Source organism: Oreochromis aureus, linkage group 23, assembly GCF_013358895.1.
Source record: "Oreochromis aureus strain Israel breed Guangdong linkage group 23, ZZ_aureus, whole genome shotgun sequence".
NCBI classification, from domain to species: Eukaryota; Metazoa; Chordata; class Actinopteri; order Cichliformes; family Cichlidae; genus Oreochromis; species Oreochromis aureus.
Window position 1 is genome coordinate 44,391,430 of NC_052963.1, and position 542,739 is coordinate 44,934,168.

At 41.9% G+C, this 542,739-nt stretch overlaps 20 protein-coding genes and 2 long non-coding RNA genes across 45 annotated transcripts; 9 read left to right on the top strand and 13 right to left on the bottom strand.

Moving 5' to 3' along the window:
• Positions 1-1,299: 1,299 nt before the first annotated feature.
• abl2 (c-abl oncogene 2, non-receptor tyrosine kinase) lies at positions 1,300-26,933 on the bottom strand. 5 transcript variants are annotated; one of them, XM_031743401.2, is made up of 11 exons: positions 26,190-26,933; positions 13,439-13,567; positions 10,862-11,157; positions 10,468-10,740; positions 10,132-10,216; positions 9,822-9,999; positions 9,470-9,654; positions 9,224-9,376; positions 8,864-8,953; positions 8,332-8,514; positions 1,300-6,283 (listed from the first exon to the last, which is right to left on the bottom strand). In XM_031743401.2, the coding sequence occupies exons 1-11, from the start codon at positions 26,404-26,406 to the stop codon at positions 4,455-4,457; spliced, it is 3,618 nt and encodes a 1,205-aa protein (XP_031599261.1). In that variant the 5' UTR covers positions 26,407-26,933; the 3' UTR covers positions 1,300-4,454. The 5 variants fall into 5 exon arrangements, with proteins under 5 accessions (XP_031599261.1, XP_031599260.1, XP_039462946.1 ...); XM_031743400.2 differs by having other exon boundaries at positions 13,439-13,570; XM_039607012.1 differs by lacking the exon at positions 26,190-26,933 and adding an exon at positions 15,618-16,122 and having other exon boundaries at positions 13,439-13,570.
• Positions 26,934-27,736: 803 nt separating this feature from the next.
• soat1 (sterol O-acyltransferase 1) lies at positions 27,737-35,089 on the bottom strand. The gene is made up of 16 exons (XM_031743444.2): positions 34,946-35,089; positions 34,324-34,475; positions 33,428-33,486; positions 32,567-32,715; positions 32,391-32,450; positions 32,165-32,272; positions 31,764-32,049; positions 31,535-31,613; positions 31,332-31,416; positions 31,147-31,192; positions 30,918-31,047; positions 30,692-30,789; positions 30,503-30,601; positions 29,439-29,574; positions 29,127-29,272; positions 27,737-29,003 (listed from the first exon to the last, which is right to left on the bottom strand). The coding sequence occupies exons 2-16, from the start codon at positions 34,472-34,474 to the stop codon at positions 28,938-28,940; spliced, it is 1,698 nt and encodes a 565-aa protein (XP_031599304.1). The 5' UTR covers position 34,475; positions 34,946-35,089; the 3' UTR covers positions 27,737-28,937.
• A 3,781-nt stretch (positions 35,090-38,870) lies between these two features.
• Positions 38,871-43,703, bottom strand: LOC120436500 (collagen alpha-1(XI) chain-like). The gene is made up of 19 exons (XM_039607563.1): positions 43,603-43,703; positions 43,417-43,470; positions 42,936-42,989; positions 42,781-42,834; positions 42,642-42,695; positions 42,461-42,514; positions 42,257-42,310; positions 42,112-42,165; positions 41,944-41,997; positions 41,801-41,854; positions 41,667-41,720; positions 41,511-41,528; positions 41,353-41,415; positions 41,076-41,201; positions 40,816-40,948; positions 40,637-40,743; positions 40,303-40,371; positions 40,013-40,219; positions 38,871-39,497 (listed from the first exon to the last, which is right to left on the bottom strand). Exons 1-19 carry the CDS (start codon positions 43,693-43,695, stop codon positions 39,366-39,368), a joined length of 1,488 nt encoding a protein of 495 aa, XP_039463497.1. The 5' UTR covers positions 43,696-43,703; the 3' UTR covers positions 38,871-39,365.
• Positions 43,704-44,187: 484 nt separating this feature from the next.
• Positions 44,188-46,815, bottom strand: LOC120436308 (collagen alpha-1(XI) chain-like). Its single transcript, XM_039607081.1, has 10 exons — positions 46,769-46,815; positions 46,573-46,618; positions 46,277-46,330; positions 46,029-46,136; positions 45,829-45,882; positions 45,604-45,711; positions 45,429-45,479; positions 44,519-44,572; positions 44,377-44,430; positions 44,188-44,259 (listed from the first exon to the last, which is right to left on the bottom strand). Exons 1-10 carry the CDS (start codon positions 46,813-46,815, stop codon positions 44,188-44,190), a joined length of 648 nt encoding a protein of 215 aa, XP_039463015.1.
• A 7,745-nt stretch (positions 46,816-54,560) lies between these two features.
• LOC120436234 lies at positions 54,561-54,889 on the bottom strand. Its single transcript, XR_005610260.1, has 3 exons — positions 54,851-54,889; positions 54,711-54,755; positions 54,561-54,612 (listed from the first exon to the last, which is right to left on the bottom strand). It is a non-coding gene; the product is annotated as an uncharacterized LOC120436234 (long non-coding RNA).
• A 14,931-nt stretch (positions 54,890-69,820) lies between these two features.
• LOC116323155 (voltage-dependent R-type calcium channel subunit alpha-1E) lies at positions 69,821-188,649 on the bottom strand. 6 transcript variants are annotated; one of them, XM_039607295.1, is made up of 50 exons: positions 188,518-188,649; positions 188,098-188,191; positions 175,328-175,878; positions 137,763-138,029; positions 129,535-129,640; positions 129,230-129,369; positions 109,855-109,958; positions 108,362-108,520; positions 107,481-107,671; positions 106,316-106,419; positions 105,563-105,678; positions 105,280-105,333; positions 103,452-103,493; positions 102,189-102,284; positions 101,807-102,016; positions 101,202-101,314; positions 100,880-100,992; positions 100,015-100,146; positions 96,644-96,713; positions 96,335-96,452; positions 94,717-94,784; positions 94,451-94,542; positions 91,049-91,945; positions 89,926-90,170; positions 89,311-89,422; positions 87,709-87,838; positions 87,166-87,225; positions 86,727-86,833; positions 86,514-86,525; positions 86,215-86,311; positions 85,435-85,595; positions 85,049-85,186; positions 84,120-84,321; positions 83,673-83,837; positions 82,807-82,917; positions 82,639-82,719; positions 82,328-82,513; positions 82,132-82,223; positions 80,561-80,729; positions 80,299-80,426; positions 77,743-77,839; positions 76,582-76,687; positions 76,369-76,476; positions 76,126-76,226; positions 74,803-74,909; positions 74,513-74,678; positions 74,196-74,324; positions 73,782-73,929; positions 72,696-72,877; positions 69,821-72,553 (listed from the first exon to the last, which is right to left on the bottom strand). In XM_039607295.1, the coding sequence occupies exons 3-50, from the start codon at positions 175,843-175,845 to the stop codon at positions 71,990-71,992; spliced, it is 7,614 nt and encodes a 2,537-aa protein (XP_039463229.1). In that variant the 5' UTR covers positions 175,846-175,878; positions 188,098-188,191; positions 188,518-188,649; the 3' UTR covers positions 69,821-71,989. The 6 variants fall into 6 exon arrangements, with proteins under 6 accessions (XP_039463229.1, XP_031599286.1, XP_039463230.1 ...); XM_031743426.2 differs by lacking the exon at positions 77,743-77,839 and adding an exon at positions 78,611-78,707; XM_039607296.1 differs by having other exon boundaries at positions 188,415-188,636.
• On the top strand, positions 173,660-175,305 carry LOC120436370. The gene is made up of 3 exons (XR_005610360.1): positions 173,660-173,938; positions 174,980-175,041; positions 175,160-175,305. It is a non-coding gene; the product is annotated as an uncharacterized LOC120436370 (long non-coding RNA).
• A 1,320-nt stretch (positions 188,650-189,969) lies between the features above and the next one.
• On the top strand, positions 189,970-223,925 carry cep350 (centrosomal protein 350). 3 transcript variants are annotated; one of them, XM_039606386.1, is made up of 38 exons: positions 189,970-190,288; positions 192,532-192,620; positions 192,758-192,801; positions 192,940-193,045; positions 193,194-193,359; positions 194,463-195,067; positions 195,178-195,291; positions 195,499-195,627; positions 197,578-197,697; positions 199,511-200,235; positions 200,376-200,494; positions 201,073-202,097; positions 202,230-202,383; positions 202,798-202,967; positions 203,127-203,313; positions 205,054-205,196; positions 205,288-205,451; positions 206,049-206,159; positions 206,316-206,456; positions 206,643-206,782; positions 207,125-207,229; positions 207,347-207,567; positions 207,742-207,959; positions 208,123-208,401; positions 208,512-208,661; positions 208,870-209,030; positions 211,527-211,649; positions 213,311-213,567; positions 213,712-213,887; positions 214,185-214,329; positions 214,852-215,012; positions 215,152-215,276; positions 215,358-215,419; positions 215,548-217,457; positions 217,876-218,400; positions 218,587-218,733; positions 219,025-219,147; positions 220,608-223,925. In XM_039606386.1, exons 2-38 carry the CDS (start codon positions 192,545-192,547, stop codon positions 220,773-220,775), a joined length of 9,495 nt encoding a protein of 3,164 aa, XP_039462320.1. In that variant the 5' UTR covers positions 189,970-190,288; positions 192,532-192,544; the 3' UTR covers positions 220,776-223,925. The 3 variants fall into 3 exon arrangements, with proteins under 3 accessions (XP_039462320.1, XP_039462321.1, XP_039462322.1); XM_039606387.1 differs by having other exon boundaries at positions 201,073-202,085; XM_039606388.1 differs by lacking the exon at positions 211,527-211,649.
• A 1,640-nt stretch (positions 223,926-225,565) lies between these two features.
• Positions 225,566-250,090, top strand: qsox1 (quiescin Q6 sulfhydryl oxidase 1). Its single transcript, XM_031743423.2, has 13 exons — positions 225,566-226,020; positions 226,880-226,980; positions 228,778-228,826; positions 229,143-229,245; positions 230,444-230,534; positions 230,713-230,858; positions 233,192-233,326; positions 233,415-233,544; positions 239,718-239,840; positions 241,280-241,415; positions 242,474-242,650; positions 247,059-247,220; positions 247,667-250,090. Exons 1-13 carry the CDS (start codon positions 225,732-225,734, stop codon positions 248,482-248,484), a joined length of 2,460 nt encoding a protein of 819 aa, XP_031599283.1. The 5' UTR covers positions 225,566-225,731; the 3' UTR covers positions 248,485-250,090.
• Positions 250,091-257,883: 7,793 nt separating this feature from the next.
• Positions 257,884-268,632, top strand: lhx4 (LIM homeobox 4). Its single transcript, XM_031743450.2, has 6 exons — positions 257,884-258,265; positions 261,976-262,147; positions 263,486-263,688; positions 264,243-264,397; positions 264,990-265,161; positions 265,970-268,632. The coding sequence occupies exons 1-6, from the start codon at positions 257,932-257,934 to the stop codon at positions 266,350-266,352; spliced, it is 1,419 nt and encodes a 472-aa protein (XP_031599310.2). The 5' UTR covers positions 257,884-257,931; the 3' UTR covers positions 266,353-268,632.
• Positions 268,633-276,170: 7,538 nt separating this feature from the next.
• Positions 276,171-309,246, bottom strand: acbd6 (acyl-CoA binding domain containing 6). Its single transcript, XM_031743449.2, has 8 exons — positions 308,655-309,246; positions 308,389-308,453; positions 307,738-307,834; positions 301,141-301,214; positions 297,430-297,535; positions 294,495-294,584; positions 279,001-279,031; positions 276,171-277,111 (listed from the first exon to the last, which is right to left on the bottom strand). The coding sequence occupies exons 1-8, from the start codon at positions 308,931-308,933 to the stop codon at positions 276,957-276,959; spliced, it is 897 nt and encodes a 298-aa protein (XP_031599309.1). The 5' UTR covers positions 308,934-309,246; the 3' UTR covers positions 276,171-276,956.
• Positions 309,247-311,043: 1,797 nt separating this feature from the next.
• On the top strand, positions 311,044-395,673 carry xpr1a (xenotropic and polytropic retrovirus receptor 1a). 3 transcript variants are annotated; one of them, XM_031743431.2, is made up of 16 exons: positions 311,044-311,203; positions 311,525-312,120; positions 318,197-318,248; positions 361,712-361,813; positions 365,686-365,906; positions 366,053-366,202; positions 366,279-366,362; positions 368,773-368,854; positions 368,935-369,122; positions 369,450-369,629; positions 372,784-372,952; positions 373,513-373,713; positions 389,323-389,489; positions 389,565-389,704; positions 389,794-390,018; positions 390,990-395,673. In XM_031743431.2, the coding sequence occupies exons 2-16, from the start codon at positions 312,052-312,054 to the stop codon at positions 391,045-391,047; spliced, it is 2,088 nt and encodes a 695-aa protein (XP_031599291.1). In that variant the 5' UTR covers positions 311,044-311,203; positions 311,525-312,051; the 3' UTR covers positions 391,048-395,673. The 3 variants fall into 3 exon arrangements, with proteins under 3 accessions (XP_031599291.1, XP_031599293.1, XP_039462660.1); XM_039606726.1 differs by lacking the exon at positions 311,044-311,203 and adding an exon at positions 311,219-311,338; XM_031743433.2 differs by lacking the exons at positions 389,323-389,489; positions 389,565-389,704; positions 389,794-390,018; positions 390,990-395,673 and adding an exon at positions 373,791-379,892.
• A 2,125-nt stretch (positions 395,674-397,798) lies between these two features.
• On the bottom strand, positions 397,799-414,580 carry sin3b (SIN3 transcription regulator family member B). Of its 2 annotated transcripts, none has more exons than XM_031743421.2 (19): positions 414,446-414,580; positions 413,201-413,307; positions 412,421-412,574; positions 411,019-411,381; positions 410,722-410,877; positions 410,264-410,392; positions 409,462-409,551; positions 409,176-409,294; positions 408,691-408,904; positions 406,352-406,468; positions 405,968-406,206; positions 405,351-405,534; positions 403,712-404,567; positions 402,634-402,803; positions 402,367-402,540; positions 400,177-400,269; positions 399,972-400,066; positions 399,251-399,449; positions 397,799-399,087 (listed from the first exon to the last, which is right to left on the bottom strand). In XM_031743421.2, the coding sequence occupies exons 1-19, from the start codon at positions 414,554-414,556 to the stop codon at positions 398,851-398,853; spliced, it is 3,807 nt and encodes a 1,268-aa protein (XP_031599281.1). In that variant the 5' UTR covers positions 414,557-414,580; the 3' UTR covers positions 397,799-398,850. The 2 variants fall into 2 exon arrangements, with proteins under 2 accessions (XP_031599281.1, XP_031599282.1); XM_031743422.2 differs by lacking the exon at positions 414,446-414,580 and adding an exon at positions 413,889-414,238.
• A 727-nt stretch (positions 414,581-415,307) lies between these two features.
• Positions 415,308-422,993, bottom strand: haus5 (HAUS augmin-like complex, subunit 5). The gene is made up of 20 exons (XM_031743408.2): positions 422,867-422,993; positions 422,643-422,772; positions 422,498-422,560; positions 422,268-422,300; positions 422,117-422,141; positions 421,868-421,991; positions 421,208-421,367; positions 421,023-421,116; positions 420,610-420,701; positions 420,472-420,526; positions 420,239-420,366; positions 420,057-420,138; positions 419,304-419,458; positions 418,828-418,990; positions 418,579-418,659; positions 418,300-418,445; positions 418,045-418,141; positions 416,789-416,927; positions 416,499-416,631; positions 415,308-415,598 (listed from the first exon to the last, which is right to left on the bottom strand). The coding sequence occupies exons 2-20, from the start codon at positions 422,738-422,740 to the stop codon at positions 415,496-415,498; spliced, it is 1,971 nt and encodes a 656-aa protein (XP_031599268.1). The 5' UTR covers positions 422,741-422,772; positions 422,867-422,993; the 3' UTR covers positions 415,308-415,495.
• Positions 422,994-424,034: 1,041 nt separating this feature from the next.
• On the bottom strand, positions 424,035-433,042 carry LOC116323156 (fizzy-related protein homolog). 2 transcript variants are annotated; one of them, XM_031743430.2, is made up of 14 exons: positions 432,860-433,042; positions 431,236-431,336; positions 429,107-429,226; positions 428,472-428,535; positions 428,246-428,373; positions 428,056-428,138; positions 427,805-427,988; positions 427,646-427,711; positions 427,460-427,562; positions 427,129-427,313; positions 426,797-427,030; positions 424,958-425,062; positions 424,774-424,866; positions 424,035-424,687 (listed from the first exon to the last, which is right to left on the bottom strand). In XM_031743430.2, exons 2-14 carry the CDS (start codon positions 431,293-431,295, stop codon positions 424,646-424,648), a joined length of 1,467 nt encoding a protein of 488 aa, XP_031599290.1. In that variant the 5' UTR covers positions 431,296-431,336; positions 432,860-433,042; the 3' UTR covers positions 424,035-424,645. The 2 variants fall into 2 exon arrangements, with proteins under 2 accessions (XP_031599290.1, XP_031599289.1); XM_031743429.2 differs by having other exon boundaries at positions 428,246-428,376.
• A 6,337-nt stretch (positions 433,043-439,379) lies between these two features.
• Positions 439,380-449,458, bottom strand: rx1 (retinal homeobox gene 1). The gene is made up of 5 exons (XM_031743451.2): positions 449,379-449,458; positions 445,101-445,379; positions 444,359-444,694; positions 440,863-441,116; positions 439,380-440,587 (listed from the first exon to the last, which is right to left on the bottom strand). Exons 3-5 carry the CDS (start codon positions 444,666-444,668, stop codon positions 440,084-440,086), a joined length of 1,068 nt encoding a protein of 355 aa, XP_031599311.1. The 5' UTR covers positions 444,669-444,694; positions 445,101-445,379; positions 449,379-449,458; the 3' UTR covers positions 439,380-440,083.
• Positions 449,459-454,263: 4,805 nt separating this feature from the next.
• On the bottom strand, positions 454,264-467,427 carry matk (megakaryocyte-associated tyrosine kinase). Its single transcript, XM_031743435.2, has 13 exons — positions 467,224-467,427; positions 466,980-467,079; positions 464,455-464,568; positions 464,237-464,352; positions 463,496-463,715; positions 462,038-462,131; positions 461,819-461,884; positions 461,601-461,700; positions 461,320-461,404; positions 460,346-460,419; positions 459,979-460,174; positions 459,700-459,786; positions 454,264-455,799 (listed from the first exon to the last, which is right to left on the bottom strand). The coding sequence occupies exons 2-13, from the start codon at positions 466,986-466,988 to the stop codon at positions 455,584-455,586; spliced, it is 1,377 nt and encodes a 458-aa protein (XP_031599295.1). The 5' UTR covers positions 466,989-467,079; positions 467,224-467,427; the 3' UTR covers positions 454,264-455,583.
• Positions 467,428-467,527: 100 nt separating this feature from the next.
• zfr2 (zinc finger RNA binding protein 2) lies at positions 467,528-489,791 on the bottom strand. Of its 6 annotated transcripts, none has more exons than XM_039606296.1 (19): positions 489,623-489,791; positions 485,188-485,419; positions 484,854-484,971; positions 483,418-483,645; positions 482,541-482,878; positions 481,829-482,017; positions 481,323-481,581; positions 479,868-480,058; positions 479,449-479,568; positions 478,721-478,866; positions 478,198-478,324; positions 477,903-478,105; positions 477,575-477,743; positions 475,108-475,282; positions 471,900-471,988; positions 470,385-470,480; positions 470,006-470,117; positions 469,777-469,874; positions 467,528-468,885 (listed from the first exon to the last, which is right to left on the bottom strand). In XM_039606296.1, exons 1-19 carry the CDS (start codon positions 489,673-489,675, stop codon positions 468,712-468,714), a joined length of 3,117 nt encoding a protein of 1,038 aa, XP_039462230.1. In that variant the 5' UTR covers positions 489,676-489,791; the 3' UTR covers positions 467,528-468,711. The 6 variants fall into 6 exon arrangements, with proteins under 6 accessions (XP_039462230.1, XP_031599280.1, XP_039462228.1 ...); XM_031743420.2 differs by having other exon boundaries at positions 484,854-484,974; XM_039606294.1 differs by having other exon boundaries at positions 485,173-485,419.
• Positions 489,792-490,846: 1,055 nt separating this feature from the next.
• atcaya (ATCAY kinesin light chain interacting caytaxin a) lies at positions 490,847-503,236 on the top strand. Of its 3 annotated transcripts, XM_039606297.1 has the most exons (14): positions 490,847-490,935; positions 491,553-491,854; positions 493,006-493,105; positions 494,726-494,784; positions 494,882-495,136; positions 495,463-495,636; positions 496,204-496,306; positions 496,411-496,542; positions 496,885-496,971; positions 497,454-497,552; positions 497,776-497,811; positions 498,018-498,086; positions 498,188-498,240; positions 501,274-503,236. In XM_039606297.1, exons 3-13 carry the CDS (start codon positions 493,029-493,031, stop codon positions 498,219-498,221), a joined length of 1,125 nt encoding a protein of 374 aa, XP_039462231.1. In that variant the 5' UTR covers positions 490,847-490,935; positions 491,553-491,854; positions 493,006-493,028; the 3' UTR covers positions 498,222-498,240; positions 501,274-503,236. The 3 variants fall into 3 exon arrangements, with proteins under 3 accessions (XP_039462231.1, XP_031599297.1, XP_031599298.1); XM_031743437.2 differs by lacking the exon at positions 490,847-490,935 and having other exon boundaries at positions 491,156-491,854; XM_031743438.2 differs by lacking the exons at positions 490,847-490,935; positions 491,553-491,854; positions 493,006-493,105 and adding an exon at positions 493,560-493,716.
• Positions 503,237-506,158: 2,922 nt separating this feature from the next.
• On the top strand, positions 506,159-509,684 carry LOC116323164 (muscle-specific beta 1 integrin binding protein). Of its 2 annotated transcripts, XM_031743441.2 has the most exons (8): positions 506,167-506,360; positions 507,124-507,214; positions 507,783-507,831; positions 508,102-508,276; positions 508,714-508,785; positions 508,876-508,982; positions 509,078-509,163; positions 509,384-509,684. In XM_031743441.2, exons 1-7 carry the CDS (start codon positions 506,335-506,337, stop codon positions 509,161-509,163), a joined length of 606 nt encoding a protein of 201 aa, XP_031599301.1. In that variant the 5' UTR covers positions 506,167-506,334; the 3' UTR covers positions 509,384-509,684. The 2 variants fall into 2 exon arrangements, with proteins under 2 accessions (XP_039463442.1, XP_031599301.1); XM_039607508.1 differs by lacking the exon at positions 507,783-507,831 and having other exon boundaries at positions 506,159-506,360.
• Positions 509,685-516,261: 6,577 nt separating this feature from the next.
• loxl5a (lysyl oxidase-like 5a) lies at positions 516,262-520,718 on the top strand. Its single transcript, XM_031743446.2, has 7 exons — positions 516,262-517,348; positions 518,259-518,367; positions 518,954-519,091; positions 519,697-519,853; positions 519,987-520,082; positions 520,174-520,289; positions 520,373-520,718. The coding sequence occupies exons 1-7, from the start codon at positions 516,337-516,339 to the stop codon at positions 520,377-520,379; spliced, it is 1,635 nt and encodes a 544-aa protein (XP_031599306.1). The 5' UTR covers positions 516,262-516,336; the 3' UTR covers positions 520,380-520,718.
• An 8,004-nt stretch (positions 520,719-528,722) lies between these two features.
• mydgf (myeloid-derived growth factor) lies at positions 528,723-538,604 on the top strand. The gene is made up of 6 exons (XM_031743425.2): positions 528,723-529,007; positions 531,159-531,209; positions 531,311-531,372; positions 531,822-531,903; positions 535,419-535,491; positions 537,032-538,604. Exons 1-6 carry the CDS (start codon positions 528,723-528,725, stop codon positions 537,109-537,111), a joined length of 633 nt encoding a protein of 210 aa, XP_031599285.2. The 3' UTR covers positions 537,112-538,604.
• The last annotated feature ends 4,135 nt before the right edge of the window (positions 538,605-542,739 follow it).

Here is a 542,739-nt window from a genome sequence, read left to right on the forward strand (position 1 = left end):
ACATACTATACATTTTTCAAAAACAAAAATTTTAGGCCTAATCTTAAAAGTAGAGAAGATGTCTGTCTCCCGAATCCAAAGCCTTCCATTTTCCCTTAATCCCACAGTCTGAGAGTGACGTGCTCTCAGACTGCGCCTGATTGTTAAAGAATTTGCACGTGAGGAGAGGATTTTAAATTAAATTCTGTACCCAACAAAGAGAAACCAATATGGGAGAAACCGCTAAATACTGCTGCAGCACTCTTGCAGCATTTTGGATGAATTGAATGTTTTTCAGGGACATAAAAGACATGGTCAAAAGAAACTCGAAGATTCCTCTCAGTATTACTGGAGGCCAAGGTGATGCCAGCCGGAGTAAATATTGGGTGAGACAATATGTTTCTATGATTTTTAGGGCAGAGTACAATAACCTCGATTTTATCTGAATTTAGAAGCATGAAATTAGAAGTTATCCAGGTTTTAAGACTAATTGATGTGTATCATTTGGCATCATTGATAGATGAAGCTGGGTATCGTCTGCATAGCAGTGAAAATGTATGCTATGCTTTTGAATCACACTGCCCAAGAGAAGCATGTTTAATGTAAACAGAAGTGGTTCCAGCATGTAACCCTGTGGAACGCCATAATTAACCTCAGTGTGTGAAGAAGAGTCCCAATTTACATGAACAAATTAGAGTCACTACTAACTACTTACTACACACTAAAAAGTAAAATATTCTCTTCTGAATTGATGTGGAGTGGAAGTATAAAGTAGCATTAAATGCAAATAGCTCAAAATTACTCCACCTCTTAGCTCACACATTTTATCATTTTAAAACATGTTTGGGATCTCACACATTTTTTTTTTAAATTTCTGCCATGTGTCTATAAATGGATAAGTCACTTATACACTACTGTGTACAGCGACCTTGAGTGTTTTGAAAGGCGCTTTCAAATAAAATGTATTATTATTATTATTATTATTATTATTATTATCAACTGATTTGCTCATTCTTGAATCAAGACAATACATTAAGTAACATCCTAAAATTTTAATGCTAAGCATTTTATACTGTATGGCTTGGTAAAGAAAATGGATGGTATAACTGGAAAAGATTGGTCTTCTTCACTGAATCCTTTTTTCTGTTTTATACGGTCACGAAACATCTGAATATTTCAACTTGTATTTGATTTATAATAACCAGCAGAGTATTTACTAGGAAAACAATCAGTTAATGCCCTGACAGTGTCAACCTGTGATACTAATATCGTCTGGTCCACTTGAAATTTACTACAAATAAACCATCAACACACAAACCAAACAGTATTCATCAATATCTTTATTATTTACAATAGGCTTAACACTGATAAGCAAAACTTCACAGTAATATAATGTGAGCTTTAAATAAAAAACAAAACAAAACACAAAATATATATTTTGTACAATAAAAAAGTTAATGTTAACATCTGCCATTTTTCATCCCTGTTTAGTTTCACATATTTCATTACGGTGTGTCTGTGTGTTGATTTTACATTACATTGCACTCATACAACTGAAGACGCGGCCTTTGGTATATTGATACGTACACACGTTCTTCAGAGCTGTACTCCACAACAGGGAGACACGAGAAGACAAAATAAACAGATCTACAGGATTAATGCAGTCAAAAAACATAAATAAAGTCAATGTAAAGGACTGAGAATGAGCAGAAAGTTTGTGGTCAGGTTTAAATATTAAACAGCATTGGTCTTGAGATCAGGCTTGTGAGTTGGTACGAAATCAGTTCGCTGACAATCAACGACTGAATGCTTAAAAAATAAAATAAATAAAACTGTTCGGAATTGAAATGCATGATTTCAGGATTTTTTCTTTCACCATCTAAAAAGGCGAATTCACACAGAAAGTAAAGAGAAACTAAGGCCAACCTTTAGAACTGCTTGTCAGTTCTAAAGGTTTTAGACTGAAGTGTGATCAGATCAGACAGATATTTGTGTGACCGCACTAACAGCCACAAATAAACCCGATTAGTTACAGATTTTCCAAATAGAGTCCGACTGACACAACTGTTGATCCAATATTTTTTCTTTCAGACACACAGAACTAAAAACAAAATTCCCTAACGTTTATTGGGGTAATCTGTGTGTGTGTGAATGTGTGGATGACTGGATGTGTAAAGCGCTTTGGGGTCCTTAGGGACTAGTAAAGCGCTATACAAATACAGGCCATTTACCATTTACGCTGTGTTGCCGAAAGTCGCAGAGCACCCTCTGGTGGACAAAATATGGAATATCAACAATCATAATGTGGTTGAAGGGTGTTTCTACCATCTCTTCTTTCTAAATTTTAATGCATTTATTACATATGCTGACACCAACTGGCAAATATCCAATATAGCCAGAAAGCACATGTTGGCATCTGGCTGTTAACCTCCAAATGACAGAAACCGACACTGCAGTGACAGGATTACAATGTCATTGAAACTGAAACATAACGCATGTGAGTTTTAATAAGGGACTTGAACATTCTGTGAGTCCTCGCAGTGACAGTGTAAAAATTGTTTCACAAAAAGGCACCAAGAATTGTGAAGAAAGGTGGCATTTTTCATTTCATATTATTTAAAATGCACAAAAATCAGCTTGTCTAAAAGCATCTTGTTTGGGAAAAAAAGGGAAATTTTACTGACGCACAATAACAAGAAAAATAAAGAATGAAATGCACCACAAAATTTAGAAAAAAACAAAAAACATGCCATTGAAAGGCATTAAAAGTGTTACAGACTTGCAGCAGTGTTTACAATTTTACATGTACAGAGCATGTGTGAATGAACCAATGAGATCGAGGCCGTATCCAGTGTACATAAATATGAGAACCAAAGCAAGTAAACAAACAAAAAGGAAAATAATACAAGTTGTGTATGTGCTGTACACAATTCTGCTTGTGCTCAAAAACAGAGCAAATATCTCTGGACTTATTTAGTGTGATCAAAATAAAGTATGGGCCAGTAAATTAAATGGGAAAAAAAAAAAAAAAAAATGGCACCTTAAGAGATTAAAGAGACACGCAGCTGAACATTCAACCAGGCTGAGAACAGAAGAATACATTCATAAAGCAGATAATCAGATCTGGGTGGATGGGCCTCAGTCTTGAAATACATCTCTTCAGTCAGAAACATTGTTTTTTATGCTGTGACCACAGATAAATCTTTTGATTCCTGGAAATGAAATAAGTCAAATATTTACATAGCTTTTCTTTTAAAATAGGTCTGTGCTTTAAAAAAACCCCCAAACAACAATAATTTAAAATTCAAGTTCATACATAGACATTCTAAAAAGCATTTTTCTGTGAACCAAATAATGTACAAATTGCTCATGTGCTGAAGACATACTGCAGTTTGTTGAGAGCTCAGTACTGTGTGATTAGTGTAAAGTAGGTCTCTGCATTTCGCAGCGTTCTTACATTGAAGAATGAGGCACTGAGGCCATGACAAGGCTACAGGGAATCCAGCACTGTCCACACTCAGAAGGACACTTATAAAAACACTGTCCCAGTTCACCTGCTCATGTGCTACCCTGTGCTCTCTTTCCTCACTCCACGTGTTTCAGCTCCATCGTACAAAACAACGAAGCAGCGTGCGAGAATAACTGGACATGATTAATGAAATGCTTCAAGGGGCTGGGGAGATTCCCCATTTTTGTGGCACTACGTTAAGGTGTGAACATCAGTCACTGAAGCAAAGACAAATTCTGTGAAGTGACGGCCCGTGTTCGTTCATTATGTTTCAGAGCTGCGGGGAATATCTGTCAAATGCACGTTTACTTTTGTAGGCAATCACTGAAACTTTTATTTAAATTAGCTGGACGTGGAAATTTCACGGTAACTATTAAAAAAACCCCAGAAAAGAAACCAGACTTTAACCCCACACAAGGGAAAAACAGGTGTGGGTGTTATTTATAACCTTTTTACACTTGTCCACTGGCCTATGAGAACGCCCCCCCACCACCCCTCGTACCTCGAAGGAGTTCACATGAATGTAGTTTCCAAAATGGCTCACGATCACTCAGTTCTCCAGACACAGAGGAAAACGGTACGCTTACATATTTGTAAAACAATTCTGGAGTTTAACTTGAGGGGAAGCAGAGTGAGCTTTACCTACTCTGCTGGCTGGCTACACACAGCTGACACACGACATTCAGGCAGCAAACACGCCTTTACATCAAGGCCACGTAAAGAAGTTGTGGTGAAACGTTTTATGGTGCGACTTGAATTTAGTTTGGTATATTATTTCTCAATATGTACAGGTTAGAGGAAAATTAGTGTCCACACTGGCATGTTATCAAACTGATTTGTAAACAAAAAAAAAAAGAAGTTATTTTCTGTGGTGATACTGTGAGGTACTGCAGAGATAACAAACATAAAAAGGAATCAAAGCGATCTGTTGGGTAGTTAGAGGTGGCGATTTGTGATGTCACAGTGGCTACCTCTGCACTACGTCACTAATCTCTTTAATACAGCTGTGTAGGTTATCCAGTACAGTGTTGGACCCCACGCCACCCAACCCCCCACCTCCTGACGACGAGGCTCTCAGTTCCTGCAGGCTGAGCTCCAGCTTCCCCACTGCCTCTCGAAAGGCAAATTTGTTCCTCATCTGAGGGATGCAGTCCACATAACCTGAGCAGTAGTCTAGCAGCTGATGGCCAGCGTCCAGAACCTGGCTGCTGGAGGGGCTTTCGGAGCTGGCGTGGAGTGCGCTGCTCAGGCATTCCGCGCACTCCAGCAAGACCTCGCGGTTAACCCGCTCCAAGGGCGCCCTCTCCACTTGCTGCCTAGTTCGCCGCAGTGCCACTTTGGAACCAGCAGACGGTGCTGTGTGCGAGGGGGCAGTGGTGGTGGCCCCATTGGCCATTTTAGTGGGGGTTGTGTTTGTGGTGGCAGAGCAAGAAGAGGAAAAGGAAGCGGAAGAAGCTGGAGGCACTTGTGGTGGTGGCACTGATGGTCTGCCTGTCATCATTCCTCCTGACATTCGCCCTGACCTTTGACCTTTTAATGTGTCCCCATTTACTTCCACAGGCATTCCTCCGACTTGCTCTTCTCCGTCGCCGCTGTAGGAGTGTTGCAGACTGCGCAGAGTAGGGGGAGGAGGCGGCGCACACTTGGGTTTGACGAGGCGTGGCCTGTCTCGGTCTGCTTGGTGCTCAGACAGCAGCTTAAAGCGGTTCCCCTGAGAGTCTAGCCCCACCAGGTGCACGTCACCTGGGCTGTGCTTCAGTGTGGGAGAGATCAGGACTGGGACTTTGTGGTTGTGAGGTGGCCCACCTGCTGCAGCTGATGACATGCTCAAGCCAGAAGACTTGGAAGGAGATGTCCAACTCTGCTGCCTGTCCAGTCCTCCACTCTCCTCTCTACCCTCCCTGACTCGGGACAGGCTGTCCGAATCCCCACCTTCCCCCCCAACCCCTGGTGCCCTCACCCCTACAGCAGTGCCCCGGGGTAGTAGCTTGGCTTTGGGCCTTTCCCTGATCTGTGCAGTCCCCTCATCCATCCTCCTCAGCAGAGTTTCTGATGGCCGTGCAGCCCCGTTCTCTGGCTGAGAGGTTGTTGAGGCAGTCCTCTCCAGAGGCGGTTTAGCACTGCGGTTCCTGGGTAACGTCAGAGCCATGCGCTCCAAATCTGGCAGCCCAGCTGACATTGAGGAGGTAGAATTGGACCTAGGGAAAGGTTTAGGCCCACCAACTATGTTTCCACCCTCGTCTGTGGAGCATGTCTTTCCTGTCCGTAGCCCCAGGGTCTTTTTAATGAGTCTAGGGGTAAAAAAGCCAGCCAGCCCACTCCAACTGCTACCACTTGTCACCTGTGAACCAAAGCCTCCCCCAGAGGGTTTCTGTCCAAAAGCTGCCCCGCAGCAGCGAGACTGTGCCTGGATGGGTTCCCCATGTGAGTGGGAAGGAGACGCAGAAAAGCCCCCTAAACTGTCTGACTGGGGCAGGGGAGGAGGAGCACTGAAATCGGGTGTAGGCTCGTACTTTTTGTGAGGTTGTGTCTCCATCTCCCGGAAGGAACTGCTTCTCTTGGGTGGCATTGGAAGGTTCTGTTGGTGCTGAGAAGACGGTGACGAGGAAGAAGAGGAAGATTTCTTTTTGATAAATGAGCTAAAGAAGCCAGTCTTGCGGTCTCGCGTAAATGTGCCCACATCCTGTGCATCCTCTAAAAGGCTGCTGGGAGATTTATCTCTTGACTGTTGCTTTCTGGGGAGGGCTGGGGAGCTGCCTGATCGGCTGTCCCCTCCGAGCAAAGACGACGCCCAACCTGGAAAGAAAAGAGGAAGAGGAGGAATCACAATCATATCAGACCGACTGAACTCAGGAGCACAAGTATCTTTGTTAAAAGCTTGCTTAATAGCTTAACAGAGACCGATAATGAAAAACTGCTTTTTGTCTCGCTCATCTATGCATCAATGTCACTCATGTCAGGCAGCTGATGCTGCTGTAATAAGATGGGCTGTTCCCTCATTCCATATTTCCTCCTTTGGGATTCACAAGCTGAGAAAAAGCATTCGCAGAAGGTGAACAGACTTGTTTTTGAGCCTGTGCCAGTCAAGGAAATGCACACAGTAATTCACCGATTTACAAGCTGCTGTTTTAAAAGATAATGAACACACTTCAGGGACTGAACAACAACAGAAACTGCACAACTTCTCTAACACAGAAAGCTGCTCTGTCGCTACGCTCAAAGAGGAAGCTGCATTTGTGTTACACTTCTGCTGACCTTTAAATTGGCACAGAACGCTGGGCAGTTTCACCAAACAAGCAGATGAAGTGAAACGAATGAAAGAGGAAGCTGCAAACGCTTTTTCATTACATTTAGAAAACCTGTGTGATGTGAAGCAGCAGATAGGAAAGCAATAAACCTCAGATAGCCCCCACACAGTTCCCTCTCTTTATGAATATTGTATACGTTTAAAAATAAAACAGAGAAAGAGGAAATGCTGAGATTCAGGATGTTCATTCAATGTTTGTGCACCGATTATTTCCTTATAGGCACTTTTAGAGTAACAGTGATGAACCATAATGGGGTTTTAAAGGACTTTAGTTTTGTTGTTTATTGTGCAACAAAAACTCTTTTACACTTTTCTTTTCTTTATTGGTGAATACACAAGTTCATGGACCAAAGCTTAAGGACTTATTATAGAATCATATTTGGCTTTCTTTCAGTTCATTTACATTTAACTTCCAAACTGTGGTTGCTCCACTTAGTTCCTGTATTAGTTAACAAACATAGGTAAACAGAGGCATCAACGCCCTCGCCCACGTGGATATGATTTTTATTTCAGTGAACCAAAATATTTATTCACACCTTGTTTTAGTGAAGTACGACCACATCAGGACAAAACTGACACAGTCACATAAGGAGGTGAAGAAAGGTACACGGAGACGAAGGGTTGACAGACCATTTTACACACCAGACAAACACACAAAAACCCAACATAAAGCAAATAAATAAGTAATAACTTAAAATAACAGACAATGTTATGTACATTTAATATTAGAGTGAGTGAACAGTGAAGTATTGATGTATCATCAAGTATTAATTGCGTTGAAGGAATAATATTAATGGCACAAATAGACCAAGAGAGAAAATAAACAAAAGCTTATGTTAATCAGATGATGACTGTGTCACAGTGAAGATGCAATTGTTTATTTGAACATAAAGACAGGTTACTGTATTAGAGTTTGAGGATCACGTCGTAGTGCTGGTGTCTTTTTACTTGAGGATGCTTAAAACATTTGATTTTAATGCAATTAAAAAAAAATACAGCTGTACAGGAAACTTGAGGCTGTTAAATCTCAGGCAGGACAAAAGTGCTCACAAGAGTCTGAGGATAACAGACAAATGTTCACCAAATCTACTATAAAGGAGATGTTCTCTGCAATCGTGAGAGACGAGAACGTCATTTGTAACCCTCGTGTAAAGAGCGCATTCATGCTGTATTCCTTTTATTATTTCATTGTTGAATATTTATTTGTTTGTGGGTTATTTATGCTTATTTAGTGTCTGCAAGCTTCATGGGTGATTAAAAAAAACAAACATACTTAAACGATCAGGCAGTTAGACATAATTATGCTGACCAATGAATGCATGCAGGCTTTTGCTGCTGGTCGGCCAAATGAATGACAGATGTCAGATGACAATGGTTATCGATCAGCTGTCGGGGAAAATGACAGCCATTCTTTTGAGACGGCGGGCCTGACGTCGCTGCAGCTGACTCTCTGAATCAGTGTCCTCCGGCGTACCTGCAGAATCATAAAGTGAAGCACCCGACTGGTTGGCAGTGACATGGGCACGGCTGGCTGTACCTGAGTGACCGTGCGTGCTGTGATCGGTGCGGCCGTCCAGTCCACCCTCGATGTTTTCCTTGTTTTCTGTGTGCTTGTGGAGTGGGCGAGATTTGGAAGGCAACAGGGGCATATCATGACTGAAAGACTGCAGCGGTCCGCTGTGATCAGAGGATGCTGTCTTACAGAGCTCCTCTGCCACCTCTGCAATGTGCAAAGAAGAAAAAAAGCATTCAACTAAGGGGCAGTTACTACTTTAATCCGACAAACTACGCGCTGCTCGTTTACTGACCAATCAAACCTGAATATAGGAGAGTGAAAAAAAGATTCCACAGACTGTTAAACTCCTGTTTGTACATGTTCACTTGTTCTTTCTCTCCTTTAATTCTTCTACTCTCACATATTTAACTGAATTACCTAAAGCCTTGTTACTAAAGGTCAGTAGGCTAAATAAGACCCAGTTTGCATGATCAGCCAAGTCAGTGCATGTACTTTAGAGTCACAGTGAAGGCAGGTTTAGAGGCTACATGTCATAAGCTGCACGTTCCTGTACCTTCAGAAATGCTCGAGCCATGAAACATCGTTTCGAAGGCTTGGTGGATCTCTGCAAACGAAGGTCGATCCAACGGGCTCCACTGCCAGCCTAACAGCATGACACAAACACAAAGACGGGAAAGGTTTTATTACATGAAAGCAATGAGACAATAACAAGCCATCAATCTTTGTTTACTTTGGTTTATTTATACTCTTTTGTAAAGCGTCCTTGGGTTTCTTGAAAGGCACTATGCAAATTTACACATAATTACTGTTTCACTTCATTCAAACTTGTACAGACAAGCACTCCCTGCGTGTCTCTGAAATGTGGTGCAACAACAGGCAGTTAAAAAAAAAAACAAAAAAAACATGCACTCACATGCCCTCATGAGTTCATAAACTTTGGGCGGGCATCCCTCAGGTTGCTCCATGCGATAGCCTTTCTCCAAGAGATCGTAGACCTGAGACAAATCGATACCCGGGTAGGGAGACATGCCATAAGTGGCAATTTCCCAAAGTAGCACTCCAAAAGCTGTCGGAGAAATGAGTTCAGAGGATCAAAGATGAGCACACTGAAAATTAGTTCAAGACGGCAAAACAAGGCTGGCAAAGCTGCACTGCTCACCCCAGACATCAGACTTGATGGAGAAGGTGTTATAGGCAAGGCTCTCCGGTGCGGTCCATTTGATGGGGAACTTGGCCCCAGCGTGGGCGGTGTAGGTGTCACCGGTCATCAACCGGCTCAGGCCGAAATCGGCAACCTTCACGACATGATTTTCACCGACCAGGCAGTTCCTCGCTGCGAGATCCCTGAGAGGTAAAGAAAACAAGAAAAAGTGGACAATTAGAAAAAGACAAGTCAAATATTAGACAAGTAAAAGAAGCAGCATGAACACACACACACACACACACACACACACACACACACACACACACACACACACACACACACACACACACACACACACTCCCCTTACCTGTGTATAAAGTTCTTTTTCTCCAGATACTCCATGGCAGAGGAGATCTGCGTGGCCATGTATAGCAGCGCAACAGCATTCACCTCATCGCGTTCACACTCTCTCAAGTAGTCCAGTAGGTTGCCATGTGGCATATACTCAGTCACAATGTAGAATGGAGGCTCTAACGTACACACACCTGTGGGGGACAGACTGGTTTAAAATAAATACTGAAGGAAACATGAGCAAGTATGTTTTAAAAAGGCACGGAAAATTATAATTTATATTCAAAATGGAAAAAAGGGGTTTAGCAGTATTCATAAATACTGACCCAGCAGCTGAACAAGGTTTGGGTGTTTAACCTCTTTCATAACTGCCGCCTCTTTCAAAAACTCTTCTACTTCCATAGTGTCTTCCTGTCATTGCACAAATAGAAACAAAAGAAAACCATTTTTGTTAAAACCAGTGGGTTGGACAGAAATGGGAAATGGTGCAGCAACATTAGGCTTAATCACATGTAATACCACTGTCCACCTGCAGGTGGTGATCTGTGATCATTTTTTGGGTCATGCCCCATAATTCACAGCTGCAAATATGAAAATGTGACACTTTACAGCTGCAATCTCTGATAAACAAATAGTCAACATGCATTAATTGCTCTTCGAACCTTTAGTGTTTTGACAGCCACAGTGAGGTTGTACTTTTTCCACACTCCGACATACACCTCCCCATACTGGCCTCCTCCCAGCTTGTGCTTCATGGTGATGTCTGTGCGCTCCATCTCCCACTTATCATGGATGGGTGACACACCGTACACTGTGGGCTTGTTACATTTGGGTGCAGGGTAGTGCAGCGTGGTGACCAGACCATCAGGTACAGTGGAGTGGTGATGGACCAGCTCGGCCAGAGTGGCGAATCGGCTTTCAGATGTTACGTACACCTGATGGGGAGGAAGCATGAAGGTGGATAAGGGGGGAAAAAAAGAAAAAAATAGTCAAGATCATGAAGAGAGCGAGTCTGTCCACAAAGCCTGTTCAATAATTTAAACCCAATCCTTCTACCTTCCCATCCGTGGCTGTGTTGATGCGGTAGTGGTACACTCTGCCCTCATAGCGCAGAGATATGGACAGCTGTCCGGGGCTGCTCTCGCTTTCTCGCACCAGAAAACTGCCATTGATAAGTGATGAGAGCAGATACTCTGCAGCGCTGCGGGAAACGGGCCCGTGGTACCAGCTATGCTTCTCCAGGCTGTTGACCGGTGTGATGTAGTTGGAGGGAACCCATCCCTGACCGTTTTTAGACCTCACTTCACTCCACTCTCCATTCTGGTTGTAGCCCAGCACACGCAGCTTCTCACCTGAACACATGAGTGGGTTGTGCAAACATATTAAAAGGTGCCGATTAAAATGAAGGAGTAGTCAGCTTATCGGTATCTAGACAATCCTGTTTTAATTGATTTGTTGTCTGTTTTGTTACACAACATGAAAGACAACTAGTTCAAATAGTCACTACACTGCTGTAATACTTGGATAACAGGTCAAACAGAAAGAAGAGGTTTCATGGGCATGACTCGCCCCTCAGTGAAATGACATCAAAAGCGATGGAACAAAAAAAGGGTTGGGTGCACATCATATCTGTCACAGAGGGCTAGGCAAAACTAGGCCTGTACTGACTTGGTGTGTTGTCTCTATCTGTCTGCCTCTGACGTCAGCGCGAGAGACATGAGGGAGCGGAGAGGCTGATGTGCTGGATACTTTAACCGGGAGGCACAACAAAATACTGAAAGGAGCGGTGATCAGACTTGCCAGTGGGACAGAGGTTTAGAGGAAAAGAAAATAGCTTAGTGTGGAAAAGAAGAGGGAAGATGTAGGTTAGGTGTGATTGTAGAACAAAATAAAAGGAAGAGGATATTGAGTCTATCCATCTTTTACACTCACCCTCCACTAAAACGCCAAGTTTACTCACTAATCCATTAACCTTTCAGCATCTTTCATCATGACAGACTGTGTTGGTCTTTAGGGGGCATTAAAATAAAGCAAGGGGCTTTGCTGGTGCAATAAAATTGGAAGCAGGAGGTCGGCTGCAGAAGCAGATGAAAGTGGACAGAAGTTTATAAAACTCACAAACAAGATTTTGCAATGCTTATCTTCTATCACAGCATGAAGGATAGAAATACACAGACTGTTCTGACTCTTTGCTTTGGCAAAACAGGAACATTACTGCCAGACGACCACGGTGCCTCCTGCAATGCTACTGTCATTTTTTAAACACAGGCTTAAAGTTGATTTGAACATAGTGTTGGGCTATCATTAGTTAGTTTAAACTTTGAGAAATAGCAGATACAAGGATTGTGTAATAGGCTGTTCATATTAAGCACTACAGTGCAATAAACACTTAACTAAAATAGCTACAGTGAGTGCTGTTAGAGTCATATTAATATTCAACCAACCAGTGCTGCAGGGCTAGCTCATAAAACTAAACACAGTGTACTAGCAATCAGGAGAACTACATTAAACAAAGATGGTTATCCATATCCAGCCCACCAATCCACTGGTCTCCTGTGTGTCTGCCTTGTGTGCCCAAGTTTTGTAGGAGTGGAAACACTGACTGTCTTGCTGCCTCACACTGGGAGCCACATGTGCCTGAAGCAGGGCTTTGGTCTGGCCTAGCCTAGTCAGGTCTGGCACAGAGAAGAGACAATGATTAGCCCCAGACATGGCCTCTTAAGACCCCTTCTGTGACCGGCGTCCGCGTGCTGCGCTCGTCCACCTGTTATTATTACAGTCAAGCCGATTTCATATTAACACAACATTAGAGGCCTGCTGGGTGTTTTCCATGCAACAGAGCAAAGAGTGGGATAGATAGCAAGAGAGAAGTGGAGCCTGGGAGCGCACATGTGCATGCATGTGGGCAGGAATCGCAGATTTACTCCATGAGTCAGGGTCTAAACATCATTTCCATCCCAGGCAGCTGCCATGGAAGTCTTAAAACGATGGATAATTAACGCGCTGCCACATTAAACACATTAGACTGGATGGTGACAGAAGCCTGGATGTCTGAAAAATATTATGAGGATATTTTAAGCTTATTGCCCAGGGGAGAACTGGATGAGTGGTTAAGTGCTGCTGAATGAGAGAAAAGAGGTCTGGACTAAAAGAGTGTGTGCATTAAGAGGCAGAGCAAATAAGAAATCTGTAATTATGGCAAAGCATGAGCATCACTGGTGTTTCAGGTATTATTCAGCGTGGAAACTATAGCATATAAAACTTGAGCTGGTCATGTGTGGGTGTCTGAAGATCAGATAATTGATGATGTCATGAGATAAGCTCTATTGACACAGAACATTCCTTTGGAATAACTGGACGACACCTTTCCAGGTGGTGCTAACTTGATCCCTGCGCTCTGTTGCAACAAGTGCTGTTTAGAAAGGTGTGGGTATAATGATCAGTGATGTGGACAAAAATCTCAAGCACTCTGTTGTAACCAGGCAACAATGTTTAGTGATGATGCACAGAAAGAATGCACTAAAGTTTTTGTGAAACCAGAGGTTGTGGCAGCGAGGGAGTTAGTAAGAAAGTATGAACCACCTAAAGAGCTTATTCAGTTTTTTCCCTTCCCAAATTCAGACTCGGGTTTACCTTTGGTGATGCTGAGTGTGTTGTCTCCACTAGCAACAAAGTCATAAAGTGCAACAAAGAGGTTAGGGTCGCTCTCGGCCGCGCCCAGAAGGTTCTCCTTGGAGCTCCAGCGCACCGCCTCTGTCAGAGCTTCTGGTACGAAAGGACAAGCAAAAGAAAAGACATTACATTACTATGACTATCAGAGAGATTTCATTCACACAGGAGAACAACATGATCACAACTCCACTGCTGGCTGGCACCTACAATGAAAAATACAGTAACAAAACCAAACAAAACATTGCAATTAGGAATTTTGCCAGCTAACAATCCCGTTTGACAGAAACTGAACACAAAAAGCTGCAGAGCAGCACAGCAGCATTTAAAAATCCTAACGTTTTTCCATAATCTTAAGACCCCATCCTGCTGACCGTCTACCTGTCTTTCGAGGTCGAGTCCCCAGTCTGAAACCTGTGCGGAGTTTATGGCCACTCAAAGCAGCCCACTCATCTTCAAAACTGCTGCTTGCTTGCAGGCACCTCAGAAGCATCACTTCACTCGGCCAACTCTCTTTAACTCACTTATCTCTAGCTACACAAACAGGCCTGCTGTGGGCCAGGTACAATCTGAGATGGGAGTGTCTTTGCATTTGTATTTATGAAGGGGAAAAAAAGAGGAGGAGCTATTAAACCAATGGGATGGGAAAGCACATAAAGAGGGGCTGAATGACACACGCACACGAATACATGCGTAGCTAACACGTACAGTGCTCTACAGCTGCTCCCAACATTGCTGCATGTCTGGACAGCTGCTTAAAGAGTGGGAGAGGATTGGGAGTAGAATGAAGGGAAGCAGGATGAAGAAAAGTCACATCAGTACAAGAAACTGAAAGCAAACAGAGAAGCTGCTACATGCATGTTTTTGCCAAAGAGTATGGAAGTCGTGTGCCAAAAGTGATCGAGTAACCCCCTGATTTTTAACTTTTTGGAGCATCTTTAAACATAAAAAATGCGTTTGTTAAATAAGAACAACGCCTAATCCATGTAATATGCTTGTACAATGTTATTTTACAATTTAATTAGCGAGAAAAAACAACCAATTTGGTTTTCACATTGCTTTCTAAAACATAGAGATTGTAACTGAAAGCAATAAATCTCAGTCATATTCAGAGTCAGATGAGTTTATTCTGGAGGCTGTAGTTTCCAAACGTATAGGATTTCAGTTCTGATTTATGTTTATAAACAAAGCAATACAAACCCCAAAATGATGGCAGGAGAATAAATGGAAGTGATATAACGCATGATGTCACCTACATGTACAGGCAAATGTTTAACAAAGGAACTAGCTGATTCATAGCAGATTTCCTCCTCTGGGATCAGCATCACTAAAGTCACTTTGACTGTCAAACCAGACTGTCCTGTTAAACCATCGTTTGGACTTGAACCTGGAACAATTTGGTGTTGGCACTTAAAGGCTGTTTTGAACTATTTACTGAAACAGACCATCCTGCCATGCAACAGCACTGCCACTGAGATCACAGACATGCAGGTTATGTTCAAGATGACACAACACGCACCAACGCACCATCTACCGTCCAATCATCACCATAGCGTCATGATTCCTGGAAGAGCCCAGTCAACCTCATTATACAGGAAGTAATAAAAGGGACTCAAGTTTTTAGAGACCATCTAAATTTTTGTCTGATGCGTCTGATGCAACAATTATAAATTCCTAGGAGCAACAGATTTGGTCTTTATTTCAAATATCAGCAGTCTGCAAAACTAACAAAAACACAACAAATGGGAGAACAATCACAGATGTTCACAATTCTTCTGGTAGACAAGGTTCTGATGAAAAACTATATTTTAATCATTAAGCCTGAGAGATTAAGGAAAACGCTTTATCTAGTTAAACCACATTAAAACACTTAATTTCCCCAGAGCAGTCCAGTCAAATTTAAACACTGAGTGGTAACTATGCTTTAATCACAGACACACAAAGCTGGCAAAAATTCATCAAGAAATTATCTTTTTTCCCCATTCTTAGCCTTCATAATTTGGTACACAGTCTACATGGGAAAAGCTCTCTGCTCTCATAGCAAAAGCTGTAAACACAACCTAAATCTTGTCTCAAACAATGCAGCTGTATATTGTCTACACTTTCCAGTATCTAACAATATCTATATACAACACTTGCCCACCTTTGTTCCGGACCAGCATGCACTGCAACGCAGCACTAGCTGTGACTTGACTCAGCCACAGTTCCCAGTACATCTTCTGCTTTGGCTTGGATGGCAAAAAGACTCAGTATCCACAAAAACGCCGTTTCCCTTCGTTCACTGTGACTCCAAACTGTTTTTAAAAAAAAAAATCCAACTGTGTCTCAGACAATGGAGACTGAGGAGCTCAAGGCAGCCCTCCAAGTCATCGCCTTCACTGTGGAGTATGTAGATTGTACACACAGCAATCGGAGAGCGAGAGAGAGACACAAAGGCATCTCCAGTCAAATTATTTACTGATGTAGTCTTTGACTTAAGCCACCCCGACTTCTGTTATTACCGTAGTGAATACCAGCCTCCTGCTGAAATCTACCCACTAGCTTTGATGTGGCCTAAGGGAGTCAAGATTTCCAAAGTCCATCTGGAGAACACAGACACCCATGACTGATGTTTGGAGTCTGAACCCACTCTGAAAGACGGCAAAAAGCGGCAGAGAGAGAGAGAGAGAGGGAGAGAGCGCAAAAAAGACATGTGGTTGGGGGGCATGCATATACAGAGGTTTGGGGGTAGGGCAGGGTATATGGCAGTGAGGAAGGACGTGTCCATGTGTGCGTGTATGTGTGTTGGGGAGTGTGTGAGAGCTGTGGCCAACAGCAGATGGCCGGTCTTGTTCCTCTGGGGGGGGGGGTCCTTTTGACCCACACTTTTCTTCTGATGCATGTGCATAAACGATCATGGCTGCAACTGCTGTAGTCAGGCTGAGCCAACTGTCAGAGCTGCTCCTCTTACATATCTATGTATCAGATTGCGCTTCCCAGGAATGTCTTAATGAAAAAGGGACACAATGCCATTTGTCAAAAGGTCTCAATCTGAGAAATCTCAATTCCAGTTACAAGAAAAAGAAACCCCATCACTAATTATTCCAAGGCCTCAACCCGATCACATTAAATGATGAAATACTTCAATCATGCTCTTGGCCTCGTGTGCTGAAACGTTTGACTGAGCGAGCAGTTGGCCAGCGCGGGGTATGTCGTGTGCCCGTCCGGGTGCCTCAGTGAGTGTATGTGCTGTGATGTGCAACACATGTGCTCACTGAAGAAACTATGGCTTTGTGTTGAATGCTGCAGAGCGGGTGTTTGTGTCTGTGGGGTATGCCAAGCCTGCACCCCCAAGACAGCTGCGACAGAGGTGACCCTTGTACCAAGAGCACACATACTCACATATCTGTGCATCACATGCACAGATATCAGTGATGACACCATTCCCCTGGCTGTCTCAACAGCTGTTTGAATGTTTGCGCCTACAAGTGTCTATAAAGAGGTCACTTCAAGAGCCAAGCACCTTGTGGGGAGTAGTAAACAACACAGTAATATCTTCTGCACACCCTAATCAAAAACAATGCTGATTGTATCTTAAGCCTGTGACCAGTGAGGTAAGGTGGTATTTTCAGCTGCTGCAAAACAAAACATGGCAGCATGACATCCAGGAATAACTCTGCAAAGCACATAGTGACGACGGTGTGAAGATAAACGACTGGCTGAATGCAGGAAGTGCGAACAAAACCCTTATACAATACTGCGGATGAGACCCGCTTACACAAGACGTTATGCGAGCCTGACAAGCCTGTTCAGATCCTGCACTGTATTCACTCCGTAATCCTGGAAAAGAGAGACCTGGGGGCTGAAATGCATGCTATAACCTGGCACCACCGATTATCCTTTGATATTTAGCGACGATTATCCAGTTCTTAATTCAACCTCATAAATCTCTCAAGAGTTTATGATGTTTTGCAGAATTAGAGGAGACTTTCTAAGACATTCATGGAGAGTTTGAAGTCAAGAAAAAGCCTTTCACAAATGACCTGGACATGTGGCTTTACATTCTGTACAGCACATTACCATGTATACCTTTAAACATCTGGATCAAATAGGAAATCCACAACACGTCTGATGCTGTTTAATTGTACGAGTTTTAAGCAAAGTTAAGAACGCCTTAAGTGTCTCAGATGTGATGCTAAGCTGAATTTTTCTAGACATTACCATTCAGGTGAGAAACTCTGATAATAAACATGTCAGCTCCCTAGTACAGTGTGACTAGATCACTGTCCAGTGGATATACAGTCAGCAGGAGGAAGGCATGTGCCCTACTAGCACTCTTAACCCAAAGGTCTTGCTACACAGCAGAAAGCACGTCTACAGTACTTTGTCTCACCCTACAGTAACTCTATCAAAAACGAGTTCACAATTTAAAACATGGGTTTGTTATTTAGGTTTCGATCGTCTGCTTCTGGTTTTGGACTTCTAACTGACAAAACAAGAAAATGACTGAGGAAACTATTAGTCAATGATTCAATGATATAACAACTACTTGGCACATTTGTAACATGAAGCCAAGGACACGAAACACTGCTCACACTGTGTGTTGGCTACACTATGTAATAAAGTAACAACCTTCAAGTAACATAGTTTTGAATAAAATAACAATTTAGACTTGAAGTGGTTTACAAATAAAAGTGCTGTTTGAAACCCCCCCAATCTGAAAAAAATAAAAGGCAAACATTATGTAAGTAAATGAATCTGTTTTTAAGACATCAACAGCACTATGAGAAATCCATCTACATTTTGTGGAACAGACAACAGAAATCCACAGAAATGGCAGAGAGTCAGTTGTTGTTCATGAGGACTAGACAAAGGACAATAGCCTCATTAATGACATATCACGTGTGTGTGTGTGTGTGTGTGTGTGTGTGTGTGTGTGTGTGTGTGTGTGTGTGTGTGTGTGTGTGTGTGTGTGTGTGTGTGTGTGTGCGCGCGCGCGTTGGCACAGGAATGAATTCCCTGCACTTGAAATTGATAAAATGGAAACATGGAGCTTCTGCTTGCTGAAACAGTTGCTCAGTCCATCAGCTATGGCTCCATTGCTTACATATACACCTAATAATCACATACATGATGCATGTATGCTCTTACGCATACAGCTCATTCTTGTTATTACCGGCAGAGTTACATCACCCTCAACGGTGTTGCAAACCCCTCTGAGTAAATGCTAACACATGCACTTACAGGCCCCTGCTGGAAGCGCCTCTTCTCTATTCATCCATTACATGCCCATGTAGAGCGCCATGGCTACATCAAACACACCAATAAGGGAGTGGAACACCAGGACGGGCCTAAGGAGCAGTTGGATCATCCAGGAATGGAGCCTTAATTGATGCCTCGACCCGTCTCTCCCCTCTCGGAGCTTGTTATGGGTTAATAATGAGTTGTATGAGTGCTTCCCTCTAGGTGTGCTGGCAACAGCACTAATTGCTACTGTAATGTGACAGCAGGGAAGAAGAGGGCCATATGATGCTATAATGCTTCCAAAATGGATTCAGTGACACAAACTGACCAGTCATCACCAATCGATGCTCATTACAATAAAGGAAATACATATTATTACACACAAAATAATAACTCAGACTGCAGGGATTAAAATATTAATTTCTTGCATATGTGGATGATACAAAACTTCAGACCAAGGTGTTTATTTTGACAGCTTCTTACGGGTAAAGAGGTGTGACCACCAGGACAGAACTTTCTAAAGCCTAAGGGTACACTCTCCTCGTTACCGTTGCTGTGTTTGTCTTCAGTTTTTGCAGCGTGTTTACAAAAGGACCCGGTGACTAATCTTCATGTCTGAACAGCTAATCGGTGTATGGTGTGGTTAAGCTGTGCTAGGGTGTGGGTTTAAGCTGCTTTACCCTGAGTCATTTTAAAGAAACAACTGGAGCCAAACGAGGGGGATATCACATTATATGCATAGTCACAATATAGTGGAAATGCCCCTGGCTGCAAAACTGACCCACTGGAGCGGTTACATATAATGTATATGCCCTGTCAGCTTACTGCTTAGTTAGATTGTTTCTCTACTTGGTTTAAACATAATCTAATTATCTATTTTATATTATTTATTGCAGTATAATTATATAAAATTAAGCCTACGATCCTTAACAGATCAAATCTCTGAAAGCAATGTTTAAAAAACCTCTGAACTTCTGAACTCTTAGAGTAATCAAATGTATCACACAGGATATTGGAGTACAGCCGTGCCATGAGGCACACAGATTAAGGATTTCTCATAGGCCGGTCAGCTGGTGGGCAACTATGCGCAAAGAGAAGGACGCACCACATAATCCGCAGTAAGAGCTTCACCACATTACACCTTCACTAGCAGGGATGTAAAGGAAGAAAGAGTGTACGAGCACATAAATACAAGTGTGCAACTGCTTACAGTAAGCATGTGCAAGTGTGTATTTCTAGCCAAGTCTCCAGCCTGCAGCTGAGAAGATAAGATAAGCAGCAACGATAATGCCAGCAGTAGGGAGCTCATTCTAAGAAGAGATGATAATGCTAGCAGCAGAGGACTAAGCGAATCAGCGTTTAAGGGGTTTGGCTCGTAACCCATATCCAGTGCTACACCAGTGCAGTGAAAACTGATTTTACTGGGAGCCACTTCAACAATTTGGTTAGATCTTCCTACAAAGTTTAAAACATTTGGTGTTTTTAAGCTGACAGATGCAAGAGATGACTTTACCATCTGCACTGCCAATCACTCACTGTTCTGATTAATCCTCACCCTTTAATGATAAAAGCCACAGAGAGTTGAGGCCAAGGAATAAAAACTAGGATTGCGGTTTGGGGAACTACAACACCAACTGGTAGCAGATGCAAAGGCTTAAGGCTGCAACTGGGAGTTGAAGAGCGAGCAAACAAAAACTTTGGGAAAAAGGCAGCTCTTTTTTAATCTCTACTTTGTTATTTTTTCAATTTTATCAAATATCATAGCTGACACTCAGTTAACTGAATTCTTTCCTGCGTGGTAACAGTTGTTCATCGTAAAGCACTAACATTTAACGGACATTTAACTCTTCTTAGACCGATTTGGGATCGAGGCCTGTCTCTACATCCAGGAGTCAGCAGAAGTTTGGGCTAGGAGCAAATTATCAGTCTGCTTGACAGAGAGGTTTCAGTCGTTTGCAGTACAGAGCAGCTTTGGCATGAGGAAAGCACAGACCAACATAAATTATTTAACACACAACCATCATGAGAGTGCACAACGGTGCATGTAATCTTCAGGCATAAGTCATATTTATCAGTGTTAAAATTATCTGCACAGAAAGACTTTGCTTCTGTGCAGCACCCGCTGTATCGCACTTAATACAATCAGACTCATCAGTTTTACCCAAATTTCTCACCCAGAGGAGGTGTGGTCATGGCTCCTCCTAGTGGTTAATGGGAGTCATTAGGACTAAGAAGCTTATTTTATCAACATATTATCTTAAATCCAAGATATTATCTCACAAAGGGAATTCAAATCCTCCCCATAGCCACTGAGGTGTGTGAAACAGCCATCTCAGGATACTGCACTGCCTGCTGCAAGACTTATCCTGGTTGTTGGGAGTTTTAGCACATAGAGTCCACAGAAAAGCAGATTTGCCTCTAATCTAATTTCACCCGTGATGCAAATCAGCTTACGTCCTTGAATCCTGGATCCAGAAATCTCACATCTCCTCTGGGCAGATTTACCAGTACTGTATTGTAGATAGAGCTGGCTCCATGTGCATCATCAGTACTGCAGTTTAAAAGAAAAAAAAATCCAATCTACTGATCTGTCCCAGTTTCTCTGATCTGTGTAGAGTAAAAATAGATCAGACTGTTATTTTGTTAAATTTATAAACCTTTCAGAAGGACTGTGGGGTTTCTTTACACGTTTAAATGTAGGTTATCTTGTGTAAAGGTGTTGTGAATGGTGACAAACTGCAGCACAACCTTGAATCAGAAATTCTATTCACAGTTTATCGGCACATTCAACTCTTCTACAAGAGCACAGGACACTCCCCCCACTGCAGTGTATCAGATGAACCCACTGCAGACATGACATCTCTGAACTCCTGACAGTGCTGAAGAGGGAGACCATCAATATGTTGCAGCCACCGATTCACCAATACTGCAACTGAACCAATAACCCTGAGAGGCGACTGTTTGACCAGCTTTCTTTGAATCAGCACAGAGGCAGTCTGCTCCTTGTTTGTCCTCGTTCAGCTTAGCGTTTTTAAAGCCGGCTTGTCTTTCTCCTGGGGTATTATTTGTAGACAATGATGCCACATTAGAATTGAACTGAGGAAACCTTCAGCAGGGGACAAGGGCAGAGTCACCTTTTTTAAATTCGCTAAAGAGAAAGCCTGCCCAAAGCTGCAATTTACAGATGTCTCAGAGCGAAAACAGAGTCCACGAGCCAAGCATATCGACAGCCAATTTACACCAACAGCCCCAGCCTCATTTGTCGCCCTAAAACGACAAATGTGGCATACTGATAAAAACTCTAGAAAGCATGTGCACGTATAATACCCTCTGACACGAGAAAGACAGGCAGCAACACAGAAGCATGAGTTCAGCAGACAAACGTGCATTCCTCATAGACTGGCACCTTTCAATTACATCTCAAGAAGGCATCATTAAACCCAAGAAGTATGCTAGTCTGTTATAAAGTATAATGTTTGTTATGTAGAAGCAGGATTAATGCAACTTGTAGCTTTCAGTGGTGTCAACAGCCATAATCCCGCATATGTGTAACCTGTATGCATACATTTAAAAAACCTTTTTCAATTAGTTAAAAAACAATCTGTATTTTAGGATTTTTAAACAGTTGTGTTTAAGAGGTTTTGTTTTTTCCGGCTGCATACTCTCACGAATGCTGTGATGGAAATACATTTGAAAGCTGATAATTGGGGTTAATGTCAGTGGATACAGGGTCACTGCCTGGTCAAACTTTGTGATGCTTAATTGCCGCTCTGGCACCGTTGGAGTTTTTGTTTTTTTTCCTTTTTTTGTGCGTTAGCAAGCAAATAAGCAGCTGGGAAATCACCAAACGTGTCATTTTAGACATTTTTGAATACTGAAAACATCCTAAACATTTAAGACGTGGCTGAGAGTCTGCATAAGGTTAGTACTGCTAACATTGTGATGTAGACCTTGAACTATGGAGGCTTACATTTATGACATCTGCCCATATCTACTAACAGTGCTAAGCGCTCCTTCAGCTGTTTGACACTTAAATACATATCTCAGGAGTGCAATGACTGCTGACACTCTTAGTGGACGTGCACTGACTGGAACTGATGCTGAGGCTGTTCTGTTGGAGTACAACAGCAAAGCGATGGAGAACAAACTTCAAATGTGGGAATCGAGGGTAAACGCACATTCCTCTGGGGTATATCCAGTATAGATGTTGGCTGTTGGGCTAATGTGTCTGCTGTTAGGCTAATCAGACTACTATAAGGGTGTGTAGGTTAGTCAGTAAACTTTCAGATGCACTCTCTTGTGGTCGCCACACTGTAGGAGATAGCACACCATGTTACTACCCCCCATGAGTCCTGCTGGTGTGACTGGCAAAGCCATACATAAACATTACAGTGCTGTGCAAAAAAATCTCACAACACCTGCCATTTTTATATTTTGCTATGAAAATGGTGTTTACCGAAACCTGCAAATATACATGGAAATGTGATATATGTCACAAACAGAGTTTATACAGTTCCAACAACCTTTAAAGTCAGTATTTCATATGACCAACTTTATTCTTCAACACAGCTTGAACTCTCTTATGCAAGCTTTCCTGTAATTACTTTAAGCAGCTTTCAGGAATAGTTTTACTGGCTTCTTGAAGGATATTCAAACCTATTCTTTGAATGCTGGCTCACTTTTGTTCAGTTCTCTGTAAACATGATCCCACAATGCTTCAGTAATGTTGTGGTCTGCGCTCTGAGGAGGCCAATCCATGACTGATAGTGTTTCCTGATAGTGGGTTTTTCTAACCAGGTGTGCTTTTATTGCACTGGCAGTGTGTTTGAGAACATTGTTATGCTAAATAATGAAGGCCTTACCAGCCAGACGCTTTCTAGATAGGTTTTACACCATGCAGTACTGACTGTAAAAAACCCCCAACACCACATCCACACCATGTTGACATATCCCAACTTTTCAGCTCACAGTTCTTTAGGAATCACCTTGTTGGTGCAAAAATGTAATTTTATTTCTGTCCAACTGTTTTATCATTGACATTTTTCATAGACTTAACTACAGAAATGGGGTTGTTTTCACAACAGTTTTTACAACTGCCAAAAGATACAATTTAAAATTAGTTCTTTGCCAAGTTGTTTGTTATGTGTACCTATGAGTTAGGTACCTCGTATTCCTGAATGTCTCATAGGACAGTGTTAAGTAGCTTTACAAACAAAAACCTCTTTCTCTTAATGCTTAGGACGGTACTGAATATGAGTGACAAGGCAGCCAACTTCCAAAGAAAAGTTCTGAAGGAAAAAACCTTCAGAAGGCCTGGAGCACTATTGCTCAACAACACTTCAAAAAAACATAAATGACAAGAACATCTGGCTGCTTGGAAACGAAATATAAATACATTAAGCCTGACTCAAGTTTTTTGCACATTACTGTACATCAAAGAGCAATTTTGCAAAAAAGCAAAACCTCACCTACTTGGTTGACTCATACAATATATTAACATTTAATTTTGCTGCAATGGAACCAGAATTTTCCCACATAGGATCAATCAAGCACATCTCAACTTTGACGTCCAAATGAACAGATAAGCAATCTCAAACTATATAACTAACTTATAATTTACTTATTTTCCCACAAAATAATGATAAATAATATGAACTTAAGGAGCTTTCATACCTCACAAAACATTATGCAAAAATAACAAGTTGCTTTGTGGCTTTTGGTCATACTAAAACCGCACCAGTGACACATACATTTCAGCTTGTAAAGTGCAAATATATTGGATTTGCTAATGCTATTAACAAACTAGCAATCATTTTTGTTTTAGCCTAAACGGTAAGAGATACTTCCTAATAATCAAAAGGGCTTCCTTTAAAATGTAAGATAATGCTGTATCATTATCGCATGAATAGACTACCAGCAAAAAGGCAGTTTTATATTCAGTGAAAGACAGAGCACAGTTCCAAGCTTCCTCACTTAAGAGTCTTTGTTCTATTATTGTGTGCTTTGAAGAGTAGCAGTCTCTCTGCAGAGTGGCTGTGTGACTGCATCCTGGATGCTATAAAAAGGCTACTCCTGCCCCGACACTGGAGAAAACAGAACAGTGCCGACAGTGAGCGGTGTTGCACTTAGTGGGTCTGCCTGTCTGTGTATGCACTTCAAGCTGAGAACTGTTACTTTTGAGATGTGAGAGCCAGGAACTGAAAATGCTTTCCATTCCCAAAAGGTTGCACCTTCCATGTGTCCTTGCTCACTGCAGTGATGGGAGGGCGTTTGGTCTGGGACATCAGTGGAAAAAACTAGGCGAGTTATGCCAGCAGTTTTACATATATGCGGCATGTGTGACGTAAACATTCATTGTAGGGCACATACGAATGAGAAACCAAGCCAGCAGCATGTACACATCAAACTTTTGACAGAGTTTACGCTCCGAGTGTTCAATCAAGATGTGTGAGCAAACGATTAGGAGAAGCTCTTTGTGAATAAAATACATTATAATGAATATGAGATCATGCAAACCTAATGGATATGCTATAGCCTCCATTACTTATAACCCCAGAAGTCTCATTAAGCAACCAGCTGAGAGGGCTTTGAGGAAGAAGGCGCGCCGACTCTCAATGACTCAAAACAGAAAGATACTGAAGATCTGCAAGCAGATATCAACTTGAATACACTGCTTTGAAGCTGAAACACGGGTAGCACCTCTTCTGTTTTTTGTGGGGCCCAAACCCACATTACTTTTTTTTTTTAATCATGAGTTACCTTATGTATTATCTGATCTTGAGGACAGACATGACAAAAACAGTATAACAAGAAAGGAATAGTCTTAAACCTTGACGTTTCCTCTGTGTCAACATATAATCACAGAAGGTCACTTAAATAATTGACACATTTCCCATTAGATCAATCTGAGCAGTCATCTTGCTGAGCGTGTTGTAACAGTAGACAGAGGATAGAAGCGAGCATGTGAAACCCACTAGGTGCTGTAACGTGAGCCTGAGGTGGTTTCTATTGTGAGTTAATGGAGTGGAATTGTTAGTCAACCACCGGAGGCAAGAATCAGTGTTTCCAAACAGGGTATCACATAGAGGGGTCTTGGAGGAAACAAGTTAACCTCTGGATATGACCCCTTGAATCGAGCACAGAAGACTCTTCCTCTCTTTAGGAACAGTAGACCTCTTTTCGGATCATTTGGTGACATGCATCACATACATACGCCCCAACAAAGTCATGACTTGGCGTGAAATCACGGCAATCTTGTTACCGCTATTCAGTAAATAACTCGCTTCTCTGTGCATACACAAACAATAGAGAAATTAACACACAGTAAAATGGATGAGGCATGGAAAGCTAATGTTGGATGGCATGGCTATTTCCGCTAACGCGTCGTTGTCAAATAGCATGGAGTCGGTTAGCGAATCAGCAGAAAAGAAAAAAAAATCCAAATAAGATTTTACCTCCGCTTGTAGGTTGACAAGTATTTATTTCTCTTTACCTGAATGCTGCGTGAATATATTGATGCCTGGATCGGGCACATTGACTGGAGCTGTCCTGCCTGGTGGTGTCCCGGTGCTACTGCCGGGTTCCCGGGGTCTCCTCCCGACGCCGCTCCCCCGGTTCCCCTTCCCTTGGTGTGGTTGGGGCGCGTGGGGCTGTGGTGGCTGGAGCCCGGTCGATGTACCCTCACCGACTCGGCCAACCTGCTGTCCCATCCCGGTAGTTTGGCGTGAGGACGAAGCAAGCAAACCCCCCTCCGCGCGTCTGGTTCACATTCCCCCAAAGCTGGAGCGGCCTGGCCCGAATACTCTTCCTCAATCCCCTCCTCGCCGTTCTTTCAGTGGGCTAAAGTAAAACTAGCCCGTGTTAGCTCGCCTAGCTAGCCCGTTAGCTAACGTTAGCGGCTATCAGTGAAACCCACCCACCCTGCCTTTAACAATAAAATCCCAACCCCGGCGTGTGACAGCGACTGCCCCTAATTCCTTGCTCCGGGTGGCATCCGAGTAGTAATAAAAGACACCCGGTTGGCTATATTCGGTCAAACTGAAGCTAGTTAGAATCGTTTTGCCGTTATCCGGCCGCTGCGCGCCCCCTCTGACGCCGCCATCTTTACCGCAGAATAGAAGATGTGTGTTGCACAAGGCGGGGGGTTCGCCTGGATCCACGATCCACTGTCAGCGTGATCCTCCACCTCCCCAGCTCCAACCTGGTCCCTACACCCCCACAGGGGACATGTAGAAAACCTAAAAAGTTTAGAATTTCTTCCCCACTTTTAAAAGAATGCGATTAACAAGTTTAATTAACATATGACCAAGATGATATAGTCAATGTACTCATCAATATTAAACGGATATATTTCCTTTATTAAAAAAATACAGCTCAAACATCTGAAGTCAATGCACGTTATAACAGCATACCTTTTCATATATTCTTCAGATTTCAAGAGGTTATTTATACGTAGATACCTGTATTTGAAATTTAAACGTGTGAATCAACACAATAAAGACATTATTTATTTTCCACATGGGCTATTATATACACTTGAATAAAAGGTGTAAATAAAATACTTTCATTTTATTTAAATTCTTCAGTTTGTACATGATGCGCAAAGAATGAATCAGATCTTTGTCTACAATCCAAAAATAGACATGATTCATAAAAATGTCACGTGACACAATACCTATGTCGATTCAATGCCAGAAGACATAACAATGAACACAAACACCACAGTAAGTAGGAAAAGCTCTGGTCCCCCAAAAATATACCTCTTATGCAAATAAACAGGATTTATGCAATTTGGCCTTTCACTATAATAAATTCATTCACAAAATCGTAAAGGCATGAAGCTGGGTGAAAGCTTCCTTAAAAATGTCTGCGTTATCTGTACATATTAATAATAACAACAGTTTTCTTGTGATTATATTTGATTATTTTGGGAAAAAATTCTGGAAATCTCTCACTAAAATGTGCAGAGATTAAAAAACAAACGCTTTAAAACAGTGCCACCTTGTGGTCACCTACTTTTTAGAAGAGCACATCATTCTATTGCTGGTTTAACTTTGTATGGCGGGCCTCATTCATACAAATAAACACAGTCATCATGCATTTAAATGTCTGACGACCGCTGATTCAAAATAATGCAAATGGTGCCCGAAACCCATTCAAAATTAAAAGCAGAAACCAAGTCTGTCTAATCCGAAATGGCTTGAACAAAATGCATAATAGTGCACTTTAAATAACAATGCTGTAGCCCTTGGTGCTGATCAAGTGTCCTTCCAACCTCAGTGTTAAAACATTGTAGCAGCCAGCTGCAAGTTTTACAGAAGTAGACATTTCTGAAATCACTGTGCACCACTTGCAACACGGAACAAAACACATCACTTAGCTATCCTCAGTTACAAACGTATGCTCAAACCTGTTTAACTTAATCATTAATACATCCACCAGTCACACAATATTAATAGATCCATAAAGCTCTGCTTTTACACTTTACATTCGTTGCATGTTCAGAATTTTTAGATTACAACTACAATTTTATGTATAAACACAATTATTGCGTGTCCTGCTTCCAACTTGTGTCTTGATACATGGAAATCAACAGAAAACAGGGAAATGTGGGAGCTTAGGTGCATTTAACTCGGCACAGGTTCCACTTCTTAGTGAGTGAAACGTCACCACTGTTTTCCTCTTTAAAGAAAACCGACTGAAACATCAAGATTTTATACAAAACAGCAAACAGTGGCAGTCTTTTCCAAACTGAGTCTTATTGGCACTGAAATTAGATATAATTGAACAGATCCTTTGACACCGACTGTCCTTCAGTAGAGTAGCAACTGTAAACACTTTGTTAAATATTAGACTTTACTGCATATGTGAATAATGTTTGTATTCAGCTGCCATGTCACTATTGCCACATTCATAATGGCACGAGGAGAGATTTCACAGTTGATTGAGGCAAAGTGGAATATGGAAATGTCAGAAAATTAAAGAATGAATAAAAATAATAAAATCTGTTGTGTGAACGATGATTTTGTTTTGGAGTTGATAACTTAAAACAAATAAGGCATCATTATAACTTTGCTGGCTGTTTTTGGCAGATACTTTTTCCATACATTCAAATAAACTATGAACCTTAAATAAAACAAACAAAAGTCCAGAAGTTATGACAGTAACAGACAGGCTGGTCTAATTTATACTGATCAGCAATAATCCTGGTCCCAGTAGTTCAGCTGTAGGTCACAGCCAATCAGAGTCTGTCATCAGGCCTCTCACAGCTCCAAGAGCGAGGCTTCAGTAGTTCAAAGAAGGAAGGCTGGAACAAAAATAACACAATTAAAAGCTGAATTTGTGTCTACACTTACTCTGAATAACTGAAGTTCACTGCATCTTTGGAAAGAATACACATCATGTGATTTTTATAAGCAGCGCCGTGTACCTCCTTCAGGGGACAGTAGCGCTGAGCATACCACTCCTGAGAGTACAGACAGATAATGACTCCCTGACCCAGGAACAGGGACGTCCACATGATGATGTTCCAGATGGGGCCTTTCCTTTTGTCATGCAAAATGAAGTTGAACATCACTGTGAGACGACAAAAAGAGAAGATAAGAGTGGAAGGATAATCAAAAACTGACATACAGATTTAACTTGACTGGGTTTACATGACCCAGACATGATACCATAATCATCTGATTCAGCACAAATCTCAAGTGATATCATTTTTATTAGAGGCGACGAGGTCTCTTACTTCCAAAGCACATGAAGAGGCAGAAGAGCACAGGATAGAAGAAGCCAAAGCAAATTGCAAGAATGTATTCATGAACCACTGCAGACACTGTAAACACAAACAGCATGGCGGCTGGTCGGCAGCGCTTCTGAGACATCTGGAAAGATCAGAGAGAACAGACACATGAACACAAATGGTAAAAAACAAAATGCACGGTCCACGTTAAGTTTTTTAAAGTACGGTGTGTAAAGTTCCCACTGCTAGATGCCATTGCATTACAGACTGCAGTCTGAGTTTAATATAATCCTAGCTATGACGACTGCTGTTCGACAAACATGTTTTAGTCAGTCACTGGACTTTGTTAATGAATAAACTCATAGAATGTAAGAATTTTAGGACACTTTAGCCCAAGACTACCTGGCATAATGTCAACTTATAAACAGCTGCTTGTTGTTTAGCCAGGATGAATGTATGTCTAATCTGCTGACAACAAGAAATTTCACCAATAAACAAGCATGTTTATGCCTTGTTTTTTGACAATTTACAAATATGCCGGTGGGTGGAGTCTCTTTCCTTCATGCCTTTGTTTCTTTGGTGAAGGGGACTCCACAGATATGATGCTGCATAGCTTGAGTCTGAAGGTGCGTACATGAATTTACATCCATGGCACACAAATGCCTGAGACTTTTATGTATGTGGCCTTTCTCTAGCCACATATGTAAAACACGATTGTTCAGAAGGGAGAGGTCTTTCCCAACCATTGTATTCAAATACTGTGAGGGAACATGGCAGCTTCCACAAACCACAAATCCACCATTATGTATTTTTAATAAATTAATTGACAGTTTATGAGAATGCATCAATTTATTGGAAGACATAATTACACACTGATCTATGTATATTTATGAGTACAATGTCCATTCTATCCCTGCTAAATACCCTCAGTAAATTACTGACTGCGCTTTTAAAACACTAGCATTAATTTATTTATTTTGAACAAGCTGCAAACTTATGAATACTGCTGGTGCATTTTTACAATTGTGTGCTTTTAAAGTCTCTGTTGCATCAACAGAAGAGCCACTTACCCACAGGAAGTCCCGGTACACGTAGTAGTACAGCCAGTCATGGACAACTACATTCCAAGTGCGATAGTAATTGGCAAAAGAGGTCGAATTCCACCAATCCTGTAACGTGTGGTCAAAATCACACGAGTCAAACACTGAGCACAACGAAGAGATTTGGTCCAAATTTTAAAATGTGAGTAAAACAAAGACCTTGTAAAACATTCTGTCGGCAAATCGAAGCATCTCAGCAAAAGCATTGAGCCAACAGTGGAGGAAGGCAAAGAACCCCAGGAAGAGGACCAGCACCCCTGCCAAAAACACATGACAGGTCAACAAACAGCAATAATACATCTCTCGCCTTCAAATATGAGAAAAAAAAAAACATCAAATAAAAATAAAACATGAGGTTTTCACAAAAGTTTGTTTCTAATCTTACCTGGTAAGATGGAGTTAAAGACACAGAGAACCATGGCTCGCAGATCAAACAGCTGCAGACTGATGCTGCGAAACTGAGGTATGCATAGCCGCACAAACACGTAATAGGCATAAAACAGACAGCCAAGTACCTGTGGAGGGGGAGTGGTTAAGAAAGTAAATGTAATTTAAAAGTAATGAGCTGCTTGGGCATTTAAGTAAAGTTGCTATAATGTGTCAGAGGTCGGTACCTGAAGTAATTTTGAGACCACATAGCCCCACCGAATCACTGGATTCCTGTAGTAGGCAAGAAAAAAATAAAATTTTACAATGTTAAAAATAATATTTTACAGCACTACTTAATAGGTTACTGCAACCCCCACCCCCCAAAAAACCCAGTGTTCTATATTCCACGAGAGAGAACAAAACACAGCACCTGGGGTACTTGTCTCTGTAGATGAGTGTGGGTGCAAACAGGAAGTAGAGATACTGAGAAACCTGAGGGACCACTGGACCAGGGCCTGCAGATAACAGTGAAAATATATGAACACAAACAATGAAAAAAAAATATATATAAGTGATCAGGGGGGGAAAAAAAATGAGCACACTGTCTGATAACAAATGTACATGGAAACCTACCATTTTTTTCTTTGCACCATGCGAGGACTCTTGGTACATTCTCCCTGACAAATGAGTGAGCTTTCATCATTAGACGTACCTGAAATAGATAAAAATAAAATAGATAAAAATCAAAGAAGCTACATTTCAAAGGGCAGCCTTATGCATGTCAAGATATATGCAAAGACTCTTCACAAATATGAACTAAGCCATTCTGATCAGAAGAGAACAGACTAGACTATTCGTCTACCTGTTCCAGGATGATGATGAAGCAGGATGCAGGCGGGAAACTGTTGGTCACCACCGTATAGGTGGGCAGGAATCCTAGACCCAGAGCTTGGTAAAGCAGGAATAAAGTGCCAAACAGCAAAGAATACAACCTGAGATGGCTGTGGGAGCCAGAGTGGCTCTGTGCCCACAGGTAGAACAGGGTGTAGGGAATAAACAACACAGACAAAAACATGCAGATCCACGTGCACACCACCAGAGGGAACTGGCCAAAGGCATAGACCAGCAGATCAAACTCCAGCACCAGTCTGAGGCAGAAGGAGATAAAGCAATCGTCAGTAGTCACTCAACAAAAGCAACAGAAATAGACAGTCAAATAACACAGAATCAAAAGAGTCACGATTCATAGCAGGTTTATATTACCTGCCTTCATCAATGAAATCTACCACAAGTGTACTGAGGATAAAAAGAATGAGCAGGGCAATGAACATGTGGTAGATGGTCCTGATGTGGTTCACCTCAAACAGCTCACTGTGAGGAAAAATAAAAGACAAAGTGAGTAACTGTGAAGTCAACAAACGACCTTTCAACAGCAGTGTAGCAAACACGAGTTATAAAGTATCGAGACTGCATCAACGTGGCATCTTACTCTAGGAGGGACCTGCGGTTTACAAACAGCTTTCCCTCACCGTGAGGAGGACGAAAGTGCCTGCAGAAAAACACAGCGATCAGTCTTTTTAACATGAGAGTGGGAAGTAGAAGGGCATTAACATCAGCTGTAACCAGACGCAGCTTTTCATTTGGTAAGATAGGAAGCTGCAGTACTTGAGTTTGCTCCGCTCCTTGTCTGACATTGGAGGTGAAAATACAGCAGGTACCGGTGCAGGCTCCAGGCTGGTCGATTCCTCAATAAGACTGTCCATAAAATCATTGACCTGCGTGTCAAACTGACGCATCAGGTCACTCTTCAAGTGCTGGGCAACAGAAAAGAACACAGAAATTGTTATTCAGTTACAAAATAGATTTAAGTATACAGAAAGTCTGTGCCAATAATTATTTTCTTTCTGTATATGCAAAATTAGTTTCCCACCTTACCGCTACTTTTAACGACTCATTTTACAGATTATAAATATGCTCTAATCAAGAGTCGATTTACTGCACGGTTGACTGCATTTTAAATTCAAACCCGAGTTTGTGCATAAAAGCAACAGCTCTGTGTTATCATTATGACACATTCAGTGCCATTTATCACTGCATTTTAAACACACAGCAAGAGGCGTAGCTTGCCTCTTGCTGTGTTTAGAGGCATAGCTTGCAGTGTTGTCCAATGTCTAAGTGTGTGATGTTCTTATTTAACCTTTAAGAGGTCTGAATTGATCAGAATACTTGCTCAAGCATTTTCAGGAGGGGATCAGATAACTTGATGTCAATCATTCTAGCAAGGATTCACATTTAAATGGTTTAAATTAAGTCTCTTTGAATGTAACAGAAGATATCAAATAAATAACCCAAGCAAGTTTTGGACTGCGGGGATGTGTTGGCCCAGGCTAATGACCATAAATACATCAGCTGCAAGAAATCCATGATTGCTCACATTTCTTTGTTACACTTTTAAGTAAGCAATTAAAAAAAGAAAAGAAAAAAAAAGACATGGATGTTGAGTTATTTCTTTAAAAAACTACTAACCTCTGCTTTCTTTTTCAGTTGTAGTTTTTTGCTGATGACACGTTCCACTTCAATTCTCCCTGAAATTGAATTTGACACACGTGTTTAAAAAAACAAACAAACAAACAAAAAAAACATATGTAAGTGTAATCTTCTTATATTAAAATGTAGTTCTGTTTTTTGGGCACAGCAATTGGCAATAGTGTCAATTACATCATCATACATAGCAGAAGTTACACTATACAAGTCTTCAGTCTCCAATCCAAAGTTGCAAAATCTAAAAGGAGACACACCTATGACAACATGCAACAAGTACAATCACATGTCCTGTGGCTGGAAAGCTAAGCAAATACAATTAATTGTGGTCAAGGTTACTGTAGGTCGTTAGGCTTTACAGCTGTCTGATGATGAATAAGTTTGTTTACTTTAACTGAGGTCAGTCACACAAATGACTTTAAGCACAGTAGCTTTCCACCCATCAAGCAAAATAAGTCAACAATATAGTTGACGTTGTCACAAAGACGTGCATTGTATTATCATGCTTTGTGTTTAGCTCTTTCATAGAAGCATACAAAGGACTAATATAGTCCCGAGGTAAGGTGTCAGACCAGTATTTCACAGTCATTTCTCAGTAAAGGTCAGTCACCTTTACATTTTGTCTTTACTGGATCATCATGACCAACTTGGGCGTCATTTTCCCCGGGTTAGCCACACTACAGTAAGTGAACCAGAGATCACGATGATTGCTTAAGAGGAACTAATCACACATGAAACTTTCAGTTAGTCATACGTTTGACCCAAGAGGGGAAATTTACTGAAACGATGATTTTTGAGCTGTTGAGTCAACAGATTCACTATATCAGAGGTCACTGCCCTCTCGGCTGGCCCCACTAATGAGGGAGTTGAGATTTTCTCACCATTGCTGGTGATGTGGTTGTCTTCACTGCTTTGCTGTCCTTTCCCCGGACTGAGCTCCCCATCCAAAGAGCTTTTCAAGTCAGGGAAGGTGGGCATCGTGGGAATGGCTCGGCTGCGGAGCCGGAGAATAGAGTCATCTTCGCTCTCCATCCTACGGAAGCAGATAGGTTAATGATTAAAACAAGGGAAATAACCGGCGGCAGCTATTGAACAAACGAGCCATGCCCTGAGAACACACAAGGAAGACAAGCTAGCACTTCACTGCTGTGCCGCCTAACATCGATGGGAATGCTGATTCTGACTGACAAAACAAACCCAGTGGGCAAACAGATCACGCTCACATGACACGGACACGCAGCTAACACATTAGTTAGCTCCTGTCCAACTGGCATCAAGCCTCAATGAGACAGGCAGCGGCTAATTCATGGAGCTCGCTGAACTAAATCGCTACCTGGGTTAATATCATATACCGCTCGCGGATATTGTTAGCATACAATAAAAGCTATACTAAAGCTAGTCAAATTAGCCAACTTGACGTTTATCGTCCGCTACTGCGGAACAGGTTGACCGACACTGACAGAAATGTAAAAATGCGGGCAGCACAATTTCCTGAATACCTACTCGTTTCAACCGCCAGGTCCTCTCTTCTCAAGCCTCTCTCTGACGTTAATGGGAGCGAACCCAGATGCGAAACTCCTTTAATCACCACAGTCCGAGACGCTGCTCACCTTCCCCATTCTATAAACACTATAGAAGATGAGCAGCACCCACGATTCTGATTGGTCGAAAGTCTCTCCTCCTTTTGACGTCACCGACGCCAAACTGCTGACCAGCTCGGTCACTCTCAAACGTCACCTGCTTAGTAAGAAATATTATTAAAAAACAAACAAAACAGTTATAATTTTTAATGATTAACAAATATATAAGACATAAATGGAGCGATGTATTCCTGCTGCAAGCTGAAATAATTTGTCTCGCAATTTAATTAGATTCAAAATCAAAATCTTATTATAATAGATTATAATGTGTGTCTTTTCCCTAACTTCTCTTCCAAGCGTTAATCATTCTTAAACTAGTGTTGTGCTACACTGTAAAGTATATAAATACACAGCAAGTATTACCGATACCGATACTTTTAGCCTATAAAGACAGTTTATGTAGGGGAGAACATCGAGTCAGATGAATATTCATTAATATGGGGAATGTTTGAGGTATATTTTTATATATCAAAAAACCAATTCATTTAACACAATTTAGTGTGCTACATCTTAAACTTAAAGGATAGAAACAAAGTATTGGTCCTAATGCACTAGTATCGATACCAATGCCAGCACTGGTATCGTTGTAAATTGACTGATTCCTATTTAGCGTTTTTCTATTCTGCTAGAGCACTCAGAGCGCTTTATACAACATGCCACATTCACCCATTCGTATCTTCTATGCTTTTTCGATGCTTCAAAGCTAACATTAACACACATTTAGTATCTTGCCCAAGGATACTTGGCATGCTGGGGGAGCCAGGAATTGAACCACCAATCAGTAGATAATATCTGGATCCACCCACCTGTAGACAAAACTCATTATATGTATCATATGTATAAACTGCCCAGGGTAGCAGGATTATAAAATTAACCATTGGGATTTATTTTGCTAAAACTCAAATCCTTAAAAAAATATATTATGTGTGGTAGCTGATCTCAAAATAAACTGCGACATTACCTGTACTTGTTGTTTGATTTCAAAATCCTGCTCCTCACATACAAGGTCTTAAATAATCAGGCCCCATCTTATCTTAATGACCTTGTAGTACCATATCACCCTATTAGAGCACTTCGCTCTCGCACTGCAGGCTTACTTGTAGAATGGGAGGCAGAGCCTTCAGTTTTCAGGCCCCTCTTCTGTGGAACCAGCTTCCAGTTTGGATTCAGGAGACAGACACTATCTCTACTTTTACGATTAGGCTTCAAACTTTCCTTTTTGCTAAAGCATATAGTTAGGGCTGGACCAGGTGACCCTGAATCCTCCCTTAGTTATGCTGCAATAGACGTAGGCTGCCGGGGATTCCCATGATGCATTGAGTTTTTCCTTTCCAGTCACCTTTCTCACTCACTATGTGTTAACAGACCTCTCTGCATCGAATCATATCTGTTATTAATCTCTGTCTCTCTTCCACAGCATGTCTTTATCCTGTCTTCCTTCTCTCACCCCAACCGGTTGCAGCAGATGGCCGCCCCTCCCTGAGCCTGGTTCTGCCGGAGGTTTCTTCCTGCTAAAAGGGAGTTTTTCCTTCCCACTGTCACCAAAGTGCTTGCTCATAGGGGGGCATATGATTGTTGGGTTTTTCTCTGTATGTATTATTGTAGGATCTACTGTACAATATAAAGCACCTTGAGGCGACTGTTGTTGTGATTTGGCGCTATATAAATAAAATTGAATTGAATTGAATTGAATTGAATTGAATTGAATTGAATTGAATTGTTTGTAAATACATTTGCTAAACTACTTTTAGTGCAATGTCATTCCCGGGGTCACTGGGATGTGCTGTCATGCATATCTGTAAATAAGTGTTCATCAAACAGTGATGCTAATTGTAGCTCTAACTGATTGTATTGTCTTAAACAACGAATATGTTGCTTGCAAAGAAGAAATATATGTATTTGTTATTTATTTCTTTGGTGTTTCTGAACAGCTGTTCTTGCCGTCTGGCTGTATAGGTCTGAGTTGGTATAATGAACATGAAAAGAACTTAACTAACTTAACAGACATGTTATTGTTTTTTTTTTTTACATGTCAAAGTCAGCAAGTACAACAAGCCTCCAATGATGCCATCCATAAAATGACATTTTTTGATATACTTCAGCCTTTGAAGGTGACCATATCCTAACACACTAGAGGTGTGACAGTCTTTGTGTGGGACAATGCAGGTTAAAGCTTTGGCATTGATCATTTGAAAGTCAAATATGCTGTATTGTATTTGAATGCACTTTTCCTAACTTATAAATACACTAACAAATGAAGAGAAATTGTAAGCTAAAGTTTGTTTTTATTGAATTCTGTACACTAATCTATTCCCTTCGTCCTTCCCTTCCCTTCCCTTTGCCAACAGGCCAAACCTGTAATCACCTATAGGTTTCAATAGTGAAAAAACAATTTTGTGAACTAAAATAAAATATGAATATAGAGAAAACAACTCTTTAACAACTCTAGTTTTAGTATTTATCAATTTGGTAAAAAGTATTGCCCAATGAGGTTTTTGGTGGATGTGTTAATTGAGACTTGGATGTCTACAGGACTGTGAATCACCTGCTTTCAAAAAGTTCTGTTTTTATTGTAATAGCAACTGATTTTCCTAAATCTGGCCTCTAATATTTGCCCTAAATACCATAATACAAAAAAATATTATTAGTAATCCTAAAAGTCTTAAAACGTAAGCTAAAACTGAACGTTTTCAAACAATAAACAATACAATGAAACAAGCAAACCTCTGTTTGTTGAATTAAAAAGAAATTTTAAACAAAATAAAAATAAAAACTATACAAACTCTGACAGTGGATAAAAATGCTGTGCAGTCTAACATAAAGTGAGATGTTTGGTCACTCATCCACCTTTTCAAGTCATGTTTGTTGGTATTTTGTTTTAATGGTACTTCTCTCCAGAAATACGTTACAAAATATCCGCACAGTAAATCCACCACCAAATCAAAACATATTTCTCGGAAGAATTGGCTGTTTTTTAGGAGAAATGTTTACAATCAGACAGAAGGCTTATCGGTATGTTATTTTTTACTATTTTATGCTATACTTTTTTCTTTTTATCACACTCCACATCTTTACACTAATTTCACAAGCCTAAACAAGCAAAGATATGCCAAGTTATAAAAACATTTCATGGGAAATATTCACAAGATTTTGTTTTGTAAATTACTGTCCCATTCATTCAAAACACAGTTTTGGAGCCCATGTGCAAGTTAAACGCATTTTTGATGGAGCGCCTCTAAGTAGAGCGTGACATGTTGTCAAACCTTCATATAACTGGTCTCATGAGCCTACTGTGGCAAAACGGTTAATTTCAAAGAGACAACAAGACATTCACTGTATCAGACATCATAAGGATGGTGCATATAACCATGGATTTTCCTGTGGTCTGTGATGCACATGATTAAGTCTCTCCAAAGGCTCAAGAGTGAATTAGGACACTGAGAATGGAAGAATTTCCCAACAGGCTTGTTATAAAAGACATGTTGTCTCTCTCTATTGTGAACCCAGCCAAATCCAGCTGCCATACTCCAGTCACTCTTTTTTCTCCCAAGAATATTAAAATTTGTTGACATCACCGCACTTGGATGGTTGAGAAGTTGCAAACCTGTCCACAAACCAGTGCTTCCACAATACTGGGAACGTAGGGATGTGGCGCTAGGCCTAGCAAACATCAACACAATTACTTAGGTTTTACTTTGTAACTATTTGAAGATGACCCCTTACTGTGTGATGTGCGCAGGCTCAGTACAAACAAAACACAGGGCTCGGTTTCATTCAGAGCCATCGTTTATTTTGATAGTGCGGGACGGCATTCCCCTGAGCTGAGGACAAAGTAAAAAACGATGACTTTTAGTGTAAATACAAAGTTATAAGTCAAACTCAACTGAACATTTGATGCTACATTTTCATAACAAAAATGTTACGTATGCCAAAAATCTAACAATTTTACAACTGAATAAATATACAACAAAATACAAAACTGAGCACTTTTTTTTATTATCCATTTAAAATACAGATATTTTATATTATTCCAGCTTTCTGGATGATAGAAAGCTGGAATAATAAAGCCTTTTATCACACCTTGGCTCATATGATCAGTACTGGGTTAACAACCACACAGGACACCCACCACTGGGGTTTATTTTCCTGGGAGTCTCCACCAGTTGCTTTAAGAACTGAAGAAGCATACTGGATGAGATGTGAAATGTCTTCACAATCCTAAAGACATCCAGCTGCCTTCTTTCTTGAGCTCTTAAGACTTTCATCACACCCAGACACACCGGTCACAAGAAGCAGATGGGTCCCAATACCACAGAGATCTCGGAGACAAGCTTGGAGACACTGCTCATCTCTACACCCAGATGTCTGACAGGAAGTAATTCCATATCTCCTCGAACCCTCACAAACAGCGCCAGCTGGAGAAGAAGCAGACAAAAAGCAAACACAAGAAGATATGTTCAGTTTGTTCTTCCTGGATTCATAACTAATTCCAGAGACTAGACCCTTGTGCATGTTGAGGGAAATGATTTTTAGCAGCTGTATGGTATTTCTGAGCAATCTCAAGTCTAATATTGTTTTATTAAATCTCCTTTATTCCCGTAACTATAAAATGTGTGCAATTTACTTTGTAAGGCTATTGTACAAAAGCTGAAATTAAAAAGTTCTCATAGTTCAGACAGTGTTTGATTTATTTGTACCAGTCTTATTTATCTTTTGGAGACTGGTGTTTTCTTTCATAAATTTCCATCACAATAAAAGGACTCTGACACAAATGTGATGTATGGTTCCTGAAAATAATCGATTCCACTTCTTTTTCTGAGACACTTTATGCACAACAATGTAAAACTAATGTGTTGTTTGTATTACAGTCACCGTTGAAGAAAGCTGCTGACAAACCCCCAGAAAACGGTCACAAATCTTTTAGTCTTACCTCAGAGTGTTTTCTGGACACTGTGACAAAGTGTGAATCGATTTCTTTGCCAGAGTCTCCCAGTAAGTGGATAATCTGACCGGCTAAATCTGCGGCAGCAGTACTTGTCTGGTTTTCTGTACAGCTGAGAGTGATGTGCTGGAAAGATGAGTGGCTGTGTAACCGCAGAAACTTTAGCTGGACAGCATCCACGCCAGGATAATCAAACTATCAGAAAGAGCATTAATGTCAGAAAGAACATCTAGAAATAATAGTTTCCTTAATCTAGCCACATATTATTTAATACTTACTTTTTGGTGGTGAGTAAATCTTTCCAATGTCCTCAGGTTCTTCATTTCTGGGTCCCTCCATATTTTCATCTAAAGAATGGGATATGATGTATATTTATGAAGCCATTCGTAAAAACACAAGATTTTTGTAGCAGCATTAATCAGAGAAGTAAAAGAAACAATTGCTTTATTCGCAACATACAGGTTACTTTTTCCTTCAATAATCTGACATAAATACAACACAAAGTATCGACAAACATTCTCAAGTTTCATGTTTTGTAGCTGATATTGTGTGATAATGATGAAAAGTTAGTTCTTTGATAACGTTAAGCCTTACAGGTGAAAATGACTGAACCTGTGAGTGAAGAGGTTCTATGCAGGTTGCTCCGCCTCCTGTGAAGTTACAGAAGACCTTCAAGGCATCACAGGGACAGCCTTGGTTCGGGTCCATGTAAAAGTAACCTGAAAAGAAAAAATGAATGGAACATACCGAAATATATAAGGGAAAACGTAATAAGATCATCAGATACTCACCATCATTTAGATGTGGATGTAGGAGTCTCAGCTCATGGCAGGTGGTTCCAGGATCGTCTTTGGTGCCCAGGGGCCAGCTGAAAAACTCCTCTGCTTCATCTTCTTGAGACCATCTCCTTGTCACTCCCCTGGGCTACAGGAAAACAGTGTTCAGCATTCACTCAGTCAGCTTAACATGTTTTACATATAAAGCTAGACTGCAAATGAGGACATTCTGCGACTGTATATAATCTGTACGGAATAAGAAAGCTTGTACCAACTTTTTCTTGCCCTTCGCTTTGCTTCAGGAGCCCGGGGCTTTGCTTTGAACGCTGTACAGTTTGAAGACTATATTTTTTAACAGGTCTTTGCTTAGGCTTCCATTTGCCAGGGGCTCCTGGTTTTCCCTGTGAAAGGCACAGCATGATACAAACTTTCAGGATATTTAGAGAAATAATTCAAGCTTTACATACATCTCAAAACAATCTAACACGTTGCATTTGTGTTCAGCAATCAGGTCCAAAGCTTTTCGTTTATATTGTGTTTGCAAACTCTTACTTGAGGTCCAGGTTTGCCCTTCGTTCCCTTTGGACCTCTCCTGCCTCGGACACCTTTCATCCCCTGTAGTGGCCCAAACACAATTCAGCAATGAACAACATTGAATACAAATTGACTAATGCTAAGACTTTTATAGAAATACAAAGTCAGTCACCCACTTTCATTCCAAGGTGGCCCTGTAACAGAGACGAGTGCATCAAACAAAGTTTTTAGGTTACAACATGACAATTTTTTAAAATATTGTTCAGTAAAACTTCACTAATCAAGATATTTTAGTAAGTCATTACAAAAAACTGAACATCAAAGCAGCTTACAGGGATTCCTGAGAAGCCTTCCTGCCCGGGTGGACCACGAGGACCAGTGTCCCCCTGTAGTAAATGGTTAATTGATTACTTATTGGATACAAATAATTAAAACAATGCAATAATGGGAGCAAAGCGTAACTGACCTGTTTCCCCTTATCACCTTTTTCACCTTTAAATCCCTGCAAACCAGGATTCCCCTGATATACAAGTCAGACATGTGGTAGATTAATCCAAAATCCGGCTTTTTCATTTAAGGCATTTTATATTTAAATTAACTACAATTCACCTTTAATCCAGGTGGACCTATTGGTCCAAGTATCCCTGTATCACCTGGGAGACCCTTTATAAAAGAAAAGAAATGAAAAGGAGTTACAAATTGCTCATATAATGCAGTTATATTTTATATGAGATTCTGGCATATTGAATGAATATATGCACAAAATATGTAACTGACCTTCGTGCCAAGACTTCCAGATTCCCCTTTCTCCCCTCTCAGCCCTGGAAAACCCTGAACCAATAGCAGCAGATGATGCAAATGTTCCCACTAACAGGGGTAAGGTTTTTTTTAGCCATCACATTCTGCTCTCTAATCATTTTACCTTTGGCCCAACTGGTCCAGGAGGCCCATGTGTTCCGTTTAGACCACTTTTACCCTGAGATATTTAATAAGACCTTAGTAAGAAACATTTCAACAATGCATTACATCAAACATAATAAAAAAGTCAATTTTATAAGCACCACCACACTATAATAGTAAACATGTGCTTATAATATCCACCTGAAATGTATAAATGATTTCTTACCCTAACCCCGCCTTCTCCAGCGTTTCCCTTAATCCCAGGAGATCCAGGTTTTCCCTGCAAGGTATGTATGTATTTAATACCACATAATGCAATAAACTGTAAGAAAAGCTTAGCTGCAAAAGACTTATTCCGTTTGTAATTGTGCAGACTTGCATGTCATTCATTTCCATAGTGAAATTACCATCTTGCCAGGCCTGCCTGGTGTTCCAGGAGCTCCTCTGTAACCAACGTCACCCTTTGAAGTTGGCAGGGGGAAAAGAAATTAATGAAAAATGTGTGAAATGTGTTAAAATCAATTTTAGTAAGGCAGACTTTCTTACCGGATCTCCTTCATTACCCTGAACTCCCAGCAGCCCATCCAGACCACTCAGTCCCTGAGAATATGATCACAAAAACGAGAAAAAAAGACGAAAGACGAAATGAGCATTGTTGGTGTTTCGTGTTAAGAATTGCATTTGTTAGCTGGGGTGCTTACAGGTTTTCCAGGTGGTCCAGAAGGTCCTGACCTCCCAGGCAGGCCTTCAGGTCCCTGCAAAAGAGACAAGAAACTTCACTGGATGAAATCAAGGCCCAAACGGCTTAACCTTTACTGTTAACATTAATTGTTTATTATTTAATTCTGAGTGAATCATTAATTAGGCTTTACAGAAGACTGAATAATTAATCTGTGTTTATCAGACACTCAGTGTAAGTAAGTAAGTAAAGTTTTTTTAGATAGTGCTTTTCACTGACATAACAGTCACAGTGTCGAACAACAATTAAGACACCAGATAATCATGTTAAAAAAAAATAGCATCAAATTGGTAAAAGAGCATGATACACACCCAGTGCATGTGGGATTTATACTATCCATATATGTTGAAATAAACTATATTTCACAATAGTCTGTCATAGTAATTAATCTTTGAACTCCAGTCTGAGATGTGAAGGGACACTCGGCTTAAAACAAAACTCACAATTTCCCCAGCAGCTCCTTTTGTCCCTTTACTTCCTGTCTCACCACCTTTTCCCTTGAAAATGAATACAGTGACATGAAAGTTGCATGAGGCAGGTAAAAAACTACCTTCACTATGACAGCTTTATTTAAGGAAATTAAGAAACTGTTTTAGAGTTACATGGTTTGAGCCACGCTTTCTTCTTACCTTTGGCCCCTGGATTCCTTTAGTTCCTGGAGGACCAGGAGGGCCACCAGGTCCAGTTTGACCTTTAGGACCTGGAGAGCCTATGACCCCCATCTTCCCCATTGTACCCTAAAATTACAGTGAAATATACTCAGAAATTTCTAGAATCACACTATAATAGCAACAGCATAGTATAGAAATTTTATTTAATTTATGGAATTGAAATATGTCAGATGATCCGGTAAGATCATTTAGTCATTTATAGCACTTACTATTAACCTCCTAGGACCTGCCGTCCACATATGTGGACATCACATTTTGCGTTATTTAGACCAAAATACTCAATTTTGCTCTACATGGGCCTGATATCCAATTATGAGGACATCATACTGCTACTGTTCTATCAAATTTTTAAACGAATATCCTCATTTGTGGCTCTCATTTTTCTTAAAAACAAAAATAAGGTAAAAAAAAAACAAATCTGGGAATTCTTTGTTTTTAGATTCATTGGGCCCCAATATGCCCAAATATCCAAGAGAAATTGAAAATGCATGTCGTGGAAGAGTTTGGGTCTTAGGAGGTTAAGTATAACTGCAATTTAAATGTTTAAGAATGCTCTCTTACCACTTTCCCTCGTGTTCCAGGCTCGCCTTTTATGCCTTTTATACCTCTGATGCCCTGGGAAACAAAGACAGTTATGCAGACACATTGCATCACTGTGTTTTCACACATGATATTAAATATGGTTGACCGAATTTATTATGCCACAGAGTGAAACAAATAATGAAATCTCACCACGTCTCCCTTAATGCCTGGAAGACCCAGCATACCCTTTTCACCAAGACTGCCCTGAATTATAGAAAAACAAACAGAGACAGTTAAAAACCAGTGAAATCTTTTAGCTGGACAGTTAACATGTGTGAAAGGTACAGTATACCTTTGCTCCAGGGACTCCACTTTTACCTTCAGCACCTCTCGTGCCAGGTAATCCCTAAAAACAGACACATAATGTATAAATAACTTACATATCACTGAAACAACTAAACCTTATTTCACATTCAGGCCTCAATTAAGTTATATATTTTAAATATGCTCCACAATATGTCACTGTTGCCTATCCACGGCACGTTATTAGGTCCACCTGTTCAAATGACATTAACATAGACATCTATTCAGCTAGACACCTGCTGAAGTTCACACTGAGCATCAGAATGATGAACAAAGGTGATTTAAATTACTTTGAGAGCGGCTGGTGACTCAGACTGGGTGATCTGAGTCATGTTCCCTTCAGTCAGGGTCATAGCTCTAGCCCATGACATGGTGCAAGACAGCACTAACTTAAATAATCACTTGTTACAACAAGGTATGCAAAAGAGCATCTCTAAATGCAAATGGGCTACGGTAGCATCAGCTTACAGCAGGTGACACTCCTAGAAGCTAAGAACGGGAAACTGAAGCTACAGTTTGCATGCAATCACCAAAATTGGACAGTAACTGAATTCTTGAGCATGTCTATGAGATCACTGTATTCAAATGAAGAAGAGTCACATCATGGATCTCCAGCCAGCAGATCTGCTATCATGTTAATATCAATATATGTTTCCAGCACCTTGTTGAATCTATGCTACAAACAATTATAGCTGTTCTAAAAACAAAAGGGGGCTCATCCCAGTACTTTAAGTGTATCTAATAATGTGACCAGAGAGTGTATGTGATTTAGTTAACACTTTTAACTCAAATTCAACATAAACACATCGAGGTGATACCACTATCAAACATTTAGTGTACATTTTAGCACATGGTAAGTATAATAATGGAAAGTTAATGCTAGGTAAAGTAAAACGTACAGCTGGTGATGGTCCAGTTGGTCCAGGAGGGCCCATATTACCAGGAGGACCCTGAAAGAAAAACAAATATAATGATGTTTTTGAGCAGCATAAAAATCAAACATGCATGTCCTATAGAGACATATAGACACAGCACATATTGCTTAACATGATTGAATCCCCCTCGGGTACTAACAGCAAGTCCCTGGAGCCCCTTCCGGCCTTTGGTTCCTGCTGCCCCAGTTTTGCCTCCAGCTCCAAATGGCCCAGGAGTGCCTGATAAACCCCTGGTGCCTGCCTCACCCTGTGAACAAATCATCATTATTACTATCAGGTTTTGACTTAGACACTTTGTTTACAGGCAACACCAGTTCTCAGGTTTTCTCCATCGTTTCTACATGTATGAGCTAAACTGACTGACCTTGAGTCCCGGGTGCCCCTGTTGTCCTCTATCTCCAGGTGCACCCCTGTATCCCTGGGAAAAGCACATATAGTAAAGACAAGGCAGAGGTGATACACAGTCTTCCTTATATTTGCTCTTTGTGAATTAATATCCCTGTATGGAAGTCAGTTGTGTTACAGTATTCCAGTAAACTATACTTAGGATTACTTCCTACATACCTGTGTCCCTTGTGGCCCCTTCGGTCCCTGTGAGCCTTGGTTTCCTCTTTCACCCTCAGACCCCTTTGGGCCTCTCTGCCCAGGAGGTCCAGTGTTTCCTTTAACACCCTGAAATGTAAGTGAAACAGTTTTCACAGTTTTATAAGTAAAACAATTTTTCACGAATACTGTAGTAAACTGATAGCAAGATTAACCTTTATTCTTAATTTTGGGATTGAAATTGTAGTTTCCATACAAGTTGTACTCACAGATATGCCCTTTTGGCCGGCTGGCCCTTGAAATCCTTTCTGTCCAGTTGGACCCTAAAGACAAGAACAAAGCTCTTTCAGTTTGTCCTGATTCATGGGCTCATATTCCTGTAGTTACTCTAACAGTTATGATCTTCTAGGTCTTTCATTTTTCTTTGATTTTCTTTCTTTCTCTTGTATTGTCTGTGCTTTCTGTACTCTACGCATCTCTAGTTTTCTTACTTTAGGTTTTATTAATTTTATGTTAAATGGAAACAGTTGAATCCATGACCAAGCTAATCAATCTACCTCCTCACCATCGAGACCAGCAACTCCCTCCTGCCCCACAGGTCCTCTGGATCCCTGAACACAGGACATGTAGAGACAAACAGAAGAAGAAGAACTGTGTCTTAATTTACTTCAAATGACACACCATTATTGATGTGCACTTGCATACAGCTTTTTCTGAATTTAAGTAGGCAATAAGATACTTAGAGAAGCTCAGAGGTTCACCTTATCTCCTTTTGCACCACCTGATCCAGATGGCCCTTGACTTCCATCTTTACCCTGTGTGTTAAGATAATAACAGGGATATAATATAAAGAAACATAGGTCAAAAAAGAAGACAGTTCTGTCTTAGTGAGCTTGTAGTTTGGTATAGCAGGTTTTTTTTACCAAATGTATTTCGAATTTTAATTTCAAGGGATGTATCTGCTTCATGTTCAGTATGCCAAATACTGCATAAATAATTGTTCTATAATTTGATGCACAACAAAGAATAAAGCATAGATTATAATTCAACGTTACTATTGAAATGTCGAAGTGCTCAGGCATCTTCATTAATGCCAAGGCATAATTGTAAAAAGCACTTTTCTGTCAGAGATATCTTGAAAATTAATAATATTAACAATATCTCACAAAAAACGGTGGCAAATTGCCTGGATTTGCCTGAACAACCATAATATACAACCAAAAGTTGTCAAATTATAATGGTGAATGTGTCTTTTTAAAAGAGCAGGGTTAAAACCATGAAAATAGAATAGAATTCAACTTTATTGTCATTGCACATGCACAGGTACAGGGCAACGAAATGCAGTTTGCATCCATCCAGAAGTGCTTTAGCCGTGATATAGATATATTACAATATATATTAGCAATAATATAGATATGTAAGTATATTACAGAAATGGGTCTATTATGGTATGTTATAATGTACACGGTGTGAAGTATGTTATGAATATGCTATAACTATAAGTATGTACAGGCTATGAACAGGATATAAATATGAAAAAACTATACAGAAATATGAGATTTACAGTTATACAGAAATGTGAACTATGCAAGTTATAAACAGTTGTAGGATTAAAAATTATTGTATGTACAGAATGATTATTTACACAGAACTATACAGTAGTGCAGTTAAGATAAGTGAGATATGTGGATCATTTCTACAGAGGCTGTATAAAGTGCTGGTGGTTGTGAGTGGTGGTTCAGTCCAAAATCAATCGTTCATGCGTTGGCTTATCTGAGTTTTCGAATCAGTTCAAATGCAGTATAAATAAACCCGACATCATCATCCTTCCAACAGATCTGGCGACACCGGGCTTGACTTGGTCTGGTGACTGACCCAGAGAAACAAATTATAAACTCATGGCAAACTGGAAAGAAAGAAAGTGTCTGTTCGCTCCCGAGTGTTTCTGCAATTATCACAAGAGGACTGTTGTCATCCTGCAGTTAAGCAAAACTGCAGCGAAATTAGCATGAAAGTTCTGTGACCTTTCACGTGGCTGACAGTTTGACTTGATGAACAAAGTGTGACTAACGACAGGCTGATTCACTGTCATGGTTGAATGACTGGAATGTTGCCACTGTTATCAGAGCCCATGATCCTTTTGTAGCCAAGGCAGTCGGGCTTGATGTAAGCAGCATAGGTGCTAAATGTCTGTGAAGGTTCTCAGTCATCCAGGTCATCGTAGTCGACCTGGATGTTGAGGTTGCCGTTCTCTTCAATGTGCACTGAGATGTGAAGAGAATGGCAACCTCAACATTGAAGTTTACCGGAAGCCCACACACACGGACCAGTACCTCCTCTTTGACTCCCATCACCCTCTGGAACACAAACTTGGAGTAATTAGGACCCTACACCACCGGGCAGAACATGTTCCCTCTAAGCCTGAAGGGAAAAAGAAGGAACACACACATGTAAAGGAAGCACTGAAAACATGCGGTTATCCGAACTGGGCGTTCATAAAGTCAGCAAAGAGGCACAGAAAAGAAGATCAGACACCAGCGAGGGAGGATAAGAAAGACAGACGCAACAACGTTGTCATCCCCTATGTAGCGGTGTATCAGAGAAACTCAGGAGAGTTTTCTCCAAGCACGACATCCCAGTGTACTTCAGACCCAGCAACACACTCAGACACAAACTGGTTCACCCGAAAGACAAAACTCCAAAACACAGACTTAACAACGTGGTGTATGCTGTACAGTGCAGCGAGGAATGCCCAGACCTCTACATTGGAGAGACCAAATAGCCACTTCACAAGCGCATGGCACAACATAGAAGAGCCACCTCCACGGGACAAGACTCAGCAGTCCATCTGCATCTTAAGGATAAAGGTCACTCTTTCGAGGATGCCAATGTTCACATTTTGGACAGAGAGGACAGATGGTTTGAAAGAGGAGTGAAAGAGGCCATCTATGTCCACTGTGAGCGACCATCTTTGAACAGAGGCGGTGGTTTACGACACCATCTGTCTGCCATCTATAATCCAGTTTTGAGTTCCCTCCCCAGACGCCTTAACGCCCACTCACATCCTGGGCCATCTGACCTCAGGAATTCGCATGACAAGGTGGGGCCAGGTTTCACAATGGGCTCACCCGAAACCCTGGCTGATTAGGTCCCACACCCGCTTTCACACCTGGGCGCATGTGATCACCAGGGGGTCCTTTGTCCCTCCTTGGGGGGATACTCCCACTGGGTTTAAATCTGGGACTCTCGGCCATTTGACCTTAGAACTGAAGAAGCTTCTCGGATGAGAGGTGAAACGTCTTCAAGCAACTTAAAGAAGTCCAGACGCTTTTCTTTGCAAACTCCTTTGACCATAGGTGCTAAAGAAAAACATACTCGTCAGTTTGTAAGAATACCTAAATAATCTGCACTTGTTTGAAATATTTTTTCTAGATGCTGGCCTGTGCTTTTGTGTTTTGGACCCAGTGTTCTGAGTCTGGGATTTTGGTTTTTTTTTCTAGTTTTGTATTTTTTTATTATTTTCCTTGTATCCCTGATTATTCATGACTCTCTTATGTTTCCCCGTCTGGCTTCTTCTTCATCTTTGTGTTTATGATTTGTAACTTGTGTCAGTTTAGTCTTGCGTCCTTTTTAGTTGTGGCTCGCTTCGTGCTTTATTTTGGTGACTGTTCTTCTCTGGATCCTTTGTCTTGGTTAACTTCCTCCAGAGTCATTATGTTAGTTAACCCCAGCTGTGTTCCTATCTCCTCATTATGTAAAATACCTGAGTTCTGTATTTTGGCTGCCACACAGCCAACCTTGACAGTTATGTTGGACAGACTTACAGAGCTTCAGTTTATTGGCAGTATCACAAAGGTTTTGTATGAAATAAAACAATTAGGCGCCAAAACTTCTAATTATATTTGAAAACAAAAGCAAAAAAACCTTACAGAGTAACCTGTAACTCCAGGAGGACCAACTGGGCCTTGTGGACCTTGATCGCCTGGAAGACCACGGGGCCCAACTTCACCCCATGGTCCAATGTTGCCATGGATACCCTGTTGGATTAATGTATGTTTAAAAAACAGAGAAAATCAAGTGAGAGGTCCATAGACTAAAAATGTTTCTTGATTTTATACAATCTAATTGAAGTCTGTTAGTTAAATACACAAAGACGTTCACATGCTCAATAGGGACATGGAATGTCACCTCTTTGGTGGGGAAGGAGCCTGAGTTAGTGCGTGAGGTTGAGAGGTACCGGCTAGATATAGTCGGGCTCACCTCTACGCATGGCTTGGGCTCTGGAACCAGTCTCCTAGAGAGGGGCTGGACTCTGTCTCAGTCTGGAGTTGCCCCTGGTGAGGCGGCGGGCTGGGGTGGGTATTCTAATATCCCTCGGCTTGCTGCCGATGCGTGGGGTTTTTTCGGTGGATGAGAGGGTTTGTTCCCTGCGCCTTAGGGTCGGGGAAAGGGTCCTGACTGTCATCTGCGCTTATGCGCCGAGTGGCAGTTCAGAGTACCCAGCCTTCTTAGAGTCCCTCGGGGGGGTGCTGGAAGGTGCCCCATCTGGAGACTCTGTTGTCCTGCTGGGAGACTTCAATGCTCACGTGGGTAACAACAGCGAGACCTGGAGGGGCGTGATTGGGAGGAGCGGCCTCCCTGATCTGAATCTGAAGCGGTGTTTTGTTATTGGACTTCTGTGCAAATCACAGTTTGGCCATAACGAACACCTTGTTCGAACATAAGAGTGTCCATAAGTGCACGTGGCACCAGGGCGCTCTAGGGCCGCAGGTCGATGATCGATTTTGTAATCGTATCACCAGACCTGCGACCATATGTTCTGGACACTCGGGTAAAGAGAGGGGCTGAGCTGTCAACTGATCACCACCTGGTGGTGAGTTGGATCAGGTGGCGGGGAGGACGCTGGACAGACCCGGTGCACCTAAGCGTGTAGTGAGGGTGTGCTGGGAGCGTCTAGCAGAGGCCCCAGTCCGCGAGATCTTCAACGCACACCTCCGGCAGAGCTTCAACAACATTCCGAGGGAGACTGGGGACATTGAGTCCGAATGGACCATGTTCAGCGTCTCCATTGCGAAGCTGCTGCATTGAGCTGCGGCCGCAAGGTGGTTGGTGCCTGCCGTGGTGGTAATCCCCGAACCAAATGGTGGACACCAGAGGTGAAGGGAGCCACCAGGCTGAAGAAGGAGTCCCTATCGGGCTTGGTTAGCCTGTGGGACTCGGAGGCAGCCGACAGGTATCGACAGGCCAAGCGGAATGCGGCTCGGGCAGTGGCTGAAGCAAAAACTTCGGGTGTGGGAGGAGTTCGAGAGGCCATGGAAAAAGACTTTCGGACTGCCTCGAAGAGATTCTGGCAAACCGTCAGGCGTCTCAGGAGGGGAAAGCGGTGCTCTACCTGCACTGTGTATAGTGCTGGTGGAGCGCTACTGACGTCGACTGAGAAAATTGTCAGGCGGTGGAAGGAATACTGAGGACCTCCTTAATCCCACTGACATGTCTTCCGAGGAGGAAGCAGAGTCTGGGGATGACGGGAATGACCCGCCAATTTCCGGGGCGAGGTCACTGAGGCAGTTAAACAACTCCTTGGTGGCAGAGCCCCTGGTGTTGATGAGGTCTGCCCCGAGTTCCTGAAGGCTCTGGATGTTGTAGGGCTGTCCTGGTTGACACGCCTCTACAATGTTGCGTGGAGATCAGGGGCAGTACCCTGGACTGGCAGACCGGGGTGGTGGTCCCCATCTTTAAGAAGGAGACCGGAGGTGTGTTCCAACTACAGGGGATCGCACTCCTCAGCCTCCCTGGGAAAGTCTATGCCAGGGTGCTGGAAAGGAGAGTTCGTCCGTTAGTCGAACCTCGGATACAGGAGGAACAATGCGGTTTTTCGTCCTGGTCGCGGAACACTGGACCAGCTCTTTATCCTCTCAAGGATACTTGAGGGTGCATGGGAGTTTGCCCAACCAGTCTACATGTGTTTTGTGGACTTGGAGAAGGCATTCGACCGTGTCCCTCGGGTGTCCTGTGGGAGGTGTGCGGGGAGTATGGGGTGTCTGGCCCATTGTTACGGGCCATTCGATCCCTATACAACCGTTGCAAAGTTTGGTTCGCATTGCCGGCAATAAGTCGGACTCGTTCGGTGGGTGATGGGCTCCGCCAGGCTGCCCTTTGTCACCGGTTCTGTTCATAATTTTATGGACAGGATTTCTAGGCGCAGCCAAGTGGCGGAGGGCTTTCACTTCGGTGGCCTCAGAATCTCATCTCTGCTTTTTGAGGATGATGTGGTTCTGTTGGCTTCATCAGGTGAAGGCCTCCAGTTCAAGTATCTCGGGGTCTTGTTCGCGAGTGATGGGAGAAGGGAGCCGGAGATCGACAGACGGATTGGTGCTGCGGCTGCAGTGATGCGGACGCTGCACCGGTCCGTCGTGGTGAAGAGGGAGCTGAGTGTAAAAGCGAAGCTCTCAATTTACCGGTCGATCTACGTCCCTACCCTCACCTATGGCCACGAGCTGTGGGTAGTGACCGAAAGAACGAGATCGCGGATACAAGCAGCAGAAATGAGCTTCCTCCGAAGGGTGGCTGGCCTCTCCCTTAGAGATAGGGTGAGAAGTTCGGCCATCCGGGAGGGGCTCAGAGTAGAGCCGCTGCTCCTCCACATTGAAAGGAGCCAGTTGAGGTGGTTCAGGCATCTGACAAGGATGCCTCCTGGGCGCCTCCTGGGTGAGGTGTTCCGGGCATGTCCCACCGGGAGGAGGCCCCGGGGCAGACCCAGGACACGCTGGAGAGATTATATCTCTCGGCTGGCCTGGGAACGCCTTGGTATTCCCCCGGATAAGCTGGAGGAGGTGGCTGGGGAGAGGGAGGTCTGGGCTTCTCTGCTTAGGCTGCTGCCCCCGCGACCTGGCCTCGGATAAAGCGGATGAAGATGGATGGATGGATGGACGTTCACATGCTGTGTGTAGAAAACACACATGACTGCACAGGACTGCAGTCATGTGAAAAACAAAGCCCACGCTTGGAGCTTCCATAGAGTTTAAGAGCAAAAGTAGCAGCAAGCTACTGTTTATCAAATGCACTTGATTACGTGGTCATCATCAAGTGTGACCATCTCTATAGAAGCAGATGTTGGTCTGGAGCGTTCAGGTGTGTGCTAACTTAATGCCACAATTTTTTTTTGAATTTTTTGAATGCAATACAAAGACATTCCAAGAGCTACATATTAGACTCAGTTAGCATGTTGAATATTAAAGTTCATAACAGTCAAATTAGAAAAACAGTGAACAAGTATCGCTTGTTTGGAAGAGTTGTTTTGCAAAGCTGCATGTAGACAAACAATAAGCATTTTAGAACAATGACCAGATGATGTTGGGCCATTATGCACCGCACCACAAAACGCCCATAAACAACGTCAGGCATGGTGGTGGAATGGTGATGATTTGGGCTTGTTTTGCAGCCACAGACCTGAGCAGCTTGCAGTCTTTGAATCATTAACTCCTCTGTACACAAATAAATGTGTACAGAGTCAAATGTGAGGCCATCTGTCGAAAGCTTGGCCAACACTGGGTCCTGTAACAGGACAATAATCACACAACAAGAACCGTGGTGTTATGGTGGAACCATTAGACAGCTGTCCATAAACAAATTGTCACGGTTCTGGGTCATTTTGATCCAGCATTTTCAGTTTCTTGTGTTTGGGTATTAAGGTTTGTTCTGATTCTCCAGTTGTGCTGTTTTGAATATTATTATCCTATGTTTCAGTTATATTCTGGTTAAGAGTTGAGTTCTTAGATTTTGTTCTTGTGCCCTCGTGTTTAATGTAGGTTTAGTTCAGTGTCAAGTCTGTGCCTGTCATGTTTCCTGTTTTACTTTGAAAGTCTGTGTCTCATGTCAGTGTGTCTAGTTTTGCTTCCCCATTCTCGTTAAGTCTGATTTCTCCCAGCTGTGTCTCCCTCGTGTCTCTCATTCCCCTCGTTATGCCTCAGTGTATTTAAGCCCCGTGTTTCTCTTTGTCAGTGTCGCAGTCTCCCTCATACATGTCTGTGTGTTCTGTCTGCCAAGTTTATTTTATATATTCAAGTTTAGTTTTCTCTCGTGTCCAGCAATAAGGCTGCGTTGAGTCTGCATTTTGGGTCCCTTCCTGCCTCCCTGCACACAGACCATGACACAAATGTTACCAAACCTCAATGAATTGAAGCAACCTTAAAATAAAGTTCAAGAGAAGTTGGACAAAATTCCGACATGAGAAACTGAAAATTATACAGAAAACTATTACTTCAAGTTACTACTGCTAAAGGTGGTGGCACTTTATGACAGGACTGCACAGAGTCCAATGAAAAACTTGCTTTTCCACCTACCTGCCTTCATCTAATTCTCTAATTAACTCACAAACCAATGCTGACGTGTAGAAACTCAACCACTGACCTATGAGTCCATCTAACCTCCTGGGCCACAGCATTATCACATATCAAGACATTTACCATTATAAAATCAAAAACATAAGTTGACCAAAAGAATGTGTAAACAAAGGACTGGATGAATGTTTTGTATGGATAAATAATTAAAATGATCTTACAGGATGTCCTCTGTATCCCTGTGGTCCAGGCATGCCCATCTCTCCCTGAAGAATGACAAGAACTTGACTTTAGTAAGAAGTTAGAGAAACACTTATAAATAATGAACAGGCGATAGTAGAAAATAAAGGAATAATTTGCTTACTCGGGGGCCTTGTATTCCTTTTGGTCCCTCCTCTCCTCTTGTACCCTTCACAGCACAAACGTTATCATAGCATATGAGGAGCTAAATAACTGAGTGACTGATAAACCTGTTACTTAGTAATGAAAATGTGAGGCTCATACCTTAAATCCTTTACTTCCTGTTAGTCCACTGGGGCCTTGTTTACCTACAACTCCCTAAAGGAAACATCAGGATTGGATTTTTTGTCTGGCTATAAAGAAAGTGCCACAAATTCCAGATTGTCTACATTCAAATATCATCATTTGGGTTGAATTTTCAAGGCTTCATTATTTTCTTTCAACAAGCGTAGGAGTACTCTCCATACAAGCTGCACAGTAACATACTCTCTTTCCTGGCTTTCCCGATGTCCCCTTCATTCCTCTGCTGCCAGATTCTCCCTGGAAATCGAATGACACAACGCTGTAATCCTAACGTCACATAATTTTCTATGCTGAGGGATCACAGGATGCTGTTATAAAACTTTAAATCCTCATGTGAATAAATAAAATGAATTTATTTATTACAGTCACTCCTATAGTCTCCAAAAAATACTAACCATGTTTCATGAAGCAAGAATTTAAAAATTGCCTTACACTCTTTCCTACAGGGCCTTGGAGTCCAGGAGGTCCTGTTTTTCCAGGCATTCCCTGTGGAAATGAGACCATGAGATGATAACTTGTCCCACTCCAGGATAAGCAAATGCTGCTGTCATATAACAGGACGAGCTCACTTTAAGTCCTGGAAGTCCGACCTCTCCATTTACTCCATTTGCACCAACAGGTCCCTGAGGCAAAGGTCATATTAGTTCATCAAATATCCTTATCCTGGTTACCCTGGTAATATTACTGCTCAGGTATCATTTCTGACAGATTAAATGTTAACTGTTAACCTAAAGAAGAAATGATCAGATTTAACCAAATCCGATTCTGGAACACTTAACCCATTTTGTTCTGTATGAATAACAAACCCATAACAATAAATAAATAAAAAGAAAAATAATTCACATTAATAAGGGAGGCTTCTATTCCAAAAACAGCCCATGGTTAGTCTTACCGAGGCTCCACGGCTGCCGTCCTGCCCCTTGTGGCCCAGATGACCTTTAAATCCCTGAAAAGGGAAAGAAATATCTCCTTTTTTCTATTTGTTTTTTTCTAGTGTGAATAAAAAAAGGAGATAAAATTGACCATATGTTTGAAATCTATATAAATAGTGCCATTATCTGGATACTAGCTTTAGCAGATGTCATGTGTGGAGGATATATCAATTCTGTTTTAAAGTTATAAACATGTGTTTGTCTAATGTTTAAATGTAAAGCATGGTCACCTTCAGGCCTTTTGAACCCGGCGTCCCCGGGACTCCAATCTTCCCCTAAACAGATGGGGTACACACGTCAGGTACAAACACAATGTGAACTCTTTGACATGCCTCTGTTTAATGCAATAGTAAGAGCTTTTTGAAGGCACTGATTGGTCGATGCCTTCAGTCACAGATGTAAAAAAACAAAACAATTAACAGCGCAGTCATGCAAGAACAGAGTAAGAACTTTAACCATATAGGAACCTTAATACCAGGTTCTCCTTGAAGTCCCCTCTCTCCCGATGTCCCCATTTGTCCCTACAATAACAAATAAATAAAAAAATAATACTATAGCTTTAGCACAAACATACATATCTACACTGAACATGTTGTCACTTATACTCACAATAGGACCAGGGATTCCAGAAAATCCCGCTCGACCTTCCCGACCCTTTGACAATAGGAATGACTGTTAATGGTTTGGAAATGTTGCAACACGGCTCCCTTTACAAAACTACATTTCACATATTTTTGGAAATATTAAAAGTAAGAAAAAACTGAAAAACACCTCCTTTGCAATTTTATGTTGACTTTGCTTAGTTTGGCATCTGATCTTTAAGGTCACATTGAGATATGTAACAAATAAAATTTCTGTGCAAATATATGAATGTATTTCAGTGCTGTCAGCGTTAATCTCGTTAAAATGACGTTAACGCCATAACTGCATTAACGTAGCAAACCCGCGCTAATGTGTTGACGCCATGCAGCCCCACGCACGGGGTGATCCGCAGTAACTCTTTAACGGAGATTTGCCGCCTTAATGCGGTTATGGCGTTAACTCATTTTAACGAGATTAACGCTGACAGCGCTAATTTATTTTTATAGATTAGATATGAATTATTCCTTCAGATTCCTTACCTTATTGCCTCGAGGTCCAGGACTTCCTTGAATACCAGCTGGTCCTCGGTTTCCCTAAATCACATCATATTTGCGCAACAAAATTCACTTTTCAGCAAAGAAAAACAGTCAAGATAAACAGATTCAACTATTTTCTCAAATTCACCTTGGAGCCATCTTTTCCCTGCTTCCCTGGCTCTCCCATGATGCCATCAAAGCCCTACAACATTGGATGAAGATATGAAATAAGATCTGATATTACAGAAGCTTTAGCATCATAAGTGAGCATGTTTTATTTAAATATATGTTGATTTTTTAGACTCACAGTGGGTCCAGGAAGTCCTGGTAGCCCTGCATGTCCTCCAAGTCCCTCGTGTCCCATCGGCCCTGCGTGCCCCGTTGATCCCCGTTTACCTGGAGGTCCACGAGGACCCTGAACAAACAAAACAAGCTGATTAACAGATTCACTGATCTGGTCAGTAAACAGATCAACCACAGACTGGACAGATGGACAAGAAGAATCTAAAGTACCTGGTCTCCCTTGAATCCTGGATCCCCCTTCTCACCTCTCCTGGATTTGACACCCTGGTGGTGACAGAAACACATATAAGTAAACAGAAAACAACAGCTCAGAAGACCAAAAGGGAACATCAATTAATGTCATGTGTTATAAAGGTTGTAACCATTTTAGCAAGAGTCAGAAATTAAATTCTTTTAAGTAATCTTACGGGATCACCTGAGGATCCAGGTTTTCCTGGATTCCCATTGGCTCCCTAAAATAAGGGGGAAGAAAAAGACATTACTCAGGTAAACTCACTACATAAACAAACGCTGCACAGCACACTTACTCTTTAGCCTTATTATCTTACGTTTAGTCCAGGTGGTCCAGGTTGACCTATTTCCCCTTCATCTCCTGGATCACCCTGGTGAAATGTAAAAAAAAGAAAATTCAAACGGCAGTGACCCGAACTGGTAACTGCACACAGTTCACAAACCAGTTTTACATTTTCTGTCTTTGAGTATACTCACAGTGCTACCTTTAGGACCTGGAGGTCCATTAGGGCCTGGGTTTCCCTGTAAGGTCATTGATCAAAGTGTGTTTTATTCACAATTAATTTTTCAACATGTGAACTTTTTGTTTTACTCCTAATGTTACTTAGGTCACATTAGGTTTATTTCCATCTTCCTACTGTCATTTTTAAGTAATATTTTCTCATGTTCACCTTCTATCGTGGTTTTCTTTTGTTCACAAACTACACGTGACCACACCAAAAACATGCAACTTGCATTTACCAAACGCTGAATAACGTGTTGGTTGTTTCACACGTGATCATTTCATGCTATACAAAAGCTTTACTAATACCTGAGGGCCACGAACACCAGGAAACCCAACTGTTTCATCCGGACCGGGCTCTCCCTAAAGCAATGCACGTATGTATATTATGGACATTTATTGAGGTAAGTCACAAAGTTATCCTTCTTCAAAGTCTGCTAGAAAGTGAGCATATATAAGTGTTTTCTCACCTGTGACCCAGCTGCTCCTCTGGGGCCCATTTCACCCTGATGACCCTGACAGTTGAAGTAAATGCTCTATAAATGTCTTTTAAAAAAAACACCTTTGAATTAAATGTTGATTAATTTTTTGTTTACTTTACTTACTGGTGGTCCTTTAATTCCTCGGACACCTTTTACTCCTCTGGGACCCATTTTGCCCTGAAAAGAAGGCAGATTAATAGATGCTCATTAATAATATCTCATCTTTAATTAAAAATAATTTTCAGTGTGATGGTTTCGTAGGAGGATATAACTTGCAGGAGGGCCTCTCGGACCACAGAAGCCTAAAGCCCCAGTTTCTCCCTGAAAACAATGAAAGCAACAATGAATGCAAAGTAGAAACAGTAGAATTAGTAGAAAACCAACACGGATCATTTTTTCTATTTATTTGTGTGACACTGACCGAAGGCCCTGATGGTCCTGGGAAACCGGGAGGACCTCTTGCTCCGGACGTGCCCTGTAAACATTGGACTTTTCAGATGTAGCTTTAAAATGTACATACTTAATGACCATCTGTTTTATAAATATTAATTAATAAAAAGCAACTTTTTGAATGTGCCGGCGAATGGAGCTGGTCATCTGAACTCACTATGTAGCCAGGAAGCCCAGCGTGGCCTCTGACTCCTTTATTTCCCTGTAGGCACAAAGAGACACAGATCAGAATCCCGTGCAGCCCTCCTGGAAAACGACAGTACTTCTACAGATGACTCATCTGACCTTGTCTCCTTTCTGTCCTCTGGTTCCCTGTGATCCAGCCTCGCCCTGATAACCCTACAGGCAGAGAAAATGTTTGACTCTTAATATAAATCTTTGAGACTTTAACATATACAGTTATAATAGTATGAGCTAGCTGCACAAATAAGTGGCTGTCGCTGAATGCAAAAGGAAACAGATATACACTCACTGGCCAAATCATTAGGTACATTTCTAGTACCTGGTTGGTTCCTCTTTTGCCTTCAGAACTGCTTTAATTCTTCATGGAAGAGATTCGATACTGTACGTGAAACATTTCTCAGGGATTTGCATTCATACTCAGCATCACACAGTTTATGAAAATGTGTTGAATCCACATGCAAGATGTGAATCTCTCGTTCTACCACATCTCAAAGGTGCTCAGTTGGATATAGATCTTGTGACTGTGAAAGCCATTTGATTACATCGATGTCCAAGAAAACAGTTTGAGGTGATTTGAACTTTGTGATGGCCAGTCAATAAGGGCTGGGCATGGTCAACAACAATACTCAGGCAGGATGTGGCATTCAAACGATGCTCAGTTGGTACTGAGGGGACCAGGAGAGCCAACAACATTATACCATCCTGAACTGTTGATACAAGGCAGGATGGATCCATGCTTTTTACCATCTGATAGGTGAGACTCATCAGATCAGCCAACAGTAATGGCAGCTGGTGTGGTCTTTTTCTGTAGCCCGTCTCTTTCAAGATTCGACTTGTGGATCCAGAGCGGTCTCCTGCGTATCTCAGGTCTAATAAGTTATCTTAGTTACTGTTGCCTTCCTATCAGCTCTGTGTACAGACTAGTGATGGTTGGGAAAACCCCAGAAGATCAGGCGTTTCTGAAATACACAGACCAGCCTCTCTGGCATCAACAACCATGCCATACACTCAATAACCTTTCTTCCTGATCTGAACCTCAGGTTGAACTTCAGCAGGTCATCTTGACCATGTTTACATTCTTAAATACACTGAGTTGCTGCAATGTGATTGGCTAATTAGATATTTGCCTTTAACAGGCAGTTGAACAGGTGTATCTAATAAAGAGACCAGAGAATGTATACTGTCTATGCACATGCATGCTAAAGCCTCCATAGTTATAATCCTGATAACATTATGAGTTTAGGACAATCTTACCCACTCACCCAGCTCCCCTTTGCTGCCCTGCTCTCCTTTGTAGCCTTTGGGACCCTATAAGGACATAAGTAAGTATAAGTAAGGAGTTAATTCCCCAGGCACCAGTATGACTAACTTAAATCCATACATGGAAACTGCATAAAAGTAAAAAAAAAAAACATGTTTTCCAGGAGATTTACCTGCTCTCCAGGTAAACCTGGAGGGCCCGGGTCAGCATTGTGTCCTGGGGTCCCGTCTCTTCCAGGTCGGCCTGGGGGACCCAGGATACCCTGTGGACCAGGACTGCCCTGGAGTACAACGCAACATGTAAAGTAGGTAGAAGAATAATCATAAGACATTACAGAGCAGAATTACAGACAATAGTAGTAATATCTTTCCTCTCCATTCAATACAACTTAGCTTCTCCCCAGAATTCCTGTTATTACTAAAATATATCCAGGAAATATTAAAACCTCTGTCCTGACCAACCACAACAAGCCAGCATTGCACTTAAGCATCATATTAATGTCTTAATCCACCATAATATCACCATAATAATACAAAAGTTTTCACCTTACTGATCAGTCCTAATCGCACTAAAAACCACTTGATATTTACATAGTCAGCTGCTACGACCTAAACATTAATCATCTCATTTTGCAATATGTGCACATAGCATGTTCTTTGCCTTACACTTATTTTTAGGTGTGATGATGAGAGCCTCATGATCCTGCACTCAAATAATCAGATGCAAAAAAAAAAAAAAAAAAAAAAAATCAGGGAAACGTACGATTATTCCTTGAACTCCTTTAGGTCCTTGCTTTCCAGGAATTCCAGGTAGTCCCTGGAGAAAAGTAGCCACTGAAGTCTATTTACAGTCCTTGTTTGTATTGTCATGTAAAAGTTGAAAGTTGAATTTAGCCATAATGTCTTTGTCTACTTACAATTGGTCCATCATCTCCAGGAGGTCCAGGAGGACCCGGAGGCCCTTTAAGTCTCTGAGAAGAAAAACACACAGTGTTACAGCTCAGGCACAACGTGTCTTTATTATAACATAAAAATGAAAATGTATATGTGCAAAGAATAATTTTTTGATTAAGCTAAAAAATAATCTTCTCAGAGTACCAAAGTTCAGCCTTTATCTGACTGTTATAACAAAGGAGTTATTGTAAAAAGTCATTTTAGGTGAATTCGTGTTATAAAACAAATGCCTACCGGCCACGAGGATACCAGCTTTTTGTAAATTTGCTTCTTCTGCAAGAAAACAGTGACGAATGGATTCCTTTTAATCATGATTACTGAGCGTTCACACACAGAAAGAGAAGCTTATTCACACGTACACTGACAAAAACAAACTGTAAAAATAATAACACAGCAGTGGTAATTATAAGCTCTGGAACAATTAACGATTTAAATTATCACAGTTATAAGAACGCATCAGTTAAACCTTTCCACGAGCAGTGAATGTGGACAAACGTGATATAATAAAACACAAGTAGACACTGAAAAATTAAAGATCCACTGACATTAAAACTGTTTTTATATCATAGTCAGTACAAATGAAAAAAGTCAGTCCCTTCTAGATCACACATGAAATGATTCAGTGGATCCAGAAGGATCACGTTTGTGTTTTCCTGTCTCTCAGTTAATCTGATTTCAGTTATTTCAGTTCATTATATATTTGTCAAGCAAAAGTATCTTTTAATGTTAACAAAATTCTAAAAAAATGATACATTCAAGAAATAAATATATTTAAACAATACATTTAATATGAATATTTAATAATAGGTAAATATGCTCAGTCTTGAAAAATGTCTGTTAAAATAGTTTTAATTTCAACAAACACAGCAGCAGCTTACCTTGAAAGCCTCCCACTCTTCTTCAGAAGTTTTAAATACAACAATAGCCGGCATCCCAGCAGGACCAACAGGGCCTCTGTATCCAGTCTGCCCCGTCCTGCCCATCATGCCTTGGTATCCCTTAGAAGACAAAACCCCCCCAAACAAAACCATTTTTGTCTTATGGTTGAGCAAAAACAAGAATTTGGCATTTTATTTAAAGTTTATTAAAGATTCATGAAGACAATTTACCACCAAGAAAAAAACAACAAAATTTGTGCAAACATGTGAATGTGAAAAGAAAAAAAACAAACTCACGCCTCTAAAAAACAAAAAAAGAGGATTAACGCAATTGCAAGCCATGCTACCGAGCTCATTGCAATATCTATTTATGAACAAGTGCTTAAAATTACACCAAGATGAATTTTATTCAGAAATGCTTATTAAGTTTAATTTAACACTCACTTTATCTCCCTTATGTCCCAGTGGTCCCGGTAGACCAGGTAAACCGTGCAATCCCTGAAAAAAAGAGTAGAGCTGAGTCATTAGATCATGTGAATCCCAAAATGATTTTAACTAAGATTACTACAACGTAAACGTGACGGGAAAAACTAAAATTTGTTTTAAATACACACTCATTATGAATGTGATGCCAGGCATGTGGCGTCGCACTAGTTTTTGACTTATCACACATGTTTCTACACGTCTGGAGTGGATGCAGGTATTTTATCTTCTGCATGGGAGCTTTTAATGTGAAGCCATGTTATTTTTATACGATTGGCTTTCTGAGATAAGCAAGACCTTTAATGGAGAGAATGATGTCTGGATGGTTCCTCCTGAGGGTTGTTGTTCAATGCTATTGGGATCTTTGTGCAAACAACCTCTGAAACATGCACTGCAGCAGATCACGGAAGCTGGCTTTGAAACTGCCAACGAGTCAGACGGTCCATCCTCTCAAGCAGCTGGCTTCCATGATTTTCACCAGTATTTGAATTTTTGTGATGCCTCATACCACAGACAGTTTCCCCCGTACTGTTTCTCAAGATTCTCCAAAACTTTACATTATATTATGCATTTTGACATTATATTAAAACCTTTTCCATATTTCCCTCACAAAGACTCTCTACAGTGTTGCCAGTTAACCTAAGTAGTTGCAAGTTATTACTTTCTTTTAGTTTCATTTTTTCTTCTTTTGGGGAAACTGGGTTTTACTGGGGCTACTTGGAAACTGTACTTAAGCGATGACACACTGAACATGAGTGTAACTGTGTGTGTTATGTACAATAAACCAAATGTATATTTGTTGGGGGAAAAGGAAAAAAGGTGTAGTGTAGCTGATGACCTTACAAATACGCCTGAGGGTTACAGTGCCACAGTTTAGCCAGAGGAGGGAGCCAGTGCCTCTCACTGGAGAGACTAACCACCCTCCTCTGCACACTCACCCGGTTTTCTAGGTGCTAGAACTGACACAGATGTATGTTGTCATCGTAATCATCAAATCAGCTTTGTGCAAATTCAATTTCATCCAAGGACACGGCAGTAAATAAGACGAGAATATCAGACAAATGTGATTAAAATTTCCTGTGTGCTTTGTTTATAATTTCATTAAAACTCTGTTCTCTAAATCAACGTGAATGAATCTTTTGTTTATAGTACCAAGACCCACAAAGGTAAAAATAGCTACAGTAGTGAAATCAAGTCTTATTCATACATAGTTACTGCAAAGCATGAACAAATTCCTACCCTTTGACCTCTGATTCCAGGTGTTTGACGTCTGACTGTGTTTGTAGGAGGCTGATTCGCTGCTTTGTCAGTCTGCTGTGGAGGTTCATTCTCTGACTGGATGCTGAAGCCTACGGTGCTAAACTGGGAGATCAAATCAGGCGAGGGCTGACTGTAAAACCTGTCACTGTCTGCATGTCCTTCCTCCACCTCTGGATCTGTTTCCTTTTCATCCGTCTCCGTCCCATTAACTCCATCTCCACCTTGAAACAGGATTGTTTTTCCTGTGGGTGAAACAGTCTCAAACTTGTCTTCCATTTCCTCCTTTTCTATTTTCTCACTGGCTGAAACATTACTCATCACAGTTTCTGTGACCCTGGGACTCAGAGCTTCTCCACTTTGTAGTGTGGGGGTTAAAAGCATAAGGTTTGGGGTGGGGTCAAGCTGAGGTGGAGCAAAGACCTCTGTAGCTGCTCTTTCCAGTGACATGTCTTCCTCTGTTGTTTTGAAGTCTTTAAAGGAGGGAACAGTGACAACTGGGACTGGACTGGTAACCACTGATGACAAAGCCTGTTGTTTAATTTCGCCCGTTTCCACTTTTTCTGATAAAGGGTCCACAGTGGAAGCAACAGAAGCTGATTCTGTGGTGAATCCTGAAGCAGCAATAGATGAAACCGTCTCTGTTTTTGTTTCTGTGTGAGTTCCTGATGAGGCAACTGCAGCTGTGGCGTCCTCGGACTGAGTGTTAGGGCTGGCAATTGTCATCTCGGCAGTTTGGGCTTCTGAGCTCTTTGTCCCAGTTATGTTAAGACGTGACTTGGAAAGCTGCTCAGTTCCAGTCAAAGAGCGAGGCCTTGGTTCAGGATTTGGCTTGTCTGCTTCTCTGTTGGTTGAACTTGTAGTATTTGTATCTAGATCTGCATGGTTGTTCAATACTTTGGCGTTTCCATCATGTACGGGAGGATCAGGATGTGACTTCAAAGGGGAAGCGCTGCTCACTGGATCCAGCCTTGGTGTCACCTCAGTGGGACCAGCCTGCAAAGTCGAGCTTTGAGGGGAATTTTCTGAACTGGATGATACTCTGACTCCAGGCTGAAGGTTTGTCTCAGCTACAGATCCAGCCTGCAGGGAAATCTAACCACAGTGAAATTATTTCACATTTTAGTCCATTTTCAACCATGTTGCAGTTTTCATTTTTCACAACATTTAATGAAACCATGTGATGCCTAAATGACATTCCCAAAGTAAAATGCTTCTCGTGGATTCACACACAAGTCCAAAGCACAGTTAGTGTCCGAAACAAGTCAAATTCAGCTCTCAGACAAACGGCTTCCCCCAGACAGGCCGGTCCAATACAAACAGACAGTACTGTGGAAAAAAGTTATTAAATGTCATAGATTCACACTTATTTGTTAACAGAAAAGCACACAGGGCAGCACAGTGTGGCCTTATGAACCTAAAGCGTGATGTTGTAGGGCTGAGGAGAGATTACTAAAGGGCGTACACACTATCAGATAATTATACTGCGTGGGTGTGCACCAGTTAATCCTAGCAGATATCTTCCGCCTTGTTGTGTAGAGATTACTGACCCTGTAACTTATTCCAGTTTTGAAAGCCTGCGGCTTAGACTGGCATCTAAATCATGTCTGTATAACTGTTAGTAGCTCTTGATTACTTTAAGAAAGTTATGGCATAGAAACCAAATAATGCTATACACCACATAACACAGACATCATAGGGACAAAAAGGAACATATATATTAGGATGAGCAGAACAGCAGTAACAACCGATCTAGTGTGTTTTTTAGACACCTTAAACTCTGATAACAGGAAAAATAAAACAGACACTGTCAGAAATCAAATGAAGTGTTTGTTGACTGTCACAGCGTTTCGTGTCTGTCAGACATGAGCACATGATGCTCTCATCTCCACAGTGATGCTCAGCTGCTGAAGGACCCCCCCCCAGACTAAAATAATCAGCTGGATGGTACCCACAGCCCAAACACACTCTCAATAATATAGCCATCATTTAGAGTCGCTAAGATTTATTTCCCAGAGGTTTGCCCAACTATAACTACTACTTGCTTAATCCTGACCCCAGATTTAACCTTAAACCAAGTCTTTGCCATAAATTCACATCTGGGTGGCTTGTTTTGCTTCCCAGAAGTCGATGCATGATAAACGCATATAAATACCAGAAGAGAAACCTCACTTATAGTTTAAAAAGGTGAATTCTGTTTTTATTATGGTGGACATCATGCTGTGGCGGCCACTAGGGGATGCCAGAATCAGCAATATTAATATCAGACACAAACAGACTTCAGAGGTTTTACTACATTTATATACATTACCATTCAGTGGTGCCTTAGTTTTTACTGTATTTAGCATATTATGACATAATAATAGATAATAACATAACACTTCATCGTCTGACTGTCCTGCAGATCACATAATGCTGCTATTTTGTTGTTGCTCTTTCTGTCTAGAAAAAGCAGACAAAGAAGAAAATCTCTCATAACCAAAGAAAAACTAAACAAAACCAAAATATTATCTGCATGGACGTTAAGTATGTTAGGTAAAAATAACCAATAATCTATTCCTTTGTGAAAACATGCATCCGTCCTTCAGGCAGTTTTTAGCACACTGGCAAACCTCCGGCTCTTCTGTCTGTGACTAATATGAAGGTCAAAACATTTTAAGGGGTGAAATTATTCTTTTGCAGAGAGAATATTTTATTCGCTATGTTGCTACAGTTGAAGTAAAAGTCCTCCACCATTGATGATTGTTTCATTTGCACATATAACAAGAGCCAATTACTTGAAATGTGTTAATAAAACAAAATAATTTAATTGCTACAGTTACTGAGAGAAACAGAAAAGGAGCAAAGGCAGCTGAAAACAGTAAATGTAAGTAAAGTGATTCTTAGTGTAAATTAATGCACTATAAAAATCTACAGCGATCCAGTTTTTCCTTTAAATTTCAGAGCCTTGTACCTTTACTCTTAACCTAAACAGAAATAATTACACTTTGTGCTTCTACTACTAGCTGACAGTCCATTGGAAAAATTAAACAGAAGTATGTCAGCAGTATTTTTACAGATAAAAGCATTTCAATGCAGCCAGACTTACATAGCTCAGTAGCAGCAGCACCACAAAAGAGCCCTGCATGGCTTCTGGTAACGGTAACATCCGGACTCCTCAGTCTGAACTGTGTGCCAGCGCTCCAGTCTGCCTGATAAACACCAGAGGATGCACTTGAACCCCCGGAGGCCTGAGCCAAGCACTGGCCTGGCTGTCCATTTGTTTGAGGCTGGAGGAATGATAAAATAAAGGGACCAAACGAGACAGCTGAAGGCTCAGCATGAGAGAGATGTCTCATTTAAACATTGTGGCAGCACAAAAACACATGAACATATCCATCTGCTGGTTGACGCCAGTGTCTTTGATCTTCAGCAAGCGCCTCAGATCTCACAGTGTGAACAATGACAGACACTCGGGGGTGTTTTCAGCTAAGCTTGCTGCTGCACAGAAGGTGCAAGTCCTTTGTTTCTCATGTGGCAGAGACTGTCTGAGGTGAGACAACACCACTGCACTGAGTTGGACTTGGGATGAAGAATAAGACTACTACCTGGAGAATCACAGATTCACAAGCATGATTAAGACCAGTGTTAAAGATTTACATTTTCTCTGCCATAAAGTTTATTTTTGGACACAAAAAGTAACAAGGACGACTTATCTGTCATGCAATCCACCCCAGTCTGCCTAATTCACCATTGAACTTCACACTGATCCAACACCCCCATTCCCCCCACCTCAGTCTTCTTTGTCCAGGGTCAGAGGGGGAGGACTGTGGCCCAGGTGAGGAATGTGACATAAGGATCAAAAAAGTGAGGGGCTGCTGCCTGAGAAGGGGATTTGTGACCACGGTTTGGGATTACAGTAAAGAGTATGTGGTGACGGAAAGCTCCTCCCAGCAGGATCAAGTTCAAAGTGTTGATCTCAGGTCCCAGACCGTGACACCAGGGTGTGTTCTTTTATAGTCAACAGTCCAAGTACAGCATGAATTTGGGGAGGGACTGGAGCCTATCCAAGCTGCCATAGGACGAGAGGTGGGGTACACCTGGGGCAGATCACCAGTCTGAGTGCCAGCACAGGCAGAAAGACACCCCTCACACTTGCATTCACGCCTACAGCCAATTTATAATCACCAGTCATCTAACCCGTCTAACTGCATGTCTGTGAGAGGAAGCTGGAGCACCCGGAGAGAACCTACACAGACCCATGACCGTGCTCCCCGATCTGTGTGAAATGTGACGTGTTGCATGCATGCAGTCAATGCACACGGACAGTTTCCAGAAGAGTCCACAGATTTTAAGTCCATGGTTGTGGCATCATAGTGAAACTAAACAGTGTCCTCCTCAGAGCTGCTTCACGTGTTGATGTCAAGTATATCACAAAGCTGTCAGATTCACAGGGCATTAGTACTCTGTATGGAAACATTCAAGGTCAAGTTAAACACCACGCCTTTGAGCTAAATCCTTTCAAGCTGCACATCATGGAAAATGAATCCATCCTAGATAAACAAGCCCACTGCAGTCAGGTGTGACCTTGTGAAGTCTCTTCCGAGAACATGCATAATCTGTTTATCTATTGGAGACGACAGTCTCTACTTAGTTTGCATGTTAATTTGTGAGTAGTTTTGTTCCATTAATGGGTTTCTGCCTTAGAGAAAACAAACAGTAGCTTATTACAGCTAAGCCAATTACTTTTCAGACTGATGCTGAATTATTGGATGCAGTAATGCAAACAAGGATTTTGTGCAGCAAAGGTAGTCCCAGTTAGAAGTCTAGTTTAGCTTTAAAAACACCACAAAACTTTATACCTGGAAGAAAATGCGTTTAACAAGTTTCTGTGTTGCATTTCACTGGTAATATTTACAGAAGGCTGAATGCTGCCACTGCTCTTTGATATGTGTGGCAGCATCTCACATCCTCTGATGCTAAAATCCTGTAATAAGTGCTGAGTGCTGGTCCAGGAGCAGCAGTATGTTCACCTCAGCAGAGGCAAGACATGACGGATTATTGATAAGGTGTCTGAATATCCAGCTCCCAGAACATGCGATATTATAGCAGCAAATATGTTTTATACAACTAATATACAGCGAATGACTCACAAACCCACTGTGGATATACAAATCAACCTTGATGAGGCTATAAAGGCTGATTTTTACTGGTGCTGTCAGCGTTAATCTCGTTAAAATGAGGTGGGACAGCACCACTTTTTACCCATTAAAACTGAATGTGATGACTGTGTGAGAGGAGACTGGCTGATGGCTGTTGAGTAGTGGGTCCGAGTCTGCTCACAAAAGAAACTCGACATCTCACCTACGTCACTTAAAAGCCTCAACCTGCTTAATCCTTCACACGTATTTATTTCGGGAATATATGTGAACAACAAAATATAAACACAAAAAACATGTTTCTCTGGAATTTGAGTAAAAACTAAACATAGTTAAATGTTTTGCAAATGAACCACTGACTTGTTCTGGTTTCCTGTTTTATCTACTGTTCAGGCGTGGGTGTTGAAAAATGGGAATTTCAGGCAAAATCTGGATTTTATGAATGCGTTACTTGTGTAGATGATTACCAACAAGACGAGTCAGTCGAGCTTCCAACTCGTGTATATTGTTCACTGCACTTTCATGCTCTCTTACAAGAATTGCAGGTATTTCACCTTCATTTAATAGTGATGGGAAAAAAAGCATAACGAGAAAGTCATGCAACAACGGTCGTACATCCAAACCCAGTGGCCCCAGCTGGCTACTGGATCTGAACCAGCACCTTCTTGCTGTGAGGCAACAGTGCTGATCACTGGCTGATTTGGTTGCATGCAGCCAAATTCTTGGAAGTGATATCACTCAGTGCAGAAAAGTCAGGTGATCGCTTTTTAATTGTCCTTTGAACAGATATGTAAACACGTCCTTTGTTAAGCTCATAGACAGGCATCATGGATAAAATAAAAATGTAAAGATTGCAATAAATTAAACATGAATTTATTTTGTACAGTTTATACTACATATTTACCAGAAAGCTTCTCTATCTAAGAAATCCAGGCTTGACAGGGAACTCTTTGGGTGAGTCTTCCCCAGGCACAGATTAGGCTCTTCTGTACAGACAGACAGTAAGGTGAAGTCCTAGGCTGCACTGTACATGCTAAGCATGGCCTTATAGACTACAGGTAATCTAACTGGTACACTGTATAACTCAAGTCTTGCAGTCAGCACACTTCAAAGGTGGTATTGTTGCTAAATTACACCGTTTCTTCATGGCGGGACTTTAGGTTCAGGTCGTCAGCAGGTGACTTTGACCCCTCAGATAAATCCCGTTTTCACATTTCAAACTCAACATATTATAACAACACAACAACACATGATATAAATATACATCTCATTTAGAGGGAACGACAAATCATCTATAATTTTGGAATGTTGCAGAGGGAATGCCGGGAATAAACATTTCTCTGCTTTGTTTCATAATCACATTGTTGGCAAAATGAATCTCAGTTAACATCATGGGCACACTAAAACAAAAATAATCAGGCGGCTATAGGACACCGCTCTCTCACCCGTCTCTCATTATCGCTGTCACCGTGATCATGCATGTGTAAATTACTAGAACTCTGAAGCATGAAAACACTGAAATGCCTGCTTTTTGTTTGTTTTTTACTGACAGAAAGTGATGCGGTGGGAGTGATGTGGCAGTTAACAGAGAGACTAACCAAACAGTAGCTTTGGTTGGTCTTTTGTTGAAGCATTCATGTTGCATCACATGTATAAAAGACATCAAGTTCCCATCACTTCTGTCATTACACGAAAGAAGAAAACCCGCCCCGAAGAGGACACATCCCCGGCTCTATGTACAGGAGGAACATGGCTTTTGTCACATCTCTAACACATCAGCAGTGGTTATTCAGCACAGACATGTGGAAACTGAACATCCATTTGGCTTCATATAGTAACAACACCCAGGCTATCTGTCCTATGGATGGCTGTCCTCATGCCAAGGATTTTGTGGTCCACAAACGGAGCAGATGGACACGATAGGATCTGTTCAGTTCTTATGTTAGTCATGATCTTACTATGTTGACTGACCCGTAGAGTAAAGAGTCACTTAAAGTCCTTCTGATTTCATTTTAGATCCCGAGCGAGTGTTTTTCTGCAGAGGATTTCAGAATGCAATGGTCCGGTATCCTGAGACAAAACCTCTCTTATTGTGTGATCTGCTCATCATCTTTTTGCACACAACCCTGGACTATACTCCACCTTCATATACACTACTGTTGCTTTGAGATTGTGGCAAAAAAATAACTCTGTTACAGCTGTTCAGTTCACTAAACATCTGGTACTTGATTTTCTGTATTGATTGATTAATGCCCATGAATCTTGTGGATAATCTGCTGTAAACAGGAACTGTTGGGAATGGCTGGCTGCCCGTTATAAACTGACAAAATCTTGCCAAAAAAATCTTTTTGTTTCAATGCACAACAATGCACGGACTAACAGCAACCTCCCCAAACGACCTGAACATGAAACTAAAATACATTCATCTTATTACATGTTTACATGCTACCTCAAGCTTCACTTACAGAAAATGCACTTAAATCAGTGTCTTGGATTCAGCTAGAAGATTTCCACATCTCACCATATTTTGTTCAAATAACACTCAAAACACAAAGTTGCGTGGGAAGGCTTGGCAACATGTGGGTTTGCCCGCAGTGAGCTACTAATGGTATTTTCAGTCTCTGCTGTTTTCGTGATTTGGCAAAAAAAATCTCTATTAAGAGCGCACACACAGAAATCACATCCGTGTCCACACATGTAGTCTCCTCCAGCTACAACAAACGGACACGAGGACACGTGCAGACAGACACCAGCATCCAGATAAACAGCAGTGGGACTGAGTCCTGCTCGTAATGCTACTGGCGCTGAGAACATCGGGTTCTCGGGGCCACTGTGGAGCTAAAGCGTTGTGGTGCCACGTGGGCTGTTCTGAGGTGCCCAGTTCCTCTGTGCATCCTCTTGGTCTTTCTCTCTCATTTTTTTGTTGTTTTTAGCAGCGATCATCCTCGTCTGTGTCACTTAAAAGCTCGCTGGCGCCAGCTGGACTTGTCTGGCCCAAGTGCTTTCGGAAATGCCCATTAGGGACCTGCCAGGAGTGTCTGAGCTGAGGAGCCGAGCTTATGGCATTGGCCCGACCTAGGCTGGTGGCCACGGCAGTCTCAAAGGTAAGCGTGTCCTGCCTCTCGCTTGCTTCGCCACTGCTTAGGTCCTCGTGGAACGGGAGGTAGGGCTCCGATATGTAACGATGAGGAGAGGGGTGGCTCGGTCCTGAAACGTGAACTCCGGATGACCCCTGGACTGCAGATAAAGGCCTGCTCTCCTTGTCAACCCCCAGTGAGGCCTCTGTGGGGCCAGCAGGAGTGTCCTGAGGCTGGCTCTGTCCCTCATTGGAGGCTGCGGCTGCTGCTGTTGTGGAAGAGGTTTGGGTTCGGCAGACGAGAGGAGAGTAGGAGATGTAAGGCCGTGGGCGAGAGGGAGTCTGGGGCAATTGGCGGCGATTACGAGGAGTACCAGACTCTGAGGTTGAGTGGGCAGGGCTGTCTGATGTGTTCACCTGCAAATAAATCAAAAACAATATTGAGTAACAGACTTTGCCAGAGAAGGACTGTTGGTTCTCATCCAGCAGTAGAAAACAGATCCTGATTCTATTATATGACAGATCTGCGCAGTGGCCGGGTCAGGAAAGACTGAAGCACCTGTTTCTGTAAGGTATGTGTACGTCCTTCGCTAGGTGAGCGGGACCTTCTCCTTTCACACGAAGGGTCTCGACTCCGCTCCTCAGAGTTGCAGCGCGACACATCAGGGGACAGCAGGTGGCGGCGCTCCTTGGATCGCCCTCTCTCGTGACTAATTGTTTCTTTGTGGTTGATTCTAGGACCTGAGGGTAAGAGATTAACGTGCCTTTGAGTCTGTGGCACCAAGACTTTGCAACAGTCTCCTCCTACATCCAGCCTATGTACATCTATCATGCCTGCCCACGCCCCCCCACTGTCACTCAGCACCGGATGGCTGCAGGGCTGTGTTCTCAGCCCCCTGCTGTAGACCCTGTACACACATGACTGTACAGCAACACACCCAACCAACGCCATCGTCAAGTGGGCCGATGACACCACCGTGGTTGGTCTCATCTCTGATGGAGATGATGAGACAGGGTACAGGCTTAACAAAGAACTCATAATGGACTTCAGGAGACACAGACAGGTCCTCTAATCGCCATAAATGGAGAATGGGTGTGATCTGTCTCCACCTTCAGGTTTCTGGGCACCCACATCTCTGCTGATCTCACCTGGACCCAGAACACCAACGCCCTGGTAAAGAAGGCCCAACAGCAGCTGCACTTTCATCACCCAGACCGGGAGCTGCTGCTTCCCTTCTACTACTCCTCAGTGCAGAGCAAGCTCTCCAACTGCCTGGGTGTTGGCAGTGTATGTGGCAAATATAGAGATTATATAAATTAGGCATGGAATCAGTATTTTTTCACTGAGTAACTTATTGAAACAAAGATGTAAATAGAAGAAATGTCAGAAATTCTTTTAGCCTCTAACAGGATGTGGCTGTCGTTGAAGAAGGAATTATTTACATATACATTAAATTGCTTTTGTGCTGTAATGCACTACAAATATTTGCTCAAAATTACTTAAAAAAATGAAAGCGAAATATAAAGAATGAGAGGTGGCTCAAGACTTTTGCACAATAGTCTTTTTTTGACCAGTTTCCCCCCAAAACTTTGCTCTGAATCAGAATCAAACCACAGCAGCTGCTTCACGGTTGTAATTAGTGACCTCTGTAGCTCCTCTGTCGGGGCCTGTATGTGGCATCAGGGCTGATCCTCTCCAGAGAGTGCTGTTCCTGCCAGAGGCCGTTCACACACTGGTCTCCAATGGTAGAGAAGGAGCGCTTCATCAGCTTACTGTCTGCAGACATCCCAGGCTATATCCATGCAAAACAACCAGAAGACGCATTATTTAAGTAACCAGGAATGACACCAACGAGCACGCAAATGCTCTCTGGTGTCTGTAATAGTCATTTAAAATGTGCGGGCAAATTGTTTCTATTCACTGCTGTCAAGGAGCAAATTCGAGCATACTAAATGCGCCCTGTGTGGATTTTAATAGTTTATTGATTTTTAAAGCACCTACTAATATAAGATTTGTTACTGAATATAGGTTTGAATAAAGGTTATTACTCTTTATTACCTGAGGATCAGCAGCCAGCCTGGGCATGGACGACGCTCTGATAGATGCTGTACGCTGAGGTGATTTCATTAGCGCTGGGTCCTGCCGGGCCTGCTGCATCACTTGGTTATACTCTACTACCTCTGGGACCTGCATAAATACCACAGAGGAGCAGGCTGAGTAAACCTTATACACTGCTTTTGCTCAGACTCGACATTCAAACATCGAATCAACCGGACTGTCATTCTGCTACGAGACAGTGCTGAAAGCTGAAAATCAACATTTTCTCAACTTTTAATGGAACAGATGATTTGGATTTCATAACAGCAAGTTGTTACCAGTGTGTGTAGATGATGATGGTGGTGGTGAATGCGGTAGGGGTGGTAGGGTGAATGGTAATCATCTTCATCGTCTTCCTCTTTCTCCTCTCTGGGGCGGGACAGCGGTTGCAGGAACATCTCTTGGGGAGAGATGGGGCTGAGTGCCACAAAACCTCCTCTGGTACTAAGTGGATGCAGAAAAATATCATGCAGCCCGTTTGCTTCAACAACCAGAATTTTCAGTCTCTGCCATCATAAATAACTGAAAGCTAGTAACTTTTTGAGGAGATTAAAAGTTTAATATTTACAGAGCAGATCCAGCACTATGCCTTAGGAATGAGAGGGATTTGGCATTGCATAGGATTTCTTGTGGAAGAGAGGAAGCATCCATACGCTGGAACATAGGAGCGTGTTTCTATGAGGAGACAAAGAAACATATGGAAACAGGAACAGGTCACTAGGATAAGTACACTAGGGTAAGGAAAATGAAAATGAAAGGACCCCCTAACAACACTGCTTATGATACATATGTAAACATATTTAAACAGCTGTTTTATGTGTTTTTATGTGGCTCAGTGCTGTTTTTAAAACATTTTTTGAATGTCTGTGTTGGTTCTCGGTCATTCGGGTCATGATAGGTCGTGATAGTCTCAAGAGCTTGAGTTGAGTTGCAACTGAACTTCTTCAAGACATTTTCACCTCTGATCCAAGAGGCTTCATCACTTATAAAAACTGATGAAGAGTCCCAGGCATTTAACCTCTGTAGGGTCGTCATTTTGTCATAATCTTCATTTATCGTGATAAGGTGAAAGTTGTAAAAGGTCCTCGACAGCTGTGAAGAATACGGAAGCTGCAGGTATAAGTGTGGTTCGTCGTGGTTGCTGATCTTGTGGCCGTGTTGGCATGGTTATGTTCTACGGTTCAGATTTTTGTGAAGCTGTATGCAGAGTGCAGTGATGGCACTGGAGTCTTGGCCTTTATGTTTCATTTTAGGCCCTTTGCTGTGAAGCATTTCAGTTTGGGGATGTTACTGGATTTTGGTTTCTGTGTTTAAAAGATCAAATTATCTCAAACTAGTTTCTCAAACACGATAAATTCCCTGTACTCAAACGGTCTCCACAATCACTAGATTTCAGTCCAGTAGAGCACCTTTACTGTGCTGTGGAACAAGAGATTCACACCAACTGTGCAATGCCATCAAGTCAATATGGACCAAAATCTCAGTTTCCAGCATCTGGATCTGAAGTGCAACCCTCTACTGGAAAGATGCACCTAATAATAAAGTGACCAGTGAGTGTGTAATGTCTTTGTTGTAACATGTGTTTGCTCTCTTCCTTTCCTGGTTTCCTGCGAGCGTGTGGATGTGCTGAATGTGGACTTTTATTCTGCCTGCCTCACATCCTGCATTTGGGCCTTTTTCTCTGCAAACCACAGCACATGTAATTATATTTTGTCTCACCCAAGTCTGATTAAGTTAAGTTTTACTTTAATACTGGGCTTGGAGGTGACGCACATTTTAATTTAAAAAGTAATAACACTAAGAGACAGCTCAATTTAATATGTAACTACGACAAATTAACATCGGTGGGTGAACGGTGGTTCAGCAAGATGAGCAATTTAAAAAAAAGCACCTGTTCCTCCAGCTGCTGTCGAAGCTTCTTGGCTTTGCTCTGCTTGTAATAGTCCATGATCATCATGGCAGCATAGATCTTACCTATGGTCATGTCACTGGCTGTAGAGGAGAAGGCAGAAAGCAGTGAGACATTGTCCGTCTCTATCAAACTGAAAACTATTTTACTGAAATAACACCGGTGATGGCTGGTACTGTATTGCAATATATTTTTTTTACTGGTAAGTTATGATGTTGATTTTACCTTTGTGAATTGGAACCAGTAGGTCCAGCGTCTTCTGAGAGAGATGAGGCCAGATCACACTAATCTCCTTCTGCAGATCCAAATCCATCTGATTCCTATCTTCCCCTCCTTCAGATACAAAAATGCCAAAAACACAAAATTAGACATAGAAATTGAGCCACATTTTCACTTAAACATCAGAATAAATGTACTGTGTGTCTGTTTCTGTCTAACCTCTGGCTATCTTGACTTCAAGGGCAGTGCGGATGAGCGCCATCAGGGTGGAGGTGAAGTGGACCGTCATGTCATCGTCCACAGGCATGTTCATCAGGACTAGTCTCTGTTGACATCAGCGAAGGTTTCATAGTCAGTCATAATTCACAATACCAGCGAGCAACGGCACAACATGGCACAGTGCAATATGAAACCTGAGTAATGACGAACAACTGCTTCCATTACCGCTACATGAATTCTGATGCAGGGGTACGTGTACTCAAGCTAATTTTCCAAATACTAATTTAGCAAATGTTAAAATCAAAACATTGCAGAGATGAACAGTTACGAAGGCCAAAACATCACATTCATTATAAAAAACTACTTTTATATCAGTGCTCCTCATTTAGATATCTGAAATGGGGATAATTAACTGGAGCATTTTCATGGAAACCAGTTTCCCTGTAGCTTAGCTTTAATTTTGTTTTAGTTAAATCCAGTTAGAATAAGATTACTGTGATCAATACAGGAGGAGAGAAAAGGCAAGTGGATCATTATTTCTTTAAATGAAGACAACATTTGTATTTAATGTCAAAATAAGAGAGAAATAAGACAGATAGCCTAAAAAAATATTATTTTACTTGCCCTCTCTTGTCCTTCTACACTTGGAGGTTAAAAAATACATACACATGCAATGGAGCATGCTTGCAGCTTCACTCAAACAGCATGCATTAAGCGCACAAAACAACGAGGCAACAAGAGGCTGCGGCAGGAGGCACATGCAGACAGGTAGATGGAAGAAACAAAAGTATGAACGCCATGAGATCATCTGACAACAGACGCCGGCAGATCCAGAATGTCGATGTTTAACAACTTTCTCATTTACGTCTCCTCTCTGGCTAAATAATCAACAGCAGTAACAATCTGTCGTTCATCCGTCTGAGTTCTCTGCCAAGATGCAAAGCAAACAGGCAAATCATTACTGTAGCGCCAACCATGCCCCAGTGGACACATACACAAACTTAAAACTGCTTTAACAAGCAATACTGCATCATATGATCGACACACAAAAAAATGCTTTGCCTTTTTCAGTGTGGGACATACAAAATGATGTTTCACAGAGCTCATCTCTGCTGACTGAAATATGAAGGTGGTGCCTGTTAGTCTTGGTGTTCAGTCTACCTTATATGCCACCTTGGAGGGGCATTTCTTGCCCAGGCCTAGAGGTGGTGACATGTTGGTCAACATCTCATACATGTCAGTGTAATGGATACGACCACTGGGGGCGCCAGGTAGCCATGAAGAATGAGGGAACGACGAAAAGAGAGGAAAGGGAAGGGAAATGAAGTGGACAATGTTGGAGGTGGAGGAGAAATTGAAAGACGATGGAGTTGTAGGGGAAGTGCAGTCCCGAGGGATGGTGGAGGAAAAAGAGCACGGGAGGGGGTGAGGGGTAAAAAAGAGGAAGAAGAATAGAGGAGATACAAGAGAAAGGATTATTCCAAGGCAATCACACACGAGGAGACTGAAGCAGGAGAAATAAAACAGGTTGTTTTCTTTCTATGCTGCCAACGGGGCATAGAAATCTGGGAAAGGAGAAAACCTTGGACAGGATGAGAAAAGGAATGACAGCCTTGCTGGATCTGGTGTAAATATTAAATACTTACGTTGGGTTGTGCTGTGTGGGAGTGGGGAAGAATGACAAACATCTTTAAACCAGATCCAAAAGGTAGAAAGACACAGGACTCCCTCAAATTTGTCAATTATTGAATCAAAATTAGACTCGCAGCCATCACAGAGGAGTTTTAGTGTAATTAAAGTGTATCTACTGATTTACAGCTGTGTGGAAATTGAGGAACGTCATGTGCCTTAGTACCCTAAGACTGAATTATTGTCATTCTTTGACCCGATTAACACGCCCCTAACGATCAAGCGGCGGGGAGGGGGGTCACAGTTGGTGAAGGGAAGGAAAGGCAGGAAAAGAGGAAGTCAGGAAGGATCCAACATCAAAGAGGCAGAGGGGAGGTTTGTTGATATGGGGGAACCAAACCTTGCAAGCCACCCTGTGGGGGCAGTTCTTTCCAAAGCCCAGGGGAGGTGAGATAGTGCGTACAACTTTGTACATCTCCTTATAGTGGATCCTACCACTGGGAAAAACATACAAGTCTTTAGTCATGGTGTAATTACAGACTCATACTTTAGTGCACAATAAGGGCGAATGAGGCGCTGTCCTCTAACTCAGCAGTTTTAGAAATTGCAACAATAAACTCGTAGTGAATAAATCACACACAAATAATGGCAACTGATTCTTAATCGTCTGATTTTTAAACAAAGCAATAATACTTCCAGCAGACACGGGGTCACTCTCACATTCGCCAAGTCCTGAAAAAAGAGAGTTAGTTATTTTTTGCTTTGTTAAACCCACTGTGGTCGCTACGAATCTAACGTAACAGATATCACAGGATGATTATAACAGATATACCAGGATCGATAGGTGGATGGATATTTTGAAAATTTTCCACATTTCTAGATGCAGTTTATTGGAAATGGTTGAACCTCTGTATAATTCTGCCTCTCTAAGATGCCTGTGAAGTCCTCGTAGTCTAAGGAGCTTGGAAAGAAAAGCGTCTGGACTTGTTTAAGTTACGAGAAGCTTCTTCAGTTGTAGGTTCAAATGGTGGAGAGTCCCAGATTTAAACCCTGTGGGAGTGTCACCCCCAAGAGGGACAATGAACCCCCTAAATGATCCTCTACCTAATCACACGAGCCAAGGTGTGAAGACGGGTGTAGGTCACAATCAGCCGAAATTTCGGCTCATGTGATAAAGAAGAAATTAAGAAGTCCAGACACTTTCCTTCCAAGCTCCTTAGACTCTCTAAGATCCCTTTTTAGACCCAATAATGTATTTGACCGGTTACTAACTAACCCAGCAATTAGTTGCTAAACACTTACTTTTCCAGCTGTTTTTGCTCAACGTGTGAGCTCATAATTTTCATTAAATAATGACATTTTATGTGTTTTATTGTAAATAAAATGTAGGTGTATGAGACTGACAAACCCTTGGATTTTGTTATTATTTACATTTCAGGTTTTGGAATTGGGGTTGTGTAATCATAACCTGCTATCTTCTAATCATGGATCCTATCCAGGCATGTTTGAAAAAAAGTCTGGTTTGAATCTTAGAAATGAGACATATCAGACAAAAAATATTGAATCCATTAATATCCAAATATGTTTATTGTTCGCACGTTTAAGGTCTCTCCTGTGTATAAGGCCATTCTGTGCGATTCATGCTTCACATTTCTGCATCATCCTTGTGAAGGTTGTAAGTGTCCTGCTAATTTGGTGGTGAATTTTTCACCATTTTTCACGACTGCAGAGAAACTTTCTTCTCCTATTGTCTAATTAACAGGCATTACTCCTCACAGGGAATATTCATGAGCATTACCAGAGAGCTGATGTTTTGAGGAGGTGGGCAGTTGAAATGAAATCTCACTATTCCCTTAAAGTAAAATATGTGAACGTGCTCTTTTAAAAGTGTCAGAGACCAGTTCATGTATTTAAACAAGTTGGTCTTTGCCTTTAAAAGTTCTGGGTGGTGTAGTGGTGTACCAAAATCGATGACAAGGTCGAGGAAGCTGTATTATTTCACAGGTTTTCACATCATATCATAATCATAATACCAGCAGTAGTTCAACTTTTGTGTGTAAACTGGAGTAAAGACTGAAGGATACTGACCAGGCAGCTCGATCGTACTCCCCCCAGATTCGAACAAACTCATCTAGGTGGTGGGGACCCAGGATGGACGAGTCTCGGGTGAGATACTCAAAATTATCCATGATTACAGCCACAAACAGATTCAGCATCTGAATGGAAGGCAAGACATGGAGAAAGCACAAGCTACATACATGTGCCAAATGTGCTGTGGGAAAAATTATGATTATTCTTGTTGCAAATAAATAAAGGGATTAGCAATGGCCAAGATGTTTTTGTCTCTTACCAGGAAGGAGCTAAAAAAGATGAATGAAACAAAGTAGAAATAGGCAAAGTCGGAACCACAGCCCCCTTCTGGGTCTGTCGAATCTGCTTGGAGCAACGGGTCCGTTTCACACTTCTGTCCTGCCAGACAAGACAACATGATCTCCTGCCACGACTCCCCAGTAGCACTCCTGGATACAAACATTATAGGACACCAGGGGGAGGAGTAGTTGTCAGGACTCACCCTGTCCAGGTCACAGTTTATTCACAGTTATGCCTGCCATCTGGAGCGTGCAACCAGAGGAAGACTTGCAGCTCCATTTCAGAAACAGCTTTTAGATGCAAGATTTAGTAGTTTAGTGGATAATACTGAATACTGCAGCCACACGACGGAAAACACTGGATAGAGAAAATTACTGCGACCCTGTCCAATGAACGTGCACGTTAAACTTCTGGACAACCAGCTGATCACCACAACTATCTGCGGCAAAAAAACTGAGTGCAGTTAGTGGGCAAGCACAGATTTGTCCTTACTATAAAGAGGACGTTGTCCTATTTTTACTGATAATGCTTTATACAGTTGTTTCTTTTGCCCTGTTAATGTTTCTAAGTGTTACACTAAATAAACTAAAACCTTGACATGTTCTGAATGTATGAGTCAATAACCCAGTTTCAGCTTTAAAGGCCCATTTTTCGTTGATGTTTTCTTGTTTGCTCATGTTTCCTTTGGTGTCCTAGTTTCTTGTCCCCAGCTTCTCCTGAGACATTTTTGTGTGTTCTATTGTATATAACATATAGATGAGAGTTTCAAACCATTGCATTATGTTCTTATTTACTTTTTACACAGGATTACAGTTTTTTACCTCGCTGTCTCCCCAGCTGTGTCCCTGTTTAGCTCTGTGAAGCTGGCATGTCTTAGTCCTGGACCCCTGGTGTTTTCTACTTCCTGTTTTATTTTGACAGTCCATTGTCCTGTGTGTTATGTTTTGCTTTCCCTTTAGTCTGTTATTAGTATCAGCTGTGTTCCCACCTGTTGCCTGTCCCTTCATTCACGTGTGTGTATATTGTCTCGGTTTCCTGTCTGCGCCGTGTGGTCCATGGTTCTTAGTTTCTGCTTATTCAGAATTATTTTGTCTACTTCAGTAGTAAAGCTACCTCGGAGTTTTACTTTCTGAGTTTCTCCTGCATTTGGGTCCTACCTTACCTGCCACACAGTGCTTGAGATTTATGACACATGAGAACAATGTTGAACTGCAGCATGAGACATCAACACAACTCAATCACTCAACGCTTTCTTCCAGACATCTGTTTCATTAACGGCGACACTAATCTGTTAAAACTCTCAAAGTGTCTGCCAAGCAATTTGATAACGAGGTAAGTAGTTCAGTGCACTTGACACAGGGTAGCCCCAGGGACACTTGGACAGTAAAGCTCTTTGCTACTGTAATCCTGCAACATAATTCAGACTACAATAGAGAAACTTATTTAGCAGCTAAGCTGGAGTGCTGTTACCTGTGAACCCACATGTTTAGATTACATAGCTTCCAATAGTGCATCTATTTTAATCAGGTTGCAGGTACTGAAGTGTCCTACCTGAATAGCAGCATCAGAGCACCAGAGAAGGATTTAAAGTTGTTGTGCTGGTTAATGTGCGTCTCCTCATTCAGCTTAATGTTCCCAAACACCTGATTGACACACACAAACAGGCAAAAGAGGACAAACTTACTGTTACTCTGCAGGATTTATTTCACCATAAAAAATACACTTAGGATGCAGGGGGACTTCTCACCTGCATGCCAATGATGGCATAGATGAAGAAGAGCATGGCAATGAGCAGGCAGACGTAGGGCAAAGCCTTAAAGGACTGAACAAAGGTCCACAACAGAATACGGATGGTGTAGCCTTGTCTTAGCAGTTTAATCAGACGGGCTGCTCGGAACAGCTTCAAGAAACTCATGTTGATCGTATCAACAAACTGGCAGAGAAACACAAGACGGGAGAAGTTGAATAGTGTGACAGCATATTCCTTTACGAACTCTGCAAAAACATGATTTCGCAATGTTCTGAAACAGAGGAACATTTAATACAGCTTTTTTTTACCTGCAGGTCGACAACAATCTCAGTGATGCTGCCCAAAACGGTGATGAAGTCAAAAATGTTCCACGTGTCTCGAAAGTAGTTCTGTTGAAACAGGAAAGCTGTTCTGAGTCATTTCCAAACACTTGTTGAATTCACTCTAAGGCTTTGCGTGTTTTTGTCTCCTCTCACCAGAAAGCCAAAGGCCAAGATCTTAAGGATGCACTCAACAGAGAAGAGAACAGTGAAAGCCGTGTTCAGGTGCTTCAGCACAGCCTCGTACGCCGGCGGGGCAGAGTAATACTGAAAACACAAAAGCGGCACATGTAAATATAAAGTGATCTTTATTATGAGGAAGCTAAAGAAGTGGATCGTTTTCCAGCCTATTCACTGCGCATCAACCTCCTCTCTGATGTGTGTGAACTTTAGCCCTGCACTCTGTAGATCTACAGGTTGATGGAAGATTCCTCCAGACCCATAAATAGTGCCTCTGTCTCTGCACCTCTCGTCTGTCGCACTATAAAAGGAGTCATTCCTCTAGGGGCGGCGGCCACAGTTAATGAGGTCATGCTAAATAGCAGCGCACGGACATTATAGATCAATATTTAATACAGGCTGAGTCACTGAGCGCCTGTCTGTCTGAACAACCAGCACAGTCCCAGAAGAGGCCAGATCAGAAAATAAATACTGGTAAAACATCAGCAGATCCAAACGCAAACATCACAGCGCATTCAGGCGGCGCCGAGAGACGAGCACATCCTTTATTTTACTGCAGAGTGACGCACCTCGGCTTATTTTAAACCCAAAGTGTTAACAGTCGCACTTTCATCACAGAATATGTTGCTGAGAAGTGATGCAAGGTGTGCTTTCCTATTAACAAACGGATGTGTGGAAAATAACACAGACTAAGTAGTCACTGCAGAGAAAGGAAAGACGTGATGCAGATAATCGCTCTTCTGCTTTCATTTATCACTAATCTAATGTTCTGCTCTCATTAAAAAATGTAAAATTTAATAAGTTCTCTGATTTCTTTCCTGTCGTTTCCTCCTTTTCCTCACCTTCATCATCAGCACGATAGTGTTGAGAGCAATCATGGCCAGGACGGTGTACTCGAATGAAGGCGACACAACGAAATGCCACAAACGGTACTGGAACGTGTGCCGATTCTGCGGCATGTATCGGGTCAGGGGCTTGGCGCTGATGGCAAAGTCTATGCATGCCCTCTGAAATACAGAGAGAACGACAGTTAAAACACGGCAGTAAGCACCAAGAATCAGCTGTCCTGTAACATAAATGTGAGGAAATTCTGATTAGACAAAATCAAAACACTCACTGATTCTAAGAGAACAATTGTGTATTTTTGATTGATGGGGCTTTTCCATGTCTGATCTCTAACATTATTGACTGCCAAGAAGAGCTGCGAGCAGCATCCTAACGAGCATATTACATTTCACTAGATTGTACCGATACTGATTCCTGCATGCCTTCTTGCTGTATGTCATCACCTCATTCTTCTCCAGGCTGCACTCCTCCATCATCTTATCTCCCTGCTCCTGGAAGGTGATGATGATGAGAGCCACAAAAATGTTGACGAAAAAGAACGGGAAGACGACAAAGTAGATGACATAGAAGATCGACATCTCCATCCTGTTGCCGTGGCTCGGACCTCTGTCCTCTTCTGTCACATCCACAGAGTGCTGCAGAACCCTGGGAAAGCAGCGGTGCAATGCTAAACCAATGCTGATATAGATGCTAATCAAACCATGACCAACAAGAAACAAACAGCCTTCATATCGGTCCCCCAAAACCTAAGATGGTGTGTGGAGGGAATTTTGAAGAAGCTCCAGCAACGCCTGTAATGTAAAGAGCGACACGTTTCGTCATCGATGATGCCCCTGATGAAGGCTGCAGACCAAAATGCGCTGCTGGAGCTTCAGCCTTATTCTCCGTGCCTCCTGGAAGTAGGTGAAGTTGTGCCAGAAAGCTCTACTCTGTGCAGGAAATTTTCTCCTTCTGAACTGTTACCCTTTGAGAACATTATTAGATCATGTGTTATAGCAGCTTTTTCTTCTGAAATTGTTTTTAAGAATTTGTTCGCCAGGATGGAGAGCAAATACAATTTCCCAAGTGGCTGAGGAAATCATTTCCAAAGGTTTATTTCCTGCCAACTGCCAATTAAGAAGGGCTGGGACAGTGCAAACCCACGAGCCCCATTTAATCTGTAGCCTCGCTGTAAGATTAAAAAATGGCAACATAGTTCTTGAATGAATCACATCTAGTAAATTTTCTTCATGAAAGGTCATACTGGACCCAGAGGACAAGCCAGATGGTAAATTGTTATAAATGCACATAAAATTAAACAAGGCTCCAATGAAAGAAAGCTGACAAGTAGAAGCTGAATTTGGCGTGAATATTTCTGTCTAACTTAACTCACTGAGGCCATCCCTCTCCAGTGGAAACCGTGAAGAGAGTAAGGAGCGCCCAGATGACGTTGTCGTAGTGAAACTCATGCCTCTTCCACTCTCTTCTCTTCACCTCTTTCTTGTCTTTCCCGTAGTCAATATAGTAACCCCTGAAGGAAAATACAACCAAACAACCATCATGATGAGGTTGTTTTTGTCATTGTCGTCACTGGTCTTGGTTTCCCTTCGCCCCCTGCTTCACCTCCCACCCTCAGCCTCAACTTCAACCACAGCCAACTCAACACACAGACGTTCATACCATCACGCTTACATATTTAGGTTTATTAACCCCATTCTCCTCAAATATTTTCAAGTTATAATTAAATATATAACATTTAGAGATATAAGAGAGCATTACTGGCAGTCTTTCTCTGTGTCCTTCGAACTGTCGGTGCAGTAGAAAAACTTCCCCTTGAAGAGCTGAACAGCGATGACGGCAAAGATGAACATAAAAAGCTTGTAGACGATTAAGATGTTGAAGACGTTCTTTAGAGACGTCACTACGCAGTCAAACACCGCCTGGAAGAGAGGAAAGCCTTACATTCAGATACTGATCAACCATGGCCAGTCTCCGCTTCTTTATTTTTAGCTTCCAGGAAGCCAGAGCACCTTGCTACTTTTACGCTTATCCGGGGCCGGGTCGTGGGGGCAGACCTCCTTCTCCCCGGCCACCTTCTCCAGCTTGTCCGGGGGAACACCAAGGCGTTTCCAGGCCAGCCGAGAGATATAATCTCTCCAGCGTGTCCTGGGTCTGCCCCGGGCCTCCTCCCGGTGGGACATGCCCGGAAGGCGGCGCCCAGGAAGCATCCTTGTCAGATGCCTGAACCACCTCAACCGGCTCCTTTCGATGTGGAGGAGCAGCGGCTCTACTCTGAGCCCCTCCCAAATGGCCGAACTTTTCACCCATCTCTAAGGGAGAGTCTAGCCACTCTTCGGAATGAAGCCCATTTCCGCCGCTTGTATCATGTATATGATTGTCAAATTTTTTACCAAATTTTAATTCTGTCTTTTAAATTTTAATTTAATTTAATTTCTCTTTGGTATAACTTTAAACTCTTAAAATCTTTTTTTTTAATGAACTGCCTCATCAAAACCAACACAGACAAATAAGCCAACTATAGTCAAAAGCATTTGGCACCTTTAGTTTAGGAAGTCTCTTGATGGTCTTCAGTGGTCTGAGGACGCGCAACACCCTCAGAGATTTGATGGTTTTGATATCCCGTCCTTTGTTATTTCTGTACAGAAACACACAGCGTCAACATCTGTTAATGTCCCATTTTTGCCTCTTCTTATTCGAAGAACTGTTTTTTTTTCACCTTTAACCCACTGTCACTACATGTATAACATGTTTTACTAATTTGACATTCTGCAGAAATTTAAATGACTACATTTAAAGTTAGTATTTTTCATAAGAGAGGACTTTTCTTAGTCTTTTACCCCATCACATTGCTGCTGGTCAATCCCACAGAGGCATCATCCACAGACAGTTAAAGCAGGAGAGAGGGACATTTATAACAACAGTTACAAACCCATAAAGGAAATGGATCAGACTGTGATGCAAAAGATAACTTACAGTTGATTTAGAGACACTTTTGTGTTAAGACATATGATTAGCTCATGAGAGTAATAAAAATAAATCACGTGACTGACGTGAGGGCGAAGGCCACCAGCGCTCCCACCACCACGACAAAGTCGAGCATGTTCCACAGGTCTCTGAAGTAGGAGCCATCATGGAGGATCAGACCCTGATCAATCATCTGAAGACAGCACAGAGCCACGCGGTGAGTTAGAGGTGATAATGAGTCAGCGAGGAAAGATTACAACCCTTCAACTTGCTGCAATAAATTCATGTTTGTTACTTCAAGGCTAAAACACAGCAGAGGGTCCTGATTCTAACATAAAAACCGGTTACTTCAACTTCTTTGGTAGTCAGATATGTTTTCATAAGAAACTGTTTTTCTGTGTTTGTTTTGTGATCTGTTACTGGACTCATCCGGCTAAACCACAAGATGTCTTTGAATTTAAATCCATTTGGTACATTTACATGATTCAGCACCATTTCTTTTGACATTTTCACATAATAACTCACCTTTATTATCATTTCAAATGTGAAGACTCCAGTGAACACGTAGTCAAAATAGCGCAGAACCTGTAAAGTCACAGCCAGAGACGCTTCAGAATTATCAGAGATGACACACAAAGGGCGCAGAAAACAATGAGCGAAAACGATTTCACAATGTTTTTTCTTTCATATGCTTCCTGATAGCTGCTTAGCAGGAAAAAGTCCCCTCAAATTACATTAATACAGCACAGGATTAGCCCTGCTCCTCCAGTGAATAACCAGGCTCAGTGTGTTTCAGACCTCATTTGCCACACTCATCAGATATAATTGCCCCCCCATCAAGCGGCCTTTTGCAAAACAGTTTAAGGATTTTTTTCCCTTCTGTTCTTAATGATATTTAATCTGCTTACCTGAGGGGAGCTAAGAAACCCGCAGTGCTGATAAAGCGTGATTGAACTCATATCTCAGGATGAGAGTGATTAAAAAAGCAGAAAGACTGGATCCTCCACTGAGACAATCGTGTAACACCTGCCTCAGACAGGTGATTCATACATTAGTGTGAACACAAACCTTATTCCAGTGCGACGAGGTGGCTACAGGGTCCTCAGCAGCCAGTGCTATGCTACTAGCAGCAATGACCAGAAGGATGGACATCTCAAAGTACCTGAGGTTCACCACATAATGACACGCTCGACGCACACTGGAGAGAGCAGAGTGGAGACCACGTGAGGCACAGATTGATACCCTATTTACAAAGAAGAGGACTATACGTTTAGCCACAGTTTATACACTTATATGCAAGGATTACAAATTCATATGAAAATGGAGAATTAAAAAAATATCAACATTTTGTTTTCTTTTTTGTTCATTTCAAACAAATATCCCATTCGGTTCCAACTTCTCCTTCTGTCACCAGGCTGCGCTGTTTCAGACTGAAAACTACCAGCAACTAAATAAAAGATAAATGAAGAGGATTTAGAGAGTCATGACAAATCCTAGAAACATTTCTGTTGAGTGCCTGATCATCTTTATCAGAACACAAGAGTGAGAGCTGCAGCTTCTTCCTCAATTTGCTGTCTGCGACATCTCATAGTTAGAAAACTTTGCTATGAAAGGCGTCTCTGAAGAAATGTTACTGACTGTCATTTCATGACGATGGATAACATGTCACAGAGCCTTTTAATTTATGAACTCTGAAAATCTGCTGCTGATCTCAGTTAATGCGACAGGTTTGCTTCCTTCAGTGTTTGGAGATTTCCATATGTGGGTATTAAAGGGTGACACACTGCAGAGCGTTGTGTTAGGAACAGTTGCACAGGGATTATTAAATATTGAAGTTAAGTGGCACAGGTAACGAAACAAACAGTGGAAAGTTGATTTAACCCTTTAAAGCCTGAACCATGAAAAAATTTAGAGAAAATGTTAATTTGCATATTTTAAATGTGTATCATATTGTTGGCATTTTTGCAATTTTTAGTTTTGCTTATTTTGCTTTTTGTCCGAAAAAAACAAACAAACCATAATACAGAAATCTCAAAAATGTACTAAAACTCATGAATCAAATACGATACACTTGGCTTTGAAGGGTTGAATCCAAGTGTATCGCTACATTTGACTGGACCAGCAGTTTTTGCAAAGTGTCATGAATTATTCTACACATGTTACACTGACAGCAATCATGTGTTTTTCACATTCACAGCCTGAATACATGAATATTCTGCAGCTGTTAGCTGTTTAATTTAATGATTTGTTTACTTTTAAAGACTGAAACCTCTAAACACAAGCCCCTTGGTCTTCATTTAAGACTGAGAAAATGCCAGATGTATAAAACCACTGACACCTAAAGCCATATTAAACTACTTATTTCTCCATTTAATTATTGGCTTTTGGGTTTACAAGGTGCACTTGAATGCACTGTTAATTTTACAAAGCATTTTGAGAGTTGGCTGCTTGAAATCCAATGGGCTCAAGCCCAGATAATCCAGGCATTGAGGCATTACTTACTGTGAGGTTGTCTGGCAACTAGAGGAGACTCTGAAACACGAGAGTGCAATTGACCTTCTAATCAAACTCTCTCTGCAATCCTACTACTGCTGCTTTACTACTACTGCACTATTATTCCCCTATCACACAGATGTTATAAAATAGTCCAAGTAAGAGACAGCAACTTACGGGTTGTCAGGTTTGAAGATGAACATGCTGTCTGGGATCACAGAGTTGGCCGGCTTCGTCTCTTCTGATTCCTCCTTCTCTGACTTACACTGTTCTGGGTCCTTACTGTTGACTGCAGGAGGTCAGGAGAAGGAGATTCTGTTTTTATCACAGTCTGCCCACTAGGATAGCATTAGCCTCAGAAAGCCAACCTAAAAACTGAAAGCTCAGTTTTCTGTGGGGATTTTTAACCCGAAAAATCCAGCGAGAGGTGATGAAGTCTAGCAGCGGTAAGCTGTGAACTGTGGAGCCTGGCTTAGGTGATGACATGACTCACTGTTTCCTTGAATGCTTTATCTCTGGAGGCTACAATGTAAATTAAGTGTAATAGATATGAGATCAAGTTCGTCCCTATAACTGCATCCTTACTCAGAGCATTACTAGAACATTTCAAAAATGCTTTTTTGAGTTTATAATAGCTGCAGATCATCCACCTGTGAGAATGGAAACCAGTCCCACGTAAACGATCACTGATGAGCTTTCAGACAAAGCTGCAAATACGAGCAGCCTCGTCACAAGTCATTAGAGAAAACAAGAAATTACCTGAAAATCACAAATCTACATTTGGTCCATTACCTTTGATTGTGGAGAGCTCGAGAGATGACTGCACATTGGGCACCTCGATGATCACACTGGAGCTTAGCTGAGATTTATCCTGTTCCTGCTGCATCTCTGTTTCTTCTTTGTTGTCCGCTGGGACAGCAGGCGCAGGCGGCTCTGAAGGCTGAGGAGGTTCTTCTTGCTTCTGGGGACACTGGTCACCAGTGTGGCTCTGGTTATCTGCTGGAGCGCTGTCCCCTTCTGCACTCTTATCACTCAGTCTGGAGATGCAGAGAGGAACACGTTACTGGACAGATGTGAGCAGCGGCTGTCCTGCTGTGACACGCTCGCAGCAGGACAGCTGCGAATCTATCGACTCCAAAGCTGGAGAAGAAATAAAACTTTGAGTATAAAAGACATAAGAAGAGATTAGAGTAGTACTCTTAAAAGACAAGTTCAGTCACTGGTCGCACAAAAGAGAGTTATGATAGCACAATACAAATAAAGACTTAAATGAAACATACTGAGATCAATTAAAACAGCAGTTTAAAGCCAAGTGTGAAATGTTGACCTCGGTCCTTTCAACATCTCTGACGTGGCATGAAATGACCAAAAACCATGACAGATTAGATTGTCTCTTACATCTTGTTTGCCAGATCGTTTGTCAGCTTTGCTGACATGAATGGAGAATAGGGAGATAATTTTATGTACAGGTGCCAATGAATGGTTGACGAAAGGACCTTAAGCTTTGGCATGCTAGTTCAAACAACTGCAAATCCACGCACACTTTGGTCATCCCTCGTCAATAATTCCTTGCAGAAACGTTAATTTATTTTTTGAAAACTAATATTAGATTAAATTAGATTTGAATTTCATTAAAATGGTCAAAGGTGCATGAAAGAAAAAAAGCTACAGATATTAATTTGTTATCTTATTAGAAGTTATGTTTTTTCTCCATTGTATCCACATAACATGTTGCTACATTTTTTCCAAGTCATATAATTAAGTATTGGGATTACAATGTGATCTCCTGGGCTGTATCTAACCTGGGCTCTCTGTTGGGATGGTATTCTCCATTTCCATTTTATCACTCCATCGGCCTTAAACTTTATCTGCCAAATAACCTCAGCTACTAAAAAGACATTTCTGTTGGTCTCACCTGCTCTCCTGATGTTTGGAGACATCTCCCTCCTTGTTTTTAGCATCTTCTGCATGCTCTTCTGCTTTCCCAGGGTTACTCTTCTTGTCCCCGACGACAGAGCAGCTTGCTGCCTGCCCTCCGTTTGCAGGAGAAGACCCCTGACTTCTGGTCTTGGTCTGATGGTCATAGTGATACAAGTCCTTCCTGCCCCTGTTTCCACCACGACCTCCCACGTCTGGAGTCAGTGCCTCCCCATTATCTGGAGGTCTGAACTTCTTTACTGCTCTGTGTTGACGCTCACCATTCAATCTGGGGCTGTGACGCTCACTGACGTGTTTGTGACTCTGATTAACATCCAGGTTTTTGCTCTGAGGGATGAGCACTGATTCAGGCGGATCTGGTATGTTCATGAACACAGAATCGGTGGGATCTGCTGATTCTGGCTCCACTGATTCGGGTATGTCACCAGACAGTGCTGCATCCAGTGGTACATCCACAGATATGGAAGAGCCTGAAGGCTGGGTCTTGGCTGGGGAAGCTAGGGGATCTGTCAGATGCTTTATACTCCCTGACGGTGTTTGCATGGCCTTGCGGTGCAGCGAAAGTGGACGTACATGAGCCTGGCTCGAGGCAGGAGGACCGTCTTTCTCCTCGGTGGGGCTACTGAACAGGATCTCTCGGCTGGACATCTGGCGGTGTCTCCGCAGCTGGCTGGTCCTCTGCTCCCACACTGACATGGTCATCCTCTTCCCTCTCTCTCTCCTGGACATGAAAGAGTTAGAGGGGTTGAGTGGTGGGGGTGGGCGGCCCTCCCTGACACTGCCACGGGCCTCCTCCAGGGAGCAGGCATAGGTAGGCCTGCTGCGGTGAATGGCTCGTTTCCTGTACAGATAGGGCCGCCTCCTGCGGCTTCCCCTGGAAAAAGGAAAATGAGGTACGATGTCAGCATATGTAGACAGAGCGCATTAAGCAGGTTTAAAATAAGGTTTCTGTAAGCTGTTTTTATTTTAGCTGTCTTAATGTATAGATCTAGGTCTGTCATGCGTTTGCTGCATATTTACAAAACAAGTGATTTGATTGAAACTCTTCATTTTTTAATTTTTGATTTATGAAATGTACGTTTGCAGTCAAAACATGTATATCACATTAACATCACAGCACACCGCAAGTGCTTGGGGTTGATGTTCGAGTGATTTACCAGTTACAAAGAGAAACTTCATCCAACATGAAGCAACTTTTTTGTTTTTCGATGAAGATGTTGGGTGAAAAAATAAGCCAGGAATTGTTGTGCGACTTGAAAAACAAAAATGCTAAGATGCAAAATGATGTCAGTGGAATAAGTCTTAGAAAAAAATGTAGCTTCAAATGATGCTGGAGAGTCGGAAGGTACAGGACAGAGCACGGACAGAACACCACACAGGATGAATCTATGAGTGAGAGATTCAGAGAGTTGAACAGACAGCGTTACTTACTGGAGCGTGGACTCTTGTGTGATCCGTGTTATCAATGAGCGATTGGTTGAAAACAAGACATTAGTGCTTTGTAAGCAGAGACAAAACAGGCCAGGAGACACACAGCAAACTGGCGCCTCATACAAAGGCGTTCGTGCCATTTACCAGCTGCTGTGAATTTATTATTCATTGCTGGAGGGAAGAAACTATTTTCTGAATTCTGCACACATAAATAAAATGAAATATTAATGCCACATTTATTTCGACTCTATTGTACACATTGCTTTAAAGAAATATTCTCAATGAGATTAAATGGATTCCAGATGCTTTGGTGTGTGTCTCCGCTGGAGCCAAGCAGCACATTGACAAACAAGATGGTAGCAGTATCAGAAACAATTAAACAACATTAATAAACATTAACAGTAAGCACAACATAGATAAAAAAGACATCTTGAGTAGACTGAAATGTTACACATTCTGAGCTACGGTATGAGGACAGGTAGAAAACACAGAGATGGGCTCCGTCAGCAAACAAAGAGTACATTTTCAGACACCCTTTGAACAAAACCAGCACATTGGGATGCAGCTCTGAACACGACTGCCACTTCAGAGCACTCACAAATTAGCATTCATGCTAGTAGAGCTAACGGGGGAATTCGAGTGCCGAGCTTCTAAATATTAGCTTGAAAATACTCGGAATACTGAGGAGTGTTTGAGAGTGGGATTAAAGACTTCCCGGTGAAAGAAAAACTGAGCACACACCAAAATGTTCCATTCTGGGTGAGTGTGCGTGCATATTTCTGTTTTTCTTCCTTTGATCATGCTGACCAGAAGCATGCGTTTCCCAAGATGAGACAATAATCAACCTCCAACGTGCAGCGTCTTGCACTTTTAACTCAGGAAATGCTGCCATGCAAAAAGTTTCTTCAGGGCTAGCAGGAGCAGACACTGCTACAGTTTCACTGCTGACATCAGAGATGAGACCAGAAACCCTTCAAGTTCAAAGTGTCCTCTGTCAAGTTGACCCTCCCAGTCTTCTCTACGGGCTCTGATAAGAACCTGGACCCTCGTCTGGTTCAAGTGAAGCTAATACTCAGCAATTTTCTTCTGTTTTGTTTTAATCTTTGTTTTCTTCATCAAGAACCTTTAACAAAAAGGGCAAGGTCTCAAGAATGAAAGACAGAGACAGAATAAATAAAGTAAGTAATTTATGTTAATATTCTGTGTTCCCATAGAATCTTCTTCATGCCCATGCAACAAACCGCTTGGTTCTCAATACACAGCGTGCATACAGAGCAGGAGGTCCCCACCTGTGTTCATGCACATGCACTTCCACCAACTATGTCAAAGCAATGTTCAATCAGTTCCCAAGGACAAAAAACAAAAGCATCTATTCTGAAAGCTGGAGACCTGGACACTGAGAAAATAAGGTCACATCACTTTATTAATAACATTTTCCAGTGAAAACATCTGCTTTGCAGAGGCACAGGCGTGTATTACTGTAATGGACACACCACCCTTAATTTGGATCCTAAGTAATCCTGTTTCCATAACAACTATGTCAGCACCTCCCACCCCAGAGTGGAGCCAGTAACCATGGAGACATAGACTTCAATTAGGAGCAAATTACAGAGCAGGGATCAGGCAGAGGATAGATAGCAGACCTTTCAGTGGACACGTACCAATAAGTCTGGAGTGGGACAGCACCTAAAACTGATTCACTCGACAACCTCTAAGTGATGTTTAACTTTTACGAGCCAGCACTGAGAGACACTCGATTTAGTCATCGTCTGTACTGATGGCACATCTAACTGTTCTACATTCTGTAGTTTTATTAGTAATCCCAAATCTATTGCACCACATGGAGGACTAGACACACTTCTTGGCTGAAGAAGGGAACAAGAGGGAGGACGAGAGAGACAGAGGGAGGAGAGAAGGTCAGGCAGGAGAGGCTGCATACAGCACTTACTCTGAGGACATGAAGGAGGACAATGGTCCAACCTCCTTCGCCTTCTGCAGAGCATGCTTCTGGTTGAACGCTGCCTCTGCTTCCTCTTCATCCTGATCAAAAGAAGAGAAGATGAGGAGGAAATTAACAGCTGTAACATCTGTAATTTTAAATAATGGAATAAAATCAAATAGCAAAAAAGAAAGAGGGGAGATTATTAAAACTACTCAGCATTAATAAAGAGAGCTGGATTAAATTACGCTTTTTTGTTATTCATGTTTTATTACCTTTGTTAGCTCTTGTGCATTGGCAAGGTTATCCACAGCAATGGCCAAGAAGACATTAAGCAAAGTGTCTGGTTACACCTGTGTTAAGGACTAACAGATTAGCTCTTTGTTAAGAGACAGATGCACCACAGTACTGCAGACTGAAATCATAAAAACCACGTTGCACCTGTGCAACAGCACTGTGCAAAAATGTCTGACAACAATGACCATCACTGAGGGACGATTGTTGGCGCCAGATGGGTTGGTTGGATGATTTTACAATTTGCTGATCTACTGAGATTTTCCTCCACAAACATCTCTAGGGGTTTACAGAGAACGGTCCAAAAAACTAAAAAACCTGAAAATATGCAGCGAGCGGCAATTATCTGGGAAAAAATGCCTTCTTACAGTAATACCAGTGGGTCAGAGGACAATGGCCAGATTGCTTTGTGCAGTTACTCAAATAAGCACTTGCTCCAACCAAGGTGAGTGCATCTGTGAACACACGACACTGAACACTGAAACAGATGGGTTACAACAGCAAAGACCACACCAGATGCCACTTCTGTCAGTTAAAAGCAGGAAATTGAGGCTACAATTTTGCATGGGCTCCCAAAACTGGACAACAGAAAATTGGAAAAACATTTCCTAGTTTGATGAGTCTTGAATTCTGTTGAGACATTTGGATGGTGGGGACAAAACTCAGCACAAACAACATTAAAGCATGGATGGATCCTTCCTTCTGTTAGTGCCTCAGGAAGGTGATGCAATGGTATGGTGGATATTTTCTTTATTAGTACCAACTGAGCATCATTTAACACATACCTTAGTATTGCTGCTAACCACCTCTTTACACAGTGTACCCATCTACTGGAGGCTGATTCAAGTAGGTTAATGCGCCATGTCACAAAGCTCAAATCATCTCAAACTGGTTTCTTGAACATTAAAATGAGTCCAAATGACCTCCACAGTACTAAGATCTCGATCCTTTTGGGGTATGGTGGGACAGTTTTGCATCATGGATGTGCTACCAATAAATCTGCAACAACTGTGTAGTGCTATCATGTCAGTAAGGGGCAAAATCTCCTGAGGAATGTTTCTATCAACTTGTTGAATCTATGTCACAAATAAGACAAATAAGTTTTGAAGGCAAAAGGGCCAACCCAGCACTCGAAAGGAGTACCTAATGAAAGATCCAGTGAGTGTAGGTTTGGTTGAGACCAAATGATGTATATGGTTCTTAATGTATATAATAGTTCTTTACTTTGACCACTTTCTAGTTAGCTGTAGATAGTTTTTGTCCGTTTGGTAAAAGAGAAATTTCCAAAAATGTAAAACGCTTCCTCCTCCTATAGACAAAGGACAACTAGAAGGAGTTCATGAAGGACATCGAGCAGACGGTCAATATTATTGATCTGTCTGCTTCACATGTCTGTTTGTATACAGTGTCTTCCACTGTCTTAATTAGAATTCAAGAATCTAACACAAATCGATATGTTAAGCTTTACACATGAGATCAAACAGGAGAGTGAACAATGGAAAAAATGGCTACAATTTCAGGTGCAATTAAGAAACATTAGAATAAACCTACGTTACATAATAACAGTAGGCTGTCTGTTATTTTTGGCATGAAGGATACAGTTTCCAAAAAGGGTCAGAACTATAAAGTAGACAGAAGACCACATGCCAGACTTTACTCCACCTTGGGAGCGAATACCATTGTACATCACCTCGTTCCAGTCCTCTCCGGTAAGGATCTGCGAGAACACACCCACAGCAGTACACAACCATGCAGAGCTTTGCTGATGAATCACCTCTAGGTCCACATTTATCAAAATGTATACTTAAAAGTAATTTTCCTATATATTTTGATTAATAGTAATAAAAAAATGTGTAAAAGCTGTGTTGAAAGTAGACAGCACAGAAACTGTCAGGTTCATTTGCAGACCTGAAAGACGGTCATGATAGCTGCAGGGAAAGTGTCAAAGTTTGTCGGAGTGTAGTCTTCAAAGATGAACCTGTAAAAAACAAGTGACATTTATAATCAAGTACTCTGATCCTGATACATTTATCCCCATGTCTGTCCAAATTTTAATTTGGACCTTTGGGATGTTACATTTCTATTAGACCATTGTGTGAAACTGTGTGACAATCAGTGAAAAATTCTTCCACTAAATCAGTGGTTCCCAAACTTTTTTTGCCAGGCCCCCTTTTTACAAGAAAAATGTTCGCGCCCCCCCACCTAACCCCCCCGCACAAACACATCCTCCAAACACACACACCCATATTTTGTTTACAAACTCCATTGCGGTTTATTTCACACCTCAAACATTTAGTAAACAATTAAGCAAATACAAGTAAACGGCAATAAATTACAGGTAGTAATAAAATAAACTACTAACTCTTTTACGCTACGTCCACACCTACACGGGTATTTTTGAAAACGCAGCTGTTTCTATGCGTTTGGGCCTTTCGTCAACACGTAAACGGCGTTGCGATTCACCGAAAACGGAGATTATTTAAACTCCTTTTTGCGTTTACGTGTGGACGAGGATTACAGAGTTCGCCACGCGCAACGTCAAAGGTATGTGCCTCTTTTCACGTCACGCTGTGCGCCACGTTATTGTTTACATGAGATGAATTGCAGAATGGCAGATAGAGACAAAATACTGTTACTGTTAATCTGATTATCTTCAGGTTTTACACGCTTACATTCACACACGCAGTTACTGTCCCTCCATTTACAAAGGCAGAGGCGTCACGGTGTAATTATTTTACGTGTAGTTGTTTTTTTCCTGTGTAATAATATTCAACATTGCTGTCAATACATTTTTCAAAAATGCCTCTCTGTGCAAAATGGGTTTAAACACATAAACAGCTGTGGGATACTGTTTGTCCGTGATTTGAACCGGGGAACAAATTACGGCAGGATCAGCCTGATATTATTTGTATCCCGCTGTAACTTTACTGCATAAAGAGCTAACATCATGTTAGCTCTTGATTTTAGTTCACAAACACTTCTTGTAATAACTAACTACTCCTGACATTTAATGTCGGGAGTAGTTAGTTATTACAAGAAGTGTGAACTAAAAATCAAGAATGTGGGATCCTGTTTGTCCGTGATTTGGAGAGCACAGCGCTGCTCCCGACGCAGGGAAACTAATTTTGCAGGGGAGACCTACCTTGGCACTTGTGCAGGTGAAGCCAAAAGGAAGATATGCTTCACCATATTTTCCTGTCTTTGGCTTGGAAGGAAGTTGGTTTGGAAACATATTTGGCGATGCTTCATCTCCTGCTTTGCGTTTGTGTGGGAGCCCCGTCAAAAACCTGTCCACAGTGTCCAAGCGCTCTTTTTTTTTTTTCTTTTCATACAGCGCCCCCCCTGCAATGGCTCTGCGCCCCCCCTAGGGGGCGGGCCCCACACTTTGGGAACCTCTGCACTAAACCTTCCCTCACCTCGCCCCTCCCTCAGCCTGGTCTGCTGGAGGTTTCTTCCTGTTAAAAGGGAGTTCTTCCCTCCCGCTGTCGCCAAGTGCTTGCTCACAGGGGGTTGTCTCCTTTCTCAGAATTATCATTTACTTTACAATTTAAAGCCCCTTGGAGTGGCTGGTATTATGATTTGGTGCAAAAAAAAAAAAAAAAGGAATTAAACTGTCCTTAATTTTGATAGGATGTTTGTGCCAAATGTTAGATTTGTATTGTTGATTGTCATTTATGCTTAGAAATATCTATTCATATATGTTTAGAGTTTTATAATTAGTCGTAGGGTTTGATCCTTAGTAGTCTGCAGAGACACGTTGTGTGCATTCCAGAGTGTTCTGGCATTCACACCCACATCTTGGGAGCATGTGAGAGGGCATACCTTCTCTTATTGTTTTATGGTAGGATAAATGTATCTATATCTGTTTTAGGCTAAGTGCCTTTTGTTTAGATGAACTGCTGGACTTCCAGACCAGCAGGTTTAGGGAAGTCGTTTATGGGGTCACACTCTGACCCCACACACACACACACACACACACACACACACACTTACACAACGCACAGGCAAGGTACTCTTTGTGTGTATGTAGACGTGTTAATGAACCTATGCATATTCATGTGACCTCAATAAAAGAGCAGTGTTACGGGGGAGCGGACGAGAGCAACTGGGGTCAAGCGAAGGAACGGCGTTTGTCCGGTTCTCTCCTGTGCACGGAAACATGAAGAACTTTGCCTACTCGTGTCTTGCTTTGCTGTGTAATTACATTGTCTTCAACGTTCCAGCGGATAGGTTCAAGCTACAAACCTATCACCAAATTTAAATAAATTTCCACCAGGCACTCCTAAGACAGTGCAATCACAATTATAGTGAAGTCAGATGAATAACTCGAAAACGTGAATGAATCTAGCCATAACGGCTGCCTGTGCAGAGGCATAAAAATCAGTCTACAAATGACAATCCAACGTACGACAGTCTGGCTAACAGACTTTTATGTATTTGTCTTCTCAGTTTTGAATTCTAGAGGTCGGTTTATCACAAGGACATGCTTGTCTACCTCAGCCAGCTTTTATTGAGGAAAAAGCTTGTGGGAAAGGGCCTTTGACTCAGGGGGAAACCAACGAACAATAGCAGTGTGTGTGTGTGTGTGTGTGTGTGTGTGTGTGTGTGTGTGTGTGTGTGTTTGTCAAATGTAGAGTCTTAAATCTCTACTGAGCTCACACAATGTCTTGGTATAATAAAAACAACCGTGAATAGGAGCATCTATTGCATTTATTATCTTCTCAGTTCAGTAAATAAGAATCTACGACACCATGAAGTCTGCTTCATCCTTATCATTATGTTTGTGAATGTGAATTTACTGAGAGGGAAACTTGAATTACAAAATGTGAATTTTACTTAAAGAGATTCTATTATTCTCATTTTCAACTCCATATCTTTGTTCTTGCGCTCTGGCACAGCTGCTTTGCATGATTCACTGCTCAATGACGCAGCCGGTCTGCTGATCCACAGCCTGAAGCAAGCTATTCTAGTTCCTCTCCCTTAAGCCATCTTTCTTCTCATTGGCTGCCCCTCACAAACAAGGTTTCATCAGCAGATGATTGAAATGGCTATGACGTCATAAAGCTCCATGATTGGTAAAAAACAACAGTCCGAAACAGACTGTTTATAGCAGTCTGAAGGTTTATCTTTGGTCTCAGAGGGATTACTGTAAAATAAGCTCGATTTTAGACACTCCTGCCATGTTTAATATATATATGTTTAATAAAGTATATAAATGACAGATCACAAGTTTTATAGATCTACTTTAAACAAATCTATGAATCTATGTGGAGTATTACCTTCCACCAAAGAGCTGCATGCCAAGGAGGGCAAAGACAACAATGAAGAGAAAGAGAAGGAATATGAGGGAGATGATGGACTTCATGGAGTTCATCAGAGAGACGACCAGGTTCCTCAGAGACGCCCAGTACCTTGAAAGCAATCAAACACCACATCAGTGTAAAGGAGATAAAAATGTGCAGGTGTTGGATTCAGGTTTGTGCGGTCTATCACCCCATTAACGAGAACTTAAAGGGAAACATTTAAATCTAAAGAATATGTTTACGGCTGTTGTTGGAGAATGAAAAATAATGTGAAATAAATTATGTGCATATGAGAACAAAGCCTCTCTGTTTCTCCAGAGGAAGCTGCAAAACAAAATTTCATAAATAACTGCAAGTGTCGTCTCTTTTGTCAGTGTTTGAAAAATACCAGTTTGAATGAAAAAAGAAAAAGCATCACACAGTCAGAGCGAAGCGAGTTTAAGAGGCTCCTCATCCCTGCTAGAGGCTCAAAATGCAAAACAAACTCTGAAACAAAGCTTGCTCGAGAGGGGTTGAGTTTATATAGGGTAAGATTGATTAGGAAAGCATGCAGAGATGCATCGTGGGTAATACAGGTGTCACATTTTAACAAGGATGATGATGGAGTGGAGTAAAGAAACTAAACTCGGATTATAAACTGTCTACTGTTAGCTCAGTGTTATTATAGAAATGCAAATCAGTGGCACACTATCAAACATATAGGTACCAGGTGGCTTGCTCTGTAGTTTAATTTACAAATTTACGCATGTTACTAATACTGCTAGGCTTTGGTCAACAGGGAAATGCAAATGATATAAAATCTCAACAGATGGCGAAGAGTGAGGAAACCTGCAGGACTAACTTGGTGATCTTGAAGATCCTCAGCAGACGCAGTGCACGCAGGACGCTGATGCCAAAGGAAGTGCCAGGCCTGAAGAAACCCCACAGCACTTCAAAGATGCTGCCAACAATTACCTAATGAGACATGCAGGCAAGTTACAGCGAGTTTACAAAGAGCAGCATATTGATCAAAAAAGGACAAGTGGACAGATGTTAGGGTCGTGAAGAGGAGAAAAGGAGAGGCAAACACGGTGCAGAGACAGACATGAAGGACGAGAGGACCTGATGCAGCACAATTTAAAAACACAAGCACAAATAGGAAGAGAGGGAGGCGGAGTACTGACGCTGCAGTCAAAGCAGTTGAAGGAGGAGTGGAAATAAAGACGTGGGCCCAAGCTGTACATCTTAAGGAGCATCTCAGTCAGGAACAGAGCGAGGAACAGAAACTCTGCATAGTCTGGAAACATAAATAACAAAGTTATGTCAATCAGTGCCCTCCACCACCGAATGTAATGACTGAGAAGCTTTAATTAATGCCTAGGTTGAATGATTAGGTTATATTTAACTTACACTAATGGCTTCTTTTTCTTGCAATTAAAACAATGAATCGTCGTTTCATGTTTTCTATAACTGTCACTCAAGTGGTGGCTGTGAGTGGAAGTTTGTAGTGAAGAGCTGTCATTTTTATTCAATTCAATTCAATTCAATTTTATTTATATAGCGCCAAATCACAACAACAGTCGCCTCAAGGCGCTGTATATATTTATTAGCTGCAGTCTGTTATTTTCCTCTTTTTTCTTATTTGTAGATTTGTATGTTTTCATTATTCGGAGCAAAGTCAACCTTTGTTTTTAAAACTGGACAGTGAAAGATTTCAAGCTGGACAAATGACTGACTTCCTGAGCATGTCTCATGTTGCAAAATGCTACCACAACGAGTTGTGACTCACAGAGAAAGTTGGAGAGCCATAAGGGTTGGTTATGGTGAACAATGGCTACACACAGCGTGTTGAGAGCCACAAGGCCGAGCACAGTCCAGTAGAAAGTCTGTGTCTTCACCACGCGGCGGATGGAGATGCGCAGGAGACGTTCCTTACGGCGGAAATATGCCGTCGGACCTCGCTTAGTGCTCCGGATACTTGTTCTGGTCATGGGGATGCCTTTGGGGGGGGACAGGGAGACAAACTGTGGTCAAATAGATCTAGTGTAGCATGTTCCCACTCTGAGTCTTAGAAAAATCTGTATTTAAAACTGCAGCAGGGCTCAGCGTGCACCTGCTGGTGTTTGACTTTCTGTGCCCATATGTCTGAGCCTTTGCGCACTCCCACTCACCCACAGAGGAGATGTCACCATATTGTTCCTCCCCTGGTTGCCCTTGACGCACCACATCCATGCCTCTCCTCTTGATGGTGGTGGCTCGCTTCAACACTGCAGACAGAGCAGAAATGTAAAAAAGTCCCAGAACAAGCTGCACATGTCAAATATAAGAAATGACACTGTGAGGGCAGCGACACAAGGCTGATTTTGGGTGAATGTGGCCAGAAAACAGAATTAACTATTTGCTATTGTACTGAATATTTTGAGTAGAGGAATTCTTAACAACACCCCTAAACTGCCTTGTGCATAACCACCCTCATGTTTAAAAAAACAACGTCCATAGTTGGACCAAGTCATTATGCAAGTATGCAATGAAAAGAATGAAAATAAATGATGAGAAGAAATCAAAGTGAGAGTAATATGCATGTCAAGCTACAGTCTGTGAAGTTTCAGCTAAAAGGGCAAATTCAGCTCAATAACGCTGCAGCTAAATGAGACAAAAATGATCATTTAATGTTAGTGCAATGATCCAAAAAGCTGAATGCAAATCTTCGGATGCTTCTTCATCATGGCAAACCATGCTCCGAGGCTGCTTAACAGTCCATGCATTCCTCTTTTTTGAGCCGTTACCGAGTGCTCCTGTACAGCATAAGCACACACACACGCCGTGCAGCGCACACATGCTGGAAGTGGACGTGATGAGCCTGTTTTGACCTTTTTCACTGACGGATGTGTTTATGATTACCTTTCATCTTATCCTACCGCTTCCCACACCTTTCCTCTGTGTTGTGATTTCTGAATCTACTTGTAGTCAATATTTGCTTGGGGACTTTTTAATAAACCACTGATCAAACGTGCACGCACATACGCAGCCTTTTCGCACACAGCAGTGTTTTTAATGGCAGACCAGACTCACACTCAGTCACACATGCATACAAGCACATCCATACGGCTGCATTTTTGAGACTGGTGGTTGCTAAGGCAACTGCTGTGCACCACCTTTCTTTTTAATCAAAGCTATAAGAGCATCTGCATTTATTGTCATCACAGCAGCTGCAGCCACTGTGTGTTTCTGCTACAGGTTTGTGTTGCACAATTAAATGTAACCACTGTGTCTTTGTAGAAGAACATCCTTGAAGGATTTTCTTTCCTTTCTCTAAGTGTTTGTTTCTCTGCTTATTAGTGCCACAGATGTGTGTGTTTGTGATTATGCTTGTGTGTGGTAAAATGGGGTAAGAAGTGGGTTACGCAAAGTGCAGAAGAGAGGACGGTTCTCACCATAGACACCACCTGTACTCCACTCTGGGAGCCTCCTGAGAGCTGCCAATCAATCAACATTTAATAAAAAGCCCTGCTAGTGCAGCGAGTAAAGGTCACAGTAGTGTTGAGAGGGTCAGAGTCAGAGCAGCACTAAGCTATCCGTTGGGCACTGTATCTAATGACAAGTTTCACACTATCAGTGCTCTCTGTGTGGCAATTGTTGAGACAGATGGTATGGTATGAGTAATTTCTACAAATACACGACAGCAGCAACACATCCTGAGCACCTCACATCCTGAACTTCTACACTGTGCTGCTTATTTAGAAGTAGATATAAAGATGGGTTCCCACCTATTTAATGTGAGCCTAAGGCTAAAGTCAGCTCGGTACATTTTCATAATGACATAATAGTATAAAAAGATGTTTTATGGCACATCCTGATCCCCTGATATTCTTCAGGATCTAATAATACATCACAGCATCATTTAAGGCTTTGACAGGAAAGCTCGTTTTCCTCATTTTACTTTGTGCATGCAAACTTACCTATTGATCTTAACAAAGCATTATGTTTACCATGAGCACTAACTTAATTTATTAGTGTTATTATTTTTACAGGTATTTGGTAACCAGCTATTAACTAGAGAAATTTGCATTTTCAGATGCTGATGGTGCTCAAGTCAGGTGATCATCAATTTGAGCATAGACTGCATGTATATAAAAGACGGACACACACTGATTCTTGAAGTCCTGTTTTGAAACCTCAAAATGAGTGTTTTAGCTGCAGCCATCTTTTTATCTTTATAAATCAGATGTGACAGGCAAACGGAGCGCTGCACGCTCCTACAGCAGCGCCTCGTCAGTCAAAAGGTAGCCACCATATTGTTTTCGCTAAGTTTTTAAACTTGCAGTTGAGTCCATATATAACAGGAGGTCATACAGCAAGAATGTAGACTCTGTCTTAAGGATAAAGGATTTACGGCACTGCGTTTGTGTTCGTATTTGCCTAAGTTCAACTTTGTCGACTGATTGCTGTCACCAGCCTGGAGTGTCACAAACCACTGTGAGCTGCCTGTGCTGTCATTGGTTCTTCAGCCAGCTGCAGCGTCGAGCAAAATTACAACATACGAAAAGCTTAAATGAAATAAGTGTAACAAACAATCACCACAGCAGCCACCGTTTGTGCTTTTTGTGCAGTTTTCTAATCCCTGATGTTGTCAGCCAGTCAGCATCGTCCTTGGTGAGCTGCATGCTGTCTTCTTTCTTTCTTTTGTTTTTTCAGGACTGCACGCAAACAACTCTGTGTAGGTAAATACCTACAAACGCACACAAACGCAGTATTGTAAATCCTGCATCATACAATCGGACTACTTTTTGCAATGAGATGAGTTCAAAAAGAATGCACGTCAAAGGTCATTGGTTTTCAGATCTTGGTTTTGGTTTTCTGAGTAAATGCTAACTCAGCATAGTAACAGTTAAGATGTCATTATTTTATTCATAAACTGAAACATATACAAACTGAAACTTTGACTGGATGCTGGTGATGAAAAATCAGAGGATTACTAAAGTTATTAGTTCTTCTACAAGCAAGAATAAAGTCATTATCGGATTTCAATGAACAGTCTGGATCAGCTTGAGCCACAATAGAAGCCAAAAATGAACAAAGACATACATTTCACTATAAAGACTTCTTATTCCTATATCTGAATCTTAAACAGTGTGTGCCAATCTAAAGCCCATCCGCAGTGCAAAAAATAATAGCATACATTTTTTAAAGCATATCTGCCAGCATGAACTAAGATAGCATGTACTGCAATGGCAGGAAAAACAAAGATCCCTGTTGACTTACCATCAAGGGCAGAAGGTCCTGGATTTTTATTCTCCTCTGCAAGCATAACTTCCTCTATAAAAAAAAAGTATGGTCAGAACTGAGCAGCTGATGGTTCACATAAAGGAGCTCTACCGCCATCTGTTGTGATATATTTACAGCATTTTTGTTGCAATATGTAACGCTTATATGTTGCATCGAATACCTCCCATGTCACAACTGACAGGATTATAGAAGATGAAAGAAATTATTATTTTTATTTCTCATTGAGGAAAAGTTGATCTGTGACTGGGACTAAAGCCACCTGCTCTGTCGATCCAGGCCCGATAGCCGTTGAGCTCTCTCTCAATCTGCTGTTGGCGTCTCAGCTTCATGAAGGCTCTGCGATTTTCAACTCTCTCTCTCTCCTTGGCAAATTCTCTGCAGAAACAAACAAAAAAGGCGTACTTTTAAAGGCCACAGGGATACAGTATTCCTCTTGAAGAAAAAGCTATTGTTGTCTTGAACTTAATCTCTTCTCTCTCCCTGTGGAGATAATGACAATGGATCCTGAACTGACCTTTCTGTAAAACTAATTAACTTGCATAGACACCGTCTAGTGAAACGGTTTGATTTGGCAGCAGCTAGTTTGTCAGTAATTCTATTTATCAGTGAACAAAGCAAGTCTAACATCAACAAACAAACCAAGCTGACTGTATGGCTGCAGCCCATCTCAGGGAACGATGAGGCCAACACAGATGTAGAATACCAGAGCCCTAAACCTGTGTCTGTTAGCAAACTACACAGTAACTCTAAACAAATGTAGTGTGTAGACTGACTAAACGCTTACTTGAACCAGGAAGATGTCATTTTAATTTCATTTTCTATTCTAAATCTTTAATTTGGCTGTTTGCTGATGACACCCCTTTCTTCTAGCTCAAAATTATTTGATGGAGGACGAGGAGTGAAAAAGCCAGTGAATTAAAAAAAAAGAAAAGAAAAGAAAAATCCCCTTAAATTTACATCAGTGTTGGAACAGGCTGAACCCACAACAGATTAAAAATGTCAGTGGACCTACCCAGAGAGGACTCCCAACACCAGGTTCAGGACAAAAAAGGAGCCGATGATGATTAGAGGGATGAAGTAAAGCCAGTTCCATCTGGGGCCCAAGGCATCGTCGGTCTGAAATATATATATATATATATATATAAAAATCTTAGCTAGTTGAAGACAGCTTGGAGCATGACCCATGCTGCCACAGGGAAAGACAGCAGAAAGACACAGGTGTAAGGTTCAGGTCTGCAGGCAAGGAACCGATACAGGTATTGTGTCCATAGATCTGTGGGGAAGAGGTTATTCTCTTGGACATCATTAGATAACATGTTGTTTCTTTATTTTATAGCACCAGGACCTAAGCATGACAACATAACTGCTGTTTATTCAAGTGGCTTTAGTTTTTGTGTACACACCACAGGTGCATATTTCTCTTAAACCCTAGTACGCCTTCACTGTCCGCAGATCATTTTCAGCAGCACAGTAGCGCTGATGTCATCCTTTTCTGTCCTCTGTCGGTCCTCACTCATCGGTAAAGCTCATTCACCATCACTTTAGACGACATAATGCAATCAGTCTGGCAAATCGTATGCCTCCATCCATCTCAATAAAAAGTGAAAGAGCAGGCAGCTGACCGCAAATTGCACCCTGGCACAGCAGCGTGCGTTTTGCTTTACTGAGATAAAAGCAAAAGCATACAAGCAAAAATGAACAATTAAAGCCTGTGCATGTCATGCATCCTTTCTTTTAGTGTTCTTCATATTGAAGAAAAACAGTAAAACCTCCACAAACAGTCCTGCTCGCCATTATTTTTATTCAATTACTAACTGAATAAAAATAATGGTAAGCAGAACACATAACAGAGGTTAGAGTCATGAATTCTAGATTAAACTTTTGAGACAACTCACAACACTCACAGGAGGTCCAGAGGTCTTAAAATGGCAGGATCAGAACTAAAGAAAACCATCACCTACTAACATATTCCCCCATATTCTCCATCCGCAGCTAAACTACGTCAGAGGTCGCAAACATCCACTTAGCAGTCAATAACATCCTGCAGCTAAAGCTGCTTTCTGCTCATTGAGGTTAATGGAGTCTGAATTGTAATAAACTACTGCTATGCTTTAATAATTTGCAGCAATCCAGCGAAATACTATGAATGGCAGAGCTGTGCGTGTTAGCTATCTTACATTGTAGAGTACAGTGGTCCATCCTTCCATGGTGATACACTGGAAGACGGTGAGTACAGCAAACAGGATGTTGTCAAACTGCGTGATGCCATCATTGGGCCCGATCCAGGTATCGTTGCAGGTGTATTTGGCGGGACACTTACGCACGCCACACGGAAACTCGACCTCAGATGAGTCCATAGTCTCATTTTCTGAACAGACAGATGAAAAGTGAGAAAAACATACTCACAGTGAAAGTGAAAAACCTGATCTGGTCCACTTCAGGATTTAGCATGAACCGCTTAAACCAATCAATGTCCACTTTCTAGTAATCTGACCATCTATTGACACAAAATACTCGAGTATGTCTGTGTTATCAGACTGTCCATTCAGCTCGTGTGTGACAGGAGCTGCTCAGAGGTTAATGATACCTATGAATGTACAATGAGCCATTGTGCCAACCTGCATTGTTGGGTTTAATTATACAGAAGAGGGTTTGGTTTGATCACATCTCCAGGTGCAGCCTAGTATGGTGTGTGTCTGTGCCCATGTGTGTATGCATTTGTGATTATGAGTGCAGAGCTACTACCTAAAGAGGGGCATAAACATGCATGAGACTGCTGCACACAAACATAACTTATCTATGAGACAATGTTGTCTCTTTGACATTCAAAGATATATAAATGAAATATCTTAATACTTTCAGAAATGAGGTAAAAATGTGCATATACATCCCTATGTTCATGTGTGTACAACTGAGTAACAGACCTATAGTTACTTGGATAGAAAGTGCAATGGCTTCTTAAAGATAATAGCCAAATAGCAAACAGTGAAAGAGATAAGTCACTGCACTAACAGTAACTAACATATGTGAAACAAAGATGAACGCTGAGCGTCTGTACCCAGGATCCCAGGCTTCGGGATGCAGCTGTAGTGGAGTTTGCCGCTGTAAAACTCTAAACCGATGATGGCGAACATGAGGATCGCAAAAAAGAGTAGCAGACCAATCTGTAGCAGAGGAACCATGGCCTTCATTATAGACTTCAAGACTATCTGCAGACCTGGAGGGAGAGCACACACACACACACACACACACACACACACACACACACACACACACACACACACACACACACACACACACACAACAATTTAAATGCATCAGCTGAAGCTTCTCATAAAATCCTTTTGGACTTCTTTCTAGTGAAAAATTGCTACAAAGTGAAAAGTGTTGCAAATCTGTTGAGATGAACGAGGACATGATGTTTGAAAGAAGGAGGCTATGCTTTTGGTATCGTTTGTGTGTGTGCATGTAGTTCTTTGTGTGTGTAAACATTATAGTTTGAACAGTCTTGAATGAGTTCTGATAAAACTTTGTACGGGTGTTGCGTGGGGGTGATGTTAATAACAATTCAAATTTTAGCTGACATCTACTAAACAAGGTCAGCTAAATGATTTATTGGTGGAAAATAAAGAGAAGTTCAAGTATGAATTTTACAAGTGTGGTGTGTGTTGTCAACATGTAGAAAGTATTGTATAGAGATTTAAAATATTATGTCACATTTGACCTTTGACCTCTTCTGCAAGGTCAATAGATTGATCTGAAAGTCAAAGTGATGATAATGTAACATAGAGCGAATTAATGTGACAGCATATATGGATACAGGGACAGGGATAATGTGGTGATTCTAAGTATCATGTTACTTTTGACCTTTGACCTCTTCTTTACGGTCAAAAAGGTCAAAATTTCAAGAAAATGTATTTTATTTTTTAAACCTTGCCTAAAGTGCTGCTGCCTTTGTTTTACTGGCTATATCAGGAAATGACACTTCTATGTGGAGATTCTAAATATCACATGTGACCTCTGACCTCACCTTTGACATTTTACATCTGCCTTTCTTTCAAATTGATCCCAAAATGTGTCATATCGTTAAAGAAAGTTTTGTGAAGAGAACGGATGAGCTGCCTAGTTAGAAATATATTGTAGTTTAATATTATATAATAAGCTCAAGTCATTCACGTCCAGTTATAGCTGTTATCTATTATCTACTCCGACATAATGTTTACATACAAAACACGACACTTTACTATTCCCCTAAAAGTAAGCGAGCTGCTTTGTGGAGGTTTGTGCTCTCTGAGTGCTTCTTGTTTGACTGTTACAATGTTATTGATTAGTTTTCCAGAAGGCTACGAGGCAATACCTTAAATAAAAACAACAGCTGTCCTTATGCTGATACCAAATATCAGTATTTGCCAATAATGGGGTTGTTGTTTTTATTTTGCCACTTGCTTAAGCTTACCCATTAATCCTCTTTATCACGAGCAGCCTGCGCATACATAGATCCAGATGAAAAGGACAACGACAGCATATTGATTTAGTATACGTGAAACTCACTGGGGATGCCCGAGACCAGCTTGAGAGGTCGAAGTACTCGCACAGCTCTCAACGTCCTCAAGTCCACTGAGATGTTCATATGTGCCCCTGCTGCAGCCAGGATCCTTAACGAGCAAACGCGTGTGCATGTGTAAACCCACACAAACAGAAGACAAAGAGAAAGAACAGGACTGTCACTGTTTCGCAGATGCACATTAATACCACAATTTCATGCTCTGTAGGCTGCGCGGAGCCGTGTCAAAAAATAAAAACAGGAGGCCAGCGTGCACAGTGTCGGAGGACGGCTGCAGCGCTTAGATAGCGACTGTGATGACGAGAGGGTCTCCAGCAGGCACACAACACAGAGGAGCAACAACAACAATGATTATTTGGGGGACTTTTGGCTCTTTCCCTCTGTGTGGGAGGACGGCCGTGACAACTGCTATTTAGGGGGAGAACAAAGAAAGCAGCTCCATCAGGAGAAGGCAGGACACCCTCAGGCTGCAGGGACGCGAAGCTCGCGGACAAACACACATGTGGACACGTTACAAACACGCCAGCCTTTTATGCTCTACACAAAGCCCTTCACAGCTTTCATTTTCACTTTGTTTGTCTTGTTTTCTCTCTAAAAAACACCTCTGTGGCCTTCAGTCCTCAAAATGACAAGAAAGAAAAAAAATCGTGTCTGGTGATCTCACCCCTGGTCTCTCATTAGTCTGCCCTCCTGCTTCCCCTTTCTCTGTATCCTCATATCTTGCCCTTCATCCCTAAACCTCTCTCTCCCCCTCTTCTTCTCTACCTGCCATTCAACCACCTTCCCAATTATACTCCACCTCTGATTCATTCTGTTTTTACGTTGTCCACCGACCTGAGCACTCATTTATTCCACTTTCACCTTGATGCCTGCAGAGTGGGAGGCAGAGAAGGATGAAGAAGTGAGGTATAAACAAAAGAAAAGCAGTGCAACGGGATTAGAAGATAGGTTTGCTAAGGGAAGACTGATACAGCATTTTATTTCAGGACCGTACTTATGATCAAAAAGTAAAGACAGACGAGCTAAGCGAACTGATAGGTGGATTATCACAGATGATTTATGGTATCATCTTTATGTGCAGTAATTTGCTCAACAGTAATTGCATACTTGGTTATCACACAGCTAGAAACGCAGCATCACAGACCCAATTACATTCCTGTGATAGAGTGGTGAGAATTAGTTCGGTCTGTACTGTTAGAAGACAAGGAGTGTCATTTGATTTAATTATGAAAAGAAAGAAAAAAGATAAAGAGATGGGGGATGAGGAGGATTAAAATAGCTCCCCGTCATCCACGCAGATATAGAAATAGAACTACATTCACACCTGAAGCCACTCCCTCCTCATCCCAGCCTCAACAGTTCACTAACGCTCTGATTATTCCTGTTTTCTCTCTCGTCTCCTTCCCTCCTTTTAATCCAATCACTCGCTCCGCTCCCTCCTGACACCGCCGTCATTTCATCCTCGACTTCCCTCATCTTTCCATCTTTCTTCAGACCGTCAGTCCTGGCTGCTCTTTAACTGTTATGGCGATGAAGGCTCTAAAAATGACTCATTCAGTCCGCTGATATTCAGAGGACGTCCCAGGCTTCGTTTTGCAGCATCAACCATTTGCAGAAGTTAGATTGTGTTTTGGGACCTTGGTGCAACCGCAGTTAGAAAAGTCAAAAACCATATTTGGGGTAAAAGGTTTTGCTTGTTTGTTAGTTTGTGAGACAACATTTCCAAATAACGTATTATAGCCACACTAAGCATACTGGTAGTTACTGCTAAAGCCTACCAGTACAGAAAATAAATGACTCATAGTATGAAAATGGATTGAGGCCATTAGAGCTAAGACACAGATGTATAGAAGCTTGTTTCCCCTGCTAAAAGATAAAAAAAAATGCCATCTGTAAGTCAATATTTTGGGTAATACATAGCACCAAATTAGCCTATATGTTATTAGATTTATTAGAAAAAAACCTAATGAAATGTTGCAGAAACATGCTTTCACTAACAATTCCCTCTGTCCCACAGCCTGCTTTACTCATTACTGTTACAGACATATTGCACATTACAGCCGTCTGGCCATTGGCACCACCTACGTGATGGACATGAGGAAGGTGAAGGTTGGCCTCAGAAAGTGGCAGATTTAAATCAGCCAAGGGAAGCACAACACATGGCCGATTTGGCTCAAAGAAGGAGTTTGGCACCTCCCAGTAGACTTCCTTCTCGGTAATGCAGGAATATTCATTTTTAGTGGTATTAGTCACCATTGTATTCATGAACACCGTGAAGTGGTCCAGAGTTAAAGGATGAAATAAAACAAACACAAATAAGTGTTGGTTATTCAGCAGTTTCTTTTAATTTTTCAATAGATTTCTGAAAAGAAGATTCAAAATAAAATTAATTCGGGAGCCTTTCACAGGGCTACACCTACAACTGTAGGGGGTCCTATGGCAACAAGGGGGTTTGGGTTTTTGCACCCTTGTAATAAATTTTTAGACAACCTAACTGATCGAGGGGACAGCTCAAAGCTCAAAGGTGACTGGTGTTTCTGAAAATTAATAAAGTCGCTTTTAGTCACTGGTATCTGTCAGACAGAGAAATGTGTCTGTTCACTCTGAACATATCTGCGAGCGTTATGTGAGACGCACTGTAGTGAACTTAGCCGATGCCCTGGTCAGAGTTGTCAGCCATGATAAGTGAGTAACAATGACATACCCTGCAGAGGTGACAGCTCCCTGCTGCGTGACAAATCTGGCGTGACAGCTGTCGTGCCGTGATACTGATAACGTTGTGACTTATGCTCTGTGTCACTGTTGAGCTGTTAACGAATGTGATGTGAGCGCACCTGGATATTGTAATGACATTAATTACCGGTCTGCAGCTTTTGAGTCACAGGGTCAGTTTTGTGTGTTAAAATAAGAATTCTAATTATATTCCAGCAGAAGAAAATCCTCTTTTATTGTTCTTAAATGACTGATTATGTGTTATGGAATAACTTTCAATGTGTACAACACACTGTGACAGGGCGTGGTCTGCGGTGTTGTTGCAGGGAAGGCGGACGCACCTGCACGGCATCCGCAATCACGCCTCTGTGCGGACTGATGTCATGTTGTTGTTGGAGTGTTCGGCTGAGCTGGAAAGCTGCGGCCGTGTGATTGTGTACGGCAACCGTGAGTGTTAATAAAGATTATACTGGAAAGCATGAGCATGTCATCAGGTCTGCCGTGGACTCTGTTACACACACACAGTAATCCATATTGTATTTTGTAACGTGTCATTATTTGACACTGCAACACCTCTAACACTATTCAGAGAGCCATTCCTCACTTACAGCATTTGCCATTTCTCCAAAATGAACCCTTGCAACAGCAAGAGCATGAAAATCAAGGAACATTAATATGATTTTAATGATTTCCTTCCATTAAAACCCCACAGCGCATCCACGCAGGTGTTTTCACTTATGCTGACTGATGAAAGCTCTTTTAAGGACTGTGTGGGCGTCTGCCAGTTGGGCTTGATGGACACGTGAGTTTTGTTGCACCTGTTAGGATAGGTACACTGTTATTATTTTATTAGTGCTTGGCGGTTTTGTTACATTACATTTGTAACACTGTTATATCTGTGAAGGTTCTCAGTCATCCAGGTCATCGTAGTCAAAGGAATTTGCAAAGAAAAGCGTCTGGACTTCTTTAAGTTGCTTGAAGACGTTTCACCTCTCATCCGAGAAGGTGCGACCATGAGCGACCATCTTTGAACAGAGGCGGTGGTTTACGACACCAACTGTCTGCCATCTATAATCCAGTTTTGAGTTCCCTCCCCAGACGCCTTAACGCCCACTCACATCCTGGGCCATCTGACCTCAGGAATTCACATGACAAGGTGGGGCCAGGTTTCACAATGAGCTCACCCGAAACTCTGGCTGATTAGGACCCACACCCACTTTCACACCTTGGCTCATGTGATTAGAGGATCACCAGGGAGTCCTTTGTCCCTCTTTGGGGGGATACTCCCACTGAGTTTAAATCTGGGACTCTCGGCCATTTGACCTTAGAACTGAAGAAGCTTCTCGGATGAGAGGTGAAACGTCTTCAAGCAACTTAAAGAAGTCCAGACGCTTTTCTTTGCAAACTCCTTTGACTAATACTGTTATAGTAAAAAAAAAGCACAAAAAATACAGGTGTAATTAGCATGTTAACTAAAAACACCTGTGTGGGTCCGCGGGGGCCTTAAGTGCCTCAAGCAAGCATGCACAATATGGCACCACAGAGACCGGTTACTCTGTCATTAGCACTGTTATTTACATCTGTATTTATCCTTCTAACTGAAAATATCTACCATTTAAAAGAAGAACGATGGGTCTATGGTTTTATTTGAAATCATTTACTCATAGCTGGCACATTTTTAGAATTTTTGTTTAGAAAGTTAACTATAAATATCACCGTGCTCTGATAAAACGAGTTTTGAGCTTGAAGAACACAAATTTAAACGAGCTGTCTAAATCAGATTTTTATATTAACTGATTAATTCAGGTAAACTACAGTTAATTTTGCATTATTTTCTATGCATTGCCAGAATTTGAGATTATCATCAGTTTCTACCTCAAGTCAGCCAAGATCAGTGACAGTTGCAGAGAATTTTATATGTCGTAAAAATCCTAAACGAGGAGGATGAGTGATGGTGCCATATGAGGATTGGTCTCTGGGAGAAAAGACTAAGAAAATACAGTTCATTTCTTTTCATTCTTTCTAGGCAAAAATCCTTTATAATCAAAGTGTATTTTTCAGTGGCGGTTCTCACTGCAGAAAGAAAGAACAACAACCCTTCAGAGCCAAGTGCCACAAACTAGCTGTGCCCACAAAGGAAGATAGAGATAATCTGACAAAGACTCTAAAGAAGACCAGACTATTTATACACATGAAGGTAATCAGGGAATTGGCTCCAGGAAGGTAATGACACACAGGTCTGAATAATAACCACAAAACTGCTGAGGAAGTAAAACTGAAAACAAGACACCAGAGAGACGTGCTGACCAGAGCAAAGCAGGAAAAAAGAAGAATAACTTGATAACTACTAACTAAGAATAACAGAAACATGATCTAACTGGACAGTGGGGATGTTTTATTTTTTTAATGTTTTATTCTGAAGGTTAGATCTTTGTGTGTCTTTCGTGTTGGTACTTCCTACTCCTATTAGTGTTTGATGTAGTTTACGTGTTCCTTATGACCTTTTCCTCTTTGCACTTCTTGTTTGGCTTTTTGTGCACGTCTGACTCAGTGCAAGTGCAACCTGGGCTTTCTGTTTGGGTTGAAATGTTGATTTATCATCACGGGTAATAAGCAGGAGTTATACTCTTCATGCCAGTGTAGGATGCTCCGTGTCCACTATTCTCCCTTTTTGGACAACACTAAAAAGTAGCAACCTCTAAACAGTCCACTTTATAGTGAGGAGTGACTGATTCTGGACACAGCCAATATCCTAAAGTCAACTGAAGGACCTCTGTAATGTTGAGGGATACAGAAGAGTCGTGATTGCCCTTACTTCCATGGAAGAACCCAATCGCGCGTACGGCACACAGTCATCAATGTTTCATGTGTACAGTTTCCAGTAGATTGCATCAGGAGGAGAGACTCCAGCAGCACTACGCAGGAAACATAGCATGAGGTGAAGCTAAGAAAACTGGATGTTAAACAATAAGAATTAATCAAAGATTCTGATACCGAAGGTGTTTTGTTGCCATTTTGCACTTTGTAGGGGTATTAAACATTACTCAAGAACAAAGAGTTAATAAGGTACACTGGCTACTGGAAATGAGCAGATTTATTGCAACAGATGCTGCGATTTTATTTTATTGTCACAGTTAATTATTGAATTATTTCGTCACTGCTGGTTATGCAGTTGCTATTTTCTAACGCTTCAAGCTGTATAATCACTTTGTTCCAAATCATCTCTCCCATCACCTGGAATGAACCTGGGACTTTGTCAGAAGAGGCTTCAACTAAGTTCACGCAGTACAATACAGTATACACATGTTACTATTCATGAAAGAGAATTCTTGCAAGGAGATAGAAAGTTTTGTCTCAGCAGGAAGACTAACACCATTTTTTGTGCATTACACTAAATGTTGAAAGAATAGCTTAATTAAATCTAGCATCTTAAAGTAAGACCCAACTGCCTTCCCAGCCAATATCCTCCCAGCTGATGTGTCCCTGAGCACGAGTCTTAATCTTTGTGAAAACTCTAACAATAGAGAAACAGTTCCTCAAAGTTTTTCACTTACAGTACAACACAGTCCTACCTGTGGAAGGGAGGAAGGAACAGCTGAGCGTGATTTTTTAAAAATACATCACAGGGTTCCTGTTTAGGGAGATGTAAGATTCTGCAGGACAATCAATTAAAACCGCTGCTCTAGAGGCTCACAGTGTGGTGGGTGGTGTGTGCACAAGAAGGAATTGCATGAAAAAAAACTCCTACAGTGCTGCTCTGGTTGGTTTAGTTGATATAAGCCTCTGTGCCTCCCACAGTGTACTCACTCATTTTTAACTCCCCCCTCATTTGTCCTTTTTATTCTCTCCTCCTCACCGAAAAACAGCAGGAACCCCAAACGCACGCACATAAGAAATACAATTTGTTGTGCAAGATCAGTGGATGGATGGATGGATGGATGGATGGATGGATGGATGGATGGATGGATGGATGGATGGATGGATGGATGGATGGAACCATTCCTTAAATCAACAGCCTGAGATACTGGCCCGGGTTTATCAGCCTGCATATTGGTTTATATGTCAGTTAGCTAAATGTTTGCTCTTTGGCCAGAATGAATAATAAATATGGGTAAATGATTTAGTAGCCATCTGTTAGAAGTCAGAGAAACTGAGAGACTGTGAATGAAGGAGAGATGTTAATTTAGCTTAGTGCAGACATGAGTCAGTACACCAAGACTTTTTACATCACACACACTCACATACACCTGTTATAAATGACTATCATTTAATTCACAATGAAGTCATAAAGGGACAATTTTGAGTATCAGTAGATGCTGGTAAAATTGATTAAAATCACACCATCAATGAAAAGTATTGATGGTGTGATAGTACAAATACTTCTTATGCAGCAAAAAAATTTCTACACTTCTAACAACTTTAATAGGTCCACCTCACTGGTACCCAGTTGAATCCCATCAACAAGGTGCTGGAAACATTAATGTGATTTTGGCCTATTCTGACATAATAACATCACACAGTTCCTCAGATTTGTCGACTGAACATCCGTGATGCGACTGTCCCATTTCACACAGCCCAAATGTGTTCTCCTGGATTGAGATCTGGTGCTCGTGGAGGTGCTCCTTTAACATCAACAGTACATTTTTATCCAGGGAGCTGCACATGTGTGCGCATCTCAGTAAATTATAATATAGGATGTTTTATAAATTATTAATTTTATAATGTATTTATTATAATATTGTAATATGATAATCGGAATTACTGTATTATCATATTACAATTATATAAAGTATAAAAAATATAGTCCCAATAGCAAACTTACAATGACTTTTCAAGTGTTCCTTTTGAGATGGATACAAATATAAAGAAGTAAATACTGTGTTTGGGCTGAAGGTTGCCTTCTGTCTCAAAGCCAGTGCTACATACCGCTTCCTGGCAGTGATACAACTGTGACAGCAATATGGCTTAAGGAGCTCCATTGACACTGACATCATTTTGACAGTGACAAACCAGAGCGCCCTTAAGAAACACCGAGCAGCATCTGAGGTCGAAGTTTATAGCTTTTTACAAACCACAGCGCCACTTACACAGTACACTGAAAGCAATCTTCTAATGCAAATTCACGGTTAATGGTTAGTCAGGTACTTTGACCCCCCCCCTCAGCCAGACTCCAGCAGAGATCAAAGGAGGATTTTCTACAAGTGAAAACCTCCAGAGGTGAGCGTGGTGTCTGTATTCAGGCTCAGGTTAATGTCAGTAGTCTCTCTTGGCAACATAACTGTTGATTCTGACTCCTCTTAGAAGATGTGGTCAAAACAAAGATTCACAGACACAGCAATGATTGCTGTAATCTAAACAGTATGTATTTGGACTGTTACAAATCTTCTCTTCAGCCGCATTTTTCACTTTGAAATATGAGAGGCAATAACAAATCACTAACGGCATATATGTCAGAAAGCTAACGAGCTTCTAGTGTTCCTGTGAATATGCTGCTTAGGTGGGGAGGAAGCATAGAACCTAGAAACCTACAAAATGGCACGCTCCAGTGTGTGTTTCATGTTGTAAAAGGAGTTATAATAAGCCCAAACCACAAAACACCAAAATTACTTTGGATTTAAGACAACAATTCCATGTTGAGTGGATAAATCACTCCATTTTTAATAATAACCTTTTTCTATATTCAGCCATTAAATTCAGCCATATTTGCTGGAATTATTCATAAAGGACCAAAGGTGTGATGTAAATCGCTATACAGCATCTCTCAGATCTAATTGGACACAGAAACCCAGCAAAGATGTGCCCAATAACAATGAACTTTTTTTAATGTAACATCTTTATTGATGTATTAACACATTTATACTGTTCTGCTTTATGACTCATGCACTCGAAATATAAATTCAAATTTAGCCGGTGCATTGTAACGTTGGTAGCATGTGTGTTTCAGTCTCTCTCACTGTATGCTAAGTAAGGTCCTCGGCGCTGACACCGGCTGCACATGCATTTCTGTTTATCTCTGAAAAATGCAATTTCATTCTGAACATCATCTGAGGAGACGTCAGTTGTGACTGTACTCCCTTTGTAGTTTGTCAATCACGTCTTTCACCAGATCTTGTTCAGAGACAAATGTAAGACTGAAAAGGATTTACTGCAAGCAAAAATTAAATTCTTGTAAAAGGCTTGTCTGAGTAAAATTGAGTTTGTGAAGACAAATTGCCAGGTCACAACTGAGAAATGGTCCTGACCCTCCCTCAGTTTGTGTAACTTTAAGTTGCAAATTGAATTTCATTTGACTTCAGTTCCTTCAAAAAGAGGAACCAGTTTGATCTCAGTGTAGCACCTCATCATCTCTGATCAAATACTAGACTGGACTGCACAAAGACCCCTGACACGGTCTTTGTTTCGCAGCCCATTCATCATCTTTATAGTATCAAGAAGGATGAAGGAGGGAGAGAGAAGACAGGGGGCACACAGGGGCAGAGAGAGAACCTGTTAGGCTGTCACCTTCCTCGGCATCATGATCATCATTCACTGCCTCGGGATGAGATCACAGGTAAAACACCACGTCTGCATGAGGATTCAAATGTCACTAACTGCTCTCTTTCTTCATCTTAATCATGTTCCACTTTGTTTATTTTAAAACAAATGCAAAATGAAATGTGAGAGAAGAGCGTTGCCATCACTCACGCACATAAACATACAAAGAAACAGGTGTATCTGCACTTATCTGTCCTTTTCTGACTAACTGTAGCAGCGGGACTGGAGCCAGTGACAGCCTGACCTGGGGCGGGGTTCTCAGTCACCACGGTAACAGCTCAGGGGGACATATCCACCCCTGCTATGTCTGAACTCATCAATCGATCAGACAACAGATGGAAAATAAGACTGGAGAGGACACGTCTGTGTGAATATGTGTGTGTGTGTGTGTGTGTGTGTGTGTGTGTGTGTGTGTGTGTGTGTGTGTGTGTGTGTGTGTGTGTGAGAGACAGTTTGATATAGTCACTTCTAACATGTGCATGAATGCCAAGCAGACATACAGCGTTGGCTAAAAGACATGCAGTAGTGGCACATTTGGTTCATATGCATGAGTAACAGTAATACACACACCAGACAGATTGTGCTCACAGCCTTCAGTGAGTCAGGTACAGTGATGTATGTTCACAACTTATCTGGGATATTAACATCATTTAAAGAGTGAAACTTAAGAAATGTATTAAAAACTGAATAAAATTTAACTAAAGCCAAGAAACAAAAGCAAGTGAAAGAGGGCAGAGATGTGAGGTGAAGAAATACAGTGAAGAGGTGGAGAGAAACAAATAGCATATCCCATGCTGGCTGATATTAAGGGTGTTGGCTTCACTGATGTAAATCAATTTGAAGCTCTCTCTCCCTCCCGGTCGGCAGTAGTAATAGAGTAGGAAATAGTCAGAATAAAGTCTGATGCCTGCAGTATATAACTGCTCTCACAGCAAAAGGAACTGTTTCTGTCAGTTAAAGGTATAAATCTGTCATTTTCTCTTTTCTCCCAAGTTAATGTACAAAACGACGAGATAACATTGCAGAATAATTCAACAGGTTTATAAAGTTCTTGTCCTGGTTTTGGTCTCTTGGTTTAGGCTTTCTGTTCATTGTTACTCTTCTTTTAAGTTTTTATTATTTTGAGGTTTTTTGATTCCTATTTCAATTTAATTATCATCTTGGTAGATCTTGAATGTTAGTTCTTAGCATTTGATTTCTAGTTATGTTTTAGTATTTATGAAGTTTTGCACTCATGGTTTGATTAATTACTCTGGAAGTGAGTTTGGTTTCTTGTGGTATTGTTGATGGCCAATAAGAAGTTTATTTTTTGTTTTGTTTCTTTGCGCCAGTTTGTGATTTCACTTTGTCTTTTTGGATTTTGATTCTCTCTCCACCATCTGGACATTTGATGCTTCAGGTTTATTACTCTTTTCCTCCTGTCGTGTCCAACAGAGTGCAGCAATCAGAATTGTTAGTACAAGTGGGGCATTATGGCATTTATTATAATTGTCCACTTGATAGTCATATTTTATTAGAACTTTATTAGGATTTTTTTATTTTGGATTATTACAACCATAATAGACAGAAAAGAAAAAGGAAGAAAGTGAATTTGGGGAGAAAGCTAGCAGAAAGAGAGGGGGGGATAAAGGAGAAGAAGAGGGATAGAGTGCTCTCTTCTGCTCTTCTCTGAGTGGGGGTCGCGGTTGTCCCTGCGCTGGTCCTACTGGGACAACCTTGACGACTCACCAGCCGCAGCCCGAGTGCCTAAGCAAAGCCAGAATCCCAGCCTGGAGGTGGAGAGCCCCCAGAAGTCCCCCAGCCCGCCCCCAACCCACACAGGAGCAGCACCAAAGCCCCATCCAGATCAGGAACACAGTCCAACCCACCCCTAAGGAACCTCCAGACACCCCAAGTAAATACCCCCCGACTGCAATAGCAACGGTCACAAAACCACGAACCACCACCCCCACTAGGTAATGGAGCCAACAAAGGAGCCCATAGAGATTGATCTGATGTGGTGGATGAGGCTGTCTCAAGACCAATATGGTTGAACAAAAGGTCTCTATATTGATTAATACTAAGATTATTTTTATTTTCCAGTTCATGAAGACAGTCTTCTTAGCAATGCATAAGGTGGTGAGAGTGATGATGTCACTAGGGAATGTCCATCTCCATAGTGACCTACCTGGGTCTTGATGAAGGTTTTAATGTTAACTTCTGCGTCCTCCTCAGCAGAGTCTGGGATGCCTGAAAACACCCGGTTATCTCTCTGCTATGATCCTGGAGATCGTTGACAAGCCCATTTATTTTCTAATTTTCTTTACTGAGCTGAGTCACATTTTCAGTTACAGAATTGACTGAGTCCTGTAGCGCGGCGGTTTCAACTCCTGCTGAAAGATTCTCTTAGGGACTGGAATTCCCGGTGAAGAATTTCGACCAGAAACAACCTGCGGTCGAGGCTGGACAATCGCTAATCGATTGAGTCAGTGATGTTGTTCTGGGGGAGTCTGCCGGGCGACCTCTCTTGGAAGACAGCATCTCGTGCTTGGCTGGGGAAGAGGAACTCTAGTCAATGTACACCAGTCAGTGTAAAGCCCGGAGTGTCCAATTCTCCTCCAGGGTGTTGGAAATGATATGTTTTGTTGTCCATCAATTGTTTGGTGTAACTTAAGTTTCAAAATGTGTTTGTTTCATTTTGAGCCACCATTCGTTTTTCTCCGGCGTCTGACGTCACCTACAGCACTTCTGCTCTTACCCAGCTCCTCAAATTACTCTTAATAAGATGTCTCGCCTTTGTTAATCAGTCTGCTTGTGTCCTGCATTTGAGTCCTAATTACACAAATTGTGACAGATATTTTTGACCACAGATAATTGGGCTTGCCAACAACTTAATTTTCCACATAATGTTGACGACAGCGGCTCTACAGACTACACTCCTCAGACAATTTATTAGATACACCTTGCAAAATGTTGAACCTCCTTTTTTCCTTCAGAACTGTTAAATCTGTTCCAAGAAGAATCGAGACAGAGTCCCTCAAACATTCCTCGGAAATTTTGGTCCATATTGAAATGTTACTGTAGTTTTCTACGATCCATGAAAGCTAATTTCCTGTTTCTCCACATCCTAAAGGTGCTCTACTGGATTGAGAGCTGGAGACTATGGAGACCATTTATAGTCAAGTATATTCAACCCATTTTCATATTCAAGAAACCAGTTGGAGATGATTTGAGCTTTGTTACATGGAGCACAAAGCTAAAAGCAGCCATCAGAAGATGGATGCACTGCGGTCAGAAAGGGAAGGACACGGATACTCAGGTAGACTGTTGCATTTAAATAATGTAACTGTAACGTCTGCATGCGTGTCCATCCCATGTTTTGGAGAAGCAGAGTGTGAAGTGAACACTGTGGACCAGTGTGTCTATTACAGGTTTTGCTGTGATACTGGGTTGTCCACTCAGCCCAAAGCAGTCTGCCTATTCTTCTCTGACCTCTGGCATTTCATCCAGATAACTGCTCCTCACTGGATATTTTCTCTTTTTCTTTTTTTCCTTATTCTCTTTTCACCCCGGAGATGATTGGTGGGAAAATGCCGGCTGAAGTACTTTGGTACCAACAACCATGCCACATTTAAAGTCACTTAGACCACCATTCTCCCCCATTCTGATGCTCAGTTTGAACTTCAGCAGGTCTTCTTGATCCTGTCTACATCTCTAAATATCTTGAGTTGCTGCCAGATCATTGGCTGATTAGATAATCGTGTTGGTGTATCCAACAAGTGGCAAATGAGTCTATATAATGGTAAGTGAGCGATAAACATTACATTCACTTTTGTTACTTGTGATTGTTTCACTAGAATAAAATTACATTACAGGATTTCTATGTAACTAAACCTGAATAATCAAAGTACGACTTGTGTTCTTCTTTTGACTGAGAGTTAGGAAGCATTTTCTTTGACTGCCCTAAAAATATTTTATTAAGGAATTTAGAGTTGAAATATATTTCAGCATCTGCAGTGCAACATTTTAAATGATTTATCATTTACAGACAAGCGTCGCATTAACAAGATAACTAGCTGCCGTTTTGAAATTTTGCTTTGGCAGACAGATTTCTCAAAGTCTTGAAAACACAATATTTTAAAGTGTTTGCTACATCAGAGCCATATTACACCATTTATTTTCCCGAGTATCTTTTCCCTTCCTCTGTGCTTCAGATATTTTCCTATTACAGGCTTTCTAAACAGCCCTTCCTCTCCTCTTTCTACTTGTTGGTGTTCTAAAATTACATTTCAGGTACTTAGCTGGCAGTATCTCTATAGACTGGCTGAGCTTTAGGGCACAGTTAATGGGGATCCAAATGAATAAAAAAAAAGAAGATGTGTTTTCTGAAGTAAAGAGGAAAAGAAAAAATCTTCATAACAAACTTGGCAGCAATGTCTGTCTATAAAAACATTATCTTATATATAAGAGCCACAGAGAAATGCTCATCTCCCAGGTTCCTTATCTTTACACTCATCAGCTCCCTCTGCGCTAACCACCCCCCCTCCTCACCCCCCTGAGGGTCTGGCACACAGTGATGAAACAAACCCGTGGTGGGCGTTGCCTCTGCCAACTTTTGCCACTCTAATGGAGGGCTTACCAGCCAACGAGTCGACCACGATACCAATTAGTATGTGCGATTATGCAAATAGTCTTTCTTCGCATTTCCTCCAGCTCTGTCCATCTCATCCTTCTTCACTTTCTTTTTCATCACTTATTTTCTTTCTCCCATGCTTCTCCTCCTCGCGTCTCTGCCTCACAGCTTGCTTTTTCAGCAGGAGTAACCGGCTGGTGAACCATGTGAGAGGGCCTGAGGAAAACCCTCTATTCCAATTTCCACCACAACAGCCCTCCGTTACATGATAACAGCTTTTGAGGAAACAGTAAGTGCCATCTGGTTTTTCATACCTCCCTCCCACTCGCTCTCTCTGTGTAATACAGGCCATCTTGAAACACCAAGGAAGCTTGCTGAGGTAATCACGGCCTCCAGCGTTGACACTTTTAGCAAATGCTTCCATAATTACACATGTTCACACAAAATGTTGAGTGAGTCAGGGGTACTCACTGAGGAAAGGTTTTGTAGTCTGAGCTAACACTCATGTGTTGTGTTTCCACGGGCGAAGTTTTAAATGAGGGCTCCCGCCTGTGTGATTGAAAGCGTAGTGGATTTACTGCAGGCTTGTTGTAATTGCACTATTTGTGCAGGTAGAACTCATAATCTTGTAAGTCAAGTCCACTTGAAGTTGCCATTTATGAGCGTTTTGGTGACTGCAGGCTTCAACACACATAAACAGAATCTCTCAGAGTCCCACAAGGTAAATAAAAACCAATAATCCCCTCACATGATCATTTTTTCAAAAATGGAGGTCAAACTGTTTATTTCCAACTTTAGCATGTGAGTAAAGCAAAATATGTAATCGTCTTTTCCCCACTTAATATCTTTGGGGCTCATACAGAGCACAGAGCACACTCTTACTTCACTGTTAACTGACTGACTGCACTCTAAGGTCAACATTCACATACTCCTGAAACATTTAGCAGCATCTAATATTGCTTAATGTCTTCTTTGATGCACATTTTTTAAATATGTGATGCTTTATTTGGCTTAAATGTTCACTAGTTTTGTTTCTCCATATGTTAATTTGATTATTGGTACTTTTATCAACATTTATTCTGCCTGTTTATCTTTCTTGAAGTTTCTGGATGGCATCCTTTGAGGACAGAGGGTGTCAGGCCAGTGCTACCCCTCAGCCTCCTCACAAATGTTTCAGAAAACTTGACCTCTAACCTTGACCTTGAAGTAAAGGTCACCAGGATTTGAACTTGTCCCAGACTTTTAGTGAGCACACCCACAGTATCAACTTCAAAATCTTACGTCGCCTCGTTCTCGAGTTATTATATTCATAAACTTGTGTGTCCGCACTGCTCGCTGACCTGCCGGGGTGATGCCAACACCCCATCAACCTTTTTGTGGCCAAGGGATAAAAATCGCTTGACTGGTCACCATTTCAGTCTTTCTTGCTCCTACTTTAGCTCAGCTGTCGCGGCCTCATTGCAGAAAAACTTTCTTTGCAGTGCTACATGAATGAAAGTGTCGCTTTATGACCACAATGAAAATAGAGGGACGCTGCCAAGTGACTGTAATGGAATATGAATACAGTTCAGTGTTTGTATTTGAAAGCATCTATATGCAGAATATTTACAACACACTCTGACTCTTCCTGTCTGTAGAGACCTCCTAATTACTGACTGATAGACAAAACTGGTGGTACATCTCATAATACCAACCAGATCTCATAGCATTTATCTGCTTTCCAATAAAGCTGCAAACCTAGAGTGATAGCCTAGAAGTCTGGAAGTGTTGAACAGGCTCTGAGTGGAAGGAAAAAGGGAGAGAGCGACACGGTGAGAACATTTTCATTAATTTATCTTTGCACGGGCTAAAATCATAATTTAGAGAGGGAACTATCTGCAGCTCACTTCATCATGATGAATATTAATACAGTGAAACCTTAGAGGCTATTTCAGCCAGATCGAGCATGTCTCTGCCCTAAGTCACAACCCACAGCATGCAAAAGTGGAATAAATGCAGCTGCTGTTGTTCACATTTATAAAACTTCCTTTATCTGTTTTTTCCCCCAAATATCTGTTTGGTAAAGATGTAATTCATCTGAAACATCATCACGTGAAAATTACACGCAGATGAATTCATTTACATTTACATGACTGGAGCCCAGCACACTCTGAGCTCTGTACCAGGAAAAAAACTCAGAGGATACAAGCACATCAGGACAGCCTGTATACACAGAGCTCAGGGAAAGACAGTCTCTTCCTCTCTGGTCCCACATGGAATTAGAAAAATAAGCTTCTAATCTTGGTCGCAGCGAATATGGCTTCAGGGTTGAGTGTCCTCACAAGAGTGTGTGACAGTGGTGTCAGCCGATCAACAGGTTTGAGATGGGAACAAAACTCATCTCTCCACGCCGCCCCTCTCCCGTGCCCTCCTCTCCTCCATCTTTCTCCTCAAACTTCACATCCTTCCTCTCTCCAACAGCGAGCGGAGTATCATTAAGAAGCCCGAGCTCATCAATAATTGAACAGCCAGAATCATGTAGAATTCTCTAAGAACCGTGTCTGCCACCCTTTGTACTTCTATCCTGTGACTTGATTAATATTTCATTTGTGTGTGTGTGTGTGTGTGTGTGTGTGTGTGTGTGTGTGTGTGTGTGTGTGTGTGTGTGTGTGTGTGTGTGTGTGTGTGTGTGTGTGTGTGTGTGTGTGTGTGTGTGTGTGTGTGAGAGACGGCGAGTGAGCGAGAGACAGGTGTCGAGGCTAATCTGCTGTCTCATCAAGCTCTTCCTTTGAACCATAAGCATTTCCCTCTCTGCTCTGACAATGAGGCGCCCGTGTCTCCCGAGAATTTAACTGCTGTAAAATGCACTATAATGCAACACCTTCTCCCACCACAGAGCAGGCTGAGCATCCCCAGAGTCTTTAACTCTCATGCAATTGATGCACTGTAAGTACACTCAGCGAGATGCTTTTCAACAGCTGAGTCAGCTTCCAGCACAGTGTTCTGGTCATAGCACACTGAAGTTAAGGGTGTGTGGAAATTCATGGTTGGTCATGTTTACATTCACAGAGCAAAACTGACTGGCTATATCCTTGAGGTCCACACACAAGTGTACTTTCTCCTCATTAAACATTTACAAATCTGTTGCTTTAAGTATTTAACATTCAGGTTTATTCACATTCATGTTTAGCTTCCCTGCCTGTGCTGGCAGAGCGCAGCATCTTACTGCATTATCACAACCTGTTGATCAGACAAGTTGTTTGTTTGCGTAATTTCAGACACTCGAGGACCAGCTGTGCTACAACAGACCAAAACTTGAGCGAGGGAGGTCCTCTTAAGGCCACAATGTTAACATTCATTAGATATTTTTTCTGGTGGGTTTCACAACAACAGATATAGTTAAAACTCTGCAAGAAACCACAAAACATTTGATTGCACTAAAACACCTTTCTGATAGCAGAGTTGATAAAGCACTACAAGCAAATTTGTAACATTTCCATATTAGTTTCACATATCAAAAAAACAGAAGCAGCAGTGAAATGTTAGCTAGAAGCAAATTACAGCCACTTTTGGTAACAGTGATATTAGTAGTTTATACAAAGGTGCTGCTCACCACCGGGCAAGACAGAAACTTGCTTGGGGCTCAGGCCAGTGTGGGGCCCCTGAGGAATGACAAAAGCTAAACTACAGCAGTGGCAAACTTTGCAATGACAGTCACCTGACTCCACTCATTGCTGTTGCAAATGGCATGCATTCTGTTTAAATAAGCATAATGACAACAACACAAGAGAGACGATAAAAGAGGAAGACGGCGGCGAGTAGAGCAGATAACAGATTAAACATAAAGCTAAATAACTAAATGCTGCTTCTCTAGCCTCGACTGTGGGGGAGACTTAAATTATTCATTTATTAAATTAAATGAAATTATTTCATTTATTTTGAAGTTAGAACTAGCACGGCAGCCTGATGTGTCCAGCTCTGCTCTATTAGTGTCAGATTATTTATAACATAATGGTGATGAATGCTGATTGGAGCCCCCCCTGGAGTTTTCGCCTCTGGCGCCAGGAGACTATATACAGTAGTTGCCACCGAGTGTTTGGCTCTCCACAGTTTAGCTCTGGACTCTCCACATCTGTCCCTCTGTGCTCTCACAGTCGAGTATAATCCCAGACTTACAGACTAAATGAGCCCATGTTTAACAAGTGCTGAAGCCTTGCTTTGCATTTTTGCATTATGATATATTTCTGTACGTTTCCTAGAAAATAAAGTTTTGGGATACTTTTTTTTCTAATGTTAATTTAATCAGTTACATAAAAACAGAAGAGTACCTTTATGTTAATACTAAGCACTGCACAACTTATTCAAGCAAATAGCAACTGTTACTCTGCACGTACTGATGGAATGAAAAAACACGATGTAAATGTTCTTTATTCTCCTTCTTTTGAAATTTATGTTTGGATAAAGGTCACTGTTGGCTGTATACACAGGTACATGCCCTATATTATGAATATGAAATATGATATGGCACACTCATCCTCACCTGGTTCTTTCCCAAGCAAGGCACCAATAGCATTATTCATAGTATAATGTGATTAAGTTTAGACAAAAAGAGCAAATAACAGTTGGTTTAGAAGAGGTTTTGTCATGGTCTCCGTGCCTGCCCGGCCAGCCCCACAAGGCTACATGTTCTGTTTTGGTTCTCTCTCTCTCTCTCTCTCCCTCTCTGCCTGGGCGGAGCTCACTGCGGGCTCCCGCCCTTGGCCCACACACCTGTCATCAATCACCAGTCATCACCAGGAGCACTACTTGAGGCTGGGACACAGATCCTCATCGCTGGATGATTGTGCTTAACACGTTAGTGACCCTCTCAGCTCTTGTGACGTTAGCTTGTGTGAGATTAGTGACTTGGTGTAACTTGCCTTTTCCTGTGTGTTAGTTTTCTCCCTGGACCTGTGACCTCCCGCTGTGTGGTTGTGTGTGAGTTGGAGTAGAGGAGGAGACGAGTGCACGAGCGTTTTCCCCTGGATCTTCCCTGGGACCCTTCTCCTACCCGGATTTCCCCCACTGTACATATTCTGCACTTGGTGTTGGAAATAAAACTCTGTGTTGGAACTGACTACCCGCTCTGCGCTTGAGTCCCTGCACCAGTTGTGACAGGTTTACTTTCCCACCGCCCCACTTTGATTATAAGGTACACAAAAGGCTTCCTGTGTGACTTTTATATGGTTCACTGATCAGCTTTAGCAACATAAATTCCACAATAAAAGAAAGATTTTCAGGTTTCAAACATTACCAATGAATAAGCAACAAGTAGGCAAAGCATTTGAAGCCAATGGTGCTAGAAATAACTGCGAGCTCCTTAAAAAAAATCCTTAAACAATTAAGAAGAGGCTAAGAACACTGTGCACTGTATTTTCACACCATAAATCTCATAGAATCACCAGCCTTTTCAATTCAAGATGCTAATCCTGTTTCACAGATCTGTAAATGTACACACATTCACATGCACACACTGCTGGACTCACCCACTAAGGACCACAATGAAGTCCATGACGTTCCACCCATTCCTGAGGTAAGAACCTTTATGAAACACAAAGCCCAGGGCGATGATTTTTATGCCTGCCTCAAAACAGAACATCCCTATGAAGTAGGGCTCTGTCTTCTCCTGTGAGTACAAAGCAAGAGAGAAATTATTAGTTCACACTGAGCTGACAAAGAGCTGCTGCGCATGAAAGTGTCAGGCGTGTGTTTTTGAGCAGTCTAGTCTTATATTTTGATTTGACAGGAGATTATGAGTTGTGACTGTGTTTGTGGATCATGTGCAGCTCACCAGTCGTTTGGACATGGGTGTTTTGTCCTCTCCGGGAAGGTGCTGCTCCAAAGCCAACACGATACAGTTGGCGATGATGGTGGCGAGGATCATGTACTCAAATGGAGTGGAAGGCTAAAGTTAAGGAGCAACTGGCTCAGATAATGTCAACAGTTTGCTTTTCATTATGCAGCATAAAGTTGTGAGATGAAATTGCAAATGTAGTCCCTTCGTGATACTCCAAAAACAGAAACATGGATGGATTGATAATTTTAAAAAACCTATTGACCGGGAGTTTGGCAGTGGATACATAGCTTTTAATATCCTTTTTCTGGATATATCCTAATTTAAAGACTAACACTATCGATTCTATGCTTTTCTTACTGTCAGCAAAACCTCTTTCCCATTTCTTTACATTTTGCTTTGAAAATAGGAAATAGGTGCAATGATTTAAACACATGCTGAAATACAGTCTGCAAGCTAAAAACAGAGTTTGTGCCCTTATAACAAACTTTAAAGCCAATGTTTGGTTTGACCACCTTTCTTCTTCAACACAGCCTGAACTTTCTTGGACAAGACGTTTTGTGATTTCCTTGATTAGTCTCGAGGAATAGTTCTCCAGGTTCCATGAAGGACGTTCAGAGCTCGTCTTTGGATGTTTGCTGCCTTTTTGTTCTGTTCTCTTTTTAGATGATCCCACAATGCTTCAGAATGGCTTCTTGAATGCCACCCCTGCACTGAGACCATTTCTGATTAATTTTCAGCAAACGGCCCATGAATCAGCTGAAGGGCCAAATGCATCTCTCAGGTCCTGTGTCAGGTCTTTTTTTTTATTTCTTAAGAACATGACTTCCAGATCCCGTTCATGTTTTTTTAGGCCTATCACTTCTTCCTTTGTCCTCCAAATGTCCAGTTTCTTAAAGGACACACCATGGCGAGATATGCCAAGTATTTGATGAAAAATGATTTTGTTGGTACAGAAAATATTTTTTTGCCCATCAACCTGTGTTACCTTTGGTATTTTTCATAGATTCAACTAAAGAAATGGGAACAAGCTGTGTTTTGTTATAAGCTGCTATTAACAAAGTGCCTAAAGATACATTTAAATATTGTTTCTTTGTTAAATTGTCTATTTTGTGTAAATACAACACTGATTCATCTCTTGAGTTGGGTACAGTTTTTATGCTTGAATGATTTGAAGGTCAGTTTTTCAACAAACAAAACAAAACAAAAACATTTCACTGAAAATGGTCAGGTATAAGGAACAGACTGAATATGAGTGAAAAAGTACAAATGTACAAAAAAGTTTGGAGAACTGTTTGAACCACTTTTAAAAATTACAGGAAAGTCTTTGGAAGCAAAATATAAAGAGACGAGGGGTAGCTCAAGTAAAGTACTGGTTACTTTGATTTTCCTTTAGAATACTTGTCTGTTATCTTAAAGCTTTCTAAATGCGTCACCATTGCTCCACAGAAAGTAAAGCGTATTGCTCTTGTGGAGTGCAGCAGCAGGTTGATGTATGTCGAGTTCTTTGGCAGGAATTTGCTACATAAGGATTCGACTACACAGACAAGACTTTTCAGTATGAACGATTCATTGCTGACAAAAATTCTTAATTATTTAAGTATTTTAATTAAGTGACACCTGAATTTCCCAGCAAACACAAATGGATGCAGTTAAGTTAATTACAGGGAATCGAACCCAGCAGCAGGGACACTGACATGGTAACACATGCTGTAAGCCCTTTAGTTTTGCTATCTGAGGTCAGCCTGAGCCGACAGGGATACACAGACATGCAGACACACAAACAAACATGCCAGAGTAGCAGAAGGCTTATCAGGTAAGACCTGGGTTGTGATCTTATAAACAGGGTCGCTCTTACTTCAAGCTTCGCTGCCTGTACTGTGAGACCTATATTGGTTGTTGGTTCAACTCCAGCCCCTCTTTGGTTGAACTAAGCCGGCAATGTGCTTTTTATCTAAAGCTCTGCGTGGGCATTCCCCTCTATCCTAGTTATGTGCAGCAGAGGGAGGAAGAAAGGAAGGAAGGGAGCTTAAATCTGCAGAGAGGAGATGGAGAGTTGAAGAAAGGAGGAGGCAGAGACAACAGGGAAGAATCCAACAGGAGAAAGTGACAATTTAAATGAAAGGGGACGAGTGGTGGAGGAGAAGATGATGGTTATATAAAGAGTTAGAAGCTTCCAAAACAGGTTGATGAGGAGGAGTGAATGAGGCTAAATAAGAAACTGGACGGATCGATGTTGTGCTGGCAGCTGTAGCTAGCAGGGTTACTCTGGGACATGTGAGTGATGAGAAGTTAAATAAACAGAGCAAATGCAATCTTACTCCCACTAGCCTGCAGGGGTGCCAGCTTAAACCTAGGCTGAACCACAGATTGACCCAGAAGATTTTGGATAAACAAATCCATAAATGAGCTGGAAAACACAGCCCAAAAGAACATCTCAGCACTACGCTTTATTTGTATTTTAAGTGTATCTTTTGATTCACTTCCCTGCAATAACTAGCATCACCTTAGGCTCACTGAAAGCTCTGAGCAGCAGCCAGCCGCCACACCCCACATTCCCTGAAACACTCGCAGCAAACTGGAGGAGGGGTGAGACAGGATGAAGAGAGAGACTGAGGGGGAGAGAGGAGGATATAAGAGAGGGGGAGAAAATGAAGATAGAAAGAGAAAGAAGAGAGGTATCCACGGCAACAGGCTTCTCTTGCAGACAAGAGTCAATGCTATGAAACGGTTACTGGGCAGCTCAACTATCTGTGAGGTGTTATCACTACAAACACACAAATAAATTAAAGTCTTGACAAAACTTCTTTTGTTTTGATTTTAGGTCAGCGTGAACTTTGTTTTCTGTCCTGTGTGTTTTACTAGTGTGTGATGAAACAATGTTGGCCAGTGTATGGCCTATTGTAAGTACTATTAACTTTCTTTTTATTATAAATATCTATTAAAAAGGATGTCTCCTGGGGACCTCCTGTTGAAGGTTTTCTGGATGTGTACAACTGGAAGGAGACCCAGCTGCAGACCTAGATGCTGCAATAGGCCTAAGCTGCTGGGGCCCTCCCATAATGCACTGAGTTTTCTTCTTCACTCACCTTTTTTCATATTGAAATATGGAAAGCACCTCCAACGAAAAGGACAAATGGAGGAAGTGGCCTTGTTAGATATTACTAATTAGATATTATTAATCTCTGGTTCTCACAGCGTATCCTTGTCCCAATTTCCTCCCCTCACCCCCACCGGTCATGGCAAGATGGCCGCCCCTCCCTGGTTCTACCTGAGGTTTCTTCCTGTTAAAAGGGAGCTTTTCCTTCCCACTGTCGCCAAAGAACTTGGTCATTGGGAGTCACATGATTGTTGGGGTTTTCTCTGTTTTCTCTATATTATCGTAGTGTCTTTACCTTACAATGTAAAGCGATTTGAGGCAACCGCTGTTGTGATTTGGTGCTATATAAATAACATTTAATTGAATTAAACCTTGAACCCAATGGAGAGATGATATATCTCAACTGGTGTATGAATGCTTTCGGATCCCACAGGAGGTACTGGAAAGTGTTTCTAAGGAGGACAGTGCCTGGAGTACCCTGCTTAGCCTGCTACCACCCAACTTCAGATATGTGGACAACAGTGAATGAATTGAATATTATGTCAAACCAGGTAACATTTTAAACATAACGTAGATTTCCTTATTTTGTGCTTAAAAAAAAATTGGTATTGGATGACCATGAGTTTACATCAACAGGGTCATTGATGTGTGAGTGAAGGCTGCTCTTTGAAAATGTAAATGTTTTAGTTTTATAGGTATTTTAACATTTCATACCTACATGTGAAACATTTACTATAGAAGGTAATTTCACCACAACTCTCAAGGGAGGGAGGGGGGGGGGGGGGCGGACGGACGGACGGATGATAGTAAACTCTTATTAGTGTTATTTTGCACAGTCCATGGTTTCTCTCTTGTCTTGTTTCTAATTGTGAATAATTCTGAAAACCTTAATACTGGTTCGAATGTTGCATATATGGGGCTGCATCACATCAGACTGCCCATATTGACCCCGTCCACCATGGAAACCACCTCCTATGAATGGAAGCCTTGTCTGATAAATGACGTATAATTTTACCTCATGTGTGAGGAAGTGCTGGCACCAGGATGCAATATAGGAAGAAGACCAAGCTAGCAGTGTTCTGCTGGGAAACCTTGGATCCATGAGGGATTGATTTGCATTCTCCAAGGAATAGTGAAAAGCTGAATCTCTGGTTCACTTGTAGGGACAAATTTAACAAAAGTCCTTAACCAAACCCATTTCCCCCTCCTTGGTGCTTCTCTGGGTGTCAGCTGATGTGTGACGTCGATCATGATTTGTCTACCAGCTTTTGCAGCAAGATATCTTGTGAGCAATCCCAAGTCACAGTGACACTGGCACAGTGCCTTGATTACTCAAACATGCGTGTAAAAATAGAAATGGAGACAGAGTGTGGTGCCCTGTGCAACTGAGAATACGTTCATGCCCAGATTGGATCCAAGCCCCTGTGATTGTCATTGCATGGAGGTGAAAATCAAAACGAATCACAGGCATCTGAGCCGGCGTTATTGGAAATCTGTAAATTATTTGTGGCATATGTGTATAGGTCCGTGTGTTTGTGACAGAGGCCAGCATTAAATACGCAAACACATAAGAAAGTTACTGGTGTGATCTCCATTTGGAGAGCTCTGTTTAAGCCTGAGAAATAATCTTTATGGAGAACTTAAATTATATATTTATTAAAATGCGCAAAACACTTGAATTATTGTCATAAGGATGGATGTAATGGCATCATAGTCAAATCTCCATTTAATTTCACATCGCCTCTGTACTTCAGTGGCTTGCAGAGCTCGCCAGTCAATCTTGAGAATAAATGCAGACATAATTCAGTCAGTTATGTTTATATGCAGCAGCTTAGCCCTCAAACTGTGAACTCGCAGCTACAGCCCTTCCTTATATACACTATACCACTCTCTTAAGTTATAAACACGCAGATTTACTATAAATTATGATAAAGCACATTGTAGCAGGGTGAGACATATGTCATATTTGCTTTGTATACTGGTTATGTGAACAGCTAGAGACTTTCACTTTAGAAATCTGCTCTCATTCACTAAAAAAGTCTGAATGTAAAAAAATCTGACTTTTGAATTGGACAAAAAAATAGACTAACCGCACAGCATGTAAGTGTAAGTAAAGGTTATTAGGATGCAGTTCAGTTAGATCAGTTAATCATAAGCTGACTCTAGAAGCATTTGTAGCCGAATGCCCCCTTGGTTAAATTAGCGATTGTATTTTAAATCTTAGTTAGATTTCATAGCAAAAACTACAGAATATCTCTAATAAGGAAGGATATTTGCACCGTTTTATACTTAGAAGCTCAAAGTGTGCTAACTAGCTCTCACATGATTATTTCTGTGTGCATCACTGATGAAACAAACCATTAAAACCAACAATCAATTATTTAGAAGTATACCTTCTCAATGGGAAACTTCCCACTGTGGGGGATCCCAGTGGGGATCAGACAGGAGGAGCAGCTGCAAGTCCTCACCAGGCCTGCCACGCTAAACTCTGGACCTGGGCAACTTCATTATAACTGTCTTATCAGACCAGACCTCCATCGGCTTCTATCGACTGCACAAGCACATTGAACCACACCTTCCAAAAAGAGACTGTACTCCATATAAGAAATCATGGATGCAGATAACCATTAAAAGACAATCTGATGTTCTCTAATAAGCCCACACACCATTCTCGCTCCATCCTTACACACCCAGCCACGGAAGCTTCTGGATAATTCCTCAATTGATCATCTGCTGTTAATTGAGCACTCAGAAGAAAAAAAGAAGCTCTTACGGTGAGGTGACAGCTGCAAGTTGTGCTCCAACCATAAGGCTGACCTTTACCAGATGTCCTGCAGAGACTGTGTGCATATATGTGAGTGCATTTGTTTACTTCAACCTCTGAGAGGACCAGTACAAGTTGTAAACCATTGCACCAAGGACATTTGTGAGGTGCTTTGCTTGGTCTATTTAAAGTTTGCAACTTTTGGAATAACAACAAAAACGGTTTCTGGAAAAGATCAAAACCACAACATCTGCAGGTTTCCTGCCAATCTCACAGTGATGACTCGCTCCCAGGAAGTCAGTGTTCTTGGCTAACAAGTAGTTAAGTACATGATAATGTAAAACCATGACTTGAGTGGATTAGAAAAGAGACATATAACACATTAATGGTTGACCTTTTGAGGTGCTGGTACTTGTCCTTGTACAGGGCGAGGCAGTTCTCCAACTCCTTTTCTGTCTAATAGGCTACTCCACTGGTTGACAACCATTTTTTGGCAAGCCTCTGCCCAGAAACAATGTTTTCATCATTAATTATTATAAGTATGAAAGTGTCTAATCCAAATTTTAGTTTAGTCAGCAAGAAAATCTCAGCAAATTCTGTTATTTGTTACCCCACAGTTTGAGAACCAACGGCCTATTAGGCTACTCTTTAATATAAGACCAGTCTAATCTCAAGTCTTTGGAAGAAAGGAAATAAGCGCCAATATCTCCCAAAATGTAAAACCTTTCCTTTGAAAACACTTTGCTCAAACATTTCACTGCACTTTCTGCATTATCTGTGCTTTCTTGTGTATTTGCTGTGCCTGAACCTTCATACTCAGAACAGTGATCAGAACAGGCACATACGATATTGACCAGAACACAGCATCAGTCAGCTCAGCATCACTCTCTTCAAAACAATATTAGAAAACAGTGTAATATAGTATGAGTCAGTGACTAATGACTGGTTGTAATGCACATGACACAACGATCAGACATCATTACATATAATTCCTGTTAATGTCTGTTAATCAGATACAGTAGAGCTCATTATATGTAACTAGACACTCCCTCCACCGCGACACATTAACCTGGAGGTTATTCTGGATCATTGCTTTTTTCTTTTTGGTCACTACAGCGCACGCTTTATTTTTATTTAAAGACAATTCATTCCTTGCTGCAGAACATAAAATGTGTCTCATTGGTGCAGTTATAGTATCAATATTGGTAATAACCCAGCCCCTGCAGGTTCGGAAGCTGTAATATAATAAACGCACACGCTATAATCCTTTTCCTCCCCGAGTGTTGATTGAAATCTCCTTCTAATCAACTCAATAAAGAAGCAAACCCAGAGAAAACAACAATAGACACAATACTCCACAATAGAAGCGGATTCATTCTATTTGCTGGGTTTTTTAAATCAGCAGTAGGCCAGTCAGTCAGTCAGGAAGCTGTTGAATGGAGCAGAACAATAGTCAGTAAAGAGGCCACACCTGGCCAGGACACCTGGTGAGCTGTGCTGCAGCAGCAGAAGCACAAACATGTCACCAATGGACAGTTGTTTTGTGTGTGTCTGTGTGTGCTGTCGCCAGCAGCAACAAGCTGATAACAGTGTTTCTTTCAGAAACAGAGAGGCGTAACAATCAGGTCCTGGGTATCATTTTGCTGTAAAAAGTGACCAAAAACACAAAATGAGTAATGGAAGCACCTCTGAATTGATTTTCTGTGGGTTACCTAATCGTTTAACTGAACCGTCTGCTTGAGTTTGAGTTGAGGCAGTGGATATGATGGAAAAAGCAGGCCGTCATGGCTTATTGTTGACAGAGAAGATTTACAGACATGAACTTTCATGTTCCTCTAATCCACTTTCCATTGACACCCACTATACACCCTCTAGAAGCTGCTTTTGCCATAATCTTTGTCAATCCTATAGAGAACTTCAGTCATTTTGTATTTTTGGTATAATAGCAAAATTAAGCCTGCGAGTCTGAAAAAGAGTCTGGTTTTAACTTGTTGTTTTGTATCCTGCTCTTTTCCTCTTTTTTCCTTACTGCACTCTAAGAACCAGGTGTGGCTGTTTTTGTGGTGAAAAATAATTTCTTACATATTGTCCCATGTGTGCTGTCCATGGTGCTGAAATTTACGGTTGAGTTTCTATTGCACCGAGAAACTGAGGGCAACATACTGAAGGACTTTTGCCCTCTGTGAAATTTGGCACAACTTGTGGAAATATAAGGAGAAAGTATTGAGACTGTAGGGCCACAAATAAACTTGATTTGTTTTAACCAATTGGATAACAGTTTACTCACCGCTGTACTTTATTTACACGAGTCTGTGCAGATACTGGATGAGTGTGCTTTCACCGTGAAGCTGAAAAGGATATGGCCACTCAGTGATTTTCTTGGCGTACTTCCTGACCACGTTGTCCTCGCCGAAGATGAAGAGCGACCTGTTGACGGTGAAGCAGTTCTCCCTGACCGGAATAGGGTTGTACAAGGCCATGGTGCGGGCACGCTGCGCTTTGGTCTGCTTGAAGGCTGGAGATATACCACCTGTAGACACGGCAGCGCCATCGCGGTTCCGGATGCGCTCTGACCCTCCATCCCCTGAACTCAACAAGCCCGGGACGTCGTCTCCGAAACGGGCCATTCTGTTAAAAGCAAACCACACGGGAGGTGGGATGAGAAAGGGGAGAAAATGAGGTTATACTCTCCTAGAAAGCAGGGCGCGGTACCGCGCTCGGCGTGACAGCGGCGGGGTGGCGAGATCCTGATCAGTTTTAGACCATCGTCAGGGTTTTTTGTAACAACACCGCGATCGGTGCTCTTAAAGTTAGAAAAGAAAAATCAAAGAATCGCTCCAGTAAGCAGCCCAGACAAAACCCCAAGTCGATTTCCCTAAATAAGCCGCTTTGCGTAAAAACACACAAGTCCCAAAAAGTAATTCAACTCGTCTTCATTTAACAATCCGTCGCGTCAAATGACACCGAGAAAACGGATTCATTTTTCTCCGTTTTACATCCAAACACTAAAATCTGAAAGAAAAGCTGCAACAGGTCACGTCTTCAGCCATCCTCAGTCCCCTGCGCGAAAAGCAGAAGAGCAGGTTGATCCATGGATTTTTAAATAAACTAGCAACAGTCCACTGACTAATTCAGAGCACATCTCCTGTCTCCTCTTCTCTGCTGACCACCTACCAGCAGAGCAACCTAGAGCGTGCGTTAAGAGCACGAAGGGAAAAGAACTTTGACATTTTCCATGCCAACAAAACAAGCTGACTGTCTCTGAGAGGGGAAAGAAAAATCCGCCTCGTCTGCAGCAGGATAGTAGGTAAAGGAAGCGTCTCGTCTTTCCCCCGCAGTGTGAGAGCAGGAGGAGTGAACTGTGTCTCCTAATGCGACAGGATCAACACTAATAACCTCTGTCCAACCTATGCAGTTTGCGAGGTGTGAATATAGTTAACAAATCGGGTGCTGATAGGAAAGAAAGACAGGGAAAACACGAGTCACGGGTGGAATAAATAATGTCAGCATGTAATGGAAACAGTTATTCGGCGGCATTGCCTCAATCTCCAAGAGATTATGTATAACCATACATCAAGCATTAGGTAAACGCCTGTAAACGACTTATTCCAAAGGCAAATATTTGATACAGCCATAAGTCATAACACACACGGATTAATGGTTTCAGTGAAAATGTGCGCAACAGCCTTTTTAAAACACTAATGTTCACTGTAGGATCACTCCGGCTCTTTATAGGTCGGCTGGTCAGCTTCTATCTGAACAGAGGCCACGCTGTCATATTTGTTTTGACTTTTGTTGTTCACCCTCCTCGGTTCACACCTCAGGGAGAGCAACCCGGATGCTGCTCACGCATCAGATCAGGCGAGGAGTAAACACCTGTTGTTAAATACACTCAGGAGTACAGCAGCGAGCTTCTTTGGCTAATTACAGGGTTCAAAACCCACTATTGCGAGTCACGTAGTGAGGGCGAGTCACGCTGCTGTGTGCTCGCTGGAAATCACCGCATCTACTCCCACAAGGATGATGACACGTTTTCAGAATGAAGGGATAAAATCTTTATATAGTGGCACAAACTTTAATGTGGAACAAGGAATAATGAGAGTCAGCTTATAAAGTTAATCCTGGGATGATTTTGTGTTTATTTTTCGGTCAACAAATCTTGCACAAAACCAGCAATTAATCGATTCAACAAACTAGTTTTGTCTCTTTTGGGCCCATTGTTACTATCTCTCTCTCTCTCTCTCTCTCTCTCTCTCTCTCTCTCCATACATACATATATATATATACAGATAAAAAAACCACCCAGCACGCCCCTACGGGCGGTTTTTATCCTTCAAGCTCGGGTCCTCTACCAGAGGCCTGGGAGCTTGAGGGTCCTGCGCAGTATCTTAGCTGTTCCCAGGACTGCGCTCTTCTGGACAGAGATCTCCGATGTTGTTCCCGGGATCTGCTGGAGCCACTCGCCTAGCTTGGGAGTCACCGCACCTAGTGCTCCGATTACCACGGGGACCACCGTTACCTTCACCCTCCACATCCTCTCGAGCTCTTCTCTGAGCCCTTGGTATTTCTCCAGCTTCTCGTGTTCCTTCTTCCTGATATTGCTGTCATTCGGAACCGCTACATCTATCACTACAGCCGTCTTCTCCTGTTTGTCTACCACCACTATGTCCGGTTGGTTAGCCACCACCATTTTGTCCGTCTGCATCTGGAAGTCCCACAGGATCTTAGCTCGGTCATTCTCCATCACCCTTGGGGGCATCTCCCATTTTGACCTCGGGACTTCCAGGTTATACTCGGCACAGATGTTCCTGTACACTATGCCGGCCACTTGGTTATGGCGTTCCATGTATGCCTTGCCTGCTAGCATCTTGCACCCTGCTGTTATGTGCTGGATTGTCTCTGGGGCATCTTTACACAGCCTGCACCTGGGGTCTTGCCTGGTGTGATAGACCCCAGCCTCTATGGATCTTGTACTCAGAGCTTGTTCTTGTGCTGCCATGATTAGTGCCTCTGTGCTGTCTTTCAGTCCAGCTTTGTCCAGCCACTGGTAGGATTTCTGGATATCAGCCACCTCCTCTATCTGCCGGTGGTACATACCGTGCAGGGGCCTGTCCTTCCATGATGGTTCCTCGCCTTCCTCCTCTTTCTTGGGTTTCTGCTGCCTGAGGTATTCACTGAGCACGCTGTCAGTTGGGGCCGTCTTCGTGATGTATTTGTGGATGTTTCTTGTCTCATCCTGGACTGTGGTGCTGACACTCACCAGTCCCCGGCCCCTTCCTTCCGCTTAGCGTACAACCTCAGGGTGCTGGACTTGGGGTGAAACCCTCCATGCATGGTAAGGAGCTTTCTTGTCTTGATGTCAGTGGCTTCTATCTCCTCCCTTGGCCAGCCTATTACCCCAGCAGGGTACCTGATCACGGGCAGGGCGAGGTGTTGATGGCCCGGATCTTGTTCTTACCGTTCAGCTGACTCCTCAGGACTTGCCTGACCCGCTGCAGGTACTTGGTGGTTGCAGCTTTCCTAGCGGCATCTTCATGGTTCCCATTCGCCATGCGGGATCCCCAGGTACTTGTAACTGTCCTCTATGTCTGCAATGTTGCCTTCTGGTAGTTCAATCCCCTCAGTTCTGACTACCTTCCCTCTCTTTGTTACCATCCGACTACACTTCTCCAGTCCGAATGACATTCCAATGTCATTCGGACATATATATATATATATATATATATATATATATATATATATATATATATATATATATATATATATATATATATATATATATATATATATATATATACACACACACACACAAAAAAAACCACCCAGCACGCCCCTTCAAGCTCGGGTCCTCTATCAGAGGCCTGGGAGCTTGAGGGTCCTGTGCAGTATCTTAGCTGTTCCCAGGACTGCGCTCTTCTGGACAGAGATCTCCGATGTTGTTCCCGGGATCTGCTGGAGCCACTCGCCTAGCTTGGGAGTCACCGCACCTAGTGCTCCGATTACCACCACGGGACCACCGTTACCTTCACCCTCCACATCCTCTCGAGCTCTTCTCTGAGCCCTTGGTATTTCTCCAGCTTCTCGTGTTCCTTCTTCCTGATATTGCTGTCATTTGGAACCGCTACATCGATCACTACGGCCGTCTTCTTCTGTTTGTCTACCACCACTATGTCCGGTTGGTTAGCCACCACCATTTTGTCCGTCTGCATCTGGAAGTCCCACAGGGTCTTAGCTCGGTCATTCTCCATCACCCTTGGGGGCATCTCCCATTTTGACCTCGGGACTTCCAGGTTATACTCGGCACAGATGTTCCTGTACACTATGCCGGCCACTTGGTTATGGCGTTCCATGTATGCCTTGCCTGCTAGCATCTTGCACCCTGCTGTTATGTGCTGGATTGTCTCTGGGGCATCTTTACACAGCCTGCACCTGGGGTCTTGCCTGGTGTGATAGACCCCAGCCTCTATGGATCTTGTACTCAGAGCTTGTTCTTGTGCTGCCATGATTAGTGCCTCTGTGCTGTCTTTCAGTCCAGCTTTGTCCAGCCACTGGTAGGATTTCTGGATACCAGCCACCTCCTCTATCTGCCGGTGGTACATACCGTGCAGGGGCCTGTCCTTCCATGATGGTTCTTCGTCTCCCTCCTCTTTCTTGGGTTTCTGCTGCCTGAGGTATTCACTGAGCACGCTGTCAGTTGGGGCCATCTTCGTGATGTATTCGTGGATGTTTCTTGTCTCATCCTGGACTGTGGTGCTGACACTCACCAGTCCCCGGCCCCCTTCCTTCCGCTTAGCGTACAGCCTCAGGGTGCTGGACTTGGGGTGAAACCCTCCATGCATGGTAAGGAGCTTTCTTGTCTTGATGTCAGTGGCTTCTATCTCCTCCCTTGGCCAGCCTATTACCCCAGCAGGGTACCTGATCCCGGGCAGGGCGTAGGTGTTGATGGCCCGGATCTTGTTCTTACCGTTCAGCTGACTCCTCAGGACTTGCCTGACCCTCTGCAGGTACTTGGTGGTTGCAGCTTTCCTAGCGGCATCTTCATGGTTCCCATTCGCTTGCGGGATCCCCAGGTACTTGTAACTGTCCTCTATGTCTGCAATGTTGCCTTCTGGTACTTCGATCCCCTCAGTTCTGACTACCTTCCCTCTCTTTGTTATCATCCGACTACACTTCTCCAGCCCGAATGACATCCCGATATCATTGCTGTATATCCTGGTAGTGTGGATCAGTGAATCGATGTCTCGTTCACTCTTGGCATACAGCTTGATGTCATCCATGTACAGGAGGTGGCTGACAACCGCTCCGTTCCGTAGTCGGTATCCGTAGCCACTCTTGTTAATGATCTCACTGAGGGGGTTCAGGCCTATGCAGAACAGCAGTGGGGACAGAGCATCTCCTTGGTAGATCGCGCACTTGATGGTGACTTGTGCTATAGGCTTGGAGTTGGCCTCTAGTGTTGTACGCCACATCCCCATTGAGTTCCTGATGAAGGCTCTTAGGGTCCTGTTGATCTTGTACAGTTCTAGGCATTCCAGGATCCAGCTGTGGGGCATTGAGTCATAGGCCTTCTTGTAATCAATCCAGGCAGTGCACAGGTTGGTCAGTCTGGTCTTGCAGTCTCGGCTGACTGTTCTGTCTACCAGTAGCTGGTGTAGATATAGATATATATATATATATATATATATATATATATATATATATATATATATATATATATATATATATATATATATATATATATATATATATCTATACATACATATAGGCCTGGGAGCTTGAGGGTCCTGCGCAGTATCTTAGCTGTTCCCAGGACTGCGCTCATGTACATACATATATATACATACATATATACATACACATGTACACACACAGTCTGTTTCAACTGTTTTGTTGAAGAAATGTGTTTGTGCGATTGTTTTCACCTTTCAGCTACAGGCGCCCTGTTGCATTTCCCTCTACATGCTAATTTTTTCCCCTCCTCTTGTTAAAAAAAACAAACAGATAAATAAATAATGAGCAACTGCACTGGATGACATTTCCATCATCATAAAAAAGCTGGACACTTCTACTTTGCAAATCCTGCATGTATCAGTCTCACACACATCAGCGTGCTTTAAATAGGCTACTCATTATCACACCAAATGTTAATTAATTTACAGCTGAAAATAGCCCCTAACCACTGTCTTAGACTACAGTATGCACTGGATTTAGGAAATTAATAAAAAATGGATATTTGTTGACTGCTTTTTAGAGCTTTAAAATAGCCACAGACAGGCAAGAATGTCAAAGTACCAAGATGAGGATTGACATATTAGTAGTTTGGAGATTTGTAACTATAGGGACAAATGTTCAAATAAAAACAGCCTCGTCTTTGATGGGCTGGTAATGAGACTCTAAACAGCCCCTGCCCAAAAATATATGAACTCATATGTATAACTTCAGCCTTAAAAGGTGTTATCTAACGGTACATTTGAGGGAGTTAACGCAAAAATGAAATCCACCGGCTATCATCACATCATTTTTCTAACTGACACAGAGAGAGAGAGTAAACGGATGATGATGGAAACAGAAGACAAAGAAAAGAGGAACCACAGGGGAGAGTTAACCACGACACCGGCACTGATGGGGCTTTTGTAATGGTGCTATGACGAAGGCAGTGATCAATGGTGTGTGGCTTCCAACTCATTAGTGCTCCAACACATTATAGGCGTTAAAAATAGAACGCACAAGAGGCAAAAATATCTGACATTTAAGCTGAAAAGACGCCTCGAATTTCCCCATAACAGTCCATTGGAGTGATGAGCCAAAACTATTTGGGGAAGAAAAGAAAAAAATGGAGCGTAGCTGTTTTCTTAATTTATTTATTTCTAACAACTAATTGTCTGACACAAATGCTACTTCTGCCACTTCCTCTGTGCACCGCTAAGCGAGTGATACCATTACATTGTTTCTGCCGGAGTGTGCAGCAGCAGCAGCAGTCACAGCTTTCTTAGCTGAGAGGTGAGGGGTGAATTATGGTAATTAGGTGTTAGCGGCAGGGATGATTAGAGGGAAGGGTGACGGCTCCTTCCTGGAAAAGACAGCAAGCAAAAGGTTAGTTTCTTTGTTTAACATGTTGCTTTCAGTTCAGTTTCTCTCTAACGAAAAAACAAACAAACAATAAACTTTTAGCTGTAAACTTACTTTGTTGACTCAAGTCAGATGAAACAGTCCCTTCAGCTCTGATGAGGGCATGACGCAAAACTAAAAGAACTACAGTGAGGACTTGGTGGGGTTCATTTCCTTTTTTTTTGGTCAATGGTGCATGGTGCTGACCTAGGAACAGTAAATCTTCTCTGGACAAAAAACGAACGAGGGTCTTGATTGATTTCATTGATTTTGAGCTGCTGGAAAGCATTCTGACTGGATTTCTAAAAATCCATCTAGCTGGTGTTTATCTTTTCTGTTCAGAAGGAAATGTTAGTATCATTTTAACTGAATTTCTAATCAGCTATCAAGTTGGCAGTTGGGGCTGCTGTAAATCAGAAGGTATATAATCGGACTTTTGGTGGTTCGATGTCCGGATGCTCCAGTCCCCTTGCCAAAGTATCCTTAGGCAAGATACTGAACCCCAAGTAGTCTCCCATACATCCCCTGGAGTGTGAATGTTAATTAATGTGTGTGAATGTTAAGCAGAAAGCACTTAGGCATAGGGAAAAAAGTGCTTGAATGGGTGTGATGGGTGAATGTGGTACAAAGCGCTTTGAGTGCTCAAGTAAAGTAGAAAGCACTATATAAGAACCAGTCCACTTTCCATTTGCAGTCATGAACGTACATTTTATGTAATAAAGGCTGTTTTAATGGTTCTTCGAGCACACAGTTGTCAATTTATATAAATTAACTGCTGGATTATCCATGTTTTTCCAGACTGTGTGAACAGTCCTAGGAGGGATTTTCTGATCATTATTATTTTGTATTGGAGAAGTTAAAAGAGAAATAAACATCATATTGGAGGACATGGTAATTACATCTATCAGTAAAAGGTTTGGGAATAAAAATTAAAACATTGATAATAAAATGTTATTATTTCTAAATATTATTTCAAATGCAGATATAAAGTGTGTGTGGCAATGCTCTGATCAGATGTGCCAGCTCAAAACAAACTCAGTATTAATGTGTCCAAAGATTTTCAAATGTTTTAATGATTTTCATTGCATTTCTTTTGCAGCTACAAATGAGTCTCATAAAAGCTACTTTGGCCGCTCCCTTACTCACAAGCGGTCGCCACAGCAGGCAGCGCCGCATGTTTGAGTTGGCAGATTTTTTACGCCGGATGCCCTTCCTGACGCAACCCCAAAGGGATTTGTGTCTCCTCCCGGGATCAAACCGGGGCTGTTTCACTCATTAGGCAAATGTGTAAACCACTACACAGTCTTAAAGTCGATTTTGGCTTCTCAAATAATTACATAAATCAGTTAATGATCTTTCTTACAGGGACGCCAGAAGCTCATTTAGAAGTTTATGGGAGACCTTAACTAATAATCTGTAAAAGCCAAATTTCCTGCTTCCTGTATTAACAAAAGCAGATTCAAACCTGCCCCCCTACGCTTTACCATGATAACAGTATTACTGAAGGGAAATATTCTAGACAACAGGCATCTACTTTGGCATTGTAGACATGTTGGTAATGTTGGAAAGTCTAAAGGAGTGTAGCTTGCAGAAAATCTACATCAGGAACACGGCCATGACAGCAGGTTGACAGTCTCTGCTCCCGTAATGGGACTTGGTGCCACAGAATGAGTTGTGAACAAAGATTTAGGTTCAAAAATAGAAGTGTGAACGGAGATACCTGGCAGGCATCTATCTGAAACCTGGACATTATTGTTTCTCTTCTCCTAACAGGTTTGTAACTTACCCTACTCACCGAGCACACGCATGAACAAACATGTATTCATGCACACACGTTCATTTGACACTTTTAGTCCGTCATTGCTCAGCAACATATTTCCACAAAGCTCCCATGTGTTGAATTCAGGTTGCTTAACCCACTTTCTGTCATGAACGTGAACTAATTTCATGATACAGTGCTCCATTTAAGCCAGACAGTATCCATCCATACAAACACAGAAATAAACTGAATCTAAAAAAAGGAAAAATGCCCAAAGGATGAACTTTCTACCCTACGACTTTTCCTCAACAAATAATGACAAAGATTGTGGTTTTGATAGATTGATTTTTTTAAAACTCAGTCCAAATGTGACTTGGAGCAGAGCAGTAAGAAGATAACACATTTATGAGGCAGTACTGTCTGTGCTCTGCAAAAATATCTAGGAAGGCTGGGACAGCTTCAGTGCCATGGTGTGCTAAGTCAGCAAGGACATAAAGCTCACACGCGCTCTTCAAAACAGAATTACGAGACAGAAATGAGACATAAATTAATATAGCATAACGTGTAACAAGAAAAAAGGTCCCCAGTGTGGCACAAAAAAGACTTTGGGGCATAAAATGTTCCCGATTCTCAACTCAAAGCTAAAACTTTAACACTAAATAGTATATAGCAGCCACTTTATTAGACACATCTGTTCAACGGGTCATTAACACAAATGTCCAATCAGCCAATCACATGGCAGCAACTCAGTGCATTTAGACATATAGACATGTTTCAGACGAAGCGCTAAAGATCAAACTGAATGAGAAGAAGATCTCACTGAGGAAGAAAGGTAAAAAAGAAAAGTGACTCTGAATGTGGAACGAGTTGTTGTTGGTTGGGTGAAATTTTCAAAACCATCTCCAGGGTTTACAGATCTGAAAACAAGTAAAGATCCAGTTCTCTGGGTGTCTTGTTGATGTTGGAGGAGAATGGACGGACCTGTTAGGTTTATATTGTGGATTGTCATTTGTGCTTAGAAATATATAACCATATATTCTTAGAGGTGTATAATTGATTGCATATTGATAGGATGTGTGATCCTTAACAGTCTGCAAAGACTCTGTGTGCATCCCAGAGCACTCTGGCATACACACACATCCTGGGGTCATGAGAGAGGTCATGCCTTCTTTTTATTGTTTTATGGTATAGTAAACACATCTATGTCTGTTTTAGTATAAGTGCCTCTTGTTTAGATGTCCAGCAGATTTAGGGGAGTCGTTCACAGGGTCACATCTTGACCACACACACACACACACACACACACACACACACACACACACACACACACACACACACACACACACACAGACAAGGTACTCTTTGTTTACATGTATACCTATGTAAGATGTCATTTGTTAATGAACCTATGCATATTCATGTAGCCACAATAAAAGGAGTGCTACAGGGAACCTGGCTGAGAGTCTGACGAAGGTCAAGTGGGCGGAACGACACTCGGCTCCAGTCGGGTCTCCCTCGTGCACGAGTAACACAAAGTACTTTGGTGACTTGCGTCTTGCTTTTGCTGTTGTAGTAGAATTGTCTCGTTCCAGCAGTGGGTCTGTGCTAGACAAACCATCAGACCGCTCTGAGGAAGGCAACAGTAACTTAAATAATCACTCATTACAACCAAGACATGCAGAAGAGAATCTCTGCACGCACAACACATTAAGCCTTAAAGCAGATGGGCCACAGCAGCAAAAGACTCTGTTCAACTGAGAACAGAAAAATGGCCGCTGGTCTGATGAGTCTCGATTTCTGTTGCAACATCCAGATGGTAGGGTCAGAATTTAGCCCAGACAACATGACAGCATGGCTGGACCACCAACGGTCAGCTACGTTCACTCGAGTACATCTACAGAACATCATCAAGGACTCTTCTCATGCACCATCTTTTCAATCTGCTGCCGTCTGGAAGGTGCTGCAGATCAATAAGGGCCCATCCCTGCTCACTACAGAAAAGCTTCCATCCAAATGCCATTAAAACAATGAACTGTATCTCATAATTGTATCTCTATTCTACTCTAATGCTGTGAGCAACACTTTCTTAGAATACTTTGAGCCTCTTAGTACCAACTGAGCATAATTTAAAAGCCACGGCCTATCTGTGTGTTGACGCTGAGCATTTATGACCACAGCATATCGATCTTTGATGACACACCACATCACAAAGCTCAGATCAACTAAAACTGGTTTCTTGAATAGTTACCCGATCTCAATCCATTAGAACACCCCCGTGGGACGTTGTGGAACAAGAGATTTGCATCACGGATGTGCAGCTCACAAATCTGAATTGTCAATATGGACCAAAATCTCTGAGGAATGTCTCCAGCACCTTGTTGAAGAATTAAGACAGTTCTGAAAGCAAAAGGGGATCCGACTCTGTACCAACGTGGTGTAAATAAAAGGTTGCTGCTGAATGCAGGATAGTAGAGTTCCATCATAGAAAGAAAATGTTTAAATAGAGGTTTACTTAAAGCTTTGAGATGCTCCATAGAAAGAATAAAAAAATCCATAAAGACATTTTAAAACAAAAAAATAAACAACAACAAATCAGAAAGGAAATAAACAGGCTAAGATGGGCTAATCAATTCATAAAAGCCTCGCAACAGAAGAATGTTTTAAAATACATTTAAGAGACAGTCAATAAGAGGCTGATTTTAACAGGCAAACCTCCAAAGTTTAGGAGTCTAATGTGAAAGGCCTGGTCCCATTTGTTTACTAGGAATAAGCAGTGGTGTATCCTTCGTAAATTAGACTCCTATAAATGACTTGTATGCACTAGATTTTTATTTAGGTGTCTATTTTTTCATCTTTAGTTACACTTTATTGCAAAACACAGCCCAGTATGTGAACTCTGAGGAAAAAAAGAAACGAAGAATTAATCACTGGCTAAATGAGAAGTATTTTAATTGGAGCGGTGTAAGTGCTGGAAGCTAATGCAGCAGATTACACACATTATTTACTCTGTGTGTGTGTGTGTGTGTGTGTGTGTGTGTGTGTGTGTGTGTGTGTGTGTGTGTGTGTGTGTGTGTGTGTGTGTGCGCGTGCGTGTGCGTGCGTGTGCGTGCGCGTGCGTGTGCATGACAGAGAGAGACAGAAACGTAATTTAAGGAATCCGAGTGTGAGTCAGAGTTGTCAGCACAGTTTCATCAGTGTGGAGAGCGCAGCTGATGACAGCCATGGGAGGGGCTTTATTGTGCAGGTATTAGAGAGCAGATCAAAACACACCCAGGCAATACCATCATAACATGTCACCAGAGTTTCATAATTGTTTTTCTATTTTACTCCATTACTCCACTCCATTATCACACTGCTGGAAGTAGACACTTCACTTTATAAACCTCAGTCCGCAGCATACAGCCAAGTATTTTCAACAGCTTTGATTGAACATAACAGCCTTGGGTCTTTGAGGAGATAAAGTTTTGCCGCTCTAGGCGAACCCCTGTATGATGATGTCACATGCTGCATCGTCCTACATCCTGGGATGCAAACAAAAGTGGCCTTATTCATATCGGCTGGGCCTAATTTGAGAAACATTTAGTTACCACAATAGCACAGCTGTTCTTCCTGCAGTCACACATTAAGGCATCAGCACCATATTACCTCACACATCATCAGCTCGCCTCAGTGCTTTAAATCTTTATAGTAGTCCTGCTGTTTATTACAGAGCATGGAAATGTCACGGGGGCGTGCCATCAACACACACACACACACACACACACACACACACACACACACACACACACACACACACACACACACACACACACACACACACACACACACACACACACACACACACACACACACACACACTACAAAAGATCGAAGAAATATCTCTGTGTGCTTGCAATTTGCTTGAAAATGAAATTTGCAAACTGCCTAACATTATGTGAACTTTTAAATGGATCCAGCTTTTGCTGTAATTAATGATTCAAACTATACACAGAAATACCTTCTGCTGAGCCTTTTTGGGCTGTGCAAGCCTGCAGTCATGTCACTGGGCTTAAGGCATTCCTGCGAAAACTAACTACATCCTATGATTCTTCTTCTTTTTACGATACGACTTTATCTCTTAGATTGTTGTGGAGGAATTTTGGTTATTAGTTTATGCATTTCACGGCCACCGGCTTAGAGGGAGTTTAGATCTAGACTTATGCGTGCTTGTGACCGTTCACCTGTTCCCCAACTTTGCCCAAGCTTTAACTGTTGCACAAATGTCTGCAAATCCTAGAATACGTTTGTATACAGAGGAGTTTATGGTCAACTCAGTGCATGTGAAGTGTCCCAGTCCTGTGAGTCCTGTCATCACCCCACCACCACCATGCTTGACAGGTGGTATGAGGCGTTTGGTTGCTGCACATTATGGCCAAACATCTTTTTGTTCCAAAAGTCTTGTTCTGTTTTTCAAGAACAAATTTAAAAAGCTAAACCACGCTGTCATGTTCTTTACAGAGAGAAGAGGTTTTCATCTCCTTAAGTCTTTTTCTAATCGTACTGTCATGAATTTTAACATTTATCATGTTAATTGAAGGCTGAGTGTGAGATGGAGCTCTTTTTTTATTTTATTTCTTTGAGTATTGAACAGTCTGACCTTGGGGAGAATTTGCTGGGACCTCCTGTGAAGATTGCATCAACATACACCTGAATGCTCCAGACCAGCAAACTGCAAAATCCTCAGCAGCCTCCTTGTAAAAATACAATATGTATTCAACATTACCTGAGTGAGGCAGCACAACATCACATTTAATTTCAAGTTGAGGATTAATGAGCACAGAGCCATGAATCCCTGTCTACTCTTTGTTTGACGCTCTAACACAGTCAGATATTGTCTTCATTTATTTGGAGCTACTGCTCTCTCCTTCTCAGCGTATGTCTCCAAAGAATACTGGCTGATTAAAATTTTCCCCTTTTCCCCACCACAGCCTCCTCTTGTATTGGTGTAAACTTGTTTCTGCACTTTAGAGTAAGAAAACAAACAGAACCAACAATTACAAACCTTTGCATTCCCTTCTTCTAATCACACGATCTCACCTAAAACTCTAACAAACTGGGGGTGCATGCAAGATTTAAGTAAATTAGATGCAACATATTCTGATTAAACTAACGCAAAAAATAGTGAAGTGAGGACATTTGCAGTATCAGTAATGCAAGCAGTGAGTGGATGTGTTTCATCTGTGCTGTGGAAGAGACTAGCATGGACCAGCTTTTATAGCCTGAAGTCTCAGGTGAGCTGAGTTACACGATGAATCTCTCCTTGCAGCCTGTTGGCTTCCAAGAGGATCAATGTTGATACAGTAGAAAACCTACAAACTACTTTACATTATGTACACAGTAGTGTGTTTGCCTGTGGCAACAAAATGCACCAATAAATGATATTAAACATGCGAAAACACGGAGAAAGTTGAGGGTTAGTGTGTTATCACCAGCTGCTTAAACTGTTTCTACATCTTGTGAGTTTGTCTGTGTCATCGTTGCAACATGCAGTCCTGCACACGATGGACCATCACGTATACGAGACCATAACAAAATGATAACACAGAGTTTTGGAATTAACCGCAGAAAACACAAAACATTTCATTCACACAGTCTAACAAGCTAATTAATATAAATATAACTGTACTGCCAAGTATAATTTCTGAGAGTTTTCACAGTTTCACATGCAGCACAGCAGCTGTGTGGGGTTAATGATATAATATTTCTGAGTACAAGACTTTAATGCTAAAAGTGTCAAAAGTGTTCACGTTCAACAGCTTAAATATCAAACACTCCAATCTCCAAGAACCACACGTGAACCAGTGAAGTTTCCCGGGAATAGCAGCTGTGCTGGGTCAGCGTGTTATCGCCCAGAGCCCAGATTTCAACGCGACAAAGAAAAGCTCAGGTCAAACACAGACGAACCAACAGACGACAAAGCCCAACCTATTGATGTGTTGAGATGAAGGGACCAGGGGACTGGACTATATTTAGCTTCATTGAGATGGTAATGGCTGAAACATGAGAGGACTTGTGTGTGAAGCTGGCTGTGTGTTAATCACGAGCAGTAGAGGAACCATCATTTGAACGTCTGGGCTTTACATTGGGAAAAGAGTTTGTTTTTAATCATGGAAACAGGAATAATTACAAGTGGGTTTGGAAGATCAGTAGTCATCCATCTGTAATAACACACAACGGAAATAGCAGCAGTGCTGTTTCTTTCCGGGCCTCGTTCAGCGCCCAGAGGAAATCTGATGAAACACATTTACCCTGTGGCACATTCTTCTTTCTTTCTCTCTTACCAACCTCTATCTCTGCAGCTGTCTTAACCTCTCTCCCCCTCTTTCTCCAGCCAAGATTTCTGCCTTCCACTGTTGTATTCCTCCACTTGTTTCCTAGCAACTGAACTGACATGCCCCCTATTCTCAGCCCAGCAAATCTGTTGTTGCAACCCTAGATTTTATGGAACAGCCCATATAAATCATCATTCCCCACGGGGAGCCGAGTTATGTTCGATGTGTCTCGGAGAACGACTCTGCCTAGGCGTGCTGTTAACCTGGTTTCAACATGTACTGCGAGTTTCGAGTGCTTGAAGCAACAGTTGGGAAGCATGTTTTAGGTGTTTTTAGACATTAGTTGAACCCTGCCGTTTCCAGTAGATGTCTGCTGTCACATGTCACAACCAAAGAAAGTTCAAATAAAAGCCCCGCAATGCAGTGTTTGACACCAGCACTGCCTGAATGATAAATGTATTATTCACATCATACAATATACATTTTTGAAGCCCATCTGGGATTAATCCTTGCATGTCAACACATTTTATAGTAAATTTGAATACAACTATGTATAGTTTTAGCATTAATATGACGCAATGTCGTACAATGTTTGCTCTGATGACAAGGAAAATGTGGAAAACTGTAGAATCTAGATGAATAATTTATTTTTTGGAGGGCATCATTATGCTGCAAACTGGAGAACAAATTGTCCAAGGAAAACTCAATGTCACTGTAGGTTCATCAAACTGTTTCAATCAATAAGTGAAGCCCTCAAATGAAACGCAGGTGAAATTTTAGGCTCATGTCTAATATATCTAATAAAAGACAATATTAAAATCCCTATGCATATGTGTCCTAATATTACCAAGCTGCTCCATGAATGCTAAAATCTGTTGCATGTTGCATAACTTTTCCTTTGGATAAAGTCAAAAGCCCTGTTGGAAAACAAGATAGCTGGGTAGCAACCGCCATCTAGTGGCAAACACGGGTACTACATTATTTAATAGAACAGATAATGACCCTTATAACAAAATCCACAGGTTTTTTTTCTATATCATGTTGTGTATGATATATTTTTATTATATATTTCTTATTTGTTTTTGTATCCCATTTGATACATTGTTGTTAACAAAAAGTTTCCAAAAACGACCAATGTTAATTTTAGACAAAAAAACAGTTTAGTCCATAACATTTTGAAATTATGGCAAGTATTGATCATGCTGATGAGATCGAGGTCTCAGAAACTCATGTATCAAAAATGATACAAAGGGCATTAAATTGAATTTCAATCTGTTTGGATAATTTAAAAAATGGGGCAGGGGGGCTGATTTGCACCACACAGTAAAAATGGACAGAGAAAGTCAGCAGGACAGGGTGACATTTAGGAATAAATGTGCTTGCATGGCTGTGTGGATAACCTGGTCATTATCTTTAACCAAATTTAAGGAGGTTTACTTTGCTGACGAGGCTTTTAGAGTTCAAGATTTCTATTTAAATCATCCCCAGTGCCTTGTACAATATCCAATAAACCAAAAAATGACCTTATATAATTCCTTGTGAAACCAGAACTTTTCCCCTGCATCCCCTTCATTTTGTTATTTGAATGGAGTTGCAGGCAATAGTTGGCAAGAGGGCTTTTTTAATCCAATAATATGCAATGAAAATTGGACAAAGTCTTGTCCTGCCCTCCCAAGGGACATTAAAAAAAGAAATAAAGAAAAAACACGTTATGATCGGCAATGTCTAAAGAGTTTATTTAATCTAAAATAAACTAATTGTTTAATTAACATTTTATTGTATTAAGTCATTATTAATTTACATGTAATTAACTAAACTATCTAAAACTGCTTGTTGGTTATAAAAATGTAAATGCGATTTCCTTTAATCATGCACCGTTAGCAATATGAGCCTTTTCTCTGAAAGCAAAATTATCCAAATGGATACAGAAGCCATGTTTCTTTATGGGAATTGCAGAACAAAACAGAACAAGAACTATAAAATGTCATTTATTCAGAACACATTAGTCTGTTTGTTTTACACAACAAGGCTTTAGAGATATTTCTTGGTGTAAATAAGTAAAAACCCTAAATAAAAAAATCCTGATGGAATTTAGTGAAAAAGAAGCAGATCTTGAACTAATAAAAAAAAATCTATAAATAAAAAATTTGCAGTGACTGTTCAGCGCTGCGACCATTTACTCTTTAAATTAAACCATTAAACATATATCCATATATCCACCAAACGTAAAATTAGAGTAAATGAAAAGAGTGTTTATTATCAAAGCGGCAGCTCCACAGATCAATACTGTCAACAGGCGGCTGTAAATTTACCACAGAGGTGCACAAGAGCTGGCTGGTTATCAGCAGATGGCCTGTAGGCTGGTGGAAGGTGGTGCACCACTGAGGCCCAAGTATAGGTTGGTATGCAATGTGCATGAGTGATGGAGGGAAAGGAAAGGAAAGGAAAGGAAAAGGAAAGGAAAAGCTGCAGTGAAAATTAGGCCATGTGATAACTGTGTTTAAATCACTCTGATTAGACAAACTGGGGGAGCAGCTGCAGAACTCGTAGTCTTGATTTTTTTACTCCACATGAAAGTACATCCCCACATCATTACCTAATCCCTTCTTAAGTGGCAGCTGCTCTGGTCTGGAAAACATACTGTGCAGACAAGCTTGACTGAGGCTGCAGTGAATCACAAAGACCGTGGATCATGAAGGCCCTCTGGTGGGATGCACGACGCTAATTTAACACACAGGATAAATTGAAACTTTGGCTTGAGATGAAAAATATGGAACGATGATTCATCAGTTCTGTGTGTTTGTAGACTCCATCACTGCTCGTCTTCATCAGTGTTTAACTATGCGGAGGGGTTTCAAGGTGTCATATTAAACCTAACAAGAGCTCCAAATGTGTGATCTCTCAGCTTCTTGTTTGCATTTTATCTCCATGTGAAAAATCTATTTTAATTATCGCTCCTCTCTTGTGAATGCCTACAGAATGATTCAGAAACCCCTTTAATGACAAATGTTCACTTCACAGGCAGCACACGATCCATTTGTCTCATGAATGCATGCATGAGTCTGACTGTACAGCGAGCGGTTCTCCAGTTCTCTAGAGCTCCAGTAGGGGTCACAGTCATGACGCTGAAATCACAGTTTGCACCTCAGGTGGATATTGATGATGATTCAGTTTGCTTACCCAGCATCCTTCACCCCATTTGTTAGAACTAGTCCCTCCTGGAGCAACATAAGTCATGCTGCTGCAACAACTGAGCACTCTCTAGTTTTGTGAGGAACTGGATGTGATGAATATCTCTCATATACACACACACAGGTTTGGCCTGATATACTTGCCTCAAACAAAAGCTAATGGCAGAATATTGATGCTGACCACATACTAGCCAGCCCGACACTGAATTGTAATCTCAAAACATGGGCCAAAAAGGCAATTTACAGCCAAGGCTCCTACTAAGCCTATTTGGTTTGAAAGCACCAGCGGCTGAAAGAAATCCCACAGCACTACAAAGGCGTTATTTGCTCCAATAAGCTAACAGCATTGAACTCTCAGAGCACATCACAATCATCTTTGATATTTAAATCTAAAGCTTTGAATGAATGAGCAGGGAGTGAATTCGAGGTCTGTGACAGGGCTCACATTCATCCCCCCTCAGGGTGTTATCACTTTAATGTTCAAAGACACGTGTGACAGCTACAGTGTCAAACACACTGGCGTTCCAATGACGACGACACATTTTTAGTCCTCCATTTGCAAAGACTCAAAAGTAATTGGACAACTGACTGACAGGCAATTTAATGGCTGGACGAGGCCTGCTCCCTTGTTACTTCATGACAAATGAAGCAGATAAAAGAGTTGGACCTGATTCCAGACATCTCAGTGCAAGTGAGGAAGGCCAACATTAGGCTGAAAAAACCCAAAATAAATCCATCAGAGGCATAGCAAAAAGTTTACAAGAATGAATGCACCGGTCAAAAGCTCTGAAAGAGCACATAAGACAACTAACGTGGATGATCGCAGAATTCTTTCCTTAACCTTTAAAACCTGAACCATAAAATAACTGCCAGAAATCTTTAATTTTGTACATTTTATATATATATACACATCTTCTTCCATATGTTAATACTGTCCATATGTATATAGCACTGCAGAACTGTACCCCCCCCCCCCAGCATGTTTACACTGAGTAGGAGATGCTCTGTATCTCATTGTACAACTGTATAGTGACAATAAAGGCATTCTATTCTATTCTATTCTATAATGGAGTATTTGTTGAACCTTTACACAATATATATCAAATTTTAATCTGCATATATAAGGGTTTTAATTTGTATCACATTTGCTACATAAGCCATATTTTTGCATTTTAGTCATTAAAAACGTGTCATGCAATTTACATCATTGTTTGAGGGTAAAGCAAAGTCACGCTGATGATGTAGAAGTCTCAAAAACTCACAAAAACACATCAAATACGATACGCTGGGCTTTAAAGGGTTAATTAAGAAAAAAACGTTCAAAGTATCTAATCAAGTCAAGAAAATGTTCGAGGAGGTCGGTGTTCCACTGTCAAACGCTAACCTCAGGAGATGCCTTCATGAATGGAAACAGGGTTTACGACAAGGTGCCAGTTTGCCAGAAAACGTCTAAAAACAGATGAAACAAAGATGAATTTGTACCAGAATGATGAGAAGAAGAAACTATGGAGACCTTGATGGAGGTAATGTTATGGCATGGAAATGTACGGCAGCCACTGGCATTTACTGCTGATCCAGCCAAATGCTGCAAAACTGATTAGACAGCGTTTCATTCTGCAAATAGATAATGAACCAAAGGACACTGCAAGAGTTTCTCAAGGCAAATGAGTGGGATTTTCTTCAACTGTCATGTCAGTCGCCTGATTTTAACCCAGAAGAGCAGCTTTTCAGTTACTGAGGACAAAAGAGACCCAACAGCAACTGAAAATATCTCAAGGGAGGAAACTTAGTCTTTGGTGATGTCTGTGGCTTCTAGACGTCATGCAGTCATTGGCTGCATTGCCATCCAAGTATTAAAAAATCCTTATTTAATTTTATGGTAGCCTCTGAAAATGTGTTAAACCCCTTAAATTAAAGCTAAACATCTACACTTAATTGACTGACTCAAAATCCACTGTAAAGAGACTTTTTTTTTTTTTAATTGCCTTTGTCCAAAAAGTTATGGATCTAATTGTAGACATAGATAAAATAGAGAAACATGAAGGATCATTCTACCTTATTAAAACAATAAAACCTTTGGAAAAGATGAATTAAAATCTATATTTTGCTGTTTTCTAAACGTGGAGTTCATACAGTTGTGTCTGGAATAAATTATTTAATATGATTTTTTTACAACCCCAAAGTCAACAGGGACGCTCATTCCAACCAAACTTAATTACATAAGCGTGTTTTATTTGTCTCTGTGCAAGTTCATACCCGTTGATAGGTTGATGGAACTGGTTGACAGGTTGCATTGCTTCCTGCACTAAAGGGTTTCAATATCACAGAGCAGTAATACAAGCCCACCAGCTGCTATGAAAAATAAATTCATTCTGGAAATAGGTTTTTAAGCAAGACAAAGAGCCAGTAAATCCACTTAAAATGATAATCTCGCGTCGTTTCATGTAAAGATATTAACAATTCATGGGAGGCACTTTATTTTGACAGAAGCTGATAGCAGTTTATTCTGGATCAATACATCATGCATTCCTTCAATCAATGCTCAGACACTTCTGAGTAACTTGGGATTTAGCTTCATGCTCCTCTGGCAGCTTTCTGTTTTATTTTCCGGAAAAGCAGTCATGACAGATAGAGTGCACTCACGTAACCAGTAAAATTGTGAACTGACAGTAAAACTCCAGCAGCAAAAAGCCTTAAACATCAATTTAAGATATTGCTTCTGGTAAGTTAGTTATCTGCATGCTGGAGATCATTAATTATTAAACAGATAATAAATGTTGAATTTTGAAGGTGCTGGCAAGCCGTCTTTACTTGGACTCCATCATGAAGTTGTTCACCGCGCTGAATCTGAATCAACAGCGCATGGGCGAGCATGCTGATGTCATGTGGCATTGGACAGGAGTACCGGCGGCCATATTTCAAACAAAGTTCCCTTAGGACGTTTAGCTGCAGCAAAGCAGGGCATCGAACATCCATAGCAGCAACTGCAGCACTGAAAAAAAAATGGGAGCACGCAGTGCAGGCAGATTTCTGTGGCAAGCCGAACACCTTCATCTTGGCATTTAATCACAAAACAGGAATATTGTTTTGTTTGTTTTGTTTATGCCCTTCTTTGACTTTTACCTAAACTGAAATATTTGCTAAATAATGTCCCGATCAAAAGTTTAAGACCACTTGAAAAATGGCAAAAAAAAAAACAAAACCAAAAAAAAAATCATATTTTGCATTGTTGGATTTAAACAAAGTTCCAAGTAAATGGCCTGTATTTGTATAGCGCTTTACTCAGTCCCTAAGGACCCCAAAGTGCTTTACGCTACATTCAGTCATCCACACACTGGTGATGGCAGCTACATTGTAGCCACAGCTGCCCTGGGGCGCACTGACAGAGGCGAGGCTGCCGGACACTGGCGGCACCGGGCCCTCTGACCGCCACCAGTAGGCAACGGGTGAAATGTCTTGCCCAAGGACACAACGACCGAGACTGTCCGAGCCGGGGCTCAAACCGGCAACCTTCCGATTACAAGGCAAACTGCCAACTCTTGAGCCACGATCGCCCCAGAACTTCAACATTAAGCAAGAAGAAATGGGAATGAGACAAAGCATTTGTTTGAGCATGCAGTTTATTGAAAACACCACTTAAACTGAAACAAGCTGTTTACAGCTGATCAAAAGTTTAGGACCACATGCCTTGAAAGGGAATGTGCAAAAATCTGTGCAAAAATGTGGATTTATTGTCATTTTCTATCAGGTGTTCTGACGTTCTGATGGCAAAGGCAAAAAACCTTTCCTTTTTGAACGTGGTCGGCTGCATAAGCAGAGTCTCTCGCAGCACGCCATCTTTGCTGAGGTGGGCACCATTTGGAATTTCTTAAATGATCCTGAGGGTTGTGGAACAAAAAAGTCAAGTGGAAGATCCCCAAAAATTTCACCAACACTGAGCTGGTGGATCCAATATGCTGTCCGTCAAGACACTGGACGATCCTCGACCCAAATTAACGCCGTTACTGGTGCCGGCTGCAGCCCCATAACCCTCAGACGGCGTCTGAGGCCGAAGGGCTTAAAAAACAAAAACACGTCTTCAAAGGCCTCGTCTCCTTGAACGCCACAGAAATGACCGTTTGGACTTTGAGCACCAAACATGGGACACTGGAAGGTGGAAGAAAGTTTTATTTTCTGATGAGAAAAACTGTAACCTTGATGGTCCTGATGGTTTCCAACGTTACTGGCATGACAAGCAGATCCCACCTGAGATGTTTTCTATGCTCCACAGTGGAGGGGGCGCTATAATGGTCTGGGGTGCTTTTTCCTTCAGTGGAACAACAGAGCTTCAGGAGGTGCAAGGGCATCAAACGGCTGCTGGTTATGTCCAGATGTTGCAGAGAGCATCCCTCATGACTGAGGGCCGTCGAGTATGAGGTAACCACTGTTTTTTTCAGCAGGACAACGCTACAGCACACAATGCCCACAGGACAGGAGACTTCTTCCAGGAGACTAACATCACTCTTTTGGACCATCCTGCGTGTTCTCCTGATCTAAATCCAACTGAGAACCTTTGGGAATGGAAGCATCAAATATGCCGCAACGAATTGTTGAAGTGATCAACAATAACGGTGGAGCTGCTCATTACTGAGTTCATGTTTGGAACTTTGATTTCTGTTTTGGGGAGTTTATGGGTTTTTTGGAGGTGTGGTCGTAAACTTTTGATCAGCTGTAAAACAGCCTGTCTCTGTTTAAGCGTTGTTTTTAATCATTTGCATGCTCAAAAAAATGTTTTGTCTCACTCCCATTTGTTCTTCTTGTTTAATGTTGAAGCTCTACTTGGAACCTTGTTAAGATCCAAACATGCAAAATATGATTTTTTGCAATTTTTCAAGTGGTCTTAAACTTTGGATCGAGACTGTATTTGAGGCTTGTCCACAAATTTGGTGCAAGTACCAACATTGTCCATATTCATGGAATTTGCTTCATCAGCAGGTCAGATCAGTACTATCACACAGTTGTATTGATATTTGTGATGCCCATCCTTTCACTTCGCCCAGTATTTTGCATAAGCAAGTTTAAACAGATGTCCCCATGAAACTTACCCTGCTGACGACTTAACTTAAGGAAATCCCTATTTATAGATCAACTTTACTGAAGGTGAAGAATCTCTTTTTCTTTCAGCGTTGAGCTGGTTTGTGATTGTTTTTGTTTGTTTTTGTGTGTTGAAGATGTTTTCCATTCCTGTTTTGATTTAATTGCCATTGTGGTAATATTGGGCTTTAGCTCTTGACTTATTTGAGTATCTGAGTTCTGGTTTTTATTGGGCTTCGGTTTTTGTTTTGAGCTAATTATTTGTTCTTGTGCTTTTAATTCTGTTTCCCTCCATTACTCCTGTTTTAAAGGTGGCTGTTCCTCTGTCTCTGTTATTATATCTAGTGTAATGTATTCTGTGTGAGTCTATTTTACATGGACCCGTGTCTGTCTTTAATAAAGTGAAGCTAAGCTAAACTAAACTTGTCTGTGTTTTTGTCTTTTGGTATTTTCTTGTTTTACTTTGTAGGTTATTGTTGTAAGCATTATTTTTCCAGACATCTATGTTCCAGTCCTGGTGAGCACATGTGAACTGCAGCATCAGTTTCCTGCTCTCAGTTGACAGAAGTGGCATCTGGTGTGGTCTTTTGCTGCTGCAGCTCATTTGCTACAAGGATTGACGTGTTGCGTATTAAGAAATGCTTGTCTGCATACGTTGACTGTAATGCGTGGTTATTTGAGTTATTGTTGCCTTCCTATGAGCTCAAAGCAGTCTGGCCATTCTCTTATGACCTGTTAGACCCCTACAGATGGTTGTGAGGGAAAATCCCAGTAGATCAAGAGGCCAAAATGACAATTGAAATTATTTTGTTCAATACTGAAATCACAATTATTCACTGATTTTAGTGACAAAAATTGGGCTCAGCCTTAGGAATAGTTTGAGGAGCTCAGTCATCCAGGAGGAGCTTGCAGTAGAGCTGCTACTCCTTCACATCAAAAGGACCTATTTGAACTGGTTCAGTCATCTATACAGGACGCCTCCTGGGGGCCTCCTAGGTGAGGTGTTTTGGGCATGTCCCACCGGCAGGAGCCCTCAGGGCAGACCTAGGACACACTGGCTGGCTTAGTAATGCTTAAGACAGATAGATAAGGCAGATTGATGGATTTTTCAAGATTTAAATGAGGTATCATCTGATAAAATGTGCTAAATTGCATAAATGGTGAAGTGACAAAGTTTGGTGAAATACACAACTAAATGTGACATTTTCTGCGAGTCTAAAAGAAGTTTTACTTTTGATCGCGGGTCTTATCAGCACCATCATACCTGGTAAACATCACCATGTTTAAACTGTAACTATGAGCATTTATGACATGAAAACACCAATTGTGTAAGTGTAGTTTTGCTTTTGTAGATTATTTTGAAATGTTTTATAGTGATATTAGAGACTGAAAATGGGAATGGGTGGGCGGTTGGTAAAACATTTGTCCAGGCTTATAAAAGCAAAGGAATGTTGTAAGATTGCCTTTCATTTACTGAAGAAAAGAAAATGATTACCACAGTAATCAGAGAAATAGATTTCTGTTATGTAAGGTAACAGTCTTATTGTGTATATGCAGACCATTCAGCTGTACTCGTCCCTCTGACACTCATTTTGAGCAGGGAACAGCTTTCAAGACAATGGTGCATCAAATTTAATCAGAAAAGTTCAAACCACTTTCGTACCTTTCTGTCCTTGATTCACTCACAAGGTTTCCTATCACTCTTTCCTTATTTTGCACCCCACAGCAACATTTCGTCAAACTCCTAAACCATCATCCACTGACAGGTCACACATCGCTCAAACTCAAGTCCTCTTTCCATCTCTCTGATGGTCATCATCAATGTCAGCTTTCAGTATTTTGTAAACCAAACAGAGCGAACCGAGAGAGAGAGAATTAATGAAACAGTTCATCATTTTTTCACTAAATGAGAAGCTCTCCATCCTAAACGCAGCACAGACAAATATTTCTTGTAGTAAAAGCAAACAAGCCAGCCTGAATGAAAACACTGCTGTACCGTGTGAAAGAGAAACCATTCGTATGGATTTCCCGGGAATCACGTTCTATTTTAATAACACTTCCTCCTCCATTCTGAATGTGGTTTGACAGGCGCATGGTTTTGTGGCAAAGAAAATAGCTTTTCAGCATGTCATCATTAATAATTCACTTATGACAAACAGCTCTGACATTTAAACTGCACTGGGTGTCTGCCTGACACTGACAGGGAGACAATTATGAAGGAAAAGGAGTCCAACACAGGGAGAGACAGATTCTCTCTCAGCTGTGAGCTGATGCAATTAGAAAGGTTCAGGCCTAATATAGTGTCGAACCTTTACTCGTAAAACACTGATGGAAGAAGCTGTGATGACCTTTACAGAACTCAACCGCTGACCTAAAATGGAGCCAAAGAAGAGTTTCATTCACTCTAAGGACAAAAACAGGAAGCTAAACAGAAAGTGTTCAATGTGGCGGTAAAATCACCAAAGCAAGCAGCGTTTCATGACTTTTAGATTTTGGGGATTTGTGTCCAGTTTTGAGTTGTATTCACACATCTCCTGAGCTTATGAGAGACAAATGTGGGCAAAGAATGTGTAAATGAGCTGCAGAACAACTTATTTCCTCCCAGGCTGCAAATGCACTGATGTGTGAGAGCCTCTGAGGGCCCCACAGTGCAGAGTGCTCTTCCTGTGGTATTGCTTTGTGTGCAAACATTAGGAGAAAATCTAATGATTCAACTTTGAATTCATGGATTAATTTACTGTCATGAAGAGTCTGATTACTGTCAAACCTTTTTCTGCACCTTTTTCCCTTTTCTACACTTTGCTTTGCTTTCATTTTGATCCATTAATCTCGTCTTTTTAGAGGCTACGATTCCTCCCTTGTGTGTTTCCCTCCTCTCCGATTACCTGCTGTGCCCTGATTTGTATCACCTGCGTTTTATGATCTCTCCCTCTCTTGTGTATTGGTTCTCCCTTCTGTGCCACTTTGTCACAATATAGCCTTTTCCTTGTGTCTTTTCTCTTGGTAAAATCTAAACTCTGATTGTTTTTTTAAATTCTTAAAATTAAATGACAACAATACTGACTAACTGGCCAACTAATAGGTTATTAAAAATATAAAGTTGCAGCTGATTTATGTAAAGCTTTATAAATGGTTAATAAATACCTTGCAGGGAGGACACTGGTCTGGGACTGGTTTCACTCACTGTTTACTTCTGTTATTACTTGTTTCGATTTTGCTAGCTGATTTTTTGTGTTTATTTTAAGAAACACAGCTACTTTTTGTCTTAAAAACATTATGATCCAGGTTAAAATTGAGGTATGTTAAATCACACAAAAATTGGACTGAAAATCAGTCGAATCAGGTTTTATTCAGTGAACAAAATTTGAAATTTTTGATTCATAGAGTGTCTACAACCATCTGTAAGAAGTCAGTACAGGCTCTGTCATGGTCTGGCATTTCAAATAGTGGTGTTGAGAATCTAAATTGATTGAGTTATGAATGCAGAAAAGTAGCTTTAGAATTTGATGCACCATGCAGCAACATCTGGCAAGTGTCTAAAGTGCATTGGACATCTTGATAGAACACACTATAACACACCATGGAACACTGTCTTTGACTGGCCTCCCCAGATCCCACACGTTAACATTACTAAAGCGACGTGGGATCATCTTGACAGAGAACAGAACAAAAGGCAGCCTATAGAAAGAAGAGTTTTAAAGGGCCTTCAAGAAATCTGGAGAATTATTCCTGAAGACTACTTAAAGGAATAACAAGAAAGCTTGCCTAAGAAAGTTCACGCTGTGTTGAACAATTAAGGCGGTCATATCAAATACTGACTTTCCGCAATGCAGGCATGATGAGCTCTCCTCCTTCCCCCAGATCTTTAAATTGCTTTGGGTTGGCAAGAGATCAGCCATGGTCGGTAGTCTGATCAGCTTGCCTTGGTTGATGCTCCAGAGCTCCTTCCAGGATATTGGTCAATCAAGTGATTGGGTCTATTGCATCCAAAGGCCCTGGGATCCATCGCTTTCACTCGACAGTCTTCTGCTGCTGCCTCCTGGACACTCTGCATCACACCAGCTCTCTCCTGCCTTCAGTATTGCACTTGGTCCACCTCTCTGTGCCATAGTTTTCAAGGACCAAGCAACCTTGGAAGACCTTCCAGTGTACTTCTGCCTCCAATACTGCTTCTTTTGGCCTCAGCTTCCTGCCTCATCCAATGGATTTATTGGCATGGACCTGTGTCTTGACAGGAGCAGTGTACTGACTGCTCTTGCCTTGGTAGCATTGAATTCTCTCACCGCTGATAAAACTGGTAAGCAGAGCTTTGAGTCTTGCTGTACAGGCTTACCGAGCTAAACGAAGGAAAAACATCCAACCATTTTCACAAAAACTGCTGTGCAGCCTCTCTATTATTTCATCAAATTACGACATAATTAATTATCAGTAAATATCATAAATTCAGATTTAATTGTTAAATATAATTACTCACTGAAGTATAACTTTTATCATTTATTAATAACTTTTACAGTTTCATTCTTGACTCTAACATGGCTGGTAAAAGTCATGCTATACTTGCTCTTTGCACAGTGGTGCATTAAGATTAAAAGGAAATTAAACTAGAGCTGATGTTGATTTCATTTGTTTTGTTGATCTGGGTTATAGACCAAATTATTATATTGTATTACAAATTTTTACCTGATGATGACTGGATGAAAATGAAAGACCCACCAAAGCAATTACAGTTCATCCTGAGGATCACATAAATGTCTGAGCCAAATTTCATGGCAATCCATCAAAGATTTACCGAGGCATTTAACTCCAGCCCAGAAATGTGAACCTTCTGTTAATGCAACAGGCAAACAGACTAAGGAGTCAGGCAGACTTTGCAGTGATGAATGGTAGAAAATTATATGCATATCCATGTCAACAGGCTGAGATATTTCACTTCTGACAAATCAACACTGTTACCCCAAGAGCTATTCCAAGTAGCATGGCTAAAATTGATGAAATATGGTCTTACACTCTACAATTAAAAAACTCAACCACAAGACCTAATAAGCTCTTTCTTCTTAAAGCGGCTGTATAAATAATTAAGTTGTGCCCAGTGTGTGAAGAACCAGACATTGACACTTCTGTAAACAGGCAATTTTTCACCTTCATCTGTGGGGGATGGAATTACATGCTCGCTTAATGGATGGTGTGCTCTAATCAGAGTGTAATCATAGGAAATAAATATCACACAATTTATCCAATCTTGTAAACATTTCTGCCAGGAATACTAACAACAGGTACAAGAAACACAGGCCTGTGCAGAAAACCACATGCGCTCACACACAAATGCAAAGCGCCAATGATGCACTTGTGTCCTCGTCTGCTATGACCACTGCTGGATGTGAAGTGCTGTGAAGTATTGCATGAACTCTTGACTTGACGTCCCTCGATATGTCTTCAGGGTGCTGATTTTTTAATGCGTGTGGTCAGCAGAAAAACAAGGAATCACATTACAGAGACAGTAACTTGTGTCATGAAAACATTTGTGATAAGTCTGCAAGTGTTTCCTCACTACTAAATATTCCAGTCAATGGTTAGTGGTATTATGATAATAAAGTGGAAGCGACTGGGAATGACTCAGGCACAAAGTGGTAGGCCACGTAAAATCACAGAGCAGGCTCGGTGGGGCGTATAGACATCCAAACTTCATGTGGCCTTCAGATTAGCTCAAGAACAGGGCATAGAGAGCTTAATGAAATGGGTTTCCGCAGCTGTGCAGCTACATCCAAGCCTTACATCACCAAGAGCAATGCAAAGCTTCAGTGCATTGCAGTGGTGTAAGCAACGCTGCCACTGGACTCTAGAGCCACGATGTGTTCTCTGGAGTGACGAGTCACGCTTCTCCGTCTGGAAATCTGAAGGACGAGTCTGGGTTTGACAGTTGCCAGGAGAGCGTTACTTGTCTGACTGCTTTGTGCCAAGTGTAAAGTTTGGTGGAGGGGGGGGATTATGGTGTGGGGCTGTTTCTTAAGAACTGCACTTGGCCTCTTAGGTCCAGTAAAAGGAACTCTTAATGCTTCAGCAGACCAAGATACTTTGGATGATTTCATACTCCCAAAGTCGTGGGATCAGTTTCAGGATGGCCCCTTTCTGTTCCAACATGACTGACTGGACAAGTGTGGTGTCGAAAAACTCGACTGGCCTGCACAGAGTCCTGACCTGAACCCCACAGAACACCACCGGGATGAATTCGAGTGGAGACTGCGAGCCGGGCCTTTTCATCCAACATCAGTGTCTGACCTCACAAATTCACTTGGGGAAGGACAGTGAAACATTCCCCTAAATACACTCCGATACTCAGCTACAAACGGTGGGCCGATATAAAATTAAACCTAATGTATTAAGAATGGGATGCCACTCAGGTTCATATGTGTGTGAAGGCAGATCAGTACATAGTTTGGGCGGTATAGTGTATGACTGATTCAACTCCGTAACTGTTGCAATACATTCTCTGAAAAGCAAAAGTGAAAATCTCATGTGAAACAGAGCTGATCAACCAGAGGAGTACGCTGTGCCTTCTGCTTTCTCTGGTAGGACTCAATGTTTTTTGAGTTTTATTGCTAATGATTTTTTTGGAAAGGTTCCATTTTGAAAATGTTTTAATGAATGCCCTGTGGCTTGTTCCAATTCACAACATGAACTCTGTGCCAAGTCAGTAAATAAAACAGTGCAGTTTCTCAACACGCCTCCTTCTTTAACCAGTGGTTTTTAGGAAAACATTGACACAAGAACTTGATCACTTATATTGACTCTATGTGCTCAGTTTTGCATCTGTGAAGGGGAGAAAATAAACATGCAATTAACCCATTTTTGAAATCTCCATCACCGTGATGAAGCTTCGGTATTTACTGGTGTACTGAACACTCCTCTTGTATCCTCACTGCACTCAGCCACTTAATTCTCATTAATCCTGCATCCATTTACCATAAATATGGGTTGGCAGAACTTAGGAGGGTCTAAGGACCCTTAGACAAAAGAGTTCAGAGCAGAAGAAACATATCAAACCCAGATCCAGGTGTGATACCGGAACCAGAAAACTGGAAATCAAAGCAATTTTTAAAGTCACCATTAGGGTTACACCTGGAATCCACACACAATAAACATTTCAAAGATAACTACCCAGACTTCCAAGAATATGCTAAAGGCGTAAAGCCTAATTTCAGTGTTGTCACTTGTATACTGAGTTTGTGCTTACGGTAGATCTTCATGCCATTCTTTCAGAAGCCTGTTCAGCCTCCATTTCCAAGTTCAGCTTAATGAGTCATGGATTCAACATATGCTGCCATTAGTTTAACAGCTCTAACTGACTTGAATCTGTGGCTTGCAGCATTTAAATTAACCACCATTCCCACTCAGCCAGCAGCTCTTCTTTTACTGTTTCTCTCTTCACTTCAATAAGATTGCTCTGGAAATTAGGATTTTGTCTGCAGCACCTAATGCCGCTGCTTTCTGCTAATAAGCTTTTGTCTTGATCAGTGCTGGAAAACAACAAAGAACATTTTTTCCACACTTGCTGGATTTCATGGTATAATTTTGTACTTTTATTCAAATACATTTATCTAACAGTTGTAATTCCTTAGCAAATGTGCAATTTTACATCCATGGAAATTATATATTTAAGAATAGAAGGGCTGAATACTTAAACAAGTGCTTTCCAACTTTATGCCGTAATCCTCCCAGTTTTTAGGCCTATAAACCTCTCTTCTTCTAGAAAGAATTGCCTAATTTTGAAAGGAATATAATCACAAGCCCTTTAAAAAAAGCCATGAGTATATCCTGGGACCTCGGCAGAGGGCATCTAAATGCCATCGTCAAAACATGGCCAACTTTTAAACTGTGCAATGACACTGAATACTGTAATGGTGCACTCGTGCTTTTGTAAAATGTGTGAAAAATAGACAAAAATTAAAACAACCAGTTAATGCCCTGCCACAGGAGTAAACATCATAATATCCACCTGACTTAAGCGACAATCACTGGAGGAGAAAAACAAAGCCAACATGGCAGCTCCAAAAGTGTTGCTCCTCTAATGGCCACTTGAGGACTGGAAGTCAATTCTCATGGAATAAAAATGGAGCTGTTCACAGAGCTTTTTGGTAGGCCTGTAGGAACAAAACAAAAACAAAAAACTAGTAGTCGAGCAGTAGAAAAGTTAAAAGAGTGTAACACGAACCTGAAATGTTCGCTGTGAAAGTAAAAGCTAGGACTCAGCTACAGTAGCTCCGTCCACCTTTTATACTGTTTGTGAATTGCTAATGTTACAGTGTTTATGTGGTATTATTCCACTTGCCACAAATGTCAGTGTAATGGGGAAACAGCGACACCCCCCCCCGCCTCGGTGTGGCCAGTTAGGTGAGGCTTGCTGCAGTAATCGCTGCCAGTCTGGCGTAGCCATACGACAGGTGAGTTGTATTGTTCCGTACACAATGTAGTCCAAGTAGTACAGACACATAAAACTTGTTTGATCAACTGATGGGCACCTAACTGCTTAGTGGACACATTCTCTTCATTTGTTTAATACTGTGTAAAACTGTATGCTAAAGCGGAATGCTAATGGGATGTTCTGCCGTAGTGTGCTGTGCGGAGTGGTGTGTGGTGAGCCCTTTGCACTGATACAACACCGTTGTTTCCATTCAGGAAATAAAGTGGCGACAATCAATCAGAGACTCCTTGTCTTCTTAAAAACACAACACAGAGTCGAGGAGTCTGTTTGGGCCGACCTGTTGCAGCGGGGTGAAGCAGAAACTGGTTACACTAACCTGCTACCATTAGTTGAATACTGCACCCTCATGTTCAAATATGGAAACACGTGCATATTTTGTATAGAGTCACTGATCTTACAATTTCACCCATTACTCATTTCATTCACACACACTCAGACACAAATCAACATGAAGATCAAGCAGGGCCAGAAACACATTTGGTGCTTTCCTCTGTGTGTGACCAGCCTCTGCTCCTAATGGTAGACTGATTCTGGCTGATCACTGTCATCAGCATCAAGTTAATGCCGACTCCAAACACTGCTATTTCATTAAGCGCTTCCGAACGGATGTTAATATCCTAACCGCTACGTTTGAAATGCAACACACACATGCACCTGCAAAGACACACACAAACACACAAACACAGTCCACTCCTGATTAAAAGATGTGTTACTAGTCTTGGATGCTTAATTGCTTCCTGTACAAAGCATGGTATCAAGTGTTTGTTGTTTCAACCTGTCTTTCAACTAAGCTGTGTGACAAGCTAATATTTCATAGGTTTCCCACAGGAATTACATAAAAATGCCAAAAGACAAAATCAGTAGCTCATTATTTTTCACAGAACAAAGTGTTCAGAGGAAACCGTCCAGTGACTATTTTTGTTTAGAGCCAAACAACCTGCTGGTCTACACTATAGAGTTTCTTTCCCCCTGTGGAGCATAAACATGCCCGTCAAATGAATCACAATAGAGTCAATAAAGTCTACTGTGGACTACAAACGTCCACAGTAGACTTAATGGCATTGGTTTTTCCCTTTTTGAAATGTTAGCATTAACTGAACGTATGGATTCAAGTTGACACCACAGAAATGTTTCAGCTTGTCCATCCTACACTTTATGTTTTATGGAAGCTTTTTAGGCCATTAAAAAAAATTCATCTTTGATGTCTCAGATTTTTACCTCACAAATTTAAACAACATTTCTAGATATTAAAGGTTATTAAAGCAAAAACATGTTTTTGTCAGTGGGGAAATAAGATTCCACATAAACTAATTTGAAATAAAAGTAGAAAGTACAACAAAAAATACTTGCCTCATTAACTATAACGACTTAAAGATATTTTAGAGTTTTCAAATTTGGTTAAATTCATACAGCATGGCACTAATGATGAATTTAGCTTTTTTTCATGAGATGCGGCTGCAGCTTGGTCTGAAATCAGACTAAACTGCTTTGAAAAACAAAAGCAGGTGTGCAGGTTGGCTCAGGTGCATCATCTCATTTTCCATCCTCCGTGTCAGGTTTGCTGCTAAGTGGCTCTGAGAGGTGGATGTTTATGGTTGTAATGATTCCTGACTCACTCTAGTCATTGTCCCCTCAGCAGCACAACTATAGATCTGTCATGTAGTGTTGTAATAATTATACTAGGCAGGGCAGTGAATAGTAATCTAGTCCATGGCCGAGCATCTCCACAGGCCTGGTTTGAACGGTTATCACCCACTTCCACACTACTGTCACATGGATTTACATATCAAATGCAAATTAAAGCAGGAAAAGTTCTCAATGAAAACCGCTCCTCTAACCAATTCACATTAGTCTCTTTCCCACTCACACTTTTCCTGCATTCAATGTACGTCATCTCTGTTCCATCTGTCCTCCCACTTTGTGCTGTCATTCTCCACAGTCCTTCATCTCTTTAACTATAGATATACAGTAGCTCAGGTTAAGACGTGGCATCCTGTACCCGTGGTGAAGAGGATATGAGGGGAGGCACAGAGGGTGCCTCCCCTCATAGAGGTGAAGCCTCAGCTTCAGCAGAGAAACCGAGGGGGGCATCACTGCTATAATCAGCTACAAATTCCACAGCGCTGCAGGGCAGGAAACCATTAAATATATACACACACACGCACGTGGTACGAACATGTGAATAAATACACACATATTCGCAGACATGACACAGTCAACATACAGTGGCTTGCAAAAGTATTCGGTCCCCTTGAACTTTCCCACATTTTGTCACATTACAGCCACAAACATGAATCAATGTTATTGGAATTCCAGGTGAAAGACCAATACAAAGTGGTGTACACGTGAGAAGTGGAACGAAAATCATACATGATTCCAAACATTTTTTACAAATAAATAACTGCAAAGTGGGGTGTGTGTAATTATTCAGCCCCCTGAGTCAATACTTTGTAGAACCACCTTTTGCTGCAGTTACAGCTGCCAGTCTTTTAGGGTATGTCTCTACCAGCTTTGCACATCTACAGACTGAAATCCTTGCCCATTCTTCTTTGCAAAACAGCTCCAGCTCAGTCAGATTAGATGGACAGCGTTTGTGAACAGCAGTTTTCAGATCTTGCCACAGATTCTGGATTGGATTTAGATCTGGACTTTGACTGGGCCATTCTAACACATGGATATGTTTTGTTTTAAACCATTCCATTGTTGCTCTGGCTTTATGTTTAGGGTGGTTGTCCTGCTGGAAGGTGAACCTCCGCCCCAGTCTCAAGTCTTTTGGAGACTCCAAGAGGTTTTCTTCCAAGATTGCCCTGTATTTGGCTCCATCCATCTTCCCATCAACTCTGACCAGCTTCCTGTCCCTGCTGAAGAGAAGCACCCCCCAGAGCATGATGCTGCCACCACCATATGTGACAGTGGGGATGGTGTGTTCAGAGTGATGTGCAGTGTTAGTTTTCCGCCACACATAGCGTTTTGCATTTTGGCCAAAAGTTCCATTTTGGTCTCATCTGACCAGAGCACCTTCTTCCACATGTTTGCTGTGTCCCCCACATGGCTTGTGGCAAACTGCAAACGGGACTTCTTATGGTTTTCTGTTAACAATGGCTTTCTTCTTGCCACTCTTCCATAAAGGCCAACTTTGTGCAGTGCACGACTAATAGTTGTCCTATGGACAGATTCCCCACCTGAGCTGTAGATCTCTGCAGCTCGTCCAGAGTCACCATGGGCCTCTTGGCTGCATTTCTGATCAGCGCTCTCCTTGTTCGGCCTGTGAGTTTAGGTGGACGGCCTTGTCTTGGTAGGTTTACAGTTGTGCCATACTCCTTCCATTTCTGAATGATCACTTGAACAGTGCTCCGTGGGATGTTCAAGGCTTGGGAAATCTTTTTGTAGCCTAAGCCTGCTTTAAATTTCTCAATAACTTTATCCCTGACTTGTCTGGTGTGTTCTTTGGACTTCATGGTGTTGTTGCTCCCAATATTCTCTTAGACAACCTCTGAGGCCGTCACAGAGCAGCTGTATTTGTACTGACATTAGATTACACACAGGTGCACTCTATTTAGTCATTAGCACTCATCAGGCAATGTCTATGGGCAACTGACTGCACTCAGACCAAAGGGGCTGAATAATTACGCACACCCACTTTGCAGTTATTTATTTGTAAAAATGTTTGGAATCATGTATGATTTTCGTTCCACTTCTCACGTGTACACCACTTTGTATTGGTCTTTCACCTGGAATTCCAATCAAACTGATTCATGTTTGTGGCTGTAATGTGACAAAATGTGGGAAAGTGCAAGGGGGCCGAATACTTTTGCAAGCCACTGTAGTCTATTGGATTGTTCACTGAGTAAGCATTAGATGGTGTTTTTAACACGTTTTCAGTGTTAAAAATGTGGTTTGAATGAAAAGTATTTACTAGACCTTCACATATGAAAGACTCGCTTTAACTAAAACAGGAAACAATCACAAGATGTGCAAAAGTGACATAAAATGATTTGCTAGATGAGACTGAATCTATTCTTGTGATACATTTACACACATGGGTATTTTTTTATATACAAAAATATTTCTGTCACCAACAAAATGTAAAAAAAAACAATTATGTGAAAATTATGTCAAAAACATGCCAAAGCAACCCTAAATGTGTGAAACAGTTGGTTAATCAAAAGCCAACAAAAGACCACGGAGCACAAAGAGGGTAAAAAGAAAAAAAGGCCCCGAACTCATGTAAACAAGGAAACTATTCACCCTCAAAAAGAGCATTGATGCTGGACAAAAGGCCAAAGTGTGACTTTTAACAAAATAGTCATGCATACGTGGGCAGGGCCTGGGTTGTGTATGCTCCGTACAAAGTCATTGCCATTAGCTAGTTAGCTTAGCTAGTTGCTAAGCTAGCTAGCTTAGCAAAATGTTAACTGCTGAGTGGCCCAAGTGATGTCAGTATCACCATCAGACAGTGACGATCTGTGCGGATGTTTTTCTTTAACCACAGGAGAATTTACATTACAGTGCAGCGACTATGGATCCGCCCCAGACCTCAGAGAAGTATAACAGGAACTCGACCATCAGGTCTCCAGCTGTCCATGTCTGTGACCACAATGGAGCACGATCGAGCTGTAAATGTGGCACCAATTTTGTTGCTTTATGCAGATTTAATTTAATTTAATTTAATTTAATTTAATTTATTTATTTAGGGCAGTGCATGTTAATGAACATAAATGTAAAAAAAAATTACATGAATGTAAACATACCAGATTATAGCCAAGGGCTAATTTCCATCTGTTTTCTTAAACATAAAAAAATAGACATAATAATTCATAAAAATTCATCATTCATTCATAATAAAAACTCCATCACCAAACTTACACATACACACCATTTTGTTCCCAAATAAAACATTAGAACTATACAACTTATACATGATCACACACTTGATTTGTCCATAACCAGTTTTTAACCTGTGCCTTAAACAAATTGAATGTAGAGCATTCTCTAATGGGTTGAGGAAGACTGTTCCACAGATGGCCACCCTTGACAGAAAGGACGTTCTGCCCAAATGCTGTCCGTCTGTGGGGTATAAACAAGTCTCCTCGGATTGTAGCTCGAGTGGTCCTGTCTGAGCTTCCCAGTCCTAATATTAAGCTAAGTGACTGTTGTCCGTATAAAAACATGAAACTCTCGTATAAGTGCAAGAGTATTTTTTTTCTAAAATATTTCTTGACTGATTTGCAAGTGTGTGTTTGATGTTATGAATGAAAACAAATGTTCTTCAGTGAGTCTTCCCTCACATGACAGATTCACTAGTTGTGAATATTCTTTTGCTGAGACTGATGTGAGCTTTAATCCTCAGGCTCTGTAACATGTACTGTATATTTGTTTTATACATTTAAATAGGAGACGTGGTTTCACACTCCCGACCTGTTTCTAATAACAAACAAAAATAAATAGCGGCCCCAACAAAGCTGAACACTGAATTGGTTTTACTAGTATTGCTGCAGACTTGCCCCCTCTGTCAGAATAAAATTTGGTCCCCGGAGGACTGACATTTCTGTTTACAGAATGATAAATAGACACCTGGTGTGCCACAGAGGCAAGTCTACAAAACAAAGACGAGAAACTGCAATTTACAGTACACTAAATCTGTTTCTGCTTTATAGCTTCTCTGACTTTTGAAACCTAGCCACTAATCTTCTGGGGATTGGATTTTGTCACAACAAAGGTAAGTAAACCAGCTGGAACACCACAACATAGTAATGGTACTATAAAATTTCAAAACTTGTGTGTAGCTATTTTTTAATGGTGTTTTTAAAAAAGTGTTGTGGTCTTTTTCTTTATAGGAACTGCAGGCAGATACGAGTGCTGGATTTTAGAGCATTGGATTTCTGAAGAACAGTATTGGGGGAAAAAACCCTTAAAATTTGGATTTTAAGTTCAACTTCATGGTAATTTAGCAGGTAAGATAAAGGGATCTAAGATTGTGTATTTATCATCAGCCTTATACTTACTCCCACTCCTTGCGTCGCGCCTGAGGTGTGCTCTGAATCTTATGAGCTTGGTGGGCTTTAACAATGTCTCTCTGCTCAATCAGTCCGCCCCGCCGTCTCTTGATCACATTAGGACTGACTGCCATATCTCCATCCACCCCAAGCATCCCGACTCCAACATCAAAAGTGGAAACCACATCAAGGGTGAGACCGAGACGGTTTGGGTGTAAAGGAGGAGCGTGGCCAGACACGTGTGAGAGGTAGAGGGTGTCATAGCTGGCTGAGAGGCTTTCGGGCTCCAGGAGGGAGTGGGATTCAGAATACAGCTTTGACCCTCCAGCCAGTCCTGTGCGATGCTTCTGCCAGCTCTCGCAGTCTGATGGGGATGGGCGGATGATGTGGTGCCGGGGGGTGCTGCTACCACACATTGCCCCCACAGCCAAACCACCCACTGGACAGTCAGGCCCTCCTGGGCTTCTAGCATTGTGGTTCCCTGTCAGAGACTGAGAGCTAACCGAACAGGAGCCCATTTCCAGCATGGTGGGGAAGCGCCTCTGGATCTCAGCATAGTGCTGCAACAGAGAGGAGAAGGAATGCAGTGAAAGGAGAAGTTAGAGACGTAGAAAATGAATACAGTCATCACTGATATCAAAGACACCATCAAACAGATACTTTGTCTGGATCTGATATTCAGCTGAAATAGCAGTGGAAACACTAATTACAGATGAAAGCAAATACAAACGTGATTAAAAAGTTTCATTTTTGAATATCTATCCTTATGAGGCTTCTTGGGATATATGAGGACATGACTTGAATGTAGAAAGGAAACCTGTAAGCTGAGGTTTGGGAGCTCTTTCCAGTATCAGTAGTATGGCTACTCAGTATTCTCATACTGTTAACGTCTTCTATTTCCAATATTCATTCACAGCTAGATCATAAACAGTATGTGTTCTGAATAAAACTGTATTTCTAAAGCTAACTCTATCACACAATATGAACATTTTTTGTAAAACAAAGACACAAAGGGAGGCTTTGTTTATGCTCTTGAAACAGACTTTGTGCATCTACCTTCTATCCACTGGAAACACAGACACTCGCTGTTTGGGTGGGTGGCAATACAAGTAAAAAAGCCTGAAGACATCCGGCTACTGTATAACTATGCATTTGTTAAGCTAACCTCCTGAGGCAATTTGCCAGTGTCCCAATAGCTCTCAGTGTCCTTAGCCGACTTAAAATATCAGCAATCCTCCAAGTGTCAGAACCAATTAGCTAAGCTGTAATAATACAGACTTCAAAACAAATGGTAATATAATGCTGCCAGGGCTGTGTTTAATTGTGCAATTAAGAAGAGGAAAGACTGAGAGGGAGAGAATTTTTATCAACCCATCCTCTCCTGTATCTGGTAGGATTATTGTGGTTATGATAAATATTAGGATAATTAGTCTGGTTTTTAGTACGCGCCAAGCAAGACATGCACATGCTGCACATCTCACTTGTACATCACGCAGCCTCTATGTTTCTGCATCACGCTGGAGCCCTCACCATTTCAGTTTGGCAAATGCTCGATCGCTGGTTTTACAGCCCCTCTGAGAGGAAAGCTTCTAAATAACTGTGTGTGGTGAAGCTGCTGCTCAGTAAAACGAGCATAGTTAGCTGATAAGAGGGAAGAGGAACTATACTGTGTTCAGCCTGCTTCAGTATTCTTACTCATTCATTAGTCTGAGGTCAACACCTGAACATTGCTAGGCCGGCTTGATTTGATGACGACTGGAATCTACACCTCCTTAAGAGGTCCCCACAAACGCCTCCACATATGAAAACTTGTCACAAACTGAATGAAAATATAGTTTCATGAAGTACTTTTTCACCTGTGGAGAATAAAGTCTCTGAAATAGAGGTTTGAAGCTGAGAAGGAGCACAACAAAAAGCTGATTTTATGACATGATAAATAAGATTTTGCAATCTGTTTACATATTAAATTCATGAGGCAGAAAGTCAGAGATTTTATTACAAAACAAATCAAATGTGTCAAACATACAACAATTTAAGTATTCAACTTTCATCTTTTCCTGAGGCAAGGATGACTGTCTCCACTCAGCAAGAGATAATGGAAGTGGGTCATCTGGTGTTTGTGTTTGTACAAATGCTGTTTAGCTGCACTGTTACAAAGTCTCACAATATACTCTCTCTCACCATCTTTTAGCTCATTTTATTTTATTTTACATCCCACTTTACTGCCCCCCTATTTGTGTTTTGAGCAAAGAGCTCTGAGTAAACCCAGTGTACACTTGCTGCTGAGCACCAAATAGCACACAGCCACAGCCAGAAGTTAGCAAGTATGTGATGAACATGGAGGGAAATTTTTAAAAAGTAAGAGCCAGATGTTTCCCTCCGGAGGAAATTTGTCAGATACTGTCTGCTGTAGCTTGTACGTCATTATTCCACTTTTAGCTTTAAAAGGAAATAAAGTACTGATGTTTAAAACTCTACTTGCTGTCCCAAAATTGGAAAATATTAAATTAATCAACCAAAGTGAATGAATCATTAAAAGAAAAACTTGGTTTACGTCTTTCTTTTACAAAAGAATCCAGGTGTGGAGTCTTTGGGACCAAACATTATATATTATAATGATGGAATTTTTATCTAAAATAGTTTTTTTCTTTATTTTGGGGGGAACTTTCTAACAGAGAGGCAACTTCTATATGCTAAACAATTGTTTAGTGATGTTTTTTAGAGTAAAACCATTAAATAACAGAAATTGTGTGTGTGTGTGTGTGTGTGTGTGTGTGTGTGTGTGGGGGGGGGTAGTGTGTTTCATGTGTAGTGCGAACCAAAAGTAACCAGCACTGCAAAACACCCACTAGAGAAATGAGAAACTCTGGTAAAACAATGTGGGCTTAATCTATAGTTGTGCTGTGTGCATCTAAATATAATGAGCTATGCCTGACATGAGTAATGGCAGGTGCTGCGTGTACCAAATGTAAATCAAATGGCATGACACACCTTATATTATACTGTGCAAAAGTCTTAAGTCTCCTCTCTTTTCTTTACATTTTGCTTGGAAAGTTGTGACTAGGAGCAGCGATTTATATTAATGTGCAAACATACATGGAAATACAGTAAATAAGGAAAATAAAAAACAGAGTTTAAACAATTCTAAGGAGCTTGAAAGTCAGTGTTTGGTATGACCACCTTTCTTCTTCAGCATTGCATGAACTCTATGAAAGCAGCCTTCTTGTCTTCAGGAACAGTTCCCCAGACTTCCTGAAGGACATTCAAAGCTCTTCTTTGAACATTGGCTACCTTTTAAAAATGATCCCATACTGCTTCAGTAATGTTGAGATCCATGTGCTCTAGAGAGGCCAATCCATGTCTCATAGTGTTCCATTGTGTGTTTTCCTATCCAGGTTTGCTATTACTGCATTGACAGTGTGTTTGGGATCACTGTCATGCTAAAAACAAACAAACAAACAAAAAAAACACTGCCAGCAGATACTTTCCAGGTGAGTCAAGACTTTTGCACAGCACTGTATTTTGGTGTGGCGGCAGACCACAAGCCAACACTGTCTGCCGAGGTCAAATGTGGACAAAAGGAAAAAAGCAGGTGTGACCCACATTTTGGTTAAACAGTCATTGCTCTCTGTGTGTTGTGGCTTCAGCTAGACCAGGGGTGCCCAAGTCATCTGTGGCAGGGAGTTTATTAATGTTGCCAAGCAAAGTGAAGAGGCACTTGAACTCTTCTGTGGAAAACTTGGGCTTCAACAGAGCGGTGGATCTGAACTGAGACTATTTGTTGAACAGCAGGAAATCTAGTGCAACTTATTGCAACGCAAAACACAACGAGTCCCGATGATCAAAAGTGCTTTGATCTGGCAACACAATCAAAAGAAGAGCTGATGACGTCCCGTCAAATGTCACGTTACAGTTATAACTACGTAGAATCGGTAACAATGTTCAGTTCTTACGCTAACTGTCACATGCCAGAGCATCTTTAAACCACAATGCTGCTGCTCATCCTTCTCTCTCAGTCTCTCAGTAAAAACACACACAACACAAAGGAAGTGCTGTTTTGGAATCAAATCAAATTCCTGCAGGTCTTTATTGATTGGCAAGACCTATCAATTATCAATCAATCCCTTTAGCTCACGTTAACAGCTTTTCTTTTTAAAGCACACAGTCAGGCGTTTTTTTATAGTTTCTGACTCACAGTGCTTGTAACATCTAACATCTTCAATTTTCTGCTCCTTGTGGAGTTAATGATGTATAATAACAAAGCTGGAGCTCTGAAACAGTGAAACTGATGGGAACAAAGGTAAAGTGCTTAATAAATATAAACTGAGCCTTTGACACAGAAAGAAAGAAAACAGAAAGAAAACAGCTAGTGCAAAGTCATCCCATCTTAGCAAAATTACATGATATATATACACAAATATATGAAGTTGCTTATGAATACTATTGTCCATTGTGTAGTTCCTGGTAGGCAGAGGTCTGCCTTAGATATGGCAGGAGAACTGTCATTGATCTGCGGGTTACAGAATCCATTTAGCAAATTATGTTTTCAAACTGGCTGAACAGGATTGCCCACACAGCAAGATCATTTATGCAGATGCTCACACTGAGACAATTAGAACTGAGCATGATACTCTACGAAGTTTCACAGCAATATTAATAAGAAAATGCAACAAAACAAAGACTTGCACTCAGAAAGGCACTGTTTTTGTGGTCGGTCATAATAAAATAAAACACTTAGATGACATCAAAAAAGATTTTTTTTAAAGATAAATATAGTTTATACTAGAGTGCAAAATAGCAGCTCCCAAAAGGTGAGAGCTATAATTTCACACAGAAATTGATGTTGGTAAGAAATATATGACAATAAACATTGACTTTACATTTCCAAAGCACAAAGCTACTTTAACCTCCTAAGACCCAAACTCTTCCACAGCATGCATTTTTAATTTCTCTTTGATATTTGGGCTGATTGGGACCTGATGAATGTAAAAACAAAGAATTACCAGATTTTTTTTTTTACCTATTTTTTTGTTTCTAAGAAAAATGAGAGCCACTAATGAGGATATTCGTTTAAAATTTCAATAGAACAGTAGCAGTATGATGTCCTCGTAAGTGGATATCAGGCCCTTGTAGAGCAAAATTGAGTATTTTGGTCTAAATAACCCAAAATGTGATGTCCACATATGTGGACGCCAGGTCCTAGGACAGGGGTCTGCAACCTTTTACACCCAAAGAGCCATTTGGACCCGGTTTCCACGCAAAAGAAAACACTGGGAGCCGCAAATACTTTTTGACATCTAAAATGAAGATAACACTGTATATATTGTTTTTTTATCTTTATGCTTTGTGTGAACAACTAAGGTGTGCTGCTTATGAAATCCATGAAGTGCTACAGAGAAAATTAAATTATATTTATGTAATCAACACATTTTGAACTCTTAAAGAAATATAACAAAAGCAAAGACACCCAGCTGAACTAAAATGATCCATGTAGCAAACAAAAACTGTTGTCAGCCGCCACCCTTATATCGCCTTTGGGCTTTTGGAGCCTTGACCTGACTCTTAAAAAATAATTGGAAAAAAGCACTATGCTGCTGAAAAATGAAAAATAGATATTTGCAAAATTCTGCCTAAATATGTATTTTACCTGGTTAATGCGTGCGGCGGGGCGTGGTTTGCAGCGCCGCTGCAGGGGAGGCGGACGCACCTGAGCGACACCCGCAATCACGCCTCGCTGCCTTTACGTCTGCGCTATCTGTGCTGTGTTGGTGGTGTATGTCGGGCTGTGAGCTGAAAAGCTACAGCCGGCTGTATGCGTACAGCAACCGTGTGTGAAAAGTGCTCAATAAAGAGATTCTCAAAAGCATGCTCATGGAAACATCGTCGGGTCTGCCGTGATTTGTTTACAATGGGACTTCTGCTCCTGAACCTCTGTGCACAGAGTCCGCAAATCGGGGCTATACGAAGTCAGTTTACGCAGGACTGTAAGCTGTCATCTGTCAGGCGTGAGCGGTGTTTGTCTTTAACATAGTTCACGGTGGAGAACAGCTGCTGACATAATGTGGATCCGAAGATCCATAATTGGCCTACCTGGGGTTGAAAGTCTCGATAAATGCACGGCGTTTCGGCGGGTACACCGGCTTCCGCGAGTGTGACGCTTATTTTGAGCGATGAAAAAATAATAGAATATAATTTTATTTTTATATTTCAATATCACAATAATCTTCCAATTTAGAACTACGAGTTAAAAAGAACTAACATAAATAAAATACGCTTCAGCTAAATACTTCTAATTTATTTTCCCAAACCAGGCGGAGCCGCAGTATAAGGACTAAAGAGCCGCATGCGGCTCCGGAGCCGCAGGTTGCCGACCCCTGTCCTAGGAGGTTAAGTCAATTCAGGCCTTATCAGCAAACAGTGAGTGCCTATCTACTGCTCAGTGAGGGAAAGGCCATTTTCACCATATTGGTCTATAGATCTGGTTTTGGAGCTACAGGTTATTCAGTTCTAAAGTGACTTTTTTATGGGCGCCGACCATCTGCTATTTAAGATACAATACAGATACAATAAGATTTTAAAACATGAATAAAAAAAATACAGATATGAGTAGGATACCCTAAATAATCCCCTTAGTGACATTGCACTCCTCTAAAATAGTTTGAGTTGGATTTAAATGTACAAAAACTGGAAAAATAAGTCTTATACTGTGAAGAGTTACATGAACAGGCTGATATCACGTTGTATCTATTTTAAAGGTATATTTTGATATGAGTGTATACTTTTAATCAATACCCATCAGTGCCTTATTAGGCAGTTAATGGGCATTTTTTTAAAAAAAGAAACACAAGTAAACTTCCAGGTATCTGCACAGCAGCCATTCACAAATTCAGGATTCTGAAGACTCGGAGTAGATCCCACGTAAAAAACTAAAAATCCCATGGGGCCCACACGATCTGAAATGTTTACTCTAATCAAAAAAGATGAAAAAGAGAACAAAAAAATCTAAATGTTTGTTAAAAAAAAAAACATCAACAACACAGGCTGTTGGCTGTAAATTGTTAATATACCCAGTCATATAAGGGAAGTGTGTGACCCACCTGCCACTTCAACACAAACTTCAAAACAATAGCAGTAATCACAAATTAACAACCTCCTATTACTAGTTTGAACTTATTTTTTATATGAATAAATACATAAATACATTCAATTTAAACTGAATTTATGTTATTACTGAGGTCTGTCTGCAGTACCTTCACAACCCACCAGGGGGAAATGGCTACCCTGGGCTTTCTAAGGTACACAAGTTATTCCACTTTGATTAATTAATTGATTATTAATTAATGTTTTCCCGTTGGTGCTTACAGATATTCATAGGAAGAGACTTTGTGATGTTTGGATAGTTAGCTTAGCAACTTGAATCCCGTTTTATGTTAATCTAAGCTAATGGGGTGCTCGAGGTAGAGCCAAATGGTTCCTAAAATGTCACCCCTGCCATTTAAACCCGTCATAAAAAAAAGTCAGAATGAAGATTGATGACAGGAATAAGAATAAGAGGGAGTCATTTGTTTCCATCCATCCATTTTGTCCCTGCTTTTATATCATTAGGGGGAAACAAAAAACAGGCTGGACTTCTAAGAAACATTTATGTAAGCCAGCTCTCTAATATAACCATTATCAGGACCATTATTACACAAAAATGCCACCAACCCAAAGACAGGCACTGACCACAAAGCTTTAGAAAACACCTACACTGCAATTCATGCTTAAACATCAAGGCTCCACTGCACTGTGGCTCCCCCTCACAATTATCAAAACCTTACAGCCAGGAAAGTTGACTGTGTGCTCATATAATTCTTCAAATTAGCTTTTAAAAGGTGGTCGTCGACTGGCTGTACTTTCACTCCCATAATCAGAATTTTTCAATGAACAGCTAATGTGTTGTTCACAGCCTTTGACGACTTCTCAGTCACTTAGCGTCAGATTTTTAAAAAAGAAAAGAAAAGAAAAGAAAAAAAATTGCTAGTTTTCACTAAAACGGAATGAAATTGTTACAGGGGCCAAACAGTTTTTACGGTCTTTGCTGGAAAGCCAGGTGTTTCCAGGTTCATAATGAGGAGTGAAGGAGAGGCTGAGGCAGGCGAGAAGCCTTCTCACACCTGCTGCCCCCATTAGCCGACACAACTGCCTCATTGCACCTCATATTTCACCATATCCTTCCACCCAGCCGGAGTGTCAGCCTGGTAAGCGGCCAAACCAAACATGCTTCAGGAAGCGTTATGTCATCTGAAACTAATGGGCAGTATGTTTGAGGGAAAAATCAGTGGCAACACTTCAGCCAGCTGAAAATAACCATCTTGTTGGTAGTTGAGGTTCAGGAGATTCAGCGTCAGTGTTGAGAAAGCTTAAGGGAAGCATTAAGAGTACAAGAGGGGAATGAGATTAAATAAAAGGACAACACCTGAGGAAAACTCCACAAGGAGATAAAAGCCACCAGCAGCGGCCTCAGTTGGCAATAATATTTCACGTGCATTTATCAGAAACAAGATGACAGAATAAAACAAAAAACATTTTATTCGATTTACACAAGAAGAAGAATGAAAACCAGCTGAAATTTGCCAAGACGGACAAATTCTGACACTTATAAATACTGTATGAGCTGGAGAAAAGTGTACAGTGTGAAAGTACTGCGTCAGAAGTCTAATTTCCTCAATCTCAGCTAGCCCCTGACTTTCAACAGCTGCTCTATCTGAAATACAGTAACTGCATATTATTGCACTAAATTATACTGAGTGCATTCGGCAGTGCCAACATTTACATAATAGATTTACAGCTTTCGGTAACACACTGTGGTACAGTTTAGTGAGCCCTTAGAAGCAGCAAAACATGCAAATGTTAACTGTGACAGGCAGAATATCGTCCGCCTTTTAAAACTTATGAAACTAATGCACAGTTTCCAGCTGAGGCCACAATAACAGAGGAGGCCAGATAATATGTAAACGAGATAAACTTTTTCCACTGTGCCTTGCCAACTCAACTCACACCCACAGAAATGTCCCTCTGCCTCTATTGTTGTCTCTGCATCATTAATTCAGCTCCTCTGTATTTGGGAAAAAAATGAAAGGTATGTAATGATGGGGTTTTTTCTTTTTTGTTTTTCTCACGCAGCGCCTTCTGTGGACTTATTGCAAATAAAATCCATTACCTTCTGGTCTTTTCTCATCTTTTTTGCTCTCATGTTGACTAAGTCCTATATGTATTCCCTTTTGTTTCCTCCTTCATGTGCTGTCTGCGCCGTTATGTTTGTCATTCAGCATGCAGCTTGCACACTTTCCATTCAGATGCCTCTATTTAATATTTACTACTCCGAGTCTGCACGGTGCTCTACTTGCCATTTATTTCATGCATCCATTGAGTTTAATTGTATTTTTATTCCACGTTTCTTTGCTTCATTCTACCAATGTGATGTGTTATTCTGCAATAGTAACGGCCTGGTTTTCCTGCAGGGTTCATTAAAGTTTCATGTTTTCATTCTGTAAGTATTGGGCCATAAACACTGAATGACCTCGGTTAGAATAGATCAAATTGTGGGAAACCAGAGTCAGGGACATTTGACAGCACCCAGGGTAACTCTATTTGTGGATCAGTTTCAGTATTGTTCTTTAGATTAGACTTTTGATATGCACACAGACTCTAAAAGTAAATAATATTCTTTTAGATCATTTTTTATGTCTTTTACTGAAGCCACATATTCCACAGCACAGAGCCATTAGAAGATGAAAAGATGCTTCTCAGAGGGATCCTATTGCTATCATGACCTTCTAGCAAAGCCCATTATGCAATAGTGACCCTTTAGATCAGTAATGATCACTAATAGGAACACTTCACACTTATGCTCTAATCACCTGAAGGTGAAGAGGCTTCAGGGGACCAGAGCAAAGGCTGGAATATTAGAATCTAAAAAACCTGCAAACTTTATTTAATAATGTATTTATGAATTAATGAAGCAACAAACAATCACAAGAGGAAATATCCATCTTTCATGATGTTTCGATGCTGGGTGAACAGAGAGGTCAAGAAAGATTACACTCTTCTTTGTCATCTATGTCTGTGCGGGACCACCGTGAGAAAACCCAGAGCCCCAGGCCTTATAAAATCACTGAAAGCTATAAACATAGCGGCTCACCATTACAGGTAAATCATATTTTACAGCTTGCAGCAGGCAGCGTAAGGAGCGAAAGAAGCCGCTGCTTTTGGTATAAACAAATGAATCTGCAGTGTCACTGGTTTACAGTTGCACACTAGATAAAAAGCTTTGATGGAATTTACTCCGAAATGTTTTGCAAATCATTTTAAAGGTTTGCATCCCATAATCCGCCCTTTTATTAGGAACAGTCTGCTGCACAATATCGCTGTGCGCACAATTGTCCACAAAGAGCATATGGCACTAACATTTAGCCTCTGCAAATTGTATCCACAAGAAGAAGACATGCAGCCATTCTAAACAAAAATATAAACTAAACGTGGAAAAATGTGCTCGATTCACTTGGATTCATAGTCAAGCTGCAACACTCTGTACATTGGGATGAAATTAAATCAATAGCAGTTTATGGATTTATTGCCAGACACACTCATTTCTCTCTGCTGGACATAATGGGACTACTGGAAACTGGTCACATTTTGGCATATGTGAATGAAAAGTACATCGGCTTTATGTTAGTGCTCTGCCACATCGGTTTATCAGAGTGAATAACCACATTAGTGTATGTACTACAAACAGGACCCAAAGAAAGTGCACGAGTGGTTCAAAGTACAAACACAAAGCGAGCAGTGTCTGAAAAAACGAACCAATTTTGAGTCGCCAGCCTCCAGACCAGGGACAGTCTGAAGAGACAGCCTCAAATCACAGTTTTATATTTCCTGTTTCGAGCTGTTCTTTTCTCCAAGGTGAACTGATGTTTTATCAGGCAGTATCTTAGCTTTAATTCCAACCAATCATTCCTTGCTCACAATTTTATAGCTGACTAAGAGTCTTGTTCTTTTTTTCCCAGTACACTCGATCAGGGACTTGTGTATGTATTTGCCATTCGTTTTCATTTCCCTGTATTTAAAGAGGTAAAAGTCTAGTCTAGAGATTAAAAATTCATTACCGTTAGAGACCCGCCTACGAGGGCAGGATTAACAGCAACCTTTCTCTGGTTACGCTGTTCTTTAAAATAATAATTAACAAAAAAAATACTTAAGATGAATCACAGGAAATGTGAAGCAGGTGGTACAATACACATACAGCTCGTCTTGCAAAATGGGTTCAAGAGGTTTCATTAGGTTCAGTTTTGTGCTGATCACAGGCACTAATTTATACACCAAGAAAACCAATTTACACCCGCTAGGAGAGGGGTGTTATTCAATCAGGACAATCAGAGCTGTTGACAAGAAAGGATTAACATAGTCCAGTTAAAGGAAATTGACAAGTGTCGTGATGAAACAATTTAGGAAGACAGTTGAGAGAATTGATTTAAGCAATGGCTTGTGTGAATAAAATAATTTGATCAGTTCTAATTAAAGGTTATGACCTTGCCTGCTGAAGTACTGGGCAGCAATGGGAGAAATAACTGGCACTGGCTCACGACAAAGACATCTTTGAAGTGAAGGAGACGACACAGTGTTAGGCACCAGCAGCTTGTGATTTAAAATACACCCATTGATTATTCAGTTGCCTCTTCCTCCACTGTCAAACTCCAGTTACATTAGAAAACAGACTGATGGGTTTTCCTGTGGGACTAGTTTATCTGACTGTACTGCAACAGGTCTCAACACGGGTTCTTCTTTCAAGAAGATAATGACAAACTTACATCCCCAAAGTCTCAAGTCAAAGAAACATATGGCAGTGAAAGGAGTGATTGATGAAAGTAAATTACATTTTAGAAGGTAAAACCTCCGGAACAACATGCCAGGCACACTTTCTTCCTATTCACTGCAGCAAATGTGTTCTCGATTTTCTCTACTTTAATTAATTCCTCCTCCTTGAGGTAATGATGGCTGTTTTCCACAGCCTCTGAGACTGAGCGAGAGAGAGTCTCTTTCCTACATTAGAATTTTTTTATCATTATCTGGTATAGGTCCACTAAATATTAGCAGGACCTGGCTAAAGCCTGCTTCCACATGGTCCTAATACTGACACCTACTCTGGCACTCTGAATTTATCTTGTTGCATCCCTGTGACTCCAATGACTCACTCCACTGTCCTGTCAATCTGTTACACTGGTAAAAGCCACAGTGAAGAGTGATTGGCGCTCTGTAATGGTCTTAGCACGCTGCTAATTGGATAATGTTGGTTGAATGATATGTATGCAAACATGACAAAGGGAGTGGACTTGAAAAACAGCTTCCTGCCAAAAAAGAAACAAAGAAAAGAAAAAGACATACAGCATATCACGTTCATATAGTATATATAACACACACAAAATATTTTTAAAGTTCATTTATGTTGAATTGTAGTACATACTTTAATTAGTCTAGATCCATTCAGCAAACGAATTCTACTTTCAAGTCACATCGCATAACACCTTCACAATCCACGATTTATCTGCCATTAATCAGCATCAATGAATACTGATAAGATACTCCGCATTTAGGAATTCTGCACCCTTTCTTTTTGGTTTTCACAAACATAACATCTGCCAACAAAAGGTTTAGGCTACAAGCTGAATGCAGTCGCGAAACTGCCTTTTTTTTCTCCTCACCTAACACCTGTTTGACGTGAAAAACGCCGGATTCCTTACCTACAAAGAAACAACTCCTTTCCATTTCGTTCACCTTTCCAGAGAAAATGAAAATGTAGCAGCAGACACGACCACGTCCGACGTACTATCCTGCCTGCCCGGAGAAAGAGAGAGGGAGAGAGAGAGAGAGAGAGAAAGAGAGAGAGACTGTGTCAGGTTATTTGCCAAGAGGGTATCCGGGGAACTGGAGCAGCTGCCAGCTGCAAATCTTTACTGAAAATACTAAATATCCCATATGTTAATTAAAGCCATTTGACAATTTGTTTACTTCAATAAGAAAATGTACTCGTAATCTGTTATTAAGCACGGCTACTTACTTGTTGCTTTCTGTTTTGTCTAACGAGCAGCCATAACCTGGAAACCTGAATCTCTACCTTCATGGCAATCTCTGCTGTACAGTTTTTTATATTTATGACTCACCTGTTAACACTGGGAACAGATCATCAAACTATTCTGCCCAGTTTTCTCTGCGCACTCCATTTGTTGTCATAGAGACCAATCGCCAAGTCTGAGTGGCCAACAATAAAAATCAATCGAGGGGGGGAAAGGGGGGAAAGTGAATTAAATGAGCTGAACGTAAGATAAGTGGGCTGAGGTAACTTCTTGAATGAGTGGAGCATTCAGGGTGACGCCATGCAAGGAGCAGTTTATGTCTGTGTGCAATACACAATCGAGCCGCAAGGGGGCAGTAATCGCACATATGTTGAGCGTTATTCTTCTTGCCGTGCTGTGTGGCTTGACTAGCTGTTCAGGAAGCGTTGAAATATTCATGGGTGTAGCCTATATGCCAAGATTGAAGCCTCAGGGAGTACCTGGTCTTTTCAATACATCTATTGTCACACTTGTGCAAACAGGCGAATCAACACAGTAAAACTGGTTGCTTGAGGTTAGTTTGGCAGGGTGTAATCCGATGTAAATTAAAAAGACTTTCAAAGACTTTTTCTCTTATTTTGTCTGGCAATGAGTAAAAAGTGGTTAACCCAACTTCACTGAAGAGATTTCTGCCCATCCTGCTACAGTAATGCACACAATATTTTACTGCGTTTCAACAAATAGCTAGTTTAAATTTAATCAAAATAAATAAAAACTTTATTTGGCGTGTTGATGTAATGTACATATTAAAAGCAGGAAATAAAGAAAAATACACACATATACCCTCGAAATGTGTTGCCAGCATGCTTTCACTCTGATTAAATTATTAGGTACACATCTTGCCATTTTGGGTACACCTTTGAAAACTTCATGTAGATCTGTGTAGCTACCTGAAACAGTCGCTGGCCCTTTTATTGTGTGCGCAATCTGTCTGATCTATATAAACACATTTTGCTTCATCTGCCTCCCACAGTCTGTCTCCATTCTCTCCAGCTGTCCATTTTGATCACATAATTCTGGAACAAATTAAAAAAAAAAATCTTTTCTTTTATATGTTGGTGAAGTTCATTGAACTTTTCTTGACGCAATGTCGTCCAGCTCCACATAGGCAAAAATAACTTGAGTTCAGAAGTCTTTTCTGGTTTTAAAGCCCTTCAATTCTCAGATATGTTTTTATTTCATTTTTTAAAGCACTTTTAGAAAATGCATTTCAGATTTCAGTTTTTGTTCGTTATTCTGTGAAATATTCTGGGTTTTTTGTACTGCTGCTTTTTAGACTTTATGATTTAATATAATCAAACTGGTTCAATAAATTAAGTTTCAGATACTTCAAGTATATCAGGTATGTTTCTAATCATTATTTATATAATTAAAATTATTACTGCTGCCATGGGAGCGGAGGTGGGCTTTTACCGGTGTTTCTCGTGTTTGAATTCTCGCGAGATTTCGGTGTCTCGGTTACCTACACGTCCTGGATACTCCAGTTTCACTGTTGAGAAACATCATCATAGTAACCCGGGAAAGGCGACCTCGGAGGCGGGTGGCGACATTTCTTTGAAGGAATCTCACAGCGAAACACGGGAGACGTTGTTCTCTGGACTAACTCTGAGGCGATGGGTGAATGTAGAAAAAAGTTGCTGGATTAGTTGGCAAAACTGCTAACTGACACTGGTTTTCCACATCGTTAGCTGATGCTAACGTTAGCAAACATACAGCTGAACGAAACTGAAGAAGTCGCCCGGAGAACTTTGGATTTTCTTATCATGAGGATATCGACATAAATGCGGACATCTAGACGCACCGGATCGTTTCACTGAAGGTACATATTATTACTCTCCTAAAACTGGAATAGCCAAGTACATTCATGATTTTCTATTCAGCTAGCGTTATTATTCACTCTTTCGAGTTGGCGGCTCCGACTATTCACTGGACCGAAGACATTACGCGGTACCTCATCTTTAAGTCAGACGGTATAATGAGTTACAAACATGATTTTTGAGCGCACGCAGAGTATATTGGACGACTTAACTTAGTTATTGTGAAAAACAATAATTATGAAAAATCCGTAATACCCTGGTTCTAAGTTAACACCCAATACGAGATATAAGATTAGTTTTGTTGTCCCGTTGCTCGAGCGAATAATTCCTGGATACTGTTAGCTATATTCTTTGAGTTTAAAGGCTTTTGAGTTTACTATTACTTCCTGTTTCGCATAGTTATTGTTTAACAGAATCGATAATAACAGGGCTGCTGTTAATACTGACTACAGATAGCGTTTGGATATCTCCTGATGCGCTCAGTCTGAATTCGTGTATTTCGGGCACTCGGCATTTTACAACAAGATGATATTTTTATTTGAAGGTAAGGTAAACTTATTGGCGCCGTATTCGGCGGCATAAATGCAACTCCAGGTGGCTCTAAAGCGACTATAAACACAACTAAGATCGAGTCCTGATGATTTACGCGTAAGTCAATACAGCTCATGTAAAGTTGAAGATGGCCAATTATTTCCTCCTTGCTGAACGACTGAGGTGCTGTTAAGTAACCTTTTGTACACTAGTGACACATGTGGCGTGAAGCTGCATTGCAGCAGTCAATGTCCCTGTGTCAGTGTTTTTGTAATATAGGTTCTTCCCGTGTGCGGCAGCACCGAGCCGCTGCTGCTGAAAGCTGCGTCAATCGGTTAACGAGAAGAAGTTATGCGCCATCTTGGATTTTACACGGCATTAGTGGTGAAAACACCTCCACTCTATCGGTGAAAGTGTTTTTGTCATTAAATTCTCACAGAGTATCCTCCTTTACTCCGTTGATATGTTGCCAAAGAGTTTGATTTCTCTGTTGGAAGTTTGGGGTCTCAATATATTTTCGTTTTCAAACTTTAGAAGGCCCAAATGTCTAAAAGCAGTGTGTTCACTTATACAGGAATACAGGATCATTCCGTTATACAGTAGTATTTTAAACCTGCCCTCTGTAGACTGTCTGGGTTTTACATTTACATTTAATCGGCAGAATAAGTTCACTTTGGTTGAAATCCCCCTGTTCTTTGGGTTAAATAAACTTGTGAAAGAAAAAGAGTGTGTTTCAAAAATGCTGGGGTGTGCAGTTTTTCTAAACTTAGCCAACGTCAGCATATTTCCGTAGTGAATGTGACAGCCCAGCAAAACGACATTTCCTTGTGAATTTGCTAACTTTACAAAAAGTTTAATGTTTCAGAGTTTAGCTGCTCTTTGTGTGGCGTTTTGGATTCGCACAACAGCAAATACAGCGGTCTGTGGTAGAAAGCAGTCTTTTAATAACTTTATAGAGTCGAGTGTATACTATCAGTAATTTGTTTATGGCTCAGAAAACAGAACAGGGAGGGCCACTGAAAAAGAGTGGATTTAGTTTTCTTCTTCTTCTTCTTCTTCTTTTTTCCAATCTCGCCCCCAGGGCTGTGTCACGTGATTGTTATGAGGCAAAGGCATGACTTCTCAAGAATTCCTCATGACTCAACAAGTGTTAAATGTTAGTACAAAACACCCTTAAGTGTCTCACTGACTAGACTTGACTCTCGCAGATCTGTGCTGTAATTATCTGAATACATTGGCAATCGTTAATGCTGTAGTGGAAGACTTTTTCCTACTCAGGACAAAACAGCTAACAGACTTGATATATGCAGTGCCTACCATTAAAGCAGACATGTGACTAGCATTACAGGTGTTTTGAGTAAACATCACATTTTTGAGTTGTGCTTACCTTTTAGGAATGTGAGGCTGTAGAACCCGTTTTAAATGGCAGGGTAGCAGTGTTATGCTGTTGCTGTGTGACAAATTGCATACCTTTGCCAAGCCATGACTACTTTGCATTTAAACTTGTTAATATGTTGGGTATGAACTGTAGTGCCTCGTGTTTTTAAATTATTATTTGTTTGTCACTGACTTGTTTCAGTGTTGTGTTTGGTACTTTGTTCCTCGTTTTGGTTTCAGTTAACGTTTTTGGTTTGGTTTTTGTGGGGATCTCACTTACAGTTTGTCACTTTTTTGGTTCTTTCAGTAATATATTTAGTAATTTGTTTAACTGCAGGTGAGTGGGAGAGATGAGGAGCAGCAGGAGGACTGAGGCATCTCTTAAAAGTTCTGCTCAGCACCTTTCTGATCATAATGTTGGCACAGGTGTGTAGAAGAATTTCCTTTTTAATTTTGGTGTTTTTGTTTTTTTGAAATATTAAATTAATTTGACCTTTTGTAAGCTAAATGGGTGATACAGGTTTTGGAATTTACATTTTATGTTCACTGTTACACTTTAACAGAGCTGACAGCTGCATGGAAAAGTTTGGCTCAGTCCAAAGTTGCTGTAAGTACAACTGAAATGGTTTTCTGTTGAAACTGTGTTTTTTGTAAGCTCTTCCTAAATCATTGTCTTTTTTGTAGAAGCAGTTTAATCGAATTTGCAGTATGCGCACAGTCTGACAATTGTATTTCCTCTTTGTAGTTGCGGCACATAGAAAATCGTATAGAAGCAGCTCCAGGAACAGGAGTTATCCTGGACTCTGTCATTGACTCTAACAAGAAGAAATCTTCTAGGGCCCACCACAGAGGTGGGTTATTCTAAGATAGAAAACTTGTCCTTTGTAAATTGTTTTATGGCTAATTGGCTTTTCCTTTTATTGTGGTATACTACAGTCTGAATACAAGGTCACTTGTGAGTTCTGTAATGATCTTTAATGAGATTGCTCTCTATGATAGATGGACGACAAGTTGATGACATCAGAGGGTCTTCAAAGCCCAGAGGTCGAAGTCAGCAGAGCCCAGAAAAGAGCAGCTCACGTAGCCCCTTGAGGAATACCACCCAGGACAGAAATGTCAGAAGAAACAACAGCGTGGAATTCAGGGAACCGCTGGCCTCATACAGGTACTAATAATTAACTAAAATGCATTCATGAAACATCGATTACCCTTTACAAAGCCGCCTGGCTGCTTTTGGCTATAAAATTATAAAATAACTCATCTTTCAGGAACCATTTGAATTTTCTCTCTAGACCAAAGTGGTTGAGGAGTTTTGACATATTGTGAGATGCACATGGTGTCTTGTTAATGCTTTCTGCTACTGCGTGTGTGTATGTGCGCGCGCATACTATACAGCGCATAAGTTACTCATATGTTACTAGTGTGAGAAACGGCGTAGCATAGAAGATGCTAACAGCAAAGAGTGAACTGCGGGACCAGCAGCTTTTTCTTTGTACGTTTGCAATAATTTTCTACGTCACTGCAGAGTGGGGTCAGGTGACTTAACACTTCCCACAATGATGTTTCCTACTCACCTTTTCTGTTTATGTACAATGTAACAGTTACTGGGAATCTTCTGTAGTAACTTATGGTAACATAACCTGTCGTCAACTCAGTTAGTGTGCGTGCGTGCGTGCGTGTGTGGCGTGCGTGGCGTACACATGTACTCTCAGTGCAAGCAGAAAAAGGAGAAATTAGCATTATGCAGTCTGATGTTACTCTAACACTGAACTGAAGTCAGACCAGTTTCTTCTGGATGTAATTATCCTTTACATTTTATTTTACAGTGTTAGGAAAGCATTGACTAAATCAAGCCTGACGCTGGTCCTTCAACATCTGTAATGATTAATTCATTAATTCATTAAATATTAACACTGACTGGGAGGTATCAATATTGTATGGGAAGTGGAAGAAGTTGGATCAGACTTGTTTTTGTTTTGGTATGTACTTAATGGTCCATGATATGTAGAAAGCATCACATACGATCTCATTGTGCACTGCGGGCAGTGTTAAGATTTATTACTAAAAATTAATATATCCAAATCATTATTTCAGTGTTGTCACAGGTTTTCAGTTTTTCTCATTAAACATTTTGGTGGAGTCCATTTTTCCAGCCTTCTATAAACCATAGTCGCCAGTAAGTATGTTCTTCTGTAAACTCAGTGAGCAATGAATTAAAAGTAAATCTTGATCCTCTTCTTGATCCCATGTAATCTGATTTCTGTCCAGAGAGGCCACCCCACCACCGCATCCTTCCTCTCAGCCAGAGGCCTACAGTCAGAAGTTGGTGCCAGGGTCTTTGTACCCATCCTCTCCTCCCCGCTTGGATTCTCTGCCCAGCCAGCTGGTCTACCAGAAACACACCATAGACAAGGAGGCTGACAAGGACCTAGACAGCACACGCTCCTCAGGTCGGGAGAGCACTGAGGTGCGCTACCTCAATGACCAGCCAGCCCTGGATAGCATAAGGACTAAGGAAAGCAGCCCCAAAGCACAAGTTGGCATGGATAGCCAACAGTCAAGCCCATGTATTGCTTCCACCCCAGGCTCTTTTCGACAAGGGGACAGCACGCCATCCACCAGCCCTGGTTCAGCTTCCCAGCGGTTGGAAAACCTAAGACGACATCAACCCGACGACAAGCTGGAGAAACTCAAAGAGCGTATTCGAAGGCAGAGACAACATCTGGAGGAGGCTGCAGAGAGGGAGAAGCTGATGGGGAATCTGGAACAGCCTTTAGCCACATTTGTTGAGACTAATGATGCTGGTAAAAGCAACAAGCCGACAGCCAAAATACGCAAAGTAGCAGCTGGACCACCTGCTCCTATATACAAAGGTATCTCCACTGTAGGATAGGTTCGTCATATTCAACCTTTCTGACAGATTTGAGTTGTATGGCAGGGAACAGGATGCTGTGTTTTATTTAAACCATCATTTTATTCACAGGTTTCAACAGTACAGAGACAAAGATCCGGACTCCTGATGGGAAGGTTTGGAAGGAAGAGGACTTCCATAACCTCAGCAGAGAATTTTACAGAGACCTGTCGGAGCAGTTTGCTGGTAAACACAAAACACACTTTTCATGTCATGATGTTTTTATCTGAGCTTTGAAACACAACCGATTTTTGTATTTAAGTGTTTTGGATTCTGCATAAATCTAGATTTATGCATAGCCTTTGGTTTACAATATCCCATATGTTTAAATATTAGAATTTGCCATCTGTTTGGCTGTATAGCTTATACTCTGTATGTGTTTTATGTCTTCAGAGAGCACCAGACATAGGCACCAACAGCAGAGGGAACAGAGAGCAGACAGGTCCAAAGAGAGGAGGCCTCCCAAAACCATTAGGAAGGTCCACAGAGCTGCCCCTGCCTCTGACCTAAATCCAAAACCAGGTATAATAATCCTCTTTTATGTGTGGGCCCTCTGATCTATTTTTAATTAGTGACAGTGGGAAAGCTAAGCAAGTGGAACAGTCTGGTAGGATTTTGGCACGGGTCAGTGAACTTGCTGCCAACCAAGAGCCTCAAATGTTGAACCATCTCTGTGGTACTTTCTTCTCCCCTAGCTTTGCTCATTTCCTGTCTGCACTCTAGGTATATACAGCGTTTATTATGTACCTTTATTCCCTTTTATATGTATTCATAGATGTTGTTGTTGCTTTACCCCGCACACTTGAGTTTTAGTTGAGTAGCGATTTCGAAGCTTTCACATTGTAAACTTTTGGCACAATCAGAGTAATGTTACGTTTTTTTAATCGGTGTTGTTTACATGCAGGCAGCCTGCCCAAACATCCTGCAAGTGTTTGTGCTTTAGTATTTAGTGTGTTCTTTTGATCTTTGTAGTTGTCTCTAACAGGTCTGTGTGTGTGTCTGTGGCAGTGTATTGCTGGCTGCTGGTGCAGTGTTAAGACTCGAACCTCTCAAGAAATGTCCAGCATGTGTGACATGCAGTTTGTGGCCAGCTAGTAGCATACAGACACCAGCATAGTAGAATTGTGCCCACACACTGGTGAAACCTGATCATAGCAGGGCTTCACCCCCTCAACAAGTTGCCATCAAAGTACATATTTAATGTGTCTGATTGCTATCCATCTTCAATAATTAGAAAGTAATGTTAAGGTCTGCCTGACCAAAGTGTCGCATTACTACTCAAAGAGTGCTAAATGATTATTTTTCTAGTGACAAAGGATGTGCCACTTTGTTTTTTTTAAAGTTATCATGGTAAAATCTTCCGGTGGTATTCTCAGCTGCTGTAATGAATCAAGAATGTAAAAGCAGCTACATTTTTAAAGAACTGGTTTGGAAGGAAGTTTTCTTTCGTCAGCACGAAACTGAAAGGGTGGGACAGACAAGTTTGTCTCAGTTGTCACATATGTCTCTGTCTGCTGTTCATTATGTCTCTCTTTATAATAGACTCCTGTGTACATGTTTGGATTTTGTGTGATTTCTTGTTTTAAGAGATCTGATTGGTCACCATTTGAGCTTAATCTATCTTCATTAAAAGTGTTCTACATTAAGATATGGATAACCCACTAATCTTGCTTTGAGGTATAGGCCCTTTGATTTGTCAGCTATTGGTGCAGAATTAGCTTACTAAAGGTTAAGACACCAACTTCAGCTTTTTGACTCTAACTGGCATCCTGTTTCATGTAGTTCCTCTTTTTTTCCACGGCAAAAATGAAAACAAATAATGATGTTGAAAAAAACAGAGTCAAGCTACCCTAAAAGCTGTAAAAGATCTTTATCTTGTGTTCTAGCTCTCTTTGGTCTTGTGGTTTCTTCTCTTTCCTTCACAACTCTATAAATAGCCCTCTTAGATCTGTGGCCAGGTTCAGTGTGCTCTTTCACCCTGCACAAACAGCTGCTGGGTGAGCAGAAGTACAGCTTCATTACCGAGAACTGCTCTTCACGAGAATACAGAGTGGAGAGTACTCTAGAGATTTCAGATAGAGGGACATTGCTTTTGTGCTGAGAGTGTTGTACCTGCTGTGTACTCACTAAAGGCAAGGAGGAGAATATCCGTTTTGCAAAATCAGTATTCTGCACTCATTGTTCCTTTGGTGCATCAACTCTTCCACACAGCAACTTAAGTGATTTGAAAAATAGACTTAGAGAAACTGACTACTTTTTAACTTTTTTTTAATTGTAATAGTATTTGATTGAATAATCATTTAAATCCCACTAAAGGAAAGTCAGACTGCTGCTTGTCTTTCATTCTCTTAGCTGTGTGTCTATTCTGGTGGTGGATCTATAGATGCTTATGTTTCATGAGGCCAAGGGCGACAATACTCAGTTGCTCTTCAGCAGCACACAGTCTCACGTGTGAACTTTGTTACTTTGCAGCGATCAGCCCTGCGTCATGGCGAGAGGGCCAGAAGCTGGTGAAGATGGTACTAGGTCCACTTCCTAAGCTGCCCAGAGAGGAGGACAGTCTACATGCAGCTGACTTATTGAGCCGAACAGGTGAGCACAGCAACCTAAGCTCTTACCTAACAGTAAAGAAGTTAAATTGAATAGCATAGAGACAGAAAAGATCATTAGAAGTCTATTAAACATTAAAGACTCACCCACAGCGTGTCAGTGTGACTCCACTCAGTTACGTGTAGAATCACTGAAGTGTAAACTAGGTTGTACCCCAGATTTTTAACCCTCTCGCACCTCATTTAAAAAAAAAAATCTACTGTTTTCAGTTTGCTTAAATCTGCCTGTGTTAACTATGTCACTTTAAGCCTTTTAACTCCTGAAATACATAGACATTTCTCGATGCTATTATCTGTGATGAAGTAGTTTGAAAATATTATAAGGAAATTCAAAGACATGTAGTTTCATTTGTCTGGAACATCTGACAGCAATGCAGAAAACAGAGCCTACCAAAGGAATATCATTAAATAAAGTCCATAGCTTCTGCTGCACACTTACATACAGCCACACCTCACTCTGTCTTTGCTCGCTGTGTCTGTACTGGCCACCACTGACCGGAAGGAATAGAAATTGACTGGCTTTTCTGGTTGGATGCACAAGACATGACCTGATTTCCAGAGGCTGACCCAAGTGCATGCAGCATGTACCATGGGGATGTCAGGGGAGTCTTAACAAAAAAAAAGTCTGGATTAGATACGACATGGGAATCTTCGATTTGGCCCAGATTAGAGTTGCCATAGCACGCCTTCCCCTAAGCCTCATTTATTGTGCATATGCATATGTCTGATTCTTCAGCTTAGGAATTTTTTAATCAGCTGCAGACACATGTTGGAGGATCTCTCATTTTTCAAGCTGAGATGAACCTGTTTTTATTGATATTTATCATAAAATATTTCATTTTATTGGCATAAATGTCACGGTCCTGGGTCTTATGACCCAGTGTTTTGAGTTTAGTTTATTTGGATGTTTATATGATTAAGCTCATGAGTTTTTCTAGTTCTTTGTTATTAGATTCCCCCTGTCTTCCAACCCCTGTTAAGTCTCCCCTGCTCTTCATGTGTTTCATGTCTGTGTCTTACGTTGTCAAGTTCTGGTTGTCATGTCTGCGTCTCATTATGTTTCCTATTTTATTTTGAAGAGATCTTGTGTTTGTATATTATGGTTTATGTTTTGAGTCCTTGTTGTACTGTCTTTGTTGTTCCCTAGGTTTCAATTAGGGTTATCAAAAGTTTAGTTCTTAAGTTCTGTCATATGGCTTCCCTGTGTGTTCCATGTTGCCTCTGTGCCTTTCTGTACCATGTTTCAGGTTCTTATGTTCTGTCTCCCCAGTTGCTGTTAAGTTACATGTCTAGAGTTCAGTCAGTGTTTCCTGTTTTACTTTGAAGGTCCGTGTCTCATGTCAGTGTTTCTAGTTTTGCTTCCCTTGTCTCGTCCAGCCCGATTACTCCCAGCTGTGCTCTCCTTCTGTGTCTAATTCCCTCGTTATCCCTCTGTGTATTTAAGCCCTGTGTTTTCTCTTTGTCAGTGTCGTAGTCTCCCTCATGGCTGTGTTTTCCTGTGTGTTAGTGATCCATGTCCCAGTTTAGTTTTGTTATATTTTTTTGTGCTAGCCTGCAATAAAGCAGTGTTTTGAGTTCACTTTTGTCTCGGTGAGCTTTGCGTTTGGGTCCCTCTCCTGCCTGCACACAGCCGAAACATGACAATAAAAGGTCAAGTTGATATTACACTTATTATTAAACAGGAGTCTTTCTTGGTTGAAGTCATTTAACAACACAACACATTGTTTTAGTGTGCGTCATTGTTTACATTGTGAATGAATTACTGATATATCTGCTTTTCTGGAAATATTCACCAGATTCCCGCCACCGCTCAGATCTACGCTCAGAATCAAAGCGACGATCACGCCCAAACAGCACAGAGCGGCCGTGCAGTGGATTTCAGGGACAGTCACAAAGCCACCTCACACCAACATCTATCCCTCAGGACAAGGTTCCAGGAGGATTAAGCTCAGACCTGTTGTCAGCAGACATCCAGGGAATACTGGATGACCTTCAGCTGGAGTGCAAAGCAGCTGAGAAGGACGAGAGGGCCCGAAAAAGGTCCCGGGGTAGCAGCAGTGGTAGGAGAGGGAGAGGGGGCTCAGGGTCACGAACAAGGACGCCCGTCTCTACTTGGGGAACTACTGCGGCAGCATATGGCTCATCGAGAGTTTGTCGCAGTGCCAGCCCCACTACACATCATCCAGAAACTACCAACATAATTGACGCAAAGCACAAGAAAAGGCACTATGATGCAGATACAGTACGCCAGTACATTGCCCGGCAACAAGAAGAGAGAAAAAGGCGTCAGGCGGACGAGAAGAAGGCGATGAGGGAGGAATCGGAGAGGAGACACCAGAGACTGCAGGAGCTCTACAGGAAGCAAAGAGAGGTTGCTAGAACTGTGACAATCCCCACTGAGACTCCTGTGGCCCCTGTACAAAAGCGACTACAAGAGACCTACAACAAACTGCTGATGGAGGAGGCCCAGCTGGGCGAAGGGGCCATGCAGACACTCCCTGCAGTTCCTTCTACTCAGCTGGTAAGTATAGTCACAGATACATGGTAATGTCATTTATAAAACCATGGAAACTGCTTTGGATCAAAAAAAACAAAGGCGTGATCACTTGTGTACTGGAAAAATAAAACGAAAATAAGTGTTGTTGATATATTCTTTTACAGAGACCAATGTACCAGCCCTCAGGAGAGTCGGACAAAGAGAACAAACGACTAGAGGCACCCCAGAGCCCATCAAGCAGTGATAGGTCTTTGAATGATCATCCACCACCTCCATTAACTAGGTACTTTCATGCTCATACCCAAGTACAAAACTGTGTTTACCTCTGTCACAAGTAACAAGCTCACTACATTGAACACAAATAGACAACAACAACCTGCCAGTACACGCAGTCCTCCGTCTTCTTGAAATGATCTTTGTTTGATAACTAGGAAATCATCTGGCTGTTGAAAAAAAACAAAAAAAAAGTTTGTTGTCAGATGTTTGGTTTTATGAGCATCGCATGCAATAACCCACGGGTGTTTTATTACAGGAACAAACAAAAATAGTGCACGATAAAAAACATCTGCAATAAGTGACTGGAAACAAATAGCCTCATAGCCTGCTATCAGTTTTTTACCATCTATTACCACCAAAGTACAGGATGATTATTTTGAATGGCTGCATTCACATGCATTAAAAACATGAAGTGGAGGACTCTCTGAAATGCTTCTATAGAAGCTTTTGAAACTAATTCTAAACCATAACTACTGTCTGTGGAAGTTTTGCCGTTTGCTTACCTTACCTACCATGATTGTTGCGCTTAAATATGTTTAGTCTTCTTTTGTCTTCTTACATTTTAATAAAAGTTTTTTGTCACAGGGTTGATCTTGATCTTGGAGTTGCCCCTTTGCCTCATCACGAACGTTTGTACCCACCTGTTAGACCTTTGACTGGACCCAGCGGCACTGCTCAAGGATCTGATGATGACCGTCTCTTCTCTCAACTCTTAAGAATAGAGGCAGAAGTGGCTGCTAGTAACAGCATGAAAACCCTGCGACCAGCCACAGCCCCTTCCGGCAGGTCCCGGTCCAAAATGTCCCGCATCGAAGCCATCAGGGCCACAGCTGCATCCCTCTCTAACCGCATAGAAAGTGAGGCACGGAAGCTTGCTGGGGAAGGCATCAACTACGGTAATGCAACATCAATGGATATGGATACTGTTTTAGCGCCTAGGCCCTCTGTTCTTGTTGATGGATGGGCAGGAACGGCAGCACGTGACACAGAAAAAGATAACATGGCTCTGAGGATCCAGAAGATTTTGACTACCACAAATTATAGTTCATACAATGGCACAGCTCTGCCAGGAGCAGGCAGTCTGCATTCCTTCAGGGAGCAGAAGCTGAAGAATGGTAAACAGACTTCTGTTGATGTAATCGATCCCATCTTTAACAGTTACACACAAGAAAGGGGGAAGCTAGTCAATGGCTTGGAGAAGGAAGCAAGAATGAATAAAATATCAGAAAGGAAACAAATCATGGACGAGGGGGAGAACAGGACAGATCTCCATGATTCGAGTGGTGGATCTATTAGTGAGGGTCCTCTTCTGAGTGAAGGGAGTTTTTCTGAGGATGAGCAAAGTCCTCCTCACCCCTCTAGATATAATTATGTACCTAGACCAGCAGATCGCCTGGAAGCGGCGGACTACTGTGCACGTCAAAGAAAGGATTACCAGCGACTGATGGATTTCCAGCGGGAAGCAGAGAAATGCTCAGGCCTTAGCTTATCCTTTGCACAGCAGGACCGGGACAAAGCAGTTTGGGAAGAGCTGAACAAAGGAAGCCCTCTGAGCGTAATCAACATCTTCACTAAAAACCATCACAGCCACGTTAAAGGTGAGTTCACATGTGAGTATGCATAAAATAGCTTCCCATGATGCCTTTAATATGAAAACCATAATGGTCATATAAATGTATGCAAAACACTAGCAGTCAGTTTAGATAAGGTCATGTGTGTTCTGTCTCCAACTTGTTCTTTAGTGAGTGATAGAAATGTGGAGAGGAATTCTCCCTCCGCCCATTCTGTGGCCTCTGGAAATGGACCTGGAGACGCAGCAGTCTATGAAGATGACTTTGTATCATCACATAGCAGCAAAGCCAGTGGGCAAATAAAGAGAAGCTCCAATTCCCCCAGGTAACTGAGGACATCTTCAAAGTCACCACTGGGTGGCATTCATGTCACACGGATGGTTTCTCCAGCCCTCTCAGATACAAACATTTGTCCTCCTCAGCTTTTTAGAGTAAAGACCAACTTTCAGGATCACTTTTGTTTCCTTGCTTTATTTTTGTATGTGTCGTATCAAAGACCTTGAAACTGATTAAAAACTGATCCGTGTGTCCTCACAAAGGTTTGACTTGATAAATAGAATCCTTATTATTGAAGTCATGTTATCCATATTTCCATGTATTATAGTAGAAGACAACATATTACTGCTATTTGTGTTCAACCAATGTATTTCTGTAAATTTTGAGTGAACAGAACTCAGAATGGAGATATGCTCTTGATAGAAGTCCAATACTCACGATTTCTTTCTGCACTCTTTGTTAGTGTGAATAATCACTTTGAAGAACTGATGAGGAGGTCACCTTATGAAAAAAGTACAGATTGCAGTCACTCCCACCATTCATCCTTTCAGTCATCCAATCACTCACAGCACCTTTCCTCTGGTTCAACACCTGTTTCCTCGCCCCTCTCCAGGCACGCTGCCAGAAAAAGAGGCAAGTTTTTTGTTTTTTAATTTTTGTAATGATTATTTTCCGACATGACCAGGTTGTAAACTTTTTTTAATTAATAAATTTAAGCTTATTAACTGAATTTCAGTTAAATTGTCTTTGGAGTCATAAGTGGCAAAAGAACAAAGCTTTGTCTCTTTGCAGGAACAGTATCAGATCAGAGTGACACCACTCTTGTAGAGGAGCAGAGGAGCTCTTGCTCTCCACCCTCGGAAGCACTATCGTCTGAATCCAGAAAGGGAGGCTCAGACAAAAACTCTTCCCATACCCAGGCCAAGAGTGTCCACTCTAATGACACACTAGGGGAAGCTTCAGGCTATTCTCACCAACAGTAAGCTTATTTCAGTGCTATAAAGGCTGCAAATATGTCACCTGATATGTTAATCTGCAGATTTTTCTGTTAAGATCGTTTCCAAGATATCCAACTGAAGTATGTACAGAACTGTTTGAGGGCAGGATGTGAATGGTGCGTACTGTTCATACAAATTAAAGTTGCCCTCACATTCAGTTATCTCTGGTATTTCCTTCCTCCCTGGTTTTCAGTAAGCTTTAATGCCACACTGCTTTTGTGTCATGGTGGCTCTTCTGGCTTACACTGACGTATATATTTGCTGTCTGAATGTGGTAGGTTATAGATGTATTTATATATATATTTTTCATTTAGGATCACAGCATGAATATATTTCTTTATTTCTGGATGCAGCCCAGCTCCATAAACTAAAACATTTAATTTTATTTTTTTTCCTGGATGCAGGTCAAGTATGAAGTAAAATTTACATTAACCTAGGAAGCCACACACCAGCTACACTGTTTGCTTCCCAGAGTATTTCCAAACTAACCTAAAATTCTCTTAAAAATGTGCACTCAGGAATAATTTGGATATTTTCTGAACTAGGCAACCTCAGTTGTTGCTGTTCCAACCACTCTGAAAATTCCACTTGGCGCATATACTGTTATTTATTAACCAAAAGTAAATGTATTTAAGCATGACTGATTACTAAACTACACTTTGAGGGGCCTCAGTTGAGGCTGCCAGTCTAAGCAGTCTTGTGGTTTGCTGTTCTCTTGAGGGCCTGAGGGTTTAAGCAGCCGCATAGTGCCCAGCAACAGGACCGCACTGTAGTTCAACCCAAGACAGAAAACACTGCTTATTTTGTTTTGGAGGCCCACAGGGTTGTTGATCGGGTCATTCAGCTTCACCACCGCTTGGGCCTGCTCCCAGAGAGAAGGAAAGAGACTTTTTTCCCTTCTAATCCCACTGTGAAGCAGTGATATTTGAGCCCCCTAATGGTACTCCAAAGCCCAGGTGGCAGATTCTTGGGATTCTGCACGGTCTGTGTGTCTTCCACAATAAAGGAAGAAACTTATGAGAGAATTATAAACTTTTTATTATTGATAATGCACTTTTCTTTTCTTTTTTCTTTAACTCGGTGAGACAAAAACAGTTAAAAATGTTCTTAAGGGAAGTCACCCTCTGTAGTATTTTGACTTTTCACAAGTTGGTTTCATGTCATTATCCATGCATATGACAGCTGTTTTAATATTGACGTTGTTTATAATTTATGATATATTACGGTAATTTGTGCAGATTTTGATCAAAGGAAAAAAAAGTGCCACTGTCTTCTTTTTTTGTACAGATTTAGAAAGTATTATTATTTTTTAGGCGCCCCTTCTTTCTGAAAAAACTATTCATATTTCACAACCCTGACCTCTCACAGCCGGAAAGAGATATTTTGTAACCTTTGCAGGACCCAGGCTGTTTCGCTCTTTATCATTTTGCCATTCTGCTCCTGTTCTTCAGAACAGGCAACCATTTTTGTAAAGCATGCTCAAGTGAATATTAGAAACCCTTATTTAATTATCTATACATATCTTGTATATGTAATGCCAGTTTCATAATGTCAGTTTTGCAACAATTTGTGAAATATCAGATGCCTGCTTTTCCCACTTCCCCTTCTGTTCTCAGTATTAAATAATGTATTAAAACATGTTGCTAACTCTGACATTTACATCTGATTTCAGCTCACCAAACCCTATATACTGATGATGTTTCATCGCTTTGTTATTGCAGGTCCAGATTGGTTTCCTCTACTAGTTCTCCAATCCCCCGGTCTCCTCCAACAGCAGAATCTCCCAATGAGCTTTTGAGAAATGCGTCCAACCAGAACACGGGCACTTTAGCTCCTGGTGGTAGAGCAGAGACCAAGTCCACTGGTAAAAATAAAGTTCTTTTGCTTATTTATTTTTATTTGTATATCTATTTTTATGTATGTCTCACTCCCTTTGTCTCATTCCTTTCTCCCAGGTGAACTACAGTATTCACCTGGTGTCCTGCAGCAACGTATGACAGCAGAACTCCATTATTTGGACTCAATTGAGGAGTCATTCAGACAGTTGGGGGATGTGGAAAGGTTAATGGGTGTGTCCATGGCACAGCAGGAGAGTGCATCGTTGGCCCAAATGCTCAAGGTAAAGCAGGAGATGTTTCCTATGAAATACTAATGTGATGATATATTCAGTTCAATTCAGTTTTATTTATACTGCGCCAAATCACAACAACAGTCGCCTCAAGCCGCTTCAAATTGTAAGGTAGACCCTACAATAATACATACAGAAGAAAACCCAACAATCATATGACCCCCTATGAGCAAGCACTTTGGCGACAGTGGGAAGGAAAAACTTCCTTTTAACAGGAAGAAACCTCCGGCAGAACCAGGCTCAGGGAGGGGCGGGGCAATCTGCTGCGACCGGTTGGGGTGAGAGAAGGAAGAGAGGATAAAGACATGCTGTGGAAGAGAGCCGGAGATATATATTAGCTGTGACATTAATCCTTACCTATCACAAGTTTCAGAGGATTACAAATTTTCTCTAATCTTTCTGACTCATGAAATATGATTTAATGTTTTGAACGTAGGTCAGTATTTAAATATATTTTTCTCCAAGTTTTCTTTTTATTTCCAAATATTGTATTAGTTGCAGCACCAGCTGTGGTGTAACCAAGAATATTACCTGCTGTTTTACTGTATTTCACTTTATTGACCTACTCTGTGAACTTTGCCCCTGCAGGCCAAGCAGCAGCGCCATGAACGTGAGCTCTACGAGCTGAAGATCAAGGCCGAACGAGAAGCTCTTGAGACAAAACTACAGCTGGAAGAAAACCGGCAGAGAGTGGCCAGGGTACTGCACACAATCAGCTCGCAAGAATCAACAAAATGTTTATGTATTTGTGGATAATAGATTCAACGTTTGCTTTATAACCTTTTAATTTCCAATGTATGAGTACTTTGCTTTTCTGTTTGTGTAATGTATATGTATGTATATGGTTTTGTCCAGGCTCATATAGAACTGCAGGAAACCTTGGCAGCATCTCAAAAAGAGACTTTGGAAGGCCTCCAGGAATCAACTACTAAGATGATGACTCAACAGGCTGAGGCAGCGCAGTACACAGCCGATGCTGCCCGACACATCAAAGAGGTTAGCAATCAGTTCCCTTCTCCCTGCCTGGAAAAAGCCTCTGTCCTAATTGTACAGCAAAAGCTGATTGATTGTTGAATAACAGTAAAGGAAAAAATAAGTGGAAGAAGAGAAAAAGCATAACATCCAGCCTAAGAGTCACAAGGTCATACATTTTGATCGCCTCATTGTGTTTTACTTCATCAGATGACAGAACTAGTCCGCTCGCAGATGTCAGGAAGTGTGATTGTCCCTCCTGTTGCCACTGATTCCTCCACAGTGGAGCAAAGAAAAGAAAATGACACTTTCTCGATGGAGCATCGACAGGATAACGTAGACTCTGACAGGTACACTCCAAACGATCCCTGTCAGTTTCTGATTTTTATATCCTTCGTAACAGCGATGGGCATGCAAAGCAAAAATGCTTTTGCAGGGAACCGCTTGACGAATTAAAGATTACCCTTCACCTCATGTTATCACATGACTGTGCAAAGCTGTGGCTGACTTTTGACATGCTAGCCTTAACTGGTGGAGTTTTCACTATTGGACACACCTTTGAACTGTTCAAATATTCACTATTCTCTAATAATAATAAACAACTAGTTGGACATGCATTAGGGTTAACAACCCAAGTGTTGTCAGCCCTTTTACCCATGAAGGCTTAAATTTATAATCTTGTTCTCTTACAGCTTTCAGAGTGAACCATCAAACAGAAGGACCAGGTCAGAGGAGCCCCTCTCTTCACTGAGCGCGAGTCCTTCTGACTCACTATCATTCAGGAAACCGAATCTCAGGTACCAGTCAGTCTCTTTATGCAGTGCCATGTCTGCAGGTTTTTGTTTTTTTCATTATATTTGTGGAATACGAATTGAAACAAACCCATTCAATATGCCTTTTTTCCCTTCCCTCAGTGGATCTGCCTCAAGCAGCCAACACAGCCCATCACATCACTTATCAAACCATGAGGAGCAGATGAAAAAAGAGGCCATAGAGGGGAAATGGAGGAATAGTGGACTTGAGAAAAGGCCAAAACAGGAAGCAGCCAGCAGCTCCATAGAAGAGGAAGTTCCAGCAGCAGCAGCAAATGACTCCATCTGCAGTGACAGTATTCCATCTGTACTGGATGAAAAAGGTAAAAGTTAAAAACTCGACATGCACTTAAGTTTTTTCTTTCCCCCTTATCAACAGCTAGATGCTGATATCACCACTGTCAGAGGAAAATATAAAAACATCATGCCCACCTTTGATTTTTATGTCAGAAAACAAAACTTGACCCCGAGTTTTTTTTTGGTCTCTCCCCCTTCAGGAGACAGTACATCAGTGGCCACAGAGTACTCGCTCAAGTTTGACGAGTCCATGACAGAAGACGAGATAGAAGAGCGTTCCTTCCGCTCTCTTCTGCCATCTGAGGCACATCGCCGGGGAACTATGGAGAAAAAATCCCGCCACCACGAGGAGTCGGAGGATGATGGAGCCAATCACAGCACATTGGTTTCAGGACCAGGGCTGCACAATTCTTTTAAGGTGAGAGTCCAAACACTGGCCAGCACAATCACTTGATGCAGCTATATAACTGAAATCACTTTTTACTTGTTCTTTACCTGTTCCTTACTGAACTTATGGTTTCTCTTCCTTCTTTGTCCCTTCTTATATCTCACTGTCTTCTCATTTTCACGTTCCCCTGCAGTCACAGGACTCAAATATAGCCTTCTCTGGTGGACAGGACAGCTTTTCCCAGTTCACCATGGACATGGTTCGCCAGTACATGAAAGATGAGGAGGTAAGACTGCAGCACCAGAGCTCTCTGCTGCGTCTTCGCCAGAAAGCACTCAAGGAGAAGACCAGAACAGAGCTGGCCTGGCTAGAGCACCTGAAAAAGAAGCTGAGAGATAAGGGAGAGGATGACAAAATGCCACCAATCAGGAAGAAGCAGAGAGGCCTTCTCTTAAAGCTACAGCAGGAGCAGGTACTGGGGATGGCAAAAACACAGTTACATTGAGGGAGCTTCACTGAATGCTGTGATGTTAACCATTTCTTACTAAGCAGTGTTCTCTCTCGCTGTGCTCATTTTCTCAGGCTGAGATCAGGCGACTTCAGGAGGCCAACAAAGCTGCGAGGAAGGAAAGGCAGCTGTTGCTGAAACAGCAGGAGGAGATTGAACGGATGAGAAACTCAACACTCAGGCTGAAGGAACGTCTCAAGTGTGCTGGGATTGAAGCGCCTCCTGTAAGTAGCTCGGTCATTTATCAGCTCCTGTAGAAGAACAAGCGAATTAAGGAGATTTCAGTTCAGTTCGTCGTTTGTTTGTGACAGGTAGTCTTGAATAAATACAGGAAGAAAGCGTACATTTAACCAGACATGTCGGTGTGCTCATTTCTTTTCTTTTTTCCCTTATTAATTCTCAATCTTTCTGCGCATGTCGATCATCCTCTAGGAGACCCCGGTGTCAGAAACCCCAGGGTCTGAGCCAGCTTCCCCAGATATGAGGCATGCTGATGATAACCGCAGCCCCTCTCCCTCACTCTCTGTCTCTGGAAGTGAGACTAGCAGCATCATGCAGAAGCTCAAGAAGATGCGCTCTCACATGGATGAAAAGTAAGGACTTTAATTTAATCTTCATGGATTAACTGGGCTTGGCTGTCTCCTTATTGACAAGCCCCCCCACTGAATGATAAGAATTCATGTATTAATTTATTTTTCAACATAACTTTAGTTTTACTTTGATTTAAATCTGAATTGCTTTTAGTATGTGCCTGTAAAGACATCCCTCCATTAGTGCTATATTCTTGGATAGCATAGCTTCATTAAAAAGAAAAGGTATCGTAGTTTATGAATGTCTTCTTTTTAATATTAGTTTGACAGGATACAAGACAGAGATGTAGGGATGCAACGATACCAATTTTTTCAAACCGATCCGATACCGATACTTGGATCTGAGTACTTGCCGATACCGAGTACAAAACCGATACTTCTACCACACACAAGTTAAACTTAACCAGTAGTAAAAAACGACCCCAGACAACTCTTTAACACAAAGCGAAAGCGTTTACTGAACGTAAGGGCAGAGACAAATACTGTACAACACATCCCTTTTTAAACTCAAATGATATTCCAATTCCTTAACCAAATGAAATACACTGTATAAATGAAATAATTCCCTTTCAAATTATATTAAACAACCCAACTTATGTTATCACCTTTTGGTAAGTGACTCACTAATATACACTCCAAAACACGTTATATAAATCCACTAAACATACAATATTCACACATGGGCCCCACACACACTCACATTCACACTTGTTGCAGGCCTGTTTGCTGCTCACGCCGGACGATGGAGAAAAATCCTCTTCTCCCCAGTAAGAGCACAAAAGTCTGACTTACAGTTCCGTTGCTCGGTAGGTCGCCGTTCACCAGTCCCACACTAAATCCACTCCCTGCGGACCCGATGCTGTCTCTGCTACAGCGCGTTAGCCAGTCACTGTCCAGCTCTCCGACAGTCCTGCCTCCGTGGCGCAACCAAGCAGTCCGGGCTAGCCTTTAGCCTCGGCGGTCATGGCTGGAAACACAGTTTTCCACGGTGGTGCGACCGTTGAAACAAAAAGTCCCTTCACCCACACTCTGTTGCGAAGCTCTCACACGGTTAGCTTTCTAGTCACACACTCTTTTGTGCTAGTTAACCTCAGTAAAACTAGCCGAGTCTCTCACTTTGGTTCAGCTAACCTCGTGCATCTCTCCATGCCGTTCTCTTCTGTGAACTGTGAACACCTTATGTGGCGTTCAAGTCCATGGGAATTATGAGTATCTACTCCCAAATTCCCATCCGGGCTACATTAGTATCGGTTCATGGTATCGGTTGACTTTTACGAGTACAAGTACGCACACATTTTACAGTATCGGCCCCGATACCAGTATCGGGATCGGTGCATCCCTACAGAGATGTACATTTATTGTGGGAGACCTTATCTAGCACTAATTGAAACAGTGTGGCATCTTTCTCTCGCTGCTCGGCGTGCTTCTCTTGCTGTTTTAAAGTGTTGTGGATTTGAAAATAAGCGTGCTCTCTGTAGCTTAGACGAGCAGCCACACACTCCCTCAGTACATCTTTGAGTTTCGATTTATATAAGCTACTTTGTAAAAAGCTCTCTTACTGATATGTTTGAAAGAAAGAACATCAGACAATAATCAAACACCCTAAATAATTACAGTACCATTTAACCTTAGCACTGCAACATTCAGTTATACGTAAGCCTTGTATTCCATAAACTTTATTACACCCACTGACTCTCATATTGGCCATGGGCTTGCAGTAGCTGTAGGTCACCTAAAGCTTTAAAGTTGGTCACCAGCTTTGGTCAGCTGACTTTGAGCCTCTCAAATCTAGATGGTGCAAACAAGTGTGAATTGTTCTGGGATTTATAATTTGCGTATAAGTGACAGACCAGCCTTCCATCACCCCTTTTCAGCAATTTTTAGGGCTTCAATTCTTCAAATACACGCTTACAACAAAAAATACCTGAGCGGTTTTACTGTGGTTTTGTTTTATTATGTTTTAGGCTTCAGGTAGGTAATATATAACATATATATATAATATAATCAGATCATTTAGACGACCTTTTCCCTGTTGTTCCCCAAATCTGCTGTTTTGTTAACAATGGCAAAAGCAATTACACCTTTACAGCCCCAAAATACCCAGTAACAACTTCACCTAACGGTGTCAACTGACACTAATTTGTTTGACAGTCATAGTTATAGAGTAGTTTGTCATTTAACTGCCTCAGTAAGCAGAGTAGCCAGCAATGAGATCCCGACAAACCCCCAAGGTTACCTTTACACACACACTGAGTCAAATGTTGATAAAAGGACTGTTACATGAGAAGAAGTGCTTTAAACGTAACAGCTTGACACCTCGGGTGCGATAAAACTACATTTTCTCATATCACTCTCTCCCTTTCTCTCTGCTTGTCTCTTTCCTCTGCGTCTTGTTCTGTTTTCTTTACATTACGTACGTGTGTCTGCGTGTGTGCTGTAAATGTATCCTCGTTTGTGTGGCTCTTTTGACTTTGTCCGTTGCGTGCTTGTGTGTTGTAGACACTGTTCTCCTGTCCACTACTTCTTCTCTGTGTTCACGGCCCATCACTGGGCCTCCCTCAGTGTCTGTCTTCCCAACCTTCACCCTAAATTCCAGCTCTTTATCTACAACCAGTTGGTCAGGTACTGTACAGTGTTCTCTACCTATGCACCTAGCCCTGCCCTGCCCTGCCTCAAATCCACCCCCACCCCATGGAACATGCTTGTGTTCGTCCACTGGCACTGGGACCTTGGTGGGGTGGGATGGTGAATGATGTGTGCTGATATGTCTGAGGTTCTTTGTTGGGATATTTCAAGGTTTGTAACTTTCAGGATGGGGTTTTGTGTGGGGGCAGAGTTTGAATGAAAGCTTAAAGTGCCCAAGGAAAGCTGCTTTACTGAAATAAGCTAACCTTAAACAGGTTTTTTTTTTCTAGTCCTTGATATTTGTGGCATCAGCAAGACAAAAAAATCCAGTGTTACCAGACAAGGTATTAAAGCACACTGGTCGAGTGTAAAACAATAAACATGAGGGAAAATTGGGAAATAGAAACCTTTTGATTTGCGATGGTCAAAGGTTATGTTATTTAGTAGGAGCCTTCCTTGCCGGATGAGAATCTCAGACTTAAAACTGGGATTTCACTAATTTGTGTCATGTTTAATTTACAACTATTTCCCTCCCTCCTTCTTGCCTCTTGGAATGAAGTAGCGAAATTTGCAGTGGAAATTATTCTTTACATTGTGGCTTCTAGCTGAGAGCTGCAGCCTAGTTATCAAAATAAAATGTTTAGAAATGAAACCGCACAGTGACATTGAAGTAAAGGAGTTTTCAGAGAAAAGACCAGAGATGGAGTGGTTTATCTCTTTAATGAGCCCAGTAAATCTTAACTAGCGCTTTTATTATGTAACTGTTGCATAGGATGGGATAATAAGTACAGATGGTCATTGGCTCTAATAGAGTTTGGGAAGGCACTAAAGAATCTCCCCAGTCTTGGTCTTTAGTATCTGGGCTGTCATCAGTATAAATTAGGTCAAGAGAAAGGCTTCTAAATTAGATCAAGGCTAAATAATACTGCACTGTAATGGCACCCATAGCTGTGGGAGACCATATTACAAAACAGCTATACCTGACTGCACTTTATTTTGACAGATATTTGTATGTGTTAGTGTCCTTGATATACACTGAACTGAAGAATTAAACAGTCTTCTCACTTTGCGAGACAACAAAACTATTCTTTGAGTTGTTAATCTGATATATAAGGAGGTGCAGTAATTGCAGACAGGCACACAAAGGAACACTCAGAGACTGAAGAGTCTGTTCTTAGAACTAGAAAAAATCATATTTAAACTGCTTGATGTGTTTGAGGTGTGTGTGAGTGAGACTTTGCTTATTGCTCCCTGGGTTTGAATCTGATGCATGAATCTGACATCTTCACTATTATTTTCCTTCTCCTCTTTTCTCCTAAGTGACATTTCATCACTTATTGTATATAATGGGTACTTGTACATATCTGCATTTGGATGATTATTCTGGGCATGTGTTGGATGTGTGTTTTAAGTCTGTGTGCGCTGGAAAAACGTTTGAGGTGAGTTTGCAGTAATAACTGAATGTCAAGGTGATTCTGGGTTTTCGTGCTTCTGCCAGGTCATATTTAACCTTTTCTAATGCTCAGTGTATTTGTACTGCTTCTCTTCAACTCTCTTACTTCATCTTCTTCCTCTCTTTGTTTTGTTTTAACTGTTCTTCCACTTTCTCTTCATCACTTTATTCTTTCCCATTTCTTCCTTCGCATCCACCTCTGTAGGTTCCTGACCAAACGAGAACAACAGCTGATGCAAAGGCGTCACCATGCTGAAGAGCTGCTACAGTGGAAGCAGCGACTGGACAAAGAGGAGGCAGAGGTCCGAAGGATGGAGAAAGAGGCCCTGGCTGCATGGGACCAGAAAACACTTCGGGACAATCATCTTGACATGTCAGAGGGACAGGAAAAGGACATCTCTGATATAAGCTCCCAACCCAGTCACCGCCGAAGCTCAGAGCCCAGAACTGACAGCGAGAAAGGTGAAGCTGCCGAATTTTCTTATTTTCAAGTGTACAACATGGTTTAACCTGAAAATAACAACGTAATGGAATTTAAAAAACACACAGCATGGTGTGGGAGTAAGAGTAAAATACATAACAATGTTGATTTGTTTCATTTTTCAGAGGATGTTAGCGAGGGCGACTGTTCGTCAGTGACACCCGAGTCCAGTATACACACAGAGGGACCGGCTCCCCCTGCCTCAGTCTCTGAAATAACTTTGGCCTCCGTCCAGGGCAGCCCTGCAAATTACACCCAGGACTTCACTTCAGCATCACAGTCACCTACAAGTCAACTACGTGTAATGGATTTTGTATTTTTAACTTTTTGTATTTTATTGTTTCAACTCATTGCTTTGATACTCACTGTAGTTTTTTGGGTTTTACCTGTTTCAAAATGAACACACATCTGTGTACAGGAGAAAGAACCTTACAGCTGCGTTTTTTCCTCTGCTATACTTCTTGAGGATTAGGAAAAGGGTTCACTAAGCCTTACTTAATTTACTGTGACTGTAAAATATTAATGTAAGCATACCATCTGTTGACTGTGATGTCATGTGTCATGTCCTGAAGGAGTGTTCCTCTGTCTTCCCATCTAGTCTAATGCTCCTGAAGGGAGCCACAGCCCTGCTGCATCTCCTTCAGAGGGCAGCAGTAAAACAAAGATGCAGCTCCGCTCCACCTCCCGGACACCTATCCGCCCCTGCACTCAGCCCACCGACCCTCCAATGGCCACACAATCTGGTGAGTTACTCGTGTGCAAAACCCACGCTGAGATTGTAACATTTTTGGAGTGTAAAATTCCTCCCGACAGTTCTTAGAGACGAAAGGATGGGTAAAGCAGACAGCTGACATAATGCAGCTATATTGCTGGCGCTGTGTAGGCAGGAAGAATGTGATGATGCCAGAAATGCATTATGCAACCACTTCCCTGCTCCCTAACAAGCTTAACTGTGTGATAGGAGACGGGAACTCTTTGCATTGCACTTTATCGTACCAGTGAAAACTGTTGTGCTGGCCTCGTGTTGTAGCTGAAAGTGCTTTATTCATTTCCAGGTCACTTTTTAAATGTTTTCAATACTCTTTTTGTTCATTGTGTTTATGAAAATGAACTTTACACATTCCTGATAAAGAAAATGTACAGTAATCCCTGAAAAAATGGGTTAGTGTTTGAGTGGGCTAAAGGTTGGATTACCCATTGCTAATCAGAGGTCTGGCACCATTTTCACATTGTAGCTGTGATTTGTCATGTACATTTTTCTGTAGAAACCATTTCAGACCAGAGTGACATAGAGAGCCGTATCAAGGCGCTCAAGGAAGAACTCAAAAAACGTAAGTTAATGGCCTACCAGCTAAAGAAGGAGCAGAAGAAGCGACATAAGGAGCGGCTGAAGGCAGAGGAGGCGAGTCTGTTGAAACAGCTGGAGGTAAACATGATGCGTAAACTACATTTAAACATCCAGTTAGATTTGAATCCTTTTTTTTATTCTGTGGATGTTTAACAGATTCTCATTCTTATCTCTGCTATCATTCCTGTGTTGTTGTTTTTTTATTTTTATTTTACAGAACTATAACAACTTCATTGAGAAAACTAAGGCAGAACTTAACAAGGAGCCAGACTCAACACTTGATACCAACTCCCAGATCAACGAGTCCAACTCTGTTTTAGAGCATCTTCCATCTTCACACAGGTATAGAGAATAATAATGATATTTTTCTTCATAATTTTCAAATGAATGGTGTGCAGTTAAAAATAAATGCTTCTTTCTCAGGTCTGAACTCATCAAAATCTCAGGGTCTGAAAGGACACAAATTGATGCATCATTAGATCATCGTGAGTGTTTTAAAGTCATCATAATAAATACTTTATTATAATAAATAGATTACGTGGAGTGTTTATTCAAAATGTGTTTTCACAAATATTTTCCGGTAATAATGTGGCTCTCCCCACTCTTATGACAGATGCCTTTCCTAAGCTACATCTAAGTAGATCCACTTCATTGCCTGGAGACGTGTCTGTTGAGGCGCCTCAAAGGGTCACTCCGGGTGTGGCAATATCCGGCAGCCCAGAAAGTCCAACCTCAGGACAGAGGAATCATCAGTCTACAGAAGATCTTATTAGGCAGCACTCCACAGAAGACAAGTCAGAATATGCAGACGAGAATATTGTGTCTGATTATAGATCTGATATTCAGGAAGAGCTGGAGGTGGAAATAAGCTCCAGAGTCGAGGATGAACAAACTCAGCATCTTCTAAAACTGGAAAATGAAGACAGACTTGACTCTCAGGAGAGGTTGCCTACATCTAAACGTGTTTCCTCTTCTGTGGATGAAGAACAACAACATTCATCAACTGTTAGCCTTGAACAGGGAAATCAGATGAAGCAGAGTGAAGTATCTGATGTAGAGGAACCTTTACAGCCAGACGTTATTGCCTCTAGTCAGCCACATTCAGCGGTAGCGGACCTCAAAACCTCACCGCATCAAACCTACAATTCTGCATCTATTGACCAGTCCCAGTCCCCAGACTCAGATGCTTTTGGTTCAATGAAGGAGGCTTCCATAAAAGATACTGAGGCTTCTCCAGTAGCAGATGGTTATCACGATGACTTTGAGTCATCAGTGGATTCTTCATCCAAGGAAGAACATCATAGTTCCAAGGCTGAGTCTCAAACCTCCCACGTTTTCTCCCACGAAATCAAGGGTTCAAGAAAAGACACATCTAGCAGGGGCCTGGCATTTGACAGCCCGGATGAAATTGTAGAGGAAGAAATAGCTGAAGATCTGAGTCACCATTCTGGCATCAGTGTGCCTAGCCATAAATCTGGAAGACTGCTGGATCTCAATAAGCAGGCAGTAGATTTTAAACGGGACAATGAGAGCATTAATTCCAGACACTCACAAACCATCTATTCTCTGCAGGTCCCCCTCTCTCCTGTTATAGATGAAATGCCGGATTTTTACATTGGAGACCGAGTTCTTGTTGGTGGTGTTCAGCCCGGCACTTTGCGATTCAAAGGTCCAACCAGTTTCGCCAATGGTTTCTGGGCAGGTGTGGAGCTGGACAAGTCTGAAGGGAGCAACAATGGCACTTACGATGGAGTAGTATACTTTGAGTGTGAAGAGCGCCATGGTATATTCGCTCCACCCGACAAAATCACACACCTCCCGGACAAGTTTGAGCTCTACACTGATACCACAGAAGATGAGGACTCATTCTTTGATGACTTGTCAGGTAAAGATAGAAATGAACCTAAAACTGAGGACGGCAATTTCCGAATGCAAGAAAATCTCAACAGGGAAAATGAACAGACCTCTCACAAAGAGACTGGGTCAAATGATAAGAAGGAAATGGATGGCTGTATTCTCAAGAGCCAGGATCCACATTGGGAGAGACCCCAGCTCAATTCACAACATCACAAAGAATCTAAGCATCAATTTTCTGATGAGAACATTAAGGACATGATGTTGAATTTTGAAGATGCATCGCACACTCTCATCATCTCTGACTTGGATAAAACAGGTCAGGTGATGGAGAGTGAAAAGGAGATTACAGCCCTTGTTGAAAAAGAAGACATAGAGTCACATGATGATAAGAGGAAAGAAAAGAGCAAGGATTTGCTGGACACAGTTGCAGACAGGCTTGTCAACAACTTTGTGAAAGACGCTCTTAAACAGTGTGCTGAAATTAAAAGGGCAAAAGAGCAGAAGATTGAAGCTGCCAACCAGATGAATGGAGACCTGTTTGGTGAAAATGCTGAAGAAGAAGAAGAAAAAGAATGGAAATCTACAGTGGATCAAAAAGATGATCTACCCTTCTTTCTCCCAGTTGAAAAGGAGGAACTGTCCTCTCCAGAACTGTGTAACCGACCGGTGAGTCTGTTTCTAACAGTTTAATAGCAGATTATTTCTTTTTTTTTTTAAATGAGTTCTGGGTAAAAATAATAATAAGATCAAAGTGGTCAGCTAAACTGTAATAAGGAACGACTGGCAGTGATGACATCAAGATAGTGACTTGTTTATTTGAGCCTGTTCTCTGGATTTGTTCAGCCAAAGTCCAACTTTATATTGACAGACTTCATTGAATTTGGTGGTCTGTGCTGAAAGCCTTTGTGTCTGAAACATTTGTAAGGAAAATAACTCTTTGACACTAAAATGCAAAACCGAAACTTATTGTAGGTCTCGTGGTGTGATGTTGCAATTAGATGTTAATATTTATCAGAGGTGTGCAAATTGAATGTCAGCATGATGTTGATGTTTTATTTTTTTTATTTTTACTTTTTCAACACAGGAGAGTCCAGTGTTGGGAGCCAGTGGTCAAGAAGAGCTCGCTAAGCGTCTAGCAGAGCTGGAACTGAGCCGTGAACTTCTCGATGACCTCGGTGATGATCAGGACTGGTTTGATGAAGACTTTGGCCTTAGCTCCCGCAGGAAACAGCAGAAACTCAAAGAAGAAGAGGCACGGCTGGGAGCGGGATTTGGGAGATCTAGCTCATCAGCTGGCCCAGCTACGGGGGAAATGGGTTCGTCATCAGGTGGAGAACCCCAGGTAAAGACGCCACCTAGACCGGAGCTGCCTCTCCCCTTGCCTCCTAAACTACCTGAGCAGCCTGCCATGGTGGTACCCCACTCAGCTGTAGAGGTGGAGAAGATGGTCCATGCTGCCACACAGGAGCTCTGGGACAGCTTTGACCTCGGGAACAAGGGAACGCTGATTCATGGACAACTGCCAAGTCCACAACCTTCACAAGAATACCTTGGTAAAGAGGACAGCACCCAGAACCAGGAGTCACTGTCCATTCGCAGCTACAGAAAGGTAAAAATAAGAAGTGTGGACCCATGAAAATGTCAGTCATGTGTGAGTTTTCACTGTGTGTAGTTTTAAAGTTCCAAAGCTGGCTTTGGGCTAAACCACCTAAATTGAGGTTATTCTACTTGAGAAGCTTTATTTATGGTACATTTCATACAGTACTTTATATTTTTACCTCTGCTCTTTTCTCAGGCTGTGTATGACTTAACGTGGGAGATCCTTCAGGAGATCTATGCTGAAGACCCCAATACTAATCAGCCTCAGTGGGTCAAACCGCGTAGAGTCAAGTCCTCTTCATTTCACAATGTCAGGACACCAGGAGACATCAAGAAGATCCAGGTAAAAGACCGATGGCAGCAACACTGAGAGAAACTGTTACAGTGTTGAACAGTGACAATAAAGATGCTGTAGTGATGTTGACTGTTGATATTTTTTACTATAAAATAATTACATTTTTGTGAAATTGTTTCATTGTTGACCTATGTTCTATAATCATTTTCATGAGCATTATTTTTATGTCACAGTGGCCTTTGACCACCAAATCAAAAAATCTTAATAAAGATTTTGCAGTCGCTCAAATCCAGCATTGTGCCTAACATGTTATTCTTTCCCCCTTACGCTGTTTCTCAGGAATTCATCACAGAAGAAGTACTGAAGCTTTATGGTCTGACAAAAGACCAGAACCAGAAGAACGACTGGCAGAAGATGCTCAAGTTTGGAAGAAAGAAGCGGGACAGAGTCGATCACATACTGGTAGGCCCCCGAATTCCATTTGCATTTCTCTGTGGCCAAAACGGAGCATTTCCGTCATCTGTTGCCTTTATCATTTTTAGAAGTAAACACAAATTGCAAATTTTGAACTATGAGAAATTATTTTATTTCCACTAAATAACAGCAACAGCTTTAAAGAGGTAATAGGATTACTTAGAGTTAAGAAAACATGCATTGCAGATTAGAGTCTTTAATGATTTATTAAAATTACAGGAAGTTGAACATAATCTGCCTGAAAAGCCTCGTGCTGTGATGGTTTATTTAAGAGGAGCAGTTTTTAGCAGGAGAAGTGATCCAAAGTGATCCAAACAGGCCATTTTCCACAACAGGAACTGTCAGATGGTTTTTGGAAAGCCCAAACCATTTTCCCACCGGATTAATTCCCTCATTTATAACTGCAAAATGAATATGCGAGAAAGTTCTACTTTCAGGGCCCCTGAAACACATAACACATAACCATAAAAAAGCAGGAAACTATCTGAAACCAGATAGAATAAACAGAAAAGAGATGTTAACATGTTAAAATGGATTGGTGAGGAATTTTTGTGGCACAGATTTAAATGTAGAGAGATTTTTGCTTTAGTGGTTGAGTCAGCCAAACAATGGTGTTAATAAAGACATTGTGACTCGCTGATTGTTTTACAGTAGCCATGGTCCAGTTCTCTGTGGGGAGCTGCAGCTTGTTACCACAGGGCAGGTTATAAGCAGCGAGTCCACTGTTGCTGCTTTGTGTTTGTTTGTGTACGGGCCGTCACACAGACATGTGCGTTTGAAGAGAATGGGGGGAAGTAGTAAGACTGATTGCTAAGTTTTTATAAGGAGAGAATGTGAAAGAGAGTTTGCTTTCCATGGTGCTGTGTGGAACAGCTGTGTCAGCAAGCTGACTTGATAATAATCTTTATGAGCCTTCACCAAAGTGGAAACACAAACAGTGGAACCTTTTAGCTCCATGGAAATGACTCCTGAGAGGAAAAGTCCAGATGGATAGATGTGCTCGGACGAAAGTTTTGGGCAGATATTTAAAACAAACAGTTGTTTTATTTGTTTTTAATTTATTTATTCCCTCTTTGTGCCAAGAAAGCAAAGAAATTATTGTAAAGTCTTTCAGCTCTTTATCATGCTATGTTTTAATGTTTAGCCAGGATAACAGATAAACTACTGTCATCTATAAATATCTTGTATGTAAGAATGAGTCAAGAAGGCCAGTCAGTGTTACAGTAACAGCACACGGGTGATTTTTACATAAACACAGAACATTAACTTCTTATCTTTGCTCCATTAAATGTCTCTGATGTTATTTCTGTGGTGCCAATCACAGTGTTTGTCACCTCAGACTACTTTACATAGTAGTAAGATTACCACATTACTATATATTCTTAATTCTTTGTAATAGCTGTCAGTCACTGTGCTTCTGTAGTAAAACCAGTTTTTCTGTCTCTCAGGTTCAGGAACTCCACGAGGAGGAGGCCCAGTGGGTCAACTATGACGAGGACGAGCTGTTTGTCAAAATGCAGCTAGCAGACAGCATCTTCGATTCTTTACTTAAGGACACAGTGAATGTGCTCACACTAATTTCTGACAAGAGGGCCAACAGAGACACCCTCTCCTGATGGCTTTCTGCTCGGATTTAAACTACAACTTCTAGCTCAATCCCGTTCTTTCCCCACCACGGTGAACTCCAGCCAACCTGTCGCTGCTCGGGCTTCCACCAGCTGATGTGCCAACAGCAACCCTCTGATGCCTTCAGTCCCAGTATTACCTCGCAGCTAAACAAATTGTCCTTAGTTCTCCGACATTCATTGGCTGAATTGCATCAGCTGACTGTAATAGCGACAACGGTCGCGCTCAAAACGCCTGTTGAGCAATCCCGCCTTCTAAAACCTTAACACAACGAGTCTGAGCTCTCACCTGGACCGTTTTGCAGACTGCTCAGTTGGAGAATGGGTAGATGTGGTGATGCGATGTACTGTGCCATTTGCAAGCATGCGAAAGTCCATGAATGCTGCTAAGTTGATCGTTCTGTCGTGGACTTTGGAATAACATCCACTCACAACAGTAGTAGATAATTCTTTTGAATTGTTAAATCTTTAGGTAAATATATATATATATGTGGATTCAAAAATTGTAATAGAATAACAAATGAGCAATATAAAGTGCAGTCTGATTTGACAGTGATACATTATAGCCTTGGCTTTGTAATGCAGCACATTGAAACTAAACAGGTTAAAGTACCAACTCTAAGCTTTAATTTGAAGGTTTCGCATCCATACCCAGTGATCTGGGGGGTAATTGTAGCTCTTTTTATTCACAGTCCTCTTTGCAGGGTTCATGTTTGTGCTTGTTTACGGGGACTTTTAGATCGCTTTCTGGTCTTTGGCAAATACAGCACCTGCTTAGTTGGACTCGGGTCAAGTGATTTGTCTACCAGTAATGGTAAAATTCAACTCTTTGGCTCACAAAGCTCATGGTTTGCTTTGACCGCAAGTTTACTAAAGGCTTGCTCCACGTTCTGTCTATGAAAAATTATTTCAGCCATTACGGTTTAAAGACCATCAAACACCTTTAAAGCAGAGAGTTGGACCTTTAAATAGTCAGTGCTGTATTACAAATCTGGAGTTGCAACACTTTGTCTCTGATCAGATCTGGACAGACTTTGCTGTGTTGGACCGCTGAGTTCAAATAGTCTATGAAACATGTTTGCCTCCTTAATTATTTATTGCGTGAAAATGTTTAATAGAGGCACAAAAAACATTCAGAATTGTAAATGATCTTGTAAGTAAACATACAGAGAAGAGCTCCTTTAAACTTTGTATAAAGAAAGTCTAACATTATTGTAAAAGCACAAATAAAAAATGTGAATATGGCAATACATTAGGGAGGAGAATCCAGGCAAAGAAGATGGAGAAATGTGTTTTAAATATTTAAAGGCGTACTCTTAATAATCGATTGAATCTGTTTGACTAAACTGTGTGACTTTTTGTTGTGGCCACAGCTGTCCAGTTGGTCAACACAGTCAGTGCGTTCCTCCTCCGTGCTGTATGCTAATTTTAGGAAGCATGTTCACATCGTAGCACAGTGTTGACCACATAGAGAAACCTTATCAACTGGTTTCTCTATGTGGTAGGTGTGAACCCAACCGACACTTTAGTATGTAGCATGAAAGCGGAAGAGAAACAACTGCAGTAGGCTGATGTTTTTACACTTACATTATGGGACAGTACTGAAATGCTGGATTTGAACCTTAGCTATCCTACGGTCCATTTACTTTGTCTTATCTGAGAAAACACCCGTGGTTCTCTTGATTCTTTATTATTTACTCTCTGAAAGGTTTGTTTGCATAACATTTGCCCTAAAATAAACACCCTGTCATGTAAAACCACGGCCGCTGCAAGACATCGACAAGTTCAAACGAGGCATCACGATGTCGCCAGAAGTAGTCTTACTCCATATTCAGTTCAAGTGCCTTTTTCAAGTTGAGTTGTTTGTTTCGAACTGACTTTCTTGATCTCTCTGCATCATTTGGACCTATTTTCTTCGAATGTCTCCCTTAAACTGCTGTATACTACCGTTTTATAAAGGATCCTACGAAGGCTGCTCTTCTTCTGACCAGTTAACCAGTGCTTCAGTTTCTGCCTTATAGATATTTCTGTGTAGTAGAGACAGTTTTTTAAATCTCCTCTTGCTTCTGTGCCTCAGCCTGAGGAAATGTTTGCGTCTAACCTGCTTCTTATCAGGCCAGCCCATGTGTCTGTGCATATAGACACTGTTGAGTCATGTTATTGATGTACTGTATCAGGAACAAGTGGCTCAAGCTGACAGGCTGCACAGTGTGAGTCATTGAGCTGATGTGGTTCAGCACGTAGGACTGTATCTAAGGGCTTTTTTTTTTTTTTAGTCCCACTGTCAGTGTGGCTTTGATCCAACAAACTGTAGAGACTCATTGTGGCATGTATGAGAGAGCTTGTTAATTCTCACTGACTGTTTGGAGCTAAAGTGACCTTAAACTGAGTCTTTTTCTTTTCTTTTTCCCCTTACTGATGGTGTTTTAATACGTGTTAAGGTGTATGTTCAAACTGTACATAATGTAGGAAAAGACCAAAAATGTTTGATACCAGTCTCTCCTTGCTATATATGACATTTAAGTCTGGTCTGTAATGGTGACATGATTAGTATCTTAGAAACGTTTTCTGCAAGGCTTTATTGCAGCTCCTCCGTCTTTGTCCTCTTCAATTGATTGTATGTTGGTGGAAGCTAAGTTCCCCTCTGTAACTATGCAGTACTTGGTTGTACTTATTGTTTTGTGTGTCTGGACCAAACAGTTTAAGACCTCAGCTGTAGTCTGTAGATTAACTAAGCCTTCAAGTAGCTTGAAGCTGTTTGGTGTAGCGGTGTCGTTCCTATCGTCTGGTCCGAGGTCTTCACAGGGAGGCGGAGCACCTGCCGTTTGATCTCTGTAACTAAATGAAAAAGTAGGCACAAGATGTTTGAGTATCATATTGACAAGTCTGATTAGATTTCCCTGAATATTTATAATAATGTGCTGTGAGTGTGCTGCAAGTGCACTTGAAAATTAGTACAATTCTTTTATGGGTGTAAATATACTGTTTGTCCAATCTGACCCACACTTACCGTAACCTTAACGATTGTTGTATAAAAAGGAAAAAAAACACTGTTTACTTTGCAAATATGTACATAGTATATATTTGTTTACTAAATGAAATTTGAAACTGTAAATAAAGCTTTCATTGTTTCTAAAGGAATGTGTTGTGATGTGTTTTCGTTTTTAATTCAGGGTGTGCAGACGTAGCTCCCACATGTTGCTGTTACAGTGCTGACGGCAGGATAACAAATCTCTCTGTAATGTTTAGCTGTGCGACCAAACAAAGATGTGGAGGTTTGTTTGCTGGTTTCTCCGTCTGAATGCTTTCACGATGGTCGTGTCACATTGTTTTAGGGCGCAGTCGTGAGGCTATTATTGTAGCAAAGCTATCTGCAAATTAGCAGAAGAGTTGGAGAACCATCTCACTGCATCAGTGACTCGTTTTCATTTAAAAGAGAAAAAAACCCATTCAACATAAAATCAACCAAGTTTGGGAAAATGAAGATTGTGTTTTTAAATAACTTTACCATATTTACTGAAGCTCCATGCCTAAAGTTACGGGCCTTCAAAATTCGCAGGGCTGTGTTGAAGATTGTGGCCTTTGTTTTTCCAGCATAATGAGCACTCCTAACTTTAGTTTCAGGGCTGAAAAACACATTTAAGCTTAGTCTAAAAACTGCAAACTAATCAACTTTATATCAACCCAAGTGACACTAGCACGAGATTTTGTTTTTTCCTAACTGCTGAGTATCAGTTTCATTGGATTTATCACAGTTTCAGTAAAACTACACTTTTTTTCCCCCTAAAATAGAGTCGCAACAAAACAAAACAAAACTGATATCATTGATGTTTTATCCGTTTTCTTAAATTCACTGAAAACAACTCACAAAGTGTGTCCTGGGTAACTTTTCAAGGGTCATTTCACCTTATAGGATACGAGTCTGGTCAAAACAAGCATACGACAGGGTCTCCTTTTTTTTTCTTTTTTTTAACATACAGTTTGATTCTTAGCTGTGTTTCTTTCTATGTCAAAGTAAGTTTCTAATGAAGTCATATCTGAACACTCAAATGCAGCTTCACATTCATTTCTCCAAGGGGCCACATGAGAAGGTGGGACTGTTGTGGAGGGCCGCATCAGCAAGCTGAACTCAGTTCAGCTCAAAATAATCGAATTGTTTTGCACAGACCTGTAAAATGTGTCCACGCTCCCCCTACATGGAAGCATGTGTCTGTTTTCTGTTAGGGGTGCGTTTTGCACAGGTTTCCTTCTATTTCTGCTCCTATTCAGTGTTGATTTATTAACTTTCTAGTCTTTGTGAGTCTATGAAGGCCGCCCCTCCCTGAGCCTGGTTCTGCTTGGTTTCTTCCTGTTAAAAGGGAGTTTTTCCTTCCCACCGTTGCCAAACGCTTGCTCAAAGACTGTTTTGTTTTTATTGTTAGGGTCTTTCTTCATTACTGTAGTGTGTTTACGTTATACATAAAAAGCTGGAAACAAACTGAATATTGTGTGTCTCTGTGGCTGTTTTGTTGAAGGACACCCGCCCTCAAAATGCAAAACTATCTCGTCACAAAATTTTATCTTCTGCAGAAAACCACAAACAAAACACGTAAAACTAAACGTGTGCTCGGACGCACATTACTTCGCAGTTAAAGTCTGTACAGCCATTAAATGACATTTCCTGTATAGAGTCGTGTCCTGCACGTGACTTTAAATCGTCATGAATTAATAGTTTCATCTTATTTCAGCGTGCGTTTAAAGCGACGACAAATGGGCGACCGTGCGGAGTTGCGGTGTTCGTATGGCACTTTGGGTTTGCACGGCAGGGGGAGGACCCACGAAGCCCGTGGCCATAAAAAGGCAGAGGCAGCAAAAGTTGTGACAAGTTTTGTGACAGCGGAGTGAGTGTGTGCGCTCAGAGAGACGACTCGGAGCTCAGCAGCAGCAGCAGCAGCTCGGAGGGGGAAGATGGCGCGGCGCTTCGGCCGTGCCACGTCTCGGTGTGAAGAAATACAAACACATCCCAGAAAGATGGCAACATCTGCGGTTTGGTTGTGCTTGTGTCTCCTTTTTCCGTCTGTCGCGGAGGCCGGACTGTACACGGCTTCGGACCAGATCGTGTTGTTAACTCAGGAAAATGTGAAGTCTGTTTTGATCAACTCCACAGCTGCTATGGTCGTGGAGTTTTACGCTTCGTGGTGCGGACACTGTATCGCCTTTTCTCCGACGTACAAAGAACTGGCCAGCGACATTAAAGGTGTGTACTGAGCAGCAGCAACATTTTAAAGCTTTCAGTAATTCTGACTCTCGATGTGTCCACTTCCAGCTTTGCACAGCTGGCCTTGTTCGATGTCTAAAAAAGAGTTTCTGCTAAACATTTTAAGAATAAAAAAATCTATAATTTAGTCTCTTTAAATATTTCCCGAGCTTCTTCTCTGCGCGGAAACGATGAGAACACCAAGCTGCACTTTCCATCTGTTAATTAAAGCTTGTGATCTAATGAAAGTGTTTTTATTTTGCTCGCTGCTCTCACATCCTCTCCAACTCAGAGTTGCTCCTGCAGCCGCTGCCAACGAAAATCTCACAGAACCATCCGAGCAAATATAATTAGGATGATGGTTAAGGGCAAAGTTTCTGATGATGGCAGGGGTCCAACACAGTCACAGGGTATTTCAGTCCAGTGTTTTCACTCACAGTCCACAGTGGCATCCATGACTTGGCATGCTATCAAACGGCCTGCCTTGGAGGCAAAATAATTTCACAGGAGGATTTGTGGCGGGATTAGGAATGCTCGCAATGTAATGATTTTACACTGAGAGCAGCGCCGGATGAGCCTTGGACCTCTGTCGGGTGTGTGGACTGCCACAATCCTGTTTGTGAAGCAAAGAAATGGTTTCTAAAATGAATATCAAAGGAAAATCCTGCTCACCTGTAGCAGCTGACAGGTTGCTTATAGCATAGAGGTTTTTATCCTAAAAAGCCTCGTGCCCTCTATATTGATTCATATGGCTCGAGACTAATTCGTGGCCCCATCCAGTGCTGATGGACTGTACACAGCAAAGTAGACTGTAAATAAATATTTACTGTGGGTCTGTCTCTGTTTGATGTCTGTTCAGAGTGGAAGCCGGCTGTGGATCTGGCAGCTATAGACTGCGCTGATCAGGAGAACACAGCGCTCTGCAAATCCTACAAAGTAGAAGGGTACCCCACAATAAAGGTTGTATGCTATATATGAACTGTCTGCATGGCCGTTTCTTCCTTTATGATGGCTGTTGTGTGGAAATTCACCCTTTCCACTAAAGCTGCTGATTATATGACGAATTATATGAAAAAGAGGCTGAATTAGGCATCTAAAAACAGTGGCTCACTGTCTTGTCACAGCAGGAAAGTCTCATGGTCGAACCCCCTCAGTGGCAGGATGTTTCTGTGTGGTTCGCTTGTTTTTACCCCCCTTTGCTCTGGCAGGTTTTCTCAGGAGAAACTAACTCCCACAGTTCCCTTGAACTTAGAGCTGTAGTTGGTCTGCAGGTGCTGCACCACAGCACGCTCACTATGAGTTAAAGGTAGAGTTAAAATCCCTACAGTGATCCACAAAGGATAACATAAAGAAAGTTTTTTTGGTCACTTGTTAAAATAAGAAAGTTGAAAAGAAATTGAAAAGGCAGTTTGTTGTTAACTCCTCAGTTTCACATGGTTCAGCATTGATATGCCTTTTATGTAACAGTTTGCATGTAGGGTGACCAAAGCCCCCCCTTTAGAATTGAGCACGCAGCATTTCTATCCCCCCCACCCCCACACCCTGTCCCACATACTGAGGCGATGTCCCACATCTTGATTTTGTTCTAGTTTTCAAAAGTAAACACAGTCAAGTAGACACTTTACCAAGTCTGGCTTTTATTCAGTGGCTACAAAGAAAGCACGAGAGACGGCCATCACAGACTGTCACTGTTTCGCTGCTTGTGCTGAAGTCACAGGTGTCCACATTTCACTAGAAGAGGCTGGAAACTTTCACAGAGGAAAAAGACATGTTATTAACATAAAGGCTGACACAACCTACAACTATTACTCAATGTTTTTGTCTTTTTTCCCCCCCTCTCTATTCAATTTTCAGTTTTGCACTGGGGAAATGATGACGTGTCACAGTGTACGAGCGTACAAAAACCAGATGATTATCAGACAGACAGGGAAAAAAAAAAAAGTAGCACATGACTGTTAGAAAACTATCAGAGAAACTGCAAATTGTGTTATACAAACATACTCATTGTCCTACATTTAGCTTGTTGGGATCTGCTCGCCCTATTTGCATTAAAGAATCCTGTTTAGAAATGAGTCCAGCACATTTCCCCATGCAGGGGTGGCACATGGAGATGGATCCCATGAAGTTCCATGCTTTTCCTTCTCAGCTCTTCCAACAGTGATGCCTAGATTTTATCATATTCTGCAGCTGTTGGTTAAACCTTTGCATGAGCAACAGTCCGTGTTCTAGATTTTAATACTGTTGTAATTATGCATATTTTTTTAAGGCAGTATGAAAATTGTGTATATATAAAAACAAACAATATTTTGTGTAGTTTGTCTTTTAGTAGTCTCAACATCAAGGAGTCATTTTGAAAACGGGGCAATTATTCTTGTATTAGCAACAGTATCTCGTCAGTCTGCCACATGCTGTGCAACAGCTCAACGTTTGCATGATCAGCAGCCACATCGCAGAAATTCAAACATTGCATTCATACTTGATTAGTCAGCAGAGTGTGTTCAAGCCTCAGCTCTTGCTCACGCATCAAAAGCCAATAAAACAAAGAGCTCCTTCTGTTTTGAACTTGCACTGGAGCTTTAACATCTGCTTCTCATTTTAACCAGGAAGAGGTCAAGAGGAGGGCTGGGCCCCCCCATCAGATATTACAGAACATGACTTTGCTTCACTCAGAGTTGTGAGGCCCGTCTGATCAGATCTCACTTCTCTCTCTCGTCTTCTTTCTTAACTGAGACCTCCCTCTTTGTTTTCACTTTTCAGTTCTTCCATGCCTACTCCAAGCCTGATTATGAAGGACTGCCTTTTGGAGGTATTGCTACACACAGAGAGGACACTCAGCGAGCCTTCAGCTTGTTTTCTTGCAAACTCCACCATAAATTGTCTTGTGCAGTCATGGTGTTATTTCAATATGCTTAACCATCCCCCTTTTTTTTGTTTCTAATTATTTTGTCTTGGGTTAACTCAAACATGTACTGTATGCACTATGCATCGTTTACTTCATAAACCTAAGAGTACAGTTACCTTTTTTAGACTCGTTTATATTGATGTTTTGGTAAATACAGATTTATGTCAGTTTATGGTTATCTGTAATAAGATGTATGCATTTTTGATTGATTTATTTTTAGACGTTAGCCGTAATGTTCAAGACCTCCGTCACAAGATCTTAGACAACCTGGAAACCCATGGTGAACCCTGGCCCCCTGCCTGCCCCCCACTGGAGCCCACCAGGTAAACACCCAAGCAGAAACTCTAGTTTCTGTAAATTTATTTTTATCAGCAGTTTTACAGTTACAGTCTTATCATCTGTTCATCCCTCACGACTGAACCCAGCTGATGTATCTGTAGTAACTCCTATGCAGTTAGGGGTTCAGCAGCCCAGCTTGGCACACAGGTGCATCTTAGGCCCCCGAGGGTTCTCATCTAATATGATATTATGTCTCTGTGTTGCCTAGCAACCACCTACCAAGGGGCTTAAATGACCAGCTGAAGGAATTAATGTGCATATAGCAACTTATCAAAGATTCTTATAACCTTAATTTTAAAACAATGACATCCACAAAATGTATTTCCACAACATGTCCCATACTTACAAGCATACAGAACATATATTTCAACAAAACAAGTTCTATTTTTCTTTTGCAGTTCCTGTTACCCTGCTTTCATTAATATCACTCGTGTTGAATTAGTTTTTGTCCCATTACTCTACTGTATATACACCTTTGTTTGTCTGTAGTCAGTAAAATTGGCCTTTCCAGTATCTGTCATGTTCCCAGTGTATTTTTCTTTTGTTGAACTTCATATCTTCAACTTTCTGTGGACTTTAGTTCATTAGTGGAAGAATTGTTCTTATAAGCCCAAAAATGAACTGTTCACTTTAAATTTAAATAAAAGGTTAAAATAGTTGATTTCTAAAGTTTATGACAAATTCAGTTTGACTCAGAAGACTCTTCATTAGGTCATTATTACTACATGGCCACCCTGGTGCCTACGTAGTGGCACACACGCATACAGTATACAGACACATGAACTAAAGTACACATAGTTCAGCAGGGGAATGCCCAGGAAGTCTTCTCTTCATGTTTAAAGTGAAAGCGTCATGTTAGAGCAGAAATTCAGAAATGCAGTTGTTTTTTTTGGTTTTTTTGCCAGTGGAGAAGATTTTGTTGTAAAGTTTTAGTATTTTAGGTGGAGGCAGAGAAATGAAAGAAAGGTGGTGTTTTTGTTTGTGTTTTTCACTTGGTTTATATTTCTTTTGAAAAAATAAACTATTATAAATTCTTGAAAAGTATTTAACACAATCATACCATCCTGCACCCTAAATGCTTTCTTTTAAGACCTTCTAGACACATAATGATGCACTTTTTATTTTATCATTTTTATTTATTTATCTTTGTTGATTTTTATGGTATTTCTGTCCCCCCGCCAGCCAAATGGAGGTCGACGTCTTCTTTGAGACCAACGATGTCAAACACCTGGCACTCATCTTTGAAGATGCCACGTCGTACGTTGGCCGAGAGGTAACACGTCACAGATGTGACCATGTGAAACGCTTGCAGTGTTTGTTGTCAAATGGCGGGGTAATAACATCCAATAGGTCAGTGTTATGAAACATGGCGAGGTAAAGTGTGTGTGTGTGTGTGTGTGTGTGTGTGTGTGTGTGTGTGTGTGTGTGTGTGTGTGTGTTTTGTACATTAGGTGACTCTGGACCTGTTACAGTTTGAGGGCATTGCGGTGCGCAGGGTCCTGAACACTGAGGAAAGCCTGGTGACCACGCTGGGCGTCACTGAGTTTCCATCCTGTTACCTTTATTATCCTGGAGGCAACTTCACCAGACTCAGAGTGTGAGAGTCTTTACAGTATCTACTGCATATCAAACTGCTTTTCCTTTAAGAAAAAGTGACAAAATCAAGTTTATAAAACACATTTTTCTAGTATGAGGAAAATGAAAGGGCAGTCAGCATACTCTGTAATAATACTGATGATCTTATGGAAAAACAAAATATTTGAAACAACCCACACACTCCTTATCTAATGTTTTTACTCAGTTTGTCTAATGAACCTTGTTATTCAGGGGCGTCCTTGATTTTTCTGACTGTTATTTGTTATTGTTCATTATTTGGTGACCTTGTTGTTTCCGTATAAACTTTTGGACTTCATGAGAATTGGTCTAATCAATGACAAACTGCAAACATCTCTGTGGGTGGGCAGAACTTTGGACTGTACAGCACAAACATAAAAGGGCAGTTACAGGTCTTTGTACGACGTGTCCTTCAGACGCTTTGGCCTCGCTGTACAGTTACTACAGGGGAGAAAAGAGGGTAGCAGTGAGCACCAGTGCAGACTCACGGGCGCAGTTTCCACTAGCACTCCACCAGTTTAGCACCACTATAAAACTGACCACACTATGTAAACATATAAATGGAGGCAGCCAGCTAAAATGTGATAGTAACCTTGGCTAAGCTCTAACAAGAAGGTAAGAAAGGCTAAGGCTCGAGCAGAAATGTCTGTTTCTCAGAACAACAGTTTTTAAACACAGTTGTTCATTGCCCAAAGTAATCAAACGCAAAACAGGCGCACAAAACTTAAAGATCAGATTCTCTGCATTATTTTAATGAAAACCTCTGACGGAGGCCATTTTCCTTCTTTCTTGGAGGGATTATTTAACGTGAATGGCTGAGCTGAGGCAGTGAGCCCGACAGCAGCACACAGTAATAGTTGTAAAGGGACAACTCACTCCAACATCAGTGTTTCTCCTCGGGCCTGAGGTGCGTTGTTGTTTTTGGACTGCTGGCTGTAGAAACATCTGCCACCTCGTGAATATTGTGGAACTAAAGGTCCGTGCCCTGCATGGATCTCTTACCTGTTTTCTTTCCTTTCAAACTGGGTCAGAGTTGCACAAACACCAAGTTTATTCCCCTTTGGCTGTCATTGTCATTGCGCCGCTCTCTTCCGAAAAGCTTGGTAGTGTTCTCATTATCTGAACGCTATTCATGAGAATATTTTTAAACATCTGGCCTCTTAATGGGATCAGAGCATCAAAATCACTCCATTATTCACCATCATAAAGCGGCGCTGATCATTCCTCACCCTGCAAATTCATCTGCTGTTTATGCCTCTTTGTTTGGCTGTTTCAATAACTTGGCATGCAAAGAGGACTCTTTAGTTGACAAATGCAAAAAGGAAATGATTTATTGCTGTTTTATTTATTCACCCTCCATCTCTCCCCTTTCCAGCCCCCCTCATCTCCATCACTGTACAGAAGGGAGGTTTTTTAATTTCTTGCATGAAAACAATGCCATTGCTTTTCTGGCTTCACCTGCCAAACAAGCCCCAGCCACACACGGCGACAGATGGCCTCCCATCATCGCTGAATGTCTGATTGATCCTGGGAGAGCACAGTGCGTGTGCCTGTGTTTGCGTGTCTGCGCGCGAGCATGCGGGTGGCGTCTCACATCCGTCATGCATGTAATGTGTGCTGCTCCCAGGTGAATGCATTCCCTCTCAGTTCACCCTGATGCGTGCCTGCTGGCCCTGGGGATCGCTGGATGAATGGCTTTCCCTCCACATCTGTACACTCCCACACACACGCAGGTGTAATTGGGTCCCAGGCTGGTGTGAGTGAGCGTTGGCCCCGAGTATCCATCCTCCTTATTACCATCCTGTTCAAGTTTTACGATGTTCTCGCTCGCTCTTTCTCCCTCTCCCTCCCTCTCTCTCCGTCCGTGACAAGGAGAGAAGGAAAATGAGGGGAGGATGTGAGGGATGGAGGGTGGTGAGCGCATTAATGGTTGTGGTTCCAGTTGCAGGGTTATCACATGCCTAAATGATCAGCCATACCTCTCTCTCCTACTTACCCTGGCACCGTCTGCCTAGTATTTAAAATGCATTCCCGTAAGTGTGTAAAATATATGGCCGTGAAAAATACAGGTCGTAAAATGGGTTTTATGGCGTTGGACTGCTGAGACAAAAGATTGAAACTGAAATAAAAACACTAAACAGAAAACTGCTTTTTGAGGTTCGCTGCAGATTTGGACACCTTAATGGTACTCAGGTGTGATTGTTGCATTTCTCAGTGTGCACAGATGCACTTTCACACTGAAGACTCCACTAAGAATCTAAACATCCTATATTAACCTGTGTAAGTGATGGCCTCACTTATCCCTTTCTCCCATAGTGACATTGAGGCTCGCACCTTCTACTCTTATGCCCTCCAGAGGCTACCGGGGGTGGTGCGGTCAGGGAAGCCTCCACCAGTCTCCACCGAACTCCTTAAAAACAACACAGAGGATCCCTGGAGACCGTTCGACAAGTACGAATGAGACACGACATCCACAAACATCTTTACTGACGCTTTGTCATATTTGGCCTTGATGTGATTGTTTGCTTTTTGCACTCAGGTTCAGGGTGTATATGGCAGATCTGGAGTCAACGCTGCACTACTCCCTGCGTGTTGAGCTGGGCACGCAGTCTGTTTTCCAAGGGCAGGCACTGACTTCTCTCAAGGCTTACATCTCTGTCTTGGCAAAGGTACAGTTAGCAGAATTTTCAGACACAGCAAGTACAAAAAACAGCAGGTTGTTTTTTTTGTTTTTTTTTTGGTAAAGCAGTTTGCTCCTCAGTGTCTGGCTGAAATTGTTATCTTGACGTATAGTGACTACTGAAAATTGATGTGGTCAGAAAAGATGACATCAGAATCCTGAAGAAGCGTTTTAAATGCATTCAAAAACTGTTTGTTTCCAGATATTGATAAAAATAAACTAAAAATAATCAATTTTAGCAAATCTGCTGAACATGAACTTGCTACATCAGGCAATGTTGTAGCTCAAGTCCTGCAGTTACAGCAGGTCACCACTAGGTGGCGATTGAGACAGCAGAATGTTGTTTCACGCTGCAGATTTGAGTTTGGCTTTTGTTTTCCTTCTCGTACCTTATTAACTTTGGTCTCCGTTACTTTGTTACAGTTGTATCCTGTTGTGTGTACTGTTGTTTGTATGCACACTCATAAACACACAAAAACATGTCAAAGCCGGAGTGAATGGCACTGACTAGAACAGAAGTCCAAAGACTCTCGTGGGCATTGTCGACCCCCTTGACGGTGCCTCTCAGGGGAATTGAAGCGTGGCTGCCACCAGCTTGCTGCCCACAGGCTTTAAACACAGGCCTGATTAACCCCCCCCCCCTATTCCTGCTAGTGGTTTCACACAAGCATTTCTGTAAATATTTGTGATCGTGATAGTCTTTTGGGTGCATGTCAATGTTATGTCTCTCACTATCATTTATTACCCTTTTCTCCTTTTTTTTTTTTTTTTTTTTTTTTTTTTCCCCCAAAACACCAGTGTCTCCACTTTTCTTTACCACCTTTGGCTGCATTCTTACACCTCTGTTTGTTAAATCCTTTCTGTGTGAAGTGTGCCAGCCAGGCAAACATGTTGTGATGATGAGGCCTGACCTGCTATCCCTGTTCCTGTTGGCTACAGACCAGCCTGTTTCACTGCCCTAGTCCGCCACCAATCTCTCTGATTATATCTCGCTCTCTAGGGAGGCATCGTAGAGAGCCGTGTGTGTGTGTGTGTGTGTGTGTGTGTGTGTGTGTGTGTGTGTGTGTGTGTGTGTGTGTGTGTGTGTGTGTGTGTGTGTGTGTGTGTGTGTGTGTGTGTGTGTGTGTGTGTGTGTGTGTGTGTGTGTGTGTGTGTGTGTGGCAGAGCACTGTGGCCTCCTATTAGCTCCAGTTTGTTTAGTGAATAGCAGCAGGTCCCAGTGGTATTTTTAGCATGCCCCCACCCCTTACCAGAATGGAGCGGCAGCTCAGCGGGGCTTTGTGTAGCTGAGGAGGGCGTCGTTGTTACAGCCGACCGCCACTCGACGGCCCTTATTGACATTTGACTGAGAGGTCTCGCTGCATGGTGAGAATGCTTTAAGCCAGACTCCGTGTTAGGAGTTGTGGTTCGTGAGACCGGGTTGGACACGAGCAGAGAAAATGCCTGCAGGTCATGTTTACAGCACAGCCAGCTGGATAATCTTTGACTCGCTTTTTTGGTTCGTCTAAAATTTTGATTTGTTAATAAAGATGACCTCATTTTCAACCTGTTCTCGCCACCTGATTACTAAAGCGCTACGTTTAAAACGAAACACAAAAACACACAACACCTGAGCGCCACGTGTGAGTCATGTGATTAGATTAGAGTGAAATGGTAAATGGCCTGCATTTGTATAGCGCTTTACTCAGTCCCTAAGGACCCCAAAGCGCTTTACACTACATTCAGTCATTCACCCATTCACTCACACATTCACACACTGGCAATGGCAAGCTATATTGTAGCCACAGCTGCCCTGGGGTGCACTGACAGAGGCGAGGCTGCCGGACACTGGCGCCACCGGGCAAACATGGGGTTAGTATCTTGCCCAAGGATATTTGGCATGCAGCCAGGAGGCAGCCTGGGATCGAACCACCGACCTTCTGATTAGTGGCTGACCTGCTCTGCCACCATCAGCCACAGCCACCCATCGTGAAAGTGACTCACGATGGCCTGACCTTTGTGAGTGTTATTTCACTCTGCTGTCATGCTCCTTAATCATGACTCTTTAATGTGAACTGAACCACACAGTGAGTGGAAAGCTCCATGCACAGCCTCGTGTGTGTGTGTGTGTGTGTGTGTGTGTGTGTGTGTGTGTGTGTGTGTGTGTGTGTGTGTGTGTGTGTGTGTGTGTGTGTGTGTGTGTGTGTGTGTGTGTGTGTGTGTGTGTGTGTGTGTGTGTGTGTGTGAGAGCAAGCCTACAAGTAATACTTTCAGTATTAATTTAATCAACATATTCATTTGTCATTCTCTTTTGCGTATCCAGTTAATTAATTTGTCTAAAAAGTCTGAAAATTATAGTTTTAAGGGATTCTAATGATTGTTCAATTTTTGATCAACTAAGACAGTAAAACCATTAAATATATAAAATTGACTCTTATTATACAAGTAACTGTGTGTCCTGTGCCTCCTGAGCATCTTCTTTCATGGATTCATTTTTTTAATTAGTCTGCTTTGTCAAAGAATCACACTTCCATCTCTGTGCCACATGTTGTAGATGGCAACCGTGACATCTTTTCTTCCTCACTCTTTTCTTTTTTCGTTTTTGCACCCAGTTATAATATTACTAGATTTACTATCTTGTCAGGCTGGAGCCGGATTTATGAATCCTCTACATGTATATGAGGATTAAAAAAGTGGATCTTGGGAAGCATGAGAGCATTACAGCGAGGTTTTCAAGGATTACACCTCTATCCTGCTTTTCTCGAAAGAAGCCCTTCAGCCCAGAGGGGACAAAGGGGCTGAGGAATAAAACAAAGAATTAAGAGGAGGGGTTTCGTTTAAAGCAACACAGACTTCTGCCTTCTCACGCCACGGCCCAGGACATAATGTATAAAAGCGCCTCTGCTGCCAAGATTGCCTTGGCTTTTCTTAAAATTAGCTGTCCAGATAATTATGAATCATATTACAGATTTAATGAGCATTCCCTCAGAATTTGTCAATTCGCTTTGATGTATTTTGTGTGTGTGTGTGTGTGTGTGTCTGTGTGTGTGTGTGTGTGTGTGTGTGTGTGTGAGGATGAGGTTGCTGTTTTCTGGTTTCTGCTCGGGCACGTGTCTGCAGTAGATTATCGAGGGCCTTCACCCCTGGCTTCCACCCGCGGCCCGGCCTGGTCTCCCCTGTTAGAGCCAACAGATGCCTCCCTCTCAGGACCCTCACCACAAGGAGCTTGCGGTTTCTCAAGTGCTGCTGATACTAATCGGATCAGGAATGACATATTGCCAGGGTGAATGGGATTGTCATGGTCCAACTGGGATGGGTGCAGGAGGGGGTGCAGGGTGGAAGGAGGTGAAGTGTTTGTGCACGTTGTGCAGATACAGCGGACAGATACAGATGAAGATCTCTGGAGCAGAGAGATGCAGAGATCATAAAAGTAGTAGCAAAAGAAAATCAATAATCAGCAGGGGGCCCTCATTCAGAATTTCATCCACAAATGAATCATTTTAATCGTCCTGTCAGCTGACTGGTTTTATTTTGTTAATATATTGCCAGTATAATTTCTCCTGATGCCAAACTACTGTTGCTGATAATATTTATGAAGTGAAAAAGAAAAAGCACACAATGACATTTTAGTTTAATAATTAACTTTTTTTTTAAATAAGGACACTTGTCAAATGCTGCAGTGTTGCCTGCGTTATTTTAAGCAGCTGTTGGTGAAAACTGACTGATTGTGAACCAGGCCAGGCCGACAGGAAGGATGAAGCTTTATTTACATCAATGCGAGCAAACTGAAAGCATCTGAGTCGGGGTTTTTTGTTTTTTTTTTTCCTTTTTATATTTTCCTTTCACCCGATTACCAAACCTACAGAGCTCATGAATAGGGCTGCTTGGTGATGCCGACCTAAACCCATTAGTGGAAAACATCTGCGTTTTCTCCTCTGGTTAAATTCATATGGCTGTTTAATGAGCTTTTCCAACCAGTTGGCATTCAGACCTTGGATCCACACCTAAACCTATTATCACTGTGCCAGCAGAGCAGCAAACGTCACAAACCTTTGTGCTGCTCTTCACATCCCAACTTTCCAACTTTGTGTATGTGTGTATGGAGGCGGGGCTTGGTGAGTCAGAGTCGGTCCACTCAAAGCTGTCAGGCTACAGGATTATGTGTGCTCTCATCTGGTTTCTTTATTTGTAATTATATAATTATTTATAAGGCAGTCAAAGATTTTGACTAACAGTGATCTTGTCTCCAAATAATTACTTAACAAGTAACTCTGAAACAGCAGAAAACCCTCAGTTTCACCGTGTATACTCAGTCATACACTTGTCTATTAATGAATTACAAAAAAAGTATAGTGAAAGGTTGTGCTCAGTTATTAGTGCTTTGCTATAAGTGACAGATGTTTGACAGCAGGTCAGATAAAGTGGGAGTAACGCGCAGATCGCGGTGGAGTGTGGGGAATAGCAGGCCGAGCCTTATACTGCGCGCTGCTATGTGTGTTTGTATGCGGGCGTGTTCACATGAACAGACATCCTCCCCTGCTTTGTTGTTCTTGCCTCGTATTGCTGCCACAGGCCCAGTGCGTTCGTAAAAACGGTAGACGTGGTACGTTTTGGAAAAAGCTTTATCCCATTGCTGTGTCTGTTTCTGAGAAACGAGACGTTATCATAACCTATTCCAGAGAGAGGCTTAATGTAAGAATAGGAAGCACATTAAGCCAAAGTTTATTAAAGCGGTCTTGTCTCTCTGACAGTCAGACAGCCCCAGGCCTCAGCTGTTTCTATTGTCAGTATCGCTTGTGTGAAGACGTGTTTTCTGTGTGTGTCTTAAGGCTGTCATCACTGGTCTCAGACACCCATCAGCTGGATTTCCTCTCCCTCTTCGTTTACCCACTTTGCTAGTTACAGTGTCACGTTTCTTTACAGCTGTGGCTGTTGCCAAGGTGACGTGAGGAGTAAATGTACAACAGGAGAAAGCCCGAGTGAGGAACACCTAAGTGGTTGTTAGTGGCTTAGGAAATGGATCTTAATGAATGAAGAGGCTTAAGCTTGGCTTTTGTCACATTTACTGAATTTCTTTAAAGGTGCTGAGCAGGAACAAACCTTAAACCACAATCTTTTGTAAAGCTTGTGAAATATTAGGGAAAAAAAGTTCTGCCCGGGTGAAGACGTGTGCATTTCAGAGAAGCCTTAAGACCCGTGTTGTCACATGGCTTGTTTTTATCATTATATTATTCTTTCTTTCCACAGCATCTTTCTAAACCAGAACTACAGGGTGTTTTTTAAAAGTAAAAATGTAATAATTAAAGATGGTGTAAAGATGTTATCTTTAAAAAAAGCCAAACTTCTTTTATTTATTTTGTTAAACAGAGATATAAGTGGTTTGCTCTAAAAGTAAATATAATCACTGAGGTTAAAACCACGACTGCATGCTCCCCCTTTGTTTTAAGGCTGGACATGTAGCAGTTCTCTGAGGGGTCTGGGGGCAGTACGGGGTGTCTGGAGATTTCAAAGTAATCAGCAAAAAACTACATTTGAAGTAAATGGGAAGCCCATGGTGTTTTCCATCAAACTGCATCATTTAGGCACGCATACAATCAGTTCCAATAATCCGAATAATCTGGAGGTATTATTCAGAACCTTTGCAGTATTTCTGCTGCTGGTTGAAACTGAGATGTTGATTTGAAAACGTGTTTTAGCTGGTGAGTGGCACTGTAAGAAACGTGTTCAGGACTTGGGTTTTAATGAATCAGCCTGAATTGGATGTAATGGATACAAACAGATGTTTCATTTAAGATGGATTATTTTGGCTCTAGTTTAAGTTGCATGTTTAGCTCAACAATATGAATTAAATTAGTTGTAGAAACTTTGCATGTTATTGGAAGTGGATAACACCACAAAGCATTTAAATTTCAGCTGGATTCATTATTGCATTAATGTAATCTATACTGCAGTCTAACAACACAAATGTAATTAGAGTGAGTGACATGCATGAAATGAGATTTCTGGTTCTCAAACTACGTATGCAGTGACAGCCTGAGTGATAAGTCTCTTATTCCAGTAATGAATCGACGGATTCAAACCTGCAACTATTCCCAAAAATGCCTTCATTTTCTAGTCTGTTTACTGGAACTCATTAGAGTTTTTTTCCTTGTATGTATTGTGCTTTTGTTCTCCCGTATGCAGTACTTCCCAGGCCGTCCTATAGTGACGAACCTGCTGAAGGATTTAAACTCCTGGCTACAGAAGCAGACTGGAGATCGCATTTCCTACGAAGCATTTAAAGAAAAACTGGAAAATGATGCACAGGTAAGCTCTGACAGGGACAACCGATTACATTCATTATTATTAAAATGAATTTGATGCATCCGAATTATTTGTAGTAACGTTGTTTATGTCTGTAGCATTCACTGGTTTCAAAAATAGTTTGTAATTTGCAGATTACATTTAGAAAGTACATAAATGCAAACGGAGAACAGGTTTTTTGTTAGCCAAAGCAGCCAATGAAAGGAAGGGAGAGGAGAGAGTACCAGACAGATGAGCAGCTGCAGGGAGAACAGAGGGCAGGTCATCACAAAATACTCCCAGACTGATGTCCGAGCGTCTGGCTGGGAGTAGCCTCGTCGTTCTGCTTAGCCACAAGGTCACTTGTCAGTCTGGACACTTAATCAGTTCAGAGGCAGCACAATAATTTGTCAAAGAAATGCCAAAATGGGCATAAAAAATACATCTTAAAAAACCCCTGCTGTACAAGTTTAGGGGTAGAAAAATATTCCTAAAGATGAGCATCCAGATGTTGCCGTATCTACTTTGCGCTCGTCTCTGTGCCAGCGCATGCAGCTGGAAATCTACGTGCTGTCTTTGGAATGAAGCCGCGTGCCTCCGGTGTACAGCCGCCCACAAATTGAAAGACTCACTTACTTACATCATTAGCTTTTAGCAGGCAAATCAATGGATCAATGAATCAATGGGAAGGTATGAATAGACTCCGCCTCAGAGGAAATGGACTCTGCACCAAATCTTTACTATTGACATCTGAGTAACCCTGTCAATCAAGCCAGTGATGGCAACGAGTGCAACGACTTTATGTCAGAGAAAATATGTTGTTGAATTCAACTGTGGCTCGTGGTTAGAGATGCGGATAGCTTCTGTTCATTAGTGGAGGGCTGAGCCATTAACCTGAGATTGACTTCTCATTGATCAGGAAACTCCACGCAACAGCTTTCATTAAGTTGAACGGATCTGGAGATACTGGAGAGACTCTTTACTTTTAGAGGACCTTTTTGAGTTTTGTCTCATTTAGAGGAAAAGCCTGGTGATACTTTCCAGCTTCTCTGAACACTAAGACAGTTTCTTTCCTTTGAAAAATCATAAAATGGGTCTCCCTTTTGTTGAAAACCCCACATTTCCTAAAAAGCTGAATAGCATTTGCCAAGAAGCTCTAGTGACCACACGAGGTTAAGTAATCCATTTGTTCAGGTTTTCATCTGCAGAGTCGAGCCTGTCCAGAGGTGTTTGCAGGGGTTCGTGCAGAGATGCAGCAGATCTCATGTTCACTGGAATAAGAGATCAGCGTGCAGGTTTATAATAAATTAGGCCTCCTGCTTCGGTTCAACAGAACTTTATTTTAAGACGACGGGAAAGAAAATGTGATTTCTTTTACTTAGCTTGTTTGTTTGTTTCCTGTCCTTACTTCACATTTATCTGTAATTTGATTTTTCTTCTGTTTTTCTTTTTGTTTCTCTCAGTCTCCAAATTCGACGCTGCCAGACGGCGTGAGGTGGGTGGGCTGTCAGGGTTCAGAGCCCCACTTCAGACGTTATCCCTGTGGGGTGTGGACTCTCTTCCATGTTCTTACTGTTCAAGCTAACAGCAAAGGCTCAGGTACACACACAGTTTGTGTTGCAATGAATTAAAAGGTCATTGAGAGGTCAAAAATGCAGTGCAAGACTGAGGATGAGAGAGCTTTGTAAACACATGAACTCTGGAGGGTCTTTTTCCTTCCCAACAGTGAGCTGATCTGACAGAGATGAGTTAGTTTATATTTTCATTTTTAACAGTTCAAATTGAGCCTAATTGTTTGTGTGAAAAGGGATTATTTCAGATTAGTGGAATGTGAGTGGTTAATAAAAATAAGAGGCAGATGACCAGAGGCTCCGCTCCTGGCAGGGACGTTAATCTCCCTTCAGTGCACACAGAGACATGCACACTCATATACGTCCACACCAAGGTTAATCCCCAGGTTTACAGACCATTATGTGACCTGCAGATGGACTGGCCAAAAATGGGGTCCATCTGGCCCACCGCAGACCACCACGGCTTAAAGGGCGCATGCATACACACTAACACACACTTCTGACTATCAGAGAAAATATAATTTATTCATATCTGCATACAACCATACAGTATCAAAGGTGTCTTCCACAGGCCTATGGTTATTTTCAGAAAAGGCACAAAGCTCCTGTCCATGCTCTCACCAGCTGATGGGTGAACATCTAAAGGATCTGCTAAGCTGAGAACAAAAGCAAACGGCTGAAGGGAAATATGTTTGTGGGCTGCTGAAGTCCTGAGACAACAGCCGGGCCACTATTCACATAGAGCGTTAACGGCCTTTAATCTCCAGATTGCATTATCCCATTCATCTCAATATGGGGGTTAACCCAGCTCTGTGTGACTCCCACGTAATCGTGGGAATCCAGCGGGTGCTGGATCCTCGCTGCCACTGGCAAACCTTCAGGAGGTGCATGCTCAGGTGCGTTTTTGTAGTTGTGACCGCATTTAGACGTGCCTGTGATTGAGAATGACTTTGGAGGAAACGACAGATTTAATAAATGCTACAGTAAAGTTGTATTTAAACTTATTGTAGTGTTTTAAAGCATTGTGCACTGTATTTAAAGAAAAAACGAGCAACAGTTTGTTCCTCGTCTGCTTTTCCCCTTCAGATCCTCAGGAGGTGCTGCGTGCGATGAGAAGCTACGTCCACAACTTCTTTGGCTGCAGGGAGTGTGCGGCACACTTTGAGAACATGGCGGCAGAGAGTCTGGAGGAGGTGGACTCACTGCCCACAGCAGTATTGTGGTTGTGGTCCAGACACAACGTGGTCAACAACAGACTGGCAGGTAGGAGCTGGCTCGGTCATCTGTCGCCTCCTTCTTTTCCCTCTTTCAGTTACAGCAAATGTGTCTGACCTTCTATCCTGGGACTGATTTCTCATTTAAAACAAACTATCATACAGTAACACTGCTTTAAATATAAGTGTGAGTCGCCCCAAAGTGAGCATGGTTTAACAAATATTACACAAACTTACAGACAGCCAAGTTGTACGTGGTGGAAACCCACAATTAAAAAAAGATGAGAAATGCAGTCCAAGCCACTGGTGTTTAAACTGGTGATGTAATGTTTAATGGACTGAATGATGCTGAAGAGAACTGTTTGAAAAACTGAAAAACCATGTAACCTAAAACCAGTTTATTTGCTTAAATTTGGAGATGATAAAGTGAAACGTTCAGGTGGTTTATCTGACAAACAAGCACATTAAAGATGCTGCACTTGTTACATTATATTGGCATTTTTCACTACTGGACCACATGGATTAATCACTGATTAATCACTGATTAATCCATGTGCGATAATGTACGTTAGATCAAAGTAAGTCTCAACTTTACTTTACTCCCTCCCACTTTTCCCATCACATACTTCCCTCTTTCTTCGTTACTCTGCCTCCGTTCATCCACATCAATGGGATCATGGCTATCGCCTTTCTGTGTGCGCGCGCGTGTCCGTGTGTCCAGCTTCCCCTCGTGGTCACTTAGTCTTCGTAATACGACTAAAAGAGGCTGAGGGGAGGAAGGATGGATCCTCAGATCAGACACCAGCTGTCACTACGTCTTAGCCCTCCAAGTATCATCTGCTTCCACCTCGCCCATTTTCTCCTGACCCCCCTCTGCCACCTCCCATTCTCTCACACCCAGTGTACCCCCACTGTTGTCTGAATGGCCATTCCTTATTTATAATCCATGCCAGATTATTGTTTTATATTCTGCCTAATCAAGTAATATCTTTTACTGCTGCCTACAAAATAAAATCCATATCTAATGTTGAACATAACTTTCTCTGTATTTCCAGGTTTGTCCGTCCTTCTCGATTTCTAAATGCAATCTTTCAGTTTCTGCTTTTCACATCAGGCACGAGTGCTAAACAGCTCCGGCAGGTCTCTCCTCCCTTTTCTGTGTTCATGATTTTATTAGGCGTGGCGCTGTCATTAACAGCCTACTTTGTTAAATCACTGCCTTTTGTTTGTGTTTCTTTGACTGCCCCCCTCTTCTATCTAAGGGGCAGCTTGTGTCCTCAGCAGCAGAGGCCAGCAGTACGCCCGTCCCCGCAGCTCCTCAGACAGTTAAACACCATCTAACCTCCTCCTTCATGCATCCATCTTTCCTCTATTCCTGTAGCTTACACTCTTTCCACTCACCCCATCCCCTGGGACTCATATCCTCTGCTTGACAAGTAATAGTGCAGCATCCTCACAGGATGTGTCCCCCAGGAGCCGGCCCGCTTTGTGTACAATTCCCAGGGTGATGTGTGACAGCAGGTGGCAAACACCCTGACACAAGCCACACACACTTCCTTTTTTTTTTCTTCTTCCCTTTTTCCTCCGTATGGGTCAAGTTGTCGCAAATCAGAAGGGGAGAGCGAGGGAGGAGCCGAGAGTTTGGCAGCGTTTGTTGCAGTGAGGAAAGCGCCCTCCATCCACTCAACCCCTCCCCTCCCCTTTGCCTAAAGTGGAGCTCTTTAGCAGGCCTCCCCGCCCCTCCTTTCAGAAGTAGCCATGCATGAAAGAGCAGCTATTTGTAAAGCAGCCCAACAATTAATTTAGCTGGCAACAAAGAGGCCCCAGGGCCCTCGGCCTTCTTGCACTGGCAGAATTAAGACTGGTGGCAGCTCAGTCCTGTTGCTGCTTGTCAACAGCTGAGGCTGATTCACATTTCTACAGATGGAATAGCGTTGCTGCTGCAGCGGGTCCAGCTGCCTCCTGGACCGTGTGCTTTGGGATGTTTTTGTTGGCTGTGGATGATTCCCCTAAAATAATATCACACTTGTGTAATATTTTTTTAACAGTAAGTTAAAATGAAGAAAAAAGCAAACAACAAATGATACATAAAAATGTTCCTTATTTATTAAAATCATCACTATTGCTGCTGATCTGTTTTTGTTAAAGCGTCATTACCCGGACATTGTGCGAGCACAGCTACGTGCCTTTATTTGAAACGTTGGCAGTTTTCTTGTTTGCCCACACAGTCTATTCAAGATACATGAATACTACTGAGCTTTGCTGTAAATCTGACCCTTTAAACAAAATCACAAGTGCATGTCAAATCAGAATTGGCTTGTTGTGCACGTCCCAGTAAATGTAAACATAACGCGCACACACAGGACGACAGCTTGGTTAAATAGCATAAACTCGAACGTGCAGCTATTGCAAACAAATAAAAAGTTTAACATTACATTTTTATTTATCATTTGCTTAAGCAACATTTTTTTTTTTTTTTTTTTTTTTTTGCCCAAAAATATTTGTCCAATAAAATCTTTCCAGGTAATGAGAGAATTTCATAATACAAAGTATGCTAAATGAAGTGATCTAAAATGAGCAAAAATCAGAAAGTAGTTCCATAAAGAGCTCGTGTAACCAGAATGAATCTGGCTAGATGTTCACACATTTCAATTAAAACAAGAAATATTGATATTCATTACCCAACCCCAGCAGAATTCTGATATACAATAAACAATCCCTAAATGAGTTTTTCCTCTCCAATTATTTAAATAAGCACGAAATCTTGACTATTAGCCCCCTCCACCCACACCCCTGGACCTGAAGCTATGCTGGTGGCATACACTGTTGGTGTGGTTGCGGGATTATTGCTGAAGAAGCTAGTTTGACGTGCTGAACAATACATATTTATACCTGATGAATATGTATGCCTGGCAGTGATGACATCTCTGTGACGGGCTATTGTGGCAATCTGGATATGGCTACTATGGCTAAAGTCACCCTGGCTGCAAACGTGGCGAGCTGATTAGACTAAGGAAGGAGATGCAAGGCATACTGGATGTGTGTGCACGTGTGCCCTCACCTGCTGAAATGTTTAAAAGCCCCCCTTCACTCTCACTCTCTCACACACACACACAGCCACCCATTCAGCACACAGTAAAAGTGATGTATCCTTTATGTAAAGTACTGTATGCAGAGTACAAACACACATGCATATGACTGAGATTAATCTTGAGCGGTGGAGAGAAGGGGGAGTAGAGGTGGTGGTGGAGGAGGATGTAAATTGACAGTCCTGTAAAGTGACAGACCTGCTGCTCTGCACCCCCCCGCCCTTCTTTTCTCCAACACAAACCAACACACACACTCGGACACACAATGGCCTGATGGTGACAACAGGCAATTCATTACTAGATGCTGCCCTGTGTGTGGGTGTACGAGTCTTCTGCCAGTGTGTTTGCAAGCATACAAAGGCCGAGTGATGTGTGAGTGATGAGCGGCGTTGGTGGGCAGCAGCTACATAAAAGAAAACATGTTAAAGGAGAAAGTTTCTAATTCATTAGAAGAGCAGCTCCCCGCTGAGGCTTCTCTTGGTCTCATGTTCAATTTGGAGATTGGACTTTGCTTTCAAAGGGGTGTAAAGGGACAAGACAGGTGGTTCAGAGCACCAAGGTCTGCTGCCTGAAAACTGTGCGTGTGCGTGTGCGTGTGTGTGTGCGGGGAAGCTGTCCACTTTGGCCACATCTATTATCTCACCATCCCTCCCACTGGGACATCCCAGAAGCCCATTGATCATTGTTAGACCCTGTCATACGAGCGCGCACACAAAAATATCAATCCATAGATTACATGCACACAAACCCAGACAGATGATTTACATATACACTCTTAAATGCATACATACACATATGCATATAGGCACTTAGTTTTTACGAGCACTGTGACAAGATCAAATGGGTTCAGCGCAGATTGCATCCAGTCCTCAAAGCACTTACATCCTGCTGTCAGTGTGCACCAACAATAGGAGAAGCATCTGACTGGAAGTTGCTTCATGTGCTACAGACAGTCTTTGAGTTTGTTAGTGTGACTCTGAGGCTGTGAAAGAAGCCATTGAGACTGTCTGCGTTTAGAAAAAATAAAAAAAATCTCTTGAATACTTGAGTTCTGTCAGCAGTGTGAATACAGAAAAAAGGCTATTTTTATGTTAAAATTGTAACATTAATTGTAAGATTTCTCTCTTTGTTGTGGGGATAAAAAAGGATATAAATAATAAAGTTTAGTACATCTTTCTGAATGAAATGGTCATAAATGTTGAAGGGAGATGTGAGGTTTAATTCTGAGGCCTCTGACAGTGCAGTGCATGTAACTTGCAGTGATAGTTGATCCTTATTTCCTGTCTGTTGTTGCATGTTTGATATTCTCCCAGTAACAAAGTGCTTAAGGCTCCACTGTACGATCTGCTCACCCTGGTTCTTTTGCAGGTGCTTTGAGTGAAGATCCTCAATTTCCAAAGATCCAGTGGCCTCCACCCGACATGTGTTCAGCCTGCCATGCAGTAAAGGTCAACAGGGAGCACATGTGGAACCAGACGGAGGTTCTCAAGTTCCTGTTGACCTACTTCTCCTCCGACAGAATCCTCACAGGTTTGACTGAAAACGTTTTATGCTGAGAACTTCAAGAACTTTACCAAACTGGGAGGTCAGAAACTAGAGTGATCCAAAAAAGTAAAAACTTAAAAAAAAAAACTTACTTATTCAAAAACCTATTCCAAAAAATGTCATTGGGCAGTTTGTATACCTGTTCATCAACACCTGGATCCCTGTGACACATGTATAAAGCAGTGTTGTTTACTAATTGAATTTGTAATGCATTTAATGACTGACTGCTAAATTTTAAGAGAGATCTAAATCATACTAAATTTCTAAGTGTGAACTAGTAACTATGTATCTTAAGTTAAGAGATCAAATGTTCCTTCATATCAGCTGAGAAGAGTTGGTCATAGATTCATGGACTGTGATTTTTAGAAAGTTGGTGAAGGGAGAACCGCATAGGTTTTATTTGTGTTTTGTTTTTTTCCTTTTCTCATCAGACTACCTGGAGAGTGAAAGCCAGATTTTGGAAAAACAGAGGGAGAAACATGCCAGCCAGCAGGTAGTTCACATAGCTGAGAGAAGAGCCAGGGAGGCCTTGGACTTCAGAAAACATCCTCTGGAAACAGAACCCACTGTGCAGGAGGAGGAAGAAGAAGAAAAAGGTGGGGAGGTGGAGGAAGAGGAAGAAGGCCCACAGGATGAAACGGCAGCAGAGGAAGAAGAGGAAGACGAAGAGGATGGACTAGCAGGTGACATGGTAGGAAGATCATCTGAGCCAACGCCTTGGGCCAAGCCTGAAATGGAGCTGGGTCATGGCCGACGGCAGGCTCGGAAGAGACCGAGCTTTGTGCGAATGAGGAGAGACCCACAGGAGGACATTGTGGATCTCGACTCGTTTGTCAACCAGCACTACAAGGCCAAGGCGCTGCAGATGGCTTCCTCCACCCGAGTTAAACGACGCAGCCTGCAGAGAAAGGAAGAGCAGGAGCCCGGGCCTGTGTTTGGGCTCGGCATGGAGCTGGGCGCAGGGTTGGGGATGGTGGGTCTGGAACCAATGGATGCAGGTTTTGATCTGGATTTTGCACGGCCAAGGAAGCGGCTGCAGAAGCGGGACGTGGCGGGCCAGTACTTTGATCGGGAGGCTGAGCTGAGCCACAAGGGACGCTTGATATCCGTGTTGAGCATTGGCTTCTCGAAAGTGGACATCAGCCTGTGTGTCTTCCTTTATTTCCTGTCCTCCCTGTGTCTTCTAGTCATGTACCTTTTCTTCAAAAACCGCCTCAGACGACGGCGGCCTAAAATCTCCCTCCCCTGAGCCAAAATGTGTGCTAGTTTCACCTGAGTCATAACAAAGACTAACATTCATTTGGTCAGCATCTCCTAAGTTTGAGCACATTGTACACAAATAAAAAATGCTGCCCTCCATAACTGTCCACTATATGTTACCTGCAGTGACACATTTTACTGTGAATTTCACTATTTTCTGTCCAACTAGAGAGGAGGAGAAGTTTCTTTCAAAAAAATCAGGACAGTCATGATTTTATTTTCCATGCAGCCTGCAGGGAATTTGAGGCGCCACACTGACTGTGGGGAAAAATGTGCGTATAGATGTATATTTACATTAAATAAAGGAAAATCAGTTTTTGTCACCACTCTAAACCCCAGTATGAGCTGAAATGATTTCTGATATAGATACAGTGCTTAAATTTATTCGATCACATGTCGTTAAAAACAAGAAAACACAAATATGTTAGACATCTATCGAAAAGCTTGTTTATAGCTAACAACTGTTATTTATTAGGCAAAATAAACTAAATTCACGTTTTTAATCCCAAATTTGAGCGGGCACAGTGGACTTCAGAGAGGAGTCAGAAATGAATCGAGTAAAACATTAAACCCCCAAAACATTTTTTTTTTTTCTGCAGGAATGCAAGTAAATACATCTTGATCAAAAAATGATGTGCTTTACTATCTTATTATTATTATTATTATTGTATTTTTTTTTGTAAAACGGTAAATCTGAAAATTCATATGACAACGATTTTATTTTCAGTTCATTTTTATTTATATAGCACCAAATCACAAGTCACTTCAAGGTGCTTTATATTATAAAAGTAAAGACTCTACAATAATACAGAGAGAACCCCACCAATCAGATGAACCCCCTCTGAGCAGGCACCTGGGTGACAGTGGGAAGGAAACAGGAAGAAACCTCGGGCAGAGCCGGGCTGAGAGAGCGGGCGGCCATGGCGACTGACTGGGGGTGATGGGAGGAAGACTGGCCCAATATCGTTTTGATTTAAGAGCTTGCACAAACTGTCAGATTAACAGAAACACAGATGATTTTGGAAATTACCAATACTGTTAGTTATGGCATAAACTTGTACTGGGTGGTCTAATAAATTTCAGCTGTGTTTGGTTTTCTTTCACTTTTGGTGGATTTTTAAATTTACTGCTTTTGTTTCCTGTCAGATTCCCTCCTTAATGGTGTCGTGTGGCTGGGAATTTAGTCACATTTGTTTTGGTTGCTTTTTTTTTTTTTTCATTTCAGTCACAATGTTGTGAATTCACGCACTAACGGTTAAATGAACTTTGAGTGATTCAGAGCAGTCGTGTTGAATCTTAAATTATTGCTGAAAACTGTGACTCGACCAGAGAGAAGCAGATGAGCTGCGTTGGTCCAAATTACACTTGAGCTTGACATAATGTCTGTGAATATTACATCACACTGAGTCCACGTAATAGCCACTCTGGTTCTTGAAGTGAAGTGAGGAATATGTTGACACTGGACGAGGATTTGGATTAATCAGGATTGTTTTGTTTTTGTTTTCTTGGCTGGGGTCATGAATGATGAAGCGCTGCTCTTCTTCGATGTTTCCATTTGCTTTGGTCGGAATCAATAAAATTATTTTTGATAAGGATTTTCGTCTTTTGTTTCCTTGTTCTGAAGTGCCGGTCATGTTAAACATGTGATCGTAAATGCCGTCTGTGTTGTCTTTAATGTCGAAATATGTTTTTGTTACAGGTTTGAAAATGACTTCCTGTTGTTCTAGGTCAAAACAAAAAACAATCAGGACATGGCAAGAAGGATGTAGAAATGTAGAAATGGGGGTTAAACCATGCAAGGTTGAAGGAAAAAGCCTGTTGCCATCTGCTGTGCAGCGCAAGCTAAATCCTAACAATTTCATTGGGATTATAGCAAGTGAGTAATCCAGCTTTCCTTTAGGACTAGAGAGGAGAGATTACCCTTGAGGATTAGCTCCCAGCAGATAATAAACTTTATTAAAATGCAATCGGCTTTTGTGAGGCTTCTTCCATCCTCACACACACACACTTAGAGGTGGGCTCTGCTGGGGAAGGGCAACGGCGGACCCTCAGGGGCGGTAACATGATGGGATGAGGGGTGGATGAAAGGAGTACTGTGTGTGTGTGTGGGGGGGGGGGGGGGATAAATGGATGGATGGATGGAGGATGAGGGTTTGATGTTGAGATCACAACCAGCACAGCTGAAGGACAACCAAAGCTTGATCTTGAGCTTTGTGTTTCCTGGAACGCCAGCTTGAATTCCCTCGACTCCTGCCCCTTACCTCCACCTTCCAACCTGTCACCAACGCATACGTGGATAAACCCTCTGATCTTATCCTATAGCCCGCTCTATCCCGTCATCCAAACCATGTGTTCAGCCTTTGCAGTTTTGATGATGACATAGGTGAGTTGAGGCAGTCAATTTCTCTCCCTCCCTCACTCACACACACACACACACACACACACACACACACACACACACACACAATAGGGTGATTAATAGCCCCACATTAAAGCAGAGGAGCATCACAGCTGAGCAGCTGTGGTTGTGTGACTTAATCAAACTCTCAGGTACTTTCAATTAGATCCTCAATGACACATTATGATTGCCAGACTGGATCGAGAAAAGCAGTTCATCACAAGAAATCTTCCTTAAGGTATTTATTTATGCCTTTTATCCAGTGCATCATGACACTTTTTTTAAATATCGGCTGGGATGGAAGACCATCAGAGTGAAGCAGGAATTCTGTATCCTTAAACTTTTTGCACATCATGAAAATCTTGGAAACATTGTTTTTCTTAAGCACTTTTCTCCCGCACATGCGATCAGTTAATCTGTTTAAACGTTTACCTGTGTTTGTTAGAGGATTGGCGTCAGCCATGCTTTGTGCTGCTCACGCTACAGAAGCCCTTTATCAGGTGTCTTGAGCTTCAGTGAGCTGCAAGTGTTATGCTGGTTCAGACTAATGATGGTTAATGAGGAAGTTGGCAGCAGTGTAATATCTGTCTGCAGCTTCGCCAAGGCTGAGGTGAGCAGTTCACACTGAGGACAGAGGCTTCAAATCTAAATTAGGACACATTCGAAGCTGTTTGCACTCTTTACACCGTTTAATCGAGTTCACACACACCACAAAATGTCAGTTATGTGATAGTATGAATATAGTTAGTGTGTGTAGAGTGTGTGTTGGGCCAGTGCTTTGCCCTCATGACCTGTGTAGGTGCTTATGCATAAAGGTAAACACAGTCCACACTGCTACTGTAATGGAGTCAACTAAGCCACAGATTAACAACCAACAAGCAGCTTTAATTAAAAAAAAGTATGTTTTTATTAAAGCTGGGCACAAATCTCGCAAAATAAGGGTTATCACCATGAGCCTGTCTTATCGGCGTCTTATTTTATCACTTTGTGGAAATTAAACAAGACATAACTAATTAGTGAGTGTTAGTTATGGTTATTGAAAACCATCCATATGGTAGCTGCAGTTTAATATAAAGCTGTACACGGGTGGATTCATATGTGATGGACAGACATGATAGTAGTTTGGCCTCATCAGTGAATTACTCCAACTGTTAGTGTTTGTTCATGTGTTGTTGCCTGTCCTTTCATATTTAACGCTGAAAAGAGTAAATCGCATTAAAAGAAGGCTCAGAAATAATCATTTCTTTCGCACGCAGACTGGAAGGAAACATAAATCCCTGTACAGATTAATCTGCAGTTGTTGTGTTTTCACTCATCTACATGTTTTTCTTTGACTTGTGTGACAGGAAGCTTTCTGCAGTCCACCAACATCTGAAAACCTCAGTTTGTTCAGTTTGCATTGTTGCCGATTGACCTTGTTACAAATCTGTTTGTGTTTTCAAGGTCAAAGACAACAAATGCTTGTAAAAGCAACCATACAAACTGCAAAAACAGCCAGCAAATGGAGCTTAAGGTGAGACCGTCATGGCGTAGCTTTGCCTGCATACCTTGCCACCGTATATCTTCTTGGAGTAATACGAGCTGATTACTTTCTTCTAAACTTTTTTGTGTGTTTTGTCTAAAACTGATGTTTTGAACTGAGACAAAGTTGCGTTATGAAACCACTGACTGAAGGGTAAAAACCTCACCTTCCTGCCCTGTTGCTGTCTTCCATAAATTAGACAATGCAGAGTTTTATAGTCACTCGTCTCCTGTACGCTCTCTGCCTCGATGTTTATTACCCCGCCGGTATTGATATTAAAATGCAGGAGGGGCTTGATGCATTTTTCTGTCATCTCTCTTTCTGACTTTAATAATACTATAAAGCTTCCTGCTGTGGATAGAGGGAGAATGCGGGTGTGGGGGTGGAGTGGGGTGGGTTGGGTTGGGGTGAATAAATTATGAAAAAGAGGTTAATATATGGTATTGGTATACATTGCATCCTAACTAAGCCAGATCCCCTTTCGGGTTTTAAACATGCAGCCTTTTAAACGCAGGAGTCACGCAGGGTCAGACCCATCTCATTTCTCTGCTGCAGTCCCTCCCCCTTTCATGTGGACGCTCATCTGCCCAGATCCCCAAACATCTCAGTGAGTGTTCATGCAGCCTGTAACAAGGTTTATGCAATAACATACTTCTGTCAGTTCACTCAAATTAAAGGCTGATGAATGAGCACAGATTATGAGTTTTTGTTTTGGAAATTGCTCCCAAAGACCCCGTACCAGTACAACCAGCATAACCAGCACAACCAGCATAACCAGCACAACCAGCATAACCAGTACAACCAGCATAACCAGCACAACCAGCATAACCAGCACAACCAGCATAACCAGCACAACACCAGAGTTACACCAGATGAAACTGTGAAATACACCCAGGTCGATGCGTTTGTCTTAGTCGAATGAATTTGTGATTCATTCCACATTAATAAATGTTCTGCAGCCATGGGTTTTATATCATTTTAAGTAACTATTTTTAAACTCCTCCAATATAATCACTTTCACTGCGTCATGCTTGTTTAATCTCATAATTTAACTTTCAGGACTTAAACTTGTGAGTTCACGTCACTGCATCATTTGCATGACAACACAACCCTGACCTTCACTTCTGCTGATCTGGGCTCAGTTTCCCAAAAACATCGTTAAGTCTGGATCATCTCAGTCCCATTGTACTTCTTTACAATGACACTACCTTATAGATGATTTTGGGAAACGGGGCTCTGCTCCTGTCTTCCCCCCACCCCTTCCCCTCCAGAGTTAGCATATAGCTTACAGGAAGTGCTTGGATAATGAAGTTGGAGAGGAGCCAACACTTGTCAGTCACACCGCTTTCACTCACTCAGCCAACACTGCTCCTTTCACCGAGCATCAAAGATGCAACACTGGCTTTCTGTGGAAATCTTTAGGTTGTGGATGCGGGCCTTCACACATTTTTATTGAGTATAATTTGTTATGATCAGTCATCTGCAGTAAAATAATCAGATTTTGATAGTTATCTCAAATAGAAATATCAAAATACAACACTGGAGTTTATGCATTTTATTTTGTTTTGGGTTTTATTTGCTGAAATTTAAAAAAAAAAAAGTTTAATTCAATAATTTTGGTCAAAACCAGTCTGGTATTTTAAATGATATGCATTAGCTGTGTGTGCTTCATAAACGGTGAAAATGCGAACTAATTCAGAATGCCTATTTTCAATCTAAGGATGCAGAGAAAACAACAGGAGCTGTTTTTCTTCTCTGGGAGGAACTGCAGAGGAACTGTAATCTTGTAGGAGCTGTAATGTGTTTTTGCAGGTCTGTGGACTTCTGCTAATCACACATTAACATCATTTTTGCATCTGGAGGTTTCACCTGAATCCAGATTATTTTTTGCACTCTGGTTTGCAAGAGCAGCTTAAGTTTCAGGTCTCAGCTTTCATTCATCCTTATATCCATTTGCTTTCCACGCTTATCTAATGAAGTTCATGAGGGTCGGGAGTCTATCCCAGCACCTTGGGCGGGTGCCAGTGCATCACAGGACTTATAATTGAAACTGGATGATTTAACTAAAAATGGCTTTCAGTTAAAGAGAGATCCTGCTGAATGTTCCTGTTTGTGTGTCTTTATCTTGTCATAAATAAATAACCCCATATCAATAGTATTTCAGTTAAAACCGTAAACCTCATCAGTGTGTCGTGAAAATAAAGCAAAATCCAATCCTTCTGCGGGCAGGCTTGGCTTAAACTGTTGTAGTTATTCGAGTCAAATGAGCCTATTACCGCCTCGTCTTAGCACGACAGGGTCAGGTTCAATCAGGGAATTGGAAAATATCATTTCTGACGGGAATAGATTTCGTTTGTTCAACCAATCTCTTCTACTAATTACCCAAATGGACAGGAGCTGTCAGGAGACAATAACTATTCCCTAATAGAATTTGCCCCCCAAGTGCAATTTAATTTTCTCCTCCGAGCTCTCTCCTAAGGTTTCCCCCTCGCTTTCTGCCTCTCTCCCTCTCTCTGTTCCTTTCCTGCTTTCGGACCAAATGCGTGGGGACACGGTGCCACTGCTACCTAATGTTGTTTTGTGGGTGGACGCCGGAGAAAGTGTGGACTGACTGCTGCAGTTTCCCTGCGAGCTCTGGCTCACCCCGCTGAAACGAGCTTCGGCGGTATGGAGGAGGAGAAGAAGAAGGCGAGGAGGAGGAGGGAGCGCGGAGAGGAGACAGACTGCCAGGTAGGTCTGCACGATGCGCTGGGCTGTAATTCGTCTTGGAAGTCGAGAATACATTTACGCACTTCTAAAGTATAAGTGTTGCATGAAGGCAAGTCACTGGAACATAACGCATTTGTCTCTGCGATGAATTTTATCTGAATTTGTGCTCTGAACCGTGTTATCATCATTGCGAGGTAAATTTGCTAATGTGCTCAGCTGACATCCGCTTTGGTTTGTGTGACTAACATTCAAATAATACATTTAAATGCGCAAAACTAATAAACACTCAAATGAATCTTTTTCTGCTGTGGCTCGTTATGAGCCAGGCCTGCTGCAGGGTTTGATCCCACAAATGAATCACGCTCCATGAAAGCCTGATCACATAAGATAGGTGTGCTTCTGTATTCTGACTCCCTGCTCTCACTAAGATGGATCTATGAATCGCAGATTTGCGCTTTGGTGACAATGAACTCATCCACTGAAATATTAGATCTAATTAGAGGTGCTTGGGTCAACGGCGGTGGCAAAGGAGTCGCCCTCTGTTTGAGTTATTGTCCGAGAGCTGCCTGCTCTCAAGATTATATTCATTTAGATAAATAACCTCCTTCGAAATATGTATCATAAAAATAGAAAAATCAAAAACATCTTTACTGATTTGTGTTAAAAATGTTTACGAATTAAACTTCATTTGACTGTCCGGGCAAATTTAACAGAGCGGAAGCCGTTTTAGTCCCCTTGGATAATAAAATTAAATATGTCTTCTCTGTAATTTCACACTTCAATTACTATTATTTTTTAACCGTTGTGTGCAGCATAAATATATTTGTAAAATGCAAAACAATCACCCCCCAAATGTGGATTGTTTTGCACATCATTCAGTCGACTAATAGCCACGTTGCCTTGCCATCTCATTTAAAGATGAAAAACGCACCTCATCATTTACTGTCCCACTAAACCAGATGTGCACGCTCGTATCTTCTCTCTCGCTGCATTTGCATCCGTCAATTATTCTAATTGTGTTGCCCTTTGCTGACAGTTTAAGAGCATTTTATCTGCATTGTTTTCTAGGACAGCTAAAGGGCCTCGATTCCAACAATCAGAGTAATTGAATAGTCGAATAAATTGAATGATCTTGAGGGGAAAAGTGTATAATGAAAATAAAGTGAGACCATATGATCCCCTAGCCACACGTGCACGTTACTGATGGATGGATGGATGGATAAAATTCCTGTAATATCACAGCCTGCCTTTTAATCATCCTGATGTCCGTTTTCATTTTACTAAATTATATCTGGAAACGTCACGCATACAGGCGAAGGGGATTGTGGGTCCAAACACCATAGGGGGGCTATAAAAAATTAAATAAATAAATAAATAATAAACAGAGATAGAAGCAGTTTTGGGGCAAAAAAGGGGAAAAATACGCATAATATGACAACTTAAATTTACTTTGCCAGAGCTTGTTCTCCTTTTTTCTGATATTTGCAAAGCCAAATAAAATAGTCCGCTAGATTTGATCTATTACTAGTGCAAAATATTGTGTCACATCATAGAATATCTAAAATATGTGTTGGATATTAAAGAGTATAATTGGGTCGAATTGATACACCACTTGAACTAAAACCTCACCTAAAATAGCCAAGTGGTAAATAAACTAAAAGGAAATGCATTCATTTATTGTTTGTTTTTGGAATAAAGAAAAATTACTGGCTTTGTTGTAGTTGAACATTGTGTGTGTGTGTGTGTGAGCTGCAAACAATCACCTGGGACCCTCAGACGGACTTGGAGTTGATGGAAACAACCTGCGCTGGTTTGGAGGCGGACCGCGGCGGCAAAGCGCCACTGTGTGCTTTTCTTTCCACGCTTGAAGTAAATTGGAAGCGAAGATTGAGTTCATCTAGCCTGAACTAGCGGCCCTCCGGAGGGAATATCTTATCCGGGAGAGCAGTCTCAGACGATGGGGTTTGAAACGAGCAGTGTCAGGAGGACTGCGCCCAGACTCCTAATCCTACCTGTCACTGAGAGAGCAGCTGCACGGGAGCTGCCACTGCCGGGGAAAAGGGCTACAGGTGACGGTGCTGTGAATGTGACTCAGACGTGTCCAATAATATTCCTTCTGTGGTGTGGCTTCATTTATTATTTTCCCCTTTTTTTTGCTCCCTTAGTTTAAGTAAAAGCTCAGATTACATCTTCTTTTTAAAGACATGGATGCTTTTCATGGTACCTACATGCATCTTTATAGGGCCAATCAATCCCATCACCAAATAATAAAAATGAAGAAAAATGCGTTTACTTCCATTAAATTGACTGATGTCGCCATCCCACCTGCTGATATTCTATAAAAGTTAATTTTTGCATTGCATTTGGTCACAGACGTGGGTGCTGAAGAAACAACACTGCAGTCTGGACCATCCATAGGGAAATCTGCGTGGACAGCAGACACGCTTTCTTTTTTATTGCTTCATGGATTATTTCTAAAGTAAAATGTCATGTAGCTGAACTCTAATTTTCCTGGCTACACGGGTCCCTTCTCCTCCTCTCCTAAAGGAGCCCTGCTTGCCCGGGGACCCTCCGGAAGCCACTGCAGTGAGCTATTTATGGTCTCCACGGGAGCGAGGCCCCGCCTCTCCAGAGACTTTGTCATATAGCATGTAAGACTCCCCTGCTCCTCTCCTTTCTCCTTCTTCCTTGTACACCTACTGAGGATGCTTTCCGCCTTCGGGGGGCCTCCTCTTCCTGCTCTCCTATTGGCTCCCGGTCAGCCTCTGCCGCGGTGACGTCAGGCCCCGCCGCCCCTGCAGCGCTGAATGGACCAAGCAGCCTGTCTGATCCACTCCAAAACAGCTCAACACGGCACGGCACAGCACGGACACCATCCCGGGAAAAGGGAAATAACAGGAATAGAGGCTAGACGGGACAGCGACAGAGATCAGCCTCCAAACCGCAGAAAGGCCCAACAACATCAGCATCATTGTTTGTTTTCTCCACGAGACAGGACGGGGGAGTGCGCCCACCGTTTTGCGGGTGTATGTGCGTGCGCTTGTCTCCCGGTTTGGATCACGATGATGCAAAGTGCGGCGGTCCTACCGACAGAGAGTCCTGTGAAGAGTTTACCGGAGATTCTCGGAGTGCCACTGCAGCGTAAGACATTTTTTTTCTCCTGTTCTTCTTCTTCTGTCCAAGATCGGTCTGGAAACTGGTTGGCGAGCGCAACCGGTGCTGCGGGGATTTGGCTGTAGGGAGAGGGGCTTAGTTCCAGCAACCCGAGCGAGATTGGGGAGTCTTAGTTTGTCACGTACACCACTAATGTGCCATGCTTAGTCTTTATTTCACGGTGCAAAAGCGCCTCATAGACGATTCTGCTTCGGCCTCACAGCCACCCCGCATGTCCAATTAATCTTCGCAGCCTCACACAGCGAAGACGTATTCTCGGTTATGCTGCGAGTAGAAACGCAAACTGTGATATTTTTCACTCATCCTGGGTGAAAAATGATTTCTCGTGAAAGGCAACATTTATGTTTCCCTAGTTTGGCCTTTAACTTCCCCCGTCAGGTTGCTGGGCTCACACTGAGCCTCCCAGCTGTTAATTTGTAAAAGAGCCTGCATGGTCAAGAGATCAGACGCAGTTGTCATCACCCATCAGACAAACACACTGACTTTGACTGACACTCATCACTGGGTCGAATTAAATAGCTTCAAACACTTTTATTTATTACAATTTAAGCACTAATAAAATGAAATTATTATTATTATTATTATTATTATTATTATTATTATTATTATTATCATTGAGGATAAGGGCAGATATTTAGTAGTTAATTATCGATGTCTCAATGTATTTTCTACCTTCCAGCATCAAAGGAGAGAAATGCTTTACATCTGTTCTCCTGTTAATCTGTGCCAAGCCTTTTTTTTCCTTTTTTTTTTTGCAATCTGTTCGCGCAATCAAGATCGAAGTGCAACTGGATACATTTCTGCTCTGACCTAATTATTTAATATGCCAGTTAGTAACAATGTACAGATGGACCGGGTCTAATAGGGTAACGTCAAAAATAATCCACAACAGAACGGGATAACGCCGAGCGAAATTACTGGACTGCTCTCTGTTTTCAAAATACTCATGATGCACATTTAAAGACGCACATTCAAGGTTTGAAATTTGTTAACAAATAGCTAAAACTATAGAACAAAATTGAGGGTAATCTTTCACGTTTTTCACATTGCTCCTATCCAACTAAAAAACCGTAAACAACGGTGAAATATGATGTGACAAGGGTCATCTAAGACTTCCAGCCTGTTCAGTGAAGTATTTAAAGCTCACCAATTGGGGGGGAAGCCTCTATATGGTGGGCTTATGCTCTTTAATTTTATAAATCGAGACAGATTAAAAGTTTGGATAAAGATCCTGCCACTCAGCCCCCTGCAGAGCAAGCAGGCATCCTGGATTTAAACCTGGATTATTTCAGGAATAAAAGCAAAGCAGAATATATCTGAGCATTTTATATCACACACAGAGTGCTCTGCTGACTCAGGGCAATTACACCTACACCTTAACCTGCAGGCTATTAGTCGTTGATATAGAGTGTTTACTTCACGTTTAATTAACACAAATCACTTGACAACCGAAGGCTGCCAGAGTGCACTTCTTCCTCCTCCTCCTCCTCCTCCTTTCGTTTCTTCTTCTGAACAACATCCCTGCTAAAAGAGTCTGAAAGTGTGTTTCACCCGCTGTGTGAAATGACCAAAGCGATGAGACTGCACGTGGTGAAGAGTGGAGAGTGGTGGCAACAGATAATAAGATATGAAGAAGACCTCCTGAATACACGAGGTTTACTCTCTCTCTCTCTCTCTCTCTCTCTCTCTCTCTCACACACACACACACACACACACACACACACACACACACACACACACACACACACACACACACACAGAAGCTGGATGGCGAACGCCCTGTCGTTGCCAAGAATCGTGCTGCTTTCCTTTCAGCACCACTTCTCTCTCCAAAGCCATCCCGCTCGGCTTCACCCACCCACCACTTATCTCTGGATATTTAAAATGCTTTCCCATTTAAAAGTCCGAGACACAGGCCATTCTTTCATAATAATTTCACTGCCTTCTTCTATCCTTTCTATGTGAATTACCTCGCCACCGAGGAGACACAAAGCCAGTCCAAGCTGTGTCTGTGCCGGAATGTTCCTCTGTGTGGAACAGTGTGCGCTCTGGGTTTTTTAAGCTTCTGCTATAAGAACCGAATATTTCCATGAGGTTATCTGTTCTTACTCTTCTCAAAATAAATGAATGAATACTGAAAATAAAATTATTATTTTTTTAAATCTCATTTTCACTGAGTTACAGTTATTTCTCCTCCTTGAAATGTAAATTAAAATCACAGAAATGCCAAATTTGCGCAAAGGTACTAAGAGAAGCACATTTAAAAAAAAACCTCTAAAATGTGCGTGTTCTCGCCTCCACGGTGCAGAGGCAGTATTGTGTGTTGGGATTAAGCATGAGGCACCCGGCGCTTTACACGGTTATTATAAGATGATTTCACGGCCGATATGTTTTCTCTTCACAGCAAAAAGATTATGATATGTGGGTGTCTTAGCTTCATGGTGGTTTTCGGCCCCGGTCACTTGTTTTTTTTTCTCAGTATTGATTTGTGATATCATGTAACATCATGCAGATGTGTGACAAAGAGAGGCCGAGAATAAAAACAGTCTATAGGTCTTTAAAGAAAAATGCTGACGTGATGTTAGTTTATGGAGCATTCCAGGTGGATTTTACAATCTTTTATTTAATAGAAGAAGTAGGATTTACTGTAATAATAAAAATGTTACAAATACAAATATTAAAATATAAAAAATACTCCAAAATATGCTGTTTGATCTCTATAAATGTGCTACTTTGACAGAAAATCGGTTTTTGTTTTGAAAGAAATTATGTTTTGATTTTATTTCGCTTTCTAAGATGTCTTGAAATGTGCAGCTTACCTGTAGTATATCATCGATGCCAAATTTAATTGCTAATATCAACCATTCTGCCTCTGAATGGGCACGTGTGCTGTGCCAAGACACTTTTTCCCCTCTTTTTTTTTTACATTTACAAAAATTAAATTTAATCTCCCCTTGACCCTGATTTACATCCAGAAACCGCCTCACCTTCTAACACTGGTTGCCACCACGCTTCCCATAAAATCATTAGGAGATTAATTAGGGTCAAACTAGATCTGGCTAACGAAATTAAGAGAAACAAAAATCAATATTTTGTCAGAAAATTATTTTCGCCCTACAAGCGAACAGCTCTGAGTTCAGCACCTTGGACAGAGACGGACATTTTGACAAAGCACACAAATACGCGCAATTTATATATTTTTTGTCCCGTTTAACTGTGATAGCAACATCAGAATAAGTCGTAATTAAATAAAATAAAAATATAAACAGAAGCAAAATAAATAGCCGTTTAAAAACAAATGAAACCGATATGATATGACATCACAGTGTTTGTTACAATGACGGGCCTTTAGAAAATAAACATCCGTGCACATAATCTTATACCTCCAGATTTCATTGTTATTATATCTACACGGAAATATGAGTGAATCCCGAGTTTATTGAGCTCTTCGGGTTTTAAAACTAAACTACAGGCTTGCAGATTTAGGGGAAACCCCGAAGACTTGTTTTAGTGTGCGAAAACATTTTCTATAACCATGAATGTAATTTACCTTTTCTTTTTTTTTGTAATGGTAAAACTAAACGAACGCCCCTTTCGTTCGCGTAAAGCGCTTATTTCTCTTTACCTCTCTTTGCTTCTCTGTTAACTGTGTGTCACTGCTCTTGTTTCCGTCACAGAGATCCCTCAGTGTGCAGGCTGTAGTCAGCACATCCTGGACAAGTTCATCCTGAAGGTGCTGGACAGACACTGGCACTCCAAGTGCCTCAAGTGCGCCGACTGCCAGACACCGCTGGCGGACAAATGTTTCTCCCGGGCAGGAAGCGTCTACTGCAAGGAGGACTTCTTCAAGTAAGTGCGCTGCTTCCTTTGGTTTCGCTTTAATGCTGCTCCTCTTACCATCCGCGTGGATTGTTTTCCCGAGTGGCGCCTGCAGAGAGAGCGCTATCACTATTTTCCTTGACAAAAATCCGAACAAATCCAACTGTGACCTGTAATAGTTCCGGTGTATCTAGTATTGCAACCAACTAGTTTCCGTTTGCTAACACGGTTAAAATGCTAGCAACATAACATTGTACCATACATGCATATTAGGCTTTACCTTTAATTATTTAATTATTATTTTATAATACATATTCACCACTTTCCCCTAATTTATGAAGAACAACAGAAACACACCTTGCAGGTGTTTTTGCGTGGGTTGGACGCTGATGGTCGCACGCTGCACTGTATTTTCCTCTTTGTTCTGACTGAACATGTGTGGCGCTGGTTGCCCTCATAATGTGCACAGTTTGCCTGATTCCCAGTGTAGTGGCAGCTCCGTCACACTGTAGGCAAGATTAAAAATCCCTTTATTTCACAGTCTAGTTGCCATTTATTCTTTCAACAATTGGATGTTTGAGGCATTGCAGGAGAAAATTGAGTTTGACTTTTATCCATAACACGATCGGCATATTGGGGCTTTTTACTAAATCATGTTTGAAAGGTTTTAATGCTCAAAGCTTGAAAGAGACCTAAAGAGCTCCGGAGTCTCACTGGGAGCTAACTGTGTTAGGTGACCCAGGGGGCAGTGCTGGTGCTGGTGGGGGCTGTAGCATGTTCAAACACACACACAGACACACATACTAAATAATACATACACATAGCTTTGCTGGTGTTTGCTTCCCAGAGGTGATTTGGAGGCCTCACCTTGCTCTTTTTATTTTTGTGTGTCTGTGCTGTGATTTAAAGCCTCTCCTGAGTCAGTGTTTTATTGGTTCTCCTCGGGGTGCCTTTACTGTGAGCACCCCTCCTCCTCCTTCTCCTCCTCTTTCTCTTCCTCTTGTTCTCTTTTTACTCTTCCTCTTCCTCATCTAGAGCTGTCAGTAGTTCATCTGCAAACACATAAACATGCAAACATGCAGATGCACACTCAAACCCACACAGTGCACTGATCCTGTCCATCTATCAGTCTGCTGGCAGATCTACCGTTAACAGAAACACATTCCAGGGATGATTTTTCCCTCCTCAGCAGCTGGAGTTCCTATTAATACAGACACTGTGCCATCATTCTTGGCTGCAGATGAAGAAATAGTCATGTAGTGTGTGAAATTTTAATCTCAGCTGCTCGCACTCTTTCTATCAATCCACCCTGCAGACGTTTTACAAATTTTTTAATGGCGTCTCTCTCTCCTTCATTTTTTCCTGCAGACGTTTTGGAACAAAATGTGCATCATGTCAGCAGGGCATCCCGCCGACACAGGTTGTGCGGAAGGCGCAGGACTTTGTTTATCACCTGCACTGCTTCGCCTGCATCATGTGCAGCAGACAGCTGGCCACCGGGGACGAGTTTTACCTCATGGAAGACGGGAGGCTGGTGTGCAAGGTGGATTACGAGGCCGCCAAACAAAATGGTAGGTGTGCAGGAGTATTCAATGTTAGGCTACAACGAGTGTTGTGTGAGCCTCTGTTTCCTTACAAAATAAGGAAAAAGATATGTTTCAATAACTCTTACCAGTTTTTATCCACCTGGTTTAGTGCTGATGACTTCACTTAACTACACCAGAATCACAACACTATGAATCATGGATAAAGTTGTATTCACCGTGCAAAGCAGTAATACGACTCCTGCTGGTGGATCTATGTTGTTTGTTTGTGGGTGTGTGCTGCTTCTGTCCCTCCCTCTCTCCTGAGATGTCCATGCATCTCTGATTGATTATGCAAAGTGAAGCAATGCTCTTATATGGTGCTGTTCCAATCACTCCATTCCTCCGGCAGTGAATAGATTTATGTCCTCTGCTGTGGGAGTGGGACAGATGCACAAGGACAATTATACACTTCTATACATGACCATTCACTTCACTGAACACAGACATGCTCAGTGTGAAGGCCTGAGGGCAGTGCCTGTTAAGGCAACATGACAAATCTAGGAAGAAGTCACTCACGCTCGTGTGTGTGGTGTTTTCAGATGATTCAGAGGCAGGGACCAAGAGACCAAGGACCACCATCACCGCCAAACAGCTGGAGACCCTCAAAAGTGCCTACAAAAACTCGCCGAAGCCTGCACGCCATGTCAGAGAGCAGCTGTCATCGGAGACGGGGTTAGACATGAGAGTGGTGCAGGTAGAGTATTTTGGCTATGTCCTGCAGGTCCCCACATCCCTGAGAAAGCTGACTCACTGGGGATCGAGACATCTTCAGACCAGATGCAGTTTTTGTAGTGAAGCAAGTTACTTTGGAATCACTGAATCCAGGCCTCTCAAGTGCTGATAAAAATGTTAAAAAGCAAATACATATTTGGAAACAACATAATTCTCATCCATTTTACTTGAATTTTAAATTTAAATGAGTATATTTAGTATTGTAGAGTGTTTCAGAGCTAAAAAGATCAGATGTTATTGAGAATCCACGTGCAAAGCTTTAATTTTTTTCACATACTCACTTTAGTGTCATGCGTTTGTTTTTCCTACCTAAAATTTCTGGTATCGACTGTTGTGAGATAATTAAAATTTGATGAGTTTATTTGTTAATTTAAAAGCTCAGGTTGCAAATAAACACATTTTTAAAGAGTCACGCTACATTATGTTAAACAAAGACCGAGGCTGAAGTCAGACTGAGAACGTATCGTTCCTGTTGTCATTTATTATTAGTTGGAGATGTCTTCCAGTGTTTCATAATTTCATTTGCACTTAACGATAAATACCATGTTCAACAGGTTTGGTTTCAAAACCGGCGAGCGAAGGAAAAGCGTCTGAAGAAAGACGCAGGGCGGCATCGCTGGACTCAGTTTTATAAAAGTGTCAAACGCAGCCGAGGAGGAACCAAAGTGGAGAAGGAGAGCTCAGCTGACGACGCAGGACTCAGCGACAGCGAGCTGAGCTTCAGAGGTATGCAACTTTTATTGCTTGAAAGTGAGATCCCCGAAGGGAATTGTCAGTCATGCCGCTGTGCTAATGGGATCAAGGGAGCCTAGAAGCTGCTAAATGACACGAGCGCCACGGCAATTGGAAGTGTCTTTGTGGCGTTTCATTTGTTTTCTAGCATTCATCAACGCGTGGCGTCGCAGTCGGGCAAATCCAAAATGGCATTCTCATTTCACATTCGCGTCACACACCCCTGTGGCTGCTGACGCATCCTCCTGCCTCTGTTTGTCACCATGATGGAGCTTATTGGAAAAGAGAGAGGGTCCTTAGTGGGATGCAAACGGCGTTTTAGACATCCCATGTTATTTAATGTTTGCACACCCCGTTTTTGGTAGTCATAAAAGTCCTCAAGCCAAAGAAGGCTATTTTTATGAGAAATGAAAACATGGTGACAGAAACTCTATAAAGCATGTGAGGCTTTTAGTCAATTAGAGAGAAAGCGCTCTGGGGCGTTGTTGTTATTGAAGCCACCCAGGGGAGGGACGAGATGGAAACAAATATTTTGTGCTGCAGTAATTGCTCGGTTAGAGATGAAGCAGAAAGAGCATCCTTTCTCACTTTCTCGCTAAGAGAACCGAAAAGTGTTTCAAAGACTTCAGTGGCTCATCCATTTACTGTACCTCCATGAAATGTGCCACAATAAATCTGACTCGTAAAAGCACTTAACTGTATTGAAATATAACAACTGTATAATGCTCGCACAGGTGACGGCGCTGTTGATGTTTCAAAGTTTTTACACTCCTCATGCTAAGTGACGGTTTCTCCTCTACAGACGACCAGGTCCTGTCAGATCTCGGCCACACCAACGGGCTTTATGGGAGCGTCGGCGATGTGACCAACACGCTGAATGGGGGCTTCTCCGTCGACGCGGCAGGACAGCCCTACCACGACATCCGAGCGGGAAGCCCTTACGGTCTCCCCCAGTCGCCCTCCTCCATCGCCTCTCTGCCCGGCCACACTCCTCTCCTCAACAACCTGAGCTTCAACATGGACAGCCTGGTGGCACAGGGGGGGCCGGGTGGTGTGGGACAGGCTCTGAGGGCCATGGCAGGAGGCCCGACCTCAGATCTCTCCACAGGGAGCAGTACGGGATACCCTGACTTCCCCACTAGCCCCGCCTCATGGCTGGACGAGATGGACCATTCCCAGTTTTGAGTCTCAGACATGGTAAAAAAAAAAAAGTACTGTGGGGATACATCAAAGTGGACTCAGAAGGCTTTTTACATTTCTTTCTATCGCTCTCCACGGTCCACAGCTGGTATGTTTCGGGTGCGATGTTGGGCGAAGAGGAGAAGGGAGAGTCCCGCAGCAGTCGTAGTTGGTGAGGTAGCCATCGGGTTGAGATATGTAGTCTGAGCAGAAGCAGCGAAGAACGCCTCCACACTGAATGCTCAGAGTCAACACTGTATCATACGATCTTTTGTTACACTTTATTTTGTTCGTTCACTCTCTGAAAGTGAGACCGGATCTCAAATATATCGGTGGAGTGATGCTCACAGGGGAGATCGGGAAACGTCTCATCCCTTGAAATAAACACACAACATTAGGGCTACACAATCCAGATCCCTACGAAACCCAGGAGTCACCTGCATGCTTCTCATTCATACTGAGTAGGACTGCCGTACGGCCACATCACATTGGCAATGCACTTTACTCTCCTCGTCTCTCTCACGTATGGACAGGAATGTGGGGAGAGAAGGAGAGAAAAGGAGGAGAGACGTATGCACAAGGCAAAAAACAGTGTTTCATTGGGAGAGAAATTTACAAAAAAAGAGTGGCACAAGTGTTAATTTTGAACCACGCTGATGCTTTTTTTGTTTTTAACATAGTGCTCAAACTTACAAATTATTAGGAAATAGATGACTGTTGGTCTGCCCGTCCTTTCCTCTGTCCGTCTGTCTGTTCTTTAGAAGTTTATGTCTCCCCTCTTTGAATGAGGGCGATCACTGTTTGCTACAAAGCAGATCTCTCTTCTATATTTATAGGTGCTTGACTTGTTCTCATCTGTGTAAAAGCTGGTCTGGAAGCAGACGTCCGTCAGTATTAAATTATCTCAGACACAGACTCACCAGGAATAAAAAGCTTATATGTTTAAGGCAAAGTCAGGACATGTATAGGGTTTGGAAATATTCAGTTCTAACCGCTACACACGCCCCGCATCTTATCCATTTGTATGCACATGCAGATTCTTTTGCAGACGTTGAAAAGCAAACATAAATTTGACACTAAAAATGCTAACAAGCAGGAACACAGATAAAAACTCTCTTGAGTTTCTTCAGTCTGATCCAGGCTCCTCTTGGTAATCTACTCAGTGCAGCTTTGCCTGCTATCAACCTACTTACTGACCCCAGATGTGTCGTCAGCCTGTTCTCCCACCGCCTGGCCTGCATGTCAGAGGGATTACCGATAGTCCCCCACATTCAGGGCTGATGCTTTAGCGTCAGTGCTGGCATGACTGCTGGGCCGATGCGTTTCCCACAGCTGCATCTTTAAAGCCCCACAACAACTGAAACAGTGGAACGATTCGGTGTTTCTGATTCTTGACCTGTTGAGCATGCAGGAACCATCATTCAGATTTGATCTCTGCTTCTGTTTCTCCTCAAAAGAGAAATCAAGTTTTATTCATGTGGGTACTTCTTTTGTTAAAAAAAAAAAAAACAAGGAAAAGAGAGGAAAAAAAACAAGTGTTAACCCTTTTTTTTAATACCAGAAAGCAAATAAAGAAATACAAAGTGACACCATTCAGAGAAACTTTAGATTACAGCTCTAAAATTACAGCGTAATTATTTGGTTGATAAAACTAAAACTATATAAAATGTAACACAGGGGTAACATTTAGATGTATTAAAGTTAATTAAATTCCAATACAACGAAGAATAAATTTATTGCAGAAAAAACAAACAAATTTAGGAAGATCAGGGTAAAAGTGCTCATATTTGATTATTTCTGTTATCACTTAAAAATGACAGTTGGAAGCAACGTGGACAAAGTTTTGAAAGAAGAATTATGTACTGGAGATCAAAACATTAGTTTTACTGAGCTACTGTAAAAGATTACAATTGTTCATTATGTGACAGTCAAAAAAAGGGATGCAGTCTATAATTCATGTCTCCATCAACCATGAGTAAAAATCTTTTACCCCCAGGATCAGTGCACCATAATTACAGTGTAATGTTTGAGCTTTTATCCAAGTTTTACGGTAAAATGAAATAACAAACATATTACCACGACAGTTTCATTCAGTCTGTGTTGCCTCCGAACTTTGCATCTTAATTGCTGTAAATTTTGTACAGTTTGAAAACGTGTTGATCGTCTTGTTTCATGAGCGCTATTTATTATTGCCATGTGTCTTTGAAAAAGATGTAAAAGAGAGCACTGAATTTATTCATTTATGCCTTCTGTGTAATGGTATGAACTGTGTACAGTCAAATCTATATGAGGAAAATAAAGCTGAATTGTGTTTGGGTTACCCTCGGCTGCTTTCTTTTCGTACTCCGGGCCTGCAGTGATGAATGTGAGACTTAAGATTTTCAGCTGGACTTTGTTTTTAATATATCAAAAGAAAAATATGTGCTGTAGGTGTTTTTATTATTTTGCCTTATTGAAACGCTCTTAGAGCGAGTTAACCCGCAAATTCATTTACCCATTGAGAGCATTTACCACACACTTAGGCCTCTATTCAATTGTGGGGATCCATTTAGTACCACCAACAGACAGTGGTCAGTCAGTTAACAGTGATTGATACTGCTTTCCGCTCTCGCTCTCCGGATGGGTGGGGGGGTGGGGGTGACAAGAAAGATGCATGAAGAGATTAAGGAAAGAAAGCCGGGAGAGAGAGAAATAAAACAAGTGCAGAAACAGATGCTCGCTGGCTATTTCTCTGATCCTCTCAGTGCTAAAGAGACACAACAGCAGATTGCAGCACTGCACTGTCAAATCTACCCTTAATCCCTGAGCTGTTAACTAATTGTGAAATATAGGCAAATGTGCTTTGTAGTCAGGCAAAGCGGGAATATGGTCCACATGCAGGCAGCGTGCTTGCACATGTCGAGCTGGTAAATAAACTATTCGCTGAGAGGCCTTTAAAAAAATACCCCAACATGACCGTAATACTACAAAAAAATTATTTAGTTATTAAATTAAATTTTACCTGCAGTAATTATTACCTAAAAGGCCTCCTCTGCAAATTTTCATCTGTACTTAATGTGAAAACAGAAAATAACAGTGAGTCCCAGCAGGAGTCTGCAATGGAAACGTGAGGGTGAGCAGGTTGAGTTTAGCATATAAGCATCCTAATACGTGCACAACATAAAGTAAAGCTGAAGCTGCTTCATAGACACTGATTTCAAAATTGTTAAAATTCACACATTTCAACCAAAACAGCAGACAGAATGATCGGCGCTGTCACCCCTGAGACGCTACCACGAAATAACATAAAACAGTCATGTGTCAGCTCCGTGTCAGCGCAGCAGACATGAACCCAGCGTCGTTAGTTGTAACTGGCACTCACCATACACACATGCAGTTCCTTCTGCATTGATAAAAGCTCACGAGTTACAATGGATTTACTCCCTGTGACTATGGTGTTGGCTAAGCACAGCATGTATAGAATTATAATGAAATTACACCACAGTGTACATCCGTATGAAACTAATTTCTATGCAGCAACGTGCAGCATTTGTTTGAGAGCAGGCCAACATAACCCAAACGTAAGTGATATCGATTCCTTTGTGTTTTAGCTATTCCTGTAGCATTATAAAAACAAAAAGCAAAGAGTCAGCCTGGTTGGAGTTTGCACGTTTGCATAAAATGCTACAAATTGAGCTGATTTTTATTTAAGCATTGATTGGCTGGGTTATGGGCATTAATGGATAGGGTCTAATAGTACTGGCTTACAAAGATAAAGAGCCACACAGACAGTTAGGATAATTTACACGCCACTTACAGCACTAGTATACAAATAAATCTGTGGAAACTCCACCACTGTTGCTTTTGCGAAGATGACAAACACAAGCACAAATGCCATTATCATCGATCGCAAGGCTTTTATTACAAACTTCCTCAAGGAAACTGTTTTTTTTTTCTTCTCAAGCAAAAGGGAATAAATTAACATGCAAAATAGATAGGATTTGTTTTCAGACCGAAAGTCAATCTTGCAGCGTTGAGACAGGGCATTTTTCTCCCCAAACAACTTCATCCAGCCTGCAGTGAACAATGATCCGCAGGATGACGGAGTGAGTCTTAAAGAGGAGCTGGAGTCAAACGGAGGCCTCTCAATGACACCCTCAAGGTTGTGAGCTCAATGCTGTTTAATGTGAAACTGCGACTTTTCCACTCCACAGTCACTGTTACAGAAATCCGATAGGTTACAGGTAGCCAAATGTGTATCAGGTAGATGATAATGTGTAGCTGTACTGAAGAAAACTCTCTAATGTAACACAGAACCAAGCCTCTGTTTGCTGCCTTAAGTCTTAAACATCAACTTTTTGGTAGTTAGTGGTAACACTTCTTCATCAACACAAACTACACATAGGCATCAGAGCGGAGCACACACAAACCTACACAAACTCACATGAGCACAGTCCAAGCCACCACTAAACCAATCTGGTATTAGTGGAGAGTGTTTCAGCAGCAGGGGGATTTTTGCTTACTGCTGGGTTCCTAACCACACTGCTGCTGAGAGTGGGTGTGGGGGGTGTGCTGCAGCATAAAGAAAAGATGGAGGAAGGGCTGTGGAGAGGTAGGGGCTTGCATTAAGAGTGGGCCAAAGCAAGAACATGGTATGGCTTTTACAGGAGAGAGAAAGTAAAGGAGAGGCAGTGTGCAGAATGGCGCTATAATTCCTCAACATCCCAGCTTTTCTTTGCTGACTAATTCTGTGCACTTATTAGCCAAGGAACAAGAAGTTTGGGTTTCTGTTTATAGTCGGGTTTAAGGAGGCTTTGGTTGCATGCAGGTGTTAGTAATGCTGACAATAATGCTTGTTAACATGTTATATTCACAAGCGCATTCATAACTGAAATCCTGGCCCAAATACCTGCTGGCTCACCCTGAAACTGAAAAATCGCCCCAGAATCTGCCTCTGAAGACTGGGCAGTAGTTTCCCACAGTCAGGAATAGCGAGGTTTTGTTTTCCCTGTGAGAATCCATTTGGATTTTATTTTCTCCACGTGATCACCAAATTAGTTAAAGATGGGTCTGGGCCGGCGTGACAGGTGGGTGCCAACTCGGCCACTAGCTGTATGCTAGGCCTCGCCTCAGGTACATGCAAAGCTACACTGCTATCATGTTTGTGGGTTTAGTGTCTTTATAAATAACATTTTACAAATTATATGGTTTGCTATGTGACTAATTGTACTCACTAGTTTTGCAGCCCTCTCCACGTGTTAGCTTCTTGAGGAAGACGCTGAATCTCACAAGTGTGAATTACTTTGCTGTCAAATTAAAGTTGCCCTAAAAGCTTACTGAAATATAACTGTGCAAAGTTAGTTTTGTCTTTTATGTTTTGTTGTTGACGCCTGCTTGCATGTAATGTTGTTATATTATGCATCTTACTGCAATTTTAAATAACTGCTGTTGAATAAGAAAGTAGTCCTGGCACTTTAAAAATGTACTGAAGTTCCTAAATGAACGGCCGTGCAGCACTGGGCCTTGGGGGGTATGAGTCTGCGGTTTGAGGAGGGAGGGAGCTGCCGTGTCAGAAGTGAAAAGCTCAGAGGAAAATTGAAGCCCCATAATGGAAGCATAATGGGCTTAGTGTCAGAGTCTCGCAGACGAGCCGGGAGGGAAGCACGACTGCCGTCATTCTCTCTTACCTCAAGCAAGTATAACGGGGTTTAGGAAGCAACGGGGAGACAACGCTGAGACCCAAACAGGCTTTAGAGATACACCAACAGCCTAATGGCTGGATGTGGATAGAATTCATAACGACGAGATGGTCAGCGGTTGTCTCTTTGTGGGATTGTAGAGCATCATGTCTCGGACTCATGTTGAATACTCAAAAGGCTCCGTCTTAGCTTATGCAGGGTTCCTCCTCAAAATTCATGAGCTGAGATGGACAAAATTTCATTGAGGAAGATTCTTTGGCCGGAGTCTAGAAAAGTGGAAGATGAAATAAAAACTCGGAGGCCTCTTCCCCGTTGAGACTTGTGAAAGCAGGGCTGAACGAGACACGGATGCAGATTTCGAAATCATGTGGAGGGATCTTAATTCAACTCGTGTACAGCACACCTCACTTGCATCTGAATTTACTGCCAGCACTGTACAACACCTGTCAAGACGAAAAATCGAATTTGAACTGCTACCCCCCTAAGCGATGACTACTGATCCTCACCAGACCATGTAAAGCTGTCACAGATCTGCGAGTGACTGACATGTTGAGACAGTTATCTAACGCCTTGTGTGTTAGAGCAGATTTCCAGTGCAACACAGTGGGGCTTTAAGTGCAGGAGGGTGGGGGAAGCAAAGCTGTGTGTTTGAGAGTAAAGGATTAAGCTTTGTCCCCAAAACGTGCACGGCGTCTTCATGAATCTGTAGTTAAGCAGGATCCAGACTTAGTGCATTGTCATCTGCTGCACTCTGTGTGTGTGTGTGTGTGTGTGTGTGTGTGTGTGTGTGTGTGTGTGTGTGTGTGTGTGTGTGTGTGTGTGTGTGTGTGTGTGTGTGTCATAGAGCTGAGGACCAGTAAAGCTGATTTGGACTCTGACCATGTGTTGGTTATTTTTGGAGAACATCCAGATTCCTCCTTATATGACATAATCATGCGCAGGCTGCTCTCTATATACAATATGTTGTGTTTATGCTCTGTGGACTACATGTCTCTGCAGGTCATGTGGGGACGTGGTTTAAATGTTTGAATTAAAACAATCGTGTCCATCAGGCAACCAAAACCTAAGGTACTGAACCGAACATGTTGTTGGAGGTTAGAAAAGAACAAATACTTTGTGCATGTGTTTAAGTTGAAGTTTAAGCTCCAGCAAACGTCGTCTTACTAATTATTAATATATAAAACTTTTCCCCCAGATTTGGTTTTGATTATTGATCAAGTTTATTGTAATGAGGCCTGCTTCTACCGTAAAGTCAATATTCAGGTCAGTAACGTGGAATGCTGTTAACGATCAGGCGTTTTGTATGTGCAGCTGCACGTGCACTTAATCACAGCCAGTGTTGGGAAGGTTACTTTTAAAATGTATTCCACTACAGATTACAGATTACATGCCCCAAAATGTATCCAAAGTATTCAGAATACCTTACAAAATGTATTTTGTAAGGTATTCTGAATACTTTGGATTACTTAATATATTATCAAGCTTTTTACAACTACATGAATGTACTATTGCTGTGTGATTTATTACTATTACTGAAGGTTACTCGCCATACCAATACCAACTACATGTTTAAATCTTAATATAAATGAGTAACAGTAGGTGGACATTAGGTAAGGCTGCACTTTTTGCAGTGATCTTGTATAGAAAACTATTCCGCGCGTATATAAAACAGGTCCGCGGCTCCAAACCGTAGTAAAGGGACCTCTGGCTAATACGTCGGGTTCATGTCGGGCTCGGAGCCGAAAACTAGCTTTACTTTGTTGTCTGGGTCAACTTTGCTTGCGACAGACAGAGAGAGGCGTTGAAAGGCTGCTCCAACAGAACTTATTGTTTCGGAGGAAAACACGAACACAGTGTACAGTCGAGCTTACTTACAACTGGGCTCGTCAGGCACTCTGTTTGGCTGCAGTGGTTATTATTATGTTTACATGCTTCCAGCTCCCGTTTCTGCTCGGTGACAGCTCGGACTTTTCCTTTTTCTCCCTCCCTCGCTCACAGACACATCACGGGTATGGCAGTCCATTCTCCCTGCAGCACGGACTACACTGCCCATCAGGCTGCATTCTTTAGGGCCATGCCTGTAACACTCTGCCTATTGCCTTCACGTCATTATAGAGGTGACATGGCGGTGAGATTGAGACACAGGCATTAGAGCCTCTAAATGTGTGTTTTGTTTGGGTTTCCTCCAGCGTGGAATTACTAAAAATAGAGAGGGCGATCGTGGCTCAAGAGTTGGGAGTTCGCCTTGTAATCGGAAGGTTGCCGGTTCGAGCCCCAGCTTGGACAGTCTCGGTCGTTGTGTCCTTGGGCAAGACACTTCACCCGTTGCCTACTGGTGGTGGTCAGAGGGCCCGGTGGCGCCAGTGTCCGGCAGCCTCGCCTCTGTCAGTGCGTCCCAGGTTGGCTGTGGCTACAATGTAGCTGCCATCACCTGTGTGTGAATGTGTGAAAAAGGCAGCACGGTGGTTAGCACTGTTGCCGCACAGCAAGAAGGTCCTGAGTTCAATTCCACCATCAGGCCGGGGTCTTTCTGTGTGGAGTTTGCATGTTCTCCCCGTGTTTGCGTGGGTTCCCTCTGGGTACTCCGGCTTCCTCCCACCGTCCAAAGACATGCAGCTTGATGACAGCTGGGCAGTGTTGGTCAAGTTACTTGAAAAAAGTAATCAGTTACTAATTACTGATTACCTCCCCCCAAAAGTAATCCCGTTACTTTACTGATTACTTTTTAAAAACATAATTTACAACCTGAATAGGTGATAAAGCGATAGATCTTTCAGCCCAATTCTACTTTTTCTGCATAATCCATCATACAAAATGTAATCAAATGGAAACGTCTCTTTTTAAAACGTTAAATCTTTTAACTTTATGCATCAAGCAAAAACTTAATTATATGCAACATTCTCTGACTGGAAGAAATTTGTTTAACATTTAAACCTATTTTCTGCACATTCCAGCACATAAAATAAAATATTTTTTTGTGTTTACACTCACTCTTTCAAATAGATGCAAGTGAAACACAGCAGAAAATAAATAAAATCAAAGACTCAGCGGTCCTGTTGCTCTATTTTCACCTGTAAAGCAGGACCGGGGTAGGCGGAGGTTTACCCTGCTGCAGGTGTGCCGCGGCGGTCAGTGGAAGAATCCGCGAGTTTCTCTGTGAATTTCCCATTACGTCATAGTACACTCGCTGCTTGCTTGGAAGTTTAGGGGTTTTTTTCGCTGTAAAAATAAGTTTTCTTCCCACGCACAACGGACACTAATGTTTTTGTCACTTTTTATGGAATCAAACTCAAAGTAAGGTCAGTACTTCCACGCTTTAAACGCTGCATGCTCATACTCTCTCCCGCACTCGATATATTATCCATTGTTGATCTGTGAACAGCTGTTGTCACGAACGTCGCACTCGCTTACGTCACTGTCATGAGACATTCTCGCAAAAAATCACGGTTTTAGTAACGCAGTAACGCAGCGTTCCTACGGGAAAGTAACGGTAATCTAATTACCGTTTTTGCAATGGTAATCCCTTACATTACTCGTTACTTGAAAAAGTAATCAGATTACAGTAACGCGTTGCCCATCTCTGCAGCTGGGAGAGGCTCCAGCGCCCCCCGCGACCCTGAAAAGGATAAGCGGAAGCGGATGCATGGATATTCTGAATATCACCTTCTTAAACGGTAACTGTAATGGAATACAGTTACTCATTTTGTATTTTAAATACGTAACGCCGGTACATGTATTCCGTTACTCCCCAACACTGACCATAGCAATGCGCCCTCCCTGGATTCAAGCAGATCATCAATGCTGTATTTACAGACTTGTTGTGAGCATTCTTGATTTCCAAAATTGATTTATCCAAAAATATGAATCTAGGAGCGCCCGTAAAACGACAAACATGACCATGAGAACAATCTGAATCAGGTGACCATGTGCAGGTTTCACTAAAATCCGACCCAACATTTTAGGAGTAACGACACCTGTGAAGGAGGCACAGGCAGACGCCTCACCATTGCACAGGCTCATTGGTCCATATGTAAACATGTACGTGGAGAAAGACGCCCAAGTGGAATCGGGTTACATCGCTCACATGGGGAACTCTATAACAGTGCTTATGCTTTCTTTTTGAACAGATAACAGGAAGTCAAGGACGCAGATTTGCCGAACACTTTAATGAAACATGAGGAAAGCATTCCTTGGTACCAAACAGAATCATGAACAAACCACCAGAACAGACTAAACTGATTAAAAGGCCTGGCTGGTTGCAGTAGGAGTGGGTGATATGTATGGGATTCTCTGATGGATCTGGACGTTACACCATGTTGTGGTGATGATGATACATATTGTGATATCTTATAGCGTTTATAGATAAGTGAATGGGAATGTCGGTTTTTGCTTGATCTGGTGATGCCTGATAAATACAGATGCTTTAACACACAGATGCACACAATGTCATTTATATATTGCCAATATGCTGTCCAGCTCATTTAATTGCACCATTTCCAGTAAAAGTCTTGTAGCTATACCTTATCAGTCCATAAATCTGTCTTACAGTAACCGTCATATCACCCAACCCTACTGTGCAGACAGTCAATACAGTATATAGAAGACTGAAAATACATGCAGTGCCCTTGTGTATTAAATTGAATGACTAATGTTTACAACCGTAGCTCAAAAAGAGCTAAACCAATGAAATCAAAGTCACCTCAACAATTTGGGTGGGGGAGAGGAAAAAAAAAAAAAAAAAAAAAGACAAAATGGAAAACAAACAAACAAAACCCTTCTGCAGTCCAGGTCTACAGACTGTTAGGGCTAAAAGGGGGGGAAAGAAGTCTCTGCAGGGATGAATGAGGGATTATGGGAAGGCTGGGCAAAAGAGGGGAGCAGGGATGAGACTAGGAGATTGGAAGTAACAGGGTGGTGGGACGCAAGGCCGATTCAGCCTTTCGAAGTAGTGTACCCACGCAGGAGAAGGGAGATCGCACGGGATTCAGTGACCTCCTCAGGAAGACAACCTTCCTGGTCTGTGATAGTTGGGTCAGCTCCAGATTTCAGCAGCAGATCCACAATTTCAACAAATTCACACGCCGAGGCTACAAAAACAAAACAAAGTCACATAGTCACATCGGAAATAGAAAGAACAACATGAAATGTAGGATATTTTAAATATTTCGTCTCCCGAGAACAAATGCATAGAACTCCAATTATCCATCCCATCAGTGGTGAGTATCCTTGAGTTTTTATCCCCATGAGGTTCTCATGTGTGTTTAGTGAAAGGTCTCAGCTGTTGGATGGATTGCCAAGATGGGCGTTACAGAAACTCGAGTCCTCGTATGAAACGATGAATAAACTAAACACTTTGACAACACGGAGGTAAACAGTTTCATTTGTCCAGTTTTATCAACTCGAATCACTGAGACTGCAGCTTTAGCAATATTTTATTAATGAATGAGTTTTAACCAAACAGAGTTAATGCGGTTCCGTTTCATTTAGTTTTAACTGGTTAATGAAATACTGAACTACTGTTATGATGTACTGGGTTAGAGTGAATTTGCCTTATTCCTTCTTCATACTGTGGTTTAATACAGTATGTAAAGTGCTGCAGTTAATGAAAAGCTAATCTGCAGGCCCAGCACTGACACTGGCTTGGACCCGAGCTTCCCTCAAACACTTCATTTCTGCCCCATTGGCAATTTGTACCCCACTAAAAGGGTCTTTCCCCTCCCAGTGTAGAGTGGAGAGGGGCGGGGGGGCAGCGTGCACTTTCTTAACCCAGTTAGAGGGTTCCTTCATTCCCGATCTACCTCTTGCCCCTCTGACACACTCCCTCCCGGCGTCTATCGCTCGCTGCTTTTAAAGAGCAGACTCTGCTGTGCCATGTTCGCTGATGTCAGCAGCCGCAGTGATTGACAGCAAGGCCTTTTAACCTCCAGCTCAGAGGTGGCCGGTGGGAGTGTGCACGCACGGGATGCGATGTTACTTCGGAATGCATGCGAGTGTGAGAGCAAGCCTGTGTGCATGCTCAAGCTGCAGCTATGAATGAATGTATGAGGTGTGTAAGTGTGCAAAGCCACAAGAATCACTAATCTTCCAGCTAAAACCGAGTAAGAAAAGCTTGACTGTTTCTCCCCCCCAGCCACACTTGCAGCCCTCCTCTTGTTACTCTAAACAGTATTTTACTGAGCCAGCCTTGTGTGTGTGCGTGCGGCGCGTCTCTCGCCTGGGCCTTGAGCTGTAAAAAGTGGCTGGCCCTCGGGGGAGCCGTAGAGGAGGAGAACAATTTATGGTGAGCAGTAAACCCTCAATTAATCACTTGCCAGCCAGTGTGGCCCTGTGCAAAGAGAGGTGGGAATGAATTTTCATTCTCTGCTATTTGTCTCTTGGAGTTCATCGCTTATGTTTATTAGTCATCTTTTTATGCCCCATCCTCAGGGCTTCTTCTGGTGAGTGTGGGTGTGTGTGTGTAGATCTCCAGTGGGTAATCCAGCATGCCCACTCCAATGCCACCAAGCACATGGACAGATGGTGCAGCCACATGCACACACAGAGGCTCAGAGGACATGGGAAACGCCCCTCAGGGACATGTGTGTTGGGGCACGAGGGGGTCAGGGGAGTCTAAGGACCACTGCTGATTTCCTCTGGGAGGTCTAGTGATTATTACACACAGACCAACACACACAAACACACACATGCAGGAGCAAAAAGGAAGGAATGACAAACTTCGTGGAAAAACAGCAGAAAATAAGTGAGGAATAGAAAGGATAGAGCGGGAGGAGCAGGACTTAAAGATGATCAATTTTAAACAAAATATAGTCAAAGAAGGCGTGCGCACAAAAAACAAGCTGCTGTAAATAAAGTGAGAGTGTGCACGCAGACAACATAATGATGTCTGTGCAGAATAAATGTGGAATGAGATGAGCCAATTTGAAAAATAGGCACAAAAAGCTTTACAGCAAGGAAAGTGTTCACGATGCTTTCTTACCATAATGTAACGCCGTCTGTCCTTCATCGTCCTGCAAAAAGCCAAAAACAAGTGTTTAATTCAAAGGACCTGTGACAGAGCAAAAACAAAATACTTCACTGAGTGCACATTCAAACAATATCCACTTAACACAGAAATACTGCCAACATTTGGTGTGAGCTGTAAGCTGTCACTTTGTCCAAACTTCAAGAGGGAAACTCGCACCTGATAGAATACAAATTAAATATTTTTTGTGGACAAAGGGTGCTGTGTTTATGTTTGCTTGGACCAAAGGGGAATTATAAGACGATGAGATATTGACTTGAGAAACGTGTGACCTGAAAAATCTAAACTTTCAGCTTGCAGGTTTTTTCCAGCTCTGGTTAATCTGAAACCTAAAACTCAGATTAAAAGCGGAGCCATCCCTCCTTCAGTCATAGCTGCCCATCCAGCATCAACCCGAATCTAAACCGATTACCGAAAGATTGATTCCGTTCATCTGGATGTTTTCAGTGGGCGTCTCAGCTGACAGCAGGTTTCCAACCTTAGTTGTAATGTTTATATGACCATTACGAAACCGGATGAAAAAACGATGCATTGATACTGTATTTATGGAGTTTGAGTGGAAGAAAGGGAACATTTCTCACTCAAGTTTATGCTGATTTGGAAATTATTTTTTATTTATTTTATTTTTTATAATTAGACTATTGTATGGCTTGTTCGAAGTCTTAATTAATAAGTCAAAGCTCATACAAATCAAACTATATGGACAATGAGCAGGCCGGATCCTTTAACGTTGGCGTTCAGGTGTTCTCCGTCATTTTGCCACACAAACACAAAAAGCAACTCACCGGGCAGCCTGCCTTTAAACATTTGGTTTATTCTAAAGAGCTCACTAAATTTAAGTGTAGCACTTTTTTCCCCCCACCATCAAGTTAGTTTGAGGAATATCTAGGAGGTACGAAATGTCACAACCAACTAACTGCATTTAGGAACCACAGCAGCTCAGACACAAAGTGCATGCAATTAAAACAAAAAGAACTCAAATGCTGCACAAAAACTATTTGCTAGGAGCTCCGTGACATGTTTCCACACCAAAGCAGCTCCTGTAGGTATAATGTGTAGATGTCCCAGCACCTTTATCCATATTATGGATTTTAAATAGGTCAAGTTCTATTAACACTGGACTTTGGCTATATTTACATACATTGCATTAGTCTTCACATTTCACCCCTTTCATGGCTACTTTGTTACTCAGCCCCAACCAAATAAATCTTTAAAAGATGAGCCAGAAACATGCATATAAAAAACCAAAAATATCTGTAAGTAACCATGTTTATCCCTATAACATCAAGTGCATCATATCTGATACACGAGTTTGTGACCTCGACATTGTGTCTATGCTCTTTGAACAGATGATACTTGTGGTCAAAGGGTCAGCGGCAGCGATATAAATTCTTGTGTGAAGTGTTAGACTGAGGACAGCGATGGGGAAAATGCGCCCATGCGTGTCTGTAGATATAAAAGACAATTCTGACAGGCACTATCAACAGGAGATTCAGTTTTTTAAAATCACTGCTCCAGCCTGCATTTGCACCTCAGTGGTAATAAATGATCAAACTGTTGCCTCTGGCCTTAGAACAGGAGCAGTAGTTGAACCAAATTGAATCATTTCAAATAAGAGATTAAAATTAAGGAGGCTCTTGTAGCTCACATGTCACTGCAGTCAAAAAAAGATCCAAACTATTGTAAAATTATTCATTAGTCTTTCCTGTTTTGTTACTTCCTGTTACACCAAGCCACACCTCCTTCATCTCATTTCCTTATTTCACCCATCATCCTCGCCTCGTCCCCGTTCGTTCCTTGTCTCTTCTTCATACTTAATCCCTCTCCTCTACAATCCCTCATTTCCCTTCCTTCCCTTTCCTGTCTGCCTTCTCCTGCTGAAACCAGTGCAGAGTGATCCTATTGTTGTGTTTCTCTCCATCTCTCAGGGGCAGCACTTCAGGGACCTGCTGATTGGATTAGAGCTTTCTATTCCCTCTGGGTGGATCACAGAGAACAGATGCAAATCGCCACCAGCGTGGAAAGCGTGCAGCGGTTAACCCAAGACAACAATGCTGTCTGACTGCGAGTCAAATCACAACCTGTGATGTACTGCAGAAAACGTGTCAGTCTGAGAGTCTGGAGAAGAGCAGGCAGACCTGTAGCAAAATAGCTGCATTTATATATGTGTACATACATCTAACAACAAGAGGGTCATGTTTTAATCTTCTCAGCATTTTGTGTAAATAAGATAATGCTGCAGTGTATTAAACTCAACCAATTTTCCCTTTAGTTCACAACACAGACAAAGACTGAGCACAGTGGGAGGGTGGCAGATGTTTACAGCCAGGGCCAAGTGAAAGACCACGACGCACAGAAATACAGTTATAATTAAAGTGTAACGGCTTTAAGCTCTAATCTGCCTCCAGCGCTAATCTGCAGTTTGTTGTTCAGCAGCATAAAAGGACGCGTGTGTGCTCGTAAATGAAAATATGTGACTGATAAAACACTGGCCAAAAAAAACCAAAAACCTAACAATACACAGATGAGCATGCCAGCGCACGTGTGCAGCCTACATGCCTCTTGCATGTTCATGTGAGGGGGTCAGCGGCCTGTCCTCTCAGTGTTCCCTAATGCCCCCGGATCCAGGACGGAGGCTTGATGGAATCACAGGAAATTGGATTGTCTTCCATTTGCTTTGGAAGCAGCCAGGAAGAGACACTCTTTCCCCCCCCACAATACCTGCAGCTAGCATGCCCCCCTCCCACCTCACTCGTGCACCCAAGTTCCCATCCCATTATGGAGGCATGTTGCACCAAACCTCTGCTTTTACATGTCATCCAAAGTTTCCCCTTGCGATGCAGAAACGCTGGGCTGTATGTCAGCAGAGTGCTCAATAAAGCAGCTGCTTGCACAATGGCAGCAGGAGAGATCCAGCACTGTGTAGTGTATCACCCTAATGGGGTGGAGCAATACGTTTAGGAGCCGCATGGATAGGGATTGATCTATCAGTACACTTGCAATTTTGGTGAATTTAAGTCACACCAATCTATCATTTCTAACACACAAATGATGTGAAGCAAGATTGATGAGAGGAGGAGTGAATTAAGGAAATACAGAGATGCAGCATGTAGTCGTACTTTTAAAAAGATCAAACATAGTGTAACTAGTCCACAAGTGCTCAAAAGTGGGGAAAAAAGAAGAAAAAGAAAAAAAATCGGATGTAGATATATTTTATTCTTTCATGTCTATCATAAAGTACCAGCCCCTCCTAAAAATATCAGCACAGGATTGTCAAAACCTCAAAAGTCAAAAAGGGAACAAATAAAAGAGTCTGTAGCTCCGTTTATCTGCAGAGGAGAAGGGGACAGTCAAATATGTTGAGTTCATTCCTGTAAAGCAGTTTAGACTTGTTTTCTTCAATGGATACTCCAAAACATTCAACCAAAGCTCAACTTCACTCCAGGATTAAGAGGAGAGGATCTAGGACATATCAGAGGTGGAAACTCAGCTCAGCTAGGGAAACGAATGGAACAAAGGTCTGCTGAGTCCCTGGGCCATTTATCTTATATTTAAAAAAAACAAAATAAAACAGCATCTCTAAAACACTGATGCATATTATTAGCACACAATGCCTTTAGTCACTTCCATAAATCCTCATGAAGACAAAACAAAACACCATTTAGCACTCTATCAGAGTTTGGCTCTTTTAATGTGAGCAGAGTTACAGTTTTTAAGATTCAAACTGCTGCTTAAAAATGCCCGATAGGGAAAACGGCTAGTCTCTCTGAAGTGGAAACAACAGCTTAAATTCTTGAGCCAATGCCGACATGTCAGGCTGCTGCTCTTTTAAAGGCCAGAGGACTCAATATGCCAGTGGAGAGATTGGAGACCATTTCTCCTTCAGCTCTCTGTTCTAATCTCATTTTTCTGCGTCTCAGTAAACTTTCTTTGGGCTTTTCTTCCTCCGTTTCTCCGCCTCCTCCTTTTCTCCCCCTACTGTCCCTGACAGCAACATTAAACAAGTAGGGAAAAATGAAGAAGCAATTATGATTTATGATCAATGCATGCAGCAGCAGCTGCTGACTTTTATAATGACAGTGGTTGGGGAGGGAGATGGAGTGGATGAATGTGTGCGCGTGGGTGTGTGTGTGTGTATTGGTCTCCAGGGTGTGTGTGGGGTAGATGAGGGGTGAATCGATAGGCGGCTGGGATCATTGGTATGCAGATTCCAGCAGATAGCATTATGATGAGCAGGTGCCATCAATCAGAAAGAAGAGCCCAGACTGAGAAGCTGATCCTCCTTCAGTGGGTTCCTTCTAAAACTAGAGCAGCTACTGTGTCCCAAAACCTTGGACTTCTTGGACAACTTAAATGCACAATATATCAATCATATCAACCAGCAGAAAGCCATTTACCAAAACACATATGCAATCAGCACTCAGTGTCCTGGGCACTGTGTATCGCTTCTACCCTTCAAGCCAAATCTATTCAAAGACACTGATTCTTTACACAATAAAGGGATTGACGTGCAAAACCTCTGATAAGTAGACTGCTCCAAAAACATGATGGAAAAGCAAAAATGCAGTACAAAGTTACGCAGATTAAAGGCTAAATATATGTATGCTGATATTTATACTTTGATTTATGACCAGTTCATGTTCCATCCAAATGAAATTTAACAGATTTGTGACGAATAATGAGCGACAAAAACAGACGAACAGCAGAAACTAAAACCTAAAACATGCTTTAAAGCAATATAAATATGAGCATCACTGGATCCCTTAAATGTTTTGGTGTCTTTATCTTACATTAAAATATCCATAAATTAAGTGAAACTGAAGACGTCACACAGCTGTGTGGCTGCCTTTGTTTGCTGCTGATGCTTCTGTGGACGTTTATCCTGACATGTGCACTGGGAAGGCCCCCAGTTAAAAGGATCTGCAGACCGGGCCCAGCCTTAATTGAATCTGGGTCTCCTCTCTGAGCTGAGAGAGGTAACCTTGCCATTCAGTGTGTGAGCACTGCCGCCCACGGTCAAATTAGCCCCAACACCAAACTCCCTGCCCTTCACACCTTCTGCGAGTGTCCTTCAGCTTCCTGGGTTTTCCCCATCTCTGTCACTCCTATATCTGCTATCACACCAAGCAGCTAAGCCTAAAGACATAAAAAAGTGACTGTTGATATTAAATGAGTTAAAGAGGGTTACAGTGTGTCTGCAGATCTATGTGCAGTTTCCGCGTTAAAGAACTTTAACAGTCATTTTCCTTCCTCTCTGCTACAGAGAAAGGCAAAAAGTCTTTTCACTAAATCTCCATCTCTTCATCCACGTCTTCCCCTCCACACGTCTCGCCCCTCTTATGTCGCAAAGCTTGCTTGTTCCCATGGGACACCTTAGCCTCCATTAAAGCCATCAGAGAAGGAAGATGGGGTTGAGGCTGAGAATTAACATCGCCAGAGGCCCTCCTGCGGCTCATCGATGATGTTTAAAAAGAAATATATGAAATAAATAAATACATAAAAGAGTGTAATATGAAAATCAATGGGCAAGCAGTGGGGGCTCTGGCTGAGGCATTTGGAGTGAGGGACTCATAAAGCTGAGTACTGCAGGAGACTGATGGAAGGCAAAACACTTACTTTGTTTATTCTCTCTCCTCACCCCATCCCCTCCCCTCGCTGTCTCTATCCAGCTACCACTCTCTCACTCTCCTCTCCCCCTCTGTCTGCAACAGTCGAGGACAGCTTTAATGCTCCTGACAATTTATGTGGACGGTTAAGAACGATGGAAATCAAATAGTTGAGTGTAGGCAAGGCCCAGTGAGTGGCCAATAAGAAAGAAACAACAGCTGATGATGGCAAAGAGGACCGTTACCTGCTGGAATGGCTCTTTAGGCTGGACCATTACTGTCAAGTAGCTGGCTCTTTTCTGAGTGCTCATATTATAGATTCATAACTGTATCGGTGTCTGATAGGCCCTTTTTAACAGCGCACTGCAACAGCTTTTATTTCATCGAGTCCGGCTAATGTGCAGCAAGTACTAAATATGTATCCTATAACAGCAGCTTACTGCGTGACTGCTAAGATGACAAGTGCTGTGTGACGTGGAAACGATCCCCTGTGTGTATCCTTTACAGAGACGTGCTCCGATTCAGGCTGGCTTGAAAATGGCTAACATGTACGAGTTTAGTTAATTATGGTAAAAGGACATCATCGTGGATTTAAATGACTTTATGCACAAAAAGACAACACTTGAGTAACATCTTCAAGTCGTCTTTATATCTTCATAATCAGGTCTATAGGCAAAAAACAAAAAAAACAAAACCAAACCTGCAGTAATGCATCCATTCATCCAGGGTCAGGTTGTGGGGCAGCAGCCTAAGCAGCCCAGACCTTCCTTTCCCCAGCCACCTCCCCCAGCTCATTTGGGAGGGGGAAAACACAGAGGCGTTCCCAGGACAGCCGAGAGATTTAATCTCAGAGTGTGTCCCGGGTTTACCTTGAGTCCTCCTCCCTGTGTTATGTGCCTGGAACACCTCGCCAACTAGTCACCCTACTCAGACTCTCCGCCCTCTCTCTAAGACAGAGGCCACAGGCGAGTGTGGGGATGTAGACAGACCAGTAAAGTCAACAGCTCTGCTTTTACACTCAGCTTTCTTCACTACAGCTGACCAGTACAACGCCCATATTGCAGATGCAGCCCCAGTCTGCCCCATCAGATTTGTGAAAAAAAGATCCCGAGATATTTTAACTCCTCCCCTTGGGGCAACAACTTGTCCCTGACCTGGAGTTGGGCAACCCACCCTTTTCCAGCCGAGAACCATGGCAAAAGTGGAAGTCTTTAGCAGATCTGATAAACCTGGGTGCTGGTGTCCCATTAAGGGTCAAGTTCAGTGCATCCATTCTAAACATACCATCATCGTGCTGCAACCCAAACCCACGAACAAGCAGATTTACTCTCATTCTGTCTTAAATCTACCTTCTTGCCTTTTCCTTACTACCCTTCATGGCCCATTGGCTCTTGTATAGTAATAAAAAACCTAAGCATTTCCATTTTGTCTTATCCAGCAATGCAAATACTTGGAAGTTCTGCTACATTGGAAATACTGTATAGTAATGCCATCGAGCAATCATGCTGACTGAACTGCGACTTTGCCAAAAACAGCCCAATACACTCAGTAATGTGAAAGACAAATATTGGCAGTATGGCAAACCCTGAGGTCAGGTCAGTGTTGCATCACATTATCAGACCTCACTAGTGTCCATCTCACATCGTTGTTTACTCTGCCCACCTTCTGCCTTCACCTTATTGTGTTATCCATTTTCATTCCATTGATTTTTCCCTCCTTACCTTTCCCACCTTGGTGCATTTTCTTAATTATCCTATACATTCTGGAGGATCGGTTGCACAATTATATGCACAGAAACGCATGCACATGCGCGCACACACAATTATGACAAATATTGCTGGATATTTGTTATGACTGGGCTGACTGAGCCATTAGTTATAGGCGGCAGTGCTGGGAAAGGGGAGGGACACAAACGTGTAATAATACCTCCACCATAGAATTTCAATCAGCCCGCCATGGTGTGTGTGAGCGCATTTGCCACTTTGATCACACGAGCAGCCGACACCACAGCAGAGGACACCGATGAGAAGACTGTGCTGCTTCACTGCAAAACGCTCAGCTACTGTAGAGCTGCACCAGATCCACGAGGAGGTTTATGTTTTTGCTAATTCAGTGGGAGATTTAATATTGATACAGGTTTAATGTGCTTTAGTGAAAAATGTGCACAGATTGTTCGGTTTGATTAAAATGAAATGTTTTTCAGATGTGCCACTTGATTTGTGAAGCAGGGAATTGGCACAAACCAAAAATATTTCTATTGTGAAAAAAGGCAGTCATGCACTTCTCAGTAAGCACTGTAATTTTTATTTATGCTCCATTTTGACCTTTTATATTTTTAAATTAATTAAACATGCAGTGCATCCACAGCAAGTCTGGATTATTAAACCAAGAAGCAAAATGACCGTTTCCTGGATTTTGTAGATCTTTGTCGCTAAGGCCAATTTTCTTGGGTCCGCCTCCTCAAAAGTAAGACTTTGCAGGTTTTGTAAAATGCATTCTCTCTTTAAATTCAAAACGGTTTAGATCAGGGACCGGGCAGAGACTCAAATCCAGGCAAGTGGACGGCTTTGGAAAATTATGTTAGAGAATTTATGAAGGAAAAATTATGAACACTAAAAGATGAGTGATAAATGCAGTACGTTTTGGGAGGTACAGGGGAGAAAAGAAATAACTGGAATAATCTGGTAATGAACACATCAGTTGCAACTAGTTTTGAAGCCTTCAACCTGTGGATTTACTCCAACGCAGTGCCAACATTTGGCAGTGTGTGTGTGTGTATAAATAAATAACTGACACATTTCCCTTGCATTATAATTTTTGATTTGAGTTAGAACGTCTTGAATTTTTGACAAATCTTTAGGTTACTGTCATAACTTAGGATCTCTGAAGCATGAGTGAATATTTGGCTACAGGCTATGTATCAGGGCCCTTCACCTGTATGTTAAGACAAGATTGATTGTGTATAGTACACAATCAATCACAACTACAAGATGTAGTTAAAAGCAAGTTGAGGTCTGACTGCAGGCTTATTAAAGCTGGGTGTGTGGATTAGTTAGATTACACTGGTTTAACAAAAATGCATGACATAACTAACATTTGGTTTTTCCAGTTGGGGCATTTATGAACTGACAGGAAATGAGTAGTGTAGCATGCACCTCTTTGCTGGTGAATGAATGGTTTAAGATGAGAAGCCAACATATTCTATAAGCTAATGTCTACATGCTAATAGCTTTAGATTAGAACAAATGCACAAAGTGCTAATGTGGAAAATCTTCAAAGATTATTTAAAGTTCTTTCCTGATCTATGCAGACATTCAGCAAAGTCGAGGTGTCCCATGGAGACAAATTCACTGTTTGGCCTCAATGAATAAATCAACATCCACCTCAGTTTAAGTCCACCCACTCCACTCACTACAATATCAAATCAATGCATCCTTGGAGAGACCGTGTCATTACAAATCAGCTATACAGACTTGAAGCCACAGTGTGCCCTTTCCAGTTTTACACAAGTGGCGTGCTCTGCCCAGTTCTTGGAATAAAAACGTTTAAAAAAAGGTAAATAAAGTAAAACATCTCAAAGGCCAAACTTCTCTCACACAAGACATCTGCAGGTCCCACGTGCAGGCTGTGTGTATGCGACTTGTGTGCACTCCAACCACCAATTGTAGGCCACCCAGTCAGATATTTATTACTATTGATCTCGCTGGTCCTGGCTGAAGACTTTTGTTCTGCTGGCTCAAGGCTCTGACCTCAATTAAGTTATGAATTTCTATCTGATAGACTGATAGACTGGGAGTGCTTGGGCCCTGCCGTGGCCACGCTACCACGCTGGTTTAATTAGAATTAGCGGTGCTGTGAGTCGCCCTCGCTGCCTCATGGATCATGTTGTTTTAATATAAAGTAGAGGCGGAGGCAGAGAGGGATGGAGTGAAGGGGATGGTGGCATTGGCTGGGTGGGAGGGGAGAGTGATGAGGAGAGGGGAAAAGAGAGGCAGAGGGACAGGCAAAAAGCAAGTGAAAGAATGCGAGACGCGGCCGTGGTGCTTAAAACTTTGGCTGCATTTTTCCTCCCATCACCTACCCTTAATGCTCACTTCATGTTGCGCATTGAGAGCCTGTTGGGTTCACCTGCATGTCACCTGTCTGTCCTCTTTGTTAAACTAATCCTCCCTCTGTCACCTACGCTCTTAGTAATCCCAGTCTAAGGCCGACATTGTGAAAGTCTACCCCGACCATTCCTGCTAGTCTGGACCTAAGCCGTACCTTCTTAACTCCTCCACTACTGAGTATACCCTTTTTATAAATGTGTTTCCGTAGCAACCCAAAGATTAAAGTGTTTGGGATTTCCACCTGAAAAGCAAAAGTTGTCTGTGTGTGGGCAATGAGGCTTAGCCGGGGGTTTGAGATTACAGCATCTGGACAGCGAATGACCACGTGGGGCCGTGTGGGACATACTCCTAAGCTTCAAGGTGAACAAAAAGAAAAATATCAAAAGTCTTGATTGGGAACAATGTAACTGAATATCTGAAACTTGTCTTGCTTTGATTTATTTTTTTCCAGGTGAAAACTGAAGGAACCAAACTGAATCAATGAGGTAATATTGAGAGAACAGTGTTGTGGTAAAACAGAGTGAATGGTTAGTGATGATTTCTGTTGAACTTGTTAAAATACAGACAACAAGGCGGGCTGACTGAAATGGTAAACCAGCCTGTGCTCAGAATGCGTTTCCCTCTGAAGATTTATTTTGACAAAACTTGTGCGTTTGTGTTTAAACGTGTATTCATACGCAGCAGCCGTAAAAGAACTTTGCTAGCTGCCTTTTATTTAGCAAAGTGCGTTATGAATGTCGTCAAAAGAAAGACTATTTTAACAGCTACAACTGGCAAGTATCAATTTTACAACCAAGATCACGTAGGACCATTTTTCCTTTCCATGGAGCAAGAAAGTCAAATCAGTTGGCATATAATCAAATCTGCAAATGAAATAAAATATTTTAGCAACGGACAAGATTTTTGACTATGGAGACTTGCTGGTATTCACGTATAGACAGAGTTCTTTGACTAATCTCCTTTGAGCAGACTTTGGTTGACCAAAAGAGAGAACTGCAATCCCAGAACTCATGGCTACCGTTTGCTTTTTATTTATCTTACATTTAGAGACCAATGCACCGGGCAGGACGTCTCTGAACAACTAATCCACAAAGACTCGGCACTAGCTTTCCAGATTGGTAATATGTTCTTTAAGTAGTTGCCAAAAAATGATTCCAGTTTTTATCAAAGCATAATTCAGGTATTTGTAATACTAATTATATTTAACCTCCTAGGACCTGGCGTCCACATGTGGACATCACATTTTGGGTTGTCTACACCAAAATACTAAATTTTTCTCTACAAGGGCCTGATATCCACTTACGAGGAGGTTCTACTGCCACTGTTCTATCGAAATTTAAAGCTAATGTCCTCATATGGCTCTCATTTTTCTCCGAAACAAAAATCAGGTTAAAAACAACAACAAAAACACCCCCCCCCAAAAAAAAAAAAAACCCCACATGTAATTCTTTGTTTTTACATTCATCAGGTCCCAATCAGCCCAAATGCAAAGAGAAATTAAAAATGCATGCCATGAAAGAGTTCGGGTCTTAGGACGTTAAACAAATTTACAATGAATTTTCTCCTGTTTGGATCAATTTCTCCCAGTGTTGGGATGTAATGAAAGTCCTAAACTGCAACTTGCTAAATACTTTAATATAAATACTAAGGTGGTATTTATATTAAAGTCTTAATTTCTCCTATTAAAATGCATTTGTCTTGCTTGCCCCACTTGCTCTGGGTGTATTAGTCGAGGGAGCAGCGCTGCAGTGGAGGAGCAGCAGGTTTTACTGCACCATACCCAGAGCCTGATCTACAGTTGGCAGATCCGTGTATTCAAACACAGACAGCTACCTATTGTGGTCCCTTCCCTGCCTTGATCCTGGATTAACTATCAAACGAGCCCTTAATGCAGGTTACCAGGGTTTGGGAACAATTCACTAAAACAATCAGTTGATTAATTTCAAACGATTTTCCCTCTTCTGCCAAGCAAATGATAATACTTTTGTTTTTAACTCCAAGCCCCCCTCCCCTTTTTTAATCAACAAATTAAGCATAAATCATGTTTGATCTTTATTTACTGGTTGCTCGGCAGTTGGTAGAGGTCGAGAGAGATTACTGGGCGCACTAATAGGCTACAAACAACCCAAACATGCCTCCGTTTCCCCTCGTGAACAACCTCTCACATTTCCTTTGTATTAAAAACCCCCAAAACAAAACAAATATGAACCATTAAAACTACCCGTTACATTTTTCATATTACCTCAGTGCAACAAAAATAATTCCCTTACTTTCTCCACTCCTGAGTGAACCCCACGACCAACCAACAAAAGGACGTTCCAGCATGTTCTAATGGGAGGCATATTGTTCTCAGGGTTCGTACGCTTTTTTCAGGGTCAAATTCAAGCACTTTTTAAGCACTTTCAAGATCCGTTTTTAAGCTTTTTTTCCAGCACCCTCCCCCTCCCCCCCGCCCCCAAAAGAATGCATGTTTCAATTCGCATCACCTCAGTAAGACCATGTGAAAAGACACCTTAGCTCCCCTTTTGTTCAGACATAGAAAAACGCACCACACAAAAATAATGCAAAAGGATTTCACTTAAAAATTAAGATGTGCAAATGTTAACAAATCAACTTGTTAGAGATATTCTTCTCCTGTTGAAAAAAAAAACGAAAAATAAAGAAGTAAGTTAGATAAGATATTGATGCTTCTTTCCTGTGTGCCAAAAAAATAGGAGACAGATGTTTGTTTGTTTTTTAAGTTATTTCCCAATAAAACTGTTTTATTGCTAACTACATTGCTGTGTGTATTATTGCTGAAGTCCTAAATGATCACCTTTAAAGTGTTTGTGCTAATAACATCAAGTCAGACAGGCATGGAGAACAGCACTGACTGTTTAAGTAGTTTAATGTGTCGGTGGCGATAAACACATTTTGAATGAAAGCCGGGGAACTTCTTCTATTCTTTGTGACCATATGGATCACTCATATTACCATTATTTTCGTTTAAACGTCATTGATTGCGTTTACACTGCAATCTGCCTTTGGTGGCTTTTTTGCAGCAACTGTAACGTTCACTAGTAGAACTGACACACAAAACACAAAACGACTACACTACACACTAACTACACAAGACAACACACTAACTTGAGACTCCAAACACGATAAACGTCACAAATCTCTCACGTATCAAAACTCTCTCTCTCTTTATCGCTCTCTCTCTTCCCTCTCTTCCCAACAACCAAATGCCACATGTTGCCGTATCATTTTTTGACTGGTCGACATGGTACATTTTCCCACCAATAGGGAAGGAGTGTTTTTCTTTTTTCACTCACAAGCAAAGCGTGTTTGCTAGCGCTCTCCTTAGAAAACAGTTTTTACCGTTTCTTCCCGGAGTAAACGCCACTGTTGTATTCAGACCCCCCCCCCCCCCAAAAAAACAAAAAAAACATCGGTTTTACGTGGCCTATCAACACAATTTAAAAACTGGTATACAGTTTGAAGTCCGCACGTTCGACCCAAGTTGAAATGGAGACTCTGGGTCCGTCGACCCCAGAGGGTTAATCAGAAAGCCTTAAGTTAGCTAGTTATGTATCGGGCTAATGTTTAAAGCTTTCACTTGAGTAAATTACTCATATTACTGCTAAGTAATGTTAGCTAAGTTCACAGCATATTCCGTAATAGCGCTGCCATACTGCATCACACTCAGTGCATTTCAATCATTTCTCCAGCGAGTTTGATAGCTAGCAAAATAATAATCTTTTTTTTTTTTAAAAAATAGCATGTGTAACGTACGCGTCGCGTACTGGAAAATTATTTACTAGGACTCACCTATCAGGCGACCAGAGAGCGCAAACTCCACCATTGTTGTTTTCCATCATTAAAAACATTAAAAGCATTAAAACAGCAACCTACAGGTATGTTAGCGCACTCATCCCCAACGTCCGAGGGAGGGGCGGGGTCACATATTAAAACAGACATAAAGGCAGCCCAGGCGGGAAATTTTGCTTTTGCTTTTTGTGACTCATTTTATTTCTCTATCTGATAAGAAAACAATTCAATCAGATAGCTATTTATTGTGAATGAAATACAGTTACATTTTCAAGCACTTTTAAGCACCACATCTGAAATTCAAGCACTTTCCCAACCTTGAAAAGAGGACATTAGAATTCAAGCACTTTCCAGGATTTCAAGCACCCGTACGAACCCTGTGTTCTGTAAGCTTTACAAAGTGAGATAATTTGGCATTGCAACAGAGTGGCATGATTTAGCCGACTATATTTTTCTCTGAGCCACCTCTTTGCCACCTCATAAATTTGCTTCCAGCAGCTCTGACACTGAGGTCCAGTTTCTTAATATTCAGCCTCCTGCACAGACTGTCGGCCGTGCTGCAGTACCTGAGAGACGAGCAGGTGGAACATTCCCGGTGGCCTGAATACATGAATTCAGGAGAGTTTGCGATTGTGCCCAGATACAAAAATCCTGACTCTGAAATGTGTGTTTGTTTCTATACCCATGTTTCCACAAAAAAGATTTGAAAGACTGAATGTGATCAGTTTGAGTCATTCACTAATGCCATCTTCATTCTGTTTGATTCAGGAGGAAGAAGGAAATAAGTAAACAAAACATGAAATAAATTCAGTGTGCCCAAATTTAGCCGATCCATTATCCAATATCACGACCTGGGCAGAGACTGAGGTTTCCCCATTTTGACTGCTGAAGCGTCTTCTCACTTAGATGTATTATTTTAAAGATCGATACATGACTGTAAATGAGTTACATTTACAAAAAACAAAAAGGACAAGCTTCCATCTATACATCAATCCTCTCCTGCTGTCATTATCCTGATATGCAGTAAATCATCAGTGAAGTGTTTTGCAGTTATCCTGCTGTTAAGTCTTTTATGAGCCATTTGACACAAATCTACCACCTCCCTGCGAGCATTCGAAACAAAAGAGCCACGCATGACCACAAAAGAGAAAGTCATTTGTGAAATGTCCTGATTATGTGGGTTGTGCAACGTAAAACAATTTGCCTGATTACTTCCAATTGATTCGTCCTTACAGTTAAAACCTCAGCGCGGGCTGTTGCACTGCACTGTGTCATGCCGCCGTGCAGGGGAACAGGAGTAATTTCTCCGATGTGCAGCTGAGCCAGCTTACCAAAGCTAAAGCCTCCTGGATGCTACTAAACCTCAGGGAGCCTAAACACTAGGTTAGCTACCAGCTAACTCAGTCGGCTAAAACCCTGAGGGATTTGTCTGTGGCACAAAGTGAATTAAAGGTGACCTTCTGAAAAGCATGGAGAGAAAAAGAAAGAGGGGAGTGGTGATGCAGGAGATGTCACCATTTTCTTTTAGTTTACCTGTCCATGTACAAACGAGCAGCCTTGTCCACATATGTGGACCTGCCGTCCACATATGTGGACATCACATTTTGGGGTTTTAGACCAAAATACTCAATTTTGCTCTACAAGGGCCTGATATCCACCTACGAGGACGTTAAACTGCCACTGTTCTATCAAAATTTAAAGCGAGTGTCCTCATATGTGGCTCTCATTTTTCTCAGAAACAAACAAAAAACAAAACCTGGTAATTCTTTGTTTTTACATTCATCAGGCCCCAATCAGCCCAAATAGCAAAGAGAAATTAAAAATGTATACCATGAAGAAGTTCGGGTCTTAGGAGGTTAAAGGACATTTTTACTATCAAAACACTTTCTTTAGAATATATAAAATAAGGAAAAGTGTTCCTCACCTGAATGTTGATGTCTGCTTTGTGCTGTAGTAATAAAGACACCATCTCCTTGTGGCCTCTGTCACAGGCCCAGTGCAGGAGAGCCCGGCCCTGCAAAAATAAAAAAATAACGGGTGTACTATAACATCACAAACACATGCAGGGATGACCGAACTTCCAAAGGCAAGGATGCGTTTAAAGTAGCGTGATGCTCTCAGTGTCATGTCTGGTCAGACCAAATCAAGCAGGCTTGATACAAAGACACCTCCTCACCTCTTTTCTTTCTCTACCTCAAAGAAAAAGAATTTAGCCAATCAAGCTTTAAAACATGTTATGAACGCCCATTCAGAAATCAGAGCCTTTGGACCGGTCCATAATGAGCTGCGTATAGAGACGTGGACTTTGTGCATACAAGTGTTTGTATGAGGCCAAACTTGTACGCGGTTGAAGCAAAGTCCAAAGTCTTCAAGGCGAATTGCAGAATGCTGCAAAGGTTGATTGATGCGATGCTGTGCACAAAACATGAGTAGCCTCCCTTCTCTCTCTCCCTCCCTCAAACTCATGCACCATCCTCTCCTTAGGTCCAAGATCCTGCTCTAATAAAACCACACAACCTCATTTTTCAGCGAGGCCAATTAGGTAAAGCTAACTCTCCAAGTCCAATTCTGTTGCTTAAATTATATTGATCACCATGGCTGCATGTTAAAATGGATACTTATAAGCTGGGCTGGAATACCAATAAGTTGGCCTCCCTCTCCCAGGTGTGCTTCTGCTGACTGTTGCCCACATTTTCACTGAAGACCAAAGTGTGCAGGTTCCAGTGGGACATTAGACAAACTGTGGAACTCCAAGTTCAGATGCAGTTTGTCACTTTTTTTAATCAAGAACCATGTTGTGAAACTGAAGGACTTTAACAGCACACAATATTTGTTCCAAACTGGATGTGAAATCGCCATAAGAGTATTTTTGCAGATCATCATGGCAGCACTGGATATTTGTGGATATTTAAGTTCTGTCATAATCAGATTTTTAATATTTAAATTAAAATGTGGCCAAAAATGTTTGAAGTCAAAGTTACCATCAACAAAAAAAAAAAAAAAAAAAAATAGTGAAATTAAAAATTTCATTACTCTTTTTCCCCAGAAACCTTAAAGCAGTACCTCTGATCACGGCTAATATACTGCTATTGAAGAAGGTAACCCACGTTTGTGCTGGCACTCTGCTCTGATAGGTCAAAGTGAAAACTTCTTTGTTGTAATCAAAATGGGTTAATTTCCTGACCAGTGTGGAGACTGCAAGTGCACCTCTGCAAAAAGTTGAAGACATTAGCAAAGGAAGAAAAGAGACAAAAAAACATGCATATATTTGCTTATGTCCTCCATCTCATCCTCTTTTATACACTCAGTCCCAATAAACACTTTGAGCACACAAACCCACAGTATCCAAAACATTTACCCCACCGTCCCAGCAGCTAACACAACCGAGCTACATAAGATATTGAGATTCAGCTGCAGAGATTGTGAAGGAGCCTTTAGTGTTTCCTAGAATACAAATATGCTGTACGCTCAAACATGCTCTGAAGCATGCTCACACTACAACTAATCTCCAAATGTAACACCACCACTTAATGTGCTGAAAATCCAACTATGAATTACATTCTCAGTTCACTGTTGCCACATAAAAAGTTCTCCAATTCCTGACACGCTGACTCAGAGTGACTCAACTTTAATTTAGATGAATACTGCTGGATTTTTAAAGACAAACCAGATTTATATAAACACGACTGTAATAAGTTCACAGATGATGCTTTTAAATATGGAGCTTTTTAAAAAAAATATAATCAAAACAGTTCTGAATGTGGTCTGATCTACATGTACAGATATTATGGATCAGAACTGAAGCAAAAACACTACATGTGATCTGTTTGGGTTATCACCATTTATCATCCAAACTGTGTAAATAGTTGTCAGTTGGTTTGGTTCAATTATAATCTGAACGCGTTACATAAATAAAAATGAGGGGGGCATTTTTCTATCTAGTGATAGATTTTCACTGAATTTTATCAGAAAGGGAGAACGTTCACATCCCAAAATCTTCTGACAGGATGAGCTCGCCTCACACATTCTGATGCATTTTTAAATTTCTCTGCCTTAGAGTCTGAGCTCTAAGGCAGAGCTTTTGTTTGTTGGTTACTACTAGAAATGTGTAACACAGGTGGGTATTTGATCACTGTCCCAAACAGTGAATGCTGGGAAGACAGCCTTTCTGTCTCTGAGCCACAGATGCAAATAATCGCTTCTTGCCAATAGAAAACTTCACTACTGCCCTCTCCTGTCCAGCAAGCTGAATTACAGCTACGAGGCCAACAATGGCTGGGGACACAAAGCATTGTCACTGAGGTCCTTCAGCCATCTGGCCTTTGACTGTGAACTCACCAGCCGACTGCCTGTTTATCTGAATAGCGGCTGTGATGAAAGAGGCTGGGAGTGAGCCATTTGGCCTGGCTGCTAACCAATCAAGGACAGATGAATGGAGTTCAGGGTCAATCCAGAAAACACCTCCTGATGCTAATAGCCGCTCATACAATTTACGCATTTCAGTCAGAGCAGCGATTCCTGCGTGTGGCCACAGATCACTGAAACCATTATGTAACGACGGCTGCGTGAGCTGCATGAGCTGTTCCCCCAGTGACCTGTATTTTTCATGATACGGGTCTGATCGTTTTTACCTTCCCCTCCCACACAAGGGGTCAGAGCCCTGCAGCTGTTACAGATTCAGCACAGACACGTTAGCCATACAATGAAGTTCTTCCTGACTCTGATTTGAATTTGCTACTATAGGTCTGTTCTCCTGCATTATGTATGAAAACTACAGTACTGTCATGGCAATCTATTCAAGTAACACTTTGTCAAGTCAATCATGCAACCAGTGGAGTGTGACTGAGCTTTGCAGATACCTCTTCATCCCTTATATTGACGTCCACATTCTGGGAGGTGATGGCGTTGGTGATGTATTCGATGTTATTGTCTCTGCAGTAGTCAAAGATGTTCTTATCCTCTTCCCTGAGAACATGGGGGGAAAATGAACAAGGGTCAGTTACAGTAATATTTATGATTATTAATATGGTTCTCCTTAAACTGGGATTTCAGCAGGTTAGGGTTTGTTGTGCATTCACAAAGCAGTTTAAGCAAACTACTTTCAACAGGTTTCTGGAAACAAATGTTGCCCCTTTCTTTAGCACCACAACCCAAAATCCATTCAATGTTTTGGTCATGATATGGGAATCTTTTCATTAGCAGTTTGTGTAGCTCGTCATGTGGTCCTTCAAAATGCTTAATATGGAAAGTACGGGTACACCACACAAGCAACATGTTGTCACATATGGTAGCAACTAGCATAGTGAAGCAAACAGAAATAACAGATAACATCTCTCATAGAAAAGCAGCAGCCACGCGTCCCAGATCCCTCGGGAGCACTGGCATATGACACATGCACACAGAGAGCCATCCCACCTCTAATTATCTCTCTGTGTCTCTAATCACCTCTTGGCATTGGGGACAGGAGTGCATGCTGGGAGAGAAGAGGGTGCAGTGGTGGAGGAGAGATGTTGGGTGAGGGGGAGAGAAGGGGCAAAATCTCATTTAGAGCTTTACGCCTTCCCTTTCCTCTGCCCATGGTGGCCATTCAGATTAATTCAATTTAGTGCTCTATTGTTCGACAGGAAACCCTGCATACCTGCCGCTTTACCGCTCCCACACAGCCAGTCATCCCCAAGGCAAATCCCCCAGTTCCTGTCTCCGACGCCAGCTTGCTCTGCTGCACTGGGCCTCAAAAGTCCCAGAGCGAGCACACGCACGCACGCACGCACACACGGCATTTTGGGGCATTTCCCCCCATGAAGAATAAGGGTGGTGTTTACCTTAGAATGTGGCTGCAGTGCTTTCACGATTAAATGGACCGGTACATATATAGAGCTTTTTGTAAAATAAATAAATAAAAATCATATTGATCACTCAGAGCACTCACATTCATACAAATAAAGCTTGAGGATTTTGCATTTGGCCAAAAAACACAGACAGGTGGACCAAGGGAACGAGTCAGACCACAATCAGCTGAACACCTGCTGTACCTCCTGACCTACAGCTGCGTCTGAGTTACACCCAGTGAGGTATAATCTTATACAACCAAAGCAGTCTACTGTTAGAAATGTGAAGCAGATTTGGTTGAAGTAATTCAAGCACAAAAGCAACTTGGGTTTCAGAAACGATTTTTACGTTCTAAGTTGTCCTCTTTCACATTTGGCACAGAGGAGATGACGAGCTCAGCGTTTTAAAGAATGAGGCAGCTGCCTGGACCGACCACACAGGATGCAGGAAACAGGACAACCCCTAGCAAACAATAAAGGCGGCAGAATATAAGTCTGAGTCTCGTCACCATCGCACAGGTTTCACACTTTTTACCATGAAACCGGGCAGCTAAACAGTTTACCATCCAATCAGACTGATTCTGACATTTGTGCTCTCTCCTGTGTGGTGTCCTAAAATTTCAGACTGCAGTTAATGTATGAAAACAGCCACAGTATCACAATCTTGATACCAGAGATCAAGTATACACTAAAGTTCCTGCACAGCAAACATCCAGGGAGATAAATCTGACTTTCCATCAACACAATCTATGCTTCGAGCTTGTTCCCAATCCGACACAGCAAAATACAAAGGAAGTTGTATCTGCAGTTTGCTCTTTAATGCTCCTCTGCACTTCCTTTTCTTCCTCCCTTTCTCATCCCCTTGCCTCCCATCACCTCCCTCTTCTCATCAGCCTTTGGTGAATTATGAATAACTCATTACACTTTTATCACAGACAGGTTATGTATGAGCACATTCATTTGCATAGTCCTGATTACCACTGCTATGTTTATTCATGAGGCACCAAGCTGGGCCCCACCTACTTCCTTGTCTGATGGCCACGCTGACCCCAAATGTCCCTGATGTGTGGCCGCCATCCGTCTCCCCCGGCAACTAATCAATAGGCCGACTCATCAGTCTTTCGTCGATGGTCGACGGGGCTTGCTTGACATATATAAAGCACAAGCGAACCCTGCATGTGCGCATGCAGACCGCTAAAGGGTTAGATTGAGGTTATTAAAAATGTAAATAAAAAGGCTCACGAAGGAAGGAAAGCACAAAATTTTTCGTTTTGATCCTTTCCATTAACACTGAACACACACACACACACACACACACACACACACACACACACACACACACACAGTAAACAAACTAATGATTAATGTGGGTCCTATAAACGACATGACATCAACAGCGCCGCAAAGCATGCTGGGAAGGTCACAGGCTACTCTGTCATCACTGGGGTACCAATGGTTTTGTGTTTGTGTGTGAGCACGTAACGCTCTCACATGTGTGTGTCCAGTCTGGTGTACTGGCAGATATGTCCTTCATCCATCAGGCTAAACTGGTCACAGTGGTGGAGAACACTCATCTACCTGGCTTGAGCTTCACTGATCAACACCATGGCCACACCATTCATCAAACAAACACACACATACACCTACACAATCTGTCATCACATTCCCTGTAGGGCCCTGGTCGATCCTCTCAACGAGGCCGAGTTCCACAGAAGTATGAGAAACTCGAATAACTCAGCTTCAGCTTCCAGCAGAGTGTTGGGACAACAAAGCTTCCATTGTTTATCCCAATCCTTTTTCAGGGTGGGGGAGAGAATTACAAGTGTAGCATTCAAAGGCTCCTCAATCACACAGTGATCAGCTCAGTAGTCCAGGGATATCGCTAATCAATCCTGCTTTTGTCGATGCACGCTCCACACACGTATACAAACACACACACGCTCCGAAGTCGAGATGAGCAGCGAGCAATGCAATTAACTGTCTGGTTAACAGGTGCTTAGCTGTTTAATATGGAGAGGATCCGCGTGCGTTTCTGTGCGAGTACGAGGAAATTGAAATGCAGCAGAGCGGTGAGTGTGATAGTTCTGGCAGGTTGTGCAAGGATCTGGATGAAAACCCGTAGCGACGTATAGTGAAAAGTGTATGTTTATGCGTGCACAAGTGTGCAGATTTTTGCCTTCCTGGTTCCCGTGGGGGCATCGTTGCTATTGGATATCACCAAGAGGAGCGCTGTTCTGGGAAACCTGCTTCACCCTCCTCGCTCTGCTGTACCCGGGTCGTCTTCATCACCCCCACCCCGGCCCAAAAAATGAAAAAAATAAATCCATAATTAAAAAGGGGAGCCCGCCTCTTCCCAAGACTGTGCATACTAATCACATACAGCCATTTATGATGAAAACCTGCAGGAATCACACATCTCATTTTCATCTCCAATAGAGCTCTTTTTCATTGAAATGAGGATGAGGTTTTTAAGCTTGAGTAGGTCTGCCAGGCAAGAGTAAATGGAGAATGTGTTTCATTAACATAAATCATAACTGGATGACGTCTCTGGGCCTGAACTGCAGTTATGGTCTGTTGAATATAATCAAATACTGCATCAACAATGCCAGACTTAGACCGACTTGACCTGAGCATTAAATAAGCGGTGATTCACAATTGGAGGAAAAAGATGAGTCTGTTCAAGCTTCTGAAACCGTCTGTGTTAAGATGTCAGTGGGTTTGATTTCTGATATATGCAGATACCTGATCATCTCTTCTTGGTATAGGGAACTGACTGCTGCTCCGAAGCCTGTTCTCCTTTCCGCTCCCCGTCTTTCCTGTAACAACACCACAACAATGAGAAACGATGACATCAACGGTGAAGGTCACACGTGTTGGCTGTGGCTGAAGCCACACAACAATAAATGCAGTAAACCCAAAGCATGCATATTTGAGTACTCTTGCTTTTGGTGCGCATACACAAACACATATTTAACCACCTACATCACACTCATTTATTTGGTATTTGTTGAAGAACATTAGTTGTATTTGTAGACTGTACATTTAGTTATCATTGGTGTGTTTACATATTTACAACAACTCTTAATTTACTTTTTTTTTTTTTGCTTGTTTTACCAGTGATGGTGGTCTGTTCAGCTGCAGAGATCTGCTGGTACCAAATACACTCACAGCTGCCAGGAAAGGTAGCCAATTAAATACAGGTGATTTGGAACATGCTGATTGGGACATACCAAGTGTTGCCACATGATGGGGGGGGGGTGACTGGAGGCATTAACCTTAAATATACAGTTTATTTTCTTTGTTTCCTGAGATAAGTATTTAGGGTTTGTTTTCGTCTTTTTCTTTTTTGATGTGATTTCTGTTCATTTAAACTATTAAACTATTTGTTGTGCTTTTTTGATATTAGATAGTTTGTCAGAGTTTGTTCTCCCCACGTGTCTAAATCAGCCAGTATCTCAGCTGCTGTTTCTCAGCTCAATGTTTGGTTTTGTTTGTTGTCTGTTGAGTCTGATTATTAAAGCCCAACCCTTAACCAGCTCAGTTCCTCATTAATCGTAGCAGTGGTGGGATCAGTCACCTCAGGACACAGTCCTTTTTCAACAAACCAGTTTTTCCCTTTTTAATTTTGACTCCCCTCCTGTGCTTTTGAGACATGCACTGTGGAGATAATAGAGACTAGAATAGGTGAAAAGCATGTGGAGACCTGAGCTGCTAATACGGCTGATGAAGGAACTGGCTGGGATCTTGCAAACCTTCATGTGACAGCATGTAGCAGTAACAGTGAAATGCAGACTTGCACGTCTCCTCTCACTGAGCACACGTCGACAGATTCAGACCCACTGGAAGCTCCTGATGACGGAGATCTCCATCACAGGTCCAGCTACATCCCCACCAGAAGTTAACTTCAGAGTCAGGTCAGTAACTCTCCTGAGCCAATATTACAAACATAAACTGAAGATGATATTGAGCATTTCCTTGTTACCTTTGAGAGAACTGCAGCTGCCTGGACGTGATCACCTTCAGACTGGTTCTTCTGTCTCATTCGTCTACCTATAATGTTAAGGCCCCAATGTGTCTCTGTTCATATGAATGTTTATTAACTTTCAGTTTCCTTCATATTTATCCTGATTACAGCCCCAGGGAGCATTCTGGGAGGGTAAAGGGGTTGTGTGGGGAAATGGATTCAGCCTAAAAGTGAAACAGTGCAGGAAACTGGTGAAGTAATTATGGAACAATAGTTAGGAATGTTCTCCCTGAGCTCCAGGCTTCAGGCTCGGATGGAGCATATTCCTAAAACTGCCGCTGAAGCTGCCGTGCTTTCCTGACGTTTTTGTGGAAACCCAAAGAAAGGAACAGCCACTGAGTAAGACTTTTGATAAGTATGTCTGAGGCCAGTATCATCACACCATCACATTGGATGCGTCGGAGACTTGGGGCAACTTGGGGTTCTGTATCTTGCCCAAGGATACTTTGGCATGCACACCGGAGCATCCAGGAATCTCACCATCAACCTTCCAACTGATGGATGAGCTCCTCTGCCTCCTGAGCTACAGACACCCTGATAGGAATACCAATAAGTTACTTTTGTTGCCATAAGGTCACAATAAGTCCAACAAAACTGACCCAAATGTGTTTTTAATACAACAGAAATGTTGTTTGGGGGGCAATAAACCTCCGAAAAAACATCTTTCCAAGTCGTTGAACACCCACAATACAAATTGTTAAACGTAAAATTCAGAGGAATGATGGGTGACTGTACAAACCTGTTGTGCAGTCAGAGCTTTTGTCAAGCACCCAGCCTTCTTTAGCTTAGTTTACCAGCCTTGGTTTTCTTCTCCAGTGACAGAGGTATGGACCCAATACAAAAGTTTCGGGCCCATCGATTCTCTATAAAGCAGGCTCCTACCTCTAGTCTTTGAGAATCTAAAGCTGGCAAAGAGTTCAGAAGGTGTAACTCTGAAACGACTCTTCGGGGGCTTCAGATATGACCTCACTGGTAATAAATGGCCAACAAAATACGCAACAGTTTTAAATGCATCATGTCTTAATTTTGTGACTATTGTTAATCTTCTGTGTTTTCATGTGATCCCACATTACATTCAGCTCAGCCAAGACTTTATTACCCAGACTATTCTTTGTGGGCCAACCTTGACTCACAAAAGAGCCCACACAAATCTGATTTCAGAAAATAGGCAGAGTGGGGAGAACATGACAAGCGAAGCAAAACAGTGCGTGCACTTTTGGGACAACCTAATTCACTTCAGAAACTCAGAATATTCGCTGATGCACTGGCCCTGCTCCTCTGCAGTATAATGCAATATAAAGGCAGTGTCTGCTCAACAATTGAGACGGGAACAGAGGTCAAACTGTGGCTATTATTCTCTCCCCTGCTTCTCTGTCTATGCACTCCTACTTACACCATTTAACTGTGCTTCCAAAAGAATAGCTGCTGCCATGCTATGGCGCTTTGTTAACACTAATAGAATCAGGTTCTTTACAGGCAGGGTAGCGGTGCTTTTGCTGGGCCCACCTCTGGTATTGTGTGGCTTAGGGCAGAGTCAGCGAGTATTGCCCCACAGCTTGGTGGAAGAGAAATGTGTCAGGATGGGATATGTGGTTGACAGTGATGCTATTTGGGAGACAGAAATGACGGTGGGGGTGGGGGGGGGGGCAGCAAAGTGAATGGAAGACTGGGAGGGGGTTAATGGGAAAAAGAGCAAGTTGCACAGACTGCCTTTAAAAATGAATGTTTCAGTGTTCCTTTGCAGCCAAGCATAGCTGTGCATATGTGACTGTGTGCCCATCCCTCTGTTTAAAGAGTGCACCCTTTCTCATGTTCACATGTGCTCTTTGTATCACGAACACAGCAAACCATTCATCTCAAAGAAAGACACGATTTATGAAAATGACACCCCAGTTCCACGAGAGTCGTGATGCGAATCAATGATCTGCAAGTCTCAAACATATATTTTAGTCACAATCCAATACAGAAAACACTGAAATGCTTAAACCGAGACATTCGACTATTTTGTGTAAAATATGAGCTCGTTTTGAATCTGATGGCAGTGACATGTCTCAGAGTTGGAGGAGTAAAAGTGAGTAGTAGTTAAAAGAAAGAGCTGGAGGAAGATTTTGCAAAGTTAGGTTAACTTGCAACAGGTCAGCAGCATCACTGGGCATAAAAGAGCATCTTGGAGAGACACAAGTAAAGATGTGCATCAATTTGTACAAAACTGCATCTACGAAGAACAATTTCAGCGCGATGATCCTCAGCTTCAAATTGTGAAGACTTTAAATATTTTATCATCTACAGGACACAACATCCTTAAAAGGTTCTATGAGCCCGAAGAAATCTGTGATCTTCAGGTGCATGACTGTCATTAAAGTCACTGCAGGGCTCAGGAACAGTTACAGAAATAAAATGTTCACCATGTCATCCACAAACGCAGGTCAGAGCTCTATCATACGAAGAACATGTGAACATGATCCAGCCATCTTCTCCGGGCCAAAGGTCATTTAAAATTGTCTGAAACAAAGTGTAAAACTGTTTTGTGGTGAGATTAATCAAAACTTGCAATTATTTATGGAAAACATGAACACAGTGTCCTCTGGACTCAAGATGAGCAGGTCCAAAATCCTGCATCTGTGATTGTAACGAGCGCATTTGTGCCACTGGAACATGATGGTTTCAGGATTTCAGTACTGATGGGTGCTTTGCACATCTGGAAAGGCTGAAAGGTGTGTATGTAGGTTTTATAGCAACACATGCTCCCATCCAGATGAGCTTCTTTCAGGGACGGCCGTGCATATTTCTGGAAGACGATGATGATCTAAGAAGAGTCCAGATGCTGAAGAGGCCTGCCTTTAGTCAAGATGTTTCCCAAACTGAAAACATTTGGAGCTTCATGAGATGAAGAATATGACAAAGACCCAGGACCGCTGAGCAGCTAGAATCTTATATCAGACAAGAGTGAGACAAAGTGCACCAGCTGAGCAGACGCCCTTCAGCCCGGGTTCAAGTAAAACCTGGGACCCTTTGCTGAGTGTCTTCCCCTGCTCGCTCTCCCCCTTCTTTCTAGTCTACTCTTCACTGCTGAACCGTTTAAAAAAAAAAAAAAAAAAAAAAAAAAGCCAAAAAACCAAACAAACAAACAGAATGAAAGAACGGGACGCCATCCTCTCCCTACAGTCCAGCAGCCGGTCTCCTCAGTTTGCAGATGTTTACACACTGTTGTTAACAGAAGAGGGGATTCTGCACTGTGGTAAACATGGATCTGTCCCAATTTATTTATTTTTTTAATATGTGCCGTCAAATTTTAAATAAGCTTTTTCTTAAAATGGTTCATTTTCTCGGTTTAAACATTTGACATGTTTTGTGTTTCATTGTGAACATTTGAGTTTTGGAATATAAAATATCATCAGCTTTGTCCTATTAAAGATTTGTGTTACATTTAGTCCTCGTTACTACACGAATTGTATATGAATGAAAATATGAATCGAGTCAAATGTGTTTTGAGAGGTCACAGTAACCTTGACCACTAAACTAATCACTTCAGTCCAAGTGGAGGTTTGTGCCAAACATGAAGAAAGCATTCCTGTGATATCAGGTTCCCAAACGGACAAAAGAAGGATGGAAGAACAGACGAGCCATAAACAGAATTCCTCGGGCCAAAGCTATTATCAGCAAAGGCAGCATAAGATACCCAATATCTAACAGTGACTTTAATAGATTATCGGAGAGTGTAAACACTAAACTGTGACACTGGTGCTCACTCACTGCTGCAACAAACTTTATCATTCCAAGTTTCAGATCATCTATAAAACAAAGTATAAAAATGAGTGTTTTATCAGTATGAAGAGCATACTCCATTACTGCAAACCATCCAAGGTTGGTGTTGAAACCTAATGTTGTCCCAAAGAACAACATGTTTAAGGCAACTCTCCTGACACAGACGAATAAGAGTGTAGAGATGTAAACAGTCACTATACAAATTACCACATCCCAACAGCCTTAATATTAACATTTCTTAAATAATTACTATTCCAAAATATCAGCCACTGAGCAAAACTGCACAAAGTGCTTATTTTTCTTTGTAATGTGCAGAAAATGAGCTGCAACACGGTTTCAACAAAATGACAATGTGACAGTGACACCTGCTGGTAAACACCCGGTACTTCACCTTAAGGGCACACCAATGACACGGATGGTTCTGTTGTATATCCGTCATCCTTTTTATCCTAATTTCAGACATCTTACCTTTAAAGGTTTGTTTTAGTTCATGCACATTTCCAGATTTTGTTATCAGGTATATAAAGTATTAGTCAGAAATAAATAACAACCAGGAAGAAACAGAATGACACTGTTGTTCCTTATGTGGTAAGTAACTCAGAATTTTCTCTACGCATAAACATCACAGTGCACTTCTGATCCAGCAACACCCTCAGACAAAAACTAGTTCACCCCCGAACACAAGCTCAACAGCGTAGTGTACCATGTGAGGAGTGCTCGGACCTTTACGTAAGAGAAACAAGACTCCACAGACGCATGGCACAACAAGAAAGTCACATCAGTCAAGACTCAGCTGTACACCTTCTCTTAAAGGGGAAAGGACACTCTTCAATGATGCCAATGTTCAGATTTTTCACAGATTATTTGAGAAAGGAGTACAGGAGCCCATCTATGTCCACTGTGAATGACCCCTGGTGACAATGACCCACGCCTTTTTTCAGGCCTGGGCTCATATGAAGACCCACAGGATCACTACCACCTCCAAGAGGACAGCCTCTTCTAGGGGTCAGATACCTGAAACTCTCAATCTCTTGTTTTAGAACAGCAGAAGCCTCTTGGATGGGAGGTGAAACATCTTCAAGAAGCAAAAGGTTTAGTTGCCTTCTTTTCAAACACTTCAGACGACCACATAACCAGAAAATGTATAAAGTGACGAGCACCAGAAACTCTTTCTACATATATTCAAAACCAAGACCATAAAAGTCATAAGGAGCATGATGAATGGCAATACTAACATTGACATTCAACAATTACCATTCTCTACAAAAGGATCGTCATCCATAAAATCAGATTATTACCACAAAGAAAACTGCTGCAGTAAAGGCTGAGCTGAAAGCAAATGAACTGTTATAAATGTATAATTAATGTTTTATAATCTATGTTATCATAAGATCCACTGCAATAAAAAGGTTAATTTGATCTCTTTATAAACTTACTGGTGACCCTCCACAACAGTCCCAGTTTCTCGTATGGCCCCTTAGGAACATTAACCCACCTCTGCTTCAGTTTGGAATCAAAATGAGGATTAAAAATAAATTCTCAGGAATTACCTTTGTGCTGCCTTCAGGGTCTAAGATGTTGACACAGGAAATATACTCTTGCATTGCTTGTTCCTGATCCATGTCTCCAAGCTGCTTCCAGGCTTGCCTGTTATGATATCACAATTACAAAAGTAATGACCGTTAAAGATTTTCACACCCCGTGAACTAAAACATGAAAATAGAACTATTAGATTCACTGACTTGCGTGGAACCATTTTAATACTTTGCAAGAGGACAGGTTGTTTGTGAATAGTGGTTTATTTTAAGTAGCAGAAACATTTTTCTTCATCAAGCATCTGAACATGGATCCCATCATGGGTGCTATCTGTTGCCCTCACAGACACACTTGAATTAGAATCTAAAATAGAAACACATTACTGGTTTCCCTTACAGCATATGGCTGCCCCTCCCTGAGCCTGGTTCTGCCAGACGTTTCTTCCTGTTTAAAAGGGAGTTTTTCCTTCCCACTGTTGCCAAGTGCTTGCTCGTAGGGAGTCGTCTGATTGTTGGAGTTTTCTTTTTATTATTGAAGGTTCTTTACCTTACAATGAGGCGTCTGCTGTTGTGATTTGGTGCCATTTAAGTAAAAGTGAACTGAATTGACTTACTTGACCTATAAGGCTTTAAAAATATGTGCAAAGTGAAATCTGGGCTACTTACCATTTTCTTTGTCCTTCAAAGTCAAAGAAACCAGGTTTTGGTGTATTGCACTTCCCCACTTTGACCTATAGATACAAAATCACATTACATATCTGATTTAATGTCACCTGCAGCTGTGAGCCTGACTCGATTAAATACCAGAGGAGTCACATAAATGCTGAGATTCATGGCATGTGGGGGTGTCCCGTCTAAAGCTGCGTGGTGCAACTACTTGAAGGCTCGAGTGTGGCCGACACACACACAGTGACATTTAACCGTACAATCACCTGTTTGTAGCGAGCGTACAGGTACAGCAGCTGGTCCCTGCTGGCCGTCTGTATCAAGTCTTTTACGCGGTCGGCGGCAGACTCGAACTCGCGCTCCAGCTCTTCTCCCTCCAGCCGGTCCCCCACCTCCATGGCGCTGCAGTCAAATTTACTCAAACCCAAGTCCGAATCCGAGTCCGAGCCTGCTCCACCGAGGGGCTCTCCTGTGTCGGGCCGGGCTGGATCCGTACCTGAGCCCGTCGCGGTGTCCGGAGAGGACGACGGCGAACCAGAAGCCATTGTTATTATTGTTTATAGCGTCTCAAACGACGGGAGCCGCGGATCTCCGTGAGAAACGCTGAGAAGCGCACGGAGAGCAGCTGCCTGTTATTTATATTATGTCTGCAAAGTGTTTCAGCAAAGACTTGGATTTTAATCCGTTATCGTAGCAAATCCGTGACAGTCGGATCTGTTTCTGCCGTTGGTCCGTGTCTGGTACTGTCAATTTAAAAGCGCCGGTAAAAAATCGCTGTTAGTAAGAAAGGTTCCGACTCCGGTACAAGTAAACACGCGAACACGCGCTTTTCTGTATATTTGTTATGAATGATTAAACAAAAACTAAATATTTTCTAAATGAAAATAAAGTATTTAAGTTAGCCAGATAATATATATTATTATTTGACCTACGATAACGTGACATAGCAACCTACACAGCAACCAGGAAAAACTCGAGCGCTAAAGTAGCTTGCGGTGGGTTTGTTGATACTTTGGGTGGAAAAATGTTTATTGAAATCTCCTCAAATAATAATAATTTAAAAAACTACGTAAAGTACTGTATTTCGAGACAGCCATTAACCCATTTCTTTATATTTTGCTGGAAAATTGGAATTGGGTACAGCAACTGATTAAAGAAATCTGCGAAGATAAATCAAAATAAAGCTTATAAGGCAAAATCAAAGTCTGTTCCATTCTAATGACTTTGAAAGTCAATATTTGTTTTGAACACAGTTATTCCTCATAGCCCGAAATCCCTGTAGTAAGCTTTCTCGTCATTTCTGTAAGTACTCTTCAGCAATAGTTCTCCCGGCTTTGGAGGACATTCAAAGCTCTTCTTTGGATGTTGGCTGCCTGTTGTTCTGTTCTCTGTCGCGCTAAGGCAAGGGGGATCAAAATGGGATGGTACTTTTTTGTTTTCGCAGTTTCATTTGACAAGAGTCGAGTCTATTTCCTAGTTCTTAAGTAATAATAAGGCACACCTCAGCCTTTCCTCGGTGTCTTTTTGGCAGCCGCTATTATACAGAGATCATTTCTAATGGTCCTTCAGCTGCAGGGCCAAATGTTTCTATCAGGTCCCGTGTCAGGTCTTTCCTGGACTTTTTTCCCTTCTTGCTACTTATTGTCCTATATTTGTCCGGGTTTTCTCCGTTTTCCTCCGTTTTTTCTTCCTCCTTACAAAACAAAACAAAACAAAACAAAACAAAACAAAACAAAACAAAACAAAACAAAACAAAACAAAACAAACATGCTGCTCACCATGCTGAGATATGCAACGTTTTTAGGAATCACCTTGTTGGTACCTAGTCGAGATATCCGTCAAACTGTGTTAGCTTCGACATTTTTCACAAAATAGAACAAATTGTGTTTTTGTGACAGACTGTTAGTAACACAGTGCCTAAAAATGAGGGTCTGGAAACTTGGAAGAAAAATGTAGGGAATGAACAATCCGTCCATTCTTTATCCATTCTCGAGACTTTTGCGCAGTACTGTATATTCATCACAGACATTTCCTGGTAGAACATTTTTGTGTGTGAAGTCTGCATGCGATGGGTTCTATTTTATAGGGACTCTTATTATCCTAACATTAGGATAACTACAGACAAGAAGGTAATAGCCTAATTTTAAGACTCAAGACTCAAGAAGTTTATCGTCATTTGGGATGGTGTCACCCAGCCTGAAACGAAATACTGTTTCTCAACAGCCTCTCCAGTGCAATAAGCAATACAGTTCAAAAATAATAAATACAGTTTAAAAAGAATAATTTTTAAAAAGAGCAGTAATGAATTGCAACAATAGTTATGGATAAATAAATAGCATAAAATCAAAGTTCTAAAGCAAACTCCGGTCACATTCGTTCGGGTACAAAAATCCTTAAAGGGCCTCAATTTAAAACTTTTTAACGACGTTTTTCTGTCCACCAGATTTTTTTAAAATAAATGTTTAAATTCTACTTGGATTCTACTGCAGCACATATTAATCAACCTGAATGTTTGCGACACCTGCCACAGCACTCTTTGTGACAACAATGTATTAGCACATCGTGTCCAGCAGATGGTGCTATTAACACAAAGATGTTTTATTTTTGCGTCTGGCACTTTTTATCCCAAGTACATGATCTCGCTCACCACGTTCACCCGGACGAAAATGGATTCAGCTGAGAAATAATCGAGTAGCCTGAGCTTAAATCGATGACGTTTTTATTAAATTAAACGTTTTTTTCTCTTTGAGAAAAAGCTCAACTTCCAAATTATTTCTGCTTCGTATCTTTCTGTTTCTGTTCTACTTCATATGCGGTAAACACGGGGAACTTCCCAGTATATTAACAGTATTAATGAATATCGTTTTACGAAGCTAGTGGTAGCCTGTTATCGTGTTCTTGTAAACCTGTTTTTAGACCGAAAGCTACAAGCAGCTTACATTAAGCATCAGTGCGTATAATTTGTTGTCTACGTGACTTTCTGCCATATTGTCTACTTTTTCTTCACACGACAGAGAGATAAGCCTCACAGACACGTATTAGTTAAAGAAATAACTGTATATTTTTTAAACGAGTTATTACTGTTGGTTGATCAGTTTAAATATATATTTAACTTTATTCCTTCTTCTTTTTGTAGACACGCACAGCTGACAGCTGGCTTTCTAACTACTGTACAAAACCCCAAAGGAAACAAAGTGAAGCGAAGACGGTGAGGGGGTCCTAGGGTGCACCACTAACAGTTTTCACGAGGTCCCAACAGTGTCCGAGTTACACTGCGCGCTCTGCTGACGCAACCACGTCACAGTGGTTCATAGCGATGGCGGACCGCAGTGTCCCCAGACTTGCCCAGGGAGGGACCGAGCAAAGTCACTGAGCCACTTTCACCGGCTCCAGTAACCTGTCGCCCGACCACCTGTTAAACGGAGGCCACTGTTGTTGTTCTCGTTGTCCCTCCCATGAAATAGTATGTGGGACGGGATCTGCTGGGAGTGCGCAGACCGGGACGAGCCAGAAGTGGAGTGAGCAGGAGCGCAGTGTGCCGGGCTGACGCGCCGCATGTTGAGCCAGCAAGTTGACTGATATAATAAAAGTCGCGTCGACGGGGAAGGGGACAGCCGCGCTCGGATTTAACAGAGCTTTGAGGGGGACACTTGTTCCGGCAAAATGAAATTCGCGGAGCATCTTTCGTCCCATATCACTCCAGAGTGGAGGAAACAGTATCTTCAGTATGAGGTACAGCAGAATTTATGTTTATTTAAAATGAATTTGAGGTGGAAACGGACGTTGACCAAAACGGAGCTGCTTTCATAGTGCATAAGGAAACTGGAAGAAAAGAGTCGCGATTAACTAAGGGAAAAATGTAAAGTGTTTTAAGTTTGATTTATTTTTCCCAGTTTCAGTAAAGCCTGCTCCTGAGGGCAATAAACGACGGGAAAGATAAGGGATGCCTATTGTTTATGGAGGGGAAATTGACTGCGGTTGTTAAGAGCCATGGGGAGCATTCAGCGTTTGTTATTGCTGTTTGTTGATTTTAACACATATGAAAATTAACATAAATAACTGTTTGATTAAAAAAACAACAACAACAAAAAAACACGTTTTTTCATACTGTGAAAAATAAGTAAAATTATTTTTTTTTCTTTATTTCAACAAATTTAAATAAAAATATTATGGAGAGCTTTATACAAAACTAAAAATTGAAGATTGTCTTTGTGTTTATTTTTCACATTTCTTTGCAAAACAACTCAATTTTCAACATTTCTTTTTGTTTTGTCACATTTTTTATCATCATGTTAACTGATGGTGCATTGTTAAAAAATAATAATAAAAGACGCTCTTTGTCCAATGACACCCCCCCCCCCCTCCCCCCAAAAATCACCTCCTTAAATTATTAACATTTATTTTCATTACTCTAACTAAAGACAAAGGTAATATCTCTTCCACCAACTGAGTACAATTTGTTGCAAAATTTCACATTTCTAATCATTCTTTGTTTTTGCTAGCCTTTTGAATAAAAAAGCATATTTTTTTTGCAAGACTTTGAGACTAAAACGATGTTTATTATCATTTTCTCAGTCAACCAGGAATAGCTGTCTGTGAATCAACCTGCAGGGCTTCGTCTGACCTGTCTGGTTTTGATATCTGTTGATTTAGAGCAACATCTTTGTGTGCACACATGCTTTTTTGTTGTTGAGTCTTGTACACTACTTGAGGAGTATTTTAATTTCACACCCCACTTCTTGCTGGCTCTACAGTGAGAGCTTTAGTGCAGACATGCATTGACAGGACAGACTGCTCACTTCCATTTGACTCTATGAATTATAGACAAAGACCCCGTTCTCTTCACCCTCAGCAGCCCAGACTCAACAGAAGCTCAGTGCGCTGGTTTTATTTTGGTATCCTGCTCTGAATGATGATGTTAAGCTGGTCTGTTGGTACAGCAGACATTTGGATCTCTTGCTCTTGACAACATGATATGCTGTCATTGTTGTGTAATGAAAACACCTTTGGACACTATAATTAAAAGGGAAGACAAAATGAATAGGCATACCTGGTAAACCTGGGAAAATGTATTTAAAAATTAAAAAATGGTGATTAACATGCATGCGAGTGCAGTATGTTGTCTTTGTATGTACAGACTGAAGCTCACTGAAGCCCAGGGACAGATGCATGGCCATACCAGCCATTTTACACCTCCAGTATTCAGTGCAGCACTCGCTGACCTGAGATGGATGATATATTTTCTCTGTGATTAGTGTTGGTTTTATGGTTGCTCTTTTCTGGGACATAATCTTGAATTTGACATTTAAGTTGATAATATTAAGGAAGAACTATTATTAAAGCCAGCTGAGTTCTATAATATGTCCTTTTTTCTTTATTGTATTCAGTGATTGACTCTTATCGTCTCTGCATGTGATCCAGAAATTAGACATGAGAACTGAAAGGCGAATAATAAATCCTTTAAAACACAGCTGTGATTGATCATTGATGCTGACTCATGTAGCCGGGAGTTAGTATTTACATTTTTTAACCATTAAAAAAAAAATCAGTCTTTACAAACATGTTCTCGTCACACATGTAAGTTCCTATTTTTAAATGATGTGGGAGAGTTGCTCTCCTGTGTCTGCACTTTATAGTCTTGCTCCAATCTGAATTATATATAGTGTGTTGACCGAGAATGTGTTTGTGTATTTATGTCATTGTGGGAGTCTTCAGTCTTTGTGCGAGCCCTGTGAACACACACTGAGTGGGCGGGGTGGGAGAGGACTCACACCTATAGATGATGGACACTTCATTAGAAGAACTGGATTTTCCTCTGAAACAAGTCGGCAGATAGGGCCAAACATGAAGCTAAACTGAACTCGGTTGACTTCACAGAAGTGAGTCACTTAGATGAAGCAGAAATTAATTTTTTATTCTGGGAGATGCAAAAGCTTTGATATGCTGCTGTGATGCAACCCAAGCTGCATCACTTCGTGGGCTCTTATTTTGGTGAAGCCGTCGCACACAGATGCGACTGTTGCATTGTAATAATGACACACTGACATAATTCCTGCAGCACGGGTCATTTTCATGGTTAATCCATGTAGAAGCCGCGACACTTCTGCTCATTCTGTCACTTATGCTGCATTAGAGTCAGTCTCATCCAACCTGACGGTGGTTTGAAGTTATGTTCTTGGCTTTGTGTGCTGGTTGAATTCATTAACCTGCTGCGCAGTTTTCACACTTTATTTTTTTTTTTTTTTTTGTTAGATCGCACTTTTGTGTGGAAAACTGTGGCGCCCGTTCAGATTGGTCAACCGGTTTCTATGCAGATGAAAAGGATGCAGCAAAGTGGCTGTTCCAGCATATAGAGGCTCTAGTTAGTAAGGCACCTCATTCAAATGTGGAAGCATTGACAAGCCAATTGAGTGATTGGGCAATTAGGTGTTTGCTTTATCCTGTAGGACTGCAGTTATAAACCTGTATGCTAAACAGCTGTTTGATATGGAAGTGTGTATGTCCTGCCAACCACAGATTTATGCCAAACTGCAGCCTGATAAGATTTTTCCCTTTAAATGTAATGCAACAAATCTGGAAATCTTAGCAACAACAGGTACAATTTAGTGAGTTTTTCAAACCTGAATATATTAGCGCAGGTAAGATGTAGACAGTAAGTAACAATTGTGTTTGGCAGCTGTATTGAGCAGCACAGTTATAAGAACAAATGAAGGATAGTGATTCAGGTGTGTGCGTGTATGTGTGTGGGCGAGAGAACAAGGACACTTTTGCATTTAGCTCTGCAGCCTAATCACTCATGTAAGCTTAGATGTGGAGGAGGAGGAGAGTGCATGCAGAGACTCACATTTACAATTCAAACGATCAAAGTAAAGTGTTGCAGAATAACAGGGACATGTGTGATTTCAGTGACTGTTCAAAGGTCAAGTCTTGTCTTTCTGTAATTAATCTGAGTGATTTAAAGGTCTAAACAAGCGCAGCGAGCTTTGTGTCGTTGTAGCCATTACAGAAATGTAACTGTACCCTGTTCAGTGAAAGTATGATTTATCAGCACTGCGCAACAATATGAACATTATGTATACAACAAGCATGGCATGGCAACTGCTGAGAGGCCCCATCTCTATACCTCCCTCCTTCCTTGCATCCTCACCTCATCGTTCCTCCCCCACTGGGAGGACATCTGGTCCCCAACCAGACCTGCCCTCTGCTCCCCTCCTCCCCTCCCTTTATCCTCTCCTCCCATCTTCGCTTTACATGCAGGCATCCACTCAGACGCTGAGCTGCAGATTGAAGCGATCCATAGATCCCTTCAGACTAATGATGTACGCTCCGCACTTCCTCGAGCACGATCTCAAGCATCGTAGAGCAATGATTTGGCCTAATATTTTGGCTAGTGTCCTCTCAACATGATTCAGCATTTAAAGGATTAAAGTCCACACACAGCATTCAGTAACATGGATACGCTGCTATAGAGGTCTAGTTTGAATAGTGACATAAATCTGGTGCGGGCCATCCATCCATCCATCCATCCATCCATCCATCCATCCATCCATCCATCCATCCATCCATCCATCCTCTTCCATCCATTCATGAATCTGTTGATCCTCTTCCACTTATCCAGTGCAGGGTCATGGGGGTGGGCGGCTGTGAGTATGCCACATCGTCATGTTAATGTTTAGTAATTCTAACTGATGACCCTGAAAGCTTTGGCTTAGTTATTGTTACAGGTTTCACCAATGATTACTGCAAATTTATCTCCATTCCCCAAAGAGACACCCTGCCCCCCTTTCCCGTCACAGCCATCGCCATGGCAATGCCCCCCCCCCCCCCCCCCATCTGAATCTGTATTTCTACTTCCCACATATCACTCGACCGTATCAGCTGCTAACTGTTAGTTATTAACTGGACATCAGCGAGCTGTGTGTGAGTGCGTCCACAGTTGGTCCCTTTGTGATTTTAATCAGACAAAATTTGGAGAATGCTGCATAAAGAAATGTTTACCTCCAGGATTAGGCTCCAGAGCTGCAGTCTCACTGCATATAATTCACAGAGGAACTTAGTATCAAGTATCAACAGTCCAGGCTTCTGCTAATGCACTGGATTTCTGAGTGGTTTCCACCCACACACACACACACTCAGGAGTCCTCACAGTCCTCGCTGTCTCTCCCATGTTGAACCCAGACAGATGATAATGACAGCACAGTATATTGGCACCTGTGTTTTACCTGAAGCATGAAATTTGGTGCAAAGCTTAGATTTTACTTCACAATAAATTAACTTTTTTTTTTAAAGAAAAGTCCAAAATTGTAATTTCCTTTTTTCCTCTTATTCTGGAGCAGTTTGGTTACAAAGATGTCCTTATTGTGAAAAAAGTTATGAGGAAATGTCCAAATGAGCCAGCATGCAGTCGTCTGTTTCCATTATCTTCAAGATCAGTCTCACTGAAAAGGAGCGACCCCATTTAACCACAGCTGCTGTCTCTGCTTTGTATCTGCCAGTTTGTCTCTCAGCTTTTGTCAATCTGCTATTCCATTAATTATTTATTTCATAAATTGTCACATTATAATATAGTCATAGGGCAATTATATTTTATACTACCACTGTCTCTCTGTGAATTGCCTCTTTGTTGTCTATGGGATTTGCTTGATGATCCCAGTATCTGTAGTCGGGGCTAATTTGCTCCAAATTGGGTCTTGGGCCCAGCTTCTGCCCTCCGGTGGGCTCACTACCTGCAGAAGGGGCCATAGCTTTTAGTGCTATGTGGATCAGGTGGCAGTCAGGGGCAGAGGTCCTGGCATCCAATTCCCAGTTGACAAGTTTGGCCACAGGGACGTGGAATGTCACCTCTCTGGTTGGAAATAAGCCCAAGTTAGTGGGTGAGGCTCAGATATACTGACTAGATTTCTAGTTAGGCTCACCTAAGAGCACTGCTTTCATTCTGTAATGAGTCTCTTTGATGGGCTAAAGGGAGATCAGTATATGTGCTAGTGAAAATAAACGTCAGTAAGTCTTGTTGAATGCAGCGAGGGCTTCAGAAAGGGTAAATGTGAAAGGCTACGTATGATTTGAATGTTTTTGTGCAGTTTTTGCATGTTCAGAAGAGAGCAGTGCTATATGGTGGTCACAGGATGCACAGACCTCTGTGATAGTGCCTGAGTTTCTTCTGAACCGTTGGATAAAAGGTGCTACCTGTGCTCTGTCCACTGAGTCATTCTTTCGCTGAAAAATTCTGTCTCTGGAAAAAACCTTTCCTGGAGCGGGGCTGGACTTTGTGAGAGGTAGTGGGCAGGGTTGGGTATACTCATATCCCTCTGGTTCGGGGTTTGTATGTGTTTTTATGTTTTAATGTATAATCACATGATTTCACAGTGCTCAGTGTAACAAACACAACAACATAGCAACAAGCGGGCGTTTTAAAATGAAGCTTATGCTGTGCAGACTTTGTCTATTATGTTAACAGCTGTCGGGTCTTTACTGTAATTTCCCAGAGAATAAATATTTGCTTAATAGCTCTTAGGGTCCTTTTTAAGGTCCTTCTCCTCTGTATGCAGATGTTTCCAACAATTTTGCGGCACCTTACGGTTTACTCTAATCACCTCATTTATCTACTGTAAACACGCCTTTACAATTGATGGGATTTTAGATAATGAGGTAATTCAAGCAATTAGCAAACCAGAGTCACTTCGCACATGTGCAGCCATCTCCGTGAAATCACGGGCTCTGTGAAATTGTGAATGTCTTTTGCTCAAAGCAGCTTTTTGTTTTTGTTGTTTGCAGACACTCATATTTGTTTTCTCTCCTTCCTCATCAGGCATTCAAGGATATGCTATATGCTGCCCAGGACCAAGCTCCATCTATAGAAGGTAAGGAAGCTCGCTATGTGGATAAAGAAATCCAGACACACAGACAGAAGAAAACACACTCCCAGACACACACTTATGTACCCCCTTTTTGGGCATCCCCAGAATAACAGCCCTGCTAAAAATAGGTGTAAATCACAGCTAACACGTTGCCACTCACTTCAGTCTGTGACTTAACAAGGTCTTGGCTAACCTGCTTAAAGTAATAAACACATGCAAGGGCTGAGGAGTAAATTAAGCATTTAGTCAAAGTTTTTTTTACTGTTTATTTCATATTCATATAATGTAAACAGAGAGCGTTAAAAATCCTAAGCATCGATGGTTAACAAGGAAGACCAGAACTGAGAAGGCCAGCAGCACTCAGTGCACCAAACAGCAGGAAGGCTGCCAGCTATAATTACTCTTTGGCCTCGGAGTGTGTGTGTAGTGTGGGAAAGAATGTAAACCATTTGTTTTTATTTTAGACACCAGTTTGTGGTGTAAACAACTTTCTTCAGTTGCAGGGTTTGGGTGTACTTAATGATGTGACATGAAACACATGTGAGAGCTGTGGTTATTAAACTGTGGGGCGAGCCCCACTGGTGGATCGCTGAGCCAATTCAGGTGGGACAACAAGGTGAAAAACATGGAAGGAAAACTCTGATTTTTATTTGGGGAACATCCGAGTTTTATGATGCGGCTGAAGTAGATTCAGCATTTGGCTGCAGCTCGCGCGCTCGGGATCAAACGCGAGCCTGTGTAGGGATTTTTTCTTTTTCAGTGTTTTGCTGTGTTCCTGCTGAGTGGGGTTGGTGTGGATGTGAGTTTGACTATCTGTGAATGACAAAGATGTAACAGGTGCTGAGACTGCAGTGATTAGAGCGCTCCATCTCTGTCAGCTTCAGACTCAAAAATCAATCTGACATATTTGTTGACTTTATTTTTGACTAATTTCTGGACATTTTATTATTTATAACACTAATAAGAATTCTACTTTAAAACTACATAAAGTAGTTCCTGTGTTAGTGTCAATATTCTTGACTTTAGTGATATTCCCTGCTTGTTAGTAGTCGAGCTCGGACTCTCCCTTTAAGAGCGTCTCCTTGCTAGCTCGCCTTGCAGCCTCGATGTGGATGATGAATTACTTCCTGTCTCAGGCCTGAGCTGCACTCATGGGTCACTGCGCTCTGCCTCTGTCAACTTGACACAAGATAGGTGAGCATGTCTTATGAAAAGCGACGGGCTCGATCGATCCGTTCAAAATCATATTCTGCCATCCATGTGATATCATTGTGACAGAGTTTCCTGCTCGATCAAAGTGATTTGTCTTCTCCTCGCTCATTTTTGCAGCAAGCACGTGCAAAGAAAGGAGTGTGATGTGTGCGAGAGTCAAAGTCTGTGGCAGAGTTGTGTTTGGTGGGAAAGCGCATAAGAGCCATAATGAAAATGGCGGCGGAGACAAATAGCATTATTGAGCCGTGAAAAGCACGCTCTCCTGTGGCCGTTGACTTTTCATAACAGAAATGATATTAGGATGTGTTATAAAATAAAAGCTTACTGTAGCACTTTTTCATCATCTGCTGAACCGAAAACTTTCAAATGTGATTTAATTCAGACTGGGGCCTAATGCCATCACAAAAAATAGACCAACTGGACTTTTATAGCTTTTTTTAGTGCTTTAATATAAAAACATTATAAGGCTATGGTGGCTTTAACACCAGGACCAGATTTCAGTCTTGTAGGTCGCTCCTGAAGACTTTTTCCACGTGCACACGAGGAGCGAGAAATGAGCCCACCATCTGCTTTCTTACTGTCACGTCCATGATGGCAGCGTCACATGTGTGCAGCTCACAGACCAGCTGATAGAGACAGTTTGGTTGCTATCACATTATAAATCATCAGAAAACTGAAAATGAGCAGAATATATTTAGCAAGGCCAAATTAGGTATTCGTTGCATTTTTAACATGAAATAAAGTCTTAATGTGCATGAAACTTGATGCCCAGATACAATTACACCACTTATTGTAAGTTAAAGTGTAGTGTCACGTGCTGATGTAGTGCAAGAAAAGTACTGTAATTTAACTTTATGTTGTATATATTGGAAATATTTTAAGATTCTCTTTAGTGGTGCAAAAAATAAGAGACAGTATTTTTAGATTGAAGCAGATGTTGTGCTTCTGGTGACTTGGCTCCATATTTTAAACGCTGATTAAATAGCCTCGGTACACTTTGCTATAGTTATAACATTACTGTGTTATCATTAGCCCTAGCTGCTACCATAATAATAATAGAAGGCTAATATTACTGCCTGGTAGTTGCCAAGTGTTAAACTCCTAACATTAACTTGTGTGGGGTTAATTTTTATAATAAGTGTTTAAAACTTCACTCTTCGCTCTACTGACCTCCGGAAATTCCTCAAAGTCTTCATCAGTGTTTCGAGACTTTAGCTGATACTAATATTTACTGTTGCTTAATATCTGAGCAGCACATTTGTTGACATTCCTTGTGTAGAGTAGCTAACAATGAATTGCAGTCATTGTAATGTCAAGCCCAACATTAAACCTTCATCATTTTAATGTTGGAGGAGGATTTTCCATTCCCTGACAGCAGAAAAGTTGGTTTTAATTTGGGACTTATAACTGATCTATAAAGGCCGAGTTAATTAATGATGTTAAATGTAATTACAGCATATAAACTATTTTTAGATGGAGCCTCATCAGAAAGTGTTCCAATAAGCTGAAAGGGAAATATTAGGATTTGATTTCCTGATGTGCTTCTCTCTGCTTTTCTCTCTGTCTCGCGCCTGCCTCAGTCTTTATAAAAAGCAGCTTTTTGGTATTCGGCAGATGAATCCTCGCCTGAGGGAACCAGTTTACTGGGTTATGACTACTTGCTCACCCGCTCTGCTTTCTCACTAGACGCCCTGCTGTACCTGATAGAGCTGTGTAACATAGACATCACACTGAACAGACAATTTGAAGCTTCTGTCACAGCCTTTGCATCACTTATCAGATTCTGTGACAGCACATCACCAGCAAATACGGGGAGTGCTACAGTTTGATGCAGGATCTCGTAGGCTGTGTCACGTGTGGTTAATTTTATTTATTTATTAAAAAACATTCCCTCACTCAGCACTCCTGCTGCAGATCGCCACCGAAGGAATGTGCCACAGAATAATGCACTTTCATTTTCACTCGGTTATCATTGAGTTCAGCAGGACGGATGTACACTAATTAAAGGATCTTGTTGCAAAACGGCATGCACCAACACATGCGCGTTAATGTGTCTCTGATGCTGTGACCCTTCACCCCTTGTTAGGGCTTTTGTTCTCGTTCCTTTCATCTCTCATTGGTCCTGGAATAATTGTAATTAAAACAAGTCTGCTCCTGTGCGGGGAGACAGGAAAAGGAGAACAGCTGGCTGGCTCTCTGGTTCTCCCTGTTCCAGCCATCACAGTGAGTCGTGCCATGATCTAATTCAGTTAGCCTGCTGGTTCTTAACAATGGGCCCAGATACTAAACACACAGCTTTTCTTTATTAATGCATCATCATCATCATCATCATGTTCCTGGCCATGATCACATGCCATGGATGCCTGTAATTTATAACGTGTTACGTTTTCTGCTCCTTACAGTCATTCACTTGTGTTTCATTCACTCACTCATTCATTCACTTACTCCTCCTTTGTGTCCTTCCTCCTGCTCTCTCTTAATGGGCAGTCTATTAGTGTGATGGTATCTGTGCAGGGCTCGACTACAGGGGGGCTGGATAAACACTGAGAATCTGGCGGGCACCCTTTTACCATCACGAGCACACGTGGGGTCTGATAAAAGGAATGGGGTTGCACATTATTGACTTCATAACTCAGGGGAGCAGATTTTTCCTGAACTACAATTTCTGAATGAAGAAATGAGACCAAAGACAAGTCAGCTAATTGTTTCTTGTGTTACACTGCATCTGAAACCATTAACCGCCTTCTGCACTTAAGGTTTCACTTCAGATTTGTTGCTCTGCTGTGGTATTCAAACTTTAGGACGTTCCATGTTTTATCCAATGAAATAAAGAGTGTTGTGTGCGCAGCCTTGTGAAAAGGTCTGCACTGTTTCTTTGTGGTGAAATGAACTTTACCTTCATTATGAAAAAAAAATGTAAAGAAGCCTTCATGTAACCTCTGAAAGGTGCTTATTTGTGCTGAAATACCACGAGTGAACACTAAAACTTCTCATGTTGTATATGTGATATTCAAACCATAGTCTGTCCTCGATCGCTGATGAGGAAATGCAGCCATGGCTCGTTCAATCCACAGCTGAAAGGAAGACAGTCAGAGGTTCTTCATGATGAATCTCTTGCTGAGATGCTATCGTGCTGCTTGTCATTTCCTCAGAGAGCTGTATGAAACTACTCTCAGGCCTCATTTCATACTTTCATAGCTTCGCTTCAAAGACAAAGACTAAGATATAACCGAACATAAACTACACTACAGATACAGATATATGAATCATGTTTAATCTTTCAGTCACTCATTAGCTTGGCTCTCATTCTTCCAGCCCTGATACCTCTACCACAGCGTCACAGCTTCCCTCTCACCTCTCCAGCGTGTCAGCTTCTGTTGGATGATCATTTTCTTCAATTCTTTTTAGTTTCATATACTGATGAAAAGATGGGACAGTTCACCAACTCATTGCTCTTCACATCTGTCAGCAGCCCTCATGGCTCCAAACACTTTCTAATGATCACTTTTGTGTAGCTGTTGGTGTTTCATGCTTTCATAAAAGCAGCGCCACTAATCACAGCTACATCTCCACCATACCTTTGTTGCCTAAGCTGTTTGCTTGCGCGCCATTTTGCCTGCTGTTGTCGACGACCATGATGAGAGGTTAGTCAGAAAGCTGCTAGCCTGCGCTGATTGTTATTCTGCTTGCGTATGCGATGGAGCAGCAGCTGTTATTACTGTTGTTGTTCCCCGCTGAAGTCTTTTCTCGCCCCCTGCCTCGAATGACTTTCTAATTTGTGCAATTTTCTTGCCTTAGCATGTAGTTGTAACGTTTGCTTCCAAACATGTTTCTGTGCTTTAAAAATGATGTTTTGCCTTTGTTTTATTCACCTCAGCAGTGGTGCGTTACTTTTGCAAGACACTGGACCAAAACCTGACCCACTTTGGTCCAGTTTGTCATGCAAATCCTTTTTATGATTTAACTGTAAAATATCATAATAATAATACGGCCCAGCACTAAAGTTCTTGCCTGTCTCAACCATCGTTAGTCTGGGATTACACAAAGAGTCTGTGACGCACTCTACTCACATGGCATGTTTGGCAAGTACCTTAAAAACGACATCTTTAAAAGAGCACCATTTTTTTGAGCACATAACAGTTGTTGATCAGTAGTTTTAAAAACAACAACACTGCAACTCAGGGATGCATGCCCAAAACACATAACAGACAAACGGTGCCTAGTGAAAAAGGCAAAACAGGTGCTGGCAGGACGGCAGGAGGTGATAGAAGCAGTCGAAAGGAAGAGACCCAGATGGACATGCAGACAGACAGGTAGACGGGCAGGAGGGTTCATCAGGACAGTGGTCTCCCAGCCAGGGTCTCCCACCCACCTGCATTATTGATGGGCTCTTTGACAAGCTGCTCCTTGTGCTCGCTTCCAAACACTAATTGCTGGGATTTTGTGGGGGTTGGGGTTTTATTTATTTATTTAAGTCCTTAATCTGGGCGCCACCTGAGCAGATATGTGAAGTCAAATAAAAGTAAATGGGGCAACAGTGAGATGTGCAACTGTGAATAAATTGAACAAACCTAGTGAGATCTTTTAGATCTGCGGTGCAGACAAATTTTACTGCCTGTAACGTGTCGATGTCTGTTCTCCTCCAACATCCACATGGTATTTATAGGAAATGAGCCATGCAGACTCTGTCATGACTATTAGTCCACATACAGGACGCTGCATTGTTATCAAGATGTTTTGAGCACCCATGGAAGGTTTGGCTTCATGGGTGTTTAAACTATCGCTGAGCTTACAAAGCAATGAAATGTGGACATAGCAGTGAATTCATAGATTGGTCCTTTGATGGGGTTTCTGAGGGTATTAGAGGGGAGGAAGGAGGAGGATCGGGGTCAATATAAAGCTGGGATTGCTATACCAAGGTCAGGGACGAATCGAAGTGAGGTAACGAATGATGAAAAAACTGATGGGTAATTGGAGGAAGAAAGGGATAAGAAAGGATCGTCAGCGCTCCACTCTTATGTTTGCTGTCGTTATTACGAAACAATAATGAAAATTAAAGATTTAGGAAAATTACAATATACATCAGGATTGTCGCAGACCAGTCTGGAAGAGTATAATATTGAGAAATCGTGTGTGAGAGAGATCCTTCAGGCAGCAGACAGACAAACAGACTGAGTGGGAGGTCCCTGGGCTCATCTCCAATGCATGTTGCCCTGCATTAGCACTATAGCCTTCCCACAAGATAAAGACAGCGAGAGAAAGAGAAGCATGGTGGATGAAAGTCTCCTATCCATCCATCCATTATTCATCAGTGAATTAGATCTCGCCTGAATAAAGTGGAGGCGAAGAGGAGAAGAAAAGGTATGGGCTGATTTAGAGGACCAAGTGTTGTGATGTTTGAAAAGGGTGAGGAGTTCAGAGGCAGCAGCTCCAACTGAGATAGTATTTTTAGATTTTAGGTGTTTGAGGGGAGTCTGGGAGGTTTTTTCAAATGGTGCAGAAGCAGTGTGCCGGAGAAAAACTGGCAAAGAAAGGCAGAAATAGCAGGAACAGGGGGGATTGATCAGGGACAGGGGTGAAGGAGAGGTGAGCAGCACTCAGAGGAGACAAGGTCATCCTGGAAACCCTCTCACCTCTGAAATGCAGTTAGGAGGGTTTCTACTAATGCCTATAATGGCTTCATCCAGCATGCATATCTATCCTTATACATACATATGTGTTTACACTTAAACGAGGACGAACATGATGTGAGCCTTTCAGAAACACCAACCCAGAGATGGACACTAAACACATGAATGAGATGCAGCTTCTTTCCCCAATGAGAATGCAATCATGTAAAGGTTAAATAAGCATAACGCATCCATCATATGATCTGGCTGCTTGCCATGTGAACAACTGCACATCATATACAACGAGCTGCAAGAGTGATCGCAACAATCTCAAGCATGGGAAGCACGTCATTGTAATGAGATCTGTCTCTCTTGATTAGAAAAGATCCCTCGACGTCTCAGGGGTCCACTATATCTGTTGGGCATTAGCAGGGGCTTCCACGCTATAATCTAACCTTTGTTATAGGCGAGTTATTTTTTAAATCAGTGATGAAATGTTTAATTGACAGCTTTGGCTGGCAGCCAGCAGATCAGCCAGGCTTTGCTGAGCGTAGCAAATCAGGAATAGCTGACTCCGTATCATTTATCTAGCCCAGATTCACACAAATGTTTTTAAAGGATTAAAAGGAATCATTTTTTTAATCAATTGCATTGCTTGGCAGAATTTCTCAATTTCAATTTGCATATTTGCACGCCCAAATAGCATCTGTCCTGCATTCAACGATTAAAGCTCAGCAGTCTGAGTGATAGAAATGCAACAAGAACACAAAGCTGGCTGCTGATGACGGACAGAAGAATAGAGACGTGCGACCTTGTGTTTGCTGTGCGCCGTGATGTTTTTATCCTCTCATGCCGTCTCTGCTGCACTCACATACAACTGTTTGCAGAGGGTTTCACACTTGTGCATATTTGCATGCAGAGATGCACGCATACACACACACGCATAAGGAGCTGCATGCTACAAGCATGTGGGTGTGATTGTGAGCTATAGGTGATGACAGCAGGGCCATATGCTGCTGTATTTCTGTGTTTTAGTCCTTAATTAGAATACAGCCAATAAAATCATTACACAGTGTCCACTCTAATCTGCTTTTATTTATTTATTTATTTATTTATTTATAATTTTATGAATATACTTGCCCATCTGTGAGGTTTTTTCCTTTTTCCCCCCTCTGAGATAGATTTTGCAAACATGCTTCTGTCTCAGTTTATTTAAAAATGTTTTGCCGGCTGCAGATTCAGAATGAGAAGTTTTCATTTCCAACATTTGCTTAAACTGGGTTTGTGTGGTTTCTAAAGTAATTTGACATCGTGGGCCACGTCCAGCCCTGGACCAGTGAAACTATGAGTATTTATTTGATATTTCATTGTCCAGACTTATATCATATAAATTATTTATATTATATAATTTTTGTTAATTCACAGAAAATATCTCTTTTTTTCAAATGTGAAATCAGTATAAATCAAAAACAAAAGCCCAGACGTTTCTGTAGTAGATGGTGAAAAAACTGGCCTCTTTTTGTCATTAATGATCTTTCACTTAATTATTTTGGTGCCCTCATTGGCAGAGAGGGCTCTTTATTAACAGGAAAAGCATCTTTTCCGGGACAATTCTTGTTTGACACCCGTACTCTTTTAATTTTGCTTTTTGATTCGGCTTTTAAGTAATTTTCTCCACATTATAGAGGTTTTAGTGAGCATTTTACTGGTACTACAGCCAGCTTGATGGGAGGTGTGGGTGGGTTTGTACAGTATGTGGGCCTTGCAGAGGACACAGTGTCCTTTACTAGATGAGTATATTGCATCGTTTCTCTGGAGAGATAACTGGAACCTGGCACAGATTGGCTTAGAGCACAAATTCACGATGATGATATACCGATCAGTCTCCTTTTCTTAGCTCTTACTGCGATGACTTTTGGCTGATTGTCACCCTAAACCTGGAAACGGAGACACCAATTTGAAAACTAGATCATAATGAAAAAGTGTGAAGTACATGTGAGGAAGGGATTCTGTGCAAAATCAGTCCTTGAATAATTAAGTAGACTCTTATTGCTTCCATGGGAATTAACGGGGTAGGTGTTAAAATGCTCTGGGCTGATCATCACCTGTCAAGTGCGGTGGGAACCACAGGACCTGGGCACCGTTCAGTCAATGAGTAGACCATGAACTCTTCTGCATACCAAAGTATTTTAGGTTCATTTGTCCAACAGCTACAGCTTGTCCCAAACTGGGTCAAGCAGCAGGACAGCGACAACAGAATGGGTGAAAAAGAAAAGAATCAACATGGAGTTAAAGTCCAGACCTTAACCCGACTGAATGCTACCGCGGGACCTCCTGAGTCATCTTTCCACGAACCTCAATGTACTGAAGCAACATTGTAAGAGGTATAAGAGGCCAATAAAGTCATACACATATTTATTTTTTTCCCAGGAATCCATACAGCCCTATAGAAACTTTCTTTTTCACGTCACTGTAAATAGAAACTGGCCCCGTGGGCGTCAGCACACCTGTGCATGATTGCATTTTTGTGTATAGGTTACAAAGGTGGCATATATGCACTTCCTGTGGTCCTGATAGATTTATTTTCGGTCTTCCCATGGGCAGAGCGACATGCAGAAGGAAGTGGTAGCCACGATTGTATGACAGATAAAAAGAGTGAAAAAAGAAAGGGAGGTGACATTGGTGGTAATTGGAGGAAAGGAAGCTAAAGCCTCGGGGAGCCTCGTCTCCCAAACGTTACAATTACTCCAATGAAAGATGTGTGAAAATAAAAGAACTGGAGGCAGAAAAGACACGAGAGCTCAAACTCTTTCATTTGCTTCTTCACTGACTTTGGATTTGCTTCACATTTTAACTGCATCCCAAAAATGGCAGCAATAACTCGCAATTTAGGTTTAATACATTTTAGGTCATTTCAGAGGGCAAAAAATATTGCTCCAGATATAATTTATCCCCTTATTTACACTATATCCTCTTATAATCCGGAGACAACAGGAGAGAGATCAATAATTCACAGCTATTGTTCCCTCCCGGACAGCCCGTCTGTTTTTATATTAAATGTTGAATTATTAACTCAGTGAGAGATTGGAAATGTGGTGAATCTTTCCCCTGATGCCCGTGTGTCTTCAAAAACTGCCCTGTCACTCACTGGCAGACACAAGGGCACCAGAGCAACTTCAAGCATCAGTCAGAACTGAATTAGCACACGAGTACTTCAGACATTTAGGGGATATTAGAGGGAGATGGAGAGAGTAGACAATGCAAAGCAACCATACTGTGTGCACGCACTCACGTGCTCAGTCACTGTCTCAGGCTCTCCTGTCAGGGTTGTTGATGTTCATCATTCTTGCTCCTCCTAACCATCCCTGCTACCACTGGACTGAGGGAATATGCATATTTCATATCCTCTTCAACATGTGATTGATGTATTCATGCCTCGTGTCAATATTATCCAGCGCGTAAGGTTGACCGACTGTGAGGGTCGTGGCCTGTCTGTGTGTTACATTTCTGACTACACGTCTCAGTGTTGCACCATGATGGTGTTTGATTTGACTTCTGTAAAAGTGTCCTCTTGACTTCTAACTAGCTGTAAAAGGAAGACGCTCCCGAATGCCGTTCAGTAGAAACAACAGTTTGTGTCTGTTTTGCATTTCATCCTCAGGCAAACTGCATGGTTTCTCTTCTTGACAAGTGCCATCTGATAATTAGGTCTCATAATCACCCTATTAGTATGCAGCTCAATTGAGCAGAGAGCAGCTTATTGTTCCCCTGGCATGTGCAGAAGCCATTTGTAAGAGGATTATTGTAGATTTCATGTTAGAGTTTTTATGAGACTCACATGTGTAATGAGTTAAACTGTTGCATTGCTATTCTCAGAAGTACTTGTTTTTTTTTTTCAAATTGGAGCCAACATGTTGTGTAGCAGAACTATATCATTGTGATAAATCCTCTGTTATGATTCTAGTTATGTTTTTTAAAAGCATGAAGACACCAGGGTGGAGGGAGTGCCACTGTTTCAGCTTCGGTTTCATTGCAGTGTTGCACATTAAGCTGTGTTGAACTTTCTCCATCACAGTTACCATGACGCCAAAGAAAGAGGCCACAATAATTCAGGCCTTTTTTGTTCCTGTGACATTCAGGACCCAAACACAATAAACCTAGAACAGGCAGAACTAAGGATGCGAGCATTCGCTGGAATTATAATGTTTGCTTCTGAAAGCATTCTGATACTCGTTAACAGCACAACACATACAGAGGTACCAAAACAGGTATAGGGTGGCACGGTGGCAGCAAGAGGCTCCTGAGTTCAATTCCAATCCAATCTGTTCAATTTGGGGATCTGTGTGGAGTTTGCATCTTCTCTCTGTGTTTGCGTGGGTTCTCTCCTCCCACTGTTCAAAGACATGCAGTTAGTGGGGAAAGGTTAACTGGATACTCTAAATGGCCCATAGGTGGGAATGTGTTAGCCCTGCCTCTCACCCTAAGACAGCTGGGATAGGTTCCAGCCTGATAAGGTTGGAAGGAAAACAGGTATAGGTGATGAGGATGAGATAGATGACCCTAGTAAGGCTTTAACGGGATTTGAGTGTAGTGTTTGTGTTCGTTTTTTTAATAGTTGCTTCGAATACGCTTCGTACAATCTTTTTGTGTCTTTGTTGCTGATTTCCAGCAGTGGACTCTATTTGAGTAGCTCTGCAGGATTTATTGAGCCTTTGTGCAGCCCCTCAATTTGTCCTAAAATGAGACTTTTGTCTCACTCACTTCTCCCTTTATGCTGATTAGTTGCCCCTTTTTAAACAGGTTTGAACAGCAGGTTCAAACCTGAGATGACCACATTATGAATATCTGCTCTCACTGACATCACACAGATCCAAGAGTAGAAAAAAAACTGTAAAGCCATGCACAGAGCACTCTGGGGTTTTGCAGTCACATGGCTTTGACCACATGACAAAATAGATTACTCTATTAGATTACTAGTAATCCTTAGATTACTCCAAAGGAATATAATATCCAGAAACTATCATTTTGACATTTAAATGGTCAACGACAATGCTTTCTGTTCATGTACTGTAGGCATGCTGAATAGCATGTTGTTGCTTTAACACCTCCAGTGTCTGTTGCATTTAATGTGATGACTTCATTTGGTGATGATTTTCATTTTTAGCTGTTGTTGCTCCTCAGCCTGAAAGGCTTAGACCGTTGTTGTTACCCCGCCGGCGAGGTGGGCAGGTGTCAGGTGACGTGGAAATCCAATTTTGTGAACATGATAACTTGAGAACGAGGCAACGTAGGATTTTCACATTGGTACCGTTGGTGTCTGCTAAGGTTAAGGTCAGAAGTCAAGTTTACAGGAAATCTTGTGAATGCAGTAGCTTGAGAGGGAGGTCCCTTTAAAAACCATGACACAGGTGTATTTTCTGAGGAAGGATATCATACAGGAAATATATCATTCATGCATTTTTTAAATCTGCTGGTTTTTCAATGGCACAGTCTAAATGTAGCTATAGCAGCAGCACTGTTTCAGTCTTTTGACAAAATGACATTCAGAGCTTTTTCCCAGTTTGCTTTTAGGGAATTTTCATCATATAAAACTCTTCTGCTGTCAGATGCTGTAACCGTGCAGATATTCAGACCACAGCACGATGATAGAATGATATGATTGATGGGAGTGTTAAAGATGTTCCACAATTATTGAGTCACCATGAAACAAGGAATGTGGAGCATCTTTTAACCTGGTGAAAAATGACCTGGTGTGTTCCCGAACTTGTACTTTTTGCCACCGGAAGCTTCTACCAACAGGAAGCTCAGGTGTGGTGCTGGTGGCTGGCACTATCTTTAATCTCTGGTCATCTATAAGTTAAATATGCACTGTGTGGAAAACCTATATGAAAGTGCCATTGGATCAACTCGACATTTTCACCTAGACAAAATGTTTTTGTTGTTGTTCGTTTAAAAAATTCACCAAAGTAAAAATGCTAAAATACAGATTTTCAATGATGGTTCTGAATTTTCTGACTTGGCTAAACTTACATCCAGACTGTAGAGATGTTTATGGTTCATCAGCTCGAGCCAATCGCAGGTTAACAAGGAGCAAGTCAGATTTTCAAGGGTCATTTTATCTGCACTGAAAAATATCAGCCAGATGCTGTTTGCTGCAGGGCTCAGTCAGTAAGACACACACACACACACACACACACACACACACACACACACACACACACACACACACAGAGTGAGAGAAACCTTAGACTCTGATTTGGTGTTCTGTTTGTACTGAGGCCACATGAAGGGGATGAATGAGAGTTCAGAGGCTCTGTGTTTGCTGGTGGTTGACAGTCAGTTTCTGTCTCTCCTCTGCACGCTGCTCTTTAAACTCTGCTGCTCAAACGCACACGTACCCCCTTGCACATCACAAATACTCCTCAAAACGTTCACACTTCAGTTCATTCAGTTTCTGTGCCATCCATGCATATTTTACACAGAATGCTCACAAACACCCCTGTGTACCATATGAAAGTTACTCAGTTTATGCCTGCTCATCTTCACTGACATCTGCAGCATGAACATCCATCCATCCACCTTCCTCCATGTATCCAATTCAGGGTTGCTGGGGGGGCGGAGCCTACCCCAGCTGCCATAGGACAAGAGGCCCGGCAGGGGCGCCAGTCTGTCACAAGACTAACACAGAGAGATACACGACCATTTACCTTCACAGCTATGGCTAATTTAGAATCACTGATTAGTCTAACCCCACTCACTGTCTTTGGACTGTGGGAGGAAGCCCGAGTACCCGGAGAGAAGCCACACAGACACGGGGAGAACATGCAAACTCCAGGGAGGAGTGAAAAAGTGTGTGCAGGCACATGAAAATGATCTTGTTTGACAGGATTTAGTATGAAACTGCAGGAACTTTAATCCCTGCTTTTAAGCCGTTTGTGTATCTCAAGGTGTGATTTTATCTCCTTTGTTGTTCTAACGTGATGACCTTGCATGTCTGCACTGATGCAAACGTCACATTTCTGCCTCTCTAACATCAACAATATAAACCCGTCGTGTGCTTCAGTCTGTATCTGGCTCAGATAATTTGGCAAGATAAAAAATGAATTTCAGTGGCCAAGGTCGAGCGATTGAGTCACCTCCGACGGGGATATTTTCTCAACTTCCTGACTCTTCTCTGATTTTGTAATGTTTTGCTCATTTTATTTTGTGAGCATCACAAAGACAACATTATCAAATAGACGGTCTACATAAATTTCCCCTTTCTGGAAAATCCATCTTGTTGTTTACGAAAGTAGTCGATCCACCGGCGAGGCTACATCTCCAACATCGGCACATTTATTGATTTTATTTATAGATTTAATTTCAACCGAGATCAGGCATAAAAAAACAGTCATTTGATAGTATTTTAATGGAAAACCACAAATAGTACATTAAGCAGGAGAAAATGAAGTTCCCCTTCTCTTTTTACAGACACATTGGTGACAGATGAGGTGTTTTATATTGTTTTAATGTAGGTGAACGAAAAGAAAAACAGGGTCCTTCTTGTGCATGTAAATCATGTTAATGATACAACACTGAAGCACCCCAAGGTCAGTGTGCTCCTAATCAGATTGAGTCAGGAAATTGCTCCTAATCTAATAACATTAAGTATTGGACTCCTTCCTCCCTGCCAGGATGGCAAAGGTGGAATGAGCAGGACGATCGCTCATTCATAAGTTAGAGTTACAGGACTGCGATGAGAAAATGGAAACAGATTTTTCCAGTGGGAAAGCTGACCTCCAGAACTGCATCATCATAATCAGGCTGAGTAAACAAACTGGTAATACTGCCAACTGTGTACTAATTACTTCGTCCACTATGCCTAATGTTCTGGCAGTACTGATGTTGGAGGTACAGTGTGCTACATGAGTGAACAGGCTACACTCACATTTGTGTGGCTTTGCATTGCTCTGGTAAGACGTATTTAGACATTCACGAGCTCTTCTGATCTGTTTGTATACTCACGTTTCTCCTTTATTGCGCCGTATTTTGATTCTGTTTCATCTTTAATCTCCAAGACTCTTTGAAGCCCAAACACCTTTACTTTCTCTCCTTTTGTGGTTGTTTTTTCCCCTCTTCACGCTTCCCTCTCACTTTTCATTCCCTCTGTGATCCACCTGATCCTCCCTCTGCCTTCGCTTATTTACCTTCTCCTCTTTTTGACCCGGGGTTAACCTGGAGTATCACTGTGACTTTTGACATAATACTGGCCTGTGCGGCTCCGGAGCCGGCAGCAGTGCCAGCTCTGCCTGACTAAGGATTTTTCAGGAACGGTGCACAACATGTTCCTGTTCTCAGAGGGGAAAATGCCTTGTTTCATGCTTGCTAATCTGCGAGCTTCCATCTTACAGACATAAATGAACACCAAATCAGAGTCTAAGGTTTCTCTCACTGTGTGTGTGTGTGTGTGTGTGTGTGTGTGTGTGTGTGTGTGTGTGTGTGTGTGTGTGTGTTGGTGTGCTTTTCTAAATGTTTTTCTCCTAACATTTCAGTTCTCAAAGTGAAGCCGTTTAGTGTGAGTCTTATCGAGAGGCTGCAGCTGGTGTTGTGAGAATGCCACGGCAGCCTGGAGGGACATCTTCACACACACACACAAACACACACACACACACCTTGGCTCACTGTCCTCAAGCTGACTAGGCATACAGCCCTAAACAAGTATGAATAATAGCATGTTGTTATATTTACCTGCAACATGATAGACCTGCGAGACTCTTTTCAGAATAAAAGACCGCTCATTTAGCTGTCCACTAATTAAGTTGCAGACCGATACTGTGAACACAGAGTATCCATACAATTTTCCCACTAATCATGTCAGTTTGAGTTTGTCCTTCTAGCAGGCAGTGTATATATGTGTGTTCCAGTCAGAACTGACAATAGATCAAGTGCAGCAGAACGTTAAAATCAATAGTGTTTATGCAGGACTTTACACGGGTGTACCACTGCCATTACTGTCGCTGCCTATTTTTGATGCTGCCTCTGAAATTGAGAAGAGGAGCCGATGCTGCAAAACAAATAGCATGCAAAGCAGCGATACTGCACAGCTCTGAGGATATATAATGGCCCGTCACATTTAGTCTTATGGGTGATGATGAATTTGAATCTACAGCAACATCCTTGCTGTTTGTGTGCTGGCTGTAACGTTACCTCTCTGCCCCCTCTGTTAATGACATAGCCATCGTGCAGTTTAATGGATACTGAATTTCATCCACCTCTACAGAGCCGGCCTCGCTGCTTCTGCCATGGTTACAGTAGAGGAGCCTGAGCTCTTGTTCTGTTAGATTAATGGCTTCAGTTTTTACTATTGACACAACACTTATCTTGTTTTTATGAGTCCAGTGGCTTCTATCTATAAACCCGAGGCACATGCATGCAGCCGCACTCACACACGAACACACTCGACACACACACACACACACACACACACACGCCTACAGCGGTGTACGGCGTTGACTCTTTATAACTCAGTTGATGTTTCCTGCCTGACCCAAATGGCTTTAAGCTCAAGATTAAGAGAATAGCTGAGCTGGCGTTTTACACAGTTCACCCGCCCAACTTATCTAGCTCCCCGTGACATGACTGCACGTTTCTCTGGTTGTAATTTTTAACAAATCTAATAGGATGAAATCATGATCAGGTAAATCTAAAAAATATGTTTTTCTGGTTTCATCAGATCAGATCTTTGGATTATGTCGAAGTGTTTATTGTGAGTCCAGACAAAAACAGCTTCACAGAGGCATGTCACCTCGAGCTGGTCATTTGAGTCTCTCTCTGTGGTCGCTCCTGGACTGTATACGTGTCCAGTTTTAGTTGTCACTTTTGCAAATGATTTAGCTGCTGAACGTTTGCGAGCTGTTGTCTCAGCTACATTTTTTAGTTGCATCTCATCTCAGGTCACACTTGTTCTTGGAGACAGATGCAGGTGCTGTTAAGGTGAATCCTTTTGGCTTCCAGTTCCATTTGCACCACCGCTTTACTGTAAACTAAACTTTGTTTTATAAACTTAGTTTTTAGCGTTATGTGGTGGTAGTCTGGTTCAAGGCGCAACACCAGAAGGGAAAGCAGCTCGCCTAGTGTGTGGCGACTATAATGCTCTCTCCCTGATAGTAGTGGCAGGGCTAGGTGAGTGGTTGCTTGGCAGTGGACACCTGGGACCAGTGGAAGAAGCTGGGCTTGCCTGGAAAGACAGCAGCGCTCCAGCTGGGCAAAGTGTCACAGCTGATTTTAGTGTAAATAAAGTGCAGTGTGTTATCTGCCATCAATAAGGAGAACCGACGGGTAGAGTAAAGCAACACTGTACAAGTTCTCAGAGCGCGGCTGTAGAACTGAAAACCTCGACGAGCAGTCCTTTCAAATACCAGAATTAAACATATGTAGAGAAAGACGGCAGCTTGTTGATTACAGCTACACAGAAGGTACGCCTACCTCTGTGTTTTGGTGCTGTTTGTATTGTTATGCAGCATCACAGCAGATCAGAGAGGAAGCCAATGAGACTAGGCAGACGAGGTGTCCCTGTAGGCTCCGCTTCCTCTGTACCTGCAAGATCAAACAAAGAGAGTGAACCAGACATCACAGAAACCGTCAGCCACGTTTAGGCTAACAGATTGCTTTGCCCGGACTTACGTCTGTCAGACTGAGTTGGGTGATTTGCATGTGAGAGACGCGAGGACGGGAATCTGTGAGATAAACGATATTTCACCTTCACCACATGAAAACATTGTCGGGCTCCGCAGAGGTGCTTCTGTCAGCAGGTGTGTGCTGACACACACCAAATCTGACCTGCGCCCATCCTCAATAATAATACAGTCTAAGAGAATAGTTTTTTGTTTTGTTGTCATCTCCCGTGCGGGTTTGTGATCGTCAGAGCTCCACGAAACCGAGTGGAAATCTCATTTTGTTGTATATGTGAACATATTCTGTCGTGTCAGCGTTGAGACCACACTCTGTAACACTGGGTTAGGTTTGAAAGTTTTCTAGATACTTTGATGCAGAAAAAAAAGTCTGCACTGGATACTGAAGCAGAAATAATTGAACTGCAGAGAAGCGGTGTGTGTTTGCAATGGAGTTTGTACTGGTGGCTCATAAAAACAAATCATAAAAGCATAGATTAGTGGTCAGAATGATTGGCGCAGAGCTTTACTGTATAACTGCAGTATTAATTTCTATTAATATATTTTTCCACAGCCCCTCAGTTCGTCTGGATTGATACAGTGTGCTGGTTGTGTTGTAAACTCACAGAGCTACCTATACATTTGGGCGTATACTGAGCAGGTTGGCCATGATAATGGCTCTTTCACAGCAGCTGCAAGACATCAGTCATGATTGGCTAAGGTGGAAATTGATGCTTGTGATTGGTTGATGGTGGTTAGATACAGACTGCTGATGCTTGCCGCCCAGTTGCCTGGATACAGCCATCCCTCAGTGTGTTAGTGGCCTTGGCAAAGTGACGGACAGCATAAATGTTCTGCAGAGGAATTTGTCAGTCTGTTGATTCTGTCGGGGATTTCTTTATCTGCCCGTGTAATGGATCTCTATCATTATTTGTATCATGACATCTCTTAATCCTGCTTGTTCTCAGCCTTTTATTCACTGCATGCATTTGTCATTTCACCGATCCATCCTACTGAATAGGATTTACAATGAAGCAGCGATCAACTTTCTTAAATTCTTGTAACAATAATGATTTCTCTGATCCATCATTTTTGTCAGGAAGACATTCGTGTGCTCCAGGACACGATTCCTGGGACTGTTGAAGTTTGGGATGACTTTACTGTGGGAAGAGCTGCAAGCTTGGAGAGGAGCTGACTAGAAGCTGTAGTGAACTGGGCATTTGGGCAACCGGGGTAAAGCGAGTGTGGAGCTGCTGGATGGAAAGAAGCTGATTAGGGTGGTGCTGGGCTGGAGCGTGCTTCCAGTCAGAGATGGGAAGCGATTCTAACATATGTGGGGGAACAGATGTGGATCAGAGCAAAGAGTTCCAATACACATGAGACAAAAGTCTGAATATAACTAATGAACTGGCAAAGAACTGGTGAGAAGCCAGTAGTAAATATAGCGCATGTAATGCAGAAATATACGAATCAGTAGATGAGCAAGTTGACTGACTCTGGAATAATCCAGACACACACAGGCAAAGACAGGGTGCAAGAAAAGTCCAGAAAGGTTTGTTGTAAATCCACGATGTATAAAATCTCCTACGTTGCCATTTTGTTTGCATGTTACGACCTAAAGCAGAAAACGATGCACAGTACTCTGATCGGCTCTGAGGCCTCTGGCTGAAGCATTCCTCCTTTAGTGCTGCACGCTGGCTGATCTCCAGCCTCCGAGTCTCGCAGACCACCTACTAACGTGTTTCTCCTGCTGGACAAACAGAGGACTGCTCCTGCACACTTGTGGTCTGTTTGTGTAGTTCTCTGTAGTCAGTGTTTATTTGTGTGAGGCCTATGCGGTAGTCAGAGTGTTTTTGTGTTTCTCTGGGAACTCTGCCACACATCGCTGCCTTTCTGAGAGTGTTTTCTGATTCTGATTCATATTAAAGTCATGAATAATTAGTGGATATTTATAAAAATACAGACATGCAAACCTTAAATAACCTATTGCTTTCAGACACGTCCTTCACTGGGAGAAAGGTCGAGGGGCAAGAGGAAAGAGCAGAGAGAGGCCGACAGATTTATGCGAGTGCTCTGCAGCTATTTATGTGTGAACACACAAAGTAAATTAACTCATTAAACTTAATGTGCTCAGTGGTCAGTGGAGCGTTAGCAGACCTACAGATGCTTCTCCACAGCTGGACTGTAGTTAAATGGCCCCATTACAGCGTGTGTTAGCCTGCTTTATCGCCTGCTGTGACTGGGAGGTGAGTACCTCACAGCTCAAGGACTGACAACCATATTGTTTTATTTTCACTTGGAAAACGACCTGAGCAAACATACCTGGACTGCAGTGTGGAGCCCAAAGAAAGAAACTCGATGACTTCTCTCGCCAGCTTTGACATCGCCTCAGCTACCTCAGCCACTCCCTCCCTGATTGTCTCTCAAGGCCGGTGACATGCTCTCGTTGAACCCTTGCCTCAGTTGCCTTGACAACTGTTCTTTCACTGGGTGGGGTACCGCTTACTTTCTCAGTGATGGTGTGATAAGTGCTACAATTATGTAAATTCTGTCCAACCAAAGTGTTTTTGTAGATTAAACATAGCTAGCTGAAAAGCTCCCAGCCTGACGCTCTGCAGCAGTCCGTCCTGCATTGTTGTAGTCCTGCGAGCCTCTGATCCTCCCATTCATGTCTATTACATGTGATTTTTGTAGAACTGAGTTCAACAGAGAGATAAACAATTTCATGAAATGTACTTAAGATACAGGGATTTGTGTGAAATATTTAAATAAAGGTCAGTGCACTGCCTAAAATCACTTCATTGTTTATTCATGTAGTTTTTCCAGAACTCGGTTGTGTCTATTTTTACATTTGCATCACATTTAATAAAAAATGGGGTTATTTCCTTATTCATTTTTTGTTAATTGGTTTATAAAAACCTTGCACTATATTAATTTTTCTGTATTGTCATTGTGCAGATACTCACCTGTTTTTAGATGCTTGCAGTAAGTAATATGATATCTAATAATTTGAATCACATTTAGAAGCTTCAGATTGCAAAAACCTCAGTATTTAATTTTATTTGGCTGATGATGTGAAAGTTATTTTGCTGTTATGTGTCTTACATCTCTTTGTGTAATTTATTTTTTTGTCCAAAGAAAGAACTGAACTTGCTGCTAAAAGAAATTTGTGTTTGTGGCTGTTTTGTACCTCAAAGCTTATATTTGTCGATTCTCTCGAGTCACACAAAAATTATTTTAATATATTGTTCAAGAAACAAATTCCCTCTAATTTCTTGAGTATTTTCTTTATGCTCAGCCATCCTTTGCTCTTTAATATCAGCTGCACTTTCATTTTCTCCATAATCCTGTTTGCATTGCTTTGGTTAAAGCTGCCTGATCGTGCACGTCTGTGCATTTTCTGAGAACTTGTTTTCGCTCTGTCTCTAAGAGACAGACTCTCAGGGGCTGACACTATTACACCAACAGAGCGCTGCAGCTGAGTTTGGCTGAGGCTTTTCATTATTAGTGGTCACAGGTCCTAAAATGTTTCCTTGGAGAGCTAAAGCTTGGATCCTGACATTCTCCTCTTTGTGCAGCACTGCCGCCTTCTGAATCAAAAACAAACTGAACTATAACGTGTTTCTAACAGAGATAAACTGAATATTATTCTGTGTTTAAAACTCTGATCTTTGAAGAGAAAAGAGAAAATACATCAGCACATGGTGAATCAGGCGTAGTTCGAAGGTTTTCTGAGAGAGACGGTCCCTGCGTACGAGTCTACCCACAGAAGCAGATGTTGCTCGTGCAGATTAAATGAACTGGGAAATGTACATTGGAGATGGTTGTTGTCCACAGGGAGCTGGTTGTGTACCTAAGACCACAAAGCTGATGCCACCTGCAGAGCTCACAGTGAGGAAGGTATTTATTTGACTCAGCAGTTTTCCAGCAAATGTGTCCGAAGGTCCGTTACTAGTTTTATCTGGTTGTTATTGTTGCCATGTCAGTGGATATCTTATCATATATTTCATATATAATAATTAGTGAGAGCATTTCCATAAAATAGTTCAAAGGCCCAAAACAGTTGGTTTATTTAATCTCAAAAAGTCTTTTTTCTGCTCAGTCTCTAATTTTATTTTATAATGATTGCTGTGAAATTGTAGCTTCATATATCAAACATTTTTATAAATGAAAAAAAAAACACATTGCAAAAGACAATTAGCAGCAGTTTCATTATTACATGGCAACGTGTAGAATATTTTTTAAACGTGACAGTTTTCATCCCCCCCCAAAAAAAACTGTGTCACAGAAACACGCACGTTAGTCGATCGTCCAACAGAAACAGAACAAAATGTTTTCACTTCATTTTTATCTGTTAAATATATGCACGTTTGTCATATTTAGGATCCAGTTTGTTGACATTCACATTCACAAGTTCTTCGATATTTATATTTCAGTGATTCACAGGTTTCAAAATATGTGAAAGAAAAACAAACATGCTGGAAATGAGTAGATGGGCCATTTATTAAAAATTATATATATATAAAAAACAAGTATTTGATATATAAAGCTATAAATTCACGGTAATTATTATATTTATCCAAACTTTGGGCCCTAAAGCGAATCAGAAGGAACGAGCCAATTATCTGTTGAAAGAATACTTTGAAGTCGTCTCCTCAGACATGCTGAGGATGTTTGTTTTGTCTCTTGGTGTGTTGTTGAGTAAATTAAGAGCCTGTGTGAGCGTGGCCACTGTGACAGTGTTACAGAGGATGCTACAGTGCTCTGTGTGTAAATACAGTTTCAGCAGCAGATAAAGTGACTTCATGTTTGTTTGGCGTATGCACACTGTATGTACGCTTGCTCTGGTAGACACTCTGTTGAAAAGGCTCTTTTGAACTTTGCTGGTCTTTTGTTGTCTGTCTGTCTGTCGCCCACGCTCTCTACACCCCCTCTCACTCTCCCAGCATCCACCCATCCCCGTCCTCCTTCTCTCCCATCCTCCAACCGCAGCTACAGGCTCTTTCATCTACCCTCTGCTGGATGAGGGATGGACTATGTGTGTGTTTGTGTTCCCCGCAGCAGCCAAAAGAGGAACATTTGACCTTTCACCTTGTGTGTTGTTGTCATTCGTTGGTCTCTCTTGTTCACATTAGGGGTCTGAACATGTGAAATGACTGCTGCTTCTGCTGCTTGTAAATGTAAGATGTATATATACATGAACTCATCCTTGCTGTGACATGTGTACAAGGAGTAAAGCAAGCTCAGTCTGGGCCCTGGAGTCCTTCTAAATGGCATCAGAATGATATTACAATACTAATGACTCGAATATCATTTGCTCGGGTCCCAGATGAGAGAGATGCAGGAGCTCGAACAGTCACACAAAGCTGGAATACATCTGATGTCTTCCTGCAACCTTCTAGCTTAAATATACATATATATATATTATTTGTGCTAGGACATCATGTTTTGATGTTTTAGTTACAATCTTAAGATCTGGTAAATGAGTGAAAGGAATGCCCTTCCCCCCCATTATGTTGTCATGTGTGTAATGGCACGTGAAATAGGCCCAAAGACTTCCTTGTTAAGGATTTTTCAAAAGGACAGTGGAGCGTAATAGAATTCCTGAGCTTGACATCCAGCTGTATCCACGGCAGTAAAACGAGACACGCGATGCTGGACCATTCAGTTATGTACGCACAAACAAAACAAAACACATGGCACACACACACACACACACACACACACACACACACACACACACACACACACACACACACACACACACACACACAGCACCTCATCAGGAGTCGCAGAAAGGAGGAAGAGGAGCTAAGCTCTCCTCTTTCATGAGCTGCACAGTAAAATTAGACGAGAGGTGGATGTAAACAGGAGGAGAGCGTGTATCTTCAAAAACAACGCGCTGTGGTGATTTGCTGCATTTACACATGAAAGCGATGGTTTTCCTGGTGAATGCATGTGAGAGAAATGCTTTTTTTATAGCTGATAATTCATTCTTTTATAGACGTTAATAGAAGTTAATTTTTTTAGGTTCATGATAAATTGTCTTGAGTCTCCAGCTGCTTTTTCCCTCTCTCAGCAGAAGCCTTGTTTGTCACTATTTTCTGGCCCTTGTCCATCTTCTGCTCGCCCTGAGGCCAAAGTCCACTCAGCTGTAATCACTCCTCTTTAGCCCGCCAGCCCACACAGGACCTTTGCACTGTCACTGCTACTTTTTATACTGAGGGAAGAGCTGAAGCAGTTTGAGCTCCCTCGCAGGAGCAACAGCAGACTAAACAGACAGCTAGAGGAAGCGTTACTGTATGTAAGAAATGTCTGGTAAGGAGACTAATATAATTCAGGCTGAACCTTCTCACAGATACAGTTACAAATGCTTATTGCCTGAAGTCTGCTGTTGCCTGAAGCACCATACAGGCAAATACATGGATGACTGTTTCCCTTAAAGCTTTCTGGCTGTGTCAGTGCAGCTGAGTGTGTGAACTTTTTATAGGGAATAATCATGGTGCATGTATGCACCTTTGTTTTCACAGCAGGTGTTTACATGTCTGTGGACTACAGAGAAGCAGCTTTGAATACAATTTTCAGAAAAAGGTTTGAATTTATGACTCGATTACTTGAAATGTGGTCTGTGCTTCATCTAAGCACCAGACAAACACTGTTTAACTAAACCAATAACACACAGAAGCTGCGTTTTTCATGTCTTTGAACACAGTGAACACAATTATTTATCGTGCAGGCTGGAAAAAGTAAGCGTGCACTTATATATTTGGTTATTTCTCAGCAACCACTTCCATCAGACATGTCCTGTAGCTGCTGATGAGACTGAATTTTAGGGCTGATTTGCTGATTCACTCTGCAACTACAAGGTGCACAGGCACTGATGAAGCGCCCAAACTATAATGGTTTCTCCACAGTTTCTCCCAAACCCCCTCCCCACAGCTACAGACAGATCAGTTGTTTCATTTGTGGTGATTTCTGCAGGTGTTCTGCTCGTACACTGAGGTTTTTGTTCACCTCTTTCAGGATTACACATCATGCAGAGAGTAGGCTAACACTCCTCATTTTCCTTCCCATGTAGACAGTTGCTGATCGATGAACAGCCAGGTCCTAAGAAATGCTTTAATGTTTTGTGGATCTCTTTACTTCTTCCTGTGTGAAAGTCGTGACTGGGGAACAGCTCACATCAACCAGCCTCAGTGCATTTATGGGATGGATTCTTCTACAACATCGTCATTTAGTTGTTGTCTTACTTTTACAAACCGAGTCATCACCCCGACTACAAACCTGAACTCAGAGTGAAGACTCAGTTTGTTGAATCATGGAAACTTTACTGTTGTTTACAGACAAAGCTGCGACGCGAGCAGCGTGTGCACACTCACACATGAAGCACAGGCAGTGACCCGGTCACCTCAGTGGAGCAAGCTTGTCTTTGTAAAATATTAACAGGTGTTTTCCTCGAAGCAGACTACAGTATTAACAACCTCTGCCCCCCATCCATCTCCCCAAGAAAAAGGAGAAGAACCTCAGATCCAAGTACAAGCTGCTTGCTACGGCGCACTCTGAACTCGTACAAATTTATTTTATTCTGTTGCTGAATTTCAGTTTTTTTCAGCAAATCTAAACATTAAATAAAAATATATGATACATTTAATGATATCAGACATGATATTGTGAGATATATTTGCTTTAAACCAGAAGCTTAAAAAGAATATTAAAGATTTGCTCTTTAAACGAAAGTGCAAACTGAAAGAGGGCCCTCAGTTTGTGATTTAGTCCAGTGTCACTTTAACATTATATTGTTAGAGTAATAGTACTAACACTGACTTAAATACGCTGTGTCATTTAAATATTTTTATTATCACCTCTACCTTTCTATATTCAGGTAAGCAGTCTGTGATCCTGTTGCACAGCCAGCAGCAGGGTGGATACCTGTAGGTGCTCGCGGGCTCATGCCGTCACATCCATCACAATAAAGGTTGTTTGTGTTGAGCACAGCTTTGCTCTGTGGCATTTAAGGGTCCTTAAAGGACAGTTGAAGCCTGCTGTAATGAATAACCCATCAGCTATGCCGGGGCCCGATCTGTCACATCGATCATCTGCCGCGGGGGCCACACAGCACAAAGGGAGTGGCGCCCAGCCAGAGGAGGGGGACATATAGGAGTGTGTCCAAAAAAGGGGGAGTGGTTTGTATGACAGTCTTAGGTCATGCTTGCATGGTTAGTGGCACTAAGAGATGTGTAACAATTGGGAGGGGGGGAGTTTTGAACTATATGTTCTTAAAAGCTGCTCACGAGCAACAACTGAAGGAAATGGGAGGTGGGGGAGAAGAGGGGGGGTAGGAATAGAAAATGGGGGTGGAAAGATGGCAATGTAGGGGTGAGAGGAGGAGGTTGTCCTGGTCCAGAGGGATTTGAGAGACACAAAGAGCTGCAACTCCCAGAGGACCTTCCTCCATCAGCCCGCTCTGCTTACATTACCGGCCTGATTAAACTCGTGCACCAGCGAGTAATGTAGCTATAATATATGATCACTCTCCCACACACACGCTTCTCACTGGTATTCTTAGTTCCCTATAGGCACACCCCAGTGATTTGTCACATGAGTGGCTTCCATGGTAACAGGGAAAAAGACTTATTAGCATAATTTATAAGCACTTTATGTTTGTCTCCATTTATCCATTTCTGCGGTGAACAAATGTATTTTAAATTGGGGAATTTTTAACTGTCTAATCTGATACAAAAACAGTTAATATGATCAAAAATACAAAAATAAATCAGTATTTATAGACATCGTGTACTCAGAAATACAACAGTACACCTGAGTCTGATGAAACAATTATTAGAATAGAATTCAACTTTATTGTCATTGCACACGTCACAAGTACAAGGCAACGAAATGCAGTTTGCATCCATCCAGAAAGTGCTTTAGCAATACTATAGATATATCACAGAATATGGATCTATTATAGGTATGTTATAATGTACACGGTATGAAGGTATGTTATGAATATACTATAACTATAAGTATGTACAGGCTATGAACAGGTTATACATATGAAAACTATACAGATTGTAGATATACAACTGCGAGTATTAATAAACAGTTGCAAACAGTTGTAAAACTATAATTATTGTATTATAGTTGTATTATTATTGTACAGTATGATTGTCTATACAGCATTTACAGTAGTGCAGTTGAGATCAGTGAGCTATATGGATAATTTATATAGTAGTTATATAAAGTGCTATAGAAAGTAGTTATATTGCTTCACCTTTATCTGAATTCTGTTTGTTGAATAGTTACACAATTACAAAATGACAATGAAATTTACATGAAGGTGATGGAAACAAAAAATTGACAGATTTTCTTCGGCCTTCGGTATAAAAGGATTTTCATGTCACTGTGCCAAAAAGTGCTCGGGGTATTGAGTCTGTTATGCAAAGTGTCTGTGTCAACCTGAAGGTTAGAAGGTGGCTTGCAGAGGAAAGAAATTGCTCCAAAGCAAAGAGCTATGAAAGTACGCAGCTTGGTTATGAAGACATGTTGAACATATGTTATTGTACTCGTGAAAAAAAACAGCAGCAACAATCGTGCATTTGCTGACTTTCCTTATTAGAAGCTGGGCTTTGAGCCGGAAATCTGCAGCTGAATCGCTCTCCTCTTCTGCCTTTTAGGAACATACATTCAGCTTAATTTGTGTTCTGGGAAACGTGGCCTGCAATATGCCATCTATCATGCACTGCTGCTTTTTCCGTCTAATTTCACAGTCAGTTGGTGTATACTGCTCTTTTCCCTCTGCTCAGTGAGATGTGCATCGCGGCCTAATCAGAGATCACAGTATTGATTCCCGGGCGCACACAGAAAGGGCTGTTGCTTGCCACGCAATACAAAGGTACTGAGTAGGACTAATCAGGACTTATTGATTATCTTATGCTGACTGCTTTCTTCTGCTGTGCAGTTTTCTGCTCAGCACGACTGGTTTGAATATGTGCATGTTTTGTTGTTTCTGTTGTTCTCTCGCTGCGGAGCTAAAGCGGTCTGGAACATTTGTCTTGACACAAAATAAATTGGGAATAAATGAGTAACAGTGAGACTGCATTTTATCAAATAATCTAGCCAGACACATTCAATCATGGAGCTATCTTAGAGCCATATCCAACATGCGTGCACACACATGGATGCACACACACACACAAATGAGGAAGGAACACCTGCTCATTCGCATTCATGCACACAGTTACACAGTGATGTGAAAGCAATTGGCTGCAACAGAGGAGAGGCCAACTCCCGGAGTCGGTTGCTAATGGCTACAGGATCCAGGGGAGCAGGCAGAGATGTCGATAATGACAATGTCACTCCCAACCAACCAGCGCTCAAAAATGGGGCAGGACACACACACGCACACACACACACACACACACACACACACATGCTAAAACTCATGCAAGTCTGCTGGAGCATTTCTAGTTCACACACATGCATGCACACACACACACACACATGCACGCACATGCACGCACACGCACACACCCCTAGATGCTGAAATGGAAGAGCAATTTTCCTCCTTCCAGGTGACCGTGTTATTATAGTTGTCAAAAGCAGCTCTGCTGTCGAGGGTCATTTCGGCTCCAGTTCTAATGTTTGAATAAAGGATTTCTCTTTCCCATCTTACCTTACATGTACTGTAATCAACATATGATTTTTTTTAAGTATCCATTGAAATTGCAAGACCAGCCAGCACTAAATGTCCCTGATTATTCTTTGGTTTTTGCCACTAAATGCTTTTGTCTTTTTCTGGTTTCGTTTCACTGTATTAAATAAGAAAATCGGCCCTTTTCATTAAGCCTGCTCTGGTTCTCCAGTGAATAAGAAGTGCTTGAAACATGGCAGTTCATTTCCTCTTTCCATCCATCAAAGGTGGCAACTGTTTCCCATGTGCACAATGCACAATTTCCATAACAATTTTAATTTGTTTTCTTCATGATCTCGCCTCGTTTCTAATCTTCAGCTGCATCACTTTTCACGTATTGTTGCGGTGATATATTTAGCTTATTTCATCAGTCAGCTTGACCGGAGAAGTTCTCTGTCTTACGACACCGCGCACGCTTCCAATGTAAGAAAGGACCGAGCAGATTACAGTGGAGCGCGTGCAGATGATGTAAGGTTATGCAAAATCTACAGGACAGCTGCTCTGTTCCCCTGTCGTGTGGTTTTTCACACAGCCTGTAATATTGATTAAAAAGTGTTACCACGTGCAAAGATGGACAAAGTGCGATAAAGAGACATATTAATTTTGTAGCGTGTTTGAAAGCGTCTGTTATGTGTATTTACTTTGGGGATGGCTGTGCTGTTGCTCTTTTGTCTTTGTCAGGTGCTGAAAAGTAAATCAGCGCACATGCACAGAAAAAATTACACTCTCAGTATTGTTTCTCTCAGTTGAATAACCGATCAGCCCATCTTACTGCTACCATATTTTAGTACAGCTGCAAACTGGACCCTGACGACTTCCTCCTTGGCTCCTGTGTGCTCCTCATTTTCCGTATGAATGCAGTGAGTCTAGGATGCCACACTCAGTCCTTCCACTTGGCTGCATGTAGATCAGAAGAATAAGTTCAGTGGTGAGGAAAGACGGGCACAGGAGAAACAGCGAAGGAGGGAGATGAGAGAGGAAATAAACATCTATTTTTCCTCAAGCTGAAGAAGACCTGATGAAGATACAGCCAAGGAGACAGAAATGAAAAGAGAGCCGCTGAAGCAACACGTTAGAGGTTCCAGTCCTCCGTGCCTCTCCAGCAGAGCGGCAAAATGAGACATTAGCAGCACAATCGAGCATTTCCGACGCTCTCTTTTCTCCACAGACCAGATGATTAATATCAGTCACGTTTGTGTGATGCTCAACGTAAACCTTATTGTTATCTTAATGAGCCGTGACCATGTAAACCAGCCCTGACTAATGGTGTTAAGCTGTCAGCTGGTGAGATTTTTGCACTGAGTCTAGTCATCATGCAGGAGATAAGTGTTTAGTGAAAAAGCTTTGGAGCAGGACAAAAGGTTTTATAGTGTTACTGGGTCAGTTAGAATAGAATAGAATAGAATAGAATAGAATAGAATAGAATAGAATAATCCTTTAATTGGTTGTAACAGCAGCCAGAAAGACACATATACAAACAAACAGTACACAGGACACAGAACAGAAACATACACCATTTTTCTTACATATTTACATTAAGGACAATGGTTACTATAAACAGAGTACTGTAATAAACAGAGTACTGTAATAAACAGAGTACTGTAACAGTTCTCACATTTGTGTTTACTCAACATCTTTGCTTCCAGATAGCAGCTCAGAAATAGTGTTTTGGTACAGAGAAAGAGAGAAAGAGACACTTGAACACATTTACACAGACACACAAAGGAATTCCCCTCCAGCTGTGGATCTGTGCAGTTAGTTCAGACTATGTTGATGATACCTACTGCCCTGCACCCTGCTGTCCCCCACACTCTCCCCCCTCGTCCCTCTGCCACATCTCTTCTAATTTTTTAATTAGGTGTTACTCAAAATATACTTCATTTTTCCAGCTCAGTGAATCATGGAGCAGTTTTCCAAGAGCGCCCTTGTATTTTGTATCCTGAAGCTCTGTGCTGCCATATTTCTGCTCACAGTCACTGCCGGCTCATGCATAAGTGTTCTATAGTGTGGTGTAATCCTGCTTTAGTGGTTCAAAATTTACACTATTGAGAAGTGCAATCTTCACTCACTTCTGAAGACTGTGGGAAAGGTTTTTGCTTTTATCATTTTGAGTTGAAAGCGATCGGTTTATCCTTTCTGTGCAGAGTGATGTGAGTGTCCACTAACCTCATCCATTTACCTTTGCAGCCCCACTTTGAACCACATAACTGCAAACAGTGCAAAACTGTAAAACTGTGAGATAATATAAAGCAAAAACAAGCGACTGTAACTGTGAAATACCGGAGGTGTATTTACATAACAGACATGTGTTTCATGTTTCATTCATGCTAAATGCTATTGGCAAATATTAGCATGCAGAGACCAGATGTTGCAAGTGAGATGGCGATCAGTGTGACAACATCCTTTAATCCACAGAGCAACAGATGTGTAGTGCACTAATTAGATGCTGGCTCCCTAATGGTTGATAATGGAGAAAGTCCCACTAAAAACCTGAGACCAGTAAAAAAAGAGGTTTTTATTTTCAGAATAACCTCCAAGGCTACGTATTCAAGCTTTAGGCTATACTCGCCTCATGTGCTGTATTCACTTTTCTTTGTACCAGTTAAAAGGATAGAAGTTTAGTATCAGTGCTTTGGACCATTTGTGATTAAAAGAAAATTGTGTTACAAGTAATAAAAATTCAGCACATTTTCACTGGGAACAAGTTCATTCAGATAAATAGATGTAATGTAGCTGAAATATTTGCATTTATTGTAAACAGCTGCAAAGACTTCAGTTCAGTCCTGCAGAAACTTTAGTTTTTTGGATGCTGTGTGTGTAACGTGGTCTTTCCAACAATGGAGAGAAAACTATAGAGTGATAATGGTGCCTACAAAATCGTGATTTTAGTGAAATCGACATGCATTTAAGAGGAAATCTTTAATAAACATTATAATAATAACTCTCTGAGACTCTCAGAGCAGTCGTTACCTTAGAGACTGACTCTGCAGCGACTGGTTCCATGAAATCAGATCTGATGTGAGATTAGATTTGCTTCAGTTTTGTGTGACTGATCTGTGCGCTGCGTGACTTTGCTTACTAAGACACTGATACTAATTCCTGCTTCCTTTATTGAACTACGAACTGCTGCCAGGAATAAAATCTGCATTTTCCAAGCTGTGGGAGAATGTGTAAAGAAATATGATATTAATAACAACTATTGCATTAAAAAGCAAGCACGGGCTTAAGAAATGACTCCGACAGCAGAATGATATTACTGATCAAAACAGAGATCTGGTGTATGCTTCATTTTAGTCTACAGTCTCCTGAGAGCAGATTTTACACACAGGCAGTTTTTTCTTATATTCTGGATCTCAAAGGCTGTCTGAGAGCGACTGAAGCTGGAAAGTCCAGTCGAGCATTTCGCCCAATGAGATAAATCAGACAGCTTCATTTGTGCTGCTATCAGTTTGCCTTTTCCCTCTCTATCTACCTGTAGGTAGATGCAGGGAGGCAGGGAAACTCTCAGAGAAACTAACCTGATCTTCAAGGCCCTGCGCGATGCTGGGAGGGGAGAGGGAGAGGTCTGAGCCAAACTTTGTGTCACTCTGACTGTCAGCGATAACACTTCACAGCAGCGGCTTAGTAAAATAAGGGAGGCTGGGAGGGAGGGAGAGAGGAGAAGAAAGGCAAGCGATAAAGACGTTTGCTCAGACTGACGCACACACGCTGACTTTTCTTTTGCTTTGCTTTTTTAGTTTATTTACTGCCCTCTAACAAAGTAGGACAGGCATTAATTAACTTTCCCATCAGCCCCCTGGTCGTCACCCTGCTTTCTGTGTGGACTGTATTTTTTCCTATTTCTTCTCTCTCTGTCCCGTCATGCCTCATGTTGCTTCCTTATTCCCAGTTAACCTCCTCTGTGCTTTCAGCCATGCCTGTTTCCTCCTTAACTGACCTACAGCGAGATGTTTCTTCATTGTTCTGCCCCACATTTATACTTTTTCCTCTGCAGTCAACTGAAGTGTGTACACCTGAGTTTACAGTGGATATGAGAAGGCCTTAAGACAAATGTAGTGAAAAAAACAAGGGTCTATTTCATGCATTAGGAGTTTAGTTGCATTGTTTCTTGTTAGTCCTCTTTTTATGTATGTAGGACAAATTATGGACAAAACTCAGCCTGTAAAACAAATGTGACCCAGTTCATGTCGTTCTCAGAAACTTTGCCTATTAGCGTGCGTCCATCAGCCTGTTGTATCGTTTTTGTCTTGTTTAGGGACTCACTGGGGTCATTGCTTCACAGCCAAAACTTTTCTGCATCTTTTGTGTTCTCCTAATTACACAGTTTGATTGACAAGTAAAAGTTTCTCTGTCTTGAACCTTCCACTTTGTCTGTTTTGTTGTCTGCGACAGGCTTGTTTGTTTGTTTTTTAACAGGAGGCATTTTGAGCTCATTTCGTCTCCAGCATCAGTACCTTGGACAGATCCAACACACACTGTGCTAGCCCTACACGCTTTGTACTTTGGCCCAAGGCGCCAGACTTTGCTGTCATTTTTTAAAGTGGTCTTGAGCACGAGTTCTTCAGGACTTTATGAAAGTCTTTCAGTTTTTTCCTGTGAACATTGGCTAATATTTTTGGCTCACTTTTTCAGTCCAGTCTGTTTCCCCGACCACCAGTCAGATGCTTTTGTTGTTTGTTAAGACACTTAACAATAACCCAGTGATGAACCAGTGCTGTATCTACACATAGATAATTACAAAAGAACACATTTTTAAATTGTTTATTTAGGCACTTTACGACTATCCTGCTTTTCTTTAGCTGAATCTAAGGAAAAATGGTAAGTGAACACCATTTGACAGGCATAAAACTGTGTTTTTGCAACAACAAGGTGATTCCCAAAGAGCTATTAGCCAAACCTTTGGCATATCTCAGCATGTGGAGTGTGTCCTTAAAACATTTTGAGGAAACTGGACAAGTGGAAGACAGAAGAAGAAGCAGGCTTAAAAAAAACTACCTACGGCAGATGAACAGTATCTGAAAGTCATCCCCTTGAGAAGTAGAAAAAAGTAAAGCAAAGACCTGACACAGGACCTGAGAGATACATCTGATGCTTTAGTCCAGGGGTGTCCAACTCCAGGTCTCGAGGGCCGGTGTCCTGCAGGTTTAAGATGTGTCCTTGATCCATCACAGCTGATTTAAAGGCTAAATGACCTCCTCAACATGTCCTGAAGTTCTCCAGAGGCCTGGGAATGAACTCATCATTTGATTCAGGTCTGTTGACACAGGGTGAGACCTAAAACATTGATTATGAGCACATTTAAAAACAGCAGGTTGACCAAAGTGCTGCACATAGTAACAAAAGCAAAAAGTAGAACAAACACACACAGTGAATAAAACAAATTCAGTCACAATTAAAAGCTAGAGAGTAAAAATGTTTTTTCAGACGGGTTTTAAAAATGTCGAGTGTTGGAGAGATCCTAGTATGAAGAGGCAGACGGTTCCAAAGTTTGGGCGCAGCAATCGCAAAGGCCCGGTCTGGTTTTTAGCCTGGGGACAACTCGAAGCAACTTATCAGCTGACCTGAGAGATCTGTTTGGAGTATTTTTAGTTAACAGATCAGAGAGGTATGATGGAGCTAATCCATTTAGAGACTTAAGAAAAAAGCAATAACATCAATTCATCTTAAAATCAATTCTACAACGTACTGGAAACCAGTGTAAACGAGCCAAGACTGGAGAAATATGGTCATGTTTACGAGTCGGGCTGCTGCATTCAGAACTAGCTGAAGCAGAGCAGCAGAGCCCGGCTGATACCAAAATAAAGACTATTACAGTCGTCAGGCCTGGATGAAATAAAGGGACAATGATCATGGACACACTACCGTTGCAATAAAAACTATCATGGCTAGAAAAACACACACAGTGGAACGCTATCAGTCATGGATTGGCCTCGCCAGATCCTCAACATCACTGAAGCAGTGTGTGATCATCCTGACAGGGAACAGAACAAAAGGCAGCAAACATCCAAAGAAGAGCTCTGACTTTCAAGCTTGTTAGAATCGTACAAAACTCAACTCTAATAATTCGAATGATTGCTGCTGCTTTCTTCATAAAGTGGTTATAGTTGATATTTGATTCAAGCCTGTGTAATCTGATTAAATGCAGAGTTTATCCATCGTGTGTGTCTCTCTCTTCCAGCTTCCACCCTGAAGATATAAAACTCTGCATACACACTTAGAAGAACCTTAAAAATAGATTCAAATTTTAAACCTACCTTCTTTAAAATCCTGCCTTTAGAGTTCATTCACACCCGTGTTTCTCCCCCTCTTGGCCTGTCTCTCCTCGTCTCCCCAGTATAATTTTCTCATCATTTTCCAGTGTGCCTGGATGTTTTGTCTTCTCTCTCTGGGTCCAAAGATCATCTCGCACCCCATCTGTCCTCCTGCTTGCACTCTTTCCCTCTCGTCGAGTATTCACTTGGCTGCTGGTAATTTACTCATCACATGTGCCTCATGGTTTTTCTCAATCTTTCATTTTGTTTCTCTATCTGTCGCACACCGAGACAAAGATATGAACACTTTGCAGAATGTGTTTCTCTCTGTAGCATCGTTTTCACTACTGTACATGAGTCTATTTTATTTTTTTAGGGAGCTGCTTAGCTTGCAGTCTGGCAGTATAAATAGTACACAATAAACTCTGAGCTGCTGCAGTTCCTCACCCTTCCTCCGGTCCTCCCTAGCTGGCAGTCTAGCCCGGTGAGTGTGCATTCTTAATGCTCCCCTGGCCTCGATGAGAGAGATGATTGGTAGAATTAATTGTGGCTGCAGGGCTGAATGGGAATAAGTGAGAAAAAAAGGCGCGATGGGGGAAGGGAGGTGGAGGGGTGGGGGTTTCTGGCTGGTTTTACTGTTGTGCTTCCTCCTTACAGCCTGGCACTAGAGGATGTTGACGTTGTTTATGTGAACCCACTCTTTTTGTCTCTCTAGATTAATATCAGATCTGAGTTAAGTCGAGCCTCTTCTCTTTTATAGCTCAGTTTGTCTTTCTCTTTGTTTGGGATTTACACCTGTGCGCTTGCAGGGAAGAGATAAGTGAAGCTAATACAGCGGCAATCATAATGTAATGGCCTTTTCAGCTCCCCTGGCAGTAATGCTATCAGAATGTAGTGTATATTGCACAGCGAGGTGTCGTTAAATGGGATAAATGGACCTTAAAAAGAAGGACATAGAATTGGCGTGTGGAGAGGCTCGTGTGTGTTTGCTTTGGGGGAGTTATGGAGACAGTGAGAGATGATGTCCTCCTGACACAACCTGAACATCGATCAGTCGTCTACATGAAGCATGCGACAGCGTAAAGGAAAATAAAAATTGTCTAAATCAACAAATATATAAAGAGTTGAGGTAGGGAGATGTACGGGTATATTCCAGCTCTTGTCTCCAAATCTTCCTCATGGTCGGCGAGTTAGAGGGTCTCCATGAAGGATTTATATGCTGGTGGTACGGAGTCCCGTCATAGAACGCCTCTATGGGAATATAAGAGGTTGGGGGTGGGGAGTGTGTGCGTGTATGTGTGTGTATGCATGTGTGAAGTGTTTCAGGGGTGAGTGTGGTAGGGTTGTGGGGAAGCTGTCTCATCATTTATTTATACAATCTACAGAAGAAGGGGTTAGCGGCCGGGGGGGGGCTGCCTTCTGTACACCGCCCGGGGAATACTGCAGGTCAAGAGTTGTTTTTCTAGCTACCAGCACAATTCTTTGTCTGGAAGCGTGAAGCCAGTGAATCAACACAACATGCTGGACTGGATCTCCTGCTCTAATGACATGTTGTATCAAAGTGTGTCTCATTCTGTCGAACACAGAAAATCTCAGTAGTGTGACGTTCCTCTGGCTGCTTCCTGGTAAAGCTGTTGACACTGGCTGAGACAGTACAGCAACACAAAATGTGCTTGGGTTGCTTCATTTTCTCTGATTAGAAATTGATTATATATACATGTAATTGTATTTTTCTTTTTTTAAACTAGAGACTGGGAAAATATTTAAAATCAAGACCTTTGGCTCTGAAAACTTGGGAACAGTTTATACAAACTGCATGTTTTTTAGGCTTTGCTGTGTTTTTTTTTTAAAGAAACTGTTTATTAGTTGACTTAAAGAAGTCCAAAATAAGGACAAACAAAGCCACTGTGTTTTTAAAACTCCCTTCTTACATTGTACAATCAACCGACTCTAATTTCTTGAAAATGGGAAGTATGTGCAGCGATTTATTGAAATGTGCAAACATACGTGGAAATACAGTGTACAGGCCAAAAACAGCTTGAAAGCCAAATTTTCATATGACCACCTTTATTCTTCAACACAGCCTGAACTCTGTTAGGGAAGCTTTCTCCAGGCTTCATAAAGGACATTCAAAGCTCTTCTTTGGATGTTCGCTGCCTTTTGTTCCCACACCGCTTCAGTAATGTTGAGGTTTGGGCTCTGTGGAGACCAGTCCCTGACTGGGAGTGTTTAAGTTTGTGTTTCCTGTGCAGGTTTGCTTTTACTGCACTTACGTTGTGTTCGGGATCATTGTCATGGTGATGGTCGTGCATGGTGCAGTTTTCTATGTTCATAATCCCATCAGTTTGGAAAAGATCCCCAAACCGTGACACAGGCTCCGCTGTGTTTTACAAACACTCACTGTTGGACCTTTCTCCTGACAGTTGCCACTGATTTTCAAATTGTGTTTTTTGACAGATTGTTACTTTAAAAAGTCTCTAAAGATACAATTTAAAATTGGTTCTTTGCTAAGTTGTCTGTCAGTTGCTACGCAGGTTTGTATCCTAAAGAAATAAATATTCCTTAGAAAACGGTCAGGTACAGGACTGAAAACTATCAGTGCTCGGCTGAAAATAAGAGAAAAAGGAGCCAATATGTCCAAACTAGAACTCTGGACTGCCTTTAGAAAGCCTTTTAAAAAAGTCTGACTCCTTGGGTGCAAAATATAGTAAAAAACATGGTGGTTGGCTCAAGACTTTTGCACAGCACTGTATGTTGTTGAGGTTTTTTGTTTGTTTTCTGTGCATTTTCACTCAAGGTTGAGGAAAATAAATTTGGGCCTCATCGCTGCTGAGAGCACCGAGTCAGCGCTCGTGTTTTACAGCTGTTAAATGTTCGTAAATCTAATCAAACCATATATTGATTTTTCTCCAGCTTTAGATAAATTACAGCCTAGAAAAATAGTCGTCATGTAGCCGTGAGCAAAATGAGAAGCACGGCTGCTGTAAATTTTCTGTGGTGATTGGTCGGGTATATAAACGTCTTAATTACTGACTGAATGTCCTCACAAATCCTCTAAAGGTCCCGTTCAGTTCTACACAAACAGAGGACGGTGGTGTTTATTGCTGGGACCTGAGGTGTTTGGACAGAAGTAATGCACACAGTGCTCAGTGGGACACAAACACAAGCACATTCATGCAAGAAACAAATAACCAGGACATTCAGGATTACAGTGGACATTGTGGCGCCAGCTGAAAGACGGAGAGGGGTGCACCTGTCCTGCAGGTGAGTCACACAGGGCCAATGGCATCGCCGCAAAAACAGGAAATTATAAAACAGGCAGTCTAATAAGGCAGAATAATGCTTAACTGATGAATACATGCATATTATCGGAGCACAACTTACCTAAAGATGTTTGATAATACTTTTTATTTTTATTTTACTTACTTTAAACCTTCGTGAAGCTTCTTACTCGTGTAGTGTAGTGAAAGCTTGTGAAGCCATCTCAGCTATGAACCATCCAGACTTGAGATAATGAGAGAACCCACACTGTGTCGCTGACAGAGACACCGTCATTAACATGAACACTGACACCACTGATTAAATCAAAGATGTGCAACGCGCTGCAGTCGTTGTATGACTTTCAAATGTTCCTATAATTAGGTTTCATTGCATTTCTTCAGCAGTGACACGTGAAGCACGTGAAATGTAACTGTGAGGTGTAAACAATACTCATGTATGCTAATAAAGCTGGAGTGTGGGTTTGAGAGGAGCTAGGTGCCAGGATCCCTGCAGCAGCAGCAGCAGAGAGCCTGTTAGTGAAGCCACAGCTGTGAGGACGCAATCAAAGATGAACTCTGCTGTTGCCTTTGTTCGTACACATCACAACACCTCACACAAAATGCATCAGCATAAAGAGAGTCTCTGTGTGCTAGGTTAGCAGTAAGCAAAGGTCATTTCATAGCCCATCTCCTACCTGAGAGCTGCCCTCACATCTACACTTTCATCCAGCACAGCTCCTCTCCCACTACCACACTCGCTCTGTTAGTCAGAATCCAGCGTGGAGAACATTTCACAGTATCTGTGGGCTTAATTCACCCAAAATGTCTCTGAACATGTGATTTAGTGCTCGACAAGCTGATTAAAGAAACACAAATGTTATTCTTTCATTCATCAGAATCACAGGTAATGTTCCTGACATTTACCTGCCCTTTACTGAGCACCACAGGAAGCTCAACATCAAATGTATTCGTTTTTGTTTTTGTTTTTTTAAAAACACGGCAAAATATTTTGTCTCTGATTAAGTGACCCCAGTTTGGAGTTTTGCAGATTCTCAAGTCTTCTGTACAAACTGGTGGTTTAAAAAAAAATAGTCTTGTTGGAGAAAAGAAAAGGTTTTGAATGTTTCATGATTGAATGGTTTTTTGTATATTTGGTTATTTTATACCTAATGCTGAATGATTCACAGGTCACTAACTGCTTTACTGCGTCTCTATCCTTTAGTGCTCTTCCATGCAAAGTGCTCATTAGCAGGCCAACCTTTTACTTTGAATTACATTACAGCTCAGTTCGCTGCTCGCCTGCAGGTCTAAGTGAAGGAGTGAGTTGGATCGTTAGTCATTGTGCCATAGCATGCTGGCCAGCCAGGTACTCAGTCATTCAGCTAAGATGCTAATACTAGCCAGCCGATTGGTCAGCAGTTCAGGCACCCATCCATCCAGTCAGTGACCCCATCAGCCTGCAGGTGCTGAGGTAGCTGAGAGTTGAAAGAGCTGCAACTGGACCTGAGAAACCATCTGCTTCTTTTTAAGTCACTCTTCTTCTGTGTCCACATTTCATTTGTTCTTTAGTAGATTTAGTCGATGTTTTCTATTCTTTTGGTCTCCACTGTTCATACTTAACTTCCTCTGTAACATAAATATTGTCTTATTTTGCAATTATACTAACTGTAACTCAGTCTGCACCACCATCTGCTACTACAGCACTACTGGTCACTTTCTCCTCCTCTGCAAACTACAGTGCATGAAATCTGCATATTCATTCATAAATAAACCGGATGCAGTTCTTTGTTCACTTGTTGCCTTTGTTATGATGATCTGGTTTGTAGATTTTTAGTTAGAACTTCTTTTACATGCTACGTTTTTGCTAACATGGACGCTATTTTGTCAGCAGTTTTCTGTACTGCAGGAAATGTTTCTGTCTTGTGCTTCAGACGATTTGTAATTTTACAGCTATTCATATTTTCACCTGTCGAATAACCTTTTAATTAACTTGTTCATCGATTGTCTTTGTGTGTGGGGCTGTGCAGTTTTTCCATTTATTTTTCTTGTTGGACTTTAAAACTGCTGTTGAAGATTGTTTCACCTTCACAGTCTCATACACTGCTGTGCTACGTGTGTGTGTGTGTGTGTGTGTGTGTGTGTGTGTGTGTGTGTGTGTGTGTGTGTGTGTGTGAGTGTGTGACAGGCTGCTGCCCGCGGCTTTCTTTGTTATTACTGTAGCCAATAGAAAGCCTCTCCACCTGCCACCAGCAGCCTAGGCTTACTTTCTATATTAGCTTGTGTTTACAGTGTTGTATAACCAGTGGATCTGACAGAAGAGCTGCTTTTTCCAGCAAACCTACATTTCTCTTTGTTCCACTTGAAATGACCTTTTTCATTTTGCTGTTTTGAACATGACAGTCCAGAGAATTGAGATCAACGACTCTCTGGACTCTGAATGTATCCGATCTTTTAGGAAACTTGTTTATTATCATTATTATTATTATTGTCACACTGAGGAGCTCCATAGTGTCCTGGTTGACTCCTGGGAGAGATAATAATTCCTTTGGGGTCATGTCAGCAGGGCTGGACTGGGACAAAAAATCGGCCCGGGCATTTTGACTAGAGACCGGCCCACCAGGTATTATGGTAAAAACCATAAAGCCTTTGAATGAAAACAAACGTCGTTGTGACAGTGATCTACACTGTCTTGTTGGTATATATGTATCAATCTAGAACTTAACTTAAACCTACACCATCCTCCCTATTCTGGTATTCTAAACAGTACTTAGCCGAAACCCAAAGACTGCTTAGTTAACCTCCTGAACTATCTACAACACATGGTGGAAACCTGAAATTAAGACAGAGAAGACTAGAGGTGAGACATGATCATTACTGAATATTAAAAATAATAAATGACAGATTTAGTGATATTTTCATAAACTATTTATTTACCACATCAATAAACAGCATGGCAGGGCAAAATATTTTTTTCTAACATGGCAACCTTTAAAAAGTGAAAGGAGACAGAAAGAAAGGTGAGAAAGAATAAAACTTCCTCACTCAAAACTTGCCATCAAAACTTAATTTTGATGGTATTTTACACACAGTACTGGTACAGTATCTAGAAAATGTGGGAAAATACTGGCATCATATACAGTACTGACTTCTGAAGAAATTATGTTGGGACCCTGAAAAAAATTACTATGTACAATAATGGATTTCTTTCTTATCTCTGATAACAACGAGACGGCCTACTTGAAGGAGGTTAGGAATCTGGAGACCTGGTGCCAGAGGAACAACCTCCTTCTAAACGTCAGTAAAACAAAGGAGTTGATAGTGGACTTCAGTACTAAGCAGGAGAGGAACTACCAGACCCCTGTCATCAACGAGTGCCCAGTGGAGAGAGTGGACAGCTTCAAATACCTCGGAGTTCACATCACGCAGGACCTGTCATGGTCCTGTCACATCAACACCATAGTGAAAAAGGCCCGACAGCGTCTCTACCACCTCAGACGCTTGAGAGACTTCCGACTGCCCTCCAAGGTGCTCAGGAACTTTTACACGTGCACCATAGAGAGCATCCTGACGGGAAACATCTTAACCTGGTTCGGGAACAGCACCATGCAGGACAGACGAGCTCTACAGAGGGTTGTGCGATCAGCTGAGTGCACCATCCGCTCCGAGCTCCCCTGACCTGCACTCAATCTACAGCAGGCGGTGCTGGACCAAGGCCAGGAAGATCGTGAAGGACCTCAGCCATCCCAACAACGGACTGTTCTCTCTGTTGAGGTCAGGAAAGCGATTCCGCTCCCTGAAGACCAACACAGAGAGACTGAGGAGGAGCTTCTTCCCGCAGGCGATACGGTCTCTCAATCATCACACCACCACATAGAACGGACCCACATATATGGTTCTTACACACACACACTGGACAGTCTGGACTTTGTTTACACTTAATCACTTTAAGCATATTTGCACTGCACAAGACACCTACAATGTGGTTTGCACAACACTGGACATTATATTTCTCCATTTCCATTTAATACTTGTAAAATGCTGCTGTTATTGTATATATATTTATATTTCTTCATACATTCTTATATATTTCTATACTGTGTATTGTGTATTTTGCTGTACAGTTATTTTATTTTAAACTTTAATTCATATATATTTTATCTTATTCCTTCCCAGCTAAATTTACCCTTCATTCTAATTTGTGTTGTACAGTTATTTTATTTTCAACAAATTCATATATATATTTTATTTTATTCCTTCCTAGTTAAATTTACCCTTTTTAATTTTCATATTTATTTCCTGTCTTATTCATAGCCCTTTCTTTTTTCCTTAGGTCACGAGCAGTTGTGTAAGCATTTCACTGCATATTGTACTGTGTATGACTGTGTATGTGACAAATAAAAATTTGAATTTGAATTTGAATTTACATTTGACATCAGATGAATACTTTGGTTGTATGATTCAGATAATTATTTGTTAAAAGCTAGAAATTTTAAATGAGAATAAGAAAGAAACGTATTTTTTGTCCCCCCCTTTCCCTGTTAATGCCCTACCTGCCCCCCTGGCATAACTTTGCTAGACCCGCCCCTGCACAGTTACCAGCTGTCAGCTACTTAGAAAAGGATCCTGGTGTTATTTGTCTCTCAGAAACAGTTCATAACTTCCCTTCAACCCTTCATCCCTCCAGCAAACATCAGCTGATACTAGAAATGAATATTAAATAAATTCTAACAACAGCTCATCAAGTTTAAAGGTGCTTCTGTTGTTTAGCGCGACCTCCGCTAGTTTGCTCTTTCTGACGCAGAGAGAAAAGCCGATCAGCTGATCGGGACAAATCGCGTTGCTTTTCACCTCAACTTTAAAGTTCGACCTCCTCGGCTGTAATTGGTCCTGCCCAGAGTCGATCATGACCAACTGGCCAATACACCACTATTCATTTATACCGTTGAAAAAAATAAAAGAAATAAAACCCCATCGGCCCATAAAAACGAAAAATCACGAGCGGCCCACCGGGCAAATGCCCGGTATGCCCGATGGCCAGTCCAGCTATGCATGTCAGGAAGGGCATCTGGCATAAAAACAGCTGTCAAATCAAACATGCAGTGCTTCCCGCTGAGGTGACCCCCGCTGAATAAAGGCTGTCTCAGGATTTAAACATAATTTCAGTAAAGACCTGATGATGAATTTAAAGCAGTGATTAGAACATGCACTGCAGATGTGAGTGCACGTGTGTGTGTGTGTGTGTGTGTGTGTGTGTGTGTGTGTGTATGTATACAGTAACTGGCCTTCGGCTACATTTTAAGCTCTGTCAGGTGTTGGGTAGCCTGCTGTGAATGAGGCAGAGGATCATTTGAGACGGAGCATCAATGCTGATTGAATTGGCTGGTCCTGAAAAAGACATGCAGGGTTTTATCAGACAGTGGAGAGACAGGAGGAAGCTGTTGATCTAATTGTAACTCTGAATGGACGTCTGTTTGCCTCGTCGCTGATGAACCCTTAAAGGATACGTGGTGTTTTTGGAGGATTAGCCTGTTGGCTAAATCACCCAGTCACTGATAGGCATAGATGGCAGCTATTGCATGTCCCTTCAGTCCACTGTAGTAACACTGAAACAAACAAAACACCTCACAAAGTTGTTACTTTTTTTATATTTTTGCTCTAATTGCTTTGGCGGCTGTGGATTTGTGTACATGAGTGGAGTGGGAGTCCCACAAATGATAACCTGCTAATTTAGCTGTATGCTGCAGTAAACACACTCACCACTGCTAATAACCATCGTTTTGTCCTTCTTTTAACAGTCACAGATGAAGACACAGTGAAGAGATACTACGCTAAGTTTGAGGAGAGGTTTTTCCAGACCTGTGAGAAGGAGCTTCTGAAAATCAATACTTTCTATTCAGGTATTTATTTACTTCAGTTACTCTTGAGACAATAATTGGTGGAGATTATATTAAATCAAGTCGATTACAAGAGGCCGTTTCAGAAGAATAACTGAAGAAGTTTCACAGTTACTATTCAGCTGGCAAATTTAGAAAAATCAATGTTAAGCAATATCACCTTAACGTAATTTAAAAACAATACTTCCATCTTTGAACGAGCTCTGGAACTAATCACAAATCAATGCTTTAACCTGTCTTCTATAATCACATACTGCATGTAAATGATATAAAGACTCCTATCAACTGTATCCTCATTTACTTCTTAGCATTTTTGCATAATTTACACTGTTTATTTACTCGCTGCTGAGTTCAGACAAGGCCAGCGGTAGTCGCGTTTCAGAGCAGGCCTGCCTGTGTGTATTTCAGGGAGTGAAGCGGGGAATGTGTGTACTGTGTAACATGAGATGGAAGCCATAATATATTCTGGTATTCTGGTACCAGAAGGTCCTGAGCTCCAGCTCTGAGTGAAGTGATGTTATCTAACAGCAGACCGTGCTTCCCCTGGAGGCCGTTAATGAAACTGCAGACTTGCTGGGTCAACGGCCGGCCAAGGTTTGTCCCAGCTCATAATGATGGGGTGTTTCTGGCAGACTGATGGCGAGAGCAGCAAACAAACGTGGTATAAATCACTTTGGACCGCGTTACCATGAAGCTGAACCAATTTTGAATCTCTTGATTTTTCTCAGAGCATTGCTGTTACCAACGCTCTTACTTTATAAAGGCAGCTTATGTAGAGGAGACCGCTGTGTCACGGTTTGATGAGATAAATCATCATCAATTTGATCAATTCTGACACATTTAAATGACCACCAACCATCGTGATTTTTACTTTCTACAATAATTAGAAAACACTACAAATTTTGAAACTTAAACTGCCTTTTGGGTTCAGTTCTGTTGTTTAAATGTGATGTAACCTATAAATAAAAGAGACATTTTTCATAGTGCAAGTCTGAGGTCTTTTTTTCTCATTAAACAAGAAAAGAAGAATTATTTAATAAAACTGAGTGGGCTGCGAAACTTAGAGGATAGAAAGTATCGATCCCATCACGCTAATGTGCCCATTTACTAATACCAGCGTTGGTATTGATACTATCAATATTTAGATCAATCTGCCTACCTCTGCTTTATAATTAGCAGGTTAGCGCCGGTTGATAGAACTCAGTAGTGCCTTTTAAAAAAACAAAAATTGCATGTTATTGTCTGTCAGTGAAGGACTATGAATAAAGGATAACAGAAGAAAACAGTCATTTCGGTGTTGTTCCTAATCGTCTCAGTGTGACATGAGTCACATCAGGGTTACAATAAGTGAGTCAGTGTGTCCTCAGCAGCCTGCAGCTCTGAGGTTGGTTAATGTTGTGCATGAAAACATCAACATCTCCTGTTTATCTTCCACACACAGGAGGAGGAAGCAAGAAATTGCAGAGCAGAGCTTTATGTGTGTGTGTGTGTGTGTGTGTGTGTGTGTGTGTGTGTGTGTGTGTGTGTGTTTAAAGCAGAGATGGAGATAAATTGTGTGCTGACTTTACATAAGACACTTGCCTCGACTGAGCTCTTTCTCTCTCCATCTCCCTCTGAAAGGGGTCCCTGACCTCTCACAGCCATCCTGCTGCAAAGCGCTAGAATCCAACAACACTTTCATCATCCTGGATTAAATACACAACAAAAAGAAATGAAGACGTGCTGTTTTAGGCTGATAGGATTTCACCCTGTCACTTTCTGGAAGCTGAGAAAGAACAAAAGGTGTTTGAAACACAGCTGAAACCTAAACCAACCAACACCTGTCTCTTTCAGCTTCATTAGCCCCACACAGATGAACTGTCCAGCCACATCTTCTGATGTGACACTGCACTCTTCACCTCGAGGCAGTCTGACTTTCTCACGAGCATTAAATCGAGCATTGGTTCGTATGCTTCTGTGCCTGTTGAGGGATTACTGTGAGTTTGGATGTCAAAGCAAGGTTTTCGCTTTCCCATGAGGCATCGATGTGACATCGAATAGCATAAAGAGGAAAAATCTTTGTTGGGTGGGTTCCACTCTGACTTGTGTAGAAAAAGAAATACTCCGGGTTGTAGTAATATACCCTGTAAACATTGTTTATGTCAACAAAGAAACTGTGTCATTCTACTGTTGGAATGACGAGCATGAGGATGTAATGGAAACCAGGCCTCTAAGCTGCCATCTACGTCCAAACAATGATAAATAGATGTTAGCTTTACTTCTATTTTCAACAGAGTTTGAAAAAGAGTTTTATTCAAATAAATTGAATCAAATGAAGAAAACAGGAAGGTAAATGAGAAGAAACAGGCTTCATTTATAAATGATTAGTTATTCTTTTTTTTGACAACTTTATTTATAATTTTCCAGTTTAACAAAAATACAGAAAAATATAACCTGAGTTGCGATTACAGACATTGCTGTTGTGAAACAGGTTGTTCCACAAATCAGCCGGATGCAGGAAAATGTATAATGTTTGCACACAAACAAGAAATACTACCATGTGAACAAAGCAGGAAACAGCAAAACAAGGGAAAAAGAGGGGGCTTGCTGCAGAGAGTAGGTGGCTTTGAAAAGAAAACACAAATAAAAGCAGTATTACATCATACTTCAGTAAATGATAACTTCTCCACATATCCAATAAAGGGTGACCAGGTTTTGTAGTATTTACTTTGAGACCCTCTCAGACTGTATCTCAGATCTCCAAGCACTTCATCACCTCTCACCCACTGAACAAACAACCTGAATCCTTCCATTTAAGAAGAATTAGCCTGCGTGCCAGGAGAGATGAAGCCACTGCATTCAGTTGATAAGAAGTTACACCTTGTTGGCGTGGGAGGACACCAAACACTGCTGTCATTGGATTAAAATCAGTTGTTTTCCCGCACACATATGACGAAGCTTTAAAAACTAATTCCCAGAACCGGTTCACATCAGAACAGGATCAAATGATTTGTTATTCTGATCTGTTTCGGGTGGCTGTGGTTCAGCATACAGAGCAGGTCATTTGCTAATCAGAAGGCTGGTGGTTCCCTGGGTAGTCCGGTCTGCATCCCAAGTGTCCTTGAGCAAGTTGCTGAACCCCGAGTTGCTCAGATGCGTTTGATGTACTGTGAACATGAGACAGAAAGCAGATAGACAAAGCGCCGTATAAGAACCGGTCCCATTCACCATTTAAACAAACAGCAGGAGGAAAATGAGAGCTGCTTGTTGGAAAAGTGAGTTGAACTGCAGGAGAAGTTAATGAAATGCAGGTTGCTGTCCAAGCAGCGTGTGATTACCCCTCCTCTCTCATTCTGTCTCTCTGGCTGTATTAACCCATCTCTGACCCAGATAATGGTCCCTCGGTCAGCAGCATTCACAGGTCAGCCTAAGAGTCTCCATGCTTCTGCTTCCTGGAACTGGCAGAAAGAAAGAATGCATAATCATCTTTATTGTCATGTGCTGCAGCAGTTTTTTGCATTTTAACAAGGGAGAGGTAAAGAAGCAAATGACCATAGTAAAGGCTCTCATTTTACCCAAATGCAGGAATAATATTAAGATTTTCAAAATAAAAGTCCAAGCAAACCAACAACCTGTTTTTTAACAGCTGCGCTGGGCTTATTAGTACTTTTACTATTTTTGTATTACTCTAAACATCCTCTAAAATGTATAATATTCATTATAATATGTGCAAATACACAGTGGATATAACCTCTGAATAATAACAATAAACATGCTTAACAGTAGATAAAACTGGACGTTGTGCTGTGCAAGTGTAAACATGTGTAAACAAGTGTTGTGTGTCCACAGCACAGTATGTGAGATGTATGTGATATCCTGTCATTGTCCTTCTGCAGAAAAGCTTGCCGAGGCCCAGAGACGATTTGCGACGCTGCAGAATGAGCTGCAGTCTTCACTGGACGCTCAGCGAGAGAGCAATGCTTCGCCCGGTCTGCGGAAACGCAAGACCAGGTTCCACCTGTCGCAGGAGGAGCGCTGCAAACACCACAACATCAAAGACCTGAAGCTAGCCTTCAGCGAGTTCTACCTCAGCCTCATCCTGCTTCAGAACTACCAGGTTTTTAGTGCATCTACATACTCAGGTCACGAGAGGTTGATCACTTTATGTTGCCTGCAGTCGCTTGATCAGACTACATATCTTTTCCAGTCTCTTTCCAGTCTGGTGTGGATCTGTAGCTGCTGGTTTCTTGTTGTCTCCCACAGAACCTGAACTTCACTGGTTTCCGTAAGATCCTGAAGAAACATGACAAGATCCTGGATACTTCTCGCGGGGCGGACTGGCGTGTGGCTCATGTGGAGGTGGCACCTTTCTACACCTGCAAGAAGATCACACAGCTCATTACTGAGACGGAGGTGCCTGCCTGCCACACGTGGATTTTACTGTATGTCAGACATGTGTAGAAAAAACTAACATTGTTTTTGTATCCAGACCCTGGTGACCACAGAGCTGGAGGGAGGCGATCGTCAAAGGGCCATGAAGAGGCTGAGAGTTCCTCCTCTGGGGGCAGCTCAGGTCAGAATCACAGCTGCTTACACTGGAAACACACAGGGGTATTCAGACTCGCCGACCACTTTAATAGGTACACCTGTTCAGCGGCTCATATGTAATCAGCTGATGGGGAACAAAGGTGAATGAAGTCACTCTGAACATGGCAATCTGGGACTCTCCACCATTTGACCCTAGAACTGAAGAAGGTTCTCGGATTGAAATGTCTTCAAGCAACTTAAAGAAGATCAGACGCTTTTCTTTCCAAGCTCCTTAGACCACAGTTGTTGGTTGTTTGTACAGTACAGGCTGAGTATTTCCAGAATGGCTGATCTGCTGGGATTGATTTTCCTGCACAGCCATGTGTAGAGTTTACAGAGAATGATCTGATATACTACAGATAATATCTGGCTTAAAATGCTTTGTTGATGTTAGAAGTCGGAGGAGAATAGCCAGACTGCTTTGAGCTGACAGGCTGAAGGCAACAATAACACAACCAAGGTATGCAGAAGAGCATCTCTGAGCACACATGCCAAACCTCGAAGCAGATGGTTACAGCACAAGACCACAACAGCTGCTGAAAGGATGGATCCATGCTTGTATCCACAGTTCAGGCTGGTGCTGGTGGTGTAATAGTGTGGGGGATACTATCTTTGTCACGGTTTGCGGGTGCAAGCCGTGTGGAAATTAAGTAGGACCAGGCAGCGGCAGCTCAAGTGCAGGTGAGAATTTATTAACAGTGATACAAATAAACAGAAATGGCGGGTGACACTAACAGGTAAACCTAAACTGGGAAAACTAACAAAGCAAACCAGAAACGAAGATGCAGGGAGGTCCGGGGAAATATACATGGAGAGACGCAGGGAGACCGAGGGGAAACAACACAGACGAACCAGCAACGAGGACGAGGTAACACACACTATAAATACACACGCCAGGAATCAGGGGAAGGGAAACAGGTGGGGAACACACCTGGAAGACATCACAACTGACGAGGCGGGGGAAAACGTAAACAGAACACACTAACATAAGACACAGACCTTCACAATAAAACAGGAACTACACATACAAGGACACACACGGGCCGAACAGAGTAAACACTAAACGGAGGAAGAACAGAACCAAAAATCACACTAAATAGAAAAACACAAAACGCTGGGTCAAACGGACCCAGGATCATGACAATCTTGGCTTTCTGTAGCACCAAGTGACCATCATGGTAGCTCCAGCCTGCCTGAGTATTCTTGCAGGCCATGTCCATCCCTTTATGACCGCAGTGTCCTCATCTTCATGGCCTCCACAGTCACTAGATCTCAGTCCAACAGAGCACCTTTGGAGTGTGATAGAACTGGATATAGACGACAAATATGCATCAACTGTCAATATAGACCAAGATCCCTGAGGAATGTTTCCAGCACCTAGTTGAGTCTAGTCTTAAATAATTAAGGCAGTTCAATCGTTTGGAAGAACTGAACATTATTTATTGACTTAAGGAATTTGATTGGGAAGCTCTTTGGTGATTAGACTCCAATGAACCATCATAGCAGAGTCCCAGCAACAATAGTGATTAGAACAGGATCCCCAGAGTGTAGATGCTGAAGGTGAAGTTGGAGGTTAGGACAGGTGGAAGAGGGTAGCATGAATCATTGATATTTACAGAACAGAGACTGAAGATGGGGCAAGAAAATAATCAAACTAGAGGAATAATGTCAGTGTTGAGTTTGTGGATGTGAAGAATAGACTAACAGCCTGAATTTCAAGGAAAGCAGGTCAATCAGTGATTATAGATCATTACTTAAGTCAAAAGGGTCCAACTTAATACTAGCAAGGAGTGCCTAATAAAGTGGCTAGTGAATGTGCTTCTTATACTTAAACCTCCCCTGTTCTGTAATTGTACTGTTGCAGATGTCACCTCTTGGAGAACAAATGTTGAAATGTGTGCTGAAGAATATCCCAGCATGCATCATTTTTGCATTTATCTAACTATAAAAAAAAATACAATTAAAAGCAAAACAGTGAAGTTTTTAAAAGAAAGAGAAATAAAGCCAGCGGGGTGAAAAAGAGTGAGAGAAAGACAAAGGAAACCATCAGAGCCTTCAGTATTGATTTTATAAGTGCCTCGACTCTGTTGAACACACAGGATATCATTCAGGAAAAAAACAAGGCTCTCCAATGCATCTTTTGCTGTTGCATTAATTACTGTCATGTCTGGCTTAAAGTGTGTAATATGTGAGCTCTCCGTGTCTCCTGTATGCATGTGTGTAATAAATATATTTATGCTTACAAGCAGGTAAAAGGAATGAAATTGGTTTAGAGTCTGTGACTCACTGCTGCATGACGTTTTGTCTAAATGACACCACATGAATGCACAGCGTCTTTGGACGTGTTAGTGTGAGTCCTCACATTAATCCGGTTTATTCCTGTCTGCCTGGTTCAGCCTGCTTTGGCCTGGACGACCTTTCGCGTGGGTCTCTACTGTGGCTTCTTCATCATTCTTGCCATCTGCTTCGTTCTCACTGGTAAGTCTAAGTTATTGTTTTCAGTCACCGGCGTCATAGTTCATCTTTATAAAGCAGTAAACACGCTGTGGTTTGTTTAGGTGCCGTGTTCTTCCGCTCTGAGAACGTCTGGCCTATGGTGCGGATCTATCGGGGCGGTTTCCTGTTGATCCAGTTCCTCTTCTTGTTGGGCATCAACACCTATGGATGGAGACAGGCTGGAGTCAACCACGTCCTCATCTTTGAGATCAATCCACGAAACAACCTCTCACACCAGCACCTGTTTGAGGTGAGAAAAAAGATGTCTCCTCTTATAGAAGATCCTGGAAAATTGCTCAAATCTCTGATTGGCAATCATGGATTTATAAACTGTTTCACGTGAGTAAACACGGTTGTTTAGCTACATGGGTAATTATGATTCAAGGAATAGATTATCATGTAAAATGAGATTCAATTCAGTAGAAACACTACCTTTAGATGCCCACAGGGTTTTGTTGGTAACCCAGAACTGAAAAGCAGAACTTCGTTTTCACTCGTTGTTCTGATTTTTGGGTTAATGGTGATCATGTGTCAGAGGAGATTTCTTTTAATGCCATTTTTCCTTCCTGTGCTGCAGATTGCTGGTTTCCTGGGCGTGTTGTGGTGTCTCAGCATCCTCTCCTGTCTCTACTCGCAGTACACTTACATCCCCATGCAGGCCAACCCTCTCATCCTTTATGGCTTCATGGTGCTCTTCCTCATCAACCCCTTCAAGACCTGCTACTACAAATCACGTTTCTGGCTCCTCAAATTGCTGGTCGGTTAACTCGTTTACTGGAAATGCTCCTTTGATGTATAGTAAATAGTCCCATGCTACAGTATTGCAAACTGATATGCTTAATCACAATGAGAAAAGTAAACAAAATAGGGGTGATAGATGACATTTATATGCCTGAAAGGGTCATTTTAGACCGTTGCTAGGTGGTTTCTAGGCAGGTATAATTCAAATTTTGTGGAAATAAATGAGATGCTATTGTTAGGAAATTAAAACGATAGGCTGCTTTCATAAGGTGTTGTAGGCTTAGAAAGGCAAAAAACAGCTCCAGGTTGCTAAGTGGTTGCCAGGGTCCGTGATGACATCACTATATACACCTCAAAAAAAAAGCTAAAGAATAAATCAGAGTTTAGCATCAAGTCAATTAAACCTGTGGGCATTGATCTATTCAGTTAAGTGGGGTTGTTAATAAGAGGGGCAACAATGAGACAGCCCCCTACACCTGAACGCTTTCACAGGTGGAGGCCTCTGACAGTTTTTCCTCCTCATCCTTTCTGACTGTTTTGCTGTAGTTTTGCCTTTAGCTGGGGTGAGTGTCACTGCTGCTAGCATTAGGCTCATGGACTGCTGTTTGGTATCAGGATGAAATCCTTGGAGCCACTGTCAGACCCTGCGCTGGTGCAGTGGCTCCTGGGTTCCTCCTGGGGCACAACATCCAGGCAGTTCCTGGAGAATGAAGGAACTGATACCATTGACTGGCCCCACGCTCTCTCGACTTAAATCCAATAGATCACCTCAGGGACAGTGTGTTTCCATCCATCCAACGCTCCCAGCTCAGACTGTCCAGGATCTCAGTGATCAGGACACCATCATGCCCTGACATTGTCAGACATGCATAAAAGCACACGGGGGCTGAAATTTAACCAAACTCTACAAACCCGCCTCGCCAGTTTCACTTTGATTTTTGGGTTGTCTTGAGTTCAGCCCACAGTAGATTGGTCATTTTCATTACCATCAGATAATGTGGCTTCCTTCCATTCCTAACACATTGCCAATTCCATTTTTTCCAATTTTTCTCAGTGTTTGGTTGCTTAACTCCTGATTGTGTAGGAGGAGTTTGCAGACAAAGAAACAGATACACAGGCAGACAGAGATTTGGTGTATTATAGTAAGATACCACCTACCATACTTGCTAAAAACGTTTGGAGTTGTGTCTTGACTCACTGGGTATTTTGCTAAAAAGACTGTAATTTAAACTGGATGCATGATCCCAACAGTCAGGGTTCCTGCAAGTACAATAACAGATATTTACAGCTGTGACACAGCAGCTGATAAGGACTGCTTTAACAACATGAACCCAGTGCACACACCATGAGATGGTGTAAGATCCCTGCTCTGTGTGTGTGCTGAGGAATGAACGGTGTCACTTTGCAGTGTTGGAGAGAAAGAAACAACCGTGGCAAACAGAAGGTTTATTACGCAGACGTTTTCAGTCCGAAAAAGAAAAAATATTCTCAAAAATGGTTAAATCATACTTTCAATAAATCCCATAAACACCAGTGAGCAGAGACTCAGTCATAGTTGGCTTAGATTCAGAGAACATACAGTAGCAAGCTCTTGGCGACGGGGTGTAATTTATTTTTTTCCTGTCTTATTTTACGCAACAAAGATTTAAAGTAAAAACAAAGGAAAATCAATTAGAAATTAGTTTCTGAGCTGCGTCTGCTTTTCTATTTTATTCACCTGCAATTTAAATGTATCTGCGCATGTGTGTGCATGCGTCTCTATCTCACACAGTGAATGCAGGTACAATTCAGATATCCATCTCAAATCTCATGTTTACAAAGCCCTCCTGTGTTACTCTGTCCTTTGTCTAAGCTGTGATAGGGGCCTTCAGGAGAGAGGGTGGGGTGTGTGTGTGTGTGTGTGTAGGGGTGTAGTGAGACAGAGGGCAGGGGGTGAGGGATAATAGAATGCAGCTTGTCTCTGGGGAGGTGGAGGCTGTGACTGTGCAATCATTACAGGCATAGATCTATCAGTATGTTGATGCCCGGAGCTCCTCCTTTCCCTCCTCCTCTTCTTCCACATCTCCTTCAGCCCCTCATCCTCCCTCCTTCTCCCCACCTGTCCCCCAGCATCAGCAGAAGACCCCCTGCTCGTATTCCTGTCCCTTCTTTCGCAGCTTCCCGCAGTCCTCAGCCCTGCTCCTCTGATTTGGCTTCACAGTCTCACTCTTGATTGGTCCTGCACACTCATAATGGCTAGCATAGAATTAGAAGAGATATGAAGTGTTGGATTATTGTTTCATTGGAGTAAACAGTGTGTTTTCTTACTAGTAATGAGATCAAATGTATCCATGTCAGGTGTGCGTGTTGCCTCTGATGACAAACACCAGTATAAGATTTCATTACAGGACAAATTGCAGAGCTAGCAGCTGAATTACAAGTGTTTGCTCAAGAAATGAAGACGTTACCATGAGTGCAGCAGGCTTAGCCTTTAGACAACAACACATGGAGTGGATATGAGTGAGATGGCCACTCGATCAATACTGACTTTGACTGACGGGTTAAAAGAAATCAGCTAATACCTGCAAAAACAAAAAATATCAATACTGTGTGACATTTGTAGTGAATAAAGAGTATGTGGGGTTTGGGAGGGTGCGTGCAGTCGCTCCTGAATGTCAGATGTAGCCGCGGGTGGGGTTAAATGGAAAAAGTCGAGCAGGGTTGTATCGTTTTACAAAGCGTGGTCAATAACTGAACCCCTGCCAAAGTCATATCCCAAATAACACGCCCGTAGAAGCAGGCTGCAGAGCACAGCCAGCTTCTTTCATGTGTTTGTGTTGTTCACCAATAATTAGCGGCACGCAAATACACAAATTCATGTGCACAAAAGCGTGACTCATTAGAGCGTCCTGTGGCGTGCTGATAAGGTAGACTGGAGGCTTCCCATTGCGTTAGGTGTCTCCCTCGGCTTTGCACTTCCCTCGTAAAGTACTGCAGGATTTGCACACGAATAATTTGTTGGCTAATTCAGTCTCAGTGATGAACTGCGGACTCGGGTAATTTCAGCATGACATCCCAGGTAAAGTTTGTTGCAGTGAGGTCAGCTGGGGCGTTTTCTGAAATGCAAGAAGCATTTTTCAGGTTTTTGTTCCACATTTTCTCTTTTCACCATCCGTCTTTTCATTCTTCAGTTTCGTGTTTTCACCGCGCCGTTTCACCGGGTGGAGTTTGCAGACTTCTGGCTGGCTGATCAGCTCAACTCTCTGGTGTTTATTCTCATGGACCTGGAGTATCTCTTCTGCTTCTACATCTTCGAGCTGCAGTGGAGCAACAGCAAGGGCCTGTTACCCAACTTTGGAGGTGAGGCGTTACGCTCTGCCTTTTGTCTACTGGAAAAGCATGCACAGTAGAAACACTGAAAAAGCTTCTGTATGTTTAAGCCCTTTGGTTGCACAGGGACAAACGTAGTGTAGCTAATGGACAGATCAGGGTTATCATACTATTTGTTCTGCGTCTAATGTGACAGACTGTTGAGATTTCCTGTGAGAAAATATGACATTTTAATCGCCATCTACTCGAGTGACACCTTGGCCTCCATGTGCCAATTAACATAGAGCTAATGGAAAGTAAGTGTTTGGTCACACAGGGGGCATCATGTGACTCTCATAATGATGAGTGCTTAGTGCAAAGGGTAACATGGAGAGGAAAGTGTTGTAGAGTGAAAGAAGAGAGCATCTTCGCATCAGCCGTGACACCACCAAGTTCACACCCTTGGAGACTTTTGTGACTGCATTTTGCACGACTGTGACATCATCACGCCGGCAGAATGTGTCCACAGAGGAATTTCTGCACCAGGACTTCATTTTTCCCTGATCACACACACACTGGAGTGAACAGTGCTCTGTTTTATATTGTTCTAGATTCCCGAGACTTCGTATGCCACAGCTACTCCTACGGTCTCCGTGCCATCATCCAGTGTCTGCCTGCTTGGCTGCGTTTCATCCAGTGCTTGAGGCGTTACCGTGACACAAAGAGGGCCTTCCCACACCTGGTGAACGCTGGGAAATATTCTACCACCTTCTTTGTTGTCACCTTTGCCGCCCTCTACGCCACACACGAAGGTAGGAGGCGGGACTGATAAACATATGCTGAGGTATCAGCTGGGCAGACGTTATATAACAGCTTATGTCATTTGCAGTGCTTTGAATCAAAGAGGAACCCAACGCAGACACGTTCAGTCTCAAGCTGAAAAATCAACAGTTTCGGTGTGTTTCCTGTATTACAGGAACATGTCAGCTGTGGAGCTGTGTGTACTCAAAGAGCAGAGGTGACCTTGAGCGCAAATGCTAGAAGCTGGCCTTGGTTTCCATGTCAGTGCCTGGAGCTTTATAAAGAAAGTGGGAGAGGTCTGTCAAACACAGCTGTATATAAACAAGACTCTGCTCTCAGTTCAGGAGGTCAGACAGAGAAGAGGCAGCAGATTGGTGAAAGTCGTGGATTTAAAAAGAAAAAGCAGAGATTTGAAATTACGAGCAGGTTGGAAGGAGACAGAGGATGTAAAAAGAGAACGTTAGCATTAATAGTCGAGTCACTCGCTCCGTAACAGCTTCATAATTACCCTGAAATTATTAAAATGATTCTGATTCAGAAGCCATATCACAAAGGAATTCATGTTCAGAGACGCTCGGGCAGTAAAAGCATCTCTTTAGCATGCAGCTTTGCATTTCTCGTCTCCATCGCAGATATTTGTTCACACGTCTCCTTTCAAAGCTGCTTTTCTATTTAAACCCTTGCTGGCGTTTTGCTGGCCGATATATTTATTTTCCAGCAAAATGCCAGCTATGAAACTTCATCTGCAACCTTTTAAATCACTAAATGCTATTTCTCGGTTTGGCTTTTTTCTCTTTCGATATAAATTTAAATCAATGCTTTTGCTTCCTAAGCTGACCATCAGTGATATTGGATGAACCAGAAGGAGAGACAGACAGACCTCGTTTTCTTTTTTTTCTTCCATCTCAGTAGGAAAGGCGTCCATTAAACCATATCCTCCTTCCTCCTCTGGTCTGAAGCCTGTGTACCCTTAGACTAATGGCCTCCCTTCATGTGTTATTCTGTATGAAGCTGTCTTTCATCCAGCGTGATAATGGAGGCCAAGCCTGATCGCTGGTTAAGTGAAGGAGGAGGGTGGGAGGACGGTTCCACAGACACACACAGACACGACGTAGAATAAACGGTTGAGGAAACTGCCTGTTGAGGAGATCTTTTGAGTGTTTCCTACATAAATAATGCTTCTGTGTATTTTAAAGGCCTTGATGACTGAATGCGGTTGCCAATATCAGAATAACCTGAATCCAAATATGGTAAAGAAGCATAAAGAGCCTCAGACACACTAAAAATACAGAGTCGAGGTATGAAGGAGCCGTTAGCGCTGATATTCACTGGAGCCTTACTGCGGACAGGACGGTGCCAAGTCTGCCTGCATTGCCCAGCAGACCTGACAGAAAAGACAGCAGGTTGGTATCATGTTCACACCACTCGGTCCAGCTGTAAAAGCTGTCTGGAGTGTCAGTCGGTATCTGGCAAAGGTCCCAGCGCCTGCGAGTGGATGTGTCACCTTCATCGCTAACGCTTTCATTGTGACCTCACTGCCACATCACCTCGCCGGTTCCTGGAACTGCCCACACAGAACTCCGGGAAGCAAAATGAAGGAAATAAATCACAGGATTCTCTATAGAGGGCTGAGTGGTGTTCATTGGCCTGTGCTTCCATTTGCTGATCTAAATCTGCAAAATTAAGAGGCACAGTCTCCTCTGTGGTCTATATGGGCCAAAGTGGAATGTGGCATTGGAAATTAAATAAGTAATCTGTGTGTGTTGGATCATATTTTTTAATGTGATTCAGCAAAGCTGAGCAGATTCCTCCCCTCAGAGGAAACAGCTCACTGCTGTGAGCAGCTGATTGGACACTGTCATGAAACTGTAATCTCAGCAGAGGCTCTGAGGCCTGTAACCTGAGAGATGCTGGAGGATTTCCTGGTGTGGGCAGAGTTCCCAAACTGTAGCTGCACTGAGGCCTGACAGTAAAGCAGCTGCTTTTCTCGGGATCAATACGGGATCTGCTTTATGTACAGCAGCTTGAGACTTATCACTGTTTGAGATGCAGAGGAGTTGCAGGCCTAATGCTAATTTAAATTCTTGGGATTTATCCAAAGGGAAGGCAAAGGCAGAAGAAAACGATGTTTCACGGTCAGAACGAGAAACGCAGCCCTGTGCTAGCCAGGGAAATGTTGTTTGGAGACGGGAAAATGTGATGTTAAAGGTAAACCACAAAGTGCAGTGTAGAGTCATTGCAGGCATGGTTTTAAAGAGATCCCTCCATCTGTAACACCAAATCCTGTAAAACATCTAAAATAACCCTGAGGAACACGACTCCTGTGGGTCTGTGTGTGAGGTTAACTGTGGTGGTGACGGGTGGACACGGACTGAGACGGCTGCAGAGAAGAATCCGTAAATTTAGAAGCGAGAAGCTGAGAGGAAAGTAAAATGTGAAATATGATGGGAAGAGGTTGGAGAGAAAGCAAGGGTGCAGCAGGGGCAAGTGAGGACACGAAAGGGAGGAGATACTAAGATTTAAAAGATATCAAAACGGAAATAATGGAGGAGAGGAGAGGAGAGGAGAGGAGAGTGTAATTACCAGCCCCGGGCTGAACGCATGCCTGCCGGACTCTGCTGGAATAGAGATGAGGCCTGAACTGACAGCTTTTATAACTTAATTTCAGGTACTGACCCCTCGTTCATTATCAGGAGAGGAATTGCAGCACACACACCGACACAGCGCTTGTCAAACACACACTCACGTTTACCGAAAACAGATAAAAGCTCTGCTTTGGGTCAAACCCTCTCTCTCTCTCGCCATCTGTTTGAACTCCGATTCACCCCTGCTAAGCCCAAAAAGCAGACTCTTGTTATTATCAGTAAAGCACATCTCGATTCAGATACAAGGTGGAAATCTGATAAAGTGCATCTTCTGTGCACATGTTGAGATGGAGCTAACAGGTAAAATAATTAAAATAAAGCTGTAAGTAACATATTAGGTTGGAAGAAGTCTGAGCTGGAGTTGAATAAGCACTCAGATCCTTGATTTATCTGAAAGCACGGAGACAACACTAAAAATGGCATTTTAAACCCTGCTCTGAACACAAAGGTATTATCTGAAAATCTCTATAAAATATTCAAACTAAAAGCACCTAAAACTGACCGCTGGGACTGTATTTGTTATCATATAATACTACAGTAGTATTAGGTTGTTTGTACTTATGCATTAATACTTGAAAAGCATTGTGCTGTTGTATCTGATCGAATTATGTTTTACATGGTTTATTCATAGAGTGAGGCTGTAAGTTTCTCTCCAGCAGGGCACAAGATACATCAGATCATTAATGACGTATTAAAGAAAAAAATATCATTGTTGGTCTTTTCTCTCATTTTAAATATCGTGTTATCTCTTTGGACCAGTACTTTTGGGCCTCTAGACTTCTTTTTAAGCTTCCTACTGGTGATGCTGGATAAGTGAGGCCTAGAATAAATGACAGAGGCTCTTAATAGTAAAACCAAAGGGGAAATCGGCCCTACTGAAAACACATGTAAGGTGATAACCAGCCAATGTAGTTAACTGTCTCCAACAATTTAAACGCTCATGATACACTGTTTGAAAAGTTATTTGCTTTCACCTTTATTATGAAATAAATGTATTACCTGTATAATAATGATGCCGTGGACTTTTAGATCAGCTCCTCTGTTTCACTGTGCAGTCCTGTCAGACACCAGATGTTACTCTGGGTGTTGGAAGAACCAGAGGGAGGTGAGGACACGACAGAGAGACATGATTCTAAGATTTAAATGTTGAAACGCTTTTATCAAAGAAAAAGAAATAGTTGAACAGGCTGAGTGACACATGAGGACGGTGGGATAGGACTGAGGAGGAGGGCTCTGGAGAAAGTTCAAAAGTTCTAATCACCCCAATACAGTCGGAGGGACGGTGGATTTATCAGGCAGGAGGAAAAGAGAAGGTCACACAGAAGATTCATGGAGGATTGGTGTGCATCCTCACAACGGATGGGGTGAGATGGAAGCTCCAAAAGGGAATAACCAAAAGATGAAGAATTAGTTGGTGTTTCAATATCTAAGGTTATCTGGCCTTTGTGACTGCACCATGGGAGGGGAAGTGTGGGGGGAGCTGTCTATTTCCACATTAACCTTCTGCCTACCTTCATGTTTCACGCCTTCATAGTTTGCTCAGTGTGGAATCCTTGGCCTGCATCTGTCTGTGTTTTTAACTGCTAACTAAACCAAAAACATGTGACACAAGGTGAAAAAGAACTAAAACGCTCAGATGAGCAAGAATCGAAAACAAACCACGCTGTGAGGACGAGTGCTGGACTCTTAACAGTGAAAAGGAAAAGCTGAAAAATAATTCAGCAGCAGCCATTGTTGTTGTTTGCAAGTCGTTTCCCTCTTTTGGAACTTGACCTCTGCAAAAGATGTGCTCTGTCTTTATCAGCACGACTGGCCATGACAACAACAGTGTGTGTGTTTGAAAGGTAAATAGAGATTGAGTGTGTGTGACAGGAGCCAGTAACCACCGTTAGCCCATCCTGACCAATTCAATCAATGCCCATCCCACCATGGTTGACCTCTTAATGGTCCAACAGCGACCCATCCTTGTGGAAAAACAGCATCAGGGAGTGGACGGTTAAATACCTCAGTACGTTAAAGCTAAAGGAAATCACATCGGTGGATATTCTCCAGTGAAAAGAGTCTATTGTCCGGGACTAAGTTTAATCTACAGCTGGGAGACCTCGGTGTGGCCGTAGGGACCGGTTCCATCCCGTCGCTCAGCTGATGCAGCAAACAGCACAATGGAGGCAGCAGTTAACAAAACAGCGCAGCAGTAATTCTCCGTTGTCCCGGCTCTGATCCCTGGCGTCTCGTAGGCTGGCGGCACGTAGAACAGTGACTATGACAAATGAGAGCGAGCCCGATCTCTGCCTGGTGGCTGCCGTCTGTGTCTGTGCGAGTCGATGTGAAAGGCCATCGGGTGCTGATTTATACATCGGCGCCCACTGAGGAACAAGAAAATCACATCCGCACGGCTCCCACAGAGACACGCGGGCGCTGCTGAGCGCCGCTATAAAAACACTGTGACATTATGCAGCACATCAAACAGCTGTAAACTAACTGCAGATTGTTGTACAGCCCACAGCTGAGAGCACTTTAACAAATAAGAATTATCACGATTAATCCTTCATTCATGTCTCAGGAGGCAGAGAGAGTGGGGGTTTTTTAGGACTTACAACTTTTGTTTTTTAGAGAAAAAAATCTACTGTCATAACATCAGGTCCTGTTTTATTTAGCATCATCACCTTACAGCAAGGAGGTCTTGGCTTCCTTTACTAAGAAGTCAGTGGTTCAACCTTGGCTCCTCCAACCTACATGGGGAAGTATCCTTGGGTAGGATACTGCATCCCATAAGTGCTCTTTGCTGTATCCATCGGAGTGTGAGTGTGTGAAGGTTAAAAGTGCCGTGTGTTTGCCTGAGTTCTCACAGCCCAAAGACCTCTATGGGTCTGTCTCTGACAGACTGGAGACCTGTGTATCATATATAACCACTCCTATGCTCTTTTGCTGTTTTACTCTTTGAAGATTCCCCCTTGATCCTGCAAAGACCGGTGGGTGCCCGTCTCTGCAGGAACCTGGGCAAATGTTGGTCCTTTATTTATCCAGGTGAAAAAACTCATTGAGATTAAAAATCTCATTTCCAAGAGAGACCTGGCATCATGGCAGCGAAAGTCAAAACTACATGTACCACATAAGTACATTTAAACACAGTTTTCACGGCTCCCCTTGACCTTTGACACAACTGCCCCATAAAAAGTGCAAACTGACATGCTATGTACATTTTCAAGAGTCCCTAAAACCACTCTTTAAACCACATTTACATTTTGCAGGTGGCGCTATAGAGCCATTTTCCCACACCCACGGAAAAAACCAATAAAACATGACAGCCTTCATCGCGTTTGAGGCGTGGGCCAAATTTCATGACTTTAGAAGCTTTCCTAGCTCCTCATCGGCAGCTTACCAGTTCATGGCGAATCACCATGCCAACAGGGCGTGGTCTTAAATAAAAACTCACAATTTTCACAGTAAGGCATCATCGGGGTCGAAGTTAATGCAGATGACCTTTGGGGTGCATGTAATGAACCTGTGAAGAGGACAAAAGTTGATCTTTCCTGTTCCCACTAGGTGGCGCTCTAACTGGCGCTTATTATTATGTGTGCCTATGCCAAGAGGCACACATATTACTATTCGTCGGATTTATTATTATGTGTGCCTATGGAAAGAGGCACACATATTACTATTCGTCGGATTTATTATTATTATTATTCTCCAGTTTCCGCCTGAAATTTTGCAGCGAATCTCGCCTCGCAGTTTTGAGACAAGCTTCATATATGTTACCTCATTTTGTGCGGCCGGATCTGGAATGGTGTGCTATGACTTTTGGTGTTTATGAATTTTATAGTTTTTTAAATATTAATATTTTAGTGAAAATTTTCCCGCGCTCCTCTGCCAAACAGTTTTGACATTAGGGTTACATATGTTAGATCATTTTGTGCGGCTGGAGCTGGACTATTATGTTATGACTTTTGGTGTTTATAACTTTTATAGTTTTTTAAATATTAATATTTTAGTGCAAATTTAGGCCAATTCATCTTTTGGCGCCAAATAAACAGACTTCATTTGTGGTGTCTTGGCTCTCTCTAGTGGTATACCGGGAGTAGTACAGCCGAAAAGATTTATCCTTGTGTTGAAAACTCCATATCCCACAATTCATAGCACGCCTCTACAGAGTGAACAATGGCGCCACCACTTCGTTTTATATGTCTTTTATTCGTGTTTCTAGGTCACAAAATAAGCTTTTAAGATATTTTCAGGCGAGAATGTAGGTGTGTAAACTTCAAATATCTGCTTGTTTTATCAAGACATCCCATATTTAGCGACAGTGCTCTGACTACGTCGGTCCTGTCTGACAGCTAGCCGGCTACCTAGCTAGCTGCCGCACTTGGCTGCAAATGGATAGCGAGGGGACTCTCTCTGTCGTTTCACCTCCCCGGTCTCTCGCAAATGCTCGCATAGAATCGGAGTTACAGCTGGATGTGGAAAAAATAACTGAGTTGTTTGGTGGTGCTATAACGCGGAGCTACAACAGTGGGCAGCTATCCACCGGTGTATGACAGAAAGGATATGCCGCGAATGAGACATACGAGGCAGGCGACCGGTGTTTGCTAACGCGGAGGTCAATCGTGGATCAGGGAAAGCGAAGGCAGGAGCGTGAGGTGAACTGAATTTCAGGTAAGAAGTTATGACCTGCACTGTATTTGGGTCAGATATAAACCGAGTTTAGGTGTAGTTTATTTAGCAACAGTTCTCTTACGTGTTGCTGATAGCCGGCTGGCTAGCTAGCTAGCGCCGCTAGCTTAGCTAGCTAAGCGCGGCTAGCGACCCTTCGTGAAAACCACCCAGGCTTGGCTGATAGTGAGGTGGCTAAAATTTGTTTAATCGCCCGATCGCTCGGCAAGGGTCTGTGTCTTAGCTGGACTTATTTTTCGTTTATATGGGCCGATGATGCTTGTCGATGTGGAAAAAATAACTGAGTTGTTTGGTGGTGGAGCTACAACAGAGGGCAGCTATCCACCGGTGTGTGACAGAAAGGACATGCCGCCAACGAGACATACGAGGCCGGGCAGGCGATTGCTAACGCGGTGGTCAATCATGGATCAGGGAAAGCGAAGGCAGGGCGTGAGGTGAACTGAATTTCAGGTAAGAAGTTATGAACTGCACTCTATTTCGGTCAGATATAAACCGAGTTTAGGTGTAGTTTATTTTCGTTGTGCTGACTTTTTCAGTCACTTACAATAACTCGTATCTGCGTTCTAGCTAGCACGACGGAGTTTCTATACAGCTGTGTGCGCATGTTGAACTTTATGACAGCCTCCCTGTCATTCTCTCGCCTGTTGAAACTTCAGTCATGAAACTGATCAATGATCGGCGTTTCTCTCTTGTTTGTTTATCGCGCAAAACAACAGCAGCACGTTTAAGCTTGATCAGCTGTTGTTAGAATTCATTTGCTTTTAATTTCTGGTATCAGCTGATGTTTGCTGGAGCTACAGCTGTAAAAACGGAGATGTCCTTACTGAATCATCAGAGCTGAACTGGTGATGGAGAAACAGGTTTACTCTTTAGGTGACATGAATAAGTTGAAGGAAGTTATGAACTATTTTTGACAGACAAATACAGGGAGTGCAGAATTATTAGGCAAGTTGTATTTTTGAGGAATAATTTTATTATTGAACAACAACCATGTTCTAAATGAACCCAAAAAACTCATTAATATCAAAGCTGAAAGTTTTTGGAAGTAGTTTTTAGTTTTAGCTATTTTAGGGGGATATCTGTGTGTGCAGGTGACTATTACTGTGCATAATTATTAGGCAACTTAACAAAAACAAATATATACCCATTTCAATTATTTATTTTACCAGTGAAACCAATATAACATCTCCACATTCACAAATATACATTTCTGACATTCAAAAACAAAACCAAAGCAAATCAGCGACCAATATAGCCACCTTTCTTTGCAAGGACACTCAAAAGCCTGCCATCCATGGATTCTGTCAGTGTTTTGATCTGTTCACCATCAACATTGCGTGCAGCAGCAACCACAGCCTCCCAGACACTGTTCAGAGAGGTGTATTGTTTTCCCTCCTTGTAAATCTCACATTTGATGATGGACCACAGGTTCTCAATGGGTTCAGATCAGGTGAACAAAGGAGGCCATGTCATTAGTTTTTCTTCTTTTATACCCTTTCTTGCCAGCCACGCTGTGGAGTACTTGGACGCGTGTGATGGAGCATTGTCCTGCATGAAAATCATGTTTTTTCTTGAAGGATGCAGACTTCTTCCTGTACCACTGCTTGAAGAAGGTGTCTTCCAGAAACTGGCAGTAGCACTGTGAGTTGAGCTTGACTCCATCCTCAACCCGAAAAGGCCCCACAAGCTCATCTTTGATGATACCAGCCCAAACCAGTACTCCACCTCCACCTTGCTGGCGTCTGAGTGGGACTGGAGCTCTCTGCCCTTTACCAATCCAGCCACGGGCCCATCCATCTGGCCCATCAAGACTCACTCTCATTTCATCAGTCCATAAAACCTTAGAAAAATCAGTCTTGACATATTTCTTGGCCCAGTCTTGACGTTTCAGCTTGTGTGTCTTGTTCAGTGGTGGTCGTCTTTCAGCCTTTCTTACCTTGGCCATGTCTCTGAGTATTGCACACCTTGTGCTTTTGGGCACTCCAGTGATGTTGCAGCTCTGAAATATGGCCAAACTGGTGGCAAGTGGCATCTTGGCAGCTGCACGCTTGACTTTTCTCAGTTCATGGGCAGTTATTTTGCGCCTTGGTTTTTCCACACGCTTCTTGCGACCCTGTTGACTATTTTGAATGAAACGCTTGATTGTTCGATGATCACGCTTCAGAAGCTTTGCAATTTTAAGACTGCTGCATCCCTCTGCAAGATATCTCACTATTTTTGACTTTTCTGAGCCTGTCAAGTCCTTCTTTTGACCCATTTTGCCAAAGGAAAGGAAGTTGCCTAATAATTATGCACACCTGATATAGGGTGTTGATGTCATTAGACCACACCCCTTCTCATTACAGAGATGCACATCACCTAATATGCTTAATTGGTAGTAGGCTTTCGAGCCTATACAGCTTGGAGTAAGACAACATGCATGAAGAGGATGATGTGGACAAAATACTCATTTGCCTAATAATTCTGCACTCCCTGTAAACACCAAGCTCCTTTTTTGTGTAGCTGACAGCTGGTAACTGTGCAGGGGCGGATCTAGCAAAGCTTTTGCCAGGGGCCAGGTAGGGGCATTAACAGGAAAGGTGGACACAAAGATATACTTTTCTTTCTTACTCTCATATAAAATATTTAGCTTTTATTAAATAGTTATCTGAATCTTACAACCAAAGTTTGTATAATAATACACAAGATTGGCTGTAGACCATTGTTCATCATTCAGAACACTGTGTAAAAATAACAAAAAACAAAAAGTGAATGCGAAAGTGCATACATATTTATTTTATGTGTTTGATGTGTGTGTCGGGGCATGGTCTGCAGTGCCGCTGCAGGGGAGGTGGACCCACGGGTGTAAAGTCTGTGCTCTCTTGGCTGTTTTTTGGGTGTGTGTTGGGCTATGAGTTGAAAAGCTACGGCTGCCTGTGTGGGTACACCAACCATGTGTGAAAAGTGGTCCATAACGTAATGCTTCAAAGCATGTTCATGCAAACATTGTCGGGGTCTGCCGTGATACAATGGGACTTCTGCTCATGAACCTCTGTGCACAGCGTCTGCAAATCGGGGCTGTACGAAGTCACCTCATCTTTACCCAAAACTGTAAGCTGTCATCTGTGAGGCGCGAGCGGTGTTTGTTTTTATCATAATTCATGGTGGAGAATGGCTGCTCTGCTGAGTTTTGCTCTCTGTAGCCGTATGAATGGCAAACTACACTGATTACCAGCGGCATAGGCACACATAAAATTTCTTCTGAAATTTTCGCTTTCTAGTTCTTATCATTATTATTATTATTATTTTCCTTTTTCCGCCTGAAATTTTGCGGTGTATCTCGACCCGCAGTTTTTGGACAAGCTTCATATATGTTACCTCATTTTGTGCGGCTGGATCTGGAATGGTGTGCTATGACTTTTGGTGTTTATGAATATTATAGTTTTTAAATATTAATATTTTAGTGAAAATTTTCCGCTCCTCTGCCAAACAGTTTTGACAATAGGGGTACATATGTTACATCATTTTGTGCGGCTGGAGCTGGGCTAGTATGGTGTGACTTTTGGTGTTTATAACTTTTATAGTTTTTGAAATATTTAGATTTTAGTGCAAATTTAGGCCAATTTCTAGGCTCCTGAGAAAGATTCTGCTTTTGGCACCATAGAAACAGACTTCATTTGTGGTGTCTTGGCTCTCTCTAGTGGTATACCGGGAGTAGTACAGCCGAAAAGATTTTATCCTTGTGTTGAAAACTCCATATCCCACAATTCATAGCACGCCTCTACAGAGTGAACAATGGCGTGCCACCACTTGCGTTTTATATGTCTTTTATTCGTGTTTCTAGGTCACAAAATAAACTTTTAAGATATTTTCAGGCGAGAATGTAGGTGTGTAAACTTCAAATATCTGCTTGTTTTATCAAGACATCCCATATTTAGCGACAGTGCTCTGACAACGTCGGTCCTGCCTGACAGCTAGCCGGCTACCTAGCTAGCTGCCGCACTTGGCTGCAAATGGATAGCGAGGGACTCTCTCTGTCGTTTCACCTCCCGGTCTCTCGCAAATGCTCGCATAGAATCGGAGTTACAGTTGGATGTGGAAAAATAACTGAGTTGTTTGGTGGTGCTATAACGCGGAGCTACAACAGTGGGCAGCTATCCACCGGTGTATGACAGAAAGGACATGCCGCGACCGCCGATCGACCGGTGTTTGCTAACGCGGAGGTCAATCGTGGATCAGGAAAGCGAAGGCAGGGGCGTGAGGTGAACTGAATTTCAGGTAAGAAGTTATGACCTGCACTCTATTTGGGTCAGATATAAACAGAGTTTAGGTGTAGTTTATTTAGCAGCAGTTCTCTTATGTGTTGCTGATAGTCGGCTAGCTAGCTAGCGCCGCTAGCATAGTTAGCTAGCACCGCTAGCGACCCTTCGTGAAAAAGCACCCAGGCTTGGCTTATATTGAGGCGGGTGAAACTCGTGTCAGCACCCGGTCGCTTCGCCGACAGTATGTGTTTTAGCTGGACTTATTTTTCGTTTATATGGACCGATGATTTATTTATTTATTCATTTTAGTAACGGTATAAACAGTGAAAGGTGGTGGATTGGCCAGATGTAAACTTCAAATATCTGCTCGTGTTACCAAGACATCCCATATTAGCTCTGATGTTTTCGGTGCCTGCAAAGAGCTAGACAGGTAGCTAGCTAACCCGAGCTGGCTGTCTTTTGACTCAGGGTCATAGCTGGACTTATTTTTCGTTTTTATGAGCCGATGAGGGTTTTTTTTTTTTAGTAACGGTACAAACAGTGAAAGGCGGTGGATTGTCCAGATGCTGGTCGATGTGGAAAAAATAACTGAGTTGTTTGGTAGTCGCTGACGCCGGAGCTACAACCGAGGGCAGCTATCCACGGTGTGTGTCAGAAAGAACATGCGGGAACAGGCGGCGAGGCGACCGCCGATCGACCGGTGGTAGATCGTGGATCAGGAAAACCGAAGGCAGGAGAAGCAGGCGGCTGCGGTCGGAGCGTGAGGTGAACTGAATTTCAGGTAAGAAGTTATGACCTGCACTCTATTTGGGTCAGATATAAACCGAGTTTAGGTGTAGTTTATTTTCGTTGTGCTGACTTTTTACAATCAGTTATAATAACTCGTACTGCGTGGTAGCTAGCACGATGGAGTTTCTATACAGCTGTGTGCCCGCTAAGTTACTGATGTTGAACTTTATGACAGCCTCCCTGTCATTCTCTCGCCTGTTCAAACTTCAGTCATGAAACTGATCAATGATCGGCTTTTTCTCTTGTTTGTTTATCGCGCTAAACAACAGCAGCACGTTTAAGCTTGATCAGCTGTTGTTAGAATTCATTTGATTTTAATTTCTAGTATCAGCTGATGTTTGCTGGAGCCACAGCTGTAGAAGCGGCTGGTCAAAACCAGGAGATGACCTTACTGAATCATCAGAGCTGAACTGGTGATGGAGAAACAGGTTTACCTTTTTTTTAGGTGACATGAATGAGTTGAAGGGAAGTTATGAACTGTTTCTGAGAGAAATAAACACCAAGCTCCTTTTTTATTTAGCTGACAGCTGGTAACTGTGCAGGGGCGGATCTAGCAAAGCTTTTGCCAGGGGCCAGGTAGGGCATTAACAGAGAAAGGTGGACACAAAGATATACTTTTCTTTCTTACTCTCATACAGGAGTGCAGAATTATTAGGCAAGTTGTATTTTTGAGGAATAATTTTATTATTGAACAACAACCATGTTCTCAATGAACCCAAAAACACATTAATATCAAAGCTGAATGTTTTCGGAAGTAGTTTTTAGTTTGTGTTTAGTTTTAGCTATTTTAGGGGATATCTGTGTGTGCAGGTGACTATTACTGTGCATAATTATTAGGCAACTTAACAAAAACAAATATATACCCATTTCAATTATTTATTTTTACCAGTGAAACCAATATAACATCTCCACATTCACAAATATACATTTCTGACATTCAAAAACAAAACAAAAACAAATCAGCGACCAATATAGCCACCTTTCTTTGCAAGGACACTCAAAAGCCTGCCATCCATGGATTCTGTCAGTGTTTTGATCTGTTCACCATCAACATTGCGTGCAGCAGCAACCACAGCCTCCCAGACACTGTTCAGAGAGGTGTACTGTTTTCCCTCCTTGTAAATCTCACATTTGATGATGGACCACAGGTTCTCAATGGGGTTCAGATCAGGTGAACAAGGAGGCCATGTCATTAGTTTTTCTTCTTTTATACCCTTTCTTGCCAGCCACGCTGTGGAGTACTTGGACGCGTGTGATGGAGCATTGTCCTGCATGAAAATCATGTTTTTCTTGAAGGATGCAGACTTCTTCCTGTACCACTGCTTGAAGAAGGTGTCTTCCAGAAACTGGCAGTAGGACTGGGAGTTGAGCTTGACTCCATCCTCAACCCGAAAAGGCCCCACAAGCTCATCTTTGATGATACCAGCCCAAACCAGTACTCCACCTCCACCTTGCTGGCGTCTGAGTCGGACTGGAGCTCTCTGCCCTTTACCAGTCCAGCCACGGGCCCATCCATCTGGCCCATCAAGACTCACTCTCATTTCATCAGTCCATAAAACCTTAGAAAAATCAGTCTTGAGATATTTCTTGGCCCAGTCTTGACGTTTCAGCTTGTGTGTCTTGTTCAGTGGTGGTCGTCTTTCAGCCTTTCTTACCTTGGCCATGTCTCTGAGTATTGCACACCTTGTGCTTTTGGGCACTCCAGTGATGTTGCAGCTCTGAAATATGGCCAAACTGGTGGCAAGTGGCATCTTGGCAGCTGCACGCTTGACTTTTCTCAGTTCATGGGCAGTTATTTTGCGCCTTGGTTTTTCCACACGCTTCTTGCGACCCTGTTGACTATTTTGAATGAAACGCTTGATTGTTCGATGATCACGCTTCAGAAGCTTTGCAATTTTAAGACTGCTGCATCCCTCTGCAAGATATCTCACTATTTTTGACTTTTCTGAGCCTGTCAAGTCCTTCTTTTGACCCATTTTGCCAAAGGAAAGGAGGTTGCCTAATAATTATGCACACCTGATATAGGGTGTTGATGTCATTAGACCACACCCCTTCTCATTACAGAGATGCACATCACCTAATATGCTTAATTGGTAGTAGGCTTTCGAGCCTATACAGCTTGGAGTAAGACAACATGCATGAAGAGGATGATGTGGACAAAATACTCATTTGCCTAATAATTTTGCACTCCCTGTATAAAATATTTAGCTTTTATTAAATAGTTATCTGAATCTTACAACCAAAGTTTGTATAATAATACACAAGATTGGCTGTAGACCATTGTTCATCATTCAGAACACTGTGTAAAAATAACAAAAACAAAAAGTGAATGCAAAAGTGCATAAATATTTATTTTACGTGTTTGATATGTGTGGCGGGGCGTGGTCTGCAGTGCCGCTGCAGGGGAGGTGGACCCACCTGAGGGGCATCTGCAATCACACCTCTCGGGCGTAGTCTGTGCTCTCTCGGCTGTTTTTTGGGTGTGTGTCGGGCTGTGAGTTGAAAAGCTACAGCTGGCTGGGAGGGTACACCAACCATGTGTGAAAAGTGGTCCATAACGTACTGGTTCAAAGTGTGTTCGTGCAAACATTGTCGGGGTCTGCCGTGGTACAGAGGGACTTCTGCTTATGAACCTGTGTGCACAGCGTCTGCAAATCCGGGCTGTACAAAGTGACCTCATCTTTACCCAAAACTGTAAGCTGTCATCTGTGAGGCGCGAGCGGTGTTTGTTTTTACCATAATTCATGGTGGAGAATGGCTGCTCTTCTGAGTTTTGCTGTCTGTAGCCGTATGAATGGAAAACTACACAGATTAGCAGCGGCATAGGCACACATAAAATTTCTTCTGAAATTTTCGCTTTCTAGTTGGCATATGTAACTGTTCAGATTAAAGAAAATGAAAAACAAACTGTTTGTTTTAGATGTCCATTTAGTTTTGGTGATTCGCCCAAACAGCGTGGTTACTTTACCAAGCCTTAACACCTTTTCACTCTTTTTTATGCTGTGGGCTGCAAGTGTGTAGATTTTAGTGCAGGCATAATGAAAAGTGAACATTGAAGTGTTATAGCTCTCTAAGGGTCTCTGCTTAATCAATCAATGCTGCTCTACTCGTGGCAGAAGGGCTCCCTCTAGTGGTAAAAGTGCTAATAGAAAAGTTGCGACCCTGCTCTGAGTGGTGATGCTGCAAGTTTCATTTCTCTTCACTGCAGCTAAAACCGGAGGAGTTCTTGAATACAAACCTCTGACACAAGTTGTGTTTGTGTGTTTTCTTTCAGAGCAAAGTCACGCAGATGCCAACACCTTCTTCTACCTGCTGATTGTGTCCTCAATCATCAGCTCCCTGTACACACTGATCTGGGATCTGCGTATGGACTGGGGTCTGTTTGATCGTGGAGCTGGCGAAAACATCTTCCTCAGAGAAGAAATCGTTTATCCACATAAGGTAGCGACTGGTTTAATCCCCGTGCCCATGGCGTCACACCCAAACAGCCACTAACCCCGTCTGCTCTGTGTCCAGGCCTACTACTACTGTGCTATTGTGGAAGACGTGATCCTGCGTTTTGCTTGGACGATCCAGATTTCTCTGATCACAATGACCAAGATCAACTCTGTGGGCGACATCTTGGCCACCGTGCTGGCTCCTCTTGAGGTCTTCAGGTGGGTCTGAACAAAGTTTGTTCCTTACGACGAGCTTCGCAGAGCACCCACGGTGACTCGTGTCGTCCTCCTCACCTTCCTCACTGCAGGCGTTTTGTGTGGAACTTCTTCCGTCTGGAGAACGAGCACCTGAACAACTGCGGTGAGTTTCGTGCGGTTCGGGATATCTCTGTGGCGCCACTCAACGCTGACGACCAGACGCTGCTGGAACAGATGATGGACCAGGAGGACGGAGTCCGGAACCGCTCGGGCAAGAAGACCTGGAAGAGGTCCCACAGCCTGTCGCTCCGACGCCCCCTGCTGTCCACCTCACAGTAAGAAACCATATGTGTGCCCGACATGGTGCACTTTTATTTCACTTTGAAGAAGAGTGCAGAGCTGGTATTACTGTAGCTGAAAAAAGTTATGCTTCTATTAAACATGAGACATGTAAGGATCACACATTCCTCTTCCTCGTCGTTGCTCCTGGAGATTATAAAACTGTCACACTGAACATTTTTTCATTAATTAAATGTGTTAAAAGATACTACACCCAAATGAAATAAAAAAAAATAGTTGTTCCTTCAGTAGAGGAAGTATTCAGATGTTATGTTGCATTACCAGGCTGTACAGCTGAGGTCCCTTATGTTCTGTTTCTATGGGCGTAATCAAGGAAACCCAGGATATGAACTCACCTTTTCCCACATCCTGGTGTTTGAGCTATGAAGAGATACCAAAAATCCAATTGTATGTGCAAAAATTATACTTTTTAATGCTAAAATATAATTATTGCTGTTTTACAAAAAACTTTTTTTATGAATATGTAAAATTACACTGATTTACTTTCATTCCTGAACACAAAAGTAGTTTTAGTGGCTGAGTGTCATTCTTGATTAATTTCCAGCTTCTCAGAGAAGTCAAATTGGTAATAAATGTAGGATTTAAAAAATATTACTGTGACATGTGTTTTCTTGTTTGTTAAATGCTGTATATGCCTTTGTCTGAATTCAAGTCACAAAGTGTTACAGAGTTACTGCAGAGCTCCAAACCTCCATTAACATCAGCACAGTAACTGTGCACCAGGAGCTTCATGGCATGGGTTTCAGTGGTCGAGCAGCTCCTGCAGGTGGCCCGGTGCTTTTGTGTATGGACCTGTGTGAAGACAATACTGACAACTGAGTGCATGAAAAAGCAGTCCATGCAGTTTTTTAAATAGTTAGTAATGTATAAGTAACGCAACGTGAAATGAAGTCTCGGTTTTGTCAGATATCGTCTGATTTTCTTCTTTTAATCGTCTTTATTTCAGATCGAAGAAGGACACCAAGGTGCTAATTGAAGATACTGACGATGAGGCCTTCAGCTGAGTCCACAGCATCGGCACACACACACACACACAAACACACACTTTACGACACTGTACTTATAAAGACCTCGTTCGCTAACACCTGACCTCAAAGCTCCTCCCTCGTAGTGTTAATGCGTAGGCCTACCCTTCAGTCTAGAAACCTTTAAGTGAGGACCGTCAGTCACTGTCCTCAGCTCTGGGAAACTTACCTCATCTTTACGTCCTTGTAAGTACAGTTGGTCTTTATAAGTATGGAAACAACACACACACACCTATAATGTAGAAACACACACAGAGATAGACCCGCTGAAGCACAAGTATAGTATAATATCGCTGCAGGTGAGGAGAGCCAATGCCACCCAGACAAACAGCCACACAGTCAGACAGATGGACAGACATCAAGGGAAACCTTCTGCACATAACCGGCGAGATAAGACCGCACTGCCCGGGGATTATCCTCTGCTTTTTTTTAAACTGACTTTTTTTAATATCTGTCTTTTACTTTTCTGTAGATTCTTCTTTTATTTCCTGAATTTGTTTAGAAGACGCTGCATAAAATAGGCTACCGACGACTGTTTGCACACCTACACTAGGATCAGCGGGGAGAAGTCAAAGCCAATCAAAAGACTAACAAACACAAACCGGAGGAAGGACTCTACACGCATATCACAGCATATCAGAACAAATCAACTGGTTTCAGCTTGTTGATTCTTTTTATACACCATCTCTCTCTCTCCTTGTTTTTTTTAATTTTTAATATTTTTTAGTTGTAATAACATCAGTGTGCAATCACAACCCTGGAGGCACTTGCAGGAAAAGTGCATTTATTACACAAAATCTTGTACTTGTACACAAAAAGGGAAATTTTGATTCAAACATTTCTAAGTCTGTGAAGTTCCTTTGTAATATTTGATGTGCATTATTACTCTGTTGTAGTTGTTAAGTCCTTTTACATTGTTGTTTATACTAGTCAGACTAGTTGGAGCATCCTCACGATGATTGTTAATGTGTTTTATAATGTTTGGAATGTTTTTCATGGTTGAACTTGTGCCACATTTTTAATGAGCTCAGAGTTAGGACCCTCGTTTATCCCCGACCTCTAATTAGTGCGTGAACGTGCCCTGTTAACTGCAGCAAATGTACATGCGTTACTTTTCTTTACATTAATTACCAAAGTTTTCTTTTTTATGAATGTGGCTGTGGCTGGGGTAGCTTCCTTTAACAAGCCTGCCAACTGATATGAAAACCAAACGTTTAATAGCAGATTGAAGTTTGCTCGCAGGCTGGAGATCACAGTGACATAAGCAGAGGTACAGCCAATCAGCTCGGTCCTGTTCCAGAAAGCAGGTTCAACAAATTCTAGGTTTTCGGGTCCAGAACAAGCAGATCGGAGTTGCTTCAAATCAACTCTGAGTGTGAGGAAACTAAGCCGTGATCAGTGCAGCGCTCATCAGCCAATAATGGGTTTGACTGTGGGCTACGACGTTTAGCATAAAAGTAAATGAAAAACAAATAGGGGGTCAAAGTCAGCAGTGTCCACTCAGTCATTCTTTACTTAAACTGAATCCAACCAAACTATATCTGAGTTTGGCACAATTACAGTGGAAAATAAATTATTTGTAGACGTCTATTCAATTCAGTTCAGTTTTATTGAACAGTCTATTTAACAGTTTCATTTCCAAAGGTGAACATATTTCAGAATGAAATGGAATCAGGACACATCCAGATACTCCAGATGTGTCAAACTTATTTTAAAATGCTTTCAGAACCTGAAAGTCGCTGAAGATGCTGAAATCTTCCTGTCATCTCCGATGTGAAAGCTAATGTGATTACTACAGTAATGCACACTGTCAGGTATCAGTGCACGGCATCTCATGGACAACCTGACAGATTCCCGACTGCCCACAGAGCTAGAAGGATCCTATCGAGCAGAGCCGGTAATAAATCCGTGGTCGCTGACTCTGCTGTTACACTGATGACAGATTTATTATGAAAGCAGCCACGTTAACAATAAACAACAAGCTAACATATAAATGGGATTGGACTGTTTGTAAGGACCAGCTTCTGTTCCACTTGGTGCTTTAAGACTGACTGCACGAATGAGAAAACCTCAAAAGTTGTTTAAAGAAAATCTGTCAGTGAGCAGTTTAATTATAGAGAGTCTGTTGCCCCGGTAACTGACCCAATGTTTAGATTAATCACGTCTCTAAAACATCAAATCCACAGTTTCTCACTCAAGTTTTCATTAAATCTGTTCCCTGGAACGTGGCCCAGGTAAAGCACTTTTAGATTTCACTGAGCTCAGTGAGTCCTGTCAGTTTTAAAACCGATGTGCCGGATCATGTTTTTGCATCTTGTCTTAATATGAACTCATTTGGTTCTCCTTCTATTGCATTGGTTCTCCGGACCATGGTAGTCCTGAGTAATGGTTGTTTCGCCTCCCATCCAAAATAACAGAATTCCCATGATTACTGACGGCGGCGCTGCAGTGTTGCCAGATTTGGTGGTTTTCCATCCAGCTGCAGGTAAACGGTCGTTTCGTTCGGGTAATACAATCCATAATGATTAATAACAAAACAAAACTGGGCTACCTCTAAGACCATCAGGGGACTTGGCAGTGGTCAAACACTTAATAAGCTCGTTCTCAGCTCTTTAACAATAAAGCTTTCGGCTGTGGCTTTATTTCCCGAGAGACCGCCGCAGCGGATGGATCTGCATGCTTGATTTGGTGCAGATTTTACACCGGATGCTCTTTCTGATGCAATCGCTCTTGCTTGGGATGATACTAGAAGCCCTCTGTGATCCCGCTCTCTTCCCGGTCTTAAACCCGAGCCCTTCACATCTAAAGCTGTAACAATAGTAACCATTATCCACGATCTGTGACAATTTTGAGCCACGAGAACAGTCAGGTGTCTTTGCTTCTGTAACACACACTTGAGCTTAAACGTTGCTTCACTAATTTTAAAATGTAGTCAGTAACAGCTGAGATGAATGCGCTGCGTGTCTGGCCAATGCTATTACCAGCCACTGGTTTAAGTTTCAAGCTTCTTCTCCTGTTAAAGGCCCCCTGGCTGTCAGAGAAACGATGGCGACGCTTTAACGCTGGCGTCTACGTGTGCGTGTTTGACCCTCTCGCTCTGCTGTTCCTCCCTGTGGCTACACTGTGTCACCACCCACCAGGGAGCTACAAGACCGATTTATTACAGAAATCTCTCCTGTTTCTGATTCTTCTCTTTTTTCTCCTCCTCATAGTGGCTGAAAAGCCTCCGAGTGCAATGAGCTTAATGTGAACTTGAAAAAGCTGGAAAGTAAAACTGTGCCGTATCTGTTTAAAGTTTAGAAGGTGGATGGAGTGTCTGTCCGTTTAAACACACAGCATGACTTTATACACACATTAAACATGACACACACACACGCACACGCATTGCCTCTCTCTTGTGTCAGAGAGCACAAACACTACAGCAGATAGTTTTGTAAAAAGGCTCCGTTGTCTTGCCTGCATGCTGCTTTTTGTTTTACATTGTACATAGATGTTAATTTATTTGACATAATGTGTATATTAGTAATCATTGTAGCCACTGACAATGATTGATTTCATACGTTGCCATTTCTGCTCCAGAGCAAACAGTATTTTGGAGGCGACGAGGAGATTTTTGATCGTTCACAATCCCGCACTCTATTTTTCCCCTCCATGTGTAAATCTGTTGAAACGTGTTTGTATAAAAATAGAAGAAAAAAAACGAATCCACAAAGATGGAGAACGTGATCAGTCGTACCTTGTTGGTGATTCCTTCGTATTTAGATATAAATGGGGCTCGAGGAGAAGGACGAGGTGGGGGGACGGACTCCAGCGTCCTCAAGCTGAAGCTGTTCATACATTTGTGAATGTGCATGAAAATATTGTGGACATCATATCTATTGTTGTTAGTCGCCCTGCAGAGTACTGTGGGAGGGCACAGGACGAGACCCCAGTCCGGGGAGGAACCACACCACAACAACAAGATACCGCTAAACTGATCCGCCCGTGTACTTCTTGAATATGAAGGATCTTTATCTGCTCACTGGAAGCATTTCAAGGTGCTTTGATGTGAGAAAAACAGATGTTTTAGTGATTAGTGTCTGTCTGCAGATGTTCAGTGTGTGTAACCCGCTGACAAAAACAAAAAACAGGGTGATTTTGTACAGATGTTAGACGATGATAAGCCCTGACATCCCTCTTTTTTTCCCCTCACGAGTGAAGGTTTTGTTTTCACTGCCTGCTGAAACCTTCACAATGTTAAAGTGCTCGATATCTGTGCATCCCCCCCTCCCTCGATGTTGTTTGTACCCTTTTCTCTAAACTAGCTGAACGTGATAGTACCTGTAGTTTGGTAGATGGATGTTCTACTTTGATAAGACACTTAAAAATTTAAAAAGATGACAGAATAACTACATTGTGGCTAAATGTGACTTAAAGAGACATGAAGGGAAAATGTCTTACATGCTGAACCATCCTCCCCGAGTCCCTTTTACAAAGTAGTTTGTACATGTCGAGTGTATAACACTGTTCTATGATGGTTTTTCTGATGGTATTTGTATTTCTGTATACACTTTGGTGATCCTGTCATATCTGGGTTTTATAAACCACGATTATTTTTAAAGCTCACTTGGCCTCTCGACTCTTCTTTTAACTGCTGCTACATATTCTGTTCTGCAAACCTTTATCTGCGATCTGCGTCTCCACCCTGCAGCAGGGCCCCAATGCAGCTCTGTGAATATAAAAATAAACCTCAACACATATGCATTACGGTTAGTTTTTGCACTTTAACAGTGTTCTTTGGTTTCTTTTGCATTTTATGATTCGTGTTCGTTTCATGTCTGCACTGTATTGTGCGGTTTTGAAGTTGATTCTTCACCCGCTCTTGTGCTTAAGTAGGTCTGTCCAACAGCGCTGGCAGCCTTTGGGGATTTGAGGTCTTTCTCTCTTTTCTTTCTTTTTTTTAATTCCCAGTGGGCAGACAGACGGCGTCACATTCAGCGTGCCAACCAGGAGAAATGAATCATTCTGAGAAGCATGAAAAATCACGCTTGTTGGCAGAGAGAAAGCCCCCACAAAAATCCAAGGAGAACACAGTGAACTTTGTTGAATCATCATGTAAAAAAGCTCTCATAATCCAGCTGAAGCATCACAGCAGTTTTTCTCCCCCTCAGGGAAAAAATGTTTATTCCTAACCTTGGAAGCCACCGCGGCACTGCGTCAGATTTATGGCTCTTCTGGAGCGTTTAGCGTGTCATGTGACCAGTTTACCTAGATACCTCTGAGCATCATTTAATAATGATCTAATTTGTAACAAAATCTGACTACTGGACCCATTATATTTTGTTTTGTTGGAAAAGTGGACAATGATTATTCTTATTTAAATACAGAGTTGTGCAACAGTCTAATTTCTTTCTATTTTGCTCCGAAAATGGGGTCCAGTAATTTATTGATGCTTGTGCAAACAGTGTAAAAGGCAAACAGAGTTTGTGCATTTCTAATGAGCTTAAAGTCAATATTTGGCATGACCACAGTCTGAACTCTGTTGTGCAGCTTTGTTGTAATTCTGCAAGTGTTCAGGAATAGTTCTCCAGGCTCCTTAAAGGACATCCAGAGCTCTTCTTTGGATGTTGGCCGTCTTTGTTCTGTTGAGCTATGCTTTTACTGCACTGTCAGTGTGTTTGGGGTCACTGTCATGCTGAAAAATGAAGCCATTAACAATCAGATGCCTTCCAGATGGTTTTACATGATTACAATCTGGCACTTTGATTTGTTCATCAATCCTTCAAGTTTGACAAGATCCCCAACACCACTGGCTTCAGTCTGCCCCAGATCATGACACAGCCTATAGCCATATTTGGGCATAAAGACAAGGGGTTTTAACCAAAAATGTCAAATTCGGCCTCAACTGCTGATTTTTGCTCCAGTTCTTATGTAATTTGGCATACCTCCGCCTTTTCTTCCTGTTCCCGTCCTTAATAATTGCCTTTTTATATCCATATTTTCTCTGAAGCCATTTCTAACCAAGCTTTGGTGAACAGTAGATGGATCAACTGAAAGGCCAGATGTTCTCTCAGGTCCTGTTTCAGGTCTTTGCTCTGTAGCTTTTTCCCTTTTTCTGACATCAGTCATCTACTGTATGCAGTTTTTTTGTAGACCACTTCTCTTTTTTTTACTCGTCCAGTTTCTTCAATTTTCTAAATGACACAGATTTTTTTGCTAATCACTTAGTTTGTTACTATTCCATGTCTGTCAAACTGTTTCATCTGTGGCATGTTTCATAGATTCAACTAAGAAATAACAACAGATTCGGTTTTGTGACATGAAGTTAGCTACGTGCTAAGATGTCTGTTACAACACTGGTTTTGGTGCATTTTTAATTCTTCAGTTATTCACAGGTACATCACTGGACTCCAACTGTGTAAAATAATGAGCCAGTGTCTACAGAAAAACTCTGAAGGCCTGGAGAACTATTGCTCAAGAGCGTCCATCTCCTTGGAAGTCAGATCTAAATGTGGGCTGTCAAACTTTTGCACATACCTTTTAAAAATAAATGACTCTTTAGTTATCGAAGCAGCTGCAGGTTTGCTACTATTGTCGTTTGAGCTCCAGGTGTTTTTGTCGGTCAGATTATCTCCTCATGTCTTACAGGAACTTTACAGGCTCCATCTGCACACACAGACACTCCTCAACAGTGACTGAGTTGCGTCGGCGAGGCTGTGTTGGTTAAACTCAACGACAAACAAGCTGCTAGTCAACATCTAAGAAGTTCACAACTAGGTTGTTTATTTTATGATAACTGATACAGGATAAATGTTATACATTCTATTTTAACACTGATATTTCGATTTTATTTTCAATGTCAGTATGCAAAAAAAGAACAATGCAAAATTAAACATTTGGTGATGAATATGATACAATTTGATCTTCATTAATATTAAACCAATTAATTTTAAGGACTCCTTGTTGCCCAGTGATAACTTGTTTAGCTACAACACAAAAAAGGGGGAAATACAAAAAAATAAACAACAAACATCAAGAGTTGGCTGACAGCAAACACTGTAGAGAACCACATGTATCGATCAACCTGTGTAGATGCATATATAAAAATACAGGATCCCTGTTGTGTGTATATATGCACATACAGTAATAACGCATTTACTATAGTTGTAGAGCCTGCAGTGGGCCTACAATTAGACAAAAATGAAGAGAGCAGGATACACATACATACACACGTTTACCATAATCTCCCCATATAAACACACAGAAACCAACCAACCGACCCACAGGCAGGCTCTCCGGCTTTAGAGGCTAAAAACTACACTTGACTTAAAAAAAGAAAAGAGAAAGAAAAAAAACAGACATTCACATTTCTCAAACAAATTCCATGATCTCATGAGTCCTCACCTGATCAGCTGACTCTGTCCGTCAGCCTTAAAAACGTTACTGCCACCACAGAAGCTCGAATGATGAAGATGCTAAAGGATGATGAACTCCGTTCGTCCTGGTGCGTTCCTCGTCCCGCCAATCAGGGCCGAGCTGGCTCTCATTGATTACTTCACTGTCTGTTGGCCCTCGTCCCCACATCGTCACTCCTCTCACTCACTGACTCACTGCATTTCTGCCAGTTTCTTCATCCGTGAGTCAGAGTGAATGAGCGAGCACGTCGTGGAGGAACGTGGAGACACGACTGCAGCTGTTTATGTCTGTGTTTAGTGTACGTATGTCCTTTGCGTTCATGCATTTACCTGTGTGTGTGTGTGTGTGTGTGCGCGTGTGCATTACTGTCCATCTCTGTGCAGGCCTCTACGGTGAAGAAGGGGCTTTGCTACCGCTGTAATGAACCTGGTATCTGTTGACCATCTGCCCCTTCACTTCAGTCGAGAGGCAGGTAGTCTTGCAGGGGATGAGATCCTCCTCATCTTCGCCCATTAGCCAGTTCTGTACGGAGCGTTCAGCCGAGGCTGTAACGTGATTGGTCAGCCAGCCCTGGTGCCACTTGTCGAAGCGTTCGTGCTGGTTCGCTGCCACTCTGTGCTGCGACTGTGAAGGAAGAAGACAAACTGTCAGAGACTTGTCACTGAGAGACAAAACCGGATTTAACAAGCAGAAAACTAGCAGGGTTGGATTTCTTTTCTTCAGCAGAGCTCTGACGAGACCCACGCAGAGGACGGATGTCTAAAATTAAACTCAGATGCCAGCCTACCTTCCTGGCCTTGACGAGGGCCCCTCTGCGGTACATGTAGTCCTCAGAGTTCATGACAAACACCATCTTGTGAGTGTTGAGTTTAAATCGACAGTCGAGACTGCCGGCGTTTTCCACGCCCAGCTGGCGGTGCCACTCTCTCCTGCAGCGCATCGCCTCCACCTGTCGCACTTGCCAGCGGCGAAAACGGCGAAGGTTCCTGAAAAAAATCAAGACACGGTGCGGATTACAAAAAACTGCCTTGACATATTCTCAGGGTGCCTGAAAGACATCCGTTATACCCTGTTGATCTTTACAAATGTTATCTGAGATGACAGCAGATCTGTCATCAGATACCTTTGACAGAGCGTTCCCATAATGCTACCAGCTGAGGCACAACGAACCAAACATAAAAACATGAAATCAATCAAAATCAATTTGGGGACACAGTTTTGTAAGTTTTACTTGATTTTCAGTTGAACAAATTCCGTCCAGTCTAATACACATAAAAGAGAAATGCACCATCACAGCACAACGTTTATTAAAAATAAGACACGTAATGCAGAAGGTGTGCAGGAATTCAAAAGCACTTTGGTTTCTCTTTCCAAGTATAATGAAATATAATATATTACAGATCCATTTCCACTGTCACACCTTTATTCTGCTGATATTTATACTGTCACATAAGTAGAAACACAGCCTAAAGCAGTAAGTCTTCGCCATGTTCATTCATCTGTCATACCTGGGCAGAAATACGGGTTTGAAGAAGTAGCCCTCTGCTTGAGAGCACAGACTGGACTCTGTTCCTACAAACTGCTCCATGTAGCTCGACAGGCACTAACAGAGGAAAGAGCAAGTTCCAACGCGTTTAATCAAAGTCAAGTTATTCATTTCCAAGTTTCTGGCGTGTAAACAAGTTTAAAAATTGTTAATAAATAAGTGTTTACCTGAACATCTAGTGGGTCATCAGCCTGGGCCTCCTCAGTGTCCAGCAGCTCGATGGTCATTGTCACTTGACCCTTGTTTTGAATAAACATCACCTGATGACAAAAACAAAAAACCCACATTTGAATGACCTCACTACACCTGAATAAAAACTATGACCCAAACATGTAGTCAGCATAGCACAGAACTATGTGACAAAGGCCTGTGCTTTATTCAAACAATTACTTTACTGTAATTTCCCAAACTAAAGGGCCCCACGTGGCTGTGCAGCGCTCGGCAGACCATAGTCTGAATGTTATAGCTGTGTACGGTCACTGAGGGGCAGTACCAAACATATTTGGAGCAACTAGTCTATAGAAGGCCCTTATGGGTTTTTTTGCTGCTGTTGGTTCACCTTCATTGAACGTCTTTGTCTGTCTGTGATTCTCATTCTGCTGTTTGGATCGGATTATTTTTTTATATTTCTTCCACTCTGAGCTGAGCTCTGGCTCATTTCCAATCAACCTACATCTAACATCATCATCATCACCAGGTTTGTGTTGTTTTGGTAGAATTGCACACAAGCACATCTGCATTGCAATCTTTCAATCTTTTTAGTAAAGTTCCTGCACAAATGAACATAAACAATGAATTCATCTTGAATCAAAGATGGACAGCAGTATGCCAGATATCTGGGAGAGAAATTAAAAACAGTCTGTACCCAACCAAAGAGATGCCAAGAGGGAGAAGTGGCCTCATGTTGTGGCGTTCTTGGTTCTGCCATATCATACCGTCCACAATAATACACTCTCTCTCTCCCCCCCCGCCCTCCTCACAAAAGTGTTATACCGTCCGGTCAGTAGTATATCGTTTATTATCCCTAGCATGCACACAACACAAGCCCAAGCATATCTGAGAGCAAGAGCAACATGTCAGTCTCTGATGACGATTTAGTATCTGAAGGAGAGTTCAGCAACCTCCAACAAAGCGCATGCTGAGCAAAATTTGTAAGAAAGCTAAACATGAAAACAACAACCGTGATGAGGCACAAAAAAAAAAAAAAAAAAAAACCACCACCAGGCCATGACAGCATGCAAGGAGGAGAAACAATCAACCCAAACCTAAACAAATGACTCAACCGAGCGCTGAAGCTAGCTGATCTCCACATGACAGGGAGACCAAACGGTAGATGCAAAGCACTGATGCGGTCACACGGTGGTAAACGAGGGCTTCAAGCAAGGTCAATATCCCAATATTCAACACTGTGCAGCTCCTGAAGAGTTACAAGATTAAAATTCTTAAGTCTCATTGTTAAAAAAAGGTGCTCAGCAGTTATGTTATACTTGTACTTAAAATTTCTAAGGAAACCACTACTTACACTACTTTTGTGCTTAGAGTCACACTTCAAATGAGGTACTCTCTCAATGCCCTTCATGTTTTTTTTTAATGTATAGTCATAAATATCATTATGCATAAAGTTTCTTGAATTAGTGTTTTCTGCTGTGATGCACTTCGGGACCCCTACTGGGCTCACAGGGCTGTACAGCAAGGTGAGAGGTTTGCACATCAACAAATCCTGAAAGATAAAATTTCTCAACACTGTACTGCTTTCTCATTTGAATAATAACATCTATAAAAAAACACAAACAAGCAAGCAAACTGTTTGGATCCCAGAAAAGCATGTCCATTCTTCTACAACCGGTAATCAAGTATTCAACACCTGTTATCAAAGCGTTAGTACCAGAGAAAGGTAGCATCTGATTATATTGAAGTGTAAATGTGTTTATCACGCTGTGGTACAGCTGGCTGTCGTTACATAAAATAATTTCAGGTCCACAAAAATGTAGTTAAATCTCAGTCATTAGTTGGAAGGTGAAATTTCAATCGACTGCACGAAAGGCCTCGAACAGCACGAGAAAAATGTAAAGAATGAATCCTTGGGAAAAAAAACCCTCCAATACTTGGACTGGATGAGTGAGCTGGCTTTTGTTTTCCTACAATCACGATCCCTGTCCGTAAAACATTCCTTTACAAAAACAGCTTAAGTGATGCACTTTCCTTTTATGGGTACATTTAGTCCTCTGAAATTTTTACTGTCCTGTGAAACTGCAGAGCAGCATATTTTTACTGCAGAGAAGGATAATCTGAAATAGTTTCACTACTTCAAACAACAGCTGTGTGTCAGGCCCAAGCGTTTAATCCACTGTGCTCACCTTGAAGCAGTTCTCTTCAGCCATCACTCGCTCAGCTTTCCACTGGTAGCTGGTCTCCCAAGCTGCTCTAACACACTGTGAGGACAGGTTCCCCCCGGCTGCCCCTCGTTTCCTCTCAGCCAGGTAAAGGTCAACCACTTGCAGACACACCTCGTCGCTCACCAGGTGCTGCAACTTTAGTCAAAGAGGTAAATATTAGAATATGCTAGTATTCACATTACAGAGTCACGGGACTTACAGAATTAACCTGTGTGTGAAACTGCATACCTGTCGGATGATGTTGTGGATGACTTTGTCGATGGTGAAGCCGATATAGGCGTGGATGGTGAACATCTCCCTCAGCGTGTCCTCATATTGTGTAGAGTCCAGGTTACCATCAAGCAAACTGCGCACCATATCGAGGAAAGCTGGGTAATACTCCTCTAACTCCACCTCACCTGTGGAAGGGAAAGGACAGCACTTTTGTTAGAGCAGCTGCTCATTAAATCATCCGTGTGGATGTGCAGTGGAGACCCTGTCCCACTGTCCTGGCAACCAAAAGCAGCTATTTACAAAAGGCAGGCCTGATGTGTGTTTGTACTGATCTGAAGAAGGGTTGCAGCAACAGGTCAGTTATTAGAAACTATCGGTTAAAATGACCAAATATTTTAAATTTTCTCAAACAAGAGTTTTTTCTGTGTTTTATATTACAAGGAATGTAATATTGTGGCCTAAGACACTCTACATGTACAGCTTGCAATATGCTGAACAAGAATTTAGTTTGTTTTTAATAACCGGTTAACCTAGTCCTAAACAGACTTTTAGGTCAGGTATGGACCAGTTAAAGTGCCTTTAACTGGTCCATACAGGTCCTGCAAATCTGTTCAGAGCATCAAAAAAAGTCTTTCACCACAGATTTCTTCCCTAAAAAAAACAACAACAATGCTACTACAACACTCAGAGTATGAACAAAGTCAACTAAATAAAGGTTTACAGTACACGTAGCATTAGTAGAATATTCATTTTCCCCCAGTTTATTTTAGTGTTCATAGCCGTGCTGTTTTAAAAACAGAAATGTTTCAACATATCTGGAACATTATTTCCTTTAAATAAGATTAATGTTTGCTAAAGTGTGACTTACACCAATTTAAAAGCACATTCTGATTCAGTGCACATTTATTGAAACCAATTATCTAATCGTCTTGATGAAGTAACTTGTATATTACAGCGTGTGATTATTGCTCAGTGATCTGGAATAAATCCACCCACACTGAGCTTACCTGTCTACATCACAGCTGACCAACCCCACTTAAAAATCAAACACCTGACGACTTAAGATGTAACTGTAAACACAGACTGGACTTACTGGGCTGTTTGAGGCGGAGCTCCATAGCGAGGTCACACGCCTTTTCCCTCCGTCCCTCTGCCATCAGCAGCCTCTCTCTGCTCTGCTCAGCTCGATGCTCCAGCAGCTGCCGTTCTGCTTGTCGGTAAACCCGCAGCAGCCGCGAACACAGAGTCTGGTGCAGCCGCAAAAAGAAATACCAGTTGTTGTTGACAAAAAACAGGTTGTAGACACCATCCAGCTCCTTTTGGTGCTCTGCTTCGGGGTCACGAAGGTCCACCTTCTCCCCGGCTGCACCCGAGCTCATCTCCATAGGTGTAGACCCCGGGGTCGGTGTGGATCCAGCAGGCTGGCTTATGCTGCTTGAGGTGGTCGAGGCTTCGTTTTCTGCAGGTTGGGATGGGCTGCAGCGCCTCCTCCTGGACTCTCCGTTGAGCTGCTGCTGCGGTTGGGACTGGGTCTGGGACTGTGATTGGACAGGTTGGGGCTGAGACTGACAACTGCTGGCTGCTGCTCCTGATGCATTATTACCATTTCCTCCTCCGCCTGCTGCGGTGGTGGCGGTTCCACCTCCTCCTTTATCGCCTCCCTCTTCCGGCTCAGCCTCCTCATCCGTCCATTCTTCAGTATCACTGAGCTCGCCGCGGCGGGAGAAGAACAGGTCGGGGACAAAGTGCTGGATGATGCGTTTGATGTGGTCCTTGTCATCTTTGTGAATGGTTGGCTGTCGTTTAACGTGGTAGATGATGAGTGAGGCAGCATCCTCCAGGATTTGTTTGTCCTCATAAGTAAACACCATGTGAGGTTCACTGGATGAGGCTGAACCATTACGGCTTTGTTGGCCAACACCACCTTCTTCTGTGCTCTGCTCCTGACGCTGAGGTAAAAAGAAGAAAATCAGACAGGCCAAGCAGAAAAGTGGAAACCTTTGAGGTTTCACTGAACTCTGACAAATCCCTTCAACAAAAAAACAACAAGACCTGCACTCAATGTCCTTTACTCTGTTGCTCTGAAGCTTTTGACTGAAACACCATCTTCATTATGAGAGCAAAGCCATTTAAGGAAAACTATATAGCTCCATGTTCTTACTACAAATGCTACTGTAGCTTTGCATGGACTCACAATTCATAGTAATGCTTATTTGTTTCAGTTCAGGCACTCAACTCATCTCCTGTCTGGAAAAACTGTTTTAGCTCCTCCCCCTTTAAGTCCACCCTCCGCATACGTTAGCTGTCCTCTAATTGGCTGTCCATGACAAACAAAAGGTTTGAACAGCAGGAGGCGGGGCTGGTGGTCAGAGCTTTGCCCAGGGATTTTGGCTCATAGGGATTACCCAGAAAGAAAGAAAGAAAGAAACTCAGAATGAGCAGAGCTGCTGTAACAGGCTGCGCCGGAAGTTATAAATATGCAACTTCAGTCAGGTGACGCATGTGGTGCACCTGACTGATGAATTGTAAGCACCAGAATAATCTTTTTAAATTTTAGAAAATGTGAGAGGATAATATTCAGGTTACACTATAATGAACACTTTTATGCCCTCTCATTGAGTCTGACTCTTCTTATGATTATACAAAAGCGATTATGCAGGACTGCTATATCAGGCTTCACACCTCGTTATCTTTTCATCACCATTCAAGGTCGCGGATAGAGGAGTGTTTACCTCGTCGTAGATGCTTTCAATCTCATTAAGAAGACTTTTTGACCGCAGGGCCTTCATATCGTTCTGTTTGAAGTTGACTCCTTGGTGGTCGAGGGACTTCAGGTAGGCCTTCTCGTACTGCTCCCTCCAAATCTTATTGAAACCCTGCTGGGCCTCTCTCCACTCTTCCTCCTTAGCTTTCAACCTGGAGAGGAAAGAAAAGCTTTAAAGTTGATGCCTAAAAAAACATTCATGTACTTTAATCTATTTTGTCACCACAGTGTGTTTGTTTTTTCACATGTTAGACTGGAAGGAAAAAGGCAGTTCTTCAGAAAGCACTATTCGTGTAGCAGGGTGCACAAAGACCTCCATGTTGATACAAGGATCTTGCTCACGCTGTCAGCAGCTGAATATTCCCATCATATTGTCACTTGCTTAAATCTCTCAGCTGGTCATGTAAACAGAAGTATAATCAACAGTTTTCCTACTATAGCCACAGTGATGTAAACATTAGCTGTGTTGGTTCAACATCCTGCTATTTCATATGCATATGAAAGAATATTGTAGCTATAATGCTTAAAGTGTCTGCACATGTCAGATGTCACTGGGGAATTCTGAGATAAAGAGATTGTCCTGACCTCTTCAGCACCACAGGCACAGCAGTAGCAGGACTCCTCTTCAGGCCCTCGATGATCTCAGGGGCTTTGTCGCCATAGATACGATACACAGCACGACGCTGGATGACCTCAGAGGTGCCGCCCAGGCAGTCGTCTAATCTGAATCGGTCCTGGTCCTCTGGTGAGAGGCGAGACAGCTTCTTCTGGACACTCTCTAGGACTCTGATGGTGGCCAAGTTTGTCTCCAGAACAACATCCAACTAAAGAATAAGTGTTAGAGACGGCTTTTAGAGGGCATCTTCTAAAGCTTAGCTACACGCAATATACATGTTTAAGAATAAAACATCCTCGGGGTCACAAAATATATTTTCTACTTGTTAAAAACACTCATTAAGATGCACATACCTCAAATCTTTCATCCTCACAGCGATGCAGCTGCTCCTCATAAGGAGTCTTCTTGGAGCTAACAAAGGTTGAATCTTCTGACCAGGAGGGGAAAGACACCCAGGTGTCATTCAATACCTGTACACATACAGATAAAAACATAAGTTTTCATGCCAACACACTTTTCTGTGGTAACACTTTAAAGATTGCTTTTTATGCTCATTTACACCTTGATATTTTTACTCTAGACTTTAGAAAGTACAATTAAGTTACAATATCATCGCCTGATCAATCTGCTGTAGCACAGATCCCTTTAAGGCATCTTTCTACTGATTGGGTGCCCCTCACACCCAAAATATTTGAAGAGAGGGTACGCGAGGCGGCCATGCTGACAGCATGCTTTATCAAGAAGGCATATTTTAGGGCTATGCTCTCTTTATGACATCAAACAGAGCCAGAAGTAAGAAAAACATGCAGGAAAGATTTAAAGCAGCCTGGAGGCTGAGCCTCAGTGATTACTTGTACATATGCTGCCTTTGTTATTTGAAACTTTTCTATGAGAAAAGGAAAAACATCTTTAAGGTACATACTGTCTCCCTGTCCTTACTGTACTCATCTTATTCTGCATAACCATAATCCACTAACAGCTACTAGGCCATTAATTAGGATTTCTTCCCCTCAACATGCTCCTGATGACTGCTAAGTAACAGACACTTCTGAAATTACAATCGTAATATGGCATTAGGGCCAAAGTTTCTCTTAGGTGGTCACACTATGTGCATACTGCTGAGCAAACAGTACATCTGTGTATACATGTGCTCCTAACTGAATGTGTAACCTTTTGCTATGGTTCAACGTTTTCAAAAGTGAGTTCCTGTTTTTGTGTACTTTGCACTCGAGACAGAAACACATGCACAAGCAACACACTTTTCCCCCGTTGGTTTCCCACCATTTCACTAAAATACAGGTGGCAATAAAGTGTGAGAAAATGTGAGAAGACTGACTCGCAGCTTCATTCAGACACGCCCACAACAGTCGGAAAGAGAGCAATGATGGCTCTCTGGAGCACAAGATATTCACTATATCTGTAAAACGTTACATCAGTGATACATAAAGTGACATATGAGGTCACATATGAGGTCAGAGTCTTGTACATCACTGTGGTTATTCAGAGTTTTGAAAAGGGAATTATTTATACAGTGTTATTTCCTGTTAGATACTGATCAGGGATATGGTTAGATGATCAACTGAAAGATTCCACATCAGGTCTTTGCTGGATTTTATTTTCCCCATTTCTTAAGGACATGACTTTCAGATACTGTTCATCAGCTGTAGAGAATTTTTTAGGTTTGACACTTATTTTGTCTGCCACTTGTCCGGTTTTCCAGTTCCCTCAAATTTTTTAAGGACACACTGCACACCATGCTGAGAAATGACAAGTTTCTGCTAATAGCTTTTTAGGACTCAATCTGCTGGCCTAGAAATATTATTTTATGCCTGTCAAACTGTTACTGTTGGCATTATACTGATTCAAAATGGCATGGTTTTAAAACATAGTGATAGTAAAATTTTTCTAAAAAACAACTGATTAGAAAACTAAATTGATTAGTTGAGTGTTACGTGTAGACAACACCGATTCATCACTTGAGTTAGGAGCCGTTATGCTTGGACGATTCAGTGTTAAGTTGATCAAATTTGTCATTTAATATTCAAGTCAAACAAACTTAAAGAGGGAAAGTCGACACTCAAGAAGTGTGATTTTGTAAAAGCCTGCGCGTTTACCTCAAACGGCTAAAAGCATGCAAGCTGTAACTTATGGACTCTGATGTTTATCAACCAGGGTTGATGATGAAATAAATGTGGGGGAAAAAAACAAAAAAGAAAAAAAACTTGTTAGCCAGATTCAGCCCTGTGTGCATAAGAGCTCACTAACATACACAGCAGCTGTTTTCATAAAGGAAGAGCTTTGAGACATCCTCATATTTGGCAGCCTGAAGGTGTGAGACAGAAACTTCAGGTGGCAACCTCGCCCACCCCCTCATGTTATGTTAGGTTTAGGGAGTCCTCAAAAACAATGACATTCTTAGGTGAGCTGAGCGAGGGACAAAGGCACAAAAGAGGCATGCAAAAATAACAGGAATCATAATATTGTGCGTATCTATACATCAGTTTCTATGCATGCAGTTCAAACTTGTGCTATGTTGAAAGAAAATAAACATTTAAATTCAGACATCAAGCCAACATGTTAAGATGCTGTCAAATATAAAGGAACAGATGAAAGGGGCTAAAATGCACACAGATGACTTTAAGCAATGAAATGATGCAGTGATTTTTGTTTGGTAAAATCTAAGTAGATATACCTCCTTGCATAAGGCCGTGCGCCCACTGCATTTAGGCTGCTGGTAGGTCTTGGGCAGTGCTCTATAGCTGGACCCCAGGCGCTTGCAGGAGGCATAATCCACCTCCCTGCCCCCTCCTCCCTCCATGTAACGATCCGACAGCCCTGACACAGCATGAGAGAGCTCTTTGTCCCCGAGAAATGACTTGAACTGTGTGTACAGTTCAGGAAACTTCCTGCAAGGATATGGACAAAATTATTAATGACAGATAATTGAAGTACATCTGGTATTCTCGGCTAGTATAAAAAGCCATGTGACGACCATTTAGAGATAACTTTCAAATTTGTAAAGTTGACCTGAATGTCCTATCTGAAAACAAAAAAAACAAACAATGTCTTAATATTTGTTGCCCTTTGCTGCACTAACGCTGGATATTAGCATCACAAACCATTTCCACATTAGTTTGTCTCTTTTTATCCATCTCAAAATTCTTTCCATCCACTCACCCCAAGAAAGGAGTAACAAGCTGTAGCAGCTCAGCTCCTGAAACAACTTCTTGGTTAAACAAGGCGATGCAGCGCAGGAAGTTCTCATATACTTCCTGGCTTTTAAACAGGCGACGAACCTAAACGACAGTTGGGTTGACAATAAAATTCGCTCAATCACTTTAAAAAAAGTTTCTGTTTAAAAAAAAAAAAAAAAAAAAGAGGAAACATTATGGGATTAAAAATTTAGTATAAAAAATTAAATAAATAAAATCCAGAATTACAGGCCAGAAGAATAATCCCTCACCTTATCAAAGAAGGAAAATTCTCTTAAGACTCCATGTTTGCCAACCGAAGCAAAGGACTGATCTTTGGTACAGGAATACTTCATTTTTTTCTAAATAAAGAAAAGAATAAAATCTGAACATCACAAACTTTAATTATCAAAGTGTCTGTGACTGCTTTTGGAAAATCCCAAACAGCTGTTGAAACTTTTAAAGAAACAAGTTTGTTTGTGCAACACAAAATTATTTTCTAGCAAATGAGTTGGTGCTGATGAAATGAAGTAAAGGAATGCAAATACTCGGTAATTATGTTACAGGTTTCTGAGACACATTTTGTCCAGTATGTTGCAGGCTGTAGTGTCCATAGTGTCCAGTAAATGGCATACATCATGTTGCTTACATGCAACACATTAACTTATTGAAATGACTCAATAATGTTGCAGATTTAAAAACCTGATACTCAGTAAGTTGTTTTCAATTAAACTGTTACTGTGTTACTTAACACATACTTATTTATCTGTATATGAAAATTTACCAAAGTAAAATAAAATAAAAATAAATAAAAAGTATAAAATAAAATATAAAGTCCACAATGGTAACAGATGTTCTGTAGTGTCTGTAACAAGAATGGTTTCTTTCAAAGCTCCATCTCTCTCTCTCTCTTTAATTAATCGTGAATACGTCAAAATTTTACACCTTATTTCACAAGATGATGAAGTTGCAGAAACAATCATAAAAAATTAGCATATAACAGACCTATTGTTTTTGCTCATAATGCACAGCTTTTGTCTCTTTCACTGACCCGCTGAAGAGCGAAGAACCTACCTTGAGCAGTGGGGACATATGCTGGAGAAGTATGGGCCTCGGTCTCTTTTTGTTCTGTTTGGTTATCATGTCCTCTTCTTCTGTCCTTTTCAGCTGCTCTTTCCCCCCGGTGAGCGAACTGCCTGTGAACTACAGAAGAGGAGGCACATGGACAAAAAAAGCTCAGTTGTACTTCTTGGGACTTTGGGAACCGACTGACAGAAAAACGTTTTTGACAAGTTATATATTCAGCTGTTCAAAAGCGGCACTTCACTGTGAATATGCGAATATTATCATGATGGCGTTTCAGAGCAGTAAATATACAAAATGTCACTGTTGTAAACTGTGTTAAAATAACTGGAAATGAGAAATGTTGCTTTCATGCCCAACTGCAAATTGTTTCTGTTCAAACTGTGCAGATTTTCATCTGCTTCCAAAGTGGAACATCAGAAATATCCATCTACTGCTGCTCAACTCACCAGTGATCTCTTGGCATCGGGCAAGAATTGTCCAAACTCAGCCAGCAGGTCTTCTTGTCCCTTGAAGAGACTGGCAACTTTAGAAAACACCTCATCTTCTGTCATCCCACTGCTGCCTCGACTGCCTCGACTCTCCTTCACCTCCAGCTGTTCCTTCTGAAATGTTGTTGGGGTGGAGAGATAGATATAGGACACACACACACACAAAATAAAAACAAAACTCAGAAACTGCAAATAAAAATCCTACACCTTTTATGCTATGAATATGCAGTATTAATGGCCTTACTTCTACAGTACCTGATATGTGTGAAGAATTTCTAGGAAGGCTCTATAGATCTCTGGATGGTCCAGGAAACGGTTTTTAATCTTGTTGACATAGCTGATGGCGCTATCAAATTCTACGGGGCTCGTCTCTGAGGCAGGCGGGGACACAGATGAGGTGGCTGCTGGATTTTGGCTCTCTCTGCTGGTCAGGGGAAGAGAAAGTCTGCTGGGAGGCTCTGGAGGTCCTGCTGCTGACGAAGACAGGGGCTCTGTTGTGGCCACCTTGACTTCACTGGTCTGGGCAGGTCCCACTTCAGAGTGAGAGGAAGAGGCACTACCCGAGGTCGCAGCAACAGCAGGAGCGACGGGACTCTTCCCCTGTGGGCTTGGGGATACCTGCACACGAGAGATGCATTAAGAAAAAGACCGTTTATTTACTACTTGGGGAGAAATATCTGTTTGTATATGCTGGTGCAGGAGCACCAGCTTTAATGTGCTTTATATTAAACATTCAAACATACGTTGGCTCTGTGGGTTTGTTTTAAATCCCTCCCTTAGCAGTGTATAAACTCTATATAACACAATAACAATTGTAATTGTAGACAAAAGGTACACAGTAAACATAAAACACTAAATATAAAAAAATTATTTAACAGAAAAAGCTTACCTAAACTTGCATAGGTTTTAGAAAAGAAAAGCATGCATCATGCAGACTGTCACTGGATGTTTATATAAATGTGTTTGTAATCTAAATTCAGTATTAAAGGAAAGTAGTTCTGATGCAAATCCCAAGTCACACTAACATTACACCTAAGATTGCCCAAATCCCATTATCTTGCCATCCACTACCTAAGCACGATCCATCTCTCAGAACAAAACATCACTGGAAGTTAGTTCCCAGCTTTTACTTTAAAATAATAAAATTGTACACAGAAACTGAAAGAGCTTAAACATATAAAAGTTTAACTCAATCTGACACGGACCAAATAGGTTTTGAATGCCACCGAGTGAAATCATTACAAATTCCTCAGTGTAGTTATTTTTGTATCAGACCGTAAAATTCTTTTAAAGTCTAACATAGATTCCTAATCTCTGAAATTCTTTTTATATACAACTTGTATATATTTGGCTCTTTGTGATGGGATTTAAGTGCTTGTTTCAGCCAAACATGCACAGGAAGAAGCAGAACTCCAGCTGAAATTTTGTTCAACTACCAGACAGACAAATCTGCTGTCACATTTTGTAGTGAAACCTTCGTGAGGGCTTTTTCAGGCAGATCATTCAGCTGAAGTTCAGGGCAGTAGAAGCACACCTGTTTCCTCCTAAGATGTTCTGTGGTCTTAAACATATAATGCCGTCAGCATACCCTGCTGTACATTGTATTCAGATATCAGTAAAGCAGAAAGCATGTTTTTCTTTAAAAAGAGTATCTTACCTGTGCAGAGAAAGGAGACTGAAGGAAAGCCATCCCATTCTTAGGGACCTCTATCCGATACCCCGGTGGCAAGAAGGCATTGAAGCCCAAGACGAGGTCTGGGTGTCCATGAAACAGTTGTGATACACGGTTTATCACTCCCGGTGTGTCGATGCTATTTCAGAAGACATACGGATACTTTAGAAGTTTGGTTGAGAAACACTGATTAAGTACTTCTCTCAAACACCACAAAGCACAAACAGAAAACAAGTTATTAATAAGCGCTATACAAGTTAGCTTTAAAGAAAAAGAAGCAAAGAGGAAATGCTTTTAGTCCTCGTTTAATTTCAAGATAATAATACCTGTCGCATAATTATAGTAAGAAGCTATGTGCAGTATCATATGCACTGATAAACTCCAGATTGTGAAACAGAACTAGTCAAGGATTAAACTGCACAACGTAATGAAACTCCATACACAAGCAGCACAATCACCATCTAAAGAATATGTATGGGAATGTATGTCATTAAGAATGCATTACTAGAACTCCTATTACTTCTGGTTTTCACCTTAGCAGAGGTACAGCTGCCAGTTGGTCACAAGATTATACAAAAACCATTAAGCTGAATTTCATAACACTTGGTGGCGTATGGGGAAATGAAGATCCCACTGTATTTTAAAGTGGATCTGGACCACCTCCCTTAAAAACTGCACAACAGAAATCAGTGTGTTCCCTGTGTTCCCTGTGTGCCCCTGTATAGTAGTTACTTGTGGTTTGTTTGCATAAATGCCCAATGATACCTCTGCGACTTGAACTCCTTCATGATGTCGAGAAACTTGTTATATATCCCAGGGTCATTCGCAAAACGAATTTTGACTTGGTCCAGATATGACAAGGCATCTTCAACCTAAACATGGAGAAGAAGAAGGAAAAATCAGTACAGAGCAAAGCACAGACAGCCTCAGCTGGATGTATGGAGCAGCATTTTCCCCAGCATCCAGTCATGGTGCTCACGGTAGATAATTTTACAGCTACAAAGCTTGTTTACAGATTTCAAATGCTACGTTTTGCATTTATTAATAAATGCATTTATTTGCGATTTGTACTATGAAATTACAGGTAGCCCCATCGTACAGATTTGTCTCAGTGCTGCATACGTGAAGTTACGTGAATGCTGACCGATTTCTTCACTATCAGCCAAAGTGCAACATCAACAAATCCTCTGGTTAGCAGTACAAGCTGTACAACTAACGCTAAAATAAATAAATAACTGGGCATACACAAGAGACACCAGGCAGCTTTTGTTCATTACTCCACTGCTTTCTTTCGCTACCACAGCTAGGCTAGTTTAGGTTGCGCTAAAGGGGGAAAAAATGTCTTCACACAAGCCATTGTCACAAATAGTCCACATCTTAAAGAGGGTTGTTGTAGCTAACGTTTAGCCAGTCGACTGACGATAATAACTCCACCAACACTTGCAACACCTACCCGCATACAAATTTATACAATATGTTTAGTCACAGCTGGTCCCCGGCCAACAGTGTCGCGTTGGCAAAAACAGTACGACATATTAAAACACTACTATAACAAAGAAACGTGTACTGAAGCTGCTAATGAAGTGAAATAGCCGTTCTTGGCTAGCCTGGCTGACGTCCTCCACTTTGTTCGGGGTGGCTGAAAAAACGAACAAGGAGGAACTTCCCACAAACGAGGTCTGAGTTAACGTTTGCTCACAGAAGCACTTATTGATATGGCAAATGAGAAAGTACCACTAACTGTGCCACTCCACTGTCACTCGCACATACACTAAACGAAACACAGCTTCTAAATCCAACATTAAATGTCAACGTTAGGCTGTTTAGCAATGAATTACTTTTAATAGGCCAGCGAGCTAACTAACGTTAGCCAGCCGTTCCTTTCACTACTCTCGACGACAGTAGAGAGAAAGAGAAAAAAAAAGCCTCAAATCCAATGCAATGATCCGACGAACAAAATGGTTCTGACTCTCAGCCACTTTTCCCTTGTCATGTCCGTTGTCTCCTTACCTTCAGCTTCTGGAAGTGCTGCTGCTGCACTTGCTTTTGTGTTATAACGTAAGGCTTGTCTTGAATTTGGTTTATTTGCTTCGCGGTGCTGTGCGCCTGAATCTTCGCCATTATCCCGGCGACAGGAGGCTCGAGAGCCGCTACCACAACTTGAGGGAAGCTTCGGCGTTACCTCCAGTTGTTGGCTAGCCGACAAACCTTGCTCTCGGTCGGGAAGCCAGCCTGCCAGCAAGCAACCCTACTCTGCCTAGCTGGACAGTCTAGGTACAGAGGCAAAAAAAAAAAAAAAAAAAAAGGACGGGAAATCCAGCAGAATGAAGGTTGATGACAGACAACCTGCTACTCTCGGTGACTTTGATGAAACATCACCATCGAATTAAACGAGCCCAGGCGAGAAGTATCGGAAAATAAGCCCAGAGACAATGGTTACCGTTTTTCGTATTTAAAAAAAACTAAAGCCTGTCTCTTTAAATTCGGCGGCAGCGCTCTGTCTTGGCGTCCGGAAGCCAGAGTAGGAGTGAAAAAAAAAATTAAAAAAATTAAAAAAAGTGAAAAATTGAACTGCGCAGTCGCAGCGATGGGAGGAGCTGAGTTCACAAGAATCAGATTGCTCCACTCCCCCTTCACTGCTACAAAGGAGCAGCGCTACTCCATGCAAAGGATGGTTGCACACTCCACAACGGTGCCCACGAATACGAGCTCGACGGTGGACCGAATGCCGACTGTGAGAAAGATCGATACAGGGCTATTGATAGACACCTACGGCTCATTCAGAGGGCATTCACAATGGATTCAGCTTGGTTTTCCAACGCAGGAGCCAGAGGCAGTTTTAAACAACTTCAATGGATATGAGGACGCAAAGAAGAAAGGAACAAATATTTCGCTTCAAAAGGGTTTATTAGTGACTGATTTACACATGGTAAGACATTAGGAGTAATGATGACAAATGAGAGAAAAAACAAACAAACACCATTTGTGCATTAAATATCTACAACACAGTGTTCATTCTACCACTGAAAGGTGCTGAAAGGAATCCATCATAGTATTCAACTATGGGGACTTTGCTGCTAGTTTCCACCTTTGTAACCACTGCTGAAAAGTCAGTCCTCCTTTACTGACCTCAGGAAGAACATGCTGGGCTGGCCTTTCCCACCTACAACACACAAAACAGGGAAGTTAACCAGAGAATGAGACGCTGGACTACTGAGCAAGGGCATGAATGGAAAATAATTAGAGCCAATAAATTCAGTTAGATATTGGCCTCAGATAGATGTACTGGCATGAATGTTTTGGCAGGGTTAAATTCAAGCCATGAAGTCATTTACAAATGGTGTAATCACCTGTGTGTAGATAGGCAAGTTAACAGTAAGGTTTAAGACTTAGTTTACTACCAATGAATTAAGAAAGCTGGTCTTTTTTCTTTTCTTTTTTTTTAAATAGATTGAGCTGCAAAACTATAATTAGATGAATTAAACCACTATCAGCCAGTTTCTGTACCTGGATTAAGCTTCTACATTTTCTACAAAAAAATCTAAAATCTAGAAGATCACCAGTAAAAAAAGGTTTTAGTCCAAGACTGTATATTCACTCTGGAATAATGAGATGTCAGTCAGTCAGTAATAATCAGAATCACTGACCAGGTGTAATTTATCCATCACATTATGGTAACCAGTTAAAAATGGCAAGTACATTTATCTCTTCATAATGGACTCCAGCAACAAAAGCCTCGTCAGACAATCAATGAAAGATCATTAAAACTGCCTAAATCACTTACATTTGGAAAGAAAAAACACATACAAAAGTGTGCACGAATAATCTTAGTATTGTCTAAAGGTTAAACCAGGAAGTAGTTCTAATGAGTGTTTAAAACATGCTTTTTTAGTGATAACTCATCCATTCACTTGCAGATGTTGTTCAGGTAACTGTGTCACTCTAGGTAATTCCCAGATCTCAATTTGTAAAAATACACCCAGATTAGAAAGGAGAAATCTCGATTAAGCAGCAATTAAAATAATAATAATAACAGGTCATCGATTTAAGAACTGTGTCTCACCAATAAGAGATGGCAGTTTTGACTTGGTCCCCATAAGAAAGGCCCTGTGCACAGCGGTGAGTGAGCCCTCTGACTCTTGGTACCAAAGACTTGAGAAGCTTTTGGTCCTCCTCCATGACTCTGGACAGGAGAGCTAAGAGTGCAGACAGACAGCAGTATGTTACTAAAAATCCACCGAGCATTTTATTTTTTGTGGAAATTTCCTAACATATTAAGTACGTGTACACCAAACACTGCCCTCATTTGTGTTTAAAGCAAACGCTTCTCTCTTGATAAGTTCTCCTGGTTACCTTTTTGATCAGATGCCTCCAGCTGATCCGCTTCCTTCTTTATCTTCTGCAGAGTGGCAGAGTGAAGCTGAAGTAACTGACGGAGAAAACGCAGCTCAAGCTGTTGTGAGCGAGATCGGGAACACAACTCCTCCGGAGCCTGAAGTTGGGTGTGAAAGTCAGAGAAAGTCAAAAAAGTTACTAGTATGCAATATATGAGGAAAAATAAAAAAGTGAAAAAGGACACCTCCCAGCAGCTTTGGTATATGTAACTCTATTTTCCTTCTGCTCAGTGAAACTGGCTTTCAAAGATGCAATTTTTGTCATCTCTGGTTGTGAGGGGTTCAGCATCGATCAATGACAGTCCGTTACAATCACTTAGGGCACATTTAAGAGTTGGCTGCAAACACTGATTTTGTAGAAAATCATTTGAGAAAGATCCACAGGAAAACACAAGTGATGTTAGGATAGTGAGACGGTCACAAAGTCCCTTTAGAAGATTTCTTTGGAGGCCATTACCCAGGCAGCATGACTGAATAAACTGTTTTAGTGACTGAAATTACAAGTTGAATATTTTAAAATAATACAACACAAAAATCATGATGTCACCAGTTCAGAACAATGCTCCACTGACTGACATCTACTTTTACTGAAGCAAATGACTCAGTCACACTAAAGTAAGATCATCATAGTAACCTCCTTTCAGCAAAGGAAGGAAGGAAGAATGAAGTGGTTGCCCGGTGACTGCATTTAATTTTTTTTAGCGTTAAGCAACCGACTCCAGCTGGACGCCCTGAGTTTGAGCATGCAACACTCTCAAACTCTGGCGACCACCTTCAATCACAAGGCGACTGCAAAGGTTGTCTGCAAATAATCAGTCTAATTTACAAACACAGACAGTCTGCCTGAATGATGCAATCATTCGGAGTCAGCTGAAGAGAAGAGCTCGTCTGCAGAGCGTTCATTTGTAAGAGAAGACTCTAACTGCCTGTCGATTTGCAATAAACTGCTGACCTGCAGTAACTACGTCCCCATTTGTGAAAGAATTTGTTTTAAACCTATGAGGTTCTGGCTGGGCTCTTAATGCAAGTAATTAAATGAATTTCTGTGGTATTTAGATGGTAAGGGAGGGACACAGATTTGCAATTTTCGCTAATTAATCACCATATCATTACAAACAGATTGCAACCGTAGCAAAACATGACTGTGAGAGTGAGCAGAATCAAAGAGAAAACAGTAAAACTGCAACACTTTACACACTATATGCCAAAAATCACCTTGTACAGAGGGAATGCCAGACTCTGACACAAGCTGCTGAAGGTCGGGGACTGCAAGCGATGGATGGACAACCATGATGCAGGAATTCGTTGCATACTAAACAAAACAAAATGGAATTATATTTCTGGTCAGTGAATGTCACCCCTGGACAAGGACAACAATTAAATATGTTTTTGTTTTGATTCACTGCAGCTGGGGCCACAGATGTACCACCAATGAGGCAAATATAGGGATACCAAGCAACATGCTCATACCCTTCGATAGTTCTGCGGTCCAGTGAAAGAAGTGAAACTGCTCCCATCTGTCTGGCCTCCTTAGACACAGCGTTCCTTAGACTGTTGGCTGCAGCGGTCACATCTTCAAATTGTGGCATTAGTTTTGCCTGGATGAATTCCTCTAACTGAGACAAAACGCAAAGATTAAAATCCTCAGAGTGCTACAAAAAAACATAAGAATTAAATTTTAGTCACTCTCGTTTTTCACCCCAGACTGAAGCCTCTCATCAAACATATTTCACTGTCATTGATCCTGACCTCTCTGTGAAGATGAATCAGCTGCGTCTTTGCTGTCGAGTTCCCCTTAATCAGACCTCTGATCTGCTCTTGTCTGAGAAGCTGTAAAGACAAGAAAGCAGAACATGATTATTTTTATGATGTAACAAATGCTGACGAAAAGTCAGTCTTCTCACACCTAGCAAACATAAGACATCTAGACCAAAGATCTACAGTATATAATACATGTAGAAAATATTTCATCCAAAAATACTGTCTGTCAACTCTCACCACTAGTTGTCTGAAGTCCAGTATGCTCTGCCACTGGCTGCGAAGGCTTCTTAGCGCCTCCTGTCGACTTTGGGCATGTTGGTCAAGTTGGATGCAGCGGTCTCTGATATAATCCCTGGCAGCTGCCTGCATCACACACTGTAGTTCCACCTCAAGAGCTGATCTAAGAGTTCAGAGCGCAAGGAAAATAAAAAGCACAAGTAGAAGACAAGACAAAATTATTGCCTCTAAAGATATTACCACTAATTAAAATGAACTCACATAGCTGTTTTCAAACAGGATGCAAATACAAAGTTTAAAACTGAGTTGACAACAGAAAAATTGTATCGTTCAGATAAAAACAACAATAACAGTGGCTGTTTGTTGGACCTTTTTTTCCCCCCTCACAGAAACCCAACTCCCAAGTTGCAGTACTGCAAAAAAAAAAAAAAACAAAATGCATGGCAAAGGCAGAGATTGAATTGGAATGAACTTACAGTGCCAAGGAATCATCCTGGAGCTCATCTCTAATACTGGACACCTCGAGCTCAGCGTCCTTCTTACGGGTTTGCAGCTGGTTTTTGAGCTGCTGGACTCTGGAGCGAGTCTGGGCCAGTTCCACCAAGCTCTGCTCCACTTCTTCCCACGCAGCCTGCAGCAACAATCACATGCGGGTCCATGCATAAAAAGTTACCAATCGCAGATTCCAGGAAAAAGAAAGAGATGATCATGGTTTGATCACGATTTTATGTATCAGGACATAATGTGTGAAAAATAAGTCCACCCTTACTGCTTCTGCATATTTCATTAACTGATCATCAGCAAATGTGAGCACCACTATAGAAGCAGAACTTTTGGCACTTTGCGGTTCAAATATGTGCCACCACTGTTGCTACCCATGAGGGTTTATAAGTCCCTTCCCAAACAATTTAAAGTCAATTATCCTACAGTGAGAAAGATTATTCATGATACCCTTGGTATCTACAAGCTTAGTTCTACAAGCTATTGAATCATATGGTGTGTTTAACCTTTGACAGTGTTTCTGCATTTTGGATTCGTTTTTGTTAAATCAACAATGATATGGTTTAATATGCCATGTGCTCTTGTTCGTCTCCGTTTGTATTTACCTCATTTTAAGACCAGGTAGGGACCAGATTATTTTTATTATGTCCTGATATGTAAACTGTTAACAGGGGGTGTGAACATGGTTTCATCTGCGTTTCTGTTGGTATACTGCAATGTGACCGCACCTCTAAGAGGGTTTTAACTGGTGGTAACTCATTTTCCTCTTCTGCTGACATATCCAGAAGGTGGTCGCTTTCATAGCGGAACCTGCATGCCAAAAAACAAATAAATTTTAAAAATGCATTACACTGAAAATCGGAAATCTTGAAGCATGACGTGAAATGAAAGATCCCAATCACTGCCTTACTGCAGAGCTGTTACATCCCGTGTCACGTCCAGAGACGACAGTTTCTCCTCCAATACCTTCTGCTCTCTTGAAGCCAAATACAGCAGCACTGATAGAACATGGTTTGGAGGGTAAGCACCCAACATGTTCTGGTGACACAACAAGCAACAGCATATTAATGCAAAGTCAAAATTAAAGACAATGTTAACACAAATACAAAAATATTTTGTAAAATCAGACACAAACACACCAACCTCAACAGCACTCAGCCAGTACTGGAATACAGCAGTCCTCTGCTCACGGGTCATACTACAGGGAAAACAAACAAACACAAAAATAAATACATTTTAAAAGCTGAATAACTTAAGTCGAGTACAGTCTGTGGTCCTTACTGTGTGGCTGCAGAGTGCTGTGTTTTCGATTCACACTCTTGTAAAGACTGATAGAAGTGGACCCTGTCGTCACACAGCTCTCTCACATCACGCTAAAGAAAGAAAACAAAGGTAATGAATGATTTCATGAAGTCAGCAGCTGATATGCTACAGTTGCCTCGGTAAGCAACTAATTCCAGATTTGTGCGAATGTTAAAATTTCTCCCAGCATACATTAGGTAAGGTTAGGTGAAGTAATGTTGGGTTAACTGGTAACTATAAATTGGCCCCAAGTCTGAATGTCTGTCTGATGGATAGAAAACACACAGAGCGGCTATACACAGAGCCTCCAAAGCGGCTGTATTTGCTATTTCTGTCTGATAAACATTCTAAATTTTAAACTTAAGTAAAACACAGATTCGGGCATGTTTTACCAGAACTTGTGCCTCTGTTGCCACTTTGACATTGAGGTTGTCATTGTCTCTGTTGCAAGAAGATTTATCAAACAGCACTTCAATTTCTGCTTTTCTGCAATAAACACACACACAAAAAGAAAAATGTGTAAAAGGTATTGCGTCTCTTTTTCACTTAAAATGTATTAGTAAATGTTCTGCCTTACCTGGCCATCTGTTCCAGAGCCTGGCAGTGCACACTGATCTGTTGCACATCATCAGAAAGATATTTGCGGCTTGAGATGCAGCGCTGCCTGAAAGCCTGAAGCAGCAGCTCTCTGCGTTGGCCGTCTTCCACCTGGGCCCAGGTTCGACTGATAGAGTTGTCTGTGTAATCACAGCAGAAAATGCAGCTATTAAACGCAAATGGCAAAATAGTAGACAAAAACCTTTTCAGCCCTTTGTGGTATAACTAATATATTTGAGCTGAACTTGTCACCATGTGAAATGTGTGAAAAAGATATTTTTTCAGAACTTCTCTCATTTTAACTTTAATTATTTTATCTTTATATAAGAAAACAATCACAAGGTGCAACTCAGTACATTTTTAAAGAAACCATATACACAACATCAGACATGTTTGCCTCTAATCAAAGTAGTGACAACACATCAAATTCATAGGTGTTTTAAAACAAAACTGTGTTAACACAGTTATTCCCAAATGAGTCCTGCCAAGTCCAAAGACATGCACGGTCTTTGTGTTAGTGTCTAATGTGCACTGCGTGTCACTCAGCAGGATAGGCTCCAGTCCCCTCACAACCCTGACTGGAGGAAAATTATGGAGGGATGGCTGGAAGTCCAGCCCACAGTACATATGTTGGACTAACCTTGTGTGGCCATCTGCTCCTCTGTAACGCTCATCTGAGAGTCCAGGTGACTAATCTCTTCTTTCAGCTGCTCTATCTTCTTCTGGAGATCTTTACGCTTTGCAGCCTCACTCTGGCCCTCAGCCTGACAAGACCGCACACCAGTAAACACAAACATAGCTTTTACAGAAACTCCCCTTTGTGAAGTGCAATCACTAACAATTAAACTAAATTACAACTGCTGGGGAAAAGAAATAAGTTGCAGCCTACCTCTTTGTCTTGAAGCGATTTATACCTAATAACAATGTCAAGGATAACAGAGCAAATAAATAACAAAGAAAGGCAAAGAAAACAAAACAAAGAAAGTCTGTTGGAAAGAAGCTGGAAGCTTTGCAGATCAAGTCAAGACCAAAAAGGATACCACTGAAGATTGCCACGCATGATCCTCACATTCCTAAAAAGACAGAAATCAGTCAGAGATTGCAGTTTATTTTAGAAAACAGGCCATTCATGCAAATGTTTTTTCTTTTGTAATGAACCAGAGTCCTGAGTAAATGTTTGAGGACAGGAAATGAGCCGTGTTCTAGTTATAATTTAGTGATCAAAAGGTTTAAAAACAAAAACAAAAAGCAAGCGAGAACAAAGTCTCACCTTTGCTGGAAAACATGCTGGATGACATATTTCCATATCGACTTCCCCGTCCCAACACAGAGTCTGGAAAACAATCAACATTAGTTCAAGGCTAAAAAGTTAGGTAATAACATTGATGACAGGTAACATAAGTGTAGATACCTACGTTTTAAAATAGCTGTCATTAGGCAGTCTGTCCGGGGACAGCCCAAACTCCTCTGTCGCCCAGCGTTTCAAGTCCTGAACAAGATTTCTGTCTGCCATCCTGACAAATAACAGCTGGTAACGAGCTACAGCTAAAGCGAGAAACAACAACAGGAGACTATTATCATCAGCCAGCGTAGTTAGCTTAATGAGTGCACGTAATTCACAGATGTCCCTCCAACTTACCGTGCTCCCACGAAAGATGCCTCTTTAATTCAATAAAAACAGGTTACGGTGCTCACACGGGAATATTTTTTAACCTAAACCTACTCAAACTTTCAAGTTCCCGCCTGTCAACAGCATTTCCGATTAACGACCACAGAGGAAGAGGAAAAGGAGAAGTACCGCCACCTGCTGGCTTGGAGAGCAATCACAACTACAGCCATTTGCTGTCATCAGCACAGACTGTGCCTTAGCTTTGATTTTACACAAATATCTCACATGATGAAAATCATGTAATGATCCAGAAGCCAATATTCATTTTTTTATTTTTAAATGTGGAGATGATTTAAAAGATGTTGTTTGTCATGTTATTTATTGCACTGTTTAACCCAAGAATCTAATGTGCTAATCACATGGCATCTAATCAGGGATATTTGGCATATATACATGCTCATGACAACCTGCTGAAGTTCAAACCAAGCATCAGAATGGAGATGAAAGGCGATTTAAGTGACTTTGAATTTGCCGTGTTGATGTTAGAGGTCAAGGGAATACAACTCGTTTCACCCAAGGGATGCAGAAGAGCACCTTTGAATGCAGATGAGCTACAGCAGCAGAAGACCATACTATGTGCCCATCAGCCAGGAACAAGAAATTGAGGCTTTAATTCATACTGGCTCATCAAACGTGAACAACAAAAGCTTGGTAAAACTTTGTCCGGTCTGATCAGGCTTAATTTTTGCTTTCACATTCACACGGTAAAGCCAGTTTGATGCAAACAACATGAAAGCATGGCATCACCCTGCCCTGCGCGAGTGGTTCAGGCTGGTTGATGATGGTGTGATGGTGTGAGGAATATCATCTCGGCACACCGGATCCAGAAGTATCAGCTGAGCATCACTTAAATGCGACAGCCTACCTGAGTTCTGCTGCTGACCATATTCCCTTATGACCACAGTGTACTCATCTTCTGATGGTTGCTTCTGGGGAGGATAACGTGCCACATCACAAAACTCGAATGATCTAAAACTGTTTTTTCTTAAACACTGCAACAAGTTTACCAGAATCTCTGAGGAATGTTTCCAGTAGCTTGTTCAATTTATGCCGCAAAGAAATTATAACAATTCTGAATGCATTAGCGGGTTTTCCATCCATGCTGTACAAGTTGTGAAATAAATAAATATACACAAAGTCAGAAAGTGGCTCTTTTATTTGTTTTACTGCAAATAATCAGCAATTCAGCAGACGTCTAAATGCACAGCATTAGACTTTTTGTATTCAGTCACCTCCTCTCAACCACAGTCCAAAGGTCACAATAATCATGGTGCTTGGTTTTTTTGTTTGTTTGTTTTTTTTAAATTTACTCATAGTATAACATGTCATTAAATCACTCCAAACTTCCATCCTATGAGAAATGGTGTAAAAATAAGTCTCTGAATGTCTGTTGTATAATAAGTATGTTAAATAAATTAAAGATGAGGTAAACAAAACACATTTCAGATGATATCAATATTCTTAAGGCTTGTGATTTCTAGTTTTGTATACTGACAAAAGTTTAAATAAAACAAAAAACACCCACTTTTACATTTTTTAAGCATATAATAAAAATAATACATTCACAGCAGGTGCAAAAGAATTTTTCACACAATTTAAAAAAATAAAGCTAGGTGTTGCCGTCATTCCCTTTGTGAAAAGAACACTCACAATAAGCCTCTGATTGTACTGTATGTCTTTAGCACCAGGCGGATGAGCTATCCGCCGATGATGGCAGGATTTTATTTCTTTTTAAAAAGGTGCTTGAAGTCACCGTATCTTCTTAAAGAGATTTAAAACTGATACAGATTCCTGAAACAAAAAAATGAAGAAACTTGGTTAATGTTTTCAGCAGGTATTAAAATGGGCGGGGGGGGTTGTTGTTAATGCGTTCTCACCTTTGTCGAGCGCGTTTTATTGAAAACGTTCCAGAAGCGTAACGTCTCGTCTCCAGCTCCCGTCACAATCGCCTCACCGTCTGGAGACATGGCCTAAAGAGTACAACAAGTCATTAGAATTTTATCTTAATAATGTTCTTATTTATATTATCAATGGAGAAAAAAACAAACAAACCAGACTGACCAGGTAGAGCACTCGGTAGGAGTGTCCTGTAAGCTTGGCCACCTGAGTGAGAGCTGGATATTTCCACACCAAGATTTGATTCTGAGAGTATCCGTGGGTGCTTACCTGAAAAAGAAAAGCATTTGTTTGCTTTTTGTTGCTTTTAACAGTGAACTCGTTTGTGTATGTGTGATGGACCGAGCTGAAAAAGCAGGAGTCACAGGAATGATCAGAAAATGGGTTTTCATTTATTTAACCCAAAAAATTCTATTTACAAACAGTAAATGTTGAGCTCATGAAAGAGTTCAAAGAAACGGTGAACTGTGACCTCAACAAACCAAACAAACATAACAGACCTAAACAGGAAATGACACACATAACAGCTGATCAGATCACTATGACACAACAGGAGTAAGTAAACAAAACACAGTCATAAACCACAAAGACGATGCAGCACAGTCTAGTTTGTTAATAAACTAAACACCAAAGAAGAAAATCAAAACAACTAAACCCTAAACTCAAACATTTAATTACAGAAAACACACATTCTCCCCCTTCAGCAGGAAGTGGTGGTGCGGTCCAATCATCCCCTCTATGCATTTCACTGCTTTTGTTTCCTTTACCTGTTTCTTACCTGCCACGATCTCTGGGAGTGGCCAGACAAAGATTATACAAAAATCAAACCAAGAATCAGAGTGAATTGGTATAAATACATAAGTAAACTAAATGTGTGCGCTTACAAACAAATGTATCCAAACCAAACAATAAACTTACTGCAAACTAAAGTGTGTTATTTTGAATAAAGAAATAAAGAATACATAAGAGTTACCGACTTTTATAATGCAGTCATGGGTTTGGCCATCACAGTATGTAAAGGCGATATAGCTGAACTAACAGAGAGATTAATCTTTGAAAACCTCTTCTTTCTCTCGGGGTCGCCACAGCAGATCATCTGCCTCCATCTCAGCCTATCCCCAGCATCCTCCTCTGTCGCACCAACCCTCTGCATTTCCTCCTTCACTGCATCCACGAACCTTCTCTGTAGTCTTCCACTATCCTTCCCTCTGCACATGTCCAAACCATTATGTTACCGTTTTATGGGGTAACTGTTGAACCCATTCTCCATAACGGAGAACCTTTGTGTCAAACTCGGATCACAAATTCAAAATGTCATTAAGAGGGCTGGAAAGATGATTAGCATGCTCCATCCATCTTCCCCCCAGAAGATATCTGAAGAGTCAGTGATCGAGTGGGGTAGGGGGGGGAAAAATAAATAAATAAAAAAAATCACTAAAGATATAAATCACGTCCTTTATAAAGAGTATGACTGATGAAGAATAAGGTATGAGACTCCTGCCTGACAGAATCTGTCATCCTGCTCATCACTAATACAAAATGATTAATCTCTTTATTTGTGTATTTAAAGTTCACATTAAATCAAACATGACAGTTACCTTATATGACAGTAAGACTCACCTACTTGCCAGTCTTGGGCCCAGCAACAACAAATCAGTAATTTTACAGCTATTCTTAATTCTGAAGTTGGTCATTTTCAATAAAACACACAAAACGGGATTCATTCTGCACTCGTAGGTTTACGCTAATTCTGCATGCAACGAAACAGAGTTTTGAGTTTTAATCTCTCTCACTCATGATCATAGAGCTGAGGTCGATCCATGCAGAAGCCCCTGGAGCTGGCCAATCAGAACAGCTCTGTACATGTATACATGTATTCAATCAACTTCAAAAAGAGCTCTTAACGTATCGCTGCTGACCTACAATTTTAATCAGTGTCTTTACAATTACAAATGGTAATAAATCCACGGACAGCAAATCCACTGTGGATGTGGGGTCTCTTACCAGCTCATTAGCATGTTTGGACCAGGCCAGGTTGCAGACCTGAGAGCCGGTGTCCATACACTGCAGCGGCTGCGATGTCAGGGTATTCCAAAATCGAATGCAGCGGTCGGCGGTGCCGCCGCCCGAGGCAAGCAGGCCGTGCTGATGGGGGGACCAGGCGATGGCTTTAACTGCAGCCAGGTGATCGGTGTACGTCTGCACGGGACTGAGCGACGAGTGGTTCCACACCAACAGCTAAGACCACAAACCGCACACTCATCATCAGTGAGCAAAGCAAATCCATACAGTCGGTGTGCTTGATTAAATATTACAAAAAATTAAAAAACCTCTACCTTGTTGTCATTGCCGCCAGAGGCGAGCAGCTGGTGGTCAGTGCTCCACTTCAAACCGCACACTTCCTGTCTGTGTCCCTGCAGGCGCCTCTCTGACTGGAGCGGAGGCATCCGCACGTCTCGTTGGAGGATCATACGATCTCGGCTTCCCGAAGACAACTGGTCTGCGTTCCAAGCCAGAGCTCCTGTAATCAGAGTAACTTTAACTTAAGCCTCAGCTTGGACACAGTGCTCCGCTTTAATGACCTCCAAGATGTCTCAACTTTATCCAGGCTGATTTTTCAAGTATTCCTTTAGGATCATTTCTGAAGCCACGATCACGCTAACTCACCAACTCTGGCTGTGTGGCCCTCCAAGGCAAAAAGCTTTTTGCCAGCAGCAGCATCCCAGATCTGAACATAGCCTTTGTGAGTTCCCACAGCTACAAGGTTACCCTAAAACAAAGAGCAAAGCATCTTCTTAATAACAAAAAACAACTAACAGGTTTTTTTGACAGTAGTCTGCTACGTGTACTTACCCTTTCAGACCATCCGACTGATGTGACAGAGTCGCCCTCTACTGACAAATCGCACAGCCTGGTCACCTGAGGAAACTTAGCTGGTGAGTCACTGTGGCACAGCACAGCAACGATATAAACAGCAACAACAAACAGAAATATACGCTCCAGTATCGGTACCTGGCTGGTGCATGCGCTCCACAGGTAAACACACGTGCCCAGCCCCACACTGAGCATATTGAGAGCCGACCAGTCCACCAGGTTAAGATAAAAGTCATCCTGCAGCTCTGGAGCGTCCAGGACTTTAAAGGGAATCTTGGAGATCTTGCGAGTTGCCTTCCTTGGTGAACGCAACAACTTCTGACTGCAACAGGAAGTTCAGATATAACGTGACTCCAAAGTGTAGGGATGATCTCAAACAGCGCTCTTACCTTTTATTGCTGACGGGTGATAACGAGTAGGGAGAGATGTTGGTGCCGTCTTCTGATGACAAGCTTTTGGTGTTGAGTGAGTACTGAAAAGCAAACATGCGTCATTAGAGCTAACAGAGGTCTGATTAGAGCACACAAACATGCTGCGCTAACAGTGCAAGATGACCGAGAGAATCTGAGACTTCCATACAGAGAAGAGACTCCTCTTCTCGGGCGGGGACGATTGCAGACGTCTGTCCTCCGTCTGGGGATCTTGGATCTTTTCTATTCCTGCTCCCAACAGCTCATTCTTCAGCAAAGCAGAGTAGGCCAGCCCGTCTGCTACAGAGACGACAGCAGTGATATTTGATTCATGTGCAGATATAAAAGAATAACAAGGAAACAGCAAAACTTTGACAATTTCAAAACATATTCACCTTTGATATTATCAGAAGAGGCATCCTTTGTTTTTTTGTTCACAGTCGGTGACTTCTCATTTTCCTGCGCATAAATCATGAAGGTTATTGATCAATTCATAACATTTACACTGTAAATTATTTTATACAGCAAACCAAGCAATCATCATTCAATTCATTTTGACCATTTTATACATTTGGAAAACAAACATCACAACTTTAGAAAATAGGAAATAGGAAATCTGAGTTTTCCCTCCATAACCCGAACCAGCCGACTTCCACGGCCATTAAATTTCCACTAATTCATGAAGTTGCTGTCAAAGCCCAGAGAGGAGCAAACTCATCAGCAGAAATTCATATTTTCACAAAACACTGGAATCCCAGTTAGGTCATAATTCTTTCCAACTCTGTGGAAATTGAGACAGTTTTCCGACTGTCGGCTATTTTCACTGTTTAAATAAATCACAGAAGTGCTCTGTGTGATGTTCTTTAAGTTTTTCAAAAATTCGTGAAAGTGACAAAACAAAAAAAAACACAATCTGGATGTGCTCAGTGTTTTTCCACAACGTCAAAATTAAAACATGAACCACTGGGTGTGTCCACACAGCTCTCCTACAAAGCTCCTCCAAAAACCTGCACTTAAAACACAGTCTCACGTTGATCCTGTGAAAGTTGATATTCCAGTTTGCTCCCGCTCTGGTCGGTATGAATCGGTCTCCCAGCTTAGTGGGCGAGGACAATGGGGAGCCGGCGGCTGTCCGACTGTTCTGCAGTTTCTGCAACACAAACATTTATCATTAAGTAAGTTAGTTTATGAACACATAGAGGTTTGGTTAGTGATTACGTCATCTAATATCTAACTTAACCTCCTAAGACCCGAACTCTTCCACAACATCCATCCATCCATCCATTCACTTCCGCTTATCCTTTTCAGGGTCGCTGGAGCCTATCCCAGCTGTCATAGGGCGAGAGGCGGGGTACACCCTGGACAGGTCGCCAGTCTGTCGCAGGGCCAACACACAGGGAGAGACAACCATTCACACTCACATTCACACCTAGTGACAATTTCGATTATCCAATTAACCTATCCCCACAAGCTGCATGTCTTTGGACGGTGGGAGGAAGCCGGAGTACCCGGAGGGAACCCACGCAAACACGGGGAGAACATGCAGACTCCACACAGAAAAGACCCCAGCCTGATGACCCCATACTACAGCCAATGTGTTTACTTTATTTCATTTGTAAAACATGTATATACACACTATATACACACTCACACACACACACACACACGTAGAAAAACATATTTAGTATACACATTCAGTAATGTATATACCTTTATATATTGTACATATATTTATTACTTTTTAGATCAGCCATTTTTATATTTTGCTTGTTTTACGTTATTGTATTTTTGCACAACTCTGTTGCTTGTGAAGCTCGCACACAAGAATTTCACTCGCATGTACTGTACCAGTGTACCTGCACATGTGACGTGACAATAAAAGTGATTTGATTTGATTTGATGGTGGAATTGAACTCAGGACCTTCTTGCTGTGCAGCAACAGTGCTAACCACCGTGCCACCGTGCTGCCTCTTCCACAACATGCAATATTTATTTATTTATTTATTAACCTTTATTTAACCAGGAAGATCCCATTGAGATTAAAAACCTCTTTTTCAAGGGAGACCTGGCCAAGATAGGCAGCAGCAGGTGTCTCACAGTTACAGAGATTACTCAAACATAGGCATCAACAACACACATGCAACAATAAGTGAAAGAAAACAAATAAAATAAAATTCAATAAAAAATTTTTTTTAAAAAGGCAGTTAAAATGACAATCAATCTAATTAATATCAAAGAGAAATTAAAAATGCATCTTCCACAACATGCATTTTTAATTTCTCTTTGATATTTGGGCAGCACGGTGGCACGGTGGTTAGCACTGTTGCCGCACAGCAAGAAGGTCCTGAGTTCAATTCCACCATCAGGCCGGGGTCTTTCTGTGTGGAGTTTGCATGTTCTCCCGTGTTTGCGTGGGTTCCCTCCGGTACTCCGGCTTCCTCCCACCGTCCAAAGACATGCAGCTTGTGGGGATAGGTTAATTGGATAATCAAAATTGCCACTAGGTGTGAATGTGCGAGTGAATGTGAGTGCGAATGGTTGTCTGTCCCTGTGTGTTGGCCCTGTGACAGACTGGCGACCTGTCCAGGGTGTACCCCGTCTCTCGCCCTATGACAGCTGGGATAGGCTCCAGCGCCCCCCGCGACCCTGAAAAGGATAAGCGGAAGCGAATGGATGGATATTTGGGCATATTGGGGCCCGATGAATGTAAAAACAAAGAATTTCCAGATTTTTTTTTTTTTTTACCTTATTTTTGTTTTTAAGAAAAATGAGAGCCACAAATGAGGATATTCATTTAAAATTTTGATAGAACAGTAGCAGTATAATGTCCTCATAATTGGATATCAGGCCCATGTAGAGCAAAATTGAGTATTTTGGTCAAAATAACCAAAAATGAAGTGATGTCCATATATGTGGACGGCAGGTCCTAGGAGGTTAATAATGTCACACATTCAGCACTGATGCAAATCTTTATTAAGTTCCCATACTACAGCCAATGTGGTTACAATTTCTAAGTAGATAAAAGAATAATTCTCTACAATGAATAAATTAATAAAGCAAAATTCAAATCAGATGAAGGGATGGAAAAAAAATGACACTTTATCATATTATTAAGGATGAAAACTAGGAAAAGGAGGAGAAACTAAGCGAACGACTCACAAAGTTGTCATTCTCGATGTTAATTTGGCGTAGGAGGCGATGTTCATAGTCGGGATCCATCCTGGACCCTGAACCCTCAACTGCAGTGTGGGAGGACACAGCTGTGCAATACAAACAGGGGAGTTAATAAATAAACAAGCAGTTTAATCGAGATTAGGGCAACAATGTAAAAATCATCTCATTTTGATAACACTTTCTTCTCAACCACAATCTTTGCCTAAAAGTTTTTATGGACCAAATTTTGGATATATAAAATGAACGCTGTGAAATTTTTGTGTTTTAAGATATTTAGATTTTACAATCGTCCGCCCCTACCATAAAAATAAATCAAGATATATAATTTGGAACCGATACATCAAAAAGATCAAAAGTTGAACAAAAAACAGGCAGTCACATAGAGTACCATCTGAAAACTCTAGGATGGTGTTTTATTTGTATCACACTATGTGCTGACATTTTTGTTTTTGTCATATTTACTCATTCCAGCATGAAAGTTAAGTAAAAATATGGAGATTTCGATGAAGAATTTCAAGTTAAAAGTGTTCAACGTGATTTATTTTGCATTACTGTGAAGTATGACTTTATATTGTTTGGAAATGATCACTCTTTTGCAATGTGAATGTATTAGTTTGTGCTCAAACATGGGACTTCACAGGACCGCTTTGACACTTTTAAAGTACCCGTCCCTAATTAGTGGTTAATTTTCATGGTAAGAAAGCCCAAAGGATACGTCAGACTTTTATCTTTAATCGTTTTTGAGCTGTCCAAGTTCAAACATTGCCTGAGATTTCAAAGTGTGAACAAACTTGCTGGAAATCCCATTTTTCTAATATAACTATCTAGAAAAGCATCTGATAAATGAAGCTTTAAACTTCACAGAAATCTGTATATATTACCACAATTTGGAGCATAAAACTTTTAGGTAAATCTGCGATGGTCGAGCAGGAGGACCATGATGGCTTGGGAATTATATTGTGCCCGTTTTTTCTTTCGTTGTTTTGTGGTCACATTTTGGTTGGACGCAGTCAGAAAATTAGAGTAAAGACTGAGTGTTTTTCTGATTTAAGTTTCAAAACTATAAAAGCAAGAAGTTTATTTTTTTTTAACATTGTTAAATCGCTATCTTGATGTTGTAGCAGGCTATTTAAAAGCAGCAGTTTTAGTGCACACCTGCTAACCGTGCACTGCAAAACAATCGATTATAGTGAGTTAACACTCTGTTAACTTTTATGACCCCGTCTTTATATCTTTTTTTTCTTTGTACAAAGGTTGCTAATTGGTAAGAAGTTTATATTTTCTGAATGTATAATATATGGTGCATTTTGTTTGCATGTTGATTTTGCTTAAAAAAAAAAAAAAAAAAAATTACTCAACTTTAAATAACCAGAACATTTAGCCTCAACTACACCAAATCAGTGCTAGTTTCAAAAGCACTGATTACCTCAGGGTAACAGCACAGCTCATTATTAACCAGTTACGAGAATCTAACATGTTTTAGAGATTCATTTGTAGCTAAATGTCTTCAAAGACGCTCATTTGCGATAAATTAGAAGCAGGTAATGATAACTACCGTTAGCTTACTTAGCTAAGGGCTAATCCGGTCATATTTGTCGGGACAGCATACCTAAAACGAGCCAGCTCCGGCAGACCACCTCCGGACAGAAACAGCGGGGACAGCCCGGCGAGCAGACGATCCGGACCGGCTATTTAAAACCATTCAGGCTCAGATGCCGCTTGTTGTTGTTTAGCTGAGGTCTACGTGACTTTGCATTGTGGGAGTTTTGTGTCACTCCGGTGACGTACATCATAACACGGAAGTGTCCATATTTATCGCTGATAGCAGGATGCCGTAAGCTGGGATACTGGAGTCAGCTACCGGGAAAAAGAAGTGTTTTCAAAGTACTGATCGTGGATAAAGACTAACACAGTTAGGATGTTATATTTGTCCCAATATCTGTGCTACAGTTAAAGTCTGGTCATAAATTAGTCTCACCAAATGGTCCAAAATAATAAACTGGAAGCAGTTTAACATCAACAGTCATGCTGGGAACTTCTGATGCAGCTCAAACTTAAATAAAAAACATTAAAAGCGAATACCTACCACTATTGTGTTTCAGCTACTTGTAATACCCAAGTTTCAAGTATAGAGGGAGCACTAGACCTATAGATAGATGTCCACGGCATACATCTTTAGAAGAATAGAATAGAATAGAATAGAATAGAATAGAATAGAATAGAATAGAATAAATAGCCACTTTATTGTCATTCAGCACATACACCAGTTAGTGCACATCAGAATATAATTTTGGTGCTTTTATTCGCCATTGACTGTACAATATAAATAACAAATAAATATAGATCTAGGGTATGAAAAGTACACGTAAGAATATAAGAGAAATCTATATACATTATTGAAAAAAAGAAAAGAATAAAACTTGTACAGTATACTGGGAAAATAAAACTAAAAACATACATTGCAAAGCAATAATAGCAGTATTTAATTTTAATAACTCTAAAAGAACTGCGTGCACAATTTTTATTTTTTTTATTTTTATTTATTTTTTTGGATCCACATATCACAGTAAGCAAATGAAAGTATTTTATGCATTTTTAATGAAAACCGATCACAAACTTCAGTAAAGTCAGTGGTTTCAGCTTCTGAAGATCTACTTTCAAACTGTTTAAAGGAGGGATATTGGATATATTGGACAAAGAATGCTGAATAAGGAGGAAAAGAGGAAGACCACAGAGAAGATCCATGGATGCAGCAAAGGTGGACATGCAGAGGGATCGAGTGAGATGGAGGCAGATGATGTGCTGTGGTGATCCCTAAAGGGAGCTGCTGAAAGAAGAAAGACGGGGTTCAGAGAGAAATCAGGGAATCAATAACAAAGTACGAGTACTCTGCTGGTCCTGCACTGAGAAATTCAGCTGTAGAAATAAAAGCTTCAACTACAATGATCTAACATTATGTTAAGAAGAAATATCCTCTCTGCTTTCATTTTTCCAGCACAAACCTGTAGTGTAATGTCTTAGTGAAGAACACTCAGTAAATCAGATGCTTAATATAAAGTGGTATTGTAGCTTCACTTTCTATTTGGGGCTTATTGTCTGCTGCAAACCCTGCTGAAACAAAGTAAGATCGCAGCTCTTCTGAGTAAAAATTTGCAGATGGAGTGACTCACAATGAAATATTTGATCATCTAATCAAATCTGAAGCCTGGTCTTGTTTTAAGAGAGTCTGGGTGTATTTTTAGACCTGACAGCTTGCGTGTCCCACTGTCCTGCTCTAGATTATATTGTAACAGGATTATAGAGTCATAAAGTGAGTGTGTGTGTGTTTGAATGTTGCATGCTCATCCAAACGCACTGCTGAAAGTACTTTTCTGCCACCGCCTCCCTCCATACAATAAAGTGGCCTCTGAAATGCACAGCTAATGACCATGCAGCAGTAACAAAAGCCTGAGCACTGGGCCTTTAATGCTGCCAATTGTAGTGATGATAATCACACACTGAGCGCAGAGAGGCCCCCCCCCCCGAACTTCACTGTGTGTTTTCTGGTGAGTGGGCCTAAAGAAATTTACCACATCAGACACACAACATAGTCCTGCAAGTGTGAACGAAGCATCACCACACACACGCACGCACGCACACACATACACACACACACACTCTCTCTCTCTCTATCTATTTGTCCCCCTCAGACACACCCACACAGCACTGGCGCCAACAACTAAATCCCCCACCCCTTTTCCTCCCTGCCCCCGTTAGCTGACCTCTAATTATGTCATGCGAAAAAGCTGTGTCCCATTGAAAAGCTCTCTTAATCAAACCCAATTAATTCCGCTTTTTTCCCTTATTATCCTTTGCAAGGAACGCGTCTTTCCAATAAGACTGTTAACTCCAGCCGTGGCGCTTTCAGATCTACTCGGGTGCAGGAGCAAAATAATAGACTGCACAATTAATCAATTAGTCATTAGGGTTTCAGTTGTTCCTAATGAACACAGTTGCTGTGTAGAAGAGGGGCGTTAGAGAGGCCTCAGAGTTCCTCGTCTTTCTGTTTGGAAATGTGTCTACAAGTTGAATTCTTTGACTTTCACCGCTGTCCTGCACAAGAAAACTCAAAAGGGTTCAGATGAAAGAACTTTATGAAGTTTTTATTGTTACACTACTGATCACGTTGGGATGATGTTTCTGATTCCTGTTTCTTTTAGGATCAGGGAGTCTGGACATGACTGACATATTATCAAAAAGAGTTTCTTTTGGTGTATTTTGGTAACTTACGTGATCAAAAGATTGGCTTCAGTCATTTAATTGACTTCCTGATGTGTCACCTGTGTTCCTGGTAATCGGCTGGTAATGCAGAGAGGTTTGCATGATTAGGTCCTGAGACGTTAACTGGGGCACAGAAGAGGTAGAGGACAGTTGGAGGGTGAGTTTATTTCACATTCTTTCAGTATGTAGAGGTGCAGTTTATACATATGGTAAAGCCTTTGTTAGCATAAAGCAGAGGCTTCATTTGCTTTATATTTATTTATTTTATTTTTAATAAATGCCACCTTTTTTTGCACCACTCGTGCCTCAAGACTTCTTCAAACATCCCTTAAATCTTTTTGGTGGCTGATATTAACAGCTGCCCCCTCTTTGGGGTCTTAGTGCGACACACCCCCATTACCACCTCCTTGAAAGGCAGTTTGGGAATACCAGGTGCAGTAAGTTTAGGGGTGGGTGTGGCTCAGGTTGGTGGAGCGATCCTTGACTCCTCCAGTCCGCATGCCGAAGCATCCTTGGGTAAAGTGCAGTTGTCCCTGATGGGTTTGTGTGAGTGTGCATTTTACATATCTTGGTTTTAGGGAACTATGACACTTAAAAAAGACAAAAGATGTAAATGGTAAATGGACTGGTTCTTATATAGCGCTTTTCTACTCATCTGAGCACTCAAAGCGCTTTACACAACTTGTGCATTCACCCATTCGCACAAGCACATCTTTCTAAGTGCTTTAGAGCTAACATTCACACACATTCGGAGAGCAATTTGGGGTTAGTATCTTGCCCAAGGATATTTGGCATGTAGACTAGGGGAAGCCAGGAATCGAACCACCAACCTTCCGATCAGTGGATGACCTGCTCTACCACCTGAGCTACAGCCAGATGTCATTGTTTATGTTTAATCAGCTTCCTTGTTGTGTAATGATCCAGAAGGATTTATTGTTCCAGGTATCAGGGAGGATTAAAGGTTGTGTTCCTGCTTCTTAATGCAACGCCACATTTGGTGATTTATTGTCTGACATCGAGCAATATGTGGACAAGACAGATTTTTCTGTAGTAATCACATGTTCAGATTATATTGGATAATGTTTTGGGTGAGCACATGCTTGTATGTAATACTGTGATATATTTTTAAAAAGTTAATATTTTTAGAAAATAAGACCAGAAATGGTGGTTGAGTAAATGTTAGGAGCACTGGCACAGGAAAACGACCCTCTGTCAGAACCTTTTTCCTGCCGATCTGCTGCTGCTCTTTTTCCCAAGCTTTCCTTTGTGTCACTCACTGTGGCTCAACGCATGCCTACCCCAGCCCCCGGCTGTGACTGTAGCCCCGACCCGGCCCCAGCTGAGCAGTGCCAGCAATCCAGCAGTTAGTTAGTGTCCGCTCAGGCCCAGCTCGGCCTCGCCCGGCCCGGGTACTAATCCCTGGTCTGTCAGAGGACCCCACTCTGAACTCATCCTGCAACACAGGAAAACGCTCTAATTGGGGGATTTTCTACATCATTAACTCTGATGAGCACCCACCCCACCCTCTGTCTCCCCCTCTCCACTCTCCCTCTTTCTGTATGTCTCTCACACCCACACTTTTCTCCAACTTAATCTGGCTTCTTCACATTCTCGGCCTCTTTCATCCTTTTGGCTAAAGCTTTACTTTTTTTTTTTTTTTTTTTTTTTTCCTTTTTCATTCAGGCTGTGTTGTTTGCTTAATTATTCACATATGAGACCCTAACAGTAAGGTAAAAAGTGTGAAAATAGTGAAAGTTTTTCTAGTCTTACCTGTGCACTTGTTACATTCACGAGCTAAAAGCCATTTCCTCAGTCTGAGGTCCTGTATTACTTTCCTTGGGTAATCCTTTAAAGAAAAATCATGATATAAATATGCATATTAAAATGTTGTGTGTGTGTGTATTGCACAGAAAAAAATTAATGCAACTTATTTTTAAAATCAGGATATCTTGCTGAGCTCTGTAACTTGGATCCAATTGTAACACATCTATTTTCATGTTAAGAATTTAAAAAGATCCTGCAAAAACTTCCATGTTTCATCTACTGGCTTATCCATATGGTCCTTGAAGTCTGCTCAGCCCTCCATCTGTCCGGGACAGTGTCTCACATGCTGAGGAGCCCAGCGAGCACGGCGGCACCGGCCCTCTGTGAACATGTGTTGCAGCGGCTGAACCTTGCAGCCTGCCTGCCTGCCTGGGGGCAATTAGGGAGCCGAGCCCTGTGGTCAGAGGCCCCCCTGGGAAGTCCTGATTGATTGGAGTCTCATCTTCCTAACAGGCTGGCATCCTGCCACAAACCCATGGAAAAGCAGAGAGGATTGAGAGGGGTAAAAAGAAGGAAAACCATGACAGAGAGAGAGACAAGGCGCACAAGTGTTTGCAGCAAAGAAAAAAAATGTCTCTGCTCATGTATGTCAGATGACAACGATTATACTGTAGTAATCTTGGATTGCTCTAGTAGTCTTAGGGAGGTTAAAAAACCCCACAGTGACTGTGGGAATGAGTGCATAGGTCAACATGAAAGCACTGCAGTGAGAACGCGGAGATACAATTTCTATCAAACTATATTTATTTTCAGTAGATCTCCATTTGTTCCAGAATATGAACATCAACAATCCGGACAAAATCCAAAAGAAATAAAACAACGATATCACTAAGACAGACATAACTATCTTCTGTACATTTTCACAGATAATAATAAAAATAACTAAAACTAGTGCAATGTTGTCTGTTATCTAACCTTTGGCTTATTCTTGGCCCAAAACATTTATGGGGCGCCCTAAATGTCCTGTTAACACATAAGATAATTCTGGTTTCCTGTGCTGTGTGAGGTCCCGGCGTCGTTCACCATCGTGTAAAACTACATGAAGACAGATGATGAACAGCGGCTGTAACATTTATCTCCTTTAGGTCAGACAAGAGTGATTTCAAACTGATCCAAAAATATGGGAAAAAAAGTGGAGTGTGACTTTGTAACAATCTGGGCAGAAATGAGTCTCCTTTTTTATTTTTAACAAAAGAAAAAACACATTTTATATAGAAATATAAAAAATGGGTTTCTGAAATTGCACTTTAAGATGACAGAGTTTTCTATCCCTCTTTTTTTGTAAGACGTCAAAAAAATATATAAATTTCAACCTCCAAAGATTTGTTTGAGATGGTACCTGCACATGCAAAAACATTTCAATGTCACAGTCTTATTTATTTACCTCTACTGTCCATATGAAGCATATTGTGCTCCAACTTTAAGATGATTGGGGCTTAACCCTGTAACAGATGGCATAAGACTAATATTGTGTCACTAATGACCAAAGCAGTAACAATCCATGTTTCCTCTTGTTTGAAAAAGAAAAAAACTACAACAAAATGGTTACAAGGGCCTATTTAGTGCAGCCTGAGACCGTTTCTCCCCCTTCTGTTCGGGACAAAGAGGATACACTTGGATCAATTGTGTCGAACAAAGACCGAACTATGTGGGGTGACGCATCACACAGGGCTCTTTCTGCTGCCCTGCACGTACACGCAGCCACCCAACACTGAGCTGCCAACAGGTTTTCTCCTCCAACAGTCACTCAAGCAAAAAGAGGGCTACTCCGCTGACTAGCCTGCGTTTCTGTCTACTTCCTCTGCCTTTCTACTGCTTCCTCCCTTCTTTAAAGCACAAGTCAGAAAAAACGTTTCCGTGCAGAAATATTTTTGGTATATTCCTGGTCCCAGTTGAGGTGACCCTTTTCCCAACAGACGAAGATCTGTTAAAGAAGCTTCTTCTCACTGATCATCTTCTTCCAGTCACACCAAGATATCTAAAACATGGACTCGCATATCTAAACTGCGCATCAAGTAGAAACATAAACCATACTACAAGTGGACATAAAACGAAAACCAGCTACACAGCTTTTATAACTAAACAGATTAGTGAGATGAGCAGTGACACTGTAGTGTGTCTTCATGCCTCGATTTCACATTAAACAGAGACCAAAGGTTCATTCACAAAGTCCTGTGACTCTGATTAGCAGGCCCAAAATTCGACAGCTGGACTAATTAGAAAAAACACAAATGTGGTGTAAGGAAAAAAATTAGAAAAGTAAAGAATGAGAATGATATTTTGCTCGACTCAAATGATTTCGATAAATGAAAAGTGATGAATAAGAATTCCTGCATTTTGGCAGTTTTTAATGTATAGCATGTCTTCACTGTTGGTGCACCCAAAGAGCTGCAGCAAAGGATCAGGCATGAAACATATGCATTCAGATCCTGTTTGTGACTCGTAAATACTTCTAGGTGTCATAAACTGTTTGCTTTTTTTCACCTAGAAGATATTTGTTTTTAACGAACCCAAGGCAACAATACACACCTAGAGATTGGACGAGCAAAAATATCGGAAACTTTTGACCCGCTGAAGGTTTCAGTTGTTTTTTAAGGGGGAAGAAGTAAAAAAGAAAATAAAGTCTCCCCCCCCAAAAAATTCTTACGTCCTCAACTTTCACAGTTCAGAATCCGCTTCTTTCACTTAGTGGCGTAGCACGTGACGTGTCACTTCCAGCATTGCTCAGGTCGACCGCCGAGCTCATTAGTCACATGGGTTGCCAGGTCTTGTCCATAGACTGGATGTGTTCCTTGGCTTTCATCCTCAGCGCAGCAATACTGGAGCTGCGCTGGTCCACATCCTCCAAAGGGTACTTTTCAGGGTACGGTGCTGGACACTGATAAGGAGGAGGAGCCATGCTCTGCATCCCCTGACCCATGGACGGATGGGGATGAGTGTGAGGGTGTGGATGAGGACCATGAGGACCGTGAGGAGCATGAGGGGTGGAGTTGAGGAAATGGTGGCTTGGGTAGCTGGGCTGGAGGCCTTGAGCTGGACCCATGAAGCCTGGGATACTGTGTACAGGTGTAGCACTGGACAGGGGAGAGGTCAGCCAGGGTTCCAAGGGGAGGGAGTTGGTCATTGGACCCATGCCGGTGTGAACTGGTGCCGGACGGTTGAAAGAGAGCATGGGTGAATCGTGGAGCTTCATGGTGCTGGCGTCCATTTTTTCCTGCCGGCGCCATTTAGCTCTGCGGTTCTGAAACCAGACCTGGAAGAAAAATGACAGAAAAATAAGGTGCGTGTAAATATGATGGAGTGCAGAGTTTTTCATTCTGGATAGGGTAATGTATTATACTTGAATATACTCGACAACACTGGGGGAGTTTTTTGAATGGATACAGGCTTTCACGTGGTGTGAATATGAGATTTTATTCCAGAATAATGAGAATATCTCTAAAAAAAACCCCAAAGCATGACAGAAACGTTTGAAGTGCTTCTTAGCAATCTTTGAAGTGGTGTTGCCTTTAATGCAGTTCACATTACCTGAACTCGGACTTCGGGGAGGTTCACCTTCATGGCGAGCTCCTCGCGGCTGTACACGTCTGGGTAATGGGACTTTTCAAAGGCACGCTCCAGCTCGTGCAGCTGGTAGGTGGTGAAGGTGGTGCGGTTGCGCCTGTGTTTCTTCTTGGGCTGCTCATCCTTGCTTGGCTCCGGAGACTTGCCTTCATCGCTCTCTATACTCTTCCTCAGCTCGCTCAGTTCCTGATCGCATTTGTTTGCAAATAAGCTGGAGTCTGTGGAAGAGCCCGGGAAAAAATATTGTGAGCTTTTATTTCCTCCACATGCTTTTTGACTGGACGAAGTGAATGAGAACTACAGTTTAGAGAGAAATACAAATGGAGAATGCAGTTTCCCACTTTCCAGTAGAGCAAACATTAGTTTGACACCTGCAACAATAGGCCACTGTAGGTCAGTGAAGCAAGCAATTCCCCGTACCTCAATGAAGCTCCAAAACATTCCTAATCGGATTTAGGAAGCTTTTTCCAGTGTTTACTTTTCTTCAAAGTTAAAAGGTCTTTAAAAAGAAAATTGAAAACCACTGTTTTTATCACCACGCTCAACAGCCACTACCATTTTTGGCTAAGCTCACAGCAGATCTGAAATAATCTATTTCCCCCGTGCAGGAGAGTCAAAGCACGGAAACGTCCCGAGTTCTGTCAGCCTTTAGGATCACAGGTTTCTGACAAGCTGGTGTTTACAGACACTACAAAGCTTTCACTGACACTGTCCCTCCTCATAACCCTCCCCGTCAAACAATTCCTCTCTCAGTTCTTCGTCCTCAGCTCTATTTCTAATCGAATCAACATGCACGTTCATCGACAGTATACAGAAACACGGGAGAGGCTACCGGGGAAAACAGGGAGGTCTTTAAGGTCATCCAGACCAGCCAGCAAACTGATTTAGCTAAACAAAGTACAGAGATGATGATCCGGGAATAAAATAATCTACTCGAGTTAAGAGTTAATGAGTGGCAAGCTTGGATCTGACTCAAAGACTTAATTTCATTCAGGATGTTAGATAAGTTGCAAATCACAGAAAGTGGGTTAAGCTGATTTTAATCAAGGGCTAATTTTGTATTAAGGTAAACCATAGAAACATCAGTATCATCAGTGTCTCTCACACCAACTAACGTTTAGTGAGACAAGCAAAAATCTCGTTTTTTTTATGAGCTTTCAAAGCATTTTTGTTATATTCAGCAGTTAAACACCTGTGCTGCTCTGTAGTTTATCTAAAAGTGTAAAGGTGATGGCTGATAGTCGCCATATTTAGCTCTGGTTTTGGTCTCTATCAGCCATTAAGGAAGTATTCAGCTCTTTGCTTTAACAGGTGTAACTGTAACAAATGTAACTGTAACAAAGGTAACTGTATTCTGACTGCAGATATTTTTCAAGTTTCTCAGGCTGAGAGATGCGAGGGGTAGACCCCGATCTCAATGAGACTTCTTCTTCTTCTCTGATTTAATAACGACAGTTCAAGACTTTTAAAGAGAAGGAAAAGGTCATTTCAAATCTTGGGGTCATTTAAAAACGCCGTCATCACACGACCAGCTCAGACCGTGTGGTTTCCGATAGTCTCGGCTGGCTTAGCAGCGGAGAGTGCCTCACAGCTGAGGCAGTCTTCACGTTTGGGTAAAACAGCTCCAGCTATCGGCTGCGTAAGTTCGTGAAGAATTGATTTATAGTCCCAATTGTTTGACTTCCTAAAAGCTGATATTGATACGAGTCCTCATCGCTCATCAGTGCAGCTCTAAACCAAAACAGTCATGTTTAAAGGCAGGAAGTGAAATAAGGGACTGAAGCTACAGACTGAGGTCATAACATGTTCAGGAATACACTTCTATATTGAATGATATTTCAGAGCTTTAGCAGACTGTACGAAACTGAATGCTAGCTTGTTTCTGTTAAGGGGATGCGGTGATGGAGATAAAGGAGCCGGTCGACTGTGGTCTTTCTGCTGGAGAAACGGGAGGCGAGGCAAAAGCAAAGCAGGGTTTTGGGGTTCATTTATCCACCTCTCATTAAGCAGCTATGACAAAGACCAGGCTCCGACAAAGGCAGAGGTCAGGCCTGGTTCAGTGACCAGCTCTTGGCCTGTCAGCCCATCACAGCCACTGGTCTGAAGCCTCCCTACTGTTTATCAGCCAGCAGAACATCTCAGCACGGAGAGGAGAGGGGGGTGGCCCGACTGACACCGAACACAGAGAAGCTGCTCGGTCAGGAGGAACTGGGCTGACTTCACACAGGATGGAGTGATGTCATTAGTGTTTATGGATGTTAATGCACTGAAACCAAACTGCATCTGAGTCACTTAAAAGCAGTGTTTCTGGTTCGTCTCCGGTTCACAGGAACAACTTTTTCTCTTGTTCCTGCCACAAAATCACCAACCACCTGCCTGATCCTGTGTGTGAAAATAGCTTCAGATTAAACATGATTCAATTTGATTCTAGGAGCGAACGATAACAATAAAGAGCGATTGGACTACGGTACAATCTAATCTGCACAGAAGAGAAGATTAGGGGAATTCCACAAGGGGATGGGATTGGTCTTGGGGACATAAACCCCCTACACCATCTTGTCCTGTGATTTATCTCTCAATCTCAGTCCACACGGTGGAGTTAATGCAGCAGGCTTTACATGGCAACAGTGTTTAATGCATTGATTTTGAATCGGTGTGTGAGAGGTTTTCATGCAAAGGTGGAATAACCTCATTTACAGTGATCAGACTTTTGATGATAGGCTGTTGAAATAATACGAGCAGTAATTATAACTGAATGTCACAGATTTGAAGCTGCTTCTGTTACTCATTTTGTATATTTTGTGTGTGTGAGAGTTGAAAATCAGATTTTGGTTTATTAGATTTTTACACCAGATTCTAAATCTCAGGTCAAAATAAAGGCCTGCGAGTGTATTTTGGGTGCTTGTGTGATGTCCTTTAAGTGGCTGTTTTAATGAAATTGTCTTTTAAAATGTTTGCTTCACTTGTTATTTATGGTCATTTGATCTGTTTCCTGCTTTTTACCACAACTGTTGACAAAACAGTCACATCACGAAGCTTGACTAGTTTATTCTGGTTCCTGAGCGAGGTTTTGACTATAAAAGGCTCGAACTGTGTTTGTGGTCAGATAATGTCATGTTCAGCTATCTGGTAGTATAAAAACGTATTATGTTTGCCCAGCAGCATCACTAACTTCAGTCTACCTATGTTCTGGATTACATCATTCAAATCTTTAAAGTTAGAAAAAGTAAAGATCACTTCAGTCCAGCAGTGATGCTGCTGTATAATCAGTATCTCTGACCATCTCTATGCTTTGAGGCTTTGATGATTCACCCTCAGTAACAAACTCTGCAGCAGCTGATCCATTCTGCCCAAAGAGCTCACAAAATTTAATGAAACAAAATCATCTTAAAAGGTGGTGCTACTCTTAAAAAAAATCAGCTTCACCAGGATGGAGAGCAACATCCTCAGCCTGACTCACCGTGGTACTGCTGCTGCTCTGTGCCGCTGCTGCTTCTCAGAGAGGAAAGGTGCCCGCTGTAGGACGGGTGCGACGAGGGCTCCTGCTGCTTCCCGGTCTCAGCCAGGCCGTCTATGGTCACTTTGTGGGGTCCGGGGGCCGTGGCGGGACTTAGCAAGGGGTCCTGCTCTTTGCTGAAACCCAGGATGACATCGATGCTGTGGACACGGCCTCCCACTGCAACGCCCCCACCTTTACCCAGTTCGTGGAAATTGCTGGGCGAGAGGCAGCTGTCGTCCACCATGCTCATGGTATCCAGCGATAAATGCATTCGAGCGTCTGGGCAATCACCTGGGCCTGGGGTCGAGGGAAGATGTTTGGGTGAGGCTACGCAGACCCAGACTCACTAGGTCACCTAGGATGACCGTCATCCATCTAAACCTGATTATCTTCTTCAGACGCCCAGGGGGTCAGGACCCCGTAGACTCTGAGTGTTCCAACAAACCACTAATAAGATTGTGACTATGGGTCAGCTTCATACACAAGGAGCCTTTCTTATAAAAAGTTTTACTGCTGGACTTAATATTGTGGAAACTCAGGCTAACATTTTCAAACGTAGTCACATTTTGTGTGAATCTTTGGACTAATGTGCACTTTTCCTGACAAATAAGTCATGAAGTTGTTGGATTTCCAGCAAAGGATTCTGTGTTTGTTACATAAGAAGTAAATAATTAGAGCCTAATGAGACCGTGGCAATGCTTACCTCTTGGAAGTAAATATGCTGAAGTGCTGAAGTTACTGATGCCAGTGCTCCACCTGTTCCTCTCAGCAGCTCTCCCTCCAACTTCACTCTTCCCAGATTCGCTATGTGCACCGCCTGCAGTCGCTCAGCTGCCGTTGATTACCGAGCATTTCTCTAAATATGTTCTCTTTGTGTGACAAACAGCCCCAAATAGATGCACTCCAATGGTAAAGAGCGTTTAGCAGCCGAGTTCAGACGCTATCCACTCCAGCTCAGAGAGGAGAGTGGGAGAGGAGTGAGCTGGGAGAGAGAGGTGGACAAAGCTGAGGCGGCATAGGAGGTGAAACGAGGGGATTAGGAGAGGGCTGTTAATTGCAATCCTTCCCCTTTAAGAGTGATTGGCGGCTGTTTTCTGCTCAAGTAACTGTTTTAAATGTCATTTTCATTTACCCCCGACGGAGAAGGCCAGGCTAATGAAGCCCAGACGAGACTTTCTTTCATAAATTTATTGCTTTAAAGACAAAAGAATCGCTCAAAGTTTTCACTAATCACCACTGGGACCCCTTTATGTGAAAATACCGGAAGAAAGGAAAAGGTGAAATTGTAATGCACACATTATAAAAACAACAAAAAGAAAACAATTTACCACATAGTAAATAAAAATGTAAAATACCACATGTATGTTCTGTGTCGGTTCTCTGTCTGATTTGCGTTGAAGTCGTGCTACTACTTTAGTTTTATTAACTACAAACTAAAAAGCAAAGCGCAACAACGTAACTATTTATGTATTCAAAATATATCATTTTAAACAGATCAGGCTTCATGCATGTAATTATTTACCATCCTAATTTCTTATTTTTCTAGTTTATATGCACTGTTTTTATTCCATTATTAGACATAAACTTTGTCTGTAGTAGTTATTGGCAGCCTGCGATATTTAAACCTTTAATTCTCCTTTTATTGTTCTGTCATTTCAGTTTTTGTTTTATTTGCATATAAAGCAAGTTTGCATGAACCACCCACCAAAAGAGATTAATGAAAGCCAGTCAGTTGTTTAAATGGATTAAAAAGAGAGCTAATGTTTTATAGTGTGGTTTAATGGCTCCACAGTTAATCAAATCAGTCAAAATAAGACTGTTTTGTGGAACTTGAACCTTTTACTGTGCTACAGTGCTGCGTGTGGCATTCAAACACACAGAAACATGAAAATACTGAGAAACATATGACCGTTCTTTGAGGTGATGGATCACCTCAAAGATAACTGTACCCAAGACAAGAACTGCTTTGGCTTTGGAAAACCCACTAAATATATATAAAATATGCTTAAACAGTGGAATAGGTGACAGAAAATACCTGTGCTGACACAGAACGTCACACAACCTCTGATTAAAAATGCTGCGTCCATTTAACACCGTAGATTCAAACTATTTCATAGAAGCAGAAAAGAAAAGTGTGGTAAGCGAAGTCATAAAGGGACATTATCACCTCAGGCTTATTTCATTTGACTGAAGTGTGTTTCTCGAGAGACCGCAGCACAAAAGCTGAGAGGTAGGGCACAGAGTTTGGAGGCCACAGACCTCAAAGTTGACCCTGGCTTAGCGTCACAGAAATTAGCATCGACTCTAAAGACGCTAAAGAGATTTCCTCTGACCTCAGACATATCTCAAAATAAAGACAGATACAGATAAACACACGATTGAATCTAAAACTCGGACTTCTTCAGATTCATGTTGACACAGCTCGGCTGCAAAAAGACGGGAGCTCAAAATGCAAATTTGGTTTTTGAGAAGAAACTGTCCTGTGATCATTTCAAATTCCTCGTCACAGTCATTTTGTTTTTATGTTACACTTCTGTGCTACAAAGGACTGTGATTTTTCTGCACATGCCCCACAGTAAAACATCTATTTACATGTCAGTGCAGACAGCAAACACTTCACCTGCAGATCACCCTGCTAAATTTGGAGCTTTCTCATCCGCCATCTACGGCGGCACCGAGCGAGCCCTGTCGTCATGTGATCTTGTGTCACTTGAGCAGAGTTGGCAACCTACGCGCATTCTTCACTTAAGTAGAAGTACAGACACTTGTGTTGCAAAAAAAGGCTCTGGGAGAAGATAAAGCACTGATACAACTTCTTTATTTATTTATTTATTTATTTATACTTTATCTCAAAGTATCAAAGTCTAAACCTAACCGAGTGACTTTGCCTTCACACCTAAACAGAAAAATGACTGTAGTACTGTAAACGATGCTGCCTAACATCTCCAACTCTTTTCCATATGTCATGCATGAGAAGCACTGATCTGTCATTTTATGTGAACTGGTACTTTTATAGCATCTTTTCATTCACCCATTCATACAATCACACAGATGCATCAGGGGAAACGTAGGGTTCAGCATTTTGCCCAAGGATAGTTGGGGATGCAGACTGGAGGAGCCGGGAACCAAACCTTCTAATTATAATTAGACGACCTACTCTACCTCCTGAGCTACAGCTCGTATTTAGGATGTGAAATTCTCAATAACTCCCCTCAAATGCTTTAAAACTAAAGTAACCAGTGAAACTGCTGGAAACTCTACTTAAGTACAGTTACATTTACACTTCATTATTTCGCACCTCTGCACATCAGGGAAGTTAACGTGGGGGTGAAGACAGCAAGAAGTAGGAGAGAAGTAAGCTGATCAATATTTTTTACTCTCCCACTAACAGGATACCAAAGAGGTGTAGATGCATTGTGGGTAATGTAGTTTTTGTCGAGGAAGAATGAGTCGAATTAAAAAAAAAATCTGTAATTTTAAAGCTGATTTTGATCGACAGCTGTAAGTTTTTAACGCCACTGACAGGGTAACCTCACCACTGCAGTGTACAGTGTGAAGTACTACTGTAGTACTACTGTAGTACTAGTCAATGCATTAACAAAATGAAAAGGTATGTTTTCAGCCCATAATAATGTTATCTAAACAAGGCCAAAGAGTGTAGGGTCCATGGCAGAGATTCAGTTTGGGTGTAATAATAGAAAACTAGAGCCGCCTTTAAACGACACAAATAATCATATAGATTTAAGACCATAAATTAAGTGCTGAAGCACAAAAAGGAAATGTGCTTTCTCTGAACTATTCTTATTAGTTCAGAAGCGAGGCTGAATCTCACCGCCAACAAGCTTATAAAGCAATGATAGACTAAGGTGCTAACTTATCCCGAGATGACGTTAATACATTTTTGACCTTCCGTAGTTTCTCTGTTATCCCGACTGAGCATAAATTGGTTAAGAAGGGGCAGTGTAGTTATCAAGCTGCTTAGTTTTATCAGATGACAGTGTAAGTCCCCCTGATCCTATTAGAAGTAAAAACAGCTAACTTGTAAATGAACAGTGTCAGCTTGTTGGGGGGGGGCAGAAAGAGGAGGGGGGGGGCAGGAGGTAAAACGACAAAGGGGACCAGAAAGGGAGTGGAAGTGGGACAAATGTGGAAGTATCACAAGGAAGGCAAAGTCATGTGTCTGTGAAAATGTCACACACACACAGACACACACACACACACAGACACACACACACACACAGAGTGTCCTTTCGTGATTGGCTCTCATTGGTTACAATTCCACTATCTGCAAAACTACTGAGTGTTTCCATGGTTACGTCAGCTCCATTGCTATTTGCAGTCAGTGTTTACATGGATACAATCATTCATACACACACACACACACACACGCACGCACGTGTATATATGCATGCGCGTATACTGAAAATCTTTATTGACACATGTTGTGTGACACTCACATGACATCAAAAACTGAAATCCGATTCAGAATCACACCAAAAATAAAAGTTAAAAATTTAGTGTTCACTTAATTTGTTTTTTATTTATTTACTTTTTATGTTTTTTGAAGAGTATCTGTGTAACTATCAGGCTAGCTATGTAGCCAGCCTTGCTTCACACAATCATTTTAAGACGGCAGCCGTCTGCAATGTTTGCTGGAAGAAATGGCAACTGTTACTGTAACTCCTGTACCCGGCAAATTGAATAAATTAAGTTAAATGAACTGCTGAAATGTCTGTCGGAGTCTCGGGTGTTTCCAGCTCATTTCTTTCCAAATTTTTTAAAAATAAAAACACTTTCAGAAGGAAGACGTGCTTTCAGAGCTCTGGAATTAAATTAAATACAAAGCTTTAAGCTAATGTTACTCTAAATTCTGATTAAACAGTTAGTGATGAGCTCCTTTGCTAAGCTCAGTTTCTATGGCTAGTTAGCTGGAAATGCTAACAATCATAGCCCTAAACACACTGTTTAAGCTACTACTTACACTTTGGAGGAACAGGCAGGTAGGTAATGTTACAGAGGACACAGCCTCTGGCTTTTGCTTCTTCCAAAACACCCCCGAATGTACTAGCTTACTCCATAAAAAATGCACCTTTTGTTGGACCCTTCCTGCTTAATAAGCACCTGTTTTAAAAAGGGCCCAAGAGCTCGCTCCATAAGACCACACAATATCCACCATCATCCACCTTTAGCCAAATTTTAACCTCTACAAAAGACCTGTTTTAATCACTCACTCTGTCAACATCCTTGTCACGCAAGCACCTCTACTGTGAGACTCTACCCAAGAGACAGACGCTGCTCTTAACCTTATTTTCATAATTGAATTACAGCTGCTCCCTGTCACAGGATAAGCGCAGGCTTATCCCGATTTCTCATGTTAAGTGATACAATGATTTACATCAGCAAACCATCAATGTGTTACAGCATGTTATAATGAAACAATGTGTAGGAAAACCTAACAGATAAAACTTTGCATCTGTTGGACGGAAGACAAATAAAACTTTACTGTCAAGCTGGAGAAGTGCTCCCCTGTGCATTCGTGATGCACAACCAGTGTCTATGAGGAAGGAAGAAGAAAAAAATCTTGTCTGAAAAGTCAATGACGTTTGTGTGGATTTTAGAACAGGAAGTGATACACTTTGCCATCTCTGAAGCATGACGTGAGAATAGTCCTCATTGGAGATGTGCGCAGAGAAATAATTAAACAATGAGTAAGACCATTATGAAGACAAATATGACAAAAGCTCATTTACTTTTTCGAGAGCAATTAAGTGTTCAGAAGCAAACTTGACTTCATGATGCATAAAGACTGTGCTAAGCTTGAGCTTCTTAGATGCTGTACTTGACTGTTCGCTATGAACTAAAGAAAACTTAGGCAGTTCTTAATTTTCTGCAATCAATGCAGAAGTTCAGGCCAGAATATTGATCCATCGATTTGATATTTGTAACAATCAGCTACTTGAATGACAAGGTAGAAAACAGCTGTTGCTGAAACACTGTGAGTGCATACTGAAAGCAGAAATGCGTCTGATGGCAGTCTGTATTTATAGATGAGAAGTCGGTCACAAAGTCTTATACAGTGTTATCAACAAACATCAGCTTCTGCAAGATAGACTTGTAGCCAAGACCGCCTAAACCAAGACCAAGACAATACCAAGGCCAGAGGGTATCGAGGCCAAGACAGACCGAGACAAAAAAGTCTTTAAACTGCAGCCAGACGCTGCTTCGTTTACGAGTTTCAGGCATATTTATGTGTTTTTGCGATGCACTCGCACAGCCCTCCTCACAGCTGTCTACTGTCTCACTCACTTACTGAGAGGACAGACGCACGCTCTGATGCACTGATACAACTTCTTTATTCAAGGAAGTTGTATCACGTCTCTGTCACGTCTCTCACCCTCTCCGTTTTTCACATACTGATATTATCTTATATCCTCGCATGTGATTGGCCACAATATGGAGGGATTGGAGCATAGCTGAGCCACTGTGTGAGAGCTGAGCAGCGAAAGCAAATTAAGTGAGGAGCTGGCTCTCGCTCAATGGGAGTCGACTCTTCTGATTCACTAAAGCACTCTGTAAGCACGGCTCTTAGAGCTGATGCTTTTGCACATGACACATTATCGAACGTTACGTTGTGTGTCATGGATACTGTTGACTCCAAATCTCCCGACCACTATGTCGATCTGAGACAGCAAGACCGAGACAGCGAGACCAAGACCATGTAAAAGTGTAAGGTCAAAGGAGAACCGGGGGGGGGGTTATATAGGTGGGGGCTTCACCTCTTAAGGCCAAAACAGTAAGAAGCAACGTTAAACTGGAATTCTGAAAACAATGTGGACAATCATCGTCAAAAGACTGACCTCAGGAAATCACATGACAGGGTGGGGCTACCTGTCACAATGGGTTCACCCGAAACCTTGGCTGATTGTGTCCTACACCTGTTTTCACACCTTGGCTTGTGTGATTAGGTAGAGGATCAATAGGGGGTCCATGTCCCTCTTGGGGGCGGGCACTGCCACAGGGCTTAAATCTCCACCAGTTGCTGAAACGTCTTCAAGAAACCTAAAGAAGTCCAGACGCTTTCCTTTCCAAGCTCCTTAGGATACGGCATAGTGTTGCAATATTCTGTCTGGTGATACTGTAAGACATAGAAGTATACTATAAGATAAGTATAATAAGAATAAAGGTAATAAGAATATAATAATGTAATAAGATAATAAGAATACTGTAAGAGACATAGAACAGACTATGAACAAGATGCCTCACGTGCCATCATCCTGAGACAATTGCTAGCTGAGCAAACTCAGTGAAAAACAAAAAACCGGACACACTTAGCTTGACAAACATACCTCTTAATTCAAAGTGAGCTAATGATTCAGTCACGCAAATAAACACAGGAGGCCAACCTTTCTGCAAACAGTCACAGTTTGACTCGGTCCGTCTGCAATCACTCTCAGGGAGATTGAAATTATTGCTGACTTCTTTTTTATCACAACACTCATGGCAAGTTTTAGTGACAGTGTTGTTGTGTTTGACAATATAATTTTGTACCACATAAAATACGTGAAGTGAGATATCTTTATCATACTGGATAAACAGATAAGCAAGGCGGTGTCCGTGCTTATCTGTTTATGTTATTGCAACACTCAGCATATTGGAAAATGTTAAACATCACAATAATATTGTATCATGTTTTGTGTGGTGTCTGCTGTTTCCCACCTCTAATTAATAACGGCTCCAATCCACTTAAATGGATCTAAGGTTTGTGGTTGCTGATCTACTTCAGGGTTTTCTTGAAGTACTGAAATAATTTCACCTGGAGGAAAAGAATCACCAGTTTCTAAAACACACCCAGACCTATGGATGTCCATCCCCACATCACAGCACTCCTGACGGACAGAATAACACAGAAGCTCGTATCCATGCTGCGGTTAAAGATTTCCAAAAATATGGAGCAAACCTCTACAGAGATGCCAGTTAAAATGTTACTGATCTAACACACAGAACCACAAACAAAATATATTCATTTTACAAGCATATCAATGAGCCCGATGGAGCACGGTTGGATGGGGTTATAGTTAATTGCAGAGAAAAGTGGTTTTCCTGGAATTTGTAGCTGCGAGGATGATAGCGTTTTCTACGAAGAGCATCTTATGTCTAATACCTCGATTGGCTCAAGGAGCTTGGTTGGTGCTTCGATTCTGACCTTAGACCATCTGAACTGACCACAATCCACTTAAATCACACCAAGATAAACCCTCTTAGGTCAGTCCCCATGATCCCTTTTCACACTGCTGCACCTATACAGATTGTTGGGTGGGGCAGAAACCGGGGATCGTTCACTAACACATGCACAGCGAATTAAAGTCCACATGGAAAAGTACCAGTGGATTCACCAAACGTCCAAGTTATTAGTGTATTAGGAGCCGTAGGGACACCGGCAACCGAAGCAGTGAATGTTATGTTGTGTCTGGTTGATGCAAAGTAATAATAACAATAATCATTATTAATATTATTAAATAAGACCAGTGGACTAACATTCACACAGTTTGGGGGACAACAGCAAGACACTAAACTATTACTAATAACAATGTAACTATTTGTGTTGCATCATTCATTCATTTATCATTTGCATGACTTTGAGCCAGCTCTATGTGCATGTTAGAAACAGTCCTCCGCAGCACACCTGACAAAACATTGAGTATACACAAGAAATCTGACGCCCCCAGAAATGTTTTGTTTGTGGCGTGACAGCGACACGTGTCTCATTTTTGATGTGCATTCAAGCAAATTACATTTTGAAAGGAAGCAGTGATTACACCAGAGCTTTAATCTTTATTTAGAGGGTTCAGAAAAAAGTTGATTCTGTTCATCTGGACGTAGCGTATTCAGTGGGAGAAACTTCGTCAGCTTTTTGGGGATTTGGATGATTCTGCATGCATCAAGACATTTAATTTGAGGGTTGTTACAGCCATATTTAACACACTAGCTTAAATACTAATTTTTTTTGGAAAATTCAAATATAATACTTTCCACAAACAAAATTTAGACTAGAGACAAAAAGGCTCTGCAAACAGAAATATGTTACAGCTCATTTGCCCAATATGAGATGGTTTGGTTTTAATTGGAGGACTGCAGCCTGTACATAAGTGTACATACTGTGCAAAGCTGAAAGTCAGTGCTTCAAGCTCGCAGTCATGTGAGGTCAGAGAGTTAGAAACAAAAACGTGGGACTGCATCGTATTGTGCGCCTAACTTTGCCTATCCTGGAACAGCTGAAGCCAACAGCTGAAAGCCCTATCAATTCTGTTTCAGCAGATTAGCTGTTGGCTAAGTGTTACTAGAACGTGCACCTTAGAAAGCATTAGGTTCTCTGAGAAAAACGTATCAGCTCATCCAGCGACATATGGATACCTGGATGAAAGCTCGGTCACACCTAAACACACACGAGCAGAAAAACATGTGATGCTTGTGGAAAAAACTTTCAATAATGTTTAAGTCATTCTCAGCAGAGGAAGCACATTTTACTATATTTTATTTTTCAACATTTGCTTCTTTTATAAATCCTTTCGCAGAAAATTGCTGCTCATCCCGTTACACAGAGCAGATTGAACATCGCAGAGCAGATTGAACAAATCGCGGAGGATAACAAGGATAACAAGAGACCGAGGATCAAGCCTCAATTTGCGATTCGTCTCTTGGGACAATACCAGGCTTACCAAGACTTAAATCAAATGACATCTTTAATTTGGTCGTGTGACACAACAACAATCCAAAAAGAGGCTTCATTTTGCTCTAAGATTTGCTTTTAGTAATACCAAGAAATCTCTTTCCCATAAAAAATAAAAAAATAAAAGCTGACAATCACGTGGTGAAAAACAGGTCATATGTGCACTTTAATAAATAGAACGTGAAAGAAACACATGCAGTTGTTCCATACCTTTAAAAAATATGATTTTTCTGAATTTAATTTCCATTTACTGATTTAAATTCTTGAGACCCTTTGAAAAGAAATGTTATGAGTTCCTCATGTTGTGAAGGTTTCCCGTTGTTACTCTGTAATCGCACATTATTTCAGGCCGTTCTCTTTAATATGCTTGAGTTGTGTTTACAGGTTTGGCATGCACTCCCAGTTAGAAGGGACGGAGATGTTTCAGACCTGAAATTAACGCGTGAAGGCCTAAAAGACAAAAATCAACAAAAATGAAAGAAAAAAATTACTCTGACTGATTAAGTGGTGTTTCAGGAGCTATCTTAAAAGATAAGATCGATAAGATTATATTATAAGATTATAGGATTATAAATAAGAGAGCAGGCCAAAGCTGCTTTTGAAAGCTATCTTAGCCCGTAACAATAATTGACTATAACAGCATTTGTCCTTTCCTCTACTACCCCCAAAGATATTATTGGGTCCCTAATAAAGTATAATTTGTATAATTTCTTAAAAATCTGTAAAGGCACCCATTAAAAAAAATCTTAAACACCTTTTTCCACTGGAAGTAAATACTCGTGCATTTCAAATACTGAAAATTTGACCCTAATTTCAGAAAAAATGACAAATTTGGGGAAACTGCACCATGAATCAGTGCCTGTATAATGAAAAGCAACCAAATGGATCGAGCTCCTTACAGCTACGTCAGAGTCACAGTCTCGTCCCTGCACAGATTTTTTGTTATCTGTTTGTGTCCTCTTACACATGTGACCTGAAAGCTCCTGTCCTCTTTCGCTGTGGACAGTGAAAGCTGCTTAATCTGGACTCGGAGTACACATATTCTTTCAAAACCCCCGAGAAACTGAGACAGACAGGTGAAGGAGAAACTCAGACAGGCTGAATCCTGTAAACACCACTCTGTTGTTACTGCTCTGCAAAATGTACATAGTGTTGCTTTAAGGGTTTACCAAAATTATTACAATCCATCCTGAGAGGAACATAAATATCTGCACTAAATATTATTGCAATCCATCCAACAGCTGTCGTGACAAAAGTCAAGCATGTCACGGTTTATCCAGTAGTTTATCAGGTTAGGTAGGCCATCGAGACCCAAAAGGTGAAGTTTGGTGTAGTCATGGCTCCAACCATCTTGCGTCACATACAGTCATGATCAGAGTTCACTGTCTTTTCCCTCTGGAAAACTCAACGGTCCAACAGCTTGTATTTGTATCCTAGACTGCAGGGCAATAATTCAGGATCAAGATCCGGTCTGATCTTGATACTTTGACCCAGAGCCCGGGCTGAGTTTTTCCATCTCTCGGTCAAGTTTCTCCCTCAGCTTGTGAAATCCGGGTCTTTTCCGAGGTTCCTGCTCCCAGCAAACCCTCATCAGGGAGTAAACACTTGGAGGACAGTCTTCTGGAGCTTCCATGCGATAGCCTTGTTCCACTTTGTCTTTCACCTCCTGCAGAGACTAAAGCAGAGGAGCAATGGGAAAATGTTTGACATAGGAACTGATTATCTCAGAAGATGAATACATTAAATGTGTTAAACAGGTTTTCATGGTGACTAAAATCAAAATTAAAAAACAATCCAAACTTAAACAATGATAGCTGCACTTTATGCAGAACTGCAATCATTGTGTGTTGTATTGAAAGCAGTGAGGGACAGACACCTGCACTGTTGATGTGAAGCAACAACAAAAACCACTGTGGGGGTGGAGTGCAGGTTTTGGCCAGGCTGTCAGGGCAGAGGTGAGGCAGAAGGATTTAGGGAGTAGGGCCGGCTGAGGTAAGTGGCACACCTCAAGTGCATCAGCCAATTAACCTTCTCTTGATATAGTGCAGGTCAGAGAGGACTAACAACCACATGCTTGCCCTTCCTCCAAGGAGAAGCCAAAAGCTGAAAGAAGCTTGAGTTTCTGTTTACTTTGCATGTCAGGCAAACCCTGCAAAGGCGCGGTGAGATGTGCAGTGTGCGTATGTCAACACTGTAAATGAAAGACCCGTTTTTGGACTCGAGGTATATATTATTACTGAAAAGACGTCCCGGAGAGCAAAGGCGTCTGCTACACTCTGTATAATATTAAACTACTTATAATATTTATTTAAAGTGATTCTAAAAGTATTCAGACCCCCTCCCTGTTTTGTTTTTCAATTTTGTTACTGCTTCAATAAATTCATCTTTTATCATTAATCACAAACTGAAAACAGAATTTTTTTTCTAAATTTATTGTAAAAATCCTGAAATAACAGATTTACATAAGTAATCAGACCCGTTACTCAGTATTTAGTCGAAGCACCTTTGGCAACAACAACAGCCGTGAGTCTTTTTGGGTATGATGCAACGAGCTTTGTACCCGTGGACTGGAGGAGTTTCCGACATTCTTCTTTGTAAATCCTCTCAAGCTCAGCTGGGTTGCATGCAGACTGTCTGTGGAAAGACACTTTCTGGTCCTTCCAGAGATGTTTGAGAGGGGTCGAATAAGGACAGTGAGCCACTCCAAGACTGTTTTGTCTTTGCTGTGTGCCTCAGGTCATTGACCAAGTTTGAAGCCATGAGCGCTGTAGAGCAGGTTTTCGGGTTTTGACCACTCGGCTTTCCCCTTCAGATGTTCCTCAGCCCATGGTGCTTGTCTACCTAATGTTTCTGTTCACTGGGATTCTCAACCACCACTGTCTGCTTGGCTGACAAGCAGCTGCTTGTTTGTCTGGAACATTAGGTCCCAATACCTTAACCCTGCTGTTCTCAACCACCTCCCATCAGGACTTCGGGACTGCTAATCCGTATGTGACACAGACCTTCCTGTACACTGTCCCAGCTTGTATCTTAAATTCCACTATTATCTGTTCAATATCTCCAAAGCACCTTTGCACAGCCTGTAACTTGGGTCCTGTCAGTTGTGGTGTGGTTGTGGATCTAGTATCTTGGGCCTGTCCTTGCACCGTCTGTGTTGTCCATTAGGCCAGCCTTTTTCTAGCCACAGGTACTCTTGGAGCAGCCGATCTCTTGGGGACATATTCCTGATGTACTCATGGATGTTTCCTCCTGGATCGTGGCTCTGGTTTCTGTGGCAGTGGTAAATATGAGCTTATAATTTGATTGAATCTGGTGGTGATGATAGTGAGTTGAGCTGTGTTCACGTCTGCAAGTGTCTCTGAGTTCATCTGCAAGCTGGGGCAGTGGTGCCCTTGGTTGTGTGGATGCTTTGAGTCTGGCCACAGTCTCCATCCTGTAGTTCAGTTGCATCTTCTACCAGAGTCGACTGACAGAGTCGTCGGTGTAGCCTCTGGATCTCCAGATGTTACTGCGCGAGGCAACCAAGTACTTCATGGTCAGTGTAGATGTGGGTCTTCTGCTTATCCAAAGTTCCCATGTGCACTGGATATAACAGCTCTCACTGGGTCAGCTGGCATAGTAGCTTTACATCAATACCCTGTAAATGTGTCTTGTTACAGACATAAGTATGTTCTTGGTTGGGGAACAATGACCAAGAACATCAGTAGATCCTGGCACAGATCTTGTTAAACCAGAAGATGTCCGAGCCAGTATGGCAATAGTTAACAACTTCAACAACTATTGGACTAAAAAGAGGGAATATATGAACAATCTTCAGCTTTCTTCTTTGCTTTTATCCTCAAATTCAACTGAAGGAGCTCGAAAAGAGCCGCTCAGATAACACAGCACAGCCAAAACACCAAACCTGTAACCTCAATAGTAATATTTAAGTCAGACACGTGCACCTCCCAGCAGTGCCAATGTGCTGCACATCAACTGTGAAGGAAGCTGCTCACCCTGCATGCTAAATGGTATTTACTAATTTAGCAAAGAGTGAAGTCTTCAACTGTTTAATGCGCGCAGGTAAACATAGCCTTTGTGTCAAAGCTCATGTATTTCTGCTCTATAAATACAGATACAGACAGTTATCACAACACACAAACTTCTGGTTCCTTCAGTGTCAGACACATTATAGCGAGGTTCACCATGAACATGACCACTACTGATATCAATCTGACCCTAACCAACCCGAGGGTAAACCAGCCTTCAATATAACAATTTACAACCTGCTATGAAGACATCTCATCCTCTCAGTGGAGTCTCTACTGCATAGTGGAGTACACAGACACAATTACACACGCGCGCATGCGTTTTTCTTGTTGTTAGTTTCTGCTCTTTGCCAAGTGTTAACTAATTAGATGTAGTGTTTAATTGAAGAGAAAACAAACTTACTTAAATAATCAACCCGTGTATTTGTTAAACAAGCTGTAATTGGTAGGTAATCATGTTCGTTTAAAAAGACACCACCTGAAGTACGACGGAAAAGAGACGCAGTACTCGGTGTTCCATTTAATTCTGCCTGATCCTACTGATCCCGTCTTCCTCACTAAACTGCCAAGATGCAAATCACCTTGGAGGTCGGGGATCAAATATTACCTGACAGGGATTAGAGTGATAAACAAGGCTGTGTTTAAGCAGTGAGGTTCCTCCCTTTCACAATCTGTCTGTTTGCTCCTTGCAGCTTCCTGTACTACACAAGTTCAGAGAGCAGGTTTTGCATGACGTCCAGGTGAAAGTGGAGATGACATCGGGCTTCTCTCACCTCATGTTAGTCGCTGACCATGTGTAAGAAATAGCACCACATGTAATCTATATGGACCACAGACTTCCTGTCATTTTTACTCTTTATTTGCAAGGTGAGAAAGTGAATTAATCCCTTGTTATAAACAGTGTTGAGTGTAACGTGTTCCAAAGTTAGAGAAATTAAATTCAATTTTTTAGTAACACAGTAACGCAAAAATCAGCTGATTTGAAATTGTGTGCTCAGAGGAGGAACTGTTGGACTGACCTACAGCTTTTGTGCCACAGCAACATAGACAATATACTTTTACTGCACAAAAAGACAAGAGCACGAAACACAAACTGTCCATAACAAACCAGTCGCATTATGCTGCTAACACAGCTTTGACTCTTTGCTAGCATCTGCACAGACAGCATGCTAACGCTAAGCTAAGCTGTTTCTACGTGTTCATGTTTCTAAAGTAGAATCAACTTTAAAGTGTCTTTGTGGGCTGGATTTCATCTTTGCTTTGTGTTTAAACAAATGTAGAAACTGAAAGAAAGATGGTGGCAGGTGCGTCCTTATTCTGACAGGGATTTATGTTGGTGTGTAGAACTGTAGGTTTATAGTGTTAATTGGTAATTATGTGTGAATGCTTTTCAGCTTACGGTGAAAATAAAGTCATGCTTTTAAGAAAATTAACAAGTAATGTGTAACACTTCTGTTTTTTGAGTAATGACCACAACTAACGTGTGTAAAGCCCCATTGTAAACACACACATATACACTGATAGCAGACTGCACTGGTGCTACTTACCATCTTGGGGTAAGGCTGACGACCGTATGAGAAGATCTCCCACAGAAGAATGCCGTAACTCCAAACATCTGACTTTGTGCTGAATTTCTGCCGGATGAGGACAAAAATGTGCAAAATGTAAAACGGCTTTCTATTAGGACATACTTTTTTAAAACAATTTAGTCCTTTCTGTCTTTAATTTAATTGATTCTTTAATTTGATAAGCAATATTTTAGAATTTATTAAAAAAAAAAAAAAACAGGTAAAAGACGAGCAAAGTGCATTCCTTCTTAAACTGACCTCTTTCTTCAGCGCTTCAGGTGCCGTCCATTTCACCGGCAGTTTGGCTTTATCTGACACCTTGGAATCCACTTTGGTTAGGCCGAAGTCGCTCACCTTGGCTACATTGTCATCAGAAATTAGGACATTACGAGCTGCCAGATCTCTGTGAACCAGCTTCTTTGACTCCAGGTACTCCATCCCTTCACACACATCACTAACAACAGACACGCACACATATAAAAAAAAAAGATTAAAAATACACTATTAAACACACACACCGTACAGCAGACTGATTATCAATCTGTGCACAGATAAAACCAATGCATTATTATGCACACACACTAGCTGTTGCTAATGAAAGGCTATTTTTGATGTTCACACTCACAGAGAAAAGCGAAGCAGCTGAACAGAGTTGACAACTGAACGCCCACGTGTCCTGAGAAAGTTAACGAGGTTTCCCTGCAACAGACAAACATGCAACACTCAAAAAAGTCAAACCAAACAAAGTGTTTAATGTTCAAATATACATATTTATTATGGGAGAAAGGCTGAGGCTGTCAAAGTAGACCCAACGTTGCAAACAATGACGTTTCCATGTTTCCTCACCTGCTGCTGAAAAAGCTTTTTGCACCACATTTATGTTTAGTGTCTCAGCCCAGCTGTTTATTTACACTATCACGGCCTGAAAATGATGTTTCAGTTTAACAATCAAAGAAACGATCTGTGAGAAAACAAACTGAAGCTCCCCACCGTTGACTCATATACTAGGGAAATAGAGTTTTACTTCCTCTATTTCATACAGTTATGCTGACTGCAGCTTTATCATTGCCTAATATTTATTTACAACTTATTCATGCCTTTGCTTCATCTACGCTTGACTTTTGTAATTCACTGTATTTTCACTCTCTAGTTCAAAATGCTGGAGCTAGACTTTTAACTGGTGCTAGAACCAAGATTGTATGACTGATACTGGTTTCCTGTCCATTTTAGAAATCAGTTTAACATTTTCTATTACTGGTTTTTAAAGCTCTCAGTGGTCAGACCCCACCTATACTATCTCTCTTATTCACTTTCTCAAACGCAGCTGGAAAACTGTGGAATCAGCTTCAGGTGTCAAATATCGCTGTTTTTAATCTTGCTTCGTAATCTATTGACTAAAACTGCGACCGGTGTTTGTTGTCTTACTTCATATATGGGGCATGTTTTCAGCACTGTGGACAGATTTCTTCTGTTTAAATGTGCTTTATAAACACAGCAAAACTTACTTGCTAATTTTATGTACATTAACTTACTGTTAATTGATCCTAATGAAAACGACAGCCAATGATAAACTACTAATTGTAAAGATGCTGGTTGTACCTTTGTCATGAGCTCTGTGACAATGTGAAGCCCTTTGTGAAGGATGACTCCCAACAGCCGCACCAGATTTTTATGCTGCAGCTTCCTGGAAGAAGTGAGTCCACGTTAAAAATAAGAATTTAGCAGCATAACGGGAAATATAAGTGCAGGCTTACAGATGCATTACATTTAAAACAAGATCACAATGCATTCATTCTTTTTCACTCAGTAACTACTTGTGTTGTTTTCAGTATTGTCAGAATTTGCAGAAAAGCTCAAAGTGAAGAAATCTTGGGACTCACGTCATGACCGTGGTCTCCTGCAGGAACGCCTGAGCTGTGACATCACATTTAATGGTCTTCACTGCCACCCTCTGGCTCATGTACACCCCTTCATAAACAGCTGGGGGTTGAATCACACACACGCCGTTTAATCAACCTATTGCATCTTGACAATCTGCAGACAGCAGTCTTTGCTGTTTCTGATGCTTTTTAAAGGGAAATGAAAACGGAAAACTCACCACCAAACTCCCCTTCGCCGATATTCTCTCCCAGAGTGAGCTTCTCAATGTCCAACAGCCATCCATCTAAAATGAGCACATACGTAAACAACATAACCTCTCATGCATGTTTCCGTTCATACATTTCCATCATTGCTATAAATACTTCACATACATGACTCATCCCCACAAAGCAGCTCACGTCTTTTCTTAGGAAGCACACGCTGATGATAAACTTACTTTTAGACAGCTCCAACTCAGCTGACTTGGTTCCCTGTTTCTGTTTGGGTTTCAGAAGAGTCGTAGCGATCGAGCCTTTGTTCTTTGAATAGAACTGCAAAGACGGGAAGATTCAGTAAACACGATTTCAGTTTTTTATCTTATTTCGTACTCCATGTGATCATGCTTGGTTTACCCGGGAATTACTGACTCATTGAGATCAAGTACATTTTTTTTGGGTTTAAGACGGAAAAATCTCACTTAAACTTTACCAGAGAGCTGTGAAAAAATAACACATCTTAGTAATTCAGGAAACCTAAATGTGGTCACAGCTGTAGGTTTAAGTGCAAAAACATAAAGGGTAGTCCTATGAATAGACTGCACTCCACAAACAGCAATACTGAATTAAATCCTTGCACTAAACTCAAACATCATAGATCATGTAACATACTGCATGTACTGTTTTTTCTTGTCAGTGCTCTACGAGCGCTGGACAAACAATCCAGCTCAGATATTTGGCCGTCCTTCCTCCGTTTTCCTGCAGGAGTAAGTCAGCCGGTCTGACTCAGGCCTGGAGCCATCTGTAGCTCTCTGATAAGCTGCTGAACGAGCGCTGCCATCTCTGTGGAGTCTCCAAACTCTGACTGCACCCTCACACAAAGACCGGCTGAATGCTGATAAACCATAAAAGGGCTGAATTTGATTATCTCATCCTCATTTCGACACAAGAACTAAATATATTTTTCCTCTGCTGTCACTGATGATACACTGATGAGGCTTCAGGCTGACAAACAGCCATGAATACAGCAGGCCTGCAGTGTCTATTAAACGGAGACTGAGAAAATCATACTGCAATGAATTTTGCTGCACACTTTCTTCTTATCATAGGGGGTTTTGATAGCACTCCTCTCTCTCTTCCTTTCTTGCCAGCATTCCCATCGCCCTTATTTTGTGGTCAAAGCTAATTAGCTGGTGCTAACTAGGAACACTGGCAGTGCCACATTACTGCTTCCCTCAAGTGCAGGCTCTTTATTTTGGAAAGTAAAGGCTGGAGTGATGAAATCATCCAATTTTTCATTAAAAAAAAAAAAGCTGAACAGAAAGCCAGTCAGGTGACTTTCCCCTGGAGAGAAGGAGGATACAGATGGATTGAATTATGAGTGGACTGTTAAGCTTGTGTCCTCCTTCCAGATAATTTCGTAAGGATAATTTGCCAGCTGAACCCCCCAAGGCAATTTTAATTCTGCATGCACTTTAGGGGGGACTGAATCTGCACTTCCAGCTGTGCAACCTTGCATTGCATAATGATAATTAAATGATCTTGAATGTTGTAAATCGATAAACGGTGCAGAGAGTGCAGGCGGATCTGTCAGAAGGTGGACTTAATAAACTACATGTAGCTCTTTCACATATAGAGTTGTATCCACGTTAAACAGAATCTCTAACAGAAACGTGTCCAGTGAGCTCATTTCCTCCTACCTCTATCATATCGATGAGGTTGTAGAAATACTGTGTTTTATCGATGGTCAGCTTGTTGTCCTGATAAATCACCCTGTAGTGAATGACCTCTCCGGAGACGCTCACGCACAGGACGTAGTCGCCGGGATGGCGGATGCTCTCTCGCACCAGGAACAGGCCATCCTCGGCTGGCTGTAGCTTAGACACAGCTTCTGGACCGGAGATCTTTCCGTGAAACCAGCTGAGGAAAGACCGCGCACGCTGAGTCACATAAACTAATCGTTCCTCGTGAACATAATCGCCTCTGTCAGTGCGCCCCAGGGTGGCTGTGGCTACAACGTAGCTTGCCATCACCAGTGTGTGAATGTGTGTGTGAATGGGTGAATGACTGGATATGTAAAGCGCTTTGGGGTCCTTAGGGACTAGAAAGCGCTATATAAATACAGGCCATTTACCATTTACCATAATGCCCAATATGACATTTTTAAATTGCTCAACGGGCAGGAAGTGCTTACATACATTTATCAAGCATTCAGGTATTAACATCTCTGAAAAAGGAACTTGGGGTGTATACTCCAGATACCGTGTTTGTTTGCATGTCTAAGATGTGTGATCGCGAGTAATATTTTAAGGGCCGACCACAATGGAAACTAAATAAAGAGACAAACATCACACAGCATGTGATCGCTGTGAAAACAAGGGGGAAACACACCCACATGAGCTCTCAATACCTTCATGTGAGAGAAAAACAAGGGGACTTACGGCATGAGGCTGAGGCTGGGGTCGACTCGCAGAGCCTCTCTTTCACGCACATTGGTGGCGTTGATGATTCCTTCCTCTCCTGTGGTGTTGTGTCTGGCTCTGTAAAATCCCTTCTTCTAGAAGAGAGCAAAGTGCACTTTATCAGTTTCAGTTTCTTCCAAATAAAAATCCTCTAAAGCTGTGCAGCATCTGCAAAACATGACGGTGAGTGACGGTACCGTGGTTGTGTCAACAATAGTGAGGATGTCTCCTTTGCGGTACAGCAGTTCTCCAGGTTTGGGTTTTTTGTGATCCCCCTTGGCTACACACTGAGTACCAGCAGCCCAACTCATCTAAGGAGGCAAAGGAAAAATATGAGAAGGGCACTGACCCATGAGTGTGAGTCACACTTTGAGCTTGCTTTGCTAAACTTGCTTTTTTAGGACTCACACTTGTTATTTTACGTTTTTACTTGTCGTTTATCTTAGTAAACTGATGATCTGTGAGACCACCGAACAACCAGCATAAAACCAAAGCATTTGAACACATCTCTTTTGGACACACCCCCAGCCCACCTTGGTTTGGTGGTTGGTTGTCGACTTTATTCTGGTCAAGGTGAAAAAATACACCAACAAAAAGAGAATTTCCCTTTTTTGGAGGTTGGATTTTTTGGCCAAGAATTTTAGCAAATATATCTACAGGCAACAAATATTGGACCTCCATGAAATGATCAACTGATTTCCTTTTATGACCTTTACCCAATTTTCATCAGAATTAAATGTTATTATCTGCAAAATCTGAACATGATATCTTGAAAACTGTGGAGGACAGACTGCGAACAAACACACAGAGAGTCAAATGGAAACGATGACATACTCCCTCCGTTTGGGGGAGAACGATAGCCTACTCATCAAGTTCTCAAAGAGTTTGTGACATATGAGCATCAGTTTTGAAACATTGCCTGGTAAGGTAGAGAAATCATGAGTTAAAGTATTGAACAGCATTAATTGATGTAAAAACTTTGCAAATATCAGGAACTTGCATGAAGTAACAGAGTATCACATGTGCCTTTTTGCATTAACAATACTGCCATTAAAGTACTTCAATAGTCATGATTTTAAACTTATTTATGGCATCTTCAGAATTAAGTAAGAAAGTAGCAGTTTGAACAAAGGCAAGATGGAAATACTGGTAGTGCAAAATATCAGAGTTCATATTTATTCAGGGTGGGGACAAAAATGCTACATCATAGTGTGGCAATATTGTATCAATACAGGGACACTAAATATGAATATTTTATTAGACAAATTGAAATACTGGGGGAATGCTACAAACAAGACTTCTCATCTCATCCTGAGATGACGTCAACCGATTCAGCCAAAAGATTCCTGGACACATTTGGGATTGACAAAACCAACGTCCTTATTCAAAGCAAACTAATAGCTCAGTCATACAAGCAAAAACAGGACAACACCTTGCATCTGCAGTTAAATAGATTCATTAATTTAAAAAAATAGATATCTGTGGCTTTGTGCTGACTGTACTTAAATTTTTCACATTCATCCAGTTGATGGCAAGATAACCGCACAGGTCGCCTGACAGGAGGAAACCTTTCTGCTAACAGTCGCAGTCTGACTTGGACTGACTGCACTCACTCTCTGGGAGACTGTTGAATAACTGCTGTCTAAATTATAAATGCAGACAGATTTTCAACAAGTTACCATCAGTTTGAATGAGTCAATGACTGAGCACCAGCTGGTTGTATTCAGGTTATATCCCTACAGAACAGGAAGGACGCTGAGAAACAAGTGTAGAAGTTAAATGTGGTTTTCTGTGTACGTAGACAGCAGCAGATATGTGATTTCTGATAGTTTATCACAGTTAATGGGTGTATTACCAGAAACACGTTGCGTGATTGCCAACTTGACCTCATTCAAACAGAGATCGATATCAGACTGAGTCCATGTTATGGCAGATTTAGTGACAGTGTCGGTGGTGAGCTGGTGAGTGCCAACTCTGATATTTATCATCTATTTCTGTGAAACACAATAAAGTCCAGAACCTTGGCGTTAATTTGGACGGAACTGTGTTTTAATATTTAAAAAAAAAATACATATATATCAATAGTTAGAAAATCTCATGTCACCCTGAGAAAACTCTGTATTTGCAGCAGTATCAAAATCATCAGGACAACTTCAGCTCGTCTTGAATCCTTACACGTACATATAGAATTTAAAATAGTGATGAAGTCACTTTATTGGAAAATCCTTTTATTAGTTCATAACGCACTCAAAGGGTTTGGCCACCGGTACATCTCTGAGCTGCTCAGTCAGACCTGAGCAGGCTGAGATCTTTTAACTGTTCCCAGAATCAGATCTCAGCTGAGGGTGCTTTCGGTAATTTGGCGCAAGCTGCGTGCTGATCTGAGGTCAGTTACATCTGTGTTTACGGTTAAAAACATTTAAATCCTCACAGGCTTATAGTTCATATCTCTCTCTCTGTGTGTGTGTGTGTGTGTGTGTGTTAACTTGTATCCTATGTGTTTGGTTTTCTTGCCTGACTACACGGTTTATGGTTTACGTGTAATTAAATGTGCTGTATAAATAAAGCCGACACTCGGGTGTAAATTTGGATTAAGACATGAGATACTGCAACTTCGTGCATGTCCCTGTTAGTTTGAGGCTTTCCTTTAATAATCAATACTTTATCACATTAGCGTTAGCCTATAATCTGAAATACAGCTGCACACATCTGCAGTACGCACCTTTGCCATCAGCAGGGCTGGCTGGATAATTCTTTGAACACCTGGCCGAGAGCAAACAAGGTCTCCGAACAACCAGGAAAGATAAAACGCGCCGTCTGTCCTGTAATAAAACGCAAACAGATGCAGTATAAATCAAACCTGCTGTTCGATAAATCCGCCTCTGTCGCACAAAGTCAAAGCCAGAAGATGAACGCCCAGACAGCGCTGTCCGTCCGAGTCCTCGTCGGCATAAATGTTTCAGTACCTGCGGCTCTTTGGGGAGATGCTGAGAGGCTCTCTCCGCAGGACAGCCGAGAGAAACCGCCAGACTTCAGGTCTCCTCAGCGGGCACTCTCCGTCAAACTTATTTTCTGCCGAATTTCTTCATCGTTTCCAGCCCGTCAGCAGTCGCTCCTCGTCCTTATTCACATCTCAGAGCCCTGTGAGCGCTCGCAGTGGCGCGTGCTCAATGTCCGCGTGAACCACTTCCTCAATATTTAGCAAAGCGCAGTTTGAGAGACAGCGACGCTTTTTATTACATCACAAGACAGAAAAAACCCAACAATGGCTGAAGAGAGTTTTTTTTCCTCTTTATTTTTAATATCTCCCCTCAACTTTAGGCAACACTACAAAGACATTCAAATAATAGGACAGAAAGGTTCACGCTTCCCGTTTCAACAATACAAAAAACAGACCGCAGCATCCCTCAGAAATAAAATAAGCAAGTAGTAATATGGTGATGCTGTTGGTAAATGAAGATAAAACTAAAAATGCACATCAACTCTGAGCCAGAGGTGCGTAAACCGTCCGCTCATCAGGATTCAAACCAGACAAAACCCATAATTGTTCCTCTTAATCAGTGATACATAACATGAGGCAGGCACAAGGAAGAAAGTCAAAAGGACAATTTCATTAAGTATTCAGTCTTATTTTCTCTCTTCTTCTAACCATACTCTGGAAGAAAAAAGATTACTAGGTAATATTATTTAAATTATACATTTATGGCTGCATACATCATTTCTCAAGTGCTTCAGTCCCTCAGCATGCTACTGAACTGCACCAAGGAAGATTTCTCCCTTCAGAGGCAGATTAACCAGAGAGAGTCACCTTTGGTGGGCGCGACATTTTAGACTTATTTTGAAAGAGCGGGGACTTTTTTTGTAAGTGTGTTACCTTTAGGCAAAGTAAAGATCACTTCATGTGCTGTGCTCGCTCACTCTTATCTGACCTCCCTCACAGTTTCAAAGCTTCCTGCCCACCTTTCACAATCTGAGAAACCAGTTTCAGCAGCAAATATTCTGCACCAGTGTTAATTCAAGAGTCGGGATGATAAAAGTGAACTCGCCCGAGCAGCAGCGTCCAGCTTTTTCTTCACGGAGAAAAGCTGCAAATAAAGTTTAAGGTGCTGATGTTTAAACTGCACTGGAGGCTTTAACATCATAGCAAACAACACAAACTGCACACAAATTAGTGGTGGTTCGTATACTGTGTGTAAAAAAAGGAGTTTACTCCCTTTATTCACTCCGCACACTGAAATCAGAAGGAACTGCAACCAATCGTCAGCCCCTTCCCTCCTTCCGAAGCTTCATCCCCCACAGTTTAAGGGTAGATGTGTAACATGTAGAGTCAAAGTTATATTTGTACGTGTATAGCTGCGTGTTAAGATTGTTTTTCGAGATAAGAAAGAACGTTTAATGTTGTGACATTCTACCAGTCTCTAAACTAGTAAATGCCTCTGCTCCGGAGGCAGAGGTCAAGCACTCGCCGCCTCTTCCTTCTTGTCTTTTTTGCCCTCCCCCTCGCCTTCGCCCGTCTCGCTGACGTCCCGTCGACGCTTGCGGTTACGTGCGCTGGCCTTGGATGCTGGCAGGGACTCCATGCCCAGGACCTTGTGGATCTGACGGAAAGCAAGCAGCCGCAGAGCATGCTGGGAACAGAGAGGATACAATCGATAGATAGACAAAGTTAAAGTGCCCACTAAGAGCCTTATACTATGAGAGATGCTTATACATATTTAACATTGATAAAACAGAAAATAGAGTAAAAATTAAGTTTAAAAAGTGAGACTGATACTGTGTAAGAGTCGTGCAAATTGCATTAATATATAATATGCACAATAAGAAAGCATGAAGGTATAATAGAGAAACAGGTGTGTTCACCTGTCACAGAACGAGAAGTTATTACAGTTTTACAGAGGATGGTATGAACGACTTCCTGAATGTTCTTTATGGCAGTGGGGTTGAACCTGAGAAGTCTGAGTAGGAATGGGAATCCAGTACTCTAATTCCTTGGAATTTTTAGCCTGCCTGTGAATCCTGCTCACCGGTTCCAGTTGCGCTTGTGCTACAATCAGCCGATTTCAGACGTATCAGAAGAGAAAAATATGGACATTACTTTTATTTTTACTGCACAAAGGGACGACAGCACAATGGCAAACTGCACCCAGGACAGAAACAACTGCATCATACTGCTAACACACACAACTTTGGCTCTTTGCAAGCATCTGCACAGACGGCACGCTAACGCTGAGCAAGCCAAGAACCCAGAGTAAAAGCTGAGTGAACGCCGACCCCGGGCTGCAGCTCAGCTTCTACCTGTTGGTGTTTCTAAAGTAGAATCGCCATGGCGATCGCATTAAAGTGTCTTTGTGCTGGTTCTTATTTTTGCTTTGTGTTTTCCATCTAAATGCTAAGACAAAGGTCACATGTGTGTCCTCATTAGGACAGGGATTTGTGTTAATCTGCATGAATGATGAATGTAAATGTTGCTTAGCGACAGTGACTATGATGGTCTCAGGTGTACAGCCATGTGTGGGTACCTGTGCACTGGCAGTGATGTCCTCTCTTGCTTGAAGTGCCATGCTTTCCAAAGCATCTGTTGGCTCCTTCTCACAGGGGTCCATCAGACCTGGTCCATCTGGAGAAAGAGAGTTAATGGCTATTTGTAGCGGCTCAAAGGGAAACGAATGCAACTAAGTTCTGCACGTGGCATTCATCGACTGCTTTCCTTAGCGCGTGTGTGTGTGTGTGTGTGTGTGTGTGTGTGACCTGGCAGCAGGATGCCGGTGGAGATGCACTCCAGGACTCTGCGCATAGCCTCCCCTGGGCTGAGTGGGCCTGTGGCACTGCTGATAACCTTCTCCACCAGCAGCTCCATCGCCTGGAAGAAGAAACAGTCAAATGGAAGAAGACATCACATGTCACGTGTATACTGTCGTACGTCATCTGCCTGTCCATTAAACACCAGCTTAGGCCATTTGAAACTATCGCCTCCCACACAGTCCAATTGAGTCTGACCGAGTTATGAATGCTCAGCATGCTTTTCATAATGTTCCTTCGTAGATCGACCAAGCAGACAAACGACAAGACAAATGAAAAAGAGAAAACCTCATCAACAAGCAAAAACAGGATAAATGAAGCCACTTACCCAGCAGGGGATCTTCCCCCAGGTGGGAACCCGCTGACATAAATCTCTCAACACCCGAATGATGATCACACAGGACTGCAGACCGTTGGCACGAGCCTTCAGAAACAAAGCAGAGAAAAAAGCCTATGCAGTCATGTTCAAGAGGAAGTACAAGGTTTGATGTCTGAGGATATAATAAAAAAAATCAGCTTCTAAATTATTTAAATGCAACCTGAGATGAACAACAGCACGACATATTGCACAGTCATCACTTATTTAACAATAAAAAACTAAAAGCAATGACTCAGTAGATTGTAGCAACATATTTAGCTTCAATAAATAGAAGTGGTGGCTTTCTGTATGACTTTGTCAGTCTCCTCCGTGCGAATTTTGGTGCAACGTATCTCGATGTTCGCCGGTCTGCAACGCTGCAAAGCTAAGCCGTGCCGCTCGTGTTCTTTCTGCAGAGAAGAAATGTTCTCGAAACAAGCTGTACTAGACTTTTTCTAACTGTACGGTCATGAACGTTAACGTCTCACATGCTGAGTGAGGCCTGCGGAGTCTGAGGTGTGGCTTATGGGTTTTCTGCAATTTCTGAGCATTGCACAGTCTGAATGTTTCCATTACAGTTCAGTTATATCGGTATAGCTCTGAATCACAACAACAGCCTCCTGCAGCTGTTTGTAAAGAATCACCTTCCCTTCTTATACTGGACCAAGTGTACCTGTTTATCTGTCGCAGACACCGAGCGTGCGAAAACGCTGCATCCTGCATTTGTTCTTCTTTTCTTTAAACAGCTACAGCTGCTGTGATAAAGGAAGGATGGGACTTTTGCCCAAAGATACAGTCTGTCAAACCAAGAAAATGTCTCATCATGGTAAGGTTATCTGGTTAAACAGAATTACTCCTGACAGCAACTGTGATGAAACAGAAACTAGAACACTTATCACTGCAGAGGAACAACACAGAGCGATGTGAAGCACCTGAGAAGTAACGAAACAGCAGCACAAACCACAGTGAGAGCAGCCAGTGGGCTGGCAGCATCTTCCTCTTACCAGAAACCACTGGTGAAACAAAATCTCACGATCTGTTTCACCAGCACTTTTATGAACATAGCTCAGAGATAACGACATGTCATGGGAAAAGCCTGGGTGGGCCGTGGCAGCCGCGAGCGCTTGAAAACAAAAACAGGCAATTCAACCCCGGCTCACAGCTCCGCTCATGTGACCTCAGCAGCTTACAAACAGCGTGGGGCAACGTCTCACACACCTTGACCGCCGCAGCCAGAAATGACCCACATTTTGTTTCACGCACCGGCTCATCATGTGACGACTCACATGATTAACTGTGGATCAACGACTCTCAGAGGGGACCGCTCGGGAGCCGCTCGGATGAGACGTGAAATCTCTTAGCGAATCAAAAAATAAGTCCAAACACTCGCCACGGCCATAATCACTAAAAGCTGCTTTAACTGTCTTTCATTTAACTGTATAGCTTATCAGAACAGTTAAAGGAAAACTGAACATACACACATACCTGAAACCATTTGGCATGGCGCAGAGCAGCCAGGTATTCCAGACATTTCTTCTTATTCAGGAGATCAGGAGGATCCTTCTCAGCCACATCTGTAGGAGATAACGTACTGAATTCATGACTTACAGCCAAACCAGCGCAAAGCCCACATTCTGACTGCACTACCTAAGTGTAGGTGTTGTATCTCTTGACGTACAGTCACTGATCAGAGATGTAAGAGTGAGAGTACCTCACAAGGAGAAACATTTCCATCAGTCCTTAAATTCTCTGGTTTGAAGTTGATGGATGAGAAAATGAATGAGGGGGAAAGATGAATGAGAAGGGAGGCATCGAATAAGAATACAGGCACGTGTAAAGCAGGAGGAAATCCAAAGGATGTTTTTTATATGATGACTAATTCCCGTTCAGTTTAAAGCTGACTTGTGTGCCTTCACGGTCTGCGTACTGCTGTTTTTGGTGAAACTCTGGTGGACTTTAAAGCATGGCGAATTAAAAAAAACTGTATGCTACGAAGCCCACCAAAGCTGGTTTTCCTCTCCCTGCACATGCACTCATGCCACTTTATTAGGTATACCTCAGCAGTACTGCGCTGGACCCCTTTTGCTCTCTGAACAGCCTCAACTCTTCGTAGCATAGATTGAATAATGTGCTGGAAACACTGCTACAGTTGCTGCAGATTTATCAGGTGCACATTTACGAGGTGACTCCTTTTGCACCACATCCTCAAGGCGCCCTACTTCTACTGCAATCTGATGGTTATGGAGGTTATTTGAGTACCATGCACTCGCTGTCATGTTCTGCTGAAAGCAGCAATCAGAGGACGAGCACACTGTGGGCGAACACGATCAGCAGCAAACCTCAGAGTAGAAACGATGCTTAGCTGGTACTGAGCGACTCAAAGCGCGCCCACAAAATATCCCCCACCCCATTACGCCGCCAGCCTAATGGGGTGGGGGCGTAATGTGCACTCAGAGGTGCTCTTCTGCAAACCGTGTTTTGTTTTTCTTTTGTTTTTTTAAATTTACTGTTGGCTTCCTGTTAGCTCGAGGCAGTCTGGCCATTTCTCTGACCTTTGACATCAGAGGCATTTCACCCAGAGAACTGCTGAATCCCAGCAGATCAACACTTTGTGAAATACCCAAACCAGTAAAACCATTCCCTGTTCAAAAGTCACTTAAGTCACCTGTCTTCCCCGTTCTTGAGTTTCTAAATCTGATTGGCTAATTAGATATTTGTATTGAGCAGCTGAAAAGGTATACCTAATGAAGTGGCCAGTGAGTGTAATTCTGTCTCGCGACAATTACAAGAAAAAGAAAATATTTAAACACAAATGTGTGTCTTTCTTCAGGTCCTGATCAGCTGTCTTATTATTCAGTAATATTAATAAGTATTAATAATCTTCCAAACTGAGGAAGTGAGAGAAACTGGCCCAAAGTGAAAAAGAGCAAAATCCAGTCAAAGTGCAGCAAACTCCCACCAGTGATCACCAGACTTTTACAGGTTTTCCATGATGGACTCGGAGCTGTGACTGCTGGATTTCCCCTGTTTGCCTTTGACGTTGGATGACTAACAAAAAGTTACTAAAAAAAAAAAGTGTCTGATTATATCTTTTTGAACTTTTTAACTCAAACTTTCATTTGGAAAGTTTATCATTCGGTAACAAATGTCTCAACTTTGGTTGTGCACTGCTTGGTTTCTGTTAATCTGTCCTAATTGTCTTTATAGCTAATTAATCAAGCAGCCATAGGGACAAAACTAAGGACTGTCACTTCACTTCATATTTTAGGACAATATCAACGTCAATAAGCAAACAACAACAACAAAAACAAGAAGATGAACTTAATTAGTCGTGGCGTGACGGAGCCCGTGTCTGTGGTGGATTTAGATCATGAAGAAAGAAAAAGGAAAAAAAAAGGTGGAGAGATTTTGAGGACACATTTTTAAGACTGGCCACCTAAAAATGAAACATGGCGGACTTCTCCAGAACACTCCAGATGTGGTTACTGATGACTGTAATGAAGTAATATTGGGGCTTTCCACACTTCCATGTTCACTAAAACTGTAGCAACAACAAAGGAGATTAGCTTTCTTACAGGGCAAATGCAGAACATAAACAAAGCAACTTTTATTTTGAAGTCTACACTAGCATACCACCTCGAAAGAGAGACCCACATTTATCACAGCTCTCAGAGTGGGAGCTTAGTGTCAGTGAACAGGAGGGTGATCCTCCTCTGAGAAGCTTCATAAAAGTGGGTGAACTTCTCAGTGGTATGTGTACTCCAGTGTGGCTTCAGACGAGCCTTCGGCTTGCCCAGGTCTGCTGATACAGAATCGGATGCACTGATCAACAAACCCAAACAAAACTTTTGGAAAAAAACAAAAGACAGCGGCCACAGAAAACATCTCTAACATGTTTTCCAAATGTGAAAAAACACATTGCAATGCTGACATTTACTGGAGTGGGTGGAGGAGTGTTTGCAACACAATGATCTTAGAGAACTTTGTTGTTTTTGTGGGGGGAAATAAATGCAATGCTTCGCTAATGTCAGCTCAAAATTCCTCGACATCGATCATTGTGAGGCGGCAAAAGGACACTCCAGCACCGTATCATCGATAATGCCACACGGTGATGCAAGGATGAGAGGCGAGGGAACGGGAAGTCGCTGGACCTCAAAATCCCCTCAGTGGTATCATCGCAAAGACGCCGAGAGAAGCAGAACTGCATCGGTGTGTATACATGAGGATTTTTGTAAACGTTTATTTGAACCATTTTCATCCTTGGGCATTATCTGGACAGCTCCCTGAAGGTTTAATCTGAGCGTGTGTTCACAGGATAAACACACAGCTCAGTGGCACAGAAAGGTCGGAGAGCCCGGCTTTTGGTTCCCATGTTGTGGAAAAGAAATAAAGAAGTTGGGGACTATTATAGCTGCAAAAATAAAAAACAAAAAATGGGGAAATGAAAGGCGTGGGACAAATGAATGCGTGATTTAATTCTTATTTCAGGGGCTGAAAAAAGACAGAAAAAAGGAGAAATCTCGACTGTGGGCTTAGTTAAAAGTCCCACATGAATTCTTGTGTAATTTTTAAGCCTAAAAATTCAGGCTGCTATTGGGTGGAAAGGGAGGGGGGCGGGGTCTCTATATATAAGTGTATTACACACATAGCCAACATTTGGTCGTCTGGTACTGAAAGCTTTGGCTTCTCTAACCTTTCTCAGCCGCTTTTCCTCCTGCCTGCTTGTCCTTCTCAGCAGCAGGGTCCTCCCTCATCAGCGGCGAGGTGAGAGATATGGTCACCTGCATTTTGGGCTCCTTGCTTGAAAATATCACGATGTTCGCCTCCTCGGGGTGAGCCTGCACCTCATACTGATCTTCAGAAAAAGTCTGCCGGTTAAAAGGACACTTGGGATTACTCACTACAGAGGAGAAGTGGCGTAGGGGCAATGAATAGCCTTGTTTGGCAATAATACAGGGACGTACTGAAATACTTTTAACTCGACTTCTTTCTTTCTTTTTTGTCCCCTTCAAGACAATTTAGTTCCCTTATTTAAAAGCTCAAAAGCTGTTCATCGACAGTAACTTTGTAGCCATAATACTTATTAAAAGAAAGGGGCTGCTAAGGAAGAAAAGTCCCATCTCACTCTGTAGGATTCAGGTGTCATAACCAGGCAGTAAATCTAAAGATCAGTGAAAAGCACCTTCAGTCAAACACTCGTGGCAGCTACAGCAGGAGGAAGAAATGGTGAATAATTACAACACATCGCAACCTTGTTTCCTCTGTCGTGCGAACGTAACTCTGAAAGCAGCAACAATTTAAAAATGCACATTGGTCTTCCTGCTCGGCCTCTGGCAGCTCGGCCAGGCCGTGAACATGAAAGGATCTCACCCAAAGCCACAAACCACACAGTATCCCCACAAAGCTGTGTCTCTGAAACAGCAACAAATTGAATTCATTCATAGCTTTACTGTTTAATGTAACATTCAGCTTTTAAATTCTCGCTGCGAAGATGTTTTTAATTTCGTACAGTCACGTTAAAAGTAAAAGCACCCTTTCTTTAGCTTATACAGCTTCACTTATCAGGACTTAATTTGGTCATTAGCGGGTCTTAAAATAATTTAAACACAATCTCAGAATTACATCACATATTACTCAGTGTCACTATTTAACAAAACATTTATCCAAAATGCAGAAGCCGTGCGTGGAAATCTTTCTCCAGCCTCACTGCTTTCACAATAATTATCCAAGTATGATTAACATTAAGCATTCATACGTGTGTCATCACAGTCCTCCCAGGAGCTCGAGTAAATTCATACGTCAGGAAATGTTAAAGTTCGTGACAGTATAATTATAAAAAGACTGAGTGCAGGTTGCCAGGAGATTCTTATCTCTAAAATCGACACAGCAGCAAGACTTAGATTTGCAACGCTGCATCTGAGGAAACCACATGACTTGGAACAAATTATCTCAGAGGCGTCTGACCACAACGCACAGCACCGTGTTTGATGAAAACCAAACATTTCGGTGTATTAGCAAAAGCCCCTCAAACCAGCTGTTAAACGCAGCTGATGATTTGAGCTTGTTTTGCAGCCACAGTACCCAAGCAACCATGAAGGCAGATATACATCCCCACAAAGGTTTCTCAGATCAGCTGCCCTGTCCCTCCTTGTTGTCCCCAAACTGAGAGTGCGGGGTGTTCATATTGTTTATTGTACATTTTATTGTACTGTTACTTTTCCTTTTGTTTAAGAAGTCTTTTTGTATTTTATTACAGTCTTTTAATTGGACCGCACCTCGGTCAGCTGTGTTGGATTGGCGCTGTCTGCCTGACAGCCAAAGCTTGCCCAAATATTGGGGTCGTGCAGCAGGACAGTGACCCAAAGAGTAGCATGACCGAAAAGAGACGGTGCACAGACGTTAGCCTTAAGACAGCTATGCGCAAACCTGCAAACCTCAATGAACTGAAGCAATGCTGGAAAGACGAGTGAACCAAAATGCCTCTACAATGACGTGAGAGACTGACAGTCATACAGAAAATGATTGAATCATAGGGTGTCCTATATGTTTCCACACTCTGCTTCTGCATTTTAATTTAGTTTTTGTTAAACAGACAAACACGCAATGCACGACGTCACGCTTTGTTGCTCATCCCTCTGAGGACACCAGTATTTTTATTACGTCCTGACAAGTAGAACCGTGGACTGGGTGTACTTTCCTCTTATCACGACTGTACGTGTGGATGACAAACTGCTTTTTTCTGGCTCTGGGGGACACATGCTCACTGACATACAGTCACCTGCTCTGGTGTACCTGATGAACTGCAGTGGGATTTTTCTGGGTTGGTATTCGAGTTGCTAAAACCTCGTTTCCTCTTGTATAACAAACAGTATTACAAGTGAAAACTTCTGGTTTTCTGTCTTTTTCTTACACAACCGTGAAACCTCGGCGTCCAGGCCTTATGACTGAAGTCATAAGTCAGTGGATGACAAACAATAATTTCTTCTTTAAAATATCTACAGCGCCTGATAACGCGACTGCACATCGAAATATTTCAGTTCTGCTTTTTAATCCCACACACAGTAACTGTCAAAATAACGGATAACTCAGGATCAAAGTCCCACACATCACAGAAAGGTGAAACCGTTGCCTACAGTATGTCTTTTGTGAGATTTGCTTACCGCCAGCTCCTTTGGCAGCTGCTTGGCGATGCTCTTCAGTAACGAGATGGTGGGTTTCTTTGCAGTCAGCAGGATGAGCTCCACATTTCTGTCTCCGCGAAGCAGCAAGCCTTTGGCCAGGATTCCCACCCTCATCACGCCTTTCAGCAGCCGGGCCGGGCTCTCAGTCCTGTCAGGCAGACACACAGACACAGGCTTGAAAGGTTGCTTTGAATTGTTTCTATTCTTCTGCTTTGGGAACTATTAGAAATGTACAGCATGTAAAATAAATAAATAAAAATCACATGCTGGATAAATGGGAATCATCTGCCAGAAGTCACGTTTTTACCCTTTTTCATCTCCTCTTTCAGCAGCACCATCATCAGTCAGTGTTTCCTTCTCCAGCAGAGAGTCTGACACCAGTTTCAGGGCTCTCTCCGAGTGGGAGACGATCCTCTGAACAGCCTGCAGCTCCTCTTCCACTGGGTAAATAGTGGAGTGCTTGGCCATGATGTGGCGGTCGTCAAGTGAGTCAGGACGACGCACACAAGACTGAAGAGAGACGGGAGGAGAAAGTGGAATCAGATCTTGTTGTTGTTGTACAGGTAACAGATGAACAACAAAGATGCTGTTTCAATGCTCACCAGTAGAGGGGGCACTGGCATCCCGGGGCGGCTCATCAGAGGTGGAGGTGCCATCCTGCGTCTCTGCTCCCCCCAGTACATCTGCTCCTCCTCCACTCTCCTCCAGTACAAGTCCTCCTCATATCGCCTGCAGGAGGAGGAAAGGATTTGAATGCCATTCGTCAAGAATAATTTTTTCCAGCGGAGGGGGGCGCACGCTCTGTCTGCCATTAATAATACATCAGACTTATAAAAAGTCCTGCACCAAAATCTAGAGCATTCCCTAAGATTCAGCTGGAGTGAACCTGAGAATGTGAACAGGGAACTTTTTAATCTGGTGAAAAATGTGAAGTCTGATTTCACTGTAACGTTTCTCTGGGGGTCAGTGATATCAGAAACGTAATATGAGAAAAGTGTAAAAGTGTGTAAAAAGTTACATTTTTCCACGCATGCATGCAAATCTTCCAGTCAACTACTCAAATTTGGCACATCCTCTTTGGTTTTACCTGTATGCATGCCCCCCCCCCCCCGGCCAACCTCTGACCTCATCTCCATGTGCCAGCGCTGCTCGTCATCTCTCTGCCGCTTCAGCACCGCCTTCTGCTTCTGCTTCTTCAGCTTGCTCTCCTGCAGCTTCCTGGCCCGGTTACTGGGTTTGATCTCCACGGGAAGCTCTGGGTTCACTTTCTTCTGCAGAGGGACAGAGGGGGACAGAACACATGTGATGAGATCAAACGAACATGTTCTCTCTCTGCTCTGTCTCTTCGCAGCATCAGGACGATTACCCGACAGTGGTTTTTTTCCATAACGGACTTTAACCTCCGTTTGGCTCTGGACAGCTGAGATGGAACGACTCCGCTTAGAACCAGATTTTATACAAATCCATTTGAAAATGACCCTCATTCGATTTAATACCTCACTGCTCTCTCTTTAGCACCACCCCATGTCCACTTTGTAAACGACGGTGCGTTACAATAGAAGAGAAAGCAGGTATGCTACTTTGTGGCTGACAAGATTAGATTAAGGTCTTGCTCAGTCAAAATCCATCACATCATATTTGGTGCTAAAAAACATTCCATAAAGAAAATTCCCTGGCATATCTCAGCTGAGCTGTTTGGGAATCACCGCTTTGGACCAAACTGTCATTTAAGCGCGTGCTATTACTTCACAACAGACAAATGGTTTCCGTGAGGATTGTCAACCTCTGCAAAGGTTCCAGAATATGCAGCTTTGGCTCAGCAATGCTCTTTAAGCCCATTTCTTTATTTCTACCTTGTATTGCAGCCTGTGCCTTCTTCCCTTCAGGTGCATGTCTTTCGCGTTGGGGTCATTGAAGCTGCACTCGCACAGTTTACAGTGGAATCGAATCACTTTTCCATCATCATTACGAACCTGAAAATAATGAGAACTGGCATGAGTTTGAAACAGTAATAAAATCTTTATAAATGCAGCTCATAATGATAGAAAATGACGTGTAATGTTGTCACAATTACACCTAAAAGGCTCCATGTCAGTCCTGATAACTGCTACAACAATCACCCTCACGAATATTAGAGATATATTACTTGGTTAGACAGAATGCTGCTGTGTCCCATAATGACTGGAAACTGCAGGCAGGATAAAGCTGATAAATATAACCTCACAGCTGCTGTCCGTCACTGGACTGCCATTAAAACCCTTTTCCTGCCTACCTCTTCTACATAGTCGTGTCCCACTGGCTGGATGTCTCCCTGGCCTCCAGCTCTGTCTCCATCCTCATCCTCACTCTGCGGTTCCATCTTCTGGACTGACGGCTGCGCAGGCTCCTCGACCTTGGCTGCCACCACCACCGGCGCCGCTGCTGTTGCTGCAGCTGCAGTGGGAGTGCTGGCTGGCTTATTGGCTGTGAAGCAGGGCAAATGTTAACACTTTAAAGAGGTTGTTGAAGGAATACTCGAGGCTCGTTTATTGGAAGACGCAGCTCTTCTGCTTCCAGTTTGATCCCCGAGTTTAACAACAGTTTCACAACTACAGGAATTTCTAAGAAGTAAGCGTTAAATGAAACGGCTATGGAAAGAGACACGACTGACTAATAAACACTAAACAGCATTCAATGTGAACTAATTTAAAGCAACCACAAAGAGAACACAGAATATTCCTTTTCTGTCCTTGCAGGTGAAATTTCTCTGCAAACCGTTTTAGAGCTGTTAAATCTTCCTCATCTTATCGTTTTTATCTAACAAAACATTTATTCGTACATTTTTACAGGTTTTAGTCATCGTATTGTTTGCATAGCGTTCCTTTGTCTTGTGCTCAGCGCTGTGTGCTGCGTAAGTCAAGTTGCCTAAAACAAATAGTCCCCATAGTGTCATTAATAGACTGCAATTCATTTGACTGATTTACAGAAACTAAACACTACAGTTGCAGCTGCACTGCAAACGTGTTTAGTGTGAAATTGCATTTCAGTTTATTTTGTTTATGCTTCCAGCTCCAAAACTGTGGAACGATCTGCCTTCAGAGAGAAGACAGACTTCTTATCTCCTGAAAACCACCCTGACCTTTGACTCCTGGTGCGATGTTGGTTTTTAGTTCTAGTTTTATTTTAGTTGATTTAGTTTCTATGCTGGTTTACCTTATTTTTAAATATAGCGCTGTTTTAATTTTTATGTATTATGTGTTTTATTTAGTGCTGTCAGCGTTAATCTCGTTAAAACGACGTTAACGCCATAACTGCATTAACACGGCAAATCTCTGTTAGCGAGTTAGCGCAGATCGCCCCGTGCTGCATGGCGTCAACACGTTAACGAGCTAAGCGCGCTAACGCCGTGCAGCACTAGTTTTATTTTTTACTGTTTTGTTTTCTTCTATTGTTCTTAACGTGTTGACTGTACAGCACGTCGGTCCTGTGCTGGGGTTTTAAAGTGAATAAAGATGGATCGGATATGCTGTCGATGACGAGGCGCTACTTAGATCATCTGTGAAATCATCCGAAACATAAATACAGATATAAACCACACAAACCTGCTAAAGCAAATGTTTTTCCTTTGAATTATTTTTATTATTATTGTTATTATTATCATTCCTAAGGTAAGTGTGCACTGTTCATCTGAATTAGTGAACACTGAATATTAAAGGTCCAACGTTATATAACAGCTGAACAAACTTACAAATGACAGTTATTCTGGAAGGTGGGGGCTTCTTGACTGGTGTTGTTGTTTTAGCCGTGCTGTTTGCAGCCACCAGTTTGGGAGCTGCAGCAGGAGTTGCAGTAGTCGATGCAGAAGTGGAGGAGGACGAGGAGGAGGAGGAGGAGGAGGGGACTGAAGGCTTCCCGGCTGTCGTGGTTGTGACAACTGGAGTAGAATTCACTAACACTGGCTCAGTGGAAGGTATAGGTTTCCCCAGCTTGGTGTGAAGTTTCACCACCTTTCCGAGGTCGACAAAGACAGACACAAGGAGTTAGACCCATTTAAGGCTGCTGATACTTAATCCCATCCCAAATCCCTCTGGGAGGTTTTGTTCCAAGACTTGGCAGGTCAAGTGGAACATCACATGGGTACGCCACAGTCACGATCACTACTGAAAGCATGTCAGCTGCTTATTTTATTCCTTTAATAACAGCAAATATGGACAGACAGAAAAATGGGGAGAAAAGCCCCACAGGTACGCGTACCTTCTGATGTTTGGACCCACGGATATGAGCAGCATAAGCGTCCACTCCTGTACAGGAGACGTCACATAACTCACAGCGTAACTGCGTCTGGACCCCTCTGGGGCCGTTGCTGGTCCCTGTCTGCCCTCCAGACTTTAGGGCTGCTTCCTTTTTCTTATGCTTCTGGCCCTCGAGATGCTCCCGGTACGTCTAATGCAGTGAAGAAAGCCAGTCAGCGATACGAAGCATCTAAAACAGTCTACGCGTTCATTTATATACACCTTTGTAGCAAACGCTAATACTCTAACGTCTTTTTTTAATCTGCTTGTATTTTAGTGATTTATAATGCTAGGCATTATATAAATTAGAATTAATAAGGTGCTCCTATTTGGTGCTGTGTTACTACTACACAACTTCATAACAGCTATATAATCCACTGCCTGTCCAAGGCTCAGCAGCCTCGGTAAGCTTGAATACTGGGACAGGAACATATTCTCTACTGGCCCTACTGGCGCTCCAGCTCACTGCAGATTTCCAGAGTAGCAGGAGGACATCTGTTACTAGCTTCAGTCCAAGGTCCTTTTTAAGAAGGCAGCTAAATAGTCTCATGTGCAACACGACAACAGCAGTAAATGACTCATCTAATAGAGCCGTTCCTAAAATAATGAAAACACATCAGGGAAACTCCAGAAACACAAAATTAAAAATGTTTTCCTCATTTATGCTCGCCTACCTGAGGGCCTGCACAGCTGATCTTGCAAATGTCACAGTAATGAAGCTGCGGCTGCTTGGGAGGCCCTTTGGGCTTCTGCAGCTTGCTCTGGTGAAACGTGGGCTTTTTGTAGGTGTTTCCAGTCGGAGCGGTCACCATGTTGCTGCCCGAGTTACTCCAGGACGAGCTGGTCAGCTGCTTGGGTGGTGGCTGAACGGGGGCCTGTGGCTGCTGCGGCTGCTGAGGTTGCTGTGACGGCTGCGGCTGCGGCTGGGACAGAGTCTGCTGGGGCGGCTGATAATAGGTGGGGGTGGATGCCGAGGTGTAGCCGACTGAATCATAACCAGAGTAGCTAATGCCTGAGGGGTGAGAGAGCAGAGAGAGGGACACTAAAGCAAGCAGGATATGGGTCAAACATGAACAGTCAGCAGTCATTCAGGAAATAAGCTGCATTCAGTTTCATCCAATCTGCTTTCACATCTGAGCTTCAGCTTTAGAGATGTCAGTGATGTAACACATTATCCACCAATGAAAGGCAAATATTTAAAATCATTTAGTCTGAGCTTGCTTTCATTTGGATGTCTGTGTAACTTGTACCGTGTGTACCTGTGAGCTACATTAGTTTCTACCTTCCTTCTTGTTTTCCACATCCAACATGTCTGAGCTTCAGCTTTGATGAGTAATATTAGATTGTATGTAACTCAGCACTAAGTAGCACGAGCCTGTGTCCAGGTACAGTTAAATGTGCAGCTAATTAAACAGGTTTTCTAGCTTTAGCCGATTGTTCAGTTCTACCTGTAACAAAAATACATAAAAAGAAATAACAACAAGTTGGCTGAAATGTTCATGTTAACAGCTTTAAAGTGAGTCTATAAACCGATCGCCTGTTTGACCTCACCTGAGTAGGAGGTGGCTGCGACGCTGGAGCTGAACGAGGAGCCGAGCGTGTACGACGAAACTGGCGTTAGAGGCTGCTGGACACTCGTGGACACTGGGTAGATGTTGTAGCTGGTAGACACAGAGCTGGAGGGGGCGAGGGGTTTCAGCGCTGTCACCTGCCTCTGGGGGGGAGGCGGCTGGTTGTACACAGTGGAGGTGGCTGGACTGTAAGCACTCTTCACTCCTACTGATACAGAAAAATGCGACAGAATTGAGGGGTGAAGGAAAACAGAGGAGCAGCAGCACAGGTGGAGAGGAAGGACAGAGAGAGCTGAAGGATATGAGTCATAGAGTTCGTGTTCAAGAGAGTTTTTGGCAGGATCTTCATTTCACTAACAAATGAGTGCCAGAGATGTGCACACAGAGAACAGTGCAGACGTTTTAGGCACTTATGTGTTATCGGGCATTGTTCTGCACTGATAATCTGCTGCATCACATCCGGCGTTTCATCTCTGTGCCACGCTCACAAAGAGTCAATCAATACATTTCTGCTTCAATGATTTCCAGGGACAAGGAACAAAACAAAGACAAAGACATTTTGAGTGTCAGTAAAGCTGCTGAAGTTATCGGCAACTAGTAGGAGCTCAGGGGATGTATGTGGATCCATCAAACGCTGCTACCTGGTTCTGAAGGACATTTATAGAAGGAAAAACAGCTTGTAGGGATCCGAATATGTTGTTCATACGATCAATAGCAGCTGTACTGAATCACATCACAGAATTACCAAGCAGTCATCAAAAGTCTAAAGGCTCGTGACATTTCTAGAATAAAGCATCACGGATGAGTCGATGAGTCACAGCACGTTGCTCCCGATCGAGCCGCAGCCGCTGCAGGACGAGTTACGCACCGAAAATCTAACCAAAGAAGAAGCAGAACGGTTCACACGCGCTCAGCTGCTGGACTTTATTCTTCCAAACTGAGAAACTGTGACTGATATCGACGTCTTATCTAAAAGGAAAACTGTAACAAGGGTATCAAGAGCTACGTTAGATCACACGCTGACACACAAGTATGCTAGATTAAAAAATGACCACTCTGGTCAACTTCCTGTACCAGTCACTGTGTTTTCTTTTATTCACAGATCTTTGTTTCTTTATTCACTGAAACCAAATGAGGGTAAAGTTTCAACTTCCACGCTGAACCTCTTTAATCGTGGAGAATGTAGCGTGCTGTATGTGTCATGAAATGTTCTCCCAGACGATGAATAGAGTTGAAAAAGTGAGAAATCATTGCAAAGAAAAATAATCATAGGTTCCCTGCAGGGAATGTAAAGGTGGTTTAAAATGAAATCAGCTAGTTTAAATGCACCAACCTAATATTATTAGTCATAAAAAGCAGAAATCAACTCATTTTACACACTGTTTGGACACTGGGAATGAAACTAAAAAGACTCACCAGTCTGGTAGTAATTCTCTGTAGGCGTCCTTTGAGCCGTTGCTATGCTCGTCTGGTAGTACTGTTTATTGTCATAGGTAGTCACTGCAGCAGGACGCCCGTAATTGTAGTTGTCCTGCTGCTGTTTACAAGAGAGCATCCAACCCACACATATTAAAACTTGAGCAATGCAGACAATTTAATATCGTGCACAGAATCTCTATCAGATTAAATCAGCTGAAGTCTAAAATTCCTCAAAACAAAACCTGCTTTGCAAAATTCTGGCATGCAAAATGAAACAGAAGAGCAGAAATCATAAGAGAAGCGCAAAGAAACTGACCGTGTCTGAGTATACCTGGTACGTCTGTGGGGTAGTGGTTGGCTGCGGGGGATCGGGCTGTCTGTAGGTGTAGTCCGGGGGCGCCTGGTGGCTTTGGTAGGCCGGGTAAGGGGCCGAGACCACAGGCCGGGCGGCCTGGACCGGAGCTGGAGAGTATGAGGCGGTCACAGCGTGAGCCACAGCCGGAGCCTGCTGGACACTGTAACTCGCTGTGGAGGGATGGGAGTAAGCCGGGGGAGGCTGGGTACTGCAGGACAGGACAGGGAAAGAAAGGAAGACGATGACATTTAAATGACTCAAAACATTTTACTGTCATTGCAGCAAAAAAAATGTTTTTTAAACTATTTTGTCACACCCACGCTGTCAGGTATTTACCACAGGAATGTGACAAGCCAACAAGTATTCTGTCCAAAATATCTTCGTTAGCTGACCACAGAGGTGAGTCACTGACATCACCATCAGGTGCAAAAAGGAAACTACTATCACTTATCTTAGTTATTTTACCTGCAACCAAGAAACAGCAGGACTGATTAACAATATGCAAAAAGCATGCACACGACCACAGTGGTGATAATTTTACTCAGTTTTTGGAGTCAGCACGCTGTGCAGCACCAACAACGCTGAGACTCATTTAAACTGAAACGTTAATTTATTACAGCAGAAATGAAAGATGATAATCAAACACAGTTAAGAAGTAACTACAGAATACTTCTCATTTATGATTAAAGTGAACAAACTAATCTGAGCGCTAACAGATTCAAAAGCCACCTGATGAAAAACAAAGAATAATGATACACGCTCTCACTGAAATCACAGTGCAGAGAATTCATGATTCATGATTTATTTATTCATTTTGCCTTTTTAGCTCATTTTTGTCTCAGTTACACAGATATTGTGATGCATCACTGTAGACTGAGCTGCAATGTCTGTATCGTGGTTTAGAAAATGAGAAAAGACGAGACGAGAGAAACACCCTTCAACCTTGTTATGAGTGCTGACATTGCACAGCTGGTCCACCAGAGGGCACTGTGCAGCTGTTCTGCTGAATTTGGAAAGAAAAAAAGACTGGCCAATAAAATGGAATTTTGGCTTTTTAAATCAAATATTAGTAACTAAAAATCCAATATTGGTCTGATTCTAGTATTATGACATCATATTGATTCTTAGCTCTTATGTCATCAGGTCCAGTCCAAAAAGGCTAGGCACCTGTACCACCTCCGACAACTGAGGAGGTTCAGGGTCTCTCCAGTGATCCTCAGGACTTTCTATGCAGGTGCTGTGGAGAGCATCCTCACACAGAGCATCGCATCCTGGTATGGGAACAGCTGTGTTAAGGACCAAAAAGCTCTTCAGAGAGTGATCCGTACAGCAGAACGCTGCTGCAGGACTGCTCCCCCCTCCCTTCAGGGCATCTACAGCAGGAGATGCTGAACTAGAGGAGCTCAGATATTGAAGGACCCGGATCCCGGCAACAGGCAGAAGGTTCCACACCATCCGGGCAAGGACAGAGAGACTGAAGAGGAGCTTCTATCCTCAAGCCATCCGGGTCCTAAACCAGAACATGCCCCCCACCCCCCACCCTCCCACAGCATCCATAAGTGACTGAGACAGGACTCACTCCTCTAACACATCCCAGCCTGACTCTTCTAGACACTTTAACACCCACTTGCACAATGTACATTTTTCTGATTTTCAAATTTAAATTTCCAGATTGTCTATTTTATTTGATCCATTTACTGTACATAATTCACTTACTGCACATAATGTCCTCCTGTATACACTCACTAAATGTACATAATGTTCTTCTCTCCCCTTTTGCACAGGCGAGGAGCGTGTCAGGATACATTTCACTGCATGTTGTACTCGTATAACTGTGAATGTGACAAATAAAGAATCTTGAATCTGTATCATTACCAATCACTTTAAAATACATGCATGGCTCCTCAGCATGTTTGCATGTTTTTGAAGGCACACAGTAATTATAGGCAATGACATCAGTGACTTCAGCTGACAGCTTTCAGTGTCAGTCTGGACAAGAAAATTAGTGGGCTTAAATTAAATGATGCCTTAAAGGCAGAGGTGTCACATTCATTGTCACTAATGGTCACACAGAGGACCTGAGCAACAGTGACATATTTATACAGTTCACTGATATTTTATGTTATAAATAAATCCTAGCAAAGTAATGAATTTTTAATGTTGTTCTGCAGATTTGTCTGCAAGTCTTATGCAGCCTGTGGAAAAGGTTTCATATAACACAAAAACATTAATGAGGCGGATTAACTGTGCAGTACAGAAACTGGATGTACACTAAAGTACAACCTGCCCTTCCTGCTCCAAACGATGCAACTTTAGAAAGACTTACAGTGCTGCAGCTGCACGCCTCCGTCTGTTACGCCTTATCTTTGTTTGTTTGGGGTTCAAACTTCAAACCAGCCATGTGAATTATATTCTTTGAAAATACAGCAAACAGATACACAGCACTCTCTGTGCAAACAGTCTATCTCCCACGTCAGTGGAAACTTTCTTTTCGCTGCAGTTAGAGCGACACTCAAAGCCGACTTGCACTTCCCTGGAAATGTAGCTACATGCTGTGCCAACAATGGCCAATTCTTTGATTTCTCCTGTGCATTTCCAGCTACTTTTCACTGCAGTTTGTTTTATTTATCAGTGAGAGAATATCAATTAACACCTTAGTATAAGGAATAATAATCATAGGGACTCAACATAGGGACATAGGGATGTCAACAAACTCCTGGAGGGAGATTGCAGAAACTACCGGAATGACTGTGAGGGAACGTACAAAGAAGTGTAAAAAACTTCCCGGGACTTGGGAAGTAAGAAAGTCCCAGCGTTTCATTCGTTTGTTTCGGGGCTGGCACTGCATATAAAGTACCAGGACACGACCGCAAGGTGATTAACACAGAAAAACCACGCACAAGCACAAGTGGAGGGTCACGCCGTGGGCTCTACAAAGATTCAGCTGTTAGTCAGCTTGTTAGATTGCACAAGCTGTGGAAGCACGCCTGTCTATTTAGTCTCGCATGTGTGCAAGGGGCACGATACACAGCTACGACCTAAATTATGAAGCAGCTAAAGTAACGGGTGGGCCAGATCAAAATCTGTGAAGAGCAGGACTGGGTCCAGCTCTTAAGGTCACAAAAGAGCACACATGTAAGTCTATAGCACGATTTTATTTAAAAGTACAAAACAAAAGCACTGTGTGTTTCTTGACAGAGGAATTCCTGACAGCTCTTCAAACAGGTTTCGACACAGCCAAAAGAAAACTGCCAGCAAGCTTAGTTTATTTAGTGAAACTTAAAAAAAATGTCTGCACGTCAAATGGCCTGAATCAACAGAACGTGACAGACGTCTGCCAGAAATTTAGAGAAAACTTTAAAGAACCATCACACCATGTGCTCCCACATATTTCCCCCAAAATGATTGGGAACCCAACTCAGTGTAGTCGGCACGACACTGCTGCCCTAAATCCAGGTCAAAATATTCTGAGACTCTCTGTTATTATGTTTAAACCTCTCGGCTTGTGAGTGTGCTTTACAGAAATGCTGTAGATGTTTGGATCACTGCCTTGACATGATGGAGTGCAGAGTGAACTGGTAACTCCTGTCTATAACCAGTTTATCAGCACAGATATGGTGTGCAGCATAAGGTTAAATATTGCATATTTTATCAGTACTGGCGGCAGAGAATGATAGAGGTGAATTTTAATACAAATGTATGAGAGTAAAGCACAAAGTGGCTGCAGAGGAAACACTGCGCTGGAAAGCAGTCCACTCCTGTTTGTCAGGTTTGTTGGCTTAATGCAGCACAACAGACAAAGCATGAAAACCTTCACAGTTCACTAACCGCAGGATGATGGCTCCATTACATCACTAATTGATTACCTGTCAAATTGAAAGGCTACATTAAGCAGGCAAACTTAGCCAAACCATGCAAATGCTGCTGCTGCTGCTTTTCCGTGGGCCTCTTTGCTCTGTATGGCTGCATGTCAGATAAGTCAGAAAATGCGGTTTGGGGATACAAGACCTTCAGTGATGTCAGATGACAGTTGGCCCTCTTTAATCCTAAACGCCGGCCAAAATCTAACCCGTCACAGCTGCAGCCAGCTCGGTTTAGTTACCCAGCTAAAACACTTCTTTCTGCTGACCCCGTTTAATGATCTTACAGCACAGTAAGTGTTGAAGCATCGAACCAACTGGTGCTGCTGTATAGCGCTGTGGTTCACCTAATGTCAAGCTGCAAGCGCTGGCCTGCGATCTCGGCCAGCTAATGTTAGCTAACCGAACCAAGCGGGTCAAGCTAGCCGTGTATCCCTGCGCTGCCACGCAGCGAAACCCCACGGGTGACCGTGTCTCCGCCGATACACCTCGGCAGCTGACACCTGCGGCTCAACATGCTGGCTGACACCAACCCACGTCACATGAATTACCTGTACTGCGGACCGGCACCATGTGTGAAGCCGAAATAGTTGCTTGCAGCCATCTTGGCATCTCCGGTACAGTACAGTATGCTGACAAACAGCAGCGGAGCGGTGACACCGAAACTCAAGATAGTTCCCCCCCTCGACTGCTGCTAACGGTCACATACCGGAACTGGATCGGAAAAACATTGTAACAACGGTTACAAACAGGGAGCTTTCAGCGAGAAACTGCGTGGGCGCCATGTAAAGTCTACGGTCACTGTATAATTTTAATACATATATGATATCCTTGTTAATATATATCGATTTTCATAACTTCTCAACTTAATCGCTACACGCATGCGCACTAAAAAATATCAAAACCGCTGAGATTAAATTCTTCTTCTTCTTCTTCTTCTCATTATTATTATTTTTATTATTATTATTATAGCGCTTAATGACACCGTATATCTGTGTCATAAACATTATTCAGACATGGCTCAAAATTGTATGCGAGTCTAGTGATAAACCCAACCTGAAACTGCTGAAATAATAGTGACATAGCAGAGGATGCGTGAGAACACATGAACAAACTTTAGCAATAGTGCTAGAAATATAATATATTTACCCTGTACATGCTAAATGACAATCTAGTGACATCCACAACTTACTATTTTTTTTTTTTTTTTAAATTTCTGTTCTGCTTTGCCCCACACAAACTAAATGGCCTATATATAGCTGTTTTTGTTTTGTTTTGTTTTTTATCTGGTCTTATTTTACATTTCAACAAACAGATCATATATTTTTTTTAAACTGTAATTTAAAAAAGTCAATATAACTAATTAACTCCAGTTTTACGCTTTAGTAAAGGCACTGCTTTAATTTGTTTCCATCGTTTTTCTGCTTTTAACTCTTTTACACTTTGTACTGATTTGTATCATTATTATTTGTTATACGTACTTTTAGGAAATATTAATTGATATATAAGTAAATGAATAAATTTTAGCGGAGACGGAAGTACGCTGGAGTGAATGCTCTCGCTTTGCTTAATACTCTGGGTATGTATGGCTGGGTGATTGGACGGGTGTTGCGTGCCTCTGATAATTGAGGTAGAGTCTAATGTTAACCCAACTGCCTGGGGTGAGTCATACCAAACACCATCACATCCAGCTCTTCTGCTTGTTTCGTATAAAAGTGCACTCGTCCATGATGCTAAAAAGACTCATTTGACCTTGGGGTTTTAAAGGCATCAGCTCAGGATCAGTACAAAAAAACAAAAGAGAGGAAAACCCTTATTATGCATAAGAGGGACACAAATATTTGTTAAAAGCTTTTTCTCGCAGGTAAGTACTCACGAGGCCTTATGGACCGAATAAAAAAGACCTTTTAGGAATGTGCAGAACAAGTATTTTCAGCCATAGTATGCAGGGAAGCTGTAGGGGTGATATGATTGGCTGGCAGAAAGTGAAGTAAGGGTCTGAATAATTCATGTTGTGGGGTAGCAGGTATGAAAGAGGCTCGAGCAAGGAGGCATAGAGGGTGGAGAGAGGCTATGGATGGAGAGAGATGCTGTTGCCAGGGAACAGCAGCCACACAGACCACCACTGAAAACAACAGCAGGATTATCTGATGGGACTAAAAGGAGACAGAGGCTGGTGCTTATTTTTCCCAAGTTGCTGCAGGGATAAATAAGCTACTTCCATGGAGGAATGTAAATACAGTGGAAGCCCAAAGAAGCTTTTCAATTGATACTGTGGTGAGAAGAAAAAGCTTCTCCGAAGGTATTTGGGTCCACATGAAGGGAGAAGGGAAGGGGGGGTGTCAATATATAGAGAGAGATCACGATGCCAGAGCAGATGCGTTCCCATTAAAGGAATTTTGTGTCTCGGTGGTGTGGAAGTAAGAGCTGAGAGGCAAGGCTGTCGGCTCGCTCTTCACGGCCAGTCTTTCCCCAACAAAGGTGACCAGAGGCGGAGGAGAGGAGGGGGTGGTCCAGAACAGAGGTGCCCCCTGTCCTCAGACACCTGCTGCTGGCGAGCCGCGGACATCGAGGACACTGTATGACTGTGTCCGTGCAAGAGTGCGCATGCGTGAATCCGAACGAATGAATGAGAGACGGAGAGAGAAAGAGGAGGAGGAATTTCAGACTGACCCACGCTTTTCTGTTGATGTGGAGCAGCGGGGCGGTCTCCCCTCAAATCTTTGCATCTGTGACTGAGGACGAGGAAGACGCTCCACATCGGGAGATCTCACGCCGCTCGTGTGAGTTTAACATCCTTGCATTTATTTTATGCATGGTCACACAGCTTGCACATGCATGCAGGATTGTCTGTTAATGTGAGAAATCTTTTCTGTTGGATGTTCCACTTGGGGTGACCTAGAAAGACTGTGGAGCCATTTTACTGCACCTTTTGATGCTGATTGGCTTTGCAGAAATCGTTGATGTTCTCATTTGAATACAAGGAAGAAACCACCCGCTCACAGTTACTTGGTGTTTATTTATTTTTTTATAAACATGATTTTGCGATTTACTCCTGCTGGCTTGCCTCCACACAAGAATTTTCCTCGTGCATAATAAAAAAAAAACGTGTGGAAACAAATTATTTCCTTTGTTAGTTATTTGGCTGCCTTCCATTTCATACACAGCCACAAGTGCTGCTGCCAAAACCACACCACTCCTAGCGATTATATCACAGTGTTGCTATTATTTCAGTATGCACTGCTGAATGTCATCATCGCACTGGAGCTGGTTGTACTACAGCACATTTTTTGTGGCTAAACACATCTTCCCATTCTGTTTCTAAGTGCAACCTGCAACCCAAGAGTGGAAATGCTTCCATCGCTCTGTGGAACAGGCTCGGAAAAGCATGAGGAAAGCAGAACTTTAGGTCTTCTTATTAAGCATCCACTGAGACGCTCTTGCAGTTGACTGAGAATTCTCTCTAAGCTCTTAAGCACAAATTAATTCATGCTTTCCGAAATAAAGTTTTTCTATTTAATGGTGTTAGTGCCCGGAAGCCTGAGAAAGCAGAGGTGTGGTAGACTTAAAGAGGAGTCAGTTTTGTCCTCCACGTCTGCCTGTGGAACTCCAGGCGAGGCCAAAGTCATTTTTCATATTTGACTTTTGAAGGATTTCTGAGCCCAGAAAAGCGAGCTCAGTCCGATCCAGTCACATGCCTCTCACATGTGCTCCGGTGGGCCGGGGGGATGAAAAACCACGTGAGCTGCAGTGACTTAAGCCCCCTAATTATAATGAAAGAGAGTCAATTATTTGGGAGAAATCTCACCACAGAGCTGACTTTTCCCTCAGCATACAGGCCAAAACACATGTTCCTGCAGTGCAGCAATGTGTGGCACCTTTGGTCTGTGACTGCGAGTGCTATTGCTCATAAAAAATCTCTCCACACCTCCAGGCCCCTGCTCTCCTCTCTGAGGGATGGGCACCACAGAGGCGACTCTACGAATGGAGAACATGGAAGTAAAAGACGAGTGGCAGGATGAAGACTTCCCCAGGTATGATCCTTCCACTTTTTATAGGCATCTAGTACGCGGTCATGTTGATGTGATGATGAAAACTGATTGTAAGATGAAATAAAATCCACTTATTCTCCTTTAAATTCTAAGCTGATTGGTAATTTTCCACAACACGATAAGATCTGCGATATTGTTTATAATTATGGGAATTTGATGAGCAGTGGCTGAAATTCAGAGCTTAATGAGCAGGAAATAAGTAGCAGGAAAGTGTGATGAAAATCAGCACTGGGCTCCATCCTCCTCCTCCTGCTCCTCCTCCTCCCTCTTCCCTCCTCCTTTGTTGGATGGGGGAGGCAGGAAGCCAGGGAGCAGGTGCAGCGCTGTCTTGGAAGCGGTGTCGGGCAACGTCATGTGACGCAACGGCAGTCGCTGATCAACAACACCAGTTCAGGAATATGGTGGCAGGTTTTGGTTAAAGACGGAGGGTCAGTCAGTTATTAAAGAAGAATCAGAGTGATGCTCTGCTCCGGTCTGGCTCATAGCAGCTGAGAGGACAGGGAATGAGACCAGACACAGAGGTGTGTGAGGTAAAAGATAAAGATCATTAAGGATCGGCTTGGACAAAAGCAGCCCCGTGCTGTCTCCGTAAGGTAAGCATCAGTGGTTCGTGCTCATCTTAAGAGATAATGCAGACATAAACAGATGAGCTTGAGCTCGCCCCCCTCGTCAGTTTGCATTTCTATAAAAAAAGAGCTTCATTTGTGACAAAGGAAGCGGCGGATCAGTAGTCACTGCAGGGGTCCTGGGGGAATAGAGGCACAGCGTTCATCAGCGTCTGTTTCTGTGGGCTGAAGCCTGATTGTTGGCTCAGGAGGAGCCTGCACTGTCACACAACTGTCCTCCTGCTGATGGGAGGATGAGACGGTTGGCTTTCACGGGAATGCAGCTAAGACCCTCTCTGCTGAACAACACTGCGCTAGAGCTCTCTCCTCCTCCCAGTTTTTTTAACCACTGAGAGCACAGCTGCGCACTCAGCTCCTCGGTTGTTCCTCGGGTTTTATTGCCGACAGCCCAAAACAACACATGCAGGTGCAAGCACGTTTGCCCCCATTTGCTTCCTTATTCTGCTTTAGACACACTTGACAAGGAGGGAAGAAGAGGAAGATGTTGATGTCCTCTCATCCTCTCCTCCTTCTGTGCAGAGTGCAAACAGAAGCAGAAATGCCTCCACTTTGTTTGTATGCAGACACACTTTTTTCTCCTCTATTTCTCCACCCCTCCATCATCCGCTCTGACTCACACCCTGCCCGGCGGCGCTGTAATCGTCGTCTCTCCCCGGAGACAAGTTAATAACCATCTCTATCCTCTTCTGCGTGCTCTTCTTTTCAGCGCTTAGCCAGATTAGTGACAACACCCACGCCTAGCTTGGACCTTTTAACGCGGTCCTAATCACATTGATCCGTTTTATTATGAGGTCATAGTCAAGAAGTAGGGCACGCTTTAGGATACATTTATCTCAGCTGAGGAAAAATGACGTTTGTTTGTATTGTTTGGCTGAACCGTTACTCTCTGCAGCATCATAACTTCCTCTCTGTCGTGTAATAGATTCGACAAACACAGCACTAGATGCTTACATAGTGTATGTATGTTTCCAACCAGACCACTACCAGAGTACGGAGACATGGACCCCTCCTGTGGTCTCACAGATGACAGAACCTGTAAGTAACACCAACAATGACCATTATTGATAACAAACCCCTCTCTGTGTGGCATGATTCACAGTTTCTCTCCTCCTGCCCTCTGGTCTCACTGTAGCTCATCCTACCTCCCTGAACGTGAGCTCACCGGGAGGAGGAGGCGGTGGCGGTGTGTCCTCATCCCACCGGAAGAGGCGTACGTTGATTGCCCCGGAGATGAACCTCTCTCTGGATCAAAGTGAAGGTTCTTTGTTGTCAGATGACTTCCTGGACACGCCGGATGACCTGGACATAAACGTCGACGACATCGACACGCCAGATGAAACCGACTCACTCGAGTTCATCACGAATGGCAATGACCTGGAGTGGGAAGGTAAGTACCAGATCCATAACAGGTCGCTGTTTTTTACTCCTGATATTAATCCTTCAGCTTCAAAAAGCTGAGGCTGAACTTTAGGCAAAAAAAGCCTATTTAAGCTGAAAATTCACTACATGTATCCATGCATGTACCATAAAATGTCAGCTGAGAAGTTACACTGTGCTCTTTAACCTAAACATGCTATTATATGTCGAGTTTTACAGAGACTTTGCAAAAAGAAAGGCTCTGTAACACAACCTAACTTAAAAGGAGCTTACACATATTATGATTAAAGTTTCCTTTCGACTAAAATGATTCAGCTTAACTCTGTTCGTGCCCAGATGACACACCGGTGGCATCAGCGAAAGCAAATCCTGTTGACAGATCCGGAGAGGTGGGCGAGGATGGGAATGCCAACAACGGACGCCTCTGGAGAACAGTGATCATCGGAGAACAGGAACATCGCATCGACATGCAGGTCATCAGACCTTACCTTCGGGTCATCACACACGGAGGTGAGTGTCAGAAAAAGCTCTCAAACCCCAAAAGTTGGGACGTTGTGTAAATGTTGATAAAAACAGAATACAGTGCTTCACAAAACTCATAAAGTCTTATTTTATGCACAGTAGAATATAGAAAACATATCAAATGTTTAGACAGAGAAAGAAAAACCTGGATATAGTGTGTATATATATGTACGGTGTTCCTTGATCGTGTGCACAGGCAGTGATTTCCGGATGCTGAGATTTCCATGACTGACTAACGCCTGAACACCTGAAGATCGCGTGCACTCAACATGAACTTTCCCCTTGTCGCCTGCATGCAGAGATTTCTCCGGGTTCTCCGAATCTTTGATGATATTATGTTCTGTAGAGGACGAGATATTCAAAGTCTTCACAATTTTATGTATTGTTGATGCATTTTTTGCAAACTGGTGAAACTAAGATGCTCTCTTTATACCCAGTCATGTGTCAAATGAGTTAATGTTTTTCAGGAAGTAGTTGAAACATATTTAAACAGTTTAAACATTCAATATGTTTCCTCTGTTCTGTTGACTGTAATCTTAAACTCTCTCTCCTCAGGTTATTATGGTGAAGGCCTGAATGCCATCATTGTGTTTTCTGCTTGTTACCTGCCTGACAGCAGCTGTGCAGATTACCACTACATCATGGAAAACCTCTTCCTGTGCGTCTCTCAGTCAGACCCGACTTACTCGCACTTTTAAGCCCTTTATTTCAACACATTTTGAACTGCACCCAACAGGAAATCATAACTCTCGTGTCCTCCAGGTATGTGGTGAGCAGTCTGGAGATGCTCGTTGCTGAGGATTACCTGATTATTTACATGAATGGAGCAACTCCTCGGAACAAGATGCCTGGCATCAGCTGGCTGAAGAAATGCTACCAAATGATCGACAGAAGGTCAGAAAAAAGTTCAATAAATTGATTGATATCTAGCGTATTGAGAATTTCTTTCTATAGAACTTCTTGGAGATGTCCAAATGGACATACCAGCTATTTTCAGCCGCTGAACTCTGGCTCATCTCCATCATCCCACATACATAATGCTGATATTGACAGATGTGAAAGGGAGAGAAATAAAAGTTTTCTCAAGCTGTCAGTCAGTGAAAGGTTGTCGATGACTCTGAGGCCTGTTTTGCAGCTGGGATTAAAATTAGAATAAACTTTTAAGCAGCAAAAGTGTATTTCCCATAAGCGTGTGAACAACGATGCAGCTCGAGTTTTCTTTCTGTTTTCTGGCAGATTGAGGAAGAACCTGAAGTCTCTAGTCATTGCTCATCCCACGTGGTTTATACGCACCGTCCTGGCTATATCGAGGCCTTTTATCAGGTGATACAAACAAGCTGAATACCAAACACTGAACGCTTTCCAATAAGACCTGAAGGTTAATCGATACAGGCCACACGATGTCTTTTAACCTCCTGAGAACTGAGTCCTTGTTTGGGATGCACTTTTTATTTTTCTGATAGCTATTTGTGATCAGACAGTCCTGTTAAGTCTATAAACTAAGCTCACTTGTTACTTTGTTACATAGTTGCTACAAACTAAAAAATGAGTGTGTCCCCATATGGGTAAATGGGTTAATTTTACAGAATAATACAATAAAATCAAGATTTTATAGTAAGTATGAAGTGTAATGTGCAGGAAAGGAAACATCCCTGAGACACAGAGTGACTATAATAACTTTAATGTGTTTCTCATTTAAAATATCAGTTTGATAGGGTGGATCTGTTTGCTGCAGATTGTTTTTAATCTTTGTCTTTTTATGTTTCTGTGTAACTGTTGTGTTGCTTTTCTCTCGTCCTCTGCAGTGTGAAGTTCATGAATAAGATCCAGTACGTCCACAGCCTGGATGAACTGGCAGAAATGGTGCCCATGGAGCACGTCCATGTCCCCGAGTGTGTGGTGCAGTAAGTACCTGTGACCACTAGATGGAGAACATGAGCTTTACCTGCAGGCAGCGGTTAATCCTTTTTTTCTTTTTTAAAGTTATTACTCATGTAAATCAAACCGAGAACAAGACTGCTGTTTGAATAAATGTAAAATAAGATTATCACCTCAGTTCTTAAAAAGAGGACTTAGATGAGGATTTACTGTGTGATGTGAGGATATAACAGCGCCTCTCATTTTCAGATTTGACGAGGAGAGGATTAAAGCCCGGAGGGAAAGGTAAGATATAGCTTTGTGTAATTTTAAATAGCATTACTCACCAACCTCATGCATATTAATATATATATATCTAATTGTGTGCAGAATTAAGAGTGGCTTAAGCACTTAGAACTGGATAATTGGCTGCAGAACAGTCCCATCTAATAACATAACTGTGTGTGTGTGTGTGTGTGTGTGTGTGTGTGTGTGTGTGTGTGTGTGTGTAGGATTGAGCGGGAGCAGAGACAGCAGGAACAGCATCCAGCCCCACAGGAGCCAGTGAAAAAGTCTGAGAGGTAGAGGTCCTCTTAAACCACTTAAACAGCTCGTATATCAGAAACTCATCAGGTTTCAGTTCATTATCACAGCTCTTACTTTTATTTCATCTTATTTTCAGGCCAAAATCAATGATTGTAGGTCAAGGATTCTGAGAAGGACAGAAATTTGAAGGTAACATTGCACTTCTTATTTCAGTCACAAGATGGTGCTCTGCTCTCACATGAGTTTACCACATCACCCATTAAATGGTCTGTATTTGTATAGCACTTTACTAGTCCCTAAGGACCCCAAAGCGCTTTACACATCCAGTCATCCACCCATTCACACACTGGTGATGGCAAGCTACGTTGTAGCCACAGCTGCCCTGGGGCAAGGTTGCCAAACACTGGCGCCACCAGGCCCTCTGAAGGGTCTTGCCCAAGGACACAACAACCAAGACTGTCCGAGCTGGGGCTCAAACCAGCAACCTTCCGATTACAAGGCGAACACCCAACTCTTGAGCCACGATCGCCGATCGCACGATTAAGCCTCCGCACACGCCTCAATACAGACCATTGACAAAAAATTCCAGTGTATGTTTATAGAAGTACATCCACTCTGGGTCTATGATATGTCCTAATATTTGATTATTGTTCTATGATAGTTGGATAGATTTGTCTGTTGCACATTGTCAGGCTCACAAACTGAAAAAAAAATCATCTTATTGCTTTGGTGCTAAAAGCATTAGTAGAACTGAGCAGGAAGCAGTTTCACAGTTTGCACGGTGTGAGTTGGTACTTGTATGATGTGTGCTTCTTGTTTTTCTTCTCGGAGTTTGCTGCCTTTAAATACTGAGGTTCTGTCATGAGCTGAGCTTTTTCTCCTTCAGTGTTTCTTTCTTTGCACGTCGCCTTCCACGTCGTTTAAGTGATGTGATGACTGCAGCGAGGGAACAAACTTAGCTTTGTTTTTAGATTTTAGGGGTATTTTTTTTTACATATTTCACTAAACTTTAGCCTTACACAGTTTGTGCTGTATGTCTGGATGAAGTTCCCTGGATTTAAACAATTTTGGTGTTTTTATCATCAACATAAGGCAGACTGAAGAGGTTAATACTGTTCATTTTAAGTCCTGTTGTCAGTCCTTGAGGTAGATAACTCCTGTACTGAATCTGATTTAGGCTAAAATTTCAGTGGATAGTTGTTGTTTTTTTTAATCAATGATATCCTTACAGGCTTAAGACGGCGGCACATTGTGGGTAAGGCTGCTAATGAGGCAGTACATGCTGGTTGAAACCAGGTGGCTGAAGGTTGTATAGAGAAGTGACCTGTGACTGTCCAGCTAATATGCTCAGAGAAACTGTGTGCTAAGCTACACATCACTGATTAGAAGGAATAAGAGATGCAGAAGCGAGATTCTTGTCAATTTGTTAAACTATTTGAAAAGAGATCATTTTTAGTCTGACCCATCATACACTCATACTGGCCACTTCATTAGGTACACTCCTTCAACTGCTCCTCAATGCAAATTTCTAATCACCCAATCATGTGGCAGTAGTTTGATACACTTTGACATGTTGACGCAGTCGAGTCAAACTCCTGAAGTTTAAACCAATTCAAGTGACGTCGAATGTGGGAAGTTCTGGGTAAAATGCCTTGTTGATGCCAGAGGTCAAAGGTCATGACCAGACATCTTTGAGCTGATAGGAAGGCAGCAGTAAGTGAAATAACCACTGGAGGTATGCAGAAGAGCATCTTTGAATGTGGAACAGCAGAACAGCAGATGGTACACGGCAGCAGGAGACCACACCGCTGCTCCTGTGAGCTGTGAACAGGAAACTGAGGCTACAGTTCTCACAGGCTTGCCAAAATTGGACCACAGAAGATTGTCTGTGTAGGTTCTCTGTCATGTGGGTCAGTTTTTAGGTTTGAGCGCTTGAGGAGAAGGAAACTGGACCTCGTATTCAAGAAGCTTTTTCAGTTCAAAAACAACTGGTGGAAAATCCTTGGTATTTAATTTTTTAGTGGGATTCTCCCTTTGGACATAATCCTGGGAATTATTGGCCCACTGTTAATGAAGCAAGTCGTTAAGGGTCATTTCCACCAATGTTTTAATCGTTTGTGAGACTTTGCTCCATCGCGCTTTTCATTATGTGAGCACGGGTTGAATCGCCTTGGGAAGAGACTCCAAAACTGCATTGTGGGTGGCTGATTCCTGAAGCTGTAAGCCACCATCTCCGTTAAACGATGATCATTTACAGTTAATGAAAATGTCTCCTCTGTCTTCTTGCTCCAAAATGGAAACATTAGCATAATCAAACATGTCCTGTGCAGATATCCAGCTGAATCTTGTCCCACTGAGGTGGTTCTCCTGTGCTGTGCTATGCATATGTGGAGTAGGTCTGTGTAAAGGTCCAAGCATTCCTCCCTGCATAGACTACACTGTGTATGCTGTGCAATGTGCAGTGCTTGTGTTTGGGTGTTTTGTTCTGGGAATGAGCTGGTTTTGTCAGCTGGGTGAGCGTTTTGTCCTGATTTCTGCAGTGACATTGAGCTGGTAGGGTCAGAATGTGGCAAAAACATCACGAGAGCATGGATCCATCCTGCCTCATATTAGTGGTTCAGACTGGTAGTGATGGAGGTGTGGGGGATGGCCTGTCAGCATGAACCGACCCATCTTCTTATGAGTGCTTACAACAGGATAACGTGCCATGCAGCAAAACCCAAAACTGGTTTCTTGAACATGACAAGTTCACTGTACTCAAATGGTCTCCACAGTCACCAGCTCTCAATCCAGGAAAGCACCTTTGGGATGTGGTGGAACGGGAGATTCACATCATGGATTTTCAGCCAACAAATCTACTGCAACTGTCTGATGTTATCGTGTCAGTATAGACCCAGATCTCTAAGAAATGCTTCCAGCACCTTGAACTGAGGCTGCTCGGAAAGCAAAAAGCAGATCCAACTCGTACTACCTAATAAATTGACCACTAAGTATAATCTTTTCAGTTTAACTACAAAAAGCGACTGATAGTAAAAGATTTTAGAAGCAAAAGTCCCGTCTTTATTTCCTTATTTCCAAAATAATTGCCTTTTTTTTCTTTAGATAAACACAATGTGGGCCTTTTTCCGTCCCTCATAGAGAGCTGCACATGTCTAAAATCACACTTAAATGTTTTTATTGTACAGACATAACAGTTGTTTGTGCTCTTTTCTGTTTGTGCAGGGCTCATCTGAAGTGGAGCGTGAACGTCCAGCAAGTCTACACAAGCTTCGTGTCGTCATCCCGCTGACGATTTGTGCCGTCATTGTCCGATCAAAACAAAATGAATTCTCCGTCCCATAATTAATAACCCCACATGCCACTGGGAACTCACCCCTCCTCTATCCCAGAGGGGTTTTAGGGCCACACTTGAAAATGTCTAAATGAAGTCACTGCTCTGTTACCAGATTTTATTTAAAACTTGAAACCGTTGCTCGATTCAGTCATTCTTTAATCTGCTGTTAGGGAGCTCATGCTGGATTATAATGAGCCTCCTTGTTTCTCGTTGTTTGAGTCAGAGATTACAGGCTTGAAGTTAATGAAGGCAAATACCTGAAAATTGTGACAGTTTAAAAATATGAGCAAACCTTGAAGCTCCTTTAACTGAGATCTGGGTCAGTACGAGACCACTGGAACAAACCGGTCTCACATTTATATTCGTGCCGGTTCATGTGAATGTCGTGTGCGTCAGATGTAGATAACAAGGCTTTTCCAATGTATCAAATGACTTTACTTCATTTTTATTTTTTACCTCATAGCTGCTGTATCATAAGGCCCTTTGAAGCGCTCTCATATGCTGTTCTGACATGTCAACATGTACTAACGTTTGCTGGTGCGGGGATCCTTTAGCTCTGTGAAGTTTCCTTTGTACGCCTCCACCTGTACTGTACCTGGTGTCATTATGTGCCTCAGTCATCCTGAGTGTTTAAAACAAAAGGCAGGAACGTGAGCGCTTACTGCAGTTTGTGACCCATATTAGAAAATCTACAGGAATCCCCGTGGATTGTAAAATGTATTTAGAGAAGTTCAAGCAATATATTGTTTATTTTGTGTACCATAGTCACATAAACAGCCTTCATACAACACTGAATGCTTTGTATTTAGATAATACTTTGGCTAAACTCCATATTACATGTTCCCATAAATGTAATACTAACACGTGTGCAAAGTATCTACAACAAATTTGTATAGATTCTGTAAAGATGTGATGAAATTCAAGACATAAAGCAGACAAACATTTACAAACTGCACATGAAGCAATGAAGCTTTTTCTTGGAGGGGGATCACAATTAATACGTTTGAATTTCATTTTAGAATAATGAGTAAATGTTTTGGTCATTTCAGCACTTCAGAAACGTCCTCAATGATCAGCAGTGTCAGCACCACTGGACGGTTTAACACTGGTTCTCTCGCGTCTTCCATTTTTTCAAATTATTGTAGCAGGAAGGCTGAAGCGTAGGATTACTTCTGTGTGGACTTCATGACTTGATTGTCCGTAAACTGCTCATATGTTTTGCACTATTGAATTTGGATAGTTTAAGACTATGATAGATTTATGTTTAGGAGGCGCTGTGCTCTCCTAACATGCATTTTGAGCTGTTGTTAGCATGACTTTTGTTTTTGTGGGTTGTGGGCATTCTTATGCATTTTTGGTACAGAAAATCTGACCAATGAAAAGTCTGTTTATAAAGTGCCGACTTACTTTCCTCCTGTTCTGTTGCCTTTCCAGAGTGGGAACGTTGGACAAAAAGCTTGAACTTTTCTTTTTGTGATCCTTTAAGAGTGTTTTTCACTGGCAAACCCGACCTGAGCGGCGTCCCGTCTTCACTCTGTGAGGGGGACGCCTGTCGTTGGTTTGTTGGTTAAACTGAGTGCCTATCGAACCAAATGCTTTGAGGAAATCCAGAAAAATGAAGGAATGTACAGTGTAGCATTTTACTTTTTGGTTATGTTTTTTATTTGAGTCACACTCATGCATAAACTGTTCATTCTGACTATAAAAGCACAAAATCTGTAAAGTTTCAAACCATAAACCGACCATTTTCCTGCTGTAAAATGTTTGCTCAGATATGAACTGTTTCACTTTCCTGAAGCTTCCATGATGGTTTCTGCCTGTAAATATGACTGAATAAATTGTTCCTCATCATATGTTCTCTGTTTGGTGCTTAGAGCACTGCCTGGGCTTAAATTGGTTACACGCGTATTAAAGTACTTAATGTTCGCTGAGCTGTTTGCATATATTAGCTTGACTTCCTGGGTGTCACGTGGAGGTGGGTGTGTGACGGCTTTTTCACAGAACAACGTGTAACAGGGCGACTCTTTCTCAGCACCAAAACAGTAGTGTGTGACGTGATGCAACGACAGCTCTGAAAAGTGTTTACAGGTACAATATACACTCACTGGCCACATCATTAGGTATACCTGCTCCTTATCACAAATCCCTGAGACGTACGTGTCACCAACTCAGTGCACATGCAAAGCAGATGGGTTACAGCAGCAGAAAAGCACATGGTGTGCCAGTCCTGTCAGCAAAGAACAGGAAACTGAGGCTACAGTCACCACGGCTTACTAAAATTAGACAACAGAAGATTGTTTGTGCAGGTTTCTCAGTCACCCAGGTCATGTTTTGAGCAGGTGGACTTTTTTCTGTCTCTCTCTCTCAATCTAAGAGACCTTTTCAGTTCCAAAACAACTAATAGAGAGTTCCAGATATCATTTAACCCGTGGTGGGATTCTCCCCCTCGAGGTGCTTCTGAGAATATTTGACCCTCTGTTAATCATATAATAAACCAAGGGTCGTTACCGCCAAGGTGTGAACTGTTTGTGAGACACTGTCCCACCCTGCAATCATAGGATCTATTCAGATGTGCTGAGGTGTCATTATAGGTGGCTGATAGTTGGTGCTGTAGGCCATTACTGTTTAACCATGGTCATTAACTTCCTTTACTCCTCTCACCCTGCCTCGTTTTAACGATTCATGCTGGTGGAGATGGTGGTGTAGTGGTGTGGGGGACACTTTCTCTGCATGCTTTTGGCTCTTTAGTTTAGCACTAAGGAGCCAAAAGTTTGAGCATTGTTTAAATAACACAGCTTACCTGATTGTTGTTCCTGCCCACGTCCAGACCTGTATGACCACACCGTGTCACGAAGCTCAAACTGGTTTCTTGAACATTACAGTGGGTTCACTGTGATCATGTGGCCTTTACAGTCACCGCATCTCAATCCAGTAGAGCACATTTGGGAGCACATTGGGTCAATAAATATGGACCAAGTTCTCTGGAGAATGTTTCCTGCACTTTGTTGAATCTATGCCATGATAAATTTAAAAAAAAATGTTTATTTTAAGATGCTGTATGCTGAAAAGCCAACTTACCTACTATCTACTGAAATATTTACTTTAATGAAACCATTGCCAATGTTAATCATTCATTTCCTTATTCTCTATTGTTTGTCAAAATATATGGAAACAATTGATTTGGTCTTAAATTCAGAGGTAATAAAACAGTAGTTTGACAGTAGCACAAACTGTCCTAACTATCTGGAGTCTACAGTGCACCATAACTATGTTCATGGATGGCTCTTGTGAGCTTTAGTTTCCTTTGTCATAATTGTTAGTTTAAAGTTACACAAACCAGCTCACACTGGATTTACAGTGTGACCCTCCCACTTGCAGGGATGGCCTGTAGCTGCTGAAGACTGCAGACACTCATGTGAAAGCTTCCTCGTTTTCTTGGATCTAGGAAGACTTGTAATTGCAACACAGCTAGAAGACTCGCCCATCACACCTTTATGATGTTAACTTTCAACTGTTGAGCCTCAACGTGCACGTGGACACAAACACACGTACTGGGAAACAGATCAAGGCCATAAAAAAACATTTTATGAAGGCTGTAATTCACATCTACTAGAACCTCCACGTGTTCTCTCGAAATATTCACTCATTTGTCTCTTACCTCATTTATGACACGACCCTAGCAAGAACATTTGTGGCAGAAAGTAAACATCAGGCATGCTCCAGTTCACAGCTGAACCCGTGACTTCTCCTTCGTCCTAATTAAGTTTTGTTTTTTTTTAAATGTAGGTCCTGCTCACTGGCTCACAATAGAGCTCACACTGCCCTCACACTCCTGACACACTTCACACATGAATGCTCACAGTCACTGGGATGATATATTATCAACAACCTCTAACAACAAATAAACCACTATATATATATATATAGTGATGTATATGTATACTATATATATATATAGTTTGAAAATTAGTCAGAGACAAGAAGCATATTTTTCCCCATGCCAAAGACTCAGATGATCTACTGTGACTGCTTTTAATTTAATGAACATTAGTAGCAGACAAACTATAGTCCCAGCATTTTTTTCTTAAAATTTCACTGAAGTATGACAAAATAAAGGAAAAACTGAAATACTTATAGGGAGCAGACTCCAGACTCCAGTTTTCAGAGGGTGGGCATTTTGCCATGGCTTAGTATTAATATAATTATGGTTTTCTTATCTTAAATAAGGTAAATGAAACAGTACTTGCTTTCTACGACTATCGTCAACACATCAAATGAGAGAAAATAGTGTGTTGTACTGACTGTTTCACGTTTTTCTTTTAATTTGTCACCCCTAACTTGGTTCAGAGATGTTCCAATTATTATTATTACTCCTAATTTGACTTTCACCCGAGCACATGACCATACTGTAAAATATCAGTGTTATTTTTATGCATCCATTTGACACCATCAATGGTAGTTTTCCACAGGCCGCTGACTCTGCAGGTGGATTAGATGCTGAATGGAATAGTACGAGCGCCTCACCATCTGGCTCTCATATGGACATCAGTAAGCGAGGAAACAATAAGGAAATGGGTGAAAGTTACCGGCTTCTGATTGGCCAGCGAGGGGTTTGGGCGCTCTGCCCGCTGCTGATTGGCTGCTAAAAAGGTACACACAGAACAGCTCTGACGGCACGTAGCACGAGGGGGAAAAAAGAGCACGAGCACGCCTGGCCACGAGAACACACCACGCCCACGTTCGCTGTGACGTTGTAGAGCTAGCTGGATATAAATTAGCGCGCCTCCCGCTCGCAGTAGTACAGAGAAACACGCTGAGAGCAAAACGGGAGATTTCTGAAAGTATTTTTGGAGCGTTTAGAATTCTTATTTTAAAAATTTGGGATTTTCATTCCTGGTGAAACTTGTTCGTGACTGTTTGAACGAGACCTGTCCGGAAGAAGCGAGACGATGAAGTGCATTATAGGAATTGGCGGGTACGTTTGACTAGCTTTTCGTATTTATTTAACTACGAAGTCAACGGTTTTATCCGTTAACGTGAAAAATGGCTGCTGTAAGTCGACTAAACACACTGACAGTGGAGCAGGGTCGCGCTGCGGCGGTGCTCTGACTGCACTGTGTGGTGCAGTTCATTGTCGTTATTGCTCGTACAGGTTTGTTTTTGCCAAACCGGTGCTTTAGTTGACTTTTTTTTTTTTTTTTCTCGTAATAGTTATTGTTTGTCTCAGATTCATAGCTGTTATCATTTTTGGCCGCGTGTTTATCAGCTGCCCGCCACAAACATGTTCAAAGTCACATCCGGTCCGGTCGGTTTGTTGTTATAAATCGAGCGGGACTTTTGAAAATTCACCGCGAGGTCAGCTCAAAAGTGGAGGGAGATCTGAGTTTAGTGTTGTCATAACACGAAAACTTATTATTATTATTATTATTATTATTATTATTATTATTATTATTATTATTATTATAATACTTGTGCAACATTTTAATATTTAAATGTAACACATTTAAACTTGTTTTCTGAGTTGCACCCAGAGTTTTGTGTTTTCATTTGTTTCGTAAAACTGTGGGACTCTTAATAATGTACACAAATTGTTTACTATGTTGAATATTAACAAAGCTCAATATAACACATAAATACTCGCAGCCATAAAGCTAACGTAAGGTCATTTATTTTGCTCATAACACACTTGCTTTGGTGATAGCGGGCATTTTTATCACCCTGTGCCTTTTTGTTTACAGGGTGACTAATGGTGGTAAAACCACTCTGACAAATAACTTGATCAAGACTTTGCCCAACTGCTGTGTTGTGCATCAAGATGACTTTTTCAAGGTGAGTGTAAACTAGTGGATTGTTGTTTTTGTCTGTTTGTTTGTTTTTTTTCCATGCTGCTTTCTCCTCTTTGGACACTGCATGATATTTGCATTTCAACAAAATAGGAGGGCTTCCCTGAGTGGTACCCCACCCCATCCCCCCACTTTTTGTTCTCCAGATTAGCTCCAGAGTTGTCTTTCCCTTGTTGTCTTGCCTCACTGCGTCTGTCTTGTTTTCCCTTCCCTACATCCTTGAATTTCTCCATTTATACTCCTTATCTACATTTTCTTAAGATAGCCGTTAACATCAACTTCTCTTGTTATTTAGTCTTTTCTTATTTCTCTCCGTATAAGCACTATTACATTAGATAATGTGTTTTGCTTTCCACCCCCCCCCCCACCCACCCCCTAGTTTAGTCACAGCTGCATACTTGTGTGAACGGCTTGCTTTGTTTTGTGCATGCCCCTTGCTGTGTACCCTCTGTACTCACTTGTTTGGCCTTAATAACTCTGGCATGTGAGTGGGATCTGCAAGTGTTCAGAGCTGTGAGGTTGCAGCAGTGTTTTATTGGTCACTGTTATTTCAGAAACCCGATCAGATAGAAGTCGGGGAGGACGGCTTTAAACAGTGGGATGGTAAGACTTCACCCGAAGACTGCCAGTGACTCATTAATCTTATGTCCACATAGCTGCCCATTTTAACATAGTTTACCCCCACAATCTATAATTGCACACATTACAACCATAATCATGCACATCACAAGTTTATTGTAGCCTTCAGTAGCTCGCAAACAACAAACACATATCCAATAAATTACATTGTTTACTTGGGTTTGTGCTGACCACCTTCTTTTTTTTCTTTTTTTTCCATCATTTCTTTTCTTGCTTCTTAATCTTTCTTTATAGTTATCACGGCGTTGGATATGGAGGCCATGACCAACACGATAAAAGGCTGGATTGAGAACCCGGTGAAGTTTGCCAGATCTCACGGTGTCCCTTTGTCTTCTTCCTCCGATTTGGCCAACACCGACGAGCAGATCCACATCCTGATTGTGGAGGGCTTCCTGCTCTACAACTACCCGTAGGTTTAAAGCTTTCATATCCTTTAATAAATGAAGTATTGTTGACACTGTGAGCACATTTGTTTGAAGTCAATCAGTTAATTATCTTCAAACAACTGATTTATCTGGTTTCATTAAAAAAAAAAATTGATAGCGACACACATTAGGCAGTATGAGTTCTGCCGTGTCACGTGTTGGTTTGGCGTGCTTACCACTCAGTCGTGTTCAGTGACGCCCACGTGGCCAGCTCAGGCATGTCCTGCAGTTAGTGATAAGGCCTTCAGCAGAAAGACGCTGTCAAGGTGCAACTCTGACATCGCTGCTGCTGCGTGTTCAGTGCGCTAGTGATGACTGTCAGAGGTGTAGATAAGGCGCCATCTGAACAGTTGCATAACTGAACTCCCTTGACTCTGAAGATGTTGTACATCATTGCGTCACTTTTCTGTCTGCCTTCTAGGCCCCTGCTGGATGTCTTCGACAAGTGCTACTACATCTCAATACCCTACGAGGAGTGCAAGAGAAGAAGAAGGTGAACAAATGAAAGATTTCACTCGTACCGTTGGGAGTTTGTCATCTTTTTCCTTAGTGGAAGTTCTCACTGTATTTTCGTCACTTTCAGTACGAGACAGTACACCGTCCCTGACCCTCCTGGCCTGTTCGATGGCCACGTGTGGCCCATGTACCTGAAACACAGGAAACAGATGGAGGACAGTGGCTTGAATATCGGTATGTCGCAGCTGGATTATGGAAGGACATCTTTGCCATCTATGTATGTTGGGAGTAAAAGCATTAAACATGTGACTAAATCATTTCCTTTGCAGTGTACCTCGATGGCTTGAAATCCAAACAGGAAATCTACAACCAGGTGTATGAAGACATTCAGAACAACCTGCTCAATCGTTTATAGGTAAGGAGGTGGAGGGAGTGTGCCACTGTTTCATTAATGTTCTAAACCGTACACAGTTTAGACATTTGTCTCCTATGGGGAACAATTCAGTTGTTTGTACAGCTAAAACATTTAGATCTTGAAGAAGTAGATGCATCATACATCCTGTACAAATGTTGATGAAAATATAAAAGTGTGGTGTGCAGACTTGTCTAACAGTTCTGTTTTCTGTTTCTTGCAGCAGGAAGACTCGTCTCACACCTGTACAGAATCTGTAAATAGGCCCAGTGACTTTTTTATTAAGGTGTTTTTGTAATATTCATTTTTAATTTTTTTTTTTTTTTGTAAATGAACGAATGAATGTTAACTTATCGTTGTCTTTTTATCATTTTTGTGATGATCAATGTTTTGGTTATTTCTGTGAAGGTGATTGTTGAACCGCTCGTTACTTTGTTACCATTACATTAAACAGCTTGTATTGGACCATTTGATGCCAGCCACATTCACCTGTCAATAAAAGCATTATTTGCTGTTGAAGGGAACAAACGTGTTGTTGTTTCTGTCACCGTGAAATCAAACGTCTGCAGATGACGTTGGCGTTGGATCACATACTGAATGGTAGCGTTATCAATGCTGCTTGTTGCCTTTCATCTTAAATCCTGACAGCCGTGACTGCACTGAGCTGTTAATAAGCCTGCCAGGGTTGATTAAAACAGGCCTGCAGTGTAAAACTGATGACCGTGTGCTGGGCTGTTCTAAAATCAGCAGGCTTACATGTTTTGTATAGCTTTATGTAAGGAGGATGAAAATCTTTGTTTAAAGAAGCAGCTCAGTGACACAGATTACCCGCCTTATTTAGAAGAGATTAAGTATATAATGTAAATTTATGAGGATTTGGGGACTTTTTTTTTTTTATAAATGTGAAAAGGAAACATGGATGTAGCTGTGGTCGTGGTGGATGTTTGTTGCTCAGCACCCAGTTTGTACTGGTTACTATTTTTTTTTTCTACATTTTTAATTATGTTTTTATTTAGTTTGAATTTTGAAATTTTGATAAAACTAATTTCCTGAATTACACAGATTACATGCGAAGGGTTTCTACTATCATCCGGCCCACTAGCAGGGGTGGGCAACTCCAGGCCTCGAGGGCCGGTGTCCTGCAGGTTTTAGATCTCACCCTGGGTCAACACACCTGAATCAGATGAGTTCATTACCAGTCCTCTGGAGAACTTCAAGACATGTTAAGGAGGTCATTTAGCCATTTGAATCAGCTGTGGATAAAGGACACATCTAAAACCTGCAGGACCCTCGAGGCCTGGGTTTGGACACCCCTGCACTATAGAGTACAGTTGTGGTCAGTTTTCATAAATGGCATAATGGCCTTTTAATGGTTTCTTTGAACTTTTTTTCCCAGGGTGAAATGATCGTCCAGCTTTAATGACTTAAAAACAAGAATTTGGTCTATTTTGATTTCATATTGTGCTTTCCATGCAGGTTTAAATATACACTTACTGCCCCACTAATATTACTGAATTGCAACCTGACTAGATGATGATCGACAAGCTTCTGGCATGTTCTCTTCTGGATATTGGGCCATTCTTCTTGGCAGGCTTTGAGAAGGCCGTTCCAGAAGTTAATGTCAGACGGCTTTATCCATTCCAAAATCAGTTTTGATTTGAGTTTCAATAATCTATAATCAATAATCTGTTGATTTGAGATGACATTGAAGACTTTGGAGGTTGTACTCTCTGGGAGCACCCAGAGCATGCTGCTACCATCCTGCATGACCATTGGCACAGTGTTGTTTTTATACATACATGCAAATCTTTTAATAAGTTGTGCTGAAGGTTCTAAAAATAGATTTTTTAACTTGACGAGATCAGAGCCCATTAAATTCTTGTTAGTGATCATGATTGTGTACAGCTGGTGGTTTCTCTTTATCAGCATAAGGATTAGTTTCACAGCATTCGTCAATGACTGTCTAAGAAGGACAATTGAACACAAGAAGGTCTCTCTGAGTCATATTTAAACAACTGCAGACTCCAAGAAGAAGCACGAGTCATTCACACGTGTCACTACTTTGCTAAGAAAACCCAAACTATCACCCTGAGATGAAGGAATTTGGTTGTTTGATGGCAACTTTTCCTCATGGCTACCAAAAGTGGTTGAGGTGAAACTTGCTAAGGGGGATTTAACCAAATATTAGTGGGGTGTATGCATACTTTTGACACTGAAAATCAAAGTTGTGCACCCAGTGCCTGTTTTTAACATGATTAAAGTTGTATGCTGTAGCATTATTCCACTCTGGAAAAAGAACAGTTCAAAGAAGTCATTAAAGGCTCGAACTCCTGATGAGTCCATGTAAACTTCCGATCGCAACTGTAAATATGGGACAGGCCACTTTGTGTAGCTGAGGTTGTTCAAATAGCTGAAGGAGAAGCAAGTGGTAGCTGAATTATCTGCTGCATGGCTATAATTCTTTGGTGACTCAGTGTAGCAGGCACTGCTCAACCTCTCTGAAGGAGTTGTTGAAGTTTTTGGGATCATAGCCGACTAACACGGATAACCAGCTCTTTGTTTTGTCACTGAGTAAATGGGCCATGCTGGATTTCATGTAGCTGATTCCCAGCTAGACCTGCAACAGTAGTGGGAAAACTCAGCAGCTCACAGTCATTTTTGGAAACCTTAATTACAGTACACAAACCAAGGTGAGCCATTTTTGCCTGCATCTATTTTCTAAACAGGAAATGCCCTTTCAGACCCGTATATCTGCCCTCCTGCATGTTTGCACAACACTGCACCTCTGAAATAGCTCAAGAAGAGTGGGTCACGGACTAGCCACAAGATCGAGACTATTAGCACGAGATTTACAGCGCATGAGGCCCGGGACACGTGCTGACATCACCTACGCTTTCATATTTATAAATAGGGCAGAATAATTTCCCGTTTCCCCCAAGGAAATACTTTCTCCAGACACAGAATGTGGTGTGAACTTCAGCTTATACTGCAGCTAAATATAGGACAGGTCAGACAGGTGACTGTATTTTAAGTGTCCTCTTTTACAAACTGGAAAGCAGCCCAGTGATACTTTGATCAAGAGCATTTGGATTGAACTAAAGCAGCCTGGACTTTATCACAAGTGCTCCTCTGGGTTTGTAGTGTGGCATATCCAGAAATAACACCCTTATATTCTGCCCTCATGCAGGCCTGGCTCAGATTTAAAAACAAGAAATCTGCAGTGACTCAAATATATCCACCTTCTCCTGTCACCATTTACAGTAATAATTCTTTCCCCAACTGCCAACTGCTCGTCATGACTTCAGCTGCAGGTACACGTAACCCATCATGTGAGTGGCGTGTGGAAATTGAGTGACAAAATAATTGTGACGCTCTGACAGGTGGTCGTGGTCTGAACCACACTGACCTTGACTCCCGGTGGCTAAATATGACAGCAGTATGTGTGACGGCTGTGGAAGCATGCACTCGAGACAACCGCAAATCAAAGAAAACACGCCTTTATTTACAAAATGACGCTGCGTGTACCTGGGCTGTAGGTGTAGTCACACACACGTGAACCAGTGCACGATTCGCCACAGATAAACAGGGCCAGTGTGGCCCAGTGGCAACGTTATCCCGAGCTGCTTCATAGTGCAAACAAATCCGGTCTAGACATTTTCCTGGACCCACCTGACTTCATTGCTGCACAGCATGATTGGATCATGTGACTGGAAGGCATCCATCAGCAGCATGTGGGCACACATGATTCTAATCTATAGCTGCCCCCACCCAAAAATAATAACACTACTGTGCTGAATGTATGGATCCCATGGTTACAAATGTGCACGAGGTGCTGTGTGTTTAATACCTAAACACTGTCTGTTTGCTAACACGTGGCCTGAAATGTATCTCAAATTAAACTTTGAAGGCTCTGAAAATGACTTTTTTCTTTGTTGTAGGGTGAAAATGATCCTTTAAATCATGATAAGCTTTGTTAGATATATTCCTAAAGTTGAGTAATGTATTGACTAACTCTGACCTTTGTGTTGGAATCACACACCTGCTCTCACTGTGAATCAAATGACAACAAAGTTTATTACCTATGGAAAATAAACTGTCTCCCTCGGTGTTGTAACATCCAGTGCACTTCTTACTGACAGCTGTTTACACAGAGATTAAATTACAGTTATAAGATTCTTTGTAATTCACATTTTACCCATAATTCAGTTTCTCGTTTTGTGAAATATAATGCATGCTCCTGAATAAACTGTGGAAAGTTATGTGACAGGAGTAACACTGAGCGTGGTCTTCTGCTGCTGAACTCATCTGCTTCAGGGTTTAACATCTGGAGATGCTCGACTGCACACCTTTGTTGTAAGAAGTGTTGAGTTACTCTTTTCTTCCTATTTTCCGGCAGCTTCTGAAATACTTCCTCATCCTGATGCTTAGTTTGAGCGTCCGATCTTAACTGTGCCTAAATGCACAGACCTGCTGCTCTGTGATTAGCTGATTAGATATTTGTGTTAGCGTGCAGGTGAACAGGTGTGTACAGGAACACGGCTGTTTTTCAAAGGGAATTTACTCGTTTATTCTGCATTTACTTCATTGCCACATTTTGTCAGTATTTTCAGTTTGTTTTTTTTTCTTGCTTAAAACATGATGGACGTAATAATCTGTTACATGTGCTATTTTATGTGATGATTACTGTTACTTGAATACTTGAGAACCATTGTTAAGCTTGCTTACATAAGAATTGACTTTCGCTCATGTAAAGATTCAAACCTCTGCAGGGACTAAAATAACAGCACAGACATATTTGCAGCACGGGGCACCTACGATAAAGTGAAAGAATGTAACTGGGTGGCTTTTGTTAATGTTATTAGACGCATTATTAATTGTATTTATGCATTAATAAGTATGTAGCATTACACTGTTGCAGCAGTTTAGGTGGGACTGTGATTTCTTTCTTACCCTGACCTTAAACTACCAGAACATGTCAAAAAAATGTGGTGAAGTGAAAAGCTTAACATACCATCTGGAAAGTCGTGGATTATAACTAAAAAGAAAATACTCAGCGTGCTGGGATTTAATGAATTGCACTGAGCAGAAGTTTCTAACTGTAACACATCTTTTTGCTGTCAGTGGGTGACTTCCCCTCTTGGCTGGTTACTCTGAAATAAACATCCTTCTAGTGGGAGCCTCTCTCTTTAACCTCTAAACAAACTAAAGACAGACTTCATCATGGTGTCACATTCCAAGTGTGGGACTCAAAGTTGGGAAAGATTTGTTTTTAAGCACATGTGTCTGAATTAAAACCAGAGGCACAGTGTGCTACACAGGGTGAGACCTCCTGACGTGCTGAAAGAATCACACCAGGCTGTCCGAGCAGACGAAGCCCGTACACTGTGTTTATAGTCACATCCCACAAATTACATATGAAAACATGCATTTGATTTTACAGTGTTCTCTGGGCTCCAGGCTACCACACGGTCTGCACGTCTGAGCAGCCAGACTGCGCTGGCATTAGGGCATAAGGTGGCAGCTGGATGCTTCTCATCAGCCTGACTCACATTTTCAAATCTAATGCAAAGCATGAAGGATATTGACAAACATATTATGGCAGAGCTTATAATGATAGCTGATGATCTTTCACTGACTCACTGTTAGTTATTATTACTGTAGTTCTCAACATCTTTACATCTTCTCTGTTCTCACAGAACAGTACAGGCCATTTACATGTTGCTCTGCTTCAACATTAGACATAAATCCAGTGTCCATACATCCACCTGTATACACAAAGTACCAGATTACACTGGTATAAATGCAGTGCGCCACACCTCACAGCTTAAAACAAGAGGAACAGGACCCCGCTGATTGCACTGAACGTCCCTAAATGCGCATTAATCAGTGAGTTCTCAGTGTAACTTGAAACGTGTGTGATTACCAGTTTGAGCAGAACAACAGGAACATCAACAATGCTGACCAAAACTTTCGAGTCACTTCCTCTTTGTAAGATTTGTACAAATGCGGTGTGCGCGTGCCGTGACAGCACACGTAGAACTCGAGACTTAAGACGGTTGAGTCGTGGCAGTGATGAGTCAGACTTAGAAAAAAAAACAAAAACATGGTGTTCATGGTTTTATTGCATTTATGTTGCTATCATCTGTAAATATTATTTATTTGGTGTTATTTTATCCCTTTTCTACTACTGTTGTTCCTGTATTCGGCCCTTTTTTGTATTTAAATATTATTCTTTTTAAATAATGTTGCGAGATGGACAGTTAAATAAAGGTTTTATTTAATGAAAAAAAAAAAGATTTGAAAATGACTCGTGGCGGAAGCAGAGCACAGACTATCTGTGAGAATCTAACGCCACCGTGTGGTGCACAGCTATATTGCCATTGTATTTAGACAACGAAAGCTTGGGAGCTCACAGAGCAGCAGCAACACGAAAAAAACATTAAATAGCAACATAATAAGATAAATAGAAATGTTATATTATATTATATTATATTATATTATAGCGCAAACAGTGCAGGCTTTGGAAAGCTGTTCCTCAGACTGCCCAGTCTGTGACCTGGGTGGGTTGAGTCGTTCACAGTGTTGTTAGCCCTCTTGTGCGCGCAGACTGCACCCCCCCCCCCCTCACTGTGCTTTGCCCTGATATCTGCAGTGTGAGGTTGGATCGCTCACTCTCATCCTTACACCGATGCCACTTATTTCGGTCTCTGTTTGACATAAAAGGGCATATTTGTCACTTTATTGCAACTATATTTGCACTCTTGAGTTCCTTCATTCACTAACTGACTGATCATAAAGTTATTACTTGCGTTATGTATTCATCCTTTTCAACATAATTAATGAAATCACATGTAATCACTAAAATTTGTATTTTGGGTACAATAAGAGAGTTTCCGATGTAATGCCATTTTTTTAAATAGAAGAAATTAAATTCCACCACGGTTGTGAGTGCGGCTTCTTACTGTACATGGGTGGATACGGGCAGTTGTAAATCACATCACAGATGCCAAAAACCTCTCAAACCAAGCCCTCTTGCCGGTGATGCTGTGCGCAACCTCGTGACGGAGTCAAGCATATCCAAAACACCCCCTCACCTCTCGTGTCAAACTCAAATGTCAGCCTAGTTCATGCGTCACTTTTGGAGCTCCTCCGATAGAGTTACCATCCTGACGAGCCATGGAGAAGTTCGTGTTTGTGTTATTTTACTTATTTGGTGTTCTGGTGTGTTTGGGCACCGGTCAGCACCATCTGCGTACACGTGTTGGACCGTGGACACACCGGATTCAGTGGGAGAATAACGGTCAGGTGTACAGTTTACTGAGCACTGGGACTCAGTATCGTTTACCAGCACAGACACGGAGACGCGCTCAGCTTCTACTTAGAGCAAACAACCAAGTAAACCTCCCGGCTGCGTCCAGTAGACCCACCAGAACCGGATCTTGGGAATTCAACGAACTCAACGGCCATTTTCAACAAAACGAGCGCAGTCAAATGGATGCGTCGGTCCTTGGTGCTGATGCGGATCAGTATATACTCGCCTCGGGACGACCTGGCACACGCAGTCAGTCCCCACCCCGCAGCCAAACCACCACAGAGGCTGTTGGATACTCCGGGTCCCTCCGGTCAGAGTCTAACAGCAGCTCTTCAGCTCTTACCTCCATCCAAGAGTTCTCCGGCAGCGGAGTCCCACGAGGAGGCCGTAGTACACTTGGAGATGATACAGGTGCACAACGGGCCAGCGAGTCACAGGCAAGATTGACGGATTTTACGCACAGCCGAGGCGGCAGAACCAGGTCCCAGAGCACGGATTCAACTGTTCGATCACCTACCACATCAATATGGGTGACCACGGCAGAGGACGCTGGGAATGCACGTCGTATAACCCAGGAGACCACGCTGGGAGAGGCTCCCAGTGCGCGCGGTGTGCAAAGAGCGCACACTCTGACCAGAGTCACGCCAGAGTTAATTGTTTCTCCCACAGCGCTGTACAGCAACGCTGTAGAATTACAATTTCCACGTAGAGGGCCCGATGCCTCACGCACTTCAGACGCGAGTGACCCACGAGACCCGCACAGTATTCATCACAGGAACTCGGTTTTCTATAACGTTTACCCACCAGACCGCAGGAACAGGCTCAGTGCGCGCCCTCCACCAGGAACCGGCTTCGGGACCAGGTTCTTCCACAACGGTGAGACAGAAGCACCGAGGCAAAGAGACCAACGTCTATTAAAAAGTAGTTATGAAGAGACACGCATCTTGAAGCGTTAGAGACATTATCACGCCCAATCAATCAAATTGGTTTGGCGCCGAAAGGAGTGCCGAGCCCCAAATTTAAATCCCATCTGATGCAGATTTTAATGCATTTTAATGAGAACCGGAGTTAATGCCCCGTTATGACAAAACTAATGTCTCCCGCGCCAGAGCCTCTGAGCAAAGTTAAAATTAAATGCTTGATTGATAGACTTTAAGAGTCATTAGTGATTAGCCAGCAGTGATAGAGAAATTACTTCTGCAACTTATGACGGTATAAGTATCTAAAGTTGTCCATTTACATTTACAATGTCATTGTAAAGCGCTCTGGGTGCCTTGAAAAGCGCTATATAAATCCAATGCATTATTATTATTATTATTATTATTCCCAGGAAGCGGATTCTTATCATGCTGATCTGTATAGATACAGGTTCCGTGACTGATGATGTTACGTCTGCACAGTCAAATCAACACATGCAGCACTTTCCAACACTAACAGATGCAGTTTATTAGACAGTTTAAAACAGAGCTGTCAAACACAGACAACACAGACTCCATCAACAAACCTTTATGTTTCATAAGTACAGGACAGTCTGGTCAGTGATCTAAGAGAACTTTTTCTTTCATTTTACACATTTATCATGTAGAAAAACTGAGATATTCTGTTAAAATTGCCCTTCGTTATCTTATATTCAGATATCTGAGAGATTAAATGTGGAGTTAAACACATTTATGTGACCCTTGATGAGTAAAATGAGTTTGAAATCACATTAGTGGAAAGTTGATGCCCAGTTTTTGCCTCTAGGTTGTTTTACGTATGAATCATTTATGATGTTTTTTCTCTACAGGTCTTCCAGACTTGGTTCCTGACCCTTACTACATCCAAGCAGCCTCATACATTCAGAGAGCACAGATGTATGCGCTTCGCTGTGCAGCTGAGGAGAACTGTCTTTCCAGGTGCTTTATTGGGCTTTATGTGAATCTGTCTGTGAAGTCAACAATAATTGAAGTTGTTCTTCACTGACATTTTACAGTACAGGTTATTTCTGCTGTGCAACAGAAATGTGTGACGTCAGGCAGGACAAACACATTTACATCGAGATAATAAAAGATAGGACGTCTTTGAGCCTGCCTCACTGTGTGGGCCTACATCCCATTTGGATGCTACAGCTGAGTGACAGAATGACTGGACACAAACCTGGCTGCTGCCCGAGATTCTCTCCTCTGATCTGAGCAGCCACTCTGCCAAATAAAATAAACTCTGAAATGAAAGGCAAAGGATTTCTAAGGTGAATGCAAAAACTGCTGAGGCAAAACCAGAAACCACCTCTGCAGTAAATCATTGCGTTTGCCACTCAGTGAGCAGGAAAAAGAGTAAAATGTGCAGTGAGGCATGTATGTGTGGAGGACAAAGACTTAAAAAAGTGGTACAAGTCGATTCCGGCTGCGCACTCAGTGCTTAAAACTGTCCGAGTGTCATCTCGGCACACAGTGAAGGTGCTCCAGGTAATCTTGGCTCATTTCCTGTTTCCTTTTCCTTCAGCTCTGCAAATCACCCGAGTGTGAGTGACCTCGACTATCGAGTTCTGCTGCGCTTCCCACAGCGGGTGAAGAACCAGGGAACAGCAGACTTCCTCCCGGTGAGACCCAGGCATGAGTGGGAGTGGCACAGCTGTCACCAGTGAGTTGGAAACACCATATATGTCCTCAAAGTCACACCCCAGTTCCTGCAGAGTGACGTGTGGACACAGGATTTATAACTAACAGATAAAACATTCAAACATGTCCGAGGGAGAAGTTAATTTTAGGAAACTGTAGTTTCTCAGCCAAAGATGACTGAGGTGAGCGTTTTAGGAATATCCACTCTGTCATCATACGGAGCCCACAGTTCAGAAACAGCTGAGAGCAGACCAGATCTTTTCATTGGTACACGCGTAGGTCCATTTTGGCCTGGTCTCTTTGTACTAATACACCAACGTTTGGTTGTGGTAAACTGTATTCAATTAATTTGGTTAAAACATGACATTTTGCACTGAAATCGTGGTTAAATACAAGTATTAGCTGAAGTCATTTGTTTGTTGGTTTCACATTTTTTGAACGGCTGACAGTGTTTTTGGAACAAAGAAGCTCAGGCAGATTTGTTTTGGGGGTAATTCAAAGTTGTTGTTTTTTTGTTTGTTTTTTAAGCGAAACATGAGATTTAAGAGAATGCTACGTACTGTAAATACGACAGAAAGGACGGCTTCCTGAACACATTAGCAGAGAAGATTTCTCTCTCCTCTTCAGGCATTACCACAGCATGGAAGCATTTAGTAACTACGACCTGCTGGATGTCTCCACTGGACAGAAGGTTGCTGAGGGACACAAAGCCAGTTTCTGTCTAGAGGACACGTCGTGTGACGCAGGAGTACGGCGACGCTTTGCCTGCACTACTCACACACAAGTCAGTCTGCACTTTTTTATCTGTGCAGGATTTTCACTGGTTACGTCTTTCTCGTTTTTAATGAGTAAAAACGTGAAGATTTCCACTTTAAAGCATCGCAGAAGCAGGTTGTGTAAGTTTGGCCTCTTCTTAGGGTCTCAGTCCTGGATGCTATGACACGTACCACGCCAACATCGACTGCCAGTGGATCGACATCACTGATGTGCCGCCGGGAAACTACATACTCAAGGTGGGTTTGCAGGACGGATTTATACTATCGGATCATCTAAATCAGAACTCACATTTCATCTCTAAATGATTGTTGTTTGTTTGATTTTCAGGTAACGGTGAACCCCTCTCACCTGGTCGAGGAGTCTGACTTCTCCAACAACGAGGCTCAGTGTGACATCAGGTACACGGGAAGCTACGTCCAGGCGAGAAACTGCAGGATCGTTGTGTAAGTCGGGTCAAGTATTCTCGATTTTCACGAGTGACACTGGAGTTAAAAATGTTTAAAGTATTTTTGTCTTTGCTTCACAGGAGCTGACCTGACAGAAGACTGAACATCTCACAGACAAACATGTACTTAATCTCTTCTTACTGGTCCTAATGAGCAGCTGCTGATACCATCATCAGTTTGCTTCTAAATGAATCTGTATTTATATGATTTATTGTATCCAAAGCCAGGATGGCTCAATTTGACCTTTTACTTATTTATATGAACATTCATTTTAAGTGGATTTTTAAGCAATGCGAGACTGTGCTGTTAGCTGTTATTGTGAGACTGACTTGGTGCTTACCGTGGGGAAGCAGTGGTGCTCCACCTTTCCTCCATCACATCTATTAGGATTTTGTCAGAGAACAGCAAAATATACCCTGAAGTATCCATCGTGTGACTGCTCTTATTTAAAAGGTTCAAATGCTCTCATGTGTGGATTACTTCCAATGCTTTGCTCAAGCAGCAGTTTATAGTTTTATGTATTCTACTGAAACAAGACTCGACATTTGAAAAGCTTTTACTTTATGATAAAGCTCATTTAGATTTCTGAAAACAAAGGCAACCCCGACATCTAATTATTGAATTAGTCTAATTACAATTGGGAGCAAATATTTCTCAACCTGAACTCATCTGGCTGCCCATTAACACCAGTTAACACGAGCCGAGAGCCAGTTCAGCGTCGAGCGGTACATTTCCTAAATGCTTTAGGAATAACACACCTCAGAGAAATGCCTGAAATGATCCCACTTTGCTCATTAACGTCATCAAAATAGCAGCGAGAGAATGAGAGCGCTGTGACACTAGTGTGTTTTTGCGTGCTTGTTGTGTTGTGTTATAGCTGGTGAGTGATTGGGAAAACATTTAGTCACCTGGCAGTGGCTCCATGTGAGGCGTCTGCGAGTGTCTCGCTCTGTTTACACTTTGTCATCGAATTTAGTCGGGACCAATTGGGACGCTGTCTGGAGGGTGCACGGAAATGTACAAATAACCAGCACAAAACACAATTCTTCCTCTTTGCGCCATGTTTTTATTTTTTTTAACGAGGCCTGTTTGCCACTCAGGAGTGGGTTGCCTCACAGAAACTTGGCAGAAAAACAAGCAGGAGGTATGTTCTGTATTGTACGGGCTTTTTCTTTGGCACTCTTCATTAGGCAAAGCAGGACTGTCGTGGGAACCAGTCCAAACCAAACATGCCCACTGCAGTAATTTGAACCTCAGCAGAAAACTTCTTGTAGTAAAATGGAAGATTTTAGCAGCAGTAAGCCTGAATGAAAGAGGATTTTTATGGGACGCATATGCTAACAGGTGCAGACCGGGGTCACGGGGGTTTGTTTTAGGATCACATTCACTGAATCATTTGCAGAGTTTGTCTATGGCAGCATCAAGTCACAGCCTGTTGCCAACTTCTCCAGTTCCTCGCACAATTATAGTAAGAGTCTGTTGGTCCCGATGAGGTCGCCTCCATTTGTTATGGACACCGAGGAAATCAAATGCACACGCTGATGCAAAAGATGGAAAAACTACCAGAGATGACATGGAAACCATGCTGCCTGCACCACATCCTGTATAACCGCATCACACTGTGCTCGAAACCCATTTCACTCATCCTCTTATCCAAACATGGACTCTGTGCTGAACCCACACCGTCTTTGGCCAGCGAACCATCTGAGTGTGAAAGAGGGTCAGGGCAGAGCCACCTCCTCCAGCGCTCCCCGCTGCTGTGCGCTAAGGGCGGGCCGGTGCGCTAAGCCTGCAGGGTGTGGGCAGAGCTGCAGGTCGCTCCGGCTGGAGATGACAAGGAGGAGAGAAATTCCACAGATCCACTGACGGGCAGGAAAACCCGACTGCAAACTGCTGACATCAGCGACGGAGCCATTCTTACTGTGGGCTGAGTGTCTGTGAGGCCGTGCACAGACTGTCTGAGACGCCCAGTCAACAAGTGTCTGAGCCAAGAGCCTAGAGCCCAGCGACACATGATGGACGTCAATATTCCTGGGTACAGACTTAGACTGGAAAGTGTCAATAAGCACTCACAGACTAAAAATATGCACGTGTGTTTAGAGTTTCACGCCCATAATGTTACGCTTGTCTTGTCACTTCACTAAAGCATCACACTTGTATTAAAGATGCACTATCAGATTTTTACAGTCACTTAGTGGCAGCATAACCGCCTATGTGAGCACAACACTGATCATCCCCTTACAAAACTACACACAAAGTCAGACATTTATGTGCAATTTTTCTCTACTTTGTGTTTGGTAATAGTTCTTAATTCATTTAATCGGCTGTTTTTCCAGCCACAGACTGTGGGTAAGAAAACACTCAAAGACACTCAAACACATCACATTTGCAATCAGATCACAAATGGACAGCACTAAAAGCTTGTGTAAGGTACCACAGCAGGCAGCCTGTGATAATAACAGGTGTGGACAATGACGCGCTCCACTTGTGTCCAGATCACTGAAACGCATTTTAAAAGGACGCATTAACAGGTCACAGACTCCACTTAATCACAGCTCACAGCTTTGTGTGCCACCATGTCAAGTGTTCTCTTTAATGCACTGCAAGAGAACATTTTCACAGCACTGACCAGCCACTTCATTAGGCACACCTGTTCATCTGCATGTTAACACTGTGCAGCTGTCACGCTCTGCAGAAAATGACTGATGTTAATACGCATCACTAGAAACAATAAGAGGGGCACCAAAGAGATGCCTGTTAATCTGTTAAACTAAACTTTTTGAAAAGAGATCATTTTTATTTTGGGACTGACTCACTGGCCACTTCATTAGGTATACCTGGTATAGTCCACCTTATTGCAAATGTCTAATCGGCCGTGCCAGTGCATATAGTCATGTAGATATCATTCAGATAACCTTCTGAAGTTCAAACTGAGCATCAGAATGAGCATCAAATAACCACAGGCTACCTGAGTGTTGTTGCTGACCATGTCTGTCCACCGTGTCACAAATCATCTCAAACTAGTATCTTGAACATGACGGTAAGTTCACTGTCTTCAAATGGCCTCCACAGTCACTGGATCTCAACCCAAAAGAGCACCTTTGGGATGTGGTTGAACAGAAGATTCACATCATAGCTGTGCAGCCAACAAATCTGCATCAGCTCTGCAATGCTGTCATGTGAGTATGGACCAAAGTATCCCAGGAACGGCAGATCTGGCAAGGTGTACCTAATAAAGTGTCAGATGAGTGTAGTCACTACATCTGCTGTTAACACCAAACACCAGTGGCCACATCACGACGTGCACAGTGTGATCTCTTCCTGTATTCAGCACCTGTCAGTTAGAAACCACGAGGCCCGGCCCACTGAGGGTCCAGATGTTCATAACAGCGTAAAACCATCACATATGACTCTGTTTCAGATCGATACGATCGCAGACAGCACCATGAATACATAAATACCAAAACACTGAAGTTTTAGCAACAGTGATCAATCACCCAGAAGTAAGAAACAAATGATAAAGTTTTCCTGTGTTGGTTGTTTTTTTTTAACTAAGAGGAAAAAATTGGAAAGTTTTCTCCCCACAGAGGCGACTGAGCTCCACAGCAGCTGCTCAGAACTAATAAAAGCACCAAATTAACCCTGACGCCTGTAGAGTCGCGCACACACATATAAAAGCTCAGTCGTGCTGCTGTGTTGTTTTCCTCCCACTGTGTGAGCGTGTGTGTAAAGTCTGGAATATGAGCTTCCATCACGAGTGAAATTATTCGACGTCAACTTAACGTTCCTTCCTCCATCCCTGCTCTGTATTTGCTGTGAGTGAACTGTTTGTCTAAAGCAAAGAGTCGAAGCTATTTGTGCGAGCGGGGGGAAATGACTGAATAATTTTCTCGGCTCTCCCGCCGGCGGCGTCTGATGTCCCAAAAGTGGAAACAATGTTTACCTGGACGGGACGAGGGCTCTCTAAACTGGACCGTTTACACACCGCTGTAGATTCAACAGCTTCCCCTGTTTGAAAGAGAAGAATCCTGTGTGTGATTTCCCTCCTGAAGCTGCTGTGCAAATATCAAAACACTCGACAGACTGCCTGTGCAAATGCATGCTGTTTTATTTATCCTGTTATTGTATTATTTTTGGGCCGGGAGGAGGTCTGGATGAGGAGGTCCAGGGGAGAGAGGGCGGGGGGTCATCCTGCTGAAGCCTTCCATTTATTTCTGTTCTTAATGTTCATATTGTTTTATTTGTTTTACACTTGGCTGTCAGACGACGTTAGCGTGTCTCCTGCCATGCCTAACATCTGTTCACGCTACACTGGGAGGACACATGTTGGCTCCAGAGACATACAAAACACATCCATGGAGACGTGAGCAGACGTGAGACTGTGCTGCTGTCTCATGTAAAACAAAATGTTACTGCACTGTGAAAAAGACAGGAGTCGACATGTTTGCTATTATGCTTTCGTGTAAGAGCACGAGACTAGTGCAAAGTTTAATCAGAGGGTTGCCTCATGAATCACAGCGTGCTGAGGCAGAGCGGGCCTGAAACTGCGCCTAAAGAAATCTCGAGTACGTCAAAAGCAATGCCACTGAAATTCAGTTTACACACGCCTAATTATTGTAATCTGGATTTAATATGTCCGGATTACAAAACAAATAATCTTATTGGATTTATGACAAGGTTTTGAAAATGAACAGCTCATTTATTATTATGTTAATTTGTCCAATTACATTTGAGCCCCGGAAAAATAAAATGACAGCTGTTCGTCAAGTGTTGATGCAGGATCTTTGTTCAACCCCTCGAATTAAAGCGGAGATTCTGCTCTTCATTTGCATTTTAACCGACTCATTTCATCTGCTGTGGTTCTGTACAGAAGCATGAACGTGTGACAGCAACAGTTTCTAGGCCTAACTGTAACAGCACCTGAGAGCTGTGCTTGCTTATTCTTCCTTCTACACTAGAGGGTATATACACTCAGCGGCCACGTTGTAAGGTACACCTGCTCAACTCCTCATTAACACAAATATCTAATCAGCCAACCGCGTGGTAGCACCTTAGTGCATTTAGACATAGAGGCGTGGCCGAGACGACCTGCTGAAGTTCAAACTGAACATCAAAATCAGGAAAAAGATCGTTTAAAAGTGACTCTGAATGTGGTGTGGTCGTTGGTGTCCGACGGGCTGATCTAAGGATTTCATTCATCACGCTTTGTATATGCTTGTGAGCATTGTCACAGTGTGTTATATACTATATTAAATATACTATATATACAAACTCTATAACAAAACTTATAACTGTGGCACACGCTGTGGTACATATGTAGGCTGTGAGTGTGTTATTAAATCCCAGACAGGAAATACAAACAGACTGCTAATTGTGGAGAAAATGTGGACAGACTGGGGAAGTAACTGCAGCGTGCTTTATAGGAAACGTGTCTTTTTATCAGCGTTCATCTTAATGAAGGACGTTATCACGTTCAGTATCTGTGCAGCGAGGTGAGAAAGAATAAGAATAATGAGACAGCAGCTAATGCTCCTCTTAAACTGCTGCATGTGTTTGGAAAACCAAAATGTGCCCTTTGACCTCAGCCCTTCACACCTGAATGTGACATCCTTTGCCAAACATTCAGGGCTACAGCCAGGTGGTTAAAAAATAATAAAGACAGATCAAACAGATGTCAGCCTTGTTCTGTTTGTTGGGCTTTTCTGCAGGATCTTTACCTTCCAGTATAAAGTGCCTTGTAATTTGGTGCTATATAAATACACCGTGTTCCAAATTATTATGCAAATGATGTTTTTATCTGATTTTCCTAAATAGTCGATTCACATCACAGTCAGCATAGTTTTCGATTCATCACCCACTAGAGTATAATTCAAATGTTACTCAACAAAACTCCCAATGAAAACAGTTGTTTTTCAAAAATAAAAAACTTAAAATGATCTGTTCCAAATTATTACTCACACAGAGTTTCAAAAGATTTTATAGGTTGTAGAGAATTGAAAATGGTCATTTGTTGAATTTGCAGCATTAGTAGATCAATTTTACTGAAATCAAAAGCTATTTCAATCAAAAACATCTCAACAGGTCAAGTTACATATTAACATTGGACCTTTTATTTGATAGCAGTTTTACAATTCTTGCATCCATGGAACTTGTGAGTTTTTGGAAAGTTTCTGCTTGAATGTCTTTGCAGGATGTCAGAATAGCCTCCCAGAGCTGCTGTTTGGATGTGAACTCCCTCCCACCCTCATAGTTTTTTGCTTGAGGATGCTCCAAAGGTTCTCAGTAGGATTGAGGTCAGGGAAGAATCGGGGCCACACCATGAGTTCCTCTCCTTTTACGCCAACAGCAGCCAATGATGCAGAGGTATTCCTTGCAGCATGAGATGGTGCATTGTCTTGCATGAAGATGGTTGTGCTGCAGAAGGCACAGTTCTTCTCTTTCTACCATGGAAGAAAGTGGTCAGTCAGAAACTCCAAATCCTTTGCAGAGGTCATTTTCACACCTTCAGGGAGCCTAAAGGGGCCGACCAGCTCTCTCCCCGTGATTCCGGCTCAAAACAAGACTCCACCACCTCCTTGCTGACGACGCAGCCTTGTTGGGACATGGTGGCCGTCCACCAACCATCCACCACTGCATCCATCTGGACCATCCAGGGTTGCACGGCACTCATCAGTGAACAGGACTGTTTGAAAATTAGTCTTCATGTAGCTCTGGGCCCACTGCAGCCGTTTCTGCTTGTGAGCATTGGTTAGGAGTGGCCGAATAGAAGGTTTATGCGCAACTGCAAGTCTCTGGAGGATCAGACACCTTGATGTTCGCAGGGCTCCAGAGGCACCAGCAGCTTCAAATATGTGTTTGCTGCTTTGTAATGGCCTTTTAGCAGCTGCTCTCTTAATCTGATGCATTTGTCTGGCAGAAACCTTCATCATTGTGCCTTTATCTGCACGAACCCATGTGTGCTCTGACTCAGCCACAAATCTCTTAACATTATGGTGATCACACTTAAGTTTTTGTGAAATATCCAAGGTTTTCATTACGTGTCCAAGGCATTCAACTATTTCACGCTTTTCAGCAGCAGAGAGATCCTTTTTCTTTCCCATATTGCTTGAAAATGGTGGTCTGCTTAATAATGTGGAACATCCTTCTTTAGTAGTTTTTCCTTTAATTGGGCTCACCTGGCAAACTAATGATCACAGGTGTCCGAGATTGATTTCAGTGATACAAAGAGTCCTGAGACACAATTCCATCCATGGGTTTAATTGAAAAACAACTTATTTATTCTTTATGACACTTAAACACAATTTGCATAATAATTTGGAACGCGGTGTAAAATTGAATTAAAGTTCTGGAGGCATCTGATTAATTTGGCCTCCACATATTAATATTTCTGCATATGAAATACTTCAAAGTAACTCCACCTGGAGCAGCAGAAACAGCAACATGTTGCTTAAACACTAATTGTTCTGTATAAGTAATCTAAAGGTGTTATATAAAATAACCCAGCATCAGAGACATCAAACATTTTACCAATGATCGCACCAACTAATGACCCGTTTTTAAAAATTATAGATGACATACTGCAGACTTAACTATTTTGCCTTCCAGGATTTCATTAGATTTGCACAAAGCATTTGTAAACTGGCAGATAAATGCAGCTGAGGGTAGAATTAAAAAGGTTGTAGTGGCATAATGCTACAAATTAGCATATAAATAAGAACAGGCTGAAATGGAAGACCAGCACACGGGCTGCATGATGGGGGATGAGCAGCCTCTATTGTCTGAGGAGGCTGAGATCATTCAGTGTGTGTTGCAAAGTGTTGGTGATTTTTTGCCACTCAGTTTGTGGTGATCACGGCGTACTTTGCTGTGGTCTGCTGGGGAGCTTCATCTGAGCTTTAGACACACACAAGCACCAATAAAGTGATGAAGGCTGGCTCTGTGATGGGCTGCAAACTGGACTCTTTTGCAGGTGTGGTGGAGACGCTTCAGTAATTCTGACCACCCCCTGCAACACTTACGGGACAGACAGCAGAGCACATTTTCAAACAGACTGAATTATCTCTGCTGCCACAAGGACAAATATAGAACATTTCATGCCTCTTATATCTCTCTGCTACTTATCTCTCTTTTGTTACAGCACTTAGATAATAACAATAAGTAAAATAAAATACTAAAATTAAAGTATTTCCTCGTGTTGAAATAATAATAATAATAATAATAATAATACCCTTAGTATCCCTTAAACATAAAGTACTGTGTAAAATTGGTTAAACTATAGCGACACCGTGTGACCAACACGGTCAGCGTCTCCATTAAAGTAACTTTATTCAGTCAACATTTAACACAGTTATTATCATTATTATTATTATCATTATTATTATTATTATTATTAACATTATCATTATTATTTCCTGTCAGTCATGCGCGGTGATGTTACTCGTAGCCCTTTTGTTTCTGTTTTACATCGTTCGTGACGTGGAGTCTGACGACACTCACAGTGGACGGGACACCGGAGGCGCTGCTCGCACCAGCTGCAGGTCAGAGGAGGAAGACATGGCTCGTCAAAGTAACACCTGCGCCGGTAATTTGGCGTTTCTGTTTGCGCTCGCGCTGATTGCAGCGCGTGTCCCGGCGGAGGCGTCCGAGGAGCAGGCGAAGACGGTGGAGTTCAACGTGAAACCGGGAGGAGTCGTGCACACCTTCTCCGAGGGCATTGTAAGTGCCTCCGCCGAGCGGTGTCTTTATTTCACGCTGTAAAACTCCCGCTTTAAAACGAGCGCTCGTGCAGGGAGACACGGAGCTACCGATAAATCTGGAAACGTAAAATTACATTTTATGAGGATTAAATTTGAATTCAAGCGAATTCACCGCGCAGCTCCCTGTTACTCACTCTAATGTGATTTATCAGTCAGTTATTAACACATTAATAACATAAATAATTATTATTGTGGAGCTGAGGTCTGGTTCTCGTATTACAGTCGGACATAACCGATGTTATAAACAACAGAAGAGAAAAACTACAATCTGCTGGGCAGCGTTAGTCGCTGTCTGATGACGACACAGCCTGTGAGAGGCTGACACGTCGCTGTCACAATGGCACTTTTGATTGGATGAGAGTTTCTTTTCTTTAAAACTTAAAGACTGCTCACTTTAAATTGTAAAAACAAATTTTAACTTTTGTCTGATTGTTAAACTAACTATTGAACTAATTATTTAAAGAATTAATGTTTTTCTTTTTTGATTAATCAAAGAAAAGCTGACGCTTTGACTTGTCATTGGTCACAGCAGGTAAAGCTCAGGTGTCCCTGATAGCTTCAGCGGTGGCTCTGACAAAGAAAACTATTACGTGTCTCTAATATTCTGACGTGGGAGGAGTTTGCAAAGTCACAGTTAAAAAAAGTCAGAGTCATCTTATAAGCTGTTACCTCACATTATTATTTTAAATAGAAAAAACAAAACAAAACACTGACTCGTCCAGCTGTAGCTTGACTTATTATTCGTTATTTCCTCATCGTTGCTGGGAGAGGTGTGACTCTGACTCACTTTCATGCCCTAAACCAGGAATGTCAGACTCCCTCAAACAGCCCACTTTAATCTCAAGTGGACCAGAGTCCAGAGCAGTGGAATTCCCCTTCTCTGTCAGTGGACAGAAGATTAACTGCACATTTATTCCCACAGATATCTGAATATAAGGGAAAAAAGTGCAAATACAGCCTTGCCTCTCATTTCTTTCTACGTAATAGACAAATGCTGCTGATGAGAGGAATCTGTCAGCGAGATTTAAGAAATAAAGGTGTAAACTTATTCTGTACTACAAAGTGAAAAAACTGGAATTTTTCTTTCATTTCATTTTTTCAATCTGTTACTTAATTACTTTAGTATAGTATGAATGGTCCAGAGGAAGGTCTTTATCAGTAGGAAATGTTGCAGTTAGAAGTCCAACATTATTGCATTCATTCACATTTTCCAAAGCAGTTTGGTCTAAAGCTGCATGCACATCTTATCTCCACATCAGGAAGCCCTGTTTACCTCATTTATGTCATTTCAGGACCAATTAAATATATTTAAAACTACTTTCAGGTTGGCCCAGCAGGTAGTGGCACACATTGGATTTACCAGATTCCCGACCCAACCCCAAACGGTTTGTGATTCCTCCTGGTATCAAACCAAGGCCCTTTTTATACGTTAGGTGAATATGTTAACCACTGCATTACAGAGCTTAATATATTGAATGAGCCATTCAAACTGAAACTGGTGAAAGCTGGTACTAATATGGCAGAAAATAACCACAGGCGTGTCTGTCGTGCTACACTGAGATTTGAATAGAGAGAAATTGTTTTTTTTAGCAGTACCCAGGCTAATTCTAAACAACTGTACCAGGTCACGTAGACCAGACTTTAAACAGTGTTCTTTTAAATGATGATCAACAAGGAAAAGAAACATCCAAAACCAAAAAAGCCAGCGGTAGTTTCTTATGGCTTTTTTAATATGGCTCAACTCTTCCCCCATAAACAACTTCGACACGCTCTGGCATTAAGAAAAGTTTTGAGACCTCAGTACAAAATAAAGAAATAGTTTCTGGGCTTTTCTAAGGGGAGCTGTTTGGCAGAGACCACCCTCGCTAACCTCTGATGCACAGACAGAACAGAGCTTCTTGGGTTCCTCCCTGTTAGTGTTCAGGGTATTATTGGAAAGGATGTGAGTGCGTATATATGCAACCATATTCTATCTTTATTTCTATGTAAGGTTAAACTGAAACTAACCTGAGTGAGATCAGTGGAATGAAGAGTTTCTTGTTTTACAGGAAGATTTTGTAGGTAAATCCAAAACACGGCACTAACACCTGGTTTCATTCTCCTTCTGCAGGGGGAGTATGAATGCTCTTTCACGTACGCCTCCCAAGGAGGAACCAATGAGGTGAGCCCCTCTCCCTCTCTCTCACTGTGCGTCTCCAGCCTCACATTACTGGTTACTGCGGTCTTTATGCTAAAATATTGTCCCTTTTTTCTGTAAAACAGCAATGGCTGATGAGTGTGGGCCTGACTGATGACAACAGACTGTTCTCCTGCTCTGTGTGGAGGTGAGACACACAGATTTTAGAGGACACTGCACTGACTTGCATTGGCTTAATGGAGGCTGCACAACTACTGCTTACCTCACCTTAACCTTAAAGCCTGCCTTCACCCTAAAATGTCCCCATAAGGAAGTCGGGCCCCCATGTTGTGATTGTGTAACCAGATTTAGGTCCTCGTAACTCCAGTAATACCAGGACAGCCCTCACAGGCCAATGAGCAGCCCGCGGAGGTACTCTTCTTCAGTTCGGTGACCCCGATGCTAAGAGCACCCTCACCGCTAATGTGTGCCATCTGTGTGCATCTGCTGAGTCACCTTATTGATTTTGCTTAATCGTGACAGTGGCGGTAAAGACGAGAAGGGGAAACAACACAGCAAACTTATAACCTCTGATTTAAATGAATTTATGCAAACACGTAACACTGACAGCAAATATTTCCTTTTCATTTCCGCCAGGCCTCAGGGGAAGTCGTACCTGTTTTTCACTCAGTTCAAAGCTGAACTGAAGGGAACCAAAATCGAGTATGCCAACGCGTATGTAAGTATAAAGAAACTGTTACTTGAGCTTTTACTGGGCCTGTGTGCATTCATTTGTTTTTGAGCTGTCAACTTATCCCAGTGCTCAACATGGACAAAGCTGAAAAACTTTGTGATTGCTGCATTTTGTTTCTTTGTGCTGCTGAGTTTATTATTTATTACTGTCAGTAGGCTGATCCCATTTCCAGAGGAGGACTGTCCTTCAGTGATGCTTTTAAAACCAGGATTATACTTGCTGTGGACACTGCGGCTCAATATTCATTCCACATGATTTTTTAAAAAGCTGGCTGGAGTTCGCCTGCAGGTGTGGTTGGTTCACTGTAGGGTACTGTTTTTCGGACTAGTCCTTGAAGATGCAAACTATTGAAGGATGTCCACAAGGAGTCTCGCGTCCATCCTCTCATGGCCCAAAGCAGAACAACACTGTGTTAGCTGATTCCATAACAGTGCTTCACTGCCTTTCTGTCAGAATTATTACTAATAAATAACCTCTTTCACTAATCTAGCCCAGCCTGCATAGATGGTAACTAATGGTTACAGCCTAACAGCATATTATTGTTGGACATGCCCAAAACACTTCACCTAAGAGGCGTCCTAATCAAATGGCCGAACCACCTCGGCTGGCTCCTTTCGATGTCAGCTCGATTCTGAGCTCCTCCCAAATGACCAAGCTCCTCATCCCGTCTCCGAGCCGGAGCCCAGACACCATCCGCATTAATGCAGACGCTGCACCAAATCTCCTGCCAATCATGAATTTGCACCAAGAGTTTCTGCTGTCATGTTCACTGTGTTTCTGTCTAAAGAGCCAGAGGTTTCTCAGACATGTGATTTTCTCCAGTCAGGGATTCATTTTCCTGACATCACATGAAAGCACTGTAAGCTCATTCAGCTTGGATTCATCTGGTTTCTTTTTCAAATTCAAGATGAGTCACGCTTAAAGCCAGCGGTTCAGTGCAGGTCTTTCTTCCTTGCACTGAACTTTGCCTGTTGGTAGTCAAACCGCACCACCACCTGTGCAGCGTAGTTGCGATACTGTCGGTGCAACACATCATAACCCCTCACAGACTTTGCCCCTTTGGCTTTTCCCCATTCTGCGGTTGGTTTGACAGGACAAACACAAACAAACCTTTGTAAAAAACTTTCTGCTTTGTATTGCCTCGCTGTTCCAGGCGCCCCTTCAGTGCAGAGATTAAAGCTTCATCAGCACAGTTGTCAGGAAAAACAAGGCGAAACTCTGTTGATGAGCATTTCTGCATAGCCTGCAAATAATAAAACATCCACCTTTATACCAGCAACACATTCATCAGCCTCTGGGACCAAATCTGAGGCAGACGTTTGTGTGCAGCAGCTTCTTATATGCTTTTTCTCGAGCACTAGGGGCTGTAGGATCGTAACAGCTGTCGCCATCTGCACTTTTATCTCGTCTCGTGTGACAAAAAGAGAAAAAATCTCAGAGCTGTATTTAAGTAAACAGTTTGATAATGACGCTAGCGCCTCATTCCTGGATATGTAAATGTCAGTGTCATAGTGTGTGCCACGTCTCCGTACGAACGAGGATTATTGTAAGTCTGACATTTAATGATTCGTGAACAGGATGAGCTGCCTTCAGACTTTTGTCTAATCGGACTCAAAGGCTACGTTCACACTGCAGGTCTTAATGCTCAATTCCGATTTTTTGATCAAATCCGATTTTTTTGTCTGCTTGTTCACACTACACATAAAATGCGACATCAAACGCTCTCCAGTGTGAACGCTTAAAGCGGCCCGCATGCGCAAAAGAAGACGTCACACACAACGCGCTCTGTTTAGACCCAGAGCAAATAATATTGTTTGACTGATTGCCCTTAATATAAAGACTTCGAACTTTATGTTTCCAGATTTTTGCTTTATTTTGTTATTTACATAATAATGCAAATAACCTAATAATGATCCTTTTTGCTGTTTTAGAGGAGCGGTGCTTCAAAGGATAGTTGCAGGTTTCTGTCAGAATCTGCAGATTATACAGTAAAAATAAAATGTTCACATTTCTCCAACGTTGTCTTCCCAACAGTTTCACCGGATGGTAGGAAATCGTTCGCGATGTCCTATCGGGCGCTTCTCCGGCGCTGATAATTGGCGTCTGTCTTGTGTCAGTGACGTAAAAGACGGATTTAATGCGACTTGACCGTTCACACAGCAGTCGCTTTCTAAAACATCGGATACGTATCGGATTCAGTACCACATACGAAAGTGACCCAGATCGGATTTGAAAATATCGGATTTGTGCAGTTCACACTGTCATACCAAGATCGGATACGGGTCGCATAGGGTCAAAAAAATCGGATTTGATGCGCTTTCGCCTGCAGTGTGAACGTAGCCATAGAGAAAGAAGAAGCAGCTTACCATTTTAATATTAATTTAGTTCATAATATCTGAAAAATATTAAAAAACTTCCATCTCGCAGCCGAAGAGTATGTCTTCAAGTTTCTCGGTGTGATCGAATGGCTGTCCAAAGCATTTCACGGTTAATTTTTCAGTGATTACAAAATACAGCAAAGCTGCCAGTTCTCACATTTGGAAAGCTGGAACCAGATAATGTTTTGCAGTGTTCAGTGATTTATCACCTATCAAATATGTTTGATTAACTGCTTCAACTTTAAATGTTGGCACACCGAGCCTTCTGCAAAAAGGGGCGGCACTGGGTCCCTCTACTCCTTAGAAATCAATGAAAAGCGAATGCATAATATGTTGCTTTACTGCAACGATGGTGCCCGTTACATAAGGCGTGCCCCCAGACACAAAGTCGATAAAGTTGCAGCTGCAGGATTTTTGTAGCTTGAAGATTTGGATTTGTCACCCGAGTAGCCGAATGTACCCGACCATAAGGTCCTGGCTAGACCTGAGGGGGTTTGGACATATCATCTTCCCTCCACTTGTATACAACAAACCCATAATGTGTCCTTGACAAACTAACACAAGTCGAGCAGGTCAAAGTAGCATGAAAACTTTATTTCTTCTTGACGTCACACTCGGAATCGAGTCTGTGCACTTTAATGTCTCGTGGAAGGTTAATGTCCGCGCCCGGTCTGAGCTCAGCCACTTTACGGAGGTCTGCCTGTCTGATGTGGTCGTCTGTGAAGTGGAGCGCACCTCGACACGCCTCCTTCCCACAGCAAGGACAGTCCTGACACTTTCTGTCATTAGTGTGAGCGCATGTTTCCTCCTCCCGCTCAGGCTCCGTGCCCTGCAAGCCAAAGACGAACACACAGGGGAAAAAAAAACTTCCCTAAATGATGAGACCGAAATAACTTTGCATACACAAACAAACACACCTGCCACCCCCGCACAGCATTTCCTTGACCTTGGCGTCACGTCCTCCTACTGTCCCGGCCCGTCTGTTCCAAACAAAATTGTTGTCATCTGTGCCGCCTCTCATCCTGTTTCCCTCTCTGTTTCATTGTTTCTTTTTTGTCTCTCTTCCCCTGCTCTCCTCCTCCTCCTCCTCGTCTTCATCGTGGCTGCTGTTTGCGTTTCCAGTCTCAGTCGGCAGCAGGAGGACAGAGTGACGTGCCTTTGAAGCCAGAAGAATTCACCATCGGAGAATCAACAGGTGAGAAATTTATTGTGTTTCCAAGTGTTCAATCAACTCCCTCTGCTTGTCACATCAATCCCTTGCTCTTTCTCTCCATCTGCCTCCCTCCCTCTCCATCATGCTGCAAGTACCCTGCTGATTTCCCTCTAAAGCATATGCTCCAGCTGTGAGTGGGTTGTCATTTGTCCCTGTAGCATTATTTCTTGTTATTCCGTTTCCGCGCAAACTGAGGCTTCGGCTCCAGACTGTGATTAGCAGGATTTGACGAGTCAAGCCGACCAGCAATTTCCTGTGTCTTTTTCAGCAGATTAAATGCTACAGTTACAGACGCTGGAAAACACTTGCAGTCTGGATTTGTTTTGATAGACTGCTTAACAGTGAATTACTTTGGAGAGTGTATTAATTACAAACCTACGAGTAACGTTTAGCATCTATAGGAAAGGAGAGCAACTGAAGCTCAGACGTGCAGATAAAGACATGTTAACATGTCCACCTACAGGCAAAGACAGTCTTTTTTTGCTTATGTTTGTGCCACATGGAGGCAGTGAGTGTTACAGCTGGTGATTTATTATAAGTGGTGTGTGTGTGTGTGTGTGTGTGTACCTGTCTAGCCTCCTTATTGAGGACCGGTGTTAAGTCACAGATATGAGGACCAACAGATGCTCACTTTTTCACACCCTCCCCTTTTTTTTAGGTTAGGACATGTGTTTGAAGGTTATGGTTAGGCTCTTAATTCCTAATTAAATTGCTTGAAGTCTACATATTACACATTTTCCTTTACATTTGTTTATAAGCTAACAGCTACAACATGCATCAATTATTCAGCCCCCGAATCCAAAAATTTCTTTTAATGCATGACTCCATCAAATTACAAAATAACTGATAATATTTAAGCTTTTAGAGTAAAGGTGGGCAATTAATTTTCCCAGGGGGCCACATGTTAAACTGGGACTGTTGTGTAGGGCCGCACCAATAAGCTTATAAAGATAAAAACCTGTGGCCCCTTGGGAATATTAATTGCCCACCCCTGCTTTACGGGAACTGCTTGCCTGGAATAAAAATATGTTTAATTCCTGTATAAATGTCTTCCCTAGTGTAATAAAGGTTAAATTATCATTTGTATTCATTGTAAGCTAAGCTAGCCACGCTGTTGTTTCTAGCTCTGCGTATAATACACGGACACAAGATTAATGTGGTTAATGTCATTTTTTTCTTTCCACTCTTCGAAAAAGCAAATAAGCATTTTTTAGTGCATCTCTGAAAAATGCTGAAATATAGAATTTTTCAGGTCGAATACATAAAAGATAAAAACCTCAAACACAAACAGCATCTTTAACAGGATCAGCAACATTGCTGTTGGGCTCACTGCCTGCAGGTAGCAGGAATATCTCATTTACACCAGCTCTTACTCTGCTCACCTGTAGGTGGAGCTCATCAAATCTACAGATGTGATGTCGTGTTATTCTCCTTGGGCTTTGTTTGCAGCTGAATGATTGTTTTTGCTCTGTCGTCATCTGTGGCAGCATTTAATGTATTTCCTCTCCTTTTTAACCTCAAGTGACCCACAAGGATGGAAAGTTCAGTGCTCAACTCTCCAAACTGACCGTGATTGGACGGACACAAAAAGACGAGCTGTAACTGGTCAGAAGTGAAGCACTTTGACCAATCAGAGCATCCCGACGAGCTCCGACTCGAGCCTCTGCTTTTCCCTCAGTAAACAATGAAGGATGGATTTCTTCCTGAGTTACAACTAAAAATTGAAGAAGGATAAACCGGATACTGTACTTTGTGTTGGTACAAAAATTACATGATACTTTGTTGCCATAGTGGATCGGAGCTACATGGGACAAAAGGGATCAGTTGAGTAAAAAACAAACCACAAAAAAAAAGTTTGCCCTGAGATAAAGTGCTTGCATAGTTGTTATTTTTCTTATGCTACAAGATTTACAAAGAATTGTGTTCTGATACACTGGGGATGTCTGTGATTGTATAGAGGATGTCTGGGGGCTTTGTTGAGTATAGATAACATATTTAGACTAGGGAAGGATTTATCCATCTTATGTAATCCCGAGAGAAAAGTGAGTATTCCCCAATATCATCACTGCGCGCACATAAACAATTTCCCCAGTCTGGCTCTGCTCTGAGCTGATGTTGAGCGAACTGCCTCATTCTGTCTTCATCTCTCTCCGTTTATCCGTTCCAGATGATTGTAAGCACCACATTTGATCCCCAGCAATCACCAATCAGTTCTCCTTGTGATAAATCTTTGTTTTGTGCTTTTTCCCCTGTTTTTGCCAGAAGCCATAATGCAGCAGATAGCAGCTTTTAAACATGTTAAGAGGATACATGTATTCCTGCTTAAACACTGTCTCTGTAAATGTCTTCAAATCTTAATCATTCTGCAGCAGAAGATGCAAATCGTTCTAAAACAAATTCCCATTAAAAAAATGTATCTAATTTGAGTTTATTGCAACAACTTTTCAGTTACATTGTTCACCACAGAATACTAAAATGTAGGGCGTGCACAGACATTTGGATGATAACACGCGAGGCAAAAGAGATGCCAGCAGGTATCTCTGAGTCCTTCTTGAACCCTTTACTTTCATCTTTCGGTGCCACATGTGTGGATCAGCGAGGATAATGTGCAGGTTTCACAAGGACTTCATTATTTCGTCCCTCCTCCCCCTTCGTGACTCTCCCTGTTCTCTTATGTTGCGAGAACCTTTATCTGCCCGTCATTGATCCAGCCCTCTCAGATCCACGCGAGTCTCCAGAGGATGATTGATTTCAGATTTGAGGATTTTGCTGATTTGATTGTGTGGTTGTGTTACCTGTTATATCTCTGCCATGTTTGGCCTGGGATCGGTTTCCCTCGTCCATCCGGAGGTGATCCTAAGGAACTGAGGAAATGCTTAGCAGGAGCGTTTCCCCTTTTCCTCGTTGTCACCGCTGATGTCGATGCGTCGTCTGGAAATAATCACCTCCAGATCCTGGCGTGACAGATTTAAAAAACAAACAAACCCAATGTTACTTATTTTGTACATGTTTTCTTTTTCTACTTGTTGATTGTTCTGATTCATTATGAAATGTGATGGGCGTCTCAATAAAGACATTTTCTGGAGATAACTCAATGTTTGTGTCTTGTTAATGTCAGTCATGATCTCACTGAAGCTCCCACAGCTTGTTAAAGGGTAAACATAAAAAGAGGAAAGATTTGAGTGCCAGCATTGAGGCAATAAATATTCGGAGCACTGTCAAAGCTGGGCAACAGTAAACATGGTGGAAAGCATTTTTATACCCCCATCATGTCCCATCCAGAACAACAGTAATTTTAGTACCAGCACTAATGCATTCCTAATTTAGACTTGGTTTATAAGCAGCATAAATATAGTGTACAGGACATCTGAGGCCCCGAGCAAAACTTTCAATTAAAATAAGCATTATAAGAAATTTTGTTTTAAAATGTATTCTGCTGGCGTAGTAAATTAACATATATTGTCCTCGGATAAATGTTTCCATGAGATAAAGAGCTTCCATTGTTTCTTCTTTATTTCTGGGGAGAAAAGCTTTGGAGCGAGGATCTTCTAAATCCACAGGCACATATGGGAATCTATAGAGCTCTGATCTTTATGGGTTTATAGAGATAGAAAGTCGGTGGGGATTTATTCATTTTATGTTAAGCCAAAGAGAAAAATCTGTAATCTAGATTGTCGGCATACTGGCGCAAGTTTGTTTGAAGCGTAGTGTCAGAACTGAAACCAGCACATTTAGCGCTACTTTTACAGCCGTGACTATGAAACATCTGAAAATCTCAAGTGTGGCAGAGCTCAGATCACAACAAGCTGTGCGATGAAACTCCCACAGAGGCTCTTATTTGTAATTAAAGCATCTTATAGCAAAGCGGGGACATTTTCAGACTCTCGTTTCTAGTTTTGTGGCCTTGCGGGGGGGAAATGAGACACTTTGTTCTCGAGTTGGTTGTTCCATCGAGTAATAGGTCTCTGTTGCACAGTAGCTCTTTGATTATCATCATTTCACTCCGTCTATGGGACTCGGAGCTGCCTCGATGCTGTCATGCAAACCCTGAACACATATCGCTGCTGTTTACCATCTGGCAGCGGTAGAGATGTTTACTTTCAACTTCTCCCTTTACAGTACAACCATCACAAAAAATTAATACACTCTCCTGCAAAGAATTGGCCTAGATTATGATGACGTCAATTAAAGAGCTTTGATCAGAACCCCCCACCCTGGCACCCCGCTGCTGTCCAGACTGAAATACCTCTAACTATTCAAATGTGGTGCAGACACATTGTAATGGTTCACAAAGCCACTGCAAGAGGGTGTGCAGACTGACAGGAGTGAAACATGGAGCAAAATTAAATTCATGTGATTTAAGTACTAATTGACAGAAAGTTGTGGGTTGAGGGGTTCAACTTTCTTGGCTTCTGGAGGATGGTTTGCCATCTTCTTGTGACCCCTTAAAACAAAGCTTGTACACTTGTTGCCTTAAGAGATGTTTGACCAAAAGCAAATCAGTATGATTCTACAACCACCTTTAGCAGCAATAACATGAATTATTTTCTGTACGACTTTATCGGTCTCCCACATCGGTGTGCAGGAATCCTGGCCCGCTGGTCTTTGCAGCGTTGACTCAGCTCATTGAGGTTTGCAGGAACAAGGTCCCACCACAGCATTTCAGTCTCGGTGAGGTCTGGATAACAACTCGGTCACTGCAGCACCTTTGCAGCTATTCTGTTGTAGATTTACTGCTGAGCTTTTTCTGTTGCATGAACATATTTCAGCTAAGCCGTCGCTGTTCGTGGTCGACTCAATAACTGTAAAGTGTCCAGTTTCTGTGGCTGCAAAACGAACCCAAATCATCACGCCTCCACCACTGTGCTCGACAGCGGACGTGCTGCGTTTGGCTTCCTGCAAACGTGGTGCTGTGCATTATTGTCAAGCATTTCCTTTTTGGTCTTGTATGTTCAAAGACATTGGCACCAAATAAGGTCTACTGTTTAGTAAAACTTGCTTGTGGAGATGAGATTACTCGCCTGTCTGTGTGTGCAGGTGTTTCCCCGGGGGTCCAGTAGAGGCCACGGGTTAAATGAGTGTGGGGAATTTCTGTACATGGGTTTTGGAGTGTTTTCATAATGGCGCTAATTAAGATTAAAATATAAAATATTTAATTAGAATTAGAATATTAGAAAGTGTGATTTGTGTTGCAGTTGGAAGGCTTGACTTGCCTTTAATTGTCCAAGGAGTTATTTTGTTTCCACCGTACTCTGCCTCAGCCTTCATCACCACCACAGTCCAGTGGCAAAGGCCAACCTTGTGGTCTGTGGTTTGCTTTCTAAATGTATTGTCATGAACTTTAAGGTGCTAATGGAGGCCTGTAGAGATTGACATGTAGTCTTTGGGTTTGTTTCAATTTCTCTGACCATTGCACAGTATGACATTGGGGTCGATTTGCTGGGATGTTCACTTCTGGTACGACTGGCTGCTGGCTTGAATGTTTCCCACTTGTGAATAATCTTTCTCACGGTAGAATGATGGACCAGATTGTTTGAAAATGGCCTTATGACCCTTTGCAGATTGATCGGCAGCAAGAATTGCTTTTCTTAGATCACTGCTGGTGTATTTCCTCCTTGGCATTGAGTTAACACACACCTGAATGCTTCAGACCTGCAAACTGCCAAAACTTCTGCTTATGATCAGTTGATCAAATGCATTTAATTAGCAGCGCCTGGCTGCTACGTAGCTTCTCAATTCCTATGGAAGCAGTAAGGATGTATTTAGTTTTTCCACCCGACTGCACTTTTTTTTGCACAGCTATAGTGTGGCATTTTTTTTCGCTGTGGACCGCTCATTATTAGGAAAACCATTCAGTTTACCTGCAACACTAACAAGATCTCCACTGACCTCAGCTGCACATAAGATTTTACTCCTTAAAGTTAACGGGTTAGCAGACTAGACTGAGGATGTGATTCTTTCTGAGCATCATGTTGGTGCTCCAGCTTTAAGCATGTAAGCATTGCACTTGTAGCATGATGGTAGACACCTCTGAGGGATAGATCTGGTGATATTTCAGATTATCTGCACAAAAATGACTAATTACTAATAAAACTATCTCAAAATCTGCCTAAAAATGCTTGAATCAGTCACAGAGTATCACTGTGTGATATTCATTATGAACATAATCCCACACATACCATCCTGGTGATGGAAGCGCTCTGTGGAGCACCAATGGTTATTAATTCCTAGCTGTTTGTGAGGATGAGGAACAGCGCTAATGTCAACGCATTAGCGCGGTTCGTTAACGCGTCAGTGCCGTCCAGCGTTAACTCGCTAACGAAGATTTGCCACGTTAATGTAGTTATGGCGTTAACGTCATTTTAACAAGAGTAACGCTGACAGCACTAATATATATATATATATAAAATGCACTCCTGTTGTCCTAAAGAACCTTTAAAAATCTGCAGTGTTTACCTATTTGGGGTAAATAGCTGAGCCTTTGTACAAAGACTGAAACTAGATGTCTGTTGAAGATGTGTACCTCTGTGCTGAGTGGCACATGCAGGTAACCATTAGGTCACTCTATTGAGAAACAGACTCTTTTTATTGGGCCTGTTGGTCATGAGAGAGAATATAAAATAACCCCAGCTTTATTCTTTCAGAAAAATAAAGAGCCAGCTGAAATAACCCAAAGCAACATTTCAGAGAGGACAACATAAGCTGACCTAAATGAATGAGCCATCGATTTGCTGTGCTGTGTTTATGTAGTTAATCCGGCTGGCATTCCCGTGTCTGCTTTTCTCTCTTTGCTCTCTCGCACCTGCCCCCTATTTCTCTCTCTCTGCATCTCCTGACATTTGGAGGGGAACAGATGGAGATTGTGGCTGGGTCGGTCAAGCCAGAGGCAGCAAAGGAGATGGGATTTTTGTATCACCAGGGGCCCGGTGAAGGGTACAACGAATGGCCAGCTGCCCCCTGTCTCCCCTGACGTGCACCCCAGTGCTAGGCTGGTGACCCAGTCGGAGCGGGGACACTGGGCTCGGGCACTTTCTTGCAAAGTTTTTCATTTTATGACACGTTTTCTTGTCTCTAGATCTGTCACAGATCTCTGACCTCACTTCCCCCGCATGTGTTCTTTAACACTGCAAGCCAAGGTAGCCTGAGCTGCAGTGAGACAGCAATTATCCACCTCAGACGATGCTGATACATGTGAGTGGACCTCTTTGGCTGCATGGGCTGAAGTGCACT

Bases quoted from the DNA above. Each gene is read 5' to 3' on its own strand.
- lhx4 (XM_031743450.2), top strand. From the start codon at position 257,932: ATGGACCAAGCAGCCTGTCTGATCCACTCCAAAACAGCTCAACACGGC. The intron at 262,148-263,485 runs GTAAGTGCGCTG...TTTTTCCTGCAG, and splicing joins TGCAAGGAGGACTTCTTCAA to ACGTTTTGGAACAAAATGTG. The intron at 264,398-264,989 runs GTAGAGTATTTT...CATGTTCAACAG, and splicing joins TAGACATGAGAGTGGTGCAG to GTTTGGTTTCAAAACCGGCG.
- soat1 (XM_031743444.2), bottom strand. From the start codon at position 34,474: ATGGAGAGCGAAGATGACTCTATTCTCCGGCTCCGCAGCCGAGCCATT. The intron at 32,273-32,390 runs GTAAGATGCCAC...TTTTCCTCACAG, and splicing joins AACCGCAGGTCCCTCCTAGA to TGAGCTGTTTGAGGTGAACC. The intron at 32,050-32,164 runs GTAATATAAACC...CTTCTGCCTCAG, and splicing joins GATTTCATTGATGAAGGCAG to ACTGGTGCTGGAGTTTGATC.
- qsox1 (XM_031743423.2), top strand. From the start codon at position 225,732: ATGGCGCGGCGCTTCGGCCGTGCCACGTCTCGGTGTGAAGAAATACAA. The intron at 239,841-241,279 runs GTAAGCTCTGAC...TGTTTCTCTCAG, and splicing joins AACTGGAAAATGATGCACAG to TCTCCAAATTCGACGCTGCC. The intron at 247,221-247,666 runs GTTTGACTGAAA...TTTTCTCATCAG, and splicing joins CTCCGACAGAATCCTCACAG to ACTACCTGGAGAGTGAAAGC.
- abl2 (XM_031743400.2), bottom strand. From the start codon at position 26,406: ATGGGACAGCAGGTTGGCCGAGTCGGTGAGGGTACATCGACCGGGCTC. The intron at 13,571-26,189 runs GTAAAGAGAAAT...CTTTCGTACCAG, and splicing joins TATATTCACGCAGCATTCAG to AAGCTCTGACAGAGGCGGTG. The intron at 6,284-8,331 runs GTACAGCCAGCC...TTTTCTTTCCAG, and splicing joins CAGCACGCACGGTCACTCAG to GTTGGGCGTCGTCTTTGCTC.
- acbd6 (XM_031743449.2), bottom strand. From the start codon at position 308,933: ATGGCTTCTGGTTCGCCGTCGTCCTCTCCGGACACCGCGACGGGCTCA. The intron at 308,454-308,654 runs GTGATTGTACGG...TTGTATCTATAG, and splicing joins TGTACGCTCGCTACAAACAG to GTCAAAGTGGGGAAGTGCAA. The intron at 307,835-308,388 runs GTAAGTAGCCCA...ATATCATAACAG, and splicing joins TTTGAAGGACAAAGAAAATG to GCAAGCCTGGAAGCAGCTTG.
- LOC116323156 (XM_031743429.2), bottom strand. From the start codon at position 431,295: ATGGATCCCGACTATGAACATCGCCTCCTACGCCAAATTAACATCGAG. The intron at 429,227-431,235 runs GTGAGTCGTTCG...TTTGTGTTGCAG, and splicing joins ACATCGAGAATGACAACTTT to AAACTGCAGAACAGTCGGAC. The intron at 428,536-429,106 runs GTGAGACTGTGT...ATTTATGCGCAG, and splicing joins TCAACTTTCACAGGATCAAC to GAAAATGAGAAGTCACCGAC.
- loxl5a (XM_031743446.2), top strand. From the start codon at position 516,337: ATGGAGAAGTTCGTGTTTGTGTTATTTTACTTATTTGGTGTTCTGGTG. The intron at 519,092-519,696 runs GTGAGTTGGAAA...TCTCCTCTTCAG, and splicing joins GAGTGGCACAGCTGTCACCA to GCATTACCACAGCATGGAAG. The intron at 519,854-519,986 runs GTCAGTCTGCAC...GCCTCTTCTTAG, and splicing joins CCTGCACTACTCACACACAA to GGTCTCAGTCCTGGATGCTA.
- matk (XM_031743435.2), bottom strand. The intron at 462,132-463,495 runs GTAGGAGGAAAT...CCGTCTTTGCAG, and splicing joins ACCTCATCGATATGATAGAG to TTCTATTCAAAGAACAAAGG. The intron at 460,175-460,345 runs GTGAGTGTGAAC...GTCTGTTGTTAG, and splicing joins CAGCTGCTTCGCTTTTCTCT to TGATGTGTGTGAAGGGATGG.
- zfr2 (XM_031743418.2), bottom strand. From the start codon at position 489,675: ATGGCTGCAAGCAACTATTTCGGCTTCACACATGGTGCCGGTCCGCAG. The intron at 481,582-481,828 runs GTACGCGTACCT...GACCTCGGAAAG, and splicing joins GTGGGTCCAAACATCAGAAG to GTGGTGAAACTTCACACCAA. The intron at 471,989-475,107 runs GTTAGAGAAGCC...TATCTCCTACAG, and splicing joins AGGAAAAGCGGCTGAGAAAG to ATGTGGCTGAGAAGGATCCT.
- LOC120436500 (XM_039607563.1), bottom strand. From the start codon at position 43,695: ATGGGGGTCATAGGCTCTCCAGGTCCTAAAGGTCAAACTGGACCTGGT. The intron at 42,835-42,935 runs GTAAGCACCCCA...TCATATTCTCAG, and splicing joins CTGGACCACCTGGAAAACCT to GGACTGAGTGGTCTGGATGG. The intron at 40,220-40,302 runs GTAAGTATTAAA...TCTTTCTGATAG, and splicing joins GATTTACTCACCACCAAAAA to TTTGATTATCCTGGCGTGGA.
- atcaya (XM_039606297.1), top strand. From the start codon at position 493,029: ATGGGCACCACAGAGGCGACTCTACGAATGGAGAACATGGAAGTAAAA. The intron at 493,106-494,725 runs GTATGATCCTTC...GTTTCCAACCAG, and splicing joins CAGGATGAAGACTTCCCCAG to ACCACTACCAGAGTACGGAG. The intron at 495,137-495,462 runs GTAAGTACCAGA...GTTCGTGCCCAG, and splicing joins CAATGACCTGGAGTGGGAAG to ATGACACACCGGTGGCATCA.
- LOC116323155 (XM_039607295.1), bottom strand. From the start codon at position 175,845: ATGCTGGAAATGGGCTCCTGTTCGGTTAGCTCTCAGTCTCTGACAGGG. The intron at 85,187-85,434 runs GTAATGCTCTCT...ATTTTCCTTCAG, and splicing joins GACACAGAGAAAGACTGCCA to GGGTTACTATATTGACTACG. The intron at 76,477-76,581 runs GTTAGACAGAAA...TTGTATCTGAAG, and splicing joins TGAAGTCAAGATAGCCAGAG to GAGGGGAAGATAGGAATCAG.
- xpr1a (XM_031743431.2), top strand. From the start codon at position 312,052: ATGAAATTCGCGGAGCATCTTTCGTCCCATATCACTCCAGAGTGGAGG. The intron at 389,490-389,564 runs GTAGCGACTGGT...CTCTGTGTCCAG, and splicing joins AAATCGTTTATCCACATAAG to GCCTACTACTACTGTGCTAT. The intron at 390,019-390,989 runs GTAAGAAACCAT...TCTTTATTTCAG, and splicing joins CCCCTGCTGTCCACCTCACA to ATCGAAGAAGGACACCAAGG.
- LOC120436308 (XM_039607081.1), bottom strand. From the start codon at position 46,815: ATGGAAGTCAAGGGCCATCTGGATCAGGTGGTGCAAAAGGAGATAAG. The intron at 46,331-46,572 runs GTGAGGAGGTAG...TCTTGTCTTTAG, and splicing joins GGGAGTTGCTGGTCTCGATG to GGTCCAACTGGACAGAAAGG. The intron at 45,883-46,028 runs GTATGTAGGAAG...TGCTTTTCCCAG, and splicing joins AGGGGCCACAAGGGACACAG to GGATACAGGGGTGCACCTGG.
- haus5 (XM_031743408.2), bottom strand. From the start codon at position 422,740: ATGGCAGACAGAAATCTTGTTCAGGACTTGAAACGCTGGGCGACAGAG. The intron at 416,928-418,044 runs GTGATTTTTGGC...ACCCAACTTCAG, and splicing joins TGGCATTCCCTCTGTACAAG to GCTCCGGAGGAGTTGTGTTC. The intron at 415,599-416,498 runs GTGAGACACAGT...TGTGTGTTGTAG, and splicing joins AAAACTGCCATCTCTTATTG to GTGGGAAAGGCCAGCCCAGC.
- LOC116323164 (XM_031743441.2), top strand. From the start codon at position 506,335: ATGAAGTGCATTATAGGAATTGGCGG. The intron at 507,832-508,101 runs GTAAGACTTCAC...CTTTCTTTATAG, and splicing joins CGGCTTTAAACAGTGGGATG to TTATCACGGCGTTGGATATG. The intron at 508,983-509,077 runs GTATGTCGCAGC...TTTCCTTTGCAG, and splicing joins GGACAGTGGCTTGAATATCG to TGTACCTCGATGGCTTGAAA.
- cep350 (XM_039606386.1), top strand. From the start codon at position 192,545: ATGAGGAGCAGCAGGAGGACTGAGGCATCTCTTAAAAGTTCTGCTCAG. The intron at 192,621-192,757 runs GTGTGTAGAAGA...ACACTTTAACAG, and splicing joins TGATCATAATGTTGGCACAG to AGCTGACAGCTGCATGGAAA. The intron at 213,888-214,184 runs GTAATGGATTTT...CTTCCCATCTAG, and splicing joins CACCTACAAGTCAACTACGT to TCTAATGCTCCTGAAGGGAG.
- rx1 (XM_031743451.2), bottom strand. From the start codon at position 444,668: ATGCATTTATCGCTGGATACCATGAGCATGGTGGACGACAGCTGCCTC. The intron at 441,117-444,358 runs GTGAGTCAGGCT...GCTCTTCCACAG, and splicing joins AGAGCAGCAGCAGTACCACG to ACTCCAGCTTATTTGCAAAC. The intron at 440,588-440,862 runs GTAATGTGAACT...TTTTTCTTCCAG, and splicing joins TCCCCGAAGTCCGAGTTCAG to GTCTGGTTTCAGAACCGCAG.
- sin3b (XM_031743421.2), bottom strand. From the start codon at position 414,556: ATGGCGAAGATTCAGGCGCACAGCACCGCGAAGCAAATAAACCAAATT. The intron at 413,308-414,445 runs GTAAGGAGACAA...CTCCATGTTTAG, and splicing joins AGCACTTCCAGAAGCTGAAG to GTTGAAGATGCCTTGTCATA. The intron at 411,382-412,420 runs GTAAGATACTCT...TCTCGTGTGCAG, and splicing joins AGTCTCCTTTCTCTGCACAG to GTATCCCCAAGCCCACAGGG.
- mydgf (XM_031743425.2), top strand. From the start codon at position 528,723: ATGTTACTCGTAGCCCTTTTGTTTCTGTTTTACATCGTTCGTGACGTG. The intron at 529,008-531,158 runs GTAAGTGCCTCC...CTCCTTCTGCAG, and splicing joins ACACCTTCTCCGAGGGCATT to GGGGAGTATGAATGCTCTTT. The intron at 531,373-531,821 runs GTGAGACACACA...CATTTCCGCCAG, and splicing joins TTCTCCTGCTCTGTGTGGAG to GCCTCAGGGGAAGTCGTACC.